This window comes from Carettochelys insculpta, chromosome 2 (genome assembly GCF_033958435.1).
Source record: "Carettochelys insculpta isolate YL-2023 chromosome 2, ASM3395843v1, whole genome shotgun sequence".
Lineage (NCBI taxonomy): Eukaryota > Metazoa > Chordata > Testudines > Carettochelyidae > Carettochelys > Carettochelys insculpta.
Genome location: NC_134138.1, coordinates 121,161,888 through 121,715,669, shown reverse-complemented (window position 1 = coordinate 121,715,669; position 553,782 = coordinate 121,161,888). Strand labels below are relative to the sequence as shown.

At 43.3% G+C, this 553,782-nt stretch overlaps 4 protein-coding genes across 12 annotated transcripts; 1 reads left to right on the top strand and 3 right to left on the bottom strand.

Annotated features, from left to right (window-relative positions):
- Positions 1–93,013: 93,013 nt before the first annotated feature.
- Positions 93,014–414,476, top strand: ATXN1 (ataxin 1). 8 transcript variants are annotated; one of them, XM_074987648.1, is made up of 7 exons: positions 93,014–93,273; positions 100,050–100,170; positions 178,611–178,734; positions 291,553–291,676; positions 383,754–385,794; positions 400,972–401,219; positions 413,872–414,476. In XM_074987648.1, exons 5-7 carry the CDS (start codon positions 383,914–383,916, stop codon positions 413,966–413,968), a joined length of 2,226 nt encoding a protein of 741 aa, XP_074843749.1. In that variant the 5' UTR covers positions 93,014–93,273; positions 100,050–100,170; positions 178,611–178,734; positions 291,553–291,676; positions 383,754–383,913; the 3' UTR covers positions 413,969–414,476. The 8 variants fall into 8 exon arrangements, with proteins under 8 accessions (XP_074843749.1, XP_074843743.1, XP_074843742.1 ...); XM_074987642.1 differs by lacking the exon at positions 413,872–414,476 and adding an exon at positions 370,969–371,032 and having other exon boundaries at positions 400,972–413,182; XM_074987641.1 differs by lacking the exon at positions 413,872–414,476 and having other exon boundaries at positions 400,972–413,182.
- On the bottom strand, positions 118,451–118,801 carry LOC142008654 (histone H3, embryonic-like). The gene has a single exon (XM_074985903.1). The coding sequence runs from the start codon at positions 118,799–118,801 to the stop codon at positions 118,451–118,453; it is 351 nt and encodes a 116-aa protein (XP_074842004.1).
- Positions 414,477–414,626: 150 nt separating the features above from the next.
- On the bottom strand, positions 414,627–464,098 carry GMPR (guanosine monophosphate reductase). Of its 2 annotated transcripts, none has more exons than XM_074987649.1 (9): positions 463,659–464,098; positions 459,100–459,219; positions 458,085–458,168; positions 455,815–455,988; positions 446,657–446,738; positions 439,395–439,501; positions 434,054–434,096; positions 424,370–424,529; positions 414,627–415,389 (listed from the first exon to the last, which is right to left on the bottom strand). In XM_074987649.1, the coding sequence occupies exons 1-9, from the start codon at positions 463,743–463,745 to the stop codon at positions 415,209–415,211; spliced, it is 1,038 nt and encodes a 345-aa protein (XP_074843750.1). In that variant the 5' UTR covers positions 463,746–464,098; the 3' UTR covers positions 414,627–415,208. The 2 variants fall into 2 exon arrangements, with proteins under 2 accessions (XP_074843750.1, XP_074843751.1); XM_074987650.1 differs by having other exon boundaries at positions 463,630–463,750.
- Positions 464,099–528,766: 64,668 nt separating this feature from the next.
- MYLIP (myosin regulatory light chain interacting protein) lies at positions 528,767–553,559 on the bottom strand. Its single transcript, XM_074985902.1, has 7 exons — positions 553,364–553,559; positions 551,762–551,952; positions 534,045–534,230; positions 532,566–532,763; positions 531,902–532,066; positions 530,737–531,157; positions 528,767–530,244 (listed from the first exon to the last, which is right to left on the bottom strand). The coding sequence occupies exons 1-7, from the start codon at positions 553,463–553,465 to the stop codon at positions 530,155–530,157; spliced, it is 1,353 nt and encodes a 450-aa protein (XP_074842003.1). The 5' UTR covers positions 553,466–553,559; the 3' UTR covers positions 528,767–530,154.
- Positions 553,560–553,782: the final 223 nt, after the last annotated feature.

The following is a 553,782-nucleotide window of genomic DNA, read 5'->3' as shown; positions in this document are numbered from 1 at the left end:
TTTTAAATGTTTATGGCCGTGTCTACACTAGCCCCAAACTTCGAAATGGCCATGCAAATGGCCATTTCGAAGTTTACTAATGAAGCACTGAAATGCATATTCAGCGCTTCATTAGCATGCGGGTGGCCGCGGCGCTTCGAAATTGACGTGCCTCGCCGCCGCGCGTCTCGTCCCGACGGGGCTCCTTTTCAAAAGGACCCCACCTTCTTCGAAGTCCCCTTATTCCTATCTGCTCATGGTAATAAGGGGACTTCGAAGTAGGCAGGGTCCTTTAGAAAAGGAGCCCCATCTGGATGAGCCGCGCGGTGGCGAGCCGCGTCAATTTCGAAGCGCCGCAGCAGCTCGCATGCTAAAGAAGTGCTGAATATGCATTTCAGCGCTTCATTAGTAAACTTCGAAATGGCCATTTGCATGGCCATTTCGAAGTTTGGGGCTAGTGTAGACGTAGCCTATATGTGAAATAAAATCCCTGCTCATGGATAAGATGAACTGTAGTCATGGTATAATGCTGCAGACATCCTACCAAAAGAGCTGGGGTGAGCATGATCTAGTTAGGGCTTCTCTCCAGTGAAAACAGCCAGTCCTGGGACAATGCTGGCCAACTTGGAAGCACCACAGCAGTTGGGGAGGAATCGCAACTATCTTGTACCACCCCAATGACATGGCATTTTCTGTTCTTAGAGCTTTCTGTGAATCTGGACCCCTGCCTACAGATACTTCAAGAGCCCTCTATCAGTAAATGAGTAGTATACAGGAAGTTAATTTGTTACAGCCATTAATCCTTTTCTGTAATACCAGAACAAGGGCATATTCTATGAACTTGAAGATGACAAATTTAGAGCTGATCAAAAGGAAGTGCTGTTTTTATACAACACATAACTAACCTGCAGTGGAACACAGCACCAAAAGATGCCATTAAGGGTAGATGTTCAGTAAGATTATAAAGAGGATACCTTCTATGGATATTGGAAACATCCAAAGTTACTTTTTAATAATGTTTTGGAAGAGACTTAAACTCTCCTGCTCAGAAGCGTACCAATAACCACCTCCTGTAATGGGCTGGTCATTGGATAGCCTCCCCACTGGGGAAATCATATGTCTTTTAAAAGAAGCAGCTAATGCTTGCAACTGAACAGTGGACAAGATAGACTACTATTCTGATATGACATGGAAATTCCTTCGCTTGCTGCTGGAAATGAGGTTAGCTTCAACTTAGGCGCGATTCATTTGTCTTGATGACCCCATGAATCATACTGCTAGAACCGAAGTTGCTGCACTTTCATTTTAGACACCTCATTTCATGTGCAAAGATGGGTTGAGAAGCCACTCTTCATGGCACTGTCACTCCATTTCTTCAGGATTCTGCAGAACACCTTCCATGACCTGGGCTGGGAATGGAAAATGGTTGGGAGAAAGAGGAACAGGAACATGTCTTCTTTCTGTTCGCCCTTGCACGTAACAGCCAAAGCAGAAAAAGCTAAAGCAACCAGAGGCAGGTCTAGCAGCTTTCTGACTATACTTTGCCCTTGGACTTTTAGGTGATCCCAGATGGGCTTTGGAGATAATTTTCAATAGCACCTAAATGACTAAAGTTCCCAAGTCCTGTTTGCCAAATAGTCTGTACTGGAATGAGAGGGTGAAAATTCCAGCTCGAGATATACCCACACTAGCTCCCATCAAGCTAACCCTCTAGAAATAGATGTGAATAGTGGGAGTAGATAGCTGCCCTGAGTGCATAACTATGGTCCTGGATGGGATTGTACTCTTGACAGCTAGCTCTTCCTGCTGCTTATGTTTCTATTTTTAGTGCACCAGCTCTTATTGACCTTCCTCAGGGAGGACACCAGGTAAGTTGATCCAAGATACATCTATTCCAGCTATGCAATTGTCATACCTGGAACTGCATATCTAGGCTTGACTTTCGGGTCTAGTGTAGACCTGCCCTTAGTATGGGTATGTCTACTCAGATGTGTACCTTTCTAGCTCTGAGACACATTGCCTTTTAGGCACTCCTCCACCATGAGTTTTACTGATGCTCCTAGGTCAGTGCTTGAGCTGGAGGTGTACTTTCCAGCTCAGGTGTGCTGCTAGGATGCTAAAAATAACAGCATATCTGTGGCAGGATGGGCTCACTGCCCCAATGATGTATCTGGGGTTTCAGGCAGGATTGTACTCAGGACCACAAGCCATGTTGCCACCCATGTAGCTGCAAAACTCTTCTATCTTTAGTGCAGTAGCTTGATCAGAGCTAGCATGGGTCAGTCTCCCAGCGCTGGATGTTGCACTTCCAAATCCAGTGCAGATGCACGCTGGGGAGCCCTAGTGTTGCTAAACCATTTCCTCTGTTTTTACAGACCTAGATGCACTGATTTATTTTCAGAGGAGCAGAGCAGCCACTGCAGAAAGTGTCTTCAACATCTGAAAGCCATTCATACCACTGCTGAAAAATCAGGCTGTAAATAACTTGCCCAAAGTCACACAGGAGGTCTGTAGCAAAGCCAGGAGCTCAGCCCAGCTCTCCCAGCCCTAAGCTTTTACCACAAAAACTTCCTTCTGTACTCCGTAGGCACTTAATCTATTCCCTTTTTAACATCTACTATAAACTCAGCTATACGTGGCATATCTATTGGGAGGAGGGGAGAGCTTATGAAGCTTTCTCACAAAACAAACATATCTCCACAGGTGACTGTGGTATTCTCGGATAACCGTATGTGTTTATTGCACATTCAGAATACATTACCATGTTGGTATCTGTGAAAGGTGCAAAATTGTTTTCCTGTATATTTATGCATAGGAAAGTTAAGACTGGCAAAACTAAAGTTATGTAGTCATGCACAAGGCACACAAGGCGACCGTGTTCCGTTTCTCTGTATTGGCGTGCACCAAGCACCTTCTCTTGGGACTGGAGGTGTTAATTCTTCTTCTGTTCTGCAACAGTGTGAGCCTTTAAGTTTCTACAGCTTGGTGCACAGGATCTCTGTTAAAGTTTATAAGTTGCTATCTGGTGAGGTGGAGCATTTTTCTAAAGGAGTCCAAATGAGGCTGAACTTTTTTATTTTATAAATCAGAGTAACAATGCGCCACCAGGAAAAAAGCAGAGATAGGGCTCCCATAAATTTTACTGTCCAACTCTGCAGGTTCCTAGTAGCTAAAGATACGTACATTCTAAAGCCAGAGGGACTATTGTTATAATGCAGCCTGACCTTAATGATAGCACAACCCATAGAACCTCCCCAGAATAATTCCTAGAGAAGCTCTTCTTAGAAAGAATGTCCCATCTTGATTTAAAAAATCCACGCTGATCCTTGGTAAATTGTTCCAATGATTGATAAATCACTGCTTAAAAATTATGCCTTCTTTCCAGTCTCACTTTGTCTAGCTTCAAATTCTAGCCATTGTTTCCTATTATATCTTTCTCTTCTAGATTAGAGAACGTATTATTCAAAACTGTATTCCCCAGATAAGTAGTTACTGACTGTGATAAAGACACCCCTTAACTTTCTCTGTTCAGCTCACAGAGCTTAACCTATTTAGCATATCATTATAAATCTTTAACAGGCGTGTTGTGAGTAAGACACAGGACGTCATTCTTCTGCTCTACTCTGTGCTGATTAGGCCTCATTTGGAGTATTGTGTTCAGTTCTGAGCACCATATTTCAGGAACGATGTGGAGTAATTGGAGAAGGTCCAGAGAAGAGTAACAGGATTTTTAAAGGTCTAGAGAACCTGAGCTGTGAGGAAAGACTGAAAGAATTGGGCTTGTTTAGTTTAGAAAAGAGAAGACTGAGAGGGGACATGACAGCAGTTTACAAGTACCTACAAGAATGTTACAAGAAGGAGAGAGAAAAAATATTCACCTTAACTTCTGAGGATAGGACAAGAAGGAATGGGCTTAAACTACAGTAAGGGAAGTTTAGGTTGGACATTAGGAAAACCTTCCTATCGAGGTGTTTAAACACTGACATAAATTGCCTAGGGAGGTTGTGGAATCTCCATCACTGGAGAGTTTTAAGAGCTGGTTAGACGTATATCAGAAATGGTCTAGAGACTCTGGATGGTGCTTTGTCCTGCCATGACAGCAGGTGACTGAACTTGATGACCTCTCAAGATCCCTTCCAGTTCTAGTGTTCTATGATTTTATGATGTCATATTTCCAAATCCTTTAATTATTCTTCTGATTCTTCTCTTCTTGATGAGGATCCGACAGCTAGCAGAGGAGAATTGAGCCCACAGAAAGCACAGTAAGGACCTGCCAGACACCGATTACACATGCAACAGATGCAGCAAGGACTGTCACTCTCATGTGGGCCTTTACAGTCACAGTCGATGCTGCAAATGATGATCCCAAATGGAACTACGAAGGGCGCGATCCATAGTCTACGTAGACTGAAGGATGCTACTACTACTACTGATTCTTCTCTGAACCATCTCCAATTGATCAGCATACTTTGGTGGGTACCAGAACTGGACACTGTGTACTAGTTGCACCAGTGCCAAATGCAGAGGGATAGTCAACTTGCTCAGAATTCCCCAATTCATGTCTCCCAGGGTCACATGAGCTCTTTTAGGCACAGAGTCACACTGTGAGTTCAGCTTATTAGCTATTGTGATCCTCAAATATCTTTCAGAGTCACTGCTTCCAGGATAGTCACCCCATTCTGAAAGTATGGCCTACTCTCTTTGTTTTCTAGACTTACATTTGGCCATATTAAAACCATATTGCTTGTGTCCAGTTTACCAAGCATATTTCTCTGAATCATTTACCTATCCTCTGTTTACCATTTCCCCATTTTTTGGAAGATTTTGTGATTTCTTTGAGGTCACTGATAAAGATGTTATAGGACTCCACTGGAAAAAAACAGGTTATGTGGGGAGGCATCATTAATCATTGTATTTGGAGAACTATCTGTTAGCCAATATTGAATGTGTGCCATATAAATTCTGCATCATTCTATTTTTATAACCAGCATGAAAGGTAGTTCCACATTTACTAATATCAGATGACAAAGATCCTTCATTTAAGACACACACAAGCAAAGAAATGGACAGACTATTTTGAGTGGTATGGGCACATTATAGAACCTTGCCTAGGACAGTCCCCAGTGGAGAGTGGTAATCCATGGGGGATGTATGTGTCGTAATTTAAGAGGTCCCTCTGCAGCACAGATGAGGAGAGGTGGAGAAGAAAAACAGAGCAGCAAAAACTGCCCTGCACCCCTCTAACAGCTACCAACACCTGCCCCTTTTGTAATAAGACCTGTGGCTCCAGAATTGGACTGATCAGCCATCAACCAACTCACAAATAGGAAGGTGACATGCAGATGTCCTACTCATTATCAAGTGACTGCCAAGATCTATCTGCTGCACGTGTCATACACCAAGGTAAGTCCATGATTCTTCTAACATGATTTTCTTGTCAAGGGGGGAAAAGCTGGAATGAGCAGTTGTCACAATAAGTAACACAAACTGTGTGCTTGTGGTAGATGGTTATAGGGGTTGTCCTGAACTAAAGAAACTGAGAAACAGAAGGGCCTTCACAAGGGGTGGTAAGCAGAAAGGCGTTTTCCGCCCCCCTACAGGATACCTTAGGCATTGGTATCAGACAGTGGTTCCCAGGTCTGCTCTCAAGAATTCAAGAATTTGTGTTTTGCTATGATTTTTATTAGATAACTTGTAGCCTCCCTTTGTAGAATTAAATGGATAAATAGAGAAAACTGATGCTTCCTTTGAAATGCTGTCATGTTGTGGCACTCGCAGAAGGAAGGATTTCGGAGAAGGCTGTGGAGTTACAACTGAAGTGTGGGGTTTGTTAATAATAACCTGAAATAGTGCTGCCTATCTCTGTCAGTTGTTTACAATGTGGAGCAGCCATGTTGACTTTTTCAGCCCCTTTGGCTAATGCCTTCTAGTGAAACAAAACAAGCAGGACAGAGGAGACCCATACCTTGCTACTTAGAAGCAAAGCCCCAGAACATTGTGATGTCAGGATTATAATAATGCTATTAAAGATTGCACTGTAATTATACACAGAGACAGTGCTCAGTTTTCACGGGCAATGCAAATTTTCCCTGACTCTTGAGGTTTGCACTCAACCTTTGCAACCTTCCTTTCATTTAAAGGTTTCTTTTTTAATTAATGTAAAATAAAATGTACTCAGGCTGAAAGTACGTAGTAGCTCTTTGGGTATGGAAAAATATAAGAAGGGATACACCATCCTTAGCTCATTGCCTACCTAAAACAAGGCATTTGGGGATAAAATCACATTAGTTTCAGATAAAGTGACTCCACTTACCTTCCAAAGAATTGCTTGGACATATTAAACTTAGGGCTTACCTATACTATAGGGACGGTGAACCTATTCAGGGTAGATCTTCTAGAGTTTGATTTAACATATCTGGTAGAGACATGCAAAATCGAATAACCTGGGATCGACAGTCGACCCCTGTACTCCTTGTTATCATGAGGAGCAATGGAAGACAGTGGGAGAAACTCTCCTGTTGACCTGCCTCTGTGTGGATAGCTAGGTAAGTTAATTGCAGATAAGTTGATTCTATCTACGCAATTGCCATAGCTAGAATTGTGTATTTGCAGTCAACTCACCTGCCTAGTATAGACCAAGCCTGAGATACTAGTATAACTCCAGCATATAGAGAGTGGTTCAGACTAAATACCTCCAAATACTGGGTTCCAATATCCATATGTGGGGGGGTACGTCTATTCTACCATTAAGTCAGTCTAACTTGCATCACTGTCTTTTACACACCCCTGAGCTATGCAGGTTACAGTGACCTAAGCTCTGGCTACACCTGTGCCATGTCAATAGGAGAACATCTCCTGCCAACATAACTTCTGCTTCTCATGGAGGGGAAATTACGCTGAAAGAACATCTTGCTTAAAGCATCTTCTCTAGAAGCACGTCAACAATGCAGCTGCATTGGTGTAACGCTTCTAGTGTAGACCTGCCCTCTAACTAAAGGTAATTTTTGTATAAGTCTCTTACAGACCTATTACCCCCACACTCTAGGGCAATTCCCAGTTCCTCAGGCTCAAGATATAACCCTGTTAATTTAGGCACCACTCCCCTTTTCCCAGATCTTAAGGTTTTGAGCAAAAGGCACCTTCTCTGACCCAGTTCCTAGGGCTCAGGGTATATTCTCCTCTGGTTTTGCAGGATCTTTCACCAGTGGAAGAGCTGAAAGTACATAGTAGCTGTTTGTGTATGGAAAAATATAAGAGGAGCTACTCCATCCTTGAACTCACCAGTGAAAGAGCTTTGTACACTAAATATTCTTTAACCTCTATTTATTAAGCTAGGAAAACAGAATGCACACACTAAGCATGCAATGCTCAGCACTCCCAATAAGTCAGCCAGAATCAGGTCATCCAGGGACTCCAGCCTCTGCAAGATATGGTCAGTGGAGTATTGATGTCCGGCAGCTCTGATCTGGAGGCAGCATCCTGGAGTTAGGTTCCAAAGAACCTCCTGTCAGACCGCAGCCTTTCTAGTTCAGATCAATTAAGGCAGGTGTGCACAAAGCAGGGAATGGGGCCCCTCAAGGGGAGGAGCAACATTTTGTGAGGGGGGTGCATAGCACGATCAGGTGCTGGGTCTCAGGCTCCTCCATCTCAATAAAAATGTCAAAACATGTTGTTGTTATGTATGTGGATTCACAGTTACAAACTGATTAATGAAGTTTTCACATTCTACAGACTTATTTTCTTACACGTGCCAAAAGGGTTTTCTTATATGAACATAACTGGCATTTCTGTTAGTATGGGTTACATTGGACAAGTTGGGGAGGGCCCTACCAACTGTAGGAATGAAAAGTGGGGCCCCAAGTAAAAAGTTTGCTCACCCCTGGATTAAGGTACAGCTAAGCAGGATTCATTTTAAGTTAAAGTGCTACAAAACAGTATCCTTTTTTTTAAATCAAACAAAAACAATTCTTTAACCAATCATATTTCTCCATCGAAAGGTTTTTTAAATCTTGCAAAATTAGCTATGCAACAGACAGAAACAACTAAAGCGTTAGAGACCATACAGATAAACTATAGGGGAACAGAGACCATAAAGGCAAAACAATAACTATCGGTTTCACAGTCACAACTGTTAAGTGATTCCTTGACAGGCAGAATGTTGTGAAAGTTTTCTTTGAACACCTGCAGGCTTGTTTCTTTAACTGATGGTGGTGGATACTGTTAGGACAGCAATTGCCTTCTTTATGGCTGCATATGACATTGTTTTAATGTAATTTAGAAGGAATGTGAGATGTGACTTTCTGCTTCTGGGCTCATGGCTAATGGTGTCCTAATATAGCTGCAGAAAAAAGCCTCAGACCTTGCAGACTGAGCTAAATTCTCTAGATTCTGAGGGTGGGGGGGGGTGTTGCGTGCAGGGTCAAAATCTTGAGTTTCTGCAGCTTTGGCCTTCAGTACTTTGAATGTTTCATCTTCAATATTGTAACACTTAAATCAGTGCTTGTATATTGTTACAGAACATTACCTATGGATATTAGTGTACAATAGTTTGCCTCTTCTTTAGACTACAGATGGAATCGAAGTGTCACAGTGTATTACGTTCTCCTTAAACAAAAGGCATTTATTAGTCAGGAGAGCAATGCATAGGAAGCAAGTTCATTTTGTTTAATCATTGCTGCCAAAAACTACACTGTCTCCTTAATATAGCACAAAAACTTCAGTGGCTCAATAACATAATCACAAAAGGAAATTATGCAAACCACTAAAAAATGCTTACATTTTGCAGGTTATTGAAATTCAAAGGACCTTGGTGATTCACAGGTTTTGGGCCCAAGGTTTGGATCCAGATCTAAAATTCCTGAAACCACCAAATGGGAAAGAACCATGAAGTTTGGGTCCGGATTTCTGAAGTTTGGGAGTGTTTAGATTTACGCTTTTGGCTTAAGTACTTTTCTGCTTTTTCACCAAACCTATATGATAGTATTTTCTTTGGATATTTTTTCTGTGTGGTTTTTGTCCTGTGGCTCATGCAGTATAAAGTAAGTAATCAAGAGTGTGAAGGCAGACTTCCTGAACAGAACAGAGTAACACTAAATAAATCCTAGACATACTGAAGAGCTTTTTTCTTTTAGGACCGTTACAGCTTATTCTCCAAGTGCAATAGTGCCTACAATTTATTGCAGGCATTTCTTTGTGACCTAGTTTGAAAATACAAATTGTGGGCAATGGAGACCTGCCTCCAGTGTTAAAGTGCTGCTTGGAAATGAACAAAAAGGGAGTTGGTTCATCTCTTGTTTTTAACACGCAGCCACTGGATTGCTTAGTCAGGCAAAATGATAGTATCTCAATAATCACATTTAAGAGATTTGTTTTTGCAGCTAGCAAGTAGATTTTTTTTATTTGTAGCACCATTGTATACGGTAGAAAAGATTAAATATGTAAGACACTACTCTGTGTCAATCTCTGAACATTTTACCATTAGATAAAGAAGACAATTATTCCGCTAGCACTGGGTTACCCTAGTTTTGGCACTGTTGTTCAGAGTGGTAATTGTCCTCCTTAATATTTACTCATATATCCTTTATATTTTTAAGTACTGATTAAATATGCATCTCAGAGTGTTGCTTCATGTAACATAATTTTTGCTGATTCTTCTGTTGTTTATTTAACATTTATGCAGCTGTAGGTCTCAGATCCTGCTATAAACATCTCTCTTGAAACTGTTAATGAAACAGTAAGTCCCAATAACAAAATACTTTCAGGTAAGGTCCTTTTCTTGAGGACTTAGTTTTGCTGTAATTTTTTTGTGTTTGCTTTTGCTGTATTATTTGCAGTAGAACAGACTGTGTAGCAAACATGAGTGTTTTTCCTCCCAATCAAACCCCATCTTCACTGTTCTGTGAATGCCTCCTTTAATTTCAAAATGGATGAGCAGTTTAGCCCTGTTCTCTGCTCATGGAATGCTCAGACCTGTGAAGTTGGCTGGATTAGCTGGGATTCTTGTATTTGTGGGTGACTCGCTTTTACCTTCCTACTTCCACTGGGAGAGCAGGGGAGCTGGGTGAGATGGAGGTGCCAAAAATGGCAAATATAGTGGTATTTGGTGTTTCTCTTAAAGCACCAGTCACTAACATCATTTGATTATTTGAGCATCTCAATTTTCATTTTTTTTTCCTTTAAAGATCTTCATTTGCCAGGTTCTGAGGCAAAACTTGAACATAAGGCTCAAAAGCCAGAAGGCAAATTTTTTTAGAAAGCAAAATGTTAAGTTCCCAAAAACAGCAGATGTAACAAAAAAAAAAAACCCACAAAACAAAACATGATTTTAAACCAGGTATAATTTTTGAATACTTAGGGCTGTCAGTGCTGAAGTTCTGTTAGCTGCATCTCTATGGTTAGTCCTGGAGGACATCTCTGGTTCATTAAACCATAGAGACAATCCTCTGCCAGCACTGCAGCACCTCACAGAGAGCTGGCTAGACCACAGGATGGTGGGATGGATGTGGTAAGTTGTTACTAACTACAGCTCTGTGTGCTGGGGACCAGGCCCTATGAAGTGTTCTATTGTCAGGGAGTATGTTGGAGGTGCAGGAAGAAACTTGAGGGAAGAAGGGAACTACTTAGTCATCTCTTGAATCATAGAATCCTAGGGCTGGAAGGGACCTGAGGAGGTCACTGAGTCCAGTCCCCTGCCTAAAGCAGGATCAACCCAAAATAAATCATCCCAGCCTGTACTTTATCAAGCCAGGACTTAAAAACCTCTAGGGATAAAGATTCCACCACATCTCTAGGTCACACATTCTAGTGCTTCACCACTTACCTGGTGAAATAGTTTTTCCTAATATTCAAGATACACCTTCTCCTCTGTCACTTGAGACCATTCCTCTTTGTTTTGCCATCCACCACTACTGAGAACAGCTTCTCTCCATCCTCTTTAGAGCCCCCTGCAGAAAGTTGCCAGCTGCTATCAAATCACTCCCACTCTTCTCTTCTGCAAACTAAACAAGCCCAAATCCCTCAGCCTCTCTTTGTAGGTCATGTGCTCCAGCCCCCTAGCACTTTTGGTTGCCCTCCGCCAATGCATCCACATCCTTTCTATTCTGGGGGGGGACAGGGGAGTGCAGAACTGGATGCAATATTCCAGATGTGGCCTCACCAGTGCTGAATAGAGGGGAATACTAACTCCTCTGCATCTGCTGGAAATGCTTCCCCTAATGCACCCCAATATGCTATTAGCCTTCTAGGCTTCAAGGGCACACTGTTGACTCATATCCAGCCTCTCATCCACTGTAATCCCCAGGTCCTTTTCTGCTGCACTACTACTTAGCTAGTCAGTCCCCAGCCTGTATCAAGGCTTCCATCCCAAGTGCAGGACTCTAGACTGACCTTGTTGAACCTCTTCAGATTTCTTCTGGCCCAATCCTCCAATTTATCTAGGTCACTCTGGACCCATATCTACCTGTTTCCCTAGCTTAGTGTCATCCGCATATTTGCTGAGGGTACAATTCATGCCCTCCTCCAGATCATGAATAAAGATGTTGAACAATACCAGCCCCAGAAATGAGCCTTGGGGCACTCCACTTGAAACCAACTGTTAATCAGACACTGAGCCGTTGATCACTACCTGTTGGACCCAATTCCTTGAGGATCCCCTCCATGATTTTTCCAGGGACTGAGGTAAGGCTAATTGGACTCTAGTTCTCTGGATTGTCCTTTTTATCTTTTTTTTCAAAGATGGCCACTATATTTGCCTTTTTCCAGCCATCCGGGACCTCTCCCAATCTCCATGGCTGTGTCTCCACAAGCAAGTACATTCGAAATTCAGGTCGGAAGACCGAGTTATTTCGAAAGAACCTGCAGAGCATCTACACACATGCGTAAAGTGGAAATTAACTTAGAAAGAACTTCCCCTTTCTTTCAAAGTCGGTCCTCCGGTCCCAGCATAGGAAGAACACCCTCCTTCGAAAGTTAATTTCGAAAGATAGCAATTGTAGATGCTTCACGGCCTGCTCTTTTGAAAGAGGGAGACCTCCATGGCCGTGATCAGCTGGCAGGTGGCGCTCCACTCACAGCACAGACAGAGCTCTATAGCTCCAGCATCTCGCTGCGCTTAAGGACACAGGCTCCCACAAAGCCTCAGACAGGAAGCTGAGAGCATGCAGGCAGCAGGGAGTCCATGCTGCTCTCCAGATCACCAGCCCCCATGACAGCCAGCCAGTCCCTCACATGACCAGACCCATGGCCAGCCACCTGGACCCCCATGTAACCCAGGGGCCCTCCAAAGACAGCGGGGACACATCCTAGGAGGCAAGCCAGGCTCCGAAGCACTGGGCCCCCTCCTAGACAGTGGCCGAGCTCCAGGACCTCCTCTCCCTGTGGGAGGATGAGGAAGTCCTCCGACAAATGGGGGTTCGTTGCCACAACACTGTGGCCTTTGAGCGTCTGGCAAAGGGGCTAATTGGCTGAGGACACTCCACCCGCACCCTGGACCAGGTCCGCTTAAAGACCTGGCACAAGTCCTCCCATACCTGCACCCCGTCCTACTGGGCCTGTGTGATAGGGTTCAGGGGTCCCCATGCACTGCACCCCGTCTGCTGGCAGGAGTGACTCTCACTCAGCAGGTACAACAGGAGGTTTATTAGGCAACAGATGCCCAGTATCTCACAGAAGCGTCAGTACAGCAGTCAGAGACAGTCATTCCAACCCATCCTGGGGAGAGAGCCCGAGGGGTGCCCCTGTGGGGTGTAGCTTTTGGCTGGCGGCCTTCCAGCTCCCTTTCCCCCTAGCCTCTAACTGCTGCCCCCGATTCAAAACCAGCTCGGCTCCACCCTCCTCTTTGTTCAGGGCTGAGGTGTTACCTGCCAGCCTAGGTTATAGCCCCAGGGTCATCCTTAGCCGCTGGGAGCTGCTCTGCTTGTCTCACACATCCAGCCTGAGTCTTACACATGCACCCCCCCACCCCCTCATGCCATCACAGCCTGGCGGCATGGAGTGGCAGGGGGCAGCTTGTACCTACACCCTGCCTCAACAGCCCACACCTGCATGAACAGCTCGTGCTTTGCCTCCACAAGGTTGTGCAGGGTGCAGCAGGCCCCAACCACTGCCAGAATGCTGGAGAGGCCCACCTCCAGCCTGGTGGGGAGGCATCTGAAGCACCCTTTCAAGTGGCCAAATGCCCGCTCCACTCTGTTGCAGGACCAGTTCAGCCACTCATTAAAAACGTCCTGGCTAGCCTGTGTGTGTCCTATGTACAGCCTCATGAGCCAGGCCTGCAGGGGGTAGGCTGCGTCTGCCATGATGCAGGGCAGCATTGTGGTGTCCCCAATGGGGAGCTCCCACCAGGAGATGAAGGTCTCCTCGGCCATGCTGCAGCTCAGCCCCAAGTTCCAGAACACCCTGGCATCATGGGCACAGCTGGACCAGCCCCCACAGATGTCCTGGAACCAACCATTGGTGTCGATGAGTGCCTGCGGGACCACGGAATGGTAGCCCTTGCGGTTTATGTAGGCCCCGCCACTGTGCTCTGGGGCTCAGATGGCAAGGTGTGTGCCATCCAGGGCCCCGAAGCAGTTTGGGAAGCCCAACTCCTTGAAGCCCCAGCATCGTCCAGGTCCCTGATGCAGACCAGCTGCCTCAGGAGGACCTTGTTGATGGCCTGGACAACCTGCAGGGAGCGGGAAGAGGATGCACTCATGAGCGTGGGGTGGGGTTAGAGTGCCTGCCCATCCCAGTCCTCTGCAGGTCTGGCCTCTCTGGGGCCCCCATCCCCATCCCTGTCCCGTCCCTGGTTGGGGCTGCCCCCTAGTCCTCAATGGTGCCCCACGTTGGGGTACCCCCTGGCCCCTGCATGTGGTGGGGTTGTGATGTGGGCATGGCTTACAGTGGCCCTGCCCACCCTGAACTGGTGGCCAACAGATCGGTGACTGTCCGGGTTCGCCAGCTGCCAGAGGGCGATGGCCACCCTCTTCTGGAGCAGGAGCGCTGGACTCTGTGGGTGCCTTGGTGCTGGAGGGCTGGGGCAAGCCAATGGCACAGCTCCAGGAATGTCCCTTTGGGTCATCCAGAAGTTCTGCAGCCACTGGTCATTGCCCCAGTCCTCCAGCACCAGCCAGTCCCACCAGTTGCTGCTGATGGGGAAGATCCACTGGCAGTGGATGACCTGGGGGACTGGGTGGTGACGTCACTGTCTCATAATGGCCTTCAGGAGGGTGGCTAGTAGGCTGGCTGCCCATAGCTGCTGGTGCATGGCGGCCAGGACCACGACCAGTATGCCGGCCATGGCCTAAAGTGGCAGGGAGGGGGCTTCTGTTTCATGGGGGCCTGGGGTTCCTCCGCTATTCTCCTTGCTCTGTGAGCCTGTGGACAAGTAGCTGGCCCTCAGTGTGTGCGGGCCAAGGCTTGTGCTGGGGTGCCCTTTAATGGGACAGCAGGCGGTAGCCCCAGAAGTGCTCATCCACCATGCAACCCTTCCCACTATGCTTCCTGTCCCTGTACTTTCGAAAGAGCGCCGTGCGTGGTGTGGATGCTCTCTTTCGAAAGTGCACATGGGGCCTTTTGAAAGGGCAGGTCGAACCTTTGATCCCCATTCACCCGTGTGGATGTTCCCCTTCAAAAGGACGGCTTTCTACATTCTGTTTCGAAAGCTGTCCTTTCGAAAGGGGGCTGTAGTGTAGACACAGCCCATGAGTTTTCAAAGATAATGGCCAAAGGCTCTGAAATGACATTTGCCAATTCCCTCAGTACCCGTGGATGTATTAAATCCAGACCCATGGATCTGTGTATGTCTAGCTATTCTACACAGCTCTTAACCTGTTCTTTTCCCCCCTAGTGCTGCCCACCTCCTTCCCATACTGCATTGCCTAGTGCAGGAGTCTGGTAGCAGACCTTGTCTGTGAAGACAGACACAAAAAAAGCATTGAGTACTTCAGCTTTTCCCATGTCATCTGTCACAAGGTTACCTCCCTCATCCACCAATTCTCCATTATTCCAATCAACTCTTATTTCTTTGACTGTGCCAGGGCTTCTAATTCTTCCTGCTTGTTTCCCAGGCTTCTTGCTTTTGTGTACAAACACCGTAGATAATTATCTGATTGGCCTACCTCTCCTTTCGAATCAGCGGTCCTCCTTTGTTGTTCCTGCCTCCTTTTGTTTCTTCCCGATACCCCACTTACCTCACGACTTGCGTCACCATCCTGCGATGAACCTAGCTTAAAGCCCTCCTCACTAGGTTTGCAAGGTTTGCTCTTTCTTTGTTAGGTGGATCCCATCTCTTCCTAGCAGTCCTTGTGCCTGAAACAGAATCCCATGGTTGAAGAAACCAAAGCCCTCTCTGCAACACCACCTGTGCAACCATGCCTTTACTTTCATGAGTCGATGATCCCTAACAGGACCCCTTTCTTCAACAGAGAGGATGGATGAGAACACCACTTGTGCTCCATCTTCCTTGCTTTTCCTTCCCAGTGCTACGTAATCTTCAGTGATCTGGTGTGTCATTAGTTCCTACATGGAGAAGTAGGAAGGGGTAATAATCCAAAGGTTTGATGAGTTTTGGAAGACTCTGCTACATCCTGGAGTCTAGCTCCTAGTAAGCAGCAAACTTCCTGAGAGTCCAGGTCTGGACGGCAGATGGATGTCTCCATCCCTCTTGGTGGTGGTCGGGGACTCCCTCCTACTACCCATCTTCTTCTCTTAAGGGTGGTGGTCATAGAACCCCCGTCCCTAGGACTACGTCTCCCATACTTTCCAGTCAGTTGGGACTTCTGGTCCCTTCCCTGAGAGGTCTCTGCTGCAGCATTCTCCACCAGAGTGCCTGTGCAGAAAGCCTGAATGTGGTTGCTTTCCTCCACTGAAACTGGAGATACCTGAGTTGGCTTTCTTCTCCTGGAGGTTATATGCTTTCAATTTTCTTCCTTGCTCTGTACTGCCTCATTGGTTCCTCAGCCTGCTGTGCCATTTTGATATTATGATATTATGATATTAAATGCTGCCTTCTGACAACGATGTCTTCACCTTCTCTGATGGACCAGAGGATTGATATTTGGGCCTCAAGTCCTCTAATCTTTTCTTCCAAGATGATGACCAGCTTGCACTTGGTACAGATGAAATCCCTTGTATCATCCAGGAAGAAGACAAACATGGCACGTGCTGTGCAGGTCGCAACGGTGGACTTGTCACTATCCTTTTTTCCCTTTCTTCATAGAGTTCCCTTGGATGACACTATTGCCCCCTTGAAGGGCAGAAGAGAAACAAAACTATAAGAAAGAGACTGAACAGTATAATGGAATCCCCCCACCCCCGGCGAATTCCCAGGCAAACTCTCCTATTCAGTGCTCACAGTGTTTCCTGCCTTTGCCTGCCTTTCTATAAGGCTGCTGGCTAGGTCTGGCTCAAAGCCTTGCCTGCAATCCAATCAGGCCTTGAAGGCTCACCTGGAACAAAGCACTCCCCATTTATACTTTTCAAACTGCCAAACACACTTCCTAACTACCAAACACACGGTCAAACAAATGCTCACAGACAGACACTTGGATATTCACCCCGCCAGCTCACAGCACAACCCCCCAAAAGCTACACTTACCTGAGCTCCTCGCAGACATTTCCCAAGCAAACTCCCCTGTTGGCTGCTGCCCTGTGAAAAGCTGAAACAATCCTAGTCTTGTAACTCTCTCCTCATAGGAACGCTGTTTCATATTCATAAACACTTTTGTTGCCCTTCACTGTGCTTTCACCAATTCTTATGTGTAATTTTTAGGTAGGGTGACCAAAACTGTATGCAGTATGCAAGGTGGGGGCAGGGGTAGGCAGTGTCACATGGGTGGTAGAAGGCAGGTAGTTAACCTTTTTTCCTATAAACTGAGAAGGAGTTACCTCAGGCCGGTTAGAAGCACCTGAATCCAATTAAGGGCTGCCTAGATTTTTTTGAAATAACCTTCTTCTGGTGGGGAGGAGGAGAGAGAATTGCTGCAAGGCTAGTGGCAGCTGGGAGATAGGCTTTTCCCATGCGACAGTTCTTGCCTACGGGGGAAACAACCAAACATAGTGTCTGTTTAGGGGAAGGACTAACATCCCAGGGCAAATAAGACGATATCATCTCCTCCTCCCAGACAGGGGTAAGGAAAAGATTCCCCCTTTGGTCTGTGTTTGCAAATTGGCTTCTTTCTGTTTGATGGAGGAGCTGTGCTTGGGCCTGCTCTGAGGCCTACCTTGAAAATACAGAGGGTGAAGACTAATACTGTCCAGAGTGGGACTGATTTATCTTGCTTCCCCCACCTCACCTGACATGGAAATGCTAAATCCAGCATGATGGAGGAGGTGCCTTTTCATAAGTGACATTATGATATTTTCTTTCCTTATCTATTGCTTTCCCAATCGTTCCTAATACGTTTAGCTTTTTGGTTGCTGCTGCACATTTAGGAGCAGACCCACTGATAGGGAGGACAAAGGGGGCAATTGCCCTGGGGCCCGGTAATTCAAAGGGGCCTGGGATTCCCAGCTGCCAGTGCTGCTACTGTGGCAGCAGTGATGGTCGGCACCCTGGGCCCTTTAAATTGCCACCAGAGTGTCAGAAAGTGATGATAGGCTGGTGGACAGAAGCTAGCCCCTGCCCTACCCCTTGTGCCTGAGGACCCGCCCCTTCTGGTTGTGCAGAGCCAGATCCTCCCCACCTTACTTGCCCCAGGGCCCAGCAATTCTGTCAATTTCCTCCCTTCCCTGCCCCCTCAAATTCAGGAAATGTTTTTCAGTGAACTATCCACCCTGACTCTCAAAGATCTTTGAGTAGCAACATCTAATTTAGAATGCATCATTTTGTGTGCATTTTTCAATGTGAATAACTTTGCATTTATAAACATTGGATTTAATCTCCCATTTTGTAGCCTAAGCACCCGGTTTTGTGAGGTTGCTTTATAACTTTTTGCAGTGATACTTTACTATCTTGTGTAATTTTGCATCGTTTGTGAACTTTACAATCTTATGGTTTTTCCAGATAATTTATTTGCCTCTTTTCAGTGTAAAAACTATCCACATATTCCTCCCTTTTGTTTTCTACCTTTTAATCAGTTACTGATCCAAAAGAGGACTTTCCCTCTTACCCTATGTCAACCTACTTTGTTTAAGAGCTTTTTAGAAAGCCTTGAACAAGGTCTAACTATGATGTGTCCACTAGATTACCCTTGGCAAGGCATTTTTTGACATCCACAAATAATTCTAATAGATTGGTGAGGCATGACTTGCCTTGGCAAAAGCTACATTGACCCTTTCCCAATATATCAAATTCATCTACGTCTGATAATTCTGTTCTTTATTTGGGCTTCACCCATTATGCGTGATACTAAAGTTAGGTTTACTGGCCTGTAATTTCCAGGATTGTCTCCAGAGTCTTTTAAGAACAATCAACATTAGGTTAGCTATTGGCAAGTCATTTAGAATAGAGGGTGATTTAAGTGATAGGTTACATACTACAGTCAGTAGTTCTGCAGTTTCTTATTACTGTTATGCTTTGGCATGATTGGCAACAACTCTGAGAAGAGGCAAAAAAACAAATAAGGAAGGGTTATGTGGATAATAATGGACATGCACAAGCTGTAATTAAATGTGTTCCAAAGAGAGTCTCCCAAGATCTCATTAGAAACATCAAGGTACTTATTTAAGTGCATCTTTTGCTCTTTCAACAGGTTAGTAATTACAGTTGCAGTAATTTAGCCTTGATGGAGAATATACAACCATAAGATTGTAAAGTTCACAAACGATGCAAAATTACACAAGATAGTAAAGTATACAAGATGGCTACTTTGAGCAGTCGTGGAAAATATGTGGTGCCAAACTTATTATTTTCAATCAGAGCTGATTATCTATATTATAATATATGACTCTTTCCTGAATTATGAGTGGGAAACTGCTAAATAGATGGGCTTTTTTCATTTCTCTCTTCAAATATGGAGAGAAATGGATAAAACAATGGAAAGCTTGTTTAGACAATGAGGAAGTTCATCTGTGAATCTAGGTCTGAAAGAATGTTTTCTAAACCCTAGTTATATAAATGTCACATGCTTATCACACAACTACTGGCTACATTACATCTGCCACAAGCAAAAAAAAAAAAAAAAATCTGATTTAAACCTTAAACATCAGGGAAACCACTTGGTATTTAGTGAATATGTAGCAACAAGTTTCAGGACTGACCTGCTCACGTTTTGGGGCCCAGTACGGCCTGCCAGTGGTGGGGGAGCAAAGAGAGCAATTGCCCCAGGGCCTGGGAGTTCAAAAGGGCCTGGGGATCTCAGCTACCACTACCGTTATTGCTTCCCCAGCCCCACCCCTTCTGCCAGAGGTCCTGGCCCTTCTGGAAGTATGGAGCTGTTACCACACCTTTCCCAGAGACCTGCCAACTCCCTCAGCCCCTCTGGGCCCAGTGAATTGCTCAGGAGAGATTGCTTTCCATTCATCTATGCAGCTAGGAGGAGAATTGGTCCAATAATTGCTGATACAATAGGAGGATATAATGGGGTTCTTAACCAAGATTCTTTTCCAAAAGCTCTGGTCCCTAGAACAGTCACCTGCTCTGAACAATTGCACAGAGAATGTCTGAGCAACACCATGAGGGATCAGTCTTTGTCTAGCTTATCTAGAGCAAGAAGGACATTGGAGAGAGAGATTTTGATTATCTGGGTCTATCCACATAATACAGGTTGCACCTCTCCGATCCGGCGCCCTTGTGACCTGAGTGGTTCCAAATCAGGGATTTTGCGAAACCAGGGGAGCTCGCTGCTCCTCTGCTGTCTGCCAGCCCTCCTCCAGGGCTCCCCTCAGGCCACCTGCTGGCTCCCTAATCTCCAGCTTCTCAGCCACCAGAGTGGCTCCTGCTCCCAGCCACCAGAGCTTCCTGGCTGCTTGGCTTCCCAGCTGCTGGAGCTCCACTGCTCCTGGCCAAGTCTCCTTGTAAGCTTCTTAGCCCCTGCCAGCTTCCTTCCTCAGCTGCAGCTGTCTGGTTTCAACCTACGTTTCCAGCCTGGGAACTCAGAGTTGGCACCCATTTCTGGACACCAGGACTTTCTGGTCCAGCAAGATCAGTGATCCTGCTGGACCAGAGTTGTCCCGGATTTCAGAGGCTGAGCCTGTAAATTTAACTGGGCCAGCAAATCTGGTTACCATACAGTTGTCCACTCACCCAGCTACAACAAGATTAATTTCTACTTGTTTTTGGACTGCCCATGTCCAGGGCTTTAGTCTAGTCTGGAGACACCATAAGGTCTAGTCTATGCTGCCCATTAGAATCATGTTGTAAGTAGTGGAATGGGTAGTATAAATTGGCCCTTACTCTCAGTCTTTATCACACACCTTGGCCAACCCGCTTAGCACAACTGACAGGACAAGTCAACCACCAGGGTTATTTTTGGTGAACATTTGTTTACTGAAAAGGCACAGAAAAAACAGCCTCTGGTTTTTTTTTCATATTTCTTTACATGTTCCCAGGACCATTGTGTTGTATGGAAGGAATTTTCTACAGATGAGATTCAGCAAACCTCTTACCCATGTTTAGAAGTGAACTTTGCTTGTAAGTCCCACAATAAGCACTGTAATCCTTTTACACAACAGAACCTTCCTGATGTAATGTGTGTTTGTTTGTGATCTCTAATATGAGCATAGCTGTAGAAGAGAGGTAACTTTCTGGCACAAAGGAGATGTGACTTACTAATACAGATAATATTACTGTATGGGCATAAGAACAGCTTGCTTTTTTTGTGGTTACTACCAGTAAAACCACATCAAAGTAGTACTGTCCCTTCATCTGAGGCTACAAAGCTGTTTCACTACAAAGCTGTTAAGTCAAATAAATCATTTGAAAATTCCATCACTGACAGCTGGTGCCAATTCTTCTAATATAACGTTGCACCTCACAAAGACTAACATCATGAAATATGTGGTGATGTACCCCACACAAATTCAAAGTCAAGCTGTCCTCTTTGTGGCATGAGTAGTTTTTAAAAAAAAAACAACACATTCTAGCAAGTTACATAGCTTGCAAAAGTTTTGAATACTTTTCTCATTACGAGTGAGGATACATCTACTTCTTAAACCTACAGTACCATATGAATCATCTGTTTCAAATTGAGACTGATCCTAAAAGCTCTGCACATGAAACTCCCATTGGCTAGTTCCACAGATGAAAGGCCTGTATTAGCTTTCACTCTGTATTATTTATATTCGTTCGGGTTACCTATGATTATTTCAGCATCTGCCTCTTAACTTTGCAGTGGAATTGCTACTACAACATTATCTGATCAATTCAAACACACTGTAGGTAAGTCTGCACTGGAGTTCACACCATAATTCCCAGCTTGCACTAAAAATAGAGTAGCTGTGTTGATTAGCTGCCCTAGTGGATACCTAGGTTCAAATGGGATCATACTTGGGGCAGCCAGCCTGTCCTGCCACCTCAGCTCCTCTTCTATTTTCAGTGTACAAGCTTGATCAACAGCTACATACTTCAGGGGGATAGGAATTTATTACAAAATGAAAGCCTGAAGTAATTAGGTTTATTTTAAGAATAGTAAATTCAGTATACCTAATGAGGCTAGTCTTCATTGGAACATATAGCAGGGAACTTAGTGCACTAGACAGGGTTTTTCCTATAAGTAAAGGCTGCACGACTGAGCACAAATTTACTGTACCAGTAAACTTACAATGCTTACTAAGAAAGCAATAACATATTTAAGTTAAAACAGTTCCACCAGCTATGTCTTAAATTGTGTTTAGGTGGGCATATGAGAAGTAAAACCAAGGCAGAGACAAAAAGTAACTGTTAACTTTTACAAGATTAACACATTCACGACATGAATATCTGAAAATAGAGATAATTTCCACATAATTAGTCTGATACATATGTACACGATGTCGTACTGTATTCTTTTGCTGGACAAGCACAAAAGCTGCTAAGTATCTAGCAGTATGGGAATCAAAATTTAGAATATTAGGGGATTAGGTCCATCTCAGAATTAAACTGGAGGATCCATTAACAACTGCAAATAACTCATACCTTTATTCTAGTGTAGCTATCTGAGTAAACCGTAACTCAAAACCCAAACTAACCCATTTTAAGGTTGCGTACATCTCAACAAACTAATGTTGTTGGGAATGGCGGGTGGGGGCAGTGTGTGTGAGAGAGAGAGAGAGACAGGCTGTAATTTGCTGTCATGGATTTATGTCTGTGGCCATTGATGGGTTTTATTAGGTACATTTCTCTACCATAAGAACCAGAATGCTCAGCCTTGTTTATGCTTGTTGGGTGTTTGGCTGCATGATGAGGTTGCTATCAACAGAAAGGATGAAGCATGAGGTAATGGCTAAGACTTAAATGAGACCACTCAGTCATACCTTCTCTGTCTGGGCTGATCAGCCACTAAGAGAGCATAGTCAAATTGAATGTGTTTTCTCTTTCATGTTCATAAACTGGCAAATTGAGAGAAAAATAATATTTGATATTTTCCTCTGCTCTGAAACCAATGTTTATGACATTGTGCCAATAGCTAACTTGGCCTGCTCAGCCTTGTCAGTTCAAATATTGAATCGGTGAATTAAGAAATCAATGCTGCTGCTTACACTGGGGCTCTAAATTATTTTACCTCTTTGTGAAGAAGAAGAGTTAAACATAGGGCTTCTACCCTGTGGATTTTTGGGAGAAAAGCACTGGGGTTTTGTTTGCCATGTTTACATATTTCTTTCCTACCTACCCTTTAAATAAGATGTTGTCTACATTAGTGAGTCTTCCTATTTTAACAGTACCCACCTACCCTGGTATACAAGCATTTCTGTGTGTATAATTCCTTAACCAAACAGGAAGGGGAAGAATTATACTAGTATAAAGCATCATTAGAATTGTATAACTGCATCTACACTGCAGGTTGTACTGGTATGGCAATTTGGTTTTTAAAAAAATCACATCCCTAACCAAAATAGTTGTGCTGGTACAAAATCCACGGGTAAATCACGCCAAAATTGACAATACTAAAGAATTTGAGCTGTATATTTTTAAAGCATCCAAATTTTTGGTCACATCATGATGTGATCATTTGATGACTTCTTATACATTACTCATCTTATAGGGGAACATTTGTTGTGTTTGCCGGCTCCTGAGTACACCCAAAGCCAAGGTATTTTTATAGGGTTCAATTCAGCAGTGTGCTGCGTGCTCCTGCAGAGGGCCAAAGCACTAGTTAGCGGAGAAATAAATGCATAATTTTATCTATGAACGAAACCTCTAAACTTGCACTAGAGTGTGGGAAGGAGGTGGGAAATGGGCATGATGGGAAATGAAGGATATCAAAGCCAGAACATGCGTGTTTAAAAAAACCTCTTTGAGCTCGTGCTGTAGATAATAGCTGTATTTTTGGAACTTTAGAAGCACCAACTGCCAATCAGAAGTAATAACTTACTCAAGAACGGCCCATGGGAGACCCTCAAAGCTGGAGCAATCAGGAGAGTTACCCACTGGGCTGCAAATGAGTCTACAGTATGTAACAAAATATTTTTCTCTGTAGTTGAGCAATGTCTAAGGATGTATGGTTGGTGCAATATTCCTGCCAGTCCACTGGCTAGCAGTACCCTATCTGCTCATCTACTATACCTTTTCTGCAGGGGTCCCCAAACATTTTGATCCCCCTTTTTTAGGGTTACCATATTTGAGCTTTCAAAAAAGAGGACACCCCTGAGGGGGAGCGTATCTGTGGCAGTATCTACCAACGCATGTTGCATTAATGTACGAATACTAGTACGTTAATACAACATTGAGTGGGTAGATACACTCCCTCTCAGGGGTGTCCTCTTTTATGGCAAAAACAAGGAGAAATCCTGTGGCACCTTAGAGACTAACAAACTTATTGGCGTGTAAGCTTTTGTGGGCAAAGACCCGCTCATGAAAACTTATGCTCCAATAAACTTGCTAGTCGATAAGGTGCCAGAGGACTTCTCCTTGTTTTGTGTCTTAAATATTGAGTCTGGTCTGGTCTGGCTATGGTCTGAAGAAGTGGGTCTGTCCCACGAAAGCTCACCCAATAAACTATTTTGCTAGTCTTTAAAGTGCTACTTGACTGCTTTTTGTTTTGACAGTGTATAGACTAGCACGGCTTCCTCTCGGTTACTATGGCTACCCCTGTGATACTCTTTTTTGAAAGTTCAAATACGGTAACTCCACCTTACCCAGTTTACACCCCACCAGGAATAGGAGCCACAGTCCAGGGTCAGATCTGTAGCTGAGGCTACAGTTCAGAAGTGGAGCTACAGCTGGGGCTAAGAGTAGCGCTGGGGGTGGGGCAGGAGCAGAGCTGAGGTAACAGCAGAGTGCTGGATGGTGCTTCATTCCCACTTCCTGTGGGAGCTGATCCACCACTCTCCAGCCTTCACAAACGTTCTTCCACGTCTGCAGGGGTGCACCCACAATTTGGAGCCACTGCTTTATTGTATCGTGAGTCACAAACCCGCATTCTAAAAACCCCAATAGTGGTTCATTCCCGCTTTTTCACAGTCCTCATCCTCACCCTTCCCAACTGAGCACTTCTGCAAGGTTTCTTGAAGTTATTACTCCCAAAGCCAGAAAACTCTGAACTGGCCAAGTAAGCAAACTACACAGTCAGTTACTTTTCATAGCCTGAATCGTACTCCTGAAAGCACGTTAAAAACTCTAGTAGACTGTGTAAGAGCCTTACCTTGCATACAAGCTGCTGCAAGGACATCCATTTACAAAGAGGAGAGAAGGGTTTTAATAGGTTTATGCTAATACAAATAATTGTTATTACAGTTATTCAAAAATTCATACGTATCACAGATCATCCAAAATTAACATATGTCTCATGAACAAAAAATCTAAAATTCTTATGTCTTAAATACAGAATGAGAAACTGTAGAGGATTAAGAGTGCCCAGTAAATGAATAAAGTAAAAGGACTGATTTCAGCATCTCTGGATGTGTTGGAGATCTTCCACACACATTTCCTATGGAAAAAAAAATAAATTCAAACCATAAGAGTTGTCCGGGGAAGATTAATCCCACATGGATGCAGCTGCTGTTTTAATTCATCCAGATCTTCAAAACTATTAATTGATAATAAACTATATTCATAGGTGCAGGAAACATTTGCATTTAGTATTGCTGAGTTATCTGAATAAGTTAATGCACTTGATAATTTTAATGTTTAAGCAGAAAATAAAATAGTTCCATAGCCAAAATGTGGGATTTAGAGGGGGTAAAAAAACCCACATCGAACCAAATTCTGTTCTTGGTTGGCGTTTGAGTGGGAATACACCAGCATAACTCAGAGCAGAAATTGGCTAGATGAATGTGTTTACATTGGCCTTCTTGGGGATTAATATTTTTTTTCTTTAAGAAAAGTTGAAACCTACAAGATTTAGTAACAGAGACACCATTCAGGACTAGCTGTCATGGAACATTTGTTAAGAACATATAACTTGAATCTGTGAGGTGCTGAGTGCTCCCAACTCCCATGGAAAGACATAGGATTTGTGAATACTCTGCACTTCTTAGGAAATATTTAACAGCTCATAGCATAAAAAACAAGAACTGGGACTTTCATTAATTGCCTTCACCAGCACAGAAAAATGTCAATCAACTAAAAGCTTGCCTATAGTAGAAAAGATGCACAGGATAAAATTTACCAGCTAATATAGCTTGTGACAGACCACAGCCTACAGCAGGTTATAGTAGCCTAGTGGAGGGCACGTATGGGGGCAGTTGGGTCTGTGCTTTTATATTCCCCAGGGACTAAGGCCCAGCAAGGATCGGCCTGCCTGTTGGGGTAAACCAACATCTGGGGGCTAATTAAGCACCTACAATCAATCAAGGCCTGTGGAGCCCTTGACGAAGGCTCCCCTCAGGTAAGGAGGGAGAAGGAAAAAGTGGGCAGACCAGGAAGGAGGAAAGGTCTGTGAAGGAGAGCCTTGCAAGAGAGAAGATTGCTGGAGCTACAGGAAAGAGGTACTGGGGAAGGCATCTGGGGAGGTGGTCCAGGGAGGAAGCTGTTGCCCTGTTGGCTGAGGGAGACAGCCCCTTCCAGCAGCAGCTGCCCAGGATCCCTGGGCCAGAACCTGGATAAAGTGGGAGGGGACCAGGTTCCCCCCACTCCCAACTGCCCCACACTCCCCAGGGAAGTTTGGAAAGAGCAGGGGGAGCCTCAACATCATGCGGGGACTTCCCCCCATTTATGACTGTGCCTATGACGAGTATGGCTCAGTAAGCTGTGCCCTGCCCTGGAGGCAGAGCAAAAAGGGGGCACAGTGAGCCTCTTTGGCATTACCTCAACTGCCCCAAAGCGCAGGACCCACGAGGGATTGCTTGGGACCTTATCACAGTCTGCACGACCAAACAAAAAAATATAACGGGAATAATTTCCTCTAAAAGGTCATAAATTCAGATCACCTTTGTTTATCTATGTCAACACTGTAGCTAGTAACTTTCTGATCCCCCTAGCTATAGCAGAGCCCCCTATGCAGCCTGGGGGCAGGGAGCAGGCAGGGCCCAGTAGGGGAACCCAGCCAGCAGGCTGGTAGGGGTCTCTCCCCGCCCACGTGAGCCTGGAGGCCTGACCTCTGATGGTCTGGCAAATTCCTTTATTTGGGACCACTCAGATCCCAAGGGTGCTGGACCAGGGAGGTACAACTTGTACTGCAAATGAAAACCTGTGACTGACCTGGGCTCTGGCTGAGGGGTTATAAAATTGATGTAGATATTAGGGGTCTGGCTGAAGTCTGGGCTCTGGGACCTCATGCAATGGGAAGGGCCCCAGATTCTGAGCCCCAGCACAAGCTCAAGCATCTACTGGTGCCATTTACAGTCCATCTGCCTGGGCCTGGTAAGCTATAGTCAACTGGCATTGATCAGCAACAGGTGTTTAGTTGCATTGTAGATATAACCAGGGGTGTGATGAAGTGGGCAAAGGGGACAGTTGGGGCTTGGCAATTTAAAAGGGTGGCTACCCCAGCTGCAGTACAGGCCAGAGCCTCAAACGGTGTGGTCCGGGCGGTACTGAAGACTGGTTGACCCTAGCCCTTCTCCAGGCTCTGCCCCTTCTGGCAGTCCCAGAACCGAGCCAGCCCTTCCTCACACATTGCCCAGAGCCTGGCAAAGTCTGTAGCCAGCCCTGGACATACCCGAAATCAGGCCTGCCGATGGGGCAGATAAATGGGGCAGTTGCGCCAGAGCCCGGTATTTCAGAGGGGTCTGGAGCGCCATCCACTTCTGCCACTGTTTTGGCAGCAATGATGGCTGGTGCTCCACGCCCCTTTGAATTGCTGCGGCAGTGCTTCTGCATGCAGCATAAAGGGGGGCCCGCCACCACAGTCCTGGCAGCGCTGAGGGCCAAATGCCCTAGGCCCCACTCCCTCGAGGCATGGAGCCATTCCCCACCTCTTGTTTTGCCCCAGGGCTGCGCTAAAGGTTTCTCGTCTGGACCTGTGTTATCAGCCTGCTTATGAGATTTCCAGTTTGTCCTTCCTTCAGCCGTGTTAGACATACTTTAAAAAGACCTTTCAGAGTGTTTTTTCATACCCCCTGCCCCCGAAAGCTCAGCGATGCACCACAACTATAGAGCAATACTTTGGAGCCTCTAAAAATATTTTAGGTTGGGATTTGGGGTAACACTTTTTTTTGTTTTTCTTTTATTATACAGGCTTCCTAGTTCTTTGAAAAATACAATGCTGTGAGGTGTTAAGTAACAGAGGTAAGAACTGAGTGGGTTCGAAGGAAAAGAAAAGCTGTGGTGACATGAAATAGCAGACGCTCCTGGAGAGAGGGCCAGTGTTAGCTCTTTGCTTTATTCAAGTCCTACATAAGCCTTCGAATTTAAATGCTATAAAGATGTTGTGCTGGACCTCTGTAGTTAGTTGAGTCTGTATCTGTGGTTCGCCAGTATCGCACTCTTCGAAATCAAGGGGATTTCCTGAGTGTGGAGCACTCCCATTGACTTCCATGAGAGCAGCAGGCTAGACCATGGGAATCTGCAAGAATATCCCTTTGAAGCCAATGGGAATTTTTACAAGAGGAAGGCAAGTCTGATTTAGTCTGCAGAGCCTCTGTCGCTAAGTCCTAAATATTGTGTAGGTCAGTGGCTTAGGTTATTTCTACATTAGAACATAAAGTCAATTTCAGAGGAGTTAGGTTGATTTGATAATGTGCCTGTCTTCACTAGAAATATCACTGGGTCAGTTTTAAGGGGTCCTAAGATCGACTTTTGTACTCCAACTTTTTTGCGAGGAGTAACATAAAATTCAAATTTACAAGGTTGACTTAATGCTAATGTAGACACTGTGTTATTTAATTTGATTTTATTGGCCTCTAGAAGTATCCCACAATGCCCCCAGTGTGTCTGTTCTGACCATTGCTTTCACCTCCACTGCTCTCCAGGAGAGCAGGAAACAGGAAGCAGAAATCAGCTCAGGCTCTCTTTCTGCCCCTGTACCATGCAGCTGCTGGGTCAAAATGAAAGGAATCAAAATGACAGTATCAGAAAGAAACACTTCACGAATACCAAAAAACAACTTTTCAATGGCTCCAAATTGAAACTTTCCAGATTTTAATTTCTGTATTTTACATTTCTCGGGATTGGTCTGCTAGCCAAGTAATGGTGTGGGCCAGGGCAGGCTGTGAAAAAGTGGCATCAAAATGCATTTGGCAGTTTGTTTTCAACAGAAGTGAGAAGCGAGTGCAATAAACTTTGGGATGATGACATCAGACTCCCACAGCCACTTGCGGCACACATTTTTTCCATGCCACACTGGCACAGAAACCTAGAATGCAACGGGGGTGCAGGAACTGAGAGTTAGGTACCCACAATGCACTGCTGATACTGCTGAGGTCAGCAAAGGTAATGGGGACACTCACCATCAACTTCATAAATCCAGTGGTATAAAGTCAACTTTAATAAATTTGACTTTATTTCCTTGTGTAGACACAGCCTTTTCGTCCAATAGCTTGGCAGTATCTTAGGTTCGATGACTTAACGATTTCAATCTAGTGCTGAGTGTACAATTGCCCACCTCATCAAACATCCCCCTCATCACAAATGGCTTCCTTGTTAGTGTCAGCCTGAGATTAGAGGCCCGGGGCTGATTGTGCCATAGACTCTTAGTTACCCATCTCAGATTTAGTAGTGTCCCTTCCAAACAGGATTCCAATAGAGCATCCTGAGGCAGCATCCTGGGGAAGTCCGCCTCCCCTGACCCTCACCCCAGTGCTCTTGGCTGTCTGAAATACATAGAAACAGGATAGTCACCCCTGCATTCTGGCTTTCATTGCACACAGCACCAGCAGAACATCAGCCCTGGTTGTATACAGTCAAAAACATAAACTAGTTGTCACTATTTGCTGGCAATTTGGAAAAAGTTTATTTTTCCTGAAAATACTAAAGCAGATGGGAAAAGTATGAATGCCAAAATATTAATGCAAGCTCTACTAACATGAAACAGTTTTGGACAGCTCAGGACACCTGGAGTGATTATGGGGGAGGGAAATGTAAACTTTCTGAGTGTACTTAAGGTCTGAAATAGAATTACCATGGTGTATATATGCAGCAACCCTGAATGAAATACACACATGGATATGGCAGAGAGTTTAAAAGGAAACCAGCTTGCTAGGAGGAGAACTATTTTTAGTTTTCTAATGAGGAAAGCAGCTGTATTGGAGAAAGCAAGTCACTCGCTGCTTGTATAATCAGCTGGAACTCTCTCTGGGTTCTTATGTTCATGGCTGCCAGAGGGAAAACCTCCTGTGGAGGCTTTTTGGCCTGGTTCCCTCAAGATATTTAGGTGCCTAACTCCCAGTGATTTACATGGGAGTGAGGTGCCTAAACAACTAGAGGCTCTCAGCCAAAATGTCAATCATCCGTATGTTTTACAGCACAGTTGGGAGTTCTTTGGGACAGGAGCCAGTGGCTTCAACCAAATGCAAAGGTGGCTGAGGGTGTTCAGCACCTTTCAGAATCAGGCTCTTATTTAAGAGCCTACCCCAGTCCTCTCAAGCATACAATGAACATAAATTTTCTGTGCCTGGCTATTTGTCATGCGGGGATTATTTCCTTCCTTTCCTGAAAGTTTTGGAGGCTTGGAGCAATCTATCCTAGTTTTTTTATGTAACAAAGTGCTTTCTGTCTTTGGGAATTGTTTGCAGTATTATTGCAGCTGTGTTGGTCCCAGGATGTGGGAGGGACAGGGTAGGTGAGGTAACATTTTTTTTGTGGGTCCCACTTCTGTTGGTGAAAGGTAAATGTTTTCAAGCTACACGGGACTGCTCATCCAGTCTGAGGAAGGAAATAGTGTGTGAGCTAAATACAAGCTGGGACAGATTAAGCAGAAAGAATAATGAGTGTTGGAGGTGGGTTACCTGAAGTGGGCAATTAGACAGGGTTAGACAGTGCTACAGAGAGTTTGAAATAGGTGATTAAGGGTAGCAGGCAGCATGGTGTGTTACAAATTGTTATAAAGAGCCATAAAATCAGGGTCTCTTAAATCATGTTTTTTGGTGTCTAGCAGAGTTAAGGATTTAAATTCCCACGTTCACCTTTTTTGAAGATCTTGTTGTACATGTTTCTTTTGAGTATTGAAAGAACAGATACAGACTGAGAGCTTTGTGACAAGTGTTCTCCAATGAAGGATTGGGGGTGTCTTATTTTCCTTTCTGAGCTCAAAAGACAAGTCAAGAAGAGAGTGACTGTTTGTTTGGTTTCACACATGTAGTTGTCGTTGAGGGTTCTGGATGAGCCACATCACATGTTGTGATAAAAATCTGTAGGGCCCATGGATCTTGAACAGTTTGTTTCAGTGTTAGATGGGCAATTGTTCATCCTAACAATGGAGAGAGGTCTGCAGGTTTTGCATAATGTGGTTCTGGCAAAGTTCGAATCAGTGCGTTCCTATCTGGGGGAGCTTGCTTCTGATGGTGAGGTTGGGGGGAGATGTGTGAAGGCCAAAGGAGTGGGTATGGTAAAGATTTCTTTCAGGGTGTGCCCATCAGATATGGGTCGTAACTCTTTGATGTTCTATATGTCATTGTGGAGTGGCAACTGACAATTAGAAGCGTGCAATCAGATATTTGTTTCCTCATTTTTGAAGCAGGTTCTTCTGCAGTATTTGGGTGGCCATTTCCACAGGGAAATCTACTTTCCTGGCAGAGTGTCCTTATTTAGTGAAGGAGATTTTGTGTGTGTGTTGTGGGGTTTTTTTGGGGGGTGCATCCTAAACTTTTTCCTCAGAGGAGTTAATGCAGTTTTGGTTGGCGGAGCTGGTGGATATGTCAAGGTAAGCATGGTGTGTATTCCTTGCATAAAGACATTGTGGGATTCCATTGTTTGAGCTAATCATGGTAGTTAATGCTCGTATAGGATTGTGTCTGAGTGGGTGGGGGGTGGGGGTTGCAGTTGTGGTGAACATTTTGGAACGAGTTTATGTTGTCTGCTCAGAGGATGAAAAGGTTATTGATGTATTTCAGGTGTATCGTTGGTTTCATGGTGCATTTTTCAAGACGTTCTTTAAGGTGGCCTACTAAAAGGTTGGCATATTGGGGAGTACATGCTAGTACCCAGGGCTGTTTCCATGATTTGGACAAAGTATTTGTTGTTACAGGTGAAATTGTGGTGAGGATGAAAAGGATGGGTGTTTATGCACAAGAATGGGAGGAATTCAGCAAGCTTTCATGCAGAAGCAAAACTTCATCCTGAAAACTAGTGTGACCCCTTTTCTTTCCTCCTTGGGTTACTTGGGAGCAGGCAGCACTCACTTGTGTGCCTGTGCACCTGATGGGTTTAATATTAAAGGAGATCCTGAGCATCCCAGTGGTGATATTGGGAATCCCCTTTCTGCCCTGATCTCTAAAGGTCTATAAAATGGTGGTACCACCACTTGGTTGGCCCCTGTACATACTTAATGGTGTGCCTTTGGAAACCCCCAGGAAATTTATTCCACATATAATCTGGGATTACTGCCCAAACAGCAATTATAAATAGTATATATTTAACAGACAGAATTAACAAACACCTTTCCTCAACAATTTAAGGAAACAGGGTTACAGACTACTCATGAATAAAATCAATTAACAATGTACACAGAAATAAATGAAACTTGTATAACTGGCATATACACTGCCATCAGTTCTTCCACCGCAGAGTACACTATTTAGTTATCAAGGTTAAAGTTATTTGTTTGTGGTGGTGCATGGCTGTTGTTCCACTGGATTGCAGACAGCTTGGTGAGGGTTGTGGGCATCACTCTAGGCAAGACGACAAGCTGACCAGGCCCACTGACCTGGAGCTGGCCTCTGCAGCACTTTAACAGACACAGATAAAGTTCCTTCCCAGCAGGGTCTCTCCTTAGCAGGCTATAACTTCCCAAAGCAGTTTGTGGCTGGGAGAAAACTCCACACCTGCCCTGAAGTAGTCTGTTTGATCAGCCTTAAGCTCTCCAAAATCAGGGAGACCACCATCTTCCCCCACCTAGCCAAAAAGCCACACCTTCCTTCTCTTTTCTTCCCAAAGCCTCATAGGAGTTGTAGTCTCCAGAGGCAGCATACAGGATCTTTCCGGTAACAGTCAGACGCTCCTGTATGCAGAGGTGCCTACACTAGCTTGTTGTCATTCCCATCATGCAAAATAAAGTGAACAAAACTGTGTTATAAGGTGTACCTTGAGGGATGCATACTCATTTTCCTGTATAGTCCAGTTAATAATTGAAATAAGCCATCTTAATTCTAGTAGTGACAAGAATGGGCATTTGTTTTCTAAAGGACAGAGCCATTAAGTTGCAACCCAGAACTAAATGGAGTTGCTTAACTCCCAACAGAGTGGAGAATCTTCTTTTGAATTTATTTGTATTTTAAAGACCCTAAAAGGATGGATCCCATAGTTATTTGATTTTTCAAGTTAAAACAGAAGACCAACATCACTTGGCTGAGGTGGAATTGAGCTTTCTATAGAAGGGGTGACAATAGTGGAGTGAGAGTCAATCTTAAGAGCCAGCCTATGCAGCTATAGGCTGAACTTCTCAAATCTGCACCACTTACATAAGAACGTAAGAATGGCCATAATGGGTCAGACCAAAGGTCCATCCAGCCCAGTATCCTGTCTGTCGACAGTGACCAATGCCAGGTGCCCCAGAGAAGGAGAACAGAAGACAATGATCAAGTGATTTATCTCCTGCCCCTGTACTGAAGGCTAGGGCACCATACTTTATCCCTGGCTAATAGCCATTTATGGACCTAACCTGCAAAAATTTATCGAGCTCTTTTTTAAACCCTAATAGAGTCCTGGCCTTCACAGCCTCCTCCGGCAAGGAGTTCCACAGGTTGACTGTGCGCTGTGTGAAGAAAAATTTCCTTTTATTAGTTTTGAACCTACTACCCATCAATTTCATTTGGTGTCCCCTAGTTCTTGTATTATGGGAAAAGGTAAATAATTGTTCTATATTCACTTTCTCCACACCATTCATGATTTTATATACCTCTATCATATCGCCCCTCAATCACCTCTTTTCCAGACTGAAAAGTCCCAGTCTCTCTAGCCTCTCCCCATATGGGACCCGTTCCAAGCCCCTAATCATCTTAGTCGCCCTTTTCTGAACCTTTTCTAATGCCAATATATCTTTTTTGAGGTGAGGAGACCACATCTGCACGCAGTACTCGAGATGTGGGCGTACCATAGTTTTATATAGGGGAAGTATGATATCTTTTGTCTTATTATCGATCCCTTTTTTAATAATTCCTAACATCCTATTTGCCTTACTAACTGCCGCTGCACACTGCGTGGATGTCTTCAGAGAACTATCCACTATAACTCCAAGATCCCTTTCCTGATCTGTCGTAGCTAAATTTGACCCCTTCATGTTGTACGTGTAATTTGGGTTATTTTTTCCAATGTGCATTACCTTACACTTACCCACATTAAATTTCATTTGCCATTTTGCTGCCCAATCACTCAGTTTGCTGAGATCTTTTTGTAGTTCTTCACAATCCCTTTTGGTTTTGACTGTCCTGAACAACTTGGTGTCATCTGCAAACTTTGCCACCTCACTACTTACCTCATTTTCTAGATCATTGATGAACAAGTTGAACAGGATCGGTCCCAGGACTGACCCCTGGGGAACACCACTAGTTACCCCCCTCCATTGTGAAAATTTGCCATTTATTCCAACCCTTTGTTTTCTGTCTTTTAACCAATTCCCAATCCCGATTCATCTGGCAACATCTGTAATCCATCATGATTTTAGTTAGCTGGACTACCACTTGTCATACATGTGGCCAAGTTTCCTGTGGTCCCATGAAGTTTGTTTACAGCCACCGGTCTTGGCCCTCTGTGTTCTGTGCTGTTATTTAGCTGTAATTTACCCCTAAATGTCTGTTCAGAGCCCAGTAAGCAATGGAGGTGCTGGTAATGCTGCTAAACAATATTGACCTATCATGGTCCAGCAAACTTTTTCGTCCGGCACATGTCAGGTCCCAGGGGTACCAGAGGAGAGAGGCTCAAACTGTGGTTCATCAGCCTGCAGCAGCATCCATATGCCAAACTCCTCGAAGTTGTAGATGCACCCAGAGTACTGGAAGGCAGCAGGGCCTAGAGGATAGGACACTAGAGTGGGAGTCAGGAGATCTGGCCTCTTTTGTAGTTCTGTCATTAGCTGACTTTGAAAAAGTCACTTTAGTTCTGTCTCCATTCTCACCCTTTGTCTGTCTTGCTTGTTCAGTTAATAGCATGTGTTTGTATGGTACAACTACTAATAAAGGGTGGAAAGTTTGAATAGGTATATTCTGACGTCTTCCCTTTGTAATTATGCTTTCTGCCACAAAGACTAAGAAGTTTTAGCTGGCTTCAGTGAAGAATATTCATACAGTACTTGCTCCATTTCATTTTGCCTATGTAAATAATATACTACTCTGTGTCAAACTTAGTTCTCATTTCATTGATATAAAATTAGAGATGTTTCAGTAGCTTTGGAGTTTCCAACATCCTCTTTGATTGCACTTTCTAAACTAGCTTATTTCTGGTACACTTTCTGAAGACCAGTTACCATGGTTCATCCATTGCAGGAAAATCTCTGGTGCCTCCTTAGCTGGAATAAGCAGGGTTTTTGAATTGTAGACTTGGTGTCCACAGATCCACTTCTTTTAGCAGATGCCCAGGTTTGCATCACTACAGTGCCTCTTCTCTGGTTTATCCAAATTAAAATTTCAACCCACATTCCCTGCAAGCTGCAGGTTTGTTTAGCCACAGGACAGAGATTCACCTGCTACGCCCCTGATTAGCAGAGCATGTGTAGCCAACAGCATGTGTTTAGGTGCCCCTCTCCCTACTTTGCTCCATCCTGCAGCTGCTCCCAGGAGAGACCCTTCTCCTAGTTGCTCAGAGCAGGATTTAATGGTGTGATGATATGCCAGGATGTCACCCTCCCCGTTCACAGCATCTCTGCAAAGCAGGGGAGAGGGGAGACTCATCCTGGCTCAGGAGGACTCAATGTTGCTGGGGTGTGAATGAATCCAGCTTCTAGGCTGTGAGTGAGTGGTGCATGTGTTTTTTAAAGAGACAGTGCACTGTTTCTGAGATTTCCACAGGAGAGCTTTCATTGTCTTAAAGAGCCTTTTCTCAGAAACTTACCCAGCAGCCGCCAGCATACAGCCTATCGCCGCGTCTCACGCACACACTGTCACCCACTTACCCCAACACCTACTTGTGGTGGTGGTGGTATTGCGTGGTACTTGCAGTGCACATATAGTCTCTGTAATTTTAGTCTTTCTGAATGTGCTCTTTTAGTGTAGTGACTGGTCTATGCATTTAGTCATTTTTATTTCCTACTCTTAAATCTAATTCTTTGAGTAGTGAGCCCAAAAATGACTCACCTGTCCTCGGTGGAGTAATTAACTGTACGCTAATTTAATATGTATTAGATCCAGGGCTTTTATTTCTACTGGCAGTGCACATACCTCAGTGCACATAACACAATGTATTCTACACATAGATGGAAGAAAATAGAGGAAAAAATTGGTTTCAGCCTTCATCGTGAGTGGATAAGGTTTTGAATGGAGGTGGGATTGAGATACATGGAAAAGAAAACCTGTAATAGTTGTACTTCTGTCAAAACTGTTCATACAGCATAAATAGCTGATGGAAAGCACACCAATCCCTTACCATGCAGACCAGTTAATTGGCTTTTCATCTATTTTTACAGCTCTCAGCTGAAAGGGAATTTTTTGCTAAGTTTCACAGAAAGCCATTATGGAGTTTCTTTGGAGCTGTGAAAAATGGCTGTGTTTTTATTTGTGTGTGTGTTTAAAGCATTCTCAAGGAATAATTACAATGATTGAAAGAAGAATTCTCAAAAAAACAAAGGCATGTACATTTTCCACAGAACTGTAACTCTAAAATGGTTCTGTAGATTTCTTCCAGTATTGAGGACATTTTAAGAGTACGAATTCACCCTCAGAGTTTAGTAACGAGCTGAACTTTATCTAACAATATCAGAAAAGTAGCTCCTCCCCACTTTCATTTTAAAAACAGTGCAAAGTTTCTATTACAAGCTCCCAAAAGGGGAGAACCATGCTGTGACAGGTTTCACTCTCCTCTTGCGAGTGCCCCCTTAGCAGAGTGTGTGAGCCTGCACGCAGTCTCTCTTTCTTCTTGCTCCAGGATAGAGTAACGTGCCAGTGCTCCCTCCTCTGGGGGTGTCTCAGTGTCCAGGCTTCTTTTCCCCCAACTCCCAGTGGCTACCGACCCACTACTCTGGGTTCCAGCCCAGGAACCGTGTAGGTAGAGGCTCTCTGCTGTATCCATTCATTCAAGTTCCACTGGGCCACTTCCTCACAGTTGTGTTGTCTTCACCCTTACCTCTGGGCTTTGTCCAAGATACAGTCCCAGCACCCAACTCAGGGCTTCTTCTCATTCTCTCTGGCTCTTGGCAGTGCCACCCTTTCTGGGATTCTGCAGTTCTGCCAGCCAGCTACACCATCCACACTCCTACAGCTCCAGCAAGCAACTGCCTGGCTGTGGCCCAGCAGCTCTTTATACTAGCTTGCTGGGCACTGATTGGCAGTTTTTCATGCAGTTGCTTCCGGGAACTTGGAGGATTTTTCTATTGCTCTTTTTTTTGGGGCGGGGGGGATGGAGTGTGGCAGGGCCTCAAAGCCTCCAGCAAATGGCCTAGTTCACCCCATTATACACCTTCCCCCACAGATGAGATTGAAGTGGGTGTGTGTCTCTCCCAAAACAATGTTGACCTCAGTTCAGGAGAAGAAATCTGCATTCCCACAAGGAGATCCCTGGCTAATGTCCAATTGTGAACACATGAGGTTGCAGCACCAGACAACACTGTGTAATCCTGGAGTTTGTGTCTTTCATGGCTTGCCTCTACCTCAAAGGGGCATGATCTGTAAAGAGCTGAAATGGAGCCCCTGGCAGGTAATAACATGCAGCTACCACCATCCAGCAGATAGCCAAACACTTCTATTGCCTGAACCTCCTGTTCCAGGGCCTCACAAAGCTTTCCAGGAACTCAGCAGATCTATGAAGGAGTACCTAGTCTTCCAATGGGTGATGTTTTCTGCTCAGGTAGGGGACTGAGTGTTCCGTCCCTTGGAAGTGCTGAGACAGTACAGCCGCCAAAATGGATCATTGTGCAGGATAAACAGTGGAACATCAAAGTACTGGCTGCTGCCCCAAAACGTCTTCAGCTTTGAAATGCCGCTTGGCATGCTTGAGTGCAGAGTACCACAACTAGCGTCAATATCTTGGTCAGGCCAGACAGCGATGCTGCCAGCGTCACAAAATGGGGGATAAAACAATGATAAATGGTTAGACGCAAACCACCTTCTTGGATGAAACTGGTGTTTTCGAGAGATTTGGTTTTATCTTTATAGGGGCTGTATCTTTCCATTCCTTACCAGATACCCGAAGTGCTTGGTCTTCTGCATCCCATACTTACTTTTCTTAGGTTTGCTGTGAGCCCAGGCTCTGTGACTGCTATATGAACTAAATGTGACCACCAATCTCCACTGCAAGTTACTCCATTATCTAGACAGGCAGCTGAATTTTGACCACACAGATGCAGCCCCTGATTCATCAGGCATTGGAAAGCAGCTGGTGCCCCATGTAATCAAAGGGTATAGTTTAAAAGTGAAACAGCCCTAGGAAAATGGCAAATGCAGTTTTTTTCATGGGAGTCTTTTGTATGGGGTATTTGCTAATACCCCTTGGTTAAATGCAATGTTTTTATATAGCATGCTTTCCCAAGATGATCCAAGAGTTTGTCTGCTCAGGGCATGGGATAAGCCTCAAACTGTGAGGCTGTGTTCAGGACTCTGAAATCCACATAGAACCAGGTGGTGCCATCAGGTTTGAGTACTAGGACCACTGGGCTGCACCACAGGCTCTGGGATTCCTCAGTAACTCCATAGCACCAGCATTGCTTGAATTTCCTGATTCAGGGCTTCACAGAGGCTTCTGGAAACTCAGTAGGTCTTGTGTTCAGTTATGGCAGTCAGATTCATCCATATTTGATCGGACATTAGATTAGTCCAACCCAGCTGAGAGGAGAAGAGATCATCAAAAATCTCTCTTAGAAGTTTCCTTTATCAGGTGTGATATGGTCAGGTGTGGCGGGCGGTTTCTACTATGGGTAAATCACTAGGGCCTGCTGGTGCTTGCATCTCTAGTCCCAAATAACATGAGGGGGGGAGGGTGTCTATAAATAGGCCTTCCTGTGCATGCTTTTAACAAATTCCCATGGAATATATTTTCCCTCCTCTTATCTGGACAACAGTTTTCATAGTCCACATCCCCTATTTCTCATATGACCTCAAAGAGAACTTACCGTTTTGGCCAAGACCTTACTTTCAGAGGTGGGTAACAATAACCAGACTTGACCATGAGGCTAATAGGACTTTTTTCCCCTGAGCTACCTTATTATGATGGTGAGCCTGGGCTTTTTGGGCCTGCTCCAAATTTTCTTGGGCAAACCAGGCCACCTGATCCAGTCATTTACACATTTGGACCATGTATTTTGGTCTTGGAAAACTTGCTTTTCCCATGTTTCCTTGAGAAGATTGAGTATTTCTTGGGGCTGCTGGCCATAAAGCAGCTCAAATGGGAAATCCTGTTGAGACCTGCAGTGTTTCTGGAACTGCAGACATAAGATGGGGCAAGAGTTGGTCCCAATTGCAAGGGTCAGTGTTTACAAAATTTTTAAACATGTATTTTTAAAGTTTGTATTGAACCTCTCCATCAGGCCATCTGTTTGGAGATGGTACACAGAGGCTCTGAGAAGAGTCCATGTCTCTTAACAGGCGGGACATAAAATGTGTCCCTTGGTCAGTCAGGATTTCAGTAGGTACTCCCACAAGGGGGAAAAAGCTCCGTGGATGAACTAGCTCTGGGGCTATTCTATATGCAGTTGAGCGTATGGGCGCCACTTCTAAATACCATGGGACATAGTCCATGATGACCAGTATGTGCTGGTGGTCCCAAGGCACTTTTCCCAAGGGACCCACAATATGGACCTCTGTTCTCTAAAAGGGCCCATCTACTAGGAGTAAAGGCGTTAGGGGAGCACAACCTGAAGCTTTTTTTCTGCAACTTGCCAAGAGTCTGGACAGGGTGCACAGAAATTATCAGCCTTCTTATGTATCCCTGACCAAAACCACAGATAAGTGAGCCAATATCTTTTCCCAGCCAAGATGGCCAGCTGACAGTATTGAATGAGCCAGCCATGAGACCTCCCAGGGCACTAGGGATTGGTAACAGGTAGGTCTTCCTTGTTTTTAAGGTCAAGCTTGACTTGACGGAGAAAATCATTCTTTAGTTCAGAGTAGGAAAATTGGGCAGTTTGGGCCTTCTGGGCAACCATTCCATCAATCACTAATATCCTAGCATATGACTGTTATCTTCCTTTGGCCTACACATAAAGTCATCAATCTGGGTTAAATAGGCTAAGTCCTATATTAGCAAAGCAGACCTCTTGGGGAGGCTCTTCTGGAAAATAAGGCACCTCTCTCACTTTGGAGTGGACATCATCCATCTGTTGAGAATTTTCGTCTAATGTTTCTGTCTTCCCAGTTCGTTGGGTCTGTAACCATGCCCTGCCCTCTTCCCGGTGTTCCCTTTGGCACTTCCTAACCATGTTGGTGTGGAAAGACCTCTCTAAAAGGTCAGATTTCAGTCCTGGAAATATCTCCTCTAGCTTTGGGTATATTAGTTTGGCCAGAGTAAGGTCTGGATTGCAGGAAGAGCAAGGAGGGGACTTGTCGCCAGCTTATCCCAATTATAACCTTCCAGGGAAGGTGTTTTGTTATGCCAACCCAAATCTTTGCTTCAAGCGGGCCTACCTTCAGCTGTACCCAAGCCATGGGGTACATCTTCCTGCATACACATCAGTTTTAAGTAACACTCAAATTGGAGGGTGCCAAGATCCAGTATGGAGTCCCAAACCAGGGTGTGGAAGCACCCTGAGTCCACCAGCCCAGGTAGGGTATGTCCACCCTAGGGTGACTTAGGCTGCATAGCTCAGGCCTGCACAGCGGCATAAGGCCTCGGAGCTGCTATATGTTTTGGCAGCTCCACAGTATATGAAATCACATTTTATGACAGGACAACACTGACTGAAAAGTCCTGGCCTCCAACAGCAAAAAACTTTATCAGTGGGTCCAGAACAGGGTCTGGCTAATCCCTTCTCTTTGGGGCTTCTTGAGGGTGGCTCTGGGACTGTGTGGGGAGGCACCTATGGGACCAGTGTTTGTGGCTGGATCTAGAAGGACTTTCCTTCTGGTCAGTTCAGGCCTCTTGGGCACCCTCTTTTTGTACCCAGGCTGAGTTCTCCAAGCCTTAGGCCTGCCAGGCATCAGACCACAGTGTGGTATATTTTGTTAGGCCAGGCAATAAGTAAAAAATCCTCAGTAGTCTGGACCATGGTGGTAAGAAAGTTGGGACCATAACCAAGCCCACGTTTGAACTGGCGTTGGCAATATTATGTAGGTAGTGCTTTAGAACTATGGAGTCAATGATCTCCAGAGTTGTGTCGGTCTTGGGGTGTAGCTGTCAGGTGGCCAGCCTTTAAGGAATTGGGCTACAGCCTGGTGCCAAACCCTGAGAAAAAAGGTACTGAGTGGAACCTGCATGGATAGGTCTGGGGGGATGTTCCCAGGTAGTCAAGTATGGCAGTGTTCCCTGCCTTCTTTCTCTCCACATCATTATCCACAGCCCAGTAAGCTTCCTGAGCTTCCCCAGACAGGAATGGAGCCAGATGAGGTTCCCCATGCCCCCCCGCAATCACCGGTTGTGGATACTCTCTCAAAGGTAACCAAGTAGGCCTCAGGATCATCAGGGGAACCGGCCTGACCATTGGTATCCCCGGCCCAGAGTTCAGCGTGTCAGATGGAGCTGAGCTAGTCAATCACTGCAACGATGCCTCCTGGAACTGTTGTTGCCAGTGCAGCTGGTGCTGAAGTGCCTCCTGGATTACAGCCTGCCGCTGTCAGGCAGCTTGCCGTGCCCCGTACTGCACTTCAGTCAGTGTTCTCTAGGTCTCAGCAGCACTGTGCTGCTGCTGGGCTAGCAACCTCATCTGCTCCTCCATTATCCCCTTGTTTCAGGGCTTGGGCCTATATCCCACTTCTAGTACCTATGTGATGGGGTTCCCTCTTCTCTCACAAGCACCCGCATGGCTGAGTGCACATGTGCTCTCTGTTTCTTCCTGCTCTGGAATAGAGCAGTGTCCCAGCGTTGCTTCCGCTGCGATGCCTCAGTCTCCAAGTCTCTTCCCATCCCAGTGGCTAATAGGGTTATAGCAACACAGGCATGGGAGGCATTGCTTGGGCTTGTGGAGTGCGCATACCCTAGAGGTCTGGTCTGCTTTCATTCTACTCCTCTAAACGGTGCCTCTCCACCTACGCTGCTATTTATATCCATGCTGCCTGGGCATGTGATGTCTGTATTCTGCTTGCTGCCATGAGCACAGACCTCCCATAAAAGGCAGCATGGTAAAAGTGTATAAAATAATGAATGGTGCAGAGACGGTAGATCAAGAGCTTCTGGCGTGGTTCTTGTGTTATGAAACAGGAAGGGGATGTTTAACGAAACTGAAAGGTGGCAAGTTCAAAACAGACAAAAGAAAGTATTTTTCCCCACAATGGAAAGTTACACTATGGAACTCATTATCATGGGGCATCATTGAGGACATGAATTTAGGAAGACTCAAGCAGAATTGGGAGTCTGAATGGATAACAAGAGTAGACAAAGTTTTAAGAGTTAACGATGACAAAGAGGGCATTGGAAAGGAGAGGAAACCTCTTCTTTAACTCTGAAACAAATCTCTCACTCTTCAGGATCTTCACTGGGAGAAGGTTGCCTCATATGTTCCTCCACTGAAGTTCCTTGCACCTTCCTCTGAACTATCTGGTGCTGACCTCTGACAAAGACTGGGAAATAAACTAGGTATACCCTGGGTGTGATCCAGTATGGTAATTCCTGTGCTCTAAAATTCAACTGAAGTCATTATTGGAAAAGCCCTTGACGAAATTTATAGTTTATCACTAGCTTTAAAGAGAAAAATGATTGTTTAGGCAGAAACAACAGGAAGACCTGTGGCACCTTATAGGCTAACAGATATATTGGAGCATAAGCTTTCACGGGCAATGACCCACTTCGTCAGATATTTTAACACATTATGCAGCTGATGAGTGGCTCTTTGCCCACAAAAGCTTATGCTCCAATATATCTGTTAGCCTATAAGGTTCCGCAGGACTTCCTGTTGTTTTTGCAGATACAGATTAACATGGCTACCCCTCTGATACTTATTTAGGGAAAAGGATGCCAAATAGTCATTTAGCTGTCCTGGTGCAGCAGGCGTTCTGAATGTCCATTCGTGACATGGGACAGGATGGTGATACTGTATTGGTGAATTTCACTTTTCTGCAGTGTTGAACTCTTGTTCTAATACTGAGGCCTATGGGGATATTACTCATAATTTTCTGTCATTTATTGATAGCTGAAGAGTGATATGGCCATGGAGATGAATATGTGGTGGGTAAGGAAGGGGTAAGAATGCATGATAAGGCTCCAAGAAGATTTGAGTCACACTTTAACTGTAAGTCTCTCATGTCACCAGCATGAGGGGGGACGGGTAGGGGGAGGTGAAGAAAGGATTAGCAGTACCTAACCAGGTAGGGAAGGGGTGGTTCTCTTCTTTGCACCATCCAGTGATTTTTTTTTCCAGCTGTGAGTCAGGACCCCAAAGAGGGTCCCAACCCTGTTCTTATGGGGTCGCCAGTGCTGGCATTAACTTGCTGTGACTCAGGGCCAAACCCTGATCCCCACCATCCAGTGCTGAAACCCAGGTGGCAGGACTCAGGCATCAGCTTCAGCCCCAAGCAGTGAGGCTGTGAATCTTCTGCCCCACCTCCCCAAGGCTCGGACTTAAACTTCTTCCCCTCCCCCACCACTTGGAGAGGGCTTAGGCTTCACACACACACCCCACTTGGGGTCACAGAAATTTCTATTGTCAAACAAGTAGTGGTGGCTGAAGTTTGAGAACCCTGGCCTAGGCCATTGAAACGAGGAGATGGCAACTCCGCAACAATGGCCAATGAAGGTTGCAGATTATTTGGGGAGGTCCTTTTGTTCCCTTCTCCCCAACTTTTTCAGTTAGGGAGGAGTAGAGTTGGGTATTAAGTGAACGATAGCTGCATTTTGTGACTGACTGTTAAATAGCTGACTGGTGCTTTTTTCCCCAGTCTTCCTTTATCTAAGGTCGTGTCATGGATAACAAATTATACAGGACTTTCTGATGAGAGGATGGTGAAAGAGTCTTGTGAAACTTTCAAGCTGAGACATGCATCCTATAGGTAAGGAAGTATGTGTGAGGACCATGATCAGGAGGCCTCTGACACTTGAGCACTCAGTTATGTCCCTCCCTGCTACTGCATGTGTCATGGGAATGAAGATAAAGCTTTTAGTGGAGACCATTAAAATGCTTTCTCTGTTGGAAGAGACGTTCAAGATTCTGCAGAGGGGAAATTAAGGAAATCTACACATGGAGGATGTAGTATCATTTAGTGCTGAGAGAGAGAGTCTATTTTCATTACTGATTTCATCATGGGGTTACTGGGACTCTGAGCAAGCTACTTCAACCTTGTTGCCTCAGCTTTCCTACCTGTAAAATAGGCATGATAAAACCTAACTAACTTTGCAAAGAGCTTTAGGACTCTTGGATAAGACAGATTATAAATACAAAGTAGCATATTACTCATAACCAAAAGGGAAAGAATTTGGCAGAACCTATAGAACTTTGAAATGATGATCGCTTTGGTTACAGAATTCTTTTCAGAGTGGTATGTAGTTTTGTTTGTTTAAAAATATTTTTTTCTCATTATTTTTCACCTAACTTTTCAGGGAACAAGAGGGATAAAAGTTTAAATATTAATTCAACTTTTTAACCCTGGGGCAATGCCAGTTTGCTTGGCACATAGTATTGCAACTAGAGATGAGATAAATAAAAAGGCATAACCAACAGAATGACAACCTCCAAGGTATTATAAGAAATATGCTTTTGAATCCTGGAAACAATTCTTAGCCAGTGAGACTATTAGCTATAAAACCCTATACTAAATAATGCATGTAGCTTGTCCTGCTGCAGTCAAGCCTTCTAGAATTTTTCTTTATAAACTACTCTTTAGTGAATCGGCAACTCAAAAATCAGTAATTCTAGAATAAATCTTCCACATGGAAGAATTTACTATTTTGTTGGACCTAGTTACAGCTTTGTCCACTAGATGGCTTTTTTTACTCAGCTACTTCCTGCTGTGTTAAATATAGTTGATTCAGACTGCTCCATCTAAATAAAAACGATACTTTAACAAGCTATTTCAATAATCAGTAGTATTTTGGTCATCAGTTTCTAATTAATTACAGAGAACGTCCAATGGCTTATATGAAAACATATTTCGTACTATGATTCCAAGAGAATTAAGTTATTTTCACCTAAAGTATTTGCCAGCACACAGAGTTTGCATGATTACCTGTGATTGCAATGTGTTAATTACAGTAGACCAGGCGTGTCCAGCCCGCGGGCCGCATGCGGCCCTGGACAGCTAGTAATGCGGCCCCACAAGATTGTAAACTTTTAACATTATTATGTGATTTATATATATTAACTATATTATATATTTTATATGCGGCCAAGACAATTCCTCTTCACTGAATACAGCCCAGGCAAGCCAAAAGGTTGGACACCCATGCAGTAGACCATATTCTACAGGCATTAAGGTGATGTCTTTAACATTGCTCTCTAATACGCTTGCTGAACCTCCCACCAAAACTGGGTTTATTATTGGTTGTCCCCCTATCGCCTTGACTCAATTTCTTTCCAAACTTTATTCATTAATCTGATACTACACATTTAGATATAATGATTATGGCAATAGAATGTGAAAGTATGAGACAGAACTCTGAAACTGCACTCACCCACTCAAAAGGAATGATGGGCTAACAAAATGCTGAATTTTCATGATAAAGAAAATGCCATCTTTAGGAAATCTACTGGACCCAGTTGCCAACTGACTAACCCAGTGATGCTAGGCCCAGGCAGGGGAAAAAGTTGCTAAATGGGAAAGATGTGAGATTGGAGGGGCTTGACAAGAGTCATATGGTTAATGAATCCTAATGTGGATGTTTTGCATGTTTACATTCATCAAAAAATATAAACTGAACTGCCATAAACAACATGGCTTTGATTGGCACCAGACTGATTTTTCACCATTCCATGGGAGGCACTAGAAGTGAACGGGCCCAATGTAATAGGTCTGAAGAAATCTACTTCATGTTTAATGAGGTAAATAGCTAAGGGTAGGGCAAGTTTTGGGCTAAATGCCATTGTGAGAAGCCCTGTGTCCTTGCCTTAATGCTTTCTCAGATTTGGGGATTTGTGCCAGGTGATTATCCCAAGAGCCTGCCTGTGGGCTCCATTTTAGTATATACTCCTAGGTAGCAGGTGTCAGAAAGCGGAGCTTCAGCTTTAACTGTTGAACTAGGGAAGGGGCTCTGTTTCTTCTCCCCCTCCTCATGGCTTCAAGGGGGAAATATTTTTACTATATTCTGCACCTCTGATTGGAGACACACTTCTCTGTGTCTCCACCCTTCCCTCAACCTTTATTTTCAGGATCTTTCTCTATTGTGAATAATTCCAGTGCCTGCTTCTGCTCCTGTATTTGACACAAACCTAAGTCATGGGAGTTCAACTGCAAAATTCTGACCAGACTTTCTGTAGACTTGGTAAGACAGAACTGCATCAGTTTACATGTGTGCTGGTCTCTGGGAAGGTTTTCCTCTGTAATCATTAGGTCTAGAGGCTTACAGGTGGGTTTTTTCCCCTCTTAATGAAAGCTTAGATTCTGCAAGAGTTCACGGCTTAGACGACTCCCCACATATGCCCAGGAAATCTTCTCCTTGCATCTGGCAAGTGCATGAGTGGATTTTTCAAGCACTGCCTAATGAATATCGTGAGGATTAATATGTAATTTCTATTAACATTGAAGCAAAAAAAATCCTTTAATCTAAATTGAGGGTATAAGCCTTTGTGGTGCTCAATTAGCATGGTAGTATATATATGGTGGGGGAGGGGTTAAATTTAGATATGCTCACGCCCCTTAGGCAATGAACACTGTGGGCAGAGCTAGCCCTTACTTTGACTTGCATGAGTGAATTGGTTGGGAGAATGGGCTCGTGCCCTGAACCATCCTCTACCCCCAGGCTCCCCTGTGCTACACCAGCAATATTTTTGGCACTCTGGGTCTAAGAGAGAAAGCAGTAAGTAACCTAAAACTGTTAATCCAGCTGGTGCCAATGGAGTGGTCAGAAATGTCAGTGATAATACAGAAATGTAGATTCTCAGAGCTCTTGGCCACACTCTGTATCCGTTATCTCACCATAAATCCTTTGACTTCACTGGAGTTTCTGTACCCCAGACTTACTCCATTGCAACAAGCAGAATTCACCCTTCTCTCTCTCCATTTGGACCTGATGGCTCTGTAAAGGGTAGCTGGTGAGAGAATGATACAAAGCTATAAGGAGAACTAATAAGATACAAACAACTGGCATCCAGGAAATCAAGGTGCTTATAGTAAACTTACAGTTTCTTAGACACCTGTCGGTATCACTTGTCACCATCCGGAATCCACGTCAGACAGTTCACCCAAAAGTTTTGCTGGATTGCTTTTGTGGATTTCGGTGGAGTTACATCAAGCATGAATTTGGCCCAGAGCCACTTACGTAAAGGAAGGAATGGAGAAGGTGAATGGACTAAAAATACAAACTGTAGTTTTGCTATGTAGATCTTACAGTGCCTTCTGCTTGTTTTGGGCAGTTGGCCTCTTAAAGCATGTCCTGTATCATCAACAATAGCTGTGTGGTCTAGTAAACAAACAATAGCATGGAAAGCCACAGCTGTAACACAAGCACAGTGAAGAAGTTGGGCATTCCCTGGGAAGGCTCTGGAAATGACACAAACATGCTGGAGAATTAATATGGGCAAGCTGTATTAGCATACAAAAGTGCATTTTACTGGGGTGGGGGAGGGGAGGTAAATTCAAACCCTGCTTTCTGCCTCTACCTACAGATCCCTTCTCCCTCCAAACAAACCTGGTTAATCCTGTTTGAAAGCGGTCTTGTGATATCATCCTCTCCTGAATAGAATCTTCCCATAACAACCAAGTAGGAAAGACCAGACTTGCCAACAATGGAAAAATCCCAGCAGAGCTGATAAAATACTGGTTGGGAGATGACACTGGGATTCCTGTTGCTGGCACAGTGGGTATCTGCCCTGACACATAGCCATTGCTTTACCTTTGGGGAGAGGGAGTTGAGAGGACTCAGGCCATGCTTCGGACTCACTCTAGCAGCAAATCCAAGAGACAACAAATTTGCATTTCTATCCTCCTGCACTGAGCACATTCTTGGCGCAGCTAAAGAGGGGGTAGAGAGACAGACAATAGTTGGTCTAAGCCACCTTTCTGCCACTATCAATCCTGGATTTGGCTGGGGAATCAAATGTTTGCTCTGACCTGTGCTCTGGCCCTTCCCCAGAATACACTCAAGACACCCCCATAGCAAGGAGCAGGCAGGCACTCTCGTAGAGTCAGCTACGTCCACTGAGATTTCGTTCATGCCAGGGCAATTGTCAGTTGCTCCTTTAGAGTGGTCTTAAGTTCCATTTTCACTTTTGCAATGGACTTTTGATCTGAAAGGACAATGCACACTCAGTTCTCCAGCCCAAAGAGAAAGGTACGGTACCGTGGTGATATTTGTCAGAGAGAGGCCCACATCAAATCTCTTGATCAGATGCCCTACAATTGGGATGGACTTTGGATCCAGATTAGATGTGAATGCTGCGGTTCAGTGATGGGCAACGTAGGCTAGCAAGTGAGCTACATGAGTGGCCCCTCCCTTCATCTCAGTGGGCCACAAGTTTGTCGTCACCAAGATGGTGTCCCAGGATAGGGTAGGGTAACTGCACTTACCTACCTGGAATTTGCAGGGTGGGCCGACTGAATCATAGCAGCACTTTGGATGCAGAGGGAGTGCACGGTTCTCACAGCCCATGTTGTGTGCAGTCAGCACTCACCTTCCTTCCCTTGCATGTCACTCTTATAATACCGGTAAGAAAAATCAATGTGGATGGCCACCCGGTGCATGGGCAATGGTAAACAATGTCTCATGGGCAGAACCCTGAGGCACTGCAGACGGCTCATGGGCAGCAGGTTGCCCCCACCACTGCTGCTGTTGGACCCTTTCTTTGTACTGGATCAAACCAAAGTAGCTAGTTTCAACCACCTTTCAATGGGGGACGTTTTGGATTTAGAGTGGAATCTGGATCACAGATCTATACCACAGAGTCCATTCCTACTTCTCAGTGGAAAAGCTAAGGAGTGGGACTAAGAACGAAGGGCTACTCTTTGTCCACACTTAACAGCCATACAGGCAGTTGCCCTACCCATGTGATAGATGAATTGACTCTGAACAATCACAATTATACCTGTGACATCACTACATAATTCAGTATGTTAATGTAACCCAGACAACCAATCTGTGTTAGAAAAGGTTCATGACAATGAAAGTTAATCTTGGCATTTTGAGTTTGCACATCCCAGCGTGGTAGACTAGCGTATTCTGGAGTAGACATAGAGCATTTTATGGTAAATTCTCATCCTTCAGCATCTCACTACTGTTCTTGTCCAGCTGACAAATTGCCATGTCAACAGTAAGGGCCTGATTCCACTCTCGCGCTGGTGTAAATCAGGACTCACTCCATGGACTTCAGTAAGGTTATACTGCAGTAAGTAAGATCAGAATCTGACCCTGGAATTGGATCATATAATAGTAGTACCATATACCTGATCTTGTTTTTCGTAACCTCAAGTTCTCCAGCCTCAAGACTGTTATGTCAGACTTGCAAGCCTTCATATCACTGCAGCACAATATCAGATCAGTTATGTGAACATAATATCATTTTGTTATAATCTCCGTCCCCTTTTAACCTGGGGAAAGATTAGAGTGCTGCTTCTCAAGTGATAAGCAAGGTTTGACAGCGTGCAGTTTTGCCTTACATCTTAATGACCAACTATGAAAAAATGAGTGGAAGCTATCCACTATGAATTAGCATATGCTGTTAATTAAGCCTTTGAATATGTGTTTAATTTTCAGGTGGATGCCTAATTACTCTGTGACCTATTTGAAATTTCAGAATTATTCCTTCCAAAGGATTGTGTGATTTATTCTTTTAATGTTACCCTCAGTTGCACTGAAAAAAAAAATCAGGATTTTTCTGTCTTTCAGGTAATTTTTAAAGGAGATTTTGAATAAATATCTTATTATTGGGTTGATGCTAGGGAGAAAAGGCTGTAGGCAAGTGGATGGGAAGGAGTCAAAAATTAACCTGGTGCCTAAAAGGTTTCTGTTTCAATAAGTTTATGCCCCAGATGGTCCAGTGTGGAAAAAAAAATTGAGTAGTCTGAGCAATATCACATTAAAGTGTCTTTTAACTGTATCTGTGTTTCCTTTTTATTTATGGAAAAATATTAGTTGGAGTTTTTTTCTTTGTAACTGGCTATGTAGGAATCCATCCAACCATTCATTCCTTCATTCTCCAAGGGGGTATTTAAATATGCTTTGTGATTATGCTCGAGCAATATGACTCTTGCAAGAGAGTATCATGTTTTATGTTAGACTATAAATTTCTCCTCATTATGTACTGAAAGATTCCACTTTTCAGTTTTATACTTTTTAAAATATTTTTGAATAAAAGCCATCATGAGCCCTTTTAATCTAATACGACTAGCTCATTGCCACCTGTTTATACATGTCCAACAGCTCCCATGAGAAGCTATTGATCAGATAAGGTGTTTGTTAGAAAGCAGGTCATTCTTTGCAGCCTTTCTCTCATTTACTCTGTCTCACGGATGAGAGGCTGCTGTTGTTACCCTTTTACAGCCCTCCTGAGCACACACGCACTCTTGCTTTGCATAGAGCATAGTAAATCCAGAAATCTCTTGCTTATTTATATTTGGAACATTTCCAGTTTGTCACATCACAGAAAAAGAGCCACAGTTTTTTCAAATGGAAGTTACTCCTTTGGCTCATCAAACTGAAGCAGAAAAAAAAATTCTTTAAACCAATGGGGTTGGCTATTGCTGATTTCAGTAATAAATATGAACATGTGTAAAAAATAAAATTTAAAACTGATTAGCCCTTTTTTAAAGAAGTCACAACTTAGTAAAGAAATCAGCAGACATCCTTTTTGGTTTATAGCTTTAAGTGATAACTGATGGTTTGCAGACTTTATTTGAAGATTATATATTCCAAAGAGCCCCTCTGTGAAGGCAGTATGTTGACATTACATGAAACCAATAATTCTCTGATGCATTTTCATATTTCTGTGTGTGTGTGTGTGAGAGAGAGAGAGAGAGAGAGAGAGAGAGAGAGAGACTATTTGGGCATGTATTTTTGAGTCTTCTTTAAGAAATACTTTTAACCCCCTAATGCCTAAACCTGAGCCCCAAAAAGCACAGAACAAGGGATACATTTAAATTACTTGAGCAGAGAGCTTTTAAGTGCTACCAGAATCCTTCCATTAAAGTAACGAAAAATCACTTTTCTATACCTCCTGTCTCATGATTCTGCGCTTTGCATGTGAAAATGGTAATTAAAATAACACTAAAATCCAAATGAGGGTTGCCTGAGAAAGGCATGTTAGCACGTGGTGATCGAAAACCTATGGTAAATTCCTTTTCTTTGAATCCTGGAACTCAGAATGAGCTGTGATTCCTGCCGTTTGGCACACACAGCTAAGTAAAGGTTAGATTTCTTCTCAGACTGTTTCTTCATTCAGGTTTAATATTTAAGCCATGCTCGTGGTGCGTCCAGGAGCACAGTTGGTCTTTGTACAGCTATAAATGGCAAAGAGGCTGGGTCTGTTAGAGCTTGCCTGTCAGCTGTTTGAACAAGGCAAGCACCTTGATACAGCTGGCCTTGAAGCATGCCATTTCGTGGCTCTCATGCTATTAATTTCCACCTGCTCTCTGATTGGTTGAAGCTGCCGTCCTCCTTGCAGCCTCTAGTGACTGTTGCTGACGGTGTATCTCTCCTCAACTGAGATTACTGTGCATGACCTACTTTGAAAATGGTGTGAACCGAGGTTTACAAATTGCTTGGAAGGGTGCCACAGAGTTCATGCACAAACCTGCATGGTCTGGGAGGCTTCTGTCAGGACAAAAATGGCTTCCTCGATGTCCTCCAGGGACACTGCACATTCTTTTTCACGGGCCTTGGGTTCACAATTCATCTTTGTGCTCTTGAGCGCAGCATATTGATTTGCTGTGCCAGCATGCTAAGTTAGAGAGCTGCTGGCCAATCAGAGGACAAGTCCTCCATGCCTTTCTGCACTCAAAACAGCTGAAGTAGTAATAAAGATGAATACAGGGTTTCAGGCTGAGCTGTCAGCTGAAGCCCAGTCATAGTGGAATCAGTACTACAGGTCACAGTTGCTGCTTAGTGGCCATGGCGGTATTTTGTTTACACAGATTGTCTGTTTGTAGTATAAGGTATAGATTTTTGTACTGTAATGTGAGATTGCAAAAGCTTCCTTCTGCATCAGATAAATACTTCAACAGCCTAGCCAGTGCAAAATACTGATGGGAAGAAAATAGTCCTATGAAAGAAAGTAATTGCTTAGAGCACTTCAGGTCAAAATTGTAGTTTTTTCCATCTTCTTTTCTTCGTTGTAAGTTTATTGTACTGCAGACAAAAGCTTGCCCTGAATCCAGGGACCGAGAGAGATTTTATGCAGTTGCAAATCTACTTGAAAGATTAGCCTTGGAAAATAAATAAAGAAAAAGGTCTAAAATTACATATGTGGAAGATAGCCCTGGTGTTTACTGTCTGATAAGATAATTAGCATCAGTAGCAAGGTAACATATTTGTACTTCTAAAGAATGGTATTAATGTACATTCACAGACAGAGCTTGCTTGTCACTCTCTTCTTCAAAGAAGATTTCTGCTACGTTTTTTCTGTAGGTTAAGAAATTCTTTATTAAACTGCCAATGCAAATGTGTTTAAATTTATCCATGAGGAATTTGAATGTGTTGCACTACAGCAGTTTGGGGCTTTTTTAAAGATTTACGGTAGGCACATGGTTCCAACTTGTACTCTGTTTCTTTTTGTTTGTTTTATCCACTGTAAAGACATCTGTTCAACATGACTTTCTGCTTTGGCCTCTGTTCAACTTCTGTTGACTTCCATGAACTCCCTTATGAAACCCAACTGCACCACTCACGTGACTCTTAAGTACAGAACTATGGTATACAGTAAAATATGTCTTAGATAATCTCTCTGGAGGCAAAACGTGATAAAACCATTAAATGGAAATAATAACCATCCCAAGCGAAGTAAACATCTTAGTATATGTTCCTCCACTGCCAAGTGACAGCAGTGAGCGTTCAAAGCCATGCTAGTGCGGCTTTAAAATAGGGAAAGCTGAGCCAAAAACCTTTATCAGCTCTAAAAGCAGAGAGCTATTTATTCTATACAGCATTGACGCTGACCTGCAGATGCAGTACCTTTGCCAGTTGTGAAATACCTAAAATGCTCATTGAGAGTCAAATGGGAAGGAGGCTGACATGAAACAGGAGCTCAGCATTTATCAGTGGTGTTCATTGTTCGTTGCTTGTACTGAAGCCTGGCCAGACAGTAAAGTTTGCTGGATGCTTTGCAATGAAGAATTTTGGCCTAAGAGTTCAGTTAGGTTAGAACATTTATTACAAATTACTTGGCCAGCCCAAACTGTAGTAAGTCTCAGCTGGTAGTGTTTGTTTTTAATGAGAAATGCTAATAGGACAATGATTTGTCCGTGAGCCATTTTTCAAGCTCTTGTTTTAAAGTTGTGTGCATATGGGATTCTTGGTGGCTCCCTAGGGTGCAGTATTGTCTCTGCTGTGTGGTATGGCCATTAGAAATTTTGTGGGACCAATGGGGATCCAACTTGTCTCCTACTATTCCAAAAGCTTAAGGCTTGAACTAAAGGGAAATATTCTGGCTTTCAGCACTATTCTGGGGATGTCACAATCAGAAAAGTCCCAGTTCCATCCAGTAGAGGGCAATGGTATACATACATAGGACCAATGTACTGTGGTGGGCTACTCCTGACTCCATCTGTCTCCTGTATGGAGCTTGCTGTTCAAGAAATGGGTTCAGTGAATTGGAAAGGAAGAGAGTGGCAAATCCACCGCATCTCTCCCCAGTACAAGTCATATGCTAGTAGGGCTTTATCAACTAGGCAATCAGCTGACTTCTTGAATGAGGAGTAGATCACTAAGAAGGAACATAATGAGTGCAATCAGGGACAAACCAGTGAGGGACAACTTCTTTTTCCCCCTTTCATACCAATTATAGGGGTTTAAAACATTTCAGAGCCCCGGTAATAAAACAGACAGAATCAGAAGGTATAAAGATATCCTTCCTTGACTTGTACAATCCAGCATGGAAGCATCCCTTCCTCCCTCACCACCAATAGATATTGCCATGGTTTCCAAGCAAGCTGGCAAATGTCAGTTTCTGATGCCTCCTGTTAACAACCAGTATCCTGTGTCCCACTGACTGAGGTTTAAGGCAGGGCTTGGTACTGTGACTTCACTTGTTATTTTAGTGGATGACCACCTCTTGTTCATAGGCAATAGAAATAGATACCTACTCACCTTGTCTTGTCCTTCTGGCAATTTCATATACTGTTGCAATTAAACATATCATCTTGCCTCCAGGAGGCTGTTTGCTTGAATGGAAACAGCCTTAAATGATTTGGATCCTTCATCTCTGACTGAGACAAGCAGTTCATGATGGGAAACTGATCTTCCATCATCAAGGCCCTCCCACTGGAGTCTTACAAGGCTTTCTTTTTAATCCATGCTCTTAGACATCCTGTGAGAAGACATTGGCAAGCTGGTGAGACACGATGAGCTGATGCACCAGCACTCTATAACACTCGGTTCTACATCTTCTTTGTGTCAAGCATGAATACTATTGCTTCGCAGCTTTCTTAATGCCTACTCAAAGACCGCACCAAGGTGAAGAGCAGCTGGTTAGAACTGAACTCGGGAAAACCTCTCAACCTTTGTCTATGGGAGAGAGCTGCATCTGTTTAAGCAGAAACCATTTTAGCCCAATTTCATTAACTTGTGGAAAACCCCCATGTGGATCTTCTCCTTTCAGGATGAGTGGCTTCTTTGAATTTCTCTTCATCAAAACCCTTATTAATTTAAGCTCAACCCAACCAAGGCTGGTTTAGACTGAAATAAGAGTGTCCATAACATTTTAAGGACAGTTCAACTACACAGATTTTAAAATTACAGTGCAAATTTAGGTAAGACCCAGTGGATGCTAATAGAAAGAAGGAAATATTTTGAACAAGTTGCTTCTTCTGTAACAACCTCCACTATTCAGTTCTCTGCTTAATTGCTGAATTGGACTGAGGGCCAGGATCATTTTTTGAATTGGTGCCATTGCATGCCCAGAACACCTACAGCAGCAAATACTATTCACCTCATTTATAACTGGTCAAAAGATGGAGCACAGACAATCAGACAGAAGTGTGGCCATGATAATATTGCAACATCAGGCTTGGTAATTACTTCTCTTGGAAATAAGCCACATGCTTTGAAAAAGCCCCAACTGGTACAAAATGCAGCAGGCCCTCTGCTTTCAACACAGACTGTCATCAGCCATCACCTCAATGCCCTGCTGTAAGCACTGTGTCCTCATTGAACGAAGTCTAGTTTTAGGCCTCTGGATAGTTAAAGCCCTCTAAGGGAATGGTGCTAGTTGTCTGTGAGGTTAGATTTTCTCCATTACCAAGCCTTACCCCAACTACTATATTCCACTGGACCAATGAAACTGTGGAGCCTTAGCGGAAAGCTCATTAGGGTGGGAGATGGAACTTTTCCAGAAGCTGGACCTAGAGTAGTGCAGGCGCTCTTGCCAGAGACACATGATTAAAGACCTCACGGCTTCCAGGACGCATTTCTGTGCCTTCTCCTCAACAAATTTTGCACATATGCATGCTCACATACATAAATGTAAATCCAGTGAACCTAATCCAGAGATTCCCCTGCCCCTCCATAGGCCAGAACAGAAGGAAGACAGAGAGAGGTGTTTGTCGCTGTGTTTATGTGCCAGGGAGTTGCTCAGCAATTACAATGAAAGGAGCCATAATTACTTGGGTAGATATGTTATGAGATGAAGAGTTGATGCCCTACAGAAATACAGGAAAGCTGTTACAGACAGCAGAAGTTGCAAAAGAAAAGGCTCACTCAGGCTATGCCTAGACTGCAGGCTTCTGTTGATAAAACTTCTGTGAACAGAGGTTTTGTCGACAGTGCATGTCCAGACTGCAGATCTGTCAGCAGAGATCTGCCAGTCAGGAGTGTTCTGTTGACATCCCTGTACACCTTGTTTCATGAGGAAGAAGGGATGCCTCAACAAAGGGGTTTTTTCCGACAGTTGGCCCCATGTGGATGAGCCAAATGTTGGAAAAGCCTCCCCCGACAAAACTGTCATCCAAATATGCGCAAACTGTGGTGCACTATTTGTGTATCTTTTGCTGATGGTTCCTCACAGGCTAGAGACAGCCTCAGTAACAGTGAATTCTATGAATTAAACTTGAATTTGGGTCATAGTTCCACGGTGTAACACGTCACTGGTTGTGAGCAGACACAGCGTTTGCAATACATCTGAATTTGAAGAAGATGCTCACAACTAAACTCTTGCCAGAAGATTATTTCAGCAAAAGAGATGAAGAAATTCTGAAGCTTGAGCTTTTTGTTTTTGTTTCTTTATTTTGTAGAACTGTTCCCCCTAAAAGAAACTCATTGCTCTGTGCTTGATAGCAAGGGGTAAATTTTTCAGTGTACTACAATGGGACTCAGCTGCATAACTCTCAGGAACATAGTAGGAGTATTGCAGTTCAGTCCAGTACGTCTTTGTGTTTGGACCGACTGCTTGGTGGTGGTGGGGAGCATGACCCCTTAGTTCTTTTGGGTGGGTTCCTGAAACAAACATCCTTGCACAGAGCTCATGTTCTCAGAACATGTTCTCCATCCCCCCACCACAATGTCTCTCTCTCTGATTCTGTACTGAGTTCTTCCTAGTACATTGCATTAATATTAAATTAACAACACACCACTCACGTGGAACTTATATTCTAAAAAAAGCTCACATTATGCTGTAAGCCTTTTATTACAAAATAATAGCAGTCGTGAGGTTAAAGATTGTTCAGTTTTCTATAGAACATCTGTACATTTTTATGGGGGATGAAAGCTACGTTCTATGTGTATCTTAGTCATTTGAATTTGGATAATGAATAGTTTACTGAATTTTTCCTTTTCCTTTTTTTTAACATTTGCTTACATTGATACAGAGCTAGTGCATCCACAAGATACGGGATAATACTTTTAGAAGGGAACTTTAGTTTTCTGTTAGTGATGCTTCTGGCAGTCTGAAGAACAGAGGGCCGAATATAAAAAGGATCTAGGCCTGAAGGATTTAGTTCCTAGCTGGAGGTATGGATCAGAGGTTTTGTGAAGTAGGTTGTAATCTGCACTTGAGATGATGAAAAATCAATTCATCTGTGTGGAGCAAGACCTTGAAAAGCTTCATTAACACCAGACTCTGAGAAAACATTACCCAAGAGCCAAGCCATGGAAGCCCACGCAGTCTTCTAGACCTCAATATTTCAGGGCTTTCTGGCCTACCATGATGTGGAAACTGGCGAGAATTTTTATTGAATCTGGCCCTGAGTAAGCAAAAGAATTTTGTAATCAAGGCAAGGTTTAGCAGAGAGCCAGGGAAGTTCCTTTAATACTTGAGTGATATGGTGGGAAAGCTTAGTCCTAGCTATAATTCTGGCAGCAGAGCTTGGCAGATATTTGCCTGCAAATAAAACCAGTTGGAAATCTGAAAAACAGTGAATCATAGTAATTAACCTGGATGAAACAAAGGTGTGTACAGGATTCTGAACACCCAGATGGGAAAACATACATTGTATGTCAGTCCACAAATGCACAATTTTGAGTTGGGGTTTTTCTCCTCTCAAAGCCAGGAAGTTCCCCCTCTCTAATTGCTATTTTTCCAAAATCTCTGCATTGTGCAACAGTCCCTTCATTAATGGGAGAAGGCTGGGGATCATTCCAGGGTTCCGCACTGCCATTCCAGAGGTCTCTGAGAGGGGTTGCTAGAAGTAGGATGAGGCACATCTAAGCTATGTCTACACGTGAATGCTACATCGAAATAGCTTATTTGGATGTAGTGACATCGATAACGTCTACACGTCCTCCAGGGCTGGTGCCGTCGACGTTCAACATCGATGTTGGGCAGCACTACATCGAAGTAGGCACTGCAGGGGAGCGTCTACACACCAAAGTGGCCCACATCGAAATAAGGGTGCCAGGAACAGCTGCAGACAGGGTCACGGGGCGGACTCAACAGCAAGCCGCTCCTTTAAAGGGCCCCTCCCAGACACACTTGCACTAAACAGCACAAGATCCACAGAGCCGACAACTGGTTGCAGACCCTGTGCATGCAGCATGGATCCCCAGCTGCAGCAGCAGCAGCCAGAAGCCCTGGGCTAAGGGCTGCTGCACATGGTGACCATAGAGCCCCGCAGGGGCTGGAGAGAGCGTCTCTCAACCCCTCAGCTGATGGCCGCCATGGCGGACCCCGCTATTTCGATGTTGCGGGACGCGGATCGGCTACACGTGCCCTACTTCGATGTTCAACATTGAAGTAGGGCGCTATTCCCATCTCCTCATGAGGATAGCGACTTCGACGTCTCGCCGCCTTATGTCGATTTCAACTTCGAAATAGTGCTCGCCACGTGTAGACGTGGCGGGCGCTATTTCGAAGTTGGCGCGGCTACTTCAAAGTAGCCGGCACATGTAGATGCGGCTCTAGTCCCCGATCGATTGAGCATTAACCATTGATCCTCGGAGAATATTTTAAATTGATTTTATCTGGTGCTGAAAGTGTGTGTAAGTCAGTTGGACTCACCCCATTGGCCATATGACTGGTTGGACCAAAAATGAGTCCACTGAGTCCACCATAAATGTGAACACTGCTATCTAAATGAGCCATAGGATGGGACAGGCAAACAAAGTTCTTTAAAAGAAATGGCGTTCTCTCAGCAATGTTTTTTTTTTAAAAAAGCCATATTTCAGGAACAGTTATAAAAAGGCCATAAGGTTAGCCACAGTTTTGGTTTGTTTGTTTTTTTTGCGGGTGGGGAGTGGGGGGATTTTAGGAGGAGGGGAGTTGGTGGACTAAAAAAACCACGGAGGTATGTTCTGAATAGATCAAATAGCAGAACCCAGACATCATGATGATTTCACCCAAAGCCCTATGTAAGCATTTCAATAAACAGAGTACACATTGTATACTGAAATCAAAGCTATCCAATAATAACTACCCTGCAGCTAAATGGATGCCTTTTTCCCACAGCTGAATCCTCTGAAGGATGATGTAGTGTTTGTTCATTCTCTATCATGTGACCTGATAAAACAATGAAGATGCAAGCAAGAGGAAAATAACTGAAATAATATGGTTATTTTGAGTGGTTTGGCCAAAACTGTACCAAATGAAGTCATATTTGTGGGTGGGGATTCTACCTTTTAGTCTGCAGTGGTGTGTCTGTTAGTTAGACCAGAAGAATGGGAACCAATGGTTTTGCTCCTGGCTCCTTGTCTAATTCACTGGATAAGTTACGTGACAAATTTGTTTGATGTTTGATTATCCACTCAGCTCAGACCAGCTGTTGTTGGAGCAAATCTAGTCCAGCTCTGAATGAGCTTGGTTGGGCTCAAGAATTCCATGCTTATGGGCACAGGTTTGAGTGTTGGACATGAAACCAGATGAAGCATGAGGAGTATCGATTGACTGGGTTTGCTTTGAGCTTTCAGATTTGTTTCACTTAAAAATGAAGTTCAGAAGGTGGTGAAGCTTACTGGAGAAAATGTCCACATCAGACTTGCTGAAGCAAAACAATGGAGTTTCACCAAGTCCTATTTAAAAATCAGTGCCAGGGCATATGTGTGGCTATAGTGAATGCATTACAGCTATTCTTTCAGCCTACAGTACATGTCTTTTAACAACTGAATTTCTACAGTGTCCTGCTCATGCAAGAGCACGTGAATGGAAAGATAGACAGTCAAATGGGCAGTTGTTGAAAGGTATTTGCAAGGCACAAAGCTGAATAGTTCCTGCACCTGGGATAGGGATACATATTTCTGTGAGGGAGTAACTTTTATTCACTACATCCACCCCATTCCAAGAGCCAAGTGTACAACAGATTACAACACAAAAACCCACCTCATGTTTTAAGCTATGTTTACACAGCAGCCTCATTTTGAAATAAGCTATTCTGAAATAGCTTATTTTGAAGTAATGCTGCTACACACAGGCTACGTCTACACTAGCACACTACGCTGAAGTAGCCTATTTCGATGCAAGAACATCGAAATAGACTACTTCGACGCATATCGTCTACGCATCCTCCAGGGCTGGTGCCATAGACGTTCAATGTCGAAGTAGCAACGGAGAACATCGAAAGGAGCCACCCCGGAAGGAAGTGCAGAGCATCCACACACACAAGCGCTCCCCGTCGAAATAAGGGGCCAGCAAAGCCCCAAACCGCTCCCTTAAAGGGCCCCTCCCAGACACACCCTGCCTAGACAGCACGAGATCCACAGAGCCGACAACCAGTTGCAGACCCTGTGCATGCAGCATGGACCCCCAGCTGCAGCAGCAGCAGCAGCCAGAAGCCCTGAGCAAAGGGCTGCTGCACATGGTGACCATAGAGCCCCGCAGGGGCCGGACAGAGCGTCTCTCAACCCCTCAGCTGATGGCTGCCATGGAGGACCCCACTATTTCAAAGTAGCAGGAGGCGGATCATCTACACATGCCCTATTTTGATGTTGAACGTCGAAGTAGGGTGCTATTCCCGTCTTCGGATAGGAATAGCAATTTTGACATCTCGCCATCTAACGTCGATTTCAACATCTAAATAGCACACGGTGCGTGTAGATGTGACGTGTGTTATTTCGATGTTGTGCCAGCTACTTCGAAGTAGCCGGCTAGTGTAGACGCATCCACACACCATAGTACATACTTATTTCAAAATGCAGCATCTACACACACACAATCTATTTTGAAATGGAGCCGTTGGATGCACTACGGTTTATTTTGAAACAGGCTCCAGTCCACACAGCCCCTGTTTCGAAATAGGTTCTATTCCTCCTGAAATGAGATTTACCAATTGCAAAATAAGATGGCTGCCATTTTGAATTTATTTTGAAATAGTGGCTGCGTCTCATAGATGCTAGCATAGTTACTTTGAAATAACTTTGCTGTGTAGACCTGCCCTCAGTGGTGGGAGGGCCTTCAGAAGGACCAGGAAATTGAATCAGTTGCAATTTGGATTTTCCTTTGCAATAGCTCACTGGGTCATGGGGAGGGAAGCAAGATGCCTGTCCTGAAATGCTCCTTCACACCATGGTGCAGACCAGATTTGTGGCCATTCAAACTTAGAGCTGTCCCAAGATTTGAGGGGGAATCGCTTGGCTCACATGCCAGAGGATTCTATACCTTCACTCTGGCGCTCCTGCGGGAGGCCTAGTCCCACTGGCTCCCTCAACAATCAGAGTGATGCAGTTTGATAAATAGGCTCAGCATTATCGTATAGGGGCAAAGCTCAACAGGTTTGCCAGGCAAGGAGGCATGAGCAGGGACAGAGGAGGACAAAAACTCTCTCTGGAGCTGCATTGCTCTCTCTCCTCTCCATTATGTCTTTGATTGTGCCTGTGTCTCCCTCTTTCACCACCTTCCTCCAAAACCTCTTCACACAGTCTCAAATTCAGCAGCAGTTCTGCAGAGTCAGAGAGAACATGGAGCCGCTTAGGGTCACCCCTCTTCTGACTACCTAGAGCATTTTAGAAGTGCTGCCAGCCATTTTGAGGCTGGCTGTAGGAAATTTCAGCAGGATCTGGCTCTCATTTTTCTGTTATTTTAAAGAACTAACTGTGATTTTTATAGGGTGCAAAAATCCAGCCCTTTTTATTCAGTGATGTAGCCTTTGGAAACCTGTAAAAATCATGGTGGGTTTTCATATGTCTTTTACATTCAGTTCTGGATTACCCACAATCCGCTTTAGGGCCTTGTGGGAACAAAGCAGATATGAAGATTGTCAGAAAATTGGAAGCTTCACACCAGGCTATTACAACTGAACTGGCAGACCACTTGAAGTGGCTGAGGCTTGGGGAGAAGCAGGCCTTTCCAGAAACAGACGTCTTTTTTTTTTTTTTAAGAGTAACGCTGATGTTTTCTGATTGGAAGTCATTTGGGGAAGTATTAAACTTGGCCCTAACTAGAAAACAGCAATAGCTTTTTATTATTAATATTCAGAACTTCCAGCAGTTCTGAACTGATAAGGTTCTCTACGAGTCACAGGAGCATCTGACCATTTGCTCTTGAAATTGCTGCATCTTAGGTTAAAGCAGCCTTGCTTTCTGAAAGCAGCTACAGCCTTTAGGCTTCCAGAGGGACAGAAAGCCCGCGTAAGATTATTTCTATTTGTTTAAATGGAACAGCAAAGAAAATGAACGGGGGGCAAAATCTAAAATAGTTTTATCTACCAAAATCATCTGCCTTGCTAGGAAATAGACTAATGTAGCTACAAGCTTCAACTCATATTTTCACTTGAATTGTAGTGAGAGATGCAGACAGACTAGGATCCTTTTCAATCAGTCAGGTAATTCCTTTAATCCAAGGCATTTTCTTAGATATAATAATAAATGTTTAAATTTGGGGTTAGTGCCCCACACAAAGATACCCTTTAATATACACGTGGATTACGTGGAACTGTTTGAAGAGTACAATGTCTACATTGTTTCCCTTCTTTCTCTATAAAAGTGTAAAGGAGCATCATGCCACAGGCAACACATTTTAGTTTGAAGTGGAACTGGCAGAGGATTTCAATGGAAAGTTGATTTATTTCAGGGGATTATGGGACTCCAAGGATAAAGCTGGCACCAAGCCACAGGGAGAGCCCTTGACCTAGAAGCAGAAGCATTTTCCAAAGCTGTACATGTATATAACTGAACAGAATGCTTCAATTTAGTACAGAGCATAACCTGAATTCTTTCTGTCAGTGGAGATGAAAGAAACAAATTCTTCCTTCTTAGTAGAATATAGGAAGTGGTAGCCAACACTCTGCCTTATTTACATCTTATTCTGCTGAATTGTGAAAACAATTGTTTGGGACAACAAACTCCTGCCCCAACCCCCAACATCCTTTTTAATCAGGAAAAGTAAATTGAGATGTCACTCATAAAAACAGAATCTGGATACAGACTTAATTCACTTTTCCTAACCAGCAAAAGGCGCTAACAGTCGATCACAGGTAACTACATGAATGAATGTATGACACGTAATTTCATCCCCCCTTCTCTCCCCCCGCAGACCTTGAGCCGTAATTATAAAGACTTCAGATCTCCCTGGTGACATCAGCTGGTTAACAAAATTTGGATCACAGAAATAAAGCAACCCGTAGTCTGTTTGCCACAGAATTGTTCACACTCCAGAGAAGATAATTGTACATGAAATACCATTCAGTAACTATGCTCTATTAATTTTAGTAGTAGTTTTCTGTCAGCTTGACATCAGAATTCAAATTGTCATCTTTGTTTCATAGCCAAAGGTACAAAGTATAATAACACAGTAGCAGAATAAGTCTTTCTGTAAAATTATATTTTTGAAGTGTATGCTAAGATCATGTGGTAAATCAAACATTACAGTTACATTTACTAAAACTTCCTAAGCTGTAATAAGCATCTAACATAGCTGCCCCTGAAATTAACCACAAATTTCAGCAGCCAAACTTCAGGGCTTTATTCTGCAGTTCTTCCTCAGGCAAAACTTCCCTGGCTATCCATAGGTAGCTGATCTGAATAAATACTTCAGGTCTGAGCCATCTGTTTCTTGAAAGCATGAATGACTGAAATGTTTATGCAATGAAATGCTAAATGGGTTCAATTTTTTATACATCTATCTACATGGGAATCCAACACTATTGTGTATTGAGATAAACGTTCATAAGCTAAAAACTGCTTCTTGCTGGAGTGCAGAGCAAGCTGTATGTGAAAAAGGACATAATGAAATTTGGTTGTTTAGATTCTCAATTTAGGAACATAAAAAAAAAACAAAAAACCCACAAACCCTCATCCTAAACCAAAAATCTAAGCGCATGGGCTAGAATAAGGCATAGTGTGAGTAAGCTTTTTCCTGCAATTTTCTTACTGGTCTGGAGTCTTGAGCTACAGACACTAGTTTTTTCCATTCCAGCCCCTGGCCTGAGCACAGATTCTTAATCTTATCAAACAGAGTGGTGCTTTTTTGTCACATGGACAGACCTGTGGAAGTGACTCTCAGTCTAACATTCATTCACTTGTGAACTGTGACAATTCTGAACTAAAGGCCAAAATTCCATCTGTCTTGCCCCCTTCCAAGCCACCTCCCACAATGTGCACTGGGCAGGAGGAGGTATGGGACAGGAATATACCTGTAGCAGTTAAGTAGAGGGTCTCCAAACTGGTGGAGGGCAGCTGCATGTAGAACAGTTTACTATCGGAGGGGTAGCCGTGTTAGTCTGTATCTGCAAAAATAACGAGAAGTCCTGTGGCACTTTGCAGACTAATAGATATTTTGGAGCATAAGCTTTTGTGGGCAAAGACCTGCTTCATCAGATCATTCCAATACATCTGATGAAGTGGGTCTTTGCCCATGAGAGCTTATGCTATCTGTTAGTCAGAATGGGTTAGGTGGTCCTTAGTGCAGCAGTAGAAAAATACAGTATATGCTGCCCCAGTTCTTGCTGCCAAATACTTTTGCCCTCTGCTGCTTCAGGAGGAATATAAGGTGCAGGCCATGCTGTCTGCCCTTCTGTCATACTAGGGGTATACATCCATCGCTGATATCTTGGGCAAGGGCTATACTAAGCCACCTTTCTGCACCCTTGATCCTCACTTTGGTCTTCGCTGTAACTTAGAGCAGTCCACAAGTGGCTCTAAGTTAAGTAGGCTACAGCAGTTTCTACTGTGGGCCAAAGACTGCTTGCCCACACTGCCCTCTGACTCATCTGCTGCTACCCTCAGTGCCCATTCAAGAACACTCTAGTACCTGTAGTATATGTCCAGGGTGTGAGACTGGGTATCATAGAGCCAGTTTGCCAGCTTTATGCCACTGAGGCATTCTACTTGCATTAGAGGGCTAGTCAGCATCCTCTTTGTACCTCTGAAAGAGTCAGCGGTCAAGGTGCAGCCCTTTGTATTTCCTGCCCTTATGTTATGTTGTACACATGCGTGAACTTTGAAATATCAGCTGAATTCTGCTCAGTCTTCATAATGCTAATCACACTTAGTATGTTGGATTTTGTTGTGTGGAAAGCAGTTACGAATGAACCCATTCTGGAGTGAGTAATAAGAATCAGGCCTCTGGTATTCACTAAGCACCCTCTGCAGTGTGCATCCAAATGTGTGGGTTAAAACCTAACCATCAGCATGGAAACTCCACCCCCAGCCAGATCCATAAAAATCAAAGGGCAGAATGTGGTATAAATTCCACTGCCCTGCTCACATAGAGAGATCTGCCAACATTTTTCTCCTATGTACTCGTCTCTTCAGAAGGGCAGAATTAGGCCTTGAAAACCTGATTCTGGGCTGTGCTATGCATACACATGTGCTAGCCCTGTGTCTCAGAAAACAGTTAGCTACCGACTGATTTCATAAGTTACGCAGCAATACCTGATTGAAAAAGGAATGCCAGTCTCTGCTAACCATCCCCATGACCCCAGCAGTAGGGAGCACTTAAGTTGGCAGAGAAATAAGTTTTAATGGAAAGGTTAGTTTTAATTCTTTTCCCTTCTTGTAAATCCCCCTTGTACTTCCTGGTTCTCTGAAGATCTCACAGACTGGTGACATCACAAATACAAGAAGTCTTATTGCAATCTTTGTAATCCAAGGTAATTGTGACAACCCAGCATGCCTCACTCTGTAAAATCTTCAGTGACCCGGGAAGTATTAAAAGGCTTACATAGAGAGTGGAAAGGAAGGAAGAGGGAAATATATTTTTGAAAAAGCAGTGTGTGTGTGTGCGTGTGCGTGTGCGTGCGCGTGCGCGTGCGCGTGCGCGCGTGTGTTTTAAAGGATCTTTTGTCAGCCAAGTTAATGCAGACATCCTGTGCAAAAAAAAACAACTATGCTTTAATTTTTAGTTTGCTTTGTAGCTAGGCATTAGAACCAATAGGCTTTCAATGAAACACATGGCAGCTGTATCAGTGGGCCAACAAGGTCAATTTTAATTCACGGCCTTGTCTGTGGTTCTGTGGGGGAAAACGTAATTATGAAATCACTTGGGAAATGTCTGTCTCACTGCGGCCAGACTTATTTTTTTTTATTAGTAGCAAGTATTTATGTAGCATCTTTTTACAGGGGAAGGGAGGAGAACCAGTGCACTTTATTTTACTTAGAAAATAAATACATACCTGATTCTAATGTGCATTGCCTATAATTATGCTATTTCATGTCTTCTAATCACAGTAAAGAACAGACCTCTTATGACAGTACAGCTAGCTAAATAAAATTTTGGACTACTTCAGCTTTCCTGAAGAATTTGTCTTTTTCAACTCGATTTACTTACCTCCTTACTGACAAGGTTTCCATTCTGTGCATTCATTTTGTGCTTAAAAAGGAACTGTTTATAATTCACATTTTAAGTCTGAGTGCTGTTATTTCACACTGTCAAAAAACATCTGTTATTGTAGATACCTCTTGATGGCTGTATCTACACTAGCCTGCTACTTCGAAGTAGCAGGCACAACTTTAAAGTAGCGTGCGTCGTGTCTACATACGCTTTGTGCTGCTTCAAAGTTGAAATCGACATTAGGCACAGAGATGTCGAAACCTCTATTCCAATGAGAAGAGGGGAACAGTGCCATCTAATGACGTCTAACGTTAAAGTAGGACGTGTGTGGACAATCCGCGTTCAACTACTTCGAAATAGCGGGTCCGCCGTGGTAGCAATCAGCTGGGATGCAGAGATGTGCTGTCCAGGCCTTATGGGGCTCTATGATCACTGTGCGCAGCAGCTCTTAAAGCCGCATGGACCAGGAAGCCCCGTGGCAGGAAGCTGAGAGCGTGCAGAGAGCAGCCCCAACACGCGCTGTCCCTGAATACCTTGATGTGACCCCCAGCATGGTGGAGAGCAGCATGGCCAGCACCTGGGCAGGCCAGGAGCCCCGGGGCTCCCCCTCCAAGCATGTCCAGGGCTCTCAGGAGTCCAGCTGGTGGCGGGGGGAAGAAGTGGTGCCCCTCCTGGACCGATGCTGACCTCCATGACCTGCTGGGGCTTGGGGGTGAGGAGGAGGTGCTCCAAGTAATGGGGAGCAAGTGGCTGAACGCGGCTCCATTCGCCCAGCTGGCCAAGGGCCTGACTGCCCAGGGTCACCCTGCCTGCACTACTGACCACGTCAGGAGTAAGATTAAGGAGCTGCAGCAGGGTTATGCCCAGCTGGGATTTGGGAAGCCAGTCAGGGGCCACCTCCCCACCTGCCCCTATAACCGGAAGCTCAGGGCCATCCTGGGCCCCCGGGAGACTGCCTCCCCCCCCAGCCATCCTCAACAGCGCAGCCGAGGAGCCCCAGCTGGTCACGGAGCCAGGGCTGGGACCTGAGGCCAGCTCTGTACCACCAGAGCTGCAGCTGGAGCTGGAGTCAGCCCCCAAGGCAGCGGAGTGGTTGAGTGAGGAGGGGGAGCTGTTGCTGGGCCACCCCTCCCACAGCTCTAGCTGGGCATCCACCCACTGGTTGTCCCCGGACCATGGTGATGGACCCTCAGGTACATACCCCACAGGGCACACACCCCTGGGGCATGGGGCGGGGGCACCATACATGACCAGGGGCCCCCACATGCCCCAGCAGACCCTAGCTCTCCAGGGTCCAGGCAGATCACAGCCCTGGGAGGGCAGCACGGCTGCCAGTGCCCATCAGCACCTGCTCCCACAGACATAGCTGCACCCTGCCACCCGGGGGAGAGAAGGGTGGGGGGATGGACCACACCATGGGGTCGCCCACAGGGCCACCGCGCCCACAGATGGGGGACCCAGCATCCATGGACGAGGGCATGGGCGTCGGGGCTGGGCTCAGTACTCACGGCCTTTCTCTCTCTTCCCCCGTTTCTGCAGCCGCACCATCTGAGGGCCAGGAGAGTCTCGCCGTGTCTGTGGTCCTGGACAGCCCCCCCAGAGGCAGCGGATGGCAGCCAATGGGAAGAGCCACCAATGCCCCGATGGGCCTGGTTGCGGTGGGGACGGGGCAGCCAGCGGAGGACCTCCACATGGTGCCTCCCTCTGGCGCCAGGTGGAACTGTTTGAAGCGGCACCTCCTCTTCGAGGAGGGGAGGCCACCTGGCGCAGGGCTGCACAAGGGCCGTTCATGGACTCTTAACGACATTGCAGCCTCATACTGGGAGCTGGTGGCCCATCTGCCATCTCCCCTCCCCCCGTTAACTCCCCGGACAGGAGCCTACTAGAGCCAAACACTGGGCTGGGGACCCGCCCCAGCCATATCTGCCAGTCCTCCTGGTTCCCAGACAGCCTTGCCATGGACCCGGACACAGAGGGCGGGAGCCTGTAACCCGGACCCAGTGGGAGGGTCATGCCCATACACCCCTGCCCCAGAGTGATGGGCCAACAGCCGGGCCATCCATGTGCCCCCTGCCCCCACCCACCGTAAATAGTTAACCTCTCCCACATGTAAGTAGTTCCAATTGTTGTTTTTGCAAAATACGTATTAATCACAGTTTCAATAGTATACAATATATTTACAGTTTTATTTTTCCCATACCCCTGTGTGCTGTGTGCTCACTGGGGAGGCAGTGTGCGAGTGGCTGGGGCAGTGTGCGGGTGATGGGGGTAGTGTGTAGGAGGTCCGCTGGGGTGGCCAGGGTGGCACTCACTGGGGCCTCTCATCAAAATATCACCACAGGGCCTCCTGGACCCAGACCTCCTCCTGGTGGGCCTGGCAGCTAGGGGTGGCAGCTGGTTGGCGGGGGGAGACTGTGCCAGCCTCGACCGCCCACCCCTGTGCGAAGGCCTCCCCCTTACTCTCCACAATGTTGTGTAGCATGCAGCAGGTGCTCACAACGTGGGGGACATTGAGAAGGCCGACGTCCAGGCGGGCCAGGAGTTAGCACCACCTGCCCTCGAGATGCCCAAAGGTCTGCTCCACCATCTGCTGGGCGTGGTTCAGCTGGGCATCGAAACGCTCTGGGCTGGCGGTGAGGTAGCCCGTGTAGGGGCACATGAGCCAGGCTGGAGTGGGTATGCCGCATCCGCCGCCAGGCAGAGGGCTTCAGGGGGCTGTCCCCGAGCAGGATCTCCCTCTGGGGGATGACGGTCCCTGCCTCCAACCAGCAGAACAGGTCCAAGTTCCAGAACACACGGGCATCGTAGGTGCAGCCAGGCCAGCACGCGTAGCCATCCTGGAACCAGCCCTAGCTGTCCACCATGGCCTGTAGGACCGGTGAGTGGTAGCCTTTCCTGTTTATAAAATGGCCACCACTGTGCTCCGGGGCACAGATAGGGATGTGGGTCCCACTGAGGGCCCCCAAGCAATTTGGGAACCCCATTGCGGCAAAGCCTGTGACAGCTGCATCCAGGTCCCCGAGTCGGATGACCTTCTGGAGCAGCAGGGCATTGAGCATGCGGACCACCAGCAGGGAGGGGACAGAGGGACCCAGGAGGGTGTGCAGGATCGAGCCAGCTCGATCCTCCCCGCCACCACCTTCTCTCCTGTTGCTGAACTTACCCTCCAACCTGCAGCCCCCCTTCCCCCAACCCCCCTGGCCTGGCCCACTCCCAACACCCCACTGGTTGCAGCTGCGCATAGAAAAGCATGTGGTGGGGCTGCGGCAGCTGCAAGCTGTGAAGTGGCTCCAGCCATGTGGTGAAGTGCCCACAGCCATGCAGCCAGGCTCCTCCAGCAACACTGCACAGCTCCCTCACACCCTCCAGCCTGGCCTGCTCCCAACAACCCCCGGCCTGCAGTCCCCCCTACCCCCCACCCCCTCCCGACACTCCCCTGGCCCGCAGCTCCCCCCGCATTCTCTGGTTCAGCCCTCTGCCAACACCCACCCCGACCCGGTCCCCAAAACCCCCAGCCTGCCGCACCCCCCCACCTCCACCCCAGGTACCGCATTAAAGCATTAAAAGATAGAAGTCAAATAATACAGGAATCTTCCAGTTTAACTCAAGCAGTTATAAAAGTACTTGTTTATACAGGGATATTATAGGTATTTTAAGAAACAGAACCTACTTTATGAATAAAAACAAAAGTCTTAAATTCAGTTTTAGCTACAATATGAAATGAACCTTGTCAGATAACATGAAGCTGAATCAACTGTTAAGCAATTTGCTGTGCAAGCCACCTGTATGATATCCATTCAGTTTTTACACACAACTAGCTAGTGGTAAAACTTGGTATTATTTTAAGACACAGCTGTAAGAGTGACGTATTAAGACAATTGGGCTACATGCCTGACCTGCACTTGTCAAAACTTGTCTGAAAGTTCAGATGAAGTTGCTGAACACATAAGAACAGCCTTCCACAGAATCGTTTAATCTGAATGTGCAAATCAGAAATATATTTAACGTGAATGTCATAGATTTTGCATGGAACACATTAAAATTTTGGTAGTTCTCAAATACTGTGTAATAAAAGGGTGATGAAATTTAATTCTGATTGCAATTTGTAAGTGCTTGTAATTTGACTGACCGCCCCCTGCCCCCGCCCCACATGGCTTTAACTATAGCCAGAGTGCAGATAAGACCTAAAACAGTTTCAAGCATGATTGAATTAGCCAGTGTAGGTAGGCACAGTTTGATGCATTTCAGAATTTGATTATACTCCCCTGTGCCGTCCTTATAAATCAAAACACCTGAATGACTCCCCTCCCCACACCCAAAACATGCCACTTAGCAGTTATCTTCGAACCACTGACAAGCATTACCTAACTACCCAGCATTGCTACACACCTGTGAGGAAGGTAAGCCATGGCTGTCTACATGACACACAGTTATCACAGTGGAACTCAGTTACCAGGTAGTGTCACCACACAGTTTGGTTTTGCCAGGATAGATGGGATGAAACACTATTAGAGGCAAGTTCAGAAAATCATGCTTCATATCTCAGGTTTGTACCACCACACCATTGACATGGTTGCTGCCCCTCTAGTAAGAAAACTCACAGAACAAATCAAAATGGTTTCTGACAACACTTCAGAGGCATAAATGTGTTGTAATTAGGCTCCCTACTCTGATTGGAACTGTAATGTAGTCTTTTCTTGGGTATACACAGCTAGTAAGACTGAGGCACAGAGAAACTAGGAATCTAATGTTTTTCAGAAACCATAAGCACCCATAGTTTCCATCCATTTCACCTGGAGCTGTTGGGTGTGCCACTTTTCCAAAAATCAGGCTAGAAGGAACTAGTTCAAAATCACACAGCTAATCAGTGGCAGCTGGTGAATGATGTACTTTTTCCAGGGTCAATTTAAAAGAACAAGAAGAAATATCTTCAAATGTCATAGAGTGCGCAGAACAAAGACTTTCACACTTCTGGTTACATCAAGCATTTATTGTTCCATTTTACCTGCTTTTTTCTTTGATCTATTTTTAAGTTACTGAGAACTTCATTAACAACCAGATTCCAGCCTCTCCTCCCACAAAGTGTCCGTTGGACTTAGGCTTGCATTTTGAGAAACCTGGTTCTTTTGTGGTACTAAAATGCCGAAGTTTGAATGGAATGCTTTATTAGGTTTCCAAATGCTTGCAGCCAATAACAAGCAAAGTTCAACTCACTAGTTTTAATCAGCGAAACATCGTCTGTTTTCACTGCATGTGAGAAAAGCCGTGCAGTTCTTAAGAAGATTAAAGTTATAAATTCTAACGTTACAGGGGCCAGTGCTTTTCAGTCCAACTCAGGCAGAGTTCTTTGTGAAAGGTTTACCTTATGTGAATTTGCAAGCCTAATGATAACCATTAAGTGTGTCTGTTGTCTTTTTCTTTTAAAGCCTTTCCTTGGTAGGAAAGTTATGATGCCTTTTTCCTTCCTGAAGCTCTTTGCCTTACTTTACCATTAAGTAGCAAATTATATCATTTTCGTTATCAGGGCAACACACAAAACCATCTGTTATTCAAAAGCATCAGAAGCACCAATCAGCCACCCTCAGAATAAGCAGCTGTAAATCTAGAGTGCCCATACTTTCTAAATAGAGTGAAGGCTTGACATTAATCTCCTCAAGTTGCTGAGTAGCTGGTACTGTGCCCAAACACAAGTAAGTAAACTCAATTAGTAAAAATAGACGTGATGGGGCAGTTCAATATATGGCATTTAAACCTGTGTTCTGCATCCCTGAAGGGCTATGTTTGTGTCCTGACGATTCCATTTTATACCTATGATTCAGTTGTTTTCCTGACTGCCAACTCTCTTCTACAAAAAAGGGTGTGTTTTTTAACTTCCACAAAGATTGAGGGCCAAATTCTGCTTCAGTTACACCGATGTATATCTGAAATATCTCCAATTCGGAATTATAAGTACTCTGCACATCAGGCATTCTAATAACCCACCTATAAAAACTACTACACAAATATACTGTAACATTACATGTGTTTTTATGTAGCTGTGTACACCTACAAAATGCACATATTTAAGTGTAGTAACAGCTAAGAGCATATATGTAGATACTATGCTGTTTGCAATATTCTTCTATGTAAGACTACAGCATCAATGTTAATCCTTTAACCTAAAGCAGAGTTACTCTCAGTACTTCATTGAGCAATATAACAGACTGTCTACAACCCTCTATTATGGAGAACTGATCAAAGAAAAAAATTCCTCAAATTCATGCTTGCTAAAATCCCTATGCCCAGTCTGAAACAGAACAGCTTAAGTTTGGGTGTGGCGACATTGACCTTGTAATCTTTTGTTTTTTCCAGTTTGTTTTACTTCCTGGGCCTGCTCAGTTTGAGACAGGAGTGTAGTCTAAAGAGACTGTTTTTGTTTTCCATACACATTATGATCTGCTCCTATTGTGTAACAGTGTACAGTATGCAGGATAAAACACCCAGATTATTATAGCATAGTTAAAAGGCCTGTCAGTATTTCCACTTGAAATTCTTATTTTCAGGGGTTTACTACTGAGCCATAACAAATTGCAGACAGGAAACTTGGCACTCACATTCTCAGCCTACGAGCAAATTCTTTTACCGACCTAAAATAAATTAATTAATATTAATAGTATGTCCTTTCAGCATACAAAGGGAAGGTGGGGTTGTTTTTTTTCCTGAAACAAAAGGTGAAGATTAAGACGAGTATTAATATGCTGAGTGGCTGTACACAAATGCAAAGAGCACTGGAAACTAGCCAGGAGCTGTGTAACTAAACGCTGGAGAGTATTATCTAGTGGACATTACTGAAAGAGGGTGAGCTAATACTCGTAACAGGAACGTCAATGAATGTGGGGTATTAATCAATATATAGGAGAGAGGAAAGGCTAGAGGAGAGAGCCAAGAGCTGTATTTCAAAGTATTTGTATTGCCACCCAACTACAGTTTGGCAGCAATGACTGAGGAAGGTGAAATTATTTGTGAAAAAATAAAAGGAGTGGAAAAACAGAGAACAGTCGACATTTAGATACAAAAGGAGCACTCAAAGACAATAGGCATCGTGGAGAAACTAAATGAATTCTTTGCTTTGGTCTTCACAGCTGAGGATGTTAGAAAGATTCTCAAACCTGAAACATCCTTTGTAGGTGACAAATCTGAGGAATTGTCCAAGATGTAGGTGTCATTAGAGGAAGTTTTGGAACCAGTTGACAAATTTAACAGTAATAAGTCACCGGGACCAGATGGCATTCACCAAAGAGTTCTGAAAGAACTCAAATGTGAAATTGCAGAACTGTTAACTGTGGTTTGTTAGTTAAAACCTATTACACCCACTGGCGTGTAGGGCAGCAACAAAGGTCTTCCACTTCTGTCTGTCTTTGGCCATTTTCTCCAGTGTGCCCCAGTTGTAGTTCATTTTCTTCATGTCTGCCTCAACAGTACACTGCCATGTTGTCTTGGCCCTCTCACATTTCTGTCATCCTTCTATCCTTTAAATCAGCCTCTGTGCCCAATGACTGGAAGACAGCTAATGCAACACCAATATTTAAAAAGGGATCTAGAGGCAATCCCAGCAATTACAGATCCATAAGTCTAATGTCAGTACTGGGCAAACTAGTCAAAACCATAGTAAAGAACAAAATAGTGAGACACATAGAAGAACATAATTTGTTGTGAAAAGTGAGTATGGTTTCTGTAAAGGGAAATCATATCTTACTAATTTATCAGAGTTCTTTGAAGGAGTCAAGGAACATGTGGACAAGGGGGGAGCCAGAAGATTAGTAGTATTTAGACTTCCAGAAAGCCTTTGACAAGGTCCCTCACTAAAGGCTCTTATGTAAACTAAGTTCTCATAGGATAAGAGGGAAAATGCCTCCATGGATTGAGGATTGGATAAATGATGGGAAAGAAAGGGTAAGAATAAGTGGTAAATTTTCAGAATGGAGAGGTGTAACTCATGGTGTTCCCCAAGGGTCAGTCCTAGGACCAATCCTATTCAACTTATTCTTAAATGATCTGGAGGAATGGATAAACTGTGAGGTTGCAAAGTTTGCAGAGGATACTAAACTGCTCAAGATAGTTAAGACCAAAGCAGGCTGTGAACAACTTCAAAAAGATCTCACAAAACTGAGTGATTGGGCAACAGAACGGCAAATGAAATTTAATGTGGACAAATGTAAAGTAATACACACTGGAAAAAATAACCCCAATTATCATACAATATGATGGGGGCTCCATCCAAGGCATCCTTCAGTCTGCGTAGACTATGGATCGTGCCCTTTGTAACTCCATTTAAGATCGTCATTTGCAGCGTTGACTGTGACTGTGGAGGCCCACACCAGAGTGACAGTCCTTGCTACATCTGCTGCATATGTAGCGGGTGTCTGGCAGGTCCTTGCTGTCCTTTCTACGGGCTCGCTTCTCCTCTGCCAGCTGTCTGATCTTCATCTCGCCCTTCTGAAGGCCCTTGTGTAGTTCCTGTTTCCAGCTGCTGCGATCGTCTGCCAGCTCTTCCCAACTATCTGGGTCGATGTCTATCTCCTTGAGGTCCCTCTTACAGACGTCTTTGCAGCGCAAGTGGGGGAGTCCGGGAGGTCTTTTGCCAGAGGCTAGCTCGCCGTACAGGATGTCTTTTGGGATCCTTCCATCATTCATCCTGTGGATGTGGCCAAGCCAGCACAGCCGCTGCTGCCTGCGAGGGTATGCATGGTTGGAATTCCAGCTTGCTCGAGGATGGCGTTGTTGGGCACTCTGTCCTTCCATGATATTCCAAGGATGCTCAAGTGGATATCCTGTCCTTCCATGATATCCCAAGGCAGTGCAAGTGGAAGACATTCAGCCTCTTTTCTTGGTGGGTGTACAAGGTGCAAGACTCGCTGCTGTAGAGGAGGGTGCTGAGGATGCAGGCTCTGTAGACTTGCATTTTGGTGTGAGTGTACAGCTTGTTGTTGTTCCACACTCTCTTGCTAAGTCTGAACAGAGTTGTGGCTGCTTTTCCAATTCTGCTTAGCTCAGACTCTGGCGACAGGGTGTCGATGATGGTGGACCCGAGGTAAGTAAACTCATGGATGACCTCTAGCGTGTAATTGTCAATGCTGATTGACGGAGGTTCAGCAACGTCCTGACCAAGTATGTTTGTCTTCTCTAGGCTGATGGTAAGCCCAAAGTCCTTGCATGCTTTGGAGAACTGATCCAGCAGTTTTTGAAGCTGGCCTTCTGTGTGTGTCACTACAGCAGCAGCATCTACGAAGAGCATGTCTCTAATGAGCACTTCCCGCACCTTAGACTTAGCCTTCAGCCTTGCAAGATAAACCATTTCCCGTCAGATCTTGTGTGCAAAAAGATGCCCTCTGTTGAGGATCCAAAGGCGTGCTTCAGGAGGAGTGCGAAGAAGATCCCAAACAATGTCGGAGCAAGGACATACCCTGTTTGACGCCACTCCTGATGCTGAAGGCATCTGATGATGTGCCATTATATTGGATGGCTCCTCTCATGCCTTCATGGAAAGACTGGATCATCTTGAGTAGCCATGGTGGACAGCCTATCTTGTGGAGCAATTTAAACAGTCCATCCCTACTGGTCAGGTCGATGAAGGCGACATAGAGTGGCTTCCTCTGGTCCCTGCGTTTCTCCTGCAGCTGCCTCAGGGAGAAGATCATGTCAATGGTAGATCTCTCAGCGCAGAATCCGCACTGGGATTCAGGATACACCTTCTCAGCGACCTTCTGGAGTCTGCTGAGGATGACAAGAGCGAACAATTCATCAGTGATACTTAGAAGGGAGATTCCACGGTAATTCTTGCAGTCACTTCTGTCTCCTTTGTTCTTATACAAGGTTACAATGTTGGCGTCCCGCATATCCTGTGGAACCTCACCCTCTCTCCAGCACAGGCAGCAGCTCATGTAGGAGTTCCAGGAGTGTGTCCAAGGCACACTTGATTACCTCTGGTGGTATACCATCCTGGCCTGGGGCCTTTCCTACTGCAGTGCTGCCAATACCTTTCTTCAATTCAACCACAGTTGGTTCCTGGTCCAGCTCATCCATGACTGACAGGAGCTCGATGGCATTGAGGGCTGTATCAACTACAGTGTTCTCGCATGAGTACAGCTCGGAGTAGTGCTCGACCAGTCACTCTATCTGTGTGGCTTTGTCAGTGATGACTTCACCAGATTTGGATTTCAGAGGTGCCATCTTGTTCTGGATGGGTCTCGTTGCCTTCTTTATGCCCTCGTACATTCCCCTGAGATTACCAGAGTCAGCACAGGTCTGGATACTGCTTCATAGCTTTAGCCAGTAGTTGTTGGCACAGCACCTGGCTGTCTGCCGTACTATTTTTCTGGCTACTCTGAGTGCTTGCTGGGTACTCTGACTCGGTGAGCATTTATACTCCAGAAGTGCAGCGCGCTTCTTTTCGATGACTGAAATCATCTCATCGGCATTAGCTTCGAACCAGTCGTTTGTATTTCCAGTTCTTCTTCCAAACACTGACCAGGTCGTGTTGTAGATTGTATCCCTCAAATGCTGCCATCTGGATGTTGCATCAGCCCCCAGGGCTGCTGCGCAGATTCTCTTTCAGGGTCTCTCTGAACATTTCAGCTTTTTCTGAGTTTGCCGTCTTTCTGACATCAATGCGGGGCCTTCCAGTTGGTTTAGAATGGTGCAGCTTCTTGGGTCTCAGCTTGAGCTTGGAGCAGACTAGCGAGTGATCTGTATTGCAGTTGGCACTATGGTAGCTGCATGTCAGGAGGATGTTTTTGACATTGTTGCATCTGGTGATGACCAAGTCTAATTGGTTCCAGTGTTTCAAGCGTGGGTGTCTCCATGACACTCTGTGCTGTGGCTTGGTTCGGAAAAAAGTGTTTGTGATGCACAGATTGTGGTATGTGCAAAGTTCGAGGAGACGCTGTCCGTTGTCATTCATTTTTCCCACACCGAAGTGACCTAGGCAAGAGAGCCATGAGTCACAATTGTCTCCAACTCTTGCATTGAAGTCACCCAAAAGGTACAATTGGTCATGAGCAGGTATTTGCACTATGGCAGCACTGAGCTTGTTATAGATCTTGTCCTTTGCTTCTGGTGTGGCGTTCAGGGTTGGAGTGTAAACGCTGATCAGGTGGACGGGACCAGTGCAGGTTTGAAGTTTGACCTGAAGGAGTCTTTCTGATCTGCCCGTGACTAGTTCCACCATTTGCAGAAGGGTGTTTCTGATGGCAAAGCCAACACCGTGCTCCCTGGGTTCCTCTTGGGCTTTGCCCTGCCAGAAGAAGGTGTAGTCCTTTTCCTTTAGGGATCCCAAAGCTGCGAGTCATGTCTCCTGCAAAGTGGTGATGTCAACTTGGAGCCTTTTCAGTTCCTCGTTAATGACAGTGGTCTTTCAGGTGTCACTGATGTCCTGAAGATCTTCAGTCAAACCGGTCAACGTGGTCCACACATTCCAACAAGCAAGCTTGAAACTTTGATGATTTCCTTTTCTTAATAATTTTCTTGTTGGTTTGTCTGGTGCTCATTTCAGTCACTTGTCAGGTTTGGGAACCTTAAGCCTCATGCACCCAGTGAAGCAAGTGAACTGTGGTGAGACAGTACCTTACTGGCTGGGGGCTGCGCAGCTTAAGGAGGGCGGTGACTGTCCAATGAGATGCAATGATCTCTCCCACTGTTGGAAGCAACCCCGGCACTCGTTCTCTACGCCAGTCGAGCAAGAGTTTATAACCAGTATCTGTTGCCTCCCGTGTTGGTTCAACGCTGTTAAGCGATGCTGGAGTACCTCTCCAGGCACGAGCCTCGGCAATTTTTATGGAGACCCTGGGCTGCCCAGACACCAGCCCGGCCCCCGCCTCGGCTTTACTGATATAGTCCAGAGGAGAGGATAACCTCTACGTCTGGTACCAGCTCAACTGCAGAAGTGGCCGGGATAGCGCCAGAAGTTGACACAGAACCGCCTTAGGACTCCTCTCCGGATTTTCTGTCAGGGTTTACTCCCTTAGCCTTGCTCCTTCCCGGGATAACCCACAAGGCAGTGGGGCGTCTTCCTCCGTCTTCACAGGAGTTGTCGATTTGCAGCACCACACCACCTGGTCCACCATTGAGACTGTGCATTAGAAGAGAGAAGGAGCAAGTCCCTCCATAAGGTCGGTATGTGAGACAGACCAGACCCCCCTCACCGTGTTTCGCCTGCGAGCTGACGCAGTTGCCTGGGGGATAGTGTAATGTACAACGGCTGCTCGGAGCCAACAGTGAGAGTTGAGTGGTGGGTGAGGACCAGTGCTTCCATCCGCCTGAAAAGGTGCAGCTGCTGGAGAGTCAATGGTACTACCTCTACCCCAGACACCCCATATCATGGGGACTAAGTTAGCTACAACTAATCAGGAAAGAGATCTTGGAGTCATTGTGGATAGTTCTCTGAAAACATCCGTGCAGTGCACAGCAGCAGTCAAAAAAGCAAATGGGATGTTAGGAATCATTAAAAAAGAGACAGAGAATAAGATGGAGAATATTTTATTGTCCTATAAAACCATAGTGCACCCACATCTTGAATACGGCATACAGATGTGATCACCTAACCAAAAACAAAAACATATTGGCATTAGAAAAGGTTCAGAAAAGGACAACTAAAATGATTAGGGGTTTGGAACGGGTCACTTATGAAAAGAGATTAAAGAGACTGGGACTTTTCATCTTAGAACGGAGGAGACTAAGGGGTAATATGATAGAGGTATATAAAATCATGAGTGGTGTGGAGAAAGTGAACAAGGGAAAATGTTTTACTTGTTCCCATACTATATGAACTAGGGGACACCAAATTAAATTAGTGGGCAGCAGGTTTAAAACAAAAGGAATTTTTTCTTTACACAGTGCAGAATCAAGATGTGGAACTCCTTGCCAGAGGAAGCTGTGAAGGTTAGGACTATAACAGGGTTTTAAAAAGAGCTAGATGCATTCATGGAAGTTAGATCCATTAATGGCTGTTAGCCAGGATAGGTAAAGAAAGGTGTCCCTAGCCTCTGTTTGTCAGAGGCTAGAAATGGATGGCAGGAGAGAGATCGTTACCTGTTCGGTGCACTTCCTCTGGGACACCTGGCATTGGCCACTGTCGGCAGACAGGATACTGGACTAGATGGACCTTTGGGGTGTTCTTATGTTCTTATCATCTATGGACTGCTAGGAGTAGAGGGAAATGAGGAAAAGAATTACTGGACCAATTCTCCTGTAAATTGAAATTATAGGATATATTCACAGGGAATTGTAACTATTCAATAGGTAATAGATGTTGTCAAACACTCACAGTTAAAGATGGTCTGGAAGTACAAAGCAAGTTTTTTTTAGTATCCAGACAATAGAGATTGCAACCAGAGAAGAATACATCCTGCATACTCTTTGTACCCAGTGAGGAGAAATAAACCATAGGGGAGCTCAGAACAGATAAAATTCACAGAATGCTTCAGTGCAAGGATAGTAATGTTCTGGAAAGCATTGACAGGAAATCCAGTGAACGTTGTATGATACCGGGAAGTGTTAAAGTCCTCCAATAAGCAAGAAAACAGGAAGGCAAAACTTAGGCAAAGCTATGTTGACACAACTTTTAAGTGTAGACCAGACCTAAGGAGCAGTAGATTTCAATTCCTTTGACAAAGAATATAAAGTGTCCTGCCACAGGAGACTGTTTTCCAAATCTTGAGAAGAATTGGACCAGACTTCATGGGAACAAGCCCCTTCCCCTCACCCCAGCTCCCCACCTGTGATGTATGTGAACTTACAAAATTATATATGGCCAATTTTTAATAGATATTTTTATTCCCCCACTGTACATTTTTACTCAGGAGAGTAATGTGGGCTAAAGGGTACAGGTGAACTGTGAGTGATAAGTAACTTAAAAGAATAAATATTGTCACATAAATGTGATTGTTTTTATTCCTGCGGAATTGAAAAAAAAATAGAATGCAGGAGAGTTACGGACTTGAATATTTGTGAGGCATCTGGTGTGCTGTTACATGAAATTTTACTTGAAAAAATCAGACTGGTTTGGATAAGAAAACTGTCATGCTCAGGGAAAAGCTGTCTGAGGAGCAGTAATAGGTAATGGTACACATGAAAGAGGTGTTGTCAAGAGAGATGTTGACTAGCTGAGTGCTGCATGGATTGTAAGTGACCTTTATTTATGATTTGCATTGGTATTTTTAAGAGAGATTGAACAACACATTGATGAAATAAGCAAATGATATTGAATTGTGAGGGCTTCCAAACACCACTGAAGACACAGAAGTATCAATACAGTGGAACTTTGAGTAAGAGGAGAATGGACAGAGAGTAACAAGATGTCATTTAACTTGGAAATGTGCAGGTTAATACAGGTACTGAGAATTCACCTGAAACACATGTTTTAGGAAGAAGGAATCTGGCAAGTCTAAAGCAGAAAGATACACAGGAGCGAGAATGGACAGCTCAGACATGAGTTTGCTAAGTTGTATAGCACAACAAAAGGCCGTATTTTGAACTGTATACACAAACACATCAGATCACAGATCAGAAGTTAACAGTTCCTCTTTATGCATGTATTGTGTTCAGTTCTGGGCACACTATTACCAGAGAGATCTTGACAAATGAGGAAGTGTTCAAAGAAGAGCAATAAAACATAACCTCCAACCCCCTTTCCTCCACCCCAGTAAGCTAAGCTTGGCTATCACATGATGCTGGAACACAAGTGTAGGGATATGTGAGCAGAGTAAGCACTAAAGCCCTGATTCAGCAAGGTACTTAAGAACACACCTAACTTTAAGTGCTTGTGTCATCACAATAAAGAGAATGGGACAACTCGGATTCTTAAAGTGTATAAGCATGCGCCTAAAGTTGCTGTATTGGGGTCTGAGAAGGAGGAGGGAAGAGGATTTATTTAATGCGGCCAAAAGGTGAATATATAAGGGAAATGGGCTGTAACTAGGAAAGTCAAAAATTCAGGCTAAATGTGAGGAAAGCCCAATAGCAGTGATAGCTACCATTTGGGATTTTTAGAACTAGACTGAACCTAACACTCCTGGTTTGGTGGGGGGTAGGCCAAAGAGGATTGTCATTTGGAGAGTGAGTTTGTTTGTATGTGTTACTTTAAAAATTAGACCTCAGTTGGGCCATACTTTTGTCTTTAAATTAAACATGTTATGCTTTATCCTTGGCATGTGAAATTGTTGCCTTGCAGTATCCTTCATGAAACTATGGGAAAGAAATGGAGTACTGTAATTATATGTTGTGGAGATGTAGTTGTAGCAGCAATATTTCTTGTATAGTGCTTTGCAAACATTAATCTTGCATCTTACCTTTGAGTCAGGCAAGTAAATATTACCAAACCTATGCTACAGGTGAGAAAATGTAAGGAGAAAAGTTAAGTGACAAGCCTAAAACCCAGAAACTCAGCTGGGACTACCATCAGAAACTTGAGATTCCTGTATCCTAGTCCTGTGTCTGTCCATACAGCAATGCCATAACTGTTGTGTCCAAGAATTGGATTAAATCTCCCTTTTTTCCACCAATAAACATGTCACTTTTAATGTGAGCTCATGTTGTGACAGATCAACCTTAGTCTCTCACAAAGTCATATTCCACAGAGGGTAGACATAAAGCTGAGGTGATTATGACATCATATGAGCCCTGTCTCATTAAATCCAGAGAGTGAGTACCAGCTAGTACCACTAGCATGTCAAGTATGGTCATTAATTTAGAATAAATAGAGAGCCATTGGAGTGGAGGAGCTGGGAATGTGAGCTGTGAAACAACTGTTGTGTGGAAGCACCTTCAATGCAATGTTTTCAAATGTGAAGGAGGAATAGGATAAAAAGCACTCCCAGATGGGTTAACCAAAGCAGTAATTACACTCCCAGGTAGATTTAGGGACAGTGCAATGGACGTCACACAAGTGATATATACACGGACGGATGGTCTCTCTCTCTGGGCCATGCTGCGCAGCTGTGGGCGAAAAGGGCAATCAAGCTGGACCACCCTTGCTATCAAAGGGCAGGTGCCTACACCAGTATTCTGTCTGCGAGGACTCTACCATCCTGGAATTTGCTCCTCCCCTTCATCTAAAATAGCTCAGATGTACTGACTTTCCGGGCCTGCTACAAGAGACACTTGCTTCAGAGAATTTTGAGAGGGCGGCAGGCATGTTTCTCACGCTGCTGCTGCTGCTGCTGCTGCTTGGCTGCCAGGCTGAACTCCTATTGAAATAATTGCTTTAAGGCGGCTAAGAGTGTCTGGTATTATTTATTAATTAGGTACTAGAATACTTAGAGCCTCAGACAGGCATCTTTTTTTTTTTTTAAATTCCAAATGGGTCAATGAATAAAACAAACATCCTGTGAGGATAAGCCTGGGAGCGGTTCAAGGTAATCTGAAAGGTATAACTGGGGAACTCCAGCAAGACAAGAGAGGGAGGAGGGAGGTGACATGAGGCATCTAGCACAAGAGGAGAATAACGCTGGCCTTGAGGCCAGAGGTTGGGTCTCTGACCCCTGGCCATTCTATTAAAGGATAAAGAACAAGGGAAGCTGAAGTAATGCTGGGGACTTTTTTAGACTTTAAGTTCAGACGATGCCATCATTATCATTTAGTCTGACCTCTTCCTACACATTGCAGGTCACAGAACCTCAGCCACACCCACTTCTTTAATAGACCCCTAAGGTCTGGCTGAGTTACAGGTGAGTAAGATGTTGCCTTTTGTAACGGAGCAACTCAAAAGGAGTTCCAAACAAATTTAGGGCTTGTCCACACAAAGTCGTGAGAAGCTATCCTAATTTAAAATCACACCCTGCCTAAACTCAGAGTAATTTTCATTAGTAGACTAACTCTCAAGTTTTTAAAATCAACGAGAAGTCCTGTGGCACCTTACAGACTAACAGATTTTTGGAGCAGAAGCTTCCGTGGGCAAAGACCCATCTGACAAAGTGGGCCTTCATCCACAAAAGCTTATGCTCCAAAAATCTGTTAGTCTATAAGGTTCCATAGGACTTCTTGTTGTTTTTGCGGGTACACACTAACACGACTACCCCTCTGATTCATACATTTTTACAGAATTTTGGACTGCTTCAGTTCTTTTAATATGACTTTCTTTGTGTCTTCTCTTGATGCGTCTTGTTTTACTATAAATCAGGTGGGTTTAAACTGTTTAGCGTCTTTACTAAGATCGTTAAGAAGAAATGAAAAAAATTGTGAGCTCTAAGGAGAGGGAATGATGTCTGGGTGACTGGAGTCTACCACATTCAGGACTTTTCATCAAATAGTCCAGCCTAAAGAGACCTCTCCCATGAGGTATCCTACTGTCAGGGCTGTGGTCTTGGTGTTACATGAATAATGCCTATTGCACCTTGATTAAGATAAAAGCTTAAAGGGGTGAGGTGACACATGCTCACCAAATATATATCATGTAGGTTGAGCCCTGTAACCCTCATACTGGCTACTCTTGTGGATCTGATGGCAGCAGACTTACGCTGCACTGTACCTATTTGGGAATAAAAACAGCATATTCTTTTCCATATAAATTATTCCTATATTTTTTACCTTTCTGGCTATCAGCATGATGCTATGTAGCGCTTGTTCTCTTTGACAATATGACAGAAAGGCAGGAACAAAATAGAAAAGGGCCTGGACCAGAACTGGCATGGACCCTCCTTTCTCTAATGAGTCCAAAGCAGAAGTCCAGATGTCCGTATTCTGACTGAATTTGTTAAACTTTAATTCTGCATTTGAATGGGAGCTTCACAATATGGGACCCTGTTTATTTAAAATAAATAAAATTAGAAGTGTATATGGTGAGGTTTAGAAATTGGTGTTGTGCATATGTTGAATTTTTTCCTCAACTAAAGCTATCTTAAGCATTTCTAGTACGTATAGGGACAAAATGTACATAGCTGGCTGTGGACTGACACAATGGAGCGTAACTATGAAAGGCTCTTAGTTCAATGATCCATGAAGTAGGAAGGATATGTTCGACAGACCAGAACAGCTCCATTGGAGCCATTAGGGTCTGTAGTAGCAAAAATCCACACTTTCAAAAGTACTAGATCTGCTTAGATAGGTGAACTGAACATTTTTTTCAAAATCAATGTGCTTATCCAAACATGTACAGCATGTACGAGGCAGGATGCTACAAACATTAGAGCCCACGTGTACTGCCTACCAATAAAATATGCTAAAAAATGTTGTGTTATTTCCCAATCCTAAATATCAAATAGCTAGCTACTAATCTAAGCTGTCACAAGGAGACCATATGCTAGAAAGAGACAGAAAAACAGGCAAGAGAATTTGCAGATAAAAACCTCTGTACGCATGGTATGATTTGACAGAAAGGGCTACACATCACAAGAGACCCCTTTACCTCTGGCTGAAATCAGTAGGAGCTGATAGTCCCTGTTCCCTGCCACACTTTCTGGGGACAATCAAAACCATGCAGTCCTCAAAAGCCCCTTTTGTAAATTTGAGTTACTACTAATCCTTGTTACTGGGCTCGCTTGGCAGCCCTAGAAATTAAAATAATGATTTCCAAGGAACAGGTACATGAAGCTTCCCCACTCTTTCCTCCCAATGTGCTTCAACCCCATTACAGAGTGTCTAATGCAAGGGGTAAGAAGGTAGTTTAATTTCCATTAATTCCTTGACCTTTTTGCTGAAACAGGTAACTAACTGTGTCAGTTGTATGTTGTGATGTTGTAACCATATTGGTGCCAGGGTATTAAACAGACAAGGTGGGTGAGGTGATCTGAAGCAGAGCTCTTTGTCACTTGAAAACCTGTCTCTCTTACTGAGGCTACATCTGCACTGACTATGGAAGATGGACCGCTTAGGTTTGATCTTCCAGGGCTCTGTTTTGTGCATGCGTGAAATGGAGCATTCTGGGGTCCACATAGACCCCAGAACTCCTCGTAAGCTGTGAGGATTAAGGAAGATCAATAGAAGAAGCACTCCCATAGACCTTCTGCCATAAAGACAGCTGTGGAAGTCGACGGCTGCAGAATCAATTTTTGGTATGCAATTGGCATACCAAAAATCACGTAGCAGCCATCAACCTTCCAGGTAACTGTAGATGTAACCAGAAGGTGGTCCAATAAAATATATTACCTCATCGACTTTGTCTCCCTAAGAGTGTCAGCTGTGTTACTTGTTACCTTTCTACTAGGATCTGGACTGAGACAATCAACTTGCTTCATGCAGGACAGTTTCCAGGGGCCTGATCCTGCAAAATGCTAAGACACTGAGTATCCTCAATTGACTCTCACTCCCATTGACTTCAGAGGGAGACGAACCTGAACAGCACCTTGCTGCAGCAGGACACCTACTGGAATTGAACTGGCATCTTGGCTTTGGAAGGTTCCACAGCTCCATGGCCTTTAGCCGGAGTTGATGGCACACAGCACATCTTGAGGAGACACTCACCAGTTTTCAAAGATTTTAAGTGAGGCTCATTGTGCTCATCTAGTGTAACCTGTCAAAACAAAAAGCAGTCAAGTAGCACTTGAAAGACTAGCAAAATAGTTTATTGGGTGAGCTTTCGTGGGACAGACCCACTTCTTCAGACCATAGCCAGACCAGAACAGACTCAATATTTAAGACACAGTCTGGTCTGGCTATGGTCTGAAGAAGTGGGTCTGTCCCACAAAAGCTCACCTAATAAACCATTTTGCTAGTCTTTAAAGTGCTACTTGACTGCTTTTTGTTTTGATAGTGTATAGACTAGCACGGCTTCCTCTCTGTTACAAATGTAACCTGCTGTAATGACACAAACCATAGAACATCACCAAGCAATTTCTCTATCAGTTCTAAAGTCTTGGGACGGAACTAGACCATATTCTTTAGAGAAGCATCCAGTCTAGATTTAAAAACTTGAAGGGATAGATAATTTACTGATTTCCTGTGGCAAATTATCCTAGTGTTTAGTTATCCTCCTTTAGAAAGAAAGAAAGAAAAAGAAAAAATCTTATTTCCAGTTCAAAGTCTGCTAAATTCAGTTTAGGCCAGTGAAGCTGGGGGTGGGAGATGGGGTGGGGGTGGGGGACTCTTGATAGCTTTTTTTTTTCTTTTTAAACAGACAGAACTAAGAATAAAACATTCTTTGTTACTAAATGTTCCATCACATAGTGTAGAATGGCATTGTTCAGAGACTTCTGAAATACCTTGCCACAATGGGTAAGGTGAAGAATGAAAGCCTTAATGTTGAATTTCCTTGCTTTGGGCTTCAGTGAGAATCCTGCCTGTGAATGACTTGAGGATTTACACCATATTTTTTTCTCATTGACTAGTATTGTAGCACTACATATTTGCTTACTGATTTATGAATGCTATGCTTTCAATTCTCTCAATGTTAGTCTGAGAGGCTTTTGCCTTTAAAGAGGCAGTGCTGGTTTTCTGTGACTTGGAATTTAATGTTTTACCATATGAACACAATGGCATTTAGAGTAGTGGAGAGAAAAACATCAGTATTTGAGTTGTGATAGGGAATATGTTTAAGTTTTATGCTAGTGCCCAATGAAACAATAAAGGATTTTAGCCATATTTTATGATACTCCAATAAAGGAACATATTTTAAATATTTGTTAGGTGAGCTATATATTTAGCTTCCTTGAGGGAAAATTTTCAGTTGTAATCTAAATTATGGTTTCTGATTTGTTAAAGTGGCAAAATAACTTAGACTAACTGTATATGCCTGTGAAATAATAATAAAAATGCTTTAGCAAAAATTATCTGAATGCAAGAGGGCTAAAAATAGACAGGTGGTAGATTGGAGAGTCAGGAGATTGAACTGGAGTAAAAATATTTTATTTCAGCCAATAACATGGCAACCAATATTTTCTATATAAAAATATTTTAGATGAATTTGGTTTTTATTAGGAAAGTTGTCTGAAATTATAATGAATAGCAGAAGTTCTCTGTTTCTTCACAAACCGGTAACAATACCCAAAGCATAAACCCAGAACCCTCTGTAGACCAATGCCAACAAACCACTGCTCTCATTCAGAGCTCCATTTTTGCCATGGGCTGAGGATGACTGTTTATGCTCTCTCATACTAACCTCCGCCTTGATCATGCCTGTCATCTGAAGCGTGTGTGACAGCTCTGTGAAGTGGATTACTACTGTCCACTAGAGGCTGTGATGAGACTAACAATGCTACTTTATGACAGACCTAAAATTTAGACTGTAATAATCAATTTTTTAAACTTAAAGATGTGCTGAGTGTGAGGAAGAATCATGGGTCTACTTCTCTGAAAGGAGCTGAAATGGCTTGTGCATGTTTGAATTTTAAAAACTATACTTAAAAAAAACTAGCTGTCTTATACCTCTCATTCTCCCATTTGTCATTATTGGATGTGTAAAATATGTACCATAGATGTCAGATGGCACATTACAAGCAATCTGTCGACACAAGGTTTCTTCTGGCCACTGTATATCTTGTATGTCAAACTGATTAATCTCCTCTGGTCATGTATGAATTCAATAGGAAGTCATATAATCTGTAGCAGTAAATACAATTCTTGATCTGTTCAGATTCTATTCTGTTTCCTAGAGGTTCTGTGCTCATCCCTTTGGTATCTGACTACCTTTCTGAATTGCACTGAGCCATGTGACTAATATCTGTCACAACTGTCTTTTCTCATTCTCTTCCCAGAGGCAGAGGTGTGAGCAACAAAACATTTTGGTTTTGGAATCAAATACATATGAATTTATACACTCACCTGCTGCTATGCTTACATGAGAGAGACAAGGTCAGGGGAGTGGAGGGTGCTGAGACTTGTGATGGTCCTTGGGTCTTGCAGAAAATCATTCCAGAGTCTTGGACCAGCTTCTGAGAAAGCACTGTCACCTGCACAGATGAAGCTCGGTTTCGTGTCCAGACTGTAGAAAGTTCCAGTGTTCCACAGAAGCAAAGTTGTCCCCCACAGCCTTTATCCTGAAACTGTTAATGTTCATTTTCTGAAGCAAATGACTTTGCCTCCCTTGGGGCTGAGGCCTGCACCTCTTACTCTATCAAAACTCCCAGCTGAAGTCGATAGGGCATTTTGCCTGAATGAAGACTGGAGGATTAATCAGACCTTTTGTGGCAGTTGTTTGGAAAAGGTCACATTGCGTCCCTGTCTCCCAGCTCCTTTGCATTCATTAAGGGTTCTTGTACTTCGTGACAACTTGGACCTGTGCTCTGTGGCAATGTTCCTGGTTGCTGTGGAGGCTGGATAGCCTTCTGCAGCTTTTTTTTAATATAGTTGTATAATACATTAAATACAAGAAATAATGCAATAGCTTATTTATTTTAATATTGAATTCAGTTTATTTTAAGTGGTCTTCCTATTTTTTGGTTTTGGTATGCTAAAGGTTCTTGCGATGGCAGTTTATAACTGCCTCAGAGAATGTGTCAGAAGATGGTGAAGGAACAGCAGTGAGGTAAGGAACTGTTGGATTTTCTGCCATCCAGTAGTTTGGATTTGTGGCACTTCTTGACAGCTGCTTTGAGGCTGTCTGCAGATTCAGGAAGACAACGCATCAATTTGAGTTAGCAACGAGGGCTAGAAATAGGGTGAACCCTCCTCCCCCTACCCCTCTCCCACTGCACCAGGCCATGCATGGGGAGAAGTGACATACACATTCCTGTACGCCTCTCTCAAACAGGGGAGGTGACCGATTGAGCCAACCCTCCATGTCTGGCCCTCTCTGCCTGTCATGCTTGGCTGGGCCCCCAGGATGGACCTGCCCTCTGGTTACTTGGTGACATGACTTACAGAGGCAACACATAGGTGGAGGACATGCAGGGTTACATTCCCTCCTCCCAGATTTCCACCAGGGTGCAGACAAGAACGTGGCCAGTAGCAGCTTTTTGGCACTGTGCATGTGGTCAAGAACAGGAGCTGCTTCCAGTCACAGAGAGGGATGCGGGGCTGAGGAATGATCTGGCCTATGTCTCTGCAGAGCTCATCCCTTCTTTCTCTCCCGCTACCCCGGTCCCATCTTCTCCATTTCTGTCCACAGTGTTTAGAGACAACTAATGCCCCCCAGGCTTCTGTTGGCAACTGACATAACCCAGCTGCTTCCTGTCCTCCCCCGCCCGCCCCCACCACACACTACAGCACAGCCAGACAGGGGGTAAGCCCTAAGAATGCAGTGTGCAACAGGAGCCAGGGAACCTGATTTCAGGGACTTCAGCAAAGCTGGCAAAACAGGTGGCTCATCACAGAAGAGCAGAGCAGCCCATGTTCTCTGGGGGCAGGACCCAGGGCAGGGAGTGAAGTAGGTCCTAAACCACTGCCCTGGGTGCTGCTGGGGAGCCTGCAGTCATTGGGAGAGGCTGGAAATTGCTTTCCTCCGCTACTCCAGGGCATAGCTGAGGAGCAGAGAGGCTTCCTCATGCCAGTGCTGTGCAAGGCTTTGGCACATGCTGGGCTCGGCTCCTCCTGGCTAGCACCTTGGACTTTCCAAGGGCACTGGCCCAGCTGGAGGCAGTGGGGGAAGGAAGGATCCTGCCGGCCAGGCTGTTGGTAAACAGAATGCTCTGAGCAAGGCTGGTTCTCTGCATAGCACTGGGAGTGGGACGTGCCCCATTGGGGCCAGGGGGAATATGGAGAAGCAGTGAGGCAGAAAGGGGTGAAGGGAAAAGGAGGGAGAGGACAGTGAGATGGAGGCACACAAAGCGCTGATGGGTGGGCAGCAGAGGAGAAACATAGCTGGCTCCTGCCTGCACTCAGCACCCACTGTGGCTTGCAGCACACAGCCAGTGCCTGCCAACGATGGGATGGGGGGGCAGGCCTCTGCTGACTGAAAGCCATATGCAGCAGGGGCTGTGCTGACAGACCAACAGGGGGAGCAGGAACAGCTAGCCACATGCTCTGCATTTGTCTTGCCAGTTGCTTTGCTCGCACCTACCCTCCCCCTCAGCCACTGGAGCCCTCTAATTTGGTGGGCAGACAGCTGGTGAGAAGGGATCCTGCCAGCAGAAGGACCCACCAGTACTTATGGAAGGGTGGGATAGCGGGCAAGACAGAAAATATGGAACAATTTGCCCACTTTGAAGAAAAAGACAGGACACCTGCAAGATGGCTTAAATACAGAACTGGCCATTTAAAAATAGGACATCCAATCACCTTCGCTAGAGGTATATGGAGAGATTTAAAAACTTGAGTCACAATTCCGCAGGAAAGTTTGTGCAGCAAATCCTGTAGCCAAGGAATAGAGGTATACAAAGGGCTGCCTCATTCATTTGCTGCAAAGGGAAAGGGTTGCCCTGAGCTTGCTTCAGCATGAACATGACTTCTTTTTCTCTGCATCTGCCACACCTGTTGGCACAGTGGACACATTAGAGTCAGAGATTCTTTCCTCCTGAGGTAACACCCTGAACTAGAGACATAAAAAGGTGGAGGTAGTGGGGGAATGCAGCTTATTCAAAACTATGCTCAGATGAAGGGGATGAAGCATCACGAGAGACAGTGCGTTTAAGTGTGCCTATGGGATGGAGGATTGCAAGGAGTTGAAGGCCTGGCCAAAAAAAAAAATTGTTTTACTCAAGCTGGGTCACTGAGGGGTGCATTTTAAGGACTCTTCCCCTCAAAGATGCTGCTTTTTGAGGTCCCATTGACACTTTTCCGGACCACTTTGAGAACCGACTAAAGCTTTCACTTGATTTTTAGTAACCCACACTCTGGCCCTCTCTGCCTTTGAATCTTGCATTAGCAGGGTGAGCATAGTTCTCTTGTATAAGGAATTAACTTGCAGCTTCATCTAAAGCAACTGACAGTTTAGAGATGTGATTTTTTTTTTGCAGGTGGCTGCTAAAGTTATAAAAATAGTTCACCTACACATGGGGTGTGTCTCTGCTAGAGAACTTCCATTTTGTAACTTGCTCTGGGGTAATCGAACTGGTGCAAGTTGCAGAGTGCCACCAGTCATCATCCTATTTTAGGTGCAAACACTGCTCTAAGTCTACGCACAGCACTCCCTATAAGCATTGGATGGCCTGTGGCTTATAGCACCTACCCCACAAGGCCCAGCACAGCTCCCTGGAGCATGCGCAGAATGTCACTAGTGCATAGGACATATTTGCACCTGTTCACGTTTTTGGTTTGTCTCATCACCCACTTTGAATGGTTTTGTTTTGCATGAGAAACTGCTTGTGCATGGTGAGCATATGCTGTAATCCTGGTATTAGTAATACGTATGCCAGTGTTTTTCAGTCTCTCTTTGTGCTGATCCAGAGGTGCTGTGGGTTGTTATCCAACGCTGTTCAAGTCTTCCTCACTAAGCAACATGTCAGTGTGCCGCTGTCCACATCACTAAAATTTGGTCCAGCTGTCCCTCCATCGTGCTGGAGGAGCAGCTGGCCAAATCCAAGCAAGTGGCTTTGTGACCTGGCACATAGATTCATAGTACCTCTCGGGCTTGGCAGTCACACCACCATCATGATTGGAGGGCGCAGCCAGGCCAAATCTGCCACTCTAGGCAGCTACCTAGCTTGCTTGTATCTAGGACGGCCTCTGGTTTTATATCTTCAGTCACAGAGCTTTATCTCTAGCTGTATCAGCTTATGATTTTTTTTTAAGTTCTGTAGGTGCCCTGGTTCTATCCCCAGTACATCACTTAAGAGAGAGACTCTCACACTATGTCCTCATGTGCGCTGATGCTGAGTCAGTGGCTCTTTCAGGCCCCTTTGCCTTCATCCTTCCTCCCACCTTGGGTCCTAGTGCTCTAGGAGGTAAGCAACTTGATTTTGTTAATTTCTTCAATAACGTTTTTTTAGTTTTAAATGTTGCTGTTCTGTTCCTTTCTTGTTAACCACTCACAAGTTTCTTTCTCTTCAGTTTTCCTCTATGGCTATGGCTAGTCTACAGAGAACTGTCGGACAAAGATACACAAATTGCGCACTGCAATTTGTGTGTCTTTTTCTGCTTTGCTGTTGGGAGACGATTTTCTGCAATTTGGCCCATATACATGGTGCCACGTTTTGGAAAACCTCCTTTGTCGGGCCATCCCTTCCTCCTCATAGAATGAGGTTTACATGGATGGTGACAGAATGCATCCGCTTTTCTGAAAGCATTCTCATACGCACAGACCTTTTCTAAGATACTCACTTGCTCTCTCCCTTCAGCCACGGAAAATTAGTGTGCAATTCCAGGAACCAAAGCCTGGGCCTGCCTGAGCCCTGCTGCCCTCAGTGGGTGGACAAAAGTTAAAATCTGAGCCCCACTACCCCAGGCGGGGTATAGGGGAGAGACAAAACCCAAAAGGCTTCCCCCTCAGGCAGGGGCCCTGTAACCTGAGCCCTGCCATCCAGGGCTGAAGCCGGTACCTCTGGACAGTGGGGTTTGGGCTTCAGCATTGACCCCACGAAGTCTAATGTGAGCCCAGGTGACCCCCTTAAAACGGGGTCACAAACACTGGCTTTGGGGGTCTGCCCCACAGTTTGAGACCCACTGGAGCAGCACACACGCTGATCCATATTTTTTGCAACTGTGCTTTTGAGGGCAAACATTGCCTTTTGAAGTGTGTATGAAAGGACTTCAACTCCCCCCCTCCAGTCCCTCTCCACCGCATCCTCTTCTCCTCACTAGGAAGCAGCCTTGTAAAGGGTTAAGCCTGGCTTGGCCCGGCGCTGTGGTGCGTATGCAATAATCTGTGTGGCTCTCTTGGCCGCCTGCCAAAGTGTTGCCGTGCCTCCTCCTCCTCCTCCCTTCCCTCGTCCCTTTTGCATGAAGTAGGATCCTTGAGCTGTTGCAGAGACAGCCAACTGCTCCATATTTGGCTTCTCTTACACATTTACATACTGGAGAGGAGAGGGAGAGAGCGAGCTCTGTACCGCAGACATCATTTCTACTCCAGGCAGCGGTGGAGACATCCAGGACCTGTGTCACTGCTGGGGGAAGGAAGGAAAAAACAAAACAAAACAAACCCCCAAACAACTCCCCCCTCCCCGCCTTGCGATCGGTGTGAGCCTCTCTGCCCCCGCCTCCCTGACACTTGGCAGTAAGTGGCTTTTTATTCCTTCTCGGCTTTTTACATTTTTTCCCTCTGCTTCTTCCCTCGTTGCGATTGCAACCCCCCCCCCCAGGGCTTTCCAGCTGGAGCGAGACTGGGGGGGGTGCGAAGCACTGCTTTAGCCACCCCCTCGGGGCTTCAGCCTCCCTTACTGCAGCCCAGCCCAGCCCAGCTCTGGGGAGCCTGGAGGCTAGAAAACGGCTTTGCAATCCTGCGGGTGGGGGGGGAGGGGCAGGCCGGTGGGGGCGGGGGGGGGTGGCTGGAATTCATTGCCCTCTGTGCATGCAAGAAGTGCCCGGCGGTGGGGGTTGGGTGGGGGGCAGGGCAAGCAGGGGGTGCAGCGCGGAGACAGCCGTGGCCCCCTGGCTCCGGGTTGCTTGCGGGGCCCGCTCCCCCCCCCCCACAGTCTTCCCCGGGAGGCGAGAGGACGTGTGTGTGCGCGCGCGCGGAGGCGAGGTGGCGTTTTCAGGCTGGCGCGGCCGCTGCCGCCGGGCTGGAGCTGGGGCTGCCCCGGGTGCACGGGCTGGCGAGAGCCGCTGGAGTTGTGCGCGCCGCCGGCTCGGGGCAGGCTCCGAGCGCCGGCTGGGCAGCCCGCGTAGTACGGGCTGGGTCAGGCGGGCTGCCGGAGGGTGAATGAAGCTGGGAGGAGCGGGAGGAGGCGGCGCTGGGACGGGGACGGCGCTCAGCTGCAGACCCATTACGCTGCGCTCACGGCCCAGGCTGGCTGGAGGCACCAGCAGCGGCACTTCCAGCAGTGAGTGAGGAGGGCTCGTGCCGGGTGGGGGAAGGGGGTCGGGGGAGGCCTGGGGGTCCCGTCCCCCCACACCCTTCACACCGGCTGCAGAGCCTTTCCTGGCCAGCCTCCCCCAGTCCCTGTCAGGGGGAGAGAGCTGGGGCTGGTCACAAGCGGTGAGACCCCTGAGTGTCTCCAGGGGGGATTAGCCCCAGTCACTGGTGCTAAAGATTATCCTGGGTTACACTGATATTTTGCTCTTTTCATTTCTGATTGTGTCGGTGGCTGCTGCGTTCTCCTTAATTTGCCTGGCATGGATGCAGGGCTCTCTTGACTCCCCTGGTTTGGGCTGATTTTTAAATGAAACACCCTAGTAGAATAATCCTGGATTGGGCTTCCCCTAACAAATAAACTGATAGATTCATTTCTCAGACTATAAGAGACTAACCTAAAATTTGTTAGAAAATGTTCGCTCCTTCCGTAGTAGTGGTGGTGAGGATGATAAAAAGACAGGATGGGGAACTGTTTCCATGCCACTGAAGATGGGGGAATTACTGAAGAGTAATAATAGAAAGAAAACAAGTCCGAAGCTGGTTATATAATGTACTATGTGGATAAGAAGAACGACAAGCTATTTTTATTTTGTTTACGACATGCAATGCAATAGGAGGCCAAACTGCATCTCTCCCCCAGTGATCCTGGACTCGGGATACAATTAGCAAAAATTTTAAGCATTCCTTATTAGGTCCGAGAAATAAACATAATGATGCAAACTGTTGTTCCTGACAAATATTCTTTATGCACAAATAAGGAATTGTGTAGGTGGATGACCTTAGTCGTTGAAATATTTTCACATTTCATATTATTAAGAAATGCATATTTCATAATGCAGGTTATACTTAATATTTAATGATCATTGTTATATAGGTTATGCAGTATTTGTTAGTTACATGTCAGATGCGTTCAGGTGTAGCCAGTTACTTTGCTGACATAGTAGGGAAGCCAAGGTCTTTTTATTTAGCTTCTGATGTACCCTTCAGTTGATGGAAAAATTCAGATTTCATGTTAGTATAGCTCTGTTTGTTTGGGTGGTGAAAACATTTCAGTTTTATAGCTCTGTGGAGCAAGGGTTATGAATGAGGGAGAGAGAATTGAGAGTGACAGAAGAAAAATTGCACTGTAGTTATTTTTCAGCTCCTGTAAGGTACCTTTTAATAGTAAATTAAGATATTACTGTGTTGCCCTCACATTTCTTCATTAAAATGGCCCAGTATTTTTCAGGCAGCAAGTCTTTTAAATGGAAGGCTTTAATCTCATCATCATTTATGGAAGGCAAAGGTTGATAGGTTCTCTTCAACTCTGTGGTCTCCCTCTCTCTCATCGTGTATCTCCATGTCAGTGCTATAGGTTTTCAGTGCAGTTACTCTAGCCCTGATCAGTCATGTAATTAGATCAGGCTGCCATGGTAACAGACAGTATTCATCGTCCATTCAGGTGTGTTTGTCTTGTGACTGGGCTACCTCAAGTGCTGTATGTACTGTATTTATGTTGTACAGCCAGTACAGCTCACTTCTGTGTCTTCTTGAAGAATATTTAAACATATTATGGTATTTCCTAATCACTGAACTTTTATGAAAGATACTTCTGAGCTGTTACAGCATTGGCCTGTCAGATTTTACATGTGTGCAGAGCATGCAAATATATTTAATTAGTTAATGCAATTATTGTAGCAGTTCCATGTGTGTTTATTGTTAATGAATCTACAAACATTTGTTAATTCTTAAAACATCTTTCCCAAGCATATCTGAAATCCTCTGTAATACGGTGCTTCTGAATTTTTGGATGTTTATTCATGGAAGGCTGATATCATATGTGTGAAGTTATGAAAATGTCACCCTTGAAAGGTTTCATATTGTAGGCCCCAAACCTGCTGTAATCTATGCATATTGCTTACCTCTACCTGCTTCGAATAGTATGATTTAAGTTGGTGATAACTAACATTACCATTATCACTTAACTGGTAGTTTATTAAATTAAACACATCCATCATACTTAGTAGAATTAGGGCCTGGGATGTGTTTTATTTGGTAACTGAATTCCCATTTTCACCTTGGGAAAATTTAGAGCATGTATACTGTAATGAAATCAACAAAATAGCCTTGGGTTTTTAATCTGTGACAGACTCAACTCTGGCTAGTTTGTTTCTGATAATAGTAAACTCTTGCATGTTTCTTTTCAAACTACTTTAAAAGATATTTTTTCATCAAAGCATACTGTTGAAGGCCTTTTGCTTCAGTGTTTGTAATGCCTTTTTCTCTAACATAAAAAGTGCACTGTAGGAATAAAAATAGCTTCAAGTTGTTTGCTGCTATTTAAAAATACATTTAACTGTGGAATATTTTTGTCTTTAGTGTCAGTGTTTGAATACTACCCCTATTGAATCAGTCTCCTAAGGAATAAAATAGTGTTTTTTTAGAAAAAGTAGACCAAATTTTGGTCTCTGCCTGGTGTAAATCTGGAGTGATTTTAGTGGGCCATATTCAGAGTTATGGAGCTCAGAATCTGGCCTGTTGTGTGTAAACCAGAACTCTCTATTACACCTTATCTTCAGAGCTGTGGTGGAGGTGCTGGTGACTTGCATAAGTAACTAACATCTGCAGTCACATTACAGCTAGTTTCACCATGTGAATTTAGACCTGTGGCTTTAATGGCTTGATTTTGAGGAGTGATGTGTACCCTCAATTCCCAATGTTTCACTATTCCACATCTCTCAGGATCAGGCCCTTAATTGCTGTCCTCTAACAGTATCTAAAAATATAATAATAAAATAGGCCTTTTAATAGCTCTTATGTTGAAGTACAAGACTGGAGAAGGTAACAAGAGGAGTAATGCCTGTAGTGTGGGTCAAATCTTGTACTGCCTGCCAGCTCACAATCCCAGCTGCAGTGTAACTGAGCCTGCAGGTTTCTGTCTGTTTGCCAAGCAGAGGAGTTTCTTCTCATGGGGAAGTTCATGAATAGTTTCTCACTGTGAGTGCAACTCGTTTCTTGCACTGCCTGATTTGGGCTTTTTTGTAAGAATAATGGTGCTGTATCATCAGTTTTGCACACCATTTACTGATCATTTTTGTTTTGGGCCTAGATATGGAGTTGATTAGGAAAATGAGACTGGAGAAAGTCAAATAACCTCACAAACTCACTCCTGCAGTTTTTACAATGCTTTATACTGCATCATGCTTCTTCTACAAATAGCTTATAATGCAGCTCACAGCACTGCAGAATAAATATTTTTAAAAATGCATTATATGCATAGTTGGGATGTGTTAAAAACAGTTTTCTCTGGGAATTTATTATTAGAAAGCTTGACAAAAAATGGTCCGATTTTAAAGGATTTAAGAAAAAAAACAGGTATACATCTTTGTCTCCAAGAAAAAAAATCCTTTTGTAATGTCTCATATCCTTGTTTCATTTTCATTTTTTAAAAATAGATCTTTAAATGCAGTCAATTGAAAACAGCTAATTACTTGAAAAATGAAAATAGTTTATATTAGTAATATGTCTAGAAAATCAAACCTCAGGATCTGATTCTGCTCCCACTGAAACTCAATGTCAAAAGTTTCCCTGCCTTCAAAGGGAGCCAGGAGTAACTTTATCTTTTTGTATTGCCATTCGTCTGAGGCTTTTGCTGTAGTCTGCAAATCGGAGGGGGAATGCAATAACAAGGCGTATTTTATTTTTTAAAATGTATATAAAAATTGTATCCATGGTCTGAAGCATACCCTGGTTTCAACCATACTTTAGAGTATGAGGCAGCCCACTATGACACTGTTAGCTGATCATACAGATTTTTAAGTGGTTAAATATTGTGTGAGATTGTTAAGGTCTAGCAGTCTTGCAGGTGAGTATTCCAGATCCTCCCCCCGCCAATGGTGTGCTCTATACCAATGAATTTTGCATCTAAGAAATGTAATATGCTAATCTTTTAAAACTAAAATGCTGCCTTGGTCATTTAATTTGATCTTATGCAGAACTCTGAGTGAGACAAATTAATACAGTAAACTCTTTCATATCTGGCAGCCCTGGGATCAGGAGGTTGCTCGATATTCAAAAATTCTGGATAATAGAGAGGTATACGTAGCAATGCATAACACTAAAGAAAAACAAGATTAGATACTAAGAAACAAACAAAAATAAAGAGTACTAAATAATAATTTAGTAATAAAGTAAAATATTAGAGTACTAAAGTAATAAAGAGTACTTTATTAACCAGCAACAGTAGTATTGCACACTGTAATCTTATGCTGTATTTGCTGTATTTATTTGTATTTACTTTCACTATAATGTACTTTTGGAAAATGTAACTAAAACTTACTTATGGTTAAAATGTCTGGTATTCGAGCATTCCTTATGATAGAATGCCAGATATGAAAGAGTTAACTGGATCTTTATCTTTGGACAGAGAAAACAAATACACACAAACCATTTTTGGGCTTTGATATTATATGCACATAACATATTCAAAAGTCATACCTTTTAAAAATGTGAGGTAGAATTTAAGATGGTAAGATTTTGGTGTAGCTGATGTTTATTTTATAATGGTTTTTATTTTTAAGTCTGCAGACAAAGGTGTATTTGGAAACTACAGAAACTGGACAAGTAGTGCTGGTTTTGTCATGAGCTTAGTGTATTTATTATTCCACAGTTATGTTACTGTATTTCCCCATACAACTATGTTGTGTGGTAGTTCTGTATTCTGCTGACTATGAATAGCTATGTGCATGAATGTATTATTGGCCCCAATCCAGAAAAACACTTTAGCACATGCTTAAATCCTGCAAATGTTTTGCTGAATAAGGATGGATTTACGTACCAGTGTAACGTTAACATGTGTGTAAGTCCTTGGATGAACAGGGGCCATAAATATGGTTACAAACTCAAACACAAAACTGCCTCATGATGGAGGAATAATAGTCCCACTAAAGAGTGACAAAAAACATTTGGTGAGGTTCCAAGTGAAAAAGCAAAACATATTTTGTTTGTTATGGGATGTCAGCAGAATTGTAATGCTGGCTCTCTGTAATTTTTAATGATTAAAAATAAAGACTTAGAAAAACATTGCTGTGATAATGTACTTTCTGTTTATGTTGTCTGGGAATATGCAGTAAAATGCATTAATTCCAGCATTCCAGGATTAAGACAATAGAACCAGAGATGACATAAAATCAAATATTATTTTATCTATCTCGCATTAAAATATAGTCTGCTGTTTGGCTGATGCCTCCTCTAAAGAAATTGTTTTCTGTTACCAGTGAAGACTGTCATCACAACTCATTTGTGTTTTCTAAACTCCCCAGTGCCACATTTTGGCAAGCACATACACATGGAAAAAATGGACTGTGCTCTCTGCCACATGTGTATGGCTCTTAGAAACTGAATCCTTAGACCTTGCCTGCAGTAGACAGCACACCTCTGTGGCATAGCTGCTGTCAGGAAGAGTGGCCAAAGGCCCAAGTATGAATACCCACTTGACTGGGCATACATGTAAGTGCACATCTCTAGTGATTTCATCTATATTGTGCAAGGATGACTAGGTTTTTTTTTTGTTTTTTTTTTTTTGGAGATTCATGAAGTATAGATATTTCTGTGTTTCGTGAAGTTGTACTCAGTGTGCTAGTAGAAAAGCTCATAGATGTCCATCATTTGCTCAGGCTGGTATAAGATGTAAACAGCACACTTACCGATGTGTTGTTTCGATGCTGCCTTGTTGTTCTGTGCCATGGCATTTACTTTAGTTGGGTCACTTGTTGGAAGTAAATATCCATCCTTCTGTCACTCAAACACAACTTTATAATTTTTTGATATTATTCACCCTCAGGAATCTAATGATTCTGCTCTGGATAGTACAAAAAGTAAGCCCTCCAAGTCTTCATAGGAGTATTTTAGCATTTGTAAGGCCGCTGCTAAGTTGGTTGGTTTTTAACAGATTTTTTTTTTTATTTTGGTTTTTATCCCCTCAACTTTTGGATCAATAGTCATGTTACAGGCGAAGATGGATGAAGAAGCAGTTTAAGCTGTAAATTCCTTGTTCACCCCAATGTAACAGTGACGACCGTCATTTTTATCCTCACCGGAGAGAGCTGCTTTGTAAACAAGGTGAGGATTTAACATTTTTTATTTCTCTTGTGTACCCGGAGTCTTGTCCTTTCTTTTGGCAAATCTGGACTCCTAAAAATGTTTTTATGATTAATTTGGCACAAAGTTTTGCTACCTTAAGAAGATCAGGCGTGGTGGTGCTCTAGAAATAACTATTATGGTATGACCACAGTCAGCAAATCTGAGAGCCCCACAGCTCTGAATTGTAGGATGCTGCATTACAGATCAGTGGTTCTGATACTCATCTTAGGTCAATATGCATTTGGTTTCATTATGGGATGAATGACAAGTTTTCATTCTTTGACATTTTGCCATGAACTGCCATGCATAAAATAATAGAAATCCATCGTGTGTTTTTATTGGTAGTTTTTATTGTGGGTTGTATTGCCTGTGGACTCTGCCTTTTTCCACTTCCCGATTTCCTCCTTTGTGGAAATTCTTGTCAGGCATGTACACTCTCCCTTAAAACCAAGTGTGGATTTAGGTTCAGGCAATTCATGCAACCACCTAGGGTACTGGGCATGGGGGGCACTGGCTCTGAGCTGTTTTTAAAAGTATACAACAGTTTACAAATGGGGAGTCACTCTTTGCTTAGGGTGCATTTGACTTAGGCCTGGCTCTGCTTAAAACAATGTATAACCAGTCACTAGAGGGAGACCCAAAGGTTTTTTAAAAAAACAAAAACAAACATGCAAGCAAACGAAAACCCAAACCTCTGGCATTTGTCCTTTTTTTACTCTGGCGTAAACAGAGTGGTCAGTTCTCATGATTTTTTTTATTGCCCATCTTGTGATACTCAGTGATTTGCTAGGGTCTGCAGTGATCTGATTACCGTGCAATCTCAACTTTCTTTTTTCTTTTCTTTTTATTTCCCTTTAAATAAGTTTCTATCTCATATGTTTGTGGAGAAGAGCTTGAAAATGTGTTGAACCTTTACGTGTCAATCAGTCTGCAAATAAAAAGAACCCAAATGTTCTTACTTATTTGAGTCTCATGGTTTTTAAGCCTTTCTCATGTCCCTGACTCATGCTTTTTAAGTGCTTGGAATTGGCAATCCTGATAATGGTAACGAAAATATAAAGGCTGTAGGAAGAAAATAGCCTGTTCTTTTAAATGATATAGCAAATTAAATACAGAAAGAATTAAATACAGAAAGTGAAAGTATGTGTTTTGTTTTTATTAAAGCCACAAGACTGAGCTACTACAGCATTCTGTTAATGAAAAGATGATCAGAAAGTCTGTGTAGGGGAACAACTTTTTTAATGTGTACAGTATATCATAGTGAAGTGTGCAGTACTTAAATTTACATTTTATTGTGACTGAGGGTTGGGATATTGTTCTTTAAAGGAAGGTAGTCTAAGCATGCAGTTACATGTAAAGACTTGTTTCTTACGAACTACAGTAATCATCTGGAATGGAGAGGCAGCTTGCAACCACTACATCTCTGGAGGATTATTCTTTTTGAGAATTAAATTGCCAGATAAAGTCTCCAACACATTTTAGTCCTTCAGTTTCAGAACGTTTACTGGATAGCAGATGTTGACTTGGCGATCAGGTGGAATAAATCTTTTTGTCAAGGCATTAACATTTCCAATAAGATCTTAATTTGTCCAGAATTAGCTCAGGTTTTGTGAAATTGTTTGTGTTTACAGAAATTATTATTACAGAAAAGGTGTCTAACAAATAGCTAGAAGAAGTAATGCTTTTATTACATAAAACCAAATTAAAATATCTTCTGAATGCCCACATAGTAATACCCAAAATGTATTGTAAAGTCACCTTGGACAGTCTAGCAGCTGATAATTCCTGTGATTACATTAAAACAGTACCATAAATATTAAGTATACATTGTACATAAAAAATAACCTTATGTCTACTGCCGTTGATTCTCGGCTATGAGGCATACTACAAATATAACAATGCTTTCTGTGTACTCAGAGTGCTTAAGGCCATCTTAATGGTCTTGAGGTCAAATTTATTTTTATTGTTAAAATACAGTGGGCTTGTTTGTCCAGTTGGATCCATTTTACATTGGCATAACTCCGTTGTCTTCAGTGCTTACTCCTGATTTATTCCAGAATGAGGTCAAAATGGAGCCCAAGGTGTAGAAGAGTAAAGAATATAAACGTTATCCAGATGGACGCTGTCTGGTTACAGACTTTATCCTTGTCATTTGATTTAATAGGAATGTCCAGAGTTGTAACTAATGGAATGGGACCCAAGGAGTTCTTTTGTGTGACCAGAAGCCACAGACATGTTGCAGAGATCAAGATGGAACATTGTATGCTGAGACCAGCCCTCTCCTATTCTAGCATTTTACCAAGGATGAGGATGGCTACAGTCTGTTCCACTAAATGCAAACTAGGTGGCTTATGGCAAGTTCTCATTGTGTCCCTTGTATTGGCAAAATATTGGACACCTTTGATTTAATATATGTAAGATCAAATCCGGAGGTCCTTGCCTAAGGTTTAATTGTACAACCATATACACAGGCAATTTTACTCAAATGAATAACACTGTTTACTGCAGCAAGTAAAGCAGTAAAGTGACTCATTTAAAGAAAATCAGGCTCAATCCTTCAGTGTTTACTCTTCTTATTAGCGAAAGCATACATTGACTTTAATAAGAATTTTACCTGAATAAAAGACATCAAGATGAGTATAAAGGTCATTAAATTTTTTTAACCCTGACTTGGATTAATTTTAGCCAGAACTGGAAAAAAAAAATAGGAAGAGTTATTGTTTTTTGTTCAGAACATGCATTGCCTTGTTTCAGCTAAGCAAATTACTGCTTTCTTTTGTGTTAAGAGAATTTTGTTTAAAATATTGGACATTTTGACAACTGGAGTTCCTTTTAATGTGATATATGTTGAACATGTTGTGACAGCTAGTTGACTCTGTAGTAACTGTCCCACTTGTAGCAATCTATTTACTGTACTTTATGAAGTTTCATTATCTATGGGTATACATTGCTTAACATGGATGGTATCCCTTTTATGTAAGATGTGTTCAGCTGGTTTTAAATGTGGTGTGTTTCTAACATATGCTGAACACTCATTTATAGCCTGTTTATAGACAAAGATCATATACATATTTTAAAATCATTTTTAGTAAAAGGAGAATGATGTGATTTGTCTGTATGGGAAAGTTGATATGCCCCCTGCTGGCCATTTGAGAATGCAGAGTTGGTGTTTCTTCCTTTAGCTTGTTCTGCTTTTTCTTTTTGTATTTGAAGGCCTGTACAGGGGGCAGGACTTAACCTAAAGCGGTGGGGATTTTGACTGAGTATCAGGAAAAGGGAGATGATTTGAAGTAGGTATAATTGGATAGGAATTAGAAATCACATTTAATTTTTTAATTGTTTGTTTTGTATTTAAGAGTGTGAGTAAATTTAATGTACGTGAAAATGAAGAACTAGCAATGCAGACTGGCATGACACAGGGAAGTGCTTTGCACATCTGCCTTGTCACTTCAAAGCTGACCTTCTGTACCTCTGTGTATCATTCCTTGGTCTTCCTTGCACATAGACTTTGTGTCATGCCAAATTGTAGGAAGATTTTTTCATATTGATAAATTGATTTGAGTTTTGTGATGTGCTTAAGATGGGAACATTAAAGTTGTGTTCTCTTGTGACATAAGACAGGCTTTGAGCCATGGTTCAGGGCTCCTGCTTTTATTTAAAAATGTTTTTCAGTATCACTTTTTAACTGTAACATGAGAGAGAAGTTTTGACCATGACTTTAAGAACTGAAAGTGCTCTTGTGAGAAATAAAAATCAGTGCAACATAAATAGCTATGTAAACCCAGGTTTTAAAGGACATTTTCAACTTAAATGTAGCCCCAAGTATACATTTTAAAAGATTTAATAAAACTGAAGATGACTAGAAATGCTTCTTTATTTTAAAGTTCCTCATAAACATTTCCTTGCAGTGTTAAGGACCAGAGTGAAACTGTCCTCGCTGATTTTATTTTTCTAATCTGAAAGATAAGAAAAAATGTAATCAAAGAGCATAAATAACAAAAAAACTGCAATTTTTAAGAATTCTTGCACTTTTAACAAGATGAGTGTTAATAATAACCTAAATAAATAAACGTTTGTATATGAAGTAACGAGACTGATTTTTCTACTCTCTTGTATCTTTTATATTTATTTACACTTAAGCCAAGTGAGTATGAGAACACCACCATTTGGATTTGGTAGTGTTGCTTTTTTCACCTGCTTGGCATTGAAGTGAATGACTGACTACACAAAATACAAAGCAGTGCAGAGTCTGGCCTGTCGTTTTTAAGTACCTTGAAGTAATGCTTTTGTCTTCTCAGAGGTGTTGGGCAGACTGAGTTTTAATGTGACATTGAATCTTCTCCATTTTGGGGGTCAACATGTCAGAAATGATTTCTGATTTTGCACATCTGCACCACCCACATTCCAACACCCATCTTTCTGTATATGCAGGTTGTATGATTATATGTCTATTGGATTTACACATGCATGTGCGTTGAGGGTGTATGTCTTCATGGTGGAGTTAGCAGGGGTGATGGCATCTGGGTAGAGGCTGATGTGAGCAGCTGTACTCATGTTACTGTCTCTGCACCTGGGGCATGAACATCCATGTGTCTTGCTAGAGTTTCTGTGAACTTTGTCCATGCTTCATTTATATTTTGGTAAACTAAACTGCATTATGACTGTTTGCCAGTGAATTGTGGGAAATCTGGTCTGTCCTGGATATGCTGTGGAAATTGTGGGAAGACAATAAAGGACTATCAGCTCTCTGATGGTTTAGCCTGCATCCTGCCTGTGAAGTAATTCAGTTACTAGCCTGCGTGAGCACAGAACTTGGGCTCTAATCCATAGTCCCAGCTGGCTCAGGAGAGAAGTTTTTGTGTGTGAATGGCTGTGGTGTTAGAGCCACCAGTTGGGTAAAACCCAAGCCAACTCTGGAGTGAAGCTACTCTAACACAGCATTTTCCAAATAGTAGTAGGTGCTGGACCCACTAGTGGTCATGAGAATAGCCGAGGTAGGTGGTGTGTGCTTGACAGTGGCAGGCTACCCTGCCCTCCCTCCTCACAGCAGTAGCGTAGAGGCTGTTTTATTTAAGGTATAATAGGTCTGACTGGTCACCTGTTCTGGGATCAGGACGGTATGTTTCTTGGTGAATAAATTGGCAGGTTTTTTTTTTTTTTTTGCTTTCCTTGGAGCATCATGGAGGCACAGTTGGGTTGTAAGTGATATGACTTGCAAGTTTAATACAGGTTGAACCTCTCTACTCCAGAACACTCTCATCCAGCAACTTCTGTAATCTGGCATGATTTTAGCCACCTTGATGACCACTTATTGTGGGTGTGTCCAAGTTTCCCAGAAGCCTAGAGTTTTTACAGCCACGAGTCCTGGCTCTCAGTGTTCTTAGCTGTTATTTATCTGTAATTTACCCCTAAATGTCTTCTAAGAATCAATAAGCAGTTGAAGTGTTGGTGACCTCCTATAGTCCAGCAAATTCTTCCATCTGGCACCAGCCAGGTCTCAAGGTTGCTGGACTGGGAAAGGTAAAACTGTAGCTTGTTGAATCACTTGTGGCTGGTGTCCAGTAGGGTTGAGGAGAGTCCTAAGGAACGTTTAGTACCTTTTATAACTTTTTGTTGTATTGTTTTTGGAATAGCATGTTCACTTGAGATATCCACTTGCAGAGGGTGGGGTTGAATCTTGCGCGCCACCCCCACATGGCATGGGCAAGGCTTGGGTGTATTTGTCTGGTCCTGCCCCTTGATGTTAGGGAGTCCTGGATGGATTGAGCTTACGCAGTGGGTTTGCCCCTCAGTGGTGGTTATTGTCTGTAACCTGAGTGAAACATGAGCAGCGCTGTTATCCTATATAGCTTGCAACACCTGGAGTAGGGAAACTAGGTCTAGCCCCCAGGGACGGGAGCTCCTGCTGCAGGGTGATGTTTTTTTTTGTTTATTTCATTGTATTTTGTGGAAAACTTGATAATCTACGGATAAGCCTAAAAGAATCAGCCTCCAGAGGTATATGGGTCCTGTGATGTCACTGGTGAACTATGTATTTATAGAGCAAGAGGAGATCTTCAGTCCTCTCGGAGTGAGGCTGTTCCTCAGGACCTCTGCCACCCCCATGAAAAGAGGACTAAATTAAAGGGAATTGATGAACTACTTACGCGTGTCAGCACTAGGTACAAAGGGCCAGTTAGTGCGTGGCAGGATGGAATCAGACCCCAGTTTGCTGCAAACAAAATACGTAGACAAGCCCGTGGTGTTTAACACTGTGTATTGGAAGGTAGTGGTGAATGTCAACATAACAACATGTTTTGTTTGTTAGACAGCCATGTGCAAGGGCCTTGTATTTTTCTGTGTCTTTAAATATTTGTGTGAATATAAACACTCGAGAGTCAAGTTTTAGGAGGAAACACAGATACTAAAACCACAGATACATTCCTTGTTTGCCGTGCTCAATTTCTTTCTGCCAATGTTTATTTTCCCAGTGGTGCTGTTCCTTCTCATTGTCACATCCTAGTAGTCCAGTAGGGAGTGCTCTTTTAAATTAATGGGATAGAAAAAGGGTTTCTCCTCTTCCCTAGTGCCTGAGAACGTCACCTCCCTGATACTGTAAGCATAGCCTTCCCCAGAGACTCTAACAGCAGACAGATGAGGAGCAGTTTGCATATTCCATTGTAGATCTTAGCAAAAATTAAAAAAAAAAAAAACCCACACAACTAAAAACCTTAGTGAATATTTGCACTGAACAGAATTTCATTTTTATATTCTATGTGTTGATGGTGGTTAAAAAAGAGCACATGCACTGTCACATGGAGTACATTTTTATTTACAGCTTAGCAGGCCTTACTTCTGACATATCACTTGCAGGGAAGCTCCTCCCTTTGATCGTTGTATGTCATCTGCTTCAGAGAGCTAATTACTTGGCAATTCCCATTTGATAATTCCCTCTTTATTTTCTGATGAGTTAGTTAACAGTGACGGGTTTGTTGAGCAGAATGCCGTGTTTAATCTGTGCTTCAGAAAAGTCAGAGTATTACTAGGGTTATCTTTGTTTTCTAAATTCAGCTTCTGCCATAGGAACATTGAAACCAGAGTAAAACGTGTTAACCATTCTCATTTAATGGTAGGCTTAGTAGTGAGCGATGCACGGTATTTTCCAAAAATAAAGGAGGGATTTTATTTTGTTATTGGGCTAGTATTTTAAACATGTGGCCTGAATAAAATAGAAGCCTGGAATGATGTTTAAATAAGTTCTCATGAAAGTGTGTCTTTTTGCATCACAATCTAGTCCCTTCAAACCTCTTTCACCCAAACAATATTTTATAACTTATTAAAAAAAATTTTGTATCATGTAGCATTAATTTTACATTTCAATGTGTAATGATTAGTTATTGCAACTTTGTTTAAAATAAGTGATACGTCAGGAAAAATATCACTTTTCTTCCATTTTTACCTGTCTCAGTTCTCTTCCTTCATCCCCTTTTACATTCCATTGCTATGGTGGCCACAGCAACACCCATTTGTGGCTTAAGAATGCTTTATGACTGTCCAGCACTCTCATGTCTAGCTACAGTATTGCATTGTTCCCTGAGGGTACATGAGTTCACCAGTGCTTAGATACAGCGTAGTGCTTGGGAATTATATATACAGTAGTCAGCATGTGACGTTCCTTGTAAGGTCAACGTGAGTTAGAGAAACTCACGGCTTTCTCTGAAATTCCTCTATCGAGGGCCTGATCCTGTGCTGTGAAATTCAATGGGTGTGTTAACACTGACATCAGTAGTGGCTGGATCAGGGTTGTTCATTAACTTAAATGAATGCCATTGCCCCACACTTGTTGATGCTGTGGAATTTGTGACTGGTTTTGCTGATGTGACCACAGAAGCAGAGAATTGGGCTTTTTTTTCTTTTCTTTTCTTGTAGTGTAGCAGGAAGTATTATATGCTGTGTGTTAGCTTTCATGATATTGCATCATCTCACTTGCTGATTTATTAGAAGTTCATAAGGATCCCTTCTTACTAGCCATTGCAAGATAGTCGCAGATTTAGTTAATGGGAAAAATGCATTAGAACATAACTATTTTGCCAATATTTTTATGAAATTAATAACTGGAATTAGTGATTTTACAAATTGGGTTGATAAAATGTAAAATTTCAAACAGATCTATGAACTTTAATTGTGTTAATGAAGTTAATAAAGTTTCCCCTGGAAAGTAATGTTACGTTGATTAAAGGTGGCTTGAATGTATAATTATAATACTAAAGCAATTAATTTTGCTATGACTCTGAATTGTTGTTTCTGATTTTCAGCAGATGAGGAGAAATCAAGTAGTTTGCCATCCCCCATCTTCCTCTTGTATGCTTTGCTTTCTTGAATAACAGTAATATACATTCAATATAAAATTGTATAATTTGTATTTTTACAAAATATCACTAATTGTGAACATAAGAGAAATGTTTTTAAAGGGCATGATAATTAAAAGCTCTTTCATTTTTTTCAAAAGTCTGAATTTTTTTTTCTATTTAATTTTTAAAAAGTGATTGTTGTGGTCTTGAAATGTACTTGTATGTCCAGTCTGGAGAACTGCTACCCAGACCCTCAAAGATATTTAGGTGCCTAATTCTCAATGAAATTAATAAGAGCTAGTCATCTAAATACTTCTATGAGAATCTGGGCCTAAAATCGCTGGTACAGCCATAAAAAAGCTGCATTGATCTAGTCCTACCTAGAGCAAAATGCTCCTCCGTGATCTGGGGGGATCATTTGCATAGGCTGAGGTCATTCGTTCTCCTTGGCCTCATGGCTGAATCTGCTGTTAAAGATATTAGCTATGAAGTGGATTGAGACTTGTTACAAAGCCACTAATGAGTCACCAGTGGTGGTGAAAACTTCAGGCACTCACCTAAGTTGATTTTGAATTTACTCCTTCCAGATGAAAGGTTGCCAGGATTATTTAGGCTTTTCTTCACAGAGCCTTTGCAGACCCCAAAATTTTGTGAGGGGCCAAATCTTGGACTCATGACTTTGACAAAACTCCTCTTGCATTCAGCAGGAGTTTTGCCTGAGGAAGGACTGCAGGATTTGGCTCCATTGTTTTCTTCTGAAAAGTTCTTTCTAGCAATTGCTAAAGTATACCAGGGTAAAATAGATCCAAAAGACACATGCACAGTTTTATTTCTAACATGAGCTACTGTAAGTAATATGGGCTAGCATGACTATGACCTTTCCTTCAATGTAAAAGACTACTTCTGTTTTGGTCTCTTAAGATTTAGACTGCAACGTTCAGAAAGATGGCATCTCCACAAGATGAAGTCTCCTTAGAACTGGTGCCAACTTCCTGACATACATGTGAAAATACAGAGTGACCAAAGTTTGCAGGGATGGAGGTAGACGGGACGGAGCTGTAGTTCTTCCCTCCTAATTCCCTCCACTTTTGCAGAGTGGCAGTCCAGGGACCCCACCGGCAACAACATGGCTCCTGCAGTAGCTAGGCAGTCAAAGGGAGTGAGGATCAGTGAAGTGGAAAAAGCTCTCTCTATGGGAACTGCTGCCTGCCTCCGTGGTTGTGGGGGGAGATCTTCCCTGTCAGCTCCTGAATCAGTAGGACTGGGAGGTCTTGCCACCCTCCCATTTGTGGCCCCATTAGACTCTGTTGAGGACGTTATTTACAGGTCACTCCCCAAAGGTCAGCTTTGCTGAGTTTTCCTGGGATTTCGCTGTGGTTATCTGGCTTCGTATTTGTGGGTTATCTTCTCATGGAAAAGTAACTACCGATTACGTTAAGAATTCTGTAGTAGATTGCATATTGGGCAGATACAGTAAACTCTTTCAGATTCCAGCATTCTATTTGGAACGCTCGGATGAGAGGTATTTTAACCATAAGTAAATTTTAGTTATGTTTTCCATAAGTGCAGTATAGTGAAAGTAAATACAAATAAATACAGTAAATACGGTATAAGTTTACAGTGTACAGTACTACTGTTGTTGGTAAATAAAGGACTCTGCATACACTTCTGTTTGTTTCTTAATATATAAGCTTGGTTTTTCTTTAATGTTATGTTAGGTATACTTCTCTATTATCCAGAATTTTTGCATATCTGGCAATCTCCCAGTCTTAGGACTGCCGGATATGAAAGCGTTTATGGTAATTGATTTCAGAGTTCTGGCTATATAATGTGTTTTATACAAGGTCTATATTGCGTTTCATGAGAAATGATGATGATGTGGGTTGGACCTCTCTCGTCTGGCATCCTCAGGACCTGATGGGTGCTGGATGAGAGAATTTTTCCAACCCCGGGAAGTCAGTATTGTCAAGCACATTACTAACACTTACACTGCTTGCTGGGCTCTTAGAAGACTTTTAGAAGTAAATGACTGCTAAATAATAGCCCAGAGCACTGAGAGCCAGGACTGGTGGTTGTAAACAAGTTTATGGGACCACAGGAAATTTGGCCACACTCAGGATAAGTGATCATCTGGCTAACTAAATTCGTGCTGGTTTACAGATGTTGCTCGATGAGAAAGTTCCGGATTAGAGAGGTTCAACCTGTGCTTGTCAATATCCAGTAACTATTTTACAATAATGCCTAAACTTAATCATTAAAGATCATATTGCATCTGTCTTCTTCTGGACAGCTTACATAAATGACATATACTCCTGTAGCTTAGGTGGCATTACAGCACCAACTGGGTGGAAGGAGGAAGAAGATATCACCTCTGAAAGTTTGTGCTTTGCACCGAAGTTGTGCAGGTTGACCATATAATAGGCCAGGCATTATATGAGCTCAGATACTTCAGCGATGGAGGAAGACATAAACGTTCCTCATACGTCTTCGGAAGTTGCGAGTACATTGCATCCTGTTGATTTCAGCTCTGTTGTGAATGCAAGAAAAATACATTTTCTAGAAAGAGTAGTGAATTGTAGTGGTTTCAGAGTGAAAGAATGGCATTTTTCACTAGACGGTCCTGTATGGTACTAACTCTGTTAAGACTACAATCAGAAAGGAGCCTGAAGAAAAGTAAAATTGCAGCACGGAGAATAGTCATACAATAGTCACTTTATCATATTAAACAGAAGTAGTCTCTGTAAGGAATTCAACTTGTTGTACGTTATGGGCAAAAGGAATGGAAGAAATGCAGACCAAGAGACACTTCAGCTGCGTTTATAGCTTTAACTGTCAAATTGCCTGAACTTTAAGCTGGCTAGACTTAATGGGGTGCAGTTATAGTATTTGGTGCTATGAATTAGATTTTATTTAGGTGAAGTATCTCACCAAAGCTAATAGAACTGTACAGTGTGTGTTGCAACAACCAGATTTTTATGCCTTTTATCTTGTTTAATGTGAACTTTTTCTGTGTTCTGCATTTTGTAAGGTGCTAACCCAAAGACAGCAGTTAAATACCAGGGGCCTGATTCACTACTGTATTACAACCGTCTTATCCTATTTTCATACTACCATGGAAGATCGACCAGTCAGAGTTGATCTTCTGTGGTTTCCTTTCATGCATGTGCAAAACGGTCCTTTTCGGGGTTGACCCTGGAACTCGTCGTGAGCACCAAAGATTAAGGAAGGTCGATGGGAGAAACTCTCCCATGGACCTTCTTCCATGAGGACAGCCCTAGCAGTTGACCGCTGATAAACTGATTTCATCTATGCAATTGGCGTCGCTAAAATTGCGTATCAGCAGTCCACTGCTATGTCTAGTATAGACATAGCCTTACACTGATGACTTAAACAGAGGTCCGTTTGTGTAGGATCTGGACCAAGGTCTCCAGAGGAAGTCTGGGCTCTTTAAACTGAGAACTGTTGCTGGCATGTTAGTATAACTGTTAAGAAACTGCTTGTTTATGGCTAGTGTACTTGAGCTGTAGCTCTGCTTTTCCCTAAAGTAAATGGGGAATAAAAAAAATGTTCCTCAGTCAAGTGTTTTCTTTCATTTTCCCCTTTCTGTGTTTCAGATTGACATATTTATTTGGCATTTTAACTTGGCAAACTTTTGTATATAAAACAAAACTTCACTTTATTAACCCCCCCTTTCCCAGGTTTTATGCTTCTTTGCTGGCCTGTTCATCCTTTTTACCTCCCTTTCTGCTGAAATTTTACTTTTACTCAGCTGCTGTAGCTGCTGGGTATCCTCACCCTCTTGTACTCCTCTCTTGGCAGATAAACTACCTGTGCAACATTTCAGTTCTCTGATGCCCCTTTTTTTTGTGCTTGATTTATATCTGCTTTTCATTCTTTCTTAAAGGATGTTACAGCTTTAATAATGTGTGCAGAACTGTACAAATTTGAGTCTTGTTTCACCTGCTCCTCTTCCTTCCTTATTACTCATAATCATGTTCTGAAATTGCAGTTCAAACGAGCTGTCTGGGCAGGCCTTTCATTCCTCGCACCCTTCTTTACTTCTCCTCCGATGCTCCATTGTGGATGCCAGTTTGTTTAGATGAATATTGCATTTGCTGCAACTGTCTGTGTCTGTGCCAGTCTTCTGCGGCTTCCGCCTACAGCGTCTCTCGAACAGTCATCTTGCTTTTCAGGATTGTCAGCTGGTCAATGAGATGTAGTTTTTCATTGATTTGTAATATTATGCATTCGTAGTTTAAAAGTAGTTCATTTGTGATCTGTGAGCCTTGTGAGGGGTGGGAGTCAGACTGCTCGTATGCAGTTCAGCCCACAAATCACAGGAAGAGTGTTATTTTAATTACATAATGGTATAATAAAACAATTTTTAGTTATCTTACAAAATAGTACTTTCAACGAATAAAACTGCAGGGACTTCTAAGCTCTTGCTTAATTCTCTGTGCTCATGCTCTGTAATTCCTCTTAGTTCTTTATTGTGGGCATGGGCAGTAGGCTAGGTTGTTTCATTTTTTTTTTTCTGGCCATTTTCACTTTTTGATTCTTCAGTAGGACCGCACAGTATTACCACGATGGGGTGGCAAAATGTTCAAGATTAAGTTTAAAGGCAAGTTTTTGAAAAAGGGACACCATCAACTTGATTTAAAAAAAAAATCTAACTGATGAAATTGAAACTATAATTCTGTTGCTGTTTGTAAGAGTCGTTTCAGTAAGGGTAAAAATGCCTGATGTGGCAAAGAAATGAAATTAGCTTCCTTTGTAGTGCTGCTGCTACTACACACATATACAAACTGAAAAAGTAAGTTGGTGAGAGTACATAACATTTTTCAACTATAGTAATCACCGGTATTACTGTTTACAGTGAACCATTTTCAGACAGGTGTGACTTTCAAGTTGTAACTGGGTACCAAACCAATATAATAAGCATTTAAATTAATATTAGCTTTTATAAAACAATTTTTCTCATGAAAATTACATCTTGGATTTAAAGGGGTATTGTCTGCTTAAGACTGGCCCTTCACTTTGCCATACTGGTTACGTGTTATTGTTACAAGTAATGCCTAAGATTACTAAAACAGAGGGAGATTATCAGGAAAAATGTCTTTTCCCCAGTTTAACTTTGAGCATTTGATAGTTTGTGTGCAGTCAGTTTCACTTTGAGCCTGTATTTATCAGTTAGCCAGTTCTCTCCCAGATAAGAGAGGTATTTTAAAAAATAGAAAAATGCGATTATAAAATTAGGTGTTGTTAGTGGAGATGCACAGAGAGGTAATTGCTTTTAATGTCCTCGTGTGTTGTAACTGACTAAATTCCATGTCCATGGAGTCTTTATAAAAGCAGTGTGTCCTTCTAGACACCAAACAGGTCCTCTGTTCATCAGATGATTAAAAATAGAGCAAGGTTTCTGATCAAGATGTCTGGCAGATGCGTCTGTCCTTCCATCTGTGCCTGATTAGCAAAATGTTTCATGATATTTAAATAGCACAAGCTTTGCTCTCTTTTTTTTGTTGGTTGTTGTGCTGAAGACCTGTTTTCTGGTTAAGTGGTCTTTTTGAATAGTGAATAGGAAGACATCAGAGAAGTGTATGAAGACATCTTGTACATGCTGCAGGAGCCAAATTATCCCCTTTGAAAGACGTGTTGTCCATTTTGGCTTATTTATAACACTAACATTACCATTTTTTCCTCTACAAAAAGTTTATCAGACCAGTTCATTTCAGTGGGGATAAATCTGTTGTCATTGCCGCCCCCACCGAACTGCAAACAGTCGCTTTATTTACATTACAGTAATGTTTAGAAAAATGCTTTGGGGGCGTGTGCAGTGTCATATTATAGTGGAAGTTAGACCAACAACTTCTGTTAGCTACACTGGGAGTAATGTGTCTAATCTGTTATGCACACTGCTCTGAAACTTCACCCATTTGACAGAGAACACAATCAGCCAAGTAACAGCTTTCCAAGGGCTTTCGAGGCCTTAAAATGAGACTCCTCTTTGCTGGCAGGTATACTGTGTAGAACTGGACAATGCTTATCTCCTACTTGCGGTGAATTGCTCCAGAGCTGTAGCAACTGATTTTTTTTTTATTTCTTTATATTTAAAATTCTTATCTGTGTTTTTTTAGGGATATGTACAGGTAAGTATGAAGGTAAATACACAGTTAAAACAAACAAGTGTAGAAGTGCAGAAGTGTACTATCCTTTCTTAAGATCTCAGGTACTTGGTGGCTCTGTTCGAAACAAAAACAAGTCCTGTGGCACCTTATAGACTAACAGATATTTTGGAGCATAAGGTTTCATGGGCAAAGACCCACTTCTAAAGCTTATGCTCCAAAATATCTGTGAGTCTAAAAGGTGTCACAGGACTTCTTGTTGGTTTTTAAAATATAGACTAACTTGGCTACCTCTCTGTTACTCTTCTAAACAGTTATTAGATGTGGTTGGGTAAGTCAGTGAAGAGTTCTGATGTACTGGTAGACACATAGGTATCTGATATGGAATCATTATTCTTTGGATGAGTATGTATTCAAGTGTTGTTTACTCAGTGGCTGTGATTTTTTTAAAGTGTTTTTAAATAGGATGTGGCAATAATGAGTCAAATTCTGCCTTTGCTTCCAGTGCCATTGATTTTAAAGGAATTTGTGGATGTTTTTGAAAGCAAATCTGGCTGTGTGTATGTACATATAAGACTGCATGTCTGTGTGTACTGAGATCAAATCCTTAGGCTCATTCTACATTAAGGAAAAGTTAAAATAACTTCACTGCCTTGGATGTTTGAGATTGTCAGAATGAGGTGTGGAGAGGGAAATTGTATACCAGCCTCTCAGAATAGGTTGTGGATGTTGTACGTACTTCACAAAGTGCCATTTACTCCTGTGAGAAATCAGAGGGAGTATCTTACAGACCACCCTGTGCGCAGGTGGCTTACTTGCCTTCATTGCTTTCGGGGGGGGGGTCTCAGTCAGCCACATTTGCGTCGTAGGTCCCTGTCTCAACAACTGCTCCATAAAGTTCAGGGGTGGTCAGGGACTTGGAGTAAATTCAAAAGTTAGCTGCTGTGCAGACTAGCACCCTAAAATGCTTATGGAAGCATGTTGCACATCATCGCTTGTGCTACCAGTTCTGCTTCCAAAAGCCCACACAGCTTGAACATGAAGACACAGAGGGGCAGGAGGGAACGTGTTCTGTTTAATCTTCCTGCCTTCTGAATGTTAATGGGATTTTGTGCCCTAATTCTGTCATTTTTCTGTCTGCTCAGTTGCATAACTGAGGGTCCCCTTTTAATCTGATTTACAAAAATAAGGACATACAATTTTTTTCTTCAAAGTTAATTTTTGCAGGAAGATAGAAGATTGCTCCCCCTTACCCCTATTGCGGCCCACATAGTACATAAAATTACTGAGTCTGTGATCTTTCCACTTTGTGGGTCTAACATTCACCCTTCAAGAGGAAGAGAAGAGAAAAGAAACAAATGGGCAGGAAAGTGAAAGAGACTGTAGGCTTATGTGGGGAAGATTGATATTGTATGAATAGATGTGTTAGGGTTTAGCCAAGTTTTGTGTTTTATTTTTGTACCTATTCTCAGGATGCATAATAATGGAGTTTTTGGAGCTGCTACAGTTTATGTTGTGAATGCGAATTAATTAACAGTACTATGAATTGCATACTGTAGAATGGAATTTGTTTTTATATCATACTTTCATGCTTAGGGTATTTCAAACACTTCAGAAATAATCAGTGAAGTACTGATAGTGCAGTGACTGTAGATGAACACAGCTGCCATTATGTGTGCAACAAAAGACCAAACTTTAGAACTTGTTTCTTTGATTAGGGTGGGGAGGATGCTGGCTAGGATGCTGATGTTATTCTGTGGGTTTTTTTATACAGCTTGTGGGATCACTAAGTTTATTCTGGACAGCCTCCGTAGGGAGGCCAAAAGCATCTCGTACTATATAACTTCATCTAGAATTTCAAAAGCAGTGTAAACAGCAAAATGAAGAAGTCCAGTGCACAGGACTTAATAGCTCCTGTTTAAACTTCAGTCTTCTAAAACGGAGTATTTTATATCTTGCATGTAACCTGACTCTTGGATTTTCCTGAAAAAACATTTTCCCTGTACAACCATCTACAGACACATGAAAGCAAATGTGCTGAACCAGTTCTGGCCCGGTGATAGGTTTCCTCTTATGCTATGCAAAAAATCAGGGTTCAATTACTAGTCAATAGGTCCCAGAAGGAAAGCAAAGTGCCTAAGAGCAACTCCGTCCAGCTGACTAAAGAAAAACTTTGATAGGGACTAACACACAAACCTGCTCAAATACCAGGTTTATAATGGTCTCAGGGGGTAGCCATGTTAGTCTATAAATTCAAGAACAATAAGCAATCCCTGTAGTACCTTACAGACTACAAATTTACTAAGTCAGGAGCTTTCCTGGGTAAAACAAGTGGGTTTTACCCATGAAATCTCATGACCTAATAAATTTTAGTCTCTGAGGTACCACTTTATAATGGAAATGTTGACAGCTGGTAAGCATAAAACTATTTATTATAGTTCACAAATATTGACTATGAACAAATGTTACCCGATGTTGCTTGCTTCCTTAAGTGAATAATCATGTTTTTTTTAAATAAAAAGAAAAGGTACATGCTTTATTTAAACTGATGAATTTTTCACAACCTGCACCCCTCCTCCCCCGAGCCCCTGTCCTGAGCCACTCCTGGTCTCTGACTCTCTGATTTCTGTACCCCACAACCCTCTGCCCTGAGGGCCCCCCCCACTTTCAGCCTTGACTCCTGCTCCCCTCCACACACACCAACCCCTTTGCCTTGAGCCATCTGCCCTGAACCCCTCTTGCTGTTCCCCTTCCTGTTTCCTCCGGGAACGATAGCGAAGTACAGTAGAGTTCCAACATTTGTGAGGGTTCAGTGTTGAGAAACCTCATGAAAGTTGAATTTTTTGAATACAGCAGGTCCACGGGCAGCTCTGGGCAGCAGAGAGGGAAGGCAGAAGACTGGTGGCAGGGCCCTGGGAAGCTGGGGAAGCAGCAGCCACCGGCACTTCTGGCCTTGGTGCCCTGGAGATGCAGCGGCTGCTGGTGGTCTGCACCCAGAGCCCCGGGGAAGTGGCAGCCCCTCGCAGATAATTGAATTCACGAATGTGGCGCATGCCAATGTCATGACCTTGCTGTACACAGCTTGCCTGCCCCTTGCCCTGCCCAGATAGAGTGAGGAACGCAGCAAATTTTGGACTTTTCCCTCACTCCCTGATGGTGAGGACAGAGAAGAGCAAGCAAAGAATCTGGGAGTGGAGGAGCTTCAGCCCACCCACCCCCAGCACAATTAAACCCTTACCTTGCTTTCAGTTATGGTAAGAGGAAGCTGTACACCAAATTTGAGATCAGGTTCTTACGCTGGTTTAAATCTGGAGTGAATTTAATTTGGATTTAATTTTGGAGTAAATGAGAGCTGACTTTGGCCTACATTTCTTAATTGAGGGGCAGTGGAGACAATGGTGTATTCTCTTTATGAAGTATCAGGAAATTTAGGGACTGTAAGGCTACGTCTACATGAGAGGCTTTTCACAGCAAAACTGGGCTTTTGTTGGAAAAAAACGTGGAGTGTCTACACACAAAATGTGCTTTATTGACACAACCCAGCACATCTGTTGGCAGCATTATACCTCTCCCCATTCAGGTGTAACACCCCCCTCGACAGTGTTCTGTGAAGAAAACTGCCATGTGGATGCTCTAGGTCCCTTTTGTCAACAGACAGGGCTTCTGGTTCACCGGGCAGCCCTGTTTGCAGAGCGTCCGTTCAGCTGTTCTGTCAAGAGAGGGTTGTTAGGAGCCAGGGGCAGTCTAAGCTCTCTCTCTGAGGATGCGGCGAGCCAGCTGGATGTCCTTGGGTATGATAGTGACTCACTTTTCATGAATGGCGCACAGGTTGGTGTCCTCGAAGAGCCCCACCAGATAGGCCTCGCTTGCTTCCTGTAGAGCCATGACGGCTGAACTCTGGAAGTGCAGAACTGTCTTGAAGTCCTGGGCAATCTTCCTCACCAGGTGCTGGAAGGGCAGCTTACAGATCAACAGCTCCATGGACTTCTGACAGCGACGGATTTCCCCCAGGGCCACAGTCCCAGGGCGATAGCGATGGGTTTTCTTCACCCCACCGGTAGCGGGGGCACTTTTCCGGGCCGCTTTAGTAGCAAGCTGCTTCCTAGGCGCTTTGCCACCGGTGGACTTGTGAGCTGTCTGCTTGGTTCGAGCCATCTTCACTGGAAGCCACAAAGAAGCACCAACTGAAGGGCCGGGCAGTCTGGCTGCTCTCTGTGACAGAGTAGATTGCTCTTTAGGGCTGTGTCTACACGTGCCCCAAACTTCGAAATGGCCATGCAAATGGCCCATGAGCTCATGGGAATAAGGGGACTTCGAAGTAGGCGGCGTCCTTTCGAAAAGGAGCCCCGTCTGGAAGCGCCGCGCAGCGGCAAGGCTCGTCAATTTCGAAGCGCGGCTGGCGCCCGCATGCTAACAAAGCGCTGAATATGCATTTCAGCGCTTCATTAGTAAACTTCGAAATGGCCATTTGCATGGCCATTTCGAAGTTTGGGGCACATGTAGACACAGCCTAGATCTGTTTTATGTGTAAATGCAATATGTTAACAGAAGTTTTGCTGGAAAATCCCTTCCGACAGAGACTTCTCCCGACAGAGTCGTCTTGTGTAGACCTAGCCTAACAGTAGGTAGGATCAAGTCAGACAAAGAAAGTAACTTTTTGCATTACCCAGAATATTTTATTCTCATTTTTGGCTTCTTGCCCTTATGGCTAAGAGGTGAAACAGTAATATCTGTAATAGAAAACTCAGAATGTTTTTTGGCCTTTATTGATAGGGTAATTCTTTTATTAAGAGGAAAATGTAGTTCAATAATTCACGTGTCTTTTTAAATAAGGGAAACAGGTATTCATTATTTGCAATTTATACTCTTGTTTGAAAGCTTCTCCGAATTTTGCACAGCTTAATGAGAGGGAGTGGCAATTGCATTCTGAGCTATGTAGCAATAACGTGTATTACTTTTAAGACACTTACAAATTATTATAAAAATATCTAATATAGCAAGTTGAGTAGAGCCACAATTTAGATAATTACAAAAACAGTCAACTCAAGCGAGTACTGAAACACAAAAAAAGTGGAAATTGAAAGGTGTTTATTAATACAATATGTTCTGCAAATATTCAAGAAATATTTGTCACTCTGTACTAAAGAAGCTATCAAATGGTAGTAAATTTGACACAAAAAGTCTGAGATACTAAGTATTTGTAAATTCATATGCAATGGATATGTAATTGTGACTAGCATTCCTTCAAAAAAAAAAAAAAGTGTTGTAGCTAGAAAGTAGAATAACTGTTTCAAGGGAATGGTGTAGTTAAAAATAACAAAACAATACAATTTATATATAAAATTGTGTAGGGATGCTTTAAATGCTGTTCTGTCACTGTTAGGGTTTGTGAAATTGCAAACGTAGCAAAAATTATGCTTTTAATAGTTCACAGAAAAGAATTGCTCTGAACACTTTTAAATAGTACAGGAAATGTATAGTGTCATATACTTGACATTTGAATATTAATACTGATACTGAAACAGTGTGACCACAAAAAAAGCCTGGACTAGAAGGGAAAAGTAGCATTTTGATCAGATAAGAACAAAACAATTTTGAACTGCTTCACATATGATGAAAATGAAATGCCCGTTGAAAACTGAGAAAAAAGTTATATTTCAGGATTGGACATGTTTGTGTCCATTTTAGGAATACCCTTAGACGGGTAAAGACAAAACTAGAGAGATTAGGTCTTTATTTGGTCTCAAGTGCTACTACCAGGTGGTTTGAATTCACTCAGACATGCATGTGCGATGTCTGATTTTCAGGCCAATCAGCCTCCCAGTCATTTTGAGGTATGTTAAAGGATCTGTTCTTGACAACCCAGTTTTAGCTGCTGAATTCCCTTGGGCAGGGAGCTGCTTTTATTTTTTTATTATATTGGTACAGACCCCTTTCGTTTTTTGAAATTAAAAACAGACTCCCCCACCACATTCCCTCCTGCAAACTCATTATGAGCCAGATTGTAACAGGCTTGTGTGCCCATTTTTGTGTAGTATTCCTCTCTCATCAGAGTGGGAAGTCAAAGCATATTCAGCTTGTCCTCTGCATTTCCTACTCAAGTGGTAGGATAGATGAAAATTGGGAAGCAGCGAAGGGTACAGCCCAGTGTTCCCTGTAAACTGATCACTTTGGTAACCACCCAGGAGAGATTTAGGTGCTGCGCAGCTAATTAGCAGTGTGCTCACAGTGACCCTCAGCATGTGTTTCTACTACTGGCGGTGCATGTCCACACATGCTTGGTGGAAATAATGACATTTATTCCATCCATGGATGGAAGAAATTGAGGGAACATTGGTGCAGGCTGTCAAAGGCCATGTAGGGTTTTTCTGTCCGCTGCTCTGTCTCCTCTGGAGTTATCATGAGAGCCGTAATGTAGACAAGTCCCTGGGAGACTTTTGGCAGTTATTCTGCTTTGTACTTTCATTGACACAGGGAGTCAGTAGGCAGATGAACTGGTGGTTGTACGAATGGATATTATGGATGAGGCTGCATAGCTAATATTTTGGGTGATCTCACATCATACTGCATCAGATCCTTAGCTAGCCAGGAGAATTTGATCATATCTATTTAACTATATATAAATGTATTGGTTTTTTTCTTTTCGGGCTAGGAGGAGAACGTTTGGCAGCCTCTTTTCTGAGATCAGTTCTGTACTTTAGGTTCCCCTCACCATTAAGAAATACCTCTTACACTTTTGGGGCTTTCCCTTCCCGTCTGCCCCAGACAAGATTAATATTAGTTTTTGTCTTTAGAATACAAATACAGTCTTAGAAGTTTTGAGCTCTTTTTAACTGTGAAGCACCATCTTGGCACAAGCCACTTAACAGAGAGGCTAACAGAGCGAGGTATGTGTTGTATTTTACACAGCATTCCCCCCACCCTCGCATGCTGATATACTCCTGTTTGTTGGCACTTTAGTAAATTATTCAACAGGGACTTTATTCTTCTCTATTATATCCAGACAGCCTCACCATAGAAGCAGGCCCACTGACAGTACTTCTAGGCCACAGCACAAAACAGTTAATGGGTCCACCACACGGGCACAAGCCATGCCTAAGCGGATGCAGTCTGATTCGGCCTGTACTGGCTCGCAAAGTATTTAACTGGTAGCCAGCCCAACATATGCAGTTTGTGATTGGAACTAAGAAGCATCTCATAGGTCAGGGGTTCTCTAACTTCATTGTACAGAGATCCCCTTGTGATGACAGATTTATGAACAGATGCCAGGAGGTGGGTCCCAGGCCTGAGTCTGCTCTGCCCCACTACCGTGGTGGGAGGTGGGAAGCCAAAGGTCAAGGGCAGGCGGCCTGTAACCTTTGGCCACAGGCTGTGGGGTTTGAGCTTTGGCCCTGGGCCTCAGCAAACCTAACACCAGTCCCAGTGACCCCTTTAAACAGGCTTGCAAACAGTGTTCCTTCTAATTATTTCCATCCATGTGCAGAATAAATTTTGCCATATGCACCAAGACGTGTGGATGTGCGCCACCTGTAGCAACACAGGCTGCCAGCTGTGGGCACTCTGCTAATCAGCAGGGCAGCATTTGACTCTCTCCCAGGTTGGCCACACAAGTGCACAGCTTACAAGGAACGCTGGTTGCAATGCACTTTGGGAGCCTGACTCACAGTTTGAGAACTGCCATAGAAGGTCTTTCTTATCCCAGTGCTAGTATTTTCACATGAATATCAGGTCATTGATTCAGTTCTGGATGAAAAGCGCAGAGTTACCACTGTCTGTGGGTTTGCTTTGTGTGTGATGGGATACCACTGCTGCTGATTATTTTTGTACCATAGTGTGCCAGGTGTATAATAAAGCCTGACCCATTGTGAAAGGGTTCCCGAGGCTCTCATTCAGGAAAGCATCACCATTTAGGAAAGCACTTAAACTCATGCATAAATGCTTTCCTGAATTAGGGCACAAGTTTGTACCAAGTACACAGATGCAAAAATACATTGTTAAAATAACAATCATCTAATTTAAGGCCGCCTCCCATCCCCTAGAAGTCAGAGCAAGTCAGTGGGGGCAGGATTATATTAGATATCAGTGTTTGTTGTGTTAGTTTGTATTAGGAACCAAACATGGATTATTGACCGACTATGGTAACAGCTCCAATGCACGCCATATTCAGAATGCTTTGAACTTTGACTCATTGTTTAAGACTACCATCTAGTGTGTCAATGGGACTTATATTTTTTAAAAGTAATAACTAATGTATTCTGTACCGTATTCGGCATGCACACCATATGTGTACTAAATCTCCTAATGCAAATGGTATAGGCTACAGAATTTGCAGATTTACACTTTTAAAATGTGTAATTTCTGTAAAGAGCTACAAGCTTGTATATGCAGTAAAATGCCATCCCTTGCTAAATTATTGCTACATATTTGGTTCCACATCAACCCATCTACCTGTAAGGGAATTGGTATTCCCACCTGCATTCACCTGCAATTTAAACATCTATAATCAGTTCTGTAACTCAGAAAATGTTCTTGTGTGCTTGCTGTTTTTCTTCATAAGAAAACCTGATTTGGTGAGATGTCTTGGCTGAATGCAGCACCTCCTGGAGTTGGAGTTTATTACCCTATGGGGGCAAAAATGGGGGAGGAAGGATTGTCAAGACTAAATGAGAGAGAAGTGTGTATCGGTTGGAGTCTAATAGATTTTGCTCTTGAGAAGTTTTGCCTAGTATTCAGCTGTAAGGGGAGAATTTGGTGACCCAAGCTACAGGTTTGAAATACTTGCTGCACATATTAGAGTCCAGAACCATAAGTCCCAGTGTCAGTAGGGTTGGCTTAGCCTTTCAGTCCTTTAAGGTAGACATTTTGAGTACCCTTAAGTTTACTGAGTTGAATATGGAGGGTCCGAGGTGGGGCCATCTTTTGGATGTAATCTTGAAATCTGAGATCCTGTCTGCTCTTCATATGCGGAAGAGATTTAGTTCAGGGATTCTCACAACCAATTTTGTGCTGACATCACAGTGCCCCCACCAACTCTTGCTGGTGACCACTCTGACAAACATTTCTCTCTGTCCTTGCCTCTCGCACGCCTTCAGCAAGAGCCTTCCTTGGGGCTTGTGGGTTGGGAGCTCACTGGCCAACTGCAGAGTCGTGGCCTGGATGGGCAGAAACAGTGCCTGCTTGAACACTGCAGCCATCTCCACTGACAAGGGCCATCTGAGGAGGCTGTGTGCTGTGGGCATCGCTCCCTGCTGGCAATGGCAACACAAACACCCAGATGGTGCATTTTGCTGTGCTTGGTACCAGCTGTTTGGGAGCAACAGCTGCATGCAGCGGGGGGGGGGGGCGGGGGGGGGACGACACTGCTCTGCTCCCTCATTTTCTAGCTTTGGAGGCTCCCATGGCCACAAAAATATCTGCTGGTGATGACATTTGAGAAATGGTGTTGTAGTGACACTTCTTAAGAGTTAGGATTTGCCGCGGAGGCTTGGGCCAGGTTTTCACTTCTCCCCTCTTGTCCTCACCACTCATTGTGCTGATTGCTTGCTTCATTTCAGTAGTGTTGCATGTCTCGTAAATTACTTGTGACATGCTGTGGGTTCTTCTGGGATTAAGAGTGCTATATAAAAATAATATGTATATACATTTTAACTGAATCTGATTATTCCTGGTTTCTGCTTCATCTACCACCTTATATAGCTCCTCTGCATTCTTGGTGCTTACATTCCGCAGATGTTTATAACTGCACATGCTCCCCCCTTTAGTCAAGCTGTACTCACTTCACTCTTTTAATATTTCATAATGAGGCAATGCTTTTAGTGCTCGTGTGATTTTTATTGCTCTTTGCTGAATTTCCTCCAGCTCAGAAGAGGTTACGCTTGCCAGTGAATCTAAAAGAGATTCTCTGAGTCTTCTTGGCATTGTCAAGACCCTATAGGTCCTCCTGGCCACAGTAACAAAATACAAACTGTGCTGATTAGTGCCACCCCACAAGGCCTCCTCTATCTTGACCTGCAGTGTGCCTTTAGCTAGCAGGTTGTGTGCGGTACCATGTGTTTCAGACTATGTTTCCCATGATATACTAGTTTGCATTTGTCAGAGTGAGTCTTGCTTTATTTCCTGGTCTGGAGCAGTTGTGTTGCAGAGTAAATTCCTCTTTCGCGAAGTTTCTCATTTCTCAGGGTCATGTGACACCTTGTCCGATAGCGAAGCTCAGTGGTTCTAGGACTCAGCAGCTGTAAAGCTCTGTCTTTCTGTAGTGCTGTATGTATAATAATAAACCTTGTATTATTGTGAGAAAGTTCCGTATTTTTTAATAGCTTCTGTGTCAAATATAGCTCAGGTTTATCTTTGCTGATTGTGCCAGAAGTGCAATTCAAGAAATGTGGGCCAGATGTGGGACGTTGTGGGGGGAAGAAAAGGTGTCTTCTGAATTTGGGGTCTGACAGGCGAGAGCGAAGGCAGGGGTCTGCATAGTCCCTGTGCAATGTCATTCTAAAATATGGTGGCCATGTACAGTGTTCCCGCTAATTTTTTCCACGCTGGGCAGAATAAATTTTGTTATGTGCACCCAGGCATGTGCACCACCAGTAGAAACAAATGCTGTGAGTGGTTGTGGGCACTCTGTTAATCAGCTGGGCAGCCCTGGAATCTCTTCTGGACAGACACCCAAGTGCTGAGCTTACAGGGACTGCTGGCCACATATGCCTCATGCTGATCCCAACATGCCCCCAGGCCAGACAGTGCACAGGAGCATGCCACAGAGTTCCTCTGCCAGCCCTCTGATGAGAGAAGAATCCCTTGCTGCAAAGAACCATATAATGGGGCTCTGGTCAGGGCCCAATTCAGTCCCCTTGAGATATAGTTTATACTTCCATGTTCTAGCATTAGAAAATATGTCCTCTATCTTTCAGGTCTGTTCAGAAACAGTATTATAAAGCATTGTTGGGTCTGCACTCAGGGTGCCCAGTAAATATTCAGAAGTCATCTTATTTGCCTTTATTTTCCCAACGTTTTCTCTTTTTCTTTTGTCCTCCAGTAATTTTATGTCCTGGAGATGTGGCTAAGAAGCTTGCAGATATCCTGAATTGTTCTCGGAATTTTTCAATAAGCCTGGAATTCTTTTAAGTATCTGCAAACATAGGTATCTTTAATAAATGTTGAATGCCAAATTTTCTGAACTACAAAACATGATCTGAGAGTGAACCATTACATTTATGCTTCTTTGTACTGTACTGCATATGGATAAATATATAATTAAATAGATGAGTTTAAAAAAATTAATAGTATGAGAGAATATCAAGTAGTTTGTATAGAATATATTTCCACATCCTTGAGGTAAAACTGAATCCTAAAATATGCATTATGAATATACTGTAGCCTGTTAATTTCTTTACACTTTTATTCCAGGTGAATTTTGTGTAGCTTTTTCTCCCTCTGTCATCTAAATTTTTAGTAAGCTGACATCCCTTCTTTTCTGACTGAATATAACTTTATTTGTTCAATCAACAAAGTTTTCATCCTTTTCTTCCAAGTAATTGAATTTAACATTCACAATATAACATCTGCATCATTGTGCTAAAAAACATTATTTATGCTTTTTTTAAGGCACTTCACAATCTTCTGAAAAATGCAGTCCAAAATACCTTTTGGACTGAAATTTCTACTTGTCTGTTCTCAATCCAAAAGGGAGTAAATGAATCATGCATATGTATGAATGCACCCATTCATCTATCCAACCATACTTATAATGTGTGATAAAATTCCATTTGGTCATTTTTGAGATATCCAGGTATTGAAATATAAAAAAATCATGTTTTGATTCGTATAATTCAGACACTTTCTTTATTCTCAGATAAGAGGTGGTTTTTTTTTTTTTTAACATTTTAACTTCATGCTAGAGATGAATCCAGAATGAGAGAACCAAACTGTCTGAAACTCTAGTGAAATTCATATCTGGATCAGCCTTTTTACTCACTCCTTAGAAAACTGATGACAACATATTGGAATGGAAACATGCTGTGGCAGAGTCCATCAATGGAGCTTATTTACTCCTGACATGTCCAGGAGGAAAAAGAAGTGCAAAGTACTGATGACATGAACAAAACTCTGCTACCCGTAGAGCTAAATTCTATTCATGTGGTGTTAAATGGAGGACAGCATACAGGGATACCATCCATCCAACCTTGTGTCTCCGTGTCAGAGGCAGCCACCATATGGTTATTTGGTCCTTAGAGTGTTATTGGAGTAGGCTAGCCAATTCAGTTCTCCAGACCCAGAGAAAGAAAGCGCAAGACGATAAGGTGCGGCCAGAGTCTTCCTACTACAAACCAGTCTAAGGATGTAGAATAGTGCTAGGAGAAATTTCAGTCATTTTTACAGATGGAGAACTGAGGCACACAGGAACAGACATAGCAGTTTCCACTCATAATTGTGCTTTCGTGGCACCCCACGCTTCTAACAGGCGGTCATAATGCCTGCACAGGCACTGCTTAGGCAGCAGTCTTCATCCTCTCTCCCTCCCAGTGGAGCCTGGGCCCAGAGAACCAAATTGGGGGGGGTCCATCGAATATTGTGTCTGTTATTCTTTTTTCTGTTACTGGTAAGCAATTCCAGTGAGCTGCAGATAGCATCACATGGCTAATTCTATTTGTGTATCCCTAACTGAAAAAGTAATTTTACCTTTTTACAACCAAATAGGAAGAAGGGGCTTTTGAAGTCAGTGGGGGTCCTTTTGAAAGGATCCCATCTATATGGGTGGCGTGCGTTCTGAAAGTGGCACTTTTGAATTACGCACAGCCACTATTATGCTAATGAGGCACTGCATATTCATATCATCACCTCATTAGCATCTTCCGAACTACTTCATTAATGTGCCCCTCAGAGGGGGCACGTGTAGATGCAGCCTACTTGAATAGGTAAAGTCAGTTTTCAGTAAAAAAGAACTGTTGTTCAGACTTCCTCTCGGGTGGGGGGTTGATTTTTGCATCTGGTTAGAGTACTTGTAGAGCCTTCAGTTTGTCTTAGCATCCCCAAGGGGTTAGGTAAAAACAGCAGTCTCAGAGCTGGGACCCCTTCCGTGTTGCAGCCCTACAGATCATAGCCTTTTGTCCTCCATTCTAGAAATACTGTAACATATTCAGTATTTTGTTGAACAGTTTGGCTGGGTTGCTGTTGTTTTAAGTGGATTTCAGATTGAAAGAATAAGGGCAGAGGGTTTTGAAGTTAAGTTTGTTCATTTTGTTAAAACAGGAAGTTCATTCTGTTAGCTACTAAAAATAAATAATGAAAAATGTGAACTCAGCAGTAGAATCTTTGAAAAAATCAGATCAGATTAACTCTTATGGTGCTGGATTAAAGACTTCTGACTGGAATAGGTTAAGCAAACTTCACTGGATCTGTTTAACTTAGTTACTGAACTTGCCCCTGTTAAGGTATTATCTGTATGCAAGTAGCTCAAAGTCTTAAAATCTTTGTGTTAGTAAATTCCTAGTTCATACCCTGTTGTGAGGACAATTATCCCCATTTTGCAGACAGGCAACTGAGGCACAGAGATGACAAGTAGCCTGATCCTGTCCCACTGAAGTCAGGGGAGGAGCTATGCCATCATAGGTGGTGGGTAAAGGTGCAACTAGGGAAGGGAATTGTGATGCAGATGTTTAGGCTGGAGCCTGAACACTAGGACCCTGTGAGGTGGGAAGGGTCTCAGAGGTAAGGCTGTGGCCTGAGCCTGAACTTTTACACTGCACTTAAACAGCCCCCTGAGTCAGCTTTCAGCTGGCATGTGCCAGCTGTTGGTGTCTGATTGCACTGTAGGCGTACCGTAAGTCTTCTAAGACCTTGGCTAGGGAATCAGCCGCTGAATCAGTTTTCTTTAGTAAGAAGAGAAATTTGCTAAATTTTACGACTCTGTGGCTTGTTCAGTTGACTGTGTACAACTTCCCTGCTTTAGTCCTTAAATGTGTAGAATTACTTGGGGGGGATCCTGAAAACACTTGCATGCATAAGTAATTGTCTATAAGTGAGTAGCCCCGCCATCATCAGAGGGACTGAGCACATGGTAAGTTTAAAAAAAAAAATTGCCACGTTATAAAACCAAGTAATCTAAGTGTTAGGCCCATATTTGTACTAATCACTGGACTGGTAGACACCTTTTAAATCCCTGAATTTTGAAAAATGTAAAAGATCAAAAAATCAAAGAACCTACATCACATAACACATTAATTGCTGATTTGACAGGTTTAGTTTCTTTATAATATTTGTGGTATTTCATAGTGTACTAGTATACATTCCATACTATGTTTCATAAAAATAATGTTGTCTTAGAAATCAGAGTACTTTTGTTGAGAAGTGGGAATTAATGAGTGTGAATTAGCAAGGCTCAGCTATAAAATTTTTTTGTAATTCATAAGTTATGTGGCGTGGAATGAGTAAAAACCATATTTCCTAGATTTCAGCTTTGGTTGTACATCCTGATAATGTTTAAATAATATAGTGTGAAAAGAAACACGATTTTATGCAGTCTTTTTAAAAAAAGGATTTATGCAGGCAAAACACTTGAAAAGGTTGATCTTCCCTTTTGAAACAAGCCGCAAAAATATAAATTTGTGGATGTGCAAATGGAAATATTTAATATCGTATGTTTCAGTATTGTGTACGTAAAGAGCTACAGAACGTTTTTTAATAATGGACCACAACTTGTTAACTAATGCTTAAAAACATGTACGCGTCAAATAAATCTCTGGTATTTGGGCCATAGCCTACCAGCATTATATAAAGGGAGGATTAAGAGCATTCTGTATTAAGCTATGATCCACTTTGCTGCTAGGCACTAGCCATATTAAATCATCCTAACCAACAATGAGCGAAATTAGTGGACAAGGGTGCAAGATGATAAATTCATTTTTTTATTTACTTGCATCACTGTTAAGAAAAAGGCAGTCAGTGTAACAAATCTCCCTGGAACTTGGTGCATTGTGTTTAATTGTAGTGCGTGATCATAGATTGTGAGGTGAGGAGGCACCAGCAGCGAGGAAGGTAAATGTGCTGTAGCTGCTTCAAGTAGAATGTACTAAGTTACTAAAACAGCTGAGAGACAGCACATTAATTTTTACAGTAGGAGCAATTAATAAATGGCCTTTGGAAAATCTGGAACCAAAAAGAAGAATTTGATTGTAGTTATGACTCACAAGAATTTCCTAATATGAGGTATCTTGAATGCATATAATGTTAGCTCTTGTTTTTTGTCGTATTTTCTTTCAGTGTAAAGGCCAAGACAAGTAATAGCTCACTAGCTGGATTTTTAAGGAGCTACTTTTACAAGAGGAAAAGTGGAGAAAGCCTCTTGTTTGTAGTGAGTGTCATAGTCTGTAATACTTTGTACTGATCTTCAGTTGTTCCCCACTCCCCGCTGAGTATCAGATGAAGCATACTCAGTTTACTTTTGAGCTAGCCATAAACAGTGCCAAAAGTCTCTCTCTCTTGCAGCAAAAATTCTTGCTTTATGAACACTCTATTACACCATATTGCTGTACTGTATTGGGTAGTAGTGAATCAGCTGCGCTATCTGCACTGCCCTTGGCTGTATGACACATTGTGTTCCCTGTGTTATGGTTGTGGAGAACTGTAGTATAAACCAGGGTTTAGAGTATCTTTCTCTTGCCCTCACTTCCTGGGCATATGCTTAAATGTTCAGTGGCTTCTCATCATCACTGTAGCATAAGTTATTACATTGTAAAAATTATGTGCAAAGGGGAAATGTTCAAAAGGTGCAAAAGGAGAGTGAGTGCCTTTGAAAGTCTTCCCTGTAAAGCCCTGAGAGACTTGCATTTGATGTGAGTCAGACCTGGATGCTTTGCAATAACAAGTGGATCTGCAAAATTTGCTCCTAGGACCCCTTCTTAAAAATGGATCCCTGCAGACATGAAGCTTCTTGGAAGTTAATGGAGTTCTGGCAGGCACAAGGCTTGTCCATGAGGATCTGAATGCCTGGCTTGGGCCTTAAAAATAAATTCTCTCTACATACTCTGTAGTTATGGCTGAAAATAAGAATATAAGGAGTATAAAGAGGTGAGTATAAGGAGTATGAGAGGTGCTGAGTATCTGCATAAACAGAGGTTGTAACTAAACAAAACAGCAGAAATGTAGCACTTTAACGACTAACAAAATGATTTATTCAGTGATAAGCTTTCGTGGGACAGACCCACTTCATCCGATCAATCTCATTTCCAGTACAGGCTGAGGTTGATAAGTACAGATGACCAAAAAAAAAAATTTTTTTTTTTTTTTTGCAATAAAAACTGACAAATCAAGTACATAGGTCTGAAGTAAGTGGCAGAGGTATGAGAGATGTTAAGTGTCCTGCCTGAGATAATCACAAGCATCGAAGGAAAGGAAGCAGTCCTTGTAATGTGTGAGGTAATTGATGTCTCTGTTTAAATTCTCTTTGTTCTATGACACACATTCTCAGGTCTTTAACAGAATGATTTACTGATCGGCTTATGTGTTTTGAGGTCCTGATGTCTGCTCTGTGTCCGTTTATTCTTTGGCGAAGGTTTTGCCCAGTCTGTCCAATGTACATAGTGTCAAGGCATTGTTGGCACATAACGGCTTATATAATGTTGATCAAAGTGCACAAGAATGTGCCCTTGATCTTGTAACTAACATGGTTAGGTCCAATGAGGGTATCCCCCAAATAAATACGTGGAAAAAGTTGACAGCGGGGAAAGGAAAAATTGTTGGAAGGAAAAATTCCAGGATTAGTATTACTGTGGCGTAACCTGTGATTGCTAGTGAAAATCTTCCTTAGGTTAGGAGATTGTCTATAGGAGAGGACCCGCCTGTCACCTAGGGTTGCAACTGGTCAGCAATACTCATGCATCTTATGAAGCGGGTCTTTGCCCACGAAAGCTTGTGCTCCAAAATATATGTTAGTCTACAAGGTGCTACAGGGCTTCTTCTCGAAGATACAGACTAACACAGCTACGTCTGTGAAACTGGTCTGCATGAAATTCTCAAGGGGTGGCCCAAAGTTAAGCAGTCAGAATTTTTGACACACCTCAGTTGCTGGTATGTTTAAGGGATTTTTCTCACACCTTTGGGTCTCTTAATTGACTAATTCATGTCCATCTGAGGAGTGGGTGGGGAGAACAGTAGATTACTCCTTGGATTTGAACTGGGATTGATTGTTGGTTTAGTCTTTGTGTAGCCCCAGGAGTAGGTTATGTGTTAACTACTTGTGTTAAATATTGGCTTGGTTTGGAATGTTAACATCATGACAATGGAAATTACACATTCTAGGAGGCACTGAAGTTTTTTCAGGAAAAAAAAAATCAAATGCGTTTGACTTTAAACGTGCTTAAAGAGTCTTTAAAATAGGGGTGAGCATAAACAGATGTTTAAATGCTCCTGAACTGGAGCCATAGTCAGTTTGATGAAGCAGATTTGGAGTATGGCAAATAAAACCCAGGCCACTAATTAGATAATATATAATGACATTTCTCTGTTGTAAATTGCTTCTCTCTTTTCCCTTTCCTTGACAGGGGTGATTGACAGACTGTGATTTTTCTGGTTTCAGAGTATGTAGCACTTTTTAAAATGTTCTCTTAATTCTTTTATTAACTTATATTTTAAGTTAATTTTTAATGCCATGATCAATAATTGCTTTGCTTGACATTTATTGACAGGCATTTGCTCGCTACTGCTGCCATGCACCGATGTTTGCCCTGGAAGAAGAATATGTATTTAATTGTTGAAAGCTAGGTTGTAAATCGAGATCATGTTTTTGGTACTTTTCTGGTATGAACAAATGCTATGTCCCTGAGGGGGTTTTCCACTATGGAAATACTGAATATGCAAAATGTATTTTAGAAGATAGCTGCATGAAATTAAAATTTTCTAGAGGTTTAGCATTTTGAGTATCCTAGAAGATACTTCTTTGTGTTTTTATTTGGAAATATTTCGCTATCTCAAGATATTTCATTAATTGTACTTGGCATTTCTTGTGTATGCTGACAGGTATGCTTGCGAGATGGTGTGTAGCCTACTGGTTAAAGAGGGGAAATAGGAATTGTTATTCCTAAATTCACATCCCAGTTTTGGTCCTGTTTTTGTGGGATAGTAGACAACTAACTTAACCACACTGTGCCTCATTTCAGCCATCTGCAAGATGCCTGTCATAATTAAATCTACCTCACAGGTCTGTTGGCAAAATCCTCAGCTGAAGACTGTAATAATCACTGAAGAGTCAAAGTGGATGTACTAAAAAGGGTTAATCTGTTCCGTATTGCACAGATAAGATTTCATTGAGGATACTGCACTGGAGTAAACTGTGGTGGAGCTCAGTGAAAGAAGCAAGGAACTGTTCTTGGTTTCTAAAATCACAGTGTTAACATTCTTGGTAATTCAGTCGGGTTCTGCTGTCACTTCTGGCTTACATTTTGAAAATGGACCAAATAACCTATAATACTGAATTCCTGGTTGGGTTGTGTAACAGAGTATAGCCACGGCAGTAAAACACATCTGCATGGAGGGAATCAGTGTTTTCTTGGGAACAATTTACTTTCTGTGGAAGTGTGAGCATTGCCAGAGCATGTCACTTTTTTTCAGTGATGACGGAGCCAGTAATTCTCACTCGCCTCCCATCTACCATATCCCCTCCCTGTTCCTTTATCATCCCTACCCCATATTGCTGCTCCTATGGCAGCAGGAGCTGCTTGTGGTTATTGGCTGGTCCCTCTGTGCTGGGAGCTGAATGCCTTCTCCACTTCTTTTGCACAATTATGGATGGCCAGCATAGCATGGTACGCAGTAGGGAACATAAATCTGGGAAACATTTACAAGAGTGGAGACGTGGCAGAAATGCTTTCTGCTCGGCCATACTGCTTTTGGTAACAGAAAATGCATTGAATGTGTGGTGATGTTATTGGGGTAATACAGGAGTGTGATGTAATTTTTATGCAGTGTCACTCCTGTTATCTGAAACACTGTGCCTCATCTGCCCTCTGTTTGCTTACACTGAAAATTCACTCAGTTTATAGTCTGAAGCATTGATTATTGAGACTTATTCAGTACCTCTCTATAACAAAGTAGTTTTGTCCAGAGTAAATACAGTGTAAAGTCCCTTAGCAAAGGGACACAAAGAATGCATAGTGGTGACAGAATATAGCTCAACAAAGAGACTCACATGATATTGGCAATTAATTGTTGCAACACATCAGTGGTGACACAGACAGCTGACTTGTGCATAAAAAGATGATGATATCCTTCTGCTCTCTGTTCTGCTTAAAAAAAAAATCAGTGAGTGTGCTGATTTTACTGGAATGTTTCAAAAGGCTGTTCCTGTAAATATATGAACAGAAAGAAAAGAAGTGATGTTGATCATCTCCGCTTGTTGAAAGTATCGAGTCAGCACGTATTAGCTATAGAGTCCAGCCGTAGTAAAGTGAACAGTACTTCAGAATGTAGTGGAGTTTTGTATTGGTTGTTTTTCCAACCCTCCACATAGATTTTCATGCATATCTATCTATCTATCTATCTATCTATCTATCTATCTATCAAAGATATATATAAAAACATTTTGGGCAGGGGCGGGGTGGAGGGTGGGGCTTGTTGAGAGAGACCAGGCCTTGATTATCTCTTTAATATATAAGTGAGTTATTCCTTTCGATTGTCCAATCTATGACGCATAAGAAAAATATTAAATGAAAACAAACCACTAACTTGCTGCCTCCCATTGCACCCTTTCACCCCCCCTCAGTGAGCATAGATTTCAGCCATTTCAGCACCCTGGTGCACCACATTTGTGCTTCCAGCCATTGACAAAGTAGGGGAGAAGGGAGAAAAGCAAATGCAATGGCAGATGTGTTTCGCCAGATCACAGTGCAAACCAATTCATTCTTCATTAGATAACTTCCTGTCCTGAGAGGTTTTCCTGAAAGTTACCCCTCAGGCAACATTTCTGCTCCAGTCTGATTGAAAGACTACTCCATCAAGGAACATGGTTCCTTGAGTGTCTGCTGTTTATTCTGTCCTCTCCCCCACAACAGGTAAAACATGTCTGGTGTGATTCTAGCACAAATGCATTCCTGTGCAAACACAAAAATATGGTACAGCCTCCTATGCCTCTCTCTACTTTGCTCACAGTTTTGAAATACTGATGATATATGTTTATCTCCATTTATATGGATCACATGTAAATAAACCATCAATCTTCATGATCTCTGGCATCCTAACTAGTGAGGAATGAAGGGATAATCAGTGCTTCTCCTTTGGTATGCTATCCATGCACTCTCATGAGAGTCCGCATGTACTTTGCATTAATCTTCTGTACTGTCTCCACAGCAGGAGGTAGATGGGAGAAATTCTTTTCCTGACTTGTCTTATTCCTCATGACTGCGAGGAGTACCAGGATCGACAGTGGCACCATGAGTGTTCGATTTATCACAGCCCTAGTAGGCGTGCTAAATCAAACCCTGCCAGTGTGCAACCCAGCATTAAGTGTAGACCTAGACCCCTTGGCCTAGAGGGTAAGAGGGGAATGGAACACTGGTTTCAGGGACAGTAAAGAACTCAACAGCCCAGAATAAGCGACATGCTTCCTGGAAATGTGATTGCTTGTAGGGTGTTCTGTGTGTCTCCATTTCTCCATCCTACAAAACTATACATTAAAAGACAGACATTAAGGGAGAGAGTCTTACAGGTGCTAGTTTGCCTTGTAGAAAGAGAGGCAGCACTGACGTAAATGTCAACATTAATGTTTACCAAGTGTATGTAAATTTGGTCACTGTAATAAGTTGGAAAGTGCTGGTTAGAGTCCAGTGTCAAAGAAAAAACAAAAAGAAGTCCTGTGGCACCTTATAAACTAACAGAAATAAAGAAGAAGGAGTTTTTGTAAATCTGGTCAGAGCAGAGGATTGGGAGTTAAGAGGTCTCAGTGCTTTTCTCATGCACACACCCATAATACTTCGTGACTGTGTATGTAACACTTACCCTCTCTGGATCTCAGGTTTGCTCCACTGAAAAACAAGCAACAGGGTCAAAGCCATGCTTCCTCATTTAGAAGCATTAAGAATAAAAATGAAATATTTCGGCATCTTAGAGGATATACTAACATCAGAGAAATGATGCTGCAACAATGCATGTGAACATGCTGCTTGTTAGTCCAGAACCCTTGCATGCCTGTGTCACAGGAGTGCTGAACTGGGTGCTGTTGATCACTGCAGGAGTGTTCGTGAAAAAAGTAAACTTTAATGGCATGTGCAGGATCAAGTATGATAGCACCGAGCACCAGTGTGGCGCTGTCTCTTCATCAGACAGAGCTTTAGGTCATTTCTGTGTAGATACTGCTACTCAGGGTAAGTCTCTTCCCTCTGCACGTGAAAGTGTGCCTGGCGTGCTGTTTCTCTGTCCTTCTTTGTCTTCTAAGCTTCATTCTTGGAAACTGGGGAAGGCAGCTGTGGAGTAGTGGAAAGAGGTTAATGGAGAAGAGCTTGATGCTAAAGATCAGGTGATTCCCCCTCTTCCCTCTTTTACAGCCACTGCTTCCTGTAGTGTGCTCAGTTTCTGGCACTGTTCCCAGTCACTGTTCACACAGGCTTGGAGATTATCATTCACTTCATGTATTCTCTTTAGAATGGCTAGTTAACTCCCTGCAACATGGTTTCCATGTTGAATCACTTACACCTTTGCTGATCCCTCCGACTGATCCACAGTCAAATTCAGGGTGTATCACATTGGCTTTGCTGTAACTCAGATCTTGTGTTAGATGGACCATCGCCTGGTGGCAGCTGTGCCTGAAGCAGGTTTACAGAGGTACAACGTCTGTCATCGGTGATGCCTGCGTATCCTTAGAGACATGCGGCTTTTTTGCAGCAATAGCAGAAATGGTTGTTATGGGCTGTCTTATGTATCTTATTTAGCAGCCTTGATGCTGGAAGTCAGACCTGCCTCATGCTACGTAAATATAAAGACAGAAATTTCTCTGTGTAGAAGAAGGGAACCCTTGGTGAGCCCACATTGGATTGTGAGCATGATTGGTGTTTGCCCTTTTGTGCCTTTTGCCCAGATGCAGACTGTGCTTTACCTTTTGTGAAACACTTACACCATGAGGTAACAGCAAAACAAACAAGGGGAAAAGTGTGAAAAGAAGTGAACTCAGCATATAAGGAATTTTGGGACAACTAGAGAATCTTCAAGTGCTAATGAGTGAATGTGTTAAGAACGCATGTTCACTTCCATTAATTCAGCACATTTTGTTTTAAAAAAAAATAAGGATGCGTGTGCAGGGCTAATAAGAAGGTATGTTTCCTGATACCAAGTGGGAGGCCCACACAGTGATTTGTGGTTGCTGACTGATTCTGTAAAATGTCAGCCGATTAATGGTATGGGGTGGGGTGGGGGAGGGAATGTCCAAAGCTATCTTGTACACAGGTAAAGAAAGCAGTTCCTCCAGTGTCTGGGCAGAGATGGAAGTAGCAGCTCGCAAAGCCTCTAGACACAATTAAAACAGACAGGATATGGAAACTATCTACTTTGCTTTTCTTACATACTGACATCTCCCTCAGTCCCCCCCTCTCCCCCCAGTCTGATGTATTTACTGTTGGTAGGAAAGCCGTCCCTCCCTCTACGTTGTCCTTGGAATGTACGTGCTTGATTTGAAAGAGGTATGTGTTCAAAACGGAGAGCCCAAATCTACTGTCTCTTAGGTTGCTCAGGCACTGCCTTGTCATCCTGATTTATTTTAGATCCCCAGTCACTGCCATTATCACCAGAAAACTTCTTTTTAAGAATGCGGACATATGTAAAGGAGGCTAGCACAACTTTGTGTTGTCTCTGCCTGTTAGTCTGTTGCCACAGTTCTGTCGCTTTGCAGAGCTGTGCTAGGCCCAGCAACTGCTCTTCCTGGGCACACCTGCCAACATTTGAAATCTATAAATAAGGGAGTTTGGAGAGAAAAATAGACACACCTTCTAATTCCTTTGAAATACTTGGGCACAGGGAACTTAGTTTGGCAATGAAAATAACTGGAAAAATAACTAACTGGGAAATGAAAAAAGTATATTGTACTAAAATATATAGGGACAGTCTCTCACAAATAGGAACACTGGATGTGTATGCCTGGGCATAAAGCCAGTTTGCTTAAATTTATGTTGTTCAGACTACCTAAACTGAAAGAGAAAAAAAAAAAGCAACTAAACTTAATTTTCATAAGGCAAAACTTCTGTCAGAGTTGTTACTCACTGAAGTCTGCCCTGCCCTTGAAAGTAAGGTGAACCTGGTGAACAGAGATCCTGCATCTAGAAATGGAATGTTTGGCCTTCCACCTTACTCGCTTTCGGATGATTTTTAACTTTAGTCTTTCTTTTAAATTCTCTCTGCAGCTCCTTTGAGCTACTGGGGCCACGTCAGTGAACAGAAAGGTCTCATCTCTACCTCCCAAGGTCAGGTCAGGAGGTGGTCTGAAAGCTACAGCAGAGAGCCACCACAGAAAGCTGTTGCTGTGGTTGGAGCAGGGGTGCTCTTTGTGCTGCTTTGCAAACAATGTGGGCTCAGGTGTGACCTTGGGGCTGCCTATAGCCAAAATTGTAGAGCTGGATCTCCTGAGGTTAAATGTTATACTCCTGCAGCAAAGCCCACGAGGAGAGGAAAAGATGCTTTGAAACTTTTGTGGAGTAACAAAGGCTCTTTCTCTCATCAGGCTGGGGTTTAGAGGGGTAAACGGAAGCTGGAGTTGCAGCTTTCAAGTCTTGTGGAGCAGTAAGATCTGCAGGGAAGTCGGGTCACAGCCCCACAGAACTCTGAATACATCAACGTCTCTCCTTGCTGTAGGGGTATTCAAGAACTAGGCTACCATTGATGCACAGTGTTGTAGGTGTATACCATCAGCCTGTCCAAGTTAGGCTGAAGCCACAAATATTAAATATTGAGTCTGTTCTGGTATGGCTATGGTCTGAAGAAGTGGGTCTGTCCCATGAAAGCTCATCACCTAATAAATTATTTTGTTTGTCTTTAAAGTGCTACCTGACTGCTTTTTTGTTTTGATACTATATAGACTAACACAGCTCCTTTTCTGAAGCCACAAAGTGATTCTTAATGGTGCAAAGTACGTCATACAAGTCCGTGCAGATTTCCACGTGGATATCCTTCTGGCTGACAGGTCCCCAGCCAAGTTGGTTAACAGCCAGTCATCTCTAGTGCCCCCCCCCCCAACCTTTGCACTCCTCCCAAATGGTAAAGTTTCCCCTCACCTGTAAGTGTTTGGAGGGAGGTTGTCCTGTGGCCTTGCAATAAAGAGTGCTGGATATCCATTTCTCCCCATCCATTTATGAGCCTGGGTCCCTTTACAGCTGTTCTCCTGCAGCTTTTCTAAACTCAGTGTGTCAGGTTTTTAAAAACGTTAAGAGAATAACAGGGTTACTGGGAAAAAATCATGAATCTTTCATGTGTATTTGTTCTTTTAATTAATCTAAAGGAAGGCCTGTGTCTGATTGTGCTTTAATAAAGACAAGCTACATCTACTTATCACTTTTTTAATCTTTGCTGCTGACTCATGCATTGTGGTCTGCTTGGCTCACTGTTGCAGTCACATCACACTTTGAGTTACCTTTAGTATGACTCATGCTTGTTTTTTCACTTGATAAGTCAGCCACATATCCCTATCCCCTCAAAGCCTCCCCTCTCACCTAAAAAAATTCCCATGACTCTAGACAATCTTTACATTCAGTAGCTTTGGCTTCTATGACAAGTCTGTATGGTGTGGTGGGGGCTGATGAATTTGCCAGACCACTGGTACAAACAGTGTCTTCCTCATGTTTCTTTTGCCTTCACATCATTTTAGTAGAAAGTTTTTTTACCTAGTTGGGTTTTTCACTATTTTTGAAGTGCTCATTAAAATGTCAGGGCTAAGTTCTGCCCTGGGATAAAAACATGTATCTACTCTTGCCATCAGTGGCAGCAGTGTGCACATAACCAGAGTTGTCTTGGCTCTCTGGGGCTGTGTCTACAATTGCATTCCTCTTTTGAAAGAGGCATGCAAATGAGGGAAATCAAAATACAAATGAGGTGCAGATTTATGTATCTTCAAAACAATTTGCAAATGAGGTGCCAGATATGTAAATCTCCACCTCATTTGCATTTTTGATTTCCCTTATTTGCATGCCTCTTTCGAAAGAGGAATGCAAATGTAGACACAGCTTGGGTCTCTGGCTTGTCCATGTTTTGACAAATAACACATGCAGATGTTTTAGGCAACTGTCAGTTTTCCGCTTTTTAATCTGGGCCTTCAATTCCAGCATCAGCACCTAAATATAAGGTATGCAGTCTGCAGTTCTCAAATTAGCACTGAATTACTGATTTCAGGTAAAAATGTAGAATTGAATGCCCACATGTTGGGCTCATTCCTCTTTTGATTTGGCAGGAGTGGGCCCTTGGTACGTCTTGAATCCTGGACTTCTGCACCTTTTTTGGAGGGAGAGATGGACAGATGGTGAAAAAGTTTGTTGCATCACTTAAACAGATTATCGAGTTTCCTGTCTCAGTATTTTTGGTACAGTTGTTAAGTAGCCCTCCAGTCTTCAATCAGATCAGACTTTCACAAAAGTTAATGAGCTGACTAAAGTCAGATTGCTCATCTGAATGTGCACAGCAGGAATTATTGAACAGAACTAAATATGGCGCAACTGTCTTGGAAACGATGATCTACATTTCAGAAGAGAAATTTTTGAAACAGGAAGGAAAAAGACAAAACCCAGATGTTGTTATAGGGTTGTTGTTTCAAGTATTTTCTTGTATTCTGCTAGGGGAGGAGATTTCTATAGCTTCCACACAGGTTTGAGGCCTTATGGCCAATGCTCATTTTCAGAGACTGAATCAATGCTATTACTTGGGAATTATGAACCTCTGACTAGAATGTACAGATGCATTTTTCACTAATTGATCCATTCATAGGGTGAACATTCAGTTGCAATTTTTTTTTCCGCTTTGAAAATTGCGTGCCTTTTCTTGTCCAATTTGTTGAAGACATTTCTGAAGCAGAGAGAACTGAGAGCCCTGGTCTTATTTGGTCCCTGGGCACTAACATAAGAAATGTGATTAATAATAATTATGCATTGATAAAGTATTTTATGGCACCCAAGAAATGCCAAGTTTTCTGTTTAGTATAACAAAAAGTACAGTAGTGGAAAGTCCAAACGTACAGCGGTGTTCCTCCAGCTTTTATAGAGGAGAGAGAGTGAGTACTTGTGGCTAGACCATACTCTCAAAACTTTTAAAGAACATCCTGGTTTATGGAAGACAATTGTTTTTCAGTTGACTTAAGTGGAACCAACGTTTCTCCCCTAGCTTCTGTTCCTCATGCAGACAATGACTTCTTTTGAGAGCATGGGCAAATAATGCAGAGTTTACATTATATCTTTTGAGCCCATGGTAGGAAGGGTGTGTGCTTTTTTGGGGTTGGGAGGGCAGAAATCTTCATGGCTGGTAGAGCTGTTCAGAGGGTGCAGCATATGCTAGTTCCCCTGTTTGTGGGGATGGTGGTATGGCCTGACTCCGTGCCCCCTTTGGTTGTCTGATGCAGCTGGACACACAAAGCCTTTGCATGCTGTGAATTCAAAGGAATGTGTCTGTCTGCCCCCTGTGCAATCAGAAGGGAGATCTCCTGGCTGTGGTGTAAGTCTAGACATAAACCAGTCTTGGATCTCTCGCTGAGTCAATTTCCTCGTACATAACATGAGAGGTATGTAGGGAGCAAAATTCAGACTTAATTAATGTTTGTGGCAGGTCTTGAGATCCAAGATGCATCAGCCCAGAGTAGCTGCCATTTGAGGTTGTAAACATCCCATAACAAGCTGAGACTTCCCCAAAGAACCATTGTCCTTAAAAAAAAAAAAAAAAGCCAAATCTTGTACCAGTGCGGCCTGAAAATTAATCTGATAGGCGATTCCTTTTGATTTCTGCCTAAACAAATAAATGTAGTTAATGCAGACACCCCATAGGGTCCTTGCCAGAAAATTTTCACAAAGCGTTGTAGCTCCATTGCCAAATGTCAGGTCTTTTAAATGAGCATTCTTCAGGAAGCAAAGTTGCATAGGAAAAAAGAAAACATTACAAAAGCTATCCAGCAGTAAGAATCTCCCCGTCCCTCACAGTGGGACCATCTAAGCTCAGCTCAGCTTACACGTGCTAGGATCAAGTGTGTCTTTGTTTTGTTTCATTTTAAAAGTCTCTCTCATCTCTGTCTTCTTCCCTCCTCCAAAGAGTATTTATTACAGTGTGCTGGCTTTGAGGACTCATTGGGATCAGTATTCAGATACAGGATTGTAGTCCAGTCTTGGGATGCTTTTGAGTAGAGAGTGCTATGTAAACAGTGCATATGTTTAATAGTCTATTCGAATATTCTTACTGACTGAGGAAGATGAATCGGAATTTTTCAGAAGAAATGAAAATTTCCACGTGTCAACAAGCTGAATTTTATTTGGGGCTCTGTTGTGCTCTTTAGGTTTGGGCCTGTGTTGGGAGCTGTGCAGAGCCACTCTCATTCATCATGGAGTACTTGCAGTGTAAAGGGCAAGTATGCCACTGCTATGTCTCATAGGCGGATGTGGCATGTGTTTTGGTGTGGAGGAGGGCCAGAGCTGAGGCTCTTGTCATCTCCTTTGGGTTTATTTAAGCACTGGCCCTGTATGGTGCTTGGGCTCTATCCTCAATTGTGATGGAGCAGTGCCCAGCGCGCCTCAGGCAGTGGGACAAAAATTTTACACCACTGCCACGATCCTGGGGATGATCTGGGACCAGTTTGGTCCCCAGCAGAACAGTTTCCTGGCTTCCCTAAGTTGTGTTAATTCGCAGTTACCCCAAGGGTTCTTGTCATTGGTTGGGGATCACAGGAAGATAGTAGATTTGCCCACACACCCTCCTGCCACCTCCGATATGCCTTTTGTGCCAGGGAACCTTTTTACATGAGCCAAAGAATCTCCCACAGTGGAGGTTTTATTTCTCACTAAAGGCAGCTTTCCAGTCCCTTTGCACTACCAGAGCAGCACAAAGGGGTCATTGTATGTCCCTTTGTGTTTACAGTAGAAACTCAGACTTATGTACAACAGAGTTATAAACTGACCAGTCAACCACACACCTCATTTGGAACCAGAAGTATGCAATCAGGCAGCAGCAGAGACCAAAACAAAACAACGCAACCAAACAAACCCAGTACAGCACTGTGTTAAATGTAAGCTACTCATTTTATTTCTTCTGCATAGTAAAGTTTCAAAGCAGTGTTAAGTCAATGTTCCTTTGTCAACTTTTGAAAGAACAGCCATAATGTTCTGTTCATAGTTACAAACAACTATTTCCCATTTTCCCAGGTGTTCATAATTCTGAGGTTCAACTTGACTGTACAATGTATAGCCCTGGTCTCTGTATTGGATGCTCAAGGTGGGGAGGCTTCTTCCTGCTCCCATGGGGACATTCTGGCTCCCAGTTCTTTACTTGGGAATAGACTTTAGTTAGTTTTTTTGTTTTAAACAAGCTAGATTTTTTTTTTAACCTATAGCAGAAAAATCCTGTCTGTTGGCTGATACCATAAATGTCCCTGCTCCAACTTGAGCTCTAACTAAATGTAGTAGAAGTATTTGACTGAGGATGGATTGTTTATTGTTTTGTTTACAGAACAGCATCAAGAATGAAGATAGAAGAGCTTGAAAATCCCAACATTTTATTTTAAATTATTTTAAATTGAGAAGCAATAATGTGTCTCTTATTCTAAGAAGAATTACAGTGTTTTATTCATTTCTCTTTTGGTATGCTCGTTTTTGAGGTTTCTTAACTGTATCATACGTCTCAATTAAATATCAGCATGAATAAAATAATTTTGAAGCAATTCAAGGCTGAGTATCCTAGGTCTGAAAACTAAAATCGATCAGTTCAGGTATTTGGAGAGCTCAGGTGTATTTGACCAGAATGAACACATTATCTTTTGTCATCAAAGTTCTCAGCTTTTTATAATTTGGCTTATTTCATCTATGTAGTGTCAATATCTTTTGACTTAACTCCCTCCTGTGCCCCGTGGCCCCCCCCGGCCAAAAACTATTCTAAGTCTGAGATCCAGAAAGCACAGGCTCTCCAGATTGCTGGCAGAGACTCCCCCAGACTAGGATCTTGTTTCACAATACCTAGGGGCAAATGTAACACAATTTGTGGTGAAGTGTAGCCCTTCAAAGACTAACAAAATTTTTCTTGGTCTCTAAAGAGCACTTTAAAGACTAACAATGTTTTTGTTAGTCTTTAAAGTGCTACATTTCTGTTGGTTTGTTTTGTTAGAATACAGACTAACACGGCTATGTCTCTGTTACAGTTTGTGGTGGTCTGTTTTGGATGATGCATTAATCTGGGGTAACATCTGCCTTTCTCTGGGTACTGCCTTGGTTTTCTTTCAAGAGTGTGCTCCTTTACCAAAAGAGGTTGACGGAAAACCTTGAAGTCTCTGTAAGACCTCTGATTCCATAATCATTATTGGGGTTGCTAGAATGCTTCTGTTGTCTGACTATGATACGTACAAGTTAATGAGGTGTAATGTCTTCCAAAAACATTTCTCCTCTTAAGGTTTTAGTTTGGTAGTGCTTCTAAATTGTATTTTAACTTAATTTGCAGGTACATCAGTATGTTTGTGTTACTGCATGCATAAACAAACATGGCTAGAAATAATTCCTGCTACATACCAGTCAGAAGTGTGAGAGGCAACGATGGACAGCAGTGTTGGGATCAGGAAGGGTGGCATGCCAAGAGTTTCAGCACCTTGATTGCTCCAGCTTTGGCAACGGGGATGTGCTCTGGGGATTTTTGTGCAGTCCTTTGACGCTGCTTTGGGGCTTCTTATTTTGAATCAGCCTCTAGTTAATAAGTGTATGAGGAGGAAGGAGGACAGCGGTTATTATGCTTTTGAGGGGATCTCTTACTCCAGGAATAGCTCCAATGCTACCTGCTCTTGCTCCTCGTGGATTTCCTAGGCAACAGCAATGTAAAACTGATCAGATTTTCCGCAGTTTTACTGTTGTGCAGCCTTCTATATAACAGCGACTCTGACCAGAGTCCTGTTAATTTCCCTCTTCTGGGTTTTTTTGCACAGCAATAAGAAACAGCCTGCCTACTAGTGCTTGTTATGTGCAGGCTCTGCATGGTGTAGTCTCAGTTTATATTTCAAAGGTTCTTTGCAACCATAGGGCTATAAACGTTTTTAACGTTTTTAAACAAAAGGTTCATTTCTGTCTTTGCCTAAGGCTTCTATATTCAGCAGGGCAATCTTTATACTCACGAATGATGTTTTTAAGCCTCATGCAAGCGTGCAATATAAATCTAATTATTGATATAATTTGAGTTGATCATTATCAATAATATGGTTTGAATGAAATTAAAGTTTATCATTAAAAAATTGCAGTGTAAGAAAACAACTGTGGAATATAATTCCCAAAGCTGCAATTTTCCATATCCAGCCTATTATGTCTTAGCTCATAGTAGAATTATGGGATCATTTCAGCCAATATAGTAGAAGCCATCTTTGAAAAATGCAACCTTAAATATTAAATAATATTATGTGTATAGTTTTGTCCTTCCTATTAACTGGAAACTTTTCTTTCTACTGAGGACATTGCTAATTTACCCTGTCTTTTGGGACCCCTTTCAGGCTTTATGGGTATTTTTTATACATGTGCATAATTTTTATTCAATTATTTTCAAGATTTTGCGGTGGTAGGCAAACATAAGAAATTTTATGAAGCGGGGTACTAATTATGGAATGTTGAAGCACACCCTTTCTCCAGAGAAATAGGATATATAGTCCTGGAAACTAAAGTTGGGATTCCCACGTGGCAGCGTAGAGTACTAACAATGACTGGAAATGTTTTCCAGTGGTGAACAGACCACCAAACATATTTTTGGTGGTAGTAAAAGTCAATGCAGGCCCTGTCTTGAGAGTTTAAATTCATATATTAAAACTGCACAGATGTGGATTAAAAATGCCCTTTCTCTCTGATGACTCAAGTTTGAAAATGTGTTTGTGTGTGTGGCTTTTTTTAAAGTAGGTTAGATGTTGAGTGGCCAAAACATCTTTATAGAAACAGACACACAAACATGTTCTTCTTTCCCTCCCCTGTTCTCCTTCTCCTGGACTGCCCAACATCATATTTTTTGATTTGTGCCATTAGATTAAATCAGGCTTCACCCACATATTACAGCCAACATTTTATTACTTCTTGCTCACAATAATTTCAACCGTGGGTTTCAAGTGGGTAATAGCTTGCCATATGTGGATTTAGGTTGGTGACCAAAGTTCACATCCTTGGATGTTATACCCTCTTGCCGCAGAGCTCATCTTGAACAACTGCAATCATGCTAATCATTCTAATCACCCATCTTGTTCCTTCTGTAATTACACAATTCAGCTGAAAAATCTGTTTCTTTACTTGGCTTACCAACATAAATTGCTTTGGTGCTAGTACTTTACGAACAAGCCCTGATCAAAAAAGAATAAGATCAGAATACATTGTGCTAATGAGCAAGGAAGGGGAGACAGTTAGCAGACTAGCACACAAACTTCTGTTTTATAAGACTCCTTTTTGAAGTGCAAGTGTTGTACTGCAGCCAGCTAGGCTGCAGGAAACCATTACAAAGTGATCTTTTGTTACATGTACTACCTCATTGTTATGACACAAGCAATTCATGTATTGCACAGCAGTTACTGTGGACAGAATCTGTGAATCATTGAAAATAGATGTGTTCACATGTTGAATGAGTATTGCCATGGATTAGTCACAGAGAGGTGTCTGTGTTAGTCTGTATCTTCACAAAGCAAAGTAGCAGTCCTGTAGCACTTTAAAGACTAACAAAATAATTGATTAGCTTTCATGGGACAGACCCACTGCTTCAGATCCGGAAATTCTGATGAAAGTAAACTGGCACAATGAGAACTTAGCAGAAAGATAGAAAAGAAGAAAAATAAATGAAATGAAAACTGGCAAATCAGCTACGCAGAACAGAAACAGGTGGGGTGAAGAGTGGGGAAGAGGGGAAGAAGATTACTTACTGCAAGTGTTTAATAAGTAACTTGTCTGAGATCACTATGAATATCAAAGATGGGGAACTGACCTTGTAATGTGTAAGGTAATTGCTATCTCTGTTGAGACCTGAGTGCAAAGTGTTGAACTTGAGAATAAACTCCAGTTCATGGATTCATTTTCTAGAACACTAGGACTTGGCACCACACAAGTCCAGGGTCAAGGCACTACCCCATTCTCACATGGCACTGGAAAAGGCACTGAAGCGACACCAAGACACCACTTCGCCAAAACCCCTGGCACCACAGCACAGCACAGTGGTCAAATGGCACTGAGAAGACTAGTCCCCGGGGTGCACATGGCACCGGGCCTGGCACTGTCCAGCTCACTGCACCAGGGCTTGGTGGCTAAACTGCCTACCCCTGGAGGGAGCGATTCCAGTTGGAGACGTGTCTTTTCATCGCAGCACTCCAGTCCTGCATGCTCCACCTTGGAAGATATGCCCTCTTGTGTGGCTTACCCACAACCTCCCCCACCGTGGTTTGCACAGTAATACCAATATCTGCACAAACTGGCTCGTCACTGGTCACCTTGACAGATGTGGTCACCCCACTCCCATGCTCTGCTGGCACCATCCACAGTGTCCACAGGTTCCAGCATGTCTCCACAACCCACTGGGTTGATGACGTGTTCTCTGTTACAGCATTCTGGGGCCGAGGATTCACTTTTGGAGGGTGAGTATAGGTGCCTGCTGCACCACTCCTTGTTTTTACCAGATAACGGAGTGCTCTTGGTTTCACCTCCCCCATGGATGACTCATGGGCTTTCCGGGAGCTATTTTGGCGAGTGGCCTAGGAGAAGGACCTGCAGGAGGTGCCAGTCAAATAGTATAGACTTTGCACCCTACTGCCTCCCTCCTCCTCCTCCTCTTTCAGGATTGTGGTGCCCAGGGAGAAAGGCATAATGGACCCTACAAATGTCATCTGGCAGAGAGATGACCACTAACAAGAGGACCAACAAACAATACTTTGTGGCATCTAAGGACGCTGAGTTTCTGTTCACCCATCCTGTGCCAAACTCATTAGTGGTGAATGCCATCTGCAACAAAACTAAATCCTTTCTTTCCACTCCTCAGGACAAGTAAGAAATGGGACTCCATGGGGTGCAAAGTTTATTCCTCTGGTACGTTATTCCTGTGGGTGATGAATTGTGCAGCCCTGCTGGTTGACTATGACCACTTGAACTACTCCAAACTGCAGGAGTTGGTTCCCTCCTTACCTGAGCAGCAGTGCCCAACTCTCGTGAGTGTAATACACGCGGGGTGCATCATCACTCATATGGCACTTCAGTCCACAGTGGCTGTACTGGACACAGCGGCTAGGGTCACAGTGCATGTTGTGGCTCCAACCCTCAGGGGTATCCATGGATCTGCTGCAGAAAGTGGAGAAACTTCCCTTGACAAATGACTGTTCATGGAGAAGATGGACAAGGTCCTTAACTCTATGAAGGAGTCTCGCACTGTGCTGCGTACACTGTGGATGTACAACCCTCAATTCAAGTGGCCTGATTCTCTCCCCGTTGAAGCCCATGGGAACAGTTCCAGCAGCAACCACAATGATTTGAGCCTTGCCAACAGCATGGATCCAGCATCAAAGACCTCACTGGCAATCACACCAACAGCTCACAACGTCCCACCCTCAACAGCCCAAGCAGCAGTTTTGAGGGTGTGGTCGAGAGTCTGAGAGATCACCAGCTGTCACACAGTATGGTCACCATCCATTTCACCACTGCCTTTGTCCTTTTTACTACCACTGGGATGCCATTACCTTGGACACATGGTTGATGGAGCTAGTGGTCTGGGGTATTCTATCCCATTTACCTCTAACTCCCACCAATCCACTACCCTGTTGCTCTTCAGGAAACCCTTTCACGAGCATCTCCATGAGTAAGAGGTACAGCATCTCCTCCATCTGGGCACGGTCAAGCTGGTCCCTGCAGAGTTTCAGGGCAGAGGGTACTACTCCATGCACTTCCAAACCTAGAAATAAGATATTGCATGGGGTGGGGGGGTGGAGGCCCATCCTCAACCTCCGGAGACTCAGCAACCATTATTCAATCACTGAATAGAAATGACTGACTTTCAGCTTTCAACTTACAAGATGCCTATTTCCACATCACAATCCAGCCGGAAAACAGAAGCTTCTTCTTCGAGTGGTCCTCGTGGGTACTCCACAGTAGGTGTCGGGCTTGCCCGGCGCCGCAGACTGGAATTCTTCTAGCAGTTTCCACTGGATCGCGCATGCGCCAATGCGCGCCGCTCCCTTGCGCACCCCGGCCATGTGCGCGATCTGGTTCCCCCCAGTTCCTTCTCAATTGCCAACGGCTGCAGATGGAATCCACTCCGGCTCTAAAGCCTGAGACAGATAAGATAGTTGTTTTTACTTGTTAGCTCGTTGTTTTCACTATTACACACACACACAAAAAAACCCCATACAAAATAGTAGAGAGAAGAGGAACGGAGGGAGAGGCGCAGACAAAGAAGGCTGTTTGAGCCGTCCGCTACCCTGATGGCCATGAATGTTATTTGGTTTGCAGAATGCACTGATTAGTGGCTAAGTACCCTCTTAACAGTAAGAACTCACCGCAATGTCTTCCTCGGGGTTTAAGAAGCGTGAGTCATGCCATGAGGCTATGCCGGCCTCTGATGGGCATAGTAAGTGCATTCGTTGCCTGGGAGAGTCCCATGTTACACAGAAGTGTTCGCACTGCGCTAAGCTTACAGCCAGGGCCAGGAAGGACAGAGAGATGAGGCTCAAAATGATCTTGTTTGATAGGGCCTTTCAGCCTGAGCCGCTGGAGAAGCCTCACACAGAAGGGCCCTCTGGGTCGCATAAAAGGAGGGCAGTGTCATTGACCCCCTCTGTGCAAAAGAAGAAGAAACTCTCCCTGGCTCGATCCTTGCCGGCGGTTTCAGTGAGCAGGACGAGCGGAATGCAGAGCCCTCAGCCGCGGGCTGATGACAGCGGCAGGGCAGTCGCGCACATGGCTGGGGCCGGGCCTCCGCCTATGCAGCAGTCAGCACTCAGGGCGCCGGGGGCGCCTGCGTGGCAAGCGCCAGAATCGGCGGCACCACCTCACGCAGCACCGGCTATCACGGCGCCGACGGTGCAGGGGCACCCAGCACGGGGCCAAGCGGCGCTGGAGGAAGCTACCCGTGTGGCACCGCTCACGACGGTACCGAGCGGGGCCGAGATCCCCGGCACGGGAGGGGGTGGCGCCCGCCCTGTAGGAGCGGGGGAAATCTAGAGCCAAAACCCGGCACCTCAGTCCATTTCCAGACAGGGCTGCAGTGCCATTATCACCGAGCCCCGCCCCCCCCCCCCCCCCCCAAGATACACACGCCGCGTCGCAGGGTGGCAACTCCACCGGCCTATTCCGGACCCCCCTCTCCATTCCTCCAGCCGCCTTTGCCTTGGCTCGGACCACCTTCACCCTTTTTGGGCATGGATCCGTATGAGTACTATCACAAACCAGCTTCACCATTATGAATATCGTCACGGAGATCCCGCTCTCCCAGACATCATGGGTACACACTCCGATCGTGGTGCAGGTCTCCATCACCGGGCCCTTGTCCATGTTGTTATGGCTGTCCTCATCATACTGAACACTGACATCGGAGGTCTAGATCCAGGGGCAGATCCCCTCCCACTCCTCGCCATTACCCCCGTGTACACTCTCGCTCTGGGAGAGGAATGCAGCTGTCCCAGGGGGAATTAGGTCCAGAGTCCCGAGACTTTCCTTCACAGCCCATGAAGGAGCAAGCATACCAGCGAACTCGGGAGCCAGAGGACTTGGGGGAGGCTTATCCTAGTGGTTCCTCCTCATCCTCTCCAGATGAGGCAGTTGTCCCCGGGGATGTCTCCCCTCCGGATGACCGTAAGCAATTCCAAGAGCTGTTCAAAAGAGTAGCATACACGCAGGACATTCAAATAGCAGAGGTGCAGGAGAAGCATCATAAACTTCTGAAAAATTTGAGACCCCCGGCTTCATCTAAAATTGCTATCCCGCTGGACGAAGCCATTATGGAGTCAGCCACTAACATATGGCAGACTCCGGCCTCTATTCTGCCTACGAATAAAAGGGCAGATAAGAAATACTTCGTCCCAGCCAAGGGTGTGGAATTCCTGTTTAGCTACCCACAGCCCAATTCTTTGGTGGTCGAATCGTCCCAGCAGAGGTCGAAGACGCCTCAGTACAAATCAGGGGGGTCAGATAAAGATGCTAAGAAATTAGAGCTGTTCGGCAGGAAGGTCTACTCCTCCTCTACCTTATTATTGAGAATGGCAAACTATGTGGCACATTTATCAAACCATAACTTTGACAATTACACTAGACTCACCTGTCTCATGGATTCCCTCCCAGAGGACAAGAAGCCAGTGTTAAAGGCGATCATCCAGGAGGGCTACGCAGCCTCGCGAACGGGAGTTCAGATTGCCCTGGATGTGGCGGACACAGCGGCATGTTCAACAGCCACAGCAGTGGTAATGCGTAGGGAATCCTAGCTCCAGACGTCTGGTATCCCCAGAGATCTACAGGCGAAGATCGTGGATCTTCCCTTCGACAAGCAAAAGCTGTTTGCAGAATCAACTGACTCGGTCGTCCATTCTAGCAAAGATTCGAGGGCCACACTTAAGACCTTGGGTATCTACATTCCTCCATACAAGAGAAAGAAATTCTATTCTCAGCAAATGTGCTACGCTATGACCAAGGGCGCCATCAACAGCAGCAACAGTACAGGGCCCCCAGGCGATGTTCTCAACAAAGTCGCACAACCTCGGGGCAAGCCCAGAGGCAGCAAGTTTGACGGGTATGTCGAGGACTGCACTATGAACACCATCGCTCAATGCCACTCTCACCTCATTTCCATCATCGCCTCAAACCGTTCTACCCCCACTGGCAAAATATCACAACAGACAAATGGGTGCTGGAGATTATAGCCACGGGTTACATGATCGCCTTCCAGTCACTACCACCGACGAAACCCCCCACCCGGCCTCTTCTCAGGGACCCTTCTCACAAGGCGAGGCTGAAGCAGGAGGTAGATCACCTCATGTTCAGAGGGGCAGTGGAAAAAGTAACGGAACAATTCCAAGGGAAAGGTTTTTACTCACGCTACTTCCTAACAGAGAAGAAAACAGGAGGCTGGAGGCCGATTTTGGACCTGCGGGGCCTCAACCGATACTTGCGCAAGCAGTGCTTCCGGATGATTACAGTTGCCTCCATACTTACGGCACTGGATGATGGAGACTGGTTTGCAGCCCTCGACTTACAAGACGCTTACTTTCATATAACAATCCACCCAGCACACAGACGCTTCCTCCACTTCACGGTCGGTGGGGAGCATTTCCAATACAGGGTTCTTCCGTTCGGCCTATCCTCGGCACCCAGAGTCTTTACCAAATCCCTGGCAGTGGTATCAGCTTACCTGCACAGGCAGGGCGTGTTTATTTTTCCATATCTGGACTACTGCCTACTGAAAGGGGCCTCAAAGACGGAGGTCCTGCGCATGATACGCATCACCGCGAACACGTTTACTTCGCTGGGCCTAGTTATCTACCTTGCAAAGTCAAAGACCAAACCCACGCAAGATATAGCGTTCATAGGGGCGCACATAAACTCTATCGCATCAAGAGTATACCTGCCCGATGCCCGCTTCCGCACCATCAAATCCTTAGTACAAGTCATGATGTACAGCTCCGCAGTGCTGATCCTAACATGCCTGCAACTGTTGGGGCACATGGCGGCCGCCACGTTTGTGGTACAGAATGGCAGGTTACACATGCGAAGCCTGCAGCATTGGCTGGCGAGCGTTTACAGACCAGCAGCCCATACCGTCCACAGGGTAGTATCGCCCACGATGGAGGTACGGAAATCGCTAGTGTGGTGGGCAGATCCCAAGAACATGCTAGTGGGAGTGCCTTTCCACCAACCACAAATTTCCATTTTTCTTACAACTGACGCCTCCCACATAGGATGGGGAGCGCAAGTTGGCAGCAAGGTGACGCAAGGGCTATGGTCCCCCGCGGAACAGACACTGCATATAAACATGCTGGAGCTCAGAGCGGTGTTCAATGCGTGGAGACATTTTCGGAAATACCTGCACGGCAAAGTAGTCGGGATCAATACCGACAATACCTCCACCATGTTCTACATCAGTCGACAAGGAGGGGCACGGTCCCGTGCGCTATGCGCAGAAGCAGTCCAATTGTGGAATTGGTGCATTGCCAACAACATAACGTTGAAAGCCTCGTACTTGCCGGGCGCCCACAACGTGAAGGCAGATCCACTGAGCAGGTGCTTTGCACTCACACACGAATGGCAGATCCGCTCTGACCTGATACGACACATATTTCGCACCTGGGGGTTTCCCCAAATTGATTTGTTTGCCACCCAGCGCAACAAGAAATGCCCTCAGTACTGCTCCAGGGCAGGAATAGGGCGGGGATCCCTGGGGGACGCCTTCATGCTCTCATGGAAGGGCCCTCTGCTCTACGCGTTTCCCCCCACAACACTTATCCACAAGGTTCTGCAGAAAGCCAGAAGGGAGAGAGCTCGCATGATACTCATAGTTCCAGCTTGGGACCGACAACAATGGTTTCCCCTGCTTCTGCGCATGTCGGATCGTCCACCACTCCCCCTACTGGTAGCGCCAGACTTACTTACGCAGGCTCAGGGGTCCATAGTACACCTGCACCCTCAGGGACTCCGCCTACAAGCATGGTTAATCCATGGCTCAGCACCTTAGAGAGCACGTGTACAGAGGGAGTAAGACAAGTCTTAGAGCATAGCCGAAGGACCTCCACCAGGAGGACTTACGAACAGAAATGGACACGCTTTACCGCCTGGTGCTCTGCCAAACAGTTAGCTCCTCTTGACGCCCCTATAACTGTAATTCTAGAATACCTGCTGGACCTCAGATGAGACGGGCTCTCTCTATCCTTGCTAAAGGTCCACCTCGCAGCTATATCAGCTTTTTGGCACAAAGAGCAAGGGCCCACCGTATTCTCCCATCCTATCGTCACAAGGTTCTTGAAGGGTCTGGTAAATCTGTACCCTCCTCGAAAACCACTACCACCGTCGTGGACTTTGGAGTTGGTACTCCACACGCTATCGGGACCACCCTTTGAACCATTACCAACGGTACTCCTCCAACTACTTACCATGAAAATGACCTTCCTTCTTGTGATTATGTCAGCCCGCAGGGTGAGCGAGCTCGCAGCAGTGATGGCAACGCCACCCTGCACAGTATTCTCAAAGGAGGCAGTGATCTTGCGGTTACACCCAGCCTTCGTTCCGAAAGTTTCCTCGGAGTTTCACATTAACGAACCAATAGTATTACCCTCGTTTTGCCCAAAGCCTCGCAGCTCCAGCAAGGAGGCGCGCCTGCATCTCCTAGATGTGAGGAGGGCATTGGCCTTTTACATAGACAGAACTAAGCCCTCCCGGAAAACGGACAGGCTTCTGGTGTCTCTCGCTCCCAGGTCGAAAGGGGAAGGCCTCTCTTCTCAGAGAATTTCAAATCACGTTGTGTCCTGTATACAACTGTGCTACGAGCTTCGAAAGACTCCTTTGCTATCCCCACCCAGGGCTCACTCCACCAAAGCGGTGGCGGCATCAACGGCCTTCTTCAAGGGAATCACGTTGAAAGTCATTTGCAGAGCGGCGACTTGGTCATCCTATGACACCTTCACCAAGCATTATGCCCTGCATCGGGTATTCGATGAGGATACCCGTCTGTGGACAGCATTCCTCTCAGGGGCAACCTGCACATGAATTGAGTACCCACCTCCTTACTTTGGATTACTGCTGGGTAGTCACCTACTGTGGAGCACCCACGGAGACCACTCGAAGAAGAAAGAGAAGTTACTCACTTGTAGTAACGATGGTTCTTCGAGATGTGTCCCCGTGGGTGCTCCACTACCCGCCCATCCTCCCCGCTTCGGATCTCTGTCCGGTGTTTTTCAGGAGCATCCGGGGCGGTTGGTCAAGGAACTGGTGGGGACCAGATTGCGCACATGGCCGGGGGCGCGCAAGGGAGCGGTGCGCATCGGCGCATGCGTGATCCAGTGGAAACTGCTGGAAGATTTCCGATCTGCGGCGCCGGGCGAGCCCGACACCTACTGTGGAGCACCCACGGGGACACGTCTCGAAGAACCATCGTTACTACAAGTGAGTAACTTCTCTGTCCTTTGTTTTACAGTGGGGTCCCACCACTGTCAATACCGTGTCCTCTCGTTTGGGCTCTCCACCACATCCAGGGTGTTCTCCAAGACTGGTAGTTGTGGCCACTACCTGCATCATCGTGGGGTAATCATCTTCCCCTGTCTGAACGACTGTCTCATAAACAGACCATCGTTCCTGCAGCCTCTTTGCATGGTGATGGTTACCACAGATGACCTGCTCAGCCTGGATTTCCACACAAACTAAAAGAAGTCCATACTTCAACCCACACAGTTCCTAGAGTTCATTGGGGCTCACAAAAACACTACCATCGCCAACACCACTTTTCTGCTTCAAAGATTCCAGGCCCTGTGTGATCTTATGTTGGTGGTGTGACTGCCTCCCACCATCATAGTGCATGTGTACCTCAAGCTGAGGGTCACATGACTGCCACCATGTTTCTGGTCAAGCTGGCCATACTGCAGACATGGTGTTTTCAGTCCTGGCTGGCCACTTGCTGTGCCTCGGCCATGGACCCGCTGTCCAAATCTGTGGCCATACCACTGCGTGTTCTCACCTCCTTTCAGTGGTGGATATGTACAGACAACGTTCTCACTGGGGTACCATTCCATCAGCTGCCCTCATCTATTACCCTTACTATGGATGCCTCTCTTATGGGATGGGGGGCTCATTTGGATTCTCTTATGGTCCAGGGCAAATGGTTCTTAACTGAGCAACTACTCCACATAAACCTCCTGGAGCTTAGGGCAGTCTGCTATCCTTGCCAGCAAGGTATTGAACATGACAACGGACACTCACTTATTCAGTGCTTACCATGAGTGGGAAATTGACGTGGTGGCCCTCAACCATGTGCTCCAGATTTGGGGCGAGCTGTGCATAGACCTGTTTGTGACCTGAGTCAACAGAAAGTGTCATCAGTATTGCTCCAGAGCAGGTCTGGGGAGACACTCCCTCGGGAATGCCTTGCCCCTCATATGGGATGTGCCACTTCTTTATGTGTGTCCACCCCTTCTCTTCATTCACAAGCTTTTGGTCAAGATCAGACTGATTCAGGCTTGCCTCATCCCTGATAGCCCCCGCGTGGCCGAGACAAACTTGGTATCCACACCTTTACAATATGCCAGTGGTGACTCCGTATTATCCGTTTCCTCCTTGCCACAACCTTGTGTCTCAGGACTTTGGCTGCACCCTTCACTCTAATCCATTCAGGCCACACCTCCACGTGTGGCTCCTTCATGGTTCCAGAATGCTGAAATCACATGCTCTCAGGTAATAGTAGATGGGAGACCACCCACAAATTCTATCTTGCAAGTGGATGCAGTTCTCTCTGTGGCTGGGTGCTAATATTTCTATGCTTCCTCACAGCACGTCCTTTCCTGTCCTTCTGCACTACCTGCTGCATTTGTGTGGGTCAGGCCTTGCCCTCGTACTGTCCTGGTGCATGCCATGGCATTGGTGGCATTCCACCAAGTGGAAGATGGGATTTCCTTCCTCACCCATCCCATCACCATGTTTTCTGATGGGTCTGCAAAACACCTTTCCGATAGTACGTCTTCCATGGGACCTTAACCATGTACTCAACTGCCTCATGAAACCGCCCTTTGAACCCCTGGTGACGTGTTCCTGGCTCCATCTGTCAATGAAGATCGTATTTTTAGTCACCATCATCTTGCCCAGTAGGGTTGGGGATTTTGCCGCTTTTATGGCTGAACCTCCTTATACTGCGTTTACCGAGGATAGAGTCACTCTTTGCCCTCATCCTAAGCTCCTCACTAAGGTTTCCTCTGTATTTCACATCAACAAACCTGTCCACTGACCTGCATGCTTCCTGAAGCTGTACTCCAACCCTGTGCATGAGGCATGGCACACTCTGGATGTTTTTCAGGCTTTGGCCTTCTACATTGATCACATGAAGCCTTGGCGCAAGTCTTCGAGGCTCTTCCTGTCCTTTGCAGAGTGACCCAAGGGCATGCCCATTTCATGTCTGTGACTGTCCAAGTGGATATCCACCTGTATTCACATATGCTACACACTTCACCGAAAAAAGCTTCCAGGTGCTATCACTGCCCATTCTGCCAGGACTGCGTCTTCCACCACTGCCTTTCTCACCCATATGGACACATGCAAGGCAGTGATATGGTCTTCCAGCAACATGATTTTGATTTTGCACAGCACTACGCTCTTTTGTTTTCCATTGCTTCCTCTGTTCAAGTGGGTCATTCAGTTCTGTTGACTGTAATTGCTCCTGGGCTCTAAACCTATTTCCAAAGTGAGACTACTGCTTTACAATCACCCAGAGTGGAGCACCCATGGGGACTCTACTCAAAGAAGAGGAAGTTACCTTGTGCAGTAACGACGGGTCTTTGAGATGCATGTCCCCATGGGTGCTCCACTTCTCTGCCTCCTTCCCCTACTTTGGAGCATCCTGCTCTGTTTGCTAGAGTAGAGAAGGAATGAAGGGGCCTGTGCCATGCATTCTAGATAGCACAAGGAGGCACTACTGTGCATACGCAGCATGGAAAACCACAGCTATAGAAGAACCTTCAAGCGCTGGTGTGAGTACGCACCAACACCTGGAGTGGAACACGCATGGGGAGACACAACTCGAAGAACCATGATTACTGCACAAGGTGAGTAACTTCCTCTTCCTTGTGGACTGTTTTAATTGAAGTGCAAGTCCTGCCTGGGTATCAAGAGGAAAATGTGCTAGGAATCCTCTTTTTGTACCAATCATAGATGCCATGGTAATGAGCATGGTATAAGAATCTGACTAGAATAAAATAGCCTTAGCATGTGGAGAAGTTATTTTCCCCTTTTTGCTTTCGGTACTATTAAATTGTTTTTAACTTTTTTATTTTCTGTGTAGACTTCTTTCTTTCCTCTGACCATCAAAATTGCTATGTTCACTCTAATCATATCAGGAAGGGTTTTAAATTCCCCTCCCACTCCCTGTTACGAGGCTAGTTTTTGCCCTCTGTCTTTGATCCATAATCTCATGGTAGGCATTTACAAAAGGTGATGTAGCCTTCCAGATAGGACATCTGGCAGGCTATCTTCTATCCTAAGACTCATGGCAACGCTATTCAGTAATGAAAACAAATGCCGCTTATTACTGGAGCACACATCATTTATTTGAGACAGGTGAGGCTCTGAGACTGCTTTTGGATTAGGAGTATTCAGTAACATGTTCTAGGAAGTCCATAGTTCATCTCTTCTGTGCAGTTTTGACTCGCCCAAGACATCTTCATCAATATTTTTTTTCCATTTAAGGGATCTCTCTTGTACATGTTCACTCTCTGTTCCTTTACTACTGAGAGCAAAAGAGTACAGTTTCTCTGAATGTTTTGAGATTCATTGCTTTGGTTCTTGAGTAATGTCTTATGTAAGTTCCTTTAGTAGGTTCAGGGTTGCTATTTAGAGGCAGTGATGTGCTTCTGGTGTAGATATTGAGGCATAAAGTGTTAGGTTTTGATTTTTGTGGGCTATTTTTTTGACCTAATTGCAAATTCTATTTGCTGTGTGCTACCTTTTTCTTGTAGATGAGCCAGCCTCAAAGTCAAGATGTTTAAAAATGGGTAATTGAAATTAAGCTCTTAAAACAACACTTAGGCACTTAAACAGAATTGTTCTGACCCCAGAAAATGTACTGAGCCAGCCGTACAATTAAAAAGGACAGACAAACAGAGGTAGGACCTGTAGATTCTCAGCACCTTCAAAATGCAGGCATTTTAAAGTGCTTAAGTGCTTAGGACTGAAGAACCTAAATTTAGGCACCCATGTTCAAACATTACATGCCATAAAATAAGGAAGTGGGCAGGGAAGGACGTGGGAGGGACGTAGGTCATAGCGGGTGGGGAAGGAGGAAGGAAACCTGTTATTGCCTGAATGCTCAGAATGGTGAGTCAGGTCCCCTAAACATCATAATGGGCTTTAAAATTGTGATTTTTTTTTAAAGATAATTTTCTGGCGCTTTTGCATTTTTTTATGGTCATAGCTTTTAGGGATTATATTTTCAAGCTTTTCTGTGCAACCATGAGGACAAGAAACTTGCTTTATTTAAAAATATGTTTTAAAAATAAAACCAAGATGCATGCATAATTATTTGAATCTGTAAGCTGGAGTTTTAAGAAAAAGACCAAATATTGTCATTGTTTTGATAAAACCCTGAGGGTGCATCTACACTTGCATTCCTCTTTCGAAAGAGGCATGCAAATGAGGTAAATCAAAAATGCAAATGAGGTATAAATTGGCATACTTGGCACCACATTTGCATATTCTAATTTCGAAAGAGCTTCTTTCGAAAGAAGAAAGTCAGTGTAGGCGCTGCTCTTTTGAAAGTAAACCCATCTTCGAAAGAATCCTTCTTCCCTTTATTTAATGGGAAGAAGGATTCTTTCGAAGATGGGGTTTACTTTCGAAAGAGCAGCATCTGCACTGGCTTTCGTCTTTCGAAAGAAGTGCTTTCAAAATTAGCATATGCAATTGAGGTGCAAAATATGCAAATTTACATCTTATTTGCATTTTTGATTTAACTCATTTGCATACCTCTTTCAAAAGAGGAATGCAAATGTAGATGCACCCTGAGAGTTGCCAAAGCTGTTAAAGTGCACTAGACCACAAGAGGGTGTTTATAGTACGCTGTGTCAGTTTGTGTAAGTTGCTCTGATCCATGATGGGCTCGTACATGAGATGCAGTGCTGCATCATCTAACAGGTGTGGCATGAAACTCACAGCTCATGGAGTGCCAAGGTGGTTTTAAGATAGCTTTGTATTCTCCGTATTCTGAGCTGCTTCAGGAGTTGGACAGGCCCTACCTCTGATGGCTTGTCCAATGTACAGCAGTTTCCAATGGCTGACAAATGGATTGCAGCACAGTCTTGACTCTCTGCAATGCTGTGGTCCCATCCTTGACACTGCTCCACTAACCCTACGGCTGCCATGTCCTCTGCACCCCTGCAGAATACTCACTGGGAGTGACCCTTTTGGTGTGCTGGCCCACAAGGACTGGTCTTCCGCAGTGCTCATCACGGGGAAATACACTTCCAGCAGTGTTTAGTTTCTCTTTACACTGCCCTGGTGTAAAAGTCCTACAGTGAGGTTGAGAGTCTCACTCTAGTAAATGCAGTTTAATACTTCATATAGATGATAATACCTGGTCCCTCTATCTTAATATTGTTGCATAAATATTAACCAATTAACATTCATATGTTTTCAGTGTCAGTGTAGTTATAAAATTTATTCTTTTCCCCCACAATTTCTTGTTTTCTTGAGCGATTTGCAGTGAGAGTTTTTACAAAGAATGTATTTTTCCTTGAGAACTTTTGCACTGTTTGAAGTTTGACTTTTTTCTGATATTTGTTCAATGCAGAAAAAAATTCACTTCTTGTCATGTGCACTTTGGTTTGTTTAGGAGATTATATGTCAGATATGAATGCAGAGTTGTGGGTTTTTATGACCTTTTGATATCTTATACTTGCAGTTTTCTGATAATGGTAGTGTAGCTTTTGGAAACTCTTTTGACTGGTGTATAAACTACCATGTGTAGTTTCAGCTGGAATATGCTTTCAGCTTTGTGACTACTGTGACGTGACTTTCTTATTTACCATCCTGTGCAGCACCGCTGTTAGGGATCTTCTGTTGTATGAAGTGTTATATTTCTGATCTTGATACTTGACTTTTTGTTTGTTTGTTTGCTACAAATATACTAAGTTGCCTTTTCAGGAATGGGAAAAGCTGCTTCCTGTAACTAATTTTACACGGCTATATCATTTATATAATAATTTTGCTTTCTACTTATAATTGCTTGTCATTACTTGCCAGTAATTTCTTTAAAACTTTTGAGTTCATTTTCAGCTCTCCAAACGTAATTTAAGGAATAATTTGTATCCTGGCTGTTTAAAACAGGACTGAAATTCCGTCCAGGGTTTCTGGTGTCATCACAGTACCAAGATGAAATTCTAGCATTAATTTATAGACTTTTGGGGAATACATTATTTGTACTATACATTAGAAAATGATTAATCTCTACTTATGCTATAAGGCAATCCCACTTCTAAAATTTGCAGGAAGTGCTGAAATGTTACATAACTTCTGGAGCAGTTTGTAGCTCTATGAAGCTGCCAAAAAATGCCTCTGCGTGTCTTCAAAATTACTGGAGGCGATGAAAAACCATGGAGTTACTTCATAGTTTCTTCTACAGCTCCAAATGGTAGTGATCCTGAAGAATTTTGAAACTTTCATGTTCTAATTCCATGTAATCCCTTACATAACAGCCTCCATCCTTCTCAAGAACAGTTCACTTAATCTAAACAGTAACCAAATTAACAAATGGAGTTGCACTGTCTTTCGATGGGTCTTGATTCAGCAGACCACTTATGTGCTCAAGGTCAACAGAGAGCAATGAGGGCTTAAGCACATGCTTAAGTACCCTGCTGAATCTGGGCTCAAATTTTCAGATTTCTCCCACTTTGGGGATGGTCACCCAAACCCTTTTGAAGGCTTGTCTTCACCCTTCACTAAAATGGCATGCGTGTGTGTGTTTGTCTGCTTGTAGGAACACCCATATGGGACAAGTTGTACTCATGAAAAATGTCCGAAAACTGTTCTATAAAATTACTTTGTTCATTCAGTTGTTTCTCCAATGCCAGTTTTGATATTCTATGCACTGGTGACATTTCCGTTTTATTACCTTTTCTGACATTGAGGAAGTCAGTAGTTGGGTTTTCGTGAATATATAAGGATTAGTTGTAACCTCACCAGTTACAGTCACGTATAGCCTTTAGCTAAATTCTCTCTCTGTTGATACTGGTGGAATCAGTGTGGAGTCCTCCCAAGAGCTGAGAGAAGTTGTCCCATTTTGGTTTACCGTGTGATGTGTAAATTGGGAGTTAAATGGGCCTGTGGTGCCCCAGCAACGGGAACATTTGTGACCCAGGGCCAGGCTGCACCAAAAGTTGCTGCCTGTCACCCCCTGCACTGCATTCCCTGCTTCCTGTGCTCCTCACCACTCCCCGACCCCACGCACGATCCCTGGGAGATTTAAAATGCCTTGGGGGTCCAGCTACCACCATAGGCTGCCACTCATTCCCTGTGACTGCCAGCATTTCGGAGGATCCTGTGGTCTGGGAGAGGGGATACACATGCCGGGAGTGAGCAGCCAGAAGCCATTCTGACCCTGCTACGCAGCCAGTGGTGGTGGCAGGCTCCTGCGGTCATTTTAAATTGCCCAGAGGTTGTTGGAGGGGCTGGAGACTGCAAGGGTAGTGGGAGTTGTGCAGGAGCAGCAGTGCCCGGATGTATCTTTCCCTCCAGGTGCCACTGCCAGAGTGGGGGTGTGGCACTCCCCACCCACTCCCCCTGTGTTCTTTTCTGTACCCCACTCCCTACAGAGCTCGCAGTCTATCCTGACCACACCTTGTTCTGCATCCAAGACCCCAACCCCCTGCCCCAGGCCAGAAACTGCACCCCAGACCTCAACCTACTCTTACATTCCCTTCCAGATCCTGAACCCCGCAGCCAAGCCCCCCAGAATGCCACCCTTCACCCCTCTTGCTCCCAAACTTCCCCCCAGGGCCTGCATCCCCTCCTCCCCACCATCTTTTACTCCAGCCCAGAGCCTACACTTGAGCCACACCCAAACTCCCTCTCAGAGCCTTAGGTAGGTGGGAAGGGGAAGAGGGGGACTGGGAGAGGGGTGCAGGCTCTGGCCATTCTGAACTCCACTAAAATTCCTGCAAATCTGCCACAGCTGGTAGGATGCCATGTTTTCATACACAGACAGGCAGCAGTTACTTCAGGGGGAAAAAAAAACTGCTTCCAGATTGCCTAATTGTGCCCTACCTCCTCAGTTGGGTGCTGTGGAGTTTTGTGGGGAGTGGAGGGGTACATTTATGTAGTTGTACCTATTATGTCCATGTTTGACCATGTATCTGAAAATGTTTAAAAGAGCTCTGAGGAGTAAAGTCTCATAATGTTTTGTCCTTAAAATTATCCAACATTTTTGTCTGAAGGAAAGTGGTATGTTTTCAGGTGTCGAAAGGATGCAGTATATTAAGAAAGCAAGTAAATGGTGTGAGAGAAGTGAATGCTTTTTTGCTGGTACAAAAGTATTATTAAAAAAAATTAAATACACCCACATTCTTCGGCTGCATTTTAATCCAAAACTCTGGTGACATATACAAACCACTGAAGTTTCAATTTTGTGGGTTATATTGTCACCAGAAGGTCTGACTAATAATACTGTTTAGTTTTACAGATGACAGTGGGATACAAAATGAGTTAAAATGACAAGCTTATTTTTATTGTTATTTATTATGATTATGTATTTAAAACAAACAAACAAACCTCAATGTCTACAGACTGTCTGAAGTTTTAGTCTGGACCTAAATTTGATGCTCAAATTACAAATCCCAGAAAATGGAGGTTATAATATAGTACACAGTTTGATAATACCTTCACTATAACAGTGCATCTAGAAGCCACTGTATTAAAAATACATACAAATATATAGACAGCGTGGGTGAAATTCACTTCTTCCTTCACAAATCTAGTGTAATTGGGTTTTTATAGGGAACTGCATGGGATTAGAAGAATGGAGTCAGCAACAAAGGCATCATTAATTTTGGGGGGGGGCAAGCAGGGGCAGCAGCCTGTCCCGCCCCCACCCCCAAGAACCTTGCTGCCGCAGGACATTGGCTCCTGCCCCTCCTCCACCTAGGAGTGTGAGGCATGCAAGGCTCTGTCTTTTATGCACCTCTGATTCTGCTGTTTCTCTGAGTCCTTCCCTGCCCTCTTCTCCACCTCCCGCCTGCCTGCAGCCACAGTGATGGATTTTTCTCTCTGCTCCATGCTCTATCACCTAGGAATGCTTCACTGTAAGACAGGTGTGGGGAACCTGTTTTGAGTTGGGGGCCACTGATCTGTAGACAAATCTCACAGAAGTGAGAAGGGTCTGAGATTGGGGTCTGGATGGAAGGGGGCGCAGTGGCGGGATTTGAGCTTACCTTTGCAGCACACCCAGAAGTGCATGGCTCTGCATCCCTCTTTCCCCTACACCCAGGCACCATCCTCTGCTGCTCTGATTAGTCAGACTGCTGGCCAATCAGAGTGGTAGTAGGAACCCTCCAGCCAGGCTGCCGAGACGGCTGCTGCTGCTCCCCTGGCTGGGAAAACAGCAGCCAATGGCAGCAGAGCCCAGAGCCACTTCAAGCCCCCCTGCTTCCGGCCCCCAGCAGAGCCTGTGATCTGCATCTGGACCGTGGCTTGCCTGATCTGCACCATGGGGCTCAATGATCTAAATCTCGCACCCCCCCATGGGCTAGATTCTGTGGAGAGGAGACCTGAGTCTCAGCATTTGGATCCAGATCCAGATCCAAACTGCCTGCACGGGGGAGGGTGTGTGTGTGTGTGTGTATGTGTTCAGGATTTGGATCCTGACAATCCAGATCCAGACCACCTGTGGGGGTGTGTATATGTGTGTGTGTGTTCCTCGCCCTGGCTGCAAGAGCAGCAGAGCTAAAGAATGACTACTTGCTGGGATCTTTCCCGGCTGTCAAGAAACAAACCTGCTGTCACACCACAAATGTTGCTTAAATTACACTTAAAACTTCTCCACTTTTTTCAACCTCTCCAATTTTCGGGAGAATGACAGTACCCCAGGGTGGATGATATATTCTTCCATTTAGTTCCACCTTGCACTTGTTTGAGGGACTCTTTGCAGTGGGCTGGGTCTGATGATCAGGTAATTCCTCAATGGGATAGCAAATTCACTTTCAAACTCTAAGGGCTTTTTCCCAGAACATCTTTGCTACAGGTTACCGTGCAGAAACAACAAATTCTTGGCATAAGCAGCCAGCCTTTTATAATCGTGTCTTCTGTACTATCCTTCTCTTCCAACTGGTAAGTAATCTTAGCTCCTGTTTACTTTTTAATATTTCTGAGAGTAGCAGAGTCTCTGAAACTTGAGCAGCTTCAGTGAATGTCATGGAGGTGATGTTTGTACTGTTAAATCCTTAGAGAAACCCTAGGATTGGAAACACCTTCCAGTCCTTTGTATTTACGCATAACCAGAATTGAAAGTAATACATTTCTTACAGGTAGTGTAGTATCACAACATATCCCCCCTTGGGGTGGCATTGTGATAAAACAGTGCCTGTAAGAAATTTAAGCATTGGGTGGAGTGCATAGGGGATGAGGGGGAGGTTCAGGAGGCAGGTGTTTGGGGCGTGGGGCACTCTTCCTTCTAAGATTTTTCATCCGTGAGTGGAGTGAGCTTGTCTTGTTTGCCAATACTGAGGTCATGTGTGCTTGTTCAGGTGTGTGCCACTGTGCTCCCATCGGTTTCTAGTGGAGGCATTTTTAAAGAGGGCATGTGCGTATACGCCACTGGAGGGAAGGGGGGAGCCCACCCCCTCGCACACCAGAGGGAGGGGAGTCACCGAGCCACATATAAACATGCACTTAGTGGGAAGCGGGGAGCCCCCCTCCATACACCCCAGAGGGAAGGGGAGAGCCCCAGCCACATTGGATGGACAGACAGACAGATAAAGGAAAAGGAGCCCAGATGCACACCCCCCCAGAGGGAAGGGAGAACCCCTTCCCCCCCCACGACAGCAGGGGGTCAAGAAGGGAAATTGGCTCCTGGCATGCCCTTCAAGAGTGGTTGGGATCTCCTGGCCCCTTTGCACAGCCATGCGGAGCAGTTCTTGGGGGCTGAAGGGGCGATCTGCCTCTCTGTCACTCTGTCATCTTGGGAGGGCTCCTGAGGGCTGACTGCCCTCAGCCCAACCGCTTCTGGTGGTACGGAGCCAGGCCTTCTCCTACCTTTCCAATTTCTTAATGACCCTATTCATTCATTCCATCCATCCGCCTCCATGACAATCGTCTTTGTGTCACTGTTTGAACAGGGGACTTAAACTTTGCTTTTTTTTTTTTTTTTCCTCCCCCCGGAGGGAAGTTGGAGACACACATAAGCTTCATAAATTATTTCAGAAAGTGTTCATTTTGTCACACAGCCCATGGCTTATACACCCTTTAAATCAAATGAATTGGTGTGAAATGGGGTTAAAGTGGTAGATAGGCTTTGTGCTGGCTTTTTGCCAGCTTGGGTGGATTTCACCTTATATGAACAGAGATAGTACATTACACTGAGAGGAAACTGGTTGTTTTATCTTGGGAAATTGTTTTATAAACTGTGTCATTATGGTTATGTGAAACTGTGAAGTCTCCCTGAACACTGAGTAGTGTGACTCTCACATGCTCATCTTTCGATTTTTTTTCTTCTCTTTTACTTTGCTACAAGTGTTATTGCCACTTCCATGCAGAAAATGGTGTTGCTGTAAGTTTTTTGGATTTTTGTGGAGGAACTCACTTGGTGTTTCAGGGAATTAAAACAAGAGCAGATAGGACATGAGACTTGAGGGGCAATTCCAGAAGTCAGTCTCAGCTGCTTTGTCATTCAGAAATAGAACTGAGAACTGTGGGCCTAGCTGTGTTAGTCCGTACAAGTCTAAGAGTCAGATCCTGCTCCCAAATGCATGGGGCACATGTTCTCTTATAGCTGTTGGCAGGAATGAAATCTATCTTTTACCATTTACATGCTGAACTGGGCAAGATCAAAGACTACTTGGAGAAAATGAAAGAGGCTGATGGTAGATTTTAAGATAAGATACAGGTTAAATGAAATTTTGGCATAGATTTTGTGTTCTGGGAAGTGAATCTTAGGTGATGGTAACACGTCTTGAGCGTTTATCCGTCTCCTCTTTCTTCTGTGTCCACTCTCCATAAGGCCTCCTTGGTTTAACTTATATTAGCTTAGGGATAATAGAGACAACTCCAGTTATTCTGGTGGCAGCACTTAGTTCGGTTTGTGCTTTGTCCTTTGTAGCCGGGAGTGCTTTGTAGACCAAGTTTGGCTTTCAGATCAGTTACTGTTTGATAACTTCATTTTGTACTCTGCTTGCTCTGCTTACCTTGGGAATACAGTATGAGCATGTGAAGTTACATAATTACAGTCACTTCGATTTACTGTCATATAATGAATGATTAATGGCATAATCTGTATTTGCAAAATACGTAAACAACTTAGTGCAATCAAGTGATTTGGTACTCTATTTCCAGAAGACAAAGACAATCTACTAGGGCAGAAGACAGAGGTGCGTGGGACTTCTTTAATGAGCTAAAATCAGATGGATTCTCACAAATCTATTTAAATTATGTATATTATTTCCATGTGCATGAGCTGTTGCTACTGAGGTCTAGTAGAAATTGACAGCTGCTGCATGCTCTTGGAAAAAGATATAACAAATACTTGAAGCTGGCAATATGAGTAAAAGAAAGTTGTGTGCCATGCTAACTTGGTGCCCTAGTATCACTTTCAATTTCCGTTTTTAGCTTCTTGCTCTTTGAAGTATTTGTAGATTGGAGAGCCAACACACCATGGACGAGCAGTTAACCGTGACTCTTCTGATTTGTGTAGGCCATGTTCCTGTGCATGCATATGCACTTAACTTTTTACTTACGTCTGCAGCTCCACTCACATCCTCAAAGTTAAGCCTGTGTGCTCATAGGAGTGGGGCCTGCAAGAGCAGTGCTGACTGGCCCTGAAAAAGGACCAATTTGCTTTACGAGCCAAAGAAAATGGTTAATGAGTCTTGTGGTATAAGGGATATAAAATGTGGTGGGGTGGGGGGCAGGGGAGAGAGAGGCAAAGAGAGAGAGAGAGTTAACTGTTAAGGGTCCAGAAAGAATGCAGAGAATTCTCAAATGAACATATTTATATCTCATGACTTGTGTGAACTGATCAGCTGCCATGTACACAACGAGCATTATGAGTAGCTTATAAAATGTATAAACAGAATTATGAAAAGGGTGTGGCTTCTAAAGTGTTGTGTTTGGGGAGAATGTATTTCATTGTCTCTTGTACAATTAATGTTGAACTCTCACTGAATCATTCATGCCCACACAAACGCTTAAATACATTTGGTCATTGTGACGGAGGAAAACCACTACCTTTCTGAAAATGGTTTAATGTTAACTTATTTTATTTTTTAAAAATGTTGATTAGAAAGAAGCCCAGGAAAATGGTAAATTTGCCACAAGACAAAGTTTTTAAATTGAAATTGAATGTCAGTGTAAAAGATACGCTCTCCTACAAATTATTCTTTGTGACAGTATCTACTTCCATGGCAGGGAAGGATAATTCCTTGCACTTCAAAAATTCCTTAATGAAATGTTATGACCTGTGTTATGCAGTTAGGTTAGAGTAGGTGATTATTCCGGTCCCTTCTGGCTCTTAGAACTTGTTATTCTGTGCTCAAGGCTTTAAATTATATACAAATTGATGACTTATTCTAATTTAAATCACATGTAAATATATGTGCTATTTATGTGTATGTATTTGGCTGTAAAATGCTTTACAGTGTAAAAGATAAAAGTAATTACTCATGTAGGCATAAGTGTGCATATCCTTTGCAATATTATTTAATTCCTTTTGTGGAGAGAAAATAATAATAATTAGCCTTATTTAGTAATGAATCAGTAATCAGGAGCTGGGAGTTACCTGTTTTCTTTCTTTCTTTTTTGTTTTCCTTTGGTCTGTTTTGCACTAATGAAAGACTGTTGCACTGGTTAGCTTTGTTGCAAACGGCTCTGACTACAGCATGAAGTGGCTGGTTGAAAGTTGCTTTCATTTTCTGCAGAGGGGTTGGCAGAGTGTTGCTGCATTCCATTCACTGACTATAGATGCAGGAAAGAAACTGAGCTACTGTGTTGAATTTTTAAAGGAACACCATAATTTTTAAGTTGATACTAGCTGCCTTTGAAATTACACTGTGTCAGAGTGGTAACACTAGCATAAAAAATGTTCCATAACTTGTGGGAAGTGACCTGAATGAATAAAGTGCAGATTAAGGTACAGTCCAGGGAAAGGTTAGTAAAAGCATGTGTATGTATATAAAAATGTATAATAGACATGACAAAGAAATTCTGGGTTTATTATTTTTAAATTTCATCAGCCACAGCACAGAAAGGAGTTCATAACAATAAGCATCAACAACATGAATTTTCCATTAACTTAGCTCTATTCCTGACGTTGCCTCTAACTCACGTTATGAATCACATTACAAAAAAACAACCTCTTCTGCCCATCCAGGGGAAAAACCCTTACCTCACCCGGTCTCCAAAAAAACCCCAAAACACCTACTTGCCCTGTTTCGACTAAACCAAATTCTAATATATTCTGTACTACATAGATGTACAGATACACCTTTCCTGTCTCACACAAGAACAGTGTTGGCCCACTTTCTGTTACTAAACTGTAATAATAATACAAATTACAATAGTAAATTGAGCATAATGAAGAAATGGGTCAAGGGAAGGATTATTTTCAGTCCGCATAAACTAAATGTAATTGCATCCAGGTTGCAATACTTCAAACCAATAGAAGTAAAGTGAATCTCAAATTGAATTTGCTTGAGGAAAACTGTGCTCAGCTTTGATATTCAGTAATCTTATAGAACTGACATTATTATTCTGAAACACTGAAATTTTAAAATGTTAAATCAATGTGTTTTTCCTTTCTTTTAATCCCAAAATGATTTTTTACTTTTATTTTTGTCCTCTCTCCACTACACCAATCATTTTCTATTGAAGGTATTAATAGGGCCCTATCGCCATAGTATCTGAGCACCTCACCGTACTGATGTGACACAGGCAAATGCTGTTAGCCCCATTTTAATAGTGGGAAACTGAGGCAGAGAGCAAGACCTGATACCTTGCCTGGGGTCACACTGGATGTTGGTGATAGACCTGGGAACTGAACTTGGGTCTCCTGAGTCCCAGCCTAGAACATTATCTAGTAGGTAACAACTTCGTGGATACAGCTGGCAGGGGATGCAAAGTTACAGATGCAATGTTTAATTCTGCAGTTGGTTCCTACTGATATCACACAATGAAATATGGCATTAAGCACTGTCATTTGTCTCATTGATTGTGTATCCAGAAACACATTTTTTTGGTCCTAAGACGAACAAAAGCTCACATTAGTTGAACATGGATCATGCAAATAGGGGTATATTATTTATGGCATGCCACACTTTCGCAACTTCCTTCATTGTTTTTATTCAGGAGAAGGGACTCTTTGAAAAGGCTGTTTTAAAGAAACCCTGGCTTTGTCTACACTTGCCTCCTTCTTAGAAGGGGGCACGGTAATCAGAGTGATGGGAGATTACTAATGAAGTGCTGCGCTGAATATGCAGCACGTCATTAGGCAAATTCTCCCCTGCGGCAATTTTGAAGTGTCAAACTTCAAAGTGCTGGCATGCCATGTAGCCATGGGCACTTCGAAGTGCCTGCACTACTTCAAAGTGCACTTACTTCTCAATATTTTGGGGAGCAAAGGGACTTGGAAGTGCTGCAGCTACACGCATGCCAGCACTTTGAAGTTTGACACTTCGAAGTTGCCATGGGGGAGAATTTGCCTAATAAAGTGCTGCATATTCAGTGCAGCACTTCTTTAGTAATCTCCCATCACCCTGATAGAAGTGTAGACATAGCCTGTGAGTTCTATGCACACTGTTCCTCCACATTTGACTTTATTAACGTTGGTTCTAATTCACTGCAGGGCAGGGATTCAGCAGAATGCCTGTGCAGGTAAGGCCATTATAAGTATTCCTGTTGGATGCAAGTGGAGTATTGGCTTCTATGGGGGCATGAACTTCATCCAGTTTCACCATGTGGTTACCAAAGCTATAATGTGGAAATGGCAAAAGAGCAGAGAGAGTGTCCAGTTCGGCTTGTCTGACCTCTTATGTCAAGGCTGTTTGGCACTTTCAGTCTCCAGCTACTTCCCAGCAACTCGGTAGCAAACATTTGCATTAAGCAGTTGTTATTGCTAGGGAAAAATACATTAATTAAAAACAAACAAACCTCTTTCCCCTTTTCGATGGATGAGTGTTTCCAGCAAGGATAGTGGGGTAGATAGTTGAAAAGATTCCTCCATTACCTGGATTATGGGGAACAAATGTCAGTATTTTATGGCACTAGCTAAGGAAAATTGGAAATGGCATTTGAGATCCACATTGAGAAAAATTCTTAGGACAAGTGACATGAAACCAGACTTAAAGACTATCAAAATTTAAAAATTACACTTACTTCTCTAACTTTCTGCTAGCTGTCTTTGTAAGTAACACCTAAAATTTACTGTTAATGACAGGGAATTCGAGGGCGGGGAGGAAAGTGGTGTTTTTTTTTTTTGTTCTCTTGTTTTCCAGTTTGTTAAGGTTGGGCTTTTGACACCACTTGGTGTACAGTCAGTTTCACAGTTTTCCGCCATATAATCACCTAATTAGTCAGTTTCCCTTGATGTTTTTGTGCATCTTTCACACCACAATAGGGGAGAAAAGAACATTTTTAAAGCTAGGGAAATGTGGTTGTAAAACCACAAAATGTGGGACAGGCATAATACCTGAAACTACTTTTAACGCCTTTATTTTTTTATGTGCCTAGATCTTAGTATAGTTTTAAGGCTAAGTTGATAATGATTTTCATCATTTTATTTTTAAAATGCTGCTAATAGAGTGATGTAAGTGTACCTAGCACTTAACTGGCAAAATATACTGACCTTCCGGAGGGAAGGTAACAAACTTTCTGGGATAAAAGTAAAGGAGGAGAAAAGAGTGTAATAGCAATTAGAGCAATTCTACACTACAAAATTAAATCGACCCAAGTTACGTCAACATGCGGCCACCGTAGTAATTAAATTACTTTTGCATATCCATGCTGTGCTGATTGCGTCGGCAGTGCGTGTCCTCAACAAGAACACTTGCATCAGTTTAACTGTCAGCCTGGGGCGTTGTGGGACAGCTTCTGAAAGACAGCAACAGTCATTGTAAGCAACACTGTCTCTACTGAGGCTGCCATTGACCTCATCACATCCGCCTAAGTGCTATGTTTCTCACAGACGTGGAGTTAAGTCAATGTAGAGATCAGGTTAAATTGGCAGGAACTACATTTTGGTATAGACGCTTTCAAGAAACAGGTCGAGGAAAGCAGCCTTACGTCAACTCTTTAGTATAGACCAGGGCTTAGATCATGTACTTACTTTAGTCAGCAAAAGCTACCTCTTAGGCATTTCATAATTTTCTTGTCTTAGCTTTCTTCCTTTTTCCTCTCTAGAGATTACCATGAGGAGAAGATAGGCCTGCCAGAAGAAAGGATATACTGAGGAAAAGTTTGAAAGAGAGCTTGCATTGTAAGGGCCGATGACCATGTTATCTTCTATGATTTGTGTAAAATTCCAAACACGCTTTTGAAGCTTAACAAATAAGTTACAACAGCCCTGGATTAGACAAGTCCTTAAATTTGTGCTTAACTTTAAACATGTAAGTAGTCCCACTGAGGTCACTGCTCACATGCTCTAAGTTAGGTATGTGCTCAAGTACCTTGCTTTTTTGAGGTCAGTGGTAGTGATGGGTTAGTTATGAATTTTTTTATCCAACTAGTGTGCTATGCTTTTAAGCAAGTTTTTGGGACTGTGGTTGTCTGATGGAAGAAATTGAACATACTTTAACAATAATAAAATGTAGCTGTTTTGTAGCTCTTTTCCTTGGTAGATCTCACAGTGCTTTATAAAAGAGATCAGCATAATTCATCTCAATTTACAGATGGGGAAACTGAGGCACTAGTATAGTGAGGTGTTGTGGAACTATTCTCTTGATATTGTTTGTATTTGATGCTGTACTACACATCTTTTTTTAATAGTAACAGAGAGGAAGCTGTGCTAGTCTATACACTATCAAAACAAAAAGCAGTCAAGTAGCACTTTAAAGACTAGCAAAATAGTTTATTAGGTGCGCTTTCGTGGGACAGACCCACTTCTTCAGACCATAACCATCTGTCCCACGAAACCATAGTGGGTCTGTCCCATGAAAGCTCACCTAATAAACTATTTTGCTAGTCTTTAAAGTGCTACTTGACTGCTTTTTTATCTTTTTTTTAAGTGTTATTACCCAAGTAGGATAGACATGAATGTCGGTCTGACCAGCGTGACAGGCCTTGGGTTCTGGATTAGACAGTCAGCAGTCCACAAAATTGATTCCTAATCTCATTATTTGTTGATGTTTTTGTGTTGTGATTCATGCTGAGAATAAGGAATTGGGAATACAGATGAAGGGGGAATAATAAAACACTAAACCAAAAGTCCAGAACCTTTCCAAGGCCAGGTGCCGAAATGTGACCTTTTGACCTCTATGCATGGTCCGAGTACTGGTGATACTTTTTAGAGTCACTGGTATTCCTATTTACAACAGCTTTGTTAATAAATAAATTCAGGTGCCGAGCTTTACCACTGATGTGGTGGTTGGTAGCAGTAGCTGGTCTTTGGTTAATCTGTGGGCGGCATGGTTTTGAGCAAGTTCCCGACTGCACTGGGGAGAAAGAGTGCGCCTGAGCTCCCACCTCGTGTACCAGTGAAAATCAATGTGCTACTCTTGGCACCTGTGCTGGGGGGCTGCTGACCCCTGCACTAAACAGTTACAGATCTTCACAGTAATATATGGCATGGCAGCTAGTGTGGGAACTCCATCTACTTCAGTATTCTGTCTCCTTTTGGTTAAAGGAATGGGTTTGGTTAGTCCTTTTAAATCTAGCCAGTTCTCCTGGCACCCAGGTCCTTGTCTTGCCACGCTAAGGCCTCTGTTGCTTCCCTGACTGCAACCAATGCTCTGACTGGCCTCTGAAAGGAGCCTCTTTTCTTACTAGTTGTGGTGTTGCTTCTGTTTAGCGGCAGGTCACCTGCAGTGAATTGGAGAATGTTCATGGTGTGACCTCTGCTGTTCCCTGTGACACAGGTGCTACAGAAAGTTGCTGTTAAAATGACCAGTTTTCCTCGATATGAAGGGAAAATACGTCTTAACACAGCTAAGAGAGTTACATTGTTCACTCTGTGGACTACTACCTGTCAGTAATCAAACGTGCTACTGAAAAATCCTGCCTAACGTAGCCATTCAGCAGCTGGAATACAGTTCAAGACACAGATCCCAGCTTTAAGTACTGAACTAATGCCTTTTTAAGGCAGAGAGTAAGAGAGAAGAGCCTCAGATCTGTAAGCTCGGACAGCTGCTCTGCTCCCTTCAAAATCTTAATTTTTCTTAAGACTGTACATTTAAGTATGCAGACGGTTCACAAATTCTAGGTATTCCACTACAGTGGAGTGTGCTACCTCTCTGTGTAACATATGTGTGTACTTATTTCAACTGTAAGTGTTTAAATATAATGTTTACCATTTTTCTTGAACTGTACATGTTGAAGTTTGTGAAAGAACCTTCTTTCTGGCACCCGATTGTCCGGACAGTGGAGATGTGGACCATACTTATTTGGGAGGTGGAAGTGCAGTAGTGATATTAGTAGTCAGAGCCTTTTAAAGCAAGCAAACTGTGGGCCCGAGTTTTGTAATCCTTCAGTGCATGGGTCTTCCAGACAGTTCAGTGACAGCAACTGTGATTAGCTGGATTGGACCTCATTTTGTAATGTAATGATTTTCCCGCTTGTCCTCCAGCAAATGCTCAGCTATTATGGTGAAGGTGTAACTGGACAGAAATTCTAAAGCAAAGGCATAGATCCCTGCTATCTGAAAGTCTGAGATGACCGTGTGAGTGGAGGTGTCGGGTGGGAGTACGTCTTCAAAAGACAAAATGTTGCCTCCTCCTGGGCACAAGGGGAAGTTTGTTGTGGTGCAGGTCTTGCTAAATCCCTGGTTAGCACTCCTCCCAGGGCTGGTTGAAGACCAATGGACAGTAGGCACAGGCTGTAGTGCCGCAGCTATGAAAGTCATATGATGAAGTCACCACTTCAGCTTTCAGGTGTTATTTAAAAAACAAAACAAAACAAACAAAAAAAACAACCAAACAAATCCAGAGTGCATGTTTCTCATCCTCATGTTTGCACTGACATTTAAAAGTGGAGTGGAGCAGCAAGTGGAGCAGGTGGAGGGATACTTGCCTGAGTCTTCAGACAGCCTCCAGCTCAGGGAAGAGCAGCCACAGGCGCAGTGCTGGAGAGGAAGTCGTATCCCATTAGAGCAGAGCGCATCCCCTCCCTCAAGTGACGGGCTCCGCCACTGCTTGAGTGGAGGAAGCAGCACCGTGCTGCCCTCCCACCACTGCATGGCGGAACAATCTGACTGTCCCATGCCACCTGAGGAGACAGAAATGGTGAGTGTCTCCAGGGCTTTGCATTGCCCTAGTCTGGCCCTGACGGCATCCTTACGAGTGATGGGCTGTGCCCAATAGGGCCAACAGCCACTTTGGTCCCTGGGGCAAGGTGGGAGGAAGGACCTGGTTCTGTGTCCCTGGGAGGGGTGAGACCAAGGCCGGACAGGGCAGCGCTTAGGGCACGGAGCGTCAGAGCAGTGCTGCCTTGGCAACTCAAGGGGGCCTACAGTTCTGTCCACTGCTGCTGGGATCTGCCTCTTTGGAACACCAAGCCCTGGGGAAACTACCCTGTTTCCCCCCTCTGTCAGTGGGCCTAGCTGTGCCGGTTCCCTGTCCAGAATCACCTCTGGGGCTAGTTAGTAGTGCAGGCAGTTCTACTGTACCCTCCCTTTCTCTCCCCTTGGTACTTGAAGATGGATTGTATCTGCCTCTGTGTTAGTGTGTTTGTGCAGGGAGGGGAAGAGTTTCCTGTGCCCTCTTTTCCCTACCCCATACAGTCACACACGGGGAGCCATGATCTGACTTGTCCTGGGGGTTAATTTTTCTTTTCTTAGTTCTCTGTTTCCACTGCTGTGGCTTTCGTTGGTTTTGATTCTAGTCAGACATGTTAAAATGATTAAGTACAAATTGGTGGGGATGGAAAACTATCTTGGTCAGTTTAACACAGACAACACCCTCAAACAAATGTGAGTGTGAAGCAATCCAGCAGGACTCTTTTAACACTGTTGCCAACTCACACTATTTTCTCAGTAGCCTCGCTCTATCTGGTGTTTTTTCTTCAAGCCCCTGGATCCAAGCAGCTGTAAAACAGTTTGTGGACAATTGTGAAACCAGTTAGTCTTCCATGCTTGGTTTTGCTCAGAGAGCTCTGTGAAAGGCAGTAGTGCTAGTAGAAGCCAAATCCAAGGAAGAGCATCCTAGATTACTATCTAAGGACCAGATGCTGTTAATGCTGCTAACTTTGATTAGCACCTCGGTCTACGAGTGATGTTTTTGACTTCAGTGAGTTGTTTTGTTGATTATGGTGCTAGTGAAAATATTTTAAGGGTGTATCTCACGTAGCTGCTCTCTTTTATGTTAATAATAATTATTTATTATCACCTAGCCATTTTGATTGGTGCTCACTGCAGTTATGATAGTATCTGAGCAGCTTAGAATCTGCGTTACGTGTTTCCTCACACCACCTCACTGTAACAGAGAGGAAGCCGTGCTAGTCTATACACTATCAAAACAAAAAGCAGTCAAGTAGCACTTTAAAGACTAGCAAAATAGTTTATTAGGTGAGCTTTATTTAGTTTATTAATAGTTTATTAGCCTCACTGTGTGTAGGGTAGTACTATCGACTCCATTATACAGGTGGAAAACTGAGCCACAGAAAGATTACAGTTAACATTTATAACATGTGTACGTGGTTTAGGAGCCTACGTGCCATTTTCTAAAGTGACTTAGACTCAGATCCTCAAAGTTATTTAGGTGCCCAATGAGGGTCGAGGCCTTGAGGAGCCTGCATCTCACTGGAAGTGTTAGGCACGTCTGAAAATGTTATGTTACATGACTGGCCCAAGATCACACAGGGGTGTGTATTAGAGCTGGGAATCTGTCATGGAATTAACATTTATTTATTTATATAAAAATAAAAGGTGAATTATGTTGCTCTAGATCTTAAAAATACAACCTTCCATCCCTTACATTTAAATAACACAAAAACTGTGACATAAGCAGAGGGAGTCCAGGAAGTTCACACTGAAGCCTGAGAAACAATAACTTCTGTCCTGTACATTTTATCTTGAATTAAGGCCATTTTTAAGGCAGGGTGTGCCATAGACAGATTTTCTTCCTTAACTTTGAACTTCCAGGCTTTTCAGTATTTGGGTCTCTGCTTTAAAGGATCTCATCCTGCTGAACTCTGCCATCACTGGTCACTCTGAATGAGTCTCCTTGGAATCAGTGCAGTCACTCACATAAGTGCTTATCAGTGTGAATAGGCTGGCACAGATGAGGCTAGTGAGGGCAGGAATAGGCCGCACTTATGTAAACAGGAGGTTTTGGGTTCTGTATGTAATGTAAACAGCCTTGGAACTGGTGAAATGCTGTTTCTGTGCAAGTGTCTAAAGAAAAGTAGTCAGGGGTTTAGAGGTATTTCAGCTCCCTCTTAAGTGCATCAATTCCCCCCCACCTTTTTTTTTTTCCTTATTTTACAACTGGAGATGCACCATCATTGATTTTACTTTTTGAATCACTGAGCACTTTTGGAAAAGGTATTTGTATTTTTGTCGTCAGAAGACTGCACAGTCACAGAGTGATGTGGAGGTTATTGACTCTACTTCTGAAGTAAAAGCAATGGAAAATATGTTTTAGCGCTGCTTGTCCAGGATAGCAGAGGGAAAAACCAACAGTTTGGCTTAAATGCATGTAAGGTCAAATTGTGTCCTCAGCTGCATTCTGAAACCTTGATTTCAGTGGGGATTGCACAGGTGTAACTGAATGGAAAAAAATTAGCTATAAATTTTCTATAGCATTCCCAAATACAGTTCTAAAATTTGTTTGTAAAACAATAACTAACATATCCAGAATCCAAAGGCGATTGTGAAATGGGATGGAGGATTCTCAAAGAGAAAATAAATGCAGTACTGAGTCAAAGAATGAAATTGTTCAAAGCTGCAAGAGCTAGATTAAACCTTAAATACTAGTCTGTGTGAATCTTTGTAGTAAATGGCTGTACCTGAGGGCCTATTGTTCTACTGCAAGTCAGAGAGGGATTGAGCGTGCTGATGTAACTCTGAATCTCTCAGTTGATAGTCAAAAACATTCATGCCTTTTTTTTTTTGGTAACTGTGGGGAATATCAAAATTATAGCAGAGAGTCAGCAGTTTCGCTCGCTCATCTACTAATTTACTCACACACACTCCCTCCCTCGGCCAGTCTGTCTTGTGCACTATAAATTTCAAAATATTATTGTATGTATTTACTGACTGGTCTGATATTCTCCCATATATTAATATTAAAGAAAGATGAATGTGACAAAAAACCTGTGTGAATCTTTAGGCCATCAATCAAACTTCAACTAAAGTTTCCTTGTCTAGTAATCATGAATTATCACCATTATCTGTAGCAGTTTGTTATTTAACTCAACACATTTGATTTGCAGCTACAGTGATTCCTTCCATTCCCTTATGCTGTTTTGTATTCTGTTGAATGAGGTACTCATTGTTTCATTAGTGGCCATACTATGTCACAGAATATAGTATACCAGAGAACACGATGTTTTAAAAATACTTTTAAGTTGTTTAAGGCAATTAGAAAGAAGAATGTGCTGCCTACAGAACACTCATCAGTGCTCCTGTTCTGGGTAGTTAACACAGTTGCTTTAGCTAATAAAATATACAATGGAGAAAGGTCGGGGATTTCCCCTGAGCCACCCACCAACCACTTGAAGTGACATTTTCATTCTGAGTGTTTCTTGTTTTGTTTTTATTTAAGTATCTTGGAGCACAGTGGAAAAATTTTAATACAAGACATCAGAAAAAAGTGCTGCAATGTCTAGTGTGCAGAGGGGGAAAAGAGACGTATGACTGCATCTTGAAGCACTTTCCAGTGATTTGAGGTAAGTGATAAGAAAGGTTCTGGCACAAGATTGATTGCAATTAATTTAATGATTATTAGCTTTTGATTTCTAGGATGTCTTTTTATCCTGCACTGATAGGTGACGTGCGTGCGTGCGTGCATGTGTGTGTGTGTGAAACTGGGTAAAATATAACACACATTTTTAATGATAAATCCAGAGAAGAAAGCAAAAATATGTGATATACTTGTATTTCTCAAATTAATTGAGCAAATACTATCCATCAGACACTTATGCATGTGTTTAACTTCATACAAATAATTAGTCCCAATTGAAAAAGCAAAGCTTTTCATGGTTAAAGTTATCCACATGCATGATTATTTGTGGGACCAGAGATTATATAATCCAATCTAAAGAAAGGAATTATATAAAATAAAATGGATAGTAGGAAAATGCTTTATAGGTGCTCCTAGTGTTACAGAAATGACATTAGTGATTGATTTTACAGCAGTATGCTGTAGTATTTTTATATTAAATAGGTACCTTTCAGTGACATTATATATTAAATTTTTTTTCACCTGAAATATCAGGTCTCTGTAAGAAGGTAATTTTATTTTATCTTTAGTAGTTTGACTGCCTTAGCTGCTTTATTGATGACATTTTGAACTGATGCAGTTAAAGAAATAAATAAAATACAGCCTCTTTCTGAACTGGAGAGGTGCTTCAATATTTAAATAAGAGAAAAGTCAGCACTTCTGTCATTCGTACTACTTCCGGTTGTTTTGTTTTGGCATTTTCTTATATAGAGTTTAGATACGAATTTCAGTGAAGAGATTCATCTTTCATCCCTATGCCTTATTTTCCAGGCCTTTCTGTTGCTCACATTCAAACGGAGTGACCCATTTTTTTGTATTGAGTAAGAGTGACAATATCTTAGGGTTGTAAAATGGTGATTCCTGAAAATACTATATAAATAACCATAAAAAAACCCCAAAAATCTGTGGCTGCCTTCCTGAACAGAAGCACCTGAGGCACATTTCTTCCATTCCACATGCCAGTGATGGGGAAGAAATGTTACTATAAGAACCCTACACAGTTGAGGGCAGGGGGCAATTGCTGTGTTCTCCTCTCCTGGGACAGGGGTTAGCCATGGTGTGGAAGGGGCAGGGAATGTAGTATCCGACCTATGCAGAGCATGAGAATCACCAAGGAATATTCAGACATCTCTGTGATGTGCCTGGCTTGGTGGTCATGTTGCTGTGGGTCTCTGAGCATTACTCAGCCTTCAGAGAGGGAGTTGAAAAGTCATGGAGCTGAAGTTCTTGTTGGAAGGAGCCGCCTTAACACCCTGGAGTATTTCTGGTGTACTTCCGCACTGCAATGACTCTTCAGCTCCGAGAAGGCATACAAAAATGGCAACGTGAAGGGAAAGGAGAAGGGAGAGAAGGTGATCAGCTCGGAACATCAGATTCCTGAAGGGGAAATGTATTTGGCATCTGTCATACGTATTGTCTGTGTTCCCCTACCCCACTTATATATGTTGCTGAAAATACTAGAGCAAGTTTACAGGGGTCTGCATTTGGCGCGCGTGTGTGTGTGCGTGTGTGTGTGAGAGAGAGGGAGAGAGAGAGAGAGAAATGCTCTTTGTATCCCTTTCCCATCCTCTTTTTTGTATTACCTGGGTGTCAGTTGTATGTTTGCTTCCCTTCTGGTTCCAGAGTCATCCTAGTTCAATACCTGATCGTCTTTGCAAGCTGCTGAAAGTCATTACTTCGTACCATCTGATTGCTTAGTTTGCCCCATGCCTTCAGGTGGTATAAGGCATTGCTCTTTAGAGATAAACTTTTCACCAGGGAGCAGCTGATGAAAATTATGCCAAAATTGAGCTGGTGCAACAAGAAGAGTCGAATCAGTTCAGTGTTCTTCTGATATATGATATCGCATGATTTACCTTGACTATCTGATATTCCCCATTTCATGTCATGCTCCCTGTCAATAACGGGCTCCACAGCCTATTATCCAACCAGCAGACTAAATCTGGTGATGAATCCTGATGACAAGCCACCTGAGGCACATTGTGCATATGCTAAGGGAAAGAAGTGAAACAAACTGTCTGTTTGTTTTTAGTCTTGTGAAATATAAGCTGTTGGATCTGCAATTATTTCAGGCCAGAGTAGCATCTTTTATTTGTGCGAGGTTTTTTGGAAAACTGGTACAAATTTGACCTCAAGCCAGTGTAATCCACACAGTTTTCCTTTCCATGTTACTTCCTACTTCTTCTCCAAGTCTTTTGTTTATGAACGCTCCATGTCAAGACATGTATTCCTATTAATAATTGATCAGAGATTTTTGTCAAAAGTGTCTGTGGGTCCATGTTTGTGGCTGATAGAAGGATATATGGTGAAGAAGGTGGCCTTCTGCCACTCCTGTTCATTTTCAACCATGAAGGTCTAACAAGAACCTCAGAGGTAGAGGAGGAGGAGGGCAGCTAGTGGAGCGTGCATAGACTGAAGAACTCCAACACATAAAGTAAGTAGCGTCTTCAGTTGTTGAAAAGGATCTGGAGTGGCTGTGGTCCAACCCTTCTTATCTATGCTTGTATCTGGGCTTGACGTTTTTTTAGGACACAGGCAAAGACCTGTGGACACTCCTGGGCCCAGGTGTATCCCGATGAGGAGCCTCTTCTCCTCCTCCTCTCCTCTTCTGAGCCAGCAACAAAGGTGGGTGTAAAGTTCAGGGGAACTACAGGGCGCACTTAAGTGTTTGATCAACTTTCTGGTCAGTCACAAATGGGAGGTCCTGATATTTTTCCTTTTGGACAGGTATGGAAGACCATATTTTCAAGGGGTACCAGTGAAAGGAAAATATGTTGGCAGCATGAGCTACATTATGAAATGCATTAAAATTGTATGGTAACTTCTGCCATTTTCTGGATTCCGTGTCAGGAAGACTTAAAGACACAGTGCACCCTTTTGTGCATGTAAAACATGATTTCATCATGTATGTTAGTGAACTACTTGAATGCATACTAGGCAGATGGGTTGGTTTTCTTTTGCATTTTATTTTTTGTTTGGAGTGGATTATGGGATTTGAGCCACTCCTGGACTGAAGATGTGCTAGGGTTTTTCCCCCACCCATTTTCCTGTTCATCCTATAACTCTCTTCTATAGTCACTGTAGTCACAGCACAGTGATGACGATTTACCTCCTAGCCCCAGTTCTCAGATTTCTCAAACCTTTACACTGCTATAGCTCCTGAAGGAAGATGTTATTGGGTGGCTTTGTGTGTATGTGTGAGCTAATGGAAAAGGGTTTTTTGTTTTGCTTTGTTTTCCAGATGAGCTGCATTGGTTCCCAAAGCAACTTGTGTTAAGTGGAAATGAGGCTTTGCTAATACGTGTGCTTCTTTGGAGTTTGCTGAGTGTGGATGTTTTCAATGGTTGCGGGGGGGCACCTTTTGTGAATCAGGAGAAAAGCTACTGGCTGCCAAAGACATAGTGAAACGGTTAATTTGTGTATTTGTTTACATGTGCATGTGTAAGCTTTTGTAAAAGGGATGTGCTGGAGAAAGAGAAGAGCCACACTTTATTGTGTGTGGCTGAAACAACACAATATATGGTTTCAGGGAGATCAGGCTGCCTACGTAACCACTGCTGGACATGTTCCATTTAGTGCTGATGAGCAGTATTTTCGATTTCTAGAAGCTGAAGTAGCATTTATCTTTTTGAGCTGTAAACCACATGACGCAAAACATTCTAAATCTGAAAAATTTCCCACACTTCCAGAAGAGCAATGTAAATATGAATGAAATCAGTACTCTGATCCCTCAGGGACGCTATTAATTATAAAGACCATAACAAGCGTATTAGTATAGATTAGATGCAGGTCTGACCCAAAACCCTACATCCAGGTACCCTTGCAACTTTGGAACAGTTAGGCTCTAGATCTGAACTTTGTGCTTCAGGCCCATTTGTAGTAGAGGGTGATTTTTAGTTTCGTCCATAAAACTGGAAGAGCACCCAGGTTATAAAATGGCACTATAGAATATCGTTTTGCCTTTGTCTGACCTTCACTTTCTCTTCCTAAGATCATTGTGGCATAAGTGATGAAGCTGGTTTCTCCAGCATACTTGTGACAAAAGCACACTGATTTGGTGTCCTTTGGATCACTGATCTGGATCTGAACAACCATCAGTCACACAGTTGTGTTTTTTAATAGGCCTTGTCCCTTTCTGGAGTTAAAATTCCCTTCTCCACGGAGGATTTTGCAAGAGCTCAAAGGAGTTGGATGGCAAGGCCTTAAAGCCCCATGAAGCTCAAAATCTACAAGTCAATCCAGTTTGGAGCATGCCATGCTGTACTGAGTGGACTTGTGGTGCCCTAGCTGTCTAGTGGTCACACAGATCGGTTTGGAGGGAAAGAGGGACAGTGGATGTGGGTATGTTTCTAATGGGATCCCAGAGGTATCTATTCTTGCTGATCACCTAATTCGTACTTTTATGAGAGACCTGAAAGAAAACAAAAATTGCTGATGAAGTTTGCGGACCACAGAAGAATTGGGGGAATGATAAGTAAACAGGACGATAGGTCTGTGTGATCTGGATTGTTTGGGAAGTTGAGCACAGGCAAACAACATACATTTTAATGCAGCAGACTGGAAATGTGTTTGTCTGGGAACAAAGAATGAAGGCCTTAATCACAAGATGGAGGACTCCATTCTGGGAAGAATTCACTCTGGAAAAGATTTGGGAGCATCCGATAATCAGCTGAACGTGAGTTCCCAGTGTGATGCTTTGGCCAAGTGGGTTAACGTGAAACTTGGCCACTTAAACAGGGGACTCTGAAGTAGGTTATAGAGAGGTTATGTTACCTCTGTATTGGGCACTTGTGCAATTGCTGCTGGATTACTGTGTCTAGTTCTGGTGTCAACAATTCAAGAATGATGTTGGATGTGTAAGACGCTTCAGATAACAGCCATGAGTCTTACTAAAGGATTAGAAAACCTGCCTTATAATGAGAGATGCAAAGAACTCAGTCTGTTTATCTTAATAAAGAGAAGATTATGGCAGTGATGAGCAACCTACGCTAGAGAGTGGGAGGCATGCGTGGCCCTCCTTCATTTCAATGGGCTGCAAGATTGTCAAAACCCAGACTGTTTTACTAACTGCATTTGGGTACCTAGAATTTGTGGTGTGGACTGATTGAACCATAGCTGCACTCGGATGCAGAGGGAACAGTCAATGTTGTGGAGGCTGATTGCACCTCGCTTTGCGTGTCGTCATTTTACTAATACCAGTAGGGAAAAAACCTACATGGACAGAAACTAGTGGAATCTGGCAAGCCTGTATGTGGGCAACAATAAATGTCTAGCGGACCACACGCAGAACCATGATTGGCCGCATGTGGCATGCACGCAGCAGGTTGCCCATCACTGGCTGAGGAGGTGATGTGAACACATTCTATAGGGGGAACAAAACGTTGATAATGGGCTCTTCAGTCTAGCAGAGAAAGGTATAACAAAATCCAGTGGCTGGGAAGTTGAAGGTAGATTGAAAATAAGATGCACATTTTTTTAACCGTGTATGTAATTAACGATTCATTGGAACAGTTTACCAAGGGTTGTGGTGGAGTCTTCATCCTGGGCAATTTTAAAATCAATATTATTTTTTAAAGGTGTGCTTTAGTTCAAACAAGTATTATTTTGTGGAATTTGAGAGCGACCGTACTGAGTCAGACCAAAGGTCCATTTAACCCAGTACGTTGTCTTCCAATAGTGGCTAATGTCATGCGCCCCCAGAGGGAATGAACAGAATAGGTAATGATCAAAGTGATCCCTCTCTTGTTGCCCATTCTCATCTTCTGAGAAACAGAGGCTAGGGATAGCATCTCTGCCCGTCACTGATGGATCTATCCTCCAGGAATGTATTTAGCTCTTTTTTTTTTTTTTTTTTTTTGAATCCTGTTAATTTCCTGACCTTCACAACATCCTTTCGTTGGGAGTTCCACAGGTTCACTGTGTGTAGTGTGAAGAAATACTTCCTTATGCTTGTTTGGAACCTGCTGTGTATTAATTTAATTTGGTAACCCCTAGTTTTTGTGCTATGGGAAGGAGTAAATAACTTTTCCTTATTTATTTTCTCTACAAGGTCATAATTTTATAGGTCTTCATCCCCAGATAGCTGTCTCTTTTCCAAGCTTAAAAGTCCCAGTCTTATGAATCTCTTCTCCTGCGGCAGCTGTTCCATACCCCCTAATAATTTTTTGTTGCCCTTTTGAACTTTTTCCAGTTCCAGTATATCTTTTTTCACATTGGGTGACCACATCTGCTCACAGTTTTAAGGAAGTAGGCATAACATTCTATTTATATAGAAGCAATATGATATTTTCTGTCTTATTATCCATCTCTTTCTTAATAATTTTCAGCATTCTGTTTGCTTTTTTAGCTGCCACTCCACGTTGAGTGGATGTTTTCAGTTAACCATACGTAGTGTCTCCAAGATCCCTCTCATGTGATAGCAGCTAATGTAGACACCTGCATTGTATATGTATAGTAGGGATTATTTTCCTGTGTGTATTACTTTGCATTTATCAACAGTAAATTTAATCTCCTATTTTATTATCCACTCACCCAGTTTTGTGCAATCCTTTTGAAGTTCTTTGTAATATGTTGTGGCTTTGCTGTCTTGAGCAGTTCTGTATCATCTGCAAATTTTGCCAACTTACTGATTACCCCCTTTTCCAGATCATTTATAAATATGTTGAACAGGATTGGTCCCAGAACAGACCTCCTAGAGTATACCACGAGTTACCTCGATCCATCCTGAAAACTGGCCGTTCATTCCTACCCTTTGTTTCCAATCTTTTAACTAGTTACTAGATCATGTGAGGCTCTTCCTTCTTATCCCCTTATAGCGTAGTTTACTTAAGAGCCTTTTGTGAGTGACCATGTCAAAGGCTTTCTTGAGGTATAAGTACTGTATAGTGTATCTCCTTGCCCACATGCTTGTTGACCCCCTCAAAGAATTTTTTTAGATTGGTGAGGCATGGTTTCCTGTTACAAAAACCGAGTTGACTCTTCTTCAACAAGAAGTGTTCAGCTATGTGTCTGACCATTTTCTTCTTTACTGTTGTTTCAACCGGTTTGACTGGTTCTGGAGTTAGTCTTATCAGCAGTGTTCCCTCTAATTTTTTCCATCCCTGGGTGGAATAAATTTTTTGATGTGCACCAAGGCTTAGAAACACATGCTGCTTACTATGTGTGGCTGTGAGCCCTCTGCTAATCAGAAGGGTAGCACCTTAATTTTTCCTGGACAGCTGCTCAAGCACTCAGTTTACAGGAAACACTGCTTACTGGACTCTGAATCACTTCTGGAACCCTTAAAAATTGGTGTTACATTAGCTATCCTCCAGTCATTTGACACAGAAGTTGATTTAAAGGCTAGGCTACAAACAGTTAGTAATCTGCAGTTTCACATTTGCGTACTTGGGTGAATATCATCTGGCTCTGGTGATTTCTTACTGTTCAGTTTATCAGTTTGTCCTAAAACCTCTTCTAATGGCACCTCAATCTGGAACAGTCCCTCAGATATGTCACCTAAAAAGACTGGCTTATGTTTAGGAATATCCCTTACATCCTCAGCTGAGAGGACCGATGCAGTAATTCATTTAGTTTCCCTTTAATTACCTTATTTTCCTGAAGTGGTCCTTTAGCATCTCAGATGTCTAGTGGCCCCAGTGGCTGTTTAGCAGGCTTTCTGCTTCTGAAATACTTTTTTTTTCTTTTTTTTTTTTGCTATTAATTTTTGAGTTTTTGGGTAGTTGGTCATCAAATTGTTTTTTTTTTTGGCCTTCATAATTATATTTTTATACTTCAGTTGCCAGAGTTTATGCTCTTCTCTTATCATCACTAGCATTTAACTTTCACTTTTTAAACAATGTGTTTTTGTTTCTCAGTGTTTCTTTTACTTTGTTGTTTAGCCTCTGTGGCTCTTTTTCCTTTCTCTTTTTTAAATTGGGATATGCATTTAAGTTGAGCCTCTATTAGGATGTCTTCGAAAAGTTTACATGCAGTTTGCTGGGATTTCACTCTTGGCAGTGTCCCTTTTAATTTATGTTTAATTTCCACATTTTTGTATGGTCACTCTCTCTGAAATTAAATGCCACAGAGTTGGGCAGCTATAATCTTTTCCCCACCACAGTGATGTTAAATCTAATTACAATAAACTCTTTCATATTTGGCATTCTATCATCCAGACCTCTCAAATAAGTGCATTTTAACCATAAGTATATTTTAGTTACATTTTCCATAAGTATAGTACAGTGAAAGTAAATACAAATAAATACAGCAAAAGTTTACAGTGTACAGTACTTCTGTTGTTGGTAAATCAGGTACTGTGCATACATTTTTGTTTGTTTCTTAATATCTAATCTTGTTTTTCTTTAGTTTTGTGCATTGCTAGATGTATCTCTCTCTGATCCAGAGTATTTGAATATCCAGCAACTTCCCAGTCCCAGGGCTGCCAGATGTGAATTTACTGTGTATTATATTCACTATTACCAAGTGGTCCAGCTACTTTCACCTCTTGGACCAGAACATGTACTCTACTTTTGACTTAATTGAAAAGCAATTCTCCTCTTGGAGGTTCTAAGACTACCTGCTCCAAGAAGAAGTCATTTAAGGTGTCAACATGTATTATCCAGACAATGTGGCGATAGTTGAAATTCCCCATGATTATTGAGGGTTGCTTTTGTTTTATTTTTCTAACCTCTCTAATCTTCCTAAGCAATTCACAGTCACTAGTACCATCTTGATCAGGTAATGTATTCCTACTGCTGCATTCTTCTTCTTCTCTATTATCCATAGAGATTTTCTGGTACAATTTGGTTCAGTTTAAGATTTTTACTTCATTTGATTCTATACTATCTTTCACATATAGTCAATCCTAACACAATCTGTTCTGTCTTTCTGATATATTTGGTACCCTGGTATTGCTGTGTCCCATTGATTATTGCCATTCCATCAAGTTTCTGTGATGCCTATTGGATCAATATCCTCGTTCAATATGAGGCACTCTAGTTTACACATCTTATTATTGGGATTTCTAGAGTATGTGTGTAAGCACTTTAAAAACTTGTCACCTTTTTGTTGTCTGGCATTACAAGATGTGATTGAATGGGACACTCTTTCATTTGACTGCTTCTCATCAGATCTTACCATCTCTCACCATCTCCTCCTTAGTATGATATAGAAAATATCCATTAATAAATCCTGCCCCCCCATGTCTTTGTCCAATTCATGTGCTCTTCCACACCTGTCAACTTTCCCCCTTAGTTTAAAAACTGTTCCATGACCTTTTTAATTTTAAATGCCAGCAATCTGGTTCCAGTTTGGTTTAGGTCAAGGGTCTGCAACCAAAATAGCGAGAAGAGCCATTTTTTTCAAATTAGGTTACAAAATCATTCCTTCAAGAGCTGTAGTGCATGTGAATATAATACAGTTCTTAACAAATAATGTCAAACCCTGCTTTTGTAACCCCTATTTTAAGAACCGTGTGCACACAGTGATTTGTAAAGCAATACATCTTTGCTGCAGGATGTTCACAAACTTTTTACATATTCTCTTTCCTTACCCTTTACATGTGTGGGGGTGGGGCAGAAGGGCACAGTTCCTGTCCCTGAGGGAGACAGGGGCTCCTCGGGGCCAAAAGGAGGGAGGAAAGTTTGCTGAAAACCTGCATGGGATGTTCCCCGCTGTGGTGGGGCAGGGAGCCAGACTGGGGCAGGAGCCAGGATGCTCTTACTTAGCTGCAGCAGTCTGGGTCTGTCTTCTTAGGAGCAGGACAGCAGGAGAGGCAGCTGGAGAGGCCACCTGAGCTACACTGAGCCAGCCCTGGGGGGTGGTGTGTGCTGCCCATCTGTAAAGGCCACTGAATTTAGCTGTGCTCTACAGGTTGGGGCTCAAGCATTCAGCACAGCCAAGAACTGGAGGCAGCAGATTTGGGCACATGCTCCTCCTGCACCCAGGCTGCCACTTGCTTCTGCAAACTCTGCTGTTGGGCGTTGCCTGAGTGGGGTGGGTGGGTTGCTAGTTGCCCACGGCACTGGCAGTTAGAGGGGCTGGCAGCAGCTGCATGGGAGTCCCCTGTGAGAGACCCACCAGTGCCAATTCTCCTACATTCCTCCTGCGCCCGTTCTCCCTTGCCTTCTACTCACAGCCCCCAGATCTGCCCGCCTTACCTGGCTCGCTGCCTTGCTGGTGACCAGCCCTGGCTGGGCAGAGGCAGAGAGGGAGGCAGCCAAAGTGGAAGGTGTAGGTGCATGTGGGAGGGAGGATGCAGAGCTACTCCCCCTGTGCTCCCCTCTGGGGCCAGACCGCTCTTTCCTAGGGCCTAAAGAGAGTCATTTGCAACTCTGGCTGTTGCCGCCACTGATTCCTCTGCGACTCCCTGCCCTGCTGCTACTGAAACAGTAGAACTAAATTCAGTAGGTTTAATGGTTCTACTGTTTTAGTAGCAGCAGGGCAGGGAGTCGCAGAGGAATCAGTGGTAACAGCATCTGGAGCCACAAATGGCTCCTTAAAGAACCACATGCGGCTCCGGAGCTCGACTGCTGACCCCTGGTTTAGGTAGAGCCTATCCTTTCTGTATAGGCTTCACAAAAGTTTACCTGGCTCCTAATCCAAAGCCCTCCTTCCTACACCATCAGCTCATCTAGATCTTCTGTCATGCTTCTGTCATGCTGGTCAGATTAACTGTTCATGGTTGTCTTTCTGGCTTGCAATCTGTGAATTATAGTATCTTGGCATTAATTCCCCTCTGCACACATAGGGGTCTTGGCACACTTTTCCCCAGCTCAGTTGTTCCCTGTGGAGTCATTGCCTTTGTATGCCTCTTCAGTTTGTGTAGCTGTATAGTCAGCATAGAGTTGTCTAGCTATTTGTGGTTTTACACATCTGCCAGCTATGTCGGAGATTCACATCCCAGACTTGGGGACATTTTTGTGGATTTGTGACACTCCTTCAGGACTCTAGAGCTGTAAATCCATGAATGGATTGCAGTGAGACACAAAGTATTTTCATCTGTAACATATAATCCTACTAGGATGATACTGATGCTGTTATGCAAAGAAAAACTTGCTTCGATGTTCTGACCTGTCAAAAGAAAGGGAGACACCTGTAAGCGTGAATGAACTGAGAGCTTTTATCTGACAATGAATTTGGCCTCTTCTTAATAACGTTTTACTTCTGAGCTATAGTTTGAAGAATGGTTGCAGGTTCTCTTTTAATGATTGAGTAAAATATTTTAAAAATAATTACATACCAAAAAGCTCAGGCCATTTTTTGCAGACATAGATCATTTAAAATTACATCCTAAATATTATAGATGCATCATTCATTGACTTTATGGATTCAGGGTGGGCAGTTTTGGTCAAAGAGTCTTTGTCATTAGCTGCACACAGACGATATCTTCAATCTAAAAAGAAATCTATTGGAAAACAAATTAAAGGTATTAAATTAAAGAACCATTCCCTCATCTAGTTAGCTGCCAAAACCTATTTTCGGAACTCTGTTTCCTTTGCACTCACTTATAACATCATTAATACCTCAAGGACTGTGAGAAGCTAGTTTGTTGACCATTCAAAGTGTAACTAGCTGTGTCTTGGCCAACTGTTATAAGAGAAATGAAACAAGGCAGTAGATGTTAACTGCTGCAAAGGATGACGTGGAATTGTAGAATTTTAGATCATGCATTGCAGTGGAAGGCTTTTTTGGCTATGGTGTGATACCTGTCTTTGCCCACGAAAGCTTAGGCTCCAAAATATCTATTAGCCTATAAGGTGCCACAGGACGACTTCTTGTTCTCCAAGATACAGACTAACATGGCTACCTCTCTGATACTTGTCCACATGAGTCACAGCTCAGGTTTTGCCATGATGAAACACTGCTGAATAATGGGTGTGTAAATTGCCTTTCTTCTTACTGTCATTCAGTGCAACAGTGCCTAGCTTATAAAGAGGCAGAGGATACCAGACAAGACAGTTGTACTGCTGGGTGATATATATATCAATGAGGGGTTAGGGGGCTCTGATGTTAAAAGCCTTAAAATACACTTAAAGTAGGCACTGCTGTATAGTGGTTATTGTCATGGATTTGGAATTGGAAGAAGCTGGCTGTACTTTGATTCTTTCACTGACTTGCTATGTAATATTGAGCAAGTCATTTAGGAGAGATTTTTCAAAGGCATGAATGGTTGGTAGATACTTAACAGCCATATCTGCCATTTCCCTCATATTCTCTGTGCATTTCCAGTTTCTTCATCTTTAAAAGTAGAGTAATATTTACATTTCTTTGTAAAGCGCTTGGAGATTGTTGGATAAAAGAGGTTTTAGATAAAATGCACAATATTCTGTGGAAAACTTACGTGAGTGATGGCCCAAAGCCTAAGTGGGTAGGCAAGGCCATAAATAGTCCACAAACAGCCTGTTTCCTCTCTGCTAATGTGCCAAGCTGCGGAAACCTATTGAGGGGACTGTTATTTCATGGTGGTGTTTTGCACAACACCAAAGGGAGGAGGTAGGTATGATGAAGGTATGGCCAGAGGGGCCGCAGTGTGCGTGGCTGCATGAGACCTAAGTACTGTTTGTGTTGGGAGGCAGTTGGGCTGGCTCCCCTACTTCTCACCACTTACTCTGCAATGGAGCCTGCAGCTGTTAGTGAGGCTGGAGATTCTGTTCGTAAGCCTTGAGGTTCTTGTGGGCATCTCTCTGCATGCCTGCTTTGTGCTGAATAGGCCTCATGCAAACCCCGCTGAGGTCAATGGGAGAAATCTACTGAGATACAAGAGAGCTTCATATCAGGTCCAGTCGTTCCAGGATTTGCCCTATAGAAACACTGTTTTAAACTGGAGACTTCTGGAGCTTTCCTGCAGAATACTACTGTATGTTTTAAATAAAGAGGTTGCATGCCAGTATCACACAATAATGTTTTGCTGTTCCAATTCTTATGCTTAGGCATTCATCCCAAATTGCCCCAAATTTTTGGCATGTCACTTTTTTTTCCCCTAAATACTGCTCCGCTTAATACATGCGTATTTTTTGGATTATTTATACCCACCCCAGTCACCGCATGTATACCTCAACAGCCCATTGGTTGTGCTAGTCCCTGTTGAGACACTGGAAGGCCATTTCTACACATGCCACTTTCTCCGAAAGTGGCATGCTAATAAACGACCTGAATTATGCTAATTAGGTGTGGATGTAAATTCCCTGTGCCTCATTAGTGTAAGGTCACATGATTTGGAGTCTGAAAGAAGCTCTTCCGGACTCCAAAACAGCGTGTAGAAGTGCGGCCCCTGGCTGATCTTCTGGAAGGAAGTCCTTCTTCCAGAAGCCCCTTCTTCCTGAAAAAAGTGTGGGCTTTTTTCCAATGCTGGAAGGAGGCACATCAATGTGAGCAGTACCATGCAACTTTCCAGCTATTTTCTGTTGCTGTGATTTTCAAATGATTAATCCACAACTATGGGACAATTTGTTCATGGAGTATTACCATGTTTCCAAAGAGTAGATCTTCATCCATTCCTGCACAGAGCCAGAATGTATGTGCAAACTATGGTTGAAGCTCATTGTCCTTATACCATGCTGAGACCCAATACATTTTTGGTTTTGAGCACTTCTTTTCTTCCAAAAGGGAATCATGCCCTACTTTTAAAAAATGGATAGGAAAAGCCAAGCCAACATTTGTATTTTCTCAACCTGGCATGGGTTTGGAGTTGAAATTAAGTTAAAAGGAAATGGCAGCTCTAAACATCAGAATTTGCAGCCAGTCAACCAGCCAGTCTGAAGTTCTAGTGTGACATGACAGGATTTTATACGGATCTGGAAGCCATTTTATATGTCCATTGTATCTGTTGGCACCAAATATTGTGCCAAGAGGGTTGTGTGAGATGTCAAATGAAAGCTGATAATGCCCTGAATCTATGTATGATGCTAATATGTCAGTGCCATGTTTGTATGAAAAGTTATAGATGGTAGCTCTGTAGCGGTATAAGAAATGCTTCTATGTGAAGATTCACAATGGGAGGTGGGTTTCTACCCCAGCCAGAACAATAAGCTAAGCAGAGGCCCAGACCGCTAATACACATTTTGTGAATGTGGGATTTTGCTCCGGGGGTTGCATTGAATGGCAGTGTAGCACAATGGGTCAGGTGGTCAGCCAAGCCCTGTGGCGGAAGACCAGAATTTTCTCTTTGAATAGAGGAAACTATAAGGTGGGCCCTGGCAGGGACGTTCTTTGTTCTTCAGTTCTCACGAGTTAAGCTGTCTGTACTGGGGGGCCCACCCCTCAAAAGGATGCTTACAAACACTTTCAAAAACCAGCCTAGAACATCCCTGGCCTGCATTAAGAGCTGTAGTTGATGTATGTAAAGTGTTGCTTTAACAATTCTTCTCTCTAACCCTGTTCTTTCTTTTGTATTTATAAACCCTTAGATATTAGATCTAAGAATCTGGCTTTTGCACGGTGATTTGGGTAAGATCCAAGTACATATTGACTGGGGTCTGGGGCTGGGCCCTTTTGGGTCTGGAAGAATCTGAGTGGTGTTGATGAAACAGGCTTAAGAGCTTCTCACCTGAATTTGGGGGTTGTTGGTCTGGGCTGATATAGCAGCTGAAATGTCTGTGGGTTTGCTTGTGTGGCTTCTGGCTGGCCAGTGGGGCTAGCAGAGGTGCTGTTGTGGCTGACAGGATTTTCCTTTGTGAGAAGGAAATCCCAGACTGGAGCGTAAGTAGTCTGGTTTTTAAGCAAAGATACCCTGGATTGATTTCTCTAGTTGTGCCCAGAAACCGTATCCTATTACATCTAGTCATTTAATTACTTGAAGGTACAGCACTAGTTCAAAACCCCCAAAACAGATACAGTTATTTTCCTTTCTGGTAAGTTTCATATAAAACGCAATGTACTACACAAAAAGGATCAAACGTTTTGGTGTATAATTTCATTCTTCTTTTTCTGATACGATACATTGCACCAGCTCAGTCTCAGTCCTCACTTGGTTTAAACTCGGGCCACTCGCATTTTCCATTAACCACCCTATTGCACCCTACTGCTTGGGCCCTGTAATAAGGAAAAACGCATTACAGTTGCAGATAGAACAAGGAATGAATCACTACATTCTGCCTTTCAGTTAGCTTACTTAAATTACAAAGCATAAGTATTCCTTTCGGTATGGTACAGTAGCATTATTATCTTACTGCATTGATGGAATGGGAGTGCAAGTGAGCATAATTCTTCTATTACATCGTTAATGAGACACAATTAAAAATAGTGTGTTGGCGTGCTACAGTGAATGTGTTATTTTCAGATTTTTATGTAAGCTGTTTCTGCTGTTGTACTTAGCCAGAATTATGCTGCTCTGAAGGATTTTAGCAGTGAAATTAGTGTTTAGGTCTGTCTGCTTGTTGAAAGTTAGTTGGACAGTAAAGTGTGTCAGCTATAAAGGTTTAAGTTTGTTACTATGTGTCAGTCTGTGTTTCTTAGGTTTTCTTTTGTAGGGCTCCTTTTCTATATAGGGCAAAAGGATCACACAGAATAATAGATTTGTTATATACGCACAGAGCTACACTTGAATTCCATGTCTGACACTTCTGGTGGAAAGCCTGACTCATAGATCATAGATGGCAAGACTGCTCACGTAAATACTTTAATGTTCAAATATATATATATGTTTATATGCACATGTAGGAGTTTAATTTCAGTTGTCCTTTTTAGATCTTTTTCCAAAATAAAAACTTAAAAGTCATTCTTAGTAATTTGCAATTTTTTTTTCAGCACTTGTAGCTTGTGAAAGAATTGACATCATGGAGAGATTAGAAAATAATCCTGTCATTTTTGTCTTGGCAGAATTCTTTGCTGTGCTCCAAAAACCTGATGCATAATAATGGATGAGCCAAAGTTTTCTTGGAATTGTCTCCTCCCTCTATCCCCTCATTTGTGCAACTCTGCTTCTGTTTTTAGCATTGTAGCAGGGAGCTCACCCATGTATTGGACCACATTCATACATCTAAACCATATAGTTCCTTATAACAAAGTTGGTGGGTTAAGTATCGAAAGGTGGATTGTTTATTTTGGTAACCTGATGTGCAGGCAGTCTTGCTTGAAATCCCTGGGGTGTGGGCTAGGTCGGGCTGCCATCCAGGGTTCCCTATTACACTGCTATCATGGCTCCCCATAGTTTTGAGTCAGCAGTACTGAATAGGGCACTTGATATGCTGAAACCTTAGCACTGAAATGATTGGCTACAAGCACCTCATGCGCAACTCTGTTAAAAAGCTCTCTCCCGGGAAACCTGCTCAATCCCTCATGCTTTTCCTAGAACCAGTCATTCTGCCTGGCCCTCCAGAGCTTCCTCCACCACCCCAGAGTCTAGTCTATGCATCCTCTGTTTTTAAGTCTCCTCCTTCAACAGCAGGTGAGTCAGGGACAGAGCAGTGAGAAAAATTTCAATAAAAGTTAAATTTGGTGAAAAATCCACATGATTTTCTAATACATTTTTCAATCACCTTTATTTGGCATGGAATTTTGCCCAAACACAAGTAACTCATGGGCTTAGCAGACCTTGGTTCAAGTCCTTGCTCTGCCATAGACCTCATCTGTGACTTTGGGCTAAGTGACTTGGCTAGCCATGCTTTAGTTCCCTGCCTATGAGGCAGGGTGAATAGGAGTTCCCTAACAAACAGGAATGTGTGTGAGGATATACACGATGATTGAGAGATACTCAGATGCTATGGTAGTGCAGGCCATAGAAGTACCCAAGGTGTACAGGTAGTATATAAAGAGTGTTGTTTGATAATCTTGGCCAAATCAAGGAGGGTATCATGAAGTAGGGAAATAAGTCTGACTGACAGCTTCTTAGAATGTGTATGTTACGTTTGGAGCCCATAGGGTAGAGCTTGTTTAAACCCAAAGACACGTGTAGGAAAATGGAGCAAAATTATAGCTAAGGGAAATTTTAAAATGTTGTCTCTGCCAAAAGTAGAACATATTACAAATTTACATTGGAAATGCAGTTGTTCTGTGAAGAACTATTGGGTCAAATTTGGGGGTGGAATTCAGTCCTTAAAGTAGAAGAAGTGGGTCTGTCCCACGAAAGCTCACCTAATGAATTATGTTGTTAGTCTTTAAAGTGCTACTTGACTTCTTTTTTGTTTTGATAGTATATAGACAAGCATGGCTTCCTCTCTGTTACAGTCCTTAAAGTTTGAGACTAAAGGATTTTATGTTCTGCTTTCAACTACAGAATTCAGATTAACCTTTGCTGTGCAGTCATTATGGACACCTCCATAATATCATTGGTACTAAAGTCTGTTTGTACTTCAATTCACAAAGAAATACTTCAGACAGAAACCTTCTAGACTCATAACAAAATAAAACATTTGTTAAAGAAAAAAATCTACCTTGAATTTCTGGTGACAAACTAGCGGAGCTTTGCTGTCATAATTGGTGATGTCAGTGTAATTTCTCTGGAGTTTTCATTAACCTGAAGTCCTGGATCACCTTCTCCCTGCAGACTGCTCAGGACATGTTGATTTTAGACACCCAGGATCTCTTGGGATAAGACACTTCCCTTGTTTTGTTGTGTTCTTTTCCCCAACTCTGCAGCTCTTGGTCTGTTCTTTGAACTTTCCGGCTTTGGTGCTTTGCTCCTGGTTTGGACAGCCCGTTGCAAATGACACAAACCCTACTTCACAAAGTTTTAAAAAGCAGGGGTGCAGTCAGTTTCATTTGACTGCCAGTACCTAGGGTGGCACAGCTGGCAAAGCAGCAGAGGGACTGGGATGTGGGCAGTAGAAGGGGCAGGGAACATTCAGCAATGGATCATCAGCGGAAGAAAGGGGAGACAAAACAAGCAGGGGAGAAGAGGCAACATAAAAAGGGAAGTTACATAATAAAGGATAGATGGGACTTGTAAATAATTTAAAAACATTTAACCCTTTCAACGTCCTGCTGTTGTGCAGTGCACGCCAGGCAGAGCCACGCTTTGCATAGTCCTGTGGACATCAGCTGATGTTTTGGTATGATTGAAAGCAATTGCAAAACTCTTCTTGACTTCTGCAGTTGGATTTCACCCATTTTTAATGCATGCCCTGCGCTGCTGGGATTTTTCATGTCACAGTAAATATGTTCACTGAGTGTACATAACATGCTGGCATGCACAAGGTTAACCCAAGCATGACTATAAATCTCGGGGGAATAGGGTAGCCCTGGTAACACCATTGATTCCAGCAGTTACATCAATGTAAAAACTGGAGTAACACTGTGATGAATTAGACCTTTCATTTTTTTTCCTTGGGTTGGAATTATGTATTTTTTCCCTCTTGGTGGAATTATATTGCGTATGTGCCTTGTAATATATTTTTAGTAAACCCTTACAACATCACTTTGGTTAATATCTACAATTACTTTTTTAGTATTAAATTCGACAGTTTTATGCTGCAGAGTATCCTTGATATAAGAACAAATTTCTGTTTAATCTTGTAACCAGACAAACATGGTTATATTTTCCTCTCCTGGATTCTTTTTTGAAATCGTAAATTCCAAATAAAACACTTCTGTTGCTCAGTTGCTAGGATTCATGGCAGCACTAATCAGCCACCTGAAGTATTAGGGAATGAAACGTATACAGAAATGAAGAGGTAGTGAGAGTTTTGTTGGCTTTTCCTGTTGATATTGCTCAGTTTCTAATAGAGCCTATCATGCTATGGCATTCCTGCACATGGACAGCACTTCACAGTACATGAAAGATAAGTGCTCAGAATAGATTGTGATTAGAGAGCAATGATACATAGTTTTGTTATGAACTGATTTTGCTTGTTACATTCAGAAAGTCTTTCAGAATAATGTACAATAAAAGGATTTTCACTGTCATATAAACCTTACATTACATGGATTGAAATATAATCTGAGCATCTTCACCTAGAAGGAATAACGATGTTCCATATACAATTTCCATGCAAAAAGCTGTAGTGTAACAGTGCTAACCTTCACTATACAGTTTAGATTGAGCAGCCGGGTGCGGTGCTTTGTCAGTTCTGAAGTCCCAGTTCAGGAAAGCGCATATGCACGTGCTTAAGTCCATCTCATCTCAAGTACTTTAAATCCTGTTGATGTCAAGGAGGTGCTTATGTTAAGCAGATGTTCTGAACAGAGATTGTTTCCTGAGTTGGAGCCTGAGACTTTTTCATATTTGTATGCAATATACGACAGCACTTTTAGTAGTACATCTTGAAGTATTAAACCTAAATAATTAAAATTCCAATTGAAATATGTTTTGTAATGCTTTTTTTCTTTCTTTGCTAATTAATTTAAGATAAAAATTCATCCATTAAGTTGGAACAGGTATCTCCATCATTACCAGAAAGTAACGCAATTCTGCTGTAACTTGTTACAATATTAAAGGCGAGAGTAGAAGTGAACAGAAATCAGGAAATTCATTATAAAGGTTTGCTTTGCTGCCTGAGGCCCAAGGCATAGATATTATGTATTATCATTTGCAGTATGAATCCTGTTAAATAGCATTGCAAAATCATCCAGAAAACTGCTAGCAAAACCCTACCATCCAGTTCTTATTACCTTTCCCGCACATGAGCCTCTGCAGTGTCCACTTTCACACTCCCTGCATTGCGCCTCAGAGCAACACTGCACTCAGTTCTAGTTCTTATTACTCCCCCAGCAAAGTGTGCAGTACCTGCTTTTACACCTCTTGCACTGAACATTCCCAAGACCTCCTTATAAAGCGTTAAAAATAAGATCAATACTGTACGCCCAATGCTTCGTCTGCTTAAGGACTTATATTTAACTATGTTGCTGCACTGAAAAAAGTGGAGTTTCCTGGTTGTAGAGAGTGCAGAACTGATCTGTTACTAAAGCTGCATCTACATGGAGATGAAAAATCTGTGGCTGGCCCAAGTCAGTTGACTCAGGCTCATGAGGATCAAAATCCAGGGCCAAAAAATTGCAATATAGACATTTAAGCTTGTGCTGGAGCTCAAGCTCTGGGACCTCCACACAGGATCTGAGATTGAGCTCCCATCCAAGCCCAAATGTCTACCCATCAATTTTTAACCTCAGAGTCATGCAAGCCTGAGTCACGTGCCTCTGGTCAGCCAGCCACCAGGCCTTTATCCCCATGTAAACACAACCAGAGAGAACTGGCTTTTGGACAGCTAACCAGGCCTTTCTGGAAACTGTGCAAATGAACAAATGAATAGTGAAATAAAAGACTGGAAAACACACATGAGCAGAACCAGTAGTAATTAGAATGGGTGTAAAACACTTTCATTAGACTAGACTTCCTTAGCTAATATTCCCCCCTTCTTTGATTTCTTTTTTTATCTTTCTTATTTATGTATTTAATCCTCCTATCTTTTTTCATTCCCCTTCCACTCTGCTCCTCTCCTTGGAAAATTATGCTCTTTAAACATATTAATACACTGGGGTATACAAACATGAATGTTGTTAGGCCATTGATGCCACACAGTTTTTTTGAAGCCTCTGTCCACTCTCTTTTCAGATATGCTGGAAAAATTTGTAATATTTCGTACTTGTTAGCATCAAATGCTTTGTTTGGTGCTGTTTTAGCCAAAGCTGGAATACATACTTACTGCACTGGGCCTGCAACTATGAAGGTGATAAATGAGGACTGGAGATGATTTATATATAATCCTCTTGGTTATGGTATCTCCTAAATGCATATGGTGTTCTGCCATTTCCAATGGTATATAATGACCTTGTGCACTGTACTCGCTCTTTGCCTTGTAATATGAATTAATTTGTCATCTTATATATAAATAAAATATGGCCCTTTTCATCTCGAGGGGTGGTAGTTAGCAGTGACAGTGAGGCTCTATGGGCAGTGTTTGAGTCTGCAGCTTCTCTCGTGGCTTATCCATCCAGTATTGGATTTGCATGGTTGATTGCAATAACCACATGTCAGTCTATTTCCAAATTGTTGAGTCTGAGAGATTTTCCTTCTAAGATGAAGTTCTTTTGCATTACTTGCACATATACTATTGAAGGATGATATGCCCTCTTGTGGGAATCGCCGCCAGGTATTTTGATCTGATGATGTAGATTCCCAGGATTTTGGATCAATGTTGAATTTTTTCAAGGCACTTTTGCATGTATCCTTGAATCTTAGCTTTGGTTTTGTTCTCAACCCACATGACAGTTCACCAAAGAGGATTTCTTTGGGAAGATGTTTGTCACCCATTCTTCTTAAATGACCAAGTCATTGTAGTCTTCTGCTGTTGAGGATTCCTATAATGCTGGGTATGCCAGATCTCAACGGGATACATGCATTCGAAACTTTATCTTGCCAGTTGATATTCATAATTCTGCGAAGGCAGTGAAGATGGAAGCTGTTCAGTTTTTTCTCCTGGTTCAAATAGGTGGTCCATGCCTCAAGTTCATACTCAATACACATGCCTGGTAGATTAGTATCTTTGTTTTCACTGACAGTTTAGGATTGTTCCATGCTCGTTTCATAAGTCTGCCAGAAATCGTAGCTGCCTTCCCAAGTCTGATGTTCAGTTCTTCATCCATGGATAGGTTTGTGGTGACAATAGATCCAAGGTAGTGAAATTGTTGAACCACATCTAATAGGCTGTTATCCAGAATGACATTGGGTCACTGAGGTATACCTTGAGTGAAGACAATAGTTTTCTTCGTGCTTTTGCCAAGGGAAAACATCTTGCAGGCTCTGCATACAGAATCCATCAGTGACTGTAACGTGTCTTCATTATGAGTGACAAGAGCTGCATCACCTGTGAAGAAGAATTCCCTGATGAGGACTTTCTTGACCTCAGTTTTGGCCTTGAGTCTTGCCAGGTTGTAGAAAAAGCCATCTAATCTTGTGTGGAGAAATACATCACTGCATGAGTTTTGAAATGTGCAATTTAGTAGAACTGAGAAGAACATACCGAAGAGGGTAGGGGCCAGAACACACCCTTCTTTGACTCCACTGTTCATTGCAAATGGTTCCAATGTAGATCCATCATACTGCACTGTTGCTTTCATGTTTTCATGAAAGGACGTTATGAGCTTGAGTAGAGTCGGAGGGCAGCCAATCTTGGGTAATACTCTGTGTAGCCTGACATACTAACTGTGCCTTTGTTGAGTCTGCAAATGTTATGAATAATGGCTTTCCTTGGTCTCTGCATTTTTCCTGTAGTTGTCAAAGTGAGAAAATCATGTCCATTGTTGACCTGCTAACCCTGAAGCCACATTGTTTTTCTAGATAGACTTGATCTGCGAGTTTGTGCGGGAGTTTGAGAATGACAATGGCAAATGCTTTGCCTGTGATGTTCAGTAATGAGATGCCTCTGTAGTTGTTGCAATCACCCTTGTCGCCTTTGTTTTTATGTTTGCATCCTTCGTGTCATGTGGGACATCTCCTGCTCTCCAAATTTTGGGAGTAAATCATAGAGGAAGGGGAGGAGCACAGCTTAGTTTGCCTTCAGGACTTCAGCTGGGATTCTGTCGTTTCCTGGTGCTTTTCCATTGGAGAGAGCCTCAAGAGCTTGAGAAGGTTCCTCCTCTGCAGGCTCTGAATCTAGCTCAGACCTTTGTGGAAGAGTTGGGATGAGGTTGTCAAGTTCAGGTTGTACTGTATGCTCGTGGGAATGAAGACTTGAGTAGTGTTCCACCCATCTGAACATCTGCAGCTTTTTTTGTCTAAGATCACCTGTCCATTTAATGCTTCAGTGGGGTGACTTTGGTAGTGTTTGGTCCGATTGCTTTCTTCAATCCATCATACATGGTTTTCAGGTTGCCCAGATCAGATGCCTTTGTAATATTAGAACATAGATCAGCCCAATACTTGTTCACGCATCTTCTGGATTCTCTCTGAAGAACAGATCTTGTGTGTCAAAAGTTGATCTCTTGTAGTTGGAGATGGGTTCTTTATGTTATTCAGATGTGCCTTGTGGTTTTCTTCAAGAAGAAGCCTAAGAATGTCAGCATTTTCATTGATCCAGTCTTTGTTAGAGAATTGACATGTTCCAAAGGCAGATTTGGCACATTCATATATTGCATTTCTCAGCATGGAACATGTTTCATCTATGGTTTGTTGGTCAGGTTTGTGTTCCATTTTGCAAATGCGATCATCTGAGAAGATGGAGCATTTCAGTGCATCTCTGGTAACGAGGGTATTGATTTCTGGCTTATTGTATTCCTTTGTTGCATAGAGTTTCTTTGGGACAATTTTCACTCTGCTGATGATAAAGGACCGATCAGTGCACAAAATACACTGTGAGATGTGCATGTAATTTTGATGGTGTTGAGATGTTTTCTGTGTGCCAGTACAAGGTCAGGTTGATGCCAGTGATGGGTTCTGGGTTGGCGCCATGAAAACTTGTGACACTCTTTCAAGATTAAAAAAAAGCATTAGTGATGCAGAGCTGATTCTGAGAGCTGAATTCAAGAAGCCTTTGACCATTTTTGTTCATTTTCCCAGTACTGTGATGGCCGAGGCAAATGGGCCAGGACTGATGGTTGTGTCCAACTCTTGCATTGAAGTTGCCAAGGATGTACAGTTGTTCACCAGTTGGAAAGGAGTTGATAACTTTCTAACTTTGTCATCTTATACACTGCTAAATTTAAAAGAATTGCATTGACAATGAAAGTAACAAATATTGTGGATGACCTGGATGCTTTTGTTTTTAATCTTTGTGCATGTATATGTGTGTAGGGGCAGTTAAGCAGGAATACTTCTACTTTCACGTGGCTGAACTATGGGAGCAGTGCTGTAAATGAAAGTTCTGTGTTCATCCACAATGGGAGTGTGGGGGTAACTGTTACTTGACATGGCCTTCACTCAGAAGTTATACCCTCATATCTAGTCTAAGTAAAAATATAACAATAAACAGGACACAGAATTAGAAGGCATGCAGAAGTCATGAGTCTGCCAAGTTGCATGGGGCTGCCACTGCACATTTGTTCGGGTAGGGAAGCAATAAGGAATGATCATCAATCAGATCTCTCCTCTTTATTTCCTATGCAGAAATATTCACCTCTCCCCTCCTTCAGTTTTTTTTTTAACTCTCCCCATATCCTCAAAGGCTTCAGTGTCAAACTGCTTTAGATCATTGTCTCTAGCTGCTTCCACTTCTGCTAATTGGCTAAGGCTGCAAGGTCTTCAGGAGTTCTCAAACTAGAGGTTATGACCCGTTAGGGGATCATGAAGTTATTACTTGAGGGTCCTGAGCTGGCCTGGGACTAACATCTTGAGTCCCAGGTCAACTAAAATTGATCCCCTTATTTTAATTTATGAGTGGCAACATTCAGAGGCTTGCTGTGTGAAGGGCATCACAAATACAAAACATTCTGAGAACCACTGTAGACGATAACCCTAGAGAATGAGTCTAGTTACATTATGCAGCACAATAGCAGTTGCTGCCCAGAATCTTTCTCTCAGGATTTGTTCCCTCTCTTTTGGTTGTCACTCATGTTCTTTTAGATGTGGGATTACAATATACTTTTCTTTTTAAAAAAAATTGCCCATTGTATGTGTCTAAAATGACAGCACTTGCCCCAGCACCCTTTTAGCTTTGAATGTATCCTCTGCTCTGTGTCTGCAAGTCATACGTGTCTTTTGAAATTGAGAGTCATTGAGAAAAAGAAACCTCCCTTCTCCTTCCCCCCCCCATCCCGCCCGACAAAGACATTCTTAAATAATTGCAATCAGTACATAGTGTGGTGCAAATACAGTGAAGTTCATGGGGTGACTGCATAAATGTCATGAGAAGGTGATGGACTTATTTGCAGTTTAAAAAGTTACCATCTGCTTTTCCTTTATTTTTATTTAAACATTCTGAAGTTCATTCGCAAGTTCTAAACGAATTCCTCTGGTATTGGAAATGTTTATAACCTCTAACTTTCCTACCACGTCCCTTGCAAAGAACAGCAAGAGCTGTAACTGCTGGCAGGAGCCCCTGGCTCTGTCAGAGCCTCTGTGGAGAAGAAAGGTGGAGCTGTACTTTCATTGAACTACTGCATTTGATAGAAGGGAGAGACTGTAGAAGCTGTTTTACAAATAAATCTACAGTACAACCGTCCCGTCAAATAACGCTCTGGAAGGGTGCATATCTAAAAATGAGAAGCTCTTACTGATGTGGGAAGGATAAAATGAAAGGTGAGGAAACATTTAGATCCATTCGCAACTTGAAATGAAGAGAGACATTGCTAGACCAACTTGTTCCAGTAAGTTGCTTTGCAGATTTTTAGTATTATCGTGTTGAGATCACTGCTGTTTGCTTGCAATTGAAAGTGATTTCTAATTGAGATTTACTTGTGTGTCATCTTGGCATTTTGGAAAGGGCTGTCCTTCCTGGAAAAAAATGACGGGTGTATATCATACTTAGGTAGTTTTTCCTCCAAATTCAGAGAGGTATCTCATACGTTAAACCAGGTTTCTGACCTCATTTCTCAATGGAGCTTTTAATGGTGAAAACTAAGAGTACTAATTAGTGCCTCATTAAGTCTTACAGTCAAGTATGATAATTTCTTGAAAGTGTAATGTTGTGATGAATAAAATTATTTTTCTTTAGAATTAAAATGAAGTAATTTTAACCTAGAGACTTTGCATTTATAAAAAAAAGAGTTAAAAACTAAATATGTTTAATAAATTGAAACATTGCGAGGTCATTAATTCTACATATTGGCCTACCTTGAAAATTGTCTTACTGCATACAAATTTTCAAAAGTGCCATCTAAACTTACAACTGGAAACGAGGCATGGTAATAGCAATTAACATGGCAGCCAACCAAATAGCATTCAGAGTTGCAGTAATTTCATGCACAAACATGGATACAATTGTGCTGCAAATCATTTCATTGACAGAACTCTGTCTACTCTGTTTCACTAGTTCCTTGTGTTGTTTGGGTCTTTTCACTAGTTCCCAGTGTTGTTTGGGTCTTCCAGAAGTGTCATGAAAAAAAAAATTAAGCAGTAAGGTGTGAGCATCAACTAAAAAGAAAATTAGGGAATTGCAGGCAGGTATATTATTTGGTACATTTGAAAAAAGTGCCTAGAATTCTACCTCATAGTGCCCTTTTATACAAATTCCTTTAAAGAAACTATATTGAAGCTAGTGAATTAGTGTGGTGTGAGAGGAGAAACATTGCAGAATAGAAAGCAGTTTAATACTCTGATAACAAAATAATTCTAGGTCATATGTTTTTCTTTTGTGTAGTTTTCGTTTATTTCTTGCACTAAATATTTTCTTGCAGCGTGAGTGAGCATATCAGTTGGAGCCTTCTGTTTTTTTTTTTTTTCCCTTAATGTTGGGCTCACAGCTGGAAAGCCTTTCCTCGATTTTTCCATTGATAAACAGTCACAGAGGGACTCTAGAATAGAGGAATGGGAGGAAATAGAACAATGTGCACTCGTGGACTTGAATTACAAAAGAGTTAACTAGGTACGTTATTGAATGAGTTGCATTCCTTTTCGTGGTCAGAGCCAATTAGCTGTGATCTTAGCATTTGTAATTGTCCTCAAAGTCATGTAAGAAATCAGCTTTCTTACTGCAGATACTTTGAAAGAGTATTACAAAGCTTTTTTTTTTCTTAGAATATTTTATTTGACCTTCAGGAATTCCCAGTCCCAATAGATAGTGAAAGACTGCATGTGCAAAATACTCTTATTGTTAATTTATAAAATGTGGTTTTCACTAATAAAATATAAATCTGACATTTATGGAACCTCGTTAATGTGTGCAGCAGTGTAGGCCCAGTTCTGCTTCCAGTCAAACGAAGGGCAGTTAACTTCAGTGGGAACAGATTTAGGCACCATAAGATGCCTGGCTAATATTCAGTTGCATTTTATTCTGATAATGGTAAAAATAATAAAAAGGCAAATGCTGGAATTATTGAGAATTAAATTTAATATAAAACATATAGTTTAGACATTTATAAAACTTATTTTGATATTTGCAGTTAGCTTTTGGAGGATGGAGCTGTCTATGTATTAAAAGCTATTTGTATTTGAGTACAATGTGGTTTAATACATTTTATGTCCCATCTATTTTTATTGCTGAACTACTGAAGCAATTATTTGTTCTCTAGATTTATTATTATTATTGCCAGGTTGTGACCCATTGTGTCAGGGACTGTACAAACATATAACAAGGGACAGTCCTTTCCCCAAAGTGTTGAGGGCTCCCTTCTGAAAGTACCTTCCACAAGCCATGACTTCAGTTGGAAAGGAGAGTGCTCAGCACTGTGCAGGATCAGGTCCATTGTGAGTCTTTTGCTATTTCAAGCTGTATCCTGAAGCTGCCATCTTGGTTCATCTTCTGGTCACAGAGTATGAACCAAAACAGCATGAGCCATCTTGTCCAAGAGAATGAATGAACCAAGATTTCTCTCTCCTACCCCAGGTTGGCATAGTGCCATATCATGAAGTGTCTCGTCCCTTGTCAATGTCACGTGTCAAAATAGCCTTAAATCAAACTCAAATCTAAATTAAATCTAAACTCTCAAGCAGCATTTTTCTTGCTTTGCCTGTGTGTACATTTCTGTTGTTACTGATTGTAATATTTTTGGTGAGTCTGCATAGGTAAAGCAAAGTAAATGTTTACCCACACTGACTGAGATAAAAATCTAATCCTTCCAGCCTTATCTATTGATTAGCTGCACATGCTTCTTACTTATTTTTCTAATGAAGTTGCTACATCCTTTTCCAAAGAAAAAGGAAACTAAAAAAGCAAAATACTTTCGACTGAAGCATAAAACAATCTTTAAATTAGAATGAAATATGAGAAATCACTGTGTTCATTCTGAATACAAAACTGAGGAATTGCTGCAGGTGAAACAGAACAAAAACTACATGAAATCAGAAGTATTCTAAATTAACTTTATTGTCCTAGCATTTTGAGACAATAGGATTCTTGGTGAACTACAAAAATAAGGGGTGGGGGTAGTGTGTTAGTCAGTAGCTTCACAAATAACAAGCAGTCCTATTGCACTGTAAAGACTAACACGTTTATTAGGTAATGAGCTGTCATGGATAAGACCCACTTCTTCAGTTTATCATCATCTCAGTAATCTAAAGAAGTGGGTCTTACCCAGGAAAACTCATTACCTTTAACAAATGTGTTACTTTAAAGTGCTACAGGACTGCTTGTTACAAAAATGAAGTTATACTGCACTAGCCTTGAGAGACTTGGAGTCGCTAAAAAAAAAAGCTGTCCCTAATAGTGAGAAGAGCAATCTTTTAAAGAGGTGTTAATGCAAATGGTGAAGATGTTCTTCCTCTATCGTTTCCAAGGTGCATGTGTGCAGCTTCACTTTCTGTCACTGCATGTGGTTGTAGTACTATTGACATGCTTCTAATAGAAAAACAAGCACAGTCCAGCAGATAGGAACAGGACTGACTGTCAGGAGACCTGGTTTTATTCTTAGTTCTGTCACTGACTCACTGCATAGCCTTAGACAAGTCACTTCCCCTCATACATCTCAGCCTGTCATGCCCCCAGATTATTCATGCACGGTTCATACAATGATGTAGGATTCCTTCCTGTCATTCAAACAGCTCTTTCCGAAGAGTTATGGGACAGCCCCTGCATCTGGCCACAGGCTAAACCTCTCTGAGCTGAGCAAACCACCCACTCCTTTGAGTGCAAGGAGGAGCTCTGCAAGAGTCTGCACATACCTCTGGGCCAGTCTCTGCACTGCTGCCCCTGGGGCGGTGCAGTTCTGCGCTGCTTCCTACCCAAGTCGTTAGTTTTTAATATCAGTGTGAACCTCAGACTCAAAGTGCTGTGCTCAGGGTAGGGCTCCATCTCTGACATATAAACTTGTCCTGTCTTTCCATGACATTTGGGCTGGAACAGGCCTCGTACTAGAAGTCAAGTCCAAACCCCAGTGTCTGATGCAAGTTATGCTTTGCGCCAGTTGCGTGAATGTAACAAAACAAGAGTCAGTGTCTGTAAACAAGATGTACAGTGTATAATCTGAACGAGATTAGAAGTCTCAGATGTGTGTGTTACAGAGAAAAAATCTGAACTATCGAATTTGTATTCTTTTTAGACTAGTGCGAGTGGAAAGTCATTTTATAGGTCATCCAAACAGTAATTTTCCCTGCATTTTGCAATAAAATTTCTCAGTATCATGAGGCATTAATCAGTTCCATTCAGCGATATACAAACCAGTATGACTTTTGTTGTTGTTGTAGATCTGGTAGAATTTTATTCATTCAAAAGGTTATACTTAACTAGCAGAACCCATTAATTACCCCAAGAATGAAAGTGCTTACTCCTTGGATAGGGAGCCCCAGGAATGCGTAGGAACCTTTGCATCTGTTCATCACAGTAGCACAGAAACAATGAGAACCGTAACTTTGTGCTCCTGTTGTGAATTCTGACAGTTTCCTCTTGATCTTTGCCTCTCTCATTGACTACAATTAGGAGCACGTAAGCCAGGTTTTTATTTAACTGCTGCCTGGCCAGCTCCTCTTTCTCTCGTACTGCATATCAAACAGATTTCTTGATGCAGTTTCTTCTGTTGAAAAGCAGGACATGTTTTTAGTCTAAAAATGTCCTCTATTTCCTTCCATTCTTTTTTGTAACACACTCAGTTCTGTGCTCTGAAGGTGAATGTTATTGTTCGGGATGTTTACTGGGAAGTATGGAGATGCAGGTGCTGGTTTCTGCTCTAGCATCTTTGAACATCATCGTTTAGCCCTTCAGTTGACATAAAATGATAGCGCTTCATTCAGTGGAGCTATGCTGATTTTTACCATCTGAGGATTAAGCAGCATAGCCTATATTTTTGAAAGGACTTACTAGAGACATTGGATGGGGGGCAATATCTCTTCATGGCTGTTTCTTCAGTTCTCTTTCATATTTTCTGTACCATGGGTTCTTCCTACTCATTCATTTTCTTTCTCCAGCAGAGCAGGGCTTCTGTTCCAACTACTGCTAATCAGCGCCTCCTCCCAGAAACCCTTTCAATCCCATTCCTTCTGTTTTCCTATTACAATGAAAAGGGATGGCTGCTCCCAATCCATCATGTTTACAAGTGATGTCAGAAGAAAGGGAGCATCACATTCAAGTCTATGGTTTACACATCCCGGAGCCCAGCTCTGGCCCTGAAGCTCCAGCTAGCACTTTAGGCGAGTGACAAATAGACACGTCAGTACAATAGTACCATTAGTAGGAAAGGGCTGGATCTTAGTGGTGCAGTGTGTGGAATGCAGTGTGTGTGGGTTGTGTTGTTAATTGCTATATTTTGCATGACCTTTGTAGAACTGATAGTTGCTTTGCAGATCTGTCGGTGCACAACCCTGTAAAATGTCTCCATGCTTTCTTCTTCAAGTGCTTGCTTATGTCCATGCAGTGTAGGTATGTGTGCTCACCACATGCATCAGGGGCACGGAAGATTTTTTCCTTAGCAGTATTCGTAGGGAGAACCGGTAATGTAATGGCTGCAGAGCCTGCAGCCCAGTATGGTCCCCCAAAGGCTCCAGGGCTGCTGAGGGCTTGAGGTGAGATTCTCCAGGAGTTAGGCGCAGGTCTCTGGAGGCATGTGCCCCCAGCACAGATGGTATACCTGGGACCAGTACTCGCCATAGTCTGAGCACTGTTTTGAGGGATGGGTTTCTGGCACACTCTTACTGCTCCCCAGCACTGGCTTCCCTGCAACGTGTCTGTGAGGAGCGTGGGGGTTGGTGGTCCTGCTGTGCATTGTGGAAGTGCTTTTGGGGCGATTGGCACCACCCCTGTAGCTGCTCTTGCACCTGATATGAGTTGGCCAGTTACCAACACCTGCACCGTCCCTGACATTCTCCAGGGAACTGTTCATGCTGCTCCTCCATATCCCGAGCATTAGCATCCTTGGCCAGGGCGCAGTGCTGCACTGACACCAGCTCTCGTGCCTGGTCTCCTGGTACTGCAAACTCTGTCATCCTGGCCTCCCATCAGGCCTTGGTGCCTCTGGCTCAGGCAACTCTTCTCTGATGCCTTGAGTACCACAGATGAGTTCCCAGACAGCTTGATTGCTGCAGGCTTGTCTGTCTCAGTGGTACCTAAGGAACATGTAGGGGTTCCCTGTGCTGTCCCAGGTACCGTGCCGGGTCGCATGTTGATGGCACTGACAGCTTCCTCCATTAAATGCCCTCAGGCATCAGACACCTGGAGGGCTACCATTCTGCAGGGGGAACAGAAATTAAAGATCCAGTCTTCTCTATGTGCTACTCCAGAGGGCACCTCAGCTGGTTCCACCTGTGGATACTGCTACGAGAAAATCTTCCGTCACTGATGCATGTGGTGAGCACACACACCTACATTGAATGGATGTGAGCAACACCTCTCAAAGAACCCTAGTTATAGAAACTGTCTTTTTTTAGTAGGTATCGCTGCTGCTCGTTTTAACAATCCTACACATTTACACTTTTTGAATTTTTGTTACTTTATTTCCAGTGAGGAAATAATATAAAGCAGGGTGGTTTTGTGTTACCAGGTCATACCTTATTTTGCTGCCAGTTTGTGAGGGTGAGACAGAAGGAAAGGGTCAAAACCACTCAATAGCTGTTTATTAATTGAGTTCTGGCACGCCTTTCTGCATTCTGGCCTCATTTTTATCTTTTTTTTTTTTTTTACATATGGGAAGACAATAGTGAGTTCCCACATAAAAGAAAAGAGAAATTGGTGAGTGACTGTTCCTAATGAGCAGGGAAAAGAGTACAGGATTAAAATAAAACTCCCTCTTACTGCAAGTAGGATATATTTGACATTACAAAGTTGCTGTCCAAAAGTGCAGATAATAAAGGATGAGAATACTTCAGAGACCAAACGGCTGATCTTTGCCACTTGCTGATGTTCTAAGATGCAGACATGCTGGTTTATCAGAATATATTCCTCCAGGAAGGCTGTGTGGTGGGGGATTCAGCATGCCTTGTACTTTGCTATACCTGTGGATTTTTCTGTCTTTTTAAAAATATTTCAGCTGCTGTTTCTGCATAGTCATCTTAATTCTATTTCTGTGCAGATAGCTCTACTGGCAGAATGTTGGGATAGTTATATTGTCTTTTTCCTTACTGTAGCTTTTTTCATCGACTGTATCAACAAGTACTTTACAAAATTTGGTCCTGCTCCTGCAGTGAACTCCATGTGGCTGGACACCTGCACAATGACGAGCTGACTTTGCATATGTTGGAGTTAGCCTGCATACAGCTGCTTGCAGGATTGAGGCCTAAACTCAGTGCAGATGGAAATTTAGGAAAAGTTAATTGTCAAACAAGCAAGTATCTAATGAGCCAAGTGCAAAGTCAGTGAGATTTTTCTAAAGGCTCATCATTTGGCCAAATTTGGTGAGATTTCACAAGAAGAGCAAAACTACATTCCAGATACAAAGGCTACCTCCCTGACAAATTTCCAGGGGTTCTGGAGTTTCTCAATGAGCCAGTAATAAGAACTGTTTTTAGCATGGACAAAATATTGTATGTCGCCTTAGCCACTTTCTCAGAAATGGCTGAAACTTTATTGCTGAGATAGGTACCTGGCATGGGAAATTTCAGCCCAAATGGCTAAATTTTGGCAAAATTATGAACAACCAGAAATAGGATCTTTAATATGTGAACTGTTGATCAACCTTAACTTTAAGTGGTAGTACCCAGTTTTCCGGACTCTTGACCATTTGTGCACATGTTAAGGTTAGTCCTTGCTTGGGTAGCAGCCATCTAACAGCAACAGTGAATTTTCTCACCCCTAAGCAGTTGCACTTTTTTACTGAGTATAATCGGGAAAAGAATGACTGCCCTGACATCAGAGTTAAACCAAAGTTTTGAGTTCTATCTGTGGACTGTGATGACATTTGAAGGTGGCTGTGATAAAAAATATTGATAGGAGATTAGGAAGAGCAAATGCTGATTGTGAAAGGATGAACAACATCTGGTTAAACAGGTCTACACGCATGTTAAAGGTCAGATTCTATCATGTGACTGCACTGAGCATGCTGCTGTGTGAAGAAGTAACTTAGGCAATGACAGTAGATAACAAGAGGAGATTGGAGCTGCCCATCACCGATGACTGAGGAAGATACTAAAGCTTTCACACATAGACAAAATAATAAATGCAAACATCAGGAAGCTGACCAAGCAGGAGTTGTTAGAAAATAGTCATGAAAGAGGTTCAGGTGGTTGGGACATAAACACTGTGTGGGAGGTGGGAGACATACTGAGCAAGTATTGAAGGGCAAAGAAAAGTTAGCAAGACCAAGAAGGAGTTAGCAGAAGACCAGGAAAGAGGTAGAATTGTTCACATGGGAAGAGGTAGCACAACTAGCGGTTAGCTGTAGTCAGTGGAGATAGTGGAATGCCCTGTGTATCAGTGGCACAGGAGGAACTGCTGGCGTCTCAGGCCAGCCACTGACTCTCTCTTCTCTTTCCACCGTTCGGTGCCCTGGAAGAAACAAGTCAGTTCAGGGGGCTGTTTTTTCCAAGTTACTTGGACTTTCTGTGCTCTTTTGAGTCCTTGTTTCTTGTGGACATTTTTTACCTGATCACACTCTTAGTTTTTATCATGTTCTCTCCCTGCCCTCGCTCCCCTTTGAATTAGAGGTGCAGCAGGGACTGGCATAATATGCAGTGTGGAGGCTGCCTGAGCTGCTCATCTGCCAGTCCCCTTGGTGTGGACTGTATTCAAGAAACAAGCTACCATGCTTCAGCTATATTGTCACCTTGTAAAACTAAGGAAAAGCTGACAGTGGTTGAGGGACCTGCTGGTTTGTTGAAGTTCACTTTCACTTCGGCCATGAGAACTTGCATAGAAGTATGGTAGGTAATGGGTTCTGTCCTTTTCTTTCTCTTGGCCAATCAAAAGGCTAATCTAGTCAAAGGTCATCGTGGAGACTCAAGCAGCAAGAACTATCATCAGAACCAGAAGTGGAAAAAGTATGCCCAAATTTACTTGAGTAAAAGTACATCTGCTTTGGAAAGATGTAATTAAGTAAAAGTCAGGCTGTATCCTTCTGGGAAACTATTTGAGTAAAAGTACAAATGCATTATGCTTTAACTGTGCTCAGGTATCCAGAAATATCCATGAATTCCCACAGGGTGACCACTTTCTACTCTTGGATACTTGAGTACAATAAAGATGTGATAAGTTTGTACTTTTACTCAAATAGTTTTCCATTAGAGCACTTTGGCTATTACTTAATCCCGCCCCCCCCCCCCCATCTGCTGTACTTTTACTCAAGTAAACTTTTTTGGGTACTTTTCCCACCTCTGGTCAGAATTTGTGTGTGTCAAGTTGAAGAATGCTGAAGGTACTCTTCCAGAAATGTTTCACTGAGAGTTCCTGATAGATACAGGGAGAAGCTCCATAGGTCTGCTGAAGGATTGTTTCTTGAGACTAAGGTCTCTGATTATTGTGTTGTCATCTCAGGACTACCTAATGTTTCAGTCTCTACTGAATCTGTTGAGAAGGGAGGGCTTTCTGCGAGGCTCTAGTTGAATGGGCTCAATTTCATCTAAGCCTGTTGAAATAGATTCTTCTATTGGAATATCTGCAGATCAGAATCTTGGATGTCAAGCGATGGTACTCACAGAGGTCAAGATGTTCTTTGTGCAGTGAACAATCAGAAATAACTAAATAAAGGGAGTGCCCCTGCAAGGCTTCATCTGATGATGGACTCAAATCTACTGGCTTGGGGAGCTCATTCAGCTGCACCTCTCATCTAAAAATTGTCCTTTTCTGGGAGTATTTTCCAATTTGGAATCTGTCAGAGCTCTCCACCTAGCCCTTGTCAAGTAAGGAAAGCTTTGTCAAGCTCCATCCTCTACTGTTCTCATTGCATACATAAATCATCAAATTAGATCAAGTTGCAAATCTGTTTTCAAGGAAAGCCCCCTCTTTTTCAAGCACATAGAGTGTCGTCTTAGTTCATGCTGTAAGACAAAGTGTACTGATCAAATGTATCAGTAGGAAGCAGACTTATTGCAGACAGAGGGAGTTGAGCAGATCCATGTCTGAAACAGTAGTAGAAAATCTTAAGAAATCTCCACAAACCTTCACATAGAGCTGTTCCCTGAAACAAACAAACAAATAAAACCAAAACAAAATATGAAGGGCCTCTGCCACAGACACAAGGGTTTGGAGGAAGAGCCCAAGCTGCCTTCCTGATCAAGTGACTCTTTTGTCCAACCTATACATTTTTTCATGTCTCTAATACTGGAGGGGTGTTAAGAAAGTTGAACACAATAGAGCCAAATAATTTTAATAGTAATGCAGGGGCCAAACAGTTGTGGTCAACATATATGTCTGCTTGATCGTAGCCCTCCAGTTGCTCTCTCCCTGCAACAAGCTATATTGTCCCAAGGCAACACCATGTCATGATTACAACCTAGCACTGGTATTAGCCTGGCTTGTGAAGAGCTTCTCTGACAAATCTAAGTCTATTAAACAGAGTTATAACTACTCTTCTAGAGGGAAATCCTAACCCCATTGAAATGAATGACAAAACTCCCACTGGCTTCATTCAGACCATGATTTCAGTCCCCAATTCTGGAAAGGAGGACACATCACCTATCTATTACAGAATCTGGACATGGTTCATTTTCTGGTAGAAGCACTGGAATGGTTTGGTGCTGATGCCATGGATGCAGATACTGGCCATTCAGTTTCTATTTTTGATTAATTTGTTCAAATTTTAAATTATTAAAAAGTTTAGTTTGATTTATTTTGAATGTCCTTGTACTTTCAGATTACATTTTTGGAAGATCTCATCTGGAGCTGTGGAGAAAGGGAAAAAAGGAAGGGAGACAGTGACTGACTGATAGGGAAAATTTTCATCTCTGGCAGGTGCCACCTGTTTGGAACTGGAGTGAGACAGAGGGAAAGGAACTTTTTTTATGGTGAACTCTGATATACTGTAACTTAACCTAATAGGGAGTCTACTAAACTTCACTTAATTGTGAAGAGGGACTGAAGTTCTGAATTAATGCATTTCTGCATTTCTGCATTTCTACGAGCTTTTATAGAAAGTAGAGTGATAAATTCCATACTACGAATTTTATTATGATTAGGAAATCATGCTGCAATACATCACATAGAACTGGAAGGGATCTTGAGAGGTCATTGAGTCAAGTACTCTACCTTTACTGCAGGACCTGTGACCATCCCTGACAGATTTTTTAAGCAAATGCAACTTGCCTGAGACACCCCACTCAAGGATTGAGTTTACAACTGCAGGTTTACAGGGCGAATGCTCTAATCATTGAGCTACCCCCCTCAGACTTCACCAGCCTTACATTGTAACTATAAACAAACCCTTTGGAAGCAGACCTTTTTGAAATTACAGTTTTTTTTTTAAAATAAAAAGCAGTCAAGTAGCACTTTAAAGACTAACAATATAATTTATTAGGTGAGTTTTCGTGGGACAGACCCACTTCTTCAGACCAGAGCCATACCAGAACAACCCACGAAAGCTCATCACCTAATAAATTATTTTGTTAGTCTTTAAAATGCTACATGACTGCTTTTTTGTTTTGATAGTATATAGACTAGCATGGCTTTCTCTCTGTTACTATTCAACATGCAAGGCACCACAGTTTTTTTTAAAGTGCATGTTGGACAGATTAGACAGCTAAATCCGTGACTCAGCATTCATCACTTATTATTGATAGTGAACTTCTGCCAAGTGCAAAGTCACTTCATTTTCTAGGTGAGTGGTGTGCTGCGCACCCAGCAGAAAGAAGAGCTTAATGCCAAATGGAACAGGGGAAGCCAAAGGGAGGACCAGCCCTCAGTAATTGTTCTGAGCCAGGAAAATTGCATGATGGTTGGGATACCAGATTTCCCATTCTATTGAGGATGTTTTTCCTTTCTCTCAGAGAGATAGACACCTGCAGTTTCTTCTTTCCCCAGATATTAACATTTTTAATGAAGGTAAGTACATAAATAATCTAGCTATCTAAGATTTCTGCCCTTACAATAATGGCAGTGGTAATGCCAGCAACGTTGGTTTCAGATTTTGAGCGCCTCCAACCACACACAATGAAACAAAGAGTGCAACACAGTATTATACAGTATACTTTAATACTTTATGAAGAAGGCCCTTTATCTTCTTATGTCTTGGGTCCCTTCCCATTAGCCTCCTCTGTCTGCTGTTCCTTCTGCCTCTGCTCTTTTTTGTTCTTATCTTCATCAAGGTGTCCCAAACACCATCAGCTTTTTTGGATGGACAGAATGGATGGATGTTTTTTTTTTTTCCTCAGGACAGAATCTGGTTCTTTGTAGAAGGGTAGCCTGGATGGTCGGGTTATTGTCCAAGCATTTTAACACATAATAGGTAATAATAATTAATGGCTGGCTCTTCTTTGGTGATTTTTCATCAGTAGATCACTAAGCACTTTACAGAGGAGAGGAGGATGTTGTCATGGCACTGCTTTAGACTGTCTTCAATGCCCTGGCACCTTACATAGACCTATTGGTTGTGACTCTTAGAAGCTAGGTGTGCCTTGGTAGTCTCATTGTCCCAAATCCCAAGTAATCCTTATGTTGGGTTTGGCCATCTCATATCTTAAGTGAATACTTACCCTGGAGTTGGCAGTGAATGCTGGTGTGTAGAACTCTATGCTTAACTAACAAGTGTTGAACTTTATATACTATGAAGGGATTTCCTGCTACCCAGTGTAATTTGCGCATATCAACGTGGAACAAAAAGTTGGGGAAACTAGAGATGAAGCACTCGTGAAGTGTGAAGCCCAGTGTTGTGGAACAGAGTTTGGGAGGACTGGCTCACTGGGTGGCTCTGCAGCTGTGGTTTCATGTCCCCCACTCTGGTGAGAAACTACTGAGAAATGTACATACTCAGCCAAAACTGAGCCAAGGGTCCTTGTTCAAACAAATCTATACATAGATTTCATAAAGGACAAAAAATGTGTGAGGGGAAGGCAAATAGATACATGTTATGACTGAAATTCATCTGGTTGATTTTTTTAAATTTAAGAGTCAGAAGGAAGACTGGAAGATGGGACATGGTATTACAATTGTTGGACTACCAAACAATCTTAAAAAAATCTAAATGAGGAAGACAATGGTGTACTACAGGGCTTGGAAAATATGGGATGAGGAACTGAAGCTCCCTTAATGCATCAGCCCATCTGTCTTGCAAGTGTCTTTGCCTTAATCACAGACTTCATGAAGTGTCTAATTTTCTTTTTTTAGCTTTCTCTTTTCCTCTCTTGCGAAAATTAAGGAAAGGAAATCATTGGAAATAGATTTACTTTCACATGAGAGAGGAAAAAATGGCATTAGAAGAAGTTAATGATTATGTTTATGTATATTGTAGGTGTCTACATATAGGCAGTGGAGTAAATAAACAAAAGTTCTTACATCCCAGCCCATGACCCCTCTACACTTCTGCTTTTCTCCCCATCCAGTGTGACTTGGGCGAAGCGGGGCCTGTGAGTGGTACAGGAGTCTCACCCAGCAGGGACAGGAGCAGAACTCCCAGCCCCCTCCCCCTTCCGTCCTACAGAGCTGCCAGGTCTGTATATAGGGCTGGCAGTTCTGCTCCTTTCCCTGCTGGGAGGGGGCAGTGGGGACAGGAGCAGAACTGCCAGCAGCTCCTCCAGCTGTCATAGTACTCCCAGTCCCCACCTCCACTTCCCTCAGTCCCTGCCTTGTACGCAGAGATGCAACAGCCAGTGGAGGGTTAGCCAGCGCGGAAATTTTCCACAATGCAGCTCTGGCTAAAAATAGCTTGCTGGTACACTGGACCAGCCCAACCCGCTTGGACCACTGGATATAAGCTATGTCTACACTGGAGTTTGGGTTTTTTTGGGAGGGGGCAAAAATTTCTTGCTGTTGCTACCACTCAGGTAACTTCTCTGGGAGCGGTAACCGGGTGAGTGCTAGTGTAGACCAGCCTCCAGTGGTTGCTAGTGGTTTTAGCACTGTGTGCTCTGTGCTCCAAGCAGGCGTAAGCAATGTGGAGTGAAATCCTGGCTCAGCTGATTTTAACAAAGCCTGTACTTTAACCACGGTATTTAAAACCATGGTATTTAACCATGGTCAGCTGCTTCAGGACCATCAATAGTGCTATTACTTTTGCTCCTGTTGGTCATTAACTATCAGACAGTGGAATCCCAGGGACAGCTCCAGCAGCCCTCTCTTCCACCTTTGTATTTCTGCAGCAAATCTATTCAGGTCCGTGGATTTACTCCAGATTTATACCAGTGTAAATAAGATCAGATTCCAAGCCCCAAAGTCGTAATCCTTTTGTTGCTGTTCAGTGACTTGGATGAAATGAATTTTCAATCTTGATATGGTTCCTAGCTGAATCTCTAGCACAATACATAAAACTGCATCAATTTTTAGTAACAGAGGGGAATTTTTGCCCGAAACCTGGAGTGTGGATATGGCCACGTACTTGCAGTATGCACTATGTAGAAGGCACTGATTGACATTAATTAGGAGTGGGTGGTGAGAAAGTGTAAAAATAAAATTCCTTTCTGCAAGGTTTACTATTAGAAATAAAGTACATGATGTAACACCAAATGTGTGCGTGCATGTAGAGGAGGTTGCCTATTCATCATTTAGAACAATAGTGGGAGTTAAACATTACAGGTTTGAATATCAATAAAAGTCTGGGAGTGCAACCTGTCTGTTGTGAGCTGCTCTGTATAATGTGCTTCAGATTTGTTTCTGTTTATTTGGAGCTCAGAATGCCATGGAGTGAAAAAAACCTAATACTGTAGACTGGAATTTGTGGCAGAAAAACTGCTCCGAGTCCTCTATGTTATTAGCTAGGATATTTTGGAGACTGATCTCTTTTAAGAGGGAAGGACAATTTTGTTTGTAATGTGTAGTTGGAACAGCATATTAAAACTGAATAGATTGTCAAATATCTGAATAGGTATAATCCTGACTAATAATATTTCTCAAATGCTTCCCTGTATGTATTCTAAGGATTAGAAACAATGAATGGACTCTGCTGGAGTAATGATTTGTGAAATATCTATTTTATGTATGTCCAACATTTTTTCTGAAATATGTATACATACAGCAGTGTCAGCCTATATACATATCCATTGACTGTCTAATGGTTTGCCTGGTAATGCTGCTAGATGATACTGACCTCCCATGGACTGACAAATTCTATCATTTGGCGGTGCTCAGTCCCCAGCGTGCTGGAAGAGAGAGGTTCAACCTGCAACACTGGTAGAAAACAATTATGCTGAGAAAAACCAGCAGAATCTGGCAAACCTGTGCATGGGCAACTGTAAACCAAATTTATTGTGGGCCACATATAGGAATTCAGTGGACCACATATGGGCCTTCGGCTGCAGGCTGCCCACCACTGATCTAGCCTATCCCTGACAGGTGTTTGTCTAAACTGCTCTTACAAAGTTCCATTGATGGAGATTCCACCACCTCCCCGGATCCAGTGTTCAAACCACCCCGACAGGAGTTTTTTCCTAATGTCCAACACAAATCTCCCTGGCTGCACTTTAAGCCCATTGTTTAGAGGTAAAGATGTCCACCTGCACTGGCGCTCTGAGCAGCTTCGTGAGAGATTGCTCTGCTTTGAGAATTCTGGAAGGGAAAACCTGAGCAGTGATCATCTTTGCCAGTTAAGTCCACCTAACTCACGTCACTCAGGGGTGTGAAAAAGACCTCCCCCACCCCCGCCTCCCGAAAGAAACAAATTACATTGACTTAAGCACTTTCCACTTAACTGCCCTGTTGGCCAGAGACATTCTTTTGCCTCTTGTGAAGGTGGAGTTGTCATGCTGAGGGGATAGTGCTGTCCGTCAGCACAGAGCATCATCAGCAGACCTGCAGCAGCACCACAGCTGCAATAGCGTGGCACCATTGTGTAGACTTGCCCATAGGCTTAATACACGGAACACAGGGTAACAAAGAGGAAGCCGTGCTAGTCTATACACTATCAAAACAAAAAGCAGTCAAGTAGCACTTTAAAGACTAGCAAAATGGTTTATTAGGTGAGCTTTTGTGGGACAGACCCACTTCTTCAGACCACAGAACACAGGGTGTGTGTCTTCAATAAATGTGGTACTTTATCTTCTGTCAGTGTGTCGTGCTGAAGTAGCAACATGGGTTTTATAACCGGCTGTGCACAGCCTGCTCTTGTGACTGATTTTGATGCTTGTCACTCCAACGTCTGAAAAGTTTCTGCCTCCATGGTGTTTGCAGCTGGTAACTCAGCACTTGGCTTGGCTGATAAAAACTTCATAGACAGTGGGGTCAGAAAAAAAGGTCTTAGGTCTCCAGGTCCATTCCCTTTGCATCACTGCAGCTTGCAGTGCATAAAATTGTTCAGAATCACAATCAGTTCCCGTACCTCCAGTGATGCAAGGTCTGCCACTTCCCTTGGGAAGTTACTCTGTTTTTTCTGGGTATTCATTTTCCTAGCTGAAGATCAGTCTGAGATATTTAAAGCATAGAACTGCTGGTGATGGAGGCATCCATTTTCTGTCTGGCACAGATGTGTAGAAGGGAAATCTTTAAATAAACAGAGTATAACACAACTGGTACCTTGGGTAGCGTGAAAGAGGCCAGTGAGAAATGTGCACGTGCATGAGCAGTGAGGTCTCTTGGTTTCCTTTGCTCTGGGCATGGTATTCTGGTTTCTATAATTTACTTAAAAAAACATCTGAGGTGGAAGAAGCTGAGGATATCTGTTTATTTTGGACAACTGTTTATTTGTACTTCAAAGATTCACTTGCAGGTAGGTGACTAAACATGCAGTTAGCTACACAAAACATATACAGTATATCTGATGCCAGAAATACAGCCAGTTGCGGTTCACACATTGGAAGAACCAATCCATTAAAAAGAAGCATTCATCTTTACATACAGATTGTCCCTGTAATGCAGCCCATATTGTAGGGGGTCTGAATGGAGTTTGTACCATTTAGGTACAGATTACATAGGATAAGCTGCCTGATAGCATCCACCTTTTTCAAACAATTTTTATTGAAAGGACGCTATTGGTCTGAGATCAGTGTAAAAATAACCAAATAGTTGGATTAGAGCTACCACTTAGTCCCCTTGCTTCTGTTTGTGATTTTACAATTGCATTTCACTGCTACTTACCTCCATTTACAATTCCTGTGGCAATGTAAAAGGTTCTGCGTTCTACCTGTCAGAGTGGGGAAAAGTGGTCTTAGTGAGAAGAGGCCAGTTTGTAAAGGGGCTAACGGAAAAAATGTTAAAAATATTTTCCAGTAATCTCAGATGTAATAAAGTGGAGTCATTTTTTGTACTAGTGGTAGATAAATATGTTCAGAAAGAAGCATGATTAAGAAGTTAACTGTGTATGGGACAGGATGGATCACAGAAGCCCCCTGGGGGTTGTTACCTGATGTGCTGATCAAACCACTAAGCTCACCTTCCTGCCTTCTGGGGCTTCCCATCACCCTGTTCTGCTGGGTCAGAAGCTCTGGTCTCTCCCAACCAGGGTACAGAATTGGTGTAACCGCCCCCCAGTAGAGCAATGCACAGTGACTCAACTCAGTTCTGGGTGAGTTCAGTGATATAGATTTTGGCAGCCCTCAGGAATACAACCCCCCAGAAAGGACCAAACTCCCGCAAATAAATCCATCTTATGCCATATAAAGATTTTACACAGCAAAAGCTGATAAGTTCACCCTCTTTATTAATGAAAGTGAGAGATGCACAGTGATTACTTCCTCACCACCCTCCAGGTAACAGTTATTTACACTTTTCATGATAATAAAAGTGTTTTTATTAAGTGTAAAAATAAGATTTAAGACATTGCAAGTGAAAACAGACAGATGAAACTAAGTTACTAAGCCAAAATAAACAAAACATACCAACTCATCCTAATGTACTAAGAAACTTGTTATATGTAAATTCTTACCCTAGCAGTCATTCTAATTATCTCTTTCACAAGCTAAGCAGCCTCCTAGTTTGGGCACAATCTTTTCCCCTGTTCAGTCTTAGATGTTTCCAGTAGGCATCTTAGGTTGTAAGGGGGTATCTCCTGGCATGTGCCTACCCCCCCCTTTATGTCCCATTTTGCCAAAGGGGAGAATTTTTTGTGCTCAGTGTGAATTTTTCTCACCTTGAATGAAAATGTACCAGATCCAAATTGAGTTTGAGGATCTGCTAGTCTGGCCACCTGTCTTTGTAGGACTGCAGAGGTGTTTGCTGGGGTTCATCCTCTGAGGCACAGAGGGAGGCCACAGCACCCCACTACCGCCAGGCTCTAGGATGAGTCATGTCCAGAGCAAGACGGCATTTTCTCTGAGCTCAGTTACGGTCAGCAGCAAACAAATAGTAAGGGTAGGCCTACCCTGGTTTAGGGTGAGGCAGCAGTCAATAGAGGTCTCAGCTCCTTTCAGCAGGGCTGAGCAAACAAACAGAAAGTCCTTAGGTCAGCCTCAGCGCAGGGCAAGGCCTGCAGACAAGCAGGGCTCAGCTCCTTTTAACAGGGGCTGAGCAAATTAACATTATGTGGCAGTGCTGCAGCCACCCTAGGGTTGCTGCCCCCATGCTGCTGCTTATCTCCCCCTCTGTAGGCACCTGGTTGCGGGCTGGGTCATCAGGGAGCTTGAGCACTTTGGTGTCCTCAGGGTAGCAGGCAAGTGGCAGGTCAGGAAGCTTCTCGGGGGTCTGGTCAGGCCTGCTCACTGGCAGATCTGGCTGATCTTTGAGTCTAGCTCGGCCTGTTGGTCTCCCCTTCTTAGGAGCCAGGCAAGAGGTGGCTGTTCCCACAATGAGCCCAGAGCTCTGCCTCTTGTACTTCCTGTCTTGCACATCAATCTCTGGGGGTGTTCTGGCCCAGGAAGGCCTCTTCTGCTTCTGGAGCAGGATGGAAGGCCACAGCACCTCACTTCAGGGAACAACCACAATTTGAGCTCACAGAAAAAAACAGAACGATTCACGGGTCATTTGCTTGATCACTGAGCCATCAGGTTCCTTAAGTGTCACTAATGGGTTTTACTATAATCCTGTCTGCTTTGTGATCTGGATCCTCTCTATTTGTGCTACTTCTGTCTTCTTTTAAATGTCAACATCTTTCTTGTTCCTGGCTCCTCCACTCCCAAAGGCGTTCTAAATAAGGACCTGTTCGTGCTGACACACATTGGTAACTTATCTTTGTTTTTCATCCTCTGTACACTGGGAGAAATATAACAAGTACACAAAGCGCAGGAATAGGAAGAAAGGAAACGAATTTTCAAATTATTTCATTTTAATAGTCTAATATGATATTATTACTGTCCAAGTTAAAAAGTTAGTTGTCTACAGTATACACTTTAAATTGACAGTGGCCCTTTTACAGACTGATCTACTGTTAAACACGCCCATCATTTATTTGTGGTCTATCAGGGTTAGTATTACATAAAGACTTTTGTGGCGACTGGTACATGTATTTCTTACAGGATCATTCTCTGAAAACCTTTAATTCAGAATTTATTGGGAATTTCATATGCTAGGTAAATAGCCATTGAGTTGTTAAACAATTCTTTTCTGGCTGGAATAGTAAAATTATTTCATCTCCCTGTTAATAATTTGGAAAGTTTACTGGTTGTGGAAGGGGTGTGTGTAAATGACAGAGAGAGAGATTGACACCAGGCATGGGATTGAAAAAAAATACATAAATTCTGAAGAAAAACAACAAAAATCCACGTTTCAAGTCAGCTTGGCACATGATGGCATATATGATGTTAGTAGAGGTAGTAGTTAGTAGTAGTTAGTTAGTTAGTTAGTTAGTAGAGGTAGTAGTTAGTTAGTTAGTAGTTAGTTAGTAGTTAGTAGAGTTAGTAGTAGTTAGTAGAGCCACAGTCTATACACCAGGAACACCAGTCCTGGAACCTTTCCCTGCAACAAAGCCCGCTGCCATCTTTGTCCACATATCTTCTCTGGAAATACCATCACTGGACCTAACCAGGTTACTCACAGAATCACGGGCACTTTCTCATGCTCCTCTACTAACATCATGTATGCCATCATGTGCCAACAATGCCCAGATGCTTTGTATATTGGACAGACTTCTAACTCCCTTAGACAGAGGGTCAACGGGCACAAAACAGACATCAAAACACTCCAGATCCACAAACCAGTTAGTCAACATTTTAATGGAATGGGGCATTCTGTCAATGACCTCAAGGTATGTGTGTTACTGAAGAGAAATTATTGCACCGTTTTAGAAAGAGAAGTGGACGTGCTGACTTTTATATTCAAATTCGGCACATTAACACATGGTTTAAATCGTGATGGGAACTTTCTGAGTCACTATAGGGGCTCGTCTGCATACTTGGCTCAATCTAATTCTTGATCTTCCCCCCCCACCCCTCCACTCTCTGATTTGCTCACCTTGATTATCTTTTTCTGATTTGTCCTCCTTGCTTACTGTTTTTGGTTCTCTGTGTCTTAAATATTGAGTCTGTCCTGGTCTGGCTATGGTCTGAAGAAGTGGGTCTGTCCCACGAAAGCTCACCTAATAAACTATTTTGCTAGTCTTTAAAGTGCTACTTGACTGCTTTTTGTTTTGATAGTGTATAGACTAGCACAGCTTACTCTCTGTTACTATTCAACATGCTTTGTGACAATGGTAGTTGAGGGTAACCAGCACCTTTGGTTATAAAAGGCTAAAGAATTGTTTTTAACATTTCTATATATACTGTTGCTTTACATATGTAAGAAAAATGTTATGCTGTCATGCCAAAGTCCCCGTTGAAATGCTAGTAAATTTTTAGCAGACAGTTGGAGCCAATCAGGCTTGTTCATGATCCTTTCTTGTACATTTTTAATCACTTAATTAATTTGTTTCTTAGACACAAAACCCAAACTGTTATATTTTGTGTTTGCCAAGTGGGAATAGTATTTTATTTTATGATGTAAAAGTTATAGTACCAAAGGCAGATACAGTGGTTGGCAGCTTATATATTTATCCACTAGTGAGTGTTCACTCGTATAATGTTAAAATGGCCATCATAATGCAAGAATGTTGCTTTAGTATGGGCATCCATAATATGTGGTATGCCACATGGTGAGGATACAGTAATTATTCATGGCAAGCCATAAACGTAGGCACAAACAATTTTACTGGATAGTGTTGGCAAAGTAAACTTTAATAGGCCTGATTTTCCACTGCCTCCCTCTTCTGCAGCAATTTGTACCAGCACAGAATGACTGTAAAACAGAGTTGTTCTGAGTTAGTCACATTTCCCATCCATTTTGTGGTGATGTAAATATGTTTCCTTTTCTAAGATAAATGATTACACAAGGTGTAGGGCACAGAGGATCAGGACATTAGGAGTTGGAATCCCATCTCTGTTTAATGGCCTCACTCAGCCATCTAAAACAGTGTGAGTGGCATGTGGTAAATACATGTATTTACTCTTACCTTTTGATGTTTTTAATTCCTTTGGGTCCTGACCCTACAGTCTTTATACAGGGAAAGCTTTCATTGACCTCAGGATTTGAAAGTTTTACCACAGTGTCACCAGAGACCTTGTCTCATGTCTCTCTCGCACATTGATATTGATCACTGTGCAATAGTAAACTTTGAAGACTGGTTCTGCACTAAATCTACACTGAGATCCACAAATACTGATTTGTATGTCTCTGCTACCTGTGCAATGAAAGGAGAGAAATAGGTGCTTAACCAACTGATTTACAAAAGCCATGCTTCTAGGTGGAGTACTGTCTAAGCTAGCCAGTGGCAGAAGCTAAAGAAATAGGGAACACCAAACACAGCCCATCTCATTGAGGTGGTGATGGTGATCACTTATTGCTAAGTATGATCATATTCCATGGGAGTTGTGAATCCTCATATGGCTGCTAAGGTCTATCCTTGAATCACAAGTTCTTATTACAGTGAGGACAGATGTTTCCAGATATGGCAGGAGGCTGCTGGCCATGACTGAAAGCCACTCTCTCCTTCCTCTTGTGCCCCTTGTCCTGCTCAGCTTGTTGGCAGCAAAGTTCAAAATTCAGGAGGTCCACTGTGTATTACTTTCCATTTTGAGTGATCTTGGGTGAGTGTCTCCCAGGTGTTGATGTTAATATGGCACTTAAGTTATCCTTCAGCAAGTCCTTATAATGTTTCCACTGGCTTCCTACGTTATGTTACCCTTCTTTCAGCAGACAGAACAGGACCTATTTTGAGAGGTGATGGTCTCGCATCCAGACAACATGACCAGTCCAGCGGAGTTGCTGAGGAATGATCAGTGCTGCAACACTGTTGGTCTTTTTCTCTTCCAGAACACTAATCTTGGTGTGTCTGTCTTCCCATTTGATCTCCAAGATCTTTTGAAGGCAGTATTGTTGATGTCTCTCAAGGACGTTCAAGTGGTGCCTGTAGGTTGTTCAGGTTTCAGACCCATAAAACAATGTTGGGAGAATAATGGCTTGACAAACAAGAATCTTGGTGTCTGCTCAAATGCCATGGTCTTCAAAAATTCTGAGTCATAAAAGAACAAAAGCTGCACTGGCATAGCTCCCATGGTATTGGATTTCTGCGTCAATATCTGCCTTGGGTGAGAGTTGACTTCCAAGTTAGGAGGACATGGTTGACATTCTCCAGTCTGTATTAATTTATTTTAATAGGTGGAGCATTTGTAAAGGGGCTGATGGAGCACTTTGGTCTTCTTGATATTGATCTCCCAGTCTCTGTTCAGTCCTTGGTTGATGGTGTCATATTTGCACGTGAATTGCAGCTCTGCAATTTCTCTTTCGAGTCTGTTTTTGAAGGTTTTTTTGTTGCAGGATGGCTACTTTAAATTTAAAATTTAAATTTGACACCATCAACCAAGGATTAAATAGAGATTGGGCGTGGCTGGCCAATTACAAAAGCAGTTTCTCAGTTCTTGATACTCAAACCTCCACATTAGCTACTTATTATTGGCCACATCCTCCCTGACTGAATTGAACTGGTTTCTTCTCTCTCAGTGTTCACAACTGCACATTAGCCGCTGATAATGGGCCACATTCTCCATGACTGAACAGACCTTGTCAACTCTGGCCCTTGTGTTGACTGGGACTCCCTCCTTTTCATGAGCTTGTATATTTAGACCCTCCTCTGGAACCCTCATTCGTGCATCTGATGAAGCAGGTCTTTGCCCATCAAAGCTTGTGCTCCAAAATATCTGTCAGTGTAAAAGGTGCCACAGCAATTCTTGTTGTTTTTGAAGATACAGACTAACTTGGCTACCCCTCTGATACTTATCTTGTCATTGAGTTATACATCAGTTGGTATGACTTTAGAACCCTGTGTAAAGTGCTGTGACTGTTCACCATGGTGTAAATGAGAACCAGGTGCATTTTTTTAAAAAAGGCAAATGAATAAAATGAGTGTATACAATGTATTATGGGTTTAAATCCTTAAGTCATTGGGTAGTTATTTATAAACTTGAATTAAACAGCTTAGGTTGACATATAATTGCATCAGCTTTGTGGCAGTTGCTGGTTTACAGACAAGCGTGAGGACAGTCTTTTCAGTAAGTACTTCATAGGGATGTGTTATTGTAGAACATTCCTATATTTATTTGAAAGAGGTATTGTTAGAAAATTTTCCCTCAGCCTCTTTTGTTAAGTCAGTATCTGTTCAGTTTAGTTGAGTTTCATGTAATGCCATTATCATCCTGTTATCAGGTCCTTGTTACAATCATGTACATCATAAAACATCAAATTGTCTTTGATGCAACACACAGAGACACTGCCTAAAAGGCTTCTTGTACTGTAAGTGCTTTCCCAGTAGTATTTATAGCATAAAATAATGTTCACACAATTCACAAGTTTCAGAGGTCGTCAGTAACCACGTTTGTTTGTAAACTAGGAACTTGAAATTTCCTTTTTCATCTTGAAATGATTTTTTTATTTAATTACCAGGTTTGCCTTTGTAAAATGTGTCTGTGTTGGAAATATGTGCATATAGCATTGAGAACAGTGCTGCTATTATAGCTGGGATGAGTTTAAAGCAGAAATTACTTCAATTTTTGGCAGAATTTTGTTTTGCTTGTGAAGTTGAAAGTGAAATTATTTTTTCCCCTCAAAGCTACATTTGTATGTTTGGGAAGGAGCAATCTCTCAGCAATATTCTATGAGTGTGAGGTAAAGTATATCACTGTCTATCTAAGGTGCTGATGTAGACTCTGTTAACATATAGTGTCTGTATGCCTGACTGTCTTTTGGTTGTGTATTCCCACAACACCTCCATGAGGCAGGGAAGTGCTATGGTTCCCATTTTACAAGGAGGTGTCAGAGGCTCAGAGAGGGTAAGGTTTGTGTCCCCAAAGAGACGAGGTGTTGCAATCCTGAGTATTGCAGTGTCTCGTTAGGTACCAGGGCAAATTCACTGGATCTACGTTGAGATCCACAAAATACTGAGTTATATGCCTCAGCTCCCTATACAACAAAAGGGGAGAAGTAGGGTACTTAAGCAAGTGCTTTGCCAAAACCATTATGTTAGGTGGAAAACTGTCTAAGTTAGCCAATGGGAGGTACAAAAGAAATAGGGAATGCCAAACACATTGAGGTAGGCATTTAAGGGTATGTCTGTGTTACCCTCCAGATTGACAGGTTGTGATCTATCCAGCAGGGGTTGATATATTGCCTCTAGTGTAGACATAATAAATTGACTGCCGAGCACACCCTAGTGACTTTGATACTTCATCAGAATGAAACACTGAGTCAGAGTTGACAGGAGAGCATCAACTGTCAGTGTAATGCAGTGAAGACACAGCAGTAAGTAGATCTAAGTAGTCGACTTCATCTACGTTATTCACCAAAGTTTTATGTCTACAATATGAGATAAATTCGAATTTATTAAAGTCAATTTTGTAATGCTGGGTTGTAAAAATTCGAATTTGAGTATTCTCACCTCCCCACAAATTCCCCACAAAGTTGACTTATTGCTGCCACACTCAGTTGCCACAGTTCCATCAGCCCCATAACATTCTGGGTATTTTTGCTGCTGCAGTATGGGGAAAAAATGCCTTGCAAGTGGTTGTGGGTATGTGATATCATCTTCCCACATTGCATTGCCCTTATTCGCCTCCCATGGAAAGCAAATGGCCATTTTTCCAGAAGAAAAGAAGGAAAAATAGGGCATCAACAAAGTTCACAAATTAAGTGAAATCTCTTGCTTCTATAACTGAATTGCTTTTATGACTGAATTATCAAGGATTTTACAAAAAGCAGTAGGTGTCTGAGTCTTCTCATCTTGCCCTCCAGCCACTTTCCCCTGTCTTAAGGGGGCTGTTTGATGAGGAATTTGCCAAAGCTTGAAGAAAGAGAAGGATAGAAAAGTTTAGGAAAAGGGTTTTTGGCTTCCCACTACACTACACAGAGTTGTCCAACATGGGGAATGGGGCTCACCATATTTCAACAAGCAGTGTTACTCGGGGTGGTGACAGCCCTGATTGACTGTTAGAGGTCCGGTCCCCCTCATCCCATTGGAAGGGGGTTTCCGGGAATCAGAGGATGCAGGGCAAGTTCAAATGATCTCTTCAGTGTTGCCCACGTGGTGGTTGGTGGGCAAGCCCCTGAAAATCGTAGCCACTAGGGGAGACTTCCTTCCAGCAGCAGCAAACCCCCGAAAATCTTTCCCACCTTTGGAGCCCTCACCATGCACAAACCAGATTATGGAGCTGCCTGGCAGCATGGTCTGCACTGAACAGCAGGAACATCCTTTTATTGGGTCAGGGACTCACCAAGTGATGTGGTTCAGTGCGGGAAAGACCCTGACTGCACGGTGCCTGTGGGAGAGTGGGGGAGGGCCGCTTGTACAAATGTAAACTGCAGAAAAAAATGTTTCTTGGCTTCCTGTACAAGGACGACCCCCGCCACAGCCTAGCTGCTACATGGTGCAGTGGGGCAGGGACTGGCACTAGCTCTGGGAAGAAAAAAAAAAAAAAAAGAAAATTCAAGTGCTCAGCTTGCAGAGGTAGAGACAGAGCCATAAACTCTGTATTGGAGCTATTTTCAGTGGGTAGATGCGCTCACCATGCTGATAGCAAAGAAAGAAAGAGAAGTTTCTCAGCCTTTCATACAAACATGACCCCACAGGGACAGGCTTCCTGATGCCAAATTCAAATTCACGGGCTTCCTATTACCTAGTTCCTGCACATCTGGAGAGCAACAGAGATGGAAGCGGCCAGAGTGGAGGACTGTGGGGCATTGTGGGAATACATATGAAAGACCTCTGGAGGCTAATAAAGTCTATTAAAAGACATGGTGTTTTCACACTAGCCTTAATTTGAACTTTTTACATTAGAATTTGACTCTATGTCAGGTAGCTTTCCTTGGTGTTATAATACTGACCTTAGTGCTGCCTGAAACTGACGTAATAGTATTTACAGTGAAGACAGTGACATTGTAAAATTGAGCTAACTGACTTAAATTTGACTTTATCATGTATGTAGACTAACTTTAAGTCATGTAGCTTAGCTTGATGGCCGTGGTAGTGTAGACTAGGCCTAAATTGGACTGATGGGAAGTGATTATCCTGGCTAGTGATCCACAACCAGGAGCACCATTCCTGGATTTCTTGTGAGAATAGGTTAGGCATCTGCAGCTCAGTCCACGCAAAACTGTTGACACAGGAAATGAGGGTGCTTACTGCCCTGATGATGCCTAGGCCTGTGGTTTGAGAATTCACCTGTCATGTGGGAGACTTGGGTTCAGTTCTCATCTCTTAGCCTGGGGGTGGAGTGGGGCAGGAGGAGATTAGAACAGGAGTCCTCCCAGCTCTACAAAGAGACTCTAATACCTGAGGTAGGGGGCATTTGAAGATGGGGTTCCCTTGGTGTCTCCTGCTGAACCATTTCCAATTTGGATAAGAAATTGAAAACTAAATGGAGCAGGAGGGCTGGATGCTGGCTTTCCTCCCTCGTAGGTACGTGGCCACCAGGCCATAGAGTCATTCTTTGTGTTTGCCCCAGAGTCCCAGTAAGTATTTTTCCACTGTGGAACAGCTTCAGTGGGGGGAGCCTGAGGGAGCCTCACATCGGAATATCCCATAGCCTAATGGCTAGATGTTAGAGCCATCACCTGTGAGGTGGGAGACCTCTGTTCAGAATCCTCGCTCTACTGGAAGAGGGGAGTATTGAACTCATAGCTTACACATCCTAGCTGAGTGCTCCAGACCCCTTGCCCACAAGCCAGGTTTTTAACTGAACCTGTTATGTAGGCAGCCTCTCAATATGACTACTTGATTGGACCCCAGAGGTGAGACAGGCCCTCTTCTTAATCATCTTCCTGCAGTTTGTGGATCACCCTGGGGCGTGGGCATAGGCAGGCGATGGGTATCTGGATGCGTAAAGAAGGCCAGCAGCGCATGGGCAGAAACTTCAATGCCTAGGGGCTTTTTTACCCCAAAAACAGAGGAGCTGAGTTGGTTTAGGCACCTACAGAGTTATGGGGCTGTTGTGCAGTAGTTTTGTGGATTGCACCAATCCCTAAGATTGGGAGTTAGGTTCCTAAGAGAGAATACCCAGTGTCACACAGGAACCCTGTGCTAAAGCAGGGAATTAACCCTAGATTTCCTAAGTCCCAGGCTGCACCATAATCACTAGATAATCCTTCTGCTCTTCTCATTGGTTTAGAACTCTAGGAATTGGGCTGAGCCTACTCATGAATTATTGCTTTGAGGGCACCTGTGATTAGACCACTAAAACTCATCTGCAATGAAACGTTGTTAAAAGGAATTCCTTGATGTCATCACACTAATTCATTCATGGAGGTTTCTTTACTAGTGGAGTGAAAAGGTAGGAAGAGCTGGTTTTTTTTTTTCCTTTTATTTAGGCCTGAAATTTTGTGTGTAAAATTAAGTGATGTTCTACCATGAACATCAGAAAAGACATTGGTGAATTTGTTACTTCTTTCATGCTGCAGTTGTGAGCTGTATTTTGATTTTTATTTGTACTTAGAGGTCAGAACAGATAGAATTTTTTTTGTTTTAAATATGTGTCTCTCTAGGTCAGTTATGCTGTCAAATGGCTGTTCACTAAGACTGCAGATTTGGTGACTGATTTTTTTTCCACCTACATTGGAAAGAAAAGGACTTCACAAGAAGTTCATTATATCACCATTTCTGGAACTATACATTCCATGGCTCTATATAAATCATCACATGTCAAAGTACTTTGCTTTATAGCTGTTCATGGTGATCTCATTCATTACTATGTGGTGAGCACAGGACTACTCACAGTATCGGCATGATTTTTTTTTCTTTCTAATGCTGCTTCTTCAGTGTAACATATCTGAGAACACTCTGTAGATATTCAACCATCTGGTTCCTTTAATTCTGCTGAATTTACCAGAAGAAAAAGTAATGTGTTATGGCTTTCTAAATATAGTTTTCATTCCTTGGTTGAAAATTGAATCATTTACCCCGTGAAAGACTCTAATATTCTGTATTTTTCCCTTGCTGCATTCGGAATACATTTGTGGAAATTAAAAATCCTAGTACAGGTGGTCATTTCTCTGAAATTTATCTCCATGTTTTTGTCACTTTGGGACCCAAATGTTCTATCTCTAGTACAAAAGAAAGGTATTACTGTTATTCAGGTAACTCTTTCTATTATCTGACCTATTTTTATTTAACAGGTGATACTGTAAAATAAAACTTGCTTAAAAAGAACAGTGTTAGCTGAATGGGGAGCCGGGTTGTAACAGGAGAATGTCTATTGTGAAGGATATACTTCATTTTGCCTTTAAAATACAGTAAACCCCCCCGCTTTATGCATCTTCAGGTTGCACGAAACTCACTGTAATGCGAGTTTTGCACAACTTGAAGGCACGTGGCTGTCAGCCTGCCTAGCTTCCTGCAGCTGCAGGCAGCTAGGCAGTCTAAGAGCCCTGTCCCCCTGCCTTCCCAGAGCAATGCTAGGCACCACCCTGGGAAGGTAGGGGGAAGGCTTTTATCTCACCTGGCTGCCCACCGCTGGAGGCAGCCAGGTTGACTAAAACCCCCTTCCCAGAGCAGCGCTGCTGTCAAGTTGACAGTGGCCCCACTCTTGGAAGGTAGGGAGAAGGGTTTAGCCCCACCTAGCTGTCTATTGCTGCTAAAACCCCCTTGCACCACCCAGGCACAGCCCCCCCCCCCCCCCCCCCCCCGGCTCAGGCCCAACCCCTGCGGGGGGGCTCCCAACCCCCTGCTCACTACAGCCCCATGCAGAGCTTAGGCTCCAGTCCCCAGCATGACACACAAGGCTTGGGCTTCAGCCCCCTGCCCATCACACCCATGGACCCTGCTCCAACCCCTGCATGCCCTGGCTCAACTCCACTCTCCTGCCCTCCCTCTCCACCCACCTCAGGCTTAACCGGTCCCCCTGGCCCCAACCCACTACCCAAGCCCCGCCCCCTGACTTACACGAAATATGGGACATGTGAGGGTTGCGTGAAATGCAACCCTTGCGTATCCTGGAGGACTAGTGTACAGCTTTGCAAAATTTTCGTAATAGAACTCCAATTTAGATTAAACTTTCCTCATTCCGTTGCAAATCTGAAACTCGGCTCAGATTTAGGGCCTAATTCCTGCAGTAAGGTCTGATAGCTGGGACTCTTATGCTAGCACAGAATCCTGCTGAAGTAGTGGAGGTTCTTCTTAGATTTCAGGACTGGCACTAGCAGATTCAGTTTCAGGACTGGAGTTGTAAGGGGTTTAGTGAAACCAGACCTTTCAGTGAATCTGAGCTGAGATTTAGACAAACCTGTGCAGTGTGTAAACAATTATTTTTTTCCATTGGTGTTGATTATTTAAAAAATAAGAATAAATTATAATTAAATAATTGATTATAATAATAATTATAAATTAATTTCATATAATATAAAATTATAAATATAATAATTAAGAATAATAAAATAATTAAAAGACAATTAACAATGTAATGACATTTTCTACTTTAGTACCCAAATAAATATGTCAGGAGACAGCCTACAATCTTTTATGACAACTGAAGGACAAAATTTAGTTTCTGCCAGAAGAAGACAATTTCATGCCTGATTAAAACATCAGTGAACTATTATACAGTACAATCAGACTAGGAGCAAGAAGTTACTTATCAGCCACAAAATGTAGAAATAAATGGTGAATTTAGTCATTAAGAAATTGGGGAGATGTGCCCAATAAGAGATACTGTACTTCCAATTAAAAAAAAATCATTAATGTAATGTGAAAAAGCCTAATTGCTGCTGAAGGAAAAAGTTTCTTCAGCAGGAGTTTTTTACTCCCTTCTTGTCTTTATTCAAAGCTGTTCTGATCTTTTTTTTCCAAGCTAAACTGGTTAGGAATTTTGTAGACTAACCCCAAACCTGCCATTAATGGAATCATAAATATTGGAACATGACATTTCTTGCTTAGCTGCAAAAAAATCAAAGGCTTTCAGTCTTAATGGAAACAGCCAGTAGCTATGATTTTCAGTACACGTACTGTTGAAATAATATACAATATGAAGTGAGTTGAATGAATTTGTGTGTAAAACATTGAATAAGAATGCGAATTCTTCATAATAACTTGTCTATGTTGCATAAATCATTTGAGTGATTAGTATTTTTTGTCGATGCAAAAGCTAATGTTGTTTGCTGTTCATAGTTAAGAAAGCTGTCATTCAGCGGTGCTTTGAATTGTTAGTTAGAACTCCAAAGAAAGGGAATAAGTTTTATTAGTGACCTCAGGTCGGGGTGGTTCATAATCCAGAGTAATAAAATCTGTTATTAAAGTATATTCTTTTCTGTTTCCCATCTTCCACTGTCATACTGTAATATTAGAAACAAACAAGTAAATATCTTAATTTTTCAGGGTCTAAATAAGCACACCTTTACATGGTATAGTAAGTTTCCCATTGTTAAGGATACAAATAATCATGTGATTACACAATAATTTCCATGTCACAGATCAATGAGGAGAGAGCATAGAAATGTGCTGTCTGTAAAGATATTGTTTCTTACCAGTGATCTGCTGTATTCTTCATACCCTTCATTTTGTTGGGTAGTTTTCCATAATATGAGCCCATTGTTTATGCTCTAGTTTATTCTGTCAAAACTTAGACTTAGTAAAGGTCTCAGTATCTTGTGTTCATCTCTTAAAAGTTTTGTCTTTAAGCTCTAGTTTTGATTCTTCAGATACATAAACTTACCAGTAAGGTCCTGCCAAATTCACAGTCTATTTTGGTCAATTTCATGGTCGTAGGATTTTAAAAATCATAATTTTCATGACTGCAGCTTTTTAATCTGAAATCCAACAGTGTCATAATTATAGGGGTCCTGGCTCAAAAATGATTTTGGGGGGGGATGTTGCAGGGGGTGTTGTGGTACTGCTACCCTTACTTCTGAGCTGCTGCTGGTGGTGGCACTGCATTCAGAGCTGGGCAGCTAGAGAGCGGTGGCTACCAGGAGGAAGCCCGGCTCTGGAGGCAGAGCAGCTATCAGCTTGCAGCAGCAGCACAGAACTAAGGATGGCACGGTATGGTATCGCTACCCCTCTGTACTGCGTCTGGTGGTGCATTGCCTTCAGAGGCAGGTGTCCAACCAACAGCTGCCACTCTGTGGTCACCCAGCTGTGGAAGGCAGTGCAGAAGTAAGGGTGGCAATGACGTTACCATCCCTAATATAACCTTCCAACACCCGTTCCAATTCCCTTTTGGATCAGAACCCTCAGATTTCATGGGCTGTGATGCATTTTTCATGGCTGAGAATTTGGTAGGGCACTACTTACCAGGTTGGAGTACTCAACCCAACCAGATGGGGATGGACTCCAGGCTTAACACAGGCACACTGCTGCACGGGTAGTGCGGCTATCCACTGGGAATGAGGAAGAGGTACATTTTGTGGTGTTCTTGAGACACTGCCTCTGAATGATGTACAGAACAACATCCATAGTTTTCCAGGTCTTCTATGCCTTTGCCATACAAAGGTTTCCTGGGAAGGAATGCCATTCAAAGAGGATGAAGGGAGAAAAATTAACAGATCTGGAACCCTTCACTCTTTCTGAGCCCTAGAGGAGGTGAATAATTAAACAGGGCTGGCAGACAGTTCAGTGGAGGTGAAGGAGCAATGGTGTCAGTGTTTTGTTTTGAGATGAAATACCAAGTTCTTAGTTGAGTGATGTCACTGTGGATGCTCCACTGTGGGTGCTGGGCTCATTCTGGTACCACAGATAAGAGACTTTTCTTGAGCTGTAGTCAGCCAGACCATGCATGCATGGTTGGTGCCTTGCAGCATTTGCACCCTTTTGGTCACATGCGTGGTCTGGCTCCCACCAATTCCTCTCAAATGCCAGCTGTGGGTGGAGTGAGCTCATCTCCTCAGAAAACTTCCATCATCATGAGAGTACACATTCTTCATAGTTTTTCATTATAATTGGTTGTCCTTTCTTTAATAGTTCCCATTTTATCACTTTTTTTTTAAAGTAGATTAGTAAAGAAAGTTTTACTTTGGGGAAAAAACCAAACAATGCTGGGTTCACCAAGTTTTAAGAAGTGTGACACGTGTCAGGAGGCAAAATCTGCCTCAGGTGGACATTTGGCTTGTACTCATTGCCTTGGCGAGGCTCACATACCTGAGAAGTGCCCTCATTGCTCTCAGTTGACAGGAAGGGCCCTCTGTGATAGGGAAATACAGCTCCACATGATTCTTTTTGACAAGGATCTCCAGCCCTCATTCTTGGAGCCTGTGGCACCTCCACAAAGAGCCTCATCAGCATTGGTTAATTCATCCGAAAAGATTAGGGCATCACCCGCTAGATCTCTGCCTGTTGCTTTGCAGAGCCGATCAACCAACACTAATAAGCCAGGTAAGGTTGGCACCTCTGCTTCTGGTTTAAAGTTGGCTGCAGCTGCAAACCGAGGAAAGATGGTGTCTGCAGTGCCGACCCCAAAAGAGACGGAACCAAAAACAGCATTGGCACCAGCTACCGCTATCGCAAAGTCGTCAGCACTGAAGGACACCTCTGCACTGTCGGCACTGACAGCACCAAAGACCACCTCAGGGCCACCATCGGCAGTGGCACCAATGACTGCTACTGTATCCCGGCACCGTCGATATTGCAAGACTTGGCACCAAGACAATCAGCCCTGAGACACTCAGCACTGAGACACTTGGCACCGCAACATTCAACAACCATGATGGAACCAAGGAAGGAGGCGTTGAAAACACGGCATTGGAGCCCTTCACTGTGCTCCCCCTCTCTGACCTTCTCACCGACACTATCCCATTCACTACCACAACAGAGTTCACCAACACTGCCACAACATATCTTTCCCCATTCTCTGCACCGCAGACTGCCTTCACCCTTTCTCAGTCCAGCCATAACAGAGACGGATCCATATCAGCGATATTTTGCTGCCTTTCCATTGCCTAGAGTACTATACGGACATTCTTGCTCACCACATTCAATGCTAATATCTCACTGGGCACATTACAGATGTTCACACTACCAGAGATACTTTCCCCTTCAAAGGTCATATTAGTACCATGACCACTACCACCACTATTCTCTACATCACTACTCTTATCATCAGTGCTGTTGATCGTGTTACAGGGGTAGGACCTTGTATGAATCCATATCTTCTGGGCAGTCACCTGCTCCAGTCCCCCCATCAGCGGTACATCACCCTCCGTCTTCTCAACGGCACTCTGAACTGTGGAAGGGCAGGTTTCTGACACCAAGGACCAACTGGCCGCGTCTTCCCAAACAGATCAGTCCTCATCTTCACCCGACGAGGCCGTGATCCTGGGAGATGTCTCTCCTCCTGATTATGTCAACCAGTTCCAGGAATTATTCAAAAGAGTTGCACTGAGCCAGGAGGTTCATATTGTTGAAGTACAGAAGAAGCGGCCTTGCCTCCTTCAGAACCTTCAACCAGCACACAGCTCCAAGATGCCCATCCCTTTGGATGAAGCTATGCTGGAAGCGGCCGAGGAGATCTGGCAAACTCCAGCATCCATTCCACTGTCTAACAAGAGAGCGGACAGAAAATACTTTGTCCTGCCTAGAAGAATGAAGTTTTTATTTACCCCACCCTCAACATAATTCTCTAGTAGTGGATGTGGTACAACACAGATCAAAGACGCCATATTTTAAAAATCCCTCAGCTGGCAAAGACAGCAAAAGGCTGGATTTATTTGGTAGAAAATTATACACATCAGCAACACTCCTACAGAGGATAGCAAAGTATGCCATGCACTTATCAAATCGTGACTTTGACAGTTATTTGATATTGACAGCTCTAATGATTTATCTACCAGAATATAAAAGGCCCATTCTTAAATTGGTAGTCCAAGAAGGCAGGCCTACAAATAGCACTGGATGTAGTGGACACAACCGCTCCATCGACTGCCACAGAAGTGGTAATAGGGTGGGCCTCATATCTACAGAAAGCAGGAGTCCCTAAGGACCTACAAACTGAAGTTGAAGACCTTCCATTTGACAGAACAAAACTTTTTTGCGGAAAAGACTGACCGTGTACTGCATTCCCTCAAGGACTCACATACCACCCTACATGCTGATGTGGGGATGTACACCTCCCTCTACAGTAGAAGTTGTTATACTCCATACCGGAGATGCTACAACTGTGGTTATACTAGACAACTTTTCCAACACCAACAAAGAGAACTTGACCAGCCTCGTTCTCGTCAAAGACCACAGAAATGACGAAATCCAAACAATTGTACGCAGCCCCAGCAACCCAACACGCAGCAAGTTTGACAGTTTAATCGAGGACGATGAATCAGTTCACATCGCCTATAAGAACCATCATACCCCCACAAGTTTTATCACTGGTTGAGGCCCTTTTTCCACCAGTGAGCCTCCATTACCACTGAGAAGTGGGTCTTGGAACTAATACAGTCAGGTCACCCAGTTCCCTTGTTCTCCACCCCACCAACCACACCACTCACCCTGTCTCTCTTCAGGGACTCCTCTCGTGAGACCTTGCTTCACAAAGAAGTTGACTACCTTCATCTCATTGGAGCTCTGGAGAGGTTACCAGACAAGTTCAAGGGTTAGTGGTAAGGAGTTTTATTTACATTATTTTCTCACAGAAAAGAGAACAGGTAGATGGAGACTGATACTAGACCTCCAAAAGCTAAACCACAGTCTGTGAAAACGACCGTTCAAAATGGTGACTCTTGCATGTATAATACCTGCACTAGATCACAACCACTCATTTGCTGCCCTTGATCTTTAGAATGCATATTTCCACATTACAACCCACCCCCCACACAGACTGTTCCTCCTTTTTATTGTCTGTATGGCTTATTTCCAAGATCAGGTCCTACCCTTTGGCCTATCTACTGCACCCAGGGTATTTTCCAAAACCCTAGTGGTGGTTGCAGTGTACGTACGTCGAGAAGGAGTTATAATATTGCCTTAGCTTGACGACTGTCTCATCAAAGGTTGCTCATCGACCAAGATATCCATCATGGTAAACACCACCAGGCAAACTTTCAGGTTTGCTGGATTGCTGATCAATGAGCAAAAATCAATATTCCAACCCATTCAGGACCTGGAGTTCATCGGAGCCCAACTTGATGCAACCTTGGTGAGAGCTGACTTGCTCTTGCAGAGATTCCAGGTCATTCAGGACTTGCTAGATGTCGTAACCTGTAGCCCTACAGTCGATCCAAAGGTGAGCCGATATCATCTGAACAAGTAGCAAAGATCATTACTTCATGTATAGTTGAGTGCTACTCCTCAAGTAGGATACTGCTCCCAGCACAACCTGGAGCTCACTCTGCAAGAGCGGTGGCAGCATCAATAGCTTTTCTCAAGGGCATTCCCCTTAGAGACATTTGCAGGGCAGCTACCTCGTGATCTCGTGATACATTTGTAAAGCATTACACAATCCAACATCGATGGATCATGGATACCTCATTGGCATCAGTGGTACTATCATTGTCTACCAAACGGTGACTCCCTCCTGCCATCCAAGCTTCCCAGGGTACTGCTGCACAGATACCTACAGTGGAGCACCCACAGGGACATCACTCGACAAAGAAAGTGAAGTTACTCACCTTGGTGCAGTAACTGTCATTCTTCAAGATGTGTGTCCCTGTGGCTGCTCCACTACCCGCTCTCCTCCCCACTCCTGAGTCTCTTTTATTATATTTTTCAGATTCTGGGGCAGTCTTGAGAAACTGGACCACACGTGTGACCAAAAGGGCATGATAGCTATATGACGCCGACTGTGCACGCGCCGTCCGGCTGACTGTGGGTTTAGAAAAGCCACCAATCCGCAGCGCCGGGACAAGGCCAGCATCTACAAGGGAGCACCCCTGGGGGGACACATCTCAAAGAACAGCAGTTACAGCACCAAGGTGAGTAACTTCATTTTTTTGCTTATGTGATAAGTAAGAATTGGTGATCTTACAAGCAGTTCACATTTTTTTTCCTCCTAACATTATGTAAGATTATTGTTTGCTTGTTTTTCTCAGTGTCTAACGAGCTGACTGAGGCATCGTTTTTGTCTGTCATAATGTGTATTCAGTACTTTTCTAGGATTAGGAAGCCATGGGTGAGAAAGGAGATTGGTAACACAAAATTATTGCTGCACAATTTGAACCAATTTCTTGACATAGCTTATCTTGCAGCTCCTTTCTCAGCTTCAGTTTTCAGGAACCCTAAGGGTTTGTCTGCCCTGTGAAATTTACGGTCCTGGCACTATGTGCCATTGTGTCCCTGATGTTTACAGGGCTGTTGTGCAGTTTGGGTAATATAACTATAGCATGGCTTAATACTGTCCATACAGGCCAAGTGAAATCTGTGTCCTAATGCTCTTTGGTTTGTAAAATTGTCAAATTGTAACATGATGCATGTTCTAGTGGGGTCAGAAGTTAAATTAGAATGGTACATACAAGTTCTCTGACAGCCATGCTAGAACTGGTAATGAGCTTGAAACTATTTTGAAGCAATGACTTGCCATCTAAACATTATCTGTCTGCACAGTATGTTACAAACAATCATGATTCTAACCAAAATCCCAAATCCCTTTCCACAATGTACAGATAACTTACAGTGAAAGAAGCCTACTTGATGAATGTTTTTAAATATGAAATATTGAGATCATAGTTCAGGCCATAGTTGATAACAGTGATGATGTGTAAGAACAAATGTGAATCAGGCCATATGCTTTGCAGTCGTGGTGTTTGTTGCACAGCTCTTCTGTACTTTGCCTAATATTTATGGGTGAGTTTCAGTAAACGTATCTTTCTGAGGGTTTCTTTCAGTACATACTTCCATCATGTCCAAACACTGGGTTTACCTAGAAAATAAAATTGCTTGTACTGTGAAGGATTTGTATGACTTGTAATTTCATTTGTATGACAAAAGGAAAAATTAAACAGTATTAGATTTCTGCAAATTGTAACTGAAAAACTTGGTCAAAATGCATTCTTGGAAAATGTCACAGTTAACTCTTCATCCCCTCTTGTTGAGTGTGCACGCATGCTTCCAGCGTGCATATGCAAAGTTGCTATCGGGATACACACAGCCCATGTTGTAGTATCTGAACTGTATTCCCCTAAATTTGGATTACTGCTGATTATGTATTTTCTGACTTTTAAAACAAACTCTGTGAATAATCTAAGTACTGTACCCAGATGTACAGGCATTCTTTTCTTAATCTGTGTCTTATGTAAATTTTTAACATAGCTTTGATAAAATTTTTAGATTTACAGCCTCTTGGTTGGTGCTTTGTTATGCTCCTTAGGGGCTTTATCTGGAGTATTGATACAGGGTTATTTAAAGGGGGTGCATGGAAGAATTAGGGAAAGAGTGGGTTGTGGCCAGTGGACTACTTGCCTATGTGGAGTTAACAGCCATTTCTCATATTGTAGAAAGTACTGCGGCAGCTGCAGGAGACAAAAGTTGTTTTAATAGCCACATTTGTTTTATTGTGTCTCAATTATTGTTTTTTTTTGTAAAATAAAATCAGAGACATTTCTTCTCCCAAAGGTTTGTCTTAATGGAAATATTTTTGGACAAGCAAATTACACATCCCATTGATTGCTAAATCCTGTTTTTTCACATAGATACAATCTTCTCCCGCCTTATTTCCACACCTTTTATCTCTTGTTTGGGCGTACTCTAACTGACCTGTGGAACTAAAGAAACCAGTAACAGGTAAAATAGCTGTTGTAATTATGTGAAGGTGTTATTAAATAAAAATATATTTTTCTCTGCAAATCCAACTCATAAATTCTCATAGCTATTAAATTTAGTTTGTCCAACCTCTGACTCTGGAACACTTTTTCCTCTCACTGCTGCAAAGCCTAATTTTTGTGATGGAATATTTTTAAAGCAGAGATAACCTTACCTTTTTAATTTTTGTTCAAAAAGTAAGACTGACAGTTTCAGAATCAAGCCTCCCCCTTTTTAATTTGAGATTTCAGAATAAAGAAGTGTGAATAGAGTGATTTCAAATAATCTTCATTATAGACATACATACAGACATTAGAACCAGCTTAATAATGGTAGCTGGTTATTAATTGTATGAAACTAAAACTGAGGGCAAGCATGGCATTAGCACCTACGTAAATATGCGGGGTCTGATTTTCCTCCCACTGACTGCTGCAGTAAAGGGTGAATACTAACTCTAATCTGGTTATTGTTGTTTGTCCAGAATAAGACCTCCTTAAAGTAATGGCTGCCAGAGGAACGTGTTCACCAGGAGCATAATTTGTGTGAACCCGAATAGGAATCATTGTCCTCAAATGACAGCCTCTTCTTTATCCAACAGGTATAGTCAAGTTAGAAATTTTTCCAATGTATAGATCAATATGAATTGCAGCCACGCCGGTTTTTCTTGTAGAACTGAAATCTCATGATCTAAGCAGGCTGTGGATAGACCAGCACTTCTTTTTAACAAAGGTCTAATGGATGAGCATGGATCTAGGAGCCAAGAGATTTGAATGTTATTTAGGTCTGGTTCTGCTATTGACTCTTACCATGCCTTTGGGCACATAATTTAACTGCTCTGTGTTTCAGTTTCCACATATGTGTAAAGGGAACGACCAATTTGTGAGGTTTAATTATATCGGTGGTCATTTTTATTTATTACCTAGATGAGAAACGTCCCATAGAACCTTAGTGTGGGCTTGATAATTCACTGGGTGATGCTCTTTCTCAAAACTAGTGCACAAATACCTCATTATGGAGCTTCTGGAAGTGTCTTCTTTCAGAAAACATGTCAGACAGGTCCTGTTATGGTACTTTTCGTACTCTATGGCTGTGTCTACACTAGCTCCCTTCTTCAAAAGGGGCATGATACTCAGCCTGAGTGGAGAATACCAATGAAGTGCTGTGATGAATATGCAGCACCTCATTAGGCTGATTTTGCCCATGGCAATTTCAAAGTTGCAAAAATTTTGGGGAGTAAGGGCACTTCAAAGTTGTGTGGGTACTTCGAAGTGCCCATGGCTACATGGCATGCTGGTACTTCGAAGTTTGCAACTTTGAAGTTGCTGTGGGGAGAATTAGCCTAATGAGGTGCTGCATATTCATCGCAGCACTTCATTGGTATTCTCTGCTCAGGCTGATTACCATACCCCCTTCGAAGAAGGAGGCTAATGTAGACACAATCTATGCGTTCAAAAATCCCAAATTAAATAGCTACTGCCTGTCTACCAGTATAATTTCAATTGGATATGGTATTTTTGCATATCTGGCCCCAAACTGATGCCTGATGTAGCTTTGGAATCTTATAAGCGTCGCTGTGTTTTTCCATTAGCTGCAACTAATAGCGAATAGGTTGTACCCAGTAGGGAAGAAGAGGTACCCTGCAGGAGAGAAACTGGAGTGTTGAGAAAAACGGACCAGCTGGAGGAATGGAAGGGAGTAGAAAATGGAACATGTGGGGGAATGGGGGAGAGGGGCAGAGTCAATAAGGAAACACAAGAGATGGGAGCTAGAACATATTCAGGGATGAGGAAAAGTCAGGAGACTGAGCTGAGGAGTTGGGCAGAGCAGACTGAAGATGGGAGAGAGGCAGATAGGGAGAGACAAGAGGGCAGAGTTGTCAGCAGGACCTGGAAAAGGGTCAGAAGAGATGGACTGGGTAGCTGCACATGAAGCATTGCAAAGGGGTGGAGACGAGAAGTGCCTGTTTGTGGGTGGCATCAGAGGGACTTTATGCCGCTTAGGGAGGAAGTTGGAGAAAGAAGAATAGGGACAATAATGGGGACAAAAATCCAATAGAGGGAGGTGCTTCCATCACTGTTCTCAGTGAGGGAGTTGCAATGCAATGGGAGGTTTCAGTACTTCAGTGTTTCATTAAATAACTGTCTGTGCCCACTACTGATTGAGGGTACTATGAGCCTTCTCTGGTTAATATTCTGTCTGCTGATTAATGGAACTATTGAAATGCAGGTTATTATTATCATCGTTGTTGTTAGGAAGACTTGGGCTGCAGCTACACTATGAGATAAAATTAAATTTAAAGGAGTTAGCTCGATATTAAAACCTCACTGTCTTCACTGTAAATGTCATTAGCTCAGCTTAGTCTGCCCTAATATCGATAACAAAATATCGATATTAACTGATGGGTATAGTGTTAATCTTGAGTTTAAAATGTCGAAGAAAGGCTAGGGTGGAAGCGCCATGTCTTTCATTCAAATTTATTAGCCTCCACAAGTGTCCCCTATGTATCCCACAAAGCTACATGCTGCCACTGGCCCTCAGCTCCCCGCTACTAGCAGGAACCAGGAAACTGACCAGAGCTGCTGTACTCCTGCTGTGTGGGGCCAGGCACCCCATGGCCAGAGGCTCCTGGCACCCTGCAGCCAGGTGGCTCCTGCCACACAGGGCCAGGTGCCCATCCTGCAGGCATTCTTGGCCCCATGCAACCAGATGCCTCTACCCAGTGAGCTTCAGCACCTCTTCCACCAGAGCCAGTGAGCGGCAGGGGTTTGCATTTTTTGGAGAGGGTTTTTTTTTTTTTGGACGGGGGAGCATTTTGGGGCGTTTTTTTTGAGAGGGGTTGTTTGGGGTGGGAAGTTGGGGTGGGACTGGGACTAGGGGAGTTGGGGAGGAAGTTGAGGTTGTTTTTTGGGGGGGAAGTTGGGGTGGGGAGGGGGAGTAAACTCTCGCAGAAAGCCCTTCCCCCATTAGTACATTAAATGGAGCCAGGAAATTGACCAGGGCTGCTGTGCCATCAGTTTTCTGGGTCCCCCAAGCTGTGGGACCCGGAAGCTGACAGTGCTGCTACACCTGGCTCCTGGCTCAGAATGTGGGCCTGAGAGAACTGTGGGATAGGTTCCCACAATGCACTGCTGCAACAGTCAGTGTTTGGTGATTTCAACATGGAAGCAATATGTCAAACTGGTTGGGAGCCTGTGGGAAGTGAGGATACTCAAAATCGAATTTTAAAAAAAGGCATTCTAAAATTGACTTTAATTCGAATTTATCTGGTAGTGTAGATGTAGCCTTGGAGTACTCTGAATGAGACCTGAGAGAAGTGAAGTCAGAAGAGCTGATTAGGTTATGAGGCCTAACTTTCATTTGGGCCTTAATCCAACATCCCATAGAACTCCCACAATTTTACATGTGTTCTTTAGATGGCTGTCAGTGCCTGGGTCTTAAAAGTATGGCCAATAGTTTAACAATTCAGGCTACCAAAGGCCATTTTAATGAGGGAAAAAGGTCCCAATGGCTGTGAAATTCCAGAATGGCTGAGACTCCAAATCTCATGTATAAATAAGAAATCACCCTACTCCTTTCATTGTGTTGTGTGTCCTATGTGTTTCTCCCTTCCAGCCTTACTTATCTGTAACTTTACATGAAATCTAGATCGATTTAATGTTGCTTGAAATTTTTTACATTATTTTAATATTAGCTCTTTCCAAAAAAGAGGAGAATAATAGAAACAGGACTTGTGAGATACAAACTTCTAGATGATGGCATCAATTTACTTTTCACAGTTAGGCACAATAAATTACTTTTCATCATGAGTAAAATTTGCTACAATGACATGTTTCCTCCTCCACAGAATATAGTTGGGTTCCAAGACAGTGATAAAAATTTTAGCAGTTATGAAATTGAAGTAGCATTTAATTTTTTTATTTAACTTCTATCTGCTTGATGAACTACACAGTAAGCCATACAGAGCGGTTATTTGCAGACCGATTGCATTTTAACATTCTCTTACTTGTGCAAAAAGGCACTCTTTTGCTTTAGGTTGTGCTTTGCTGTGAGAGCATAGAGTTGTGATGGAAAAATAAAGGGCTGAATCCTGCAGTCTGTACTTCAGTCAGACCTCTTGTTGTGACAGTCAGTGCCTGTGTGAGAAGGGACTAAGGGATTCTAACGTTTAGCCCATGTTTGTGACAGAATAGCTGATTTTTATGTTCTAATGGCCTGTGTTATTCAACTGTATTGATCATTGGAGTGCTGTTGGTGTAAAATTAGCATAATATAGTGGGGAATCAGGTTCTGTGCATTGACTCTCCTCTAACTGATGCTGGTGTAAATCAAGAGTACCTCCACTGAATCCAGTGGGGTTGTGCTGCTAAAACTGTTGTAAGCAAGGGGAAAATCACGTCTGCAGACCAAAAAGTCCAACCAAGTAAATAGTGACTGAGGTCTTGGTTGTCCAGTGAGGGACTTCTGCACTGTTATGGAGCTCATTGCAGGATTAGGGATTTAAGTCTGAAGTTTTGGAGAGAGTCCATGAGTAAGAGGGTGCAGGACTTGGCCCTTGGAGAATATAATTATTATAATGCATCTCTTCATTGTTTAAGGTAAAATTATGCTCAAAGACAGGCACTGTGGATCTTGTCTCTGAACAGGCTCTTTTCTGCTCTCGTTATTTCTACGAAACTCAGCTGATGTCACAAGATATCCAGCATGTGTAGGGAAGACAGGATATCAGAGTCAATAGCTACCCACAGAATTTTGCCTTAGGAAGGGAAGGGCTTATTCAAGTTATGCATCTTATGCCCTGCAAAACTAAACTTTTACAAAAGCTGTTACTGAAAATGACCAAATCATTTTTGTCTTGATTGGTGCCCCTATGCCCAGTGGCAGCTCAGGGGAGAGATGACAATTTTTACAGATGTGATTTGAGAATCGTTAGCAATACACTAATGTAATATTTTAAAAGCAAAGTTTAAACTAAGATCCTATAGACTAACGAAGTAAATTAAAAAATTCATACTATATACCTGGGTTTGGCAAACGCCTGCTAAATAGCTTCATTGCTACTTGAATGACTCTTTTCATAGGTTCAGTGTTCTGCTAATAGGTCTGTCAGGTTTTTGCACTTTAAGGTTTACTAGGTCCTCCAGAAAGCAAAGCCACAGAATAGGAATAGAATGAGGCTGGTGGGTGGGCATTCAGACCCAGTGTTGTCCCAGATTTCTGGGTGCCCTACGCAGCTGCATATGCTGCATATGGGTAAGGACTGCCTTTGATACAGCAATAAAGAGCCAGTTCTGTACAGGAAGACAGCAGACTAGGAATGCAGTAAAAGAGTTGGGCTTAGACTGTAAACTCACCTATCCTGTAACAGAGAGAGTCACAGTGGAGTTAGGGTGATAGTGAGAAGAAAGCTAAGGAAGATGGTGACTGAGGTTTGTAGAATAAGACCTGGTCTTCTCTAAGTCCCCTCCCCATCTCTCCTACCCCACTGGCAAACTAAGATCGGTGAAGGTGACATACTTGGAGTTACTTATCGCTTTGTCTTCCATGCAGTAAGGTCAGCAGCTGATGCTCTCCTCTTGATTGTGTGCGCTCTTCTCATTCTCATGGAGTACTAAACTGGACAGGAGAGCGCTTACAGGTGGGTTTACAGTGCCTAAGCAGACAGGATAAATTGACCCCGGGTGCCTTAATTGCTGCAGCTTCAATCTACCACGTAGTGGAGGCAAGCCCTAAATGATAAGTTGATGGTAGTATGAATGATAGCCAGAGAACACTCCATTTGGGATTTCAGCAGATGTGATGAAGAAAAGGTGACTTTTCCTCAAGATTTTCAGGTGCTAATGAACACAGCAGGGCCAGAGTAGCTGCTGATGGCCCCAGATGATATGAATGCATCCTGAGTCAAAAACCCGGGGAGTATGAAATGTGCCTAGGTATCGTGAATAAAGAATAAAAAAGTTTACTAAATGTACCTTGATGGATAGCTCAGTGGTTTGAGCATTGGCCTGCTAAATCCAGGGTTGTGAGCTCAATCCTTGAGGAGGCCATTGAGGGAGGGTAGCAAATAGATGTCAGGGATGGTGCGTGGTCCTGCCAAGAGGGCAGGGGACTGGACTAGATAACCTCCTGAGGTCCCTTCTAGTTCTAGGAGGTGTGTATCTCCAAGTGCCTGTCAATACATGGTAGCCAATTCATGCCTCAAAAGAGGGTGAATCATTTAGAATGCAAACAAAGGCCAGATTGATATGATGTTGGAGAAGAAGACTCAGAGGAGTAGAGTTATGGACCTCAAAGTGATATCTAGTTAACGTAGTTTTGCGCCACAGCCTCTCTTTGCAAAGAGTTCAGTCAAGAGTTGCACAGGGATGAACTTTGCTCAAAAGAAGCAAGATTAAAGTACAGGAAGTTAAGGGGAAGCATGATAAAAATGTTTGTGGGAGCAGTCCAGGAACAGATTTGGCATCAACAGCAGAGGAGTTTAACTTCTCTCAGGAAATTGTGGATTGCTGTGGCAGAAGAGTTTGTGACTGAGGTAGTAAACAAAGAACTGAGAGGAGTGGTGGTGGACTGACAAAATGCAGGTAATAATTTGAAACAACAAAAAATAGCATGTAAAGGAAAAGAACTGAAACCACTGCTTGTAAATGAAAGTGAACACAGAGAAGAAAAGCAAGAGGGCAGCAAAAAAGGTGCCTGAAACCACCTGTACCCTGAGTTTGTATGCAATCTGTAGCTGGCTGGAGAAAAAATCTGTAACACGGAAAAATGAGATGCAAAATGAAGGAGGATGGTGTTGCAGTGTCAGTTGTAAGTAATGATCTAGGGATACTGTGAATATCAGTAACATTGAACAAGTGAAGATGTGGAAACAATACTTTGCGAGTGTATTAAATAAGGCAAATCTCTTTGCTCTTGATACGTTCCTAATGTGGTTCCTGTGCCTGATATAATGGAGGAGGAGATGAGAAATGCAGTTAAGGAAGTGAAGAACAATAAGGCAGTAGGACGTGATGAAGTGATTTTGAACCCGATGGAATTCTTGGCTGAAAGGCATAAAATAGATGAATGCAGTGGGGTAAATATTTATGGCAAGACAAGAGAATTCCTGAAGATCGGCACAGCTCTATCCTGGAAAAATAAAGTTAGCATTCATTACTTTTTAGGTTTAGGCGAATGGTGGAACTGCTCCAGAACAATTAAACATCAGGAAAGGATGAGGAACCACAGACGCCACTTTTGTAATTCAGCAAGGAGTGGAAGAACATCTAAAGGACCAAGAGTACAAAGCTTTGGGTAGTGTCAGGGGGTAGTTGTGTTAATCTGTATCTGCAAAAACAGTGAGAAGTCCTGTGGCCTTCATAGACTAGCAGGTTTTTTGAGGCATAAGCTTTCATGGGCAAAGATCCACTTAGTCAGATGCATGTAAAGTCTTGGCTGTTATAGACCTAGGCTTGTGATAGAGTGGACAAAAGAATGCTTACACCAGTGCTCAGGGAATTTAGAGTGTATGAGAATATAAGGATTGTGACAGTGGCTCTATATACATCACCTAAATTAGTGATCCAAGCGTGATTTGGAATTACACCAGTCTCTGAAGTGAAAATCAGACTGCATCAGGGTTGGCCCTCAGTCTGCTGATTTATCAGATGGCTGGTCTCTATCAGCAGGAAGCTCTCGCTAGGAAAAGGTGAAAAACTGTTATATGCAGACAGCATAGCAGTAAGAGCATTTTTGAAAGGCTTAGAGGAAATAAGCTGGCCTGGCGTGAAAATGTCCATGCCTGAGACTGGGGTCTTGTGGGTCAGTAGAGTTGCCACAGGAAAACTGGATATATAGGTTAATGGAGTATGACTAAACCAGACTGACTGGTTCAAGTTTGAAAAGACGGTGAGCTTGCCTGTGGAACACTGCACAGACTGTGGAGTCCTGTAGCAGCATGGAGTAACATGTCCTGTGTTGTGTATGACAACTGTGTGCCACTGAGGTGGCAAACCCAACTGCATAGGACAAAGGGGTATCCTTCAGTGCTAAGTGGTACAGAAGCAAGTGCAGTAAAGGGATGACTGCATCCGTGCTTACAGGTGTTCAAGATGAGATGTCATTGCACAAGGAGATGTTGAAATGAAAGCATTAGGATGGAAATCCATCCACGAGGTACCTGATGTCATTTAGGAAGTATGACTTTGCCGATTTGGACACAAATGGGGAATGAACGAAGAGGACCTGGTGAAGATAGCATGGGAGGAGAGGGTAGTAGGAAAGAGACGCTGAAGAAGAGAGAGATTTATTTCATTGCACCAAGGAAGATTTTAAACAGGTGGAAACCTAGTGCTCCTTTGGACAGACAAAGATGGAGAATGGTTGACTGGTGACTCGACCACTGATAATGGGATGGAGGGGTTTGGGAGAAGAAGTAATGCTGTCTATCTGTCACTGATTTTTAATGCACCGTTTATGAATTATCATTCTTTATCAGTAATGTAATTGTGTCTTATTGAATATAATTATTTTGGTTTTGGTTATTTAGCTGCATACGAACTGGGACTCGTTTTGGATTGAATACGAGTTTTATTTTGTATTGTAAGAACAGTCTGTTCAGTTGCAACTCATTTCTAGCTTGAATGTGTTGATAATACACAGATGCCTCATGTATCGATCACTGATGTAATTGTCCTATAGTTGGACTGATGATGTAATTCTTATCTAGTTGCTGAAGACAGTGACCTTGAGACAGATCAGATGACTGAGCAACATAGGTGGATCATTGATTACCAAATGTCCTTGATTAAAGCTAAATTGGCTTTATGCTGTTAATAGCTGTAGAGGAGTGACTGGGGGGAAACTACAGTGCTTCACAGAAGTTGCAGCCTTTTTTAATGAATAAATATCCAAGGCACTGGTAAAATTTTCATGATTATTTCACGTCTTTCTATCTGTGCTCTGCATGGGTTTGTCACTTTCTGCTTTTGGCAGTTATCAGTTAAATTACTGTTACTGATTTTATAAGAGAGCATGTGTGACACCCAAGTGAACCATTGTAATGTGCTCCCAGGTTTCACACTTGAAAAAAGAAAACAAAATATGAAATACCACATGAGAGAGTCTTAAACGAGGGGAAAACAAGAACTGTGACATAGATCTTTGCTGTAAGAAGACCATTTGCTGTTATTTTCACTGACCTGGTCAGAGAATAGATATATTTTTCTCTTTTCATTAAAACAGGTCTTGAGACCTCCCAGTACAAATATCAAAGCCTTCTACTATGATAAACATGGATCCTGAAGAGAATAAGAGGGAGTGGTGTGAAAAGACTCATTGTTGAAGAACTGATTTGGCTTTGCTTTTAGTATTTGCTTCTTAAATACCTAAAAACTTCTGGATAAGCACCAGTTATTTCCTATCAGCAGCTTTTTAGTCATGCTGCTTAATGACCTGGAGCATATGCCAGCTACATATCCACTGCCCCTCCCTTCCGGAAGGAGCATGCAGATGCGGCCGATCAACAATGCAAATGAGTCATGGATTTAAATATCTTGCACCTTATTTGTATACTCCCATGGGATCTTGCTTCTGAAAGAGCTGTTTTTGAAAGCCAAAACAGCCGTGTAGATGGGGTTCATTCGAAAGGAAACCCCACTTTCAAAAGCACCCTTCCTCCTGAAAAAAAATTAGGAAGAAGAGTGCTTTTGAAAGCAGGACTTCCTTTCGAATGATCCCCATCTACGTGGCTGTTTTGACTTTCGAAATCAGCTCTTCCGGAATTGAAATCCCATGGGAGTATGCAAATGAGGCATGAGATATTTAAACCCACACCTCATTTGCATTTTCAATTGTCTGCATTTGCATGCCCCTTCTGAAAGACACAGCTACCATGAAATGCTATAGATACAAAACTTGGCAAAGATTTGTCTTCTGGCTAACTGCTGGAAGGGGTAATCTATGTAAAATGGGAGAGATTATCATAATATATTCCCAAAAGCAGATTGTTACAAAAAAGAATGCCAAAAACTAATCAAATGCATGAGTTGGATCCAAAAAACGAAAAACCTTGTGAAAGATTAGTTTGATGCCCAAAAAGGTGAGTGAGAGAGGGGAATTCATTCTCTTTGTTAAAGTAAGTCTGTCTTGTAGACAGCTTGGCTTGGTTCTGTAGCTCTCTCTTTTTATTGAAAAATCAGGAATAATTTGACTTTTAAAAAAAAATCATGAATAATTTGGCTAAGACTTTTGCTTCACTTTTTGCATTCTGTGAATGTTTGTGTTTAGTTATTGCAGTCTATTTTATTTAATCTACCTATCAGTTCTTCTTTCACATGGGGCTAATTCTGGAACTTTTGTATAGACATGAGTGACACTACTTGAATGAGTAAGAGCTCAGCCTTGAGAATGGGGCTCCCACAAGCTGCCCCAGCCTGCATGTGCACAGATGCGCTTGTAGTTGGAAATGGCACTTCCTTGCATTCAGGTATCGGAGAGAACAAAATGGCCTTGAAGAGGGGAAATCTGAAGTCTGAGGGATATGAAAAGAAAAGATAAATGTTTGCTTATTATGTTGGTGCGAGTGTATAGTGTATCTGGGAGATGGGCTTGCTCGTGTGCTCTCTGTCTCTCTCGGAGAAAGGAACTTTAAGTGCCGAACTTTGAGCAAAAGGGCACTTTATGTCCTGTAAAGTTAGGTTTACATTTAACACTCTTTCTGAGTGACAGCTTTTGTGATATCATAAGAAGTCACTTGCACTGAGTCTTGAGCCCAGCATTAGAAATATCAGTAGTTTGTTCCTGTTCCTTGGAGAAATGGCACAAAACCTGCAGTTAATGGGCAGAGGGAGAGACCTGTCAGCTCTGCATCTGTTGCTGCCTTACTTCCACTGAACTTTCTGTATATTCTAAGGGTTTATATGGCCCCCAGCATCTTGACCCCTGAGTACCTCACAATCTTTCTTGTGTTCTGGTGTTACAGAGAGGTTTCTGAGGCGCACAGAGGCTCAGGCTAAGTATCGTGCTGAAGGTCACATAGGAATTCTGGCAAGCGGGGACTTGAAATCAGGACCAACCCCAGTTAAATCATTCCAGCCACCTCTTGGTCCAGCCTGGCCTTAAAAACTTCTCAGGATGGAGATTCTGTCACCTCCCTAGACAACCTCCTCCAGTGCTTCACCATGCTCCGAGTGAAATAGTATTTCCTAATATCCAACCTAGACCTCCTCCACTGCGAAAAGCTCAAGTTCATCCTCTTGGGAATCCCCCTTCAGGTACTTGAAGGCTGCGATCAACTCCCTCCCTCCTTATTCTTCTCTGCCAAATAAATAAGAACAGTTCCCTCAGATTTTCCTTGTAAGTCATTGCCCCAGCCCCCTAATCATTTTTGTTGCCCTCTGTTAGACTTTCTTCAGTTTGTCCACATCCTTTCTGTAGTGGGAAGCACAAAACTGGATTCAGTACTCCAAATATGACCTGACCAGTGCCAAATAGAGGGCAGTGATCACTTCCTAGAGCTGCTGGCAAAGCTCCTACTAATGCAGCCCAATATGCTGTTAGCCTTTTGGCAACAAGGACACACTGTGATTCCTGAAAAACTGCAAGAAGTCCTGTGGCACCTTATAGACTGTCAGATTTATTGAAGCATAAACTTTTGTGGGCATCTGACAAAGTGGGTCTTTACCCATGAAAGCTTAAGCGCCAATAAATTTGTTAGGTTATAAGGTGTCACAGGCCTTCTCGTTGTTTTTGCAGATGCAGACTAACACAGCTTCCCTCTCATACTTGTGATCCCCAGGTCCTTTTCTACAGAACTGCTGCTTAGCCAGTTGGTTTCCAGCCTGTAACATGAGATTTTTCTGTTCTAAGTGCAGGACTCTTCATTTGTCTTTGTTGAACCTCATCAGATTTCTTTTGGCCCAATCCTCCAGTTTGTGTAGGTCACTCTGTACCCTAACCCTACTCTCCAGCATACCTGCCTTTTCCTCCCCGCTGAGTTTAGTGTCACCTGTGAACTCGTTAAGGTTGCATTACATCCCATCATCCAGATCATTAATGAAGATGTTGGGGAGAAAAAATGGTCCTAGGGCTGTTCCTGGGCCACTCTGCTTGATAGTGGCTGCCAGCTAGACAATGATCACTACTGATCACTATCTCTTGAGTCCAATGAACTAACCAGTTTTCTGTCCACCTTATAGTCCTGTCATCCAAGCCATATTTCTTTAACTTGCTGACAAGAATGCTGTGGGAGACCATGTCTAAAGCTTTGCTAAAATCAGTGTAGCTCCATTGACTTCATGGCAACTTATCCCTGCTGAGAGTCTGGCCCAGTCCAGTGAATCACTGTGAGGCCAGTACATGGGATAACATTGTGTCTCTGCTGTGCTTTAACCTCCCTCTAACAAGGTGATCACAGAGCCTGAAACATGGTGCACTCTGCTCCTTCTTGTTCTTCATTGTAAAGCCATAAATAGAGGCTGATTTCACTCCCGGCCTGTCCTTGGCCATTTTCTTGCTCTCATTTTTTCAGCAAGCTTTTGATGTTTTTCAACATTAGCTTGTTGCTGTCCCAGCCAGAATGAAACATATTGCAGCTTGCTTTGTAGGCTAGAGATTGATGCACTGTGAAGATGAGAAATCTGTTTTTGTGATTTTTTTTTTTGAGACAACTCAAAGAAAACCCAGGAAGAAGTGAAGAACACTGAGGGTATTTATTACGTAGCTAATCTATCAGCAATTCTAAAGTGCCTGTCATAGCGACCTGCAGATGATAATATGTAAAACTGAAGTAAATTGGGTACAGCTCTGTTAAGTCAAGGCAATCACACCAGTGTGAGAAGAAAGTGGGATCTGAGAAGCTCAGGTTTTGTCCTTTGATGTAAACAGGCTACACGTAGTGTCCACTTCTTAGCCAGTCTTTGGATTGCCCTACATTGAAACATCTCTAACAGACTGCTGTCACTGAAGCTAAACATTTACTTTATCTGATTCTCTCATATTGCCTGAGCCATGCACATATTGTCTTCCCTTTGATGTCTCTGTGGTTGTGAAGTATCCATCCTGGGGAGTTTGAGTAGTAGTTGCCCTGCCAACAATTCTAGGGGGGCTGTTATGGAAAAGACTGCCCCTATGGCTCATTTTCATTTGGCCACCAGGAGAAGGGTTTCCTTTTTTCTGCCTCTTGTTCTGTCTTTTTTTGAGTTGTTTCTTGATACATCCACTCAATCCACCTCTTTTGATTGATTTAATGGCCTGACCTGTCCTACCTGCTCATTGGCTTTCACTCTATCCGCTTCAGTCCTCCTCCATCTCTGGAAAAAAGAGGTCCATCACGTAAAGTCGAAGGAATTTTGTGTGAAGGTGTAGACTGCGCACAGCAGTGTTGCCTGCCTTAGCATCTTTGCCAGGTTATTCTCCTGTTGTTCTTGATACTCAGCAGGCATACAGAAGCAGACAGCCTTTTCTTTACAGGGTCCATGTGATACAGTCATATTAGATAGGGCTTGATTGATCAGTGACTTTGAGCTTTTTCCCGGTATCTGTCTTATATGGTAAAAATATATAGTGGTAAAAATACCTACTTCTCTTCTACACTGCAGCTTCCTCCATTAGTACACCAGTGAAGAAATAATGCTTCTGTATTTTTCCCAGTATTTAGTTGCCTAAAAATGCAAATAAGTGCCTAATGGAAATGTCAAAATTAGGTTAGATGCCATTGATTTTAATGGGACTTTGGTGCTTAACCTGTTCAGGGGGTTTTGAAAATCTCACTGAATAACTTGTTACTTCTTAGCACATAAATACCTTTGATAGCTGGCCCCAGGCCTCCATCAGAGACTTGGGAGTTCAGTCATTCACCAGTTTCTGTCCACCTTTGCTTCTATTGTTTGTTTGTGTACTTTTCCTTTTTACAATATCTCCTTGCAATACATGTTATTTTCTGTTCCTGTTCTGGGAGCAGCAAAAGAAGAGTTAGGGAGGAAACTGGTCATTAGAAGGCAGGCACTGAAGATGATGGGTAAAATTCACCTTTGCCCGGAAGGGCCCACACAAGGGAAATGCACCACTTAAATGAGATTGTTTTGGGGGCTGAGAATAGGTTTAACTAGCCATCCTATGGAAATGGGAATGACCTGTGCTGAAGTCCTGGGGAAACCTTTTCTGTGTGTCTGTTAATTAATTTTAAGAAGTTTACTGTTTCATGGGCAATAAAAGAAAAACAGCATTGTAACAACTCTCCACCAGATCCTGCCTTAGAATGAAGGGCTCAGGACTGCCACTCAGACACTTGAAACTGAAAAACACTTGAGTCATTTACATGGCAGTTCACATGCAGCCTACAATGCTTGCAGGGCAGAGACCACAAACTTTCACATTTGAGTCATATGTTGAAAAGCTACACATTTTTCTTAAAAAGGGACCTAAATGTGTTTTGTAAGTAGTTTTACTTACTAACCAGATAGCACCTAGGCAGTGTGATTTATTTATATGCTGGATTTTCTTGTTCACCACCACTATATATTAGAGTGCTGAATTACATTGATCAGAGAATTTGACCTTACTTCTGCGGCTGTGATACAACACCCATCATCTGATCCTAGTATGAATGCTACTGTATGTGTCTACAGAAACAAATTGACACTTCTAAGTAAACTGTTTCAATAGGCTGTGACACTAAACTTCCTTTCTTGCACTTATCCGAACCAAGCAAACTCTTCAAACAATTGATGTTTTTTTCATTCTTCAGTAATATTCTATCACTTGCACTAATTGCTATAATCTCTATTGTATTTTAAATGCCTCCTTGTCAAGATACATCCAGGAATCATTAGAGTCTGTGAATCTTTTTCTACTAATATCACTTGTATTCTGTACCATGGATTAACTGAAAGAACTGTCTTTTAATAAGTGGCTCTGCTCATAGTCGGGGTTGCGCAGTACTTTCCATTATAAAATTCTGTTTTCGGTTTGCTTGAGGTATTGTTGGACTTCACCACTAAAGCTGAAATGTGCCAAGTGAGTGTCTACTTCAAACAGATTTTTCTTTTTCTTTTTCTTTTTCCTCTGCTCTCCTCCCTTTCCCTTCCCTTCAGAAATAGTTTAGCCATTTTGAAGAATGACATTTCAAAAAATAGAATGTTTAAAATTCTTACAGATGTTTCTTATAGAAGTTTTAAGCACCTCCATTTTATGGAGGAGGGGTTTGAGTGGTAATCAGTGTTACTCTAGTAGGAGAGCTGTTACCCCACCACTGTGCCTTTGCTAGAGAGGAGACCAGAGTTTCTGGCCCAGTAAGACAGAGTGGTAGGGCACACCAGTGGGGAAGGTAGGTGGGCTCAGTAGTATGTTCTGCATTGAGCAACAGTCTCAAGGGGATCTCTTTGATCCAATCATAACACACACTTTCCTCTAGAAGCTAGAAAGGAAGTCAAGATTCTTGAATCTCACCATTCCTTTGCTGTCCAAAGCAGTAATAATGAGGAAGAAGAAGAAATAGTTTGTGTAACTCAGTGGCAAATTTTGTCACTTCCTCTGAATTCTGGTCTGGTCCACTGAAAGGATGACAATCTACTGCTGCTATCAGTTACTCCCTTGTCTCAGCTGGTTGAGGTCTCTTTGGGGTCAAGACCCATGAGAGGGATTTTTTTTCATTTTTTTAAAAATTCAGGAAATTATACACATAAATACATTAGAAGAAGAGCATGGAGTGTTTGGCTTTAATTACACAAAATTTATTGGGCACTGTTTGTTCTATGCCTCAGTTTCCTACACGTAGAGTGGGGATAATATCCCCTCCTCTCATAGGCGTGTTTAAAAATTCATGAATGTTTCTGAACCACTCAGACGCTATTCTTGTATCCACTATTACTGCAAGGGACAAGATTTATCATAACTGAAGAGGGGATTTTTCTTTCCAATTTGTATTCTTTGTAAGTTTGACATTTATGTATCTCATTTTCTCAGTTTCCCCCTGCTAAAACCAAAAATTTGCGGGGAGAAGTAGGGCTGAGTAAATGATCCTGACTACTTCGTAATCATTTTTGAAAGTAACTGTATTTCAGATTGACTGAGTATGTTCATTAAATTAAGCCTCACAATGTTGTTCTGCTTTGTAACTGGAGGAACTGAGATACAGAGCTACTAAAGTGATTTAAAAAAAAAAAAAAAAGAAAGATAACGTTCCTTCTACCTATTTCAAGCAGCATTTCTCTAAGTGTGGTCCGCAGCCCACTGGTCCTTAGAAGATGTACATATTATCACTATATACAATTATTACTATGAATGAATAATAAACACTGAAAATTTATTCATTTTTCATTCTTTTCCTTCGTATGCGTTTATAGTTTTAGGCCGCAAAAAAAGGTACTGAAAAAAAAACAGGTCCCAAGTACATAAAGTTTAGGAAATCCTGTTTTAAAGCTTCCACCAGTTCTTGATGCCCCAGATTTTGAGTGCTCATCTTGAGGCACAAAGGGTCAACTTTCCAGAGGTACTGAGAACCCCAAGCTCCCATTGACTTCAGCTGGAGTGTTGGGTGCTCATGTTTTGTAATTTCCTCAGGAAGTCAGTGGTATCTTGGAGATAGCTAAGAGTGTTGGCAGCATAGGATTTGAGGAGGAAGTCCACATAACTGGATAGTCCGGTGGTAAGGGTGCCAATACCCAAAATGATAGGGCATCGGGGTTTCCAGGTTTGTGGATTTTGGGAAGGAAATAGAATAATCCAGGCTGGGACTCAGGTGCTGTTACTGAGTGAATAAGGTCCTGACTAGCAGCAGGGAGTTCCTTAAGTAGTTGTTGTAAGTTCTTTTGGAATTCCAAAGTGGGATCAGAGGAGAGAGGTCTGTAAAATGTGGTGGTGGAGAGTTGTCTGGCTGCCTCCTGTTCATAGTCTGACTTATTCATGAGCACCCTCTTTGTTTGCTGGTTTCGTTATAATGTCTGGGTTATTTTTGAGACTCTGGACAGCATAGCATTCAGAATAGCTGAGATTGTGTCTCATTTGGTATTGTTTGTGTATAATGTCAGTCTGAGCACGGTTACAGAAGCATTGTACGTAGAAATCCAGATTTCCACTACGACCACTGGGGGAGTCCACATAGAATTTTTCTGGTTTTGGTGTTGGTGTGTGGGGGGCGGGGGGTCAAGAGAGTCAGACTGCTGCCTTAGGCTTGGTTGGCTTATGTTTGGCTTAATTCAGGGGTGGGCAGACTTTCTGCATTGGGCTCTACTTTTTGTCTCTGAAATTAGCAGGGCCTCTCCAATCTGTCTAATGCAATCCAAACCAATGGAAATTTCAATTATGTTCAGATGAAAAAAAAAAAAAAAGCCTTTTCAGCATGTGTAAGTCTGTCGAATGTAAAAACTTTCATCAATTGGTATAGAAATGTGAATATACACACATAAAAACAGTAACATTTCAACATTTTTAGTGGGATGGATGAACCTAGACCCAGCAGCTGATTGTGCTGTGGCCTTTCCCCCTCTTATGAAATTTCACATCCCACCGAGGATGTCTGCCTCCGACTTTGCGCACTTCTAGCTTAAGTGATGTTACTAAACTGTCGCACACAATCTGTGGGAGATGTGGGAATAGAGATATCTAGTTCTGGGTTTTAGTCACAAGATTAACTTATGTGTTTATTTATACACTGTAGTTGGGATTCTGCTACTTGAAAGACATTTCTGGTGGTTTGAGATTTGACAGTATTTCGTCTGTAATTTATTTATGCTGGTTGAAACTGAGCATTTGATTGAATAACATACCTATTAACCTAGGCCAAAAGATAGAAACTGTGATACACACATAATTTATGGAAATGTATATTACACACATACATGCGGTGGTTAACTCTGCCAGTCTTGTCTATTTAGACTGAAAACTGTTTGGGACATGAACAGTCTGTTTGTACAGCACCTAGCACAAGGGGCTGTGATCTTGATAGGGGCCTCTAGAGACAATTATATTATGGATAATAATTCACACAACCACATGCCTGTCACTATGAATATACATATAATATTGGTTTAAGTTCACTGAACTAGCATGGTACAGCTGATTATGGTTTTGTTTTCTGGATTCTTGGAGAGGCTTTACAAATGTCTTCCAAGGCACAGCTGTGCTAGCTTCAAAGACCGAAGCTGCTTATTTGTGCATTGGGCACAAATTTAATAATTCTGTCTTTAAAACGTAGTGCATGACCTTTCATATACTAACATTCCTCGTCAGGCGTAGGAGATTTTCACACCTCTCTCTCTCTCGTTCCAGTCTGCCTGGCTGCAGACTCTGCAAGACAGCAGCAGGCAGCTTTATATTGTAAAGTTATCTTCACTACCAGAAGTGCTAGAAACTTAATTGTTTTTAAACAAAAGCACAGAAATGGAGAGTACAGTATTGCCTGCCAAGAGATCATAAATCATCAGATTCTGACAGGTTTCTCTGTTCAGTTCACTTTGTGAGCAAATATAGTTTGAATGCCTTGGTATGTATTTCCATGTTAACTCTGAGTAATTGAAATAATTGTTAGCACTGGTGAGAGGTAATTGAGCTCTGGTCTATAATTCTTTGTTTTCTTAAGTATATTAAAAAAAAGACAAGAAATAATTATTTTCTCTTGGAATATTGTTAACTTTTGTACACGTAAACTTATAGTTCTTTTCAGCTTTTTGTTTCCAACTTTTGCACAAGAGCTCCTGCTGGCCACCGTTGGTTTGAACATTATGTTGTGTCATTTTGTTTACAGAAGATTTGGTGCTTAAAATGCCAGCCACCACTGGTGTTTTCTCTGTGCAAATACTCCATTCCTTCTACTACAGGTGGAGCTGAAACAGAGTGGAAATTGAGCAAAAGTTTGCTATTGTAAAGTAGAGATAGTATTTTCAGAAACACCATAGTCCCTTTTTCAAAAGTGTCCCAGGGCATATCTACACATCACCACAGCTGGGAAGCACGATTCCCTGCCCAGGTAGACTGACTCATGCTACCTTGAGAAGAGCTAGCGTGCTAAAAATAGCACTGTGGATGTTGCTGCATGGTTAATGGCTAAGGCGAGCTGCCTGAGTCCAAGCCTGCTTCACCTTATGGGTTTGAGCTCAGGTGGCCAGTGCCAACAACATCAACAGTGCTATTTGTAATGCACTAGCTCAGCCAGGACTAGCACAAATCTGTGTACCTGTGCTGCAAATCAGACACCACCCTCCTGCAGTGTAGACATATGCTTAGGTATTTAGAAGCCTGTGTCTCACTAGAAGTCAGTGGGACGTAGGCCTGTACTGTCCAACCAGTTCAACTATAGTGGTTACTGCTATAGTTAACGAACCACATTATTCTGAAAATATATTTATTGTTCAAGTCAATTAGCCACATGTGGCTAGTGGCTAGCCGTGTTGAACACCATGGACTTGGGCATTTTGAAAACTGTACTCAAGGCGTAGTTCTAAATGTAGTTTTCTTCTTGTATTCTTACTTAACACATTCTCCATTGATATGAATTCACATTTGATGTATTTTTTTTACAGAAACTAAAGCAGGAAAAGGTTTTAGTGTAAGCCAGACAAATAATCCTGGGTCTTTTGATCAGATTCCATTAGTGTTCAACAGTTATCTAACCTGTTAGGTTTCATGTGGAGGGAAGTTCACTGTTGAATGAAGAGAATCATGCTAGTTGACATTCAATATGTCTTCTCAAGGCACCAGCAGAATCCTTGTTTCATCTTGTTGGTTGTGGTGGTTTCTGCAAAGGATCCTAAAAAGAATTTACAGGCAGTTGGGAGGTTATAGAAATACACTGGCCCTGCAAAATTTCTGATATCAGACATAGGCACTTGGTCCAAATCTAGCTGGTGCCAAGTACAATCATGTATTGAGAACTTCAGATCATGTGTGGTCAGAGATGATTGAGCACAGGGAGGACTGGTAGTCTAAAATATTCCCATTTCTAGAAATTGGTGTTATGTTCATTTTAAGTTTTGGTAAATTGCTGTGGAGGTTATTAGCACCTCTGGGCTTGGAAGTGAGTTCTTCATTTCCTAGGATTGTCTGGTGTCTGGACAAACAAGTATGTGGATTTGACTGACAGTCATCCTAACTTTGTATAGTCATGTCAGAAAAGCAGACACACCCATAGGCTACGTCCACATCACAGAGATCTTTTGAAAGAAGCCCTTCTGGAAGATCTTTTCTGAAAGAGCTTCTTTTGAAAGAGGGCATCCACACACACAAAAGTGGATCTAAAAAGTGATCTGCTCTTTCAAAAGAGAGCATCCACACTGCCCCCACTCTTTTGAAAAAATGGGCCAGGTATCGAAAAATCAGGTGCCATGAGGACCGCTCTTTTGAAAGAAGGGCCCTGCGGAGCATCTAAACACATTTTCTTTTGATAGAAGCTTTCAAAAGGGGGCATTCTTCCTGAAATGGGAAAGAAAGAGAGCTTTTGAAAGGAGCACCGCATTTTTTTGATTTACACTCAGAAGAACACTTCTTGTGTGTAGACACTCTGCTGGATCTTTTGAAAGAGCCCCCTTCTTTCAAAAAATCTTTCAAAAGAACTTGCTAGTGGAGGTGCAGCCATGGTATTCCTGAGAAAAGGAGAAAGGATCAGTTTCACATCACTGTGTTCTCTTTGGCAGATATTTACCTTAAAATCATACTCTGCATTTCACAATTTTGGAATAGAAGCTGGAGACAAGTGGTCAGCAACCTGTTTAACAAATGGTGAATGTGAAATGTTTTAAAATTTTCATTAGTGGCCCCCAAATAATTTCTAATGTAGGTACAGGCCCTTTTAGAAATCTTAGACACAGGGCTTGTCCACACTAAGGGGGAGATGAACACTGCTGTGGTTGATCTTATGGGGTTTGATCTAGCACGTCTAGTAGGAATGTGGTAAATCGAACCCTGAGGGTGTGCAGTGGTGCCATGCCAGAAATTTGACCTGAAGTACATGAACTCCAGCTATGCAATTCTTGTAGCTGGAGTTGCATATCATAGGCTGAATTTCTTTTCTAGTGTAGACCAAGCCATGGTTTGCAGGGTCCCCAAAGTCCTCAAACCACTGTTTGAAAAATACTTTTTAAAAACAGAATCTTTTTCAAAATATTCCTTTACCAGTTTAAGAATTCATTATTTATTTTCTGTTCTTAAAATCAAAGTGCTGTATTCTGCTGCTCCCATTTACATAACTTGCAGTGCCACTGACATGTTGCAAGATATAAGTAAGAGCAGAATTTAATCTTTAGTGAGGGATAGTAGCAAGCAAGTAAAGTAGTAGTTTGTATCTAAACTACAGTCTGTTTTCAAAAATTGTGGCTATCTGAGAAGCCTGCTTTGAAATTAGGACTAAGCCAGTAGTGACAAATAGAAATATTTGTAATTTCAGCCTATTGCTATACATTTCTTTTAAATGTATGAACATCTGAATTAAGGCAGCTACATATAAATATTAGGCACTCCAGAAAGGAACTCTTGTTTGAAATTCAGTGTGGGTCCCAAGTGAAAATGAGCTGAGACTTCCCCTAACCCACAGCACAGAACCACAACGTAATTCAGTATGGTAACTGAGAGAGCTAATGATGTGAGCATGTGTGTACGCCTGCACAGAGTATAGTACTGTATTGAGCCTGCCTCTAGCCAGTGCTGTGAGTCCCTCATTTGCAGGAAACCCACATTCAGTCAAATTGCTTAAAAATAAACAAACCATATACGATACAGTTTGGACTTCTAATATAGTTATCTTAACTTTATTGACTATAGGGAACTGGAATCTCGTGGCTCAGAGCACCAGTAGCAAAGTAATTAGAGCTCCCATCTACTCTTTCTTAAATCCAGAGGGTTACCAGCAGTGTTCCTTGTAAACTGAGTGCATGGGCAGCCTCCCAGGAGATATTCACGTGCCACCCAGCTGATTAGCAGAGCACCCACAACCACCCACAGTGAGCATCATGTGTTTCTGTTGGTGGTGCACATCCACACATGCCTTCGTGCACATAGTAAAATTTATTTTGCCAATGAATGGAACAAAATAAAGGAAGCACTGGTTACCAGGACTCACTTCCAGTATTTTTGCCTTTGCTCTTAGAGCTTTGTGCAGCTAGAGCAAGGGGGAGATCGCTTTGGCATTGGTAGCTTGCCGAAAAGTAGAGCAAATCCTTTTGCATCATAACCAGCAAAGATCTGGGTTTCACAAAGTAAGTTAACTCCCTATTTAACATAATACCTGAAGTTTCTTTCTGGCCATCTCTTGTATTTGACCAAGAAAGTGCAGTCCGGTTCTCTACCGGGGGTACCTGTACCCCTTGGTGTACTCAGAAGTCTTCCGGGGGGTACATCAACTCATGTAGCTATTTGCCTAATTTTACAAAAGGCTTACATAGAAAGCATTATTGAAGTGGTACATACACATTTCATATGACTTGTTTGTACATCTCTGTGTTTTATACACCCAGATTTAAGTACAATATTTATATTCTAATTCATTTATTTTATAATTTCATGGTAAAAACTGAGAAGGTAACCAATTTGTTAGTAATACTATGTTGCAACACTTTCATATTTTAAGGTTTGATTTTGGAATCAAGTAGTTTTTAAAAGTGAGGTGAAACTTTGGTCCTGCATGCTCTCATCAGACTCTTGAAAGGTTACACTTATCTGGAAAGGTTGAGAATCGCTGCTTGGTAATATTCACGCAATTACTCAGAAAATATTTTCAGAAGTAAACATATGTGTTACAATGGCAAAAAAAATAGTGTGTTTGAAAATGGTAGGTACTGGGGGTACTTTTTGTTTTTTTAAAAAGGGGTATTTATAAAAAATGTTGAGAAACGCTGCTCAGAGATTAACAATCACAGCAGTTTGTCTGAGTTTATTGCCTTGTCTAGCCAATGGAATCAGTATCTGCCTTGATGCACATTTCTACTATAAACAGGCAGAGCTGCTGTTTGCACTAGTGAAGTTTCAGTTTCTAGATTCAGATTCTGTTTATAGCCAGTTTACCGTCTCAAGCTGAAGCAACGCACATCTGTGTTGTATACTAGAAGCTTGACACCAGCAAATTCACAGTGTGTAGGCAAGGTCTTTGTGAGTTGTAACATGTTCTTCTCAGCCCTTTTTTGTATCAGTTGTAACAGAGAGAGGGATTTTCTTGCTTTTTGTCTGTCAGCTGTTTTTATTCTTCTGGGTGTTTTTGTTCAGTTTATGGCAGATTGCCATTCTACAAAGAAACAGAAAAATGATCACTGCTTGATTTCTCTTGTGTCCCAAATGTGTGTTGTCATTTTGGTGTTATCATGTGGGTCTGGTCTGTATGTTCTCTATCTGAAGTAGATTGTGACATTATTGGGACAGGCACCATGTCCTACTATTCATAGAGCATCAGACGCTCTTGCAAGCACACAATAATTTAATCAATATTAGAAGGTTACTGCTAGGTTTGGACCACTTCTTACAGTTACAGGCCTTTGTACAACTTACAGCAGACATATGTGTGCCCCCCATGGACATATGTGGTCCTGGAGTGCTCCAGATCATTTTTTGCTGTTGAAAATCAAGACTTCTAAAAGAGTGAACTCAGGAACTAACTCAGAATTCTTGGTTGTGATTTCAACCCATTTCTTGTGTTTGCAGGTTTGCATGTAATTGCTGCTGTTGGTGTTGATGTCACTGAAATCAGTTTGTTAATCAAAATGGTATTTCTTGCAGTACATGTGAAAGTGTATGATAGGAACAAAAGTGGCTTGGCAGCCATTTTTCCTGCATCTCATCAAGCAGATGATGTTGATTAGTTCTGATGTAACAATATTTCCAAGGCATGTAGACACCCACCTGATTTGCAGTAGAACGTTCAAAAGGTTTGATAGTAATTAATGAGTAGAGTGCTATCAAAACAATATACGTACGTCTCTATTTCAGTATGTAGTTGCAAGAAGTACTGGTGTTAAAAAACTACACTGGGATGCACTGCTCATCAGCGAAGAAGCAGAGCTTGGGTGTGATGTTCAGCAAACAAACATCTGAAACTTCCTAAGAGACTCTAGTCAGGCAACAAAAATGGTAGTAAATATATTATACCTCTCCTCTGAAGGTATTCAAGGGACTGTTTCAAGGGACTATAAAAATCTTTAAATGGGAGAGTAGTTTTTGTTAAGTTAAAAGACAAAAGAAATATACTATGATAATGTTATGAGAGCACCAGCTGCCATTTCTGCTTATGGAAGCAGAGATAATAATAAAAATGTTACATTGGCTGCATATTTTCCAAGTGAGAACAACAATCAGGATTGATGAATTGATTCCCAAAATACAATGGGAATTAGCCAAGTGCTGGAGTGACTTATCTTCTCAGCTAACTAATATATTATAGCATAATCTCAGTTTCTCGTCTGTTTTTACTGTTTGATTTTGCTGAGAGTGCTATTAGCATTGACTCTCCCAAACTCATAACAGGTCAGTTTCAGAATGCAGGAGTACAGAATAGTGAAATAGTAACAGAGAGAAAGCCGTGATAGTCTGTATACTATCCAAACCAAAAAGCAGAAATGTGAGTATAATCCAGACCACTAGCTTCAGTTTTGTGAGCACCATGACTTTGCTTTATCAGCAAATATGGTGTCTAGGTTTACATTTACAGCCACAGTAAATTCTTGTGTTTATTGGAAGGGTGAGGGGAATTCAGGAGCTTGGTGCAGTATTTAACAGTCTGCTTTGATAGTGGGCTAATCCACTTACCTTTGCATGAAACACATGCTACAGTAGTTCTTTCCTTTGTTAACTCTTTGATGCTAGGAAGTAGAAATGACTCATGTGACGTGAAAATAGCAAATGCAAAATTAGCAAGAACTTTAGGCTCACTTTTTCCCAAGAACGTAAGAAATATGTATTGCTGGTTTATTGTTTATTGATGTTTGCTGATTTATTATGACTGATAAGAGATGCCTCTGGATTAGATCTAGCAGCCGCTGAAAGCAAGGGATAGTCTGTCAATGGGAGTTGGATCAGACTCTTTCAAAACGGTTGCTATAGTACATATTGCTCCACTCTCTTCCATGTGACACCTGAGTTCAGTTTCTGGTGCTTTTTTCTCACTCTGGCTACGTCTACACGTGAAGCCTACATCGAAATAGCTTATTTCGATGTAGCAACATCGAAATAGGCTATTTCGATGAATAACGTCTACACGTCCTCCAGGGCCGGCAACGTCGATGTTCAACTTCGACGTTGCGCGACACCACATCGAAATAGGCGCTGCGAGGAAACGTCTACACGCCAAAGTAGCACACATCGAAATAAGGGTGCCAGGCACAGCTGCAGACAGGGTCACAGGGCGGACTCAACAGCAAGCCGCTCCCTTAAAGGGCCCCTCCCAGACACAGTTGCACTAAACAACACAAGATCCACAGAGCCGACAACTGGTTGCAGACCCTGTGCCTGCAGCATGGATCCCCAGCTGCCGCAGCAGCAGCCAGAAGCCCTGGGCTAAGGGCTGCTGCCCACGGTGACCATAGAGCCCCGCAGGGGCTCGAGAGAGAGCGTCTCTCAACCCCTCAGCTGATGGTTGCCATGGCGGACCCCGCTATTTCGAAGTTGCGGGACGCGCAACGACTACACAGTCCCTACTTCGACGTTGAACGTCGAAGTAGGGCGCTATTCCTATCCCCTCATGGGGTTAGCGACTTCGACGTCTCGCCACCTAACGTCGAAGTTAACTTCGAAATAGCGCCCGGCACGTGTAGCCGTGACGGGCGCTATTTCGAAGTTAGTGCCACTACTTCGAAGTAGCGTGCACGTGTAGACACGGCTTCTTTGTCCTGGCTGTTGTGACCTTAAGCACCCTTGTATTCACATCCTACACACCAGTGTAATAATCTTGTACAAAATATGCTTTGTGAAGCATCAATTGAAAATCATTTACTCACTGATCATTAATATTATTGCAGATGTATGTATGTTGTGTGCATTATGGGTTATAGCTCTATACTGGAACTATGACTTAAGTGTTTTTAAACCAGGCATGTCAGAGGGAGTTGGCAAAATAGGTCGGCCTTAGGTAAAAGCACATGTATTTCATTCTTTGACCTGCCTGATCTTCAGGCAGAGGCCATGAAAGTCCGTTTTACATATTAGGTAAACAAAGCTAACAAGCCACCATGTTGTGGGAATAGACAGCATGGCAGCTAAACTCAACAGGAGAGGGAAGCGTGGGCTGTGATTTACCTTTCAAAGAATACATTGCAAAGGTTAGGTGTTGTATAAACGTGGAGGGAGAGGATCTGTGGGGGAGCTGAACCTCGAGTGTTAAGCAATGGAATCAATTGTATGCACAGGTATATAGTGCGAGGTGAAAGCTAATCTGACAGTAGTGTTTAATATCGTGGCAGCATGTATATATTAACAATATATGAGGAATTATGGAAACTTAATGCTTTAAAGTCTGTGGCCAAACAAGGAGGAACAGGTTGTCTCCCAGGTAGCAGAGAAGGCAGCTGGTTTACCTGTCTTTTATGTAAATCAATCATGGTGGAATCAAAACAATGGAGGCCCTATCTGCATACAGGAGGATGGGAAAGCTGCAGGAAGAGAAAAGCCGGTCATCCTGCCTCTTGAAATAAAGTAATTAAACTTATGAAAATATAAGCAAAGGCAGAAGTCACCTTTGGCATTCATCTCTAGGCAGACACAAGGGACCAGAGTTCTTCCAAGCTGAAAATAATGGCTTCTTCAACCAAGCGGTGGAGTTTGAAGTTTCTGGAAATGGAATATAGATGACAAATCTGCTTAGGCAAAGATCTTTCATTGGGGAAGACAAGGGAAGCCAGTACCTTGTATTTTTTGTAAGTTCCTGAGTGAAGGAAAGTCGGCCATGGCTGAGAAGAAGGAATAACTGTGAGAGAAATGATCTTGAACGAAGTCTATAAAACTTAAATCTAGACAGGTAGACTATTGGATGAACATTCTCACTTTTATTTGCCTGTAATTTTTTCTAACTGTATTCCTTTTACTTGGCATCATTTACCTTGTGTCCTCTTGTTAATATATGTGTTACATTTGTACTATCAGCCACTTCAGTGTAGGGTGAACAATCGCCCCATATTGGGTGGGATGGTTCCATATTTGGGATGCCAAAAAGGTGTCCTGACTTCTTTTTTAAAGGGTATGAATTGTCCCATATTTAGGCCCTTGGGGGGATGGGGGTGGGAGCTCCCACGGCTGCCGCTTTCCTGGGGCTCCAGGCGGGGAGTGCCCGTGGCAGCCACATTCCCGGGGCTGTGGAGGCAGGAAGCAATGACTCCCTGGGGCTTGGTGCAGCGGGGAGGAGCCACTCCCTCTCCCCATATCTCCCATTCCCATATCTGGGACAGGGAAATATGGTCACCCTACTTCAGTGCTGTGTTTAAATGGAATTGTGTATTTAGCCTGGTTAAGTTAATAAGTTGTGATGTGATTTTGTCTCTCTAGAAGAACAAATAGATATTATTTCTTTGATGCTTCTAGGAGCAGGCTGCAGACTGCAGAGCACATGATTTGGAAGAAATCCGGACTGTGTGTGTGCAGGGGTGGGGTGGGGGGACACCTTGCTAGTTGTAACCAAGGCTGGTAGAGACCTTGGATTGTGATAGGTATATTATTGGCAGGCTGCTGTGATCAGACTTGTTGGACCACAATTGCAGTAATACATAAACACTTAGGGTGTGATCTGCATGCTTGTTGCCGACCATGAACTTTCACCTATGCAACTGTACCCGAAGATTTCACGGAAGCCATTAGCCACTGAGTGAAGAGGGGTAGCGCTTCCTTTAAAAATAGTGTACTACTCCTTACTGCCTCTAGAGGATGCCAGTCATGAATACTGGTCCCACAAAGAGAGGGCTCTCCAAATGCTACCATGAGTCAGTCAAAGAATTGGGATGCCAGGACTGGATATTCAGCATACACTGAAACCTTGAACCTGATTTGGTGATGGTCACAAGATGCAGCAAGGTGAACACTGAACCAGTGGTTCACATTGGCATTATGGGCTTGAGCAGTGTGTTATGTCTGCATACCTGCACAGCTGAGGGAAGAGCTTGGAATCTAAACCTGAATTTTAAGATATGAGCCATTCTCTAATTTCAGCCTAGGTCGCTCATGTGGCATGTGAATTGGTTATTTTCCAGCTCCCAAAATATTTAGCAATAAATGTTAATTCCTAACATATTAAACAACTGTATATTTATATGTCATGAATGTCCTTGAAACTGATCTTTCTTTCTCTAATAAACTGATGTCATCTTTTTTGAGGTTTTATTTTCAAAGGCAAATGGAAGTAGGTGTACATTTCCCCATGTCTGTAATTGTGGAAGGAATATGACTCCTAACCATCTTGAAACTAGACCTGGGTTGTGCAGGGTGCACTTTGCAAGGTGCTCTGCTCCCATGTATCCAGTTGTCATTGAGCATCCGGAAGGATTGAGCCTTGTGAGAGGGAAGGAGAGCTGGCAGGCTGGTTTGTCAATAAACTAACCTTTATGGCAATAACAGGGATAGTGCTCTGAGTTCAGTTCTCATCTACAATGGCAACTGAGTGACAAAGTTTTTTTTGTTTGTGACAGATGCTTAAACCCCTTCCTCCTTCAATGGAACAACAAAAACTTTGCTGTGACAAGTGCTCCTGCTGGCAAAGCATACTCTACTCATTGGGAGAGGAAGTTTTTTTTTATTATTGTTATTTTTTAATTTCTCAGAACAGCGTTTACACTGTCCAATGTTTAGTGACACAGCCATGTTACTAAAAGCTGTGTAGTGTAAAGACAAGACCTCAGACACTGGGTACCACCTGTGAAGTGCTGCATGCCCCTTAAATTGTAAGGAAATAAAAGAAAGTGGAGGGTGTTCAGCACCTGGCAGGATCAGGCTTTCTTTTTGCACTGGATGCAGCATGCATGAAGAGTTGTCTGACGTCATTTCCTTTGTCATGTGATGCAAGGAGTGTCTCATTCTGAAATACAGTTAAAGCAGGACTGTTTGTCGCTGGGGTTTGTTTGTTGAGGCCACAAGATTGCTGGTTTGTTTTAATGTTGCTTGCTGAGTACATTTTTTTTATCTGAGATGAAAGCGTGTCATTATTTTTAGCTTATTACGAAGAAAAACATTTTCTCTTAAATGTCTCGGTATAAAGTAATTTGAACTAAATTTCTTCACAAATCATTTTTAAGAGATTAGCTGTCAAGTGTAATAAAAAAAAAAAAAGGCTGCACTTTCTTAGGAGCCCAACAAGAGACTCTGCAAATTTAGATTGATTCTCAGCCTGAGATGTGGTTGAAGGTGTCACTTTTTAAACAGCACTTTGAGAAGTAGTTAGCTTAAAAGTGTAGCAATTCAGAGCACAGAGGGAGCGATTTTGAAGCGTAGTCTTGAAACACAGGAGAGAAAGTTGACAGATTCACTACAATTAGAAGTGAGGCAAGCACTGCTCCCGCCTCCGAAAACCTTTAAATTCCTTCTTTTGCTGGCCTAGAAAACCTCAAGCAGAACTTTGAATGGTAACTTAAGAGACCTGTACTGAACTTCGTGAAGAGACAGAGCAGGGAGGGCTGCCAAGTTTCATGGGGGGTATTTTTTTAAAAAATATGCTTTGTTTTCTAAGAGAGCTGCCTTTTCTGAGGCAAAACGAGGTCCAGTCTTTTTCACAAGGCCTGGTTTGTTAGGAAATCACTCCTTTTTGCTTTCCGGTTGCCTGCTAATTGCCTCCTAATTGAGTATATGTTCCATGAATTGCTATGTGCTACCCGGATTGTGCTACAACTAAACACTGTTTAGTGGATACAGAGCCTCTGCCTGCACCTCTTGCTGATCTAGTCAGCTGGCTTTATTGCAGTTGTTTATAACTCCAGTAGGTGTAAGTTAGCAGTTCCCAAACTTTTCCAGGTGGGGACCCATTTTAACAATTCAGGAAGACTTAGTAACCCAAGGGTGGAGGGTGGGTGTGTGAAAATTACTTACTACAAGAGTCTATTAAGTGACGTGTGGGTGTATATGGGTGTGTGGGCACGGCTACAAATATCAAAGGTGGAGAAGCTGTCTTTGTAATGTGCAATTGCTTCTCTTTTGATAGTGATAGCTGCTGGATGTGGTAGCTTTAAGGAGCTGCAAATGGCTTCTTTGAGAGCTCTGAGCTGCTGGCAACCCTTAATAAATATAAGCCTGACCTATGTTTGGGTCCCAACCCATAGGTTGGGAATCCCTTGTATAGACGGAGCTGTGCATATTCTGGACATTGCTGAAAAGGGTTTGGTATTGATAGGCTCTCAAAGGGTATGTCTACATGACCAAGTTTTGTCATGAAAACTGATGCTGACACTCAGACAATGGCAAAGTTGCTAATGCATGTTTGTACTTGCCCTGCTCCTCACCGTCAACAGATCATAACCACATTGGAAGCTCCTCCATCAACAGTGGGAGCAATGCACTGTGGGTATGTATCCACAATACTTAGTGACATAATCATTGTGCAGGTACGCAGATGTCACTGCCAGGAGTTGTGGGATCACAGAACAGGCTTTGGGGCATCTTGGGACCAAGCAAAATGTAGAGGCTACAAAAGGAGGTCTCCACCCCAGTTCCAGTCTACTTCTGAGCCTGCCCCACAGTTGAATTACTGGCACTGTACTTTCTCCTCTCCCTGTCCTGGAGGGTGGCTTTCCTGTTGCCATTATTTCTGTCAGAAGTGTCTTGGAGAGGGGTCTGCAACTGAAATCACGAGAAAAGCCATTTTTTCAAATTCGGTTACAAAATCAGTACTTCAAGAGCCGCAGTGCATGTGAATAGGAGACAGTCCTTAATAAATAATGTGAAACCGCGCTTTTTATCACCCCATTTTAATAGCAGTGCCGGTGCACACACAATTATTTGTACCAGTTAGAAGGTTAAGTTACTCCTATCTCCTGGCTTTACCCACCTCAGCCCACAAAGCCACCTCCAATCCCAGGCTTTACCCCCATCCCACAAACTCCCCCACCCCCAGACTTAATCCCTCTCAGCCCCACCCTCCCCCGCCACTCCTACACTTAGCCCTCTGAGCCCCAATCCCAGGATTAACTCACCTCAATGCACAGTTCCACTGCGGTTGCGTCCCACTGCCACCGCTGCCTCCTCGTCTTCCTTCTCAGTGGGCTGCAGGAGGCGGGCTTGACCACCCTCCCCCACAGCTCTCCTGCTGGCTGACTTTCACACATGTGAGGCGGCTCCCTGCCCGGCCGGCTTTCACTTCTGGGCTCCCTGCTCTGCTGCCCCCACTGCTCAGCGGCTCCGGAGCTGCCACTGCTTCAATAGAATTTATTTTTAAATAAATAAATTCTGTTTAAGCAGCAGCAGCCTTCGAAGCTGCAACAGGAGTCCGCGGCAGCAGAGCTCAAAGCTGCAAGTAGCTCCTGAAAGGGGTGCATGAGGCTCCAGAGCCACAGGTTGCCGACCCTGGTGGAGATCTGAGCCCTTATTTCCGAACCACGATAAATGGTCATGCTCAAAGAAAAGGGTCAATTGTGGCCACATCTGGCCTTCCTTCCAGAGTTGATCTCGCAATTCCAGAATAATCAGGATGTCCTCCTACCCATTTTCTGTCCAAAGCTGCATGCCACTGGGGGAGAACAGAGACTCTACTTGCTGGATGTTAGCTGTTACCCTTTTACCTAGAAAGGACTAAATCTTTTAGAAAACCTGCTCAGCTATTTGTAGCCTTCCTGTATCAGTACATGCTGTGGCTATCCTGATTGCACGTTCTACAAGGGCTCAGACATCTTCGGTGGCACTGGTAGCTCAAGTTCCTCTATACAGGACAGCTGCATAGCAGCAAAGTGGCTGTCAATCCACACTTCCACATCTCAGTATGCCATGATGTAAAATTTGGTCAAACAGTATTACGGTCCGCATACCAGTGAATTCCAAACCCGCCACCTGTACTAATGCTTGGAAGTCACTTTCTTTGGAACAGACTTGAGCAAGCATTTGAAGAAAAAACCAGATACTGACCTTCCATATCTGTTGTTGTTTGAGATGCGTTGCTTGTGTCCATTCCTACTCATCCCCTCTGCTCTGCCTGGAGTGAGCTGGCAAGAAGGAACTGAGGGGGCAGTGGGATGGCAGATCTCTTTATGCTGGCACTATGAGTGTGCACCTCCAGAGAGCCTTGGAACCAACCTGACTGACACCACTGAGGGAGCAGCTTTCTGGTGGTGGTGCCTGGATGAGCACACCGCTACTTGGGAATAGACGTGCCCAAAGTATCTTGAAGAACAGCAGTTACAGAAGGTCAGTTACTGTTTTTTTCTAAAGCCACTGGACCAGTGTCTCCCCTTGGTGAAATGGAATGGGAGGAGGGCGAACATCAGGGAGCTGGTTATGACTGCCTGATTCACATATACTTTATCCCAGGGTTGGGCAATCCCTCACCCGTGGGCTGGATTCAGCCCACAGCTTGTCTGGATCTGAGCCCTGATGCTCAGGGCTCCCTTCCCTGGCATCCAGCCTGCTATGGGGTAGGAAGCCCAAGCCGCCTTGCAGGCGAGAGTCAGGCAAGCCTGGCCCAGGTCTGCCTCATGGGTTTTGCCTGGCAGGGGCAGGAAGTGGCTCCACAAGCTGTTACCACTCCCCCCACCCCACCCTGCAGAGGGAACCACAGCACAGTGCTGCCTGGAGGCTTTATCCCACGGCTTTGATTGGCCAGAGTTCCCAGGTAGCCCACATAAGCACTCCCCCATCACCCAGACCCCAAGTCCCCAGACCGGTCCTGCACCCCCTCCCTCAGAGCCCCCTGCCCTGCTCCTGCACCCCCCTCCTCCAGCCCACCCGCAGCCTCGTCCTGCACCCTCCCAGACCTCACACCTCCCGTCCACTCTTGCACCCCTCCCTTCCATACTCCCCACCTGCAGCCTGCTCCTGGGGCCCATCCTACCCACGTGCCCAACTGCAGCCTGCTCCTGCAGCCCCTTCCTGCCCAGCCCCCCTGCCACCAGCCCCACCGGACCCCCCATTCCTCTTGCCTTTTGCACCCTCCCTCCCAGACCCCACACCTCAAGCTTGCATTCTGGCAACCCCAGACTGCACTGCACCCTTAGGGAGCCCCACAAAATCTTGATTCTCCCGTAGGCTCTGGGGCTGTGTAAGGGAAAGGAGGGGAGTGTCTTTTTTTGTTTGTTTTTCATTTGGGGAACTTTTTTTTTTATTTTCTTCTCATTTGTGTGGGCCCCCCCCCCCAACTGATTTTTCTGTGGGTCAGGGCCCCAACCCCAGAAAAATTGTTCCCTACCCCTGCTCTATCCCCTTGATCCTCACCTGGGTTCTGGTCTGACATATGGTCCTTGCACCAGTGGAAAATAATAGAACTCTACCACGTGCCTTCTAGCTCCCTGAGCAGCGAAAAAGGCCTGGAGCAAAAACTATAATCTGGCTCATTATTTTTTAAGGTGCAACTAAATCATAAGGCTTGGAAAGAGCAGTGTGGTCTAGTAGATAAACACAGGACTATGAATGATTGGCACTCGTCTGTGCTAGACCCACCTCTCACTGTATGGCTTTGGGCAAGTCAATTATCCTCTCTCCAGTGTATCCCCTTTGGGATAATGGACATGATTAATAATATTTAATTTGTCTCATGGGGGTTTTAAGTACTGAGTAGTTGGTTAATGTTTTCATAGAGTTTGTAATATGCAGACCACTACACAAGACTCAGTATTATTGCTGTTTAATTTTACTGAGGGTTAAACCTAGGTGAAGTGCCCACAGGAACTTTTGCTGCCTACAAACTTGAAAGTGACCAAGCAGCAAGTTTGTTTGGCAGCATAGGTAATGAGCAAAAACAGGAGATTAATTCCTGCAGTCCTGTGTGCCTTTTAACTTTTACCACTGTAATTTTCCCCCACAAGCACAAGCAGCCAAGATACCAAGTTTGGTGTGTGTATTTTAATATGCTTCAATTTCACTGTACAAAAAAGTAAATCTAGTTTGATTAAATGAAACTTGAATCACAGGAGAGGGCAGCACTGTTCTAAAAGGAGAGAGAAGGGACAGTTTGTTCAGCTACTGAAAATTAATAAAAAGTACAGCCTTCCTAAAGGGAACATAGTTAAATATTTAAGTGCATGATTTTTCAATGGGAACAACTTGTCAATTGTTGGTGGAAAGTTGTATGCGCAATTCATGTTACTGCTAACGACAGTTGCACATTGCCAGCACAGCAGATTAAAACCCCGTGGGGAAAGGCTTGAATCAGGCTTGGTACCCCAGGCAGCTGGGGGTGGAAAAAATACGGAGTAAGTGTGTGGGTTTGTTTTTTTTTTTGTCCTTTTTCCTTACTGAATATGCAGTGTGAGTCAGTGTCAGACTGAAGTGTTTCTGTGTCAGGGTGGCTGAACACTGAGGAGGGAAAGTCTTTCCCATTTAGTCTAATTTAGCATGAAATAGGGGATTTCCAATGGTGACCTTTATTCTAAATGGGATCACACTCAGCTGCCTCTAGGATCCACCCATGCTGTACTTGCACAAGTTATGCCTTTATTGTGTGTTAATCCTTATTCACTATTACTAAGTGCTAAATGCAAAGTTTTTGTTCTGATTCCTGCTGTGGACAATAGTGCAGCTGAAAAAACAGCCTTAAGGTAACAAGGGGCAACTTCTGCCCTCAAACAATTCCATGCAGCTGCTGTTGAAGTAAGGTTACCAGTTTTGGTTGGATGCATTCCTGAATGTTTCATCACATGGCAATCTTTAATTTAAAAGAAAAACAAAAACAAACCTTTAATTCCTGGAGACTCTAGGGCAATTCTGAGGGCTGGCAACCATAAGTTGAAGATATTGAGCATTGTACCCTTGCTAAATGAGAGCCAAATTTGGCTTTCAGTTGCTATACAGTAGTGCATTCACCAGGAGTGCGCTTGGAGAGCATTTATGGTTGTCTCAGAGACCTTGATCCACAGCTCACTGAAGTTGATAAGAGCTTTTCCAGTACTGTTAGCGAGCTTTGCATCAGGCCAGATTCTACATTGTGTGCACAGACTACCTTGCATTTGAGGATATGATTTAATCTGGTGGTTCTCTAACCTGAAGCTATTATGAGGGCGTTGTGACAGTCTGAGCCTCACCAGCCCAGCTCCACCCTTATCCCCACCCTAGCTTTAAAACAGTATTTTTTATATAATATATACAATTTATAATGGGGGTGGGGGAGCATTTGGATTTATAGGCTTGTTAAGTGAAAGAGGTCACCAATATAAAAAGTTTGAGAACCACTGATTTAACCCTTAGTTTTCTATTAGATTTAGGGCTTCCCAAATCTGGGAACTGTCTTGCATACTTATTCAAACACAAAGTGACACCCTGCGACTCTGAGCCAACAGCATATTCAGTAGAGTATAAGTAGTAGTTCTGAAAATAAAAATCTGGGTGAGGAAACCAAGGACAGTATCGACATTAGTATTTATAGTAAAACTGTAATAGAATATATGATATTTACAATGTGTTTACTGAAACTCTATTTTAATCTGTGTGACAAATTCTAGCCCTTTTGAAGTAGGTAGCAAACTCCAGTTTATTTAAGTGAGTCTTGTGTTCATCCCTAAATCTTGTAAAGCATTAACCATTCATTCTTTTTTAGTGCTGCTGTCAGCTGTAACTTGATGTTCTTTTTTTGGCACTATTAATTATTGTTATTATTGTTGTTCTTGCAGAACAGAACCCTGTATGGGAAGACTACTAAAATCTGTATTAAAAATAGCATTTTCATATCCTCCCACTCACTGTACTTAGTGCACAAAATGCCTTTTATAAATGCAGACTTTCTGCCTGGCTAGATAAAAGAAGCTGTCACTTCATTTCCATAACGAAGTCATTCCCAGGAGAATTTCATTGTTTTAGCAATAGAATTTTTGTAAAAAGCCTTTTATTTTGCCTGAGAAAGGTAACAGAAATGAACTTTTGAGTGCTTAGTCTACAAAACAATTAAGGAAAGTGCAATTCTTTTCTTGATGTGTGGGGATTTGTATGTGTGTAAATCCTCTACACAGTAAAATGAGAATAAATCCCTACAACTGAAAGAAGGAAAGAGCAAAAACCTTGTGTGGTAAAGCATCATGCAACTGTTTCTGCTAATTCTTTTCAGCCCTGATTCGGGAAAGCACTTAAGCATGTGCTTAAGTTAGTCTGTAGTCTGGAAAACCCTCAGATATGTCCTTACTTGTCCTACTTGACTGGGAAAGATTTTTGAATTGGTGCAATTAAGCTGAATAGTTGTAGTGTCATACTGACAACATAAGCTCTATTTAATTTTAAACTTTTTATGATGTGGTCTGTCTGTCAGTCTGTCATCCTACCACAATGACATGACTAGAGGTCTTAGGCATTATTACAATGCATGTTGAACCTCTCTAGTCCAGCATCCTCCTACCTGACCAATGCCAAATTAGTGAGTTTGACAGATGACAGGAGGCTGTTATTGTCTAGCAGCATTGTCAACACTTATGCTGCATAATGGGCTCTTAGAAGACGTTTAGGTGTAAATTACAGCTAAATAACAGCACAGAACACTGAGAGCCAGGATGGGTGGCTGGAAACAAACTTTATGGGGCCATAGGAAACTTGGCCATACCCATGGTAATTGGTCATCCGGCTAACTAAAATCATGTCAGATTACAGATGTTGCCAGGTGAGAGTGCTGGATCAGAGAGGTTCAACATGCATGCTATTGTCTGGCAACATCCATAATCCAGCTTGATTTTAGTTAACCGGATGACCACTTACCATGGGTGTGGCCAAGTTTCCTGCGGCCCCATAAAGTTTTTTTCCAGCCACTAGTCCTGGCTTTCAGTGTTCTATACCAAAAACTTCAAGATCTCTACCACGTATTCATAAAATATTACCCACTGGGTGAAGTAAGAAACCAGATTGACAGGGCTGGACGAATACCCAGAAACTAACTATTTCAAGATAGGCCCAAGAAGGTCAATAACAGAACACCACTTGTCATTGCTTATAGCCCTCAGCTCAAACCCCTGCAGCACATCAACAACAACCTACAACCTATACAGGAACATGATGCTGCAGGGTAGGCTCTGGGTGAGAGGCCTCTTCTCGCCTACAGACAACCACCTACCCTCAGGAAAATTCTCACTAGCAACCACAGGCCATTCCACAGTAACAGTAATCCAGGAACTTTTCCCTCCAACAACCCCCTTGCGAAATTTGTCAACCTATTTATTCTGGAGACACCATCACTGGACCTAACCATGTTATTTAGAAGATTAGGGGCACATAATCCTGTCCCTCGACCAATGTTGTACATACCATCGTGTGCCAGCAATGCCCCTCTGCTATGTATATTGGACAGACTGGACAATCAGTTGGCCAAAGAATGAATGGACACAAAGCAGACATTAGGAATCTGAATACACATAAACCTTATTAGAATAAGGTTCCGATGAAACCACCTTAGCACGTGACCGGTTTTGTTCTTATTGGAACTCATCAGACGGACGTAAACTGCTGTCTATAGCGTGGTTTGAACCCGGGACAGCTTCGTCATAGTCAAGGACGATACCATATCTCCACAGGTTCACATCATTGGTTGTGGGAAAGGATTATACATAGATCAGTTGGATTGATCGCTTTCCCAGATAATTAGACCAACAACTGTTGGCCGCATGTGCTACGTTCACAAACGAGTGAACTGTAAGCACGCCCCATTTGGGGTTGAATATATTTATTAGAATAAGGTTCCGATGAAGCCACATTAGCATGTGACCGGTTTTGTTAGTGGAACTCATCAGATGTGCAGTTCACTCGTTTGTGAACGTAGGACTTGTGGCCAACAGTTGTTGGTCTAATTATCTGGGAAAGCGATCAATCCAACTGATCTATATATACTCCTTTCCCACAGCCAGTGCTGTGAACCTGTGGAGTTATGGTATCGTCCTTGACGATGTCGAAGGCATCCTGGGTTTGAATCACGCTACAGACAGCAGTTTATGCACGTGTGATGAGTTCCAATAAGAACGAAACCGGTCACGTGCTAACGTGGTTTCATCGGAACCTTATTCTAATAAATAGATTCAACCCCAACTGGGGCGTGCTTACAGTTCACTTATTTGTGAACGTAGCATATGCGGCCAACAGTTGTTGGTCTAATTATCTGGGAAAGCGATCAAACCAACTGATCTATGAAACCTGTCAGTGAGCATTTCAGTGGAGCGGGCCATACTGTTAAACACCTGAGAATGTGTGTCTTACAACAGAGAGGCTTTAACAGCAGATTACAAAGAAAAACATGTGAACTGCAATTTATGCTCAAATTCAGTACATTGACACGTGGCCTTAAAAGATATAGCAATTGCCTCACTCATTACAAAGACAGTTTGCCCATCTTTCCTATTCGTAGTGATCTCAGGCAGGACACTTACAGGTAGTAATTCTCTCTCCTCCTCCCTACCCTTTGCCCCCACTCCCTTCTGTCCTATGTATTTGATTTTTTGTACCTCTGTGTTATAAAACCATCAGGCCATTTCCAGTACAGCACTTGCTCCAGATCTGAAGAAGTGGGTCTGCCCCATGGAAGCTCATCACCTAATAAATTATTTTGTTAGTCTTTCAAGTACTACAAGACTGCTGTTTTGTTTTGTTAGTGTTCTATGTTATTAGTTAGTCCAGTAAGCAATGGAAGTGTTGGTAATGTGCTAGACAATATTGATCTTCCATGGTCTGGCAAATTCTCTCATTTGGCACCAGTCAGATCCTGAGGGTGCTGGAGTAGAGAGGTTCAACCTCTACGGTTACTAATAATTTATTTATTAAAATTACGTCCTGTGACATTTCTCATTTCTATCCCAAAATTGTGTATGTCCCATACAAATGCGGAATCCTCTCTGTTATTGTAAAAAAAATTATTTACATCGAAAATTTTCAAAAAATCATGAAACTAGTGAACTAGAATGCATTAATGAGAGTAAGAGAAGTAATCACACAGCATTTTATATTTTTATTTTTCCTGTATGAATAAGTTTGTATCCTTCATTATAGGTGCTTTTAGGGTTGGGTAATTGGTCCAAAAATAGTTGGTCAACTGACAGTCAAATATTTTCAACTAATGGAAAAAAATTGCAGTATTTTATGGCACTGGTTTATTAGAACAATAACAAAAAAGCCTTAATTATATACTTATGCCTAATTGAAAAAAATAAGTTACTTACCCGCAGAACTACTTTAAATCAGAAAAATGCAAATCACAATGCAGTGAAGTGCTTAAAAATGGAAGACTGGCACCATCCTGCAATCAAGAAGGTGGCCACTGGTTATATCAGGGCATTGTTGCTAGAACATTTGACCATATTTGGCTGTGGTCAAATAATGAGCCATCAGATGACTGTCAACTGATAATTATTTGAATGGTAAGTTGACTGGCTTCCCAAGCCTTGTCACACACTGTGTGTTGCTTTTAGACACTGGTAGGCCTACAACATCCATGCCAAACTGGTAGCCGGGGGGCTGCGTGTGATCCAAATGACTTTTTTTTTTCAGCCTGTGACTAAATGTTAATAAAACATCTAAGTGCAGTCTGTGCAGTCACACACCCTCCTCTGGTACACACACAAGTGGCAGAGGGTGGGACACACACCAACCCTGGCTCCTCGGGCTGTCCTTGTCCAGCACATGTATATTAAAACCCCATGCCAAGTGGGGTTTAATACACATGCGCTGGACGTGGACAGCACGAGGAGGCAGGATTGGTGTTTGTCCTGTCCCCTCCTGCCGGTGCATGCCAGAGCAGGGTGTGTCACTGCTCGCAGGAGTGGGTTGGTGAAATCCACATGGGCTGAGGTGGAGAGGGGTGCCTGCCTGGGGCAGCAGCAGGTAGGGAAACATGGTGGGGTGGAGGAAAGGGCAGCCCAGGAGCATGAGGCAAAGTAATATGTGGAGGAGGTATAAGCCTCATGGGGCCTGTGGGATAGTGTACTGGGGGGGGGGCAGTGCCACCCTCAAGGGTTCAGGGGGTGGTGCAATGCGGGCTGCACTGAAGTGGGGGGAACACAAGCCCCAAAGAGTCTGAAGTGGGGGAGGACACAGTGCAATGGGGGATTGCAGTGTAAACCCCAGGAAGTCTGAGAAGGAAGTGCAGAGAAACGGGGCGGGGGAGGGGTGCAGTGTAAACTGGAGGAGAGGAGGTCTGAGAGGGGGAGGGGAGCGCAGTTTCTCTCCAGTGGAACTGAAAGGAAATCTCCTTCCTGGACTTCAGACAGTAGCCACAGAATCTAAGAGATCCTGACCTGGGTTCTCTCCCCATCACTCCTTCCCTTACTGGGGCCACCCAGCGCCGCTCTCCTCTCTCCCTGCTTCCACTGTGCAGGATAAAAATGTTGAATTGTGATGTCTTCTGTGGCCCACTGAAAGGGGGTGGGGGGAAGGGAATCTGTAACCACCATGTGGGGGGAGAGGCTGCCCTTTGGGCAGAGAAGGGGTTTCACTGTGCTGTACCCACCCTGTACAAAAGGTGAGAGGGAGCTATATACAGTCAGCCAAAGCATCATTCAACCCTGGTCACAGTGATTGACAAATCCTGTACAGTGGAAATGTTCCGACTTCAGTACACCCTTGGCAACACAACATCGGGGCGTTCCACCAGCGAGCTGGTGGTGATCAGTTTCTCTCAGCCCTAATCTTCATTCTCTGAATCTGTACAGCTCCATTCTTCTCAGATCCCACTTCTTTACATTAGCTCTTGCTGTTGTTCCTTCCCGCCACAAATCTCAAAGCCCATCCATTCATCCATCCATCCATCCATTCATTCATCCATCCATTCATTCATTCATGTTGGTAACTCATCTCATAACTTTCCTGTGTGGTAGGTTATCCTCATTTCTAGGGATGATGAAACTGGTAGCACAGAGGGTACAGAGCTAGCCATTGAGTTCAGGCATCCTGACAACTGCCTTTGCATGTTCACTGCAAAACTGTCTGTCCCTTCTTTCCTCATAGTGTTTCGGCTTTTCCGATTTGACTTTTCTCCCTGGTCTGCTTTTATCATCAGTGCTTTCTGTCTCTTTCTTCCCTCACTGCTATCGGTGCATCTTTTCTCAAATTTTATGAATGATTAATAAAATTATAAAATAAAATTATATTCAGTATTAAATTCTCAATTAAAATTATTGTATTATATTCAAACAAGACCTGAAAAATATAAAATGATAACCTATAATAATAAATAATTACGACTGTCTGATAGCTTTCAGGGCCACCAAAGAAAATGTAATTCTATCAGTTTTCATTTGTGCGGCCTTGAGTAGACTTTGAGTTCGACATGCCTGGTCTAGAGGTATGTATTGGGCTTCACGATTAAATTAAAACAGGATACACCTATCTGCATAAGAGTATATAAATGTTAGATAGTAGGACAACAGGGAAAGATAAGTACTTTTTCCATAGTCAGGCTAATTGTCATAGGTTAAACAGCAGCTTATAACATTTACAAAAGATTTGGTACTAAAGAAATTTAGCGACTTGAGAGATTATTATTTATGTAGCACTGTTTGTGATTTCAGGATATGATGTCAGATTCACAAAATGACAAACATGTTTGTGCTTTGATATTGCTCTCCAAGGCATTTGTCTCAAGTGTAGCAATTGTTTTAGCCCTTTGCTTAATCAGAGCACACAATGAATGAAGCTGCTGAGATCCCCTGTTGCATGTTTACGGTTTGCAACCACATGAGTAAATTGCAGTCAGACGCATAGTATTACAGTGCACACACACAAACACCAGTAGTAAAGCTGTAGTTTTAAAGACTAGATTCATAGAAGGGAAAAGTATAATTACACTTCTGGCTTTTGCACCACATTAAGCAACCCACATCAAAAGGTGTTTGCAGTTTATGTTTCAACAGGTAATCTCTGGATTAAAAATCAATTGGTGTTCCTGTTGTTTAGTGCTCAGGGCTGAAACCATTTAAATCTCTGCTGTAAGCAGACTAGTTTTATTAATTCTGAAAAACAAAAATGGTATTCAATAGTTCCTTTGTTTTACAACATACTCATTCAGGTTTCATCAGAATTACCATCACTTAGCTGCAGTGGTAGAAGGAAGGAGATTAAAGTGTAGAGTTACTTTATTTGTGTTTTTGTTTGTTTGGGATTGGTTGGTTTGGTAAATGAGGACAGTGAATGGACATCAATTAAATTGATGATATTGGGACTGCGTCTTATGGGAATATCAGCCTTTGGGTTCTTGTGACCCCCTCTGCTTTTTAAGAGCCATATGTTCCAGGAGTTTTAAGTGCATAACCTATGAGAAAATGTCTGGGTGTTTAATAAAGACCTACTTGTGAACTGTTTATTATCCATAAAAAAATGCAAGTCTGCTGTATCTGTTCAAATATGCAGTAGGCTCGTTGTCTCAGCTCCTGGTTGCACCCACATTTTTGCATAATGGATTTCACAAAAGAAAAAAAAATTCTCGTATGGCAGAAGCTTCCAGAGTTATTTTTGTTGAGGCTATCTGTTCTGCATTGCTGGCCAGGAGCCTGAACTGCTACAGACCATATGCATTCCCTTCCCAATTCTTTCTGCTCAGTAGCCCTGTAGGGATGACTGCTAAAAACATGCATGGAATAAAATAGTTTTTATGGAAAACTTTAATAAGAGAATGAAAAAACTTTGCACACTAAATCCCTCCTCATGAGCCACTTGTGCTATCACATCTATGCAAAATTGGCCAGTGGGTAAGTCAAAAGGCTAATATTTGGTGTTTATAAAAAGTGTGTTCAACTTATATGTTTATATATAATGTGTATATATATATAGATATAGATATATATATGTGTGTGTGCGCACACAATGTGCAAAAGTGTGTTCATGTAAACAACACTGAATACATTTGGATGGTATACCTGTTCTCCCACCTTTGCGTGTTGTCTGTCACAGTAGGGCTACAGTTTCGTCATGCAGATTTTTAGTCAGTTTCATGGTGGAGGTGAGGGAACCATAGTCACAAAAAGTTCATGGCCTGGGGGGCGGGGAAGGGTTTGTGTATAAGCCCACCCTGCACTCAACCTGCAGGGGTGATTCTGGTTCTGCAGTGCTGAGCCTAGGTGCCCACTGTGGGCATTGCAAACCCATGCAGTATGTCACAATGACAGTCGATAGCCTGTCCACCTCTCTGTCTTCATCTGCAGAGGGGCAGGTGTGTCAAACCTGAGTAGTATTGCGACCCCATGCACTAGGCTGAAGCACCAATCAAATATGTCCCATCTGGAGACTTTATTTTAGATTCATTATTGCTGTGACCCTAGAGCCCTGCTTTCAATGTGGTCCAACCAGAGATACCTTCCCTCGGCAAAATGAAGTAATAGATGTTCATATCTGGGGTGTTTTTTCCTCACGGGCACAGTACATGGCATTGAGGCAGAAGCTCTCCAGGCCCACCAGTGACGGAACCTATTGGTTTCAGATATCCTTTGGCTCTAAAAACTGGCAACATAAGTCCCGAAAGCATCTTCTTAGCAGAAGGCCTAAGAATCAACTGCACCTTCCCTAAAAGATAACGCTTGCATGAACTAACTCTTTGCAGAGACCAGGAATATTCATAGTTCATGTGTGGTAACTTCACAGAAAGATAGTAGAGACACTGTCTATTATAGACAGTATATCTTGCTGAAGACCCAGGTTTGTTTAGGACCTTGGGACTTTGGATTCCAAGATCGATGAGGTGTACCAGACCAGTCATGGGAGTCACTGAAGAGGAGCTGTTTATCTTCAGTATTGCCGGCTGCCCCAGAGTGCATAAGTCTTCCTACTCTTTGGGCACCATATCCCCTTTCTAGAGATTTGGCTATTCATTGAAAAATTTTCACGTTCGGTAACATTGCTTTTCTCCCATGTGTTTAGATAGATAAAAAGATGTGTGGGACAGCATGGCCTTGCAGGATCCCATGACATTAAAGATCCTGTGGTTGTTCTTACCTCTAATACAGAGATCAAGTATCAGAGAGGTAGCCGAATTAGTCTGTATCTTCAAAAACAACAAGAAGTCCTGTGGTACCTTATAGACTCACAGATATAAGCTTTCATGTCTATAAGGTGCCACAGGACTTGTTTTTAATACAGAGATGTTACCTTTGGGTATTGCAGTTCAAGATGGAACTTTATCTTCTGAGTCCTGTAGTGTACCTGTAGTCCTGTTTGAGGCCATTAGGGTGTACAAAGTGCTGAGAGCTAGATTCTCCACTGCCTTGCACCTTGTTTAGTTATGTGCATCCATACAAAGTGAGTGCAACATACGCCCACTTCGCACTTATTTACGTAAGGTGCTAAATAGAGGAGAATCAAGCTTTGTAAAGTCTCAACTTCCAGGGAGAATTGAGACCTCAAAGAGGAGAAAGACTACAGTATGCCTACTTTATACCTAAACTAAGGGCACTTCGCATGGCTCCGGCTTTAAAATGGGTGTAAATTAAATTTAATGGTCTCTTTACACTGCCAGCTCAGTTATAAAGAGGACGTGGTATTAATAAGAATGGGTACCAGCAAGTTGAGCCTTTGTACACCTGACAGATTTTCAGGGCATCCTCAGTTGGGCAAAATTTGGGCACAGCTTCTGCAGAGAAATATTTTTTACCTTAAATACAAAAGATGGCGAATGCTTATTTTCCCCCTTTCTATTCTTTTATAAATTGTACCAGAGTAAAATCACCTACTCCTGTTGAAAACAGTGTACAATGTGTTTCTTGGTGTGACAGATGATACATGCAAGGTAGCTGAAATAGCTTATGTTACAGGAAGACACCACCTCATCTTTGCCATCCTTGGTGGGACAGGAGTGAACATGCCCAAGATTATATCATGCAGAGGGAGACAAAGGAGGAAATGAATTTCAGTTTTATATGGGGTGAAGAATTAGTGAGGGATAATAGCAAACATTGGAACAACTCAGACAGGAACAAAATTATCCACTCTTCAAAACTTTTGTTAACTTATGCTGATTATTTAATTAGGAAAAAATTACATGATACAAGGCAGTAAGGAAGGTGAATGTACAAACTGCAGGAGAGAGAGGCAAAATGATGCTCTATCTTACAAATCAAGTTGAAGAGAATAACTTTTTTTTTTGTTTTTCAGAAGGTTTGGAATTAATACAGGGTGTTGCAAAAGAGCTGATTTCTGATGTTCTGTTTTGTTAGTATAACTGCATCAGTCACTCGTGATTTTCATTTCTTATTTGAACTTTTATAGGTCTAGCTTTAGTGTCCAGACATATGTATTTCACCCTTCCTTGTTATGCGGTTTACTGGTCTCATAATACAGTGCTGCATTCAACATGCTCTCCTGCCACCACCTTAAGGACAGGACTGTGCTGTATATTGTAATTTATGACTTGTATTACCGTAGTGCCTAGGGGCCATACATACAGCTTCTTCTTCGAGTGGTCCCCGTGGGTGCTCCACAATAGGTGTCGGGCTCGCCCGGCACCGCAGATCGGAAGTCTTCCAGCAGTTTCTCCTGGATCGTGCATGCGCTGGCATGCACCGCCCCCCCTGCGCGCCCCCAGCCATGTGCGCGATCCGGTCCCCGCCAGTTCCTTCTCAACCGCCATCGGCTGCAGACGGAATCCACTCAGGCTAAGGCCAGAGTCAGATTAAATAGTGGGTTTTTTCTACGTGTCATTTGTTGTTTTTGGTTATTAAACAAAAAAAAAATCTCTATCCTCGCTAAAGGTCCACCTCGCCGCTATATCAGCCTTTTGGCATACAGAGGAAGGGCCCACGGTATTTGCCCATCCTATCGTTACCAGGTTCTTGAAGGGGCTGGTAAACCTGTACCCCCCTCGGAAACCGCTTCCACCATCGTGGAATTTGGACTTGGTGCTCAGCATGCTATCGGGTCCACCTTTTGAACCATTAGCCACAGTTCCCATACGTCTCCTTACGATAAAAACAACCTTCCTCCTTGCAACTACGTCAGCCCGCAGGGTGAGTAAGCTCGCGGCAGTGATGGCAACGCCGCACTGCACAGTATTCTCAAAGGAGGCGGTAAGCTTAAGGCTGCACCCAGCCTTTGTTCCAAAAGTCTCTTCGGAGTCCAATCTTAATGAGCCAATAGTTTTACCCTCGTTTTACCTGAAGCCTCACAGCTCTGGCAAGGAGGCATGCCTGCATCTCCTGGATGTCAGGAGGGCGTTGGCCTTCTACATAGACAGAACTAAGTCCTTCTGGAAAATGGACAGGCTCCTAGTCTCTCTCGCTCCCAGGTCAAAAGGAGAAGGTCTCTCTTCACAGATAATCTCAAAGCACATTGTGTCCTGTATAAAAATGTGTTACGAGCTTCAAAATGCTCCTTTGCTGGCCCCGCCCAGGGCTTACTCCACCAGGGCGGTGGCAGCGTCAACAGCCTTCTTCAAGGGCATCGCGTTAAAAGACATCTGTAGAGCGGCGACTTGGTCATCCTACGACACCTTCACCGAGCATTATGCCCTGCCTCGGGTATTCGAAGAGGATACCCGTCTGTCGACAGCAGTCCTCTCGGGGGCAAGCTGCAAATAAACTGATTACCCACCTTCTTACTTGGGTTACTGCTGGGTAATCACCTATTGTGGAGCACCCACGGGGACCACTCGAAGAAGAAAAAGAAGTTACTCTTCTGTAGTAACGATGGTTCTTCGAGATGTGTCCCCGTGGGTGCTCCACCACCCGCCCATCCTCCCCGCTTCGGATCTCTGTCTAGTGTTTTTCAGGAGCATCCGAGGCGATTGGTCAAGGAACTGGCGGGGACCAGATCGCGCACGCAGCTGGGGGTGTGCAGGGGGGCGGCGCGCGCCAGCGCATGCGCGATCCAGGAGAAACTGCTGGAAGATTTCTGATCCGCAGCGCCGGGCGAGCCCGACACCTATTGTGGAGCACCCACGGGGACGCATCTCGAAGAACCATCGTTACTACAGGTGAGTAACTTCTCTTTCTTCAGTCACTTGCTGTTTGTAGGGAAGTAGTGACTCTAAATATACACTGTAACCAGGGCAATACCTGGCACATCCAAAACTTTGTCCTAGCTATGGAGCTACTAGTTTGTACTTGGTTATGAAACAGTTAAGACTTAGTCTATGTCACAAATTGAAGCCATGCTATGATTGTTTCAGAATATGAATAGCTTGTAGGTTACTCTGCTAACTTGATTTCTTTTGCAGTGTAGATGGTACTGCAAAAGATACCAGCAGTGCTTCCCAAATAATCTCCCCTGTGTTCAGTAAGACAGAAAAGTAGGCACTCACATCACAGGCTTTATTATGCATCTCTAGTATTTTTGGGCCATGTTCTTATCCCATTTACTCTTAGACTTCAGTTTTTGCCCTTTTTTCGGTGGAGTTACTCTGAATGAGACCAGCCCTCGGTTGTTCATCACAGAATGTGAGCAACCTTAATGTGACTGTGTGGAGGATGGAAGACTACATCCGGAGCATCCCTGTGCTCTTGTATGCCCTGCTAACAGCCACTCGGTTGTGTGATTCCACTGAATGGGAGAAGACAGTTGAGTGTGCATGGTGATTAATAGGCTGCACCAACTAAAGGATGAGTACTTCAGTATTTGGGAAGGCACTGTGCTTCCCTGTGGCAAAAACCCTACCTACATGGTCTCAAGGCTATTTGTACTATGTAGCCTATAAACCTTTAACCATGCAAAAGTTTGGAAACGTTCAGAGGCCAATACACTTGGCTTAACAGAGACAGCTACTAACCGGGAGCCAGTAACACATACCACACACTTTGTCGTGTTGCTGCATATTTAGGAGCCATCAGTTTGGTTTTGTCCATGACTCTGTGCGGGTGACTGGCTAAATAAAATGGCTCAAGTCCCATTGATGTCAATGGGAAGACTTCAAGTGACTACAGGGGGCTTCAGATCCGATGTGTAGCTTATTGGCAAGGGTGCAGTGGGAGATAATGGCATAACCTGAAATTGTATTCAAAGGTCAACTGAACAATAGTAGGAGAAACCTAATAGTGCATGAAGAAGAGATGGAGTGAAGTTCCAGATAGGAATTGGGATCTGTGCTGATAACAGGAAGTCCAGAGCTAGATCATCTAGATTATCATTTGATGCACATTCTGTACTGAAATCTCCCTTCATACCAGGGGCTTGCTAAATACGGGGTTTAGGATTGGCTTATAATGGTGAAGACATTTAGGTAATTTGAATCTGCATTTTCCTTTGGACTTCAGATACTCTTGCAATGTGATGCTGTTTGGATCCAGGGCTGGGGCCAGGATCCATCTCTTTTATGGTGTTAGTAACTTGGGGAGAGAAGAAATTCTAATTCTTATTAAAATTAATGGGAACTGTTTAATTTTTTCAGAAATATTAAATATTGGTTGGTAGCTCTTTTGCATTTTGTAGGTCCATGTTCTGTGTTAAAGATTAGTGAGAAGTAGTGTAATTTGACTGTCCATCTGTCTGCCTAGCTATAGTATTTATAGTATGCGAGTCAGCACAGTGTCTAGATTCATGAAATGTGAACTATTTAAAGACACCTATTTCAAGAGACAGGAGACGTGAACAATTTCGTGTCAGAAAATGAAGCTAGGATGAGGTAGATGGATCTGTGGTCGGAGGTGGGCACCTAATTCTTTAATATATGGAAGGAGAGTTCAGGAAATTTCTGCTGACAATAAGCATATTTTCAATGTCCTCTTTGGGACTGCAGACTGGTGGGTTGCTGGACCCCTCGTAAAAAGTCTGAGCCCTGACTGGTCTTGGGAAGTGCAAAAAGTCTCTTAGCCCACCAGAAGCTGCTAGCAAATATATGTGGGTCTGTAGTACAATCTTCCACTTGTATTCTGTGTGCATAACTTACAGCTGGAAAAAGGACTTGGCATGACCTAGAGGTGAAACCCTAGTTTGGCACTTAAAATGGCATGTTTCTCATATTCTCCAAACCCATTTATGCAAGTTCCTTAACCTCAAGTATGCATCTCAAGGGTACAGTAGGTCAGAAAAGTTAGTCATAGCCGGCCTAGGAAGAGAGATTCCTGGATCTGGTCATACATAAAAAGAAAAATATATATATCCAAAAATTCAGGTATGGAGAAAACTTTGTGAGATGGAAGCACAGGTTTGGTGTGTGTATGTTTTTGGTTTTAAAACTCCCTAAGTACTGCTGCAGTATGGCACTTCGTAGTGTGTGTGTAAGAATATTATTCTTTTGGGATGGGTCTGGATGACATCCAAGTGGAAAATTTCACAGCACAACAAACATATGTGGCCTGTTTTCTGCTACAAATAGAATATTATGATGTAGCCATATCATACAATCCAAATAATGGTCCTGATCCTGCAGCAGCATTGGTGGGGATGGACCTTAACAGCTCCAAGGTCCCCGGTGATGGGATTCTGTGGAACCTAAAAATCCACCAGTGTGGATTCAGTTATGGCCTAATTTATGCATCTCTATGAAACAACAAGCCGGAATAATTTTTTTCCCCTCTCATCATGGTAACAAAAAATCCTGAAATTGTTTTAATTATGTGTTAGTATCAGCATCAAACAGTTTATGGAATAATTGCTCTATGCTTTAATTGTTGGTGACAAGAGGGGTTCTCCACATTATGGATCAGTGTTTGATGCACCTTCTGTAGTGAATTCTCCATATCAGCAGCTCATTAAAATGCATTTGGTTCAGTGAGCTATAGAAATGAGCTGTTCGTTTGTTAGGCAATTGTCTGGATTCTTTTCTCTCTCTTCCTCACCAGTTTTACTTTTTGTTTTTTTAAAGGTGTTTCTTACATTATTTGAAAGAGAGAAGGCACTGGGGACCTTCAAGCAATCAGGCGGCTTCTGAAAAATCTTTATGGTAAAGGATAATCCAGGACTCCCTGTAGAAGAACACAGTGAATGCTGTGAGTTGTTAACTGCAGTACAGTGTTTTTTTAATTCTGTCCATTTCAGTATTTTGCTGTTTGATTGGGGCCCAGATTCTCTGAGGTTGCTGAGCACCTGTAACTCCATCGACATCAAAGGAAATTTGGATTAGGGTTACTAGTGCAGACATTACACTTCATGTCAAGGTAGAGAGAATGCACCTAAACAGAGAAGGTTACTTTGTGTTACTTTTTCCTGAGAGTGGTGCCATTTAGTGACGCTATCTGTTGACTAGCTAAATGGCTAAAGTCTGTTTATTATTTGGGAGATTTAAAATTAAAAAGTGCTTAGGGCTAAAGTTCATTTCCTGAGACCTCAGTTCAGGAGTTTCACACCCACACAGACATCATTTATATGGCTTGGCCATGATCGTATTAGGGGAGCACAAACACGGGGTGCCTTTCTGAACTTACACTAAATAATGCAGTATTTTGAGCAGGACATTATATTGTATTTAATGTGATTTTAAAAATAGCTCCCATATAAATTCTTTTCTTCCCTCAACGCACAAATATCCATCCACATTAACCAGAATCATGTGTAAATGTGCTCTTCAAGGGGAAGAACAGCCAGTCAGTTAAGACCCTGCAGGCTCCATGTGTAGATGAGACAGTGATGTAGGGAGGAAGGGAACCTCCTGAGAAAGAAGGAGCCTATACAGCAGGGAGGAGGAGCCTGCATGCTCTGCCTGGCACGAGGGAGGAAGCCGCTACCCATGCTGCCTTTCCCCCTTGGTGGGGACAACACATCGAAGCTCTGACCCTTTGCTCACTCGCTGGCTCTTCCCCATCACTCCCACTCACTCGGCATGGCGGCCAGTGGGAGTGGTGGAGCATGGTGCCTGCAAGCAAAGGGTGGCTCAGAGCCAGCTCTGCTCTCCCAGGAGCTATACCAGCTTTACTCCCCAATCTCCTGGTCCGTCCTGGCCAAACCCCACACCCTGACCCTCACCCTCAGCATGCTCCTGTATCCCATCTCTCGCCCAGATCTCTGACACCCACCTTCAGCCCCCTCCTCCACAAAATCTACTAGCTCTGCACCCTCTGAAGAGTTAATCCAGTCCTGGGAAGCTCTGAGTCTCAGGGCAGTGAGGTGAGTGTTGGGTTTCTTTTTTTTGGTACTTCTCACCTGGGGGTCACATCTGTGAGCGTTTTTTTTTCCCCCCTCCTCCTTACTTGTGCTTTTTCCTTTTGGCTTCTCACTTATGTGTGAGTCCCTGACTAATTTTCCTGTGGGTCAGTGGGCCCCAGCCCAAAAAAGGTTTCCACGCCTGCTTTACAGGAAGGATTGTCTCTATCTCAGCCAAAGCAGAACCAGATTGCTGGCACAGAGAAATAAAAAGTTTGTAGAGAATTTTTTAAACGTAATGGTTGGGAGAGAGCTGATGGGTATGGAGGAGCACATGGTTCAGATGGAGACATCCCTTAGGGATGAATTTATTCAAGGAGGTGACTACATATCATAGTCAGTAGGATGGGAAAGAAGTTGGTAAAGCACTAGTAGAAGCTAGTGAGAAACAGATAAGGGTAAGAGTCCCATTTAAATAAAACACATGAAGGCAAGACACAGAATAAGGATAAATGGCTTATATATAGATGCTAGAAATATAAATAATGAGGTGATATTAAATGAAGATATTGACATAATAAGCATGTTGGAAGCTAAGTGGAATGAGGATAACCAATTGGACATGTTAATATGAGGGTACAAAATATATGGAAATGACAGATTAGATTGTACTGGTGGGGGAGCAGCACTGTATGTGAAAGAAAGCATAACGTCAAATAAAATAAAAATCTTAGATGAATCGAAGAGCTTCTACCTGAGGAGAGATTGAAAAGGATGAGTCTGTTCACGTTAGAACAGAGATAATAAGTGGGGAATATGCTAGAGGTCTATAAAAGCATGAATGGTGTGGAGAAAGTGCATAGGGAAGTGTTATTTACTCCTTCATAATACATAAGAATGAGGGGACAGTCAATGAAGTTAATAGGCAGCAGGTTTTTTTTTTTAAATAGTATAATGAGGTACTTCATACAATGCACAGACATCCTGTGGAATTTGCTGCCAAGGATTGTTGTGAAAGCGAAACATATAACTAAGTTAAAAAAATCATTAGTTCTTGGGTGATGGGTCCATCTGTGGCTATTGGCCAAGACAGTCAGTGATGCAACTCCATCCTGTAGGTGTCCCTAAATCCCTGACTGCCAGGACCTGGAACTGGGTGACAGGAAAGGATCATTCAAAATTGCCCTGTTCTGCATTTTTCCCCTCTGAAGCATCTGCTGTTGACCACTGTAAAAAGATAAATTGGTCTTATGCTTCTGCAATTATTAATAAATGGGAATATTCCCATGAGGACATCTAGAAGAGAACTTTGCAAATGATCTGAGGTTCCCAGTGTTCGGTGATTGTTTGCTGGGTTGTGATGGTGCAATATATGTGAAAATACATTTGAATGTTTATATATAACTTTATGTTTTGTGCATTGTTCTAATGGGTCCAGGAATAATTCATATTCTTGTCTGAGAGTAAACTTTGACAATACCAGTATTTGATGTTACCTTTTAAAAACCTTGTTCAGAACATACAGCAAGCAGTATTTTCTTCCAGAATGGATACATAGTTTTTATTTCATAGGGAATGCTTGGACTTTTTCAAAATTGAGTATGTTTCAATAATAAAAATTATGAAATCCCACATCTGGTGGATTCGAGTAAAACATGCCAAAAGTATGTCTTTACATATTTGCACTTGAGCTAAAACCTCTGGCGTGGTTTGTGGGGACTGGAAAAGAAATGTCCAAGTCATCTGTATCTTAGTAAGTTAAACATCCTCATTTGGTCTGCAAGGTTCTGTCTACGCTGCAGGTAATTACCTGCCCTACAGCTGGCCCATGTCAGCTGAGTCAGTCTATGGGTCTGTTTAACTGCAATGAAGACTTGCACACACAAGCTGGCGAGTGGGTCCCAGAGCCTAGTCCGGGCCCAAATGCTTACACCAGAATTAAACAGCTTTGTAGCCTGTGAGCCTGAGTGAGTTGATGTGGGCCCATTGGGGGTTTTATTGCTGAGTAGACATGCCCTGTGTTTAGCTTTTACTGGGAGCAAACTACAGGTGGCAGACCACTAAAGCTCCCTGCCGCTTTGCTGTAACACGCCTGTAAAGGCTTGGTTTCTGTGCGGCTTTGTCTGAGTGAGGACTGGGTCAGTCTGATTAAGAATCCTAGGACTTTACCCTAATGTTTAGACCCAGTTCTGCTTTATTTTCAGTATTTTATTGTCCTTTCCCTGCTCCTTACCCCCTCACTACTCTCTTTACCCTGTTCCTGCCTTATCAATACTTCCCCCTTACTCGTCACTGTAGGCTGTTTTTTCTGGCACATTAACTTGTGGTGCAGGCTGACTGTGAGCAGCTCCTTATGGGGATGATGTCAGTGCTCCTTCCTGACTTGGCTGGCAGGGATGACTGTAGTCTAGGCACACCCTTTCCCTGAAGCGTCACCTCAGCCTCCGACTCGTGTGGAGGCAGCAGCTCCCTGGAGAGGAGTGTTAAACCAGAAGCATAAGTAAATGATGAAAGGGATGTGCTGACGGGCCTGGCTTAGTGGTACTTTGAGTGCTGCTTGGTCCTCAAGACTTCATTGCTGCTTTGTTGGTAAAGATGCACAGTTGTGTTCTCTGAGAGCAGTGAGCGTGACCAACTGGGAATGTCGATGGAGAGTTTTCACACCCTGTTTAACGTTTTGAATGTGCTTGTTTCTCAGCTTCTTTGCATCGGTATACTAACCTCTGTAGGGCTTTACATGGACTTTACTGGGTTTGCAACAAAGAGAGAGAGCTGCATGTTTGCGTCCTTGCAAGCAAGCGCCCTGTACGTGCCATTTTGTATTTATAGGGATAGAGTAAAAAGCAGGAACTGCCATCATTTGAAAATTGTCTCGTTGAAACAGCAGTAATTTATTCCCAGGCTTTATTCTTGATCAAGAGCTACAGACAGCTGCAGCTTCCCTTTAAATAGCAATTGCACTCTATAAGCATGCTATACATTGGTCTTCAGGTTTCTGACATTTCTCTGCCAAAAATCAGGAATATTTCTCACCAAATAAACGTTCATTCAGAAAGTCCTATTTCCTGGCTTTTAATTTACAACACCTGCTTTCAATGGACAGCTCAAAATGGACAGTTAGGAGAGGAAGTTGAAATTACTGGGCTTTTTTTGGCATAAAGATATCTGCAACAGCCAGCCTTAGTATTGACAGGTCTTCAGCTGGTAAATATTGGCTTAAAATCAAATCTTCAGAAGTACGGAACAGCTAATGTACCTTTGGTCAAATAAATGGCTGTTATGACTTATGAGGTGGTGAGTCCATCTAAGGGTTCCAAAGAGGTTATTAATACCCAGCACTCATTTGACTCGGCAGAACTCAGATACCTGGATTCATACCTGCACCATCTCCCTCAACTCATCTGCTGCTTCTGCAGACTCCCTTTCTCCTGTCTGCTGCTGCCTACGGTCCCAATTTCCTACCTTTCCTTCTGCTTCCTGCTTTATTTTCATGCTGTGCTGCTGTCGTTCTTTCTTCAGTATCTCAATTGCTCGTCTGCCTCCCTGCCACTTTCCACTCGTTGTCTACCACTTCAGTGAAAGGGTGGCAGCCGTACTAGTTGGTTGAGTCTCATAATTCAGGGATGTGATGTTGCCTTTCTAAATTGAGATCCCCTCCTCCTCCCCCCCAGGCGTATTCATGGATTGCAGTTTACAATCCCGGTATTAAAGTAATTTTAAGTTAGATCATTTATTCCTTTCCCTTGCTTTCTTCTTGGCCTATATAGCTTCCAAAGAACTGAGAAGTTGTAATTTCTCCAGGGCTAACATCCAAGCCTTTGATAGGCAGGTATGGCTCCTGGGGGCGCTACATGTTGCTACTGGTTGTCAGCATTGTAAAACTTCCTCTGCAGAGCACAAAAAGCCGTGCAAGAATACTGGTCTTTCCTCTTAACTAAGGGACGTTCTGGTTTCTTGCTTTCTGATGCCTTTTCTTCCTTGTCCTCCAAGCAAATGGCTGTAAGTATAGGACTTCCATGTTAGTAGTGAGGACAGCTTTTTCCTGAGCATACACATATTTTTGGCACTTATTTTAGCTTTTGGCTGTCAGTCTCGTTTAATGACTTTTCTTTCAGGAGGGCAGGTAGTGGTAGACAGTACACTGGATCAGGCCAGCAAGGGAAGGAACGTTAGTTTGTTAATTGTTACAGTGTGTTGGGGGTTGTAGAATGGTCTGCCAGTGCGTGAAATGTGACTATGTAGCCCGTGCTTGCTCTCATTTTTCATATGATGGTGTGTTCTGTAGAGGCTCCAGGCCTTACTATATGCAATGTACCTTGACACAAGAGGCCCTCTGCTCAGACCAAGACCGAGCATTAGCTCAGCTTTAGCCTCTGCACACCACACCAGTGCATTGAAATGCTCCAGTTTATGTGAATTGCATATGGTGCTTAGCAGGACAAAGCCTGGCTGCCTCAGCTGCTCAGGTACAAGTTTGGTCTCCATTCGTCATCTTGTCTAGTTATCCTGGTCATGTACCTCGTGCCAGCCTAGGAAGACAACTGTTGTAGTGCTGCCGCATTTGTGCATCTGTCTTGGTGATGTATTTCCCTGTGCTCGCAATGATGCTAGTAGTACCTAGCAACATGCCAGTGCTACTGTAAAAGCTGTGGCAAGAAGGGAATATAAGTTAAGCTCTCTCCTAAGAGAATTTTCTTCTTTTCTTGTGCTGGGCTGGCATCCAAAAGGAGAGGTTGATGTCACCGGTGTGCTGGTTACGAGAGATCATGGACTAGTGAGTCTTGCTAGTAGAAATACTATTCCATTGAGAATAACATGCTCATTCATGCCTGTTACAGATTTATTTGCTGCCTGCAAGGTGTGCTGGCCAGATCTTGTATGTGCTGGGTACAGACATTAGAAGATCTCAAAGTTATTGGTGGTATCTGTTTCTTCTGAGTGTCATGTTCCTGGCTGTTAATCAGCCTTGGTGTTCGGAGTTATGGACACTGACAAATGTTTCAAATGTGTCTGATGGCACAGAGGTCAAGAGGAAATGATGAAGAAGCAAGTTACCAGGCTTGCTCTTGGCTTCTTTCCCTGTGAGCACGTTGGAAGCTAGAGACAGATCAATGTAACCTAAGGAGATGTAGTCTTGCATTTGGCTCTAATGGATTCTCCAAGCTACTCTTTAAATAATAAAGCTACTCTTTGTACTGCCACAAATCAAGTTTACTGCAATCAGTGGCGATAAAAAGGTCTGTTCAATTTTATTTTTGTATGAGAATGGAAGAGGACCTTATAGGCAGCCCATTAGCTGCCAGGCTGGTTATCCTTCACATTGAACTGAGGGGGCACAAGTAATTTTTTTTTCTTTCACCGCAGTGTAGATTCCAGTCATCATTCAACAGTAAACTTTGCTAAAGAATTTTTAAAAAGTAAGGCCAATAAAAATGATGTCATGCAGGCCTGGCAGGCAAAATCAGTATGTCTGGACTGAAGTATAGGATGCTGGCTGTCTTGCCAAGTAGAAATTTGTGAACAGAGATGATCTGTGAGAAACAATATGAAGGGGAAACCTCAAAGAAGCAGGCCACCAAAAATTGTGCTTTAAACTTTAATCTGTGAACAATTTGCTTCTTTGGCAAATGTACTATATTTGCTTGATGTTCCAAATCAGCATTTTTGATGTAAATAATTTACAAAAACAAACTGGAGGTGACACCGATCTTGTGTGAGATGGATGTGAGTTGGATGCTCGGTAAGGCACAGTTGACAGGGGGAAATGTAGTGCAGGGAAAGGATTGCAGCAGCTAACACATTACACTTCATATTTGTGACAGTTGGAGGAGTGGATAGGCCTTTCGGTCTGTTTAGCTTTGAGTAATGACTTTTAGGCAGCTTTGTTAAAAATAAAATAAACTCCTGTTGAACTGAACCTAACCAAAGTGTCTTCCTCATGTATGCACAGATACTTTATATCAGGGTGGGGAACCTATTTTGGCCCAGGGACCACTGACCCACAGAACAGTCTCTCGGGGTCACACAAAAGTGAGAAGCTAGTAGATTTTTGGGAGTCCTCTGTGGTGGAGACAAACATGAGGGGTTTAGTGCTCAGAGGGGGTTGCTGGAGTGTAGAGTCTGGGATGGAGAGAGTATGCAGGAGCAGACTGGGTGGGAGGTAGGGAGCAGGCTGGGGTTGGGGTGTCTGGGTGGAAGGTGGGATCCAGGAGCTAGCTGGGAGTGGAGGACCTGAGCGGGAGGACGAGTGTGTGAGGCAGATGGGAGTGGGATGCTTACCTGCAAAGTCCCCCCCACCCCCCCCGGGGGCACACATGGCTCGTCCCCTCCTCCCACCACTCTCATTGGCTGCAATTCCAGCCAATGGGAGCAATGGTGAAAAAGCCTCCAGGTGATTCCCAGCGCTGCCATTCCTATTGCTGGAGAGATGGGGAGTGGCAATGCACAGAGCTGCTTCCCAGCCTGACAAGGCGGAGCCTGTTGGCCTGATCCAGCCCCAGCTTGCCTTGATTGGGCCAGCGAGGCTCAGTACTCCTCTCCTTCCCCTCTCCCGCAGTGGGGAGCTGGTATTTGTGACCCAGCCTTGGGGGGTGGGTTGGGGAGCAGGGGCTGGAGTGCCAGCATGGGCTCTGCATACCAGAGTGTGGGGCAAGCCCCAAGCTTCAAGGACCAAACCAAGCAAGCCACAGGCCATAGGTTCCCCATCCCTGCTTTTATGGAGGAGTCATGTGCTCAGATACTGGGTGAGTGCCTCACATCTCAGATCCATCTAATTTTTAACTGAGTTTTTTCTTTTATTACAAACTCTTACAGCGAGATTTAACTCCCCCTGAGCAGACAGATATCAGCGTAAATACAGGTACAAGCTCCATTCCCATTACAGTTAACTAGTGACACCCATCAAGTTGCAGAGGTTTGACTTAGGAAGACGTCTCCCTATTCCCGATCTTGTTTGCAAACAGAGAGTGAGCTCCTGTGTCCACCACCATAACATTGGTGCCTTGTGTTGAATTCACGGAAGCAGGTGGTCTTTATTAGATCAGTTATTGCTTTGATTCTGATTTAATTAATGCAGACATTCTTGGACTTTCCCATTTCCAAGTCACTTCGTCCATCTGATTAGTGTTTTGATTTGGTGAGGTACAATAAATTAATATAGTGCTCCCGTGTCCCTCTTTGGCTACGTCTACACGTGAACGCTACATCGAAATAGCTTATTTCGACGTAGTGACATCGAAATAGGCTATTTCGATGAATAACGTCTACACGTCCTCCAGGGCTGGCAATGTCGACGTTCAACATCGACGTTGCGCAGCACCACATCGAAATAGGCACTGCGAGGGAACGTCTATACTCCACAGTAGCACACATCGAAATAAGGGTGCCAGGAACAGCTGCAGACAGGGTCACAGGGTGGACTCAACAGCAAGCCGCTCCCTTAAAGGGCCCCTCCCAGACTAAGGGCTGCTGCACACGGTGACCATAGAGCCCCACAGGGGCTGGAGAGAGAGCATCTCTCAACCCCTCAGCTGATGGCCGCCATGGAGGACTCCGCAATTTCGACGTTGCGGAACGCGTAACGACTACACGGTCCCTACTTCGACGTTGAACGTCGAAGTAGGGCGCTATTCCTATCCCCTCATGGGGTTAGCGGCTTCGACGTCTCGCCGCCTAACGTCGAAGTTAACTTCGAAATAGCACCTGACACGTGTAGCTGTGACGGGCGCTATTTCGAAGTTAGTGCCGCTACTTCGAAGTAGCGTGCACGTGTAGACACGGCTTTTGTCTGCCAAAGCACTTGGGATTCTGTACACTAGATAAAGGACAAACATAGTGAAAGAGTATCCTTTGAAAAAGAACATACATAGAAAAATGTTGTTCTGTAAACTTCAGCATGTATGATGTTGCCGTAAACAGCATGTGTTCATCTCTAAGACTCCTGCAGTTTTTTGGCTCAAAAAGAGGCCATGGGAACTGAGCCATCATTATCTTGCACCTTGCTTCAGCTGTATTTCAGTGAGTACAGTGGCTCCGCTACTGAAGATTTGCCAGATGGCATATCAAGAGTCTGTCTCAGGAGACCTGGCAAACTTGCAGGGGAAGCACACGGTGTTAGGGAAGATGCTGAACAAGCACCCATATGCCTTCTAAAAGCCCCCTTCCTCACCTCTGCCCCAGACTAACAGAGGCTGTAGTTTGACCAAGTGAGAACCTGTCAGTGCTGAGAAATCTTATACGGAAAAGAATGGGTAAAGAGATACAGGAGGTCTTTAATGCAGTATTAGTTAGCTTTGGTGCCTTGTTTTTGGGTGAAGCATGGATGCAACTTCTAAAGGCAGCATTGGTGCAGTAGATGGCCCTGGAGACTCATTTTCATTTTGTAAAAATCCCATTTGTTGGGGAGGTACATAAACCTTTGACCAATTTTTTGCGGTTCTTGGAGAATAGCTGAAGTGGGTAGCTGAATATACCAGGATAGGAATGCCATCTGACTCCTGCCTTATTCACCTGATCGTGTGGGAAGAGTGAGGATGATTGGAAGAGTGGGTATAAAGCTGTAAACAGACAAAAAACAAGTTCCTTTAAAATCCATTCCCCTGTTCGTGATCTGTCTTGGATTTCTTCTTTCTCACCCTAACTCTTAGACCTCAAAAGCATCTTCTTTTGAATCAGAGCCATAGTAGAAAAAAACTTATTCTATTGTAATGCAGCTGATTGAGTGTTGGTTTTATCTGATTAGCACAAAATGTGGAGAGGTATTGGAGATGTTTTGCTTTGATTGGTGCTATGTAAAAATTGTTAATATTATGACTGTTTTGGTAATTTAGGGTTACATGATAAAACCCAGGGTGGATGGTTGGTATAATTTGGTATTATAATATATTCCCATTTTTAATTGTGCTCATGAGAATTAAGAAGTAGGCAGGTTTGTTATAAAACATTGTTGAAAAGAAAATAAGTGTGTATACTGGAACCAGTGTTCAAAAGTAAATAAGAGAAGAGCTTTGTTCTAATTAAAATAAACTAAAATTAAAAAATAGAACAAAATCATTTGTGGTGAGAGTAGTAGTGTGGTGGAATTGGCGTCTGGCTTTGTTCCCCTGACTGGCTCTTGGCAACGTCAAAGCGAATAAAAAATCCTAGAATGTTTGCTTTTTCCAATGTGTTCTAGTTGCTTGAATTCCTGATTTTTCTCACTTAGAGGATGCATTACTGCTGGAGAGTCAAGCTCACAGTGTGATACTTAGATCGTTTTTTTGACTGCATTGTAAAAAAAAAAAAAAAAAAAAAAAGAAAGAAAAAAAAATAGTTCTTAGGATATCCATTCCTAGAATGGATAAATACCTGTGCTGTATTGTTGGAGGCTGGCACTTACAACTTTATTACAGGATGGGGTGCATGATCTACCATCATTAAGGACATAAAACACCTATGGTTGGCTTGTCTTAGCTGGCTTGAATAGTAGAGCTATAAAATTTCAGCGTAGAACAGGGGTGTGCAAAGGGGCAGGGGCATGTGAAATTTCCTAAGGGAGTCACAGCATGATCATCTGCTGGGTATCAAGCTCATCCAATTCATTAAAAAAGTTGAAATCTGTTACTGTTTTTTACATGTGTATTTACATCTATATACTGATTGATAAAGTTTTTACATTCTACAGACTTATTTTCTTAAATGTGCTGAAAGTTTTGTTTTCAGATGAACATAACTACCATTTCCTTTGGTTTGGATTACATTGGACAGGTTGGGGGGCCCTGATCACTGCAGGGATGAAAATTGGGTTTCAGCATAAAAAGTTTACTCACCCCTGTAGAGGTTCAGGTTTAAGCAGGAGCCTAGGCTGTCTGACCCTCCCGGGGGCTTGGTTGATTTGTAGGCATGGCTTAATTCAGTGGAAAGGAGTGCAAGAGTGGAGAAAGCTGTGCTCACTGAAATGGCTGAGTCAGAATTGAAGTTGAAGAGTTTGCAGTTCTAGAACATAGCACACATTTTAGACATTCTTATCAGAGCACTCGGTCAGGCAGTTATGTGGAATACTGATAAAGTAATGTCTGATAATAGGCTTTGTAATTTAAAATGCCCAAACTTGGCATGTGCTGTAGTCATATAAGATGATAATACCAATGAGACTTGAGTTTTGGAATTCCTGGTTCTGCTTGCTTGCTTCACTAACAGATCATTACATAAACATTGACTTAATGGCTTCTATACTAGAGAGGGGTGTTTTTCTGTCAGAAGGGATGTTTGGTCTAGGCTGGCTCTGCATAGTGCCATGTGGGAATAGTTAATATGAGCCAGTCTTTAAGGAGAGAGGGAAAGCTAACGTTTTACGAGTGGGTTTGCTGCAAGTCTGTTTTATGTAAACCACATCAAGTACAAGTGATATGCAGATGATTTTTCTATTTACTTGTAGAATCTTTCCTGTGTTCTTTCTGCCTGCTGGTGGCAGATTTCACTGGACTGGTAGATAGCAATTTACATTACATAGTTTGCAATTTGCATTAACTGAAAATCTTATTCAAAACACCGTCTTAAACTGATTTTCAGTCAGGATTTAAGATTTAAGAAAGTGGTAGGTGGAGGAGAGGAGAGGAGGCAAACGCCAATTTATATATAAAGCTTTTATGTCACTCTTCAAACTGAGCCTACCCTTTTATTGCCCTAAGTACAGTTCCTTTGTTACAAATCTGGGCACTGACCCTACTAGTTGCAGCAAGCTACTTGTATACCTGGTCAGCATTGGAATGCTGAAGCAACAGAGCAGTGCTTCTCTGGGGTCAAAAAGAGAAACCAGAAAGATAACTGACCTTGTGTTGGCAAAGGCTAGCTCCAATGGCAAATCTCGAAAGTAACGCTGTACATTATTCAGAAAAGTCTCGCAACAAAATCAACATAATTGCAACAGCATGGGCCTTCTTAAATGAGCTAGCCTCAGATGGTTTTAAGGGTTGTGCAGGCCAAGGGCTATAATTTTTTTACTCCTCCTGCTTCGATACCTCAGCATGTTGTAAAAGGTAAAGCGCTCTGTCCATGTCACTATCGGATGTGCAAACTGGGTATGATTCCACCATTGCTGAAAGTGAAAGGTGACTCATACACAACTTCGCTTTGCATCTCTCTAGGGCTGAAAAATCCACGGGTAGATGTGATCAGGCATCGGTGTGAGTTGCCGAAGTGTAGTGTTTCCTTCTCACGCCACAGGATTTTTGTTTCTTTCTGTTCTTGTTTCTGCAAGGCTATGGGGTGGTGGAGGAGGAATACATTACTGTGGAGTTTGCTTGATTATAAAACTATCTGATGAGGAGAAGACTGGAGGACGCTGTCTTCTATCTGTTCAGTCAGAACTTTGGCTCTGTAGGCAGCATGTGGCCCTCCAGGAACCTGAGCATAGCTAATATGCAGTGACTGTGTCCAGCACGTGTCAGCGGAGCCCTTATCTTGGGAGCACTCCCTTTGCTGCCTGACATACATGAAGCAGCCGAATTCTAAACTTCTGCCCTGGATTACACCTTTGTGCACCACAGTTACACTAAAGGGAGTTGCAAAGATCTGACTGCCAGAAGAATTTGACCCTTGGTGATGAACAGAGTTGCAAAATAATTACCATGTAATGTTGCAGTGAAATATGGCAATTTTTAATTTGTGACGTTTCATCAATACGTGTTGTAGAGGCCTTTTCCATGGTATTCTTTCACATAGCTTTGTGTATAAATATTGGGAACTCTTGCTTGTTTTGTTTTAAATTTTTTTTAAATTACCTTTCTAACAAATAAGCCTAAATAAAGCCCTTTTTCAAAAGAACACAGAGAGCGTCCACACACAAAATGTGCTCTTCAGACACGAAATCAAAAGAGTGCATCTCTTCTTCCGGAAACCCTCTTCCACTCCTGGATCAGGAAATGCACCTCCTTTCAAAAACTTCTTTCGAAAAAAGCATGTGTAGATGCTCCATGGGCCCTTCTTTCGAAAGAGCGGTCCTCATGGCACTGGATTTTTCAATCCCTGGCTCATTCTTTCCAAAGAGCGGGAGTGGTGTGGACGCTCTTGATCAAATGAGCCAATCAATCTTTTGATCCGCTTTTGTGTGTGTGGACCTGCTCTTTCAAAAGAAGATCTTTCAGAAGAGGTCTTCCAGAAGATCATCTTTCGAGAGATCCGTGTAGTGTAGCCGCAGCTTTAGGGTTTTAGATAGATCTAGGCAGAAGAAGAAGCTGCTATATGGATCCAAACTTCCCAAAATTTGCTGGGTTTTGGATCTGATTCTCTGGTTTTGGGATACATGAAAAGCCCGTCACAAGGTTAGGATCCATAACCTTGCTTCCTCAAAGTTCAGAGTTGTTGATATGTGAGTTTTGTTTCAGGCCCAACTCTATCATGGAGGAATCATTTTGTGCTTTCCCTGTCTGTCTGTTGGATCCACTTGTAATATCCTGTCTCATCTGATACTCAAATTACGATTAAATGTCATGATATGTGTACAATGGCTAGCCCAAACGTCAGCAACCTTTCGGAGGCGGAGTGCCGAAATTTGACCTTTTGACCTCTATGTATAGGCTGAGTGCTGGTGATACATTTTCAAGTCGCTAATAGTCCTACTTACAACAGCTTCATTAATGAATATAAAAAGATGCAGAGTTTTACTTCTTAGCTGTGGCTGGTGGCAGGAGGGAGTGGGGCTAGCATGTGCTGGAGACAAGTGAGCTGAGGGGGAGGAACTGGGCAGCCCGTAGGCAGTAGGACCTCCAGACACCTCACTGGCAGCACAGAGATGCCATTGCAGGTGGCTGTTCTGCCTCACTGAGTTCTTTGGAAAAGCCATGTGTGAAATGAGGGGGGCAGGTCTCAGTCTGGTCTCTGGTGGGTGGCCACAGTGGATGCTGCATAGGCAAGACCACCTGGCATCCCACTGCCATGGGGCAGCTGACTGGAGGAGACTTGGCTGGACAGCTGAATAGGCCGTTGCAGGAGGGGGGGCATTCCCCTCTCTACAGGAGGGAGGGATGGCAGTTACCTTTCTGGGAAGTTTTCCTCCATCTGAGCCAGCTAAGCATAGGACCAGGTACCAGGCAAGCTGTGTCGTAAACCTGGCTTTTCTGAAAAAGTGTGCAAGCCTCAGTTTCCCTGTCTGGAGAGTGGGGACCCTGGTAGCACAAGCCCCCAGAGCTCTGTGAGCACTGCTTATTAGTAACACCCCCTGCTCTAGTGATGCCACCTTCCCAGCCCAAGATCAGGCAGGGATGTGTTCCTTTTCTGGACACCCCTGTTTACAGAAGAGGCAGTGTGCAAGGTTTTCTGAAGCTGCTTTCCCCCTCGATGTGAGCCTCCACAGCTGAGTCTCCCTGCCCCAGCCCTGTGCCGCGACAGGGGCTCCAGCCCCCTCCCATGCTGCAGAGGGGGAGGGAAGGCAGGGCTGAGCTCCACTATGTGCTGGTTAAAATGGGTTTGCGTGCTCTGCTGGGGGTTGCTGACCCCTAAGCTAGCACAACAGAGCTCTCCCTGATCTCCAGTTGGGGCCTCTTGTCACTATCACAATAGTAATACTAAATAATAATAATAATAGTGAAAAACAAAGACTAATCACACTAGAAACCAGTCTGCCCTTGTGAAATGTGACATCTCTTGGTTTATATCGTATCCTTGGAATTCTTCTGCTCATCTCCTTTCTACCAGCCAGGAGACTAGTCAGTGCCCAAGTTCTCTCACTTTACTAACTCAGCCTTTTGCTTTCCAGCCACTGTTCCCGAGAGTGCAGGTACTGCCTCGATTTTCTCGTCATGCTGCTCTGGGCAAGCCTTCTTGTCACTCTTGGATCAGTGGCTTTCCTCTCTCTCTCCATAATGTCCATATCTCACCCGGCCACTTCACATCAGCTCTCTTGCCATCCTGCATCCCGCAACCCCACGCTCCCAAGCATCACTCTTTCAGTAAATGTGCCCTTTGTTTCTGTTATTCTTATCTAACTTTGTGTCTACATCCCACTGCTTTCCACTTAATACAGATTAAATTTCCCTTTCTGATGACTCCATTTCTGCATTTTATTGTGTTATATTGTGCCAGCTCATCTTTTAATAGTGCTAGCCTTTTGGGTTCAGGGAACCTGTTTACTGGTGTGGCACAGCTCTTCTGCTTTATATTGCTTTATACACTAATGGCACTTATTATACAATAATAGTAGTAATGAAATCATGGGATGGCTAAAACAGTAATAAAATTGTGGGATGGTGTTTCTTAAACTTTTCGAGACCACAGAACACCAAACAATGATATATTTTATGTGGAACACCTATGAACGTTTTCTTCAAAAAATGCTTTGTTAGACGAAATTCAAAACTAACACACACACACAAACACAAACAGTAACATATACAGCAAAATCAAAATTAAGTAATTTTAACCAGGTATCATAGCAGTGAGGAAGTAACATTGTATCTGGATTTAATAACAGAAAATATATACTACCAGTATATTTTTCCAAATGCTTGCGGCTCACCTGTGAGTTGTTCACGAAGCACCAGAGTTCCGCCAAACATCAATTGAGAAACACTGGGGCTAAAGCATTTTCTCATATTGAGTATCAGCTGCTCTAGGGAGCATGAGTTGTATTGTGTTCTTGGATGCTGTTTTTATCTAGTACTGTATATAAAAAAAGATAGACATTTAAATTTGACTAATCAGTCCTCAGGGCTGAGTGAATAAGCATCTAAAGATATGTGGGAGATGACCTCTGAGTGATATCAATACTTTTTCTTCCATTGGTAATATATGTAGCTTTGACTCAGAAGTTTCCATTTACCTATGAACTCTGATAATGTCAAGATAGTTTAACATGGGGAGAAACTCTGCTTCAGTAGTAAAATTTAGCTGTTTATCAGTAAACATGACTAGAGCCCTGCATGGATACAAATTTTGTATCTGCATCCAATCCACAATCTGCAAACATTCTCTAAACAGAAATCCACAGGTTTGCAGGGTTTTAATCTCATTTTCCCCAAAAGGAAGGTGAGTTGCAAGATGAATTTTAGGAGGGATTTATTGGTGAAAGGGCTTCATCCTTTCATCTGGTGTGCAAGCGTGGGCAGCTCACTATGGCCTCATTGGGTTTTGCCCTAAAGAGGTTACAGTCTATACTTGTAGATTGATTCTCAAATAAAAGTATGTATTTAGTCAGTTTGTAAATAACTATTTCCTGTTTATTTCACTGGGGCTGTGGGTCATTGTAATGGGCAAAGATACATAAGAAACAACTTGAATTTATAGTTCTGAACCCAAACCTTGGATCAAACTGAACTTTTGCATGGAAGGTGTCAGACCTTTAGTTATTAACCTTTCATTTGTTTTTGTTTTCTTTATTTTCCTGCTTTTCTTCACCTCCTGCTTTCATAAATTCATTGCAAGTTGGAGGTGCGATTTTAAAATAATTCAGCTAGTTCATTTATGGATTACACAGGATTGTACCCAACAGTCTATTTTCAAGAGTTTTTACTTGTCTAGTTTCAATGTCTAGAAACGCAAGGGTTTCAAACACACTCTTTAAGAGATTATATACCCAGCCTAATAGATCTCATTGCATCATATTCAATCTAGTTTACTACCACTTTAAATTTCTTCTCCTAGTGCTTGTTATACCGCCTATATCATCAGAAGTAATTCCTCCCTCTTTGTTGGCTATCGTCACATTGTTTTGACATTTCAGTTGGAACTGAAAGCAAAAATAGAAATATACAACAAAACAGGTATTATTATGGTGTTTCCCAAATGATGGAAAGCAGGTGACAGTCTCATAAGAAGCTGTTCTCATGAGATGTCCAGCCTGATTTTTTTGACTAAAGTATGGATACACACTGGATAGACACCCCCTCTCACTCCCAATTTTTTTGATACACGTGTAAACCAAACACCTGAATCTTCTGTATTTCACCTGTCATTGTCTGAAGTGCTACTGCAATGCCTTCAATTTCTAAAATCCTCATTTTATGGGTCTTCCTTTAATTTTCTTCTTCCATTCTGTCTTCATTTCTTTGTTATCCTGTTTGTTCTCCCTGCTCCGCAACCACTAGATTTTTTTTTTCATTTCCCTTCTTTTCCTTTTTTATAATAAACAGTAAAAACATGTCCCACATGGCCCCATCATCTGGAGCAACTTTTCTTACTCTTATTCCTTGTGAGAATCATCTCTCAAACCTGCCCCGTATACGTTAATTTTTTTCCTCATAAAACCTGCCCAGAGGTTTCTAATTTCCCTGGGCTAGCTTATTTTCCCCATAATATGTAGTCTCTGCTGCCTTCCTTCACTTCTGTGTTAGGCAGATGGGTTATGTTGGTAGCTACATCTGTTAGCAGCTTGGACTTTTAGGTCCTGATTCAGAAAAGTACTGAAGTGCATACTTAAGTCCACCTGTTTTTGTTTAAATGGTGTCCAGGATAGGAATGCTTTCCCAAATAATGGCTCTGTAATCTACTCTGAACCACATGTGAGATCTTTGTGTAAAAGATGCCACAAAAAACACAATTGTGCAGTAGTTGTGCAAGGGAAGTTTGAAGCGGTGCAGTGAGATGTTAAGTATAATATTGAAATATATATTATCTCTTTTCAGACAGAAAAAACATAAAATCTGATAAAATCATAGAAAAATGACAGCTGTGATTTTGGTCCGTTGTTTTGAAACTCCAGACCACGTAGATTTACACTCTTGATTTATGGTGAGATCCTCGGGACATGACCTAGCGTCTGGTATTGTGCTTTTGGGGAACTCCATTGTACAACTGCTGTACTGAAACCAAAGGGTGCCCAGTTTACCAGGCACATAGAGGTGACTCTGAGAGCTGCTTAAAGCACCTGAAAGATGTGAAAAAATAGCTTGTATCAAACAATGAATGATTAGACACAAGCGGCATGTACGACAGTGGGCTCTGGCCTACAAAACATGAGCTTGGTGCACATTATCTGCAGTGTGTATTCACTGCCATGAGTTGCTCTCGATAAAACCAAGGAATGAAGCTCGGTATTTGATGACCTGCAGGTTGAGCATCCTACAGATCGCTGTGGTGGAAGAACCTGATGCTAAAGACCCGCTCAGAATTACATCTCTGAATTTATGGCTTGGAGTGGGGAAGTACTTGCACAAGTCAGCCACAGGATCTATGGGCTGCTGCACCCTTTGGCCACGTCTATACTGGACCTGAAAGTTGATTTCAGATACACACGTCTAGCTACGGCAATTGTGTAGCTAGAATCTACTTATTGGAAGTCGACTGTCTTCGTTAAGGAAGGTTGACGTTTCCCCTGTTGACCTCCCTGACTCCTCATGATAGCGAGGAGTACAGGGGTTGACTGCCAACCCCAGACAGATCGATTTCATGCATCTTTCCCAGATGCATGAAACTGAACTCTGGACCCTGTCCGGATCGATCTTCCTGGAAGTGTAGACAAGCCCTTTGAGTGCAGCTCTTCAACAGCTTCATTTACAGCTGAAGTGTTTTTGAAACCTGCTGTTCACAGGGGGAGTCTGCTCACTCCCGCATCTCTGTCTTGCAGTCACAGGGGATTTAAAATGTATTTCCCTATGACCACAAGAAGGAAGCTGGCACACTGTATCTCAGAAATTAGTGTTGTACTTTGAGTCACAGTTCTTAGAGAAAACAGCAATTGTCTATACACAAAAGCAGCTGACTTACAACCTTCTCCGTTACTGCACAGGGACCACCTCCCTTTCTGAAACCTGCAGTTTGCACAGAGTCATCTAGCGGTTGAACTGCATAACTGCAGTTAACAATCACTTAAAGCAGCCCCTGCAACACTGTATATTAATTCTGATAGCCGTATATATCAGTTCTGTCACATCCATATTAAACAGTAACAGCTTTGATATCAAAACTGCAGCCCACAGAAGCCAACAGTGTTTAACAGACTGTAAGGAGACCTGAATGGTATGGATGCCACTGTGTTACTTAGGGATAGTAAACCAATAAATAACACAAAATAATCTCTGAGATTGCTGTGTGCCTTGATAGCACCCTCAGGAATTAGTTTGTTTATTTGGTTGGTGGGTTGGTTGGTATCCCGATCTAAACAACTTAACCTGTACTGTTCAGGGTTCCTTGTAATCCTTCTCTGCAAAGCTTTCACAATCCCAGTCATACCCTTTCTGCTCAAAACATATAGCAATCTCAGAGGCCAACATTTGCGACATCTTACTCTCTTCTGGGGTGCCCTCACAAGCCCTGGCACCACTTGGGAATGTTTTTAAGTCTGTCTGAGTGTGTGTGCACCCTCGTGTGTGATTTGCAAAGTCTAACATTATAAGTAAAGAATTTCATCCACAACACTGAGTTAATGAGGGGTTTGCTTTTATCCTCTTTAAAACTGTTAAAGTAACTGTAGACTATATAGTGATTCATGGCCGCTCTGTGCTTCCGCAGCCAGTTTATTACAGCTTCTTCCGTGGGTCTGTTTTCATATGCAGAGAATAGAACCACTGTTCCCTGTAAGCTGAACACTTGGGCCGCTGCCCAGTAGAGATTCAGGTGCCGCCCAGCTGATTAGCAGAGTGCCCACAGCTGGCAGCCTGTGTTTCTATTGGTGGGCACAACCACACAGGTCTTGGTTCACATAACAAACATTTATTCTGCCCATGGATGAAAAAAATTAGAGGGAACGTTGAATAGAACCCCCTGCCACATCCCCATGGATCCCTCCTATTTTACCTCCCTTAGGCTACAGCTACACAGCAGTGTTACATTGAAATAATCCATTCAGTAATAGCTATTCTGAAATAGCTTATTTCAAAATAACACAGCTATACAAAAGAATGCATTTTGAAATAGCACCCAGCTGTTTTAAAATAGCATGTCCAGACACATGTTGCCTATTTCGAAATAGTACCATTGGACACCATGGTGGTGGCCACACTTGGCCAAAGCTTCACAATGGCCATGCTAATGGCCAAATCAAAGAATACTAATGAGGCAGTGAATTGAATATTCAGCACCTCATTAGCATTTGCATACTGCTGGCCACAGCGTTTCAAAAGCGCCGCTTTCGAATGCATGCGGCTCAGCTTGGCGCGGCTACATGGGGGTCCATTCAAAAAGGACCTTTGTGTAGCTGCGCCGAGCAGCGCGTTGGAAAGCGGCACTTTTGAAACGCTGCGGCCAGCAGCATGCGAATACTAATGAGGTGCTGAATATTCAGTTCACTGCCTCAGTAGAGTTCTTTGATTTGGCCATTAGCGTGGCCATTTCGAAGTTTTGCCCAAGTGTGGCCACAGCCCATTATGGCTTATTTCGAAATAGTGCTCTTCCATGTCTTGACAGTGCCTGTTTTGAAATAGCTATTTTGAAATAGGTGTTATTCCTTCTGCAATGAGGTTTACGAAAATTGAAATAACATGCCCACTATTTTGAATTAATTTGGAAATTGTGTGTGTGTGTAGTGTAGAGGCTCTCAAAGTAATTTTGAAATAACAGCTGCTGTCTCGAATTAACTTTACTGTGTGGCTGTAGCCTTGGGCGCCTGAAGTATGGTGTAGAAAACCCTCTCTTTTAATGGAGGTGTATAGAGTGCAACTTCCTCCTGGACCTAAAGACTCTCTCTTTCAGTTGGCTATCAGAGTGAATTGCTGCATAAAAATTCAGAGCGTTCCTTCTCACCTCCATGGCACTGGTTCTATTCTATGTGTATGTGACTCCAACTTTGCAAAATGCTGCAATTACACTGTTGGGATGGGCCAAGCAGAATTTGTAGAAGTTCTGGAGAAGTCCATATCCCTAGTGAAATTGTTGCTTTGCTCTGCTTCCTGTTCTCTAGGAAGTGCCAGCATAGCCACGCTTGTCAGTTCATTGACCATCTTTGGCATTGCACTTGCTGTTTTTGAACCATGGAATACATCTAGGTAAAGACATCTTAAGACAAACTGCAAACTGGCAGGACGAATTGTTGTGGTTAGTATGTATGTAGCAGTGATGACATGGCAAAATATTCTGGTTTGTTTTTGTTTTTTTTCCGATGATTGTTTGAGGTTAGTTCTGGGCCATTTTATTGTGATGTGCGAGCTAAAATGATGAGACTGTGACTTAGAAGTAAGCAGGCTTTGTTTTGGTTTTTAAAGCCTGATTAAGATTTATTGGCAAAGTAAGATTTTTTTTAAAATGCATAAAATAAGAGCCAGCATTTTAAAGGGGCGGGGGCATGGGAGGAGCTGATTTCTACACGCACCCTGATGAGTGTAGCACACTCCCTAGTCTAAAAAGAAGAGGTACTTTATAGATTCACACAAAAGCTTTGCATTGCAAGAATAGCCTAAGTGTAGGCTTCAGAGCAAATGCAGCCTAAGGTACCTGCAGCCTTTCCTTCTTTAATATAGAGATAATGTGTAGAGATAGCATATACCATCATGCAGTGCCTCATGACAAGGCCAGATGGAACAGCATGGTGGAATCTCTCTCTACATGCTTTACATCTGTACTAAAACTGTTGGTACCTACCATGTTGCAGATGATTAGAAGATGATATCATTGGACTTACTGAGGCCTTCAGTATATCCCTCCTGCTTGCACTGCTTATTATATAACCCCATTAGTTGTGATAGTGTCTGAGTTCTCCAAAAGAGGTCATTGTGCTGTGTCACGAATACAGTAGATGGAAGGTCAAAGCATGGTTCCAAAAAGTAAAGGAGTGTAGAAGTAGGTATCCTTCAGTCTGCATAGACTATGGGTCGCGCCCTTTATAGTTTCAATTGAGGACTTCATTTACAGAGTCTACTGTGACTATGAAGACCCACATGAGAGTGACAGTCCTTGCTGCATCTCTTGCAGATGTGGTGGGTGTCTGGCAAGTCCTTATTGTGCTTTCTGTGCTCTCGCTTCTCTGCTAGCTGTCTGATCCTCATCTCGCCCTTCTGAAGGCCCTTGTGTAACCCCTGCCTCCATCTGCCGCGGTCGTCTGCTAGTTCTTCCCAGTTGTCCAGCTCGATGTCTACCTCTCTGAGGTCTCTCTTGCAGACATCTTTGTAACGCAGTTGGGGGCGTCCGGGAGGTCTTTTGCCAGAGGCTAGCTCACCACACAGGATGTCTTTTGAAATCCTTCCATTGTTCATCCTGTGGACATGGCCAAGCCAGCGGAGCCGACACTGCCTGAGGAGGGTGTGCATGGTTGGGATTCCAGCTTGCTCGAGGACGGCGGTGTTGGTCACTCTGTCCTTCCATGATATTCCAAGGATGCGCCTGAGGCAGCGCAAGTGGAAGAAGTGCAGCCTCTTTTCCTGGCGGGCATACAGGATCCAAGTCTCGCTGCCATAAAGGAGGGTGCTGAGGATGCAGGCTCTGTAGACTTGCATTTTGGTGTGAGTGTACAGCTTGTTGTTATTCCACGCTCTCTTGCTGAGTCTGGACAGAGTTGTGGCCGCTTTTCCGATCCTCCTATTTAGCTCAGTGTCCAATGACAGGGTGTCAGTGATGGTGGACCTGAAGTAAACGAACTCGTGGACGACCTCTAACGTATAGTTGTCGATGCTGATTGATGGGGATTCAGCAACATCCTGACCGAGTACGTTTGTCTTCTTTAGGCTGATGGTAAGCCCAAAGTCCTTGCACGCTTTGGAGAACTGATCCAGCAGTTTTTGAAGCTGGTTTTCTGTGTGAGACACTACAGCAGCATTGTCTGCGAACAGCATGTCTCTGATGAGGACTTCCCGCACCTTAGACTTGGCTTTCAGCCTTGCAAGATTAAACAGTTTCCCATCAGATCTTGTGTGCAGCAAGATGCCCTCTGTTGAAGATCCAAAGGCATGTTCAGGAGGAGCGTGAAGAAGATCCCGAACAATGTCGGAGCAAGCACGCATCCTTGTTTGATGCCGCTCCTGATTCTGAAAGCATCCGATAAAGCGCCGTCATATTGGATGGTTCCTCTCATGTCTTCGTGGAACGACTGGATCATCTTGAGTAACCGTGGAGTACAGCCTATCTTGTGGAGCAGTTTGAACAGACCATCCCTGCTGACCAAGTCAAAGGTCTTGGTCAGGTCAATGAAGGCTATGTAGAGTGGCTTCCTCTGCTCCCTGCATTTCTCCTGTAGCTGCCTTAGAGAGAAGACCATGTCAACGGTAGACCTCTCTGTGCAGAATCCACACTGCGATTCGGGTACACCCTCTCAGCAATCTTCTGGAGTCTGCCAAGGATGACGCGAGCGAACAGTTTACCAGTGACGCTTAGGAGGGAGATTCCACGATAGTTGTTGCAGTTCCTTCTGTCTCCTTTGGTCTTATACAATGTGACAATGTTAGCGTCGTGCATATCCTGTGGAACCTCACCCTCTTTCCAGCACAGGCACAGTAGCTCATGTAGGGGTTCCAGGAGTGTGTCCGCGGCACACTTGATTACCTCTGGTGGTATACCATCCTGGCCAGGGGCCTCTTCTGCTGCAATGCTGTCAGTGGCTCTCTTCAGTTCATCCACAGTCGGTTCCTGATCCAGTTCGTCCATTACTGGTAGGAGCTCGACGGCATCGAGGGCTGCGTCAACCACAACGTTCTCGCATGAGTACAGCTCGGAGTAGTGCTCAACCCAGCGCTCCGTCTGCTTGGCTTTGTCAGTGATGACTTCATCAGATTTGGATTTCAGAGGTGCCATCTTGTTCTGGGTGGGTCCTAATGCCTTCTTCATACCCTCGTACATTCCTCTGAGATTACCAAAGTCAGCACAGGTCTGGCTGCTGCTGCATAGCTGGAGCCAGTGGTTGTTGGCACAGTGCCTGGCTGTCTGCTGTACTGTTCTTCTGGCCGCTCTAAGTGCTTGCTGGGTACTCTGGCTCGGTGAGCGTTTGTACTCCAGGAGTGCAGCACACTTCTTTTCAATGACTGGAATCATCTCATCGGAGTTAGCTTCGAACCAGTCGTTCGTGTTTCTAGCTCTTCTTCCAAACACCAACAAGGCCGTGTTGTAAACTGTATCCCTCAGATGTTGCCATTTGGATGTCACATCGGCGCCCCCGGGGGCCGCTGCGCAGATTTTCCTGGAGGGTCTCTCTGAACTTTTCAGCTTTCTCTGAGTTTGCCGTCTTTCTGGTGTCAGTGCGGGGCCTTCCAGCAGGTTTAGAGCGGTACAGCTTCTTGGGTCTCAGCTTGAGCTTGGAGCAAACTAGTGAGTGATCTGTATCACAGTCAGCACTATGATAGCTGCATGTCAGAAGGACGTTTTTGAGGTTATTACGCCTAGTGATGACCATGTCTAGTTGATGCCAGTGCTTCGAGCGTGGGTGTCTCCACGACACTCTGTGCTGTGTCTTCATTTGGAATGATGTGTTTGTGATGCACGGATTGTGGTACGTGCATAGTTCAAGGAGACGTTGTCCATTGTCATTCATTTTTCCCACACCAAAGTGTCCTAAGCAGGAAGGCCATGAGGCCCAATCAGCTCCAACTCTTGCATTGAAGTCACCCAAGATGTACAGTTGTTCATGAGCAGGTATTTGCACTACAGCAGCACTAAGCACGTCATAGAACTTGTCTTTTATTTCTGGTGTGGCGTACAGGGTTGGAGCATAAGTGCTGATCAGGTGGATGGGACCGGCGCAAGTTTGAAGCGTGATCCGAAGAAGTCTTTCTGATCCGCCCATGACTAATTCCACCGTTTGTAGGAGGGTGTTTCTGACAGCAAAGCCAACACCATGCTCTCTGGGTTCTTCTTGGGCTTTACCCTGCCAGAAAAAGGTGTAGTCCTTTTCCTTTAGAGATCCCAAATCTGCGAGTCGCGTCTCTTGCAGTGCAGTGATATCAACTCGGAGCCTCTTCAGTTCCTCATTGATGACAGCGGTCTTTCAGGTGTCACTGATGGCCTGAAGATCTTCAGTCAAGCCGGTCAGCATGGTCTGCACATTCCAGCAAGCAAGCTTAAATTGTTGATGTTTCTCATTTCTTGTTGATTTTCTTATTGGTTTGCCTGGTGCCCAAATTTCAGTCACTTGTCAGGTTCAGGAACCTTAAGCCTCATGCACCCAGTGAGGCAGGTGAACTGTGGCAGGACAGTACCCTATTGGCTGGGGGGCTGCCCAGCTTGAGGCGGGCGGTGACTGTCCAGTGAGATGTGAGGATCTCTCCCACCATCGAAGGCAACCCCTGGCGCTCGTTCTTTACGCCAATCGAGCAAGAGCTTATAACCGGTATCTGTTGGCTCCTGTGTTGATGCAACGCTGTTCAGCGATGCCGGAGTACCTCTCTGGGCGCGAGCCTGGGCACTTATTATGGAGACTCTGGGCTGCCCAGACACCAGTGTCCCCCTCTCGGCTTTACTGATATAATCCAAAGGAGAGGATCACCTCCATGTCTGGTACCAGCTCAGCTGCAGGAGTTGCTGGGACAGTGCCAGAAGTTGACAGTGAACCGCCTTCGGACTCCACTCTGGATTTTCTGTCAGGGTTTACTCCCCTAGCCTTGCTCCTTCCCAGGATAACCCACAAGGCAGTGGGGTGTGGAGAATGTGGTTAAGGATCTCGCTACTTCATACCTCCCTGTCACCACGAGTCACCATAGCTGTGTCTACACGTGCACGCTACTTCGAAGTAGCAGCACTAACTTTGAAATAGCGCCCGTCGCGGCTACACGCGTCGGGCGCTATTTCGAAGTTAACTTCGACGTTAGGCGGCGAGACGTCAAAGTCGCTAACCTCATGAGGGGATCGGAATAGCGCCCTACTTCGACGTTCAACGTCGAAGTAGGGACCGTGTAGACGATCCGCGTCCCGCAACGTCGAAATTGCCAGGTCCTCCATGGCGGCCATCAGCTGGGGGGTTGAGAGATGCTCTCTCTCCAGCCCCTGCGGGGTTCTATGGTCACCGTGGGCAGCAGCCCTTAGCCCAGGGCTTCTGGCTGCTGCTGCGGCAGCTGGGGATCCATGCTGCATGCACAGGGTCTGCAACCAGTTGTCGGCTCTGTGTATCTTGTGTTGTTTAGTGCAACTGTGTCTGGGAGGGGCCCTTTAAGGGAGCGGCTTGCTGTTGAGTCCGCCCTGTGACCCTGTCTGCAGCTGTGCCTGGCACCCTTATTTCGATGTGTGCTACTTTGGCGTGTAGACGTACCCTCGCAGCGCCTATTTCGATGTGGTGCCGCGCAACGTCGAAGTTGAACATCGACGTTGCCAGCCCTGGAGGACGTGTAGACGTTATTCATCGAAATAGCCTATTTCGATGTTGGCTTCACGTGTAGACGTAGCCCATAGCTCCCTGTGGAGCAATGACCTCATATCCCCGGGACTCTCCTCTCCACCTTTCGCTGCCCCCACCCCCCCCAGCTACCATCACCATAGGACCCTCCCCAACCCACTACCCCCATCTGCTCCCATATCCGCCCTCCTCACTGCACTGGCCCCTCTCCCCCCAGCTGCTCTCAGTGCCCCCAGGTCCACACTCCCCCATCGCTCTTCAGGCTCTTCTCTTCAGAGACTGCTTTTCTTGATCGTGCTGCCTTGCAGGGCACAGGTGGAACACCATACCTGAACAGGACAACAAACATGGGGCTCCTCCCTCGGCAAACTCCCAGAGGCAAACTCCCTTCCCTGTTAGCTGCTGCCTCCTGTTCGTTGCTCACAATGTTCGCTGAGAGCTCCCTTCTTATAGAGAGAGCTGCTAGCGGGTTAGGCCTGGCTCAAAGCCTTGCCTCCAGTGTAATCAGCCCTTGAAGGCTCACCTGGCAGGAAACTCCCCCAATTCACACCTTGCAAACTGCTCCTCTCTGCACCACACAAACTCAGGCACACAGGCAGATTAAAGGAGTGATAGCTAGGAAATTTATGTTAGATATCTTCATGTCTGATGATAAAAACAAAAGCAACTCATCTGTCACTTTCTTCCATAATAGGAGCCTTCTGTTATGAGCTGCCAGCGTATGTTAAGAGTAATATGCAAAATACAGAGGGTGACTAAAGAATAGTTTCTTCTGCTCTCATCTGCTTGTGTTTCGTTCTGTGCTGCAAAGATGCATTTGTGTGTGAAACAACCTGGCATGTTTAGAGGGATCTTGAAACAGCTTCAATGAACCACAGCACAAAATGAAACTGAGGAACCTGAAAGGAAAGCAGATGATGACACATACATGAAAATTGCACCTAAAAAAAAAAGTTAGTGTTGACAAGGTTCTGGCTTTACCTGACAAAAGACCAGGAAATTCAAAATGTTGCTGCTGCCACTGTTTTTTAACTCTTGATACAAAATATAAGGGTCAAGTATCAGGCTTTAACTTGTTCCAAAGCCTCCCTAGTACCTGGAAACAAAGGATCAAGTTACCAATGGCGTAAACCACATTTCATTGTGAGTTTGCCATACTTTAGCACAGCCTTTACATTCTATCTGGGAATTAAATTGCCAGTAAGGTGCCCTGAAATGAACATTTTCCAGCCTCTAATTTTCTTTGTTTGTATGGGCAATATCTCAGCTTGTCTTATGCAGTTGTGCTGATGAAAGAAACGGGCACCAAGGAGCTCCTCTTTAAGGCTATGTTTAGACTGTGGAGCTATTTCGGGATGCTAAGGTAACCCAAAATAACAATTCCACATCTAGGTAACACATCGGATATTTTGAATTTTTTTTTTCAAAATACCAGGTGTGCTATTTTGGCATCGCTCTACCTTTTGTTGGGAGAGGGAAAAGGGATGCCTCAAAGTAGCCCAATATTTTGAAATTTGGCAGTGTGTACACAGCGCCAAATCTCAAAACAGCCTATTTCGAAATTGATTCAAAATAGAATACTTAATTTGCATAGTGCAAATTGTGAATCTTGTGTCAAGGTAAGGGCACGGTGAAAACATAGTCTGACAGTTTATTAGCCCATGAACTGATCAGAATATGAACCTCGTCCTATCGTGCATTCTAGGCCTAGCCGTTGTATCCAGTGGTGACAGCTGGCAACGAGCAGCTAACGTGTTAGGCTTAGAGTGATACTGCTCTTTCTCGGGGCTCTGGAGAGCCCTCTCCTTGACCTCATCTCCCCTGAGGTCGAGCAGTGTGAGTAGGGCGATACAATGCTCTACTCTGTACCAGCAAGATGTTTGTAGCCAGGGTGGCGTACCAGAAAGACCTAGGAGAAGTAGAACGTAGGAACACTGGGCAGCCCTGTGCTGGCAGCTCCTCTTCTGGGGCTGTACTGCCCCCAGCCCTTCCACACAGCATCTGCTCAGTCTGCACAGCAGCCCTGCTAGAGGACAGGGCCAGTGGAGGCAGTGCTGGGGGTGGCACCTCCATGCCAGAAGAGCTGCAGTTCTGCTCCTTTCCCCATTGCAGTTTCCAGAAGAGCTCTGAACCGCAGAAGAGAAAGGAGCAGCAGCAACACAGGGGTGTCTGTATTGACTCCAGCCCTATCCTCCAGTGGAGCGACTGCGCAGGCCCCAGACAGACACAGCTACATGGAAGGTCTGGGACAGTAGAGTCATGCCAGAAGAGCTGCCTGCGGGGTCGCACCCAGTGACCTCAAGTTCTGCTTCTTTCACCACTGAGGTGCTGAAGTCTCTAGTGCAGCAGGAGGAAGACAGAGCCCCCTCTACCCCCGAAGTAAGGGAGGTAGATTATGGGGAAGGGATGGGAACAGCATGGAAGGTGGGGAATAGTCTTGTAGAGGGTCGTCTGAGGAGGTCACATAACCTCCCGTGTGCTCCCCTCTCCACCCACCTCCCCCACAAATACCCATAAGCAATGGATTCTGCGTGCACCACTGCCGGGGTCATCCTTCCCTGCGTGCCTCTCTCATGATCCCAGCCACCACTTTGCTCCACTTGCTTCACAGCATTCCTCTGTACCCAGCAAGATCAGAATGTTAGAAAGCTTCATTTTAAGGGCCCTATCCTGGAAAACCCGTGTTTATTTCCTACTGATTATCAAATGTTACAAAATACTCTGGGTGTACTAATCTGCTATGAGTCTGAACTTCAAGTGCCATTAAAGTGTACCTTAAATACCAATTCTTAGTAAGCTGTTTTGAAATGCCCTGCTAATACAATAGTTTCAGTCAGTTCATACTGAAAAAATGCGTTTATAAGTAAACACAATACCCAGGATTTTCAAGAGTGATTGGAGAGTCTGTTCCCAGCTTGAGACATCTTAAGGTGGCCTGATTCCCAGAAAGTAATGATTGTTTTGTCCTTTGACGTATCTCTGTTTAGGCACCAATGATCACAAGCCACGTTTGAGAATTTTGGTCAAATATTCTTTTAGTGCACACTTACGCACATACTTACAGTCAAGATTGTAATGTCATTGGGGCAGAAACTCTATCCTGACATGTTTTGTATCATGCCTAACACAGTGAAACCTTGATTATTCTGAGGCCTCTGGTAATTATGCTATCACAAATTTTAAATAATAACAATGATAATGATAATAATAATAATTGTTATAATTATTATTATTTATTTTGCACTCCCCTCCCCTTGGACTGACTAATGTAAATTGAGTCTTGAAATAATTAGTCCAAGTAATTAACATTCAGTATACAAATCAGATATCTATGAATTGTGATAACATATGTAGATCTTAGTTAACAGGATTAGGTCCTATATTTCCACTGTTGTGCAGTACACAAATACCATATAAATATAGATGTTTTCATTCTAAATTGCTATACAACGTATTCATACTGTACATATGTTTCATAATTTGGTCACATTTACAACTGATTAAATTTTTTTCTGCACTGCATGTACTGTGCTGATTGAATAGTTGTAATAAAACACTACAGTTCTGGGAGTAATAACTTTGGTTTAAATTTTTGGCAGACATTATCAAAAACCAACTGTAAAAATTGATTGAACTTTCCAGGTGGTTTGACTACAACATCTACTTTTGTGTAAGTAAATGTGAGGATTATACACAGCACCGTCCTCTCTTAAAACTGTTGTGTGAGATAAGCTATTTGGGAGTAGTGAAACACATCAAGAAGCACTTGGCTTATTTTCAAACTTGATGAACCTTGGTAGAAAACGTTCTGTAAGACATCACGCGTTCCCATTCTCTCTTACACAATCATGACATCAGTTCCACAAGATTCCAATGAGGTTTTTTTTTCAGCTTACCATAAACCTGTAAACAGATTTCCCCCTCCCACCTCCTGTTGCTGATTTGAGCAATTCCTCATCCCAGTCACGTGGGAAAATTGCTTGACTAGGGAAAGTATAATACTCATTATACTGTAACTTTGCAGATAAAGCCAAATGCCCCCCCCGCCCACCCCTTTTTTTTGCAGCATTGTACTACTTGTGTACATTCAGTCCTACAGACTAAACTTGCAAAAGAGAAAAGAGCTTGAAGCATCTCTTAGATGTGATTTTGAGGTTGTAGTCATCATCATCATTTTCTTCTTCCCTTTTTTTTTTTAAATGGTGAACTCAGAATACAAAGATGCTCAGCAATCAGCAAGACTTGAATATCAGCCAAGACACTCAATGGGCAGCCTTCCACTCTGTTATCAATGTGAGTGAAATGTGTACACAGTGACTGGATTCAGGCCCTTCATAGTTTGCAAGCAAATATTTCTGCTTTTACAGTTATACAAAAAATAGAAGCAGCTGTGTGTCTCTGCATTTGTGTGTGTGAGGGAGATGGTTCTGCACCTTTAGCAATAGGTATTCATGCCCCGTCTTTACAACATGACTTCCGAGGTTATATTCTATTTCCAATATGTATTTCATTATGTCTTTGCTATTAAATCTGCCTCGTATAAGGGCAGTAAGCATCTCACACTGGTAATAAACTCCAGGAAAACAAAGCAAATTGACACTTTTTATATAAAGGTTGTACAAGCCCAATGAAAATATATGCAAATAAGCGATGATACAGCCACATTTGCATTTTCTCGTGGGTTTAGTGATGATCTGCGCTCCATGAGCTTGGCAGACTTGCCTCTTTGGGATGATGCACGTGCTAGTGGTGTGGTCCTGTGGGGTAAATTTAACAAGTGTAACTGTGATTTTTCCATGCGGTGTCTCAAAACCATTGAGCAACATGCAGCAATAAATAGTGACAGAGGAAATTGATCTACAGAGTAAATGTTTGGTGGGACAATAGTGTTATACAAATTTTTCACTTTGCCAAAATAAGTTGAGCAATTTTGTTTTGGTGGCACTACTGAGCTTTCCAAGCTAAATTCTTCCTTCTGTTCCCTTATTATTTTCTCCATTGTATTCTTTGAGATGCTATCAGGACAGTGGAGACCTCTGTACTTGAGAGGATAGCATAATTAAAGCTATATACAATACATTAGCATGTGCTCCCACAGGCTGTGTCTACACTAGCCCCCTTCTTCAAAGGGGGCATGATAATCAGCCTGAGCGGAGAATACTGATGAAGTGCTGTAAGGGTACTTCGAAGCACCGTCATGCCATGTAGCTGTGGGCACTTCGAAGTACCTGTGCAACTTTGAAGTGCCCTTACTCCCAAAAATTGCAGATTCATCACAGCACTTCATTAGTGTTCTCCACTCAGGCTGATTACTATGTCCCCTTCAAAGAAGGGGACTAGTGTCGACACAGCCACAGAATGACAGTGCAGCCTCACAGTCTTTAACCATGAAATCAGTTACAAGCTCTCTGTTCTTTGTGTAACTGAAAAGGAAGGTGGGAACATATATTAAAACTGTGATAATAACCATGTTATTATAAGGAGATGAAAATTGAATTCTCAGAATCCTTCATGGTATAGCTGTTGTATTTTGGAGAATCACATATGAGCTTCTCAAGTTTTGCTATATAACACGACTTCTGAAGGACATTTTTCTGTCTTTTACCCCACCAGTTTTGTTTCTTTCCAGGCATAATTTCAGTATGGTATTTAAAAATAAACCAAATGGAACAGGCTGAATTAGAAGTTCTTGGCATTGGCCTTTGTGCGCAGAATGTTCTCCCTAAAGAAGTCATGCCTATTTTAAAAATTGAACAGTTTCGTCTGAAATAGAGTTCAACCTTTCCACTGTAATGCTAGTGGTTCAATTACATTTTTGCTATAACTGCCCTGTTTCAGTGGCGTTGTCTCAGCAATATATTTGGCCCGGTGTGTATAATTAGTTCATCTCCCATAGCATTTCACACAGAATGCTTGTTCATATCATGTATGGGCTCAGTATTGCCAAGTGCTAAACCTTTTCCTCTCCAAGGGCTTAGTGGGAAGCCTAATGCAAAGTTTCCTACTGACTTCACTGGGCTCGGGATCAAACCCTTAGACCCGGACTCAGGGAAACCCCTCTTCAGGACTTCAAGCAGGTGTTTAATTCCTTTTGTTACTAAGCACTTAGATCAGTGCTGTCCTGCACATAGTTGGATTTTAATCACATTCTTAACCACTTTCCTGAACTGGGGCCTTAGTAAATGCATTTTGGTGCTAGTTTGCTTCCCAGAAACAGAAGGGAGTATAGCTGTTTTCAGAGGAAGAAGCTGCCAAAAAAAACCCTCAAGTGTCTTCACATTTTTTTCTCAGTTTCTCTATAAATATTCAAGCACTTTTTAGAGATAGTTTTGTTAATGTTTTACAGTGATGAACGAACTGTCAAACTCTATGGCTTGTGCTCATGAATCCCATGATAAAATGTTTGAGTAAAATTTACTTAAGGTTTGTAGGCAGGGGAGGAGAAACTATCTAAATTTAGGCGAAGCTCTCCCTTTGGAGCTCACTTGCCTGCTGTTGACTTTAGTAGAAGCCCAGTGTGCACATCTGAAGGCAGAATTTGGCCCCTAATTTAACTGTATCTTGAGATAAATGTTGAAAGATTTTTCACCGTTAAACTTACCCACACAATCACATCATTCTTGAAATTAATTCTCCTTTTATTTCGCCATATGCAAAAAATTACGTGAACATGTATGTAAGCAACAACACATGTGGTGACAAATGTTTGATGGTGAGAGGCAGAGTCTTGTCTCAAAATCTTGTCTGGGGAGGGCATAGGCACAGAAATTCACTTTGCTCTTATTACACAGAAAGACAGTCACTTTAATGTTCCACAGGCTTGTTCCTAATAACAGCTGCCCTCCCCCACTTTTTTTAAAGAACTCAGTGTATAGTTTCATTTTGGTAGCTGATATTATCAAGAAAACTATATCAGAATTGTGTGGGATTTTGTGAGTCATTACCAGAAATAATGCAGTGGGTAGATTTGCTGCTTGAAAGTGGCTGCTCAGAGTGTTTGCTGCATACGAAGGTGCAGTGCAAATAGTTTGGGGCCTAAGCTAATTATATGATCTCTTTGAAATATATTAGGTGAACTGTATATTTTTCCCAGCATACTCTGCTGTTTCCATTGGTGCCAAAGCTATTTAGATTCCAAGGGTATTCAGCTTGCTTCCCATAAAAACAAATAAAATAACAACAACGGCCACACTCACAATATAACTCCAGATTGAGTCACTGATGTCCAATTAGACCCCAGGAAGACTTTACATGTCTTCAGGATACTCAGTTCACTTTAAATGATATTGTATGGCAGAACACTCATAATCATTGAAATCACTTTGATATCATTGAAGTTGCGGATTTAAGAACTAATGATAGCAACATTTATAGAAGTAGTTGGAACTGTGTGTTTATGTGTGTGCTTGACCTTCCTATTGGCATCAAGAACATTCCTGATTGCAATCTGTCTGCCTTAGCTAAAGCCAACTCTTTACCATATAGACAGGATGAAGCATCGGGATGATGAAAGGTTCTGGCCGGTTTATAAGCTGGACGATATATTGGATTCTGACTTTCAGTTACGCACAGCTTAAACTCCCCCTTGCAAAGTGCTATTACCTGTGCTGTTCCTTCAAACTGTCTTACTGCAGTATTACCACAAGCAGCAGCTAGGCCAGTGGCTCTCAAGCTTTCCAGACCACTGCACTGCTTTCAGGAGTCAGATTTGTCTTGCGTATGCCCAGGGTTCACCTCATTTAGAAAACAACTCGCTTCTAAAAATCAGACATCCGCATAGAAGGGTCACCGCACCATGTTCCTGAAACACTGTTGCCTTTCTCATTTTTGCCATAGTGTTATAAAATAAATCAATTGCACTATAAATATTGTACTTACATTTCAGTTGTGGTGTCACCAGGAGGGGATGCTTGGGTGGGCCTTGACTTCAGATGGGTGGGCAGTGGGTTGCAGGGGGCGGGAGAGATTGGGCTGCCTCCTACCAGCCAACCTTGGGGAAGGTGGGATGGGATGAACACGAGGACAGGGGACACCCATGGTGGGTATGAGAAGAGCAGGATGAGACTCCACCAGGTTCTTCTGCTGGAAAGCTGGGTCCCGGGTTGGGGTCTGGAATCCTGGCCCTCTGCACCTGCCCGGTGCTGCTGCTGGGGAGCATGGGGTTGGGGCATGTGCCCTGCTCCATGTGGGCAGGAGAGCAGGGTTGGGCGGAGGAGGCTTGTCCCACGTCCACCCTTCTGGTGCTCCTGCCAAGGTGTGGGGAGGGGGGAGGCTTACAAGCCTCATACGCCAGTGCCAGCCAGAGCAGGACAAGTCACTGACCAGGCTCCTCCACCTGGGCACCCGAAGGAAAGATCAGGGCAAGCTCCTGCATCACAACCCTGCTACCCAGCAAGAGAGTGAGACTGGCTGGATAGGGCAATGGGATGCTGGGGCAGGAGCAAAGCTGAGATGGGGGTGGGTGGGTCTGGATCATAAGTGGGTGGGGCACGGCTCGCTCAGGCCCACCCATGTCTCCACCACTACATTTCAATGTATCCTTTATACAGCAGTATGAGCAAGTCATTGTATAAAATTCCAGTTTGTGCAGACTTTGCTTATGGTTTTTATGTAGCCTGTTGTAAAGCTAGTGAATACCTAAATGAATTGATACACCCTTTTTACTCTCCTCCCCAGAAGACCTCTATGTATGTCCACTTTTCTCTCCCCTCCCTGGAAGATCTCTGTGTATCTCCAGGTACAAGAACCCTGGGCTGAGAACCACTGAGGTAGAGGACTTTTTCAGGGTGCTCTGATCACAGTGTTATTTTGTGTACTGTCCCTCACAGGCATTCAGATAATGAATGCCTAAAACCATCTTCTCAATTCCAAACCTTTCTGGTTGGTTTGGGACTTTTGTTTTGGATTTTAGGCTGCCGTGTGTAACTCTCTTTCCTATATACCTTACCAAGGCGCACACTGAACGGTGACATACATAGCCTTTTATTGTGTTCTATCTTTACCTGCAGTCCTTCTCTGTAGACCAGAAGGCTGCTGCTTTCAGATGTGGGTAGGTTTTCTAGTTATTGCCTAGGAGCCTTTCAGGCACAAATAACAAAGCTTCCTCCCAAAGACATGCCATCCATCTGCCTACAGAAATGCTATCTTGTTTCCATTAAAGAACTGGCTGAATAGTTATTTCCTTTAGCCAGGGTAGTTTAGCAGCTAATCTAATGGACGATTGTGTTTCTGTTTATGCATATGGCCAACCTCCCTCCCTGTTTATCTGTTGTCCTCATGCACAGTGGAGCCTCCCTACCCTCTCCCCGCCCCCACTAAAGGCTTGTTCCCCATAAACTTGTACGAATGTTTTCCTGTTTTCCTCACAGGGTTTGCACGTGATTTTCTAAAAAACCTTTTCAGAATTCTGTGGAAAGCTGGTGCCTTTTCCAAGCGCACTCTTCCACACAAAGTTATGTCTCTGTGGGACATTGTGGGAGCAGATACCAGGAACTCCAGTTGGTACTGCTCACTCCTTCCATACATTTGATGTAATCCATAACCATGGAGGCTTGGACTGGTAAATTTTCTGGGTTGTGTGGGAATTGCCACGGTGTTTTTCTGATGCGTTGCTGAGAAGGGTTGTATGCACTTACTCTCATATATTTCATCCTGAGCATTTAACTCCTACTGCCGCCAGCAATTTCCACTGGCAACTGAGATGTTTTAGACAGAGACTTTCCTGTTAGGTCACAGAGGATCATGTAGTCCTGGGTGTAAGTGTGTATATATATATAGAGAGAGAGAGAGAGAGATTTTGTCATCCCAGTGATATTCACAGCAGAGCAAGGGGAACATTTTCCTGAACTCATAATGTGGCTCAGTGGATCCAGCTTCTCTAGAGTCCAATTAGTGCTCATAATCAACGGTGTGCTGTAGAACTAATGTTCAAAAGAGCTTTGTCATGCAATAGCTTGTGGCATTTAATACTGTAGGTTGTGCATTTCACAGGAATTTACTTTTAAAAGTAAGGCCTCTCCCAGCTACTTCCCATTGTTCTGCTGTTTTAGCTGCTTGGTTTGGGAATGTCAAAGGAAAATGAACAGTGTCCTCTCTACCTGCTGCTCTTCCATAGAAAACCACATTGACATTGGGACCAGAGCGAGGTGACTTCTGCCTGCTGTCCGCTGAGGAACCCAAACAGTGACACTTCTCAGCTAGCAAGCATGGAAAGAACCATTAAGTACAGAAGTGGCTGGAGTGGTGGTTACATGACTTCTGGCTGGCCTCCCAGTGGCTGTTTAATGGAGCTGCTCAGACTGGTTCTGGGGGTCTGAAGGGCAGAGGAAGCTCTTACGTAGGGTGAAACTGCACTGTGCAGGCTAACGGATTGAAATAGTCAAGAACTCCACACCACCCACACGTTAACAAGGGTTACAGCATTAGATCCTCCCTGGTGTCTGAGTGCCATGAGAAGCTGTTTTCTGAACTCCCTGGTAGACAGTCTCATTGGGGAAAGTCAGACCCTGTACAGAGTGGATATGAAAAAAGGCTTGCTCTGTATCTCCGTTATTTTAGGATGGAGCCACTGAATCATGACCTGGATTTATAAACATGTAGCGTCTCTATGCTTTTAGCAGATCACTAGCATCATCAGAAGAACGTGAAAATGGGTGGGGAGAGAGGAGGAGATTCTGCTGCACAGAGCAGAGGTAGAACAGTGTGTAACATATGCTTTAGCGTGACTAGTGTCATGTGGCCCGTGCCACAGTAGGTAGGGAGCTCCCTTTCACAGAGCCGTACCATTAGAATCACTAAGACCTCCTTTAAGAAGGAATGGAAGGAGCTCTTGTTTGGTATGTTATTGAAGTGCTCCAGCTTCTGATGTTTCCTGAGTTTGAATTTCCCTCCCACTGTCCCTGGAGCTTGGAAGCCGCTGAAGTCCTGTCTAAGTTGGCAGGCAAGTCAGGCGCTTTTGTCCAGACTTGAAATGAATGGCAATCAGACATAGCTGTTGTTATTAAAACAGGGAAAAAAACTGTGCATGTGAAAAAATTAAAAACCTATTTTAAATGTGTTGTGAAAACAGGTGCTAGGGTTGGAATATGCTCTTTAAAAAGGGGAGACAAAAGCTTTAAAATGGACTTGGTTACACATGTTCTGAATCCATAGAGCTGAAATGGGAGATGTTTGTTTGGAGGGAGGGAGATTGTAGATAACTTCATATGCATATATTATGTATTTGTAGCATAAAATGTGTGATGTGAAAACTTCATAGGTGAATCCTCAGTTGCCACCCACAATCATGGACTGCTCCAAAGCACCATAAAAACAGCATGTTGACTGTGCTGGGGCAGGAGAAAGGGGTCACCAGCAACTACAGGGAGCATGTGCAGTGTGACTCTGGGCTCCTGGGCAGATCTTAGCAGCTCCCTTATGTGGGTGGTTGTTTCAAAGCTATTTGCATTAGAAAAAGTTTTGAAATGAGGCAGACTGTAACAACTGGTTTCATGAAACAAACTGCAGTTTATTTTTAGTCCATGGGATACTGAGGGCAGAGCATGCTGTGGCCAGTGGTCCATGCACTAACTTCTCATGTGAACCAAACCTCATGGGGAGGGGGGAAGGGCAAGTACCTCAGCACCTAATATTGCTTGTGTGTCTTTCCATTAACTCGGTGAACTTTAGATCAGGCTCTCTGCAAGGGCAAGTAGCTTGTCAGCTCTGACCCAAGAGTGTTTCTGAGCCCTGACTCATTTTTCTTGTCATCCCTTAGGCTCTGATTCAGGACAGCCCTGAAGCACATGCTTTCCCTGAAGGAGGATGCCTTACTGAATCCAGCCCTCAGTCGGAGGCAGAATGTTAGGTTTCAACATAGTGGCTGTGTCTACACTAGCCAAAAACTTCAAAATGGCCATACAAATGGCCATTTCGAAGTGTACTAATGAAGCGCTGAAATACATATTCAGCGCCTCATTAGCATGTGGGTGGCCGCGGCACTTTGAAATTGACGTGGCTCGCCACCGCACAGCTCGTCCAGACAGGGCTCCTTTTCGAAAGGACCCCGCCTACTTCCTTATTCCTTATCCCTTATTCCTATGAGCAGATGGGAATAAGGAGACTTTGAAGTAGCCGGGGTCCTTTCGAAAAGGAGCCCCATCTGGATGAGCCGCGCCAATTTCAAAGTGCCGCGGCCACCCGCATGCTAATGAGGCGCTGAATATGTATTTCAGTGCTTCATTAGTAAACTTCGAAATTGCCATTTGCATGGCAATTTCGAAGTTTTTGGCTAGTGTAGACATAGACAGTGTGATACAAAAAAGTCTGTAAAGGCAGGAGGGGTGTGTGTGTGTGTGTGTGTGTGAGAGACAGAGAGAGAGAGCTGTGTGTGTGTAAGAGAAGGAGTGAAAGCTGCATAGCACAGTGGAGTATTAAATTTCCAATTTGCTTAATTTTTTTAGTATAAAGATAGGGTTTTTTTCTCTAACATGTTCATTTATTGTTTGCTCAGGGAGGATGACCAGCTTGTGTTAAGACAAAGTTCCCCTGGATGCTTTTCAGTGCTGGAATGATAGTAATCAATATATGTGTTTCAGTTGCAGCATGAGATGGCACAGACAAATTCTGCCTTCTTATAGAATATTAATTACGAAACAGAAATCTGACGGCCAAACCAAAAAGCTTGTGTCAACATTTTAAAAGTTGGATGTTTAAAGATAGGCAACTAAACCTGGATTTAGGTAACTAAATAAGCAGAGTGATTTTCAAAAGTCCCAAGTACCCACAACTCCAGCTGAAGTTAGTGAAAAGTAGGTGTCCTTTTTTGGCGTGCTCTTGCTGATGACAGTAAGAACAGGTGAGTGACCAGCAACTCTGCACAGCAGACTGCTTATTTAGATGCCTAGATATGGATTTTGGTGTTTAATTTTAGGCTCATAAGTGTGAAAGGTTTTTGACCCAGGTAACTAAAGTCGATGTGAATTAAACCAAATGAGTGCTGTCCCTTCTATCCTGATGTGCTGTGGCAGATATCCAGCTGTACACCTTCTGATTTATACGTGGAAATCAAAAAGGGCAACGTTAATGCTTTGTAAAGTGTGTGGACTCCCTAGTGCTGAAAGCTTGCTTAGCATGTGTTGCATATAGTACATGCAAATGAGGGTCAGATGGCTTGACAGGTGGTTATGAAATGGAATAAAATTACACAAAAGGGGACATACATATCGGCAGGATTTTGTACATATTTTTGGGTTTTGTCCTTTAGCAGCTCCAGTCTTCAATTAAAATACTAAAGCGAAAAGGGCACAAGCTGCAACTATTGTATTATACATATACTGGTTGTAAAGTAATAGATTGCCGTGTTCTTTTTATGGATCGTTTTTATCCTGTTGCAACTGAGAATATAAAGCCATCTGACAGCTTGCCAAAAGTGACACCTGCTTTCATACTTCCTAATAATTACTTCAGGTTTGAGAGGAAGGGGTTGGCAGGGTGCATACAAATTATGACTTGCTTCAGGGTAATAAATAATGTCATAAGGACTTTAAGAGTTTCCCATAATGTTCCGGATTGGTGTGTGTGTTTAGCTGGTACGAAACGAACAGTTTGAAGAAGTGCTCTTGGTGGGAGACAGGGGTTTCAGTTCAATGTAAACAGTAAATGCTGGATACGGTAAGTGTACAGATTGGTAGTGAAATATGCCTCTCTGCATTAAGGGGTTTGTTGGATATTTATGCAGTGTCTCAATTCTCTGCGTTTTGCAGAATGCACTAGACAATTGCAAAGGACAGAACTCTGCTGGATGCCAGATGCAGTGATTTTTCTGGGGCTCCGTGCATGGGGAATTTGCTTATGGGAAAGTAGCACTGACCTTTCATCACTCCCTGTGCATTAAAACAATCTCCAATTTAAAGCATTTGGGTATATTTCTGTTCTTAGTTCTCTGATTATGCCATGCTTGCTGCAAAATCAACATGTCTGTCCCCATAGTATCTCTGAGCTACTTACAGTCTTTAATGCATTTGTCCCCAGAATACGCCTATGAATTAGGGCAGGGCTACTGTACCCATTTCACAGATGGGGAACTGAGGCCAGACAGATTAAGTGACTTGCTCAAGATTGCACAGGCAGTAGCTTATATAGTAGGGAATGGGACCATGTTTCATGCCTCCTAACCTGGTGCACCAACCACTGGACAACATCAGTGGCATTCCAGTAGGGTCTCAACATTTGAGAAAATTCTGTGTTGAGAACCCTCACAAATATGCAGCTCCTGCCCAGGGAACTGGCGGCTCCTGGGACCCCAGGGGAAGCAGTGGCTGCCGGTGCTCCTGCCCAGGGCCCAGGGGAAGCAGCAGCTGCAAGCACTCCCTGCCCTGGAGCCCCAGGGAAGTGGCTGCTCACGGATGCTCGTGAATAATTGAATTTGCAAACCTTAGGTTTGCGAATATTGAGACCCTACTGTATTTCCAGCGTGAAGTGCTGCTTAGTGGAAGAAGGGTAGAAGAATAAGGTCCTGATCTGTTTCTGCATGGAAATATTATCAGAGCTTAAAATACGCTGTCTGTGTTCTGTCCAGTACCAGTCCCTATTTTGAAGTGACACCTAACTGAGAGATTGTTAGGCTGGCAGGAATTTTCTTGTAAAATCTAGAAAATGGGCTTTCTCCTGCCTAGTCTAGGGCCTGTCTTCTCCACATCCACTTATCCTTTGGCAGTGAGTGGAAATTCTGTAAAGCTAATGAACGGCAAGTTTTAATTATTTTCTTATTAAAATCTGGAACATGCACACTCTTCCAGTTTTTTTTTTTTAAACAGGAAGATTGGGGTCTAGGTGCTCTTAATATAAAGAGGGTGCAAAATCTTGTGAGCAGTTAAGGAACTCACTAAATCAGTTTTAAAGATATTTTGATGTTTTTCTGTGAATAGAGGGCAGTTCTCAGAATGTGAAATATCCACATTAACTTCCTTAAAAAACTGGAAGAGGGAAGCATTGGTAAATATATTTCTTTTTAAAGATGGAATGAGCAACAATGGGGAGGTAGATATTCTTATCTGCAAAAGTAACATTATGTTTCAGCTCTAAGGAGACTAATTTTAAAAAAAAAAAAAGAGTGATTTTACTTCCTGTCTGAGCAAAGATAGGGTTTGCTACTAAAAGCATGGATCAGGAAAATGTCTGTGGTGTTTGTGTGTGTGTCTGTCTGTTACAAAGATGGTGCATACCTTTTCACAAAGAGAGTTACAGGAGATAAAACAAGTTGTTGTGTGTGTGGCTCTTTTTCATTATCAGAAGACAATAGCTAATTGAGGAGGATTCAGAGAGCAGCAGATACCATAGAGATTCAGAGTCTAGTGTGGAGAAGAGATGTTAAGAAATTAAAATGGACAGCTTGAGTAAACAAAAAATAAGGGAGCTGCACATTATATAAAAATATACTCCCAGAGCTGTACTTGAGGGATATAAACATGCATGTTGGGAGACATACAAATAAACATACTTCTTTTGGGTGGTCAGAAGAAGCATGAGGGGTAATTGATGAATGATCAATGAAAAATATAGGCTGAAACACAGAAGCTATTTCTAACTGATGAGATTGATTAGATCATAGAATAATCTTCTAACGGAAGGGGTTGAAGCCGGATTATTTAAATCGGACAAAGCAAAGACAAAGCTCTCAATAGAGCAGAGAATAATGCAGCATTGGCCATGGAGTGGAGAATATCACCTCAGTAGGCTCCCACCCTCCTGTCTGTAAAGTAGTGTTTCTTAAAATATATTCTGCAGAACACTGGTGATCCACTGACAACCCACAGGTGTACTGTGAGCATCTGACTTTTTTGATATCATGCACTGATGGGATATATTTTCTCTTATTAAAACCAGATACAATGTTACTTCTTCATTGCTTTGGTACCTGATTAAATTACTTCATTTTGTTTTTGCTGTGTATGTTGCCGTTTGATTTAGGGGTTTTGTTTTTGGTTTTTTTTGGTCTGACAACAATTTTTGAAGAATATTTTCACAGGTGTTCCTCATTAAAATATTGTTTCGTGTTCCATGGTCACAATAAGTTTAAGAAGCACGGCTATTAACTGTCTTATCTGTGCTACATTAAGTGTTCATGGCAGGATACTTGCAAGATTTGTGTGAAAGTGGCATATTAGAATAGGGATTTCCTTGTGGAAATTCAAATATACCTTCTTGCTGTGGTAGCAGCTTTTCAACAGCCTCTACTTGTACTTGGTTTAAAGAAAAGTATGTAGTAGGGCTTACTGTGAAAACTACGTATCGGTAAAATTTTTATCATGTACTTGGAACGAAGTCACAGTGTTGTTCTTGGAGTCTGAGGAGAAACTACTGGTAAGCAGCGTACAACTATTACAAATGAGAATGATTGAGCAGAACCAGCCTACTTTATTCATTCAATTTCCTGGTGTAAATGCATTTACTAAATATCTTCTTAAGTTCCAATTCATATTTTTCAGTAGGGGCTCATAGGTTCTTCCTCGGTTTTGGTCTAGGTCAAGTCTTTCAGTAAATTGCTAGATCTATAGTACAGTTAGGCATATTTATGGTCAGTGTTAGTAATAAGTATATAGCTTTTTCTACAATTTGACCTCACGCACCACATCCACATTGATTTAATCCATAGGAACCTCATGTTCTCTTGCTATGTAAAAGGCCCTGGAATGACCAGATTGCTCAGGATTGCATTTCTGAAGTCGTATTCTTTCTGCTCAGGGCCAACTATTCTGTAAATTAATCACAGGATGGTACGTGATACTGCTACATGAACTGGAAACCCAGGGGAATCTTTGACCTAAATCCTGCCTATCCCTGACTACTCACATAAATTATCTGTTCCCTCATACTTACCTCACATCAAGCCCATGTGAGGAATTTTTAGAGGGGGGAAAAAATTCCACCCAAGTTGCAGTCAGTTCAGCTGAACCAGTATCAGCACTCATAGATGCTCTAAACCCCAATTTAGTAAGGTGCCCATAGTCATCAAAAATATAAACTTGAGCTTACGTCACATAGATTTTAATGGGTTTGAGGTATTTCTGCTTAACTGGAGCCTTAGTGTAGACAAGGCTCCAGTGACCATGCTTGATGAAGACAATGCCTGCTATTAATTATGCTGCTGGTGGTTGCTGGCTAAGGCTTGTACTCTCTGACACTTGCATAAGGGGTCACAAAGTGCAAAGAAACAAAATATTGTTACAAGTACCATTAATTAATCTCTTTCATTGATAGGCTCATAAGGCTGTGTAGAAAGAAGAATCTGTGGCAACCTACAGACTAGGCTGGCCATTCCCCACCCACGCCAAATCTTCCAGTCATTTGAGCAAGATTATCATGAGTCAGGGAGACCTCAGAGGCCCTTACGAGGATAGGAGGGAGGTGCACCTCTGCTCAGTCATCCTCTCAAGCCACAGTCTAAGTGATATAAGTGGGCCCTCTTCAGATTTGGGTTTCCTCTTTTTAGGAGTCTTTGGAATAAAGCAAACTAATAGAGAGCTGGTTTCCTCCTGCCACAGTGCAAAGCCCCAAGACATTTCAGGAAACTGTGTTTCAAGGTGAAGCCAAAAACCTTCATTTCTCTAGCAGGAGATACTGATCCTGTCTGTATGTTCAGTTACAATGATTTTGCATCAGTCATTTAATATAGCAGAAATAGACTATATTTAATCAATTTATGTGATGGGTGTTGGGGAAGTAAAGTAACAATTGCTCACTCTGCATTTATGGAGCTGCTGCTTTCTGATTGGCTTAGACAGCAGGCCTGTCATACTGTATTGCCTGCTTCAGGCAAGAAAAGAGTAGCTTTACCAGAAAATTACATTTTAAAAGGTTCTTTTTGCCTCCAAGAGTAAGTTGGTTTCCGACTGCCTGATTTCTCTTAACTCTTGTCAACCAGGGGTGATGCTTGTGAATAATGAACAGAGCTTTATGCTACTGAATGTACATTTGTTGTTTTTAGTGTTTGTAAATCCACTATGCAGTCAGAGAGTCAAGTGCTCAGACTTACTTCAAATCTTGTTGTGTCTGTGTATCTCTAAAACAAAAAAGGAACAAAATTTCTTCCATTTTGAACCTCATGGGACAGAAACAAATGCAAAATTCCAAAATATTTTTAAAAACTAAGAGGAGTCCTGTAGTACCTTGAAGACTAACAGATTTATGTGGACATAAGCTATCATGGGTTAAAAACCCACTTCATGAGATGCATTGGGGTGGAAATGCATACGATGAACTGGGTTTTACTCACAAAAGATTATGCCCAAATGAATTTGTTTGTCTTTCAGATGATACTGAACTCTTTGTTGTTTTTGCAGCTACAGACTAACATGACTTCCCCCTGACAATATTTTGTGAAACTGTTTTTCTACCAACTATAGTTTTAAGGAAATTCTTGGTGGCAGTTTTTCAATATTATGAAATAGATCCTGACATTAAAAGGTGAAGTTGCATTTCAGTGGTGGTTGAAAACTGATGGAAGCAAGCACCATATTTGTGGCAATTCTTCACTAATGTAATAGTAAATGTTAAAAAGACTTGCAGAAAAGTGTAGTATAAATGTAAGGCTGTGCTTACAGAGAGTATCTATTTGAAAGATATTTTTTGTCTCCAAAAGCAGACCTCATCAAATACATAACATTTTGCAAAGTCTGCTCTTGGCCTGAATTTTTTGAAACCAGAGCTGGCGTCCTGATATTTTGAAAGTTAAAAGATAAAAGGAATGTGTTGATCTGGACTCGGGTGAATGAGTTCAACTGCTCTAAAATATTTACAGATGCCAGTGAGACCAAGAGTAGTTTCCATAAAAGGCTGTTTGGATGAGTAATTCCCTGAAGGGTTCAGACTCTTTTACTTCAAATACTGCTGGCAGAATCTTTCGTTTTGGACTTTCTAGTAAGTCCAGTGGTGTCCAAAAGGAAAACACCCAATTGCTACGTGCTCCCCTCCCACCCTCCCCTGCAGCCGTTCACCCTACTCCCCCACCCCCGAGAGCTGCTGTGGCAGCTTGTGCAGCGGCTTGTTGGGTGCCGCAGGGTGGCGACAGCTCGGGTACTGCATGGCTGGCTCGGGGAGTGTGTGGAGGCTCCTCGTGAGCCACGCTGTGCGGCTCTTAGAGCAGAGCAGCTTGGGGCTGGGTGTCTCCGGTGGAGCAGTGCCCAAGGATACACCACCCAACTGCCTGAGCTGACACACCAGTCCACCAGCCTGCATTCACCACAATATGCTTCCCCGTTAGCCACATGTGGCAAACGGGAAGCGTATTGGACACCGCAGAGTTAGTCCATAAGCGTCTGGCTCTGTACAATCTCTTGTCAGCTTCCTTGCTAAGTTTCTGTGTCGATTATCTGAATTTCCCTTTGCCTTGTCCACTCCTTGGTGTGTGCATCTTAATTTGGCAAAGCAACGTTATGTTCACCTTTTTCACAGCTGTTGCAGAAGGAACAAGGCTAACGTTATGCTGTGCAGAGTACTTAATTTTCCGCCTATAATTGAAGAGGGGGAGGAGAGCATTGCTTTATTTGAATCTCTGGATCAGTGAACATCCCCTGGGTACACTTGGCAGGTTTTCTTAAATTAATATGGTTTCTCAGACCTTGACTGGAAAGAGTAATTGCTTTCCAGTAGTGTAAACTGCTTTCCAATGGAGTAATTGCTGTTACTGTTCTGAGGGATTTCTTGATAATGTTCTGTCTCTATTGCTGTTTTCAGTCATTCAGTGCAGGCTGGTCTCTCCTCTCTAGATTCACTGGCAACTCGATGAACATTTTGGGCTTTACTCTTACTGGTAGAGGGTGACATTGGAATTTATTTTTCAGTTTTTAAGTATCGATGCCATTTTCCCCTGTCAGAACTGAATTCTCTCTTATCCCACATGGGAGTTTTGAGAACAAGGGGGCGCAGAGTCCACGCCTGCAGGGCCCAGTTGGAATGCAGACATATTAACTGGCTGAGTACCAGAGGCCGGTTAACGTGCCTGGGGGGATTCCCTGGCTCATGGTCAGTCATGTTTGGTGTACTGCTGTGTGTCTACTTCCCCCAGCTTGTGCACCTGCTAGTATCTAGAAGTAGGTGTTGGAAGAGCTCTGATCATACCTGTCACCAGGAGTGGCATTTTTCAATTGGTTCCCTAGTGCTCCCTCTGGCACTCAGCCCAAGCCTTCCTAGACAGGCAAAGTGCCTCAGCCCACTGCTGAGACACTCTAGAAGTGGGAACATGGAGAGCTGCTCTTCACCAATCGTAGTGAATCTTTGCAGGTTAGGAGAGAGGCCTGTTGGCAGGGGCTGTGTGGGGAAGCTTGGACTTGTGCTGCTCTGTGTTGTCAGTTCTGTGGACAGAAAGACAACACTTCAGTGGTTAATGTGGATTGAAATAGGAAGGAGAGATCTCCTTGTAGGAGCCGAGGAGCAGGGAGAGCTCTTCCATTGCTTTCAGTGGAAGGGGAAGGGAGCGGTGCTCTCCCAGATCTCACTCATACTTTTAACCCTCGAAAGACTTTGGTTTCCAGAGCTGTCAGTCAGGCATTTTTCTCAGCCCCAAATCTCTTAACCATAGAAAAGAAGAAAGGAGAAATGTTTTGAGGAAAGGTGCATAGGCCTCGCCCTATACACCATGATGTAAAAACTGCTGTTTTGCAAACCACAGTAAGTACAAGGGAAGTGAACAAGTGCTAGGACAGTGGTGTCCAAAAGCAATTGAATAGATTGCCACATGCCCCACCCCCCCAGCCAGTTGCTGCCCCCTTGCAGACAGGCACCACCCACAGAGCCAGGTACTTTCCCTCCTCACCCCAGCCAGGCTCTCTCTCCCCAGCTGCAAACTGCTGGTGACTCACCGGAGCTGCACCCCTGAGCCTCCCCCAGCTGTGTGAGCCGCCTGAGGCGTGCCGCCCAAGCCGTCCCACGGCCCGAGTGAGCTGCAGGAGGAGCTGTCTCCACCATGCTTGTCCCACCAAATGGTGGGGAGAGTGCATGGAGGGGCAAAGGACGTTCCACCTGCACGGCTCTCACGAGCCACTTTGCCACAAGTGACAACCGGACCGCGTATTGGACACTGCGGTGCTCGGAGTTGTTCTGGGTCAGGGAAGTATTTATTGCGAGATGTAAGAGACAAAGAAAGAGAACAATAAAAGAGTCAAGGCTAGGCCTGAGATTTTTGGGCAGCATAACAGCATGGCTGGGTTCTAACTGTGAAGGCAAATGGCGGAGCCAATGAGGGCCCCTTATTTGTTTTATTTTCTTTTCCTGTGTGTGGTAGGGGCTGGGGGTTAGCACCACCTCTGTAATGAGACACTGAGAGGGACAAGATGGCACTAAGTGTTTAAAGAATCAGCCTGATACCACACTCTGTAACTCCCCTTAGGTCTTGTCAGCTACGCCAAGTGTGAGACTAACATCTGAAACAGGAGATTAAAATGGTTCAGCAATCAGTGCATTTCAAGAATGAAGAGCGGTGGTGAAAAGGTTATAGGGGAAGTAGGCAGAAGTGTAACTAATTAGCTGAAGGGTGATCACGAGTAGGGGTGGAAATATGTAGAAGGAAAGCCCCAACCATCCTTGTGATGAGAAGGGTGCACAATACGTTGAGTGTTCGGAGCACGGAGAAGCAATCTCACTCTGTCACTCACTCTCTCCTGTACCCACATACTCACCCCTATTGTTACGAGAAGACTCTTGTCAGAGGGTGTCAAACTTACTTTCATTATCGTATCGTATTTAATCATTCTGAGCTATAAAAAGTAACTGTGGATTTTTTTTTTTTTTTGCATATTCTCTCTCAGCTGAGAGCTCTCATCCAGGCAGATGGCATTGCTGATGTTAGTGAGCATTTTGGGCACAGCTGGAGAGCAGGAGTCTTGTCCTGACAGCACATTTTTTCTGTTTTTATATATGTGTAAAAGCATGAGAGAGAGAGAGAGAGAGGGCTGCACTGAACTCATGTTTTCTGCATGTGTAAAGTATTTTCAGAATGAACTTTGAGGCTTCAACATCAATTGCAGATTTATTATCAGAAAGAGCAAAATAAGACCTCCTGTTTATTGTTTTGTTTTACATCATTTCTGAAGTGTAAAGGAAAGAAGTAACATTTAAATAAATGTTTAACTGGTACTGGTACTACATTTACAGTGGACACACCTGCCAGCTGAACAGCACACTACTAAATGTGGCAAAGGCAGTTCTTACTTTAATTTTTAAAACTTCTCTTCTCTTACTTTTGAGGTGAACAACCACTTGTTAGAGGTGAAACAATGATTCTGAGCCTAGCAGTAGCGTTGACATCCATTTCCCTTTTAATACCACTGAAAGCTTGCTTGATATGATATGCATAGGAGTGGAGGAGAGTGGTGTAATACAAATGATGTTCACATGTGTGGAAATGATCTTTATAATTCATCCCAACTCTGCCTTGCATGAGTGCTCCAGTAATGGAAGTAAGTAGCATTCCATGTTTATATATTTTTTTTCTGGACCTTATTCTGCATTTGCTTGCCTGCATAGCCAGTACCAGGTTGTTACTGTTTTATGCTGTTCAGCGTCGCTGGAGTTACTCCAGATGTACACTACGGAGGGGAAAGTAGAAGCAGCAATAGCTTCTGTTGTGAAGCCCAGAAACAGTTTTAAGTAGTCATCTGTTTGTTTAATTTTCTTTAACAAACAAGTCAGATATGGGGGCTGAAGCCTTAAGAATCTGCTTGTCTTCACCCATCTTCCTGAGTACAAGGGAACAAACAAAAAGTAGTAATAATGAACATACCCAATACAATTTCAAAATTAGAGGAAAACATGCAATCACTTGATATCAGACAAAATAAGTGGCTAATTGAGTACAGCAAGCTCTGAGTAATATGACTCAGTCATGGGGCAAAATGGTTAGTAGAAAGACCTTTGAATGGAGAGGGTGAGTGGGGTCAGTCTGGAGGTGGGGTTTTCTCCCAGTCTTTGACTTGAGTACAAAATGAGTAATCCCAATGGGTTGGCCACCAGTCCTGGAGGGAAAATGAAGTGCTTTCTTTTGCTAGATTTCAGACAGCAGCTCCCTGCCAGCCACCAGGGGAGTGTCATGATACTAGTTATTCAGCTTTTAATTGATATGGCCAGATCAGCTCCCCTACTGTATGTACCAAAATATCATAGAACCCTGCTCCCCAAGTGGCAGAACTGGTGGAGGTGCTAATTGTTGTTTCAGAGCAAAACAAAGTATCTGGTTATGTTCCCTGACATGTTGTGTGGGGGTAATTCCATCCGTAGTAGCTGCATGTAATGAAGATAGCATGCAATGCAGAGGTAACACTGGACCGATTTTTTTTCTTCCACATTTGTATTGTCTTTCTGATTGTTACATGCAGGTTAGAGGCAAACACTTTTAAAATTAGGGCTAGTCTATATTAAAAGTGCTGAATTGGCACAGCTGTACCAAGTCTGCTGAAGTATTGTCTGCACCAGTGTTTATGTTGTTGTAACCTACATTGCTTGGTGAGGGGTGGCATATTCACACCCCTAAGATATTGGCTATACTGACATAAGTGGTAGTATGTATAAGCCCTTAATATTTTAATGAACAGTGGAAGGAGTTACATTATGACCCACTTACAAGTGTGCCTGAAATTTTCCGGATTTCTGCCCACACTGGAGAATTAAATCCTGTTTCCAGAGTATTAATCCAGAAGTGAAGATTGACCTTCCTCCTCAGTTCTCACAAATTGCATGAAACTGAAAAAACGTACTCAAGGGTTGCCAGCTATTCAAGCAATGCACGCCTGCTAGTTCTTCAACTGCAGAAACCCTGAACAGTATGTAATTGTTTTTAGAAATATGATTAAGTTCAAATGTCCTATACATGGGGTTTACGAGCTTCCCTGATAAAGTGGGGAAAGAGCTACTTTCAAGAAAAAATGTAGGCTGGGTGATTTTGACATTACTTAAAGTCACATTACTGTACACCCACCAGAATTCAAAGATAGAATGGAAACAGCATCATTCATTCTCACAGTAACGATAACAGCAGTTCTCTCTTGGTTGTGTGTTGTCCCTGCACTGCTACTGTCACAATTAACATTTCTTGCAAGGACTTTGCAATGTGTTGCCATAACAAGCTTGCTGTGCACTAACCACAGAAATCCTAGCAAGGTGGCTAATGGAACTTTTTTATTTTATTATTTCTGTTTACTGAGTTCTGAAAAAGAAGGTTTTAACCCTGGCTTCAGCCAAGACACACCAGCATGTTTAATATAATATTATTTCATTTGTATTCTGACTAATGTATGCTAAGGTTTAAAGACCCTTTAATGTAAAGTCAATTAAATTGGTGCCTAAAGCCAAAGAAAAACCCTGATCCCTCCAAACACATGTTTTTGGTCTTGAGCTAAAAAATGCACTTCATGTTGAACAGTCTCCCCCAAGTGCTGCTGTTAATAAGCCATGTTATGTTTTTACTGGGAAAGCCTGGTTCTAGCCAAGCATTCTTCACATTTTTCCCAGGATTTAGTCATAAAGTCACTTCAGACATATTGCAAGTATGAAATGTGCACATATCAGATAAAGGGCAGCAGTTTTGTTTTGCTCCAAAACTCCATGGAAACATTTGTGTTACTGTGAAATACATTACCCCAAGACCCTGCCTGGTTTCTCTGCTGATGCATCTCATTGAACAAGAAAATGCTGAACCACAAACTTCTCTGACAAACCTTAGCTTTGGCAGAGTGTTTCAAATATAGTGCATACAACACCCTCTGCGGGTAAACAGTGGGGATCCAAGCGTACCATGCTTTGCATGCAGCATCCAACTGAGATATACAGGCCTGTGTGCAGATGTGTGTTCTCAATTCTGGGTTCGTAAATATGCACCAAAGAAAGAGACGCTGAAAGTATTGCTGAAGTATTTTAAGATTTATTATTGCAAGAAATGATTTGCGCAAGTGAGAAAAACCTTTAACACAGTGCATGAGCTCACCCTGTCAGAGAAGAGGTTGCATCTCACATCACACTCTAGCAACCCCTTCTGGCTGATGCTGAGAGCATTGTTGAATATCTGGGAAAGGAGCGGAACCTAGTCCTGTTTGTCTGGATGAAAACCTCTGAGAGTAAAGAAAGGTGGAGAGGACAGTATTGCCCCAGAGCCGACTAACACACCTGAGATGAAGGAGATCAGCTTACCTAGTGAGCCACCATACCCACTGAGAGCATGCTCAGGCATATTATTAACAAATTCAGTGTAGAAAGATATTTAAAGCACCACTCTTAGCAATAGTGAGAGTAGCTGGGATTGTGCTCGTGGGGATGTGCAGTAAGGATGAAGTGGGTGTGCAGCTTCATCTAAATTTCACCCTGGGTATCAGATTGCGTTGAGTGTGGATCAGAACAGAGTGAGTTTTTGCTAATTTGTAGCTGGACCTGTGTGTGAATCTGTTTGTTAGTTTTAGCATCTGAAATATTTGCCCGTTTTTCCTTTTTGACAAGGGGACATTTATTGCTTGTATTTACCGAAGCTGCTTGCCATATGGGAGGCACTTCACTTAGCGGGTATCTCTCCAAATGCCCTTTTTCTGTGTACCTAATCAATCTTGTCATGTTACTAAGAACAACTTCCCTACTGACCAATCAAACAGAAGGAATTCTTGCATGCCATCATGTGTACTAAGGCACAATGCTCCCTTTCACAGGGTTGACTGGCTGAATTGCCACAGATGCTGAGGTCATAGTGCTGATAACATAGAGTGCTGAAAGGCACTGAGAATTTCAGTCTTAATGTATGAATATTTTTGGACTCCTCTCACTCATAATGGTTTTACAGCAGCGTAACTCCATTCAATATAAAAGCTAATTGTGAGTTGTATCAATGTATATGTGGACAGAATCGGGGCCCTTATATTGGAAAACGTAGAAGAAAAAACTTGTCAGCAATTAAAAATTTATACACAGACACACAGAAAAACCTACCTTCTCTTAAACAAGAACTGGAAATGTATTATATCTGTGCACACCACTGAAATCCAAGTATTTTAATCTCAGGTGCAAAATTGGGCACTTTATTTCAAAAACTTCCTTAGGCAAAGCTATAAATGGTTGAAATGTTGTCCTCCCGTTTGCTTCATGGATACACACAAAACAAGAAACCTCTGTCATATTTTTGGTTCAAAGAAGCCTTTGCATTTCTAGTGTGGGGGCTAGATTTTCAAAAGGAAACTTAACCTATCTTCCTAATTTGCGAGCACAATGTTCAGCTTTTCAAAGGCTTTGTGTGGGTGTATATCTGAGTTTTAAGTTTTTGCTCATGCAAAAATGAAGCTGAAAAGAAATGTGTCCACTGTTTCAGTGGCACTTTTTGCAAATAAAGTAGCCCTTCTTGTAATTAATTGTACTAAATGAATTCTATCAAATGATCCAGAAATTACCACACATCAGATTTACAGTTTTGTGGAATTACTTAACTCCTAGCTATCATGCCGGTGGTGAAAACACTTGTACTTCAGAGAGAAGAATATTTATTTCTATGCATCTGCAAACTAGAGTAAAGGCAGTCATTGTTATAATCACTTGCAAGCAGTGTGGTACTTGGGATAGGACATGAATCTTAAGTTGCTTAATGTTCTTTCTTTGGTGAATATCTTCAAACTTGCATGATTAAAGTTAGGCACCTAAATAAGGCTAGTCTGATATTCAGTAGTGCTGAGCAGCTGCAGTTCATGTTAAAGTACTGTGACAAAATTCCTCCTGATCTTGGTGGGTGCCAGGTTTTCAGGTGGATAGCTCACCTCAGAGACTCATGGAAGCCCTCAGTTTAGACATTTTCTCTAGGGCACATGCTTACAATTTGTTGAGACACCCTCATAATTGGCCAGCCTGAGGAAAAGAGAGGATACCAAACTACATAGTCTCTGCTGCTCCTTGAAGTGATTTGAGGCAGGGCAAACCTCATTACCAAAATTAGTCCTCCTCCTGGGGGGAGTTGATGATGGGGGAACCTGGGCCCCCCTTTACTCTGGGTTTCAAACCAGGGACCCTGTGATAGCAGCTGCCTGCAATATCTCCACTATCAGGTGCATGACAGCTACAGTTCCCTGGTCTACTTCCCCACGGGCCTCTCCAGCACCTTCCTTACTGCTGGGCTCTTCCTTCAGGTACCTGCTTGTGATTGTCTCTCCCAGACCTTCCTCAGCACCTCTTTCCCTAGCTCCTCACATGCAGTGAGCTACCAGAAGGGGAGCCCTTCTTAACCAGTCTCAGCTCATTTTCCATTGACTCCAAGGCTTTGTCTACACTAGCCCCCTCCTTTCGAAAGAGGGATGCCAATGAGACACTTCAGGATATGCTAATGAGGCTCTGAACTGAATATGCAGCACTTCATTAGCATAATGGCAGCTGCGACACTTCAGAAGTGCCACTTCCGATCGCATGTAGCTCGTCCACATGGGGTCCTTTTTGAAAGGACCCTGCACACTACTAAATCGCCTTATTCCTATAACCAAACAGGAAAAAGGGGATTTTGGCTGCCATTATGCTAATGAGGCACTGCATATTCATGTCAGCACCTCATTAGCTTATCCAGAAGTGTCTTGTTGGCATCACCCTGTTAAAAGTGGGGGCTAGTATAGACATAGCCCAAGTGTCCTGATTAGTCCAGTTTACTTGATTCTAAAAACCTGTAGGTGTCTTAATTGACCTGATTGTTCTAATTGATTCTAGACAGTTCCTGCTGGGTCTGGATTAGCCCTTCTTAGTTTACTGTGGGAAAAGGGATCTATTTAATCTAGGGCTAATATACTTCCCTTCTAACAGGGTTCTGTAGCCCTGTGACCTTACCCTGTCACAGAGCTTTGGCGCTGCAGTTGCTCAGCACAGACAAAAATCAACTCATCTTTATATATGGACCTAAATATGGATTTAGGTGCCTAATTGACTCTTACATACTCTGAATTCTGTAGAGCAGTGATACTCAGATAGCAATGGTTCAGAAGCCAAATTAGTGATCAGCATTGCCCAAAGTTAAGTAGGGTGAATTCATTGTTTCATTTACCAAAGTACTCTGGTATGTCGACTCCAGCTACACTATTCACATAGCCGCAGTTGTGTATCTTAAGTTGACTTTCTCCCTAAGCGTAGACCTGCCCTCAATGGCTGGGTCTACGCAGTGTGGCTTTCCCAACAGGTCCATGCTAATGAGCAACCTTGAAATACCAATGGCTGCTCATTAGCATGGTCCTATGGCTCATTAGCATAGCTGCACAAGAGCTTGGTCTCGGCAGAGGAGAGTGCCGGCAGTAAAGAGACTGTGTGGACGTGCCCCTGCCGGCAAATAGCCCCTCTGTCGCCAGATTGTAATGTGTGAAAAACTGAGGAGTACTAGTTCACCTGTATGTATGTGTATGTTAGGTGGTATTTACAGATAGCATATGATGATTATTGGATATACATGTCTAATAGCCAACACCTTTCTGCTTGTGTGTCGCATCATGATATTGGCTTATTTAAATGGTGAGCAGATGCTACACCCAAGCAGCAGTGGAATTTTTCCAGACCATTTTCCCAGCGCTTGTAAGATAGGATGGCACATAGATTAAGTTCAGTGACAGGTAAGGACAGATCTCATGGTATGTAAAAAACCCTTCTTTCTTCAGGTGTGTGCCTTTTGTCTCGTGATCTTGGATGTGACATTCTGAAATGGCTAAGTGTATATTTGTTTGATAGCACTGGAGGAATTTGTTATTCTTTGGGGCATGTGTTTTACCAATATTTTCTCAAGGGCGGCTGACATGTTTAATTCTGTCCGATGTGTACTACGAGGGGCGAACGTATGGTACTGATTGATGGGGACAGGTCCTCAAGTAGATGTGGAAAAATCAAGTTTCCCAGAATGCTATGTGTGGCCTAAATGTCTCTGAAGAGTTACAGAAATGTGTGCATGGGTGTGTAGCCAGACAGGTTCCTGCACACCTAGTGTTAATATATGGACACACATAAATTACTCTAGCTAGGACTGGCATTGACTTATGTGGCTCAGGTCCACCTGTCTCAATATTAATCAGAACTCTGTCTCTGATTTTGCCCTTTCTATGTCCTTATTTGAAACGTGTGACCTGGCATGCAGCTCAGTTCTGCGCAGGGCAGAATATCTTCAAATCATAGTGAGATGCTATAAAGTAAGAACCATACAGTACATGCATACTTGATTCACCTTTCGGAGAGAAGCTTGAAAGATCTCAGGGCAAAATTTAGCACAAAATGCTTACATTAAAAAAACACATACTATTTGCTTGTCTTGCCTAGAAGCATTTTCTTAAAAATACTGGGAAAAAATGTTTTAATGAAGCATAAAAATTGATTGTCCCTTGCCAGGAGGGATCTTCCTCAATCTTTAGATGTTAAAAAACTTCATGAGAACCACAAGAATATCTTCTTGAATCATTTACATTCTCCCTTTTTACAGGCTTATGTAACCATGCAGAAAATCTAATAATAAGTGTGCTATTAGTATACAGTGCGGTACCTTCCTGCTAGCTGGGGTGTTGTATTATTACAAATAACAGTGCAGATATGTTAGTCTCTTAGAGCTTCCGTACATGGCTCATTTGAGTAACCATTATTAAAAGATCCAAGAATAATTGAACTGGTCTTTGCCTCTGTTCTACTGGCATTTTTCATACTTAGAAGGCAGTAGCACTGCTGCATGTATTAAATGGGGAGTGGCATGAGCATCAGTGAAAGGGATTATTAATAATATTGTCAGGTCCAGATGCTGGACATTATTTTACACTCTCTCTCTCTCTCTCCCTCTCTCTCTCTGACACCCCCTCTGGCTGTAATCATGACCTTTGAGCACAAAGGATTTCTCTCTCTCTCCTTCTCTCTTTCTGACACTCTCTCAAGATGTACTCATGATCTTTGAGCACAAAGGAGACCATCAGATTGATTTTTCACTTACAACCTTACTCCAGGTTAGTTCTCAAACCAACCCTGTTCTCTCGTCATTACTCTTGTGATTGCAAGATTTGCTTTAAACAGGTATGCTGTGAAACTGGGGCAAGGTCTGTAAATGAATATCCATTCTACCATGCAGACAAGTATGTGCCTTCCTGAAATTTTTACACTTCAACCTGTGCACTTTCTTGCCACTTCCTGCTCTGAGACATCTATTTCCATCTAACTAAGACTCCTGCAGTCCTTTTTCAGCCCAAATGGAGCTTACATCAGAAGAACATTGTGCTCAAGAAAAGAAGCTGTGAGAAATTTGGAAATGTCACAGCAACAAGTTGTCTGTCCATCCTCAGCTCTGATCTCTTGTACCACATGCATAATGATACCATTTTTAGTTATAGTTACATTTGGTTTCCTCAAAGCTTGTGCCGCCTTCAGTGAGCAACCAAACGGTGGCTAGGGCAAGTGTGTTAGCTCTTAAATAGCCAATTGTTTTTCTCATGTTCAGAGTGTCTCTACATCTAATCGTTAGTGTCCCTAGAACTCCTGCCTTATTCATTACACCTCACCCAGACTCTGGGGTGCAGGTGGCAGTGTGCGCTTCTGGGTCCCAGCCTCATTAACCATGCTGCAAAGTCTTGTTCAGCTTGCAACCTGCACACTGAATGAGGAGGGAGGGAAAGGTGGGGGCAGGAGGGTAAGGGTAGGGAAAATGATGTCAGCTGGTAATTAAAAATATTAATTTAATTTAGATTATGTAGCTGGCAAATATATATGTGATAATCTCAGTCTATTCCATAGTAGTCTTTTTTGTATATTACAGAACAGCCCACAGTTTGGTACAAATGACATTTTCTACTCAGGTTTTATAGGTCATGACAGAGGTGCATAATTTGGAATAGGCAACCAGTTGTACAACTATCTAATGCCGTGGCTAATAGGCAGTAAACTGCATCCAGTTGCCCCAGAAGGTAAACTGCAACAAATAGCCCATTTGAGTGTTATAGTCTTACATAAAACAGCTAAGAGAAACTGTGTTTTTCAAAGCATTAAAAAAAATATAATTAAAACCTACCTCACCATAGTCATTTCAATCTGGAGCATTACAACAGTTGATAGAGTTCAGTTAAGTTTTAAGGCTTTGAATGGTAAAACACTAGAATGTTGTTTTCCTTCTGTGTGTTTTACTACATATTTTAGCACAGCATTATGGGACTTGGTCCTACAATTTGCAGAGTGGCCTAAAATCAAGGTCAATAGCAACTGGGGACATTCAACCCTGTATTGGATTGAGACCTTAGTGACTACAGTCCATGATGATGCTTTAGCGGGAAACATAAAAGAAGAGGCTATCATTTAAGAGTTGTTCTGTTGTAAGAATCAATAAAACTACACCCAGGCAATAGATATCTGCTTAATCCATGTATCTTCCTGTTAGTCCTAGAGGCTTATTTCTGTCTCCTTTGGTATTCTTGTTCTAAAATGTATCCTTTTTCCCTTACGATGTATTTTCTCTTCGTCTCCCTCTGTCTCCTTGCCCTGTGACCCTTCTCCTGATTTTGTAAGTCTTTAGATTTCTTCGTTGTTTTAACTGGTGCCCATTTACGGGCAGTATAAACACTGGACTTTGTAGGCTTATCATTGGTTGAAATGTTCATTCTGTTTAGGGGGGACCATAGTGGACATATTGCCTCCCCTGTTTTCATTCTGTTTTCTTTTTAAACACTGCAGTTAATATAGTTCTGAAAGCTGTAGGGAGAGAGATAGTACAGGAAGACCTGAAATGATGCTTTTTCAAAGACTAGCAGTCCTGCAAGGATTGACTGATTTTTGCATTAGTCTTTATTCCTGGACTAAATCGTGGAAGCATTGTTGGGAGGTGCTGGGGGGTCAGAGTTTTGGTTGTATGCAGTAGGAAGAGAGGAACAATTTGCAAAATTCAATTCTGGATCCAAATTCAAATTTTGAACCAACCTTCTAAAGTTTGCTTTGGCAGTTTTGGTTCAGCCCATTTTTAAAGTTATATTTATTATACTGTTCTAGAGAATTGCCGTGAGCGAGGTTTTTCTTTCTTTTTGCTTTATTTCTAGTGAAAGATATAGAGATTTACCTTTGAACTGTCCTTCCTTTTCCTTCTACATTTGCCATGGACCCACTGACACGTGAAATAACTAATTATGAAACCAAGATAATGCAAAACTTTTTATTAAATGGGAAAATCCTGTTTTCTAGGCCCAGTTACCCACTTTTATGGGTAATCACCATCTGATGGAGGGAAGGAATTTTCTGTTCAGAACATAGAGCAGCAGAAATGACTTTTTGTATAACTTGTGGTGTAATTTCCATGGTTCTTGCTTATGCCCTCACTTTAGAGGAGGGAGGTATTTATGTTAATATATAGCATCATATCCATAGGTGCCAGCCACCACAGACATCCCATAAAGAGCTGGTATGCATGGCTGTTGAAGCTGGACTTCACCTAAGAGGGAGTAAACGTCTTGCACCTCCTTCCAAAGTCTGCTGCTGTGGCTCCCTACGCAAAAGAACTGCACCTTTCCCACTGTGTTTGGCGCACACTGCAGCTGCAGGATGGAGCTGGGAGAAATAACTTCCCTCCATGTTATGTCTCCAGTGATTCTGTTTTTCTTGCATCCCATGTTTAGACCTTACTGGCAAGGTGAGAACCCAGGCTAAGAAAACCATTTCATGCATCATCTGAAACTTCTTGGCTACCAGGGAAGGAGGACCAGGTTCTCTGAGCATGGCATTTTGAATGTAAATAATATTAGCACTGATGTGGCTGCGTAATAAAGTTCAGTCAGGGTTTTCCTCTCATCATTTGCTGTAGATTCTAAAGCAGGTCTTAGGGAATGGTACGTGTAATGGTTACAACAGTGAGCAGTGTGTCAGAATCCTTTGGTTATGTTCTCAGCTCTGGCACTGACTTGCTCTGTGACCTTGGTCAACTTCCTTTGAGCAACATTTTCAATCATTTGGAATGTCTGTGGCTTGATTTTCAGAGTTGCTGAGCATCTGCATTTCCCAGGAACTCCACTTGAAGTTGTGGGGGCTGAGCATCTCTGAAAACCTAGGCCCAAAGGGTCTCAGGTGGTGTCCTAAAGCTGAGACACTTCGCATTACTGGAAATTTGAATGTTTAGATCTTTAACCCCTTTGAGTCTCTACTTCACAAGGGTATAGTTAGACGTAATTGATATTGTGTATATGGTTTGAACTTGTCTGACGAAAGTTGTGAGTGGTAATTGTCGGAGGGAGTACATTTTATTATTAGCCATATTTTATTGATCATTATTTTGGTGTAAAATCAGGGAGAAGAGGCAGGCTCCTCACTTTCTGTATATCACAAACAAGGGCATTTCTCCTACTCTGGAATGTTCACATTTTTCCTGGAGTGACATCGAAGGAATCAGCTCTCCCATATCATCCCCCTGTAATCTGTTTGTTTACATTACATGATCAAACGGCAGTGTAATTTTATATATGAAAAAGGCTATAATGTCTAATTTTTGTAAGCCAGTACTTTTAAGTGCGGTGAGACTTGGGTGTACCCAAGGCAAATTAGATTCCTGAAAGTGGCACAGTAGTCTGGACAGGTGGTGAGCCAGCCCCCTAAGGAAGCTGGATCCAAAGGTTTGCACTGATTGTAGTAGGTGGGATACAGCTGATCCATGTTTGCACTGTCATAGCAGTAGTGAATAGCTAATTCGTAGGGATACTGGAAACTGGCCTAATGCTTCTATACTCACTTTGTTCCTCTCTTTATACTGTATAGAGGGAAGCAGAAAGGAATAGAGAGGAAAAAGGACCAGGGAAAGTTGTACTACTCAGAGCTGTGCCATTATAACACAGACCTGCCACCAGTCCTTCTGCATCATTTACTCAGCAAGCCTCTTATGTGGAGAAGGTGGCTGGCAGAAAATGGGGGGAGAATGAATTAAGCCACTCTACGCATCCTTGGCCCATCCCCTCTTCCCCTCTCCCAACTTCAAACTGCGTAAGTGTCGGTCCTTCACGCCACACTTCTCATCTTGCTTGTGTTGAGAGTAGTTTTTCCTCATAACCATGAAAAACTGGGGTTTGCTTCTATTTGCTAGATTGGCCTCGCCCCTTCTGAAACACCCTTTCATGTTTTGTGTGTCACCCCAAACCCAACCCTGGCCCACCTGTGTTGTCCTGGTTAGCCGATCTTACCAGGGAAAACATGCTCCCCACGGCTCGGTTGATTAACTCTACTGGGTGGTACCAAAGGGTCACAGCCAAGGCTTTGCCTTCTTCCCACCCAAATTAGAGTCGTTGGCAGGTTGGGGAGGGGTAAAATGGGAGAATTGCAGTGCAACAAGGAGGTTCCCGTGGCAGTTTGGTGTGACTTGCTGTACATCCGCACAGGCACCAGTTACAATGTGGGCCATAGTATTATGGCGGGAGACAGCACACACGTGACTGACTGGCGAGATCGTGTGCTGTGGTTTCTATGCAGCTTGGCTCCACAAGCCACTGCAGGCTGATGCTTGTTAACCGAGGTGGGCCAGAATGAGCAGGGACTATTTCCTTCAACCCAAAGGGGAGGGGTATTTTACACCCACGTAAGGCAAGCTGATTGCTGAAGGGAATACCCTGGATGAAGACACTTACCATGCATTTTACCTGTTTTGTAGCTGTGGCTCCCCCAGCACCGGTGTGTGGCAGTAGGGAGCCTCTAGCGATAGTCCTCTCATTCCTAGGCATGACCTCATTGGGGCGTGTGGCATTGGGTCTTTCTCCCTGTGATCTCACCAGTGTTTTCCAGACAGCCTTATGACAGCCTGCTCCAGTGGCAGGGACAGAAGTTCAAGCACACAGCACCCACTCCCAGGTGTAGCTCATTTGCTTACTCCGGCTCCCAGGGCATACAGTAGAACCCTGACTTATGTGTAGGTTGCATTCCTGGGCAACCATACCTAAATCAAATTTCATGTAAGTTGGGACTAGGTGGGGAAGGGGCTCTGCCTCTTTTGGGACCTCCAGTCCTGGCTGTGCCTGGTTCCTTTGAGCAGCAGGGAGCCCAGAGCCAGGCACAGCAGCGCAAATGGGTTTCCTGGCTCCTGGGAGCCAGGTGCATCAGCGCTAGTCAGTTTCCCATGTCCAGCAAGTGGAGGGGAGCAGGGAGCCAGGCTGCCACTCATGATTTCAACTCACTTTATTGCAAGAAACATGTAAGTCAAAATTGTGTAAGTGGGGCATCTACCATATATAATTTTCTTTTAAATATCTTTGTGCTGTAAGTATCTTTGTGTAGTAAGCTGAACGAAAGTATGAACTGGAAAACTCAGTACCTTTCTCTGCCTCTCTTTTTCTGCTCAGAACCACTCAGCAACCACTTTCAGGTTTCAGGTCAAATCAGTTAGGTGATAGTTGACTTGATGCCTGTTGTACCCAAAATAGGATCTGACTGCACTTTTGACCATCAGAAAGAGGTGCGAAATACAGTTTCCTCAAATTGAACTTAAAATTGTGTGCCCCAAGGTGAATCAGTGCTGAACACCTTGATTTCATCACCGTTGCCTCCTTCCCTCCCTATTCAAGGTATAATTTAATTCTAAAGGTGTTCATCTGTCAGGATGGTGAAGGCAGGATGAGATCCTGAATAGAATAGAATGCTAGCTGGAATTTTGAACAGTTCTGTTGTGTGTGTGACCTGATTTCAGTACAGCAGAGGTTCTCAAACTTCTCTACAACACTTCTGACAGCGAACATTACTACATTACTTGAGGAAGGAGGCACCAAAGCCCCAGACCCACCATGCTGCAGGGAAGGCAAATATGAAGTTGAAGGTCAGGGGCTTGTAACCTGAGCTTTGTTGCGCAAGGGTGAAACCCTTGAAAGTGGGGTTTGGCCGTGGGCCCCAGCAAGTGTAAGCCAGCTCTGGCAACTCCATTAAAATAGGGTTGTGACCCATTTTGGGGTCGTGTCCCACAGTTGGAGAATTGCTGCTGTACAGTAATCCAGGTTTCAGTGCTCCTGTTTGCTTTCGCAAGCGGAGAAGAGCCTGTCTCTGTGCAGGTCATGGCTCAGGAGCTATGTACATTGGAGGTGTGGTTTTTGATGCATGTTGTCCTCTTGTTAACCTTGTGTGTGTGTGTGTGTGTGTGTCTACAAGGGTTTCTTAGGTAGTGACGAGGCAGACTGTGAAGGTCAGGCTGTGGGACTGATTGTGTTCTTACACATTTTCCTGAAAGAGAAATCAGTACAAATAATAGTTCACCAAGTCAGCGTGCTCTTTTGAACAACTGCCTCTTACTCAGCTCCTGGCTTTTTATTTCACAGTGAGTGGAGTAAATGGCTTGTCCACGAAGGAGTGCTGGAGGTTGGGAGTGGGAGGGTTAGTTGAACGAGGAAGCCTAAAGCCAGACTGATTGCTTTATATTTTTTTCCTCTCTTATCTGTGAACCTTCTCACTTACTGGAAGCGCAAAGATTTGATCCTCAAACCTCACTTAATGGTGATCTTGCGCATATGCATGTGTATCTCTCTATGCTGACTGATTTCTTGTGGTTTAGTCCTCCCCGAGTCAAAGTACAAAGAGTTCTGTACTTCGATTATATTCCTTGTTTTTCCCAGGAACCTTATCATAGCTGCAAGAGGTGATGACTGCAAACATGGGAACTCCATAATTTATGCTCCCCATGCAAATAAACACGTATGTGCTGTTCACACCTCCTTTGTATTTATAGCAGCAGAGCATTGTGTGTTTTCCAGAAGAATAATGAGCCAGGCAAGGTTGTTTGAGGTCACCAAAGCTACACTGATATTTACTGCATTGTGCATGTCATAACGTTTGTTGCTGTGGGAAGATTTTTCTTCAGTCAAGAAAAACTGAGGGAAAAAATCAATCAAAACATTTCAAGTCTATATGTTTGATTCTAAATAGTTGTAACATCAGCCTGGGGAGGAAAATGTTTTCTGCTTCGTTGCAAACATATCATCTATGGTGAGCCAGATTTAAGTAAGTAATTGAATTTGTTCTCCTCTGTTACATCATTCAGGTCTCCATTGCAAGGCACACTAGTAAAAATAAATACATTCACACTCAAGTATCTGTAATTCTATAGTGACTATTAAACCTCTGTTTCTTCTGAAGTCTTTTAGAAATGTGTTTTAATTAAACTGGTCTTCAGTTCTAAAAGTAACTGGATGAGCTGTTTAGGGACAGGAATTACAGTGCTTTGTATGAACTAATCTCAGTCGGAAACTGGTCTCCAAACCCTGAGGTATCCAAGCCCCTTGTGCAACAAGGCAGAGGGAACCCTCTACTGTGTAAATCCCATCTCTGACCAAAATATTGGGCACTGTAGTCTCACTTGGGTTGCTAGATACTTAGGCATAGATATTACTCAGGTACTGCTGTTATGAAGCTTGTATAACAACATGGAGAGATGCCCCAGAGAGATCCCCTTTTCCAGGGTACGTGCCAGAAGACTTTCAGGACTCATAGAAACACATGGCTAGAGGGGACTACGTTTTTTCAAAGTAATCTAGTCCAACACCTCCACTAAGGGAGGACCAACTAGACATGGACTGCTCCTGAGAGGAGTTTGTTTAACCTGCTCTTACAAACCACGGAAGGCAGGGATTCCGCAACCTCCCTTGAAAGCCCATTCCAGTACTTAGCTATCTGTACCACACAAAATTTCTATATACAGTGCTATTTCGAGGCATTGCTTACCCCTCCCTCAATGAGGGGTGGAGGGATGTCGAAAGAGCACACCATGCATGTCCTAGAAGTGGAGTTACTATTTCAGGATCCCAAAATAGCTCCAGAGCATAAATGTAGCCTTTGAAAGTACTTCCTTGCATCTAACCAGGGGAAACTGCTTGCAGTTGGTTTTGCAGAAAAGAAGAAAACCAATGTGCTCATTAAGACTCAAATAGTGCAGTGGATGAAGAGCAATAAAACTGAGGCAGCTTATAATGTCTAGAAGAAGGGTGGCTGTGCACACAGATAAATAAAGCCATTATCATCCCCTCCATCCTTAGCTATCCAAGTGATTAAACGCACCCAAATACCAGCCAGAATTGTCTGATAAATGTGGAAGAGTGAGAGGAAAGTATAAGGCCCAGTCTACTACAAAGTTAGGTTGCTGAGCTACATCTCATGGAAGTATGAAAAAGCCACACCCCAAATGCTGTAATTAAGCTAACTTAACCCCTGGCACAGACAATGCTAGAATTGCTTAAAAGTGGGAGATCTTGAATGTTTTCAGCATCTTCTCATAACTTTAATTACTCACATGACATTTGAAATTCATTGAAATGTGAACCCATTGAGTGGCCTCTGTATGCCAGAAGCAATTTTTTGGCATGTTTAGCAATGTACATTTAAAGCGTGTTGAAAAATCAAACTCAAGAGGGAGAGGTTATTCTCACCAAGTGACACTAGTACTGTTAATAAATATAATTAATAGTTAATTCCCACCCCACCCTCCCATGTAAAAACTAATGATTCTCCATAGAAATGCAATTCCCATGTTTTTTCTGTGGCAAATAGATTTCTAGGATTTCTGCTTCTGAGGTTCCTTTGATAGACAGACAGGTGAGGGAACTTCATGCCTACAGCAGTGACCAAATGAAGATGTTTCCCTCGTGTGTTTGGAAGGTTAATTTGGCCTGACAACATGTTTTCTATTTGGAGAGTTTACTGAACAGCTTCACATTGGGTTTTACACCTTCAAACAGAACATATTCTCTGCAAGGTAACAAGAGGCCAACCTTGTGAGAACATGTTCTTCACTAGCAAGATATCTAGCAGATAGTTTCTTGAATTTTTCCCCAAATTTTATAAAGTTTTGCATTTATCCTTCCCTGATGAAGGGAAGTAAACCTTTTTAATCCCCAGATTGCATGGGAGGTGACAGGAACATTGCTAAAGCTAACCGAAGCTTAGATGATTTATTGTGATTGATGAGGTAACCGAAGATGTCAGGTTTGTTTCACAAACGTGATCGGACAAGTCACAGAGTGAGCTACGTTCTTTTGATGAGCTTGTGATACTGCACTGACCTGAAAGTGCAGAGTAGGTCAGAAATTATACGAGTGATTTGCATTAAGTAGGCTTTAGACATCATCATCATTATTATTATGTTCATATATGTGTAGGTAGTGGAACATTAAAGCCCCAAAACGGGAAAACAAATGTCAAATTGTCAGGTTCATTTGTTAAAGTCAGTTAAACACTGACACTGAGTGATGTGCAAAGAAACCCACTGTGTTCTTAATTGGAAACTGCTACCTGTGCAGCTGATCGGAATTAACCTTAACCCCCACATAGAATTCTTTCACTAGGTTTTTGCATCTGTGGGAAGCACATGCCAGTTCACTTCTGTGCTTGACAAAAAGTGGTGTTAGCATTAAGTCTACACTGTATTCCTGGAATATAGCTTGTTTAGGATATCAGAACGTGTATGATTTGATTCCAGTTCTAACTCCTTCAACACAAACTATAACATTTGTTGTTAATCTAATAGGGCAGAATAAGAGATGCTAAATAATAACACACAAAATCACATTAAATGAGGAAAGGAGGGTTGTCATAAATTTTTGCAAAACAGCCTGAATTTTGAATAATAACTTTATGTTTTTATGGAGCTCTTTACATCCAAAGATCTCAAGGTGATCTGTAACGCGCAGGTGGCATTTGCGTTCCATACTTCACAGGGGTTGTGCTGAGGCTGGCTTAATCTTTCTAAAAGCAACTAGAGTTTAAAGTGACTTGTCCATAGCTACACGCTGAGTCAGTGGAAGAGCTTGAAATCCTAGACTGAATTCTAATCACTGGACCACACTCATTCAAAAGAGAGGCGATTTCGTTTGCTCGGCTACATTAAATGGAAACGAACAGTGAGTATGTGGCTAGATAAATAAGAATAGCTAATATCAGTAATAAAACTGCTAATAGCCTCTGCAGTTGCTGAGGTGTTGTAAAAACACTCGCTGATTTGTGCCCTTTGTTGCCTGTCTGAATCCAAACTGGAATGCCACGTTGTACAAAATAGTGCGGACTAAAGAGTTTACTTGTTGCATGTGTTCATTTATTTAAATATAAAAAGCTGTTGTCCCATCTCCAGAAGGTTTATAGAATACATCAGGCATGCCATCAGCTGTTTCCCAGGAAACAATCACATCACCTCACTGGCTACGTCTATACTAGCCAAAAACTTTGAAATTGCCATACAAATGGCCATTTCAAAGTTTACTAATGAAATACATATTCAGTGCCTCATTAGCATGCGGGCGGCTGCGGCACTTCGAAACTGACAATTGCTCCTTTTCAAAAGGACCCCAGCTACTTCGAAATCCCTTTATTCCTATCAGCAGATGGGAATAAGGGGACCTCGAAGTAGCCAGGGTCCTTTCCAAAAGGAGCCCCGTCTGGACAAGTCGCGCGGCGGCGAGCCGCGTCAATTTCAAAGTGCCGCGGCCACCTGCATGCTAATGAGGCACTGAATATGTATTTCAGCGCTTCATTAGTAAACTTCAAAATGGCCATTTGCATGGCCATTTTGAAGTTTTTTGTCTAGTGTAGACACGGCCACTATCATATTAATTCAGAGCACTCATGGGTTGCAACTCCCTTCCAATGTAGCAGTCTGCTACCGTAAGTGGCAGGTGAAAGAACTCTGTGTTTAGTTGAATTAAATTAGCTCCGCTGGGAGATAATGTGACGTGAGTGTATGAAAATACCCATGCACATGTGTACATCTGCACAATGAGGTTAATGCAGCCATATTTCTGGTTCAGCGCGTATACAGTTTTGCACCTCCAGATTGTACTCAAACTGTACACAGTGGATTATGGTGGATCTGCCATGTCCAGTAACTTGGATAAGTTTTTTGCCCAAGTCCCCCTCTTCCCAACCTTGAAAAAAGGGACAATGGTGTGTTAGTCTGAAGTACTTTGTGGCACTGATCCATCAGAACACTTCACCCTGTGCCTGTACTTGATTTTAATGCAGGGGTGGGCAATAATTTTTGATAGGGGCCACACCAGGAATTTGGTCACTGGTCAAGGGTCGCACTCTTCCATGCCATTCATGGAGAAGTGCAGAGTCTAGGGTGCAAGCGAGGTGGAGAAGGGAGCTAGAGGTGGGGGATTGGGGTGTGAAGTCTGGGAGGGAGTTTGGTTGAAGAAGGGGTTGGTGACCTGGGGAACGGAACTGGAGAGCAGGATTTGGGATGGGGTGTGGGGTTGTAGGAGAGGATTTTGACCTTTAGAAGGTGTGTAGGGAGGGGGGTTTCGATGTGGGGCAGGGGTGCAAGGGGGGAGGGAGCCAAACCTGGCAGGGAGGTGGGGTGCCAGAAGCAGGCTCTGGCCAGGAGGTGCTTACCTAAGTGATGCTTACCTAGGCAGTTTCTGGCTAATGGGAGCTGCAAGTGTGCGCTGGTGGAGGGGACAGCGCACAAAGCCTCTCCCAATCCCGGCGGCTTGTAGCAGCGCTCAGAGAAGCCTTTAGCCCTGCAGCAGGCTGCTTTGAGCAGCGTGCGGGGGCAGGGCAGGCAGAGAGCTTGTCCAAGGCTCCCCACGGGGCTGTGGGCCGGATCTAGCCTGTGGGCCGTGTTTTGCCCATTCCTGCTTTAATGGGACTGTTCATAGGCTGAAAGTTAAGCAAATGCTAATTTGTTTTCCTGGCTCAGGGTATGTGTAAACACAAACTTCAGAAGCCACTTTAAAAAGTTAAAACTACGTTAGACGCTCAAATGTGCATAGCATAAGGCTGTACATGGCTGGTTTTCTATTAGAAAATGTTGTGTCTGGGACCGGGCAAAGATTTTAGGAATAAAATTCATTACTAGATAAGGAAAAGATCCTCAAACTAAAACTGAGAATCATTTTTTGTTTATAGTCTGGGAGCTGCTATTTACTTTTATAGATTTGTTTATACTAATTTGTAGGACAACTTGCATTTTTATTTTATTAATCTGCCCTATTCCCAGCTGCCCCGAGGCAAATCCTCAGAGTTTTCCTGCAGGCTGTTAAAAATGGAAGTAGTTTAAAAGATTATATGTATTTGCAAAAGCATATTTGTTTCTGTTTTAAGGAAGCCTAAATGGTATGAATTATTAAATAACATGAATATAATTATATTTGGAACCATTTCAAAACTTACAAGACTATTAATGTCTTTCCATTCCCCAAACCTCCTTATTTTTTTAATGTTTTGTGTGCCGTTAACCTATCCCCTTTTTCCACCCTGCTCCCACAGGTTCGACTCCTCTTGTCTTTTTGGATATAGTTGTGTGGCTTACCGGTACTAGCATTCTCTCTGTCTTGCTCTCCATTTCTTTAAGGGGCCCCTGACCATGAAATTTTCTTATGTAGTTATGGGACTTCTGCTGTTTAATTCTACAGGCTGATTATGTAAATTGTATAACACTTGTAAATTATAGGCTTCCCTTTTAATGCAAAACAAAAATGCTGCTGTCGCTTTACATTAATGGCCAAGTGCTTTGCCAAGTATTACACTGTGTCTCCTGTTGCAGATTTTGAGAAATTTACCTCTTTGCACTGGTGCAGCTCATTGTTGTCAGCACTATTGAGAGCTGTAAATAGGTGACCTGGATGGAACTCGAGCCCACGAAGCCAACAGAAGTTTTACTGTTAACTTGATCAGAGCCAAGATTTCATGGATAGCTTTTATTGTCGTGCGTCATTTCAGCCTAGAATGAGTTAAAAATGCATTGGCCATGTCCGCATTTTACCTAGCATCGTCTACTGTTTCTGAAAAGCATTAGATGACATGGCAGTGGTAAAGGCATCCATATCTTGTCTTTGCTCATGCTATCATCAGCGGCACCTGAAGATTACCTGAAAATTGCTGTAGTAAACAACATTTTAGTTCCATCTGCTGGATGAAAATCAATTTCTCTGTTTTGCTGTATGTGTTTGCGTACGCAGTGCACTGAGCTAAAGTCATATTTCAGCCCAGCTCTTCGTGATATTCCAACCATCAGTTACTAACAGAGCTGGAATTTCCATTCGCAGACATTCCAACATTTTTGGGGGAAAAAATAGTTCCAAATTGGAACAAAAAGCTAAAATTTAAATGAAAAAAAAATGAGATGAATTAAGGTTCATCTGAATATTTGTTTTCACTTTTCTTTTCAAATGCGACATACAATATATAATACATACATTATTTTAAATATAATATATAACTATATTGCAATTAACAGGTCACAGTACTATAAAAGTCAAAACACTATGATTGATCATGTTCCGAATGAAACATTTTATTTTCCCCTCATTGAATAAAATCTTTCTGAAATCAGGATGTTCCCACAGGGGATGTTACTGGCTATGGTTAACCAATGGGAGCTGCTCCAGTGGCGTGGGCCCATGATGGGCAGGGGGCATTCCAGCACAGCCAGAACAGTCCTGGTCCGCAGTGTCTCCAGGAGCACTGCTGGCAGGGGCCACTCAAGCCTGGCCAGAGCAGCCCTGTCTGGGGTCTTCCCAACCTGTCTAACTGGTTACCCAGTTAAACTTGAAGTTTGACCAGGTAACTAATTAAACAGGATTTTACATTCTTAGTTCCCACACAATATTTATATTTTGACGAAAATATTTTTTTTTTCTGGACAACTGTTCTACAGGGGAAAAAAACCAAAACAACCTTTCACCAGTTCCTCTGTTGAGGGAACACCATGAAAACTGACAGGCTTCTGATTAGATTTTCCCGCTTTGTTTTAGTTTACTCATTAGTGACCATGACGCAAACCAGCACTTTCGGGTCCCCCGGCTATGCAAGCATGCATTTAAACATTTTACATATTTCTGACAAAAAACAGGTGTGCAGGGATTAAGAGGGACTTTGGAAAAGGGGGAAATACACTTTTATTATAAGTAATATTTGGGGGTTCCTCAGCTGCAAACTAGCACATTGAGCTCTTTCTTTGACAGGCTTATTGGTTGAGTGGGTGAGGGGAAAGCTGTAATCGTAATCTGTCTGGATTTTAGTAAGGCTTTTGACACCATCCTACATGACGATCTCAAAAACAAAGGAGATGTAGTCTCGATGAAATTGCGATAAGGTGAGTGCACAGTTGACTGAAAGCGCATACTGAAAGATCAGTGGCTTGCTGTCAGTCTAGAAAAATGTATAGCCTGGTTCCACAGGGATCTGTTGTAGTTCTGGTGCTATCTGACATTTTCATTAATGAGTTAAATAATGGAGTGGAGAGTATGCAGTAAACTTTGCAGATGACACCACACTGTGTGTCCGTAAAACTAGCTTAGCCTTTTATTTTATTCAGCGGGGTGTGCTGAATCAAATTTTATAGTGGAGGTGCTGAGAGACACTGAAACAAACTGTACGCGCTCTATATACAGGCAGTCCTCGGATTTCCGAAACAATTGGTTGTTGAAAATTGCATCACAACTCAAGATGTCATAACTCAAAACCTCAATCCACTCCATTACAGGACTGAGCATCATAAAGTCAAAACCCACAGCATAAGTCAAACCAGGGTATCGCTTCAGAAATGTTGTTGTAAGTTGAATGTCATAAAGTTGAGGACTTCCTGTAATGGGATCCACTTCAAGCCAGGGTTGTGGCAGCATTCCCAGCACCCTTGGTTTCAGTGTCTATGTCCAGCAGTAATGTGACAAACATACAGGCCTGTTACAGTTTTAATTCTGTGGAGCCTGATTCTGAAGCAAGAATTTTGTTCCCCCCAGTTTATTCATTAGTATAAAAATCAACAAAATCATTTTTAACCATTAAGAAGATCGGACAACAACTGGGTAGGGTTGCAAGTACATTGGAGGACAGGATTAGAATTCAAAACAACCTTGACAAATTAGAGAACTGGTCTGAAATCAGCCAGGTGAAATTCAGTAAAGACAAGGGCAAAGTACTACATTTAGGCTATGTCTACACTTAGTAAAAACTTTGAAATGGCCACACTAATGGCCAAATCAAAGAATACTAATGTGTATATTCAGCACCTCCTTAGCATGCTGCCGGCCAGGGCACTTCAAAAGTGCCACGGTGTGCTCCCGTGAGGCTCATCTACACCAAGGTCCTTTTCGAAAGGACTCCACCAACATCGAAATCCCCTTATTCCTATGAGCTCAGAAGAAACTGAAAAAACACACTGGTGATCAAGAACCTGGAGAAGATCTGAATGAAGAGCCCACTGAAGAGGCTTTGCAGAACCATCAACCTCTCTTCTTAACAGTTCCTGGGAAAACTTTTGAGAGAACAAGCTAGTCACATAAAACCATAGAACTGCAGAGCTGGTCATCAGTAAGTCATGTAGCTCAGCTACCTATGTTGAGGCAGAGCCAAGTAAACCTAGATCATCTCTGATGGATATTGGTCTAACCCAAAAAAACCTCCCGTGCACTGTCCCACAGCCCCCTTTGGAAGCCTAGTCTAATGTCCAACTATCCTTACAGTCAGAAAGTTTACCCGAAAATATAACCTATCTCTCCCTGGCTGTAGATTAAGCTCATTACTTCTTGTCCTTCAGTGGACATGGAGAACTGTTAAAAACACATCTTGATAAGATTAGTAAATGAAGTCTTGATCTTGAACCATTAAAGTCAATTGTATTTTCACCACTGATTGCAATGGGAACAAGATCAGGCCCTAAGCCAGGAGCTCATTGATACTTTATGCCTCACCAGTCCCCAGACAGTGCACACAAAAATGTGACGATAGAATAAGGTGTTAAAGGGGTCAGATTTTTTAAAACTTCCTCTTGGTGCCTGCAAATGACATGGGCTCATATGTGTGCACACAGTTTTGCACCCACAAGCATTTGCAGGCATAATTAGTTTCTTTTACATGTCTGAGAACTTGATTTGTGGGCACAAACAAGTACTTGGGTGTCTGAATTACATTAGCTGCACCCACAATGATTCGGGAAGCCAGCCATAGAGCAGTCTGAAAATCAGACCTGTCATCCTGTAAAGGAGCCCATGAAACACCATCACCTTTCATTTGGAGATCCACTAGCACAGGTATGTCCCAAATAAATGCTGCCTGGGCCAAGTACTATCCTCCCTTATTTGAGAGTGACCGATAGCAGCACTTGGCCCTTGCAGAGTTCTGCTAAATCTCAGTGGAGGCAGGATGAAAGAAGAGAGTAAGAACAGCGAGACAAGCAGAGATAGACATTATTTCCATTCCACAAGCATGTAATGGACCTATATAAAACTGTGCTTCATAAGAAGCAGAGATAAAATCTTTTCTCTAGCATTAAGATGAGAGTGGTGATAAACAACAGTCTTTAAAAATAATGGGATGGCAATTACCTGAAATTGTCCATAATTTTCATCATGTTTAATAATTCCACGCAGTCATCAGGGTGCTAGAACTAAAAGAAAACGGGAAATTGGTCTGGCTGGCTAAGAGGACCGATAATGGGATGTAGAGGTTTTTCACCTCTGGGTTATTGGGAGTGAGTGAAAGTCATTGCTTGGTGGCCTCTTTCCAGTGAGTTGGTGTTCTCAGTCTGGTTCCCCGTTCAAATCAGAAAAAATCATCACCACAATGATGTATGTGGGAGAGGAGAGAGGAATTCTTTGAAAGTCAAAGTCATGTCTTTTATGTTCTCAAAGGCTGTGGTTAGACTAGCAAGTTTTGCCAGCAAAACCACAGTTTTGTCAACAAAACTTGTGGAACGTGCACACCCAGAATGGGATTTGTTAACAGTATCTTGACAAAACAGCACTTCCGCCAGCAGCATTCTACCTCAAATGTGTGAGGCGAAATGCTGCTGTCGAGAGATTTGGTCGACAAAAAAGCTGTGTAAACACCCCCAGGGGGCCTCTCGCGACAGAGAGGGCATGCACAACAATCGGCAGCCCTATCTGCTCTGCTTCCGGGTGCCTTCTTTGTCGAGAGAGCAGCCAGGCAGGTCTGGCTGTTCTGTTGACACAGCAAAGCGCTGTCCTGATGGGCTTTGACGTGTGGCTGCACTCTGTCAACAGAAGTTTTGTTGGAAAATCTCTTCTGACTGACTTCTGCTGACAGAGTGATGTAGTGTAACTGTAGCCATAGAGTATCCTGCATAGCAAGCTTAGTCTGTAATTGGGATATTTATACTGACTTAGCCACACGAATTCAAACCTCATTGTGCTCCAACCCCTTGTAGGTGAACTGCATTGAGATAGTGCAGGGCTTGCACCGAGATAACTGACACCAGTTTGCAACTAGGCATATAAGCCCAATTTGGCATGAGTGCAGTTTATTTATGCTGGGGGCCTGCACTGTTGTGAGACAGGTGTAATATAGACTGGCCCAGAGCAGAGAGTAAGTGCTGAATAGGTTTCTGATCACTTATGTTTCACTCATCCTTCTAATAGCTGAGCCCTTATCAAAACTGCTGAACTTTAAGGTGCACTCGTAGTCAGGATGAAAACTAGACCTCATCTAGGAACAGGTTTGTAAAAGGGGTCATGGCAGGTCTCGCCTTGCTCAGTGAACTACTTTTAAATCCTGTAAGTGAAAAGTATGTAAATACTTAAACCAGTGGAATCTGTGTGTTGTTCAAAGCAGTTTTGCAAGAGCTGAGCTACTTTTCTGAGGCTGGAGCATGTGCAGTCTGTATTACCATCTTCCCTCTTTGTCAAGGCTTTTCCCACTGTGACATGCTGAGTGCAGAAGGTGAGGGCTCCCAAGAGACCTTAAAAATATGTATGGATTTATGCCTAAAAGCTTTCCAAGGTCACAGATTTCCTGACCCTGGGAGGTAGCTGCCACCACCCAAATGAGAAAAGCCTTATTTAAAACCCAGGAAGATGTGCTTGGGATGTGTCCCTGTGGGGTAGATCTAAGGTCGTAACTCTCCTTTAGGAGAGAGCATGAAAACAAAGAGAGAAAAGAAAAAACGAAACAAAAAAGGAAACTAAACTAAACTGCAGTCTCTGATAGCTGACCTTTCAGCCTTAGGCATGCATACACACAGACCTTTCTCTGGGACACAGAAATGAAATCATTACCTTTAAAAAGGTGATTTATTAACAAAACAAAAGATATATGTGATAAAGTATACTTGGTTTCTAGGTGTTAGAGAGCAACTAAAAAAGGTAGATTAAAGCACAGAAAATTACTTCTTTGGCATTCAGTAGAAAAGTTACAGTGTGCAGTGGCATACATCAGCCACCAAACTCAAAATAAAAAATAACCTGATTGTGTCTGACCAAACATTTCCTTTCTACTTACATATCTGTATGCCCAGCTTTCTCATGAAGCCTGGATATTTACTGAAATCCTCCAAGGCTAGTTCAGACTTAAAACATCTCTCTTTCTCCCCCTCTCTTCCCCCTCCTGCCACACAAAGGCCGTGTCTACACTAGCCCCAAACTTCAAAATGGCCATGCAAATGGCCATTTCGAAGTTTACTAATGAAGCGCTGAAATACATATTCAGCACCTCATTAGCATGCGGACGGCCGCGGCACTTCAAAATCGACATGGCTCACTGCTGCGCAGCTCGTCCCGATGGGGCTCCTTTTCGAAAGGACCCCACCTACTTCGAAGTCCCCTTATTCCCATCTGCTCATAGGAATAAGGGGACTTCGAAGTAGGTGGGGTCCTTTCGAAAAGGAGCCCCATCGGGACGAGCTGTGTCGATTTTGAAGTGCCGTGGCCGCCCGCATGCTAATGAGGCGCTGAATATGTATTTCAGCGCTTCATTTGTAAACTTCGAAATGGCCATGCAAATGGCCATTTCGAAGTTTGGGGCTAGGGTAGACATAGCCAAAGACTCCCAGCAAGTAACTATTTCAATTCAAAAATCCCTCTCTCTTGTCCCATTGACTCACCTGGCTGCTGGCCAGCACAGAGCCTACTAGCCCTGTGCTTAACCCTTTACATGACAGCTTCAAAAGGAGGGCAAAGCAAATTAGTGAGATAAGGAAGGTTGGCGCTGTTGCCTACGGTGTGTCTATTCTGTAGATAAGTAGAGGACTTTAGTCTACAGTGCTGTCAGACCAAAACATTTCATGAGCCTGAAAGTCAGTGAGAAAAAAAGAAACAACACATTAATGCAGTTACAAGTAAGTGTCCTTTCTGAATTTCAAACAGCGAAGGAAGCACCTTCCTAATTATTTACAATTTAAACTTTTCATACATGCTTATAGAAACAGCGTAGATAATGGGTCAATTTTGAAATGTCGTTTATCTTCACTTGTGCATGATTTTGTGCAGTTCACTTGTGGTTCCAATACTTACGGATTAATGTGTCATACTCCAGTTTGAGCAAATAAAAACCAAATGGCTCTAACCTGGTATGCTGGATGGCTTTAGGCATAATAATAACTCTTCAGCCAACCCTGTTGGATTGAAGGGAGACCAGGAACAAAGCATATTTATGGACCGTCACAATGAGCCATATAGAAACAGATTATATTAATCCTGTTCTGTATGATCAGCTATGTATTTCATATCAGACGGGTGGTACCATAATACCCTTTCTTTAGATTTTACGATTGTTCTTGAATTTCACATTAATTCTTACATTGGCTCAGTTCTGAATCTGCCCTAGGCTGTTGGTGACAGTGGCACTTAAATTTATATTTAAGTGGGGACAAAAGTAAACATATAAGACCAAGAAGGTCAAACATGTAATCATGAGAATAAAAATGAGAAACATTAGAATAGAACAGAACCAAACAAGTAGAGTGTAGAGGAGTGATTGCAGTCTAGCCACAGAAGCGATAGTATTTTGTTTACTAGAAAAAGCCCCAGAATTAGATAAAACATAATTTCTTGTCAGACCAGCCAAACTTTGAGCCTTGGTTACCCAGGGACAATTCCCCACATCCTGGTCTGTCTGTGTCTTTTAACAGATGTTGTCCATGTCTTTGTGATTTTGATGTGAGTGGGATCTCATCTCTATTGATTTGTTCAACGCCTTGTTTGTAGAACGCTGCTGGTGGTGGTGGCCCCAATGCTAATTTGGCTGCCTCTTCACATTTGGACATGTTTTCATAAAAGAAAAATGTTGCATGAGAAGGCAAACCCAGACTTATAGGTGTTGGAGCGTTCTTTAGAGTCCTTCACTGTACGCCTAAAAGGTCTGAGGTCATTGCAGTTCAGCTAGCATTTTAGGTGTATATTGTACAACTGTTATTGAGTAGGAGACCATGGGTCGTAGCAGGTGATCTCTGCTATGTGTTCTAGGCAGGCTACATGACCTGAGTGACACATTTGAGTCACAGTTTATAGGTTCTTGTTATTGAGCTTAGACTTTTGAACAGGTTTGGTCATATGTTGAGAGTTACTATGTTAAGGACTGTATGTAAGATTCTTTGGTGTATAGGAAGGTTCTCAGTTTTCTTATGGTATACTTATGTAAATTAGAGGTTCAGGTTTCTCAGCCTGAGAGTCATGAACAGAGGCTCAGGAGTATCACATCCTCCTTTCTTTCTTCTTGGGGTGACGAGGTGTACAAATCGTTTTTTTTTTTTGTAATGTAGTGATTGCCAACATGAGATGCAGTCACATTACAAAGAATGAATATGAACAAATAACACAAGTATGTAGGGGGAAAATTAGAAATGCAAAGTCACAAAATGAGCTTAGTCTAGATAGAGACATAAAGGGTAACAGGAAGACATTCTACAAATATATTAGAAACAAGAGGAAGACCAAGGACAGGGTAGGTCCATTGTTTAATGAAGAGGGAAAAACAGTGATTAGAACACAGGCAAGGTGGACAGAAATGTACAATAGATGCCATTTGTCACTTGGTGCTGCAGTTTAGCCCATAGACATTGACATCATTGATATGCTTAATCTTTACGCTGTATATACAGTGCTTTATTAGGTACAATATATATATATATAGCTATAAATGACTGCTTGTACAGTTTATGTGATTCAAAGTGTGCTTGAGACATGATTCTGCTTCTCCAACAGGCATGTTAGTTTTTCTTTCAGGGATTAGGTGAATCCCAAGAGAGATAGCAAAGGACAGAACTGGGGCTTCCAAAAATGGAGAGGGGAAAATTTACTTGACACATTAGAGGAATATGCTGTGAGTTGGCAGCATGGCTCAGGCATACAGATCTCATTTCCAGATGTTGAAATATCACATTCTCATTCTTTTGCTTTCTATCGTTAAGCCTTCCATTTCTTCAGTGAGTCTTTATCAAGGAGAGTTGAAATGATTCATTAAAAAATCCTGAACTGTGCAAATCATATCCGTATCAATTATCTGAATCAAACCAGAGCCTCTAGTGAAGTTAAATTTGACTGAAATACAAAATTAAAAAGAGAGACGAGGCAAGTGAGGTAATATCTTTCATTGGACAAAGATCTGCCCAATAGAAGAATTACCTCACCCATTTGGCTCTCTCAGATCCTGGGAACAATGTAGTTTCAACAACACTGCATTAAAAAAATACTTTTATATGCTTCTTTCCCTCTCTAAACTCATCCCCAACAGCTTTTTCTTTCTATCATAATCCTTTTCCTGAAGATCTCTCTAAAAACAGTACAGCCTCTCGTTGTGCCACACAGGTGCTCCACTAGAGACACTGAATATACCAAGGCGTTTCACAGAAGAGAAGGGTGTCGCACAGAACAGAATCTCAGTAGTACAGGGATAGTTAAGAAAAATCAGAGCAACTAATGTAAGAGAGTATGCTCACCTTAGAGAATGGAAAGATAATTGGTTGAACTGGAGGGACAAAGATCAAATTAGTAGTGCTAGATGAAACTGGAGTAGAGGCTGGTGGATTTTATCTTAGGAAGAGGCTGGGGTTGCTGGTTGGGATGGACGGCCAGGTGGGTAAATAGGTGAAAGAGGCCTGAAGCCTAGAGCTGTATTTATTTGGAGAAGACTGACAGAAGAGCAGGGAAAACCCACTGTTTAAAGGGCTCATACACATTACTGGTTATGTCAGTATAACTTCTGTTACTAGGCGGTGTGAATATGGCGTGCGTATGCACACACAGAGAAGCATAATTTATGCCAGCATAAGCAGCAGTGTAGATAGTACTGCATCAGTGGGAGAGCTGCTTCTGCCAAGACAGCTCTGGCCTTCTGAGGAGGTGGTTTATTATGACTACAGGAGAGAGCTCTTGTAGAGCATCTTCACCAGACATGGTACAGCAGCGCAGCTGTGCTGCTGAAGCTCTTCTAGTGCAGGCTAGTCCTGTGTGTTTCAGTAATTGAAGCAAGCTTTAACTGAGGAGTCAGTCTGCATGGGAGGGAAATTTCTGAGAACTCTGGAATTGTCAGAGACTTGCCTGGTATTACATATACTTCAACATATATATTCCTAAGAACTCAGGGAGTGGCTTTTAAGCAGTGCATTTTATAGTCTTTCTTAAAAATCCATTTAAAAAAAAACAAAATCAGATTGCTTTCCTGGTAGTCGTGTTCTTTAGGAGTTGGGTGCAGTCTGTAGCAGCTAAAATGTTCCACTGTTTTGTTAGCCATGTTTTATTACTGCTTTCATCAGTGAGCACGGGTACATAAAGCTCATGCAGTTTTTCTGTTGGAGAATATTTGTGAACCAGCTTTTCTGTCTGACAATTGCAGGGCAGAAATAATGTCCTTTGCAGACTCACCTGCAAATACTGTTTAAATAAAGTGCAGGAATTGTGTGATTAAAGGGATTCTTGTTTGAAGCTTGAGCATCGCAGACCTGTGGAAGTGTCTTGCGTGTTTACAGAGGCCGGATCAGACGAGAGTTTTATTACCGAATCCTTTTAATACTTCTTGAGTTGTTACTTCCTTTTCCCTGCTCTTTAGTGTTAGCTATAGCCTTTAAATTATTCCACACATGTGGCATGGCAGAGAGAGAAAGAGACTCCCAGCAAACCAAGTGAATGGGTATTCTAGCCCAGCTGTAATGGGCTATGAATTCATTAGTTCACTCCTCTGGTCCTGCAGGGCTGGAGTGGGCAGCCCTACTCTCTGCTGCTTGCTGGCTGCTTCGACTTGAGGGGTTGCTCCTCATTCCCTCATCTCCTCAGCTAGCAGCCATTCACATCAGAGCATGCAGGCCCTCAGTACTCACAGTAAGCTGCAGCAAAAGCATGTGTGTGAAAAAGCCCCATGCAAAACTAAATTCACATTGAAGAGTGGCAAATGTTCAGTTACCCGCTTTTATCTCTTTAGGCTCAGGTTGATGCGACTGATGTTAGTGCACTCCTTGCATACATGGCACTGGCTATCTGCCAAGGTTAGTGTAATTTTCTTTTCTGAATGAATGAATGAGTGAATGAATGAATGAATACCTGATTAAGTTAATGAAGCTGAGCCAATGGTGGGAGGGAGCGACTTGGCTGCTGAGTGCTCTAGGAGATCTGGCAGCACACTAAACTTGCATAATGCTTTACAGCTCCATGCTGCTCTCCATATGAGCCACAGGAGAGGGCTGCAATAATTACTTGGCTTTTCAGTTGAAACCAGCTGCAGGTAGCTAGGCATCGCTTTGTCCATTCCACTGGCGTTTGCAAGCGACTTGTCTTAATGCCTTTGGATTCATGTTGCAAATGGGTCAGATACTCTCCCAGAGGTGGTCACAGTGGTGAGAAAACGAGCTTGTCACTTACCTCGTTTGACGAAGGGCCCAGTCAGTTTTCCAGGCTGTGACTAGCTGGTTTGTTTGCTCAGTGCAAAATATATATGTTTAATTTTATTTAATTTTAAAAAGTCCATTTTCCTTTTTTTTTTTTTTTTTTTTTTTTTAAAGTCTTTATCTTTGCTAGATTTCTCTGATTTTTCTGTCTTCACTGGTCTTGGTAGAACAACCATTTTTCATTTTGAAGAAAAGCTGTTTCCATCTTCCCCAGAATGTTTTGATTGCGTAGAAAGTCAATTCGTTCTGGTAGCCCTTGCTGGTGTGTATTTTTAGTGGTGCCATTAAAAGTAGATTCCTGGCACTGTGTGTTAACATGACATATTCATTTGCAAACGTCCATCATTCAAGAGGGACTCTGATTATTTGTAATATTGGTTGGAATGCTTCATGTGATCACAAGAGGAGTCTGTCACTGCAGAGGGTGCACATCAACCCACATTGTATTTTGTTTTAATTGATTTTTCTTATCTTCTGTTCAGATAAAACAGTTGGGCAACAATTTCACCCTACCTGTGTGGGTGGCAGTGAAGTTCCACTGATGATAAATTTGGCCCACCCTTTTAACAGCCTATAATACTGGCCATGATAGGGGAAGCTCCCTGCAAAGTATGAGTCAGGAATAGCAGCAAGCTGATCATTTTGTCTGGGGGCATTGGTAGCAGAGCCAAGCTAAGCATTTTAGGGCAGGCATAGGAAACAGTCCTTCAGTTAGACACACACACACCTCAGAACATAGCTGACTCTGTAATCACACCACTCTGTGGGTGGCCAGGATTTGAAGAGGGTTAATGAGATGTTTCTGTAGGGCACACCCAATCTTAACTGACTCATTCAATAAAAAGAGAGGGTGGGGAGAATTTTGGGTCACCACTGCCCAGATGTGTGTACTGGGGGCTGTGCAGAGTTGGCAGCATTTAAATTTTTTGCCAGTAACAACTATCGGGGCCCTGATACAGCAGATCATGCCCGTGCATGCTTATATTGGAGCACATGGCTAGAGATTATGTCAGCGTGCTTCAGTCTTAATGTGTGCGTAAGTGCTTCGCTGAATCAGGGCCTAAATAATCAAGAGCCTTTGACCCAGCACTGGGAAGTTTTGCATGCATTCTGGTGAATTGTTTGCACTCATTTAGTCCTGTACAAAATTAACTAAATAAGGTCTAATTAACTGAGCCTTACCTTACACCAAGGTAAGCAAGATTGCTCAATGACAGTTTATTCATTGATAAACATTGAAGGAGGGTTTCAAGGATGTTAGAGGGCACATGGGTGCTCATCTCCCATCAGAAGTCACGGACATCTAACTTCTTGTTGTGCCTTGGAAAACCTCCCCCGAGACCGTATCTTAAGGCAGCCCAGATCCCAGCTGATTTAGAAAAGCCCATTTTTCTTTTGAAAAACATCTGCTGTTGTGTATAAACTAGCAGCTCCAAATTGGTTGCTTTATGCAATGTGCTAATAGCCTGATGTTCAGAGGTGCCAAATGCCCACGATTCCCATTTATACGTTTTTACAGTTTGTTATTCCATCTGGGCAAGGGTTTTAAAAAAAGAGAGACGTTAATGATCACGTTCATGAACAGCACATGGAATGAAATTCACATGACATATGTAAAAGGCATGACAGTTTCTGCTTCATGTTATGATGGATGGAGAAAGGTTGTTGCTACAGTTGTAGTCATGTATGTGAAATTTTCAATGGAAAATCATTTGGGCAGCTTCCATTGTTAGCTGGGTAAGTTTTAGTTTAGTGAAAAGCATCAATAAAGTCATTTCAGCTATTTATACATGTTCATAAATGAACTCTATCCATTCATTTCAGCTGCTAAAAAGCTCCAGGAGGGTTGGTTTAGAATCACAGGAGCAGGGGATTTGTCATGCTACATCAGCCCATTGGTCCATCAAATCTAGCATCCTGCCTCTGGCATTGGCCACTACCAGATGTGTTAAAGGAGAGTTTCATAAAACCCACACACGCGGAAGTACACAATAATAGAGATGGGCTAAATAATTCACTACTGACCTGACAATAATTTTACAACAGAAGCTTCAGATTTGGGAGTAGAAGGAAGGCAGCCTGTAGAACAGCTGATGGTAAGATCCCATCCAGGACATATTTATACAGAGGGTTCTGGAATGAACTGTAGAACAAACTCAGCCATTGACAACGCCTTGAGCCCCAGTGCTTTGCACTCGCTAAGACAAATACCTTTCAGGACAGAAGGGATTCCCCGTGGCCCAGCTTTTGCTTGTGTTTCATGTAATGAGTCAAATTTACTAAAAACTAAATGAGTGTAGCCCCTTTGTAGTCAGTTGTAAATTTTGTTGGCGCAACGATGCGGCACTATGAAACCCATCTACTGGGAGCTGCTTATAAAAATCCTCCACAGAGGTGGTTACCCCACATCATCATGAGGCATAATCACCCATGTCATTTGTGCAAGGCTGGTTTAGGTTGTGATATTAATGTGTCTCATCATTGGACATGCAGCCCTGAACTCCAACCCCTGCATACATCCCTGAACGGTTGTCATTTAAGCATAAGGAGTTATCGGAAGACTGTAGCTTTTAGACCTGTACAGGCCTGACTCTCTGCTGCATTGCATCTTTTTTGGCTATTTTTAGAGGAGCAAAGTGGGTGCGGAAAGCTACCTTTCTGTCCAGGAAAGACTTACATGCATTAATGCATAGTGAAGAATTGGGCCCATTTGGGGCCAACCTTGCTCCCACCTGGGTTAATTGGGATTTGACAGCTAAATTCAGTAAGAACAAGAGTAAGGTTTTTTGGGTCTCTGTAAGGTCTGCAAAATCAAAAACACAAGAATTGTGCTTTAAATATGATAAAATAGTGACAAAATTCATAGCAGATTTAGTTCAAAGAGCAACAGCTTATAACTCACAATGAGCCAGAACTAAAACTCCAGACTCAAATGCACTTAAAGTTGGATCCAAAATTGAAGCTTTGTTCTTCTCAGTGCTTATCCTAAGAGAATTAGTGGATGTACAGTCTCTATTTTCTATTTGCTATGCAGATGCCAATACAATGGAAAACCATACGTTTAGTTATCCAGTTGTTCTTTGGGTTACAGTTATTCCTAGAGCAGTCATGGGTGGCCTACTGGGGTTCCCCTTTGGCCTATGTATCCCCAATGGTCCCTCTCTCCCCACACCTCTCGCTCACTGGAGCCTCACATTTCCTCCCCCTCCCCCTCCTTCCCAGCACTTCTGAGGCATTGTGAATCAGCTCTTCAAGCTCTGGGCAGGCGGTGGGAGGAGCAGCGGGGACGAAGCGTGACTCAGGGGATTTGTGGTGCTCTGCAAGTTCAGAGGGGGAGGAGGAATACGACGTGCAGGACCCAGTGCCCCAGTGCACTAGAGGTGCCGTGAGGAGGGAGGCAGACAGGGATGCACAAGCCAAAGGTGGAATACCAGTTGTTCTGTGGGCCACAGGTTGCCCATGCAACCCACTGAGACACAGGCCTTCCATTCATGCAGCTGACTCCCTAATGTTGGTTGCCCATTGCTGTCTTAGAGGTTGTGGTAAGTGTTCACTGTAAGCTGAGCACTTGGGCAGCCTCCTCGGAGAGATTCAGGTGCCACCCTGCTGACTGGCAGAGCACCCACATGTTGTTCACATATTCACATGGCTTGGTGCATGTAAAATTTATTCTGCCCATGGATGGAAAAAATTGGAGGGAACACTGGTTGTGGTAGAAATCCTAGTTAAATGCAGTTGATACTCCAAAAAATCAGAGGGGTAGCAGTGTTAGTCTGTAGCTTTGAGAACAACAAGAAGTCTTGTGGCACCTTATAGACTAACAGATATTTTGGACCATAAGCTTTCGTGGGCAGAGACCCGCTTCATCAGATTCATCAGATGAAGCAGGTTTCTGCCCACAAAAGCTTATACTCCAAAATATCCGTTAGTCTATAAGGTGCCACAAGACTTCTTGTTGTACGCAAAAAAGCTTACTTTAAGGCTTCTACTGTGTAAGCGATTGTGCTCCTTCATTTTCCACAGGATTGGAGAGTCCTGGAGTCCATCCACTCCCACGGTTGGGCACCACCCCCCTTTTCTCAGTTTCACCAACTTTCCACTTTCATGACAAGTTTTGCAATATTTGGTGGTGGTGGGCTTTAAAGCCCCAGCTCCTGGAGTCAGATGATTACATGGATATCTCAGCTTTCATTCACATGGAGAAGTAACCTTTTAGCCCTAATGGTTGCAGGGCAGAATAGGAGCATGAGAAGCCTCAAGGTTCAAACATGAAGGCTTAAAAAAAAAGACCTAAAATGTGCACTTAAAAAAATCTCATGAGTTTCAAGCCAACCTCCTGTTTTCACCAGGGCTTGACTCCACGAGTGCCTGGTCTTGGTGGTTCTAGGAATTTGCAAGGAATTTCTGGGGACTCCAGTGAGAGTGGTGCCTTTGAAGTGGAGAGGGGAACATAGGAAGTCCAGCGTTTTACTGTCCTTAATCTGCTGCAGTTCCTAGGGCATGGCTCCAAAGCTTTGGGAAGGCATGGCTACATGGCACTGATACAGCTGCACCACTGTAAGCTCTCCTGGGTAGCTATTGTAAGCCCGTGGAAGAGAACTGTACTCTCAACCCACAACCCCACCAACAGCAGAAGCTCTGTTAGAATAATTTACAACTCTGAGAGCAGGGTGTGAGGGTGTATGATTTATTCATTTCACGGAGTGATGTACTTTATTCTGACATACGGTATAGGTTAGACATAGCTGGAGAGACCCTGTTCCCTTCATGACTTGCTTACTCATCCTCTGTGTAGAGAAAACAAGATTTGCTCCAAAGTAACTAAATGCAAAACTTTCTAGAAAGGGTGTGGTTGTTTGTTAAGCGCTTTGACGTGAGACATGCACAAGTAAGGTCTCAGAGAATATGCTGCTAAGAAGCCATGCTAATAATATTGGAAAATGACAGCATCAGATTACTTTGCAAAAGACATGTGGCTGCATATCTAAAGCTTTGCACAGATAGCTGTGTTTTTCTGTTGCTGTCCCCAAAACTCATTCCGTGATTATTCTGGCTCTGGAGGGAGGGATAGCATGTTTTCCTTGTGCACGGAGACACAGGGTTATATGGTAATGCCTAAATAAAATGATGTGGGGAGTCTGCAAACTTTTGAAAATAAATCTACCTCTAAAGTAATCATAATGCCGCAGGTTAATAATAGTACAGTGAGTAGCTGCCACTCTTGTGCAGCTCATCAATATCCATCATGCAAAATAATTAAGTCTACGTAACTAAAGTAATTGTAATGGAACATGGCCAGAGGAGAAATGTGCCCTGCTTAGGAAATAAAGATCTCACCTTTGTCTCAACAAATTTAGCCTTTAGGCACCAGGCGCAGACAGTTAGCCTGTAACCTTCTTCCTTGCATTAAAATCGTTTTCTAAATAATCTGTTTTTGTGACACACATATGTAAATGTGTCAGTGTTTTGAGTATACGGCCAGTCCCAACCTTTGGAGATCACTTTCCCTAAATCATCAGCTAATCCCATCTCTGACCCCATGCTGGGACATGCCCACACACACACATCATAAAATATTGAAGCTTTGTTGAGCTATTGGTTTGCTCGCATCTAATGCTCTGCTGCTTCACGTTTGCTTATATCGTTTGCTTTTCAAATTGAGCACAGGATATCTGATCTGAGAGGAAAAATGGTTGCTCACTCAGCAAAAATGATATCAATTTGCTATGGTAAGTTCTCAGAAATGTGCTCAGTGCCAACGCTGTGGTGGACAATTTCACACAAATACGGTGTTGATTGGGAATCTGTTAGTTCTGGGAAGAGATTTTCAAATTTTATCAGTGTGGTTTTTATGTTTCTTGTTAATGGATCAGTGCAGCTGTTGCTCCTGGGAAGTCTGCCAGAGAACTGTGAAATTGGTAGGACTGGACCATAAACGTACATCGCTGTAGTTAATTGGTACTAAGCTACACATAGTAAGGCGAATGAAATCTGTGCTAGTTAAAACTAGGAATATGTAGCTGGCAGATGTCATTGCATAGAGTTTGGGGAGAGCTGGCATATAGATCTGAGAATCAGAACATAGCTGCAAAATTGTCCACAACTTGGTCATCTTCTGATCTACCCAGGCCCACACATACAGATGTTGAGCTTCTGAGGAGAGTGGCTAACTTCTCTCTTCTCCGGTTGTCCTAAGTGGGCGTTGAGAGCACCCACTACATTACTGGCTCAAGCCTTGCTTGTCTCCTAGCTGTTGCAGACCAACAATGGGGTGTATACTTAATTTTATAGGGCGGTGTGCAGCATACCATGACAAAGTTATGCCACACATTGATTTGAGGGGTGGGGGTCCTGTCTTTTCAGTGTGCTCTTTCATTAAGTGGAATCAGCCGTGCACTTGGCTGACAGAGCATGGTAACTAGCGGCAAGCAGTGCATTGTGTATTGAGTAGATAGGTGAGTGAAATGGCCAGTCATGGCTTGAATGGGAGAATGAAATACTAAAAACTAGTTATGGCATATATTACCGGGGCAGGGGTCTTGAAGGCCTTTCCTCTCTCGGAGGCTGAATACAGCTTAGGTTGATGACGGAAAGTTGTTCCCATCTGATGACTGACTGCAGCCTGTGTGAAATGAACTTGCGGCTTTAGTCCTCTGTCTTGCTGTTACCCAGCAGAAGGACCTGGAGTTAACTGGACGTGGAGCCACATTTGTAAAGGCAATTAGATACCTAAAGATGCAGGTAGGAATCTAGTGGGATTTTCAAATGTGCCAGGGGGCCTAATTCCTAATGAGAGCTGCATGTGTCTGCGTCCTTGAACACCTAAAACACTTAAAGATCTAGCTTATGGAGTCTGAACTCCCCCTTCAGAGGCTGAACTCCCACCGTGGAATACACCACCCTGGTGTCAGGGATAAGGCGTATTGTCAAGGCATTCAGGGAAGATTGCATTGCTGTTATTGCCCTGGGTAAACTTGCTCTATGGATCTAGATGGGATTTCAGTCTCCGGACATATCAGTCAGGTTCTTTACATGAGTTTTCAATTCATTAGAAAAATAACTATGTAAATAGTATTCTGGTAGTTGAATGTGTTGGGGCCTTTGCAGAGCCAGCTCACAATTTATCATGAGAGTGCATATTCTGAGTCCTACTTGAACAATCCATCTGGGACCCACATGCACCTAAATGGGGACGCCTCCAACTTGAGCCTTTCCAGGAATTTGAGCGTGGGCAGGCCGCCAGCAATCACTGGCTACCCAGATACTTCAGCAACATTCCATGTGTACTAGCTGCCAGGAATATCAGACTGCAGCTGTTGTTTCCAGTCTCCTCTGTCCCCTTTACCTCTTCAGCATACACACACACACACACGTATGTACCACACACGCAGGCATGGTGGGAGTTACAATCATCCAGTATTTGCTGCTGTTTTACACATCCTGTAAATTGTGATTGAAGACTTTCATATTCAAGGAGAAGCAGAAATCTAGGAGCCAGGAATGACTTAGAGTCCAGCAAAATAAAAGTGCAAATAATAGACGTTAAGCAAAGCCCCACCACAGATGAAAGCAGGATGGGAACGTGGCTCCAGGGGCAGCAAGCGAAGAATGAAGTAACTTCATCCTCTGCCTCATTTCTTTCTGTGGTCCTTTTGCTCTGGATCACACCCCGCCCCCTTCACTTTGCTGAATAGTCCGCATTCTGTCCTCATGACTGTAATTGAAATTGTACTTAAAATATTAGGCCAAAGCTTACAATTCCAAGCACTTCAGTAAAAGAGGACTGATTTTTTTGCTTCAAGGGGTGCCCAGTCTTTCCAAGGATCCTGTCACTTGTCTATACAGTCAGCGTTAGAGTAACTTTGAAGGATTTTTAATATAGTATTTTGGTGAGAATTTTGACAAACACTTACACTTCATTTGAAATCTCCTTTCTGTTAATATTTTGATCTTTGTCTGTTAGCGTGTTTGTCCTCTATTCTCAAGAACTAGACATTATGGGAAGCCGTTTTGTTCCCACTGTTTAAGAGCAGAGTCACGTACAATATTTGCAAGAACCATGAAACCATGCGAAATTCATCAGGTTTCAGATGCTTTTTAAAACTCAACACTAGGTTGTTCACAAAGGTTTGCTAAGAGTTCTGGATATTTTACATGACCTAGAGCTCTTTCATATTTTTTACCCTTGTAATCAGAAATCCATACTTTTGCATAAATTCATTGCAAAAGCTGTTGATAATTTGATTGAATTTCACTTTGAGCTTCAGGGGTTTACTGAAGCTCAAAACTTGCGTGTACAGAACTGTGTCGGTGGAAGCAGAATGAAATCTCTTCACAGCATCCTGCAAAGTGAAACTACACTGAGGTTTGTGTAGCTCTGTCTACATCAGATTCAAGGTAGCATATCTGAAGCCAAACTTCCTCAAAGTTCTGGAATATCTAGATCTGGGCTTTGGTTTGGCCTGTTAGACACAAAACCTTCAACCACTTCTCCTCTGCATACAAGCTTCCCCAAACTGGAGTATATTTTTACCCCAAGTTTTGCTTTAGCCTGTTATACAAGTAAGTGCCAGTTGTCAGTTTCAGATTTGAATTCAAACTTTACCTTTAATTCAGCTGTGTTCGGAGCTGGGGTTGGGTTCAGGCCCATCTCAAGAACAGATCAAAGGATAGGTCAATTCTGTCAACTACCCAAGTGCGTATGAGCTGGCTGTAAGAAAGGAAGCAATACAAATGGATGTGTAAGGCAGGTTCCATCCCAGTGCCTAAATGCTGCTTCCAGAGTCAGTGAGAGAGCTTTTACTTTATGTGCCAAAGTTTGATGCCCAGGATAGAACACCACAGTGAGCTAAAGTTAACTAACAGTGACTGCGCAAATGTAGCAGGGTGCTTTTATTTTTAGTTAAACTTAAAAATAAAAATCTGTAAGTCCAAGGTAATAGAATAATTTTAGCTGTTGCCAAAGCAGACTGAGCAACTGTTATGCATAACGATAACAACGGTACAAATAAAGGGGCTGTTGATTCATCCCTGTCCTTGTCTAGCTAAAATTCCTACTGAGTCAGAGTAGTAACAGATTTCTCTGGCTCTCAGGAAAGTCCTTATCACTGGGCATATCAAATGGTATTGTGCATGGAACTGTCTCTGAAAGGGCACTCTCAAGCCATTATTTTTTCAGCTTTGCATATTCTTTAATTTAGTCACTTAAAGCCAGTGTTCCCTCTCATTTTTTCCATCCAAGGGTAGAGTAAAGGTTATGCGCACCAAGGCATGTGCAGATGGGCACTTCCATAGAAACACATGCTGTCCTTTGTGGGCGCTCTGCTGGGCAGCACCTGAATCTCCCCTGGGCGGCTGCCCAAGAGTTCAGCTTTCAGGGAACACTGCTTAGAAGCCATTTGTGGCCTTCACATTTTGTCCTTTTCTGCCTGTCCTCCTCGTCATCATACTTGGCACTTACGTAGGAAAACGGCTCGGAGTCTTAAAGAGCATTTAAAGAGCTTTCAAGAATAAACAAAGCCTCTTGGGACTGTTCTATTATGCCTGTTTTACAGATGGACAAATAGAGAGAGAGAATTTGTAAGTGAGTCATCTACAATCTGCCAACAAGTTAGTGTCAGCACTCAGACTGGAATAAAACCCAGGAGGCCTGTTTTTTGTCCCCGGGTGTAAGCACTAGAGACCATGCTGTCCCTCACAGCAGTATTTCTGCTTGGGTTTGGCATAGAACTCAAGCTAATATAGCTGCTTTTGTTAAAGGGCTCTAAAACCTACAAATAACTTGTCCACCTGCCAATGCCAGCTTAATTCTATCTAGCACTAATTACTGCGATAAAAACAGCAATGGAGAAGCACAATAGAGAGTATTTATGTAGGGGTTATGCAACTAATGGTGCTGGGGTTTTTATTTTCTATGTATAACATTTTCAGAAATAGAATAATTAACTTAAGAAGGAGACTGCTCCAGACCACTGAATTCTTAAAGATTTTTCCCCCACCGTAAGATTATAATATCTTGAAGGCAGCTCAAATTTGGGGCCATAAATCCAGTGATGGCCTTAAAGCAAGGTTTGTTCTGTGTGCCATGTCTCCAAAACATCATGCAACTGGCATAGAGCAAGATTATTCCATGTTTTGTACTAGAACCAAAGCAATAAAAGTACAGGATAGAAAAGGAACATCATTTGCTGTAAGACAGGAAAACTATTATTACTGATGCATGGTGTTCTCATGTAATGTCTTTTATAGCCTCTCTTTCCACTAACCAATCTTCTGACTTTGTGTATCTCTTGTAAGAAATGCTATTCTTGTTAAAAGGTCTGGGTGTGAGGCATAAGATTTCTGAACGCCCACCTCGCATATCTTCAAAAAAAAAAAAAAAAGGCAGAACAGATGACAAGCAGTGGCTGAAAGGGCGTGAAAAGAGTTTCATTTGAGTTTCATTTTCTGTGAAGTTTTTAGTTATGAAACAAGGCAGAAGCAGGAGTTAGGATATCTGGGTGAAAACACTGTAACTTTAAAAAATGTAAGGGGCTAAACTGGTGTGACATTAATTTCCTGATAGAATCAAGATGGGTGAGGTAATCTCTTTTATTGGACCTACTTTTGTTGGCGAAAGCCACACAGAGCTCTTCTTCTGGTCTAGGAAAGGAATTCCAATGCTCACAGCCAAGAGTGGAACAGATTGTTAAGCATAAGTAACCAGCGCATATTGTATGGGACCAGTCAAGGCAGGATGGTCCATTAACACTTCTGCAGTCATAGAAAAAAAGAAGGAGATAGGTGGGATTCAGATTGTTGTAAGAAGCCATAAATCCAGAAAGAATTAGAGAGACCTTTGTTCACTATATCAGAAGCCTATATTTAAACCCTTCTCTGGAACCCCCCACTCATGCCTCTGATGAAGCGGGTCTTTGCCCACAAAAGCTTATGCTCCAAACTAACTGTTAGTTTATAAGGTGCCACAGGACTTCTTGTTGTTTTTGAAGATACAGACTAACTCGAGTACCTCACCAATATATATCAGGGATAGCACTTTGCTTAACTCCCATATTAAATCAGGAGACTTTAGGTTCCTGTTCCCTTGTTCTTAAGCTGGGGTCAAATCAGAACCTCACACCCTGCCCCTTTGGTGAAGTTCATGTTTCCAGTTTTGCTGGTGGCCTCTGTTCTCACTTACCAGACAGGGGCAAACTCAAGTATCTCTGAATTACAGGAACATTCAGACTCGAATTTTGCTCTGAACTTTGCGGCTCTGCTTCTTGGCTATGAAATCCCCACTCAAGCTGTGGCCTCCTAGAAAGAATACTTAATCTGCTTCTTGTTAGAGAGCAGTTCCCATTGACTTTGTAAATGCTCTGCCCCTGCGCTAGTGGAAATCTGTTTGTTACAGGCAGCAGCTGTGTCTCATAGTTCATTGGTTGCTAAGAAACAAGGGAATATGATCCAGTAGGAGCTATGTCTCAGGTCATCATCATGGTGTACAGTTTTAAACGCGTAGGTACAGTTTAACCTGTGTAGGCAGATATGCAGCAACCAATCATTTTCCAGAGTGGAGATCTACATGGTCACTTTCCTGTGAGTGGCCAATCGCAGAGAGGGTCAAAAAGCACCAGAAACCTTATGAAAAGTCTGGCCCCAAGCATAGCTTTATGCTACCGCTGTAAATAAATGGCTTGGCTCAGGTTTATTGCCAGACTAGTAGATGAAGGGCACTTGTGTCTCATTGTAATGAGCGGTGGTGACATGAGGGGAGAGAAAAACGGTAACTGCTGTATTCGCTGTGCGGACCGAAGAGAAATGAAGTCATTGTTGGTGACTCAGGGGCATAAGCATTCAGAAGTCGTGCACCTTCCTTATGCCCTGCTAACAGCTACTTGTTAATATAAATATTTTCCATGTGTGTTCTTGGGCTCTCCGTGTTCAGTTGTGCATGAGATAATGCGGTGACAGGATCATACAGTCGTTCGTGGGGGGGAAGGGGGGGGATGAGAGAGAAGGAAAATGAAATACATAATTTGAAAACACAAGGCTTTTGCACAAAGGAAGGACAAAAGGAGTCTCCAGATGTTATGAAATAAGTTACCACTGTTCACTGCTGAAAGTTATGTACTTTGAGTTTTGATTTGTCTAATGTCTTAATAATTTTCATGATGTGTTAACTGATACGTCCAGTGTTTAGCTGCCTTTACAGTATTAGCAATAAACGGATGCTTGGAATGCAAGCAACACAAAAGGTCTGGTCTTAATTTTGAAGAGATTTTTTTCGCCCCCCCCAGTGCTAATATTTTGATTTCCCTTTTTTTCCCTTTGCTCATTCCAGACTCCAGAGCAGCTGCTGGAGGATTGTGCTCACAGGGAGATGATTCCTCATGAAGTCACTGGATCCCTTTCAGAAATCAAATGTGACTTTCCATTTATCAGACTGAAATCAGAACCAACCAGACAGTAAAGCAAGAACAGTGGAAGGGGGACGGCAAAAGATGAAATCCAACCAAGAGAGGAGCAATGAATGTCTGCCACCCAAAAAGCGAGAAATCCCCACCACCAGTCTGCCATCTGAGGTGAAGCCAGTGGTCCTGCCAAACGAAAACCACCGTGCGGATAACTTAACATGGCTCTCCAATACGCCCAGCACCCAGAGCAGCATGGGTGCAAGGCACAGGCCTGGAGGGAGTTCTGTGGAGATTGGTTTACAACAGGGTTTACACAAAGTACCATCTACAGGAATGGACTATTCCCCGCCCAGTGCTCCCAGGTCCGTTCCAGCCTCAACAACACTTCCCCCAGTGTACTCGCCCGCACTCTCACAGTCAGGGACACCTGCATCCCCGGTGCAGTACACGCCCCTGCAGCACACTTTCCAGTTCGTTGGGCCCCAGTACAGTGGACCATACACCGGATTTATCCCCTCCCAGTTGATTTCCCCGACAGCCAATTCCGCAACGTGTGCGGCAGCCTCTGCCACTGCTGTTGTGACCACTCCATCCCAGCGTTCCCAGCTGGAGGCTTATTCCACTTTGCTGGCCAGCATGAGCAACCTAAGTCAGCAGGGGCACAAAGTTGAGCAGCACCTCGTCAGGACACCTGGATTGATTGCAGCAGGGTCTCCTCCACCGACCCAGCAAAACCAGTATGTCCACATTTCCAGTTCTCCCCAGAGCGCAGTCAGAAACGTCTCTCCTCCGACCATCCCCGTCCATTTGCATCCCCACCCAACGGGAATTCCGCACGCGCTCGCCCTCGGCCCCTCCTCCCAAGTGGTGGTGCAGTACTCAGACTCCGGGGGCCACTTTGTCACAAGGGAGCCAACCAAGAAAGCCGAGAGCAGCAGGCTGCAGGCCATGCAGGCGAAGGAAATATTGAATGGGGAGATTGAGAAAAGCCGGCGGTACGGCCTCTCACTCTCTGGAGACATGAGTCTAGGCAAAGCGGGCAATAAACCGGCTCCCCATCATTACGAGACCAGACATGTGGTGGTGCACTCGAATCCTGCAGAGTACGGTGCACAGGATTCCTCAGGTGTCCGGGCCTCTGTGATGGTTGTACCAAACAGTGGCACACCTATGACGGATATGGAGGTACAGCAGACCACCAACAGAGAAACTCCTCCCTCAGTCCTCAACGACAAGGGAAACCTGCATTTAGGAAAGCCAGCCCACAGGTCCTACACTCTTTCTCCACAACAGACTATGGGCCACGAGGGGGTGAAAGCAGTCGCCACTCTCTCTCCCCACACTGTCATTCAGACCACCCACAGCGCCTCAGAGCAACTCCCTGTCGGGCTGCCTGCCACAGCTTTCTACGCCGGGACCCAGCCACCAGTAATTGGCTATCTGAGCAGTCAGCAGCAAGCGATCGGTTACCCTGGAAACCTGCCACAGCACCTGGTGATCCCTGGCACCCAGCCCCTGCTTATACCAGTTGGCAATGCAGACGTTGACTCATCGGGCGTAGCACCTGCTATAGTCACTTCATCTCCCCAGTTTGCTGCAGTGCCTCATACATTTGTCACTACCGCCATTCCTAAGAGTGAAAATTTTAACGCTGAGTCGCTAGCAACTCAGCCAGCCTACCAAGCAGCCGTGGTGCAGGCCCAGATCCACCTCCCAGTGGTGCAGTCCATAGCTTCTCCGACGGCAGCTCCTCCTACACTGCCTCCTTACTTCATGAAAGGGTCAATCATTCAGTTGGCCAATGGGGAGCTGAAGAAAGTAGAGGACTTAAAAACAGAAGACTTTATACAGAGTGCAGAGATAAGCAATGACCTGAAAATAGACTCCAGTACAGTGGAGAGGATTGAAGACAGCCATAACCCAGGCATTGCTGTGATACAATTTGCAGTTGGAGAGCATCGAGCACAGGTAATGAGCATTGCAACATGTTGGTATCGGTGGAAAATTACCACTTTTATCTTCCTGGAAGCAACTTGCCTTATGACACCTTGCAAGAGGGAGTTGTACTCTTAGTTTTCCATCTGGCACCTCTAACAGCACACACCACATTAGAGCTCTCACTGGCCCAGAGTTATCCTTTCCATGGTTCCGATAGAGCCAGGAGAGTTGTACCAGATGTAAATCAGGCCCAGTTTATGTAATGGTAGATCTTGTTTGGGGAGTCTGTGGGACCTGATTCTCCTCTTATTGCCAATTTAAACTCAGGCCAGGTCTACCCTAGCCATCAAAGTAGATTGCAGATATGCAATTCTAGCTATGGTAATTGCACAGCTAGAACTGACTTACTTACCTACAGTTGACTAACCTGACCGTCCTCACAGAAGGAGATCGGTGGGGGAAACTCTTCTGTTTCTCTCCCTTGCTACTCACAATAGGGAGGCATACAAGGGTTGACTGACGACCCCAGATAGCTCAATTTTTGTGCATCTGTACCAAGTGTGCAAAATTGAACCTAGAAGATGGACCGTGACCAGGCTGATTTTCTGCATAATGTAGACATACCCTCAGTTTAAGGCAGTGGTGTTACACCAGAGTAATGCTGGGGAAAGAGTAGAATTATTGTGTGGTTTGACTGTGTCTGGGAGAAGAAATGATTTGTGTTCTTGTTTCAAATTATTAGCTCCACAAGCCAGGTCATAGTGCAAATCTGTGGGCATTACTGCTGCTACTTCTTTCTTTTCGGTAGTGCCAGGTGGTCCCAACCAACATCAGAGCTGCAATGTACATAGCAAGAGACGGGTCCCATGCCTGAATAGTTTGCAATCTAAATAGATACAACAGGCAAAAGATGGGAGGGGAAACAGCGTAACAGAAGGGATTTGTCCAAGGTGACAGAGCAGGTTAGTGCCAAATCCAGGAATAGCAGCCAGGTCTCTGGAGCCTCTAGTCACTAAGATTGCACTGTCCTGGTAGGCAGTGATCATACACTAGTCCGTTGAGTTATGTCAGGGTTCTGTTACTCAAATTTCGTGTAAGTCAGGAGGCGGCTTTTTTTTCCGGCGGAATGCATGTTCTGCTGCCGGGGAAGCAGCAGGAGCATCTGGAGCTTCTTTTCAAAGGTAAGTCCTGGGGTTGGGGGGCAGGTGGGGAGGGTTAAGCCTGGCAGTGGGTTGGGGCCATGGGAGCGGGGTAAGGGGGTTAAGACTGGGGTGGGTTAGGACAGAGGGGGAGGCGGGGAGGGGGGGTTGAGCCGAGCCGTATGCGGGGCGGTTTGAACCACAGCTGGGAGGTTGAGCCAGAACCATGTGGGGGGTTGGTGAGCTGGAGCCAGAGCCAGGCACGGGGTGGTGAGCCAGAGCCAGAGCCAAGCATGGGTGGTGAGCCAGAGCTGTGGGGAGTTGAACTGGGGAATGCGGGGGGCAGGTTGAACCAGAGCCACACATCGATGGTGAGCCAAAGCCACAGAGGGGTTGAATCGGGGCCACATGAGTACAGGGGTGGGGGTGGGGATTGAGCCAGGGCCAAGGGAAGCAGGATTTTAAGTTGCGCTTAACTTGCATTAAAACGAGTTTTCAACTCACAATCGCGCATTTTGAGGGTTTACTGTATTGGGAATGAGCCGCATTGTGCTTTATAACTGGAAGACCCAAAGAAAGGATCAAATCTGAGCCATCATACTGGTGTTAAGAATACGCAAAATTACTCAGTTTAAACCTCAAAAGAGGATATGCCTTTCATTCTGACAGATGAGTTTTAGTTTTGAATCCTGCTTCCTTCCCAAGGCTCCAGCACTGTTCCATCTCAAATGAAAAACTGGCTTGGAGTGGTACAGAGGCACAAGGCTGAGAATTTCCATGGCCTTAAACTTAGAGCTCTCTTGAAATGCTGCCGCTCACATGTTGAAGGCATGGAAACTCTTCACAGAGTGCCATTCAGATTTTGGTTATGACTGGTTTAACTGTGCCTAGCTCTGACACTGGGTGTTCAAGGGAAGCTTAAAAAAATGATACCAGTGTGTAGGCTACCCTCACTTCTGCACCTCACTTCACTCTGACTTGCACTGTAAAGCGGGAAATTGCAACTTTGCAAAGGGCCTTTTGGACCTAGAATTCAGTGGTCATAACTAATTTGATGCTGAGCAGTAGCCAAATAACTCAGATTATGAATTGATGAACAGGAGAATAAATCAGATGAATTAGATTGCAATTTAGTTGATAGAAGTATTTGCCATATTTTTGGAAGAAAAAAACCCCAAATCTCAGTGCAAATGGTTTAGCTTTGATTTTAATTTTTAATCTGTATATTTCACAATGGTGGCTTTGATTCACACATGACAGAAAGAAGTGGACTAGAAACCAACTGATCAAGTATTGCTTTCCAAAACGAGAGAGCTGTAGAAGGAAAGCAAACAATATCAACGCTGAGGAGTAAATGAGCGCTCTAAAATTCTTTTGTTTTTAACATACCAAGATTTATGCATCCATAATTGCCTGTGTACAATCAGGTTTCTGTATATGATCCATCACTCAGGTAACTGAGCATGCAAATTAGGTGTGCCATTGTGTTCCAATTTACGCACACAGATACGCCGTTTTGAGAATTTGGGCTTATGGTATTGTCAGTATCCAAAGTAAAGAGGTGAGTACATTGTTTTTATTGCATATACTTTTATATTAATAGTGTCAGTTTAAGACATATATGAAGGATCCACAGAATTGTTTTAATTTACAGCCTTCAAATCCCTAGTAGTAATAATGCAGTGTGTAGGCTTAGAGCCATCACATCTCTTCTTCAGCTTCATGATCAGAAAAAAAAAAAATACCAGTTGTTATAACTTGTTTATAAATTGTTGCTTAGAATATTGAGATTTCAAATACAGTAATTTCCCATCTGCAATTTTCATCTTGCTCTCATTTCTCTCTCTCCAGCCAGACCACTGGCCTCTACACTAGCCAAAGAGGTACTCATTTGTAGGTAGCATTTATGTCGTGTCTTTTCACCGATATGTCAGGGAAGCCAGTGTGTTGTGGTGTTGCACCCTGGGAATATCTCCCATGCAGAAGGATAGAGTGCCATCCTCTGGTAGAAAGCATACTGAGTTGCTGGCTATAAAATCAGAACTGCAACGCACAGTCTCATCCAGGGAAGTGTCAACTTCTCAAGAAGCCTATAAAAATCTATCTGATGACATCCCAGTTAAAATGCTCCACCAGCTCTGTTTCCCACAAGGGATGCTTCCAGAATTCTGAAAGAGTCACGTAGAGATAGGATTAAAATGTGTGTTTAATTTAGGTTTCCTGTAGATTCCAGAACTTGGGTCTCTTCCCAGATCAGTATAGTAGCATGTACTTCGCTGGTTTTAACTTGCCTGGTTAGAAAGAGATTTTTATCTTGGTGTCTCTGAAGTCTCTGATGACCTCATCCCCAGTGTAATTTAGATATTAAAAGTCATCTAACCTCAATAGTAGTCACTCAACCATTACAGCTAGGAAATACGTAATATGAAGAAGATTTAATTTGCGTCGAGGGGTTAAAAGTTATTCTTGCTTCATACATACAGAAGAGTAACAGCATCACATTCTGAAAGCCCCACCTGTAAAATATATATCAGCTCCTATACATTGGGGGAGTTTATTTAAATAGAAGCTAATTATAATAGATCTCTATAATCATCATTTGTTTTTACTGGTAGTTGTAATTTATATTTATATGTGTACTTCCTCTAGTGTATTCTGGAGGCGTGATTATAATATTAAAATAATTTAAATTATAGAGTATTAATATAAACTACAATAATGTTGTTATAATCAGCTGTCATTGAAATATACTTTTCCCAATGACTTCGGCAAACTAATGGTGAATTTGCATCTTCAGAATCTTTACAAAAGTTAACTAATACTGCCAATGTATCCATGGAGTAGATAATAAAGTATTTTTATCCCCACTGCATATATTTGAAAACCTAGAATGAAAGTTAAGAAACTTGCTCAAAGCCACATGTGAATTCAGTGGAAAAATTGTCCTTAGAAATCTGGCATCCGTGGTTCCAAATACCATGCCCAATAGTTCTGACCACACGATTTTATTATGATTATATCATTTCCTATATTTATTTGCACTGAACCAACCCCCAAAATCCTTCTTTATTTTGTTTTGTGCATTCGTGGTCGCACTGGAGTCAACAGGGAGTTTTGCCTGAAAAAAGACCAAACGATTTGGAGCCTCATTTATAATTCTTAATTTACTCTGATAACAGCACACACATCATCATAAGCTGTCTTTTTCCCCCCTTGTTGCAAAGTGCAGCCTTAGAAGGAAACAGAAGGCATAAGATAATTCCCCTGTACCTAAACTTGATCAATGTATGTATTGAATGCAAAATAAATTGTTCCCTTAAGTGTATTTTAAGTGCTTCATCCTGTCTAGCTTACCATCTATTTCTCTGCACACATGAATCGGCCACTCATTTGTTTGCTTTGCTCTCTACTTTCAGTAATGCCTGGCTCATGTGGCAACAGAAATAAGAGGGTATTAAACTATGTGCTCTGCTAAAGATGGAGCGCTCTTTCTGCCTTACGCACCTGGGCTCTGTACTTTATTGTACTCTGTCAGAGTAGTCATTTTATATTCCTGTGGATGACAGGGAGGCCATATCGTACATCTGTATTTGTTACTCTGTTTTGCTAGCTTCTAAAAGTGTGCCATTCAAGGCCCCACATGGTCATTAGCCAGCCAGAGCATTGGCAAACAGAAGCCGCTTCCCTTGTGAATCACTCTTTTAATTCCCCACTACTAGCCAGGTTTTGCAAAGAGCTCTAGCTGTGATCCCTTGGGTGCTAGGACTGTTTCTCTCCAGGATGCCACTTTTCCGTCAGCGTCTGGGCAACCCAATGGCACTAAAATTCCAGAAGTCACTGGTATGAAAAATGCTGTAGGACCCACATGCTCGATTGGAGCATAAACCAAGAGGCTTAAAACTGACACTGGGAGAAGTGGCCCCAGTAGAAGGAGGAACCACGTATCCTGTGTTCCCCACAGGCAACCATTAACAATTTGTAATCCACATACAAACCTGTGAAAGTGGTGCACAGATGCTCTCTCTCTGCAAGATTTTCCTGCACAGTGGCCAGAATATTCCCTAAGTTTCAGCCCATAGGCTTTTTTCCTAGTTATTCGCTGATGGGGAGAGGGGTGGACCAAGCAGGGAATTTAAAGTTCCAGAATGTCTCAGGTCTGCACCTGTCTTGGGAGGCCCACAAGGCCAGAGCTGTGTGTGTCTCTGTAGACCCTTTTATAGTGCAAATCGGACCTCCTCCTCCCACAGCAACCCAGTTCCCCCAGAATGGTGCTTCCATGCTCCTTCCATAGTCTACTGCCTTCAGTATCCTGCCTCCTCCTCAGGGCGAGGAGATGAGTGACGGCAGAAGGAGACCCTGAGGCACAGGTCTACATTCAACCTTAAAGTCGATCTTAGATACGCAATTCCAGATACGGCAATACCTGGCCATCCTCACCAAGGCAGGTCGATGGCAGAAGCTCTCCTGTTGAGCTTCCTTACTCCTCACAAGAATGAGGTGTACAGCAGTTGACTGTCAACCCCGACAGTTCGGTTTTGTGCATTCTCCTGAGGCAAGCGAAATTGAACCCTGGAAACTTGACCTTTGTGGGGTCAGTCTCCCAGGTAGCATAGATGCAGTTGGCTAACTCAGCTAGGTCAGCTTCCCCAGCTCATTCCCATTTGCCGTCCTCCACACCAGCTCTGCACTGATACCCTTCCTCAGGGCTCAGAGAGTGAGGTGGCACCACTCCCCTTGGCACAGCAGAAGGTCTTGCAGTGCTTCCCTGGCACTAGGTGAATTACACCTGTGTTTCTCACCCAGGGGTACGCATACACTAAGGTCTGCCAGGGACTACGTCAGCTCATCTAGGTATTTGCGTGGTTTTACAACAGGTTGCGTAAAAAACACTAGTAAAGTCAGTACGATCTAAATGTTCATTCAGACACCTACTTATTCTACTGCTTAATAGGCCTTACACTGAAATGTAAGGACAATGTTTCTGTTGCAGTTCATTTGATAATCAGCAGATGGAAAGTCAGACAGTTTTCACTAGTAGTCTTTTGAAATATTTTTGCATGTTTTTGTAAGTAAGTAGTTTTTAAGTGAGGTGTAATTTGGTGGTATGAAAAAAAATCTGACTCTGAAGAGGGTACAGTAATCTGGAAAGGCCAAATGGCACTTGTTTCAGAACCTCAGATTACCTTTGGGCCGTGTTTCTCAAGTGGTGGTATGTGTGCACCCTGGGAAGTACACAACAGGTGTGTGGGGGGGTGGGGACTTAACAATTTTTTTTAAAAAGGGGTACTTAATTTAAAAAAAAGGTTGGGAAACACTGAATTACACCCTCTGAGGGAATGCTGAGCTCCTGAATCCTTATGGACTTCAGTGGAAGATGAGGATGCTCAGCTCTTCTCTAGATGAGATGCTTATACAGGAGTATTAGCTGAGCGTGGTTTGACACATGTATTATCCTAACTCATTTGTAACTTTGTTTTCCATGTTCTGACAGTGTTTATAGCTGGACTGATCCCTGGAACCCCTAAAAGTGCCCAGAGTAGCTCAATCAAGTTTTAATACACAACAGAGAAAGAAACTTGGCCAAAAAGTAGACATTCGGTCCACAAATTAACAGCTTCACCCTTTAAAGTTTCTGCTTTATTGTTTGCTAAAACATCTGTATCAGTGAGTACCAAACCAAGAGTTCCTTTATGGCTGTGTGGCTGTGTAAAATCCACTGCAGTCTTGAGTGATGCTGGTGACATTTCACAGAAATTGGTGTTCCCACCATGTATCACAGGCATTCCAGTGCCAGGGTGTGTTTCCTGAACAACGGAAATTGCTTCCACTAAATAATGAGTCAGACTGTGAACTAAAAGATTGAATGGTTTAGACGGAGCATTCATATATGTTCTTTGGCTCTCTTGAAAAGGTTTGACTGTTTTCACAAGTGATCCTTGAAACACAGGGATATACAGGGGTTCAGCATCACCTTCAAAAGGACAGACATTTTATTTTCTTCTTTTATTGCTAAAATGCTAGGAACATAGAGACAAGATTTTAAAACAATCTCACTTCTAAGCAAATACAGAAAGGTCGGGTGACTCAGATGGAAATACCTTTTTTTAAAAAAACTTGAGCACAAGGAAAAAATGCAGGACATGTTCATGCAAGCGCCATTTTATGTAGGAACTTAAAAAATCTTACTCGCTTACAAAAATTGGCTGTGTTTTTAAAAGACGGTTTTGGTTCAGGTAGTTGTCTAAAACAGAGGCAGTTCCTGGTTTTCTTCTTTCTAAAATGTCTCAGATATCTCCTGTTTTGTTCGACTATTATTACTGAACCACAGAAATACTTCGGTGATTAGAACCCTTGCATCTTTGTTATTCAAGACTGCCCCCTGATATTTTGGAGGGTTGTTGCTCTAATGAATGACATGTTAAGTACATGCTTATATATTAAATCCTATGGAAAGTAGTTTGACATGTAACGCAGGCATTGCTTACATCCAGGTGAAGATTGGAGTCAGTAAAAAGATGTACTTTTCACTGAATAAGAAATATGTGATATGTTTAAGGGAAAATGAAAGACCACCAATAGCAATGGAGAAGAAGGAATGATCTAGAGGAAGTAGTGAAATCAAAGAGATCTGGTGGCATAGTAGAATCAAAGTCAGCCAGTGAGTCAACGTGTAAATACACCCTGTACAGACAGCAGCTTCCATTCAAGTAATCACAAGCAACTGGGTGCTCAGCAATGTTGAAAACCAGGCCACATACTGAGTTACTTGTGTAAAATCTTGAAAATCTTGATTCTGGAAGACTTTCTGTATTATGAAGTAGCCATGGTTGGTATACACCATCTTTAATTCATAGAGTTTAAGGTTAGAAGAAACCATTGTGGTAGCTACTGTAGCATCTTGCACAGCATAAGTAATAATCCATGGATAGATATTGGTTACATCTGCAAAGTGTCATCAAACTACAGTAAACTCTTTCATATTCAGCATTCTCTTATCTAGAACTCTCAAATAACCGCCATTTTAACCATAAGTAAATTTTAGTGATGTTTTCCTTAAGTACAGTATAATGAAAGTAAATACAAACATATACAGCAAATACAGTGAAAGTTTACAATGTACAATACTAGTACAATAAAGTACTCTGCATTCATTTTTGTTTGTTTCTTAATATCTAACCTTGTTTTTCTTTAGTGTTATGCTTTGCTAGGTATACCTCTCTATTATGCAGAATATTTGACTATCTGGCAACCTCCTGGTCCCAGGGCTGCCGGATATGAGAGAGTTTACTCTACTACTACTGTTTCTGCTGCTGCTGCTTCTTCTGCTTCTTTTACTTCTTCATGATTATTATTATTATTATTATTATTACAATAGCACTTAGCAGATCATTTGTGCTTTTAATGTTTCAGCACTGTTTTCAAAAAAAGAAACACATACCTAGTGTCTGTAAAGCTGCATCTTTTAAAATTCTTCATATGTCTTATTCTCCTCAGAAAATACTGTGCCTAGAGAATTTCCAAAGGGCTAATCATTGGCCTAATCATATAAGTATGTAGTATATGTTTATGGCTGGCTTAGGAAGTTCATTTAGACATGATTAAGAGTCAAAGCCTCTGGTATGCAAAATGTACATCTAAGCAAAATGCAATGGGGCTCTGTGGTTCATTGAGCTGGATGGGCTTCGTGGTGAGTTGCAAGAGAGCAGAAGGCACTGTGTGTCAGTCTCAAGCTGTCCTTTCTGCACAGAGTTGTCAGTGGAAGTGACAGGGTCCAGAAGGAGCTGCTTCCAGACCTGCTTGGCAAGAGAGACAACTGAAGAGATCCTGACTGTCCAGCTCACTACCACTGTTATGAAATATCGCAAGTCTTTGTATGCACTGGTGTTGTGGCAGTGTTGGCCCAAGGATGTGAGAGAGGCAAGGTGGGTGAGGCATCGTCTTTCACTGGGCCGAATTCTGTTGGTGAACGAGACAAGCATTTGAGCTACTCAGACCTTTTCTTCAGGAGCAAGATGATCTCCGATCAAGCTGGAAAGCTGCTCTCTCACATAAACAGAAGTTGCTCTAATATCTTTTATTAAATTTATTTATTAGTAATATAAAAGATATTACCTCACCCACCTTGTCTCTCTAACAAGAAAACTTAATTTGTTTCATCTGCTGGTCCTACTAGTAAGAAATAACTCACACTCCCTCCCCAGTTTTTAGTTTTTTGGGTTTTTTTTTTTTTGGGATGGCGGGGTGGGGATTTCTTCCTTCCTTTGCTCACCACTCCCTCCCTGCTATATAAGCCCTGGATTCCAAGGGTGTACTCCAACCATCTGAAGCAATGGGTCTTACCCACAAAAGCTTACCCACCTAATAAATTGGTTAGTTTTAGTCTTGCACGTGCTATAGGACTGCATGTTTTTTTTGTTGTTTGACAGAAAGTCACTTTGCAAACCTGTTTTGCCGCAACTTAATTATAATGCCACTAATGGACTTCAAGCGTAGGCAAAACCATTAAAATCATCTAGTCTAACCTCTTGCATAATACAGGCTATGGAACGTGACCCTGTGATTCCTGCATTGATACATTGACTTCTACAGTCCATCTTCATTTTACAGACAAAGTGATTTCAATCCTAGGCCCACAGTACATGTCTGAAACCTCTGCACACCCCTGGAGAAAGAAAGAGAGTGAAAAGGGACATTCACTCATTTATCTTAAAAAGTACAATTTCAAAAATAATGAGTCGGTTTTGGTTGAAAATCACAATTGCCCCCAGCAGAGCACTGTACAAGTTTTCAAGGCTTCTGCGTGAGGTTTCTTTCAAATGAGTCTGTGTATCTAGACAGGCTGCATGCTGTGTGCCCGCTCGACGATTTGGAAATGAGATGGGGTGAGTTTTAATTCAGTTGTATTATTTAGATGTCCTCCCACTTTTTATCGTGAAGCAAATTAAATTTAAATAATTAGCACAAGTGCTTGCCCTTGCGTGAGAAGCAGCGCACTGGAGAAAAGTTGCGAGCAGAACAACTGCAGCAGTGATGTGACCTGCATAAAAGCCACACTCGTGGTTGCTTATCTCAAGGTCAGTATAAAGTAGAGTTTACTACTCTGCCAGGGCTCAAACCTACATGCTGCGGAGCACTCTGGCTGTAGCAAATTATATCAGGATGTGAGTAATCCTAGACTTCAGTGGGTGAGGTAATGTCTTTTACTGGACCAACCTATGCTGGTGAGAGAGAGAAGCTTGCAAATTTACAGCTAAATACAAGGTGGGACCAGATTGTTTAGCATGAATAGATAACACATATTTCAAGGAACTATTGAAGATGAAATGACCTGTTAATGTCAATCACGGGGGTGGGGGGGGGAATGCGGAGAGACGCTAGTTAGTTGTCGATTGTAATAAGCTATAAATCCAGTGTATCTGTTCAGTAGTGATTTTTAATGTCTAGCAGAGTTAATGAATTTAGGCTCCCAGGATTATCTTTTGAAAGCATTGTGCAGGTTTCCTGTGAAGATGAGGACTGAGAGGTCAAATATAAAGTGATCGCTTTGTGAAAAGTATTCAGCCACAGGCAACAGCATGTTTTTGCCTTTTATCATTTTCCTGAGGATAGCAGTTGTCTGGTTTCACTCACAGAGTTGTTGTTGTGGCATTTAGTGCCCTGGACATTAGTTATGCTGAGGTACAACCACATCTCGTGCCAGGCCTGGGTGGAACCCGTGGATTTTGAAAGGTGTTTTGTGCTGGGGGTGAGGGATTGATCATTGTAGCACTGGTAATATGGCTGCAGGTTTTGCATCTTTTGTGCTGGCGGGGACTGGCAGTCCTTTGAATCCGTGTGTCCTGGTCTGTGAGGAGCTTTCTTTGGCTGATACTTCAGATGACTGTGAGGTTCTTTGAAGGCTGGAAAAGGGGATTCAGGAAAGATTTCTTTCAGTGTGGGGTCCCCACTGAGTATGGTTTGTGGGTGTTTGATGATTCCCTGAATGGGTTTGGGGGCCGAGGGAGATGGTAGGTAACAATCAGGGGTGTGCAGCTGGTGGTCGGTGTATTTCTGTATTGCAGCAAGTTCTCCCAGGATATTGAGGAGAAGCTTGACCTGCATGTGGAAGATGGAAAAGCAATGGAGATTTTCAAGAAGGGAGAGAAGACATGGACAGAGATATGAGATGAAAGGGGAACTTGACAGTGACCTTTTGAAAGGTTAGCAAGTGGAAAGGAGAGCTGGGGAGGCCAGAGAAGTGGAGATTATCAAGCAGGATGCTGGTGTTGGGCAACTGGCACAGAAGAAAGGACATTTTTGGAGAATATGGAACAGGAGAAGCAGGATTTGGCAAGAGTTTGCATGTGAGAGAAGGAAGGTGGAGTTAACAAGACAGCTCGTTTTCTCTGCCTCACACTTGGGGAACATGAGCTCATGACAGCTGTTATTGAGACCATATCATAAATTATATTGTAAGTCTGTAAATATTAAACTGTTTTACAAGGAGGAGAAGTATCATGTTAACTATTCAAAGGGAGAAACAGGGGCACAAAGAGATTAACTGGCCTGTAGAAGGTCAGCCAGCTGGTCAGCGTCAGAGCTGGGAGTAAAAAAATCTCGTATGTCCCCGTCCAGTGCCCCAGCCTCATTCCTCTTCCTGTAAACATTCTCTGGGGTGACATTTAGTAAGATACCAGAGCAGAGCTTCAAGTAGCACCCGTGCTGGTGACCCATTTCAGATATGCCGGTGTCCCCACACCCTTGGAGATGTTTGCAAGCAATGTCTGTTCTGCCTGCAAATGCTCTCTATATCTCCTCCTGCCCCACATATAGGGCTGTATCTGTATCTCCTCCTGCCCCACATATAGGGCTGTATGGGAAAACCACCCTCAAATATTTCTCAGACTTCTTCAGCCAGAGATGGAGTCTAGCATGTGTCTGTTCTGTTCTGTTCCTGACTGGCATCTTATAGATAGGATATTTGTTCCTCTTTTCTTTAAATAAATAGCACATCTTTGGGGGTTCCCCCTGCCCCTGGAAGTTCTTGAACAGTTTTTCTTCTGTCAGGGATGCCAGGCTCCTTGAGATTTAATAGGTGCCTGCCTTGTTGCACAGTTGTATCTGTTCATAACGGGCACTCCCATTGCATTAGTTGTTTGGGAGATTCTCCCATTCCAAGCAAATGTAAGTGCACATCTTTGGGGGTTCCCCCCACCCCTGGAGTTCCTTTTTGCCATGGCAGTCAACACAGAGTGCAGAAAGATATTTTTTCCACGAGGGACTTGATCACCAATCTCTAGAAGTCACTCTCCTCATTACCTTGGGAAATGGTCTTTCCTGTGTGTGTTCTCCAACTCCATTGCTCTTAAGGTCCTTAACAAAATCAGACGGGACCAACTTAAAGTCGTTTTGATTGCACCAACTTGGTCAAGATAGGTTTGGTTTCATGGTTGCATCAATCTCAGCTCTTGCCCTCCATTGCAGCACCCTGATAAAACTTGATTACTGTCTCATGATGTAGTTCAGATACTTCTTCCCAATCTGAACATCCTCCAACTACAGTTTTTGATCTTTAGTTGTTCTTGGGACTAGAAACCACATAATTCATCAGAAGTACAAAAGATACTGTGAAAGGAATCTACTAGACATACTGTCAGAAGTGGAAGAGATATAACATTCAGTGTAACTGGCACCATCTTTTATCCAGTTATCCAGTCATCTCTTTCTTCTGTCTTGGATTACCTGTTGGAATTGAAATTTTCAAGCCTTTTCTTTGAGTTCCATCAAGGTTTGCCTAGTGGCGATGACAAATATTCCATGTGCCTGTAGAAGGTTTCTCAGTATTTGCTCATCTCTCTGCAATGAAATTCCTAAAAGGACTAATTTTTTCCCCACAAATTAGAGGCCCTATAATGCTTTGAAATCTCCTACCATTTCTTAACCATCTCCTAAAACAATCCCTTGACCCATGAACTACATGCTTACTGTTGCAGCTATGAAGACTACGTTCTTGGAGACTGTTAGTACTTCTGGAAGGTTTGGGGAGACAGGGACTCCAAAGTCAAACCCTCCCTTGTTTCCCAGGAGAGGGTATTTTTATGACATACAAAATCCTTACCTAAGGTTTCCTGAGAATTTCTTATCAACCCTACAGGCACCTTCCTTTTTCATCTCTAAGCTCCATTAGTCTCCTTGTCCTACACTAGATGATAAGAAGAGATTCATTGGGCAGGTCTAGGCCATTCAGGAAGACTCCAAGACGCTCTTTTTCTGTTGCAGATAGCTCTGAGGAGATGCATATTAACACTTAAAGACTCTCTAAACAGATTATCACCTCCTTTAGTTTTGCTGAAATTACACCTCCCCTAAAAGTGACTGCTCCACTCTAAGAGGTCAGTCTAGCTCTACTCAAAGATACTACAGTTGCTGAAATCTACAGGGCTGCATCATGGTCTTTGTGCACATGTTTTCTGATCGCTGTGCCTTAATGCACATTGCAAGACAAGATACAGCAGTAGGCAGTGCAGATCTCTTTTCAGTGAAGGGCTCTTTTCCAAAATTCCCACCTCTTTAAGGGTTACTGCTTGGGAAGCCTAAAGTGGAGCTCCCCCAAGGGACACTACTGGAAGAAAGAAGGGGGTTCCGTAATGCCATAATTGCAGTTTTTGAGACGTGTGCCCTGACGGGTTACCTGTCCTTTCTCTCTGCTTTGGAGTGGCCTCTGTGGCTTTGCAGCAGATTGCCTATACATCCCTATTTAACCTCAGTTCTGGCCACAAAGATGCTTGGCAGAATAGGGTCCGATCAAAGGTACATGCACACCTAAGGTCCAGCACCCACAGGGGGAGACACCTTGACGAACTGCAGTTCCCACACAAGTTAAGTGAGCTCACTTTCTAAGAGCTGATGTGAGCGTGAATAGCAGGCTTAATAAAATAAATACACAGGGAATAAAGGAGTAATAAATGGTATCCAAGCTGTGTACACCCGATGTCATTGCATGTTGTCGAGAGGATGATAATGATGAGAGTTAAACACTGCTGTGGTTTTGTGCTGTAGATTGGCCAGCCTCAGAAGAATTGTTAATGTCCTTTCAACAAGGACAAACATGAAGTCTAATATCCAGTGTAGTGACATTATGGATACTAAATAAACTTCTACAACGCACGTATGTATCAGTCTCTCTGGCTAACACTAAAGCACTGACTTTGAACTGCATGTATGCTGAGCACGTACTGTAACACAGTGTTTCCCAATTTTATTTGGCCTTGGAACCCTTTTAAACTTGAAAGAATTTTGTGGAACCCCTAATAACAGTCTTACATATGGAGTTGAAAAAATAGACTACAAGTAAATAAGGCTAATAATAAACAAATGCTAAAGAAGATCCTGAGATCAACATTTAGTTTAATTGCACATATTTAAAAACAAAAATCACATTTAGTGTGTACAAAAAAAAAAAACCCTCAAAAACTAATATGCATTACATTGGCAGTTTTCAATGCAAAGAGTGTTTTTTCTTATTTTCTTGGCAAGTTTTTTATATTTGGTTAAATACTGGGTATCTGGCGTGGCATTCATTCACTTTCTATATCTCGTTCTTCTGGCTGCTTAGTTCAAGAACCCAGTTTCGCACAAGTATGTGCTGGCAAAAGTTAACAGCTGACAAATTGCACATCTTGATATAGCTGAATATTCTTGACATAAGCCACCCAAAAATGATCCACAATCCCCGAGAGTGAGTACAGGGATTTATGGTAGTATATAACAGGTGGTCGCACCACTGACTGACGGTGTGTGCAGCGCTGTTCCCATTCTCTGGCTAAGTTGGCATTACACAGGGACACTTGTCATGGTAAACACAAATGAAAATGGTTTTTAACGAAGTTCATAAATGCTTAAGCATTAATTATTATTTTTAAATAATAAAACATTATTGTAATATAATTTTCTCATGGCACCCTTATTTTCACTTCACAGAACTCTGGGGTTCCCGGAACACCTTTTGGGAAACAAGGCTGTAGTGGGTCAATGTTTTCACATTCATGTTCTCTCTCTCTCTCCCTCTCCTTTTCTTTTCTGTCTGTAGGTCAGCGTTGAAGTCTTGGTTGAATACCCTTTTTTTGTATTTGGACAAGGCTGGTCATCCTGCTGCCCTGAGAGAACCAGCCAGCTCTTTGATTTGCCATGTTCCAAACTCTCCGTTGGGGATGTCTGCATATCGCTTACTCTCAAGAATCTGAAGAATGGCTCTATTAAAAAGGGCCAGCCCATGGATTCAGCTAGTATTTTGCTGAAGCACTCAAAGAATGACAGTCTAGCAGGAAGTAGACACAGGTATGTGGAGCAGGAAAATGGTATTAATCAGGGAAGTGCACAGATGTTATCTGAGAATGGTGAACTGAAGTTTCTGGACAAAATAGGATTGCCTGCAGCATCTTTGCTCACCAGAACAGAACCCAGCAAGCCCACGGTGACGAGGAAGAGGAGGTGGTCAGCCCCCGAAACACGGAAACTAGAGAAATCAGAAGAGGAACCACCTTTGACTCTTCCCAAGCCTTCTTTTATTCCTCAGGAGGTTAAAATTTGCATTGAAGGTCGATCTAATGTAGGCAAGTAAAGGCTGTTTGGGGAAAGGAAATTAGGCTATCCCTTGTCATTTTTATCCAGATTACTGTACTGTAGACTAAATAACCCAGTATTTACATGTTATCATCTTATTTTAGGTTTATGTTATAACCTTGTTGTTATAGTTGCAGCTGGTATTATGCAGGAGACAGGTGCATATGTTTTTCCACAAGTGTTTTGTCAGTGACTAGGTTTATTGAGAGCTACAGAAGGGGCAGTATCTGCTTCACGCACCCTTGGTGGAAATGAATGTGTTGTCATGACTCCTGTTTTTTGTCACCTGGTGTAGAACAGACTCCAGCTGTTCTTTTTTTCTGTCAGGTGATGAGAAGGGAATTGTAGCAGAGATAAAACTGCACCGCATGTTTGGTGTGTGTTTCAGTCCCAAGGAGGGATTGCAGCTCCCTGGCTGGGTCCTCAGGAGTTTCTCTCGTGCCAAGAGAACTCTAAGAACCCAATACACCAACATTATTAAAAAGGATCAGACAGTTTTTGACACATTTGCAATCAAAAAAACTCTTAGGCAAGGCGCTACAGTATATAATATTTTCCCCCATGGGGTCCAACTGCACTGAATTTTATTCATAAAGTGACTGCCACACATACACATTTCTTTCAGCTTGCTAGTGCAGTTCCATTGCCAGAGTGTAATATTCATTATGGTTCTATGCTTGCATTGTTACACTGCTCGTTTTTCTTAATGATGAAGCAGGGGTGAGGGAAGGCTGACGTACTTTGGATCCCCTACCTAAGGGGAAACTCCTGGTTCTGTGCAGTGTTAGACAAATTGATCAGGTTATGCCATTGGCATTTGCTTCCACAAGGTAGACGCGTACTGCCCCTTTGAGAGCGCAGACATAAATTGTTTGCATTTAGGTTGCAAATCTTTGTCTTTAACTCTAGTACTGTTTTTAGTTCATGACGATGGACAACTGGTGCCACTTTTTTCAAAATTCAGTGTGACACAAGGAATTGGACATTGAAGATGAACGTAGAATGTCTTTAAGCACTTAAAATGCTGTTCACGCTTTCTTGTTGAGCATCTTGGTCTAACACTCAATAAGTACTGTATCTCACTTTAATCTGTTCGAGAAAAAAATGAATCTATTCAACACTGTTAACAACATATGACTATGTAGAGTTTTCTCACAAGCAAGATGTTGAAAGTTTTAATGTGGTTTCAAAGGGATGAATGTGAATTATTGAATTAGTATGTGACAGTCATTGTCCATAAAGGACTACTTAATAGGAGGCACTTTTAAAACTTTAATGCTTGAGAAAGAGTTAAAGGCATATGCGAGCTGACAGATAATAAAAGAATGAGAGAGAGGAAAGAGGGGAAAAATCATTGTCCAGTGTTTTGGAAAAAGATGGACTTTAAAGAATCTTGCAATTTGCACATCTTGAGTTTATCATTTGTGTGGTATTCCTGCAGTTTTTACCTAATAATGTTGTGGGGAAGGGAGGGGGACTGAGAGAGCATAAACAAATGTAGCAATTATTTACTAACCTGCCTAAGCTCTAGGCCATTTTATAGGGTTATGTTGCTTTTAAAGTTCATTTTTGGTCTTTCTGCCATATCTGTCGCACAGAACCAGGTCCTAACAGGACAACTTGGAGAATTTTTCTTTCAGATACATTGAGAGAGTTTTCCAGAAAAGACATCTCTATACATAAGCAGGTTTTTATAAAAATAATAACTGTTATTATTTTATTATTATTTGTTGTTGTAATGACATTTTTCCAGTTGAAATACAATCTGGATTTCAGAGTTTGGTACAAAGCTGCAAGAGGGAACGGGGGTTTCAGATAGCTAAGTCTTTTTTGTTCCCAGTAATCCAAAACAAAGATAGGGCCGGATCCTAAGAGGTGCTGTGCACCTTTGTTTCTTTTCAATGGGAGGTGCAAGTACCAAGCACTTGACTTCTGAATTGAAGCCCATTGAATCCCATTGGTTTCAGTAGGCTTTGGATTAGACCTGCCATGATTAACCCTTTATATAATACTATTACTTTTGTGATTGAGTTTGCGTCCTTCAATTGCTTTTGAAGCTGTACTAATAGGCTATAAAAATTCTTAATTAGTGAAAGTTTCTAAAATGAGCAAACTCCCTGAAAAATCACATTTCCCCTGTCCCCAAAAATACAGTGTTTCCAGCTCCTTTATTTACAAAAAATCTGAAAACCCCCAGCTTTTTGGTTCTTTTATTCGTTACTTGAAATTTAGCTCACACCAGAACTAATTGTTTTTATACCGTTTTCTGGCGTGCACCAAAAAAACATTTAAATAACTTTAAAATAGCTTGAAACATTTTCTTGAATTTCCTTGAATTTCCTTAACCTCTCAGCAGGCTACCAAATAGCTGAGCAGGCTCATTCTCACAGTCACACTGCTTATCTAGTGCTGTACTTTTTTTAACATTTCTGCTCAGAGAACTTGCTTAATCTTCCATATACTCCGCTCAGGGCACTTGCAATTTATTGTTGTTTTGTTTGTTTTGTTTTTGTTATCTTTTAACCTTTGATGGCAAGAGGAATAGAAAGATGTGGGGCAGAATTAGATTTTAGTTCATGTTAGTACCACTATATTCATAATACACATACTCAGAAAATCTGAAATAAAACCACGCATATACATCTTTTTTGCTAATAAGGAAGCAGGGACTCTTAAACTGACTGGATTTATTATACTAACACTAACAATAAACAAATAAAAACAAAGTTTGGAGCAATAGGAATGTATTAGTTCTGTGTTTGTATTTCAGATTTAGGAATTCTGAAATAATTGGTTCCTTCCAAGCAATTGTCCCCTCTTTGTGCTTTTGCTTTTTTAGGATGTGCAATACTTTATGTGCCAATATAGACCCACCCACACGGTGGTAGCTAGATCTCACACCCTCTTCCAATTTCACCTCTTCTGTTTTCTTTTACTGTTTTCTCTGACCTCCATCCCCCACAAAAGTGTTTAGGGCCTTATGCCTCTATTGACTGGGGGCACAGTATCAGTATGTAGTTAACAGGAGTGGTACACATGGCTCTACGGCCCTGGATGGTCCTTATTCTTTCAAATTTAAGTCCCTGGCCTCTGCAGTCTAAAGAGGAAGATCCAGAAAAAGGCTTAGTGGATGTTGCCCTTACCCCCTAAAAATTTTTAATGGTGGGGGGGGCCAGAATTTTGTGAATGTGAGGGACCTGTAAGTCACCAACAGTGCAGTCATGAGTAAATCATCTCTTACATGAGCAAAAAGAGCCTTCTACATGATTATCAGTGTCGTTTGCTCGTCAATCTATGCCTGTAACTGTTACTTTATATATACACATATGTATACTGTATTTGCCCATGTATATGAATGTTACCATCTGCTTGATGTGCAGTGTGGGTAAAATTCAGCCCTGTGGAAAAAGCTAGCACAAAGCCTATACACCATTAATGTCCCTAATCGGTACATTAACTTGGTACTGTTTCTCTGTACAGGAGTGAATTTCACCCCTAAATGGACAGAGGATGGTGACGACTTTCACTTAGCTGTATCTTGTTTGCCTGGTGGCAGCTGGAGTTTTGCTGCAGTTGCAAAGAACTGAGAGACCCATGACCCCTTAGTCCCATACGCAAATCCTTAATCCAGTGGGGCAAGTTGCCCCGTTGATAGCTGAAAGGAGTAAGGGTATTGTCTGCACCACAGCAGCATAGCTACAGCTCTGTGGCTGTACTGCATTATAGTGTCTACTCACTTCCTACATAGATGGAAGGGGATTTTCTGTGAGTGAAGTGAATCTACATTCCAGGCTGTGGTGGGGGAGGCCTTATCTACCCTACATGGTGGATCGACATTGCAGCAATCAAGCCTCTGGCTGTTGATTTATGGTATCTGCTGTAGGTGTGATAAGTCAATCTCCGAGCTCATTCCCATCGATGCCAGTACTCCACCAAGATGAAGATAGTAGCCGGCATCAATGGGAGAGCTGTCCCCTCAACCTTATGTCAACTTCAGCTTCACTACTTGAAGGGCTGAAGTAAATTGACAGTACCAGTAAGTGTAGACAAGGTCTAAGTCAATAGAAGAATTCTAGCCACGACTACACTGGGGGCTAGGTTAACCTAACGAGGACATTCAGGGTGTGAAATTCTAGATCAGTCTAATTTTTAAGTGCAGACCAGGCTGCTCCTGAAATCAGGCTTGAGGTGCACAGTGAAAATAACAATCACAGGCATAGAAATATTTAGGTGAGTTCAATGTAAAAGGATTAGTTATGTGCCTCTGTACAGTGTCCACTTTGCAATATTAACTGACAAGTCTTTTTTTAATGTACCAGACCTGTTTAGTTTACAATGAAATGCATACAATCACCAAGAAATTTAGTCAGGGCAAAAGAAAAAATAAACAAGAACCTCTTTATAGGGATTAAAAGTAATCTCTCTGTCTCTCTATATATAATGACTGTTCCTTATAGTGTTTAACTTAGGCATCATTTTAGTTTGTCTGGGCCACATCATGGGGAATTTGGAGTTTGATGTCACTTACCTCATGTCCTGTAGATGAAACCTTAATTGGAATTTTGTTTGAACTATTTAATGATTTTGTACTTTGTTGGTTTGGGGTTGTTTTTTTAAATGTATGTTTGGGTCGGGTGTGGGGGAGGGAATCTGCTTTTTAACCATGTCGTCACTTCGTTAAACCATTGTTCTGTCATGTGCTCAACACCAGGAAGTGACATCACTGCTCTTATTTCCCTAAAGCAAGGAACATTTAGAAACCTTTCACACCTCTTACTCAGGGATGGGGCTGGCGTATGCGTGGTACACTGATGTGACCAGAAGCAGCACTTTTACTGCTCTGGAGTAGGGATGTACAATTTCAAGGACAAGTTTGGATTTCCTGCACCTTGTGGATTAACTTTGTAGATATCACATAGATTGCAATACAAAGCAGCAAATTCAAAGTGAACCGTAGCTGTGGGTTACCATGAAACCCACTCATTGCACAGAGATTCATTTTACCTAAATACGTTGCCAACATTAAAAAATGAAAGGATAAACTCCTGTTAATACCGATTGATTATTAAAATGGAGAACATGTTTCAGGGAGAACAAATCTTAACTTTTTTTTAAAACACTAATAGTGTTATTTCACTAGCATTCACTGGGCCACAGTTCTGCAAACACTTCTTATAAACATGCTGACCTTTAAGCGTCTGATTAGGTCTATTGAAGGCAGGGGGACTATACGTTACTACATGTACTATGTAAGTGTTTACAGAAATTAGTGGCTGGATCATTTAGGGTCAGATTCTGAGCTTAGTTACAACAGCTATACATTTGGAGCAACTACTGAGGTCAGTGGAGTTACTCCAAATTTGCTTGGGTATAACGGAGTTGAGAATCTGACCAGCTGTTGGCACTTCTGTTATGAAATGTACTCAAAAGTGGCAACCTGCACTCTTCTAAAATAATTTTCAGCTCTTCCTTTTCCATGACTGCAGACAGTAACAGGCAACAGCAGAGTACAGTCTGTGGACCTTCCCAGCATTGATGTGAAAAGCAAAGGAATTTTAGCAGAGTGTGGTCAGTGTATTTCTTTTCATGGCTTTTATTTTCCAATCCCCAAAATCCTGAAATAAAAAATGTAAGTGTACACACAAACATAGAAGTGTGTGTGTTTATATACATGTGTGCACGTACACACACACTTATTTATATACATATATATATATTAATATAAAAGCAAATGACTTTATGTCCAGTTGATTTCGTAGCCTTTCCAAGAAGTGTTGTGTTTTATGTTGATAAGGAAATTCCAAACAAGTTGCACACCTCTACTCCAGAGTTAATTTCTTTTACATAGACGACCTCGCTTCAAATGTGTTACCTTACTGATAGGATCTTTTCTTGTAGCACTATACCTTGTGGAAATATTTTTTTGATGTAAACCTAATTTGAGACGCTTACAAAAAAAAAAAAACTTTTTGAAGCACTCACATTGAGGAGTACAGGTAATGTTTTAAAAAAATTGCACAAAAGAAAAATGAATGTTGGAATGATTCATTTAGTGTTTGAAAAAGAGATGGATCTGTTGAAACAATATGTTTCATACCTTGTTTGTAAAAAAAAAAAAAAAATTAAAATACAAAAGCAGAGAAAGGTTGAAAGTTACATGTTTTTTGTATATAGAAACTGTCACATTTAGATGATTTGTATTGGCTCTTGACAGGAAGAGTTATTACTTAAAAGACTCTTAAAGAACAACTATACTCAGTTTTCTGTTCATATTGCATAAATCCCACTGGTGGGGAAGGGGGGAATGCTTCACACTGTTTGTTCCTGTGCTGAAAATAAATCTTAAAGCATCCTGCATAGTTTAGATTCTGAAGCCACTGTAATTTCTTTACTCCCTCTGATAGTCTAGATTTTCAGCACTTCCTGTTCCAAACAACCCAAAGAATATAACTTAACAAGAAGTTTTTTTAACAAGGGATCCTAGCTTACCGGAAAATAAGTAAGGAATTTCCAACGAGACATGGCCTTTTGCGTACACACCCTCCCACCTCATTGAAACAGGTGGTAAAGACATGAATTTCAGTTTTTCCGGATGTGCTCTGGGCTGGGACTGGTTCTTTCTTATTGTATTTAGCTATTCCTGGTATTCAGAAGTCAAAATGAAAGAATCCTGGAGCAGTTTCCAAGGAAAAGGCCCTTTCTTTGGCCAAAGGTCAGTTGGACAGCTGGAAGCCTACACACGGCGGGGATAAACAGTTAACTTTCAGAACCCTTCTCTCCCTCCCCTGATAACACAAGCTTCAGTTCTGATACCTAAAGGTCTCATGGAGGGAAATAATTACCACATTAAATGTCCCCCTTGACACCCAAAAGAACGGCCCCAAATGTATTAGAATGAAGTGCATTTCAGCCAATAGGTCGTTATGCAGTAACAGTACAAGATTTCCATAGATTAACTCATCATCGCTATCTGAACGGACTCAAGTCTTCCACTGCAAATTAACTGGAGGCTTCATCCAAGTTGGCTTTTTTTTTTTTTTGTTATTCATTTGTTTGTTTCTGTTCTAAGTGGTCAAAGCTCCTGTGCCCTTTCCCTTGACCCCGCTGCAGGCACGCACTGGAAGTGTTGTTTGGATTAATCCTCACTCACTCTGAAGTTGCACGACTGGATTTTGTGAAAAAGCAGCAGCCAGCGAGATCTGGCCCCTGATGTTTGCTTTAAAAATAAGGAGCCTGATGACTTGAGAGGGAGAGAGAGAGACACACACATATACACTCTCTCTCTAGTTGAAGTCCGTAGCTGTTGAGGCTTTATAACTCTGGATTCAGGAGGTTGAATTCATGGCTTCTCTCTGGCTCTTTGATTACTTAGCAATGTTACTAATCATATTAAGGCAGCAGGTATAACTTTTCACAGGCAGTCAGCTAGTGTTGCAGTTCACTCGTGTGTTATTTCTTTTTTTTTATTACTATTAAGTTTCTGAACACTGTTTTCTCTGCAGTGTTGAAAAAGGGGAATTTCCTACCTTTTCCATTCAAGTTCACTATTGAGAATAATTTTGTTGTAGCAGTGTCACAGTTATTCAAAACTGGCAGGTTTGGATTGACCAACTAGCCATGGCACTTGAGGAAAGTCCTCATGTGGGTAAGTTCAGTGAGTCTTCAATAAGTCTCTACGGTTTTAATTGATTGGTATGTCTAAGGAGGGTAGTTGCAAATCACACTTCCAGTGTTGCGCCTAATGTAGGCCCAGAAAAAGGGATAATGCAGCTTTGTGTTGAGGAGAAATCAAGCTGACATGGCCAGTACAAAGGAGAAATAGGGAGGGAATAATGTTTTGCACCTTAATGAAAAGAGGAGAAATTTTTAAGTGCATACAGACATAGTTAAGAGCTTTTATTGTGACAGGAGAACTTTTTTCCATATGCGTGCATACTCTCTGTAATTCCAGTGTAAAATATTGTACTTGCACTAGCTTTTTTAAAACAAATATTAAAAAATGGAAGAATTCATATTCTATTTTCTAATGGTGGTGTGTCTATTTGTAGGATACACTCGCGTCTGTTTATTGAATTTTATGGTCCCTTTCTTTGATGGTGCTTGCAGGTTTTCTAGGTAGAAATTATTTCATTATTATAATAAAACAATGTTTGATTCAAAATTTGAACAAAATTGTTTTAAAGAAACTGTCTGTATACCAGTACAAGTTTATTGTTTCAGTATACTCGTACTAATAAAATAACAGTGCCAATTGCAAATGTTTCTTTGCCTTTTTGTGTCAAGAAAGAACGAGACAGTTTTCCTATGGAAGAATAATTTGTCAATTTAATTTTTCCTCCTTCAGATTTAGCTTTATCCACAAGTTTCTATAGAGGCTGTTTTTAATCCATGATGCACTATACATAGAAGTTTGCACATTCCCACATACAGCATATATTCCTAGTGAAACCACTGATAGAACAGAACAGCCGCACTGCATGATCACTTTCAGTGAGCAAGCTTGTCATGGTAGATGCAGTCAGTGGACAGTTTTGTTACAAATGAGGAAAGGCAGGTGCCCATTCTTAATTGTCTCAGCTGTGGTGCATGGAGTGTTACAGAAATGTTAAAAATGCAATATTTTTGAAAGACTTATTGGTCACAAACTTCATTTGTTGCATAGGAGCTTTTGGCTATCTGTTAGGTATGGTTATGTTATCCATCTCAGTGGCATAACAGCTGATGCTGTGAAGTCACAGCCAGAGGATGGGCTAGAGTGGCTGAATGAATAAAAAAGAACAGGGTCTAAGGCAGCTGAGGGGGGAGAAACGCTTTATTACTAGTGGGCCAGAGACTCGACTGCATTTGTGGCACTTCCAGCATAGAAGTCCTGCAACGGGTGTCAGCACTGTATGCTTACTCAAGATTGTTTCTAGATTGGGAAAGCAAGTGTCTTACCACAGGTCGGCTTTAGCAGTGCGTCAAACGGCCACTCCTAGGCTTCTGATTTTCTCATTCTAACCATAAAAAGATAAAACTTGCAGTGCCTCTGAAAGCAGCTGCAAAATTCCCTTCGACTCCAAGAGCACAGGATTTGGCATAAATGGCCATCAGAGTTTGACAAGTGAGGCCTGTTAGACCAACGGAAACTGGCATGTGAGAATTAGGCCCAGCGGGTGTTTCAGACCACATGCCCCCACGGATTGAAACTGTATCCAGTGATGGTTTCAGACCATGTCTTGGAAAACATTCTGACGTTCTTACCTTTCTTCATCCTCAACAGCCTGTCCCAAAGCCCTTTTATCTCGTGTGCATGGGTAGCTCCAGGAAGCATGACATCTGAAAGAGCAAGGGCAAAATCTGACACTCACCCACTCATAGCAAAGTGAGAGGCACAGACTCATGCCAGTCACATGGTGCTTTCTGGAGCCACTGTAAAGGTGCTGCAGCAGTAAGCTGAGCATGGTGTGTACCCCTTCCTAGCACAAACCATCCCCAACCCGGGTCCTAGCACATTCACTGACCACTCAGACCACAATATCTTGTTACTGTGGTGCAGGCACTGTCTACATTAGTAGGCCTTGGCGTCCCCTACTGTCTCACAGGTAGACTGTGGGCCATACGGGTGTATATGTCTTGTGCCCCATGCAGCTCATAGGCACTTTGACTCCAACGAGGTATTATCCTACCTGAACCTGTTAATTAGATATAACTAGCTTCATGCTTTTTTTTTTAAAAAACGTGGCACATTAGCGGCACCATGATGGAGCCGGTGGGGCAAATTCTAACTTTCCTCTTGTGCACTGAAGTCAGAGGTGTTGCAAAGGTGTGAAAAGCAAAATAGAATTTGGCCCAGCTCCATGGCTAGCTACTGCGTAACACACTTGCAACACAGCTGGGGTTGTGGGGAAGAGAGACTCTTCTGGAGGCTGACCCATAGCACTTTATGACGTGCAGCACAGTGCTAAGCTGCTGGGAAGAACGCTAGGAAACAGAATACCTTGTAAAATGATGGGGTGAGGTAGTTCAAGTTAATAGCATCAGGGCCTAATCCTGCTGGGTGTAGTATACCCTCAATGTCCAATGAATTCAACAAGAGTTTGACCTCCTAACTGGAGCGGACAGAGGAGCTGGGTCCCACAGACATTGAGGGCACTTATCCCCTCACCAGACTGGGACCCAAGTTAGCCACAGACCAATCTCTTTGTTCCGCATTCCAACCTGTGTGTGCTGTAACCGCCCCCCATGTTGGTACAAGGGGCACTGCAAACAGAGCCATCTGACTGAAGTGTCCTCTGAAGAACCACCCAGTTGAACCACATAGGGTGGGCCACAGCCAGTTGAACTGCTCTGCAGCTGGCTACCTTTTGTTGCTTGTTTCTCTTCCCATGGAAACAGCTGCAGGTTACCAAGCTATTAAAATAACTCAGCATGACAGTGGTGGCTTCTCCAGCATGGCATATGATCTATAGAACACAGCAAGGTTCTAAAGCCTATGAGGTTATTTGCACTGCAGGTGGACAAATGTGTGCTACCTCAGCTGGAGCTCCTACACTACAAATGGCAAAGTGGAGATGGCCACATGGACTAGCCACTTGCATCCAAGCTCATCCAAAACCCCAGATCTAAGCTTAGGTGACTACATACAAATGGTTAGCTTCAGATTACTAGTTCACCATCAGCTAGCACAAATGTGTCTACCCATGCTGGACAGTTCACCTCCCACTAAGTTTGCACAAAGGTAACTGACTCCATAATGGCAGAGGAGAATCAAGGAGTTTTTAACAGTTTAAAAAAAAAAGGTGTTTCATAGTGTAAATTGTGTCTTTTCTAGTAAATGTGCATAGTTTTTTTTAAATTAACATTATTTCATTTGTAAATGTATCTGTGAAAAAAAAAATCTGTAAAAACATTAGCATCTTTCAACATGGGAGCAGCAAGAGCAGCCACATTTCTGAAGCATGAAGGCCAAAGTATGGAAATGCACTCATAGTATATGTGTATATTCAGGATAGCCTCATTCCTTGAAGTAGTTCTGCTATATCTGTATACACGTACACTTGTCTTATGGGTATGTGGCAGAGTGACCGTGGGGAGCCACTCTACTCACCATTATACCCACGTATAAGCTAAGTAACACACAGATTGCAGTAGAGTTCCTCTGTGTTTCCATCAGCTTAACTGACAGCTGAATTTGGCCAACAATATTTTTTTTAAATTTCTTTTCAATAAAGAAACCATTTGGCTGCCTTATTACAGTGCATGCCATGAATGCAGAAGGAATGTTAATTAGTAGCTCCTAGCAGCCTGATTCTCATTTGCACTTAGGTTTCATCACACCAGTCTGGCCGTGTCAATGTAACATGCCCTCTTTAAGGCCCCTGCGTAATACCAGAGCAAAGTCTTATTGTACACAAGAATCAGGTCCACAGTGTATAATAGAGCATACTTAACATTTTGTTGTAAACCACCTGCCTTTTGCCCTTCATGCTGCATCTATGCTTTTTCCAATATGCATACTGTGATTAACACCATCAGTGACTGATATGGGGATTAGACTTGTTACTTAACGGCTATGTCTACACTAGCCCCAGAACTTCACAAGGGTCATGATAATGAACCTAACTGAAAGATGCTAATAAGGAGCTCCCATGAATATGCAGCACCTCATTAGCATAACAGTGGCCGCGGCACTTCGAAAAGTGTTGCTTTCGATTGTGCGTGGCTTGTCTACACAGGGTCCTTTTCAAAAGGACCCCACACACTTCAAACCAAATAGGAATAAGGGGATTTTTGAAGTGTGCAGGGTCCTTTTCAAAAGGACCCTGTGTAGATTAGCCACGCACGATTGAAAGTGGCACTTTTGAAGTGCCACGGCTGTCATTATGCTAATGAGGTGCTGCATATTTACTGCAGCACCTCATTAGCATCTTTTCATTAGGTTCACTATCATGCCCCTTTTGAAATTCTGGAGCTAGTGTAGACATAACCAACATGTTCCATTGGCCCAATCCTCCTTTAGCTTTGCTAAATGACAAAGAAAACTAGACTAATTCCATCTACTTTCCTGCCGACCCATCTTCTCGGAGCTCAGAGATTTGCATTCAAAAGGGCATCTGTTTGTTTCCAATAAAAGAAAAAAAGATTCTGAAGTTATTAGTTTCCAACTCCACTGATAGCTCAGTAACACGCACTCAAGTAAGGGGCCAGTCGTTAACTCGTTGGTGTACACTCTAATAACATTGATTACAATGAACTACTGTGGTATTCCCAGGGCTTCGATGTGCACTTTCAAAGAAATGTCCTTGTGATTTATCAGTTCATTAATCTATAATTTGTTTATTAAGGTGTTCCCCAGCATCTAAAATATTTGTTATTGCCTCCACAGCATCTGCTTTAACTCAAGATCAGAAAACTGGCTTCTTGCAACAAAGTCTTCAGCTGGTTTACTGCAGGCCGCATTTTGCTCTCAGGTACCCCGATGACTTCAAAAGAGTTGCAGCAGGATAACAGAGAGATGATTTGACCCCTTTGGCCTGACTGACCACACCTTGCTTGCTCCATGCGTAATCATTTCTAACTCCAGGCAGAGTGTGTATTTGTAGCTGCTTTTTGTTGTCTGAAATGACTATGCAAAGTGCAAGGCTGTGCAGAATCAGGCTGTGGGTGCTGAGCAGAGCCACCACTGCTGACCGGTGGGGGATGGGGGGGCAATGGGAGCAGTTGTCCTGGGCCCCAGCATGTCAAAGGGTCCTGGAGCACCAGCGGCCCTGCTGCTACTTTGACAGCAGCCAGGGCTCAGGCCCTTTGAAAAGCCGCAGCTCTGACAGGGGTGCCAGTGCCACGGTCTCAGAAGAGCTAGGCCCTGGACCCTGTTCCTTCCGCCCTTGCACCCACTGTCAGCCCATACTGATGTTGACGATTGCTGGCTGTCCACATCTTCAACCTATTCAGAGATGATGTTAAAAACAGGACCCCTGAGAATCTGAGGATTGTACCTACCAAAAAGCCCCTGTGCAGTTAACTGTTTAGGGTGGGCTGCGGGGAGGAAGTACTTACTGCATTATAAAACCAGCATCTATGGAGAGGTAAGTCTGTTAATACATGACTTTAAATAAAGAGGCTGTAAGAAGGCGTATGAAATGCTATTGATGCAGCTCCCGCAGTTTTAATATCACAGTGAAAAACTCAGCAGCAACCTGGGCTCATGCAGCCATTGCACCTGTACAATCTGTGGGCCAGCCCCCCGGCAGAACAGACCTATACTTCTGCCATATGGCTTTGATCTTTGGTTATGCAGATCAACATACTAAACCCCTTCCCTGGGCAGCGTGCAGTTGCCAGAGCCTGTACTGCTGGAGCAGTGCTAGCGAGAGGCTCCGGGGTTGTTATAAAACTTGGCAACAGCACCTGAGGTCCAGCCAGGCTAGCACACTATAAATGGATGCTTCTGGATCAGAGGGGAAATAAGGGTGAAAAAAACTAGACTTAAAACAAATGGGTGTGACTTTAAAAGGTGAGACTACTGTAGCTTGAACCAAAAGAATTCTATGTGGCACTGTGTTTATGGCATTTCCTTTTGCTTGACCCCATCACCAGGGGCAACTGACCCACCTGCTTCCACCATCTGGGGGAATGGGGAGTTGCCCCTCACCAAGCTCTAAAACAAAACAGAGAGGAAGTGGGGAGAAGCGGCAGGCACATTTTGCAGACTGAAGTCTTTGGTTAAGAAAACACCTGGCTGTGCTGCTGGGTAACCCGGATAAACGTTGCCCTTCTGCTCAGTTCTTTGAGCTTGGCAGCTCCCACATAGGTGCAGGTGGATCGCAGTCCCCCCAGGATATCGAGGACGGTGGTTTCCACGTCCCCTCTGTAAGGCACTTCCACAGTTCTGCCCTCCGACGCCCTGCACATAGAGAGTTGGAAGTAGCAAGGAATAAATGTAAGAACCCTCAGCACATTACCCTTCCACCCCTGACTGAGTGTTGCCCTTTCCTGTTCCTGTTTAAAGGTTCTTCAGTGCCCTCTTCCAAGGTCACACCAAATGCTGTAATGCGGAAGTGAATCCTTCTGGCAAATGCTCAATCAATGTCTGAGCACAGTATGGGCTTGATCCTTTCTTTTTCAAACTTCTGTTTATGCAAATGGCAGTTTTGCCCCAGGGCTGTATGATCAAGCCCTGCCCTGGGAAGACAGACCAAGGCAATGTTTAAAACTACGAGGGCTAACTCCCTACTGGTATAAACTAGCATAGCGTCAGTGGCGTGTCAGAGCCAGTGCTTAATTTCTGCCAGAGCCAAGTCCTGGCACTTCTATTCTTGGCACGCCAGAGCCCCAGCACCTCGGGGCTTGCTGCATCTCCCTGCATCCCCATGAAAGTTTAAAACAAAAGAATGTCTTTCCCCTGGCATGTCTTTCATTACAACTTGAGCACTTAACAGAGCTCCCCCCCCTTTGACACCACCCAAGGGTCTGTCCTTTCCTACCTGGAATGAGAACTCTGCATGGTGCGTCACAGAGCAGACAGGGCGTGTTTACCAGAAGAGCTTACCGTGTACCAGACTGATTCTGCAGTCCTAGTTTACACTACAGGGGCCTTACTTAGGTGAAAGAATCTGAACTTTTCCAACAGGGCAGACTGCGGAAAGACTTATATAGCGTAAGTTACTGACGCACAAGTAACCCGCCTGCGCTGTCTTGCAAAGCAGATTCCCCTGCTCCACCTCACAAAAAGAAACCGATGTCTATGGGCTTAGTTCAGGAAAGAATCTGGTCTAGTGATTTTTCACACCCATCCCTCCTGTCTCACCCTCCCACCTTTCACACTCCCTGCTGTACTGGAATGTCCCCAGAGGTCAGCTCATTTTTGTGTCCCTTTGAATAAGTCAACTGTGCAACATAATGCAAACATCTCTGAGAGAAGACACGGGGGCTTAGAATGTGCCTTGTTCTGGGACTGGGATCTTGTGCTTTAAAGTGGTTGGAAAACTTGGCATCCAAAATCCTAAAGGCACTTCATAACTAACTTGGCCAGGAATTGGTCAAGCAGCAGGTGGCTACATACCATGTCAAGTTAGAGCTAAATAGTGCAACACTGTGTATTTTGGACAATACGTTACTGTCTCATAAGGTTTGGGGTTGGGTGTCTTACAACAACGAGAGCTCAAATATGAATTCAAATACACTCAGCTTGTTAATACCTACAGAGAGCTACCACCAGCTAAAGGAAAGGAAGCATGTACTTGATCAAACTGGACCTCCCAACGATTGACTGAGGCCATGTCTACACTGCCACTTTACTGTGCTGCAACTTTCTGTTTCACAGGTATGAAAAAAACCCACAAGTGCAGTAAGTTACAGTGCTGTAAAGCACCCATGTACACAGGCTCCCAACACTGGGAGTGATGTACCTTGTTTAGCTTGTTCACTTAGGCTATGTCTGCACCAGAGAGTTTTGTCAACAAAACTGGCATTTTGGCAACAAAACCCAGAAAGCGTCCAGCTTCCCAAGGCGTTCTGTGGATGGTAAATCAACAGACCTCAGCACTTTTGTTGACAGTCTCATCCCGCGCCCCATAAGGCACAACACCTCTGTCAACAGAGATGTGTTGACAGCAATCTGGTCTGGCTATTCTGGAGGGCGGTGGGGGGGGAGGGGGAGGGGGGCCTCGGCCAACAGACAGGGCTTTTGGGACACCGGGCAGCTCTGTCTGCTGTGCTTCCGGTTGGCTGTTGTGATTCGTTTGGCATTCTGGCTGTGATCTGTCGACAGAAGTTATGTTGGACAGAATCTTCTGAAAAAAACCTTCTGTCGAAAGATCACTGTAATCTAGACAGAGCCCTAGAGCACTGAGAGAGTTCTCTCCCTCTGCTGGTACAGTGGCATAACCTGAACTTTAAAGCACTGCCGCAGCATGTTCCAAGTATAGACTTAACCTGAGAAGAAGGTTCTTTAATGAAAACTCCTGAGTGTAAACTGAGTTAGGAGTCTTCTTTCTGCTCCATCAAAAGGCAGAACCTCAGTCCCCAGGAAAAAAATATCCCCATCAGGCAGGCGTAAGCTGTTGAGTCTGGGGCCTAGGGAGGGACTGGCTAAGGAACCAGGAGCCTAGCAGTGGTGCCTGTGGTATACCATGAGGGAAAGAGGGTAAGTGCAGTTGCGAGAAATGGTGACAGGGCTCTTAAGGCAAAATTTTCAATATTGAGAGCACAAATCCATACCCAGGCACTTAAGTAGGGGGCCTGATTTTTCACAGCTGCTGAGGGCTCCCATCAGCTTGAATGGAATCATAGAATCATAAAATACTAGAACTGGAAGGAACCTCAAGAGATCAACTCCAGTTCCCTGCCCTCATGACGGGCCCAAGAACCATCTATGTCATCCGTTAGATATTTATCCAATGTGTTCCTAAATATCTCCAGTGATAGACAGGCTATAACCACCCTAGGCAATTTATTCCACTACATAACCACCCTGACAGGAATTTTTTCCTAATGTCCAGCCCTAAACCTCCCTTGCTGCAATTTAAGCCCATTGTTCCTTGTCCTATCCTCAAAGGCTAAGAATACTTTTTCTCCCTCCTCATTGTAACACCCTTTTAGGTATTTAAAAAGCTGCTATCATGTCCCCTCCCAGCCTTCTCTTTTCCGAGCTAAATAAACCCAATTCTTTTAATCTCCTCTCGTAGGTCGTATTTTCTAGACCTTTAAGCATTTTAGTTGCTCTTCTCTGAACCCTTTCCAATTTTTCCACACCTTTCCTGAAATGTGGTGGCAAGAACTGAACACGGTGCTCCAGTTGAGGCCTAATCAGTGCAGAGTAGAATTACTTCTTGTGTCTTGCTCACGACACTCCTGTTTAATGCATCCCAGAATCACGTGTGCATTTTTTTTGCAAGAGCATCACACTGTTCTAGCTGTCTTTCTGCAATAGTCCTGCCTCCCATTCTGCATATGTGTGAAACTCATTGTTCTTTCCTAAGCGGCGTACTTTGCATTTGGCCTTATTGAACTTCTGGAACTAGGGAAGCAGTAGGGGCTCAGTGCTTCTGAAAGTCAAACCACTTCTGCAGGAGCCTCAATGCTGATTGACAATTGGGCATTTTAAGGCAGGCAAGGCACCTACTGCCCACTGCATTTCAAATGGTTTGGGGTAGCAGTTCTCTCTGGTGTCTTGGAAAACCCCAAGCCAAGCCCCTGCTGTTAGGAGTGCACAATTAAAAATGCTGGAGTCAGACTGGGTACTTTTTTAGAGATGCCAGCAGAAAAGGCCAGCTCTGGCTGTGAGCTAGAATCTGTGGTACCTCAGTGGAGTTGGTCTACCTTTACACCTACGTAACTGAGTTGCCCTTTAGGCACCAAGCCCTCTCTCAATGCTGTAGAAACCTATTTTTGGAAACAGTGTTTTGACTCTACAGAATCTCTGGCAGACTACAAAACCCAACCCAACCAGTCAGACTAGGTAGTGAACTAAAGTCTTCTGGGGCCTGTGGCTACCGTTCTGCAAGCACATGTATGAGAGATGGGACCTGCCCCCTACACAGCTAACAGTCAGAGCCAATGGAGTAGAGTGCTAGGCTACCTGGCTGCATTCCAAGGTTTGCTGCTTGCAGGAATCCCCCAGAAACAACCATGTAACCTATCGCTTACGCCACAAGGGGCCGGCCTCTCTCTGGCTACTGAAATGCTCTGAAGCTGAGCCCTCTACCGCAGCCTCAGCTGTCTGAGAGGGTCTTGTGCAACACATGTCCCTGAGGACGCCAAGCCTGCATAAATTAGTGAGTGGAACAGAGGGCATGTGCATCTGATGGGATGGCAGCTCGTAGACACTTTCTGGCATGGGCTGAAAGCAGCTAACCTTCATGTTTAAGTGGCTAAATAAAGCCCTCGTCCTTCTGCACTGTTTATCCCTGTGGGACACTGGAGTTCACTGGTGTCATTAATTTATTGCACTGGCAGAACTTTAATGTTAAAGCCTGCTCCTCGTTAGCGCTCTCTCTCTCTCTCTCTTGCACATGCGCATGTCCACATGCACACTCTCTCTCTCTCTCTCTCTCTCTCTATTGTAGCTGGGGGTGGGGGAGTGGACTTTGACCCTTCCATTGCTGTCCCTGGTGGCTTGCATATGCATATACTACTCAACCACCTCTACCAACATCAGAGGTGGTCTGTCACTAACTGAACTGAGCCGCCCCAGACGTGCTTGGCTTGTTTGGGCTGTCTGTTCCATTGTGAAATGGTCATTAATGACATGCTGTGCTGAATGAACAATGTAATGGTTTACACTTACCCTGACATATACACACTCCAGTCACCAACATTAAAAAGAGGGCGAAAATACAGTTTGTAATTGCAGCTCAGATGAAAGGCTGCCAGGGCCTGTGTGTAAATGGCAGCTGCCATTTTTAAATGATACAATAATTGCTAGTACCCGCCACTCAGACTGTTAGTTCCAGATGCTTTGATGCCAAGTGGCATCATGGAAAAAAAATTAGCCACCTCTTGGGGGCTGGTGTGCGATGTGATTGAGTGAATTACAACTCACAGGGGAGGCCTTGTGAAACATTTCAGCTGCATTTAAAGCGGGCCGGTCTCCTGTGCAGCGTATTAACTGCACAGAAACATTTCAGCCAAAAGGACAAGTCCCCATTGCTCCTTGGTTGTGTTGGGGCCTTGGGTCAGGGGGTACAAGTGGGGCCTGCCTGCCCAGTTCTACCCACCCCCACAGCCAATAAGCTGAAGCAGGGGAGTGGCTGAGCTCAGGTAGGGGAGACTATACAACTTCACCTCTTGCCCAGGAGCAGAATTGCAATTCTTCTCCAGGGCTCCTTCTGCAGAAGCACCACTGTGTGCTGCCCCATATCCAGGTACTGAGTAATGAATAATCCCACGGGCTTGCGGCCTCTCTGCCCTTTCCTTGCGGCTAAACAGGGAGAGGGGAGCTTGCCTTGAGCCAAGCATTACCCGCTGGCTATGCCACTAGTGTATGGTTATTTGTGCAGCATTAACCCTTTAGTGGGGACAAAATTGCAGTGCATGCTCGCTCTTAGCTCTCCCTCCCCCATCTCCCACAATCCTTTCTACTTTCTACTCCTCCCCAAAAGGCTTTCTTCTGAGGTGGGGTAGATGCAGCTGTGTTCGTTATTTGGCCCAAATGATTGGACCAATGCGTGGGGCAGCTCACAAAGAGCTTTGTCTCCTGGATGGGTCTGATTTCAGCCAGTTCAGAAGGGCCATGACCATGTCTGTGTGCAGGTCTCCCCTGATGGCTGCAACTTTACCCGCCCTTAAATTTTTGATTTCCATTCTTACAGGCATATTGTTGCAAACTACTTCCTGATACTAATTAGAGCGAGAAATTTAGGACAACGGGTTAAATGCCTACGTCAAAGAGTGTCTGACCTGTCTCTTGTAAGTAGTGTGTATGTCTAACTGGCACTTTCTAAATCTTTTAAAAACAATTTAATAAGCAACAACACTGCATATGGATCCAAGCCCCTAATTTTGGGCTTGAACCAAAGTTTGGGAGGTGTTTGCCTCCAGGGTTGTGGCTTGGCCTGCTATAAAGTTAGGGTTGAGCCAGAGTGATGCTAGGTCTGTGAACCCCCTTTTTGTTTTGTGAACCCCATTTTGTTCATTATAACCGTCCCTTTGGAGTGTGACCTTTGAGCTTAACTGTGACTTTCTTTGTGGATTAGAACATCCATTGTCTAGTCAGGGCTGACTGGACTATGGAAAGATGATGTATGAGGAGGTATGAAAGAGCCATCAAAGTCCATCAACACTGAATGACAATCCCCCACTGGAATCATGGGATTTCTACAGGTATGGCCATTGACTACTTTGAATCACTCTCTACATAGACGTCAACTGGGGGAAGGAGGAGCCTGGAACCTAAAACTCCCCCAGTTAAACGCACAAGAGCAAAAGGAGGGGGGACTAAGAGAATAGACGGATGAATCTCTAAGAATGCCCATCAAACCCAGGACTCACAGCAGGGCTGTTGTCAGGCTGAGGATGATGATGATCTTGTTTTCCAAAGATGTATAACTCTTCAGTGCTTTCAAGAGTAAAGTGTCTGTGATTAAAACAATCCTTGGTTAAGCCCAGGCTCCTTACCTTCCTGTCTCTTTGTCCCTGAATACACCACAGAGCTCCCATAGCCACGTGGATTCTGGGGCAACGTGAATAAGCAAGGTGGGTCTCAGCAGGACGGAGGCACTGGTTCCAGGAGGGGCTCAGACATCTGGACTGCCAGGTCCCACTGTCAGATACAACATCTGCACCTCTGCACATGTGTCAGACTACATCTACACTATGAAATACAGTCGGATTTATTAAAGTTGACTTTGTAACACTGGATTTTATAAAGTCAAGGTTGACTGTCCGCACCTGCCCACAAAAATCAACTTAGTGCGTCACCACTAAATTGCCAAAGTTTGACTGTTGCAGCAGTGCATTGTGGGCACCTATCCCACAGTTCCTTCAGCCCAGTTGCATTCTGGGGTTTTTTTGCTAGTGTGTTGTGGGAAAAAAAATGCCCCGCAAGTGCACAATACTACTGTTGTTGGTAAATCAAGTACTCTGTGTACCTTTTTGTTTGTTACTTAATATCTAATATTGTTTTTCTTTAGCATTATGCATTGTTAGGTATACCTCTCTATTATCCAGTATATTTGAATATCTGACAAACTCACAGTCCCACACCTGTGAGATATGAAAGAGTTTACTGTACTCTCAAGGCAAAAAGAAAGGTACAGAACCCTAGAGGGCATGGGTGTCTAGTGGTTAGCATTAGAAGAAGAAGAGAAGAAAACAGAGTGCATTGGTTTCTAGTGGTTAGCATCTCTTCCCCAACTGAAAATACACCAAACAGGTGCTGAAACACATGATATCCAGGTGGAACAAAGTGGATCTATGCAACCGGTGAAAGCCTTCATATTATTCGCAAGGAAAGAAGAACTATGGAATCCCAGATGGCATTGATGTCTAGTGGTTAGCATTACTCAAAAGAAGATGAGAAGGAAAGACAGTGTCTCCTCCCCCCGGTGAAAATACACCAAACAGGATCCATGAGCCTAGGGAACAACTTCATTTTATTTGCAAGGAAAGAAGGTACAAAGAAAAAGTGGTAGTGCAGTGGTACTGTCTGTGGTTGAAGGAGCCATGTTTGAAGTAGAAAGAGAGAGAAAAATCTGTGAGTCGTCACCAAAACACAGAAGTCAAGGATGCTCTAGGGAGGCCATTGCACTGACATCTCCAGTATGAGGCGAAGAGACGGTTAGAAGTATTAGCTCTAGACTCATTATGGATCCCCAAGACAAAATAGAAAAGAAGGAGAGAATCCCAGAGGGCGCTGGTGTCTAGTGGCTGCTGGGAGGTAACTCTACTAGTTCTTGTGAGCCCTGGGAGGGAACCACAAGGGTAAGATCTCTCGAGCACTGAAGCCACACACAGGACAGGATGTGGCACTGTCTGCAAGCCTGGTCCACACAGCCTGGCAGCCAGGTGGACTGGAGGGGCAAGGGCTAGCCATGTGGTGGGGAGAGGCGCCTAGCCCACCAGCCACATGGCACCTGGGTGGTCGGGGGGGCAGTCCCACAAAATATGAGGTAAAGAAAACAAATTTCTTGGCCTCTCCTGCTAAATCCTGTGCAGGGAACAAGCCCTCTAAAGCACTGAAACCCCGCGCAGGACAGGGCATGCCGCTGTCTGCAGACAAGGTCCGCACAGCTCAGCAGCCGTGGGTTGGGGGCAGTGGGGAGAGGCTTGATTCTCTCCCAGCACTGCTGCGCATCCCTGATGTTTACTCAGCAAGGATTCAGCCACCCACATAGAAACGAGTTCCTGTCTCTCCTGATGGCTCCATGCTGGGGCTCTTCTGCGACCCTGAGAAATCATGGCTAGATGTGAAAGCCTCCCTGGCCAGAAACAAAATGAATTCAATTTGCTGGGCTTCCTGTTTCCTGCTTACTGCACACCTGGAGAGCAGCAGAGGTGAAAGCAGCAGGAATGGACTCATTTGGGGCATTGTGAGATACCTGTGGAGGCTGATGAAATAGATTTCTCACACTAGCATTAAGTCAACCTTGTAAATTTGAACTTGGCATTACACCACATCGGAGGGTTGTGGGGAGAGAGTCAACCTTACTGCCCCTTAAAATTGACGGACTGGTATTTACAGTGAAGACCGTCACAATGTAAAATCGAGTTAAGTACTTTAAACTCAACTGTATTGTCTAGTGTAGACATAGCCTGAGACACTGTGGTTGCATCTACACTGAGCCCTAGTGCCGACAGTTTGTTGCAAATAAGCAGTCTTGAAAATGCAAAGTTGTGGCTTATTTGCATATTTGTGTGGTGATGTGAATATTCATGAGGCTAATTTGCACATACTGACAAACTCAAGCAGCATAACTAGGAGTTCTGCTGGCAAAAAACCCCCTTTGTCATCAGCCCCTTACGACAGGGAAAATCAGGCACAAGGGGCTGCTGACAAAGGGGGTTTTTGCCGGCAGAACCGCCATCTACATGGCTCAATTTCTGCCATGGTATGCAAATTATCCTTGTGAATATCCATATTAGTGCATTGGTATGCAAATGAGCTTCCAATTTGCATTTTCGAGGCTGCTTATTTGCATCAAACTGTCAGCACCAGGTGTCAGTGTAGACACAGCCTTGGTGTTAATAGCTGCCCTGTCACTACCTGGATCCAGGAATCTTGCAAGCACATGGGCCCAAAAGTTGGATCTGTTTGCCACATGCTGGTACTAATTAAGAAAAGGACACTGGGCCAGGCTGTAACAGGAGCCAGTTGCAAAATTCAGATGGAGAAGTGGGTTTGGTGGTAGTTCAGCCGTACAGTAAAATCTGTGTATAACTTGTACCTGTATTCAGCAACTCCTCCTGCATGCTTCTTCATGGCCATGTCAGAGCTCATCCCATAGAACAGTTTCACTTTCTTGCCATTTTTTTCTAGAACCTCTCCAGCACATTGATCGTGGCCTGCAAACATTCCTCCAAGCATGACAAAATCAGCACCAGCTCCTGTGATCGGCAGAGAATGTGAGATAAGAAGAGAGGATTAAAGACAAAGCAAAAACAGCCAAGCAGCTGCAAATGATAGCTAGCCCTGAACGCTTTACAGCAGGGACAGCCAGATATAACCGAGTTAAAAGATACTCTTTACCAGTGGGACCTATGCACATCAGTGTCATAATCCCTTGATATTTCAAAGGCGGAGTATTCAGTAGGGCCGTGACAGTGAAAGTGCTCTTTTTTGCTTCCGCATTCTCACTTTCAAAGTCAATGTAATGTTTGGAACTAGGGTTGCCAGGCATCCTGCAATCTGCAGGACAGTCCTGCTTTTCGATCAGCTGTCCCACTTTTACACAAAAATGTCCCCCAGGGCTGCTGTGGCCCCCCTGGCCTGGGGCTGCTGCTGGGGCTCTGAGCCCCGGCCAGCTCCCAGCCATGTGGCTGCCAGGGTCCCCCTCCCCTCCAGCCAGGAATCCCACAGCTGGAGCTGCCGATGGGGCTCCGCATGTCCCACATAAGCATTATGAAAAATCTGGCAACTTTACTTGGAACTCACAATACGATCCAAACACACGGACAAGATGTCAGTCAGCTGTACTGCTCCCTAACTCCTCTCCAGTCAGGTTACACACGTGAGTAGGGAGACACATTTGGGCGGACAAAGAAAAGGGTCGTTCACCTTTCTTTACTTTGCAGAAGGATGTTTGGCATGTGAGACGTGATGACTGAATTTTTTCTGCCCTTCCCAGCCATGCAGTCATGAAGTGCAGGCAGGGTAAACCACAATGGGTGTGGCGTGAGTTTGTGTCTGGTTCAGATTACTAACATTGCAAAGTCCATGAGCCCTGGACCGCTTTCTTTGTTCAGTGTTTCTTTATCCTGTCCGCATGGGCAACTGGGGTCCTCCTCTATGACTGGGCCTTCTCAGAGCAAGGGTTATACAAATAATAGTAATAATAATAATAAACATGCAAATATCTGGATGCTTAACCAATTCCTACATCTCTCTTGGGTTTGCAGATGATGATGCCTGTTCCATTGTAATCAACAGGAGTAGGCCATGGCTTTGAGAATCTCAATAGGTTTTCCCAGGAGATTGGAACGTTTTTCCATGAACACCCTCTCTGCTCCATGACATTTCAGGGTTTCCAGTCTTGGTTGGAACCAAGCTGTACAGGGTTCCAAGAAAATGAAAACCCATTTTTAAAACAGAAGCAAATGTTTTTGAACCAGGTTAAAAAGGTGCAGATCTTGATGGTCTCAAGAGTCTGTTGTGATCCACCCCTGAAACAAAACACTCTGTGCTCCAAGAGGACTGTTTTGTTTATGTCTGAGGGGTGGTGGTGATGGGACTGAGGCCATGTCTACATTACCCGGAAGACTGACCCACTCAGGGTCGATCTTCTGGAGTTTAATTTTGTGTGCCTGGTGGAGATGCACAAAAATCAACCTATCGGGGTCAGCAGGCAACCCCTGTATTCCTCGCTATCATGAGGAGTAGGTAAGTCAACAGGAAAAATGCTCCCATCGCCCTTCCTTAGTGAGGACGGCCAGGTAAGTCAATTACAGATAAGCCAAGTACAGCTACGCAATTGCCATAGCTAGCATTGCATATCTGCAATCGACTTAGCTGCCTAGTGCAGACCACGCCTGAGTTATTGAAATAAACAGCACACTCCTCTGCTACCCATCTCCTTCACACTGCCCCCAAACAACAGGTGTTTATTCAAAATCTAATACCACAGAGATATGCCAAAAGTAAAACGCCACATCTAAAAATGTTCAAACTTTGTCAAAATTCAAATCCAGGTATAACCTTTATGACTGGCTTCTACCACTTTTGAGCCAAACCAAAATATTGCCCTCCCCACTAAAAAAAAGCTTGGGAAAATTTGGATCCATATCTGATCTTCATAGCTCCTCTCTATCTGGATCATGGGAAGAACTGAAATCATAGAGACATGCTTGAATTTGGGAACATTTTGATCTGGAACCAGATCCAAACTATGGATGCTTGGTTCATTTCTAGCAGCCCTAGCAAAGTTGAGTCCAACTACAGAGCAAGCTCTATGAACGGTAACACAGAACCCAGCTGCCCACAACCCTTGCTCCATCTGCCCCATTGTTTATTTCATAAGAACCATACGTACGTGCTAAAAGGTATTTTAAAAAATTACATTTGTGCTGAATTGCTATTGTATATGTAATATTTTGAGACATGCACCCATTCAGGTTCTCCTGTGACTCCAGCATGCTAACTAGCTGGCAGTGGGTTTGTTTTGAAAATTAATCTGATATGGTCCTTAACCTACCAAAAACTAGGGTTAAAGTCCATCTTCATCACAGTCACTCTCGTTCACTGGTGTGGAGCATTTCTTTACTCCGTATAACCGTGTGATATCTTTGCAGCAATGGCACTGTGAGAATGCTACTTACCTCCAGAGATGCATTAAAATTACCTGGATTCAGTCCATCCAAAGGGACCCCAAAAACTAAGAAAAGCCTTGCCACAGTGCTGTTGGGCCTTAACCCCTGCCCTGCCAATGCTACCACCTAGTGCTGAGTTCTCACCCTCTCGCTGTTGGTGAGTCCCCAACTTACCAAGCCTTGGATTGAAACATTCTGGGGCTCCCGTCCTCTCGCACATTCCCAAGATTCATAATTCCCAATGCTGCTAGGGCTCTACCAAATTCATGGCTTGGACACACACATCACGGACTGGGACATAAGCCCTTCCCTGTGAAATCTAGCTATTGGAGGGGAGGTGGCAGGGCTGGGGTGGCCCCACTGCTAGTCCTGGCCAGGCTAGGGAGGAACAGGACTTCCTCTTCCCCTGCACAGCCACATTTGGGGAGAGATCAGACACATCTCCACAACCCACTCCCAGCTACAGGAAGCGCTGTGCCTGCCACCTTCAGCATTCAGCTCCACCTCCATGAACAACCTCCACCTGCGACCACCACACACACACAAAAAATCTTGTTTGGGGTCAGGATCCCCAGAATTACAACACTGAAATTTCAGATGTACACACTGAAAAATGTGAAATTGACTAATTTAAAAATCCTGCAGCTGTGAAACTGACCATGACTATGATGGTGGGGGTGGGGGCGGGGGCGCTAAGCATTTCCCAGAAAACAGCAATTCTGATTCCCTCACTGCTATTTTTTTTAAAACACTTACTCACCTGGGGGGGCAGAGATGGAGTTTAAGTTACTGGAATAAAAGTTTACCAACGTGAAACACACACAAACCTTCCTCACCAAGGCACCTATTAAGGATGGGCAAAGTTTCTTCAAACCCCGCCCAGAACTTGGCGCTCTTCCCTCCAGATCATTTAATTAAATTAGCTGAATTACACATTCTTCTTACCACCCTGCAGCTCCAAGCATGAAAAGCCCTTTTAACATGTGCTTTTCCCCAATGTGCATTTGCTTTAAGTACGTTCTGCTTAGCTTTTGTGTTGCAATTGAGGCCCAGGGCTTTCCACCCCTTTCATGCTGCGGCGGGGGCTGTGTTTGTTTGAATTGCTCACCCAGAGCTGCCAAATTAAAAAAGTAACCAACGGTGCTGGCACCAGACTGCAAACCAAGCTTTTTGCGCTCTACCACAGACAGCTAGAATCTTTGTTTTCCAAGGACCAATGTTTCTTTTCTAAAGCCCGTTTGTTGGGAAGGGGAATGTGCAACAACACAGAAAGCACCTTTCAAAAAGCTCCTGCATGGGAATTATCAGGCTTCACAGCTACACAGCACATGACAAACTGCAAAGACGCCTCTGTCAGATAAATCCGCTGCGCAGAGCTACAAAAAGCCTCTCCACCCTCTTACCTCATATTTAGGCTCTACTCTCCTATCTCAGCCCATCAGCACCTCGTGGAAGGAAGCCAGTGTTGCGCCTGAGACACTGGACTGAAATTTAGGAGCCCTGCAGGCTACTTCTGGCTGTGCTGCATGCTGCCTGTGTGAGCATGGCCAAGTTGTTTAACTGTTCCATGCCTCAGTCCTCCCCACCCTGCCCCCCACCACCACCACCCATGTGAAAGGGGCTAAAACTTCCCTACCTCAGGAGAAGCTGCGGAAGCCAGCTACTCATGTTTATGAGGCCCTTGATTAGTGCAGTGACGCAAACAGGTGATGAAGAAGACTGGATTCCTTGTCCACAAACTTCCCCGCCACCTCAAATCCCCTTTTCCTTCCCTCTTCGCCACCCCACAACTTTTCACTTTCACCTCAGGCACCCTGTCCAACACCTCAGCCTTCTCCCACGCCGCGTCTACACATGCCGGCTACTTTGAAGTAGCCGCACCAACTTCAAAATAGCGCCCGCCACGTCTACATGTGGCGAGCGCTATTTCGAAGTTGACATCGACATAAGGCGGCGAGACGTCGAAGTCGCTATCCTCATGAGGAGATGGGAATAGCACCCTACTTCGACGTTGACCGTCGAAGTAGGGCATGTGTAGACAATCCGCGTCCCGCAACATCGAAACAGCGAGGTCTGCCATGGCGGCCATCAGCTGAGGGGTTGAGAGACGCTCTCTCCAGCCCCTGCGGGGCTCTATGGTCACCGTGTGCAGCAGCCCTTAGCCCAGGGCTTCTGGCTGCTGCTGCAGCTGGGGATCCATGCTGCATGCACAGGGTCTGCAACCAGTTGTCGGCTCTGTGGATCTTGTGGTGTTTAGTGCAAGTGTGTCTGGGAGGGGCCCTTTAAGGGAGCGGCTTGCTGGTGAGTCCGCCCTGTGACCCTGTCTGCAGCTGTTCCTGGCACCCTTATTTCGATGTGGGCCGCTTTGGTGTGTAGACGCCCCCCTGCAGCGCCTACTTCGATGTGGTGCTGCCCAACGTCGACGTTGAACGTCGACGGCACCAGTCCTGGAGGACGTGTAGATGTTATTCATCGAAATAGCTTATTTTGATGTCGCTGCATCCAAATAAGCCATTTCAATGTAGCGTTCACATGTAGACGTAGCTTCTGTGTGCACACCCAGACTGTGAGTGGCTCCAGGCTGTTCTCCCAGGTTACCAAGCCATTTCTGATCTTCCTCTGCACCCTTAGCTTTAAAACTCCAGCTCTGCCCAGCTGGGCATTTCCCACCTCCCCTGTAGTGCCCTCTACGTGCTCAGCTTGCTTCCTGTGTCCCGACAAAGTGAACAGCAGCTGCCAAAGCCATTTCCCCATCACACCGCTGCATGCTTGGCACCCATTCACTGGCATATCAGATATGGGTGGCATATGATCCCCGCTTCACAAAAGCTAGGCCCTCCCTCCCCCGGTCCTTCCCCTGCCACCCAAGCCCCCTGCCCCCATGCCTGGAGGCCCCCCCAGCACCCGAAGGAGCCCAAGCCCACCCTCCCCACCACTCAGGCCAGTGCTCAGTCTGACCCACTGGGCCACCAGCTGGCTGAGCTGCGGTGGCTGCCAGTCCAAACCCCAAGCCACTGGCTTGCCTGAGCCCTGAGCTTCAGATGTCCGGCTGGAGCTGAGCCCCCCACCCCCTCTGGCATTAAGGTAGCGGGGGAGTGAGGGCAGGGTTTTGGCATAGAGCCTGGATGGCCTCACAGCCTGGGTTTGGGGAGGGTTAGCCGTCCCGGGACTATGATACAGATTCTCACCTTTTGCCTTTTAGTCTACTTGTCCTTACCCACAAGGCTCTGCACCACCCGTCATTTACTTTCTTCCTAGTGCCTTGCTGGGTACCTCCTAAATGCCTCGTGACCTCCTTCTGTCACACTCACCCTTTTTTTGGTTTCTTCCAGGCCCCCTTTTACACTTGAAGCTTCTTCCCTCGTACTAGGCCCCAACCAACCAGCCTGTCTGTTCTTGCAAGTGCCTGTTCCACTGCTCCCTTCACAATGTCATTCAACAATAATTACCTATTGAATGCTAGTGATCTCCATGCTGCTGCCACTTCCACCATCGGGTCAGCCAGCCTGGTGCACATCTGGACTGTTATGTTTGTCTATATTAGGCCCCAGGCCTGCATTCAAATCTACTCACATTTAGGGTTACCATATAAAAAAAGAAGACATCCGTGAAAGGGAGCAATATCTGTACCAGTATCTACCAACTTACACGGTATTAATGTATCAGCAGTCAGCAACTTTTCCCAGGCAGAATGCCGAAATCTGACCTTTGACCTCTAGGGATGGCCCAAGTGCTGGTGATACTTTTTAAAGTCACTAAAAAGGCCTATTTAGAACAGCTTCATTAATAAATAAATAAATGACGACGCAGAGTTTTACCATTTAGGTGGTGGTTGGTAGCATTAGCTGGTCTTTTGTTAACCACAGGTGGCATGGCTTTGAGCAAGCTCCTGGCTGCACGGGGGAGGAGAGGCGGGGTGGAGTTCCCGCCTGACATGCCAATGAAAATCAGCTCAGGTACCGCTTTTGCCGCTCGTTTTAAGGGTTGCTGACCCCTGGTATATACAGTACATGAATACAAGATGAGTTGGTAGATACTGATACAGATGCACTCCCTCTCAGGGGTGTCCTCTTTTTTGAAAGTTCAAATATGGCAACCCTACTCACATCAGCCCTTGACTCTGCTGGAATGCCCAGTAGGCATAGGGGGTGCATACTAAAAAATTCAGATCCAGGGGCCTGCAGGAGCTCAGATTGTACACTGCATGGTTTGGCAACTGTCTCCTCCCTTGACTATTTCATAGAGCCAATGATATTGATCATGGTCAACACTCAACATTAATAACACTGTTTAAAAGCACCTATATTTTAAAGTAACACAGACACATAGATCTATCACTCTAGGTTCTTTATATGGTGCCTGTTGCAGTAGGATCAAAGAATGTATGATCCATCTCTTAACGACAAGGCAATCACCCTCACCACTCTCAGAACAATACCAGTTACAGATAGACAAGGCCTAGTTGTTTATTCAGCCTGCTGCCTGTGTAGGATTGTTCTCTGCCCTGTAATCTCGCAGGTTTCTGAACGCAGTGCCTCTTTAAGAAGCTATCTGGGGTCTCACTCAAGAGGGCTTGACTGTCTGACATCCTGACTAGCCATGCCCACATCTGCACTTCCACGGGGTTCTTAGACTGTCTTGCTCCAGGCAGGACAGCCCAGAGCGACTCCTTGGGCTCAGAGTTGAACCTTACAAACAGTTAAATGCGTTGAACTCGTTTCCTGTTGTTCGGATTTCTGGAAAGATTCCCATTGAAATAAGAGCTTTTCCAGTGGCCAGGTCTCTTCTTCTCCAGCCTGGAATGCAGTGAGGTCATTGTCCTCAGCTTGGAACGTCCTTAACAACAACCAGGGTAGGAGACTGCACAAGATCAAGCTGCGGAGACACGGGCAGAGCGGAGCACTAGCTGTGCCCTGGGTGACTGTGGAACAACTGACAGTGGAATGCCGCACAAGATATCCAATCCAATTAGTGAGCAGGCTGACTTAGCCACACAGGGTGTACTGATACAATCTCGGAGTGCGTCTCCCAGGCCAGGCTGACAGACAGCTCCCCCCAGGCTTCGGAGTCTCATCACCAGGCTGAACAGCAGCTTCTAAATGCTTTCTGCACAACTATTTTTAGCACATGCAAGCTGGGAGTCTTGCTCCTCCTGTTGTGGGAGGTATACTAACAGCAGCCTCAGATTCACCCCAACTTTGGGCTGGCCACCATCTGACCATGTCAGACTCACACAGTTCTACCTGCTGGCCCCTCCCACTAGGTCACATCACTGACTACTTGATCCAAGGCCCTTGTAACAGCTTCCAGGGTTCCAAGCAGCAAGTCAATAGTAACCAGGTGGCAGCAATCAGCAGGAGTGCTGGGTCTGTCTCCTGCCCTGGGGCCTTCTGAGTACAGGTCCCAAGTCACAAGGATCCTGCTTTAATTCTTTCTTATTGTCAGAGATGGATTTCAACTTGTCCAGCCTCACGCAAACTTTGGGTTGGTACAGAGCTGAGGTTTTTTGATTTGGGCCTCTAATTTCTACCCTCTGAAAATTTCCTGCCAGGTAAATATAAAAACAGAAGACCAGCCACATTGGGTCAGAGCACTGGTCCATCTAGCCCAGTCTATTGTCGTCTGACAGCAGCCCATGCCAGGTGCTTCAAAGGGAATGAAAATAGGCAATCAGTGTTCCACCGCCCATTGTCCACGCCCAACTTCAGGCAATCAGATATGTAGGGGCATCCACAGCACAGGGGGGTTACATCCCTGGCCATTAGTGGTTATTAGCAAGAAGGGCCTAGCCTCCAGGAACTTATCTAACTCTGCTTTGAACCCCCCCATTGTAGCTGTGGCCTTCACCACATCCCATGGCAACAAATTCCACAGACTGATGTGTTACGTGAAGAAGCGTTTTCTTTTGTTTGCGTTAAACCTGCTTTCTACTTGCTGCCTTGCTTCCCCCCAGTTCTTGAGTTATGCAAAGGGATAAATAATACTTTCTTAGTCACTTCCTCCACACCAGTCATAATTTTATAGACTTCTCTCACAGCCCCTCTGAATCGTCTCTTTTTTCAGCCTGAACACTCCCAAGTCTATCATCTCTCCTCCTAGAGCTGCTGTTCCATACACTTTTTGTTGCCTTTCTCTGTAACTTTTTTTCAGCTATAGACTGTGTCACAAGGCCGTGCTCTGACACTGCCATCACAATATGACATAACCACGAGACACTGAGCTGTCCTGTTGCACCATGGCATTGCCGTGTTGTAACGCCCTCTCAGAGGTATTTCAGGGTGTCTTTAAACCCTTCCAGCCCACTGGGGGGATGCACCCAGCCCCATCAAAATCAGGACTGCCCAGCTCAAACATGAACTAACACCAACCTTGCTGCTAGGCCCCAGCTGTAATTTCTGAAAATAATAGAAAATACATAAGGCAGATTCTGCTCTGAGTCACACACAGCGTAGCGATGGAGTAACTGCACCAAATCCACTGATATAAGTGAAAACAAACTCTATCTCTTCATAATAAACTGAGATACACTGAACGCTTGTTCAGCTACAGTGGCTGTAGTAAAAATAAAATCCTCACTCCTCAGCCATGCAACCGCCTCCCTCCAGCCTACGCATTGCACCTTCACTTGTCAGCCAGCTCTCAACAGCGAACAGCAGGCAGAACAAAGAGCCAGTGGAAACTGCTTGTGTCTCACCCATGGCGCAGCCAGGAACCAAACCAAAGCCTAATGTGAGGCTTGCCAGATATGGCAATATCTCAGTGAAGTAATAGTGAAACCTAGTGGTAACCAACCCTTATCTTTGAGCTACTGTTTCTGCAGGTCATAAACATCCAGCCTCAGTCACCACAATGGCTTAGTTTCTATGAAGGAGATGGCTTTGTGTGTATCTTTCAGCTGCACAATTTGGACTGTGTAAATTAGATGTAGGGCCAAAGTCATACTTTGTACATTAACTTTAGTGGAGTTAACCCAGGGATGAAGTTAGCCTTGTGTTGATTAGACATTTAAGGCCAAACCCAGCCCAGTCTAACTTAAAAGACGTTAATGGAGCATCAAAGGAGATGAATTTGTCCCTCAGAATCACAACACAACACCGTGTACATACCGAATGCTTTGGCGACATCTCCTGGACAGCTACAGCCTCCATCCTGCAACACAAAAAACAACACAGAAGCCAGTAAGCAGCAGGGAACGCACATTCATTGGCGCCCTCAAGGCTAATTCGACAAAGCAAACATTTGTACAATACAAAACTTGTAATAACGCAGAAACCCTTAGGAACCAGCATGGAAATTTCAAAGGCAACAATTAGCATGATTAGGTGTCGGTGGAAAGGACAGGGGTGTGCGCGCACTTAGGACCCAATAACTTGATAAGATTTTTAGGAACCTAGATGATTGCTTGTCATGCCATTATTTTTTTAATATCTTATTTACTATGTTCCACATTTTGCTAAGGATACTGCTGGTGAAAGCAGAAACGTACACTCCCCGTTGCAAATCCCACAAGCATTAAAATTGATAAAGGAAGGCTTCCAAGCTCACATAGGCCACTGCCTTGTCAGCTGAAGGGTTGCACACAGCACTGCTACTACTGACCTCCATCTCAAACTAACGGAGACATTTTAAATACGTATTTGCTGGACATTGGGGGAATGGGGGGGGTCACAGAAGAAGGGAACATGCTAGCAGAAATAGTGTTTTGACACAGTGATCCACAAATGAGTTGGGTAATCTCTAACACAAGATTCTCTCATCATGTTCTTCACCATGTGCTATGGGTTTTCTAAAGCACAAGCCTGTTTTGTTTTCGAGGCAATGTGGCAGTAAGTGGAATGATGGGGAGGGATAAGCCATATAAGTGGGGTAGCGGGAGCTAAGGATTCTGGGGCAGCAGTGTATTGTAACGTAGGTCCTGATCTTGTAACGTGCGGAGCACCTGTTGCAAGATGCTAAATGCCCTTTGCTCTGATTGATGAGTATGGGATCTGAGGGCGCACCTTATAGGCTCAACCCCTTTCCAGGTAGGACTAATAAGTTTCCTGCCTGTGATTTTTGGCATGCAAGCTGGTCCAAACTTAGTGTTTTTAACCTCCCTTTTTTCCCCATCTGCAGCAGTTTTGTTTGTGTATGACCCATTCAGCTGAGCAAAGCCAGAAACCCCCATCTCTGCTGTGTTTTAGTACACACAGCAGCAGCAGTGTTGGTCTGGATAAGCCTTGCATATGCACTCAAGTGTTTTATGGGCTTTCCAGAGGAACCTGAGCCAGTGGCTTCAGTTGCTATCATAGTCCTTTGAGTACCCGGGGAGAATAGGTGATTGGGGTTTTCACTCTGTTGCTAATAAAAAGCAGCACACTGATAGTGATTAAGATAGCCCAGCCTTTTCCTGTCAGCTCCTATAAGGGAACGCTTCTGGACTCTGAGCAGTGTTTCCTCACTGATGGGCCCCATATGTGGCTTCTGTCCCCTCTCACAGCCAGCCAGAGCCAAGGGGACAGAGCACCTCTGAGGAACAAGGTAAAGCATTTGCCTGTTACTGTCTGCTTCGAGACTGACACTAGAGCACTTGGGTTTATGGGCTTTACCTGTTCAGTGGCTTTGTGCCTGCAGAGGAGATGGGGACTTAAAACCTCCATTAAAATGTTTATAATTTTTATTGAATAATTCACTAAGCACGTGCAAAATTTTATTTTTTAAAGGCTTATAATAAGTAAGCCAAATTTTTGCAGCTTTCATGGGCACAAAACTGGCATATGCCTACAACAAAGGCCACCCACCTGACAAATTTTGAATTCCCAATTCAAAGCACGGGGCCGCTATAATTTTTCAACATGGAAAGGGTGCCAGATTTTTTTAACAAGGTGAAATAAGCATCTTTTCCCCCCTAGGCTCATTTCTCAGAAATGGTTGAACCATTTTGCCTGAAATTTTCTTAAACAATTCAGCCTGCAAACCACAGCACAGAAAATTTCCCTCCAAATAGTTAAAGTTTAGCAAAGTTTGCAAACAAAGTGTTATAATGGGACGTGGCAAGCAAACTTAATAAGTGGTGGTTTTATCAGCCCCCACATATAGCACCAGCAAAAACGTACATCTGATATACTTCATGAAGACTATACTTATGGCACATGATAACATACACAGTACAACAGTACATACTTAATGGCACAGTTATGCAGGCAAAATAGAGTGGTTGCAACTGAGTGAAGAGTACCTAAGTCATTCTGCTGAGCAAATGATGGTTCAGTAAGGGGAGTCTCCATCATATGATGGGGCAGCATGAGAAAACATGCTTTGTGGGGCCAGATATGATATATGCCTCAGCTTCATTTTCAAGATTGCTGGCTTAGGAGAGTGTATGCCTACTTCTCTGTGCACAAAGCAACCATAAGAAACAGGAACTTTACCCCAAGCCAAGCCATGAAGAATGAACTTCCCTGCTGAATAACTGCTTTGCTGAATTTTACTTCTGTACAGGTTGAACCTCTGTCGTCTGGCACCGACAGGACCTGACCGGTGCCAGACAAGAGAACTTGCTAGACAGGAGGTCAGTATTGTCTAGCCATTACCAACACTTCCACTGCTTACTGGGCTCTTAGAAGACATTTAGGTGTACATTACAGCTAAATAACAGCACAGAACATTGAGCACTGGGACCAGTGGCTGGAAACAAACTTTATGAGACCACGGGAAACTTGGCCACACCCATGATAAGTGGTCATCCGGCTAACTAAAATCAAACTGGATTATGAATGTTACTAGACGAGAGAATTCCACATTAGAGAAGTTCAGCCTATAGCTTCATACAACCAGTGTGCTAATGCAGCAAGGAAAGTGAAAAGAGAGACAACTGGCTTGTAGACAAAATAGGAGGGGAACAAAAACTGGTTCATGTCTTTTTGACAGTGGTCCCTTTTTTCCTCTTTGTGGATCATGGGTCTTAAAGTTTAGTTAAAACCAGAAAAATAGGGGGACTAAACTTCATCCCTGGTGCAACTCAGCTGGTAGACAGGGAATGAATTTGGCCCACCCTATAAAAACTGGGACCTTTTCACTCTACCTATTTGCCCAGTGAGTCACAGCTGCTCACTATATTGACGTAAACAGGTTTTTAACTCCAGTTACCACCGCAGTGCTCACACAGCTATGGGCAAGTCAGCTGGGGCCTGTTCAGTTCATACACTGACCCCACCACTGGGCTGCGAGTGGTCCGTTCCATTTTTATAAGAGCCTTGTCTTTGTAGGGAAGCAGTGACAAAGCCAAGCCAAGGTCACGGATGAAGACCGAATGGCTGAATATAAACCTGAGCGTAACACGAGTAGTGCTGGGAGGTGGAAGGAAACCATTCCAAAGGAAGAATGACCCAACACCCAGGGCGACTGCCTACAGCTCAGGAAGATGGTACGTAGCTTTGCAACAGCATAACATTCCTCATGGACAGCAAAATAACCACAGCTGCTACCAATGCTCCTCCCACTCATGCGCCGCCCAGACAGACGCAGACTTGGCTAAGGTGAGCTGTGTATTCCTCGCCTGTGACGTACTGCACCTGAGTCTCAGAAGAAGAGCTATGAAACCCCTTGGGTGGTTCGGAACGCGTCAGGCTACCCTTTGCTTTAGCCTCCTGGCCTGATGTGCACATACCACCCCAGTTTTTCAGTCACCCTCCATACCTGACTGAGTGCTGCAGATCAGCTAAGGAGCCAGGGGTGAGATTCTTACCCTCAGTCTAGTCCCTTTACACTCGGTTCCAGTAACATACGGGAACCTAAAGATCCAGCTGGAGGTGGTTCAGGTGCTCTAGCACATTGCCACAAGACTATCCTCCAGGAATTCCCCCCTTAGACACAAACCTTGGCTTAAAGGGCTGGTCAGGGGCAGGCTGGAGGCTTCCCAGGCAGTGCAGCTGCCCATATGGCAGGCAAGGGAGGCTCTCATAACACAGGAGCCAAATTTAAATTACACTGGAAGCTGCTCTGACTCTTAAAATTGCCCAGTATCAGGAGTGTGCACCTTGGACATACGCTTGAAATTTCTCACACTAAAATAAAGCCCTGTATTGTGTTGTGGACAGGGGAGAGAGAGAGCTAACAAGAAAGGTAACAATTTTAAGTAAATGGACTTTGGAAAATAGATATCACAGTGATGACTGTGATACACATGAATATGTTATATTAGAACAGATAGCTAAAAAATAGGCTGCCAACAAAATTCACAGCTATATTCAGCCTGTAGACTCTTTATTATTGGTAAGGACACAGGAGTCAGAAAGAACCCAGCTGCAATGATCCATCCCAAGCAGCGTGTACAGTGCCAGATACTGGGGCTGTGGGGGAGGGGAATTTCTGCTTTCTTTGCTAAACAGAACGTAGCTGAGCTTGAACTCAATGAGATGGATTAAATATGGAGTCCTACAGACCCATAGAAATACATAGTCATAACAGGGAGGGGCGTCTGGGCCAGCCACTGTTCTTGACTCTAATGCACTTCAATCACAGTAGCATCCAAGTATTTAAAAAGCCCCATTAAAGGGTTTCCAAACACTAGATTCCTTCTTGTCACGCCTCCAATTGTATCCACTAAAAGTCGTTCCGAGTAGCGGGTGTGAGTTCTTGCACTAGTTCTCCTCAAGCTAGCATGCTAAAAATAGAGTGTAGTCACCAGTGAGAATGGCAGGAGGCACTAGTCACTCTGAGCACTTCCCCAGCCACATCCCTGGGCACATACTCTGGGGAGGTAGCCTTCCTGCTGCTCACACTGTGGCAGCTGCACTCTGCTGATGTGGGCATGTCTCCTCAAGATGGAAATCACACTCCCAGCTCATCACGTAGACACATCCAAGGGGCAAGTGAGCAATGTTTAAAGAGTTTAATTAAAAAACATACTCACAACCTGGAGTTGAGGCCCCAGTCTAATGTTGGATCTTGGCCCAAATCAGAACACCTGGTCCAAACCTTTAAGGAATTTGAAATGTGGATCTGGATTCAAATGTTGAGCTCATCTCTCCATTCGTTTTGCACTCCCTCTGAGGAAGTGGGTTTTGCCCACAAATTTGTTAGTCTCTAAAGCGCCACATGACTGCTTGATATTTGTGAATCTCCAGATTAACAGCCTCTCTGAGACTATTTGCGTGCTTTTAATTCTGTTAATTTATATCCCAGACTTTGAAATTTTTTAATTGTCCTTTGGAAGGGTAGGAGGCTGTGAAAGAAATGTTCAAAAGCAAATATATATTTAATGCCCAGTTCCCGCTGAATGTTGGCAGGCACTGGGTATCATCTGGGCCATTGCAAACCTCTGCCTCATTTTAACTAAAAACTAGAAAAGAGAGTTGACAAAAGGTCACAGGAGGTTATTCATCAGCTTCAGTGTTCCAGGCTGTTTATTGAGCATTCCTGCCCTGATTCCCAGTAAGTAGTAATTGGCAAGCTGTACTCACTTACAGAAATGATATGCCCCTTCAGGCCATGGGCAGAGTCTGCACACTCAATAACAGCACTCAACTGAGGGTAGCCCACACCTGTCTTGATCCGGGTGGTGCACACAGAACCTATGGGAAAAGAAAATGAGATCAAACACGGGTAAACAACAGGACAGGTAGCAAATTTTCTGTTGACTTTTGTTTCCTGAACAGGAAATTGGGTTTTAGCCTAAACAAGTTCTTTTCTTAACAAAAAGTATCTGCCTTACACTGAAAATTTTAAACATTTCATCACAAAACAGAACATCTGAGAACTGAAATACAGATTGAATCTCTCTAATCTGGAACTCTCTCGTCTGGCAACATCGGTAAACTGGCATTATTTTAATTAGCCAGACAATCGCTTATGTGTGTGGCCAAGTTTGTTTATGGTCCTGATTATCAGTCCTGTGCTGTAGCTGTAATTTACCCCTAAATGTCTTCTAAGAGCCCAGTGAGCAGTGGAAGTGTTGATAATGTGCTACACAATATTGACTTCCCGTGGTCCAGCAAATACACTCGTCCAGCACCAGTCAGGTCCAGAGGATGCTGAACAAAAGAGGTTCAACCTAAATTGGGATTCTGCTGCAGTATCTAAAGGGATTTGTAGTTCAGGGGCTTCATATCCCCATTTTCTTTTAGGGGGCAGGCTCCCAAATCAGACTCTGTCTCCCAAAATGCACCACCACTGGCAGGGGTTCCCAAGATGTACTGCCTCTGTCTTTCCTGACAAATCTTCCGGACGATATTATGGACCATTCACTGTTAACTGTCTTCACTTAGATGCCACAGACTAAATTACTTCTGTCATGATTCACCTTTATTGTAGCATTACACTTTGTTATCTCTGCTGTTTGCACATAAGGTGTCTTACGGCCCTTGTACATCCTATTTTTCCGGACACAACTCCAACCTTTGTATTACATCACTTGCTGCTTTTAAATTATCTGTTCACAGAGTTTATTACACAAGTTAAAAGACTTCATGTGCCTGGCTGCAGATCCTGTCATGTGCTTGACTGCAAATCTTTTAATCAGGGAGTGCTGCACTGGTCAGCCCATTTGACAGTTTCAAAATGGAGCCCAGTCTTATCCGTTTTTACATTTCCTGTTGATTTGCATCACGGTCCAGTGACAAAGCCCCAAATCAGGTTTCAGAAGAGCTCATTCTGTTCTCAGCTCTGCTGCTGACATGCTGGTAACCTTGGGCAAGTCACTTTGCCTCTCTGTGCCTTAGCTTTTCTATCTGTAAAATGAGGCTAATGACACTTACCTACTATGTAAAAAAAACAGAAATGTAGCACTTTAAAGACCAACTAAATCTTTAAAGTGCTACATTTCTGTTGTTTTGTTTTGTTAGAATACAGACTAACACAGCCACTTCTCTGTTACTGTTCTTCTATGTGAAGTGCTCTGAGAGCTACCAGTGACAAATGCTGTATGAAAGACAGGTATTATTAGAGCAACAACTTGTTGCTTTTCTCTTTTCTGTTCAGTGCTCTGGAATATTCACCTCTGAGTATTTTCTCATGGTCTGCCATCGTAGCTATTAAAAAGCAAAGCAGGTTTCTAGGAGACAAGGAAGGTAAATGGGAAGACACAAAAGGGCCCAGGCACACCCTTGCTGTACAACCAACATCCACTGACTAAGGGTTTGCCAAAAAAAAAAGAGACCCAGAGCAGCGAGTGGGCCCTAAAACTAGCAGTGTAGATATCTGGGCTTGAGCTGGAACTCAGACTCTGAAAGCCTTTCCTCTCCACCTCCCCTTTCCGCCGCTGGTTCAGAGACCAGCCTCCAGCAAGAACCCAAATGTATACACTGCTATTCTGAGCCCCATAGCTGAAGTCCTAGTCAGCTGACCCATGCTTTGAAACTCATGGCCACTGATCTTTTTTTTTTTTGCAGTGTAAATATAGCCCTTAGACACAGACCCAACGGCCAGAGCACAGGAACACAGGGGTAGGAAACAGAAGAAGCTGAAAGAAATTCTAGCTGCATATCCAGATAGCAACACCAGGGAAGGGAACAAGGAAAAATAAAACATTCCATAAAGTCCTGTGGGAGCCTTTCACGCAGATTTAATTTAGCCTGGAAAGTGCTGCAGTGATGGGCACCAGAGAACCCATTATCATACCTATTACAACCACTAAATATTAATACTTTGTACTCAGTGCTTTTTTATCCACAGATCTCAAAGCTATTTAAAGAAGATGGCAAGCAGGCAATCTGATCTTAATATAATTTTATAAATGATTTAGTGATTTGCACTATGTTTATTAGGCAAGCGATGAAATAAGAGTGCCTGCCGTGAATAATGTATCCTCGGGAGACTTAACTGAGATGATTCAGCCTGCCTTTTTTGGAACAGGATGCAGCACATCTCAGCAGCAGTCCTGATCGTAGCATTGCCGTTGACGGTGGAGCTGACACCACCATGCTTCTGACCACCCACGCGTGTGTAGCTCAGAATAACACAGTGAAGCAGATTCCAAGGCCAGAATAATCTAGTCCAATGCTTCTTAAACCGTGCACTGTGGAACACTGGTGCTCCAACTCGCAGGTGAGCCGCGAGCGTTTGGAAAAACACACTGAGGGTATGTATTTTCTGTTTTTAAAACCAGACACAACATTACTTCCCCATTGCTCTGGTACCTGATTAAATTACTTCGTTTTGTTTTTACTGTATGTGTTGCTGTTTGTTTGGTGGGGGTTTTTTTTTTTGAGTCTGACAACAATTTTTAAGACAATTTTTATAAGTCCTCCACATAAAAATATTATTTTTTGGTGTTCCGTGGTCTCAAAAAAGTTTAAGGGATACTGATCAAGTCCAACCTCCTGTAATACAGGCCACAAAACTCACCCAAACTAATTCTGTTTGAACTAGAATATATCTTTCAAAAAACATCCCATCTTCCACTTCCAGACACTGGGCCATGTTCTTGCACAGTCTGCTAGACTGAAGAGCCCATTATCAAAGTTTTGCTCCCCACCTACATAACAAGAGATTGCAAACAAGTCACTCCTTAAACTTTTTTGTTAAGCTAAAGCTAAACACACTGAGCTCCTGTCACCATACAACTTGCTTACTAATAGCATCAAAGACCTTAAGGATAGAAAGGATCTAGTCTGGCTTCCTATATACCACAGGCCACCAACACACTCAGCACTCTAAAGTCAACAACTGAAATTAGACTTCAGTATTACAGCGGACAGGAGACTAGACTATTAAGTGCTGAAAGCAGAGGATAGGAGTGACTGTGGTACAGCAGTGCTCAAGACCTCTGCAACGGCTGGGAGACAAGTGAGATATGCCCAGAGAATCTAGGCAAATGACCTGCACCAACAAACTGCAGACACAAGGGGAAAAGCCCCAGTCACAGCTGATCTGCCCTGGGGGGAAATTCCTGCCTGCCTCTAAAGATGGTGATCAGTTAGACCTTGAAGAAGGACAAGTATCTGAGAGGGAGATTGACTGCTGGGTGCCACCACAAAGATCTGGCCCTCCCTATTCAATGCCCCATCACCAGCCGTGACCATCTTCAAGGCTTCCAAGGAAGGAGATAAAAATACATTAGCAAGTGAAATGTCCCTTCCTGAATCCTGCAGGTGGGCAGCTGAAACACTGAAGCATGAGCTTTTAGGACTATAAGCCATAGATGTTTTGTTTACATGTGATGAGCCACAGGGTTGCTGAGCAGTACCCTGTACCATCATCAGCACTCTATCATAAAATTTGTCCTACTCATAAATTTGTCTTACTCTTGCTTTAAACTAATTAACTTATTTATCCTCACAGTTCCTGTCAGGAAGTGTTCAGGACCCCACTGGTAGTTAAAAAGCTTCTCCTAACTGCCTCCCTGAATTTGTTCGTGGTCAGTTAATAGCCATTTGTTCTTGTGCCCACATTGGCCTTTGACTTAACTCTTCACACTCCCGGGCATCTATCTTCCCCAATACATTTACAGAGAAAAATTATATCCCACCTCACTCTTCTTTTTGATAAACAAGCTCCAGTGCCTTCCTTAAGACAGGTCTTGCATTCCCCTCATAATCCTAGTAGCTCATCTCTCCACCTGTCACAGTCTGGATTTACCTTTAACATGGGTGACAAGAATTATACACTGAATTCCAAAATAGCAATGCCTTTTACTGTGTCATTAATGCAGGTCGAACTTCTCTCATCTGGCACCCTCAGGACTTGACTGGTGCCAAATGAGAGAATTTACCAGACCACAGGAGGTCAACATTGTCCAGCATATTACTAACACATCCACTGCTTACTGGGCTCTTAGAAGACATTTAGGCATAAATTAAAGATAAGTAACAGTACAGAACACTGAGAGCCAAGTCTGGTGGCTGAAAACAAACGTTATGGGACCACAGGAAACTTAGCCACATCCATGATAAGTGGTCGTCTGGATAACTAAAATCATGCCGGATGACAGATGTTATCAGATGAGAGAGTGCCAGACTAAAATGGTTCAACTAGCTTTATTGGAAATGCCTCACCTGATACATACTAGGGTTGCACTCACCTTTTTCACAACTGCATTGTATTTGTGGCTCATAGGCGTCCTGTAATCATCCAATACAATCAGGTATCTAGCCTCCCCTGCTGCTTCTAAAGATGAGCCCCCAGCTTGTAGCAGGATTTTTTATTATTGGATCTAAGTGATTTATGTATTATTGAATTTCTTCTCATTTCTGTTACTCCAGTCTTTGAGATCATCCACATCTTCCTGTCTAATATTCTAATCTGCCTACCTATTAACAATGCTTACCACCTTTGTATCATCAGCCAAGCTGTAGCTCCTACTTCTTCTGCTAAGGCCATTAATAAAAATAGTAAATTAGATTGGTCCCAAGAGCAATACTGGCAGAACAATAGTACTAACGTGCCTCTCCTCTGCTAATTCACTTTGCCACCCAGCCTGTTGCCTTTTCCCCTTCAAGTATATTACATCTACTGCATTTTCCTTATCTAAAATAATCAGTTAACTTTCACAAAGAAGAAAACTGAGTTAGTCTGATATGATCTACCATTGGTAGACATCCCCTTTATCATTAACCTCCACTAATTTAATTAGTCTTTCTGTCACAATTTGTTCTAAGGTGGCTTGAGTACTACTGAAGTCAGAGTTACAGCTCTATAAGCATTTGATCGCTTTTTTCCATTTCTTCAATATTGGTATGATACTAGCTACTCTCTAGTCATCTGGTACTTCCCCCAAATGGACAGATTTATTAAAAACCCTTGCTGCTGGAATAGAAATCCCATGTGCCGGTTCTTTCACAATTTTGGTATGAAAATGATCTGCTCCCTCCCCCGACACAATTTTTACACATCAAGACCTTTAAGCTTTTCTTCTATCAGATGTGGTAATATCCATTTCTAGATATCATCAGCTTTACTGACTTCATGAGCATGTTCCATATTATCAACCATACTGAAAACCAAAGAAAAGCAATAATTTAGTTTCTGGCCCATAACTAGATTATCTTTAATTTCTTTCATATCCCTTCTAACACCCCAGCCTCATCTTTTTTTATTTTTTATTTAGATAAATAATAAGATGGTTTTTAAAATTCCCTTGGCAAGAGCTAATTCAGCTTGACTTTACTTTTACAAAAAAACAAAGCAGCAGCAATGTAGCACTTTAAAGACTAACAAAATGATTTATAAAAGGATTTATTCGGTGATGAGCTTTTGTGGGACAGACCCATTTCTTCAAATCAATATTTACTTCTACGTCACTCCTGCATTTTCTAACCTCTAAAGTGTAGCTTTTTTGTTGTTGATATACCTCTTTTTACCATTCCTACGTGCTCTCTGCTTACTCCTATTAACCCACATTTGAGGTGAAATATTCAGGAAGCTGAGTGTGGAGCTTCTCCTTGCCAGATTTTGTTTGCTTGGGATGCAATTTTCAGACACGTTTCATATAGCTAAATATCAGAGAGGTAGCCGAGGCAGCCTTTATCTTCAAAAACAAAAAGAAGTCCTGTGGCGCCTTACAGACTAACAGATATTCTGGATCATAAGCTTTCGTGGGCAAAGACCCACTTCATCAGATTCATGGGGGTGGGGGTTGGGGTTCAGAGGAGGTTCTAAAGTGGGAGTCTCAGTCAAGGGGAGGGCCAGAGTTGACAAGTTCTATTCATTCATGGTTATCCAGCTGAGTGTAATCACCTTTGATCCTCTCCAATGGGAATCTAGCTGCGCCATATATCCTGCCCCGCAATCAGCTACGGTTTCCCCTCTCCCATCAAGATGCTCTTCAACTTCACATTCACATCTTATATTCTCCCTTGTGACAGACAACCAACACTTATGTTCTCTGGATCTGGCCTGATGAAACTCTGTCAATTCTTCTAAGCATAGTGCTCCCAATAACAAAGACACTTCTCATCCTGTTGTTGATATGAATCTGTCTCATACTCTCCCAGTTCCCTGTACAACATCCTTATTTTCCCTTAGGTTCTGGTCGCTGGCTATCTCAATCATTCCTCCCTCTCTTCTGCAGGGACAGGCTTCCTTTCTTTTCTCCTCACCACTCCATTTTCTCCTACTTATTCCTTGGTCCGGCAAACCTGTTACTTAACTGGATTTCACCATTACTAGCTGGTCTCTTCCTGTGTTGCCCTCCTTTCACGGATCACCCTCCTTCTCTGACAGCCTTTCTTTCAAGCCCTTTTGGTTGTCAGGTGCCTATCTTGCATTATACCTTCAAATCCCCATCTGAATTCCATAATCTCCATCCAATCCTTAGATCTTCTCTAGCATGAGCACTATCAGGTGACCTTTCATGCATAAATAGCTTCCATCAGATACTCGCTCAAAGATGATATGCATCCTGCAGCTTCTGTATCTGTCTCCCACTCTTTACCTATTCTCTTCCTTGGGTCACTTCTAGTGCTGACTCAGTACCACCCTCATTTTCTCTTACTAGAACCTTTTCCTAGAAAAGAAACAAAGGGAAGGGAAAACATCTCAAATTCTGATTTACAAACTCCCACAGAAACTCCACTATTAACTGTTTCTTAATCTTTTACTCATTCTTGTGGCTCTTTATGTATATATCCTGTCCATTATCTCCTACACATATTGTCTCTGGAAATGGGCTTAAGCATGTTTTAAAAGCATGAGCCTGTTGACAGGTGAGTGGCTGTGGCATACACAATAGTTTCATTTAGGCAACAACTCTTCCACTTACTTCTTCACCTTTCCACACAGATTTGACTTACCGGGTCCAATACCCACTTTAATTATATCTGCTCCTGAGAGAATAAGTTCCTCCACCATCTCTCCTGTTACCACGTTACCTGCCTGAGAAAGAAGCAACACTATTATATACAGGAGATTTAAAAGCCTGATGGAAAATAATGATGACACTGCTGGTTTTTATTCAGTTCTTATACTACCTGATACACCCAGAAGGGCAAACTGTTAACATCACTCATTAAGGAACTCTACTTCAATTATCACTACAATATTTCTGTGTGGATGTTCACTGTCCATGCCAAATAACTTAGACAGCACAGGTGCCTCCTTGGATTCAAATGAGATTAGTGATTAGCCCAAAAATCTGTGAATTTAAGAGACATTTGGAATCCAAGACAAGTCCCAGATTTCAGTTCTGTTCTTGGTCTTTTCTCCAATAGTTGATTGCATTAAAACCCCAGATACCAACCACCTAGCAGTGTCATTTCTCCCACTTTCCTGGGTGAGTCTGCACCTCAGGCTAACTCTGAGGCTACATCTATAACAGAGAGTTTTGTCGACAAATACATTTTGTCTACAGAAACTGTCAACTAAAAAGCTGTGTAGACGCACTGGGGGGGCCCTTTTGTTGACAGAGCAGATTGAAAGATCAAACCGGTTTTATGTGTAGACGCGATCTGTCGACAGAAGTTTTGTTGGAACATCTCTTCCAACAACAACTTCTGTTGACAGATGCTTCTAGTGTAGACATAGCCTAAATGAGTATCGCTTTCTTGAGCTATGCTACAAAAGGTTTGATAGCTAACAGAAGAATGGAAGCTAAATACGTGCATAAAAAGTGAAGAACACAACCTTCTGCTCTTTCAAAATATATGCGTATATACAGAATTTTCCTACAGCATTTCCTGATATAGCAGTCTTTATCTCATCTTAAAATGAAGTTACTACTGAAGCATATTTTTTACTGCAAGCACCATACACTGAGAAATAGCAAGTAAGATGGCAACAATTAAGAGACATCTTAAGCTCTCACTACAGGCTGGTCTACATTAGAGAAGGTTGGCATTTACCATACTAGTTCCAGAAGTCAAGGTTTGCAGATGATTCTGTTCCATGTTCAGAAGTGCTGCAAATATTTCATAAGGATTCCAAATAACAAATCCTGTAAGCACTTCTGCCTACACCATTTGTACATGGCCTGCAGAATTTTGCTATGGCAGACGTTACTGCATGCAACTGAGTTGTCTTGAAAATATCTTTATCTCTAACAAGGGCCAGTAGTTCTTTGGATGGACCCATATGCCACTGGTTTGTCTTCAAGAAACACGTTTCCTAAATTACCAGCAGTTATCAGAATGGGGGAAGGTAACGGAATGCTTTGGAAGTCCTCTGTGATAGCACTGTAATGGAAAAAAGAGGGTTGCTACAGCCCTATTGCACCCTATGGGGGGAAAAAAACAAACCTGCTTCTTTCCCAGTGAATAATTTATTCATGAAGGGCCAAAGCCGCAAGTAATTTTCCCACAGAAGCAAAGACCCAAAGAGTACATATGCTAACACCTATGAGCATGCTTTCTTAACCAGGTTCAGCTCTTGCATGTTGTTTGCATCACCCCTGATTTCTGCATGCTTTGCATCATCCATTTGCAATCTTTGTGCTACTATGGGTTGTTCACTTTAAGGAGGGTCTGAATTTAGAGTTCGAGAGGTAAAAAAGCCACTTATGCCACCTCTAAATAAGGAGCCTTTCTAAAGCAGTTGTTTGCAGCAACACTGATATGGAACACTAGGGACAAAATCCTAATGTCCTAACGCAGTGTTTACTCAGTCCTGATCTGGCCACAGCAACTACTGAAGTCAACAGAAATCACACAAGGAACGTAGGATGAGGTCCAATCTCTGTGTTTGCTGACACTGTCTTGTACCTCACTATTTTTTAAAATGCATTTCAGTTCTCTATTAATTAATCTGAAATAGTCAGCAAGCCAACACATAAGGTACTTAACCAGCAGCACTGTTGGCGGCACCGTGGCAGTTGTGGGTGGCAGTGCTTTTGCTGTGAAAATTCTTTGAGGCAGAGTTGGCAAAAGAATTCTTCTAGTTTACCACATCACTATGGTCCTAGGTTCTGTGGTGGGGCAGAAGATCAGCCTCTTAGAAAATACAAATAATTCATCTCCAGACAGGGGTAGTCCTGATAGCTTGATTATACTGGGGTGTTGTGTAGAACTCAAGTGATGGGTCCTAGTGTCATGGTTTTTCTCACAGACCGTGCTTTATGGGTTGCAGAGTTGTAATAAAGGCAAAAGGTGGAACTAAATTAACTCACAATGAGTTAGGTAGGAGCACTATCATGCTAGTTGAAAGCTAGCTAAAAGAACAGGGGCCATGACAATGGATCAAGGTGAGAGGATGTGCCTAGAAATACCACCTCCTCTATCCCTACTTTCTTACCTATAATCCAAGTCCAAGACCCACGCCTGTCTTGACAAGATGCACCAGGGAACCATTTCAGACAGTCTCACCACGACTATCGGGGTAGCCATGAAATTCTAAGCAGATCCAAGTCTAACTGTCATCTTTGTGGACAATGAACTCACCAAACACAGTCAGACGAAAGAGCTGAGTATGTACACCTCAGGAGAGATGGTCTAGTTGTATTAATGTAAAAACCAAGGATTGAAAGGAATTAGTTAGAATGGTGCCCACAGGTATCATTAGGAGTAATGGGAGACAATTAAAAAAAAAAAAGTAGTTCAGGATGAATGCCAGGAAAAAAAAAAAACCTAACTGGCTGACACATATATGGGGCTGTGTAATAGTCTGCCAAGGAAATGACCAATTGCTATAATCTGGGATGTTTAAAAACATATTGGCTAAATAATAGACTAGATTCCCCTTCCCCTTGGTAAGGACAGGATCTTCCACCATTGAGTTTTGACGTTGGTTTCAAAGGGAGTAGGATCAGTCTCTTCCTTCCTGATTCTATGCTGAGAAATATACTGTAATGATAGCCTAATACTGGGAGGCCGTGAGAACTACTGGAGAGAGTATTAGGTTGGAACTCAGGAGAGTTAGTGTCTATTCGCAGCTCTGTTCCTGTCATGCTGGCTAAACCAGAGCACATCATGTTCCCTCTCTGTCTCTAGCTGTCATGTTAATTATGCTACTGCTTTGTTAAGTGCTCTGAGATGTATGAAGAGGGTTATAACAGAGCTAGGTATGCAGAAGGAGAAGACGACAGCACACCAAACTAATAATAAAAACTGTCATGGGACGGATGCACCCCTCCTCTCTGGGCGTGGGGCACTGACAGCGTACCCCCCGCCATTACATCACATGGGCTGTGCCACACATCCTAGTCATGCTGACGCACATCTGGAGTCGACAGAGGTTCCTCTGGGCCACAGGGAAGCATAGCCTAGTAGCCAGAGTCAATACAGAGCAGCCCCTTGTCACGAGGCAGAGTGGGCCAATGGCCAGTACCATTGTTCCCTGTAAGCTGGGCACTTGTGCAGACGCTCAGAAGAGATTCCAGTGCTGCCCAGCTGATTAGCAGAGTGCCCACAGGTAGGTTTTGTTTTTCTACTGGTGGTGTACATTCGCACATGCCTCAGTGCGTGTTAACAAAATTTATTCTGCACATGGATGGAAAAAATCTCCACATGGGTGGAAAAGATTACAGGGAGCATTGGCCAGTACTCCAGGACAGGAGGGGGTTGCTACTGCTGGGGTGGGAGCCCAGCTTGCTGGGGGGCCCAGGCCCACCCTCTTCTACTGTGTCCTGACCTAGGGCCCCAACAGTGGCAGAGAGGTCAATCATTGGGTCAACAGGGAATTCCACTGAAAGATGTTTTCTCATTCAGGTGGGAGATACCACTTGCGCACCCTCCCTGGGTCACTTTCTACTGTGTCCTTTGTTGGAGGGGTGTCTCTGGGGTGGTGGGAGCTCCTCAGATACCAGCTGCACTCTCCCTAGGGCATCTGCGGGTGTCTGAGGGCTTCCCTGGACATCAGTCTCCAACTCCTGGGGCCCAGGCTCCAGGCTGAGCCAGTGCAGGGGCTAAAGCAGCATGTCCTTCCTACTCAGCAGTCTGGTCAGGCCGAGCTGGGCTACTCCCTTTCATGCTGGTTCCGTGGGCGGCAGGTAATCGAGGCAAGGGAAGGCACTGCCTTCCCACAAGGACCTGGGTGGCCCTGCCCACACCCAGCTGGGAAGGCTGGGGCACCAGCTGTGGTGCAGCTGCATCCTGACCATTGCTCCAGCCTTCTGGGAAGGCTGGAACCCAGAGCAGCTGCCTAGCTGCTCCATAACCGGGGTGGGGCCAGGGCCAGGACTAGGGCTGCAGCTCCGTGGCTGCCCAGCTGCTCCCAGGGCCGGACCTGCAGCCACAGCTGCCCAGCTGCTCCCAGGGCTGGGGCCAGGGCTGCGCAGCTGCCAGGCTGCTCTGGGAACTGGGGCTAGAGGAAACAAAGGCTGCCTCACTCTGCGAGCTGGGGCGGGAGGGCAGCAGGAGGGCTGGGAGGGTGCGATAGCCTTGGCTGGTGGGGGTGCAGGCCTGGGGGACAGTTGGCATGGAAGGGGAAAGCTGGGGCATGCCTCCCTAAGCCTGGCCTTCACTCACCACCCACGACTGTGGCAACTGGAGTATACCCAGCAGTGTTGGTGGAGCAGGGCTGCTGCAGCTAAGAGCACTGCCATAACCCCTCCAGCCCCAGTGCAGGACCAGTTTCACCCATCAGAAAACAAATCTTGTAAAAATTCCACTCTCCCAAACCCCATTACAACAGCCATCCTTCCACCAGCCCGCAGGGCAAAGGCCACTGAGAAGCCCCAGAATCTACAGGGTAGCACTCGTAGGGGCTTTGCGTAGCACGCTATAGACTCGCAGCTGAACCTATTTCATGTTCCAAGGGAACAAACATTCCCTGCGACCCTGGCTCATGTTACAGTTCCGAGCGGCATGCCTCGTGTCAGCCAACTGTGGGGGTCATTCTGAGGAGAGCGAACAGGGCGGCTTGCAAGCTCCTGGGGGTCACTTTCAACTACTAGCACAAGCTGGTATTTTTAGACCTCATATTCCTGGCCAGAGCTTTCATTTTGAGCACGTATGAGCACAGAGAACACGGCAGGGGGAAAGCAGAAGCACGAAGGCTGTTTGAAGAAACTAATTGGAGAATGAGGGGAGAAGTGAATCACAGACTATGCAGGCTGTCCAAGCATTTGATGGGTTAGGAATGTGTGGAGGCGTTTAAGAGGGAGGTATTACCCTCCATTTGTTCACAGGCTTTTAGCTGTATCTCTGCGCGAGAGATCAGAGAAGCAGTCATCCTCATGTAGGCTAGTGACATTCAGAAAGAATGAGCCAGGACTATACAGGTGGGGCTGTTACTAAAACCTGATTTATAATTGTCATTGTCATCATTTTAATGACAACAGCAGATAAACTGCAGAGAGTATGAAGGCAATTGAGAAAAGATATGTTTGAAGTATTTGGACTGGGACTCAGATCTGGGTTCAACTCCTGCTCTGCCACTGATTTCCTGTGTTACCCTGGACAAGTCACTTAATTTTCCTTAGCTTTTGTTTGTCAGAAGCTGGGAATAGGCAACAGAAGATGGACCACTTGGCGATTACCCGTTTTGTTCATTCCCCTTGGGTCCCCCGTCATTGGCAACAATCAGAAGACAGGGTACCGGGCTAGATGGACCTTTGGTCTGACCGTGTTCAGCCATTTTTATGTTTTGTTTTTCTGTTTTCCAATACAAAATGGAAAAAATTATGCTCTCTCTCTGTCTATTTAGATTGTAAGCTATTCCAAGCACGGACTGTCTCCTATCTGTTTGTTCAGTGAGATCCAGATCTCAGCTAGGGTCTCTCTATACCCTGAGAACATAAATAATAACGCCGTGAGCTACTCCTTTGCTATTCATCAAATTAAAAAGAGATTCAATCAAAAACTGAAGTTAGTCCCTTGAGAGCCCAACCCTGCCTTCTTTGCACAACCCCACACCTACAAAAGTGACTGAGAATTGCCTGTGCACAAAGAAGGCAGGGCTGAAAATCACACATGCATCATATATCATCACTTGGGCAGAGGGCCTGTTTGTTAGATGATCCTTACCCAGGTCCCCATGGGCGGCCACCACAATCCTCCCATTTAAAACAAGCCAGACTGCCACAGCCAAGAAAGCTGAGTCACTTTTCCTTTCTTTCGTGTTCTTTCCCCTCCTCCCTGTCCTATTGTCCTCTGTGGTGCTGTCCCACGTGGGTGGGGGAAGAACATGGGCTCCCCTGAGCTTGCCGCTCCATTCTCTGCTTCAAGCAAGATCAGCTGGTTATGACCTGGTTTTTTTTCCAGCTATTATAAGGGTGTGGTGGGGAGCTCTGCCCTTCTTTCATACAAGGCACACGGTCTTGCCTGGGCAAGTGGTTTATTTTGTGCTGGTTTGAAGAACAGCCAATAGCTTTAAGAGCTGGCTGATCATTCTAATACCAGAGTATTTGCTGCTGTCAAAGAAACAAAGTCAGGCCTTCCTGCTTCTTGGCCGACGAGGACCACTGGCAGCAGAATCATTGTGGTTCTGCTGCAGGCATCATGCTATCAGGAGAACACAAACACTCTCTGCAGAGTGCCCTGTTCTTCACAAGTTCCCTACTCCCTGGCACATATGGGCAGGTGACCACACATCCTGTATTTAAAGGGACAATCCTATATTTAAGCCCTCCTGCAGGTATCTTGGTTTCTTTCATAAAATCTGACAAACTGTCCCCTATGCTCTGTATCTCTCATTACCACTACAGGTGGGTCCTACTGCTGGCCAGATCCCTGCTTCCCAGCCAGCCATCCACCCATGGTGAGTTGGGGGAGAGGCCCGGTGGCTAACAATGGGGATAGGTATGCAAGGCTGGTGGTGGGGAAAAGATATCACATGCAGGGTTGGCCAATCCCCTGGTCAGTCCATCAGCACAGCTCCTGCTGCATGCCAGCCCTTGGCTAGCGGTGCCCAACCCTCTGTCTTGTTTCTGGCCAGCACTAGCTCTGTGCTGCAAGCTACGGTGGTTGGTGAGTATGGCTAGGTGCCAGGCAGCAGTTTGTGACGTGTCATCTCTGCTGTCCAGCCCCTGAGCCTTCACATGCTTCCCCCCACTCGCTGTCTTATCCCTGCTCAGCCCCTTCACCCAGCAGCTCTGCTGCTTTTCCATACCCCCACCTGGCACACACACCCATAAGGGGCATATTCCGCTCCCAGCATTGTGCGGAGAACCAGCCCGTGGGCAGAGCATTCAGCTAACCAACAGTCTGGTTGGGAGGCTCCTTCCTCCCCCATTGGCTCTGACAAAGCCCCACAGAGAGCCTCTCCACCCCTCAGCTAAGCTCTGGAGTGCCAGTAGTGAAGTGATTTCCAGCCTGTTTAAATTCTGAGCCTGCAGGCCCCACAGCAGGCCCTGGGATAGGAGCTTAGCTTGCCACTTCACCCACCCCCTCCTCCATGTCTTGCCCTAAGAAGTGAGGGGCTGCTCCGTCCCTTGCTGAGCCACCTCTCTGGCCAGGTTAGTTGAAGCCCCTGTTCTGGACCCTGGTGTACAATGCATTCTTAGGGTGTAACCCCTTCCTGCCCACACTGTAGTTAGGGACAGGAGGCAGCTGGGTTGCAGCGGTGGCCAGCAGCAGGCTGGATGTGTTAGCTGCTTTTTGACACTACGTAGGCAGAAAGGGACAAGGTTCTTCCAGCACTGGGGTAGGGGGGAGTGGAGAAAAGAGATGATCTCTCTGAAGACATAAGCCAGGTCATCCCTTCTTCCCTTTTCCTCACCTACAGCTGGATGCAGGTCCTTTCCCTTCCATCCTGCACAGTGCTGAAAAGCTGCAGCTGGCCACGTTCTGGTGTGAATCCTGGCAGAAATTGTAGGGACGTAAGTGACTCTGTGTTCCCCCCCCCCCCACCCACCCACACACACACACACACTCACTGCCTTGGGAAGATATGGCACCTGGTACCACGACAGGCTACTCTGTCCCTGGGGCCCAGGCAGGCCTGGAGGTTGGAGAGTCCTGGGCAGGTAGGACTGGGTTAGTGGGTCACACCCTCCCCCCACCCTCCCTCGTGCAAGAGATGTATAAAAACGTGTGCATGTGACTTCTTCCCATAGATGAGTCGCTCCTCCCCCATGAAACCTGAAACCTTAAAGATAAAGAAGGTAAAAAGAATCCAGTTCAGCAGGTATTTTTTTCACTTATTGTTGATCTGAACTTTAGTTCTGATGAAGTGCTGTTGAACTCACTTGAATACAAGTACAAGTAATTTTACCAAATATCCCATATTCAACACAGAAAAATATGGTCATCCTACATATGGGATAAGGGGCGTACACTATGGGTTGATTGAGAAGGGGTGGACATGCCATGTTGTGGCTACACCATCACTAGAGTGACTTTCCCCTTCCCCTTCATGAGTGCCTAACAATCCCGTGGCAACTACAGCAACTTTTGGTCAAGTACAGCAATATTAGGGAAGTATTTAATCTACGTTTAGAAGCCTTTGATTTAACCTAGTAGCTGGAAACAAAGAGGAGCTAGCACCAGGTGACCAACCAGCTCTGAGCACACTACCGGCAAGTGCTCTGTGGAACTCAGCTTGGAACCTCTGATGGGGAACGTGAAACGACAACATTTATGGTTAAAGGTCAGAGTCAGTGTGAGAGGTGGGTGGTGGAGGGAGAAAAATTTAACGCGAACTCTGCCCACACACTCAAACTCTAACCACGATCTCAGAGTAAATGTGGAACACCTCTACTAACACGACTAGTAGTGCAACAGTGACAGCGTTGACATTTTATGCAACTGCCACCGTATGGCTTCATACTCAGCACCCTTCTGAGCTGAATGGGGGAGGTCAAACCTCACAGGTCTACCTCCTATGTCTACCTCCTATGTCCTTGGGCTCAGAAAGACAGCAATGGATCCAATCATGGGGAGAAGATTATCTTGGCAACCACAAAGACTTGAAGTTAGGGTGCAACCTTCAGCAGGGGTCCATCAGCAGACCTCTAGGTTCCTCTATTTTATTAATGGATGGGGCTGCATCAGAAGTGCTAGTCTGGCATAACTAACCAGTATCAGGAAAACTGGAGCTCTATTTATGAGGATAATCCCCACCCCCTTTTCTACCCACCTACCATGATGGTGTGATTCGGGAACTTGGCATGGACATTTTTTACAAATTCCACAAAGTGTTCTGAATATCCATTGGCCACATCCAAGCAGATGTACTTGATAAGAGGAATGGCCTCCAGGATACTTGTCAGCCTATCCAAGTCAGCCTTCCCACTGCCTGAGCTCACTGCTACATGCTGGAGAGAGACAGAGAAGAGAAATTACCAACAGCTCTTAGGCCGTGGCCACACTAGCCCCTCCCTTCAGAAGGGCTATGGTAATGTGGCACTTTGGAATATGCTAATGAGGTGCTTCCATGAATACACAGTGCCTCATTAGCATAATGGCAGCCATATGCGCTTCGAAACTGCTGGTTTTGAAATGCACGACACCCATGTAGCTGGGGCCTTTCGAAATGACCCCCCCCGATTTCAAAAGCCCGTTCTTCCCATTTGGTTTTGGTTTTGAAATGACCTCCCTCATTTCAAAAGGCCCCAGCGACACGGGTGGCGTGTACTTTGAAACCGGCAGTTTCAAAGGGCGCGTGGCTGTCATTATGCTAATGAGGCACTGCGCATTCATGGCAGCACCTCACTAGCATATTCCAAAGTGCCACATTACCACAGCCCCTTCAAAAGGAGGGGCTAGTGTGGCCACAGCCTTAGAGATCAGACAAATGCACAGTTCTCACATCTATTCCAACCACCCTGGACAACCTTGCATAGTTTCTAGCATGGGTTTCTATTAAGTGCTCTATTATGTAAAACCATACAGAAATAAATACCACAGCTAGGCCAAACAAAAGAATCAGTTACCTATACTTTGTTTTAAGGTTCTTCTTCAGTACAACAGTAGTGGCATATTATAAACCCTACTTACATTTAAACTATCTATAATCTAATGTGAAAAGTATCTTCATGTATAAAGTGGGTTCCTTCAAGGGCCATGATTATCAGAGGCCGCGTCTACACGTGCACACTACTTCGAAGTAGCGGCGCCAACTTCGAAATAGCGCCCATCACGGCTACACGTGTTGGGCGCTATTTCGAAGTTGAAATCAACGTTAGGCGGCAAGACGTCGAAGTCGCTAACCCCATGAGGGGATGGGAATAGCGCCCTACTTCGAAGTTGAACGTCGAAGTAGGGCACGTGTAGACGATCCGCGTCCCGCAACATCGAAATAGGGGGGTCCGCCATGGCGGCCATCAGCTGAGGGGTTGAGAGACGCTCTCTCTCCAGCCCCTGCGGGGCTCTATGGTCACCGTGTGCAGCAGCCCTTAGCCCAGGGCTTCGGGCTGCTGCTGTGGCAGCTGGGGATCCATGCTGCATGCACAGGGTCTGCAACCAGTTGTCGGCTCTGTGGATCTTGTGGTGTTTAGTGCAACTGTGTCTGGGAGGGGCCCTTTAAGGGAGCGGCTTGCTGTTGAGTCCGCCCTGTGACCCCGTCTGCAGCTGTTCCTGGCACCCTTATTTCGATGTGTACTACTTTGGCGTGTAGACGTTCCCTCGCAGTGCCTATTTCGATGTGGTGCTGCCCAACGTTGAAGTTGAATGTCGACGTTGCCAGCCCTGGAGGACGTGTAGACGTTATTCATCGAAATAGACTATTTCGATGTCGCTACATCGAAATAAGCTATTTCGATGTAGTGTGCATGTGTAGACGTAGCCAGAGTTGCCCAGATCAACAGAAGCATAGAAACCCCAACCAGTTTGTGTAAATCCAAATAGAGTTAAAAACTTTGGGGATCCCCTTGAGAATAGGGGTTGGACCTGTCAGTTTACCCAGTCCTCCCTGAATCTACCAGCATGAACAAGCACTTTTTCCTCACTAGTCCTTATTATGGCTTAATTCTCACAGAAAAATAGCTTCCACAGTTGCTTGCCCACAGAACCTCCGCGGAGATCCAAGCCTACAGAGCAAGGCACCATTTAAGCATCAGAGGACAGTACTGCAATCGCTGTCCAACACAAAATGTGCTTTCAATCTACCAATAAGATATGTAACTAAGTGCCAAAGTGTTCGGATATACTATATTCCCTTGAGCCGCTCTCCACCCCAATACTATATCATATCTATGAAAAAAGTTGTTGAACCTATCTGATAAGTTGGCCTTCAAGCAAGCCCCTCGTAATTAAAATATCATTTAAAAATGAGCCACAGGTAATGAAATACCTTGTGCAATGTCAAAACAACAGTACCATGGGTATTATTTTCCATGAACAAATTACTTTCATAACCCTGCATGGGCTGCTTTAAGGCAAGGCAGAATGAGTTTACAACATGGGAATGTACCTCAAGGCATTCTGGGTGATTGGCTGCAAACAGTTTCCATTCTTCCAGAGAATAATGCTTGTGAATAGCAGTGAACATAGCATGCTAGAAAAAGGAAACAAGCAAACTGATATTAACATCCAAATTAGTCAGCTCTCCTTTTTCCGTTTCAGTGAGAGTTCAAAGTGGCTAGCACCTTGCAGGATCAGCTCTGAACAAGCAATAAGCAAAATATGCAGTTATACCATGTAGTCTCCATTTCTTCCTCACTCTGCATGTGTTGTGAATCATGAGGATAGAGGCCAATTAGCTAATGAGATCTGACTGCAGTAGCTGTATTAGATTAGCTGCAAAGATTTTGACTACGCATGTTAATCAGATTTCTCTTACATACTGCACAATTTATATATAGAAACAACAGAGAAGCAATTACTCTTTCATACAAGGTTGTAATGTCACCTAAGGCAGCAGTTCCCAAACTTTTCCCGGTCATGGAACACTTGGACGTCACAGCGCTCTTGGCGGAGCACTTTACCTTTTTTACATCATCATACTAACCATGAGGAACATTGCTTCCCTGAGAACAGGGAAGAGACCGCCATTACTCAGTTTCAATGGCGGAATACTTTGCCATAGCTCACGGAACACCAGTGTTGCTCCAGAACATAGTTTGGGAACCACTGACTTAAGGGTTTTGATAACATCAACTTCACCTACCCCCCGACCTCCGGAGGCTGACCTCAACTAGCTATATGAAGGTAAAATGCAATTGTGCCTTGTGCCCACAAGGATTTTACATGCAGAGCACTATCTTGGGTTAGATAACTTGATGTGACAAAACACCTCTTGTTGCAGAGAAGACAGTCTTAAGATTTTACCATCATGTTCCTGATTTTAGGACAGTGGTTTCTCTTGGCGCCCCACCCCTCTAGGCACATGTCTGAGATATGCAATTGTCTACGTTTTTGTACAATGTTCTTTAAGCAAACAAATGGTTTCCCGGCTTTTGTAGAGAAAAGTGAACAGCAGCACTTACTTTGGTCATCACCTTTGCCATTTCAAATGTGCCCACCGTGTCCATGTTTGCCACCATAATGGGAATCCCTGTATATGTTTGCTGGGAGTTGCGGAATGTGAAGGTACGTGTTAGATCTACCTGTGAGGAACGAATACAATCTCTGGTGAAAACTTTTATACCAACAGTGATTGTGCACCATTATATATGGTGTAGAGACAACAAGTGTATTGCCACTGATTTCAACCAGAGCAGATTCAACCAATCTCTTAGTCATCCTGGCAGTAATCCAGCTCCTTTACATGCTAGTGTTTGCTTTGATTGAAAGCATTTCACCTTTTGCCTTCCAGCTGAGAACAAAAATGTCACTGAAAAAGGTATTTTGCTTATGATACGGAGAAGAGTCTTGCTGATGCAGAGGAAATAAAGCTGGGTGGGGGAAGGAGGTAGGGAAGAAATCAAAATGGGAAGCGATAAAAGGAAATGGGAACAGGAAGGGTCAAGATGATTTTGAATTATTTTATAATACGCTCAGAATTATGCTATAAAAAACTGAAGGGCAAAGTGAGGGCTGGGGACTTAAACTCACAATTTATAGTGCCTTCTGACCACCTCCAGAAAGGTCAGGAGCAAACAGTTCCTGGGCCACATATTGACAGGAATTTCTGTCCAAAAACGTAGACCAATTATAATTACTTAAGTACCATATGCACTTCTATACTGTCCTTTACAATGAGGTGCCTTTACCATACCAGCAATGTAAAGGAATCAATATTTTTAGACCTTTTTTTAAGACTCCTGGGGGAATTTTCTAGAGATAATGGAACAATTCACTAAGCAGGCAGGCTGCTACATTCTGCCTTGCCTGAGTGGTCAGAGGCTGCCCCACACTTACCTTCTTAGGAACACACCCAAAGCCCTGCCCCTCCACTCTGTGTGCAGTGCAAACACGGACTCTCTCTCTCATACACATGAAGTCATTTTTCTGCAATGAAGCAAAGACCTCTGCAAGGAACCACGAATTCTGTGCCTGTGCAGTGATTCAGAATTCATCCAGGAATAACACTAATCAGTGCTCCCTTAGTTTTGCCTACAATGAAATTTAGACTCAGGCAGACCTGGTGGAGCACTGGTCTCTGTGCCATATGACTATTATGACAGACTCAAACACAGCTAATATTCTCTGGTATGACCAATATTAATTTCAGCTCCCATCTCTGCTCAGCAGGTGACATGTGACAAAACCACCTTCACCACAGTTGGCACTAAGCCCCTGGTTGACACACTCAGCAGAGGGCCCAGGGACAGCATAAACGGGAGGCTGCACCGCTCTCACTCTTACAGGTCACTCCAATTTCAGGCTGAGACACACTTACTGGACAATGTTTGGGAAGCATACACTGTTACTTGGCTGTGCGGGATTTAATTCTGGGCGCCTTCTATTTTGAGAGTCGCCAGAGCAGCATCTTTCAGAAAGACCAGTTATTAGTGGGAAATTGTAAACCAAAAGACGTCTAGATTTGTTGACCAATAACTAGAAATAAAAAGTCAATACTAGCTACATTTTTATTAGACAGAACTGGTGTGGGAACTTCCTCCACTTCTCCCCAGTCCCATTCTCCATCCATTCCACTGTAGTTTAAACAAATACAACTACCAAAATAATTGAAATCAATGTGATTAGATGGTGTTGTTTTAATAAATAAAATATGCAGAATTTTAAAATATTATGTGCAGAATTTTTAATTTTTTGGTGCAGAATTTCCCCATGAGTATCCATGTGAATGTTGCTCTTAATGATCCAGCAGATACTCGGCTCTCTCCCCTTCCTGATAAGACAGAGTGGGGGGGTGGAGGGAAAAAAGGGAAGAAAATACATTGTCCTGTGAACTGTCTCCTCCCTGGGGGAAAGCTAAGAGGAACGAGCCATTGGCTCAGGCTCTGAGCTCTAGTGGTCAAAGTGAAAGAAGGACCCTCTTCCATCAACCACATTGTCTGTGCAGGGAGGTCAGAGAAGAAGAGATATCAGCCAGTGGCCCAGGTCCAACAGTATACTTGGGTCTGCCGACTGCTAGACCTGAATGCCCCCAGGTGTGCCCAAATGCAAATGTTGGGACCAATGCACATCTCTGCTTCTCATGAATAACTACAGTGAGAACATGGATCCACTGCAAGGAGGACACCCACAACCAGATCTCATACTAACAGCTCCCGGTTGCACCCAGCTCAGGTTTGATTTCTAATCTGTGCTGCATCAGATAGTCTGTAGCTAGCAAGGTCCTGGCCCTTGCAACTCTCCTTCCCCTCCCAAAGGTACACCTTTGTTTCAAAATTTGAATTTGAGCTTCTGAAGATTTGGTTCCCTCTTTCTAAGGTGACAAAGAGAGGGCAAATTGACAAGACAAAAAAAAGATACTGCAGACCAGCTATGGAAAGGAATATATACTGTCCAGCTTTCCATGCTGTGCTGCACTACACTGTCTGGCTGTGAAGGTGACTTACTCCACCTACAAGGTGACATGCTGTCTCTGTGAAGAATAACACATTCAAACTGCACAGCCAGGCACTGTTAATTTAAACTTCAAAGCAGCAGCTTGTTGGGTATCAGGCACTGTAGTAAGCAGCCTCTGTCTCCTTGCCAGAACTATTTATTTATACTCCTGTTTTGAAGCAGGACTGAGGCTGTCTGTTTCAGATTTGGCTCTCACAGACACTGTCAGTTTCTCTTGCTGCAGGCTCAGTGATGGTGTCCAATTTCTTAACCTTCATCAGCTTTCCACAAACTCTCATGACATGCACTTTTGTCATGTGAAATGCCTTTAACTGTTCATCATGCTCTCCTGAGATAACCCTCCCATACCAGCCCTGGTTTATCTAGCTTTAACCTGTCCCTGCAACCCCTCCTTCCCACACACATGCACACCTAATATACAAAACACTGCATTACAAGGGAAGGGATAAAAGGGGTGACAGCTCTGTCCCAGAGCCCATAGCTCCCACTGTTTGTCTGGCCATTAATGGAATTTTAAAGAAAAATCTCCATGCTGAAAATGGTCAAAGGTGATCCTGGCTTATGAGGGAAGACATAAAAAGGGCAATAAGTAAATTAGCCTATGATATCATTACTGGGTTGGAAAGGAATACTGTTCAAGTCATCATCCAATTGAGAAGGATTTGTTCATCTTATTCCTGGATTCTTCTTCCTGACATGCTTCTGATTTGATTAGCTCTCACAATTCCTGTCCAGAATCAATCTGACCACCTCGACTTTTGACTTCTTGGCCTGTAGGGTTCCCTCTAATTTTTTTCCATACGTGAGCAGAATAAATTTTGTCATGCACCAAAGCATGTGGGGATGTGCACCACCAGTAGAAACACATGCTGCTGGCTGTGGGTGTTATGGGCACTCTGTTAATCAGCTAAGCAGCACCTGAATCTCTCCTGGGGGACAGGCCAAGCGCTCTGCTTTACAGGGAACACTGCTCCAGACCCCTTTCTTCTCACAACCTCCTTCACCCCTTGTTGAATGCTGGATTCTCCCTCCCTTCTCCAACCCAATGGGTGGCCACATTGATCACATGGTATTTCATGGCTGGGGTGACGGAGTTAAATAAGGTGGCTGGTGTCACAGCAGAGGCAGCCATGTTTGTTGGAAGTTCACAGAGATGGGAAGTTCTGCTGGGGGGGGTTCCATAAGCAGTGCTCAGGCTACAGAGAAAGACCCATGCAGCCTTAATGGAAATGCCTCGACTGGCAAGTAATGCCCCTCAGCCAGACTACTGAGCTCTGCGCATGCCGCAGCGGGTGAGCACCAAGCAGTGGCCATGCAGCTACAGCCCAATGCTGGCCAGGCTGCAGGGCTTCACATAACTGAGCAAGAAGGGGCCAGTGCTAGGCTGCCAGCTGCACAGCACCCCAGGCCTGACAGGCAGCAGAGGGCTGAAGCTAATTTTATAGTGGGGGGGGGGGGGGGCAGAGACCCACTGACCCAAAAGGTAAATCCTGTATGGAACTGAAACCGCTCCAAGCCCGGGTGCTGCCCCGCTGGGCAGAGCCAGTCCTAGGGCAGCAGGACCATACACACCTCCCCTCCCGCTCTGTTGGTAACGGGGGGCTTTTCATCAGCTCCCGTGGCCCCGGCTGGGTCTAAAGGCAGTTTCATGCCAGAGCACTGCCCGCCGGCCAGCGGGCCTCCGCCTGCTCCGCGCCAGGGAAAGCGCCGGCCTGGCCAGCCCAGGGGGGCGCTCTTTGGAACGAGCCCCCCGGGGGAAGGGACGCGTCCCGCGGCTGTTTTCGCGGCGCTGCAAGGGACCCCTCCCCCCCGGGAGGTCACCTCTCCCTCACCGCAGCTGCACCTGCTCGGAGGGCAAGGCGGCGCGGACAGCGGGCCGGCCGCTGGCGAGGTGGGGGATGAGCAGCAGCGGCGCTGCTCGCCGCCACCGGATCCCGGATCCCGCCTCCCCGACCGAGCGCATGGGCCGCACTCCACAGACTGTCCCCCCGCCCCGCGCCCCGGCAATACAGAACAAACCCGAGAAAGCGGCCACAGACCCCAATCCGCCCGGCTCGGCTCCCCCCACCTCGGCGCGGCTCTTGAGGCTGCTTCGCTTAGGCCGCAGCAGGACGTCCTTAAAGTCCAGTTTGAGGTCCGCGTCCACGCGGGGCATCTCGCTGTCCGGGAAGGGGGCCGCGTGCCGGGGAGGTGCCCCTCTCTCGGGGCCGCTGCCGCCTGCTGCCGCCGGGTATGGCTTGGGCGCGCAGAGCCCGGCGCTTTATTAGGACACGGGGCTGTTTTTAGCAGAGGCCCGGCGCGGTGGCAGCGGCTGCTCGTCCTGCCCTGCGCCTCCCCCCGCTCTCGCCGGCCCGCCTGGGCGGGTGACTACAAGCGCTGCCGCAGGGCGCCCCGCAGCCAGCCAGTGGGTGCCTGGGTAGGGAGCGGGCGTCACACGCCGCAGAGTACATGGAGCCCCTGGGATCGCGGTGGGAGCCCTGCAGCGCTACGGGCACGCCTGGGGGAAGCGGGAGCCCCAGGCCATGTGACCCAGCTCTCCCTGTACACACATCTCACAGAGCTGGAAGGGACCTAGGGAAGTCGAGTACAGTTCCGTGCCCTCTCGACAGGACCAAGCACCACCCCCCCCCCCCGTTCTCCTACATGCCCCAGATCCCTAAGGAGCCCCCCTCAAGGACTGAAGTAACAACCCTGGGTTCAGTAGGCCAATGCTCAAACCACCAAGCTGTATATAGCTGTGGCTAGTGGCTCGGTCAGGGCGCCCTGGTGGTGGGTTTAGGTATTTCCTGGGGCTTGTCTATACTTACAAGATTGACCTGCTGGGGTCCATCTACTGGAGTTCAGTTTTGTGCATCTGGGGAAGATGTGGCAAAATTGATATCTCTGGACTCAGCCATTGACCCCTGTGCTCCCCCCCCCGTAATGTTGAGAGGGACTGGGTTTACTCTCGCCATGGAATATCGAACACTTAGGTTCAATCTTCCACGGTGCCATTACGCAGGTGTGTTCTGGGGTCAATGTCGACCTCAGAGCTCCTTGCAAGCCAATGAGAATTAAGGAGTGCAGACTGGAGGAGCATCGGCATTCTGCAGTGAGGACAGGGATGAATATCGATGGCTGCAGAATTGATTTTTGGTACACAATTGGTGTACCTAAAATTGCATAGCAGCCATCGATATTCAATGTGAGCATAGACCGAGCCTAAGGAAAGTGGGTATAAGACTAAAGAGTCTCGGACTACACGAGGGAAGTAAGTTAATTCTGAGACGTTGATTCTAGCTACGCAAATCCCTTAGCTAGAATTGTGTATCTACTTATTTCCCTAGTACAGGCTTACCTTAGGGTTCATCTATACTTACTGGAAAATAAACATGGCGACAGTTGATCTTCAATTTCATGCACCTAGTGGGGCCAGACTAAAACCATGAGGGCTCCACCGTCAACCCCAGTACTCCTCAATGGTAAGAAGTAAGGGAAGTCAGCAGGAGAGTTTCTCTTGTAAACCTCCCGCTGTGGGGATGGCTAGAAAAATTGATTTAGGATACGTCAGCCCCAGCTACACAATTCTCCTAGCTGGATTTGCATATCTTAAATCAATGTTTTCCCCTGTAATGTAGCCCTGGCCTCAGCAACTGTTCTGTAGTAGATTCCTCCATTGATCTAGTTAGGGAACATCATTCCTGCCACGGAATGCTCAGACTTTACTCCCCTTATGCAGCAGAGGAAGACTGGCATCCTAATCTGTGCTTCGGTCTCACCACGCGTGTTGCTTGTTTCAAATGGAACAAGACCTCCTGCAAGTCACATTTTGTGTTTCCTTAAGTTTTTTTTGCAGCCTCTTCAGTTAAGATTTTGGGCAAACTGTGCTCTAGTTCCTTCAGCACTTGGCAGAATGCCTGACCCGGCTTCCTCCATTCTGAGGCAGTCATTCAACTTTAGGCTGCAGTGACTGGCCAGTCTCTTGTCCTTTTTTCTGACTGTTAGTTTCCCCCTTCTTTGACATTTCATTCTCTGCTCTCTGGGGCAGTGTTCCCTCTTTTTCCATCCATGTGTGGAATAAATTTTGTTGTGTGCGCTGGGACTTGTGCTGATGTGCACCACCAACAGAAACACACACTGCTGGGTGTGAGTGGCTGTTGGTGCTCTGCTAATTAAGTGGGAAATTCCTCCTCTTGCTGGCTATAGTTAATGTAGGCAGTGCCTTATGTAGCACAGGGAGTGACCTTCCTGCCAGTGGTGCACGTGTCCTTAAGCTCACTTGCAAGTAAAAGTGGAAGTAAGCCATCCTCCCGAATCTGGAACCCTACAAACTGTTAAGAAGCTCAACTCAGGACCTGACATTAGCAGTTACTCCCTATCTCTCTATAAAGGGCTGGCCAAAACCCTAGACCTGACTTGTGGTGCGAGTCAGAGGAGACCCACACTTTGCCACTCAGGTCTATATTTACCAGGCTGAATTGTGTTATAACTCCTTCCTGACTGGAGAAGTGATGGTGAGTGACATGTAGAAACTGTTATACAAACTGTTGTGTGTTTGTTCTATTAGAGGCCTGCAATCAGAGTAAAAATGTAGATTAAATTTGCAGCTGGTTGATTACAGACTACCAGTAGCACCATCTGGCATTTAAAGTTTCCTTTCTATGTACACCACCCAATTCTGGTGGGTGTGGGGTAAATTTGGCCCTATCTAATATTAATGAGTATGAAATTTGCTGTTTTTGTTTATTTAAAATATTAGGAACTGTTAGGCAAGGTTAAATTATAAAAGTTCCATAGCAAAATATTTGTACTTTAGGTCCATTCTGCTTCCACTAAGCTAGGCTCAGTACGTGCTTAACTGAGTGAAATTCTATAGCATGTGGTACAGAAGGTCAGACTAGTTCATCTGAGCAATCCTTTCTGGTCTTAAAGGTCTATTAAATTACTGAGCCAATAACAGCTTTGCCACTGAATTTGGTGGGAGCAATATAAAGCTTATGTTATCCCTAGCTGGAGAGTGGAGCATGATATTCATCACTAGCCTCCTTTTCCAAGGAAAAAGCAGGTTCATTGCAGAGCCACATAACACTGCCTTCATTATCTACAAGTATGACAGTCTAGTGTCATGGGAACCCACAGGCTTTATGAAAACTGCCTTATGCATCTGAATAACTCAAAGATGCTCTATGCAAAACAGGGCATGTAACATGTCATTTTGAAAGTTGTAATCCACTTAATTTATATATATTGTTGTGCATATGTCATTCCTGTATGTAAAATTAAGACTATGAAGTGTGAATCTGGTTTTAATTTAAGTATGCTAATATGGGCCAGTACTTTAAAGTGGTACTTTAATGGCTCAGTACTCCAACCAACAACCCATGAATGGTTTTATTTTCCTGTAAGCCCGAACAGTGGCTGGTCCTAGCAGTGGTGCTGGAACAGTTTGTTTAGCGTGGGTGTTGAGAGCCATTGAAGTGCACTGCAAAACCTGAATATAAGGGAAACCACTTTCTCACCCATAGTTCTAGCACCTATAGGTCCATTGAAAGACGTGTGACCATGCCAGCTGGTACTGGAATCCATCTTGAATCTAGTACTTTTCTGTGGCGATGGCGGGGACTGAAAAAGTGTTCCTGCCCTAGAGGAAAGCCTCTTTGTCTTCAGCTGACTTTTGAAATGGCCTCCCCACCCCAAAAGGATACACATGAAGAAACTTGGGAACAAAGAACTGTAGTGAAAAGGTGAAGACAAAGCTGCTGGAAAAAAGATCAACTCTGGCTTAAACCAAGAACAACTGTTTTAGGGTAAGACTTTGCATGTAAAAAGTTTCTTAATGGGTTAGAATTAGCTGGAGTGTTTTGTTTATTTTGACTTAGTAAGCTACTTTGATCTGTTTTCACTTGCAGTCACTTAAATCCTACCTTTTATACTTAGTAAAAAATTCTTTTTTGTTTAGTGTCAAGTCCGATGTATATAATTGTTCCCCCAACTAGGTAACAACCATTGTGCATATTTCTCTTTCATTGATAAAAAGGGTTGACCTTATGACCTTTCTCCCTGTAAAACTTTTACAGAGTCGTCATAATCGTCAACAGCCATGGGCTCAGCGCCCGTTAGTGTCCAGTGACTCCTTCACTGTTTCCTTCCATCTTTCCCTGTCCATTGTGGAGTGGCTTAGTTTTTGTAGACCAGATCTGCACCAATCTAGTAGAGCATCTAACCATTCTCTACAGAGTCTTCCTCTCCTATTTGAACCATCCATTATGCCGAATACCAGGATCTTGACTTTTCATTTGGTGTCCATTCTACAGATATGCCCTAACAGCTGCAACTTCCGTTGTATGATCTTCTGCAGCAGGTTCTCTTACAGCTGTATATTCCCATATAATTCCTCACTGGTGACCTTCTGCACCCATCCTATTCTCAGGATCTTAATATCTTAATCTTGTCTTGAACCCCAGTATCTTTGAATCTTTTGTTATCACCCATGTCTCAGATCCATACAACATGGCTCTGAATACACACATTTTCAAGACACTCACCTTTGTTCGTAAGCTAATCGCTTTGCTTTTCCAGATCTTATCCATCGTCTTCAAACTCACTCGTGCTTTTGCTGTTCTAGTTGCTGTTTCCTTCTGACAGTTTAGATCATGTCATGTTGCTCTGCAGATATATGAACGTCTCTATGTTCTTTAGTGCGATCCCATCTACACTAATCTTCCTTCCTATTTTTTTAATCTCCAAATAGAGTTGTTTTCATTTTATCAATGTGCCTAATCAGTCTGTACTGCTTCTCTTCCTCATTTAGTACCTGCACCATTCTCGCTAGCGTCTCTTCATTTTCCACAATGATAATTATATCATCTGCAAACCACAAGCTGTTAATTCTCATCCCATGCACCGATATCCCTTCTGCCTCTTCCTTGGTCTTGTCCATGGCTCTCTCTAGGTGCATGATGAAGATACTCAGCAATATCGGATCTCCTTGTTTCATACATCTCCTTTTTTCTAAACCAGCTTCCCAACTTTCATCATGTTCTCACCGCTGCCTCCACATTTCCATTGATATCCTTCAACAACCATATCAATCTGCTATCTACTCCATACAGCTCCAACACCACCCAAGCCACTTTCTGATCTCTACTGTCAAAGGCTTTCTGAAAATCGACAAAACAATTGTAGATGTTCTTTTGTCAAGTTTTCTCCGCTATCAGTCTTAGTGCCAATATTTGCTGTGTGGTACTTCTATTTTTCCTGAATCCTGCTTGCTCACACACTAGATGTTCTTCTGTTTGCAGTCTCAAGCTCTGTCAGTATCTTCATCAGCACCTTGCCTGGATGACTTGTTGGGGCAATCGTTCTGTAGTTCTTGCACTCCAACACGCTTCCTTTTTTGTGTATTGTCACTTGTCCATTCCTTAGCTGCCTTCCTCTCTTTCCATACTATATTACATAGCTGGTGTACGTCCTGAATCATAATTTCTCTGCTATATTTGACCATCTATCCTGTGATCTAATCATTTCCAGGGCTCTTGCTGTTCTTTAGTCATTCACTGCTCTTTCTGCTTCCTCCTTCGAAGTACTGGTGTCGCTCTCGATGCTCGGCAGAGACATCTCTTTCAGTTCTTCGATCAGTTTCTCTGAGACACTCAAATCCAACTGTACTTTGTACAGATCAGTGCAATATCTCATCCATAGCTGCACAGCTTTCTCCTTGTTTATGAGCACCTTGTCATTCTCGTCGTTGATCGCCATCTGCTTAGGCTGCCACTTCCTATTAATATTTCTCATCATCTTGTACACCTCCCTAGTCTTATGCTCACTGTAATACCTCTCTATATCATCACACGGCAGCTCTAGCCATTTCACCTTATCCATTCCGGCCACTTTCCTTACCTTGTTGTATTTCACCTATATTGCTGTTCCGCCCTCTCAGAAACATCGTGTCTGATCTTCAGTGCTCTCTTCTCTTGGACCAACTTCAGTATCTCCTGTATAATCCACTTCTTATTGATCTTCTTTTCTTCTGGAACCATCTGCTCAATTGCCTCTTCTATCACCATGGCTGTCTCTTCGACTCTGTTATCTAAGTCTTTCTCTGTGCCACATTCCTGATTATCTCTTCAAGCACTGCGCATTACGTATTCCCTATTTCTTCCTCACCTAGCCTCACCATGTCTCTTCTTTTCTTAAACTGTGTCTTATACTTTCTCTTGAGTTTCATCTTGATGTTTGCAATCACTAGAATGTGGCCTGAGTCTGCATCTGCTCCTGGGAAAGTTTGGCACTGCTGTACTGATGTTACCCATCTTCTTTTTATCAAGATCACATATATCATGTTCTTAGATTTTCCCGTCATTCTATCACCATGTCTACTTCCTATAGTCCTTTCGTTGGAATCTCGTGTTGTAGATCACCATCTTGTGTTCTGTAGCAAACTGTTGTAGTTTCTCACCTCGTTCAGTTTTTATTCCCTTTCCAAACCTTCCCATGACTCTCTCCCAACCTTCGTTATCTGCTCCAACCTTTGCTTTCCAATCTCCTTTTCTGTCTTTGGTATCTCCTCCGGTGTCTTTGTCAAGTATTTATAGAATAGCTCCATCTCTTCCTGCCTTCTGTCCAATGTGGGTGCATACATCTGAACGACTGAGAAGTTGAATGGTTTCGCTTTGAATCTTGCTGCCATCATTCTTGCACTCACCAGTTGGTACCCTAACCATGTTCCTCTAGTTCTTTTGCTAAGAAGGAATCCGACTTCTGCCTCATGCTTCATTTCATTCCCTGACCAAATGACTTCACAACTACACATATCTCCCAATGCCATCCAGTGCTTCTCCGCCAGTCCAAGTATATCGCATCAGTGTCTCTCCATCTCTTTTTGAAGCAGCTCTAACTTTCCAGTCACCCAGAGGAAGATGGATTTATTTGGGGGTTGGTTTCCTGGGTGCTATCAGCAGCCTTATAGCTGCATCCTCCCAGAGCTAAGGTGGTTCAGTGCTTGTGTTGCTCTGCAGGAGGCAGGAGCTCCAACTGTGTGCCTTGGCTAGGAGACACCAGAGCTTTTGGCCAAACAAGACCGGGTGGTGGGGAGCGCTGGAAGGCAGGAAGGTAGGCCTCTGTGGCTTGATCAGCTTACTGGGAGGCAGTTGCCAGTCTCATTTCTACTATGAAATAAATGAGCATGTGCAATTACAACAGCAAGGCTGAAAATCTGGGAACTGCAAGGGAATTTCTGTGATCCAGTCGATCACACCCAGTACATCCCTTGTCCACAGCATGGTTCTTACAGCAGTGGTTGCTGGTGTCTCGTAGATAAATCAATATTGCTGAGTACCATGGACCAAATTTTCAGAAGAAGCAACGAATTTTTGGTGGTTCCAATTCTTGCTTGTCCAATGTGAGAGAGGGAAATATAGGTGCAGCTAAACTGAAACTGTTGGCTTGTCTGCCCTGCCCCATAATTCAGACTAGGAGGTGCAAATGGCAGAGTGCACCAAAGTGCTATGCTTTAATTCCTCCATGTGGACATTGTAAGCCATAAGTGTTGGATCTAAGGGTGCTGCTGCACCCATTAGCTTCAAATTGTACACTTCTTAATCTGGGTGTCTAATCTGGGAACACCTATCATTCAGATCCCTGCGTAGGTGGAGAGTCATAATCATGATAAAAACTAAGATTAAATACAGTGAAACAAAACAAAAAGTATATGTACGTATGTACACATTAGTCTAGTACAAAATTACCTTCCAAACATGAGAAATGTCAGCGCACTGGACTGTGCAATTAGTGGTTTTCTGCTTAACTACCTACATGTGATAAAAACAAAATAAGAGTTTAAAAAGAGTGCATTAAGGATTTATCCTATGATGTGTTATACATGTACAGTACTCTGTAATGGTTGCACACATAAAACCTTCAGTAATAGAGTTTATTTACTCTTCATTATGGCTAACACACATGGTCTGGAAAACTATGTTGGATTATGGAATTTAGTTCCCAAGGTGGTTGGATTAAAGAGGTTCAAGTGTTATAACAAATCAGATACCTGGTTTCATGGTTGCTTTAGCACACCCAGCGTAAATTTGTTCAGAACTACTGCTGCGGGTGCAAAGTTAAAGGTTCCTAGTCCATGTTAATTTACTCCTCTACCACATATCCCTTTGTTTACTGTTCTATGGTTAATTACCACTGTTAAATTTGGCCATTTCTGGTTTGAATGCCTATTCCTCCACATTACAGAATCCTTTAGTATTATACATTTCACACTGCCTAGGTACTAATACACTGTCATCCCTTCAGTAAATTACATCACCTCCTTTAATTTCTCACTTTAAGACATGAATTACCAAAATTCTAATTATTTTTTTAGCTTTACTTGAATTCTCTCCACCTTTAGTGTGGACACCAGTTAGGACATGGTGCTTAATTAGTGGTCATCACTGCTGTTGACAAAAATAATACCACTTTCCTACTCTTAATTGGTATTCTCTTCTTCATTCATCCAAGAAGCGAGTTAGCCCTTGGTCCTGAGAGTGGATTGGTGGAATAAAACTTCTGAACTGCTTTATCAATGAAGATCAGCAGTTGATCTCATTTGCAATGCTGTCTGACATTTCTCTGTCTTATACTTCCAAGAAAGGCAGAAAAAATCCATCCTAACAGGCAACACCATTTCTCATAGAGAAACATCTTCCTGACTCCAACTGCTAATTAAATGAAGCTTGAGCAATATTGGCCCTTGTGTTTTTTAGCCTTGTTGTTGTAATTGCACATGCTCATTTATTTCATAGTAGAGATGAGACTAAACTATAAATTGTCCCCACAGAATTCAGGGTGTTGCAGACCTGAGTTTTCATCTGGCCCATTTTATACATACAAGGTATGTTGCACCATTTTGATGTAAAAACAACTACCGTAAAACTGGGAGTATGTAGGTCTAGGAGCTTGATTCGGGTGCATCTTTCATTTATATTTATTTTTTAATCTTATATCTTTTGACAAGTATCTTCATGAGTTAATTATATACTGCATACAAGGTCCTCCTTTGTATCTGCTTTCAGTTTTCTTTTAACTTCAGTGAGAAAATTAACCTCTTCACCACACAGTTGCAATTCCCCAATATTGAAAATCCTAGCAAAGCCCGAGTTCTTCAGAACATTGCAGACTCCTCAACATAGAATGCTTAACGAGGACGTCATGATTTATTAACAGAAAACTACACCTTGATTATTGCAAAAACACATTGAGATACTTCTCTTATTTGTAACATTGTGGATTTGGTCCTCATGACGTTATCTGTGCTTCGCACAGGACATAATGGGCTTTATACCACCATTATGCATGTACCCAGTTTTGGGGCCAGCCAAAGCTAACACATTGCAAAAGGGCATTATTGCAGCACCGTTGTGCTTTGGCCAATCCCTTCCCTGGCCATGCACCTTGCTATAGAGATTACAGGATTGCACCTGGAAATTCCCACACTATCAATGGTTGGGTAAGCCAGCTTCACATACCCTTTGCATGGTAAAGTTGTTCAAAGGGGTCGTGAAGCCAGGACCTGACCCCACAAGTTTGTAAGACTATGGCTACATCTACACTTCTTTTGAAAGTGGATCAAAAGAGAGCGTCCACACAGCCTCCACTCATTTGAAAGAACAGGCCAGGGATTGAAAAATCTATCCCCAAGAAGACTGCTCTTTTGAAAAAACGGGCCTGTGGAGCATCTACACACGTTTTCATTCAAAAGAAGCTTTCAAAAGGGGGAGCTCTTCCTGAAACAGGAAAGGAAGAGTGATTTCTAAAGGAGCTCCACGTTCTTTCAAGAGAATGCTTTTTGTGGGTAGACGCTCCAGGGGCTCTTTTGAAAAAGCCTCCTTCTTTCGAAAAATCTTTTGAAAGAATTTGTTAGTGTAGATGCAGCCTACGTGTTGTAAAGTAAGCCCTTTTTTATGTTCTATTAAATTGCATAAAAATAGCCTCCTTGTGAAGCTTTATACTCATTTTACAAATGAGAAAGGTACAGAGCGCCAAATGCAAGGGAAAAGTGAATCATTGTCTACACTACACACTGATCTCCTGATTATGATTGCACACTGGTTTTACTCCAGTTGAACTCTGTTGACTTCATGGCATTACGCCTGATTTACAGAAGTTGATGGAGAAGCAACACGGACATGTAAACTCATCAGCTTCAAGTCGCAAAGCAGTGTAACTTGCAATGATTTGGCATTCAGTGGGTATGCAAAAAGAGTGTTAGTTCAACAAGTTGGCCTGCTGTGCGCAACAAATACAATGGGCACAGATTCCTTTTTACATCAGCACGAAATGTAACCATGGAACCAGAGGGGAATTTGGCCTAGAAAAATGAAATTACATTGCCACAGTCATATAGAAAGTCAGTTGAAGAGCTGGGACTAAAAGTCAAGTCCTGGCTCCTTTGAGTGGCTGAGTATTCAATTTTGCAGTAGTTAATTTTTCATGAGCTACTGCATAATCTATGAAACCAACCTTTTTTACCCCCTAATAATTTTGTGTTTTATATAAGACTAAAATAAAAGATTGCTTGTTGTACTCATGTTCAGTTCCAGAGTCGTAGCCTTAAATGGAGGGGCTTAGACAGGTTTGTTTTGAACATGTTGCTCTGCAAGCATGAACTGCTCCTGCCACCTGCTCTCCAGGTGCATAACTGTTTCAACACATCCCACTAAACCATGTGCCAAATCAAACCCAGAAATGTTTCAGATGGGCTCAGCAGATTTGAATGTATATTTGCACCTAACCCCAGCCTTAGAAAGACCCTGGGAATTGATATCAATGGGATATGTGTGTTGAAAGGCAATGATAGTGGAGGTAATGTATACTATAAGGCTGGAGGATAGTTTCTCTCTGTGGGTGATTTTACAATACATGCAGTAATATGAAATTTAATTAATGATACTATAACCACCCTAAATTTGACTCACTTTGCCTCTGCTATGTTGCTAACTTTCTTTTAATATTGTTTTTATAATTTATAAAATACCCTCTCTTTTTATAGAATATATTATTTATGTGAGATTGTTGTCTGCTTTTATATTAAATCATTTGCTATGAAATCATTTTTCTTTCCTGTCTTTTACTGAGTTATAAATTCAGCCTCCAATCTTTGTTTTCCCTGAGCTAGGAAGTTCTAAGATTTCATGGTAGATTGAGAAAGAGATCTGCTTTCCTATACTGCCAGGATGGTCCATCTTCTCAGGAGAAAGAGAGATTAAATACTGAAAACTTGTTTCCATCCAGTCTGAAATCCATGCTTGGTTTGGTTGTTTATGAGTAAGGCTCAGAGACTTAAACTCAATTTATTTTGTTTCACACAGACAGTATGTTCATTTTCACAGGGACTGGCACAAAATAATAGAAAAAATAATTTAACAGGAATTCATTAATAATAAAAGTATTCTGGAACTACTTGACACATTTTCTGTATCTTCTGCCTTTTTCTTTAACTTTTTCTTCTGTGTGTAAAATCTTAATACACATTTTAAACTGAACAAGATTTCATCAGAGATGTCTTGGCAATAATCTATTAATACTTTTCATCCAAGCTTTACCCTGCATTCTGAACAACAGGCTAACTTGTATGCCCAGTAGCGGCATCTCTTGACAACAGATAGCACATTCTTAAAATGGGTTGTTAGTAATACACAATGTCAGATATGTACCAATTACCTCTTCATAAATACTACAATTAAACAAAACCACCACCACATCACCTATAGGTAAGTATGAGATTTCAACTCCCACCCAAGCCAGAACAATGTATTAATTACGTTTCACACAGAAACTTTACACCTCCCCACTCTTTTGCACATGCATTATGAGGACTAGCAGGGACCAAGCAGGCTTGGGTTTGATTTTACAAATTGTAGGCTGTGTTTTGTCTTGAGAAAACAAAAAAACAAGGCTGGCTTGTAACCTTTTTCCATTTTAAAATTCCTGGAGTATCGGTTAAAAACTACAGCATTTTAAAATTACATGTTACATAGCATAACACCACGTGATGTCCTGTTGCGCACAGACTGTGATCAACACTAAGTTCCCATTATTATTAAAGTTACCATTACTACTCTCTAGGTACTTACCCATAATTTCCTAACTGTAAAGGTGAAACTATTTTTAAAACAACCTACCAAAATGCTACCCACCTCTTGCCAGAGGGGTTAAACTCTCATTGCTCACTCATCCTGGTAAAATGGAAAGAATAAATTTTTATGCCTGGGCTTGTAAATGGTCACAACAAATTTTTGTAATGCTGTTCAACACTATAGCTTATCAGCACATAAGTCTTTCTACAAATGCATAGCTGTAGATACTAGCCTACGCCTACCATCCTAGTCAAGCCATTTAAGTATTCCTGCCTCCTACTGCCAGAGGCCAAAAACTACAAGATCTCTACCAAACATTCATAAACCTGAATTACCCACTGGGAGAAGTAAAAGAACAAATTGACAGGGCAAGACAAATACCCAGAAACCAACTACTCCAAGATAGGCCCAAAAAAGCCAATAACAGTACACCACTTGTCATTACCTACAGCCCCCAACTCAAACCTCTGCAATGCATCGTTAAAGACCTACAACTTATCCTACATCATGATGCCACACTCCAGAAGGCCCTAGGTGACAGGCCTGTTCTTTCCTATAGACAACCTCCCAACCTTATCCTAGGGGCTAGGATTCTCACTAACAACCACAGGTTATACCACAATAATACTAATACTAATCCTGGAACTTTCCCACGCAACAAGCCCTGTTGCCAACTTTGTCCCCATATCTATTCTGGAGACACCATCAAGGGACCTAACCACGTTAATTACAGAATCATGGGCACATTCTCCTGTTCCTCAACTAATATCATATATGCCATTATGTGCCAACAATGCCCACTCACCATGTATATGTGATAGACTGCAAACACTCTGACAAAGAATGAATGGACATAGAACAGACATCCAAAAACTCCAGATACACAAACCTGTCAGCCAGCACTTTAATAGAGTGGACCATTCTGTTAAAGACCTGAGCATTTGTGTTCTACTGAAAAGGGACTCTAACAACTGTCTACAGAGGGAATGCTCAGAACTAATAGTAATATGCAAATTTGACATATTAACACCTGGTTTGAACAAGGAGAGCAATTACCTGACCCATTATAAAGACTCTTTTACATACTTTGATGTTATATCTAACTCTTAACTTCGCCACCCCACACACCACCGCCGTCCCTGTGCTCTTCAGATTAGCCAATCTTGATAACAATGTTCTGATTTGTCAACCTTGAGAACAATTTTTGGACCTGTGTCCTTTATATATTGAGTCTCTTCTGGTAAGGCTGCGATCTGAAAAAGTGAGTCTGTCCCACAAGAGCTCATTACCTAATACATTATTTTGTTAGTCTTTAAAGTGCTACATGACTGCTTTTTTGTTTTGTCTTCAAACAGTTACAGATAATGGTCAAGTGAATTTCCAGTGGGTTGGACCCATAATGTTGCTCTTCGCCTTTTCCTAGGAAACTAAAAGGTGGAGAGAAGCATGCACCACCCACTATTGTTAGCTGTTCTCTCTCCTCAAGTTCATACTTAGGGCAATGTTGTAATTGGGTAATGTTAAATAAACTAGCATGCATATAAATAGTACATCCCAATAAAAATAAGCTAAATTAATTCAAAGAGTTGGGTGGAAACACTGGGCTGTGTGCTGTTAATGATGTGCTTCATCATACCTTGTCATTAGATAATAATGGATGATAGAAAACACAGCTTATGATAGGGTTCTTTTCCCAGCAAAGGGTCTGTTTTATGAATTGATAGCTTCTCATCTATATCCCTCCTGGCCTCTCTTCTTACATAATACTGTTGTTCTGTGATGTTAAACACTTCCAGCATTTCAACCCACAGGTGGCTGTATTTCAGTGAAGGCTAAAGTAATTTCTGTATATGGTTTGTGAAGTGCATTAGCGTCTTTGGGGATGAAAGGTGCGGTATAAATATAAGCTATTATTCACCCGTTTTTGCCAGTACATGCAGTGCTAATATCCTTTGCTTTCTTCTTGAGTTCCCCCAGATTAAATTGTCAAGAGTTTCTGTAATCGCCTGAGCTTTTGCTCCAGGGAGATGAATAATCACAGTTCTGTTAGCGCAATCCTTATAAAGAAATGGCTGTTCACAAGACGCACAATTGATTCTCCTACCGTCTCTCTCGTCCGCATCCCTTGTATTTCCTGTGGGCAGCCTTAGCCCTTGGCTATTGCTCGGCTTCCAAGTCTGCCTTTGCCATTGTTGGCTCCCCTTCAGCTCAACCTACAGCCTGCACTGGTACTAAAATAACAAGAGCCAGGGTTAGGATGCTTCCTCAGAATTTGGAGGCGTTTATATCCTTTTCTTCCATCTGCTAAATTAGAAGAGGAGAAGTTGTCCTGTGTAGGCAAAACACTGTGGGAAATCAAATAGCAAGCTCCTTCTGTCTGTCCAAGAAGCAGCTTTTTCCTCTTCGCAAACAGAAAGGGGCCCAATAAAAGCACTTCCCTTTGCTGTTCTGCACAGGCCTGTGGGAAACAGAATAATTAGCTTCTGCTGGCTGCCAAGCTAACCGCTCCTTTTCTTCCCTCCCTTGACCCCCCTTTATTATAGCTGCAGCCATGACTGTAGTAAGCACAGCTGAAAAGAGGCTCTGTTCCAAGCCATATCCCGAGAGCTGCCTCCTGGTCTTTTACCAGGGAATGTCACGTGCCATTGCTGGCATCCATCCAGTCCAGAGACGCTTTATTCTAAGAAGGTCATGCATCCTGGGATGTTCTAGTAAGTCACTGGGCTTCCATGGTTGACACTGGACAAGAGCACCACTCCCTCTCATCATTCACTATCTTTATTCCTTCCATCCTAAACATACTAACCCAATTAGGTTAATGAGAATTCACTTCTAGTGCTCCTTCCATTCAAGCCTTGTTTAGCTTTCTCCTTTCCACCCACACGTTACTTCAGGGTGATATGTTGGCTAGCAGAACAACTGTTTTCCAGGAATCTAAGATCTATAACATCGCTTTGCTAGGGAAAAGAGTACGGCTGCAGTCTTTCAGTGATGTATGTGCCTTCGCTAACATTTGGTGGTTGAGCAAATAAATTGATGGTTGAAAAACCTGGCTGGTTCACTGATCACAAATTGATCTGTGCATAAATCACAAATACTACACTATTATGCATGAAGACTCTTTCCTCAGTAGATTATTCTCCTTCTCTTGTAACTAGGTAATGTCCATTATGTTATCAGACTTTTGCCTCTAATACATAAATACATTTCCCCTAACTGACATAAATATATGTGGAGTAGCTCATTTGAAACCAGTGGCATTACCTCTGTGCAAAAATGATATAGGTTAGATGAGAATCAGACCTCTTTTCTCCAAGAAAATCAGTTAGAACTGGTGAAAATATTTGAAAGAGAGGGTTGTTTTTTGTCAGACTCTTTTAAAAAATATTTCTATGAAAAACTGCCTGATTTTTATGAAAATATTTTCCTTGACTCATTTTTTTCAAAGTGTTACAAATATTGCTGAAAATATCAAAATGGTTATCTAGATTTTTGATTACTCAAAATTAATATTTAGGTAAGTGGAGAAAAAAACATTTTTGACCTTTTCATTTTTAAAAAAATTGAAAATTGTGAAAAACACAAAATGGATCAATTTCAATAACTTTGAAATGAAAGCAGCTTCAAAATTGTTGTGCTAATAGGTTGTTTGCATTTTTAAGAGCTGTATTTCAGGTATAATACGGAAAACAGATACAAGTCTCATTCTTTTTGTAAGCTCTTCTTCAGCTAAAACTTAACAAAAATAGTTGGTGATGACTGAAACTTTCGTTATCTTGTTTAATACAGACAAATCCAAACAGTTTCCAGATGTGAAGAGCCCTTAAACTGTGAAGAACTTCTGCCCCGGGTGAAATCTTGGTGGCTCAAGCTCATCTTGACTCTTTTAAACCTTTTGTATTTGAGCTACAAGTCTTTCACCTCTTAGTCCAGGAGCAAGGACACAGTATCACTTGTTATTACATAAATTATTACATAAATTTCATGTGGCTCTGGGTATGAATAAAAAAATATACCACTGACCAAATGAGAAAAAAATTGCATGAAGTTTTTGTAATTTTTGACATGCATATTTCACTTGCTATCAAAGAGAAGACAGAGAAGAAATGGACCTAACAGCAATTGTTTTGTCTGCTCTGAAGTGTAATTCTCAGAGCACAACCACATTCCAGAAGATCATTCGCTGGAACAGGGCTTCCACAATCTTCTTATCATTCACTCAGGAACAGAGAGGCATAGAAAGGACAGAGTGAGACCCTGGTTCTTGAGAAACGTGGCATAGATCACCAGCTAGTGTCAAATAGGCTTGTTTCACAGAAGGATCTGGACCTTTATAAAATTTAGACACACACACATAATAATTTGCCCTTGAATATATTAAACCTGGCCCCCTGGCAGATACACCTGTTGGAAATCTTGATGTTATTTTGACTATAAAATGCCCTTGAAAAGCTTGTAACTTTTGTTTAAGATTTCTTATTGTATCTTTTAACACTTCTAGACTCACCTTATCGGGTGAAGAAGTGTTAGTTCATGCGTTGCTGTCATCCAGCCTTGACTGTTGTACTTTGACTGCTGATTAGTATTTCTTCCTATTTTCTAGTTCAGCTCATGTAACGTTCTGCAGCTAGAGTCAAAAACCACGCTGCACTTGTTTATGTTACTGGTCCTGAACCTTCACTTCTGACCATTACACAGCTGAATTACTTCTCCTATGCTCACAAAATGTGCAGTCCCCTGTGCTCCACACTGACAGAGCTGGTCACTACGATAAGCCCCAGAGGCCATACTAGTGGATGATATCATTTGGAGTCCTGAAATGTGCAGCAAACAGCAATTACAAGCACCATATGGAAACTGGTGCAGAGCCTTCATTTGTCCATGCATCACAGGGGTTAAGAGGCTTTGTGTTTGCTCATCCCCTCAAAGAGTAAAGGGGAACTAGGGTGTGTATGAAACCTTGCATGTCAGGCTGCAGCCAAATGCCACGTGCCCACTTCCCTTAAGTCAGCTGCCAGGTTGCGATGTGACATGAGAGAATTACATTTCCCAGTGAATCTGCTACTCCTGTAGCCTGTCTGTGAAGGTTACGCATGAGGCACCAGCTGTAAGCGATGTGTCAGGAAAGCCACCAGAGGGCGCTTTTGCATTTCCCATTAAGGATTTGCCTTTCAGTGCCTGTGATCCGACATTCAGAAACGCCGCTTTCTTGCTGGTATGACAAAATAATAATTAATACGAAGTGGCATTTATATAGTATCTTCCTTCCTTCTAAGGAGCATATAAAAGAATCCTTATGACAAAGGAATTTGGTGATGTGTTCGAGCGAGAGCTGAATAAGACTAGGGCTATCAGAGCAAAATGGCAAAAGAGATTCACGGACCTGATCACAAGCAACAAGAAGACACAGAAGAGAGAGAAAACCTGGGAGTAATATAGATTATAAAGTAGCTATCAGTCAAATGTCTGATAGCAGCTATTTAATGTAGAGTAGCTGATGATACATTTCATTTTTATAATGCATTTCATCTGATGTGCTCAATACACTTTGAAAACATTAACTATTTAATCCTCACTGCACATGGTGAGGTAGTTACAGGAAAACCTATTTGATAAAATATTCAAAGCAATATTTTCAAAACCAAGTGTCAAGATTGGACAGTTAAAGCCATCCTTATTTAAGCCCAACAATAAACGGCTGTATATTCAGAAGTGCTGAGCACCTGCAGATCTCTGAGTTAATGTAGAAATAGTAACTTTGAAACAAAGGTGTGTAATTCCAGTCTTTCAGCACAGGAAACATAAGGATTGTCTGTGTCAGTTTCTCTGCGAGTCTGGCAACAAAGATTTAGGGGATGTTGAAAGTGCTGAAAAGTCCTCCAATTGAGCAAACTGTCTTCTGGTCTGAAAATAAAACTTCTGGTCAGAATAACTTCCTCAAACTCTATCAGATGTCTACAGTTTTATTTCTTACAGACTTTCTAGTTTGTTTTCTCTACTGCATAGGATCTCAGGGTTTATCATTTTGTCTTTGTCAGTGCTAGGCCGGAAAAGCAAATCCTTGTTTTTACATTAGTAGTTTTCTGTTCTCATGTCTCCTAAGTTTGTTTGTCATTCTAATTTTAGTGATCAGGAAACCACAACTTTTTCATCCGTACTGATCAAACCATCCAAAATTGTGTGATTACAATAATTACATGTATTGCTTGGGTTGAATGAACACCAAGAATGAATCTGTATATTTGTACTAAGTATTAAATGTGGGTTTTGGAGTCCAGATTAATCTAGCCATTTAATATGCCAATACTCAGGTCGTGTATCCTGGATGCTGAAGAAACTGGGCATTAGTCATTTTACTTATTTCATTCTTAGATGTAACTCTGCCATGAAGCCTCTAGGGCAGTGGTTCTTAACCTGGGGTGCACGCATCCCCTGGGAGTGTATGATGCCCTTTCTGGGGGTGCGAGACATGCTGGTTTTTTTTTTTAGAAGGTAAATCATCGAAAACACAAATTAAGCACAGGCATGTAAGTACAACCTACTGTACTATTATTTGTGGTGAGTAAGAACATAAATCTATTTTACATATATTTAATATGCATTTAAAAGTGTATAGGCCCCCCCATCTCCATTTTTGATAAGGGGTACGAGACCATGTATGATTTTTGATAAGGGTGCAAGAATATATTTTGAGAACCAAAGGGGTGCAGTCTGCAGTAAAGGGTAAGAACCACCGCTCTAAGGGTTCCATGCGAGTCCAAGCCTGGATGAAAGAGGAGGGTTGGTCAGATGAGTGACAATGCACTGATGGTGAAACAACAATACGAATAAAATCTGATGCCAGTATGACTAAATGATAAAAGATGCCGGCTCAGACGTCGCCCAGATAAAGAAGATGTGCAGCACCAATTGAGCGATTGGGATTGGGTCAATAAGTTGGCTACCTAAAGAAAATTACAATTAGCACATATGCTGTCGATTGGAACATGGAACATCCAAACACTGTGGGTGACTGGAAAATTAGATCTGCTTCAGAAGGAGATGGAGAGATACCAATGCAATGTACTTGGGGTGGCGGAGATGCATTGGACAGCATTGGGAGAGGTGTGCGGTTACAACGTACGATCTAGACTGTGAAAAGGAAATAGCAACTAGAACAGCAAAAGCAAGAGTGAGTTTGAAGGCGATGAATAAGATCTGGAAAAGCAAAGCAAGCGATTAGCTTAGGAATGAAGCTCAGCCTCTTGAAAACGTGTGTATTCGGCAGCATGAAACATGGATGATAACAAAATATTAGAAGACAAGAATATTGGCATTTGAGAGGAGTTGTAATAGAAAGATCCTGATAATAGGATGAATGCAGAAGATCACCAATGAGGCATTATATAGGAAGATACAGCTGAAAGAGAAACTACTGCAGAAGTTTATACAATGCAAGTTACAGTTATTCGGGCATATTTTAAGAATGAATGACAAATGAAATATCAAGACTCTGGTATTCAGCACAATGGACAGTTCGAATAGGAAAGGCAGAACCCACAGAGAATGGGTAGATGATATAGTGGATTGGTGCGGAGCTCGTCTACAGAAACTAAGCCACTCCGCACTGGACAGGGAAAGATGGAAGGTAATAGCAAGGGAGACATCAGACACCAGCAGGTGCTGAGCCCAGGGTTGTTGACATCGATGATGGTGATGGTTGTTAGAGGTAGGCATCTGGTAATAGTCTTGCTTGATTGCCTTGTTCAAGTCTAATGGATCTAGACACTCTGTGTGTATGATTTTCCACTACTACTAGGGAGTTACTTGTTCTGTAGGCTAAGATATTTTGACAAGTACAGTAAACTCTTTCACATCCGGCCGCCCTGGGTCGGAGAGGTTACTAGACATTCAAATATTCTGGATAATAGATATACCTAGCAATGCATAACACTAAAGAAAAACAAGATTAAATATTAAGAAACAAACAAAAATGGATGCAGAGTACTTTATTTACCAACAACGGTAGTATTGTACACTGTAAACTTATACTGTATTTGCTGTATTTATTTGTATTTACTTTCACTGTACTGCACTTATGGAAAACATAACTAAAATTTACTTATGGTTAAAATGCCGATTATTTGAGAGTTCCAGATAATAGAATGCTGGATCTGAAAGAGTTTCCTGTACCATAAATGTTTCCAGTCTCAATCTACTTAGCCATTGGAACTTGCAGTGCAACTAGAATTGGCATCAAGGCTGAATTACTGGGTGAAGCTCTACGGTCTGTGTTATGCAATGGATCAGACTAGATTATAATAATGGTCCCTTTTGGCTTTAACCCCTATGAATCTATGAGAAGCCATGACCAGCAATAATCTTTTTTTCATAATCTTTCACTTTTACAAATCCCATTCCTTGTGCATCCTCATGTTTTGCTGTGTTTACTCTAATTCTGTTCTGCATGCCCTCTAGTAACTAGTCATTGGGTCCAGTCTGGGCACCCCCTAGATTCACTCCCTCATGGTGCTCAATGTAGACCCCTGCCAGCCTGCACCCTCCTCAGTTCCTTGTTGTTGATACTCCAACAGAGAGGAAGGAGGTTGGGTACTGGAATGGACACGAACAACACAGCTTGACAAACACCAGCTACAAGAGGGTGAGTAACCATTTTTCCTTCTTCATGTGCTTGTTTGTGGGCATCTCAATCAGGAGACTCACAAGAAAGAACTAGTTTGAGGTTGCAGGTGGGGACGGACTGTCATACCTGGGGGTGAGGTCCTATTGAGGCCCTTTAAGAGTTGATTGACCAGGGAGTTCACCAACACAGGTTCACCTATGTACCCAGGTGGAATCCCAGTGTGGTGTCTAAATGAACCCATAGTGACAAGATTGAAAGACCTTGCTGCTTCAAATGTATGAGGTAATCGGCAATAAGGGCAGTGAGGCCAGTGTCATGGACAAGCGATGTTGCGCCGACCAGACTGAAAATTTCTTCCACTTGGGGAGGTAGGTGGCTCTCATAGAGGGTTTCCGGCTGCCAAGGAGGATTTGTCTCACCTGGCCAGAGCAGGGAAACTCCATTGGGTTTAGCCATGGAGCTCCCACACTGAGAGGTTCAGTTGTTGGTCTTGTGTCAGAAGGTCCAGGAAGAGTAATAGGATGGTGACTGAGGTTTTCACTGACAAGTCTGGAAGGGATGTGTACCCGTACTGACAGACCCAGGCTGGCATTACCACTATGGCCTGAGCTTGTTCCCTTGGGATCATGAGTAGTTTATGAAGGAATGTTATGGTTGGACTGGTGTATAGGAGATGACCTCTCCGTAGGAGAAGAAATATATCTGTGCTGGAGCCCAGGCTGTGTTTCCGGATGGAGCAGAACTGTTGGCACTTTCTGTTGTGTCATATGGTGAATAGGTCTGTTTGGGGAAAACCCCCACCTCTGGAAGACTGAATTCATAACATCCAGGCAAAGGGCATGGCTGTGAAATGACCTTCTGAGGTGGTGCACCAGCTTGTTCTGTACCCCTGGGAGGTACAAGGCTTGAAGGCCTGTGGAATGTTTTTACACAGAGGTCCCACATCCAGAGGGCTTCTCGGCACAGTTGAGAGGAGTGTGCACCCTCTGCATGTTGAGATAGAATTCCACTGTTGTAGCGTCCATCATAACTGCTATGCAATGCCCTGTTAGGTGTGTCGGGAAGGTCTGGCATGCCAGGCACGCAGCCTTCAGGTTTTTGACATGGATGTGGAGAACCAGATCCACCTGAGACCGGAGACCTTGAGTCCTTTGGTCTCCCAGATGGGCTCCCCATCCTAAATCTGACACATCTAGTCAGTAGTGACAGAGATGGTTGCAGATGGGGGTTGGGGAATACAGTCAGACATTGGTGGAGATGGGAAAGTTGATGGAAAGACAGGATGAACTACTATTAGAAAGGAAATGAAGGTAACATATGAAAGAAAAAGGAATGATAAACTGGGGTAGAGGAAAGACGAATTAGCCCAAAAAAGAAACCCTGGAAAAATTCATTAAAAATAGACTCCACAGAAAAATGGAAGACTTAAAACAGAATGAAGGAATAGAAAAGATAACGACAGAATAATTGAAGAGAGATGATACTAAATAGTCATTTTAATACAATAAAATGTAGTGCCAGAATGTTACAATACACTTAAATCAACAAATATTTCCGAGTATTTCAGAAAGTTGCACATTAATTCTCTTCAGTTTAGATTTTTATGTAATGCATTATGGCAGAGGGAGGGTGCACATGTCCATGTCCTATGCAAACCATTCTGGAGCTCTGGACCCTTTGAAAGGCTGATCCTGGGGGCAAGTGCCCCCTTCACCCACCCACCCCTCGTATGGATCTGTGCAGAAGAACCCTTTACACGTGGAGGTCAACTGTGGGTGTGGCCACTGATTGGCATAACTGCCTAGGATTGCTCGACTGAACCTGGGTCTGATTCGGTGGGATTACACAGTGTTACTGCTAGATGGATGTCGATATTACAGGATAGCCTGTCTGCGGCAAAGTACATGCTGTACTAGCTGTCAGTCCCATCCTATTGATTCATGTAATCATCTGCAGTGTAGCTATCCCAGAAATGTCTGAAAGTTTGGAAAATCTGGGGTTGACATTTCGATAGGTATTTAGAAACACGCAGAAGAATGATCAAAGGCTTCATTGTACCCAGCAGCGAAAACCTTGAAACTATAAATACATCTGGCTGAATGACGTAGGCTTCAGTGGCCATCTACAGACTAGCAAACATTTCATGCCAAATGCTGGAAAGGCAAGGTCTGTTCACAAGACATCGGAGCTAGAAAATAAAGTGGCACTCAGGAGGCTTATGGATAGGATACAAGCATAGAGTACACTGCATGCCCAAGCACTGGGAAGTGTGCCATTGAGTTGAATGGCATTGAGAACAGGGGCAACAGAATGGCTTTGATGAGCCAAAAAACCTCCATCTTTCAAAAGTTCCCATCCCAGCATCAAATCAGTGCTGGTAAATCTGTTCACCGAGGTAAACTTTGAGGATTGAGGATCAATGAGTTTTGCAAGACTGAAGCCAGTCTGAGTTACATGCAGCTCTAGTGATCTCACTGAAAGCCCGGAAAGGTGTACTCCCGTTGGAGGGGAGCTGGTGGCAGTTGTGTCTAGATTAACAGTAATTGTGCCAAAGATTGTACATAGAAGCTATTCTGGTGCAGTTTGGCACAGTGGCTCTACAGCATGAAGTTGTGGGTTGCTGATATATTTAGTATACGTGGGTCTACTTCACCATTGGCTTAGCTCTTATTTAGTATTAAATATTTTTGTTTTATTCTTCTTCACTATTTGTGTGGCAGTGGCTTTTAGAGGCCGTGTAGGGAATATAAATCCACATTACTTCTGGGTTGGCATTTGAATGATAGCATGAGTGGTAGCCCCAAAATGTGTGACTAGAACGTGTGAACTGATGTGATTGAAGGATAGTTCATGTTAAACGTGTAGTGACCGTTGAGATACTAGTGTTGTCTTATTTAAGGTTTGGACTGAGGTAAAAAAATAAAGAAAAACATGGTTGATTGGATACCAACTGCATGTCATAATTGGCTTGATCAATTTATTATAAAGAAGTATTTAACCCAGTAGTTGGGGAGAAATATGGCAAAATCAGATAAGAAGAAAAGGCCCATTCATTAATTGTGTCTTGAATGGAACAGAGGACAGTGTCCTGCCCTAAGCTGCTTCATTTGGTCTTTGCTAAAGTCTGATAACTACCAATGACATCGCTTTCTATGATAATGTATAAGAAGCCTGGTTCTTCAGGATTTTCTTTGTCAGAACTTTTCATGTGGAATCACACAAGGATTAGAAGTTACCTTCTGGGCCTGATCCTGTTGTAAGTATTTGACCAATGCATATAACTGTATTGTTGCTAAGATAGAAAATATGCATGTGTATATGCTTATATTTGTATCTGGGGTGTAATCAGCACCACATGGCCTTTGAACTAATAAAGGAATGCTTATGTGGAAGCTGAGTCTTGGTTAAACTTTAGGAAAATTATTTCCAACAGGCCCTAACTAAGATCAGGGACCCACTGTGATAGATGTGGATTATCTTGGCCTTGAAAAGCTTACAGTCTTTTAAAAAAAAAATAAGCCAAAGAAGGAGTTGGAGGAGAAACAAATACTGAGCAGTGAAGTAACTTGTCCAAGGTCAAGGAGTAGGTTAGTGGCAAAGACAAGAATATAGTCACATATCTTGAGTCCCAGTTTAGACCCCTTTCCATAGACCATGATGCCTAGACACCTATCCAATGCAGTTGTTAAAAGGTATCAAATCAGGGTCAGCATGTTATACTCCCATTGCATGGTTATGAAAGACTACGTAAGAGTTAAAAGCAGTAACATTTCAGGCCCATTGACGAGAGGAAACTCTAGAAGAAGACAAGCTGTATAAAGAGGGTATTTTTATTTAAAATCCCACAACAAGCAAATTAAAATGACTTAGAAACTAGGTCAGACAATAAAATTAACCTCTCACAGATTGTCATTCCTGCAAAAACACCAGGCCCCACATCTTCAAAGGTATCCAAGCCCCTGATGCCCATTGATTTCAATGGGTTCAGCTGCCTGAATATCTTTGAGGATATGGGCCTACGTCCAGGTTCTGCTGTGAGATTCACCTAGATGCAGGAGGCGCACAGATCTCACTGCAGGATTAGGGCTACAGAATGCACCTCAGCGCTGGGCTGCATGGAGCTCAATATGAGCTGGTATGTTTAGGTGCTGGAGACTAATTTTAAAAGCCACCAGTTTCAGCTCATCACCGCCTTTTCTCAAATGTGGTGTTGGTTGTTATATTTTTGTTTCATAGCCTCCCCCTGGTTGGGGTGGTGACCATTAAAACCAATTTGACACCTCTGTCTTGCCCAGTCATCAACACCAATTATTCGTGAGTCACAAACGACAGAAGCACTAATCTAATTAACAGGTGTCATGGACCAGACCAAATTAAAGCAAAACAAACAAACAAACAAAAAAGCTAACTAGTATGTTGCAGTGCTCTTGTAGGCATGCTGATCCCAGGATATTAGGGAGAGAAGACAGTTGAGGTCTTATCCTTTTATTTTATCACAGAAGGCAATGCAATAAAAGATATGATCTCACACAGCTTGTCCAACCTAGTATTCTACTATTCCCCATTCATTTCAATGAGAAGCTGTAGTGTTGCATTCTTAGCACAGAGGGTTCAGTGTTAGGGTATAAATAACAGCACTCAGAAGTTCCTTTGTGTGTTCCAAAAGGCATCCATCAGCAAGTACCTCTGGCTTCTCCTGGATCCAGAGAAATCCTGGAGTTTTAAACAACACTGATTTGAGATAAAAATATCCTTTAGTAATGTAAGAGCCAGGGGAAGGAAAAACCTTCTCTGCAGTTGGTTTCTCCTTAACTTGGCCATTGGAGATTAATGCATAGTAATAGGGAGGATAGTTCTTTTTGCTTTTGCATCTCAGTGGTGGATTCCTCCATTACAGAGACTGATTGCACTCTCTAGCAGCTAAATGTAAGTCAAACGTCTGATGAAAGCACATTCTGTGTAAAGGAGGGGAAATAATGTACTACTGAGGCTATGTCAACACTAAACAAAGAAGTCGACTGCAGATACACACTTTTAGCTTCACCAGTTGCGTAGTTAAAATCAGTATAGCTGCACTTGGCTAACTTGTCTGTCTTTACAGGGTAAGGTCAAGGGGAGAGTTTCTCCCTTGGACCTTCCTTACTCCTCGCATCTCATAAGGACTACAGGAGTCGACTCTGACCCCTGAGAGCTCTATTTCTCATGTGCGTGCAATCAAACCCCAGAATATCAGCCCCGAGCAGGTCGCTCTTCCATAGTAGTGTACATAAGACCTGAGGAAAAGAAATAAGAAAATATATCAGCCACAATATGCCATCTGGAAAGGAATGCAAGTAAAGATGTGATTCCTTCAGAACATTGGTAAGAAATAGAGCTGGGCTGAAATTGTTCACTCAAAGGTTCTTTTTAGTTTTGTTTTAGGTCTTGTTAGTGTTTTGTTTGTTCAAACTAAATATGCTTTTTTTATCTAAATTAAAATTTCAGAGAGAATTGAATTTTGCCAAGAAAGAATTGTGACAGGGAATGTTGTCTCAAACAAACAAAAACACAGTATTTTCATCAAAAAACTGAAAACTTTCAAGTCTTAGTTGTTGGCAACAAAAATGTTTCAGTTTCTAGCCAACACTTTTCAGTTTGCTGAACATGTTCAGGTTTCTGTCATAAACTGTTGAAGAAGAATTTGGACAAAAATGAAAATTTTGGTTTAAGCACAGAACATTTCCCAGCCAGCTTTGGTAAAAATGCAAAATGGCAAATATACTGTGGACTACAATACGAAGATTTCTCTTTAAAGGCCAGCTCCTGTGAGGACTGCTGTTCAGAAACTTGGTCATAGGCAGCTGGACGCTGTCTTGGGATGTGGGGTTGGAAGGCTAGCTGGGTTGCCTATCCACTGCATCTCAGGCAGGGGGTCTCTCAACACAATGAGCACACCCATCGAATCAGGAGGCTACCGTTGCCACAGATAGCCTGGCTAGTGGCAGGAGTGATTGATCGGTTCGTGGGGGAACAGGGAGGAAGGGCTAAGTGCTAGAAGAGGCAATGAGCTCACTCCAGTCCTCTTCATAGAATTTTAAGAAGGGTTTCCAGACACTCCTTAAGCACACCAGCACACTGCTGATTGTTGATTTACTAGGATAGTAAACTGCATGACAGTCCCAATTACTGTTATGCTTTCTGCAGGTCAGTGTCAACAAAATGTTAAGGCCAGGGGCCAGGCTATGTCAGAGTCTCTCAGCGATACATGGGAATGGTAGTGAACAAGAAGCTGCCTCCCCTTGCACAAATCATGCCATGACCTCACAGGACAGTGAAGGGGATGTATTTTGAGGGCATGGTCCAGGACACACCTATGTGGAGAGACAAGGTGTAGCCAGGCAGAATCCCCCTGCTCTACTCCATCTTACCCCTCTTATGTGCCTCAGAGCACAAAGGACAAAAGGAAACAGCACAGTCTTTGCTGGGAGCGCAGATGTGCGAATCTCAAGCACAGTCTTTGATGCCTCAGAGCACAGATGTGCTGCCTCATCACGATCCTGGACAACGGAAGAACACACATAAGAGGGCTAACAGGCCAGCCGATGACCAAAGGGCCTCAAACTGTCCTTCGCTGGTACTGATAATTGATATACCTACACATCGTCCCAGGAGAGGAATCTTGCGCCCATACGAAAAGAATGTCCTGTCTTAATGATTTAGTTATCTCTGTCTTACAAGTGTAAATTAAGTCGCAACTCCCTTGTAAGAACTGGCGTCACAAAGGCGAACCAGTACAATTGGCACCTTTAGATAAGGAAGAGCATACGTGACCCTAGGGGTATAAAGAAGGGTCCGGCAGCCCACTCTAACTGAGCTCCAATTACCTATACCTGCCGGTCGGGTAAGGTCATTGCTTCCCGAAGACCCAGGGGACGCCCTCTTCGTACTCTTCTTCCGGAGGGATTGAGTGAACGACGCTGGCTATGCCGGAGTCGGAGGACGTAGGGGTGAGAATTATACCTGCAATGTATTTTTGTGCACATTTAATAGTAAGAGCGCTCTAAACTAAGGCCTTTTGTCCTTATACGTGTAACTTGTAATCTAATTGGTATGCCATATGTATCATCCTACTAGTAGTTAAGAAGATAGAGCAATAACCTTGTAACCACTAAGATTCTTATTTCTGCTTTTAGTAAATCGTAACCATTTAAGCTTCAGCTGACTCCTTCCAGTTACTGTAACTCGGCTGAACACAAACAAAGAAGCCTAGCCGGTTTGGCTATATTAGCATGGTCAGTGGTAAGGTGCAGTGAGAGCTGAGCTCTGAGTCATGTCGCCTCCATGGGACAGACTCCTGGGGCACCCATCAGCCACCCTGGCTGCCTGCTGCGAAGGGACAGTCTGTCCTAGCAGTTAAAGACTTGGCTGGAATAAGCTCTCTGCACCAACCTTTGGGGGCATCCGTCAGCCACCCAGGCTGCCCGCTGTGAAGGGACTGCTGGTCCTAGCAGTTAGAGACTCGGATGTAATAAGGCTCACAGACCACTCATTACCCAGCCATCAGCTAACACAAGGCAACGAACTTCTCCTCTGCACCATGGTATAGTGTGTTCCATGCCACTCTGTAGGGGGATGAATCAGCCTTGCCGGTGATCTCAGTTGGCATTTGTAGAATGGTCTGTGTGGCATGGGCTACGTGTTTGAGTAGAGGCCAAGTGTAGGTAGCTCCTGTTTGCCTTACCTGTCCATAAGCCTAGTTTTGCCTTAGCAGAGAGAAGGTGTTCCTATCCTACAGTGATTATACCCAGGCAGGCAGGAGAGGAGCAGTTCAACTATAGGCTGAGCAAGTGTGGAATGGTGGTAGAATGTGCATTTGACCATGTAAAATCCAGGGTGTGGAGCCTCCTAACTCTCCCGTTGACCTTCTTCAGTGAGGATGGCCAGATAAGTCGATTGCAGATGCATTGATTCTAGCTAGGCAATTGCAATAGCTACAATTGTGTATCTGCAATTGACGTACTTTCCCTAGTATAGACATAGCTTTAGAGAGAAACCTAGAGCAGGATCAATAAAGATAATTTGGCAGGAGATTTTGATTTTCAAAACTGGGTTTACTTTGGATTTGTAATGAAAACCAAAATTTCTCTGAACAGGAATGGAACCCTGGCTATCTTGTTTAAGAGGCTGCAGTCCGGATGGTGGATCTAAATGTTCCAACGCAACTGATCAATCACGTGGGTGTCAATATGCTGCCACATGATGGAATGTATTTTTCAGATTGCTATTTTTACGTAAGAACATAAAAACAACCATACTGGGTCAGACCAAAGGTTCATCTCTCCCCGTATCCTCTCTATGAAATCACACACACATTTAATTAAAGTTGCAAAGTTAAGCACTCAGAAGTTGGGAAATACCAGAATCAAGTTTGCCTAAGCAACCCTAATTCAGTACCCTTGTGCCCATGTACTGTGATAGCCTTTAATTACATGGTCACGTAGAACTTTTCCCCACCAGACCCATGTCTTGTGCAGTTCACAGGATGAACGTGCTCTGGGGATTAATCAGAACTGTGCAGAAAAGGAGGCTGTTGTCTGTAAATCCCTGCTTTGTTTGTTGTGGAAGTTGGAAGGTACACAATGAATGAGGCAGGGGATTGTAAGAAGAGGAGGGATGCTTTCGTGGTTAAGGCAGTGTAATGCTGCCTTAGGGAATTGGTCTCTATCGCTGCCTCTGCCATAGGTTACTAGTTACACCTTCCTTATTTTCCATGTGCCAACAAGGACGCTAGATTGAGCCGTTCTCTAGAAGTGCCGAATACTCACAGCTGCAGCTGTAGTCAATGGGAGCTGTGCTTTGAACCTATGAAGTGCTGTATCATGCAGAGAACCCGAAAATTAGGTCTCTTGGATTGTGCAGCCAAAAGTAGTGAGTACTTTTGATCTTAATCTTTCTGTGCCTCAGCTCCTAAACTCTAAAACAGGAATAAATCATCCTCTCAGCTCAGGGTTTTGTGAAGATGAAGTTTTGGAAGCCCACAGGTACAAAAATAATGAGCACCATAATAAAACCCAAGAGGAATTTAACAACGTGCTCTTCTTTGCAGATTTTGAATAATAAGCAATATATAAGGTGTAGCAGTGCACTGAACCAGGAGGATAAAACACAATAAAGAATAGGAACTTGAACTACCTTGTGCACTGGTCCTAGGGGGTCCTATGGAATGTGAAGTACATGGTTATGTAATTAAAAAGACTATTGGTGGAGAATGTGGGCGATAACTGTATTTATTTTTGTTCAGATTATGTATACCCCAGTTTACTTGTTTGATATTAACCACCTGTCTAACCACCTGAAGCTGAATCAAAGGGGGCTGTTAAGAAGAGCAAGCAGGAAATGGAAAATCACCAAAGATACTTCAAGCTTGGTCAGAGACCCTGTTACACGTGGGAGCTGCAAAGGAAAGCCTAAATTTACCTGGCAAGCTAGGAAAGGGTTCAGCTAACCTGCCTCTGAGGAAGAGGGTTCAGAGGACACGGCAAAGAGTTAGCAAAGTGAAGGGAACTTGGGATACTTGCTTGACCCTGGTCTCAGTGGCTACATGAGTGGGAAGCAGTGGAGGATCAGGAGCAGTGTCCCTTTATAAGATGAGTCCCTGGGTGGCTACCCAAGAGACAGCTAGATGCCACCCAGCTGATCAGCAGAGCACCCAGAGCTGTCGGTGTGTGTTTTTATTGGTGTTACACATCCACATATGCCTGGGTGCAGATGAAATTTATTCCACACATGGATGGAAAAAACATTAGAGGGAGCACAGATCGATGCAAGCAAAACGTGAACTTGCCTTCATCCGGAGTTCAAACCCACTTTAGATCAAGGAAACACCTTGGAATAATTTTCTCTCCAAGATGGTACAAGTGCCCTCTAATTCACATCAGTGTGTGAGAACAGATGCTGCTCCCCCCGACCCCCCAGCCCCTGCCCTGCCTAAGGTGGGTGTTTTGCTGACATTGCTGGCTTGCTCAGTATCGGTTCATCCTTTCCAGCAAAGACAAGTTGCCGTGAGACTTGTGGAGAGCACAGCTCACAAATATGTGAGGACATTCTTGACTCGCCCTCCAGAGCCCACCAACCTCTCCAGATGATTAAAGTGCAACTGAAGCAGCTCGGGGGCAGCCAGTCCCAACGGTGACTAAAGGTCATGTGAAACTATGAACCCATTTGTGCTTGCAAGGAGTTCATGCTGACAAATGGGAGAAGCTGCCGCCAAAGCACAGTTCGGCCAGGTCCGGTCAATCGGTGGTTTGTACCAACTTGGAGCGAAAATTATTCCAAGGTGTTTGACTTCTCCTCACTGCCAGATCAGAAGAAAAGGACCTGCAGCTGCCTGTGCATTTTGAAAGTTCGCCACTTACGTGGCACCAATTCTGCACGGGCATCACAAACATGCCTGAACCTGACTGTGCATGACCGACTGAAGTCATTAGAGCACACACATAGCAGAAATGAAAATGTCCTCCTGTATTGTCCTGCCAGCCCTGACCATCCTGATCTAGCAATCTGTACCATTTGCTAGGAGCATGCTCACCCCCCTCCCTGCCCCCACCGATGGGTTCTCTGAGGAAGGTGCCAAAGAGAGTGTTGTAACTTTTGTTGCTTTCCCTTGAATCTAATTATTTCAATTTCACATGTTTTTTTATCTGCCTTCCCCACCTCCCCCTATTTAATGTCAATTCCCTATGAATTGGTTTATATGGGTGGGGGGCTGGACTCGATGAACTCTTGAGGTCCCCCCCAGCCTTAGGATTCTATGATTCTATGAAGTGGTCTACGTACCACCTACGTGGGACAGTTAACCACACATAGGTGTGTGGGTTACACTAGCAGGAAAATTCAAACCTGAAATTGAATAACCGCAGCATCCTCCCTTTGTTAGAAACAGAGACAGGGAGAAGACTGGGGTCTCTCCAGGAGCAGAGGGGAAGAAATGAGCTCTTTCAAAACTGATCCCCTGGGCCCATCAGAATGTGAGTAGGGAAAAGTTTAGGTAGCTGTGTAAGGTTTATTGTACTCATTGCTTGGAGGACTGGAAATTAAATTTGAGCTGGATATTTGTTCCTTTTGTTCTCTCCTGTAATGAAGAATCTAAGCCAGACAAACATCCCTGTGTGTTGCTTTCAGTTCATGGCCTTTTATTTTTCACCAACCCATTTATGATGCTTGCAAAGATAGTCTTGCTTTAATAATAAAACTGCAGCTTTTAACAAATATTGGTTCATCTTTGATGACCTACAGGAGCTTAATACTATGCGCCTTGTTGTTTCTTTCCAAACTCTGGGGAAAAGAAGATTGGGGTTTTGGCCTCAGGGAAGAGATTCTGATTTCCTTCCTGGAAAGTGGATTTCTTTTACTCGGTGGTGGCAGCTACTGACTGAAATCAGGAAAACTTTTCTGTCTCTGGGAACTGCTGAGTCTGGCTCTAGCAGTGTTTTGTTTGGCTAGCTGTCCCCATTACCTGCAGTTGAAGTGCCAGGCTGGGGAATCAACCAAGAACCATAGCAGGGCTATTAATTGAAGGGAGATTATTTCCGGACCCATACCAAAGATACACAGATGGTTTGACAGGGCTGAGGCTGGAGATCAAAGGACACTAAATAGCAAAAATCTTTCACTTTAGAGGGCAAAGGGCAGTTCAGCCACCTGGGGCTGTTTTACAGAGAGCGCAGAGACTATGAAATAGGTCTACCAGATGGCTTTGAGGCAGCTAAACTTGCACAAGCTTTGACAAAAATGATAAACTTTAGGTAAGACTCAGGCTTGTAAGCCTTTTGTTTGAACTCCTTTCTCTGATTGCTATTTGCTTTTGGGTGAATATGCAAATTTATTCCGATGAAGCTATTTTGAGTCACTTCTATCAGCAGATCATCTCAGACTCCTGGAAGGAAGTTCCTTGTCAGGTTGCTGTAAATCAGGCCTGTTGAGTTAGTGGGTTAACTTAGTGGGGAAACAAGAGGACTGTAGCCTGGAGAGCAAATCTAATAGTGGCTGCGCTGCATGTTTGTTGCAAGCTCCTACTTATGTACAAAGAATATCTAAAGTTGTGTTTCCTTGGACGCAGCAGGAATCAAACAGCAGAAGACAGCGTCTTCACTTGCAGCTCCAAGCCTCTTTCAGCCAGCACTTGACCGAAAGAGTTCCCTTTCTAACCTTCTCTCAAGACCACACTCCAGGTGTTTGTTCAAACTGCATCTGATGTGTCTTTTTCTCTCAGCTCCTCTGGTTTTTCTGCCTGTCTTTCACAGAAGCAGTCTTTGAGGGAACCCTTCCCTCCCCTCGCCACCCATGTGTCTTTGTTCTGGGCAGTGACACGTGCCTGTGCTTTGGGGTGGAGGCTGCTATTGTTGCAGCTACTGGTTCCATAAAGGAGCTTAATTGTTCCTTATGTATATCCCAAATGAAGGGCAGCTGTTACACCCGCCAGTTTCAGCAAGGTTTAATCTAATACGTAACCTTATGTTAACATAGGCCCCCCTTAAGTGTGACACTAGGTCTATTGAAGTCAATGGGACCACTCATGTGCTTCATGTAAGCCACGTGCTCCAGTACATTGCTGAACCAGTCCCAGAATACAGAAGTGCTGAGTTTCTTTAACTAGTTAGCACACTGGCCTCTAACCTCTTTGAAGCAAGAAGGGTTTTTTTTGTTTTTTTTTTATGAAGGCCAGTGGACCTGGCTTCTCCCAGGACACCTGGAGCTTCCAAGATCACTTTCCTCTCCTCTCAAGCAATTTATAAAGGAGCCCAGCTCCTGCATCTGGAGTACAGTGAAGTTCATTCTGTCTGAAGCAAAGCAAAATGATTTTTCCTAATCACAGGCTGAGTCACTAGCTACTTAGTTATTCTGTTACTTCACTGGTCACTCAGATCGACTGGGTGCTCCCGAAAGGACTGGGAAATCTCTTCCAAGTACTCAGGTAGTAAATGGGTGGATAGCAAAGGAATTAAAGAACAATAAATGTGTAAAGTTTTAGCAGTCAATCTGGGGAAGAATGAAACAATTTTCTGAGGTGGAAAGGGTAGGATGAAAAAACCCAGGGACATAATTGCTATAGAGGAAAAAAATTAATCAGAGTGCAGATATAAAAGTCACAGTGTAAATAACGGGAGGGGAAGGAATAAATGTAGTTGCAAAATGACAAGAGAAGGCAGTAATATCTAATAGCTTGAGCAGGTTCCCAGCATCTTTTACATGCCTCAGTTCTATTCCTAGTTGTACCACTGAGTTTGTTCTGTAACTGGGCAACCTTTCTGTGCCACAGTATACCCATCTGTAAAATAGGACACATACTCTCCTGTCTCTGAGAAGTGTTGGGAGACATAAGTAGTTGTTTTGAAGGTACTCAGCTGATCGATGGCATGGATAACAGCTTCAAAATACACCAAATTTAAGGGGACATCTTTAACTTGGATAATAATAGCAGTAATATAACCATAATGCCTAGAAGAGACAGGCATGTCAAAGAACCCCATTGTGGTCAGTGCTGTAGCACACAGAACACAAAGGTGATCACATCTGCCAGAACTTTTTTGTCATTTTGTAACACCCACTGTCATTGGAAGATTATGGAAACAAATATTTTAACTATCTATTCAGTTTTTTGCGCATGACAGCGCTTGGTCAATATCATGATCTCTCCTGATCAAGCAACTGTTAGTCATTCCCTTCTGTTTATGTGGATTTTTACACACAGCAACAGGCTGAAAGGCAAGAGATTTAGTATATGGTCTCTTCCATCTTTAAGTTGTACTATCTTTGTCATTCCTTCAAGTGGACTAAGAGATAGAGGGGGGTTTAAAGTGTCTCTGTGACCTTTGCACGCCCTGTATTTCCATGATCCTCTATGGTGCCTAACTATATTACACAGGAGAGCCACATAAACCTAAACACAACCTTGTGTGGGCCAGACAGATTCCATGTATTTGAATAAGATGTAAAGGCACTTGTGTTTTAAGTTCAGCTTGTTTCATATGTAGTTAGACAGAAACAACCTGTGTATAGTCTTGTCTGTTTGCACACTTGTGTAAATTAAAATAAGGTAAACAGAATGACAAAATATTAATGAGTTGGAGGTTAGTAAGTGATGCTGAAGCAGCCTGCAGGCCCTAGGAAGTGGTCCTTGGGGGTGTTTACGCTCTGAGTCTCACCACCCATTGCGGGTTCTTGGAAGCAGGGTTACTGTGTCTTGCCTGCCTCCTGTGCTGAGGGCTGAGAGCAGAACTAGTTTCGAGTTAGCCATCAGTCTGGAGCCCTTACACGCACTTATGAGTTCTGTAGAGATACACCAGTCCTGGGCTGGCTTAGGAAGCCCCCTGTGGATGGGGTGAGTTCTTGGGGGGTTTTTTTGGGGGGGGGGCGGAGGGGCTATTTACATATTTGAAGGACACACTATTCTGCCAGAATGGAATAATGGGGCCTTTATGGAGCAGAACATTACAGCCCTTGTGCAGTTACACAGATAAGCTCAAATGTGTGTGACAGAGAGATCAGCACCCTCCCTTAACTTCTCTTCCATGCAGAGGCAGGCTTTTGAGACCAGCTACAACAGGTTCATGCATTTTTCCTAGTTCCATGCTTCCTGTAGTATTTCCACACTAAGTCAAAATTTCCCCTCCCCCTAAAACCCTCCTCTCATCACAGCATCGCTTTAGGGTGGAAAGCCTCAATTTTCCAGCATACTGTAGACCCTCAGCTTATGTGGAGGTTGTGTTCTTGGCAAGCCTGTGTAAGTTGAATTTTTCGGTAACTCAGGGAGTTGCCTTAGAGCAGCAGGGAGCTGAGAACCAGGCAGCAGTCTGGCTCCTGGCTCTCCTCCATTGGAGGGACCCAGGAAACTGACCAGCAATGTGCAGAGGGGAGCCAGGCTGATGCTCCTGATAGGAGCAGTTTCCCTGCTCCTGTCAGGGACTGCAGTCTCTTTAACCCGAGACACGCAACTTGGCTGCGTGTATCTTGGGGGTTTTCTGTACACACTTTGTGCCAAGCCCTAAAAGTGACAACTTGAAACCCAATCGATATTTCTTTTTTAAGTTTAAAGTAGTTCCAGGTGCTACACTTGTCATCAAGCCTCCCGCCCAATTTTCTATTTAAACAGGAAATGATTGTAAAGGGCTTGATTCCACCTCCCTGAGGCTGATTAGTGTTTTATGATGCAAATTGTCCCAATGCCAGTCCCTTTCAATGGAAATGTCCTTTTGGAGTATCACCAGACCAAGCAGTGCAAGAGCTATGTGAAGGAAAAGCCTCCTTCCTCCTGGTAACAGAAAGTGAAGTGGGGAAGGTACCTAACAGCTGTTCTCCTAACCACTGTGCCTCTGGGATGCAGGACAGCGGGGTGGATATCAACCTTCTCTAGCTCAGAGCAGTGGCAGGACTGCCCTTACAATTTCAGGGTGTGGTCTCCCTGCAGGCCATGCTGCTATCTGATCATGCCACAGTGGGCTCTTATCAATCACCAGCAGGACACCAGGCAAAGAACGTCAGAGCCATTGGGGCAAATGCTCTCAGAATGGCTGGAGAAGAATTTCAGCACCTTCAAAGTATCGTATTTGGCAGGCGCCCTGAGCTATCAAGCCATCGGCCCTGGCAAGAAGCTCTGCAGTAGGGCAGGCAGGACCTGGAATGGATCTCTTTACCTTGCCAGGGAAGCTATGAAAACTCTGTAGGAAGTTTCTGGATTCTCAGGCCTGGGCAATAGATTCATTCTCAATCAGCTGGTCAGGGTTCCTCAACTTTCCGTAATCCCCTTTCCATTCATCCCAATGCTCCTGAGAAAAGCAAACTGGAACAGAGGCTATCCGGGGAGCTGGAGCAGACCTCATCTCTTCTAGGAGTCTCTTCTCTCTCTCTCTCTCGCCCCAGTTCTTTCCTTCCCAAACTTCTTGTGCTTTGCATTAGAACTGTCTACAGTGCGTATTCTGTCTGGTTCATTGGATCCAGAGAGCACTGTGTACCTGTATGTTGTGCTGAGAACCATGGTGACACACCCATTGTGTGCATGCCCTCACACAAGACTTAGAGGCACTGTACAAAATCACTGTTAATTTGATTAGATTAGATCCTGCCACAGCAAGCCTGGCAGAAGCAAAAGTTCTGTCCCAGTAAGTGGTATGCCAGGTTAAGGTCAGTAACAGAGTTTCTTCAGTCCAAAGTCCAAGAGTGCCATGGCTTCATTTTTTTCGCTAGCATCCCACCAGTGATACGTCACAGTGTCATGTTATTTGATGCATCTCTCAGTCTTAGAGATGCTAATGGATAAAATTGTGTTCTCTGTGCCTTCACTGAGGTTGCACCAGTAAAATTCGGTGAAAAATGGGGCTCTGTATGGCACCTCCTGTCCCCATCAGAACACATTTTCTCAGGTTTATTTGAATCCTGAAGGTGCTACTTAAGGAAAATAGCTGTCTGATATTAGGTGAGAGATACGCTGTCTTGCTTGGAGGAGAGACATCACCACAGTTCAAATATAGCTTGAAAATTCACATCAAGAGCAGCAAAGAAGTGGAAATATTCTTTTGGACATATTTTTCTGTTTTCTGACCAGCTCCCCCTATGCAACATATTTCTGTGCCACTAACAAACTGACAAAACAAGCTGTTGTACAGCTATGAATGTCTAGTATTGTTCAGTCATAAATCACACAGTACTTTACAGACCGCAAACAGGATCAATAGCCCTATTTTACGGATAAGGACCTGCACAGCAAAACAATTAAGTGACTTGACTAAGGTCATGCAAGTCAATATAGATCACATGCCTCTTCACTCAGTTTCACGTGCATTGACTGAGGTCTGGAACCCCCATTCAGGAGTGTTCTCAGACAGCCAGATACAATGTCTTCTGGAAAAAAAAATCACCCAGTTCTTTTGAACTTTTATTTGCTGACACCATAAAAAGGACATTTTTCAATGCCTTGGTCAAATCCTAGGACCGACATTTTAATTTTCATTATAATTATACCAACTTATTTGCTGAGCGTGCGCCCATAACCTGGGATGATGATTTGGAATTTGAAATTAGCATAATAATTATATTTTACAGGCCACTGACTAGATGAAAATTGCATTTCACTTGTAAATTTGCATGCTTTGAAATAGGTCAGTGAAGCATAGCTGGCTTTGAAAAAAAATGTTGGGGCAGTGGTCTCTCCTTTTGTTTTTTTAATTGAACACTTCCTGACAGTGCAAAGGTTCTGCTCATGTGAGGTGATTCAGTGTAGGTGAACGAACAGCCAAGCATGTCTTGGAACTTCCCTGGGGATCTCCTCTGTTTCCAGAGTTATACACAGCATGTCAAGAAGTCCCAGCTTATTACTCAGATTGGCAGTATCCTCCCTGAATGAAGTTTAAAAGAAAAGCAGATGAGCTTGACTCTTGAGAGTCCAAGGAGCACAAGATGGAGGAGTTTTTCCTGATTGAACCTGTGACTAAATACTGTAGGCCATGGCAGCAGGAAGAAGAGCATTCTGATTCTGTGAACACTTTTCTACAGAAGTGATCACCACGTGCACTATTTTGTCCTGTTTTCTATGGACACTTCAGCAATCCTGAATTTTCACAAGTGTGTCTCTTTTGTCGCAGCTTCGCTCACAACAATCAGTTGTCAGGACAGCAAACAGGAGCCACTCAAGGAGTATGAAAGAGAGTCAGCAAAGTTTCTTCAGACAGTATGAAAGCATATATTACAGGTTGCACCTACTTCATCCAGCACCTTCAGGACCTGACTGGTCCTGGCCGAGGGAATTTGCCCCACAAAGTGAGGTCTGCTGCCGGCTCCTCTTCCCTCTCCACCTCCATCCCTGGGGCCCCCTTTTCTCCTGCCAGACCTTGTTCCCTGCTCGGCCAATACCAACACAGCCACCTCTGGCTGCCAGGTGCAGAAGCTGGTTCCAGCCCCAAGCTGGACATGGCCCTCGCTGAGGCCCCAACCCTACCCACAGCCCTGGCCACACGGGCGCCAGCTCTGCCCTGACAGGATTCCTGGCATGGCCCCAGAGCTGCAGGTGCAGCCTGGGTCCTACAGAGGCCAGCTCCAGCTCTGGCCAGGTTGCCAGATGCTGCCCCAGCTCTGCAGACACCAGCTCTGGTCCCACCCCAGACACCGGCTCTGCACTGGCCAGGCTGCCACCACAGCCATGAGTGCCTGGTGTGGCCCCGGCCAGGCTGTCAGCACGATCTGGCCCTGCAGGTGCCTGTGCAGCCCCAGCCAGGCTGCTTGCATGTTCCCAGTCCCGTGGGCACTGGGTGCAGCCCCGCAGAGGCAGGCTCTGGCTGGACTCCCCTGCCTGCAGCAACCGGTCTCCCCTTACGAATCTCCCAACTCGGGTCTCTCCTCCAGTAACATCTGTGGTCCTGCAGAACGACACATTTCTGTAGGAGAGAATTCCAGTTTGGGGAGGTTTAACCTGTACAACGTTGTCTGTTTTTCTCTGTAATAACATATTGTGCAGGGAGGGTAGGAAAGAACATTTAGTGGCCACAGAGAGCGTACCTCTGCAAGGGAACTGCGCCACTTCAGGCTGTTGTTTGTGTGTCTGGCCTTCAGTCTTTCCCAACACACTTACTCTCCTTTCTGCACAGGCAGACCTGCCATTGGTGCTCTTGGGCTAACTGCTGTGTCCCACAAAGAACTTATACAAGGTAGATCTTTACAAAATTGGCTTTTTATGAAAGACGATTTACCTGTTGTGGAAAGTTGTGTTTATAGATGTGAAATCTCTTTTCCACCGAGAAGGTCTACATCACCTTTCTGTTCTCTACTGTGTATTTGAGGGGTTTACCTATGAGCGTGTCTGTCCATCCCTCTAGTCAAGAACGCCTCCCAAATGGTAGAAGCTAGGACCCCCAAATTTAGTATGCAGTTTCCTCGTATCAAAACTTAAGGCAAGGTCAGGGGTTGGCTGTGCCAAGACAATGGAATGCTCCTGGAATGGGATTGTTTCCTATGAAGTAGAAAGAGAGGGCTCTGTTAGCAGGGATAGTTATACTGTATAATGACCACAGAGGGGCAGCAAGGGCCCAGAGATGGGGACTGGGACAGCTGTAACCCCATTAGGGTAGGGGAGGCTAGGAATGGAAAGAGCGACAGCTATTTACTGTATGTTTCAGAGTTTGTGTGTCTCTTCCCCAGTTGGGGGAATTTGTGATCATTCCTCAGTTGTGCCCTCTGCAGCTGTATCAGCCATGGACAGACACTTCTCACCTAGCCCCCAGCCTGATGGGGTTAGAGAGGCTGGGGTTGTCCTCTATCCCCAGGGCAGCTTGCATATTGAGCCCCTTATCCCCGGTCCCACCCTGGAGCATCGATTTAAATGAAGAAAACCAAAATTATTTGAGTTAAGGTCCTAGACAACATGGGTAAATCTTTTAGTAAACCTATTCACAATGACTGTAGGGATTCACAGACGTAACAATGCTGCACACCAGAAATATTTGAACAAGAGTATGTAGAACTCAGAGTCATTAAGTTCCACAGTCATTCTGATATTTCCTGCGGAACTGAATCCCATAATCAGGTCCCAGCTCCTGTGAAAGCACTTCACGTCCTGGCACCTTTCAGCACTGCAGCCTCTTCCGATTAACAGCAACCTCAGTCTTGCTTGGCTTCAGCTATGGGCAACTGTTCTTCACCCTGGTGTTGATTTCAGCCCAGCATTGAGAAAGATGGGAGATGGTGCTACATATACTTGACACAGGTTGTAGAACTGGGTGTTATCTCTATGCCGCTATCACAACACCTTGTGCTAGTTCACCAGTTCTAGCAATAGTTTTGTTGGCACAGGAAACGTTATTATATTCTGATCTCATAGAGACATTGTTTTGTAAATGAATGCTTATTGATGTTCTCATAAGGTTCAATATTGAATTTAGCATTGTTAGTGAATCCTCCTTAATTTTCAGTATTGTTTTGTTAATGAGATCCTGTTCATGTTCTATACGACCGAATAACTCTACCTTCCTGTAATTTACTTTTTGTTAATAATCTATTGGTACTTGACCTCCTGCTCAATAGGGAATTACCAGAGCGGAATGGCATAAGACCAGTAAGAATTCAGTTTGAGCTGGGGGAGTGGATAAGGGAATTATGAGAGACTCTCCCCTGGTTTGTTGGGAGGGGGTGAACAAAGGAGGAGAGAGGTATAAGTATTGCACACTGCTTGTTGCAAGGTGTGCAGGCTTTGAGGAGAGATCCCCCTGCACCTTACTTGGCATGCCAAATAAAGATTCTTCTTCCACTCTCGGTGTGTTATTGGGCCAGCGTTGCATACCGGGCACGAACTGCCACTGTGCCACCTTAAGAAGGAGGCAACAGTTTTGGCGTCCCTGGGTGGGCACTCTAAATTAAAGCCTTGCCCGGCTCGCCTCTTGGCGGGGGTAGCGGGAGACGGCATCAGACTTCCAGCGCACACCGGTAATTTTACTGGGGAACTCGGCGTCCGGGTTCCGCAGCCCCTGCTGGGGACGACACAACGGTGCAACGCAGCAACGTGGAAGAGAGAGAGGAAACAGAGGGTGGAGCGGCGAGAGCCGGACCTCTGGACAGGTAAGACCCAGTCCCTTTTTGTGAAAGGGACTTCCGGGACGCCGGACGGCCAATATAGGGTTGGGGCGATAGGTTGTGATAAGGATGGGACTAGGTCAAAGTAGCCCCAAGGATAATACTCCCTTGGGTTGTGTCTTAAAACATTGGAAAATTATAGGGGGGGACCCCATGACTAAATCTAGACTAAGGAGACTGTGCACAGTAGAGTGGCCACAGTATAACTTAGAAGGGCAGGAGCGGTGGCCACCAGAGGGATCCCTAAATTATAACACCATATTGCAGCTGCTTTTGTTCTTACAACGTACCGGTAAATGGGAAGAACATATGAATGGCCAGTGTTTTGAATATCTTAGAAATAGACCAGACTTGCAGGAAATGTGTGGATTAACATGTGTAGTACAACCAATTGTAAATAAGCCTAATGTAAACTGTCACCAGGACCCCCCTTCGGCTTCTGCACCCACACCCCCTCCATATAGGGAAAGGGTTTCCCATGATTCAGAGATAGCCCCATCGGCTGGATTATATCCATTAGTGACTGAAACAGTGGTTGACAGACCGGGAGCTGCAGATTGGCAGGCTACTACTATGCAGGTGTATTCCCATGTGCCCTTTAATCTGATCGATTTGGCAACTTTTAAAGCCCAAGCCGGGGAGTTTTCCACGGATCCTAGCCGCTTAATTTCAATTTTCAAAGGGTGTTTAGCCAGTCACAAGCCTGATTGGAATGACTGTCAGGTCCTAATGAGAACCCTGTTGTCTGAAGTGGAGCGTAACCAGGTTGTAACAAAAGCCAGGGAGGAAGCAAGACAAAGGCATGAACTTGGCAGGAGCGAAAAAAAAAAAGCAATTTGTCAAATCCCTAAGCCCAGCAATAGGAAACAACTGCGTGCCTTTTTGGGAACAGCAGGATTTTGCAGATTATGGATACCTGATTTTGGGGTACTGGTTAAGCCTCTGTACGAGTGAGTTAAAGAAAGCAACAGAGACTTGTTCTGTTTTAAAAAAAAAAAAAAAAGAGGCTCAACATGCATTTAAAGCTTTAAAATTGTGTCTAATGGAAGCTCCGGCTTTAGGTCTACCAGATATTACCAAACCATTTCAGCTGTATGTGCATGAAAGGAAGGGAGTGGCCCTGGGAATATTAACTCAAAAGGTGGGAAGTTGGAAGCGACCTGTGGCTTACTTCTCTAAACAAATAGATACTGTTGCTAGAGGCTGGCCAGCGTGCCTGCGGGCGGTGGCGGCTGCAGCCATCGTCTTAGAGGAGGCAGGAAAACTCACTTTGGGAGGGGAAGTTGAGGTCAACACCCCACACGCTGTCCAAGACCTGCTGGAGGCAAAAGGAGGGCTTTGGGTCATGCAAGCCCGACTCACAAGGTACCAAGCGTCGTTGCTAGAGAGTGCAGAAGTTAAGTTGGTAACCAGTCCAACTTTGAACCCAGCCACCCTGTTACCTGAAAAGGGGACAGAGGAAATTGAGCATGACTGTTTAGAAACTATTGACACTCAATATTCGAGCCGCCCTGACCTTAAGGACCAACCACTTTTAAGTGCGGACTTAGAGTGGTTCACAGATGGCAGTTCCCAGGTGATAAACGGAAAAGGAGAGCTGGATATGCGATAGTCAGCCTGCACGAAACTATTGAGGCCCATCCTTTACCAGTGGGTACATCAGCTCAGCTAGCAGAACTTATAGCCCTCACTCGAGCCCTGGAAATGGCTAAGGATCTGCGAGTTACAATTTGGACAGACTCTAAGTATGTATTTGGGGTAGCACACGCCCATGCTGGAATTTGGAGAGAAAGGGGAATGCTCACAGCACAAGGGGAGCCTGTCAAATATGGAGAACAAATCCAGGCTTTCCTCCAGGCTATACAGGAACCAAAGGAGGTAGCTATTGTCCATTGTCGAGCTCACCAAAGGGGGGATGGAGATGTAACAAGAGGTAATGCCCGGGCAGACCGAGAGGCCAAACGGGTAGCGAATACGGAAGATATTGCTCTTTTGCCTCTGATTCCCACTCTCCCAAATCCCCATAAGAAGCCAGAATATTCTGCCCAAGAACAGCAGTTAGCTGAGCAGTTACAGCTGAACCTGCGAAAAGGATGGTATGTAAGTGAAAAAGGACAAGTGTTGCTTCCCGGACCCTTGATAAGGCCAACGGTTGAAGGAACACATGCAGGTCAGAAGGCCCTAATCCAATTATTAGAGAAGTACTTTATAGGAGATGGAATAAGAAATGAAGCCAGACGGGTGGTTAGAGACTGTATGGTATGTCAGAAAAATAATCCCCGAGCAGGAAGACCCGTGGTACCCTCCCCACTACCATCAGCCCCGGGACCGGGACTCGTGTGGCAAATTGACTTTACTGAACTACCTCGCGCCAGTGGGTTTCGGTACCTACTGGTACTTGTGGATCGTTTTACATGATGGATAAAGGCATTTCCATGTAAAAATTGTACAGCCAACACAGGCGCTAAAATCTTAAAGGAGATAGTCCCCCGGTTCGGAGTACCAGAATGGATTGAATCAGACCGAGGAACCCATTTCGCGGCCCGATGTGTGAAGAAAGTAGCAAATGAACTCAATATTCCATGGAAATACCACACTCCATATAGACCGCAGGCCAGCGGAGTGGTGAAAAGAGGGAATCAGACTTTAAAAAGACATTTGTCAAAATTGTGCCAGGAAGCTCAGCTTAAGTGGCCAGAGGCCCTCCCCTTAGCCCTCTTAAGGACCCGAATATTACCCAAAGGGAGGTTAGGATTAAGCCCATTCGAAATCTTGTTTGGGCGACCATGGCCAATGAATGGGGTGCCTGGTACAGGTATAGAATGGGGAATAGGGGAGGGGTTTTTAAGGAAATATTTGCTGTCGCTGTCGTCTGTTATGTCTTCAATCCACAGGTTTGTTCGCGACAATCAGCCCATTCCGTTGGACCAACCCCTTCACGATATTCAGCCAGGAGACAGCGTCTTGCTTCGGACGTGGAAAGAGGAGCCCCTTCAAGAGAAGTGGAAAGGACCCCACCTCGTTTTATTGACCATAAAAACTGCTGCTAAACTAGAAGGAGTCAAACCGTGGGTCCATTTCACTCGATTAAAGAAGGTCGAACTGGCTGAGGAAAAGGAGTGGACTGTGAGCCGTGTCACCCCAGAAGCTGAAGAGGATTTAGGACTGAAATTGTTGTTTAAGCGAAAGTAATTCTGTATGCTGTAGCAAAATGCGCTATTTGCTAATATGTAACTGTTTGTTAGGGTTCAAGTAGGTTTGCCATTATTTAAAGGGTGTGTTGGCCTTTTCCACCAATCAGTAGGAATGCATGTATTAAGAGATAACAAAATGGGAATGCTACCCATAAATCAGGTTTTAAGTAAGGAATATGAGAAGACTCAATATGGGACATCTTGAGTGTTCTCAAAGGGGGGAAATGTTGGCACAGGAAACGTTATTATATTCTGATCTCATAGAGACATTGTTTTGTAAATGAATGCTTATTGATGTTCTCATAAGGTTCAATATTGAATTTAGCATTGTTAGTGAATCCTCCTTAATTTTCAGTATTGTTTTGTTAATGAGATCCTGTTCATGTTCTATACGACCGAATAACTCTACCTTCCTGTAGTTTACTTTTTGTTAATAATCTATTGGTACTTGACCTCCTGCTCAATAGGGAATTACCAGAGCGGAATGGCATAAGACCAGTAAGAATTCAGTTTGAGCTGGGGGAGTGGATAAGGGAATTATGAGAGACTCTCCCCTGGTTTGTTGGGAGGGGGTGAACAAAGGAGGAGAGAGGTATAAGTATTGCACACTGCTTGTTGCAAGGTGTGCAGGCTTTGAGGAGAGATCCCCCTGCACCTTACTTGGCATGCCAAATAAAGATTCTTCTTCCACTCTCGGTGTGTTATTGGGCCAGCGTTGCATACCGGGCACGAACTGCCACTGTGCCACCTTAAGAAGGAGGCAACAGTTTCATACGGACATTGACAAAAATGGAGGAGGAGAGGAGAACTGAATGTTGAAGGACTCCAGGCAGAGAAATATCTGCCAGAACCAATCCATTGTGCTCAGTCTCAGTTGAAGGGCATTTTCAGGTAGACTCTTCTTGGGGGCCAAGACTAGCCAGTGATCAATAGTCTGAGGGAGTATGGATGCATTTCCGTGGTCAGTGGATAGAAAGCTGTCCTCTGCAAGTGCAGTGTCTTTATTTCTGACTGAGAGGGATCCTGGGTACTGGCAGCAGATTTCTAATAATGAGAAGTGTCAAGCGACCTTCATAAGAAGTGGCTCCAGCCTTACCTATATGAAAAGTGCAAAACTACATTCCTTTTGCAGTGGTTCTCAGATTGTGGGTCTGGAACCCAAAGTGGGTCACGGCCCCATTTTAACAGGGGACTCATCATGGCTGGCATAGAGTTGATGGAGTCCTGGCCTGAAGCCTGAGGTTGCAGACTGATTGCCTGCAGCTGCTTTGGCCCCCACACCAAGGGCGGCAAAGCCAGGTAGATTCAGGGTTTGGTCCCGTGTCCTGGGGCCAGGTAGCAATTTTTGTGGGCAGACGATGGCATAGTGTGATGAAGTGTGAGGCCCCCTTTAATGTATATAACATCCTCCATGGTTCCAAGTCTTTCTTCCAGTCAAAAGTTCTTTCATTTAATTTGTTCACTGCCAGTTGGTAAAGTAATACCACACATTTTGCTGTCACTTTTGTTCACAGCGCAAACAAAAAACATGCAAATAAAAACAAACAAAGAGTCAGTCTGTAATGTCCCACAGCACATCTGATGGGATGCTATTCCAAAAGCCAAATATATACAAGTAGTTAAATTTTGGTTTACATTCTCCTTTATCCAGGGCTCCACTTTTCTCAAAGACAAACATTCCCAAAGAGATCATCTGCTGCTGAAAAGAGCGCTTAGAGGAGGAGCAAATTCTTTCCACCTTATTTCTTGGAACCCTACATTTCAGTGGCAGCCTCTTCTGTAAGAAATGTATGATGGTGCTAAAACGCTTTATGTATACTATAAATTTATATGTGGAAGATGTGACTGGGGATGGAAAGTAGCATAAGGAAAAAAATTAAAATGCTTTCAGTCTGCATATATGAAATGTTGATTGATTGTTAGCAGTTTGCTTTTAAAAGACAAGGGACATAAATAATCACTAAAATGCTAATGACAGAACAATTGTACATATTGGAAAATGGAGGCCAAGTATCAGTGATAAGGCAGTGTTCATGCTGGGCTAAGCCTGTGGCTTTAAGCTACTGCCGCATTGCTCTGGGAGTCCCAGCCCCACTCACTCACCTTTGCAGGAGGCAGCTAGCTACACATGGGTCTTCGCCAGCTGCCCACTTTTTATAGCAGCTGCACCAGGTTGCCCACATAAAATGGCAGGGGGCTGAGAGCCAGAAGCAAAGGCCTTGTGCCCCCACCCCCCGGAATTTCTTCATGCCGCCACGGGGGCAGGCCTCCCAGTTTGAGAAACCATGCTCTGGACCAATACATACCAAGATGTGTCTGACCCTGATCCTGACATAGTGTCACACCTCTTTACAACACCCTAAGAGGATAAAACGGCTTCAAAGTGAGCAGTGATATTCCACAGCCAGAGTAGTGTAAAGGGACTGTAGTGTAAATAAGAATTAAGGCTGTCAGTATAAAATATCAGAGCCAGTTGAGCCACTTTTTTTTTTTGCCTTACTTCTATGGCACAGCACATAGCTCAAAAGCAGTAGACTGTATTGTCCCCTGGCCTAACTAATATCCTGTGTTCCAGGCAAGATTCTTAAAGGAAATGCTTTTGTCTCAGAAAAACAAATAAACACAAGCAAATCAACAGAGCCAGTTCACCCACTCCGAGCTCTCTTTTCCAAGTTGAACGTCCAGACGCTCTTGGGAGACCAGACCTCTTTTCAGGGGCTACACAAGGAAGCACTAGGGGGAAAAAAAACCACTACCTCATTCTTCTACAGTGAACACACAGTACAAGAAGAGAACTCCAAAGGGAAGGAGTATGTGAAATAAAAAGTTTTTCTCCATATTAAAAGGAAAACTACTGATGGAGGCAACCTACAAAGTAGGGATCTGAGTAAGTAGGTGTGCCTTTAACCACGCCCCTCTCACAGAGATACATGCTTAAGTCTGGACTGCAGGGGGTGCTGTCTGTACTAGCGGTTCCCAGATACAGACATCTAAGCGTGTAGTGAAAAACTTAGTAGGCATCCTTCAGTCTGCATAGACTATGGATCGCGCCCTTTATAGTTTCAACTGAGGACTTCATTTACAGCGTCTACTGTGACTATGAAGACCCACATGAGAGTGACAGTCCTTGCTGCATCTCTTGCAGATGTAGTGGGTGTCTGGCAAGTCCTTATTGTGCTTTCTGTGCGCTCGCTTCTCCTCTGCTAGCTGTCTGATCTTCATCTTGCCCTTCTGAAGGCCCTTGTGTAACCCCTGCCTCCATCTGCTGCGGTCGTCTGCTAGTTCTTCCCAGTTGTCCAGCTCGATGTCTACCTCTCTGAGGTCTCTCTTGCAGACATCTTTGTAGCGCAACTGGGGGCGTCCGGGAGGTCTTTTGCCAGAGGCTAGCTCACCATACAGGATGTCTTTTGGAATCCTTCCATCATTCATCCTGTGGATGTGGCCAAGCCAGCGGAGTCGACGCTGCCTGAGGAGGGTGTGCGTGGTTGGGATTCCAGCTTGCTCGAGGATGGCGGTGTTGGTCACTCTGTCCTTCCATGATATTCCAAGGATGCGCCTGAGGCAGCGCAAGTGGAAGACGTTCAGCCTCTTTTCCTGGCGGGCATACAGGGTCCAAGTCTTGCTGCCATAAAGGAGGGTGCTGAGTTTGCAGGCTCTGTAGGTTTGCATTTTGGTGCGAGTGTACAGCTTGTTGTTATTCCACACTCTCTTGCTGAGTCTGGACAGAGGTGTGGCCACTTTCCCGATCCCCCTATTTAGCTCAGTGTCCAATGACAGGGTGTCAGTGATGGTGGACCCGAGGTAAACGAACTCGTGGATGACCTCTAACGTATAGTTGTTCTTCAAGAAATGTCTTCACGCCCATGGACATGAGGGGTGCGGCAGAGGGGCAATTGCCCCAGCACCTGGCGAGTGGAAGGAACCCAGGGCTCTTGTGTGTCGCTGCTGCTGCAAGCAGCTGGAGCGCTGGTCCTCTTTGAATCACCATCGGAGTGCCCCATCAGACGCTCTGCAGGGCTCTGAGGGCTGGAGTGTTCCCAGCACCACAGTCCAGTCAATGCGGAGAGCTGGGTGACCCAGCCCTTCCCCTTCCCATCTGAGGCCCCACCCCTTCCAGGAGCACAGAGCTACCCCCTCCCCCAGCTTGCCCCAGAGTCCACGGTGGCTGTCAGCCCGTCTGAAGGGCCTTGTCAGATTTGGCGTGGAGTGGGAAGGGGTGATTAGAAAACACACCTTAGAGTCAAGGAACTCAGTTTATTTAGTTACATTGAGCAACAGCTAAAGGGCAACTTGAGCAATCTAAGTGTCTACTGGGGAATAAAGGCAGAGTCTTAAATCTAGCAGACAAAGGGATAAAAGCAGTCCCTGGCTAGCAGTTGAAGCGAGACCCATTCAGACTAGAAATAAAGCACACTTCTTTTTTTTTCCCCAGAAGGAGGTCATGAACCATTGGAGGAGTTTAGAAAGGGCTGCGATGGCTCCTCAGTGGCACTCTAGATCAAGATTGGATCCTTCTATTGTAAAAGCTCTGTTGCAGTTCAAATAAAAATTAATTCACAGAAGTCCTATTTATGGCTAAGGTGAACACAGTGGTCCCTTCTGGACTTACAGTCTATGATTTCCCCACAGGGCCAGTTGGCTGGGAAAAAAATAGAGGCTGCAGCTATCACTCTGCTTCTGTGAAAATTTTCGTGAGTAAGATTGTAAATGCTTTATCACAACAGAGGGAGGTCAAGGAGATAACCTCAGAAAACTACAGATTTGGGGATTGTGCGCATCTTAATGAGGAGTTCTCTTACCTGTAACTGGAGGTTCTTTGAGAAGTGTGGTCCCGAGTTGTATTCCACAGGTAGGCATGTGTGCCTGAGCATTCTGAAGCACCGTTTGAGCCCCATATGTATAGTAAGTTTCTTCACACTCTTGACCACTGGCAAAAGGGGAAGTGTGAGCTATTAGCCAAGGGTAAAGTATGGTGCCCCTATCCTTTAGTCAAAGGCTGGAGACAGATGGCAGGAGACAAATCGCTTGATCATTGTCTTCAGTTCACCTCCTCTGCGGCACCTGGCCCTGGCCACTGTCGGCAGACAGGATACTGGGCTGGATTGACCTTTCGTCTGACCCAGTATGTCCGTTCTTATGTTCTGAGTCGATACCACTCCAATTTCTCCTTTTACGGCAGAGGCAGGTGTTAGGAGGCTAACGGCAGAGCCAGCTGCAGCATAGGGTGACCCATGGCCATGTCCACAGCTGCCTTGTGCATCAGGGTGTAGTGCTCTGTAAGCCTGTGGCTAGAGTTCTATGCTGCGGCTTTGCCACTGTTGTGTCACTGTACGTCAACTGAAAAGGCTGAGGAGGCAGTCTGAGCATGTAGAAAGTGTGTTGTCGCACCTTCTGGAGAGGAGAGGTTGGCATGTTTATAGCACTTCAGCATGTAGCCTGAGACCCCCTTTAGAGAAATTTTGTGAAGTTGTGGCTTGGTCCTTTGATCGTTCCACAATGGTGACCAAGAGTCTCAGTGACTTCCAAAAGGGGCTAGTTCTGTGCAAGTAAGAACACCAGGGTGTGTCGGAGGGTGAGACAATGCAGGGCTGTGTCGGTGGCTTTGGAAGGAACACAGGCAAATGGATGGATGGGTTGAGATGGAACATGGACCACACCTTGGGAAGGAATTTGGAGTATAGCGTGAAGGAGATCTTGTTTTTATACAACATGATGTAGGGAAGATCTGCCATCATGGAAATAAGCTCACTGATGGTCCTGGCAGAGGTTATGGTGACTAGAAATTGAACTTTTGTGGAAAGATGGGCCCTAGAGCATGTTGCCAAGGGTTCAAAGGGTAGTTTCATGAAGATGGAGAAAACCAGGCTAATGTCCCATGGAGGTGTGGGCTTAGTGACAGGTGGGAAGTTTTTGAGCAAACCTTTCATGAAACATTGTTGTAGGGTGTTTGAAGACAGAGCTTCCCTCCACTGGCAGAAGAAAGCTCTGAGTGCTGCCAGGTATGGCTAGATAGAGTTGATAGCTAAGCCTAAAGTTTTGAGAGTGAGGTAGGGCAGGATGATTGGGATGGTCACCTTGTCCAGAGTGCACAGAAGGGCCCACTCCAGCACATGCTGCCACTTTTCGCAGTAGCATGTTCTGGTGGATGTTTTTCTGCTCTGGAAGAGCATGGATGGGATTGGTCAGACCAGGCCAAAGCATGCACTATGTTGATGCCCATCCAAATAGTAGGGTTGTGAATGGAGTCTGAAATGCCACAGTCTGCCCTGATCTTGTGAGAAGAAACCCAGAAAACTCTGGACCTTGCCTGGTAGTTGAGTGGAGAGCTCCAGTAGATCAGTGACCCAGAACTGCTACGGCCAATAGGGCACTCTGTGAATGACGGTAGCCCTGTTTCAGTGATGCTTGCAAAGAACTTGAGACAGCAGGGGCACTGGGGGAGAGGGAGGCAGAACAGAGCTCGCCCATCTAGATATCTAGGAGAGGCAGAGAGTATCACCTTGAGATCCTCTGTCTAGAGCCCCTCTAGAAAAATAAAGGGGGGGTTTCTAATTTACCTGGAAGGCAAAGAAGTCCCATTGAGGTGCACCCCATTTTGTGAAGAGGGTCACAGGGAGGGAAGGATTCACAGACAGTGCAAGTCACCAAGAGTGCATGTTGCTCAGAGAGAAGAGGCACCATTGGTGCTCATCACTCATATGGAAGAAGCCTGGAATTCTGTAAATCATCCACAGATGGTGAGGGGATGAAAGCCTGACCAGAGAATTTACATGCTACCTTATTCTAATCTATACTAGGTATAACAATTATGACAAACTATAAACAATCTACAAAATGAGCACTAACTCTTGGTGTACTAAAAGCACGGCAGGAGCAGCGGTTCTGTTTCAGGCCATGCAATGGTAAGAGGGAACTGGAGTGGTGTCGACCTGCGCTGCCCCTTATGCATTCAGTCGAAAGGACAAAGAGGCATAGTACACAGCAGTGGGTAAACGGCTACCGCCTGGACACACTTCCAGACTCAGGAACATGTGAAATATGTGGGGATTTTGGGACCATCACTTGAAGAAGAATCTGTTACTCTCTGGAAGTAATTACCAGCTCCTTTGTTTTGAATTTGGATTAGGAGTGTGGCTGTGGCAGACCAGATTGTTTGTTTGTTTACATGACTTGGAGCAGGAAGACAAACCTGCAAAGAGGTTCTAGTATTATATTTAATAAATGCACAGCCCAGTACTTTGGACTGCAAGAAAACTTGCTCTTCACCTTCTGGTCATTTGTTCCTGAAATTTAGCCACTGGTACCCCTGTAGGTTTGGGAGAAGATACCTTTAAAAACCAGTGTCATTGTTCTGCTGTTCTGTGGCTGTTGGTCAGCCTGTCTCCTGCATACCATAAGGTTAGGGTTAGCATCTGTCTGCTGCTCAGAGGGTGAATGTCATGTAGGGAAGGGGACTGAGACAACTCAGCATGGCAGCTGGAGCAGGAGGACTACGGCTGGCAGGAGCAAGACAATGGTAGTAATAAAACTGTTTTAAACTTTACTTTCATATTCTGCTGTTTCCCGCAGTCCCAACATGTGACAGTGGATCAGAAGCCATCAGGACTTAGCCTACGTCTACTCTACCAGATAAATTGGATTTTTATTACATTTGATTTGGTAACTCTGGGTTTTATAAATTTGATTTGAATAGCCTCACTTCCCTCCACAGGGAAGTCCACACGAAGTCGACTTAGTTCTGCCACACTAGAGTGGCTGGACATCAACTATTGCAGCAGTGCATTGTGGGAATCTATCCCACAGTTCCCCCAGCATCACATTCTGAGCCCTCCCCCCCACCATGCCCTGCTGCACCCCCACTGCTGGCAGCACTCACCTTGCCGCCTGGTTCCTGGTCCCCACAGCCTGGGGGAGCCGGGAAATGGAGCAGCCCTTCTGTGCCTGGCTTGGGAGAGCCAGGAGCTGTGCGCAGCAGGGAGCCAGGTGCTGTGCTAGTCAGTTTCCCAGGCCCAGTGAGTGGAGGGGAGCCAAGTGCAGCAGTGCCATCAGTTTCCCAGCCCCTCACCACTTGCAGGAGCTGGGAAACTGACCAGGGTTGCTGCCCTGGTCAGTTTCCCAGCTTCTGTGAGTGGCAGGGAGCCAGGAGCCAGTGCAGCAGTGCCAGTCAGCCTCTGGCGGCTAATGAATTCAATTCAAAGGCACGGCATTTCCATACTAGCCTTCATTCAAACGATGGTACACCCACCTAGTTCCAATGCTGTTAAGATATCGATATTAGCGCTCCCTAAAGCAAGCTAATATTTACAGTGAAAACAGTTACAGTCGTGCTAACTGCCTTAAATTCGACTTTATCTCGTAGTGTCGATGTGGCCTTTAAAGGGAGCCAGCGGATGGTGCAAGGACTGGATCAGGTCAGGAAGGCAGACACGGAGTCTGGACCTTATGAAGGAGTCAACACACAGTGTGGGAAGAACACAAAGGGAATTTGGATTAGGTCTGGCTGTAGCAGCTAGAAGGAGCACCTAGCAGGAAATCTATATTTCAGATAACCACAAATTGAAGTTATACTTGCTAAGCCTGATTCTGTAAGTCCATCTCTTTCTCTTGTTCTTTCTCAGCCTGTTTGCTTTATGTTCTGAGTGGCTGTCTAACTGGGGGAGGTGAAGGTGAGTGCTTGTAAAATGTGCCCTGGGGGAGCACGAGCAGTTCTGTGTCAATCCCAAACAGGCAGCAATAGCGTGAGGCTGATAACTGACTGTATCCACTCCATGCAGTCTGCTTCATCCCTGAGCTGCGGGACCAGCTCAAAGAGCTATGCAATCGTCACACCACATTCAGTCCTTCTTGCCCTTTCAGCAGAGACTGCCCACAAGGATCCCCATGCTCACTTAGCCATATGTCTCTTGGAAACCAGCTGAGCCATCCAATAGAAAACTATGTCTGGTCCCCATCAATCTGGAATGGAATCAGTTAAGACTGTATCCCATTACACTCTGCAAAGCCGTCCACCCCCCCACCCCCACCCCCTGGGTTCTCACTTCTAGATAGCCAAATGGTCTGTCTCATATAGTGTTTGCTTTAACTGAGAAGCAGAGATTTGGACATGTCTGGAGTCAACCCTGCTTCTGACCACACTTCACAGGCGAGATGATGAGATTATAAAACCAGAAAGGGCCAAAGTGATCTAAGCTGACCTTCCACATAACACCTGCCCTAAGACTTTTCCAAATCAAGACCTGTGTGAAGTAGAGCATCTCTCTTAAAAACCATTCCATCTTAATTTTAAAAATTCCAGTGATGGAGACTTCACTACAGCCCTTGGTAAATTGTTGCAGTAAGTGATTACCCTCCATGTTAAAAATGTGACCTTATTTCTATTTCGAATTGACTAGCTTCAACTTCCAGCTATTGGCTCTTGTTACAACTCACACAAGCCTTCTCACTAGAAAAAAACAGATTGTAACTGTGAAAGCATTTATCATTCAGCATCGCTTCAAAGAATCTAATAAAAACCAGTTACAGGCAATTCATTTTGAGAGACTGTTTGGAGCATTGAAATGAATTCCTGGCAGGCTGGAAGATTTGTCCTTGGTTTCAGAGTAAGAAGTACAAATTATTTTCTTGTTCCCAAAGTTGGCACATTTCTCTGAGAAGATAAAAGGAAGACCTGAGATCCACCCATGTCAGTCCCTTGCAATCAGTGTCAAGAGATTCCTTGAGCTTGCCAGTGACCATTTTCAAATGTATTCCTGTCCTTGGGGGTGACCCCCTTCTCCATGTTGCACAAGAAGGTTGGGGGTGGGTGGGAGGAAACAAAATTCCTTCCCAATTCCCCATATTTGAGGATGGGGTCAATACCACACAGGTTGGAATGAATCAAATTGAGCATATTAAGCCTCTAGTCTTACATGTACACACATGTTACTGTGTGTATCCAGTTTTATCCTGAGAGGTCACTGATATCCCTGTAATTCTTTTTTAAGTTCTAGTAAGGTGTATTCAGCCAATAGTTTCTTCTTGTAGCTAGTCATGCAATAGAGTTCAGCAACCTCTAGGTGGTGGTAAGGATCTTAGGCAACCATTCTGGAAAGTTTCCAGAGCTAGTTCACAAACAGGAATGCCCTCACAGTGAGTTTAACTGGAGTGTGTACACCAATGTGTCTTATTGTTCATGTGAAGGTGAGTCACTTCCTTGGTTTCATCTGTAACGGATTTAAACGTTCTCTTTTCCTATGGAGCAATTTAATGCAACACAATGAAAGCTGATTTTTGTGATTTTAAAGAAGAGCCCTTTGCCAACAGAAGAGGACTTATTCTGCAGGACAAAGTGATGAACGGCCTCCCCAGAGGCTTGGAGGTTAGGCTAGATTTCCCTCTTCTCAAATTTTGGTTGCCGAGTCAACTCTTTTGAGTCACTTCTGTCCTTTTCCTATCAGTTTTCCACCCTCCTTCCAAGCCAGTTTAAATGCTGTTCTTCACTTTTGCTACCTGACCTCTACATTTGCTCTCAATTTGGACCCACAGCCTGGACTCAAGGACTTTCTCCTTTTCTAGAGCTCCCCTTGCCTCTTCTTGTTCCCCAGAATAGGTACCGTACTTTCCCCTCAGTGAACCAATAAATGTTCACCCCCCCCCCGCAAGCACTCACATGAGCAATGGCAGAGTCTAGCTGCTCTAGGACAGTTTTCTCCATGTGTGGTATGCGTACCCTTAGGGGGACACGAGAGAAGTCCAGGGTGTGTGTGTGTTGTGCGGCTCTTTGACAAATAAATGCTCGAAGCTGCAAGTGCACTGTGCTCTGCTCTGCACCCGCATCCCTCCTTAGCGCTTGGAGGGAGAGGCACATGGCTGCAGCAATGGCAGCTGATGGCAGTGTTGGCTCTGGTGAGTCGACAGCATTGGATTACAGTGGGGAGGTGGGAATTGGGTTAAAGTAGGGAGTGGGGAGGACTGGGGATGGCTGGGGCTGCCTGGCTCTGGAGGAGGGGAGGGGGAATGGATAAACACAGGGAACTGGTGGTGCCTGGCTCTGGGGAATGGGAGCGGGGACAGGGTTAAAGTGGGAAGCTGGTGGTGCCTGGCTGTGGAATTTTAAATTGAATAGGAAAAATTAAATTAAGAAATCGTATGTTACCAGAAAATGATTTAATTGTGGCCCTCAACAGTTTGAAACCTAGGTCTGAACATCTGATTACATTCAAACAAGCTCAAATTTTGTATTAAATTAATTGTAATTTTTCTTGTAATTTCACTGATCACTGGGCATTGATGTTTGCATGACAATATATACATATGTGTGAATAAATAATCGGACGTTTTTTAAGTTCGTCCAATTTTTTTTATTTGTTCTTTGCACAATCATACATACAATGGCAAATTTACTGCCCACAGGCAATTTCTTCCAACCAACCAGTTACAAAGTTGTTTAAACAAATGTGTGGCAATGGCATAAACATAAATTTGTATCTGAAAATTGTGGGTACTTATAATTTTTGTTTGGAAGCGGGGGGGATGTTTTTTTAAAAAAAAAAAGGTTAAGAAACACTGCTGTACAAAAGCCTTTAAATATCGGTCCCAGCAAAACAAGTCACTATTTTTGTAATGCTGTGTTACCAAGGAAAAGAGAGCGAAGTTCAAGAATAGTGTTTGAAGGCATATTACTTAAAGTAAGCCCCGACCATTGATAGTTCCAGGAATACATATAAATGAAATAGAGGTTTTAGTTTGTGTTTTAAAACCCTATTTCAGAAATCTTATTTGTAACTATTGCTTTTACAGAGCTAGTCCCCTTCTTTCTCTTGGCTCAGTGTGTCCAGGTCTTGTGTGGCTGTGACTCGAGAGCTTTGGGTGCAGCCCAAGGGAAATGCAAGGTGCCAGATGAGAATGTTCCCTATGGGTGTTTTGATGCAAACAGGAGTCCTGATTGAGCACAGAAAACCAAATCACAAAATCTATGTCCACTGCTTTCAAGTGGCTAGTTGTTTTGAATGTTTTGGGTTTTGTTTTGTTTTTTTTAAATAGAGTACAGGAAAGAAGTAAAGGGAATGCTCAGCTTCTAGGTCAGTGATGAGCAACCAAAGTTAGTGAGTGGGCCACAGGGGTGGCTCTCCTTCATAGCAGTGGCCCTCAAGGTTATTGTAACCAAGACGGTCTCCTGAGGTAAGGTAGGTTTGCTAATTGGACTTGCAAATCTACAATTTGAAAAGTATGCCCACTGAACCATAGTAGCCCTTTGGTTGGATGCACACAGCTCTCACCGTCAATGTTGTGGGCAATCAGCACACGCCTTGCTTCACCTGCCCTTAATTTACATGTTTGTCACTTTAGTAATACCAGGAAGAAAAAAACTCAGAGGCCAGAAACCAGTGGAATCAGGTATCCCTGCATACGAGCAACGGTAAACAAAATGCCTCAGAGGCCACACACAGAATTGCACTGGGCCATAGGCTGCCCATCAGTGTTACATATCATCTTAACTACATTGCTTAGGGCTCCGAAAAATGTTGTGCCCTGTGCAATGTAATTAAGCAGCATGAGCCCCAGTATAGCCACTGTAAATTCACAGAAGACATCTTCCCTTGCCCCAGATAACACCTTTTGTAGAAGTGGATTTACTACAGCAATGGAAGAACCCCTTTCTATTCTGGCAAAGTTTTCACTACAATGATGTAACTGCACCTATGCCACTGTAGTATTTCTAATGTAGATGAAGTTTTAGTAATGCTGAAGCCTTTGTGCTAATTTGTGTATTTGCAATATTCATATCTACTGAAGCGCTTAGGAAAGAGGCTAAACTGTGCCCTGTAGGACCTTGCAAGATGGGGCTTTCATGTGCAGGTTGCCCTTTGCCTGCAGAAAAGGTGGGGAATTGCAATCAGAGACAGCTGCCTCCACCAAGCTGGGGCCAATCAGCACAATCCTGGCTTTGTCCCAGAAAAGACTAGGGAAATCCATCTTGCTTAGCCTAAGAAAATGGCAGAGTGTGAATAGCACAAATGCAAGCACACACACATATAGCTAAATACTCTTCTTTTTTTTGTGGTACAGTATACCTCCAAGTTATGCAAAGGTTGCGTTCTTGGGCAACCTCACGTAACTCAAATTTTATACAACTTGGTAGGAGTCAGGAACCAAGCAGCAGCCTGGCTTCTTGCTCCCCTCTGCTGGTGGAAGCTGGGAAACTGACCAGCACATAGCCTGGAGATCACACTCCTGACCCACTTCCTACACACCAATTCCCTGTCCCAGCACTGTGACATTCCTGCATCCTGCACTGCTCTGCTGCAGCCCTGTGCAACCTCCCACACTCAAACACCTTGCCCGAGCCCACATTCTGTCCTGCACACCGAACCCCCTCGGCCCAAGACAGGAGCCCCTTCCTACATCCCAGACCGCTCACCCCACGCAGAGCCAGCTCCCCGCCACGCAAAGTCAAGTTAGCCTGAGATACGCCCAAGTCGAGTGCACGTATCTCGGGGTTCTACTGTATGAGAGTCTCAAGGTGTGTTAGAAAGGACAAATCCCACTTTCAGTAGGTTTGCCAGGCAGCCAACTTTCAACCAGAATGCCCAGTCGAAATGGGATGCTGGTGGCTCTAGTCAGCACAGCAGACTGGGCTGTTAGCCTCAAGTGCCACCGCCTGACCATTTAAGGCTTTCTCGCTGCCTTTGCTCTGTGTATCTCCTAGAAATAATCCCTCCTACTCCTAGGTGCAAGGGTGGCCAAGGGGCTCTGACACCAGCTTGACAGCTCCCATTAACTAGGAAGTGGAGCCAGTTGGAACTGCAGGGGTAGTGCCTGTGGATGTGTGCAGTATGCAGAGCCATCTGGCAGCACCTCTACTGAGGAACATGCCAACTGCTTCCAGGAGCTGGCTAAGCTAAGTGTCACCTGGAGCTCATGCTCCTAACCCACTTCCTGCACCCCAAGTCCCTGTCCCAGCCCTGTGACCTTCCTGCATCCTGAACTGCTCTGCGGCAGCCCTGAGCAACCTCCCACACCGAAACACCTTTCCTGAGCCCACACTCTCTCCTGCACACTGAACCCCTGGGTCCAATACTGGAACCCCTTTCCTGCATCCCAAACCTCTCACCTCACCCAGAGCCCACCCACCCACCTGGGGTCCTCTCCCCTTACCCCAACCTCCTGTTCAGTGAAAACAAGCAAGAAAGGGTGAGCATGAGTGAGAGAGGGAGGGAAGAATGGAGTGAGTGGGGGCAGGACCTCAGAGAAAGGGCAGGATAGGTGGCACGGCAAAGGTGTTTGGTCTTCTGCAAGCAAGAAAGTTGGCAAGCCTAACTTTTCGTCTGGGACCTGTTATTTCTCCTGCTGATCACTGCCGTGTTTTCCAGGGGACTACAAGAGCAGAACATGTGGTCGGTATCAGTGCTGTACTATTAATTGTCAGCTAGGAGGTTCTACAGAGCAATATGGTTTGTGCTTCATACCATCAAATGAACAAGCATGCTAGCTTGACTGCTAGTTCCTCTCTCCTCCAGTCAGTGGTTTTTCCTTGTAGCAAAACCTGAGGCTGTAATCTTTAAAATAACAGGTGGCACGTCACTATGTCCACTGACTATTTCACACAATGTTCATTTTTGTGTGTGTAGAGAAGAATTTGGCCTAAAGGATAGAGCATTGGACTGGCACTCAGGAGACCTAGTGTCTATCACTGACCTGTCAAGTGACCTTATGTGAATCACTTCACTGTTTTGTGCTTCAGTTTCCTATTTGTTCAGGATAACAACAACAGTAGACTTTGTAACACACTTTGAAATATACTGATTAAGTGCTACGCATGGCTTGTTCTGTACGCTAGCCCCAATAAACCTTTTGCGTTGGAATGAAGTTAGGCAGAGCATGCATCCTTGACTTCCTGACTTTTGGGTGCTCAAGGAATGCAGGATCCTGGTTGTATAAAACTAAAAATTCTGCCTCCATGCAAGGAGAAAAATTACTAGTAAAGAATGTAAATACTGGGCAGTTCCTCTACAAATATAACAGTAGCTTTTACTTAACCCCACTTGCATAGCTAATATTTAAATTGTGGAAATACTTTTGGAAAGCAAGATGGCAAAAACAAACTATTTTCTTGGGAAACAGGGACCAGCCCTCATCATAAAGAATAATTGATATGTACTGCAGCACCCAATTTAATTTGAAATGTGATCTGGTTTATTTCCTGTTCTAAAATTGGCTAGCATCATTCAGCCAGTCTCTGCTTCTGGGAGGTTGGGTGTGGTGCTCTTCAGTGAAATACATATTGGTGTCAGAAATCCCAACCCCACCATTACAGAATTCATTTGTTAGGTTACAAGAAATTATTGTCCTATATGTTGTGTTATTTTAAAGTGCTCTTGAGCAAAGCCATACGAATAAAGGACAGGTCCCTACACTTTCAGTCTGAGGCTGCCTATGTGGCATCATGTAGCCAGATCTTCACTTTACCTTTTGAAATTCTGCTGAGATGTCAGTCTGCAGTGTTTACATGTTAAATGCCTCTTGACTGAGTAAAGGGTTAGACAGTCGCATTTTGCTAATTTTAAATGTACTCCTATTGTATGAAATACAGATTTCCTCCCTTCTTGCTGCAGTTGTCAACTTCTACTTACTTTTTAGGAGCCTTTCTGGCAGTATGATGTCCAGAAACAGTGGAAACTGTAAAATGAGTCCTCTCAGGAGGCTTCATTTTACAACAGCACATAATTCTCTAAAACACCTCTTTTAAAAACATCTTACCCTTGCAGCAAAATACAAAAATTGCCATACACCTCCAGCTAGTTTCAGCTGCATTATATCATTAACAGAAAGTGTGCTGGTCTGTGCGTTAAGGAAAAGAAAGTTAGGGCAGGACAGGGCAACAAAGGTTTGGATTTCTGCATTGTGTGCCTTGCAAAGCAAAGTAAGGTCTTTTGATTATATAGAGGGAATAATAAAAACATACTCCAGCAGTTTTTGTTCTGCTTTCTAATTACAGTTCACTCCACATGCAGCATACACATTCTTCAGTTAAATTGCAGCATACTACTGTGAGTGACAGCCATTCTGGAAACAGGACTCTTGCTGTACACAGTGAGTCATATATTCCACTGTCACAGCTGTAATATGCAGGCAGCAACTAGGGCAGGGGTCTGCCACCTGCGGCTCTCTCAGGACTTCTTTGTGGCTCCTGACACTATAACTGCAAAGTGAAAAAACCCCTTCTGGTTATTTTTGATAAATGGTGAATATCTAAAAGCTCCAAAATGAACAACTCATATCTCAATAGCAAACTGTGTGTGATCTCAAAACTCCCCAGCATCCTCCAGAGAGAGAGGTAGTTCAGGCGTGACAGTCAGGAAGACAGTGGTACAAACACACATGTAAAGCATGAGGAAATAGACTATGTAAACAGTTAGTGAACATAACTGCTACTTCATCTTAATGTATTGCACTACAAATGATGTGGGCACTGTTCTTAAAATAGGGGTTACAAAAAGTACGGTTTGACATTAAGGACCATCTCTTATTCATATGCACTGTGGGTCTTTAACTGAGTTTTTTTTACCCAATTGGAAAAAATGCTATTGTGGTTGCTGGCCCTTGGACTCAGGGGAATGCTGCCACAGAACTGCAGTAAATTATGGCACTCACTTGTAAACTTTGTTCCAATGCAAAAATCAACCAAAACTCCATTAATTAGACAATTAAGCCCTTTTCTAGCAGTTATAACCCATTTACATTATCATGAGGTGAAAAACTGCCTAGTCAATGCAGTGCAGTGTAAGTTTTGCTTACCTATTTTAAATTCCGCTTTTGTATACAGTCACATGTCAAAACGTATTTTGGCCTAACAGCTGTATAAGCTCAAAAACACGCCTTGCTGACCAACAAAAGTTGGTTCAATAAAAGACACCTCACCTTTGTCAATGTAATATCTATGCTCATCAGGATGTATAAAATATCTATTTTAATTTAAATTCAGATTTAAAGAGATTTATTTTTTACTAGAAAAGGCCTATCCTGATATTTTAAAAAACTAAAGCTACTGAATCCATCAACATTGAGGCAAAAACCTTGGGAGTTTAAGGGCTGCATTTCTATATAAGCTATCTGGGGAAAAACATAATTCCTAAGGTCAATTTCCATTAATATGACCAATAAAGGTTTTCTGATGGGGGAATCAGGAGCTGTCCCTTCCTGGACGGAAGAACCTGGCAAAGTGATCAATGGTGCTGGAACCCAGTATCTTACTCCAGGGGTTACCATCTTGTTGCTCATCAGGATCATCTACTAACCTGTTGCCCAATGGTCTCATAGTCCTATTTTATAGCTTCTCTATCTGAATTCTGGCTCAGTTCTCAATTTAGGAATATTTATGACTCACTCTACCATGGAAATTTGCTCTCCAGCTCATGGAAAAACACCCATATGCCCTGTAATTACCAGCTTTTGCTTCTAGACACTTCAAGTAGATGGTCTCTTTCTCTTTTTTTTTTTCCCCCATGTGTACAGAGATACAAAGATCCACTAATTTATCAGCTGTCTGTCTCAAGTGCTGCTATTTAAAAGGCATGTGGGTTACACAGGTGGAGTTTTCAGATTGTTGTTGGTTCTTTTGTTTTTCTGGTGGGGAGAGTAACAGGGCAGGCACAATACTGGTGTCAAAGCAGAACCTTTTGCAAAGGAAGGACAATATTCTTGAGGGGGCAGCCTCTAGCATGGGGAATTGCAGGAAAGAATTGCCATGGGTGCAGGCTGTAATCCTATAACAGGAGCGGCCAACCAGTTGGCGATAAAGAGCCACAGACAGAGTGCCAAGAGCCACGTATTATATATTTATTTTTATCTCTATAGATATATTTATCTAGACAGAGAGATGAAAATAAATAATGTGGTTCAATGCCCCCTCCTAGAGGCAGGCACCACCAGCTCCCCGCTCTAATCCAGTCAGCCTCCCCTCCTCCAGACCCAGGCATCCCCCAGTCCTCCCCACATCCCAATCCCCCATTTTCCCTCAGTCAGGTACTCCAAAGCCCCCCCCCCATTCTAATAATGCCCCCCCAGGGCCACACACACCCAGCCCCTCCAACTCAGTGCCCCCGCCCATAGCTAGGCACACCCAGTCCCCTGCTCAAACTTGAGGGCGACAACTCATTGGAGCTGCTGCTGCCACTGCCGCACACTTCTATCAAGTGCTGGGGCGCATGTGCAGAGCTGCTCGCAGCACTTGATACATGGCTTCAAGCAGGAGCTGCATTCCATTGCTCAAAGAGCTGCACGCTGCTTAAGAGCCATGCGTTGGCCACCCCTGCCAGGAGAATACTGTCAAGAAATTTCTGTACTACTGAGTAAAAAAGAAAGATACCAACAGACACAACCCATCTATAGGATGAGGCCACCCCAGGCCCCATGCCTTCTGGGGCCCCATGGCAGCCGCCTCCATTGTCCTATGCATGAGAGGAAGAGCAGTTACCTGGGGTCGGGTGGCGGAAGCAGCAGGCATCACCTCTTCTCCACCCTGCACTATGAGGACAGCAGGACAGCCCTCCCAGCGTGCTGTATCTCACTCCTCCACAGCAGTGCCCCACCCATTCCTGCCACCTGCAGAGAAGCGAGGCACAGCAGGCTGATGTTGCCTGCATGATGAGTGCCAGGGAGAGGGGAGGCAACCCCTGCTGCCTCTACTGCCTGACCCTCAGCCCCAAGTAGTCCCTGTGCCCTGTTGACTCAGGGAAGTGGGTAAAAGGGCAAGCATGGGGCTGCAGTTGAGTTACCCACTCATTCCAGCCATTCCTCACCAGTGAAATTTTCTCCAGGAAGTTTAACATGGAACAACCTGCAATGCTCAAAAGAACCCAGTTCCATACAAGAAAAAGTACTTCTATTCCCACCCCATAAAAACTCTTCTAACATCTCTCCAAAGCAGGAAAAAAACAAATACCAAGGATCGCCAAATGCTACACTTAAAGAAACTGACAGGGCCACGAGGATCCAGTAGGCAGAAAAAACTACAAACATGCGTTAAGTTTGCTTGGCAAAATACAATTTAATGTAAGACAGAACACCACCTCTTCTGAATCAGCTTCCCCAAAACATCAGTGCAGGACTTAGATCACATCAGAAAAAATCTGGCAGAAATAACCACACAGTCAATTTTAGATGACTGACATGGCAGCTTAACTGGTGGCCACAGACATTACAACGTGCAGAACCTCATTACAGTTCTCAGGGTCAGACAACCATCACAGCTTTACCATTCAAATACTGTGAACTCCCAAGCTTGAACCCAGATAAACCACTCCACATTCTTAAGGAAGGGGAGGGGAGCTACTCTACACACTTTTGGACATAAGACTCCAACAATTAACATGTAACCAGTCAGGTACCACAGTCTGGAACACATTTGCCAGTGACTGATGAAGCATTTTGAATCCCTCAATTAATTTTCCTTGAAAAGAGATGTGAACCTGTCTTTGGAGGTGTGATCTGTGCTTTCAGTCCCACAGATCTAGCTCAAAACATTTACATCATAGATGGCATGTGAGCATGATTCACTCCTCCACAGCTAAGACTGACAATAGCGCAAAGACACTCTGCTAACAATACATCTGGCAACAGAATTACGTCTGCGGCAATGTGGGACCACGTGTGACAGAGCTAGTCTGTGGCAAGCAATGATACGTTCTGTATCTTTAACCAGTTGTAACTACTACTTCATCTTAAGCAGCTCCAGATGTAGAGGGAGCTCTGAACAACTCTTCAGAGATATGCTGCCTCAGCTTTCAAGAGGGACTCTAGTTTTACCAACCCAACTTTGGTAGCCTTTTGGACATGTAACTGCTCAAAATACAAGCAAGCAGCAACAAATACAGTGATTGGTTCAGATTGGCCATTCCAAACTATTTGGATATGGGCAGTATAATTAGCTATATGTATTAAAATTCCACGAAAATACTTTCACCTACTACACTATTTTGAGGTAGAATACTATTGTTTCATTTACTCTAAGACAAGGTGACATTAATAGGTTCAAGTAATATGGAATCTTGGATTATGAACTTAAACTGTAATTCATGTAGAAGCCAAATGTGGAAAGATTTTAGCTTCCAGTAGTGCTAAGGAAGTCTTCAAAACTTATGAATGATACAGCTGAAGATTAGTGGCTCAACTTAAAACATTTCTGAATGCCTACACAATAGTAGAAAAAGGATTTCTGTTAAATGCTTCAGTTCGACTGATAAAACTCAAGTTTTAAGTTCTTAACCTTGTCAGTGGCTAGTTTAGGCGAAAGAGTACCTTATTTTTCATTTTCTTGTCACAGAAACCTTGTATTTTCTTTGAATGTTTTTATACGAAAACTAAGTACTCTCCAACAAATGAAGTGTTTTAGGACGTACCACCTGAGAGCAAAAGGTAGTCACAACCTGTAAAAAGCTACCTCCTCCATTTAACTGAAGAGAAAAAAAAAAGGAGCATCTGATCCCAAAAGATTTTGAGCATCATTAGCCTGCATGGTAGTTACAAATGCTTGGTATCTTAGATCAGTCCAAAAATGCGCAGGTTTAGAAGGGGTGGGGAGAGGGGAGGCAATGTATTGAATTTAAAAGGAATTGGTTAAAGTATGTAAGATATAAGGATTTCTCCGAACAAAGCTAATAAGCAGACTTCCAAAAACCATCAATAATGTTCAAAGACATTTGATTTAAAATCCTTTATTAAGTTGAATATAAAAAGACAGAAGTTGTCTACGATATAGAACAGAGTTTTTGCTTCATGTGGAAACAAAATTTCTTTACAAAGTGAAAAAATAAATACCTCTTGGAGTAAGGTTTATATGCTAATATGTGCGATAAAAAAGTAGAGTTTTAATATTTTGACAAAATGTCTGTGCAAAGAAACAAATGCATAAACACACATTACTGCTACATTAAGGCAATATGAAAAGTATATGCAGAAAAATCTCAGTAAAGTGACAGTGTAGTTTTCTAGCTTTAATTTAGCTAGTATTGCACCTAAATATGGTCTTCCAGTTACCTTTAAATCATGGAGAATATACTAGTTGACCAAAGTCCAAAATGCCCAAATGAGGGTGGAAGATGAAAGGTTTAAGCGAGAAAGATAACCAAGACACTCAAAAGTTAAAATTATAAAGCACTTAATTACACAAGTTTACACTATTTTAGGCCAAAATGGATTTTAGATAGTTCAAGCAAAATCAGCCTTCACATATAAGGCAGATTTACAGAATGACAGTTGAATTTGTAGCAACTTGGACACATCTCTAGGGTTGGGTAACTTACATTCCTTTCAAGTGGAAATGATTTTCCCTTTTGATTTGCAGGCAAAGCCTCAGAACATTTCCTCACTGTAGCATTATTACTAAGCTGGAGAGACATTCCCGACTAACTCCTCAGCGCCCAGAATTAAAATTTGCTGCAAAACACTTCCAAATTTATCACTACTGCCGTTTTAGTTAAGTTTTGATTAGACTGCTGATTTCAATGCAACTGCTTGCTTAAAGCCTTGCAACCTCAGGTTTTTAAAAATACTGATTTTTAAAATAGTTTCCCCTCACTTCAGAGCAATTTACTAAACACAAACTATGAACTTCACATTAAAACTGATGTACAAATTTGTAAAAAACTAATTTTGCTATTAAAAATAATGGAGTGGTCACGCTATAGGAACAAAATAAAAAACCTTACAACGAATGTAAAATATGTAAAACTACACATGGAATTATCCCTGCTGGGTATATCAAACTGACTTTATACCACCCTCCCCAGAATTACCTAACTTTTGGCAATATAGCCACTTTGCAACCTCATGCATCAAGAAGATCTCCGTCCTCCTTTAGATGACATGACTTTAGAGTTCTGTTATCACACGATGTCCAAAACCATCTTCTTTAGCCTTCAGAATACTGGCCTCAATCCATGGATCTAACTGGGTGTCTGTTCCTCATTGCAGGCAAGAGCTGAAGTTGTTGCCTTCTTCAGAATCAATGGCTGTAGCTCATCTTAGTGCGGTTTGTACAAGTATATGATGCTTTAGAAGCGTACATGTAGATTATATCATGGTCAGATTGAGCAGACTTGTGTGGGTTGGCAAATACACATGCTGGACATGCTCTACCAGCGACCTGCAAACTGGGCATGACTGGAAAGAAGATAGAAAGTATTAGGGAACACATCTTCACCACAATTTTCTGGACCAATGAGCACAAATTTAACACCTCAATCAACAAACATTATTGGTGAGACCGAAGTCTGCTATCTGCATGTTTCCAATATGACAAGAAATTTTTATGCTTCTAACTCCTAACTTCTCTGCAAAACACTCAATGATTTCTACAAAAGAAAAGAGTATATACTATGCCAGACCTGAAGACCTCTGTGCAAGCTCAAAAACTTGTCTTTCACTAAGAACAGCTGGTCAAATAAAACACTACCTCATCTACTTTCTCTTTCTTCATACTATAGCCATATCGTTTTATCTAGTGAATTAAGAAACTAAGAAAATTAAATTTAAATACAAAACAAACTTTGCTGAGTATATTTGTAATGATGAATTAATTGTATTAGTAAACAATGAAGTGAAATCAACTGTTTAACACATTAGTTGGAATGCCCCAAGTGAAAATACAATTACCTGCAACTGGGCAGCACAGGTCTCACAGCATACTGTGTGGCCACAAGGACAAAAGGTTGAATTTATTTCTTCTTCACAACACACCATACATAGCATAGACTCCTTCAGCTTCCGCAGCTTCTCTTGAAGAGCTTTTGTTTGCTGGCAGCTGAGACCCTCACACCTGTCACAGTTCATATTACTTTCTGAAGACTTAAGGGGAGAATTTGGTGGCGTTTGGTCACTTCTTGAAACAAGATCCACAATGCCGGCATTGTAAAGAGCCCTCCTTGCATGATCATAAACCTCCTTTGATGTTCGTTTAATGTCAAAGACATACTTTTTGCCAAGATTAATGTTTTCATTCAGGAACAAAGATGCTAGGTGGCCCTTTAAATCTCGACTGTATTGCATCATGACAGCGCTTGTAACAGTGTCACACCTGTAAGACAAACCCATTGAGACAAGTGAAAACTTGATTGATTAATACTGACAACTTGATGGCTGGGTCTACACTTGCCCCCAACTTCAAAGAGGGTGTGTTAATCAGGGTGAGGGAAGATTACTAATGAAGTGCTGTGGTGAATACGTAGCACTTCATTAGGCTAATTCTCCTCTGCGGCAACTTCGAAGTGCCTGCACTACTTCAAAGTTTGAAGCTTCGAAGTTGCTGCAGGGGAGGATTAGCCTAATGAAGTGTTGCGTATTCACCGCACCACTTCGTTAGTAATCTCCCATCGCCCTGATTAGAACGCCCCCTTCGAAGTTCGGGCAAGTGTAGACAAGCCCCATGTGTCTTATTTATTCCCCGAGCTCAGACACCCACCAACAATGGAAGGCAATAATATATGACACATTTAGCCTACATAATTTTGTTTCAACAGTTCAATTTCCAAGGATTTTCCTGAAGTATATGTTCCCATCCCACAAAACCTCAGCAGTTAGAATCTATTCTGCTCTTGCATTTAACAGAAGCAGAGTAGAACTGTGTGTGAATTTTGTTTCGTACCACTCTTGCTGTTCCCGGTACTGTGTGCACAAAGATATAATGGAATTCTACATAGGAATATCTAGAAAGCAAGAGTTTGAGGAAATGCCATATAGTTACAGTCTTATGCCAAGTTTAAATCCTTGACTCAGCTGCTGTTGAAAAGGTACAAAGATTTAGTCCACTAGCAATACAAACCTGTAAAATGCATGTGTCTCTGTTATTGCTCTGTACAACCCACTTGCTGCTCTGGTGCTGATCATCTTAAACAAGAGAACTATGCTATTGCCAGACTCCTTGGTGACAGTCAGATACACATTCTTCCCAGACTGGGTTGCCATTTGAACGACTGGATAGGCAATCCTAAATGTGAATATAAAATGTTGAGTAATGAGTGTGTGTTAGGATTATTCTCCTTCTAAAAATTAAGACACTTTCTATGGCCACTCACACATTACACTATGAGAAACATCCTATAAGACTACCCAGAAGAAATTAACACATCCACATTTGTAAACCAAAAGGTCTTCTTCATTTGCTGTACTGCTAGATTGAAAATGCTGCACCAAACAAGCACAGAACAGTCATATCCCTCATGCTGAGCCAATGAAGCACATAATTTATTTGTATAGCTCCAAAGAGTGTTTGTAAAATCAATTGTCTCCTGATGAAACAGCTATCAGAAGAGGCTAAATCCCCAGTCTGTATACTCTCACAACTCTTGCATAATTCAAAACAACACAAAGAGACATCAAAAATGTAACACATTTCTTTTAGAAAAACAGAGTTTTGATTATATAGAGATCCAAAGTGTAGCTCAGAGAAAGTCAAAATATAAAGTTCTTTCTCCCCAGGAACTTACCTGTTAATGGGGCTGAAGTTATCTTTACAGATGGAGATGCCCTCAGGCCCAACACCAATAAGTAGTTTCTGCCCTTCACTGTCTCTCACTGAGTGCCACTCCACTCCATAGTTCTCCAGTGTGGACACAATCTGCAGAACCTGGTACTCTGCTGAAGCCTGACTCAGACCTTCTAGCTCCTTGTGCTTTGCAGTAATACTGTGGATAAAGAAAGACAGGTTGTACTGAACCATTCACCCATATGCTATTTTCTACAGAAACATCTTATCTGAACAAGATTCTAAAAGATCAAGTTAGGTGGTACTTACATAAAAGCACAAAATTACTTCGTTTAATTATAGCTGGGTACATGCTTCTGATCATTAAAGTTTCAGAAGCACAAAACTAAGGATCAATACCTTGTATCTACTTAGCAAACAAATATAAAGTAAAAGCTGCATACTCCTTTTGAAAACCTCCTCCTTTGTATAGGAAAACCTTCAGGCCACAAAGTTGCTAGCAGTAAAAAACTCGCATGCAAGTACTGACTGAACCGCTCTAATCAAGAATGCTCTCATCCAGCAACATCGGACTTTAGTTAGCTAGATGGCCACTTAAAATGGGTGTGGCCAAGTTTCCCAGGGTGCATAAAGTTTGTTTACAGCCACCAGTCCTGAATCTCAATGTTCTGTGCTGGTATTTACCCCTAAATGTCCTGTAAAAGCCCAGTAAGCAGTGGAAGTGTTGGTAGTGAGCTAGACAATATCGATCTCCCATGGTCCAGCAAATTCTCTCATTTGGGACCAGTCAGATCCTGAAGATGCTAGGCAATAGAGGTCCAATCTATACAGTTATAATTTTGCTCTTGGATATTCGGATTTTAGACTACAATAATAAAGGTGTGTGTGCGCACAGGGAGTACACTTGGTCTTGTTTGCAACACAACACAATCTGAGGATATTAAAATTACAAGGAGTCATTATCTAAATTCCTATCACATGTGCCTTTGGAGTGGACAAATATAGTCTATGAAATTCTTAGGATTATATGGAAGTAAACTATCAGCCAACATTATGCAAGTTATATTTTTATTCAGGGTGTTGATTCCACTTGCATGTCAAAAAGCAATAGTTTTGTCTCTCCCGTGAGCAGTGTCCTTACACAGTGTGGAACTGGGCAAGGTAACTGGAATTCAGACAATTTAGGCTGCCTCTACATCCTAATCAAAGAAAACTCAAACAATTACCTCCTTCTAGTGCCACAAAAGCAAATGTACAATATGATCTACAAACGTAATGGATATGTAGAACCACTTTCTTAAAGATACTGTGGTTAAGAGCATAGTTTCCTTTTAAAGAATAGCTGACCTCAACACTAGCTTTAATTGTCTTTGGAACTCCAACAAAATTTTAGCACTAAATAGCCATACATTATCATTTACTAATTTAAATTCTTAAGTTTTGTCACTGATTGCTAAGAATAGTTATAGCAATTACATACCTCTCTAAGATGGCAGTAGTGAGCTCCTTTGAAGACAGCTCCTCATAGCTATACTTGGCAGTATTCTGGTTATAATCCCCAAACTTCATGTGAGCCAACAATGCACTAAGTTCAATGGCATGCTCTGAAGAACACTGAAGATTACCAGCCAAAAGATCTTCCATTACATGCAAGAAAAACATATGCCTGGAAGAGAATTAATTTTCAAAAAGTTATGACTAGCATAGAAATAATAGTTGTAGAGACTTCAGAATGGTCACTGAGCATATTAAATATCAAAAGGCACTGCAAAAGAGCTAGAAAACTGCCATGATTTTATTATTAACTCCAGCACTGATTAAGAATTCCACAAATGCAAAAGCGATATCCATAACTGTACCTTTTCAAAAGTCAGACTAAATGAAAAAATGAGTTTCTTTCAATAGCATCATTTAAATATTGAACTGTCCAGCAAGTTCAAAAAGAGTAAATATACTCCTTTAGTATCTTAAGACTGCGAAAAAAAAATTCTCAAAATCAACAAAGATCTGAAATGGTACTCTCAAACTGCATGTAAACAATTACTATGTACTTACGTTGTTGCACTATCATTTCTAAATGAACATGCATTAACTTAATCTCTACCATTCATACTTAAGTGAAGCAAATATTGTAAAATACCAAGCAAAAAACAGTTCTGTGAAATAACAGTTGAGAAATCTGTTGGAGATTTCTCTGTTTAATCAAAATAAACAGGTCTTTTAATAGCACATATTGAAACTACATAGTCCTGCACCTTCAGGGACCTGGATGGTGCCAAACCAAAGAATTTCCCAAACTAGCACCAATACCAACGCTTCATAGCTTACTGAGCTCTTAGAAGACATTTAGGAGTAAATCAGAGCTAAATAACAGCACAGGATTGCTAAATAACAGAAAGCCAGGATTGATGGTTGTAAACAAACTTTATGGGACCACAGGAAACTCGGCCACACCCGTAAGTGCATATTTGGCTAACTGAAGTCATGCTAGACCATGGATGTTGATGGATTAGAGAGGTTCAACCTCTACTCCTACATAGGTGATATGATTTTTCTCAGCCTGAAAAAATCCAGGAAAAACTAACTGAAAAATCTATAAAAGTGCTGTGAAAATATATATATTATGCTTACAAAGGAAGCCTATTTATTTAGCCACTTATTGATGTTCTTGGCTTAATCTCTCACCTTCATATTTAGATCTGTCATGTTGGCTAGAACAGTTGACAAATTGATTTAAATTAAATGAATTTAAAATTATGACAACCTATTTTAAACCCCAACTATAAGCTATTAAAATAATTTAAATTACATAAAAATAATCTTCAAGTAGTCTTAAAATATGTCAAACCACTGAATGGTGGCAGTTGTTTACTAAGCACCAGGAATTAGTTTGAAATGCTAGAACAGCTTTAGACAGAAGTAACCTCTTCTGGAGATGCAGAAAATATTTTCTTCATAATAGCTTCCTCAACTAGTTCAGTTCAGTTTATTCAAAGTTAAGAAATCAGAGGTGTGAAGATGAGATGTACCAGTTCAAAAACCTGGAAAGTCCTGGTTACCATAAACAAACATTTCAATCAGTTAACTACAGATAATACCTTCCTCTGTTTAATAAACTGGTTTTAAATGCAAAAACAAGTTGACAATTTTTTCTTATGTCTCCAGCACACAGCAAATAGTTTTATAGAATAAAATACATTTTTAAAAAATATTGGTTTGTGCATTCAATGTAATTTATATTTTCATCCACATTCTTGAAAAAGTATTAGATAAAAATTAATGTAGTAAATATGAAAATGCTTCAGTCAATTTTCTAATGTAATAAAACTGTAAAAATTAAGAGCCTGAATAAATGAATGTTAATCTATGTAGCAGCATAAATATGTGAATACACTTCTGTCTTGCAAAAGTACCACAAAGCTTAGCTTAAAGGCTATATTTAGTTTTAAATCAACACATTTTAACAGTTACTAACCAATGACAATCAAACTTACTTCAGAAAACTAACTACAGAGTACAAATGCAAAACAAGAAATCAGATTCCAGTGCAGTTACAAGTGACACTTAAGATTACAGCTCAAAAATATATGCATGTCAGTATGCTTTGTGCAGCTGACAGCACTTTGATGACACAGCAGAAACAGCAAGATAATACCCACCCTGCCTGAGAAGATCCTACACACTTCAACATGTGAGCTAGACAACTAAAAGATACCTCCAACAGATAACATAAGCAGCAACTACAAGTCAGACAACTAGGATAACCTCCACTTTTTCTTGCTAAACTATTAGCCTAAAAAGTGGAAATAAAGGGAAGAAAGAATTCCTGTGAGAGCTTGGAGAAGTAATTTAACCTTTCTGTCCTTCTATTCATCGAAGTGGGAACAAACAGTACTTACTAGCTTAGAGATTCTCAGATATTGCAGTAAAGGGGGCCAGATAAGTACCTCAGATGCCCACTATAGAACATCCACCTTCATTTTTAGTCCAGGACACTTGAATGGATCATCACCAGAGACTGGAAGTTAAACACAGACACAGCCTACAAAACACTCAATACTTATACCAATTATTTTGACATGCTTTCTCTTTATACACCTCATTCCCACACACACTCGCCAAAATCATTTTAATCAATAGCTACATTCCAACTGCCTGATATGCATGCAACAACCAGAACCACAGAATCTAAAGCAATCACCTGACACTACCTATGGCAGATCATCATATTAAAAAGTTGGTGTGATATTTAACACGTAGAGCAAGTTTTTTCCTGGACATGTTCATAGTAAACTAGAATGTCCCCTTTTGGGAATCTGACTAAATAACTAGACTCCTAGTTCTCCAAAGTTCACCTGCAAGGCTGAATGGACTGCCTGTGGCATTCTTGAGCCTTATGACTGAGATTACCTACCAGAAGGTATATATCCAAATGTCTGCAAACAAATTTTGAGGTTTTAGAAAAAAAAATTTATTGGCTCTTCAAAAGCTGAATAGTTGCTTTTTCAATATCCCAACTGAAATGCCTTCAAAAAGACCCTGGCTCTCTTCAAAAGCCCAGTGGCTCTCTAAGGTAATGGTTTTCAACCAATGTGCCATGGCAACTACCCAGGCGTGCCACAAAATGTTATCAGTTTTCCCCCGCTGTGGCTCTCTGCAGAGCCACCATGGGAGTCAGGGCAGGGGAATTACCCTATGCCAGATAGGGTTCAAGAAACAAGTCAATTTTCCTTGCCTTCTCCTTCTCATGGTGGCTTTTTGCAGAGCCACCATGAAAGGAAATGCCTACCCTGAAGAACATAAGAATAGCCATACTGGGTCAGACCAAAGGTCCATCCAGCCCAGTATCCCGTCAGCCGACAATGGCCAATGCCAGGTGCCCCAGAGAAGCAGAACAGAAGACAATGAAGGACCCCGTTTGTGGCAGGAGGCAGCTGAAATGCTGCTTCCCAGCCTGAATAAGCTGTCAGGGAGCCTCCCCCACTCCCTAGTGTGGCAAAGGTGAGGGAAGATGTGAGCCTGTTGGAGCAATGATGTGGTTTAAACCCTGCATCCTAGCTCCAACAGGTTGGCAGGGAGGGGAGCTTGCTTTCGGTGGTTACTCATTTACTCAACATCCCTAGCACATTGTTGAGCAGAATTTGAAAATGCGTCTACGCTGTCAAAGACAGTGTATTCTGTGGTGGATTTGAAACATTAATACATTTGATCCTTGTTTAGCTTGTACGCAAGACTACGTTGCAAACCTCTCTAGTAAAACTATAATGATAGTAAATGTAAGCTAGTGTGATGTATATGAGCAATTGATTCAGCTGAAAAAAGTGGCTGTGCTGTGAAATTGTTTGTCTCATTGAAGTGTGCCATGTTACTGAAAAGGTTGGGAACCATTGCGCTAAGGTAAAAGGTGCTCAATTTTTCAAAATAATATATTTATTTTCAGGACACTATTCAACGGGGAAGAATTCGGTACATTCAAAATCTTGACTGGAAAGTCAAACAAAAATGAAGTGGCAGTCCATGTAGCATTCCTATAATAATTCACTTCAAAACCTGAAGCCTTCTTTAAGGGGATTTCTATTGTTTTTTAAACAAACAGCACATATTGTCAAGTTTTCAGTTCAACCAGTTTACCAAAATAATTGAACAAGCACTGACAAAGTTTTATAGCTACATTGTATTTAATCATTTTAGTTATTCAAAAGTACATTTTTAATACTTAGCAATATGCTGGAAAAACACTATTTTAGTGCAATTAGAATTAATACAAAAAGTTAGTACAAGTTCTAAGATTCCTGCTTTTCTCATACTATATGACTGATCCACGCAAATAGCTCTTTAATTTGTTTTTCCAAACTACAGTTTCACTGCAACCTTTAAATCACTATAGAAAACACAGCAAGTCTTTGTAATGCAAAATTTCACTCTTAAATGAAGTTCTGCCATGGTTTGTGTAAATTTTAGTATCTCCTCGATTTTGGCAAGCCTCTGACCTCACCAAAAATCAGAAGTTCTGAAATCACTTGTATGCAGAAAAACTGTTTTCCAGTGCAGTAACTGAAAGCCAGCCATACCTTCAAAGGCCTGCATGCTCAGATTCACACAAGACTGTAATACTAATATGAACAAAATTGAAGTTAAGAGTTTAATTTTTTTTTTAATGATTCTTCAGTGCAGGACAAATCCTCCTCTTCAGTTTAAGTGTAGCATTCCTGCATGACAACCATTCAACATTTCTTGCCTCCAGTGTAATGCACCCCAAGACTGTGCAGCATTAGAACATTAAAGCTTGTCTTCTGTTTTGAGTATTGATATTTTTGTTTAAGAATCAAAAGGGGCCTCCAGGATATTTCTGGATATAAGGAAGACTATCACAAAATACAGAATTACTAAGTATCTAAAGGTTTGTCCGTATCATATAACTCTTGGAAATAAGTATGAAATAAAGGTGAAGTTAAAGGGAATACTTTAAAGGGCACTGACCCCAAAAATGGATGCACTCATTCAGAAATAAAATGGCCTTACTTTGCTATAGCTTGATGCTTGGAAACAAGGTCACTTTACTTCTGAGTGCAACCATCCATATATGCATTTAACGCACAAATGTATGTACATACAAATTCACACCTTTAGGCTGGGTCTACACTATGAGATAAAATCAAATTTAAAGGAGTTAGCTTGATATTAAAACTTCACTGTCTTCACTGTAAATGCCATTAGCTCGAATTAGTGAGCCCTAATACTGAGAACAAAATGTCGATATTAATGGATGGGTACAGCATCAATTTCAAATAAAGGCTAGTGCAGAAGCACCATGTTTCTGATTTGAATCTATTAGCCTCCAGAAGCGTCCCCTATGTATCCCACAAAGCTATGCAGTGACCCTTCATGTATGGCCACTTCCTTCTCCACTGCTCTCCATCCAGATGTGCGGGACGAAGGTCACATGACATCTGTGAATTTTTGATTGAATTAGAGTTAGAATTTGAATTTGAATTCTGAAGCACTCAGCCCTGCAAATATAAAGGTCCAGATGTGTGGTTCATTGAACCAGGTGAGGATGGACAGGCCTGACAGCACAGCTGCCTGCTACTATGCCAACATCCACAGAGGATGCATGGCACAGGGAATCCAGGTGGGTTTGGAGGAGGGCTGAAGCACAGCTGCCCACCGCTAAGCCAACATCTGCAGAGGATGCATGGCACACGGAACCTGGGAAGGTTTGGGGGAGGTCTGAATTCTGTTACTGGGTGCTCTGAATTCTGGGACAGTATGTCACATTCTGGGATGCTAACATGAAACACCCACAAGCAAGCAGAGTTAAGGCACTATGGGATAGGTACCCACAATGCACTGCTCACGCTGTCAAACTTGCATAGGGCAATGGGAACCTGGAAACTCAGAGAAAAATGATGGGTCAAATTTCAAGAAGGTCTGTGGACACAAATTCGAATTCATAAGAACAAGGTTAAAAATCAAATTTATTAAAAACTGAATTTATCTCATAGTGTAGATGCAGCCTTAGTTAATATTCCAACTTCCATGTAGAAAAGCCATTAAGTCTTAAAGCAATGACATTTTTATATCTATTTGCAGCCCACAACAGAATTCCCGAGGCTTTTTTTTTTTTTTTGACTAAACAATAAAGCATTTCAGGGAGCTGGAACAACAGTACCAAGTGGCTTCTTGTCAAGCACCTACCAGAGAGGACAGATTTAAAGTCAAGGTGTTTTATATTGTGATTTAAATAATCAAAACAAAATATGGATTGAAATCAAGTTACCAAAAAAGCTAAGAGTGACTTTGCTTAGAATGCACTTAATTTTGTGGCAAGCCCCATTTTACTTCCTGCCTCTTCTGTTTTTTTGAGAAAACAAGAATAAAATGAGGTTCCCATGCAAAGCTGATTTATGCTTACTTAAAATAGGGAATAGACTTATGGCATCACCATTATGGTCTGTGGCCATGATATCGCAAAATAAGGGGTATGTATTATGTAATGTATGATAAGAAAATGTCACTTGGTGGCAATTCTATTTCTCTCACTACAGCTTTCTGTACTATATACCTGAGTGATATATTCTAACAAGATGTAAGGATTAACTAAGCTAAATTTTTTTCCAGCAACACCCAACACAGCAAACAGCTTAGGAATTTTCTTTTCATATCACATTTACACAAAAAGGCACAGAGAGTCTTGATGAATGCATTGCAAAGTGAATTATTTAAATTATTAACCAGTTGACGCACTTAGCCATACCAACATCTTCACTCCCATCATTTTCCCAATAAAGAGTACTCTTTATGATGTTTCATTTTTGTAGCTAGACCCTGCATCTCCTTCTTGCAGTGATTACACTTGATACATTTTTCCTTTTACCCAGGCAATGAACTTCTTCAAAATATTCCCAGATAGAGTCTCTCTTATGCCCAGAAGCCACGACAGTTTCTGTAGCAAAAATGTGGAGGAATACAGGAACCTAGATTTGTGCTGAACAACGTCTTCACTTTTACTTTCCAGTCCACTCCACGGTTCCTTTCTATGCTGCCTCCATTTTTTCCTATATATTGTCTCCGTCTTTAAGACGTCTTAGCAAACTCCTCTACTGTGCTTAGCCAAGGTCCACCAACACAAAAAACAGAAAAAAACAATCTTATCCAGCCTTTATTAACAAATATCCAACAACTTATGTGGTTTGATTATGGGCTTCATCCTAGTGCTCTGACTGGCTGTGATCACCAGATAAGCATAAAGTCTCTTCTTCACCATAATTCGTCCAGCATTTATTCTCTCTATATTTTTATCCTAACTGTTGTGAGGTATTGTTGAAACAGTATCTTAAAGAAAGTTTCTTTTCCTGAAGTTGTTGATAGTCTTTTCCAAATCAAACCCTGTTCCGCTAGGGTAATTTGTCAGTCCACAACTCTTTTCCAGTGTGTAATGTATGGGCATTTCATTTTGTTAAGAAAGCTTCTGCAAAGATTGATGAAAATTGTTTTGTTTCTTAGTTGACCACAAGCCATCACTGCTATTATAGTTAGTGCTCTGTTTAAAACAGGTTTCTAAAAAACTGAGAAATATTATGCCTGACTAAAACAAGCTTTATTAACATTATTTCAGCAACATGAAATGGAAAGAAAGTAGATTATAGAATTTCTTTATGTGACTAGGTTGAAAATCACATATTTGTACACAGCTCTGGACAACACTGTCAAATTCTGACATATTACACTGACAAGCTGAAACTAGCATTTAAAATGTTTTGCCTGCTTTGAAAACTGTTTTTGTTCAAAATATGGCATTACCATATTCCATTGAGGAGTTTTTTGTATATTTCTGAAATAGATGTATAATAACCCAGGAAGGAAAATGCAAAATAAGCATTCTGGTTTTCAGACCTGTTCCAGAAACAGCTTCACTACAACATTTTGCCTAGTTGCAAAACTGCTACTACTGAAACTCAGGTTAGTTGAATGTATCTGATTATTTGTCTGAGTTGAATAACTATTTGTAATCTTTCACCTACTTTATGGAGACAACACTAGCATAGCCATACTGGGAATATACAGTCTTCCCCCACCTTAGGAGGGTAATTCGTTCCTAAAAAACTCCTCTTAGGGTGAATTCTTGTAAGTCAAAAATGTAATTACCATTAATTTCAATGGGAAAAAATTTTATGCGTTCCTGAGCCCCAAAATTTACACCCACTTACACTTACTTGGCAGAGGGCACAGCTGCACAAAGCAGGTGGTGGCGGCCCCCTAGCTGCCCGGGGAGCCGTGGCAGGGGCGTGGCCAGGACGGCCTGTGCACCCAGCAGCCACATCTCCCAGGAGCGCCTGGAAGCAGCCACCGGCTGCTGCAGCACTGAGGCGGACACCAGACCAGCGCCAGGTAAAGGCTGGGCTGGGGGCTCCAGGAAACTGCCACCAGGCGGCAAGTGGTGCCTGAGGCACAGCTGTGCAGGGCAGGTGGAGGTGGCCCCCTAGCCGCCCGAGGAGCAAGCGGCAGGGGCGGGGCCAGGATGGGCAGACCTTCTCCAGCTGCAGGGTGTCTGCGTCCCACTGAGGCACTCGTAAACTCGAGTAAATGCCTCGTAAGGTGAAGTAGTGGTCCTTAATCACTACTTGATCGTAAACTTGAATTCTTGTAGCCCAAATGGGCATATCTTGGGGGTATGACTGTAATAGGAGAACACCAGATACAGAGTCTCTCTCTTGGTATCAGGTATCTTCTGTTGTATCATCTTGCCGGGATATATTGTCCTTATATTTTCAGCTGTTCAAGTAGTGATTTTTCAACAGTGTAACTCCATTTTGAGAGAATGGAGTTAGATATTTATCCAATCTGTTCTTAAATATCTCCAATGATAGAGATACTACAACCACTCTAGGCAATTTATTCCAGTACTTAACCACCCTGAAAGGAAATTTTGCATAATGTCCAACCTAAGCCTCTCTTGCCGCAATGTAAGACTCTTGCTTTTTGTCCTATCATCAGAGGCTAAGGAGAATAATTTTTCTGCCTCCTCCTTGTAACTTCCTTTTAGGTACTTGAAAGCTGTTATGTCCTTCTCTCTCATCTTTCTCTTTTCCAAACTAAACAAACCCAATTATTTTAATATCTCATAGGTCATATTTTCTAAACTTTTAATCATTTTAGCTGCTCTTCTTTGGACTCTCCAATTTCTCCACATCTTTCCCAAAATGTGATACCTAGATCTGGACACCGGAAGGCCTAATTAGCACAGAGCAGAGTGGAAGAATCACTTCTTGTGTCTTGCTCACAGAACTCCTGTTAATGCATCCACAATCACATTTGCTTTCTTTGCAACAGTGTCACACTATTGACTCATACTTAGCTTGTGGTCCACTATGACCTTTAGATCTCTTTCTGCAGAACTCCATCCTAGGGAGTCACTTCCCATTTTGAATATGTGAAAATGATTGTTCCTCTTTAGTGGAGTACACCACATTTGTCCTTATTGAACTTCACCCTATTTTCCTCAGACCATTTTTCCAATTTGTCCCAATCATTTTGAATTTGGACCATATCCTCCAAAGCACTTGCAACTCCTCCCAGCTTGGTATCATCTGCAAAGTTGATAAGCATAACCTCTATGCCATTGTTTAAATCATGATGGAGATATTGATGAGAACTGACCCCTGTGAAACCCCACGTTATCTCCTTCAAGCGTGACTGTGACCCATTAATAATTACTCTGTGTATGGCTGTCCAAGCAGTTATGTACCCACTTTTCTCTTGACAGGAAAGTAGAATTTCAAGTCCCACTTAAAATCTCGAATATGTGCAATTATATTTTCTGTGGGGAGTCGGTGGGGGAGTGAGTGAATGTTAAATATTTCTCCTGTCTAAATTTTATTATGGTTCCTAAGTACAGTAAACACTTACATCCAGCAACCCTGGGACCAGGAGGTTGCCGGATATTCAAATATTCTGGATAATAGAGAGGTATATCTAGCAATGCATAACACTAAAGAAAAACAAGGTTAGATATTAAGAAACAAACAAATACATGCAGAGTACTTTATTTACCAACAATAGTACTATTGTACACTGTAAACTTATAGACTGTGTCTACCATTAAAAATTTCTTTTGAAAGATTTTTCCCAAGGAGGGGGCTCTTTATAAAGATCCCATGGAACACCTACATACAAGAAGTTTTTTTCAAAAGTAAATTGAAAGATTGCAGCACTCCTTTTGAAAGTGCTCTTTCACTCCTGTTTCAGGAAGAACACCTTCTTTTGAAAGCTTCTTTCAACAGAAAGCACGTGTAGACGTTCCACAGGGCTCTTCTTTCGAAAGAGGAGTCCTCATGACACTGGATTTTTCAATCCCTGGCCCATTCTTTTGAAAGAATGGCTGTGTGGATCTATCGAAAGAGCTGATTGATCTTTTGATCTGCTTTTTTGTGTGGAACGCACCCTTTTGAAAGGAGTATTTTTGGAAGGTATCTTCCAGAAGAACTTCTTTCAAAGGATCTCTGTAGCATAGACATAGGCATACTGTACTCGCTACATTTATTTATATTTAATTTCACTGTATTGTACTTATGGAAAATGTAACAAATTTTTTTATGGTTAAGATGCTGGTTATTTGAGAGTTCTGGACTACCGATGTGAAAAATTTTATTGTAGCTGTTTCTGTTTGCAACAGTTGTCACTCCAGGAACTCTGCATAAATCACATATGAAGGGAGGAACAGTAGGCATAGCATCTAGATTTGTGTTAATGATTAGGATTGGTAGTTTTCATTACCCTTGAAGTTTTACTTTTTCATACTGTAGGCCATTTATACAAAAATCCTTCTGTTGACCACCTTTTCAGCATCACTAGTATTGCTTTGCTACAGTGGAAAAAAAGAGTACTATCAAAAAGAAAAATAAACCTACAATCTATGTATTTGAATCTGAAAAAAATTTACCGGCAGTATAGTGCTGATAAAATGTCAATAAAATATATGAAAATTATTATGGCAGTGTAATGGAGACAAAATTAAAATAAACTAATTTTAATGCAGTAAGTTCTAGGGTGGATAAAATTCAATGATTTATTTAAAATTATAGTATGGATTTTATTTTAATCAGATTTTTTATTTATTTAAAATCAATAAAATACTAAGTTTCTCTTTTAAAAATAAGTTACATTTAAATCTAACCACAAACATGCTACACATATACTTCGTCTTACAAAAATGAATTAATGGCTCCAGTCTGTCCAGCCTAATTACTAGGCTTTAAAATTGTAGGCTTTCAATTTCTTTGTCTCAGCAAACTAAAAAGTAACATGCAATTCATTTTGGGATTAAGGGAATTTTGAAGCCGGGGGGTTAATTCTGAAGTATTCATATCTACATGGCCAGTTTGCGTTTTGAAAGCAGCAAAGTACGACTGGCTGTCATTATGCTAATGAGATACTGACTATTCATATCAGTGCCTCATTAACCAGTTCCAATCTGTGTCATTTAAATGCCCCATCCGAAAGGGAAGGGTATGTGTAGACACAGCTTTTATAAAAAAGCTAACTGTTGCAATGCCACCTGTTTCCTGATACTTACCAGGCAAGGATTCCTAGGCTTACTTAAACTTCCTAAACAAAGAGCTTAAAACAAAAATTAAGCTTGTCATATGTTACTCAGAATAATCTTTATTTTAAAATTAATTTTAATCCTATACTTCTTAACATAATGCACTTTTTAACATCTGGCCTCAAATTTTGAGATCCTCTTACCATACTTTCACTTTCAAAGGTACCGCTTTTTGTTTCTTTTTACTTCAATTTGTCCTTTACAGTTTGGCAAACATTTTTATTGTTATAAAGCTCACAAGTTTCTAGACTTCGTTGCTACTTGTACTTGTTTCACAAAAAAACCTCATAATCACAAAAGCAGAACTTTCTGCCTCGAGACAAGCGTTCTAAGCCAATCAGGAACTGAATGTCTTCAAGATCCTGGGCTACGTTCCAATGCAGCAATCATTTGTTAGACATGCCTAGTAGCTACTAGTCAGGGGTTACTCGCAGTCAATGACCTAAAGTTACATTTCTATTACTTCACCATAGGGAGCCATACATCCTCCTCTGGAGCCTCTCAGCGCTAAAACAAGCACAAAAGAGCCACTCCCAGTCACTTTTGAGGTTTTAAAGTTTAACAAACCCATTTGAAAGCAGAAAGCTAAAACTGCTTCTGAAGTCTGCCAGTCCTCTGGGATCACAAATTCAAATCTATTTGCTTCCCTGCTCTAAAATCCCGTTTGCCTTCTGTTATCGAAAACTTTTCTATCACCTTCTTTCATACAGCAAAACACCACACCTCTTAAAGCCTGATTCCTTTGAGTTCAATGGAGAAAAATCCTGTTAAAATGATCATTCGACAGCATAGGTTACTCTAGTGCTATTTTTTCTAAAAAACGGAAGGGCCATGCCATTCCCTGTTTCCATGGCTGGGGCTCCCGCTCCAGCCTGGTGGACAGGGGCTCTGGCTCCCGGTCCCATGCTGCTGTGGGGTCAGCAGGGGCTCCAGCAGCCATGCAGCTGGGAGCTGACTGGGCTGTGGAGCCATACCAGTAGCAACAGCCATGGAAACCCTGGCCAGGGGCGGGGGAGCCCCGCAGCCTCACAGCTGGGAGCCAGCTGGGGCACCAAGCCCCACCAGCAGCCCCAGCTGTGAGAAGACTGGTGGGGAGGTACAGGCACAAAAAAATCCTTAGGTTATTCTAACGAACAAACTGCTTTAACCAAGCCTGGGCTATCTGTTAGTGTCTACTTACAAATTCAACAACAACAAAACATGTGAATGTGAGAAACTGAAATGTCTTTTAAACAATGCTAAAACAAATTACTAATGTTTCAGATAATTTATTTTCTCTTCATGAAAGGAATTTATTTCCTTCCCTGAGAATAGGATAGAGGCCTCAGACTGGAAATGTACACTACATACATCCTTAAAATCGGCCTGCTCTTTTCTACAGATTTGATAAGGCTTATTTGGGAATTTGAGCTGCTACAGAACATTGTTTAAATAGACCTATACCTGTATTTAACTATGTTACCTTTTATTTCACTGGAAACCAATCTAAACTAGAAAAATTTGCAGACATCGTTCGCCACAATGAAGGACTTAGATGGAAAAAAATCTGCAGCCACCAATAAACTGAAATCCACGCTAAAAACAATAATAAAAACTACTTCTTCCTCACTCTTAAAAAGGAAGAAAAAGTTAATAAGACCTTTCATGCAACACCTTCATTTACTTAGCAAGTAACAGAAGCTGTTTCGTGGTCGTAATGTTTAGACAAATTAACACAATTTGCTATATACTGCTGTGCGTTCCAGGACAAAGTAAAATAAAGAAGGTAGAACACATTTAAGAATCATACACATTTTCCACATAGGCAGGAAAGGCTAGTACTTAGCCCTGTACTACTCAGAAAGCAGATTTCTGGCATCTATTTTATAGAAGTTATTTGAATACTTAACTGAGGTGAGAATTATAGACAACATTGTAAACTAAATACTCAGGTCATGACTACACTACAGCTATAGTGCCATGGTGTATGCACTTCCTACATGATGAAAGGCTTTTGTTGATGCACTTCGTCCACCTCACTGAGAAGAAACAGCTAGGACAATGGAAGATTTCTTCCATCAACTTCACCACATTTACAGCAGCAATTAGGTCAGCCAAACTAAAGGACTGAGAACACCAAATTTTTCACAGCCCTGAGCAATGTATGATCAATCTAACTTTTAAGTACAGACCAGGGCTCTGAGTTGAATCATAAGTGTTAGCATACAGAGGTCTTTCAAATGAAACAGTAAAATTAGTAAATAGTAAAAACAAAAAAGCAGTCAAGTAGCACTTTAAAGACTAACAAAATAATTTATTAGGTGGTGAGCTTTCGTGGCACAGACCCACTTCTTTGTCCCACGAAAGCTCACCACCTAATAAATTATTTTGTTAGTCTTGAAAGTGCTACTTGACTGCTTTTTTTGTTTTGATAGTATATAGACTAGCATGGCTTTCTCTCTGTTACTACTAATGTGTGTTTGCAATTTAAAAAAAATGTGATATTTAGCTAATATTAGAAAAATCTAATGCTGTGGTCTGTATAGGTAATGGTGTTAATGTACCTCAAGTGACTGCAGAGGCAATATGTAAATTGGTATAAGCTAGACCTCCTGGCCCCAACTACAATGGAGAAATAGTCATGTTAATCACATTTGCCCCACCTGAGACCAATAACATTTTTATGTACAAAACTGTCATCAATAACGGACAGGCATTTGTACAACTGCTTTGAATAAGACTTTCATGTTGTCCATCCCTGTGTTATGTTCATGGGTGCACTGTCAATGAAGAAAAAAGTGTTGCAGCTGTAACAGTACAAATGATCCTCCAAACATGGCAGTGCATTTGCTCACTATTCAGCAATAACTCAGATAAGTTTCTGGCCTTTTCTCACTTAACTCCCTCTGCTTATTCCTTACAGGCCTGAAAAAAGCCATGGCATCTGCTCTGAGTGTGTGGATGTGTACCAAGTTGTAGCTCCAGACCTTCATGGTTCACATGTAGTACTTTTGGCAGGAAAAAAACATTGGAATTAACTGAATTAAACCAGATATTTGGCTACATTAATCAGTTGCAGGGTATTGTGTGGGAACTTGTGCTGTGCACATCCAAAAGAGGACTTCTTAGTCTGGCCTACACTATTGCAGCTTGCACCACTGTAACCTCACCAATTCATAGTTTAATACTCTAGTAAAATGAGAAGTGCAATACCTGACAATCCTGGAATTAGAGTTATAAAATCCTGGTTAATTGGTTAACGGGTTAAACAGTATATGTATCAATTACAGGGAAAGTTGGAGAGGCTACCACCCCACTCATGGTGCACCAGGAACCCATGCAGCTCCAGCCCAGCTGGAGCTCCTCCGTCCTACTCTGCCCTGCCCCGCCCCTGCAGGGAACCACAGACCACTGGAGTATCCCCCACCTACTTCAGCCCCTACCTGTAAACCAGAACTGGTAAGCCTCATCTGTTTACAATGAGGCTTACTGATTAACCATTAACATCCATGGATCCTGTGCAGTCACAAACTTGAAGATTAACCACTAAAACAGCTCAAAATTATGAATTTCCACTATTTGTTTTCAGCCAGTATATTTCATCACTTTGTGGCTCCCCATCTAACACTGGAACCTGTTGGCTGACCAGAATTAAGTATATAAACATTTTGTCTTGCTAGTTCAAAAGGAAAAAAATTATTGACCCATCCAGTGAAGATGCATGTGACATTTTCTTGTTCATATTAAAATCAATAAGAGTTCATTACTATTTTTGCAGGGATTTTGGAACTCAAAACATTGGTAACTACACGTTAGTCTGAAATGTAGTGTATTATCAATTTAAGCAGCAAGGAGTCCAGTGGCATCTTAAAGGCCATGGGAGATTACTAATGAAGTGCTGTGGTGAATACGCAGCACTTCATTAAGCTAATTTTCCCCCACAGCAACTTCGAAGCTTCAAACTTCAAAGTGCCAGCATGCACGTAGCTGCGAGCATTTTGAAGTGCCCACGCTACTTCCAAGGCCCTTTACTCCTCATGCATGTCAGAACTTCAAAGTTTGAAGCTTCAAAGTTGTCCCAGGGGAAAATTAGCCTTCAGCACTTCTTTAGTAATCTCCCCTGGCCCTGATTACCATGCCCCCTGGGAAGTTAGGGCAAGTGTAGACACAGCCTATGTTTTATTATGGCATGAGCTCTCACGAGTTGCAACTTACTTTGTCAGATGCAGGAAGTGAAAGGAAAAGAAAGAGTAGGTATACAAACATGAGAGTGTTACAGAGTTAATTCAATCAGGGTGGATGTGGATAAGGTGAAAATTACAAGAGATGGCACTAGGGTTTGTTGAAGGGGTTGGCTCCTGGGTTAGTGTTTCCGTTGTGGGGTGTGTGGTTGGTGATGAGAGGGTGTATTTCAAGATGGGGGACTGCCTGTAAGCAAGGACTGGCCTGCCTTCCAAGGTATGTGAGAGCAAGGGTTCATAGGGCTTGTCTACGGTAGGCAGATGATCAACCTGGTCAGGTGGAGATGTCCAAAATCAATCTGTCTGGGATGGGCAGTCGAGCCCTGTACTCCTCACTATCACAAGGAGTAAGGGAGGTCGATGGGAGAAAAACTCCCACTGACCTCCCTCAGTAAGGAGAGTTAGGTAAATTGATTTCAGATACGTGGATTCTAGCTACACAACTGCCCTAGCCAGAATTGTGTATCTCAAATCAACTTTTTCCCCTAATGTTGATAAGATGGGCTGTAGATCCTTGATGATGTATCAAAAAGCTTTTAGCTGGGGATTGTCTAGTGACGCCATCATAGGACTAAACCACATCACCTGTGCCATCAGAGGCTTGTTCACTTGCAAATCTACTATATGATATAGGTCATCATGTAACAGCAATGCTCCTCTGCCAGTTACATTAGTAGAGGCCTGCAAATCCACAGATATCCACGACTCATTCCGGCAGATACATCTGTAGATAGAAATTATATATCTAGAATCTTGCAAATTTGCAGATATCCATGTTATAGCCACAGGTATCTGCATATGTGGATGTCAGTATGGATATCTGTGGCTCATTTTTGTGGATACACATAGTTCAGGTTATCCAATCTTTTCTCAACAGAATAAATGGAAACAGATCAGACATTAAGAATGGTGACATACTAAAACCTGTGGGAGAGCATTTTAACCTTTCACGGCACACAGTTACAGGCTTAAAAATTGTTATCATCAAGCAAAAGAACTGCTGAGCTGTAATTACATGCAAATTTTACACCATCAAAATGGCTCTGAATAGGAACTGGGAATGGCTCTCTTGTTATAATTAATTTTCCACTTCAGGTTTTCTCACCTTCTTACCCACATGCACCTTAATTGAATTAGCTCTGATCCTACACTCCCACTCCGATCTCCCTATCCATTTCTTGTTCTTTCTATTCACACATCTGATGAAGTGAGTTGCAATTAACAAAAGCTAATGCCATATAAAAATTGTTACTCTTTAGGTGCCATTGGACTCCTTGTTTTTGATGAAACAGACTAACACAGCTACCTCTGAAATCTATCAATTTAGTTATTGCATTGGTTAGTAAGTCTTCTGCAAGAGAAACAAAACAGCTGTTCCTTTTGTAGCTCCAGAGGATCTACAGCTGCTTGAAAAGTGTTGTAATATGATTCTAGACTAAGAGGAGTTTAGCAAGTTTAAGCACTGTGGTAGAAATCACTTCCTGCACAAGCAGTTTAGAGTGACCTGCAGTAACATGCTCAAAGAGAGGTTACTATCGGACACAACTCAGTATAAATATCACATGCTATCTCTTGTATTTTTCTTTCACTTGTGCATTAAATATGTATGAAATTAACTGTGCTGTTCTTAGGTCTCATATTATGAAGAAGTTACAGTAGCACCATTCCTCTTCCACCTCCAAAAAAGATAGAGGACTGTTTAAACTCATATTAGATTTTCACAGCAAGTTACATACACAGCTCAAATGCAAGTAAGATGAATATAAGTAGTACTAAATGACTGGTACAGAGCATGTACAGCTACTTTTCAGTGTTAAATTACAGACCATGGAAATGTAAAATGAAATTGACTCAGTACTGGATTAATCTTACCTCGTCTGCTCTTGCAAGATAAGATGTGGTTCTACAAAAAACTTGACACGCAGTTTCAACCGGTAAGGAGCTAATCCATCCATCTGCTGGGAGATCCTATTTCTTAAATTCAGCCATAAACTCTCTCCTTTGCTGCCTGTGAACTGCAGCCCAAAGTAATCAACTTCTATAATACCCAGCCTTCTGCAAACCTGTAACAAAAATGGAAGTATTGTACAAGTGAATCTACAGCATAGCTAATATCAAAACCATCACCCCAACACAGAATTTTAAAAAATTGCTCACATATACCCGCTACAAAACATCAACACTCAAACAACAAATTCATTTTACTGAATCACTTTTCAGCAAGATATCATCAAAACTAAACAAAGCATTAAAGAAGCTGTCCAGATAGCAACCTACAGATATGTATATGAAACAACAATAAGAAACAGGAGGCATACCTGCTGACCCAAACATCACTGGAGTTTTCATTCCTTTCCTCCCCTACCCTCATAAACTGAGCATCTAAGCAAGAGCAACCTGATTCTTTATACTGCTGAATTTGGAAAATAAAGGACTAAGAGATGTAAGAAAAGATGCATGAAATCATCAAAGGTGAGGGGGAGTAAATATCATTTATCCCTGTCTCCTACCCACCCTCCCAAGGTTACCCAACAAAATTAATAAACAGGTTTAAAAACAAACAAAAGAAAGTGTGTTTTCACCCAAGACAGTCTAAAAATCATTGCCAGAGGATGATGTGAAGACCAACAGGGTGCAACAAAGAATTAGATAAAATTCACCTACACTTGCGCTAGTAATGAGGCTATTCGCCAGGAAGGTCAGGGACACTATCCAGCACTCAGTCTAGGTGTCCCTAGCTGCCTCTGACTGATGCTGTAACTGAAAGGCAGGGAAGGGACAGTGAAGGGAGCGCTCGATAACTGCCTTTTTCTGTGGCACCTGAGGCTGGTCACTGCCTGAAGAAGTGGGTCTGTCTCACAAAAGCTCACCTAATAAACCATGTTGCTAGTCTTTAAAGTGCTACTTGACTGCTTTTTGTTTTGATAGTGTATAGACTAGCACGGCTCCCTCTTTGATACTGAGGGGATAGGTGACCCATAGGTCTGACCCCGGACAACCCTTCCTGTGAGCATCAGCCCCTCCCAAGGAAGCTAAGGGCGCTTCGGAAAAGCAGGCCACTTGTCCAGGTGCCGAAGGCAGGTCTACTTTGGCCCACACAGACCCAGCAGAGCGGGAGCCCAGGTGAGCGGGAGGGAAGCAGGAGGAGCCCCCACCCAGCACATGTCTAACACTGAGGTGTGTGCGATGCCCCGCGGGACTCGCCCGGGAAAGGCGGACCGCCGCACGGGCATGGGAGAGGCTGAGGCCCGGTCCCTTCCCCGGGGAGGGCAGCGCAGACAGCGCTTCCCGTGGGACCGCCTTGCGGAGGGCGACGGGCGCGCGATGGAACGTTAAGGGGCGCGCGCGCGCGCGGCAGCCACCCCCCCCCCGCACCAGCCCCTTCGCGATGGGCCGTTGGCTGCCGGGTGCCGCGTCCGTTGGGGAGGCGCGCGATCGGGGAGGGGGGTGAAACGGGGAGGTGCGGCGCCGCACCTGGTTGAGGCAGTCCTCGCCGTTGGCTTTGGCCTCCACCTCCACCTCCATCACCACCGCGTCCGGCCTGGTCACATAGCACAGCATGGCGGGGGCAGGCATCCACAGAGCCGCGCGCGCCGCGACCCGCCCCGTCCTATGCACTGCGTCCACCGGTCACTAGTCCCCTCTAGCCGCCGCGTCTGCCCAGGCTCCCGCCGCGCCTCTGTAGGGCCCGATGCGGTCCGGCCGGCGGCCGCTTGTACCCCCCCTATATACTTTCTGTTTCCCCGCCTCCGCACCCGGCCGGCAAAAGCCGGCCAATCGCAAGGCCTCGCTTCCGCAACAGACAGCCGCTCTCGCCAATCAGAGTGAAGTTCCATTGCGACAGAGGTGGCAGGGGACACGAGGTTTGTTACTGCTGCTCTCTGGCTCCGCAT

Excerpts from the sequence above, each read along its gene's own strand:
- ATXN1 (XM_074987645.1), top strand. The coding sequence starts at position 383,914 with ATGAAATCCAACCAAGAGAGGAGCAATGAATGTCTGCCACCCAAAAAG. Across the intron at positions 385,795-400,971 it reads TTGGAGAGCATCGAGCACAG|GTCAGCGTTGAAGTCTTGGT; the intron begins GTAATGAGCATT and ends TTCTGTCTGTAG.
- LOC142008654 (XM_074985903.1), bottom strand. The coding sequence starts at position 118,801 with ATGGCTCGAACCAAGCAGACAGCTCACAAGTCCACCGGTGGCAAAGCG.
- GMPR (XM_074987649.1), bottom strand. The coding sequence starts at position 463,745 with ATGCCCCGCGTGGACGCGGACCTCAAACTGGACTTTAAGGACGTCCTG. Across the intron at positions 458,169-459,099 it reads TGGCAAAGGTGATGACCAAA|CATGCTATGTTCACTGCTAT; the intron begins GTAAGTGCTGCT and ends TCCTTTTTCTAG. Across the intron at positions 415,390-424,369 it reads GGAGGAGTTGCTGAATACAG|GGCGTCGGAGGGCAGAACTG; the intron begins GTACAAGTTATA and ends CTCTATGTGCAG.
- MYLIP (XM_074985902.1), bottom strand. The coding sequence starts at position 553,465 with ATGCCTGCCCCCGCCATGCTGTGCTATGTGACCAGGCCGGACGCGGTG. Across the intron at positions 532,067-532,565 it reads AACTTCAGCCCCATTAACAG|GATTGCCTATCCAGTCGTTC; the intron begins GTAAGTTCCTGG and ends ATTCACATTTAG. Across the intron at positions 530,245-530,736 it reads CCTGTGCTGCCCAGTTGCAG|TCATGCCCAGTTTGCAGGTC; the intron begins GTAATTGTATTT and ends TCTTCTTTCCAG.